This window comes from Triturus cristatus, chromosome 6 (assembly GCF_964204655.1).
Source record: "Triturus cristatus chromosome 6, aTriCri1.1, whole genome shotgun sequence".
In the NCBI taxonomy this organism is placed as follows: domain Eukaryota; kingdom Metazoa; phylum Chordata; class Amphibia; order Caudata; family Salamandridae; genus Triturus; species Triturus cristatus.
In genome coordinates this window covers 838635438-839212153 of record NC_140589.1, presented here as the reverse complement: position 1 = coordinate 839212153, position 576716 = coordinate 838635438, and positions in this window count along the sequence as shown.

Genomic DNA, 576716 nt, shown 5'->3' with positions numbered 1-576716 from the left:
AGTGGGGAGATAAAGATAGGCACGACGGGTTACAACGGGGACAAAAGTCTGCGTTACCTACCCTTCACTATCTGCAAAGGGAGAGAGAGAGAGTATTTCTACTCCTCCCCGTTTGTAGACAGCGAATATCTCAAAGAGAACAATCAATAAGCAATACTAGTATTTTTCAATCAATCAATCAATCGTTTCGCAATTTGTCGTGTTTCACGACCTTACCCGGACCGCGTGGACAGTTTCTCGTCTTCCGCCTCCAGCGCCCGATCGTCCTCTACTCTCCGTATTTGCCGCGGCACTCCTGATGGTTCCCAGTCAGGACCGTAGATCACTCGAGAGAGGTCTGCTCGGAACCAGTGAAGTTCGGATGATCGGCTGCCAGATGAGGGTCTATCGGGCAGGAGCTCTCCCGATCGTTGCAGTCGTTCACTCTGTCGTCGGGACCTCTCCCACTGGATCCACGTGTCGCTGATGGGCCCCACGCTTGGGACGCCAATTGTTAAATGGTAGCGGCAGTCGTAGTCGATAACCTTTCAAGTATTGCCCGGCGGTAATCGCCTCTTATACCATTCGATGCTAAACCAATAAAGAGGCAGGCGCCGGAGACTGGAAGGCAGGAAACAAAGTTTTATTCCGTCGGAGTGGAACACATCAGATCAGACAGCGAAGTATCGTCACGAGGTGCTCTAACTGCATCTCTGAGGCCTGGCCTCTTATACACAGGTTTATGACTTTATTGCAGGTTTATCATACATGGCACATTCTTGAGATTGTCTTGATACATGAAAGAACATCCTCGGAATCCCCACTTCGAGCTCGTTCCCACACATATCTACAGTGGAAGTCCCCACCCCACCCACAGTAGGAGATGGCTATCACACAGCTGGACATTCCGCCAATTCCCGGGGGTGTGTGCGACCGGTCGGGTCTCAGGGGGTGGGGGGCCTTGATCTACTGTAATCCCTTTGATGTGGGGTGTTTCCCTTACAGTAGGGGCAATAAACTGCATCCGCAGGGCTAGGTGATGGCCTGGGATCGGTTCGGACAATGGGGCGCAGAGGAAGGGGGTTATCAAAGAGATGCATGACCATGTATGGGATGTCGGTCAGGCGTGGGATGTGGTTCCATGGCAGGGTCGCGCAGAAGGAGAGGGTTTATGGCCCGTGTATGGCCGGCGCGCGGGGGGGATGCTTGCAGCGCCAGGGGGACGCGCTGGCGATCGGCAATGAGCAGGGAGAGACCAAAGTGCCTAAAATGGCTGCCGTGCGCTTTCCTGTGTGTCGCGCTGGGGAGAGACAAGATGGCGCAGATAATGTTCAGTTTGCAAACTAAATTTCCACATGTGGTATGCGGAACATGGTGATATCCATTGATGGAGATACTGTTTCCCCATGCACTGGTGTTAAAAACAAGTGTAGATCAAATTTACACAGGTTTTAACAATAAAATCACATGGGAGTAGAGCATAAATTGAGCCAGATCAGTTTTTAACACTAGTACCCTACAGGCCCATGATACATTTGAAACATGGTTCAATTATGCACCGCACATGGATGCAAAAAGTATTTGATATATTCTTTCCCTATATTGTGCAGCGAGCTCAATCGGATGCAAAAACACACCTGACTCTAGGTTGAAAGATAAATTGCAGCACATTTTTTTCACCCTAAAATGCCTCATAGGTCTAAGCGATCCTTTACATAATATGTCTTTGCATTGCAGAATTTATCTTATACATAACGTCAAAAGAGTTCTGTGGGATTTTGGACTGTAAAATGGGAATAGTGTAAACAATTAACTCCTCCCTCATTACAAAAGGGGTGATAAGTTTTAATATGTGCAGCAGTTTATGTTACCCCACACATTGAAAATATGGGTTCTGCGGTAAACCTGCCGAAATTTATCAAGGGAAAATGTCAGTAAATATCAGAACATGAGTATTTTTAACTCGCCAAAATCTGCATGTTATTCCCCAAAAAATGATGATAGCAGTAATTATTGCACCTGATAAAATACCTAACACCTCAGTGTTGGTTTCACAAGGATGCCATGATTATCACCGCTGATAATGGACACTTGTAATGAGTGCCATCATGTTTAACCCCTTCCCCGCTCATGACGGAGCCGTTCCGTCATGAGCCACGGTTGCCGTGTGCTCATGACGGAACGGTTCCGTCATGTCACGGCCGTTGGGGGCTGCTCCGCCTACGCGGCGCTGTTTCCCCGCCTGTGCGGGGGGACAACGCAAATGGGCGGAGTCATGACGGAACCGTTCCGTCATGAGCACAGCTCAACCGTGGCTCATGACGGAGCGGCTCCGTCATGAGCACAGCGCCACCGCGCTGCCCCCCCGCACCCCCCAGCGCTGCGGCGGAATTCCCGCCGCAGCGAAAGGGTTAACCATTGAATATACACATTTATGAAAGAAGAAACTAAAGGAATTGATGAAAAATGCAATATCTCGTTCTGCCTGTTTTCCCTGTGTTTCCAACTCAAGAAAGTACTCAAATCTTTTGCAGGTGTTAAAAATGTCCCAAGGGGCTTGGTAAAATCTGACACCCAGAGGTTGAGAATTTATCATGTGCGATGGCACTTATTTCAAGGTTTTCTCTAAAAATGGGGAATGACCACACTCTCCCTCCCAGTATGTTATCGCTGTCTTGTTCAGAAATCTCTACTAAGTGCATTTCGGTTTCTGTGCAATTAATCGAAAAGCTCAAGCTTGCATTAATATATGCCTAAATCAGTGCTTTAAATGGGCCGGTACTCACCGGTACTGAGTACCGGCACTTCTTAGATTTATCACTCGGAGTACCGGCACTTCTCTACTTCCATGGAGAGTATCAGTACTCATGAAAAGGTAGGCTCATTGCCTGTGCTGGTGAGCAGGGGTGGAACTTGTCTCTGGCAGCCAAGGAGCCGCTTCTGCAGCCCCCGATCTGAGCCCCAGCTGAGCTATTCAGCAGGGCTCATTTGAATAATGTCCGGGTGCTCACAATCACGCTGTGCTTGACAGAGCAGGGTCCGTTCAGGCCCTGTGCTGTCAATCACATTCACACTATGCACTGCATTCCTGCAAGCACAGGAATCATATCAGTGCCCTGGCAGTGGCCATCAGGCTACGGCCAGTCCGGCCCTGGTGGCAATTAAAAAAGCCATGGTAGGTGAAGAGAAAAGACGGCTTTTATCATACCTTAGTCTTTTGTGTGTCTGCTATGTTTGTGTGTATGCCTGTTTTTGTAAGAAAAAAGTGAGAGAGAGAGAGAGAGAGGATCAAGACACCCTCAGGAGGTATTTTAAAGAAAATGGGTGGCACTTTGTTTGTACATATCTGCTTGGTGACAAAGATTCATAAATAGCGTAAAAGGGAGGGTGGGTGGGTGAGTGAGTGGATGAGTAAGTGGATGGATGAGTGACCAAGGGTGGAGGTATAGATGGATGGATGGATGAATAGATGGATGGGTGAGTGAAAGCATGCATGGGTGAAAGAGGGTGGATGATTGGATAAAAAGGCGGATGATGGGTGGATAAGTGAAAGATTGGATGGATAAATGAAAGGTAGGGAGGATGGATGAAAGGGTGGATGATGGATGAGTGAAAGGAGGGATTGAGTGAAAGGGTGGATGGAATAAAGGAGTGAAAGGGTTGATGGATGAACGAAAGGATTGATGGATGAGGGAAAGGGTGGATAAAGAGATTGATGAGTGAAAGGACGAATGGACAGGTTTAGATATGAAGTGGATAGACGGAATTGTGAAAAACTGAATGATTGATGAAAGACTGAATAGATGATAGAAAGTAAAGTTTAAATGGTGGACATCAGCAGGTAAATGGTAGGATGAAAGGATGAATGGATAGATCGATGGAAGAGACAAGAGATATCTTCTGGGGAGGGTCATGATGAGTTGCTTCATTTGCTTGGTGCCATGAGAGCTTTGGTTCGACGTGGGGGTATTTTCAGTTTCTTCCTACTAGCGTGCTCAAAAATATATAGTATTGTGCCAAACAGCAATTAACAGTATGACATTAAGAAGGTGAAACTATTGCAAAAAAATGGAAATGTTAACATATTATCGCATTTCACTTTCATTTTGTGTAATGACTTAACCTGCTTTGTTTAAATAAACACATTTCTCATGTGTTTTGGTATGTGCTGCAACTAATATAGAAGTTGTTAAGTATCATCATGTCTTGCCCTTAGCCCCGCCCCTAGCCCCGCCTCCTCACTACACCTCTAGCTCCTTTTAATGAGTACCTGCACTTATTTTTTCCCATTTAAAGCACTGGCTTAAATATGTCTCACCAAAAAAGGAGTTTTCTTACATAGTTTGCCCTTGTTAAAAGCACACCCTTTGGCAGGAATCCAGAGCGCTGGAGTTTGTCTGTCTCATAACACATAATGCCCTAGCTTTATGGCATTGGCTGTAAACCAGTGGTTTGCACTGTGTTCGTTTTGTCCATATCTATTGCAAGACTGCCCAACCAAAAATGCCCCCAAATTCGCCCATCTCCATTATTTTCACCATTTACATTTTTATAGTAGATGTTCATCCTCACTGAAGAAAGCCTCAAAGCAGTTTGCAACCAATAAAATAAAGGCTTGCAAATAAACCCATTAAGGAAGGAAAGGACAATTAGCCTCAGTAAGCTTGCAGTGGCATGACCTAAATTATGCAGTCTCACAGTGCACCAGAGAGATGGAGTAAGTGGTTTTCAAACTTTCGAGGCCACACTGGCCTTTGTCCATCCAGCCACATATGGGATAAAATATCCTTGGACTGATTAAACATACACTCTCTGGGAGAACCCTATTAGGTACCATTCATTTTGTAAGGCCTGTTTTTATACTTTAAAAAGCATTCCCGGATGATTAATCCGCGCTTTTACCTGCCCAAGGCTGAGAACGACGTACAACTAACGAAGGCCCCAGGAATTCCTTTCATAGCTGAATGATCGGTTGCCAGGCACCAGCTTTCTAAAAAGAAAGGGAAAGTTCTTGAATATGTTGAATAGCAAAGCTTAAACATGCTGGGGAGAAACATATAAGGCTGTGAATGATAACAATTTATCACTTTAATCCGAGCATTATCACTAAAACACGATAAAAGAGCACACTTGGAACATTTTTATTTACTCAGTAAAAAAAGAGCCTTTAAATTTAGCAATGAACCTTACATCACCATTTGGTTTAAATTGCTGTCACTTTCAGTAGTTGATATGCCTAAGTAACTTGCATATCTGCACTTTAGAGACTGTAAAGCCAATAGGTCTTGCCTTTGCTACTGGGTGTCGACCTTTTGACATTGCCAATGTTTTTTTGTTTTTCAGCTGTGACTTCTGAACATATGGCCATCTGTGGAATACAAATGGAAAAAAAACGGACAAAGCCGAAAGTTTGGCGTCTATTAGTAAAGGTGAGACCTATTTGCTTGTTAATTTACTGTTCTAAAATGGCCATCCACATTGGATGTTAAAAACTGCAAAATGGCCGCCGGTGCATCACACCTTAGGCATACACACATGCAAGGCCACCTTGGAATGGTCAAAAATATGTTAACAATTTCAAAATGGCTTCGTGTGCGCAAGGGGTTTACAATTTATTTTATGGTAATTCACAGGTATCGAGAGTTGCGGGTCGTCAAGCAGATACGATAATCTCACGTAAACCGGCTTCATGAGCGTGACAAGGTTGGTGTTCTTTTTTGTGCTTGAACTGGGTGAAACGGGGGGTGCCAGCACAGACTCATGGTTTCTTATGGTTTTTCGTGTGGTTGTATATTTTCCCTCAGGACATTCTTTTTTTATGGATTGAAACACAACACAGGATTCCCAGTAAATTAGTGTGTTGCAACGCACGCGGCAGTTTAGAACACCGGTATTGTAATGGTGAAGGCCATCTCTCAGATTATACGTTTATTTTCACTCAAGCACTTTGGTGAAGGATTAGTCTTTATCTTTATTCTTTCTTTCTTTTTTGTTGAGAGTTTTTTCCAACAATTATAAAGCAGTGTCTCGGTCAGCAGAAATGTTTTATAGATCTGCTTTTTCCTTTAAAAAGTGCTATTTTCGCTTTTCTAATAAGAATTTGGCAATATATCTTTTACGTAAATTTTAAGATATGTTTCCCTGCAAGTTTATATTAAATAACCCAAACAATACAAACAGTATACTTAAATAAGTATACTGTTTGTATTGTTTGGGTTATTGAAAAAAGGAAATATGAATGTTCTATAAAAGTTTTTTTCTGTGATTAAAACAGATCAAATGTTCAATGTGTACTAAAAACAAATGTCTATGATTTATTGGTTCTTATTTTTATTTATTTTTATGGTGTTTTTGCATCACAAGTACTGATGGATTATGTGAATATTTATGAACAATTCTTATAATGTTAATCTAGCAACAGTACATAGGTTACAGTGCACAGAGGTCAAGTTTCTAAACTTAATGTTATTACTTTGTGTGCATGTGCCTAATTTACGAGGACAGGCAGCCATATTGCTACTTTTAATTTACTGTTTCAAGATTGTGGACAGGCATTTTAGAATGGTAATTTTTAAAAAAAGTGCATGTGCAATTTCATGAAGAAGTGTGGAGCCTGTTGGTAGCTTGAAGCAGCCAGATCGGTCGCAGAAAAAGAAGGGCAGTGCGGGAAGGGTGGCACAGAGGAGCAATAGGCAATGGAGTGTGCAGCCCTACAGCAGTGTGAAGGTGTTGGGCCCTTTCAGATTTTATTTTTTAAGTGCCCAGCTGGAAATGGGATGGAGGTCAGTCAAGCAATAGATGTGAAAGCAAAGGACCCAACAAGTGTGCAGCTGCCACTCTCTTCAACATTCAACTGAGAAAAAAATATATATATATTTTTTTTTCAATGTCCTGCTGAGTTTTTTTTTTGATTTCAAAAGAATTTTATTATTTTAAGGGAGCAAAAAAGGACATCAGATACAAACAAAAGTGATACAATTGATATTAGACAGGGATAAATATTATGATAAAATGAAATTGAATAAGAAGAGAAAAACAACATTAACAACCATTAATCTGCAGATATCATATAAAAAATTTAAGTAAAGAAGACAAAATTGATACTCTGCAGAAGTAATTATCAAAAGTATCACCATCAAATAGCAAAATAGGGATGAGAGGAAGAGAGAAAGGAAAGAAGAAAAAACGGAGAAAAATAGGAAAGAGATGAAGAAAGAGCAAGAGAGACAGGAAGGAGTGAAAGAAGAAGAGAGGATTTCCAAAGGATTCATCCGACACACAAGACAACAGTGACCAGACACCATTAACCAAACAAATCAAAAGGATATTGATCCACCAACCCCTCTGAAACCAAGTCCATATATGTATCTAAGGCTTCCCAAACACCAGCAGATATAGAGGGAGAGTGATGAGCATGATCCACTGACGTGTGGGCACTTCGTAAAAAGGAAACCCAAGCCCACCAAGTATGGTAAGAAACTGAAGAGAACGATTTCCACTCCATGAGAATTACTTTGACTGCAATAGTCAATAAAAGATCCAGCAATTGTAATTCCATGGAATCTAAAGGCAAAGGGACCTGGGCTGCCAAAGGACCTAAAAGAATTAATGGAAAAGAGAGTTGAAACTCAATGTTAAAGATAATCATGAGGTGTTTGTGAATTAAATCCCAAAAGGGTTGAAGAAGGGAACAATCAAAGAACATATGTTGAAAATCGCCTGGTAAGAGACCACAACTCCAACACAGATTGTCTTCTTTGAGATTTAACGAATACAAACGGATGGGAGTCCAGTGAAGAAGATTAATAGAGAAAAACTTAGACTGCATTAATGAGGGGGCGATTTTGTTACGAAGGGAAAGTCTACCAATATCTTGCCATGTGTCTGAAGAGATATGATCGGTAACACTCTGATCAAAATGATGTAGCCACTTTTGCTGTGCAACAGTGTGGGAAGGAAGTATAGAGGATGATAAGAATTTGTAAATCCTAGACGCTACATGGCCAGTCCTGAACCATAATTGAAAAAGTGTAATCGTCGGGGAGGAAGGATGAAGGTGCACTTTAGCAAGTGCTACCTTTATCTTAAGAAAGGTATAAAAATCTAAGTTAGATAAAGAGAATTGTTGAGCTAGGGAGGAGAAAGGGAAAGGGTCATTGTTGGAGTCATAGAGATGTTTAACAAGTGAGATACCTTTCCCAGCCCAGTAAGACATCAATTCTGAATCGATATTCATTTTGATTTTTGAATTCCGCCAGATAGACGACCATCTAGTTTTATGCAGTGGAATTGCCACTTTCTTATCAACCTTACGAACTGCAGCAATAGTGTCTAAAATAATAGACCGAGAGAATGGAATAGAAAGGGTATTTGTGGTTAAAAAAGAGGCAGTCGGCAGAGGGGAGGCCAATTCTTGTTCTATTAGCAACCACGATGGAACATGAATAGAGGGAGAAGAAAACCAGAGAGCACCCTGAGACGCCAAAAAAGCTGTTTGATATTTCCCCCAATCCGGAAGATTACAACCACCCATATCGTAAGATTTCCGTAAGAATTTATAGGCAATTCTAGCCCTTTTGTCATTCCATAAAAATTTGGAGGTAAGTAAATCAAGTTCGTGAAAGAAGGAATCAGATAGCTTAACCGGAAGCATAGAGGAAACAAAATTAATAATAGGAGTTATCATCATTTTAAGAGTCTGCAGTCGACCCCACCAGGAAATATGCTTCGGGGACCAAGTTTCTAGAAGACGTCGCACCTTAAGAATAGTTTGAGACTCATTATAAGTGGCCGTAGCATAAAGAGTAGAACAAAAATAAATTCCCAGATATTTTAAATGTTTAGATTGCCACTTAAAACCCGCCGAACCCATATGAGAAGAGAAACAGTAGGCATTTAAGGGGAACATCTCTGTCTTATCTTTGTTCAGGGTATATCCTGAAACCTTTGAGAAAAGAGATATCGTATCAGAGATAGCAGGGATGGCCAGTGCAATATCATCAGAGAAGATAAGAACATCATCAGCATAAGCAGCTGTTTTGATCTGATGAGACCCAAAAGAGAAACCCTTAATGTTTGGATGTAAGTCAATCAGTCTGAGAAGAGGATCAATGGATAACAAAAATAAAAGAGGAGACAAGGGACATCCTTGCCTAGTACCCTGGCGAAGATTAAAAAAGGACGACGTAGCTCCATTTACTCTTATGTTAGCTCTAGGACGGGAATAAAGAGACATAACCATACCGATAAAGGAGTCACCCAGATTGTGTGCACATAAAACAGCTCGTAAAAAAGGCCAAGAGACCTTATCAAAGGCCTTTTCAGCATCAAGGGCCAAGGCCGCCGCCAGAAGAGTGGATCGCTTGGCTGAACCTAGAATGTGACAAAAAGTCCGGATATTATCACGCGCAAGACGACCCTTTACAAATCCTGTTTGGGAAGGATGAACCAATTGAGGGATAAAGGATTCTAAACGTTTAGCTAAGATTTTAGCAAAAATCTTAGCTTCCATGTTAAGAAGGGAAATAGGACGAAAATTCTTAGGGTCCGAGTGATCTTTCCCTTCTTTAGGGATTACTACAATTGTAGCATCAGCAGCAGAACCAGACACAGAACCATCTTTAATAAAAGCATCAAAGACGGATTGAAGTTGCGGCACAATCACAGATAAAAAGGTTTTATAAAACAAAATAGGATATCCATCAGGACCTGGAGCTTTACCGGAGCGAGTAGCTTTAATTGCAGAAATAATTTCCTCAGAGGTAATCGGGCCATTCAAAGATTTATTATCGTCCTCCGATACAGTTTTCACAGGAACTGTTTTTAAGAACTCTTGACATTGTTCAAAAGAAGATTGATTAGAGGGGGTATATAAATTATTATAAAAATCTCGAAAGACCTCAAGAATTTTTTCAGTCTGAAATTTTTTCTTACCAAGATGGTCATTAATAGAAGAAATTTGGGAAGATTTATAAGAAGATTCCTGGAACTTTAATGTAGCTGCAAGCATCTTGCCCGCACGGTTTTTTAATAACAACTTCTTAGATTTCTGAGCCTGAAAACCTATATGAGCTCTTTTAGTGACTATAGTATTGTATGTATATTTTAAATTCTTAATAGATTGTAGGCAAGATTTGTCTTTAGATTGTCGAAAAAGAGACTCTTGATTTTTAATCTCAGCTTCTAAGTCAGTGAGTTCCTTTCTAATAGCAGCGTTCCTCCTTGACATACATTTGATGACCTGACCGCGGAAAGTGCATTTAAAAGAGTCCCAGAGAACAATAGGGGAATCGACTGAACCAACATTCTCAAGGAAAAACGTCTCAATATCATTGGAAAACTCTCGAATCTGGGAATCATCATATAAGATTTCTGTGTTTAGTCTCCAAGACCGAGATCTCGCTCTAGGGGCAAAAGACAAAAGTGTAAAAGTCACCGCTGCGTGGTCTGAGATCAAAATAGGATGGATAAGCGGAGATGAGGAAGATTGAACAAGAGAGGAATGAACCAAAAGATAATCAATACGTGAAAAGGACGAGTGTGGAAGAAAAAAAGGAGAAATCACTACCAGTGGGATTATGAAGACGCCAGACATCCTGAAGATGAATAAGAGAGCACATATTGATCATTTGTTTATGTGATTTAGGGGGACGAAAGTTAAAGGCAGAATTTCTATCCAGGATGGGATCCATTGGTAAATTAAAGTCTCCACCTACAATAAGATTACCAGAATGAGGTGTGTCATTTAGCTTTTTGGTGATTGCCTTCCAAAAAGACGGATCATCCGTGTTAGGGGCATAAATATTCATGACAAAAAGATCAACGTTACCATCAGTCAATTTAGATAATAACCACCGTCCCTCAGTATCACATTCAGAGGAAACAATAGACAAACCAGACTGTTTAGAAACCAAAGTAATTACCCCATTCCTTTTGCCATAAGCATCTGAGCAAGCAACTTCAGAAACCCATTCTTTCTTCAAAAATAGCGCCTCTCTAGCAGAGACCTTCGTCTCTTGAAAAAGGACGATATCTGAAGAAAGAGATTTACAGTAATCTAATATCTTTGACCTTTTTACTGGGTGATTTAACCCTTTTACATTAAGGGAAAGTATATTCACACCAGACATAGAACCAATAATAGGGAAAAAAGATGCACCATATATGATAGAGGATGTACAACAACCAAACAAATGCACCACCACACACTAGACAACACGAAACAAGGAGAATCCACGAAGGAAATCCACAGGGAAAAATAGCAAGAAGAAGAAAAAGAAAGAAGGAAAGTATAAAGAAGAAGAAAGAGAAGAACCAACAAGGAAGGTCTGAAAGAGACCAAATTCATACCTGGGGGAACATGGGAAGATGAGCAAGGGAACCATCACGAGGAATAAATACAATCAGCGTAAATGGCCCCAATACAGTACACAACTGATTATAATAATTTAAGAAAATAAACATCTGAAATATGAACTAGATTTAGTTATAGTATCCAAAGACAATTCATCAGGTAAGACTATAAAGGCGACATGTATATGCCAAATTGTTAATATAACATACAATGAAGCCTTATGGCAAATAAATAGAACAACAGGTACATATTTAAATATGTAAACTCTAAAGATAGACAGCTAATTGACTATCCACAAATATATAATTTGTTAAACTCATGTAATTCAAGGGGGCAAGAACATCGTAAATATATAACCATAGCAGTCAAGAACATGAGACTAAAAGTGCCATACAAATATATTAACTTAGAACTAGTAGAGAGAGGCAGTTAATAATAAAAGGAAACAAACCAATCAATGATATAGCAATAAAATAGATATAGAAATAAACTATGCATAGATTGGAATTAACACTATATATAATAATTAATAGGTATCTATGAAACAATATATGTAACCAATCCACAAAAACAATCAATGTAGCCCTATGGAAAAAATAAATAAAAGAAACAAGTAACTATTTAAATATGCAAAATCCAAAGATAGACATCTAATAGACTGTCCCCAAATATATAAACTTGTTATACTATTTAGTTTAAAGCAGTAAGAATATCGGAAATATATAACCATAGAAGTAAAACACTTGAGATTATAAAGTGCAATATAAATACAGTAAATTAGCGCAAGTAAAGGGAAGCAGGTAATAATAATAATTAAACAAACCAATCAATGATATAGCAATAAAATAAATATACAAATTAACTGTACAGAAGTTAAGAATAACTCTATATACAATAGTTCATAAATATCTATGGGCAATTTATGTAGCCAATCTAGAAAGTAATACAGATAATAAACAATTGCGTACTCAACAGAGACAAAACAATAAGAGAAAAACAACACGCGAAAAGACTAAATAAAAGTACGGCAATGGAAGTAACATTAAATGGGGTCTGGAAGGAAGAAAGAACAAAAGGAAGAACAAAAAAGAGAGATAAAATCTAGTCTCACATAAAAATGCTAAGGAAATAGAAGAGGTCATAAAGTAAGGTAAAAAAGATCCAGAGCCTGCAATGGACAAAAAGCACGTAGGGGGGGGGGAAAAGATCGATAAGCACAAACAAAACAGCGAGCAGGAAAGAGGACAACCTATAAGGAAAGATAATATTACGAAAGATTATAAAATGCAAAAAAATAGACATAACGGAGATAATATTCCACTTATACAATAAAAATAGGAAGGTAAAACAGATAAGGAAAAGGAGAAAAGAAACACAGCCCACAGCATATCTTACAAAGCCACGCACGAAAAAAACAGCAAAAGCACACCAACAAGAGTATACAATAAGACCACCACGCAGATCTAAAAAAGACAATCTTAAGAGATCTGGAAAAGAGAAAACTCAATGCAGCTGTGTGAAATCACATCAGGTGCCAAATGGACCAGGATCCCGCAAGGCTTCCATTTGAAGATCCATCTGCAGCTCCATCTGACTATCCAAAAACGAGGTCAAGTCAGCAGGTTCATCGAAAATTCTGGAGCGACCCTTAAAGGTAATGCGGAATTTTGAAGGACCAGAAAAAGAGAAGGGGATATTCATCTCAGAGAGACGCTTCCGGAGATTAAGAAATCCCTTCCTCCTTATTACCGTGTCTCTTGCAAAGTCCTGAGAAATTGATATGCGGTGACCATTCCATGAGACAACTTTAACCTTGCGCATATGAGCCAAAATTTGTTCCGTATGTTGGTGGCGCAATGGCTTAAAAATTATCGCTCTTGGCTGCGTGGCTGATTTAGAACGAAAAGTGGGAACCCGATGTGCCCGTTCCAACTCAAAGTCTCTTTGGAATGAAATTTGCAGCGTAGAAGGAACCCATTTATATAAGAAATCAATCATAGAAGGTGCATCCTTCTCAACGTCCTCTGGAAGACCAAAGATGCGCAGATTGGATCTGCGATTACGATCTTCTTGTTCAGTAAGTTCCCTCCGCAAAGCCACCATTGAACGCTCATACTGGCAAAGAGACCTAGATTGCTTTTGTATAGAATCTTCTGCACCACTAATACGTGTTTCTGTAGCTGAAACACGAAGAGACAAGGCCTTGAGATCATTCCTGATAGCTGACACCTCCACTTGCAGCAGATCTGTGTTAGTCTTGGTAGACTGCGCAATTGCATGAACATCATTAAGGCGTGTCAGAATAGTCTCAAGAGTAGAATTAGTGTCTTTTTGAGCAGCCTCGGGTGTAGGAGACACTTGTTTGGACCTCTTAAGAGAGGTTTTAGAATCCTTGGCATCTTTAGCATTCGGTGACAAACCCATATTCGCAGCCATAGAACCACAGCCGCTACGGGCGCAAAATACCTCACGTCAGAGAAATGAAGGAAAGGAAGAAGCCAGAGGAAACTAGTAAGCACAAAATGTGAAATATAAATGTGCCAAAAAAGTGGAAAGCGCACTTTCAGCAAACACTCCCAGATAGTAATAATGGTGGGTTTACATGACAGAGGAGAGAATTCCCCTCACAAAAATACCATATTCTGCAGGAATCAAAAAGATGTCGTCCGAAACTAGAAAGCCAAGAAGCAGGGTATCAAAAATCATAAAAGCGCCATATCAAGGTATTGGAGGCACTTTGAAGAGAGGTATAGTAAAATAAAATCCAAAATGCTCTCACCATAGGCAGCAGTGTGAATAAGTCAATAAAGAAATCCAATATACACTTATAAGTAATGAAAACGTCACCAGCACCTGTTTGACATCATTCCTGGCCAGTTCGCAGAAAAAACGTCGTCATGTTGTAGAAAACGAACATCTCCTTCAGTGAAAAGCAAGCATCTCCGTCCGTGAGGAAAAAACAAAATGGCGGCCGCTCGCAAAAACACCGAGCGCCACCATAAAACAGCATAAACACAGTCACCAGTAGTGACAGAGCTCTGGAAAGCCACTCAGGCAGAACACGACATCAGCAGCAGCATGAGGCCAACTTTTGGAAGGAATGGGGCACCCCAAAGTGGTGTAAAAGCCTCCGACGGCCCTCGCTCGTCACAGAGCTCAAGCGCGATCCGCCATCTCGCAGCGGCGTGCAAGCCACGCCCCCCCGAGAAAAAAAATATTTTAAAGGCAAATAATGAAGTGGAAATGAACAAGTGGTAGTCATGGGAGAGCACGGGATGGGGATGAGGAGAGAAGCAGAACAAATACTTGGTTTGTACTCTAGACGTTATGAACTCTCTGCACAAGACTCCTCCAGAGGTATGGGGTGCTATCTTGCACCGTGTGGAGTTAGCACCTTCTTAGAGGTATGGAACCACCACTGAGTATTGTATGCCCAGGGAAGTCCTCATGCTCCTGCCACATGACTCTATGCAAAGAGGCTCTCTCCTGAGGGTGTTTGGAGGACACCCGATGCCTGACACATACCTTGCTCCCAGCACTCAAGATCAGGAGTGGCACAAGAGACAGCAAGCAGATGGGAGGGCGTGAACATTGGTCTTCACTTTCTGGCACCAGGAATCTGCATGGTGGGTTGTTAGAGGGGCTTCGAACCAGTTGGAACTTGGGGTCACTGTGCACTCCCTTGGGAGGTAGGGACACACATCGCAAAAGACAAAAATTACACCTATGTGAGAAATAAACTGGCTAAGGTGGCCACACAAAAATCCACAAAGACAGAAAGAAAGCAAAGGAGAGACGTGGGGCAACCGGCACAATCCAAGGCTGCTGCAGTCATTACATTGGAAATGTCTGTGATTGTTCCCTGTGGGCTTACCAGTGAAGTATATAATTACCTTTGGATTGACTTATCTTTCAGATCAACCACTCCATGTATCCGCTACACACATATCTAAACACAGTTTTAAAGGAGCTATGAATTCCACAGGGTATCGAAACACTTATAAATCCAATTTAATAAAAATATTCAGTCATACAGTGCATTCTATTCAATTCCATATGGAAATATATTTAAAACCATACATAAAATGTTAAAAAACTTACAATGTACAAAAGAGAAAGACAACACAAAGACAATCACATTTGTCATGAAAAGGTTAATTTGTAAAAGTGCATCAAGACATCACTTTGCAGACGACAATTACTTATCAAAATGTGATTCAATATCACACAAATTTAACAACAACAAAGCATTAACGTGTTTTGGTGGGTTCACACAAATAAAACCACCTTCTTCAGGACGATAATCATATATATTCCTCTCCTTACACTCTCATAAATGCGTATATATAAACATGAATATAAAAAAAGGAAAAAATATTTATAATTCATCTTATAATACAGAAACACATTATACATATATAAAATATGTTTTTCATGCAATAATTTAAATCATGGAAGTAAGTATTTCTCTAGCCTCGAACCCATATACTTCCCTTAAGACTGGAATTCATTTAAAAGAAAAATAAATAGCACATCACTCTCTGTTCCACATTCGAAAATGTATTACCATGTATATTAATATGGTTGACACACCCACAGGGCTTCACACCATAACCCTATCAGTCATACCGATGGTATTCACTCAAATAATATACAACAATCCATTCATCTAACTATGAATGACTGACCAGTGAGGATCACTTGGTTAGAAAACCATTTATATTCGGATAAAAACCAGTAAGGGCCGAGCTCTGCACATGAACAAATAAATAAAGGGGGAGAGAGGACACAGTTATGAATCCATTATCACTGGTCCCCATAGATTGTAGTAACATTGTCTAGATTTATTATTATTAGGGGCATACCTCCTATGTGTAGTCACCCTTTCCTATCAGGTCGCTTAGACCCTTCACGTTCATGTCTGTAACTCAATTCAATTCATAAATAGGCTTGATATGCTCCTCCCCTCATCCAGATCAGCCCTACTATTATGGCAGAAAGTCCCTAAAAGAATCATTATAGTGTACAAAATTACCGATTATAAAACAAAAGTTTATTGTTATTTAACAAAATTAAAATACTGCTGACAAACGAATTAATCATTGTCGTTTGATTAAATTCTGTTGATAATTCATTATCAAAATACCTGCAGAGGACGACCTTGAATGTAGCCCGGTAAAAGGAGTTAAAAACTTCCCTCTGTTATTTCAAATGTTATGTTATGTTAGGGGCATTTGCATTGCGCACAGCTGCCCCAGCTAAGGGGCGTCCTGGCGCATAACAAGGTAAACATAGCCGCACCTAACAACAACAGAGAGAGAAAAATAGGGAGCACTAAGGGGAAAAATTAGAATAATGCGGTTTTTAAAGCTTTACGAAAGGCCAAAAGGTCGTCTATCAGGCGAATCTCCAACGGGAGAGAATTCCACAGCATTGCTGCTTTCACCCGAAAGGACCGACCTCCCATACGACTAAGCTTAAACCTCGGGACCACCACAAGTGCATGGCCCACTGATCTCAGAGAGCGAGTTGGTACATAAAAAGACAAAAGATTTTGAAGAATCCGGGGGGCTAAGCCCTTCAGGATCTTAAAGGCCAGGCATAAAACTTTAAAATTGATTCTAGTTTTCACCGGCAGCCAATGCAAGGAACGGAGAGTCCCGGAAACAGAGCAAGACCTGGGCAAGCCAACTATGGCTCTGGCTGCTGCGTTTTGGACGCGCTAGGAATTCTGAATCTGCATCCGTCCCACCGCTAAAAAATGAATAAGATAACAGTTTTAAAACCTATCATCACTAATTCTAACACATTTCTACCCACATCGGTTTCCATTAGTTATTCTTATCGTCAGGAAGTATGTGCTCGCTTATCATCGGTTATGGCTCGGTTGCTGCGTATCTGGTTGTCTGCAAGCGCTGGGACGCCCCGTTGCTGGGGTAGCCATGCGCTATATAAGCTACCATAACATAACATAACAACATAACATCAAGGAACGTCTCACGTATAATCAAGCACACAAAATGGTGGCTTAAACCATTGTAGGGGCGAGTCTCACTAATAAAGGCTTGCTTTGATTAGGAACGTCATCAGATGTAAAACGTGTTCCACGTCGTCGGTAAACCCATGTTTATGGGATTTACGAGGAGCGCCATATTTAAACGATATCAATGTCTAATGAATCGCTTTTTATTTAACGTGTCGTAAGTTAAAAATCCCTGTAATGGTATAACGGAGTATAATTAAAAAGCAACTAATGAAAAATCCGGCCAGATCTATCTAGCAATATTGCCTTATTACATAGAGAAGTACTTATCAAAGTCTCTCAATGAGAGCTAACTAAATCCGTGACGTAAAGACGTGCAAGACTTGATTTGTGTCATTCTTAAACCCATGTTTATTCATAGAGAGCTCTATGTTTAAAAAGTATCTATGTTTACTAGTACACATTATCCTGATGCTAATCAAAATCAAATTGCCCAAATGGCTATGCATTAATATTTCTATCATAAGAATATCAAAGTGTGATGTTAAACTCGCTCGTTGATTAAAAAATATTTTTATAAACAAATGTTTATCTTATTTACACTAATCAGTGTTGAAACTGCCTGTTCACGCAAATTAATTTTGCTTGCAGTGCTGTTACAACTGTAATTTGTCCTTTTTATTTCTTTTTGCCTTGCCCTTGTCATTACTGTTTGCTAATTATATGATGCCATGTGCATATTTTTCAAAGAAAACCGACTGAAAGTCTCCCCTTCTTTCTTGTAATGTTTTGCACATGCATTCCTAACTGTCTTCTTTAAATGATACCAGTTGAGAAATCGTTGCTGTTTTCATACACTTACCCTATTCTCAACGTGGTTTATGGGTTTTTGCTCCTGTTGTTTGATACAAGATTGTGAGCAGCTGCTTAGCTGCGAGAGTAGGTCACACTGTGACCCATACTTTCTGACCAATTCAATTGGCACTTTCTCTTTTAGTCATACACTTGTCTTTAAGAATGTCTAGAGAGACTCTCTCCTATTCAGAAGATTACATCCAACGCTTAATTGGTGGGCCCTCCCCCCTCCTCTCTGGGCCCTCCTCCTCCACCACCCCAGCTCCCACACCCAACTCTTCCCGCGTCCTGTTGGACAAACTTGAGAAACTAAAGAAAAAACAAATTAGAACCGAACTAAACGCCCGTATGCTAACAGAATATCTGAAATCAGGGGTCATACCTCTCGGTTTACAAATCAGAAATATTCCAGCTATCTTCACTCAAGACCCCAAATTCCGCACTGGCTTCAGTCATCTAGCGACCACCTGCTCTCGCCATTGGATGGTTTTAGGCATCGACACTGCCATTGAACACAGTCATAAAGAACTTGAGGAAATAGCGGAATTAGAAAAACTCATTCTGGCCGACACTACTTGTACAGATGCTAAAAACCTTCTTGACAAAATCAACACAACCATTTCCACTTTCAATACCTTTGAACTAAACAAAAAAAGTCATTAAAATCCAGAAGGACAACAAATTCTACAACGTTGATAACACCTATACATATCTCAGAGAGGAATTCTATAACACTCCCTACATTACACCTGGAATCCGCAACTGGGGTAGATATCGCAACAACCAGCGCGTTACCTTTTCTGATTCTTCTAATACATCTCTGGAGGACTCAGACGGAGTAGAAACTCCCAGCACTTCTAGAACTGCCCCCAGACCACAACCCCTTCTACCACAAGGTTTTTTAGGACCAAGCCGTGGATGCGGCCAAACCCAATCACGACCACGGAACAACCACCAATACCAACATCAATTCTCAGGTGAAAGACAAACCCACAACAGATACTACCAATGGGGACCCCAACAATAATTGTACCAACCAATACTACCATTTCCACCCCAATGGATCCGCTAACCATACCTATTTTCAATTTATCCAATCACACCCTCACTCACGATGAAACCCAACTACTCAGCAGAGGACTTAGCTTCATACCTACTGAACGCCCCAATTTTTTGGAGTTACAGTCCAACTTACTACTTTTCTCCCGCCACATCAGACTCAAACAGTTTTTGTCTGATAAACCATTCAACCTAACACCCTCTGTGCCCCGGTTTCATCCTCCCTCCAACTTCAATCCCCCCTCATCTTCAATGCCAGCCGAGATATTTGGTCCTACAAGAAATCACCGACCTTGGAGCCCGATTTGAATACGTCCCATACAATATACCCCTGTCAGAAAAACAAGCCCTCATCAACCTCAAAAGCAAAGTGGAACTCACTATCAAACCTGCGGACAAAGGCGGAGGCATTGTGCTGATGGATAACGATAAATATGACCTGGAAATAAAAAGACAACTAGCCAACAAGAATCACTACCAACAACTCACAAAGGATCCTCTACCTGATCTCAGACACAAAATACTGGAAACATCAGGACGAGCCAAAGCTCTTGACATCATATCCCCCAAAGAATGTAACCTTTTAAACAACCAGTTTCCACGCACACCGGTCCTTTACATACTCCCCAAAATCCACAAGGATTGTACCAACCCTCCTGGACGTCCCATCGTGTCAGGATGTGGGTCTATATTGGAACCCTTGGGCAAGTACATAGATGCCGTTATAAAAGATTTTGTTCCTGCTACGGATACCTTTTGTCAGAGATACCATGGATCTCATCCTCACCATTGAGGACAGACCCTTTGATACAAACACCGATCTCATGGCAGGGCTAGACATTGAATCTCTTTACACTAATATCCCTCACATGGAGGGTCTCCAAGTTATCAGAAATCTACTGGACACCAGACCAAGGCCTACTTTGATTCCTACTGACTTTGTCATGGACTTGCTTCATATTGCCCTGGAGGATAACTACTTCCTATATCGCGACACCTTCTATCTACAAATCAAAGGAGTCTCTATGGGAGCTTGCTTTGCTCCCAACTTTCCTATTCTATTCATCCATAACCTAGAAAAAACCCATATACTCACCAACACCAACCCATACCTTAACCACATCTCCCTTTGGCGTCGCTATATCGACGATATCCTGGTTTTCCCGAAAGGCACCACAGCAACTCTTGACCAGTTCATTGAATGGCTAAACCACTCCCAAGAACACCTCAAATTCACCTGTGAAGCTAAACCTAATGACCTCCCTTTCCTGGATGTTACTATACACGCTGAAGATGAAAGAATTGGCACCTACCTCTACCGCAAACCTACCGAACGAAATACTCTTCTCCAATACTCCAGCTACCATCCCCGTGGACTCCGGGATGGCCTCCCATATGGACAATTCTTACACATCCGAAGGAATTGTAAATGGCAGAAGGACTATTTCCGTGATTCTGACATTCTCATTAAAAAACTCACAGATAGAGGATACCCCAAACGTCTAGTGAACAGAGCCCGCAAGAGGGCTTGGTACTGCCAACGAGAACTACTCCTCACTCCACAGCCCAAAAAAACTATGACCAGAATACCTTTTGTCTCTAAATTCAGTCCCTGCAGTAATATGGTCAACAAAATCATTAAGCGCAACTGGCCAGTACTCAGACGATTGGATGACTTCGAGGAGCTTCCCCTCTTTTCCTATCAACGTGGCAAGAACCTGGCTACACATCTTGTCCAAGCCATTTCGTGGCCGACCAACATCAGAGAAAAAAATTACATTTCTGCATCCTGGGGCCTGTCCCCCACCATTGGACATTACAAATGCCAGAATTGCTCAGTCTGCAACCTAACACAAAACACGAAGGAGTTTAAAACCGGCAATAAAGCTTACATTCTCAAAAGCTTAACCAACTGCAGATCACAAAACGTCATCTATGCCATCAGATGTCCCTGCGACCTTCTATACATCGGCCAAGCCACCCAAATGATCAAAGAGAGAATCATTCAGCACAAAAGCAGAATCCATTGCAAAGTCTTGACTGCTTCTTTGGTAACCCACTACCTTGAAAAAAACCATAGCGAAACTGACATCTCCTGGCAAGTTGTAGACCAACCCTTACTGCCCATCATAGGTGGAGACATCAAAGCACTACTCAACAAAAGTGAATGTAAATGGATGACTATCTGTAAATCTGTCAACTCTGGGTTAAATTCCATTGATGAATGGAATAGCACCAAACTGCTTTAATAGTCCCTCTGTCCCTTCTGAGACCGTAATTCCCCATTTCTGTTTGATATCGCAGGTCCCCCATCATGCTATTCAGACCTGCAGTTTCACACACCTTTCGCATTTTAATGGCCCCATCTTTTACTATACATACCCGCCACTTTGAAAACTACTTATCTATTCATTGGATCCCTGTCTCATCTCCCCAGCAGCCCGTCATTTTGTGACTTATTCTGCATATATGTACTTTGGATACATATCACTGAAAAATTTCGCTCTCACACCATTTTAATTATCGGTTCACTTGCTTAAAACATTCTGCAGACACCTGCTTTCTGCTGTACCCCTTCGCATGGCCAAATTTGCATTTATGAATTCTTGATGCATGGCTTGTATGCTCCCTGGATACATATCACTGAATGTACAATACTGGTTACGCACCAATTCATGTGTTATTTCTCTTGTTATTATCGTTTTGAATATACTTGCTTTCTAATTGGAATTAATGTATTCATGTTGCACGGCTTGCATTTTTGCCGATATTCTTACGCATACCTATTGTTGCTCTCTTCCTTCTCCAATACAATTGTCATGCATTACCAATGGTTGTTCATGTCGCCAATTCTGCATTACCCTACCCCATCCTTCCCCCTTCTTTGTCCCGCCCCCGTCCCTGCCCCCGTCCCTGCCCCCTTACACGCTATCGCTGTCACTCCACCCTTTGCCCCAACCTCAGCGATTTACAATATGCTCGCGCACATGATCACATGACCATCTTCGAGTCCCTTTATTCCACTTCCTGGTTGTATCTTACCGCACACCGCACTTGACCACGGCGGATACCGGCTGATTCAGACGCCTCTCGCCACAGACTGAAGCTCTATTAACTAGGTAAGTCCACCCCTCTGTGATCTCGCCCTCCTTCCACCTCCCCCCGGGTTCCGTTGGACCCAGTTCTCATTTCCCCCATTTTTTTCCCACAGACCCTTATCCGTTTACTCAGTTTTCCCCGCCGATGTAATCCCGGACGCGGCCCCTGAGCTCGACTTATTGCTAAAATTCAGGTACTTGGCACGCGTTGGTGCTTGTCCTTCGTTCATCCTCCCTCACAATTACTCACGGCATTGCCCTTTTTACACAGATGGATTAATACCCTGTTCCTTGGATACGCCGATACAAAGCATTACACGGCCCTTCCGCCTTCCCAGGTACTCGCGATTTTTGCCGCTTACCACTCTAGCTTCCGCCTCATCTGCCTTATAGATCACCCTTTCAGTCTCTTACGCCAGGCGGTTTCTCCTTGATGCATTTCTTGCTACGCCCTAGCATGCCTTCTCACTCTACCCTTGCTGTATCCTAAGGCTAGCACAATTCTCCGCTCCTTTTCCCCAGCGCCCTACCCCGCCGTTGCTTCCCTATTCTTCCCATCCCTTACCCATCCTTTCTCCTTCTTGTACAGCACTGCCTCTATCATGTCAACCCGGTCCTGATGATGCTCCCAAGTAACTGGATCAAAACGCCGTCGATCTATCAGCGCAATTGATGGCGCGTTCTTCATGTGGTTCTCTGAATAACTGCCTATTAATGACCAGAACCTCTGATTTCACTGTAAATTTTTTCACTTCTCTTCACTTTGCGCCGTTCCTAACTGATTTCACACTGTCTCTTGCGTCGCCACACCGTTGTGTCATGAACGCACTCGAGCACCAAGTACAATTTGGGTTGTTCACGCAAATTTATTTTGCTTGCAGTGCTGTTACAACTGTAATTCGTCCTTTTTATTTCTTTTTGCCTTGCCCTTGTCATTACTGTTTGCTAAATATATGATGCCATGTGCATATTTTTCAAAGAAAACCGACTGAGAGTCTCCCCTTCTTTCTTGTAATGTTTTGCACATGCATTCCTAACTGTCTTCTTTAAATGATACCAGTTGATAAATTGTTGCTGTTTTCATACACTTACCCAATTCTCAATGTGGTTTATGGGTTTTTGCTCCTGTTGTTTGATACGAAACTGCCTAAACACATATGGTAGCTGGGGGGGATTTCTAGAATTACAACTTCACTTGTCCTAATTACTCTCACCCCACCGTATCATTGATACTGTCAGAAAAAGCATACCCTGGACTATTAAATTCATCTACTAGATTAACTTCATCCAATCTTCTCTTGAATTTAATCCCTTTTGGACAGTGTCAAATTTGGAAATATACCACTGTTCTCTGTTTTTACGTTTCAGTTCTAGGTTTCCACCTCTTTTCTTCTCTATCATTTCCTCAAGGATAAACCAACTAAAATCTGTATGTTTATGTTTTAAGCTGGCATAATGTTCAACCAATGGGGCATATTGTTTCTTCGTTTTAATAGCTGACCTATGTTCAAGAAGTCTCAACCTTAATTCTCCACTCATTTCACCCTCATAGCCCAATCCACAGGGGCACAACAACAATATACAACATTGGCACTCCTACAGTTGTTTAAGCTCTTAGCTATCATTTTCTGACCATTGAACTCAATGGTCTTACCTACTATGCAATGATCACATATAGTGCAACTCCCACATCTGTGGTTGCCATTTGCTTTCACCATTTGGAGGGTGCCTTGTTCTAAGGGTTTTGTTTCCCTATATGTATGGACTAATGTTTTTCGTAAATTGTTATTCCGTTTAAAAGCAAAAAGTGTTTTTTCCAGTTTAGTCACCTCTTGTCATTTAAAATTTTCCAATTGGAATTTACAATGTATTTTTTTTGTTACTAATATCTGAAAATTGACTAACAAATACTATTCTTTAATTCATATTTTTATTTCTCTTGCTATTGTTTATGCTATCAAACATGCTGTCCTGATTATAGAAATGCGCCCTTTTGAACGCATGTTTGATCAATTTCTTTGGGTAACCTTGATCTAAAAGCTTATCCTTAAGAATGTCAGAGTGTTTATAAAAATCAGCGAAGGAGGAACAATTCCGCCGGAGGAACTGCTCAAAAGGGATGTTATCTTTCTATGCCTTGGGGTGATAACTTGTATAATATAGGTGGGTATTTTTTATCCATAGGTTTAGTGAACAGTTCAACCTCAAGATGACTACTGGTATTTTTAATCGAAGTATCTAAATAAAATCCACCCTATTTGCTCCTCTAGTGTCCTCATCTGTCAGAATTTCTTTGATCACCTTGATTGTATCGTCCTGCGGTATACTTGTATTCAACGCTTCTATATCGAGGGTCACTAAGATCTGTGAGTTGTCATTAAATGTAGTGCCCTCGATAATAGAAATGATGTGCATCGAGTTAATATAAATTTTTTGTTTAAGAACCTGGGCTTTTAAAAAAAACTAGCTACATACTTATTCAAGGGTTCCATAAGGGACCTCAAGCAACTAACAATTGGTCTCATGGGGGGATCCATCTCCTTTTTATGAATTTTGGGTAAACCGTAAATTGCTGGTATCATAGCATTATCATTTTTCAGGAACCTAAACTCCTCCTCGCAGATCCACTTATTTATTTTCGCTTCCTCAAGTAGAGTTATTACTACAGTTTTTTATGCATCCAGTTTTTTCTTAGGCACCTTGATTTAATGATCCGTCACAGTCAATAGTGTCTGTATTTTCTTCTCGTATTCATGAGTGTCAAATGCTGCTTCTCTATGTTCCTTAGGTAAATGATTGAAATCAGGATGGGCTTCTGCAAGGGCTTTCCTTATATTCGCCTCCACTACTCTTTCAAAAGCGTCCACAGTTTTACTAACCTGATGGATAAAGGGTGGAAATGTAGACTTAGGTCTCAACCCTGTGATGTTCGTATCCCTTTATGGTCCCTTAGTTTCAAAAAATCTTTTTAACCTAATCTTTCTGAAAAAACCTTTTAGATCCTTTTATAATTCAAATTCATTTACATTGGCTAATGGGACACAACTGAGGGGCATATTATCAAGGCAGGCGATAAAATTATTGCCGCTTTAGCGGCAGAAAACTGCTGCTAAAACAGCGATAATGGGCTTGCTATTATGCTCTATGGAATTCCAATTGAAGCTCAGGTTAGATGCCCTTCACATCTAACATGGGTTTCAATTGGAATTCCATAGAGCATATTATCAAGCCCATTATCGCCGTTTTAGCGGCAGTTTTCTGCCGCTAAAGCGGTGATAATTTTATCTCCTGTCTTGATAATATGCCTCTGAATCCTTTCACTAACACTTCTCTCTCCACTTTGGTTAATTCTTTACTTGATAGGTTCACAATAGGAAACTTTTTTATCGCCAATACCTCTGATTCCTGGTTTTCAAATACTCTTTAGGTGGATTTCTCATATATTGGCCCCTGCCCTGGTTCTTTGATGGTATTGTTTATCCCAACTCTGTTCCTTTTTCTGTTGAAATTAGTCTTTATTTGTATATGGGTGAATTAGTTCTAAACTAAATGTATTAATGTCCTTTTTTAGTTTAATTATTTTCCTATTGACCATGTATTCCTTATAACCATTTAATTCCAGGTTAAGTTTGTCCAATTTTCTTCTTGCCTCCTCTAAGGCTGTACATTCCTTCAAATTACGTTCAAGCTCTTCAATTTCTTGTTTCTCTAAAACTATTGTTTCTTTTGCAGTTTCTATAATTAATAGGATCCAATCTCTACTGCATCTGTTACCTATATGGGTCCAAATTTCCCAAAACTTTTTATTTTCTACAAATAATTAGTGTTAATTCTGGACCTGCAATCCTATTGGAATGACTTCAGACTTAACATAGTCTATTAAAAATCAGCATGAAGTTCTGTTCTTTGATTGTTAATTTGTTGCCATTCTTAGTGTTTGTACTAATACTTTTATTGAATTGGTCTTCTGTGAACCCAAAAGTTTTAAAAGGGTCCATTGTATTGTAGCTCAAGTCAGTAGATTAGTTTGCTGCTAAGAAACGGACAAACGCAAAAACTCTCCAACTAAAAAGGTTGTTCAATGTAAAATCAGTACAAAGAGAAGGGCCCCACAGACCCAAAAGGACAGGGAACCAGAAGAGACTTAGCAGTCAAGTATATAATTTCCTTTGGATTCACTTATATTTCAGATCAACCACTCCATGTATCCTCTACACACATATCTAAACACAGTCTTAAAGGAGCTATGAATTCCACAGGGTATCGAAACACTTATAAATCCAATTTAATAAAAATATTCAGTTATACAGTGCATTCTATTCAATTCCATACGGAAATATATTTAAATCCATACTTAAAATGTTAAAAAACTTACAATGTACAAAGGAGAGAGACAACACAAAGCCAATCACATTTGTCATAAAAAGGTTAATTTGTGAAAGTGCATCAAGACATCACATTGCAGATGACAATTACTTATCCCAATGTGGTTCAATATCACAGAAATTGAATAATAACAAAACGTTGGCGCGTTTCGGTGGATTGACACGAATAAAACCACCTTCTTCAGGACAATAATCATATATATTCCTCTCCTTACACTCTCATAAATGCCTGTATACGAAACATGAATATAAAAAACTGTATACTACATCTTATAATACAGAAACGCATTATACATATATAAAAAAAAATCATGAAATATTTGAAATCATGTAGGTAAGTATTTCTCTATCCTCGCACCCATAGACTTCCCTTAAGACTGAAATTCATTTTTTTTAAACGCACATCACCCTCTCTTCCACATTCAAAAAGGTATCACTATGTAAATCAATATGTTTGACACACCAACAGGGCTTCACACCATAACCCTATCAGTCATACTGATGGTATTCACTCAAATAATATACAACAATCCATTCATCTAAATATGAATGACTCAACAGTGAGGATCACTTGGTTAGAAAACCGTTTATATTTGGATAAACGCCAGTAAGGGCCAAGCTCTGTACATGAACAAATTAATAAAGGGGGAGATAGTGATGTGGGACAGTGATACAAACTTCATTTAAAGGTTGATTTTGAGGCAATCTCGAGGAGTGGTGAGTTTCCACAAGCTCCCAGTGCCAGGTTAAAAGGTTCTTCCCTCATATCCACCAGAAGGGAGAGTTAAGGACTAGAGAAGGGCACCTGTTTAGGCTATTCACTGGGGCTTAACTTGTGTGAAGGTTTTGGGAGCGCGTAATTCCTTGAGTTATGGGGTGCAGGTCATGACTTATTGTTAGGCAGCAAGAGTAAAAATTAAGGGCCCTATTACGATGTCAGGCAGACTTGCGTCTTCCCGACACTGTATTGGTATGGGAACCGTCCGACCATTGGTCGGCGGTTTCACATACCTAATTACAATACAACCACATATGGTGGGGTCGCAAACTCCCGTTTCCCTATGGGAGCTCTTGCTGCGGCCGTAAACCGGCCGTAGCACAAGTTCCCATAGAGAAATGGGAGTTTGTGTGAACCCCTGCACAGTGTGGAAGGCACCTCACGGTGCCTGCTACACTGTGCAGGGATTCACATGGGGGCACCATAGGTGCCCCCTCAGCCCCAAACCGGAGGCCGCCAAAGTGGCTTTCTGACAGGCTTTCCATGTTGGAAAGCCTGGAATGGAAAGCCTGCTTAAAACCGACATTGTAATCCCTATGGCGGAAACGCCGTCCATAGGGATTATGTGCCAGTCTCCAACTGGCCGACGGGCTCAAGGAGCCCATTGGAATCCAGCTAGAATGACCGACCAGTTTCACTTTCGACCGGCTGCATATTAAAGTGGCAGTCGAAACTGAAACCGCGATGAGGCCTTCCGAGTCTCATCGTAATTGGGCCTGTAATGTCCACATTCCAGACTGGAACCCTTATTATTCATTTGTGAAAAGCTATTTCGAAACCAATAGATTCATTTTTTTTTAATGAAAGCCAAACATTTAAGCTGATTGTGATTAAATCTAATAAGTGGCAAAATGAGTGCAGCGGTCCACTAGTAGCCTTTTATATACTGGACCTGAGTACAGGTAGTACAATATACTAGGGACTTCTAAATACATTAAAAGTGCACATTAGGTGTATGCTTGTTTTACCATGTTTGGAAAAAAGAGCACAAGCATATTACCACTGTTCAGCAGGGATAAAGTGCACAGAGTCTTATGGCCAACAATAATGGGTTCAGCAAGAGAAGGCAAAAATCTGGGAGAATACCACACAAATGACGGCTATTTCCAACACTTATCATAAACTTTGTTTCTTTTTACTCCTGGTGGTGTGGTACATTCCACCCACCAGAAGTGCCTTTTTAGTGATTTGTGACCTATAAATGTTAAGCCCGTTCTTGGAGGTTGCTTTTACTGCTCTCTCTCAGATGAGGGAGAGTTCTAGGACCTGCACCTTTGGTCCTCAGTTCCTCAGCAGTCTTCCCTGCATGGAGACTCCCAAAAGCAGCACAATGTGGGCTCCAAAGGCAGACTATAGCTGTCTGGACTCCCTAGGTCCCATGGCTTCCTGCCTACTTGCACATCACCTGTTTGTCTTGTAACGACCTGGAGTACCCCTGCCAAGGACAGATCCAGCCTGGACTGGTCCACAGAATTCCATGGGAGCCCTCTTCTCCAGGATCCCCACAAAGTACACCCTGTGTTGTTCCCCAGAGGAAGTGCCACTGACCTTGATGACAAGAGTCTAACAGAGTCCAACAAAACACAAGCCCAGAGTGTCCCTTCACTCCAGATGGGATTGTCCGAGCAGAGTCCATCCTTCCTCATCTTCTGTAGTTTGATTTTCATCTCAGTTCCTCCTTCGTACAAGGGTTTGGGCATCTCCACCCAATCGAGAGTTGTACTATTGCTCCTCCATCCCTGGTAGACATTTTCTAGAGACAGCCTATTTGCTGTTCAACCTCGTCAATTGCATGATTGGATTTTTCAAAAAGGCAGAAATGAAGTCTTGGTTTGTAACAGCTCTCTCCTGGATCTTAGCCCGAACCCTACCTAAAACTGCAAACTGTTTCCTTCCCTCTAAAACTTCAAAAAGGATCCCCAGTGTAAGTAGTTGTAGAAGTGTGAGTCCCAGCCACCAGCAGTACCTTTTAAGGGATTGGTGGCCCCGAAATGTTAAGCCAGTTGTTATGGGCTGCTTTTACTGCTCGCCACTTACGAGGAAGAGCTCTCTGACCTGTCCTTCTTTTGCTCTTCAACCCTTCAACAGTCTTTTTTGGCATTGGGCCTCTCAACAGCAGCACACAGGGGGTTCTGAAGGCAGACTATAATGACAGACTTTACTCCTTAGGTCTCATGGTCTCATGTCCACTTGCAGGTCAACTGTGTGTTTTGCAGTGAACTGGATTACCCCTGAGAGGGACACCTCAAGCCTGAACTGACTAAGGATATTCCAGGGGAACCCTCTCCTACAGGGTCCCAAGAAAGCACATACTCTACTGTCCTCTAGAGATAGTGACACTAGAGTTTAGAGTTTTAGAGCTTAACAGAGTCCAACAAAGCACAGGTCCCTTCACTCCAGAAAGGGGTTTTTCCATGCAGAGTCCATCCTTCCTCATCTTCTGTAGGTATCTTAGCTTCCTGGTTCCTCCAATGTGCAAGGGTTTGGGTATCTATGCTCAATTTAGTGTTGCATATCATTCCTTCATCACTGGCGGACATTTTATAGACGCATCCTACTGGCTGGTTCACCTCCTCACGCAGCATGATCAGATTTTTCAAGATGGCTGAAATCAAGCCTTGGTTTGTAACAGCTCTCTCCTGGCTCCTAGCCCTTCCACAAGCTGCCACTTCAAACTGAGTCCTTCCTTCCAAGACTACAAAGGAGATGCTCAGTGTAGGTGATACTAGAGGTCTGCCTACATCCTTTTGTACCTATTAAATAGGCATGGCCAGGCTTGTCAGTAAGGGAATAATTATTTAGCATATACAGATTTCTCCTGCACCCTCTCTCCTTACTTGGATAAGTACACTCCCCCAAATAGATCTATTGTCTTTTGAAGAGTTTTGTCTTTTTCCTGGGCAGCAGAGTTATTTACGTTGCCCAGCAGAGGGTTTTACTGCACATTTGAAGCCTTGCAATTCAGCAATGGTGACAGGACTCAAAATACCAACTGTTAATGGCTGGCAGTACTGCATCCCTGCTCATCCAGGGGCAGTGACAGTTATAAAAGATGGTGTTAGAAATTGGGCCTCTAGTTGGCAGAGGTATGCACCCTGTCCAAGTAAGGACAACAGCCTTGTCAGGGTAAACTAGATACACACTAAAAGACAAACTGTGCTCACCCTCTGTTAGCTTGGCATAGAACACTCAGGCTTATCTAAAGAGGGATTGTGTAAACTATTTGTGCTAAACACACAGGGGTGCAGTTCCTCAGTCTCAAGGTGGGGGAAACCCCATCAGGTGGTCAAGAAAAGGTCTGGTCATGGGGAATCCACGGTGGGGGGATCCAAGTGATCAGATCAAGGTGCCTCACACACCCAGAAGGGTGTCATGCTTCATCAAGGTCGCTCCTCGCAGGACGGCACTGCAATGGCAGATGGGCCCCTCAATGGGGGCTCTTTGATGGAGATCTTTTGATCTTAAAGCTGTCTGATGAGTGTGAGTGAGGGGTTGTGGGTGGAGGGTGGTGCAGAGGGGTATTAAAAGAGTCTATGGGACCCTAAAATAGTTTGAATGGACTTGTGGTTCCCTTGACACAGTAAAAACAGGGGACCTATTGTGGTAACAAAGTACTGTAATAGCTTCAGTACATGTTGAATGAGGTCAACATGTTTCATGACTAAATGCCTGGAGGGTCAGTGGCATTTCATCAGGACCGTGTAAATACCTACCCTGCTGTGGAGTGGGGCCCAGAAAAAGAGAGAGGAACCTCCACTAAAATGGATAATAATGCACGTGTTATGGTGCAGAAGCGGGAATCCAGCCTGTAAAAAACATATGCCGAACAGCCATAAAGAGCCTTTTGCTATCACAATTGTAGTCCAATACAATAGCGGAGATGCGAAGATTCTGCAAAGGCTGCGTCTCACTGCCAACAGGTGTAGCCAGAGCCTGAGGAGAGCGCAATGTGATCAACAAGTAGGTAACAAGACATGTATAGATAGAAACGTACCATACAATATCAGGACACCTGTGCATATTTCAAACTTAAAATAGACTTTTCAACAATACCAGAGTGTGTGCAAAGATTAGTAGCAGTAATCCAGTATCACAGAAAAAGGCCCATAAGACCTTGAAAGCAACAAGGAAACTGGATGGTCCCATAAGGAAATAGAGAAAATAAATTAGAGGGGGGTGGATTTACCCACAAGTTGTGAGAGTGATGCCCCTTAGGGGAGACAGAGAACTCCGGTAAATGAAATTTTAGCCTCATGTAAGAGACAAGAGACACAAAAGAAAAAGCAAAAAACTAACATTTCAACTCGCGTTAATCTCACAGTGTATTAATCGGGACCAACCCTTCTCTGTCGACCTGCAGGTAAGGAGTGAGGGGGAGGTCTCATTTCATAAAGGGCTATGTGAGAAACAAGATCCCAGTGTGTCCAGCACCGGAATGAAGAAAATGAGTGGCAGATGCAGAGTTTTAGGATGGTCTAATAGGCCGGTAGAAGTGATTACAGGTGCGCTCTTTGAACCTTGTTATAATTGACAATGTCACAGTGTGGCCTGTCTGGGAATGTAGGAAATGTGTAAAAGCAACCAGGTTGTGAGGACGGCCGAATGGGCCAGTAAAATTGATCACAGGTGAGCTCTTTAAAACTTGTCATATTTGGTAAACAGCACAATGGCCATGTAAAAGTGGTGGCCCCGTTATGTGTATGTGAGAATCAATCTGTCTCAATGTACCTGGCTCATTCTCATGGAGAGGGTGGGTGAGCAGCGGGAGCCTGGGACTGATGCAAGTGCGCATCTGGGTTGCCTGACTCACAGATGGTGCCCCCACGTGTGCACATCATATTGGTGTGTCATATTCAGTCTTAGGAGGTATAAGTCGCATGAGACATTTCAGGTGATATATACTATTGATTTTAATTAAACATTTGCTGAGCATGGACTACATAGCAATATATAGATATATATATACCTGGTTCTACACATAATGTGCGAGTTTATGTAAAGCACCAACAATGATTTTATATTGTATATATCATTTGATCAATAGGTACTTCGTTATCCCCAATCCTGAAGAGGCCCAAAATGAAAAGTAGGTCCAAAAGCGCTGACAATTTACTTTGGAGGCATCATACAATCTCCAATAAACAAAATAATTATAACGCCACATCACCACTAGGTTCAGGGCAGGATTGCATACCAATGTGACACCATTCAATGACTACCACCCATGTGGATTGCACATTAAAGAAGGAGTGTAGGCACATTTTTATTTAAAATAGGCGGAAGAATGAAGAAATATTGCTTGTATTTTAGTTGTTATTTTTGTGTTAAAAATCATGGTGGTTGCTTTCCCTTTTTTTTTTCTTTGTTTAGTTTTAACATACACTCCAGGTATTATCTGGAAGAGTGAGGATTATTACACCATACCAAAGTAAATAAATTCTGTCCTTTAAATCATACTCACATCCCAGTGACTATAGTTTAATTATACCACAAATAACTATGAATCCCCCCACGATATACTGTGTTAATGGTTAGCTAGTTTCATGCCCTGGTATAGTGGGGGTATTCGGGCACACCCCTATATGTTGAGACATGATGCTTTCCCCTTCTTAGCAGCTGGCTGGGCCATTTTTCCTGGAAAGCCATAGACCTTGTTGTTGCACGGATCCAACCAGGTAACCCCAACATCTCTACATGACCCTTTAGCTCCAATGACTTCCAGGTAGTGTGCTCAATGTCAGTACCAAGCAAACAGTCCAAATGCATGACAGGGCGCACTGCAATTTTCAGAAGATCTAAACCCCCACCCCCACTTAAATGGAACAAGGGCCACCGGCTATTGGCCTCTGTTGTCAGCCACAACAACCTGTTGGAATGCATGGGGCATGACCTCTGGGGACCCCAGCTGATTCCTTACCATAGTCATGCTGATGCCTGTATCCCTCAGAGCCTCAACACTTTGCCCATTGATGGTGATCCTTGCCTACACCTTGTAGTATTAGAGGGCACATGGATCTTTGGAACTATTACACTGTCACCCGGGGACAGTAGGGTAGCCCCACAAAAATTCCCCCACTAACTTGGACAAAAAATCCTCCCCCAGCACTACACTCACCACCCCTGGAACCTTCCTCTAGTGGGAGGTTGTGCTTTTTTGACACTTGGGATCCCATTTCTAGTGTCCATACTCAAAGCGCTTGGGAGGTTTGGGCTGCTGACTTTTATCATTGTAGTTTTTCTTCTGGTGGCCAGATTGGGAATGAGATTCATTGCCCTGTGCGTTGTGTTGGGTGCCTTGAGAGATCTCCTTGTTTTTATCTCCCTACTCCTTCTAATGGAAACCCAGACCACCCTTTTTTGGAGTCCCCCCAGAGACATTCTTGAACACTCTGGTGCTGACTCAGTTGTCTCCTCCATGGCCAACCTGTTCTCTTCTAAAATTTGTTTCTCTCAGTCAGAGGCTGCTCTTTCTCAAGTTGGACACATTTTCTGCTCCTATTTTAACTTAGCAAACTCTAGCTTGAGCTTTAGTTCCTCGCTCCTGTCTGCCAGCTCTTCTGGGGACAGGTTCCTTGAGGAGGTTCTGCTCCCTGCTATGAGAACCACCACTGTTTCCAGGAAGTTGTTGGCCCCCTTTGCAAATAGGCCCAGATCCACAGCAAATGCCAGGATCAGTTCCTCATCCTCCTCCTCAATTTCCTGCTCCTCCTCCCCTGGGACTTCATGCCCCTGCATCACGGACCCCTGCCCAGTCACTCAAAGCCTTCTGTCGCTCCACCTTCCAGGTGAAGCCTTTCATGGATACTTGAATCCCAAGGCAAAAATCCTTAAGATGTACAAAAATGTAGGATTTTAACTTGGTCAGCTCAAAATCAATTACTGCAGGTGCTGCTTCTCCAGAGAGAGACATGGTTTAGTAAGAAATCAAACAGCCAATTAGGGTGAATTGAAAAGGATTCAAATTGGTCATAGTATAGAGTTTTAGTGAACAATCAGTAAATATATGGCATTGCACAAACACTTGTCCTATCCCACCGCTGCGACCAATGTTAGAAATTGTGGCTCTGGTTGGCAAAGGTATGCTCCCTGTCCAAGTAGGGACCAAAATCCTAGTCATGATAAGCTATACACACACTAAAACATTACCTGTATTCACCCTCTGCTAGTGTGGTACAGAGCAGTCATGCTTATCTAAAGAGGTAATGTGTAAAGGATTTGTGCAACACAAAATAAACTAACAAAATTTAAAAAAAAAACACCACAAAAGATGCTACACAAGGTTAGAAAAATAGACACTAATTTTATGAATAACACTGGACCAAAACAACATACACCCAATAAGTAAAACTGGAGTTATGAATTTTTAAAGAATAAATAAAAATAAGGGTGCTTAGATTCATAAAGCACCAATTAGGGACTTGTGGTCGCGCTTGACCGGGCAAATCCAAAAGTTCAGGCCGACTGCGATGGAACGAGGGTCGGAGACAGGGACCAGCCTTGACCCGCTGAAAATAATACCTTTGTAGGGGCCTGCATCAACTACGAGATGCAAGGAGCAGGGAGTTAATGCATCTTCATTGACCTGAGGGCTTTGTAGGCGATTCTTCATCATTGAGCCGTGCACTTGGGTACAATTTTATCATCGGGCAGCACTGAAGAATGCGATTCCTTGTCGTTGAGCCATGCACTTCCGTGAAGCTTCGTTGTTGAATAGCGCTTTGGATGATCTATGTCAAAATATCTAAACCTCAAATATTGACCTAGAGATAATTTTGAGTCCTAAATATCGATGTTAAAAATGATGTTCAGACAATATTGTGAGTACAAAATATTGACTCACCAAAATATCTAGTAAAACATATTGTTATATGGTAATATTGTCAGCAAGAATATCGTTGTCATGATTATCAAATTTAAGGTAAGTAATATTGTTTTTTTAAATATCGAAGCCATTAATATAGTTTACAAAATTACAGTTGGTTATAATTTCAGTTTTAATTATTGTTATGTATTTTAGTATATATTTTAAGATTCCAGGTTGTAGGCTTTACGACCGACATTCTTGATTTAAACTCCGACCACCTTCTTACAAAGAAGGCAGTTGGAGTTTAAACTGGCTGGTCATTCCAGCTGGCTTCTGACGGGCTCGAGGAGCTCATCGGCCAAACAGAGGCCGCTCATAATCCCTTTAGGCCGGAGTTTACGCCATCGGGATTATGATGTCGGTTTCAGACAGGCTTTTCATGTCGGGCTTTCCAATATGGAAATCTTGTCGGAGAGCAACTTAGGAGGCCCCTAGCAGGGCCCCGATCCCTCAGCAGCCTCCATTTGTGGGCCAAGGTGCCCCGCTGTAATCCCTGCACCATGGCAGTTATACACAGAAACTCCCATTTCTCAATGGGAGCTTGTGCTGCGGCTGGTTTCCGACCACAGCACAAGCTCCCATAGAAAATGGGATCTTGCGACCGCACCATGTATGTCTGTATGTTTATATCCCTGTATATAATGTAAAACTATTAATAAAAATGTTAATTTAAATTAATTTTATTATAATTTTTTTTTTTATAATTTACTAATATAATAAATATATCTATATATAAGAACATATGCAAAAAATATAAAATTCAACAAATAAACAGCAAACATTTTTAGAAATTTCCAAATTAATCATTAATAAAAAGTAAACAATAGAAAAAAATATGTTTGACTAAAAATATCTTAAAAATTCCAAAAATGTCTACATATAGCAAATATAAAAATTAAATACACAAACACATTATAATAATATATATTTAAACAATATTAGCACAATTATTGAATTCTAGGAATAATAAATGTACTTGTTGCTCTCAGGAGGGGTAAACTTTACTATTTCCACTCCAGTCTCTGCAGCAGTAGGGCAAGCGTTAGACTGCAGAGGGGTGATATTTACTATTCTCACTCCAGCATGTGCAACAGTAGAGAAAGCATTGGTACGGGAGGGGTAAAATGTACCATTCCAGTTCCAGTCTATGCATCAGTAGGGAAAGCATTGGATTTAGGAAGGGTAAAATTTACTATTCCCACTCCAGTTAGTGCAACAGTAGAGTAAGTGCTGGACTAAGGAAGGGTTAAAACTACTATTCCCACCCCAGTCTGTACAACACTAGGGCCTACTTGGGGTAACTTAGATGTAATAAAAGAGGAGTTTAAGGCTTGGCAAAGGGTTTTAAATGTCAAGTCGAAATCGCAGTAAAACTGCACACACAGGCTCGGCAGTGTCAGGCCTGAGACAGCTTTAAAGGGCTACTTGTGAGGGTGGCACAATCAGTGCTGAGGCCCACTAGTAGCATTTAATTAACAGGTCCAGGGTATATGGTATACCCTTTACAAAGTGTTGGAAAGTGGATTATTGGTAGGGGCAAATATAGGTCTGCCACTGGCAACAAGGCCACTAACACATGATAGGACTCAGCATAGGTCTTAGAAAATTATTTTTATGCTCAACCCTTGGTAACTTGGCTGCGAGCAGGCAGCCTTAACCTCAGGTATGTAAAGCATTTAAAAACACCAATTAAGTAAATATTAAGACACAATACATAATAAAAATCCAACAATCCAATGTAGGGAACCAGAGATATGAATTTTCAAAGATTTAGCATTATATAGCACTTAGAAACATATAGCACCTTATTGGGATATCTGGTCGCGATAGACCGGCTCAAAATCAAAGTTTCAAGCCGACCGTGATGGAGCCCTGAGCGGCTACCATTCGCTGTAGGACCCAGTCACAGTTTTTACCTTTGGACTTCCCTCGAAGCTCTCAGCCAGTCCGGATTCGGTGAGGGTTCGCCGAATAGCCTTGCAATGAGCTCCTGGTCAAACTTATGGAAGTCCAACCTCCGGAGCATTTCAGCGGGGAAAACCCAGGATCCAGGCCGACATGCGGTTGAAGGGAGGCGGCTTGGATTTCGCGGTTGCTCCCGGTCACCTTTTCTTCGTTCGGTCTTAGAAACTTTTACGGAGCTTTTTCTCGCGGGGTCCCTCAATGCTCTTCACCTAGCCGGATTCGGTGAGGGTTCGCCGGCCTTGGATTTTTTCTACTCCCGGTCACACTCTGGAAGTGGGACCTGCTGAGTTTTTAGCAGGACGAACCTGGATGGCTTGGCCGGCTCGTGGTTGAAGGCTGGCGGCTTGGCTGGCCAGGTTGAGTTAGTCCCTCTATGGAGCTTTTTTTCAAAGTTGCTCCAAAGTTCTCCAAACTTCTTAAACTTCTTCCTGAAGTTCCTCAAGGAGTCTCAAAGTGTCTCAAACTCACTCTAAGGGTCTGGAAGCTCCAAGATGGTCCATGAAAGTTGAGGACTTCAGTTCCCACAATCTACTTGAACAAAACTCTTACAAATCCACTGGTTTTCTCCAGGTTGAGGATCCTTGGTGGTGATGATCCAGGTGAGCTCTGTTAACCTGTAGCTTGTAGGGAGTCCACTCTTTAGTTCTTTTGCAGCAAGGTAATCCACAGTGCTGTAGTTTCAGCTGGTGCCGTCTTCAGAGGACAGGCGTTAGAACTTTGCACCCCAACTTCTCAGCATAGCAATGTCTTGCTTCTTAAGTTTCAAGCAGCAGATCTGAGAGGCTCTACCCCTCTCAGATACTTATTACCAGTTCTCTGGGTCAAGCAGGAGGCCACTGCTGACCAAGAATATGACCACATCCTGTAGAGTATGGCATTATTTTGTCCCAGAGTGCACCAAATCCTCCAAATTCATAATGGCTGATTTTCCAGCAGGGAGGTAAGAGCTGGTTATCCCCAGGGGCTCTTTGTCACCTCTTCAAGGCAGCCTGGCTAATCCACTTAACTCTGACCAATCAGGACAGACCACTGGAAGGCTGAATCTGGACTTACAAACAAGAAAGTCTTATAACTTCTTGTATTTACACTTTAGGAGAAAATCAACCATTTCATATTCTTGAGTTAAGTAATACCATTCGGGTAAGTCTTTGAATGGTACTTCTAGCCCTCTACTATCAAGAGGTATTAATTAATAACGTCCTGCTATGTTAACCTATGTGGCAGGGGATCTGCAATTGGAAAAATTACTTGGGCCATTTTTCCAGCACCAGGACTTACAAAAACATATTTTATAAGTACTTTGCTTATATCTGCAAGACCCCCACCACATGGCACAACTAGGGGAGACTTTAGGGGTTCTGAATCTGTAGAAATATTGCAGATCCCCCTCCACAGAATTTGGGCAGCACTTTATCACAATGTGGGGAGTGAGATGTAAAACTTCACTTAACCAAGGGCATATTAAACTCATTTTATAAGGGTCTACCTTATAGATACCTCTCCCCCCCACCCCCGGGACACCTAGGGGAGACCCAAGTGTGTTCCTAATATGCCAAATCATTGGAGGGTATCCATTTTTAAGTGACACAAACCCCAAAGTCAAGTTTGAGAACAATTTACTTTTTTAAAGCATTCCTGCCACCCAGGGCTATTTTTAAATCTGACCTCAGGCTTCAGCAGTGCACACATACAAGTGCAAAAGAGCTGCTGGCCTCTAAACTGCCATGCCCTATTTACACTAGGGGCTGATTGGTAGTTACAATCCCCCTGCCCTAATAGGCACTAAGGTCCTAGGAGGTAGGCCATGCCAATCACAGGGGTACCCCATACCATAGTGTATGTAGGTCTTTTCACTGTCTTCTAAATGTGTCTCTTTCAGTAGTGCACTGGCCCTGGGCCTGGTTAGGCAGAGCCCAGGGTCAGTAAGAGTCAGTTACCAACAGTACAATTCAGCTAAAAGTTGGGGGGTGCCCAGGGCACAGGGTGACTTTGCAACACAAAGTATTTACAAGTAAATTAAATATACAATTAGTGCTGCTGGAGCCGGTATCTACAGCAGGGCCCCTCAATCTAGCTTAAGTTTTACCCTGTTGGTGCAAATTGTGATTTATTGTGTATTCGTATGCTGCAAGAAATTGGTATGGTGCATTTTCAATGATGTGCTGCTACTGGGAGGTTGTTAGTGCGACGGGGGGGGGGGGTGAATTTTTTTTTTAATGGTTTCTTTCACCTGTATTGCACTTTATTTTCTCCTTGATTCATGCTGGAAAAGTCAAAGTCATGATGTTGTACGTTCATTATGCAGACATCTCTGGGTTTCAGAGCCCTGCTTTATATGGGCTATTTGCCGAATAAAATTTGTTTAAAAAAAATATATATACCATTAGTGTGTACACCAATGTTACCGCAATTAGAGCAGAACACATGCACTTTAGCACTGGTCAGCAGTGGCAAAATTCTCAGAGTCCTATGGCCAACAACAAGAATCAGCATAAAGAGGAGGTAAGCAGGACAAAAGTTTGGGGAAAGACTACCCTAAGGATGACAGGTCTAATAGATGCAAATCCTTTTCATTGAACAATTGTGCATAATTAATTGTGTGTTTGGTAATTGTAAGGACTGGTAAATGAATGTACGTTGAGGAATATAGAATAGAGATGAGAGTGAGCATAGACTCAGAAATAAAACTGGTATGGCCTTTTTTAGGTCTTGGTTAGACAACGCAAGCGCTGTCTCTTCAAGGCATATTGTTAACAATCACTGGGCTACAGCCCGCCCATAGGCTTATTATTTATTCCCTTTAACGTTGCTCTCATATCCTTTGTTCCTGTTTATCCAGAGAGGCATGCTTCATGCCTCTTCTTGTGTTTGATCCTTCCCTAATGTATGGGTCAAGTACTTGTGTCCATCCACTGCTCCCTTTTTGAAACTATTTGTTTATTTGTCTTTAAGCATGCCACATTAGTGCTCCTATTATCACTGGCTCCATCTTTTCCCACCTGCCCTCGGTTCATGTTGCTTCTCTTGAGCCCGATTGCTTCTTTCACTGTTCCACTGACCCCCTACCAGTTGCTGTGAGCTGGGGTATCAGTCTCTGACCCACCCGCCCTCCATTATGTTGCTCCTTTCTTCTCTTCACCGGAATGGCAGTAAATAGTGGATAAGACATCTCATCCTGATCTCTGTTTGCGGACTCTAACCCACCTCCCGGGGGGCATATTACCGCAAGCAGTGCATTTTTGCGCTAATGTTAGAGCATCTAACCTCTCTTAAAATGGCCTTGACATCAAGCAGCCCTTTGTGTAATTGTCTTTTTTTTATTGAAGTTGTAGGATTGTTTCTTCCAAAGCTTGATAGCAGTACCTCACTTCGAAAGGCACACAAATGTGAGCATATTTTCCTTTCTCCTCTATCTATGCAGACATACATTCCAAGGTGACCACATCAGTAATGACATGTACAATGGCCTCCTTGAATGACCTTATCCAAACTGAACTTCTGTGCACATCGCTTTGTAGTCCAAAATCAATTTGTAGTCCTAAAGAACACATTTATTAACACAAAAAGCAAGATGTTGGTACAGTCTGGTAGAATCATACTGTAGATTTAAGTCCACCGGTAATGTAAGGATTTGCTTTACTTTTTGCACGCAAAGATAAATGAATAATTTCATATCCACTCTTGACATTTGGACCACATGGCCCAGTAAATGAAGTCCGTGAAAGAGCCGTGGGGCATATTAAAATTATTGCTGCTTTAGCTGCAGAAAACTGCCGCTAAAGTGGCGATAATGGGCTTGATAATATGCCCTTGAGAATTCCAATAGAAGCCCATGTTGACACCAGAACATGGGCTTCTATGGGAATTCTCTGTGGCATATTATAAAGCCCATTATCGCCGCTTTAGCGGCAGTTTTCTGCCGCTAAAGCGGCGATAATTTTAACGCCGTTTCTTGATAATATGCCCCTGTATTCCTTTTCAGGTCTTGGTTAGACAGCGCATTTAAGTCTCGGCGTCGGATCAACATCCTGTGATTCTGGGCAAATCATCTAATCTCAAGGTGCCTACCAAAAATAAATGAGGCCTTGTGTAATGTCACTGGTGCTCAGGTAAAGCACTCCAAAACCTTTGGGTTGAGTTTGTGCTTTATAAAACTGAAAAAAAAATGATATTACACTAGGACGCATTCAGATTTAGTGCTCGGCTAGACAGCGCATGCGCTGTGTCTTTGCTCCCGTGTTGAGTACATTGTCCTGCCCCTCCTGACACAGCGAAAGCGCTATGACGTGGCTGGTTACAGAATAGCGCTTTTTTCCAGTGACTTTCAACCATACTCAACAGGAGATGTGCTGCTAGACAAAATGGCTAAGAGACATTCACATTGACAACAACAATAGCTTGGGCATTGCTGAGTTCTGTTGGCTTTGCAAACGCTTGGTATTCCCTGTTAAACTATGATCAGTTTGTTTTAGTCAGGAGCAGGGGGTTTAGAAGGCATGGAAGCATAGGGCAGAAGTACGGCTCCTCAGGCTTGCCATCCCGACTCTGGTAAAGCACACTGTGCTGGGTTGAAAGTGAAGACTGGCAGACAGCGGGGCAGTGGGAATCAGCACTATATCAGTTCAGCAGCACACGTGTGCTCTGCATTTGCCAACTAGAATCATGTCTTTGGTCTTTTTTTTATTTTTGCTAATATATTTTTACCTCAATATTTATTTGATTTAAATGCTAACCTATCCACAATCGATCTGCCACTAACTGCGCTATAAGATATTAATTGCACTTTTTAAGGATCCATTTACTTCTTATAGACAACCGTCTTCCTTATTTTAATTAACAATTTTTTTTTTTTTAATAAAAAAGAAGATAGTAACATTATAGTGGCACTGACATTACTGTAGCCTAGCAATGATTCCACCCTGCAAAACGTAACCTAGTAACTTTATATGGAACTAAACTTTAAAGGTCAGAAAGGTTGCCAGCCGGAGCTCCATTTTATAAGGTCTTGTGGTAAAGCATTTCTTTTTTGTGATGAAATTGTTTATTAGCATTTAATAAATATAAGACAATAAAAGCAATAACATACAGAAATGTGCAATATGATAACATATTGCACATTGGAAGTAATGCATAAAGTTAAATATATATGAATTCATAAGAATGAAGACTGTATCTTATTTAAATACAAGTAATACAATAATAAGATGGAAGCAGGATAAAGCATTTTTGTAACTCAGGGATACTGTCGAGAAATACCTAGTTGCAGCCTCTTGTAATGTACTCATGTAATTCATCAGTAGTGGCAGGATTGAAAAATACGTAGCGACCGTTTGGGGTGCCGCATCCCAGTGCAAATAAAGATGCTTTAATGACCAGTTATATATAATCTGAAGGGTTTCTCAGTATGCTCCTGTGAGTGGTCAATGGGAAAGAAGCAGTGTTGTAAGTTGAGAGAGAAATGTGGGGGTAGAGAAGGACACGTGCTAGAACAGCAGTGGCATTGTTCTTAATGCACACCATGCTGAGTCTGGTAAAAAAAAGATGTAAAGTGGAGACCACAGTTTGCAGGAAAGTGGGGGTTATTCTGTTAGATAGATCCGTAGCACAAGGTTGTGTGGTGCTTGTGGGCACAAATTAAACAGTGGCTGTGGCATTTTGAAGCATGGTTGAAATGTTACCTTCGATAACCTCTGCTTGCTTATATGTTTAAAATACCAAAGGCACAACATCATGGGGCAGATTTACAAGCCCCTTGCGTCATTTTTGCGACGCTGTTGTGCCACTTTTTGTGACGCAGCAGCAGTGTAAAAATGCAGCCCATTTACAACGTGACGCATCTAGGGAGATGCGTCACGTAGTAAAGCCCTGCATCACATTATACCTGCATCAGGTATAATGTATGCAGGGTGGGCGTTCCAACGCAATAAGCCTTGTAGAAGTGACGCAGTGAAATCTACAAGATTTCACTGCGTCACTTCTAGGACGCCACTGCGTCAAATTCTTTCGCCTGCTTGAAGCAGGCATAAGGAGTGATGCAGCACAATGAGGAGAGGCCTCTCCCTGCATTGCTGGAGTTGCGTCATGCTTGCGACACGACTCCAGCAATGCGTGACTTTTGCGTCAACAGATGCATCAGAATTTCTGACGCATCTGTCAATCCTTGCGCCATGGTGCGCCGTATTGTAAATACGGCCCATCCATAGTGGCGCACGGGTTTCTCAGGGTGGGGCAGGGAAAGTGACGCATCTTTACAGATGCGTCACTTTCTTGTAAATCTGCCCCCATGAATTTATAAGATACATACTTCTGTGGTTGAATAATATTCCAAAATACCTATTCATAATTTGTAGTATAGTCTTATAATTCAGCAATGATTGCACACTGCAAAACTATGCCTAGTAAAAGATTGTGGTAATGCATTCCTACTCATATAATGATGGAGTTTGGAAAGAAAAGATGGAAATTCTGATCAGTGGAAACTGGTACACAATTGATTATTTTCTTGTTAGGCTGAAGGATTGCGACAGGACTATGTCTTATGACATATTGATCTAGATTTAAAGTGATCATGTTCTTTATAAAATAAAACTGATATGGCCTTTCAATAGTTTAGATTTGCTCATGAATAATGCTAAACATGTTCCAGACAGTGGCTGAAGTGTGAAACAAGCAGCAATGGCACTACATAGCCGGAAGTCAAGGAGGCAGAGAAAGGCGGGGGAAAGTGCTTATAGAATCCTTAAGACATGTCATCCCTACCATTTAAGAAATATAGTGGTGGCTGGAAAGTGCAGACCGACAGACTGTAGAAAGCTGGGAATATGTGCTGGATCAGATAACTTAAAGTTTCTCGATACTTAAACTTACTTCTACAGTTTGTATTTGTGCTTTTAATTTTTTCCAGACTCTGAACCTATCTAAAAACAATGGGGCAGATTTACAAGAACTGACGCATCTCTGCATATTAGCAGAGATGCGTCAGTTAATTCGCGTAACTCAAAAAAAACCTTGCGCCATCATGGGTGCGTCGCATTTACAATGCGGCGCACCGTGGTGCAAGGATTGACAGATACGTGACGCACCTGTTGGCATAAAGGCAACGCATTGCTAGAGTCGTGTCACAAGCACGACGCAACTCCAGCAATGCCCAGAATGCCTATTCCTATTATGCTGCGTCACTCCATATGCCTGCTTCAAGTAGGCATAAGGTTTTAACTCAGTGGTGTCATAGAAGTGACGCAGTGAAATCTTGTCGATTTCACTGCATTACTTTTGCAAGGCTTTCTTACGTCGGAACGCCCTAGATGTGTCACGTTGTAAATGTGTCACAACATGGCGCATTGTTTACAAAACCGCTGCGTCACAAAAGTGACTAACAGTACACACAACACAACATATAACATATAACTAGGTAAAAAGATAACATTTACTCGACCGCATGAGGGTTGGCTTCCTTGTCACCATACTTTACTGCTTTATTTTCAATAAAGATTGTGTAGTGAGGATGTCCACGCAGGTAGGTTGTAATTCGGGATGTTTTATTCATGAAGATAACAGGTAGTAAAGTTCATAACATCAAGTTGCTAAGTTGTAAATCAGAGCCCCACCAGGAGCAGCCTGTCTGCTGCTCAGCCCATGACAAACTGTCACTTCACCTCTCTGAGTCCCAACATTCTGAGGCATCATCATACTCCTACATTCTAATGAGTCAGAGCACAGGCACTGGCTGAGCAAAGGTGGTGAATTACCTTACAATATAAATGCAGGAACCTACAGATTGTTTTCCCAAAAATGCAGCTCTGATTAACTTCATGCTATGGTGCTACGATAATGCAAGCTTTTGGCGCAAATACTTTTTGTGCCTGAAAGTTGAGAATCATTGGACAAGTGGCCACGCAAACGTATGGTAAGTATCCCAACCTTTGTATTTTTTGTGTTGAAGACCTGAGGTCTAGGAAGCATCCAGAGCTGGTCACACCTAAAAATGGCTGCATAAGATAGTCTTCAAACAAATTAGATTTTTAACAACCCTCACATCAAAACATCCTCCCTGCAGGTTTTTATGTTTACATATCACACTGTATTATCAGCAGCCTATTGGGGAAGGTGCTGAAATTCAGGAACCTAATTAAACTTCAAGATAGAGGAAACAAAATAAAACACTGAATTCATGAATAACCGGAATGCTTAAGGCCTCAAGGACTGAGGGGGCTGTATTGCCAATTTACTGATATTTTTTTTAGCAAATTTTGTTTTGTCTGAAAGCTTTCTTTAGCTAAGCAGTGATCGCCTAAAATGTTAAATAAACTGTATGCAAATTGAACTGGCCTTATATAGTTTTGAAATGATCAGCATGTCTAGGCATTTAAAGCAGTCAAGGGCACATCAGAGGGCAATGGAATCCTTTAATAGAGTTTCTAAAAATGTTCCATGTGAATTAACCTGTTCTTTGTGGACGTTACTTTTGCACTCTTTTTCATGTAAATGCCATTCCATAAAATGGCATTAGTAAGAAAGTGTGGCTCTCTGAAAGTGCAGTCTTGAGACTCGAAAAGCCAAGTTCAGCAGACAAAAAACAGGCACGTCTTTTTTTGTGCAGTGTTATTACAGTTGCAGCTTCTTTCTGCTGATAAAACACGCTGCTCCTTCCAGAGCAAGACACCGGGATGTCTTGACCAGCTGCTCTACAAAAAAAGACTCCTGAAGCTGCGAATTGTTATATTTTGAGAACGCGTATAGAATACAATAGCATTAGACCTTTCTATTGGCCTATCTGTCTGTGCTACGAAGATCTAAGATCTTTAATATTCTCATGTTGCCTGCAGTGTTCTTCACTGGCTCTTTTGCATTCCAGGGCTTGGCCCAGCTGAGCTGCAGACTGGTATTCTGCCTCAGACAACATTACTGTGCAGAACACTGCTTTAACCCCGTCACAATCAATTCTAATCACACTGTAGTGCAACTCAACCAACAGGCGAGGAAAAGCAGCAGAAACCTCTCGGCTAACACCTGACAGTTTCACTTATTTTATACCATGAACTAGTTACTTCCATCTTTGAAGTCTGAACTAACTAGAACAAAAAGGGCTTCTCAAATATTTGTTCATATTAAAAGTAATAGATTCATCTTTTTTCTTTAGTTTTATCAAGGGTAAAAGCATTTAAAAATGCAACTTGTTTTAGTACAACCAAGAGGACTTGACAGTAACAGAGAAAGTAAACAAAATATGACTTTAGTGCTGCAAAATATTAAACTGGAATGCTTTATTCCTCATTTTCAAATGTCTCATGCTGCTCATCCAAGCTTTAACATAGACATGTGTTGCCAACTATCCTTTAGGCAGGTACAGTGGAAAACCCAAAACATGTCTATGTTAAAGCTTGGATGAGCAGCATGAGACATTTGAAAATGAGGAATAAAGCATTCCAGTTCAACTAACCTGTCTCCACAGTGATTTCATGAGTATGAAGATATGGATTATTGGATTTTCTAAAAAATGGGAATACTATGGATTACTTTGGTTAACGTTACAATTAATGGTTTACTTATGGAGGAGAGTTTTTCTTCATTGCAGCAGTGCAGCAGGTGGTGTTTTAACTAAAGCACCTTTTTGCCTCTATCATTGATACGCTGTGGAGGGACGATCACAGCTCTGTTATGCACGCATTTATACGGCAGTCAAAGCAAAAATCAATTTACTTAATAAGGGAAGGAGTGCAATCGCGATGATTACTCTTGCTTGGCAATTTTCTTTTGTCCCAAACACGATGTGCACCCCAGAGGTTCAACGAATATTGGATAAAATGTTAGAGCTTACTGAAAGTATCACTGAGGAGACAGTTTGGCATCATAGAACCTTGAGTTGATTATTCAAAAGCGTCATGAAGTTTGGACTGTGAAACATTGCACTGGAAATGAAGCATCATTGACATTCAACAGGCTGCTTTATTTTTCACGAATTCAATTCAACACGAACTCTGTTTATTTTTAAATATATGCCATGTATTTAGTTTTGTGCTATATACATCACTGTATGTATCTTACACATTTTGGTGTTCACATCTTTTATGTTATGACGCAGTTTTGTAGTTATGTGGGTTTATGATTTTCGGTAACTGTGCTAGTGCATTATGGGAATCTTAGGCAGATGATCTTTTACACGAGCAAGGGAGTTTAAATGGGTCACATGGTTTCGAATTCATTAGGGATTGATTGGGGAAACATGTGTAAGCAGGTTTCGAATATAATCATGGTGGGAGAGAGTGAAGTTGATCCTTTTTCGAATTTGAAACAAGACAAGCATGCGTTAAACCGCCGATTATGGTTCCTTAAGGTAAATGAGCACTGTTAGTTTTTTGAGGTTGCCATGAATAACGGAGGGTTTTTGTTCATTTATTTATTATTTTTTCCTTTTGGGTTAGGGTGACACATTTTAGTGTTTGTCAGGAAAGGCGGTAAATGTGGGTTGTTAGGGAGGGTAGGACACGGGGTAAATGCTTCATCTATAATCCCTTAGAGTGTTATGTTCTGGTGCAGCCATTAAGCAGTTCTCTCTGATTTATTACAGCACCCCTGACGAAGAACTTATAATAGTTCGAAATGCATTGGGTTTTCCACTGTACCGGCTCAAAGGATAGTTGGCAACACATGTCTATGTTAAAGCTTGGATGAGCAGCATGAGACATTTGAAAATGAGGAATAAAGCATTCCAGTTCAACTAACCTGTCTCCACAGTGATTTCATGAGTATGAAGATATGGATTATTGGATTTTCTAAAAAAATGGGAATATTATGGATTACTTTGGTTAACGTTACAATTAATGGTTTACTTATGGAGGAGAGTTTTTCTTCATTGCAGCAGTACAGCAGGTGGTGTTTTAACTAAAGCACCTTTTTGCCTCTACTTTTAGAAAGTAGGCATTTTCTTGCTTTACCATGCTGTGCCTCTGCCTGCCTATGGAATCAATGTCTGGTTTAGACTGACAGCTGGGTTGTTTGTGCATTTGTTCTAGACAGACACACAAAGAGAGGTGAGGTGGCCCATAACCAGGCTGATAGGTCTTCCTGAGCTAGAGTGGTGGGAGGATCAGTTACTAACACCTGAATAGGGCTGCGGCTGGCCTCTCACAATGCTGTCTCCTACCCCCTTAGTGTGTCTGGAGTCAAGACAGAGCAAGGCAGAATCTTGTGGTAAACAAAGTCTTTCCTTTGAAATATGCCTGCTTCAAAGGCCAAAAGTGGTATAAGTATTGGTCCTGTAACCCCACATTTTTAGAACACTTCTGGATTGAGGACTCTGCCAAAAAGAAGAGCTGATGAGTTGTCAGGAGGAGTACTGCCCCTTTGCTGGGTGTTGCTTTTCTGGGTTGGCCTGCAGTTGTTGCTTCTGTATGTGGGCGAAAGAACTGGACTTTCTTAAAGTATGGTAGGAGGTCACCTGCACAAGCAATTGAGCTCCTTATCGACATGCATTATCTCGATATTGCATTAGCTGTGGCAAAGTTTATCCAGGCTGTTAAAAGGTTGTTTATGGAATAGAGAATGGAGGATTGGACTGAGTAATGAGAAATAGAGATTTTAAACTGTATAATTTTAAATGTTTTAAAATAGAATTTTAGTATTTTTGGTTCACATATGTGTTATTTGAATGTGTTCATAAATTAAGTATGGAATTGTTTTTAACAAAAGTAAGATTGATGCTAGGAAAATTATTTTGTTATAATGTAATGAGATGATGAATTTGTAATAATTTGTTAGAATTTTAAAAAATGCTGTGTTTTATCGTGTTTTATGCGGTTTAAAGACCAACGGTTTAAATAAATGTACTTTTTGATTGATTGATTAACTGGACTTTGCTTTTGAATCCTGCTTTCCCAAGGTTCTCCAAGGGCATGTGTGTGCTTGCCTATAACCCTATAGAGTACTGGACTGAAGAAAAAGTGACATGAAATGGCCTAATGCAGTGATGAGGTTGAAGAAAATAATAGCACAATAGAGATGTTACCTTCAAAAAGAAAGTTAAGTCTGCATCCAATGTTAAGTTTTCTGAAATAAAAACTGGCATATGAACCTAAGCAATTACCTTAAACCATCTGTCAAGGGACAAAAATGCTCCATGAAGCTCCGTGGAGTCATCGATCGTCACTCTCCATTCAACTGATACAGAAAGACTTCAAAATGGCCACAACGTTCAAGTCACTCAGCATGAGCTCATGCTATGATGTCCAGACACCTGTCAATGCCATCAGTAGTATGTGTGGAGCCCTCAAGCATTGATCTTGGCTGCCTGGTCTGCCTGACATAATAGTACACAAGGCTGGCAGTTGGCTCACTCTAGGAATGCACACGGATGACAGTTGGTTCACGTTCCCAATTTGACCCTGAATGACCAATGACTGCTATATTAAAAGTCCATCAGATTGGTCACACTTATCCAGTATGGTGCAGCAAATTGAGTTGAGCTGCACTAAAGTCTGGCAAATAGGATAATGCAAAGCTAGCAACTAATCACCTAAGCAGGAACAGCATCTGCCTCAACAGTGTGGGTACTCTGAAATAGACATGTGTGTTTCATGCTCATCACCAAAACTGCAAGGTTTGGACTCACACTGAAGGTAGATAGAGGAGGTTTATTTGGAACAGTGGACTGGCAGGGTGTTCAAAATAAAAATGCAATAATATAGTTTAATAAATAAAATTCAGTAATAATGTGCAAGCTTAAATTAAAAGAAAGTGTGTTTTTTCAAAGATATGTCAATGTACACAGCTGACATAGTTACACATACTAGGCCTTAAACTGTTCAAATTACACTGCTAAAAGTTTGTGCACTTAGAAATGCTAACACATTAAATTATATTTCTTAGTAAAATGAAATCATGTAGAATGAAGATATTACAAAAATGTGTAACTTTTGACCTCTGAAAAAAGATACTATTTCATAATAAGAATAAGAAATATACAAAATGATTCACATATTTCTTGTAGGAATGTTTCTATTTGAATAGAGCCTATTGTTATAATTGGTTAGGAGTTAGGGCCTAATTATGACTTTGGCAGTCCGGGGACCGCTGTGGTTGTTTGGCAGTCTGACTGCCCACTACCCTGTCGGTCCGACCGCCGAATTACAATGTGGGCTGGTGGACCACTGCAAGACCACCACCACCACCGTCAAGATCTCTGGTCCCGCAGCAGTGTGGACAGCTACAGTCAATGGTGGCGTTGCCAGCATCACCATCGCCAAGAAAAGGTTGGCGGAAAGGCAGGTAAAAGGCCACAAATAGGGCTCCAGGACAAACAAGCCAATGTTGTGCCTCCCATGCCACCCATGTCAGAGTGCGCATCAGACGATGCATGACAACAGTCCACCCTACTTGCTGTTGATGCTGCAGTGTGGCTGGTATTGACTTTAGGCTCTCTCTTAGAGCCACAGCATGCCGCCATCTTGGCTGCTCTGCCGCAACACCTCCAGCCCCATGGTAATGTTGTAACGCAGGGAAACTGTGCAACTATATATGAAGAATTAGCAAATATCTTAGACATTGACTCCTTTAACTAACTTGTTAGGCTTTGCATCCTTTGCGTGGTTTCCCCTGACTTTTTGTCTCTACCTCCTGTATTTTTGACGGTATAATGGATTTGGTTTTTGCTGGCTTAGATGCTTTGGGCACTTTTCCGCTGCTGATCAGTGTCAAAGTGCAAGTGCTCCCTGTATAAATTGCTGTTGTTGGTTATCTATGATTGGAATATTTGATTTCCTTAGAAGTCCCCAGTAAAGTGCATTGAATGTGCCAGGGCCTGTAATTCAAATGCTACTAGTGGACTTGCAGCACTGGTTGGACCACCCAAAGGAGTAGTCCTGGAAATCTATCTCAGACTTACCACTGTTGTGTCTGCACACAGTTTGACCTGGCAAGTGCACCCTCTTACCAGGCCCTAACCTTCCTTTTTCTCACATGTAAGGCACCCCTCAGGCAGGCCAAGGTACCCCCATGGATAGGCTGCAGTGTATGTGAAAGGTAGGACATGTACTGGTGTGTGTTACATGTCCTGATAGTAAAATACTGTCAATTTCATTTTTCACTACTGAAAGGCTATCTGTCCAATAGACTAACATGAGAGTTAATTTGTAACATCTTACAAGTATAACTTTCCATTGGGACCAGATAGAGAAGTGGAGTTTAGGCTCTCTGAACTCACAATTTGATAACACTTCTTTTTTAGGGAGATCGTTTTTAAATTATGTGTTTGATAATGCTACTCTCAGAAAGTAGACATTTTCTGGTTTAACCACTCTGTGTGCCTCTGCTGTTTTGTGTATTGACTGTCTGGTTTTGGAGTGACAGGGCCTGGGGATGTGCTTTAGACAGCCACAATGGGTTGAGGTGAGTCCTGCCTTTCCTGGGTGACTCATAGCATTTAGAGTGGTGGGAGGAGTTTCACTAGCACCTGAATAGACAGTGTCTCCTCTGCACAATGCTGTCTCCACTTCCTGTAGTGATGCTGCACCCAGCGGCGTCACTATAGGGGTGCAGGGGTGCGGACCGCACCGGGTGACACCCTCACATGGGGTGACACCAACAGGGCCGGTGTGATCAGAGCAACCTAACCTTTTAGGAGGAGGACGTGCCTGTGCGCAGTGCGCACTGTCTCCTCTCCTTTCTTTTATTTGCTTCCCTGTGAAATGGATCCAAAAAAGAAAATCACTTTTGCTGGAAATCAATGTCGTATTTTTCTGACATTTAATTCCAAAATGCAGCATCGGGAATAAAAGTTTAAAAATATGAAAAATAAATAACTAAATAAAGTAAGATAGAGTGTTAGCAAACTGTCCAGATTGATTTTATTCACACCGAAACACATTAGCGCCACTTTTACAGAGTTTGCCAGTGAAGCGCTATTTTTGTTGTCTTGGCTTTGTTTTCCCTGGGCTTGGAACTAGTGCACCAATCCTGGAGGTACTGCAATGTGGGGATTGAAAAACAAAATTTATACTGCTAATCTGTATCTAGGGATGTTGTCTTTTTTTACAATACTGCTTACGTTTTGTTAGGATATGAGCAATGGCCATTGAAATGGGTCCATTCAGGGCCCTGTTGTCATGTCCTTAACATTTCTGAACAGTGAGTGTAAAAGCGTTAAGGTAACCATGTTGTTCCTGCTTACATTTCACATGGTTTGCAAAATTTTGCATTCCCTATGATTGTTTGACAGGATGCTGTCACTTTTTTTTGTAGGCCACATATTGCTCTTGCCCAGTGCGTAATTTAAATTGAGCCGCATCCAGGTGTTTATAGCTGGCAACAATTGGGTTGTAGTTGAAGGCAGTCTGAGTTTTTCTCAGTGGGGCAGTACGGTGTTCAGTGGGGGAGAGGATGTGGCACTATGGCCAGAGCTGCTGAATTTGGAACTGGGGAACCAGGTTCAGCCTTAATAACCAGTCCGCCAGACCACTCTCCTGAGAGAGCACTATCTCATGCTAGACCTTAGAAGGCTTCGCAAGACATTAGAAGCCCCGGTGTCGTAGCACCAGCAGGTGGACCCTAGCATGACAAGTGTAGGTTAACCTTCAAGGCTTGTCCACCACTATTCATACTGAAGTTCACCTCCAGTCTTGCGGGCAGGCCTATGAAGCAGTACACCCTAGAACAGTGACCCTGTCACTGTGATCACAGGACCCTTGAGAAGGGCCAGCTCTAGGGCGGTGCAACTGGTGTGACCGCATCAGGGGCTCACTTTAGGTGGAGGCATCATTTTTGCAAGTATATTATGGTTTTAAAAGCACTTGCTACCTCCTTCCTGGCCTCCAGTAATTTTCGGTAACAATAAAAATGTCATGATGACTCTGGTGATTAATGTTCTTCCTAGAGAGAGATCGGAATTTTGTCTAATGGAAGATTTGACTCATGGAAAGGTAGCTCAGAGGGTTAATGTACCTGCTGCAAAGAACATGTACCATGCAGATCACAAAGTGCACATAATGTAAATAGGCCTGTAGGCTACTGCTTTTGTCAGAGAGATCCTTTTGTTACTTGCAGTTTATAAGTTAAAATCCTAACATAGAACAGTGAGCTATTAACTGTCATCTACTCCGCCGCAACACAAGTCACACTTTTTATTAACATTTGATACATTTGAGCTACAAACAATTTATCAATTTAAATGGTCAGATCATGCTGCAGATCTTGCATTATGAGGCAAATATGGCAGAGCCATTATTATTTAGAAAACATTTGCAAACTAGGATTTTTAGCCATTCATGTTTGAACTGCTGTTTTGGAAAAGGGAGAAGTGCTGATGACAGAAACTCCATGTCTCGGAGACAAATGGGATGTTTGCGCATTCTGGCCACGCCTCTGGCTCTGCCCACTGATCCAATCCTTGGGTTATTCCCACCCTCTGATTCGCCGCCCACAGTTCCCCTACTTTTTTTCCCCCACTTCGACCACTGATATATCGTGTTGCTGGATAGTGGGAACACCACACCAGTAAAAAGTACCATACCTATGATATTATAAATTCCAATAAACTGTTGACTAGCAGGTAGCCCACTGTACAACCTGATTAATGAATCATTATCACACTGTTGTTAACAGGCACATTTTGTAAATATAGGACCTACATTTACAAACGTTACTAAGGATTCTGTATGGTCCCGTTATTTGTCAACTGTGTCCACTGGCGGACTCGGGCGGAGGAGGTCCATGCGGTAAGTTGTGAGGGGGTGACACCATGAGTTACCCGCACCGGGTGACACCAACCCTGGTGACGCCACTGGCTGCACCAGAGAGGACAGCAATGGTTTGGAACGGGCTCAGAGACCCTTGCCACAAAGAGAACAAAGAGAAAATGAAGCATAAGTATTTACCTTAAACCCCAGAGAATTAGAACACTTCTGGACTCAAGAGGAACCTCTGCCACGTAGAAGAGCTGGAGAGCTGTAAGGAGGAGTACTGCCCCTTTGCTGTGTGCTTTGCAGGGTTGGCCTGCAGTTGCTGCTTCTTCCAAGGAGAAGACAAAGACTGGAACTTTGCTGTGAAACTGCTTGAAGAAGAATCTACAAGGGCCTGTGTGTGCTGGCCTCCTGTTTTGAAGTCTCAGGGACACAAAGACTTCACCTGCAACCCACCGACTAGCAACTGGACTCTATTGTGGACTGCATTCAAAACGGTACCAATTCCAGTTCCTGGGCCCTGAGAATTGTGTGTTTGGTGCTGCAAAAGCAAAAAAATAACTCTGATGCCGTCAGCGATGCCAACAGTGATGCTGTGACCTTCGCTAAGGCTGGGGACACCGCTCGTGAAGTACATGATGCACTGCCCGCCTGCACCATAGCTCCGATGCCCTTCGACGCCCTTCGACGCCCTTCGACGCCTGCAGTTATCATCCTTCCCGATGCCAGTTCTCACACCGATGCCACCAACGCCAGCATCCCATTATCACGGAGCTGATAACCGACGAGGGTGACTTCACAAACTCTTCAACTTCGCATTGCCTCACCGAAACCAATGCCTCACAGTCGATGCCACTGACTTCCCCGTCCTGGACTTGATGCATCACCTCCTCGCAGACATGACACCTCTCCTCCATGGCAACCAGGGAACCAGCATCAACCTCAGCACCAATGCCTCAGCTTCACCACACTGTGCATCGTCTATAGACTTCGCTTCCAAGGTATTGTTGTTTGGGGGTCCATGTGACTCCGTGCCCGATGCCCCGCACCTCGCAGTCAGTGCTATACTTTGAATTTATGCCTGTCACTATGTCGTAATAGCCCCTGGTGGAGCGATTTGGTTTCTACAAGTTCTATTTTTGCAATAAATGTTCTAAAGTGGTATTTTGATACATGTATAGTGGATTTTTGTCATTTTGGTCTTGTTTGATTTAGATAAAGATACTTTGTTTTTCTAAACTGATGTGGTGTCCAATTGTGGTGTTTTCACTGTGGTACTGTGTGTTTTGAGTACAAATACTTTGCACATTGCCTTTGGGATAAGCTCGCCTGCTCGTGCCAAGACACCGAGGGAGTGAGCATGGGTTATCTAAAGTGTGTAGCTCCCTTACCCTGACTAAAGGCAAGGGTCCCAACTTGAACAAGGTGCATACCACTACCAATTAGAGACCTAACATAACTAATATTTAATTTCCCGAATATTAAATTGTAAAAATGTTTATTTTTCATTAAAAGATGTTTCAACTTTACATAACTCACTTTGGTTTGAAGGATAGAATTGTACAAGTATATGTGAGAAAGCTAAGCCATAAGCGAAGATGAACCTTGTTTGATATTAATTGCAACGTATGTAGTTTACATGTTCGAGAGTGGACCTGTCTTTGCCCGTCATTGACCAGAAGAGGCCGAGCCAGGCCCTCACTCATGGATACAGCTTCCAGGACTGGCACATCAATTACTTGTGCCGATCTCCAATGAAGGTTTAAGGTAAGTCCTACCCTAAGGCATCACAATATTGCTGATTACTTTCTGGGCTCTATGTGTGCCTGTTGCCCCTAGGCTTGACTGAGGATCTGAATGGTGAGGGGTTTTGCCTTGTTTGTCATAAAAGCCAGGGACTTTCAGGCCCAATATGGGGAAGTGCAAGCTGGGGTTATTTTACTCTGCCAAAGCTAAAAATACAACACTGAATGGGTTTATTGAGAGAGCTGTGGGGGTAATTGACAAAGAAATTCAGCTATCTGAGTTGCCTCTGTCCCTTTCTGCTGATAATTTTAATTTGCCTCCACCTATCATTTCTGTTGACCCAAATATACACAATGGATGGCCTCAAGGTAGCAGGTCATATCGCATTGTTCCCAACTGTCAACTGGTTTCAGTTTGTTTATTATCCTTGATGTAAATTTTACCTCCCATGGTTTGCTCCCCTCCAGTTACGTGCAAGAAGTGCAGTAAACTATCCAAATCAACGGTTCCTATGGCAGCTTCCTCGGTTCTGCACCCTCGTGACCTTCCCTGTTCCCTAACACCTCTTCCCAGGACCCTGTCTTGGACTTAAACGCTCTTTTTCCCAGATGTCAGATCTTCTCAGCACAGTTTTAGCTTCCAGTCTTTCCTCTGTGCTTGACCACCTGTCAGCAATAGAAATGAAATTGACTGAGCTTGTGGGGTTGAGACATGGTGGTCTTGGCAGGGAGAAACCAAATTGTGTTTTGGAATTTATAGCCACTTATCTGCAAACCTCCGTGGATGTCAGCAGAGTCCTGCTGCATTCCCACCTGCATCCTCATTAACCGGTGTCCAGTGCACTATCTGAGGCACCGGCTTCTGATCACCCTTGTGTGCCACCTCTTCATCAGGCACGCTTGAGGACTCAACCTATTACACCAGTCTCAGCGAGCTCTAGGGCCCAAACCCTTGGCATTACATTTACCATCGGCTGCCTGCCAGTATGTTGTGATCATAGCTAATGTTCATAAACGTGACCAGCTGGCCACTGAGAGCACCAATCAGCAATAAATAAGGTCACTCACTGGTTTCATTTCAGGTCCAATGCAGAGCAAATTTGTTTCCATGTACTTTGTTTGCTTGCAAAGTGGCTTGGGTGGGCCCTATGGCAAAGGAGTTTGAGGGAGATTGTGTAATTGTTCATTTCGCTTACCTGCTTGTTGCAGGTGATCTCAACCGCTCTTCTAATCAAGGTTTGGTTAGGCCAAGTGAAGTGAAGGCTTTGCCCTGGGATATTTCTATAGAGACATAGGATCGAGGGTCAAACTCAGTGTATCATATTCTGTCCCCACCAATAATCCTTTTTCAGCTCTGTCGGGGATGTGCTATATTGATTGACTTAAAATTTCTATTTTATCCCCAGTTGAATGTGTCATGAAAGTAATGAACCTTTCGGGGAGCCCACAGCACCACCTGACAATCATCCAATTTTGGAAGCTATTCCTAGTCTTCACCCCAGGTCACTTTCTGATCCGTCCTATTCTGATAGCAAGGTCAAATTGTTGAGCTGGAACATTTCCAGGCTACCAGTTAAGCACCAAATGAAGAATCTGTATATGATATTGTTAATCTGCAGTCGACCTGGGCTGCCAGAGACCTTTTTCAGTAATGGTTTTACATGCTTCTCTATCCCTGCTGCACCGTCAGTGATGGGTAGAGTGAGGGCTGGGTTAGCTGTTGTTTGGTTTAAAACCACTCTCAATTGTTCTATTTTGGCCATTCCTACTACCAATAGGCTTGTTCAGGCATTCATTGTTAAGTGGACCAGTGTTCTGAGTTTTGTTTCTGTTAATTTTTACAAAGATCACTTTTCCATTAATGCCAGTCCCAATTTAGTATCTCTTTTTGGTTTCATTGTTGCAATGGAATCAAGTCCCACCTATACAGACACTGGCCTGAATATCATTTCAGCAGGAGACTCTAATGCCAAGCTTGTCACTGAGGGAGATGGATTAGCTGGCTCAGGTCCTTAGTTTTCTAACTTTCACTTATTGGCCATCTTCACTGGCTCTGGGGGTAGCAGAGGTTCGTTGTTGCTTCCTTATAAGCTCAAACACAACTTCTGCAACACATTAGAATGGGCTGCACCGGGATTTCTTACAATTCTCACTTTTGTTAGAGGGTCAGGCTTGCCTGCCATCAATCATATCTTTGCTAGCAGGAATTTGTCAGATCATATCAAGGACGGGACGGTTATGCATAGTCCTTTGAGTGGCCATAATCAACTCTCGATTACGCCAGCATGCCCGGCACCCCGTCCTCAGGTCATTGCTGTGTTAGACTCCAATAAATGAGTCACTTAGACTAGTGTGGTGGTCCATTAACCTAAACGAGGTCCATCACAGGTGTTGTCCTAATCATTGGAACCTGTTTTTGATTGTATTGCAGCGTGGATACCTTTTTTACCTTAGGTCATACTACTAGATCCAATTTTTTTAAACCTATAGCCTGCAATAAAAAAATCTGTGCAATCTTGGATCGATATGTCATGGAGGGAGGCACAGAGGTGCCTCTACAACGCTATACCGGCAACCCCCAGGGATAGGGTGGCTAGCAGAAGGTGCTACAAGCTTGCAATTACTAAGAGGAAGGCCGAATGGATGAAGAAAGCAAGATATACCCTGGTTAGCTCTTGTAGGGCAAGAGATACAGGTTTGTTTTGGAACCGATACTAATCTGGTTTGTGCAAATATTAGTGCAAATTCTTGGATTGAGTACTTTTGCCAGGTGTACCACTCAGCCAACTCTGTTAGTGGTGCACTTGACTCAAATTTTCCCATGTATCCTTTGTATTGAAAGTGTTGGATAGCGTAAAAGTAAAAATTACTATTCCCACTCCAGGGAGTGCAACAGTAGGGAAAGTGTTGGATAGCGGAGGGGAAAAAAGTTACTATTCCCAATTCAATGAGTGCAACAGTGGGGAAAGTGTTGTATAGCGGACGGGAACAAAATACTATTCCAACTCCAGAGAGTGCAACAGTAGGGAAAGTGTTGGATAGCTATGGGGTAAAAATTACTATTCCCAATCCAGTGAGTGCAACAGTAGGTAAAGTGTTGGATAGCGGAGGGGAAAAAATTATTATTCCCACTCCAATGAGTGCAACAGTGAGGAAAGTGTTGAATAGCGGACAGGAAAAAATTACTATTCCCACTCCAATTAGTGCAACAGTAGGGAAAGTGTTGGATAGCGGACGGCAAAAAAATACTATTCCCTCTCCAGAGAGTGCAACAGTAGAGAAAGTATTGGATAGCGTATAAGTAAAAATTACTATTCTCACTCCAGCAAGTGCAACAGTAGGGAAAGTGCCGGATAGTGGAGGGGAATAATTTACCATTCCCACTCTAGCAAGTGCAACAGTAGGGAAAGTGTTAAATAGCGGACAGGAAAAAATTACTATTCCCACTCCAATTAGTGCAACAGTAGGGAAAGTGTTGGATAGTGGACGGCAAAAAAATACTATTCCCTCTCCAGAGAGTGCAACAGTAGAGAAAGTATTGGATAGCTTAAAAGTAAAAATTACTATTCCTACTCCAATGAGTGCAACAGTGAGGAAAGTGTTGGATAGCGGACAGGAAAAAATTACTATTCCCACTCCAATTAGTGCAACAGTAGGGAAAGTGTTGGATAGCGGACGGCAAAAAAATACTATACCCTCTCCAGAGAGTGCAACAGTAGAGAAAGTATTGGATAGTGGAGGGGAATAATTTACTATTCCCACTCTAGCAAGTGCAACAGTAGGGAAAGTATTGGATAGCGGGGAGAATAATTTACTATTCTCACTCCATGGAGTGCAACAGTAGGGAAAGTGTTGGATAAAATTACTATTCCCACTCCAGCAAGTGCAACAGTAGGGAAAGTGTTGTATAGCAGAGGGGAATAATGTACTATTCCCACTCCAGCAAGTGCAACAGTAGAGAAAGTGTTGGATGGCGTAAAAGTAAAAATGACTATTCCCACTCCAGAGAGTGCAACAGTAGGGAAAGTGTTGGATAGTGTAGGGGTAAAAATCGCTATTCCCTCTCCAGCAAGTGTAACAGTAGAGAAAGTGCTGGTTAGTGGAGGAGAATAATTTACTATTCCCACTCCAGCAAGTGCAACAGTAGGGAAAGTGTTGGATAGCGGGGGGGGGAATAATTTGCTATTCCAACTCCAGGGAGTGCAACAGTAGGGAATGTGTTGGATAGCGGAGGGGTAAACATTACTATTCCCACTCCAACAAGTGCAACAGAAGGGAAGGTGTTGGTTAGTGGAAGAAAATAATTTATCATTCCCACTCCAGCAAGTGCAACAGTAGGGAAAGTGCTGGATAGTGGAGAGAATAATTTACTATTCCCACTCCAGAGAGTGCAACAGTGGGTAAAGTGTTGGATAGTGTAGGGGTAAAAATTACTATTCTCACTCCAGAGAGTGCAACAGTAGGGAAAGTGTTGGATAGCTTAGGGGTAAACATTACTATTCCCACTCCAGTGAGTGCAACATTAGGTAAAGTGTTGAAAAGTGGAGGGGAAAAAGTTACTATTTTCACTCCAATGAGTGCAACAGTAGGGAAAGTGTTGGATAGCGGACGGGAAAAATGTACTATTCCCACTCCAATTAGTGCAACAGTAGGGAAAATGTTGGATAGCGGACAGGAAAAAATTACTATTCCCACTCAGGAGAGTGCAACAGTAGAGAAAGTGGTGGATAGCGTAAAAGTAAAAATTACTGTTCCCACTCCAGAGAGTGCAACATTAGGGAAAGTGTTGGATAGTGCAGGGGTAAAAAATGCTATTCCCACTCCAGAGAGTGCAACATTAGGGAAAGTGTTGGATAGTGTAGTGGTAAAAATTACTATTCCCACTCCAGAGGGTGCAACAGTAGGAAAAGTGCTGGATAGCGGAGGGGTAAAAATTACTATTTCCTCTCCAGCAAGTGTAACAGTAGGGAAAGTGCTGGATAGCAGAGGGGAATAATTTACTATTCCCACTCCAGCAAGTGCAACAGTAGGGAATGTGTTGAATAGCGGAGGGGAATTATTTACTATTCAAACTCCAGGGAGTGCAACAGTAGGGAAAGTGCTGAATAGCGGAGGGGTAAAAATTACCATTCCCACTCCAGCAAGTGCAACAGTAGGGAAAGTGCTGGATAGTGGAGGCGAATCATTTACTATTCCCACTCTAGCAAGTGCAACAGTAGGGAAAGTGTTGGATAGCGGGGAGAATAATTTACTATTCTCACTCCAGGGTGTGCAACAGTAGGGAAAGTGTTGGATAAAATTACTATTCCCACTCCAGCAAGTGCAACAGTAGTGAAAGTGTTGGATAGCGGAGGGGAATAATTTACTATTCCCACTCCAGCAAGTGCAACAGTAGGGAAAGTGTTGGATAGCAGAGGGGAATAATTCACTATTCCCACTCCAGCAAATTAATTAGCATTAATTAACAAACTATTAATTAATTAAAACTAATTTACCTCACACTATATTTCCCTATAAATGACACCACCAATGTCGTGAAACATGACACAATTAATATAATTAATTAACAATTATTACTCAATTAATAACAATTAACAAGCAATTTATAAACAATTATTAATACATTAATTAACACAATTAACAATATAAAGCAACATTAAATAAATATTTTTATAAAAAATATGAAAACATTTATTAATTTTTTTTTACTTCCCACCCTACTCCCCTATCAACCCACAACCCGCTGCTAAAAAAGACAGTTAACACAATTAACAATAAATTAATACAATTTAATAATCGATTAATAACTAATTAATGATAAAATATTTACAACAATTAACATTATAACATATTAAATACATAAATATTAAGCAATAAAAAATAATTAATCAATTAATTATAATTACATTATTTCCCACCCTATTCCCCTATAAATCCACAACCTGCCCCAATAAATATAACACAATTAACATAATGAATTAATAATAATTAATAACCAATTAATTATTTATTTATTAAAAATTATTTATAAGTGCTAATAAAATGCAATTATTAATTACCTTAGTATAATCAAATTACTTCCTACCCTACTCCCTTATAAACCCACAACCCACTCCAAACAATATAACACAATTAACATAATGATCAATTAATTAATTAATACAAATTAATAACCAGTTAATAATTAATTAATTTTATAATTATTTATAAATACTATTAAATAACAATTATTAATTACCTTATTATAATTAAATTACTTCCCACCCTATTTCCCTATAAACCCACAACCGCTATGGAACTAAAACACAAAATTTAATTAACATTAAAAAAAATCACACATACATGAAAAAAAATGAAAAAATGTAATCCCATACTTTTATAATACATACTAAAATACATCACACTCATATAAAAATCGATATTATTAACAACAATATTTTTACAAACGATACTACTGACTTCGATATTTAAAAAAATTATATTTCTTACCTTACTGTCGATATTCTGGACCACGATATTCTTGCATGTCGATATTCTTGCATCACGATATTTGCAACTCGATATTATGGTAGGTCGATATTTGCAACTCGATATTCTGTCTGTGCACCTATTGACCTATCTCCCTCTTTGATTGTGGGGTCAAAGTAATTGGCAGGGAAGTTCCGACAGACTCATGTCCTGGTCTACTGAGAATTGTATTATCTGTGATGTCCTGTACAGTTTTAGAACAGGCCTGGGAACCCAAGAGCAGTGTCTCAACCTTCATCTGCTAATTAACAAATATACCCTAGTTAAAATTGGTTATGTATATCTGGCACTTATGGATCTGGAATGCGCTTTCGATAGTGTGGTCAGGTCCAAACTCTGGGAGATATTAGAATAGTTGGACTTAGACCTGGTGTCCTTTCTAAGAACTCTCCATATAGATCTGAATGCCACTGTCCGATTTTGACCAAATGGCAAATGTAGCAAGAGGTGTGGTCTGGGCCATGACATCCAGCAAGGCTGCGTTTTAGCGCCAATATTGTTTTTATTGTACATTAATGATCTGGACTCTATTTTAGTCCATAGGGAAAAGGATATGCCAGTTGTGACCGGCGGAGTATATCCATCCTCAATTTTGCAGATTTCGCTGTGCTACTGTATAGAATACCGGCCTCCAGCTTCTTTTGGATACTTTTACAAATTGTATGGATGGCCTAGGCATGGTTACAAAATAGGTCAAATCTTTTGTTATGGCAAGTGGTCCCAAATATTTGAGACTGCAAACCCTCACATTGTGGGGTGTCCCCATTACCAGAAGACACAAATGTCCTTTCTGGGGCTAGCATTTGACTCCCAGGGGTATTGGGGCCCATGTTTGAGACAAAGGAGACTTAAGTCTGCAGCTCAGTTGTCTTACTTTTTAGTTTAGTCTCCAAAATAGGTAATAAGCCTATCTCATCCATGGCTGAGATTGACAAAAGGAAATGCCTACCCGTCCCAACTTATGGCTCTGGCTTGTGGGGCCATAAGACAATAAGGTTCTTGCAGGACGAGCAAAATAGAGTTTGCAAATGTATCCTAGGCATCCTGCCAGAGTCGCTGACATACACTGTCCACGAGCAACTGGGTATATCGTACATTGGTGATGAAATCAATTTTGCGCCACTGATGTTTCTGTGTTCTATTTGGAGTAACTGTAAAGATAAGCTGAACAACATGATCATATTGAATTGCTTATAATGTGGTTGGGGCTCTTCTATCCCCTGGCTAACATACATTAAGGATATGTGCTTCAAGTTAGGCAGACCAGATGAGTTCATTTAGCCTTCTAAATTTCTATCAGGGATAAAAATTGTGTCAAATCCAGTTTTATGGACCTCAGAAAGGAGGAAAGAGAATTGTTGGAGCCTAAAAAATCAGCCAATAAGGCGTACCTGTTAGTCCAAACCTAATTAGAGCTGGAACCATATTTGGAGCTGGTGTCAAAACTTGGGATATGGTATTACTGACAAGATTTAGACTGGGTCTGATTAGGAGCAAACTCTCTTTTCCTTTCGGGCCAGTATGATCCACATTTTATTTTGGCCTGCCCCTGTCATGAGCACTCCCTGCAAACTTTGGCACATTTTGTATTTTTGTGGGTTCTATTGTTTTGTTAACGAAAGGGTTCTAATCCCCACTTCCCAAAAGAGCAACAGTTACCAGATACATTCAGTTCCTTCTATTGTTACAGACGTTTGCTTCTCTGGAAGTATGCCTAGGGGTGGTTTATTTTCTGAAGTGCACACTTCGACATAGACAAACCTTATTACTGCAGCTGTTTTTATTTTTATTGTAACTTTTATAGAGCTTTGGTCCGTCGCTGTGCCCTCTGTGAAGTGCTGCATGTAAATTTGATGATAGTCTGGTTGTTTTTCCTAATGCGAGGTATGGTTTTTAATATTTGGTTTGCGCTCTGCACATTGGCCAATGACAACACCTTGTAATTGTTGAAGCTCAATGTTCCTCTGTGTCTGTTATCTGTATTTTTATTAGTTTCTTGTTTTAACAAAAGACTTTTAAATGTTTTTATGAACATATGCTTTTATGATTTGTTTTCATGAACCAAATAAAGAGAAATTAAAATTGAAATTTATAGTTTATTGTTCTCTCAAAGATGTGTAATCCAGTTCCAGTGAGAATCTCGGCTGATGATTGGATGGAAGAAGACGAGAGAGGCAACTGTTGCAGATTTTAGTGAAGTGTGTTGTTTATATGTGAGTGTGCTCCTAGATTAGTACAGATATTCCCTGAGACCCTTTTGAGACTCTCCTCAGACGCTTCATAGACAACTTCTCTCTTTACCTCCCTTGCCAAGCCCTCACACTGACTCACATTCGCAGACACTCTTGTCTTCAGACCTTTGATTTAGCACCTTATCCATTTCCCAAGACTCTGTGCTACATTGTGCTGAGACTGTACTGAGTTTCTTGAGCTTCTCTTTGTGGGACGTTCTGCTTTGATTTTCTCATATTATTGAACTGAACTTATTGTAGCTTTATGCTTGCTATCACTCTCTCTCGATATAGAGCTCTTTACGAGTATTAACTAACTCTTTTATTTTAGAATAGGGATCTATGCTTATATTGATGCTAATAAGATTTATAACACTTATTGATGGAAAATACTACTAAATGATTTTAATGAGTAAAACCTTCAAAACTTACCTAACTCTCTTCATTGACCCATACTAATATTGATGATAAATTGGTGATATATTGATGATTTGATTTCTCTTCGCCACAACCGCCAAGGTCCACTGGTCTGACCGAGAAAGGATTAGCATGAACATACATTAAACCAAATACTTAATTTAACCTGATTCTTACTCCTGCAAAACAAATCTTTCATCCTCTTTAGCTCTGGTGTAATTGTTGCACCAGGAATTCCTTTCCACTTGACCTCAGAACTAGAACACTATTAAATTACAGCACAACATAAGCATGCACATACGTACTACACTAATAGGTTCTCTCTAGCTTCACGCATAATGCATACACCCCTACGGTTCATTTTTCCACCATTGACAGTTTTTCACATCATGACCACTGCATCTAGCCTGTCTACTGTCAACTTCATATCATAGTTTTCATCTAAACGCATAAATATCCTTGAATCACTCCTCGTGCCTCAATACTCATTGAACACAACAACTTAGCACAAACCTTCATCCATAATTGATTTCTTCTTTCCGACAAATTCAATTCAGGTTTGGTACTAACACGCCACTGCACAAACCCATTATGGGGGCTGTTCTTCCCTACTCACCCCAATTTGTTAAACCTTTTACTATCTCCTCTAGAAATCTTGCTTGCATCGTTCTGCTTTTCAGTTACTCCTTTCTCTCTAGGGAAAAGACTTACAGCCATCCCTATCTACCTTGCTATGAGGGAGTGGGTTATGACCAACTTAAAGCCCCCTGGATATTTGGAATTGGAACGTAAGGTTTTTGGACCTTTCTATGAGTCTCACTAATTGAGTCTCACTTACTTTAAGCTTCTGCTATCATGCACTTTAGTGCCAACAGCCAGTGCCCACCTTTTAAAATAAGGTCCGCTACTGCGCAGCTGGGAAAAGATGCTTGGAAGTGGTTACAAGTGAACCTGTGTGCTCGCTCATGTGCACAGATGTGCCAGATGAGTGAGTGGATACCACATAAAGAAGGATACCATGATCTTAATTGGGGTGGGTATATTATCATATTATCCTTTAGATTCTGAGCTTTTGGTCTTAGGGATTCTTTTATATATTTATGTTTGGTGCATGTAAATCAGCAGCAGAGAAATAAGCCAATTGGGACTTTGAGAATAGTACACAGGTTTGTGTTAATACTGAGAATTAACCCAAACACACCCCATTGGTATGCCTTGCATAAGCCTGAATCCAATCTGAGGCAAATTGTCCCGGAAATAAAAAGAGACCCAATTAGCTCTGAAAATTCTTGACTCTACCCAGCTCCAGCCTTATAAAATCACATTTGACATATGGCCAGTGGTATAGAAAATCTATCAGCCTTTAGAAGCTATAAAAATATTTTTGGGTCACATCTAAGCCAAAGAACAGTCTGTTAGATCCTGGTTTTGTGTGTATATCAGAATTCAAACCTCTCAATTTACTTTTCTTAAATGAAAGCCTTATTATTTTTTAGCGTTATAGCACGGAATTGACATTGGTGCTCTTGAGTGTTATTTATTGTCATAATTCATTGCTTGTCCTCACTACCAAAAAAGATTCAAGTACCCAAAGTGAGTAATCTAAATATGCATTCACAGTAAAATAGTATTATAGATTTGAGACGGCCATGTGAATTTTAGTACGAGCACAATATACTGCCCAATAACGTCTGACTGCCCCAGCACCCCAAGAAGAGGTTTTACAGATTCAGACGTTACTTGGCCTCACTTTTGAGTAGGCAGAAGGGGGGGTGGTCACTTTCCCAGCTTTCCCAAAATCCTGTGTGCTCTTTTTATGTCCATGGCATCCATAGCTGTACTAGATTCAGAATTTACCAAGAAACATATCACTTTTTGTAGACTTTCTAAAGAACTGTGGCTCTCAGTATAACCTTCTTTAATTCCTACTTGGAATGCGTCAGAGTCCATTGGCTACCTATGCAGTCTATGGTCGTGTGCTTAAATGACACAGCAAATGTCCATAATCTCAACCCAGAAATACACTGTGCAAGGGGGGAAATCAGCTCAGCCCCATATCTACAAAGACTGACCTGCTGGATGATGTCATACCCTGAAGTGGCGCTAAAACATTTATTTTATTTAATGAATTTTATATAGCGCTGGCTAGACCCGTAGGTATCAGAGCGCTTTACATTAGGTTACACAATGTTACAGAAAATGATAGCAATTACATATTACAACAAAAATAAGCAACACATTGAGAGAGGAAAGAAAGGAGAGACAAATAGAGCGGAGGGGGGGCAGGGCGAAGTGTGAAGAGGGAGGATGAGGGAAAAGACGGCAGGAGAGACGAAGGAAGTCTGCCCAAAGACTGACTGGGTAGGTGACGTCAGAGGAGGGAATCCACAGCCTGTTTTCCCTAGAGCTAAACAAAATCCACAGCCCGTCTCCCCTAGAGCTAAACAAGGTAGCTCCATCGGACATTAGTCAAATAGCTAGGTCTCAACTGACGAGGGAAAGTTCGCAGAAGAAAGTCCAGTGGATAAACAGGGTGGGAACTATGAGCAAGGACGGGTGAGGGCAAAGGTCAATAGCTGGAAAGAGGAGAAGAGTAGAGCGGTCGGGGTAGGGGGTAGGGTGAAGGGGGAGGAGGGAGATAAGCTCAGGAGAGACGCAGGAGAGTTTGCCCAAAGACCGGCTGGGTAGGTGATGCTCAAGGAGGGAATCCATAGCCCATCTCCCCTTTAGCTCACGAGGTAGCTCCACCGGGCATCAGTCAAAATGGCTAGGTCTCAGCTGTCAAGGGAAAGTAGCTATCCTGGTGGGTGAGCAGGAACAGGGACGGGTGAGGGCTGATCAAGATCAGGATGCTGACCAATGATTTTAGACCAGGAGAGATAGAGCATCGAGGAGGGTCCCACTGTGGCGGTCATCTTGAGGCAAGGGGGATGAGTCCTTGAAGTTCAAATTCATTCGGTCTCCATTATTCTACTTTGTCTCAATCTCTGTCATTAAAGTGGAAATTTGATTTCATTTGGTTGCCTCTGCCCTTCCAGGTTCGAAATCACGCTCTTCTCTCCTTTTGGATTCTTGGAGCTTCCCCACCTCTTTCTTCATAATTTCCAACCAGTCTTGGAGATCTGCCTTGTACTCCTTGTAGGCCTCAGCCAGGGGCAGCACCTCGTAGGACCGTGTGGGCAGCAGACATGCTGCAGATCAGACAGATGAGCCCCTCATCGCCATGGCAGAAGTGCCGTAGCCGCTCGTTGTGCTCCTTGCACACGCCCCGCACAACCAGGGGCTTCAGGGACAGCTCTTTCAACAGGGGCATGATGCTCTGCAGCCACCGGATTGGCCACAGGCTCCCCTCGGTGCAGGCCCTCCTGCACTCGGGGCAGAGGAGCTGGGATGCCCCGCCCCCTTCCGAGCACTGGGCTATGCAGGGCCGGCAGAAGACGTGGCTGCACTCGGTGATCACCAGATCCCTGAAGTACCCGAGACAGACGGAGCAGGTCACCTCCAACTGCAGACTCCGCACGGTCAAACATGATTATGTGTTCTTTTTAGCATACAATGTGCACCAAAATCATATCTTTTTAGTACAAATTCTTACACATACACAAATTCAGAAGGATCCCAGAAAGTGGGGGCTAGATTTACTAACATTTCACACAACACAGTGAAGCAAGACAACTTGCTGCACTGCGTTGGTTGAAACGGTACATCATAAATGTGCAACTTTTACAAAAATGTACAAAGATATGGAGCATTTCTCCTGCCTCCATGTGCTGGCGTATTCTGTGCTGCCTAGCACCAATGCAGGCACCCTTGCGTCATGCTGCAGCGGTGTCTGTATTACGGGCAGGATTGTTTTTGTGCAAGAAGGGACACTTTCCTGCACAAAAGAATTCCTTAAAGGCATTTTTCTTTTTCTATGTGTGCGCGGAATGCATAACATACATAGAAAAAAGAAATAATGAGGAGAAATTAAGATAGTTCTCCTTGTTACACCTTGGTCCGGGAGGCGTACCATTTTGACGCATTCCCACCTTTACATTCTCTTTGTAAATCTGGGGATGCGCCAAAATACATGGGTGTATTCGTGGGAACATCCTTACTCTACCTCCAAATGCCTCCCTGCTGCAAGGTAATGCACTGCAGCAAAATGTGCTTTGTAGCTTTATCTTGGATTTACTAAACCATGCAGACCCACGCAAAGTACCTTCGCATCCTTTTTGAGGAGTGAACACATATGTCTTTGGTGCACATGCATCAACATTCTGAAAAGCGTTTCCTTATTAGCGAGAAATAAAGAATCGCTAATAAGGAATGCATGAACAGATTCGGTATAATTTAGCGTTTCCTTATAAATCGCTAAAAATTACCGAAAACTCAATAGCGATTCCTTAAAATAAAGAATAGCAATTTCCGATTTCGGTATTATCTAATTCGGAATTTGCGAATTTGCAAAAAACGGGTCGCACAAGAAGCGGGCTGATGACATCACAACCAGGAAGTAATCCAGCCCATCCCTCATTCACTGCCCTGAGGAGCTCACAGGAGGAGGCAGAGCATACAAGCTGAGGCAAGAGACTTCACCCTCTGAACCCATCCACTCTACCTTCATCCAGGATGGACAAGAATGCACCTGCCACTTCAGACACGCCCAGGAAGAGGAAGAGAAAGTTCTCTGACAGGGAACTTGAGAATTTGATCGAGGGGGGTGAGCAGCAAGCATGACAAGCTGCTTGGGAAGCTGTCACTCAAGGTGCCCGAAGCTGAGAAGCGGAAGATTTGGCTTCACATCAGGAAGAGGGTGAATGCTGTCGGAGTGATGCACCGCAGCATCGACGACCTTAAGAAGAGGTGATATGACCTCAGGCAGAGGGCAAAGGAACGCATTGCCGAAAGGGTCAAGGAGGCAGCTGGCACAGGAGGGGGGCCATCCAGAGTACCTGCCAACACTGCCCTGGAGGAGCTGGTTGAGGGGACCATTGAGCCAGAGGCAGTCGTTGGAGTAACCCAGATGGACACCTCCGGTGCAGCAACCACAGAACAAGGTAAGATGCATGTCTGCGCCTATACGCTGAGTTTTGTATACCCATGCCCATCCCCCCTGGTCAATCACAGTGTGCAGTGCGAAGTGCATAACACATATGCCCTTAGATTAGTATTGCATCATGGGAGTCGTAGTCATGTTAGCCAAGTGTGCATGTATGATCACCTATGAACAATAATTGAGATCAGCAGTACAGGCAACTTCCAGACGCCAGTAGGTGCAGGCTGCATAGGACCTGGACGTGCTCAGGAACGGCATTGGTCCTACGTGTCTGGTGCTGCAGTAGTGGTTCAGGTCAGCAATTAGGCGCATTATCATGGCACGATTGAGACGGTACTTGTCATATACTTCATCCTCATTTTGGTCCAACAATGTAATGCGCACTCTGATTACCCTCTCCTGGATCCTCCTCCTGCGCTGTGCTGCTGCATTTATTCTCATCCGCCTTGCAAGCACGTAGACGACTGCCATTTTGTAAAAGGAAACGGGGTCTCCAGGCCCATTTTTAAAGGCTTTCGGATTGATTACATCTGTGGAACACTTTGTCTTTTTTTTATTTTTTTTGTGTGTCTGCAACTTTACCTCCTGGTTCTGATTCCCCTTATTCTGCTCATGCTAAATACCGATTTTGAAGCTTTTCGGTATTTGCGATTTTTGATGCATTCTTTAGCGATTCTTTAATTGCTAATCGCCAATGCCAGGCGCAATTTGGGTTTTCGGTATTACCGATTCTTTATTTTGCGGTTCTTTAATCCAAAGGGGAATATTTTAGTGATTCTTTAATTTAACAGGGTTTATTTTAGCGATTCTTTATTTTTTCACTATTGGTGTTGATGCATTGAAACTGGTTGTTTGCCACTCGCTAACGGACGATTTTAGCGATTCGGTATTTTTCCAAGGAGATTTTTGCTTGATGCATGTGCCAGTTTGTTCCCGCTTTAAGTAGGCAGAAGTTTGTGAGGCAAAATCCAAGCTGACTATATAAATAGATTGGTTATCATTTCAAAACCTATTGTTGTTTGATCTGATGCGCTCCAATATTTCCCCTTGAACACAATGCAGTATAAAGTGTTTTTTGCACAAAAGTGGACATTTTCCAACTTTCTCATACCAGTTCTTGAATATATAAGCTACCGAAGTAGAAAATATATATTTTTTAACATTAATCTTTTATTTTAGATATTTAATAATGTAATCATTTGCAAATACATTGGGCATACAAAACATGAAAATAAAGACCTTAATATAGACCTGAATAGGGTCTTAAAGAAAAAATATTTATATTCTTCTCTAAATTACCGACCAATCCTATTTATGAGAAAAAATTATGCCCAAGAAAACTGGAACTCATGTCTATACCAATGATCCGCAATGCCAAGGCTTTGGGCGTATTTATAAAGCATTTTTATACATCCAAGTATACATTAGGATCAGAAAAACAGCAAAACTAAAATCTACACCTTGATTCACAGAAATAGGATAGGTGGCTTCTTACGATGATATGGTTTGCATATTTGTTGATTAATTTTATTTGAGTAGGAAAGAGAACAAAATATGTTTTCATTCATTAAATTACATTTTCAAACATTTAGGGGCCTATTAGGATGGCGGGCAGACTTACGTCCACCCGCCACCCTAGCGGTGCTGGGACCTGACGCCAGTGGTGCGGCGGTCCCGCACCGGCAATTAGGATGCCACCCCCACGGTGGCGGTGGCATCCCGCATACATTGCATTGTGGCAGTCAGTGCTGGAAGCAGCACTCGCCACAATGCAATATATGCATGTTGAGCATTTGCATTCCAACGTGGCAGGCACCGTGCGGTGCCTGCCATGCGCTGGGTCAGGCGAGACCTAAAAACAATTATAAGCCACATGCCATTCACAACTGCAAAATCAACAGATGTACTTCCGCGTCTTATGTCAGAACTGTTCTGGGGAGATTGTAGTCCGACCAATCAACAAGCAACTGTGCAGGTGAAAAATGTGAAACATAACCCTGAACATTTGAAAATAAAATCCAATGCAAGATGAAAACACTGCAACATAAGTAATCCATATACAAACAAAACAAAAATGAGCCACATGCCGTATAATATCGCCATGTATAGAAATACAGCAGAAAGGTAATGAGTCATTCATTTCAAACAGGGGAGGCTAAAGATCGTCATCCAAGAGAAAGTCCGCAATTCGAATAGCCCATCTGATTTGAGGAAAAAGGAAGAAAAGAAATAGAAACCTGAGACAAGAAGAAACAGAAAGAAAAGCATCATACTACCCTAGCTAGTACAATGTAAAGAAAAAACATTTTACTCATAGAATGGCATGCAAAGAAGAAAAGAGCAAACAAAATTGTGAGTCTGTACAAAAAGCAGGCGAATATGTAAAACAATGTACATATCTATATCTTCGGTTCCAGTGAGTGGATTATGGTTGTTTTGAGGTCAAATAATTTGTAGAATTTTACTCTATTTTTCTTCAATTGATGTGGGATTGTTCCTGTGTTGTGCTATCACTTTATTATTGTTGGTGGGATGCATAAATTATTCACACGTTGCCTCGAAGTTAAGCCTGACTGATTTTGTGCTAGGCTACCAGAGGGTTAGGCACAGGTTGCTTTAGAGACTTTTGTGGCTCACCCTGATAAGTATTCTGGCTGTTGGTTAAGAATGGCTCACACTCCCCTCAACTAACAACCCAATTTATCACATTAGTGCTCAGTGGTGGGATTCAGTACTTGTGTTTGTGCAGTGCCATTTGGCAATTTTACCTAATACTAAAATTCCATATGAATAATTTGATACCATATTCAACCTCTTTTTAAATTCTACTTGATTGGCTATTTTGTTTTTTCCAAATCCACTCCCTATTTACCTGACTGTCTGTGCTTCTGACCATACCTGTAAGGATGGCATTTTAGGTAAGCCAGTTGGAGAGCTGCACTGCAGTTGGCTCAGAGAGTTCTGCCAGGAGAGAGGACTTCCAATGAGGAGGAGCACCAGAAAGCTAGAGATCCAAAAGGGTCCTAGGCCTATGGTGTGGGCTAACCAGTTGGTAGCTACACAGAGGGCCAAGATGACGAAGAGGCTATGGAGGGCCAAGCGGAGTACTTGGGCACTCAGAGGAAGAGGACAACTTGCCAACAGGAGTGGAACTCCCTGCCAGGGCAGGCAGCAGAGTGTCTTACCTCGGACTGTCTGCTGAAGAGTTGGTGGACAGGAAGGCTGAAAAAGAATTCAGGCTGTAGATGGCCAAACTAAAAATCGAGGTAGAAGAGAGAAAGGCTGAGGTGGAGAGAGCCTGGGCAAGGAAAAAAGCTGAAGCTGAGAGGAACTTGGCAGAAAATAAACTATTATTGGCATGAGCATGAAGGAGCTGGATATCTGGACATCAAAGCAAAACAAGATTCAGAGTCCAGCAACAATGGAGGAAGCAATACCCCAGTGTCCACTAGAGACAAGGGAGTCCACATTCCCTAGGATCTGGTGCCTAACTTTGTTGAGGGGTATGACACAGATAAATGGTTTGAGGACTGTGAGGTTGCCCTACAAATGCACAGGATCCCTGAGGAAGATCGTAGGGCCAGTCTCTGGAATCACTTTTCCAGTGAAGGGAGGAGATGCAATGTTAGCCCTACGAAAAGGGGGGAGAATAAAGTACCCATCATGAAGGACAATCTTATGAGGAATTATGGGCTTACCTTAGAGAAGTATAGCCAGATGTTTAGGGACAATCAGATGTTCCCCCAGCAGTCATTGGTGAATTTTGTAGATTGTTTTCACAAGGCACTGGATGGTTGGGTGAAGGCTAGTGACATGAGTAATTACAAGGAGCGGTACAGTTTGTTGCCAGAGAGCACATGTTCAGCAATTGTTTCCAAAACACCAACACCTAGTTGATAGTAAGCTCTCTGACACTAGGGAGCTTGCTAAAGAGGCAGACCGCTGACTTAGCACCAGGGTCCACAAGAAGCAATCGGAGGGGATTCCCACAAGAGTGGTCAGGGTCTTCCCAGAAAAAAGGGAGAGAAAACTTAAACATAAGGAATTTAATAAAGGTCCCCAAAATAGTTCCCAAGGGAATAGTAATCAGTTCCAACCTGATCAGAAAAAGAAGGGATTCTTTGATAAGCAGACAGAGAGGTCCTTCCCCGATTTACTCAGTGCTACAAGAATGGGCTCTCTAAGGGGGACTCCAAATGCCTTAAGAGGGCACAGCTCTCCACCGGTGGGCAGACATAAGGGTGGGCCTGTGTAAAGCTTGGGGAGGAGGTGGCCTTAGTTAGAAGAGGGAGAGAAAAGAGGTTACACTAGTGTCCCTCAGAGACCAGGAGTTGATGCCTAAAGCCCATATGCCTTCAAATATTTCCAAATGCAGTTAGCAGATCACCATCAATAGGCAGAGGTTGGAGGTTCTGAGAGACACTGGAGACAGTATGACTACTGTGATGTGTCACCTGGTGTTATATGAGCAGGTTATATCTAATACATTCCACCAGGTCATAGTTTCAAAAAACCATGAGAGTCACTGCCAGGTGACTCTGGTTCCCTTTGAGTTCGGGGTAGTCTCAGGTTCTCTAAAATAGCTGTGAGCCCTGCCATGCCTCTAGATTGCCTGTTAGGCAGTGACCTAGAACATACTGTCTGGTAGGAAGTGGTGCTCAGGTCACACTTGGCGATGTTAGAGTTGCGTGAGTCGGTTTGCATGACCGGACAAACCATGACTGCCCAAGAGGGGAGTTAACGAGGCTTGGAGTCTAGAGCAATGGCCCAGGCAGTTGCCAAGAAGAGGAAGGGCAAGATGCACTGGAAACTAGCACCCGAACCTCCCATGGACCAGGTTTAAGGGGTGCTTGAGGAGGCCGCCCTGGGAGACTGCCTAAGCTTGCTGGATGGCATGTTGAGAGTGGGCCCATCAGGGAGGAATTCTGCAAGGTGCAGAATGAGTGCCTAATTCTATAAGGCTTGAGGCAGCAAGCTGGTGAACACCTCTGAAGATCACCTTATGTATTGGAAGAATGACCTCCTATATAGCAAGCATAAGGCTCCCGCACCTGGCAACCCATGTGTTGGTTGTCCCCCAGTGATACAGGCCCTCCTACCGAATCTGGCTCATGATATATCCATGGCAGGACATCTGGGGCAGGTCCAGACCTTTGCCAGACTTGTCACTCACTTCTATTGGCCTCTGATGAAGATAGCCTCAGATACCTTCGCAGGTAATGTCCCACCTGCCAGGTCAGTGGGAAAGAAAGGAAAAAGCTAAAGTCTCCCCTGCCACCCTTTCCTGTCATTGGCACCCCATTTAAGAGGATGGGCATCAACATTGTTGGGCCCGTGAACCCCAAAACTGTCTTGGGCAACACGTTTATCCTAGTTTTGGTGCACCATTCCACCAAATACCCAAACCAATACCTCTGTGGTTTGTAACTGCATCTGCAGTGGCTAGGACGCTGATGGGGACTTTTACCCAAGTGGTACTCCCCAAAGAAGTGGTGTCTGACAGGGACATTGACTTTTACGTCCCTGTGCATGAAGTCCATGTGGTATGAGTGTTTGTAACCTACAAGTTCAGCACATCCTATCACCTTCAAACACGTGTGCAGGGCGTAATGTATGGGATGAATTATTGCAGTGCCTTCTCTTTGTCTACAAGGAAGTACCAGAGAAGGGAGTTGGGTTTAGCCCATTTATGCTCCACTATATTCACCCTGTTAGGGGACCTTTTAGTCTGGTGAATGAGGGGTGAGAACAAGCTCCCAAGAAGCCCCCTCATGATGTAGTTAACTACATGCGGGCTCTCTGAAACCAGATGAAGTGCTTCTGGAACAAGACTAAAGAGAATGTATTTTTATATCAGAGCCAACTGTAGTCAGCCTGGCTCAATTTCAGTGAGAAGGGAAGTTGGTAATAGAACCTGTTTGGTGTGGTTCAGGAAGAAGGGACTACTATTTTCCTTAACAAACGCCATGCTTGGCCACCATCCTTCAACAGGGATAGGAGGGTTTAGCCATGTTAGAGTTCACTAAGAATTGTGATCTGCGAGATAGCTTACAGTAAGCCAAACAGGATGTTCTGCAAAAGAGGGAGGAATTGTCCCTGGGAACTTGATGTCCATTGGCTAGCGAATGCCCAGGAGTCAACCCCATTAACTATTTCATGATTCCTACAAAAGTGGAACCTCACTCCCAGCTCCTCAGAAGACAACTAGACCTGTGGAAGATCAGAAGAGGACCAAACCTACTGTCTGTGACCTCTGCTGAGACCTGAAGGGCTGGATGCACTCCCACTTGTACCCAGGGCAAAAAAGTGGGCACCAAAGATCAGTTGGCTGATGTGGCTACAGGCACACAAAAATCTGCAGAGTGTCTTTTCTAAGAGTGACCAGTTGAACAGTGGAAAAGTGACCCTTGTCTGAACTGTGCTGTTGCCTGTGCTTGATTGGGCCCTGGTCAATAGGTACTGTCCCTGTAGTCTTGACATCCTTAGATGTGACCAAGAGGAGCTACACCAAAAAGTTAGAAAATGTTGGGACTTAGAAAAGCTTTCAATGCTTTTTATGCTGGAGGTTTCCAAACTTCAAAAAGAGACAAATTCCCCACCTAGAAACCTTGACAAAGCAAAGGCACCACAAGTATCTGACTGGCAAGAGTGCCACACCAGTTGTAAAAGTAGATTTTTCCTATTGGGAGACTTTCAAGACAAACCAATGACTTCAGAGGGACCTTGTCAAATGGGTATCCGACTTTCAGCCATCAACCTTCCCTCGCTCCATGAAAAACACTGAAGGCCTTATTTAGAATTTGGTGGATGGATTCTCTGTCAAACACGTTGCAGAAATCCAGACCGCTGTATTACAAGTACATTGTAGCGTATGACATAGTAACTGCCAAATTCTAATTTGGGTTCTAAGTCAGAAGGAGACAAACATTTTGGTGTATGTAACTTCTGCTCCATCGTGACTGGCCTGAAATCACACCTAAGTCCTAGTCAACCACAAAATGTGACTTCTGTGATTCCCTTTATTGGATTTTAATTATTTTGGAGTCATTTTTCTTATAAAGTTTGTCTTTATTTTTAGAAATAGGTTTTGGGTTTTTAATCGTGTTATTTGTTAACTTTTTAATTGCTTTGGAACTCCTAAATACGTAGCACATTTTCTTTAATTAAGCCTGTGTTTGATTTCTGCCAAATTTCCTCTTTCTTTACAGAAAGTGAGCGTGCATACCTGTGAGGGCAAGGTAACTCTAAAACAGTGGGCAGTGCAAAAAAGGGGAATTGCAACTAAGCCAGAATTTGAAAACGTTTCTAATTTTTCTTTATATTTGAGATTCAACTGAGGCATATTAGTGGGGCCTCCCTGATAGACATGAAGCTTTTTCAAAAATACATATTTAAAAAAAATTAAAGTCTGATTGAGGCTTTTAAAAAAAAAATTCTTCTCTAAGTTTCAATGACATGGCAACATACAATACATCAGTCAATAAAAGCACTGCATCAATAAAGGATGATTATGTAGGATAAAGTGCCATACAAGCAAGCACTGCAGATACTATTCTATTCCCTGCCCTGTGATCGAATGGGGTTCTCACCTTTGAAGGCTGTCGTCCATGCACACATTGAGCCACATAATTTTCATTATAACACATCCGCCCTCCATTACACCCTCGCCCACCGCCCTTAGTTCTCGATCATATACAGAAATGGCGCATTGAGATAAGTGCTCAGTAAAAGACAACGTGTTGTACCACAAAGTCAAGAAATTGCAATTAACTATGGCTAGTCAAGGAACAGAGTCCCGGAGTATGCAAGTCGATCACCCCACCCCCTCCTTCTCTATAATCCCCATGATGTCAGATTGAGATGACAGTTCTAGCAGCATGTTCATCATAGTTCCCAGGCCAACAAGGCTTCAGCAGCCTTTTCGTCTCTGAAGTCTGATTGAGGCTTGGTAGAGTTTGTGCCTGGATAAGTACCTGAACAGAGATATTTAGTCCAATCATTAGCATTTGTGGAGGGCCTCTATGTAAACAATTTTCAGAAAAGATTTCATCTAAAACACCACAAAAGAGGAAGGGCATGCCCCACACACTAGAAGGGTTACTTTGATGATCCTTTAAATTTTAGGCTTATCACACACTCGGGTATAGCTGTAATTTTTTTATTCAAATTGATACTTAATCAACTGTGCAAATGTGCTGCGCTTAAATGATTATTACCCCCAATGAAACAGATTTTTGTTCAAAAAAGTATTAAAATCGTTATGAAAAATTACCATAGCTAGTTTTAGATGTTAAAATGGTATTATATAAAGTAAATAGGGTTCTATTGTGGGCTAAGAAAAATCTTTAGGTATAGAACATGATATTCTTTGCTGATAATCTTCCTGGATTCTGATATGTGAGTTGGATTTGAAGATAAAATACCCTGTGTGCAAGAGATGATCAGGACATTTATTGGATAGAATCAAGGATATAATCTGTCTCCCATGTCATTTAATTTGTTTTTCCTAGATATGTCAAGTTTAGGTTATATTAAGAGTTTTTATCATGAAATAATTGAAAGTCAAACAGTAAATCTATTACAATATGCAGATTATACAGTTAACATGTATATAAAATAGGGCCTGATTTAGAGTTTAGAGGGAAGAAGGTACTCTTTCACAACTGTAACAGAGTACCCTGTCTGTTGAACTCAAGGTCTGCCCACCTGATTCACAGGTGAGTGGATCTTAAGTATGTCTGCAAGGGAGCCTACTCTGGCTCCGTCACTGACATATTACTCTGTTGGCCCAACTGAGTACGGGCCATAGGAGTTTTAGCCATTTGACTGACTGCACAATTTAGAGTGGGAGGTCAAATGGCCAGTTTTCATTCTCCCTCACTGCTGTGAATGCATAGAAGACAACTCAAGTGGTGTTGGGGTCATTATCTTTTGCATTTTAAAAACAAAAAGCTGAGGGCGTGGCTTGCGCGCAGCCAAGATGGCCGCAGCTTTGTGAGCTCCGGCGCGTCTCCACCTACAATGTTCGTGCCCTGAAGCTCGGGGTTCTTTCAGCCGGCTCATCTATCGGACATCAGCTCCAGAAGGCTTTGCTGATACGGCGGAAGCGTTGCGGCGCCTACGGAGTGCCTTTTCATCGTTTTTTTTTCTTCGTGCTCGTATTCTCCTCAGACGCGTCGCTTAAGATGGCGGCAGCGCGAGGAGCACGGGCGTGTTGAATTGGACTTGTTGCATTACTGCATTCCTTCTCCTGGTCATGGCGCCTTAATTTTCTCAGGTACTACCTCCAGCTGACATTATTCCTTCATTATGTGAACTGGGCTTCGTTTTAACAGTGGGTTTACCGAAGTCTAATGCCTCATTGACTGTATGTGGATAATGCTGCTCTTCTGAGGAGTTTTTCAAGTGGCCGCAGGATGAATGTTTATGCAACCTTTTTGCCTCACAACATATAGCGCGATTTTCTTCATCATTTGGCATTGGTTTCTCCTGATGTGTAATGTTCTCATTATGATGGCTTCCTCGGTTGGCGCTGTGATCCAACGGCCTTAAATGTACGTGACGCTGCTCACTGAAGAACCTGTTTAAGATCCTTTTTATGATATGTGCGTGACACGGCGAGACGGGATGACTGTTTTGTGAAGAGCCCCACATTGTGCCTGTCCGTCGGTTTGGAGTGTTATCTTTGAGGTGCTGGATCTTCTTCTTACGGATGGTCCCTGTTATTTGGTCTCGGCTTCTCTGATGCTGCTGGTGCTGATGACTTCTTAGTTCTGCTTCTATCAACAACCCACTGCTTCCCAGTGGTAACTTTTAAGCGTGTCAAACTTCAACGATATCCATTGTTGTTTTTGCGCCACACTTCTTTTTACTATTTTGGCTTCACCAGTATCGCCTGCTGTTGTCGTCTGCCTTCCCCTGTCATCATCTGCTGCAACTTTTTCCAATATGGATACTGCGCATTCAAGTAAGCCTCACGCAGGCTTCTCAGGGGGTCGTAAAGATTCGAATTCCTCGTCGGTCAAACGGTCCAAGAAAGACCCGCCTTCTCCCAATAAGTCTCCATTACCTCTTACTCTCGAAGACATCATGGAGGAGCTGTGCCTTATCCGCCCTTTTATGACAGACACTGTTGCCACTCTTCAGCGATTAGACGACAAGTGGTCTAGTCTAGACACGAGACTTTCTGATGTCGAGCAAAGGATTAGTGATGCGCAGGATGTTGTTGCACGAGTTGACACACTCACTGGGGAGATTAGCCAGCTCAAGAGAGTCACAGAAGACTAATAGGCGCAATAATCTCCGCATTTATGGTGTTCCGGAGGGTTCTGAAGGGGCGGACATGATTCATTTTTTGAAAACCCAAGTTTTTCAGATTGTTGGCCTCCCGAAATCTTCAGACTTTAATATACAACGCGCTCATCGTCTGGGGCCTCGGAACACCTCTTCTACTTCTAAACCTTGGGGAATTATCGCCTATTTCCTTCTTTACTCAGACCTCATGACGGTTCTTCAGGCTGCCAAGCAACATAAGCAGATGATCTGGTCTGGTCATAAAGTTTTTTTTGCTCAGGATGTCTCCAAGCCTACTGCTTCTCGTCGAAAGGAATTTTTGGACCTTCGACCTGCGCTGAGATCCATGAATGCACGCTATGGTTTGATACACCCCTGTTTTTTCAAGGTGACTTATAAAGATAGAACCTACAGCTTTGAAGACCCTGCAGACTTGAGGAAGTTCATCCATACTCACAAAGGAGAACTCATGGAACTGAGCAAATCCTAATTTGTATGTTTTGTTTATATTTGTGTATTGCATCTTGTTTTATTCTACTTTACAATGTATAGTCTAGTCTCTTTTGCTCATTCCTTTTTTTTTTTTTGTCCTGCAGGTCTTCCCCTCTTGATGTTGTTGTCACGGTCACCATTCATGTTGCTTTGTTGTCTACAATGTGTGTCTTATCCTGCTGCCATTCCCCTCTCCCTAGCTGGTTGGTAAGTTCCTTCATTTGTACTATTTGGTTGCCTTTTGCTATGTATTCCATTCCTTTGTCTGCTTTCTTTTTCGATTATGATAGCCTGTTTTTCCTTATTGTATTCTCCTAGCTCGGCTGTCTGGTTGTTCGTGGCCCCTCTCCCACATTAATGTTTTTGATTGGATGTTTTCTATGGCTAAAGCCCCTTGGCTTTTTGCCATCTTTTTTCTGCTACTTTTTGGGGGACTTGATTCCCTCTTATTCTCCTTTCTATTTCTTCCTCTTCCTTTCCCCTCCCTTTCCTTTTTTTTACCTTTTTTCCCTTCTTCCCTCCCTTTTTACCCCTTTTTTTTCTATTTTTCTGGCAATATGTACAATACCTTTTCTATTTTATATTCTCTTTTCTCTTTCTCCTTAATGTTTATGGTACTCTGGTGTTTTCTTTTGTTATTCTCGTTACTATTTCTGTGGTTGGCACATGTGTTGGTCTTCTCGCCTTTGTTTCTTCTGCATTATTTATTTTCTTTCAACATCTTTTATCCCATTCTCTCTCGTTTTCCATTCTATTTTAACTTCTCTACCTTCTTTTGTTTATATATCTTTTTTTTACCTTAAGAAATGAATGGTCTTCGTGTTATCTCGTGGAATGTCAAAGGTATTCGTAACCCTGTTAAAAAGCAGCGTGTTTTATCTCACTTAGCAAGACTGAAATGTCAGGTTGCGTTGTTGCAAGAGACTCATCTTAACTCACAGGATTTGTCCTCTTTGCGTAAGCAATGGGTCGGGGAGGCCTTTTGCTCTCCGGCAGATCATAACAAGAATGGTGTAATTATTCTATTTCATAAATCGTTGTCTGTTCAGTTACTGAATGAATTTCATGATAACTGTGGGAGATGGTTATTTATAGATGTTACTGTTAACAACACAAAACTTTCTTTCTGTAATGTTTATGGCCCTAATGGTGTAGACTTAAACTTTTGGAATGAATTTTCTGTGCTTCTTTCGTCTCATGCTACTGATGATTTAGTTGTTGGTGGTGACTGTAATCAACTTATGGACCCTTTTCTGGATCGCAAGTCGCTCACCAGATATGTACCTAATAAGATGCAAAGGTATTTGTTTAAGGCCATTTCATCCAGAGGTCTTATAGATTCCTGGAGACTTTCTCACCCAGACACTTTAGAATTTTCCTTTTTCTCTCCAGTACACGCATCACACTCTCGCATTGACTATATCTTTCTTACTCAGCACACCTTTCAATTCATGACTAATTCAGAGATTGGTTCCATTCTAATATCCGACCACGCCCCAGTCATAGTTGATATGGACTTTCCTTCGCCTACTCGTACCCCTAGGCGCTGGCGCTTTAACAATTCGCTCCTCCTCGATTCACAGTTTATTGAACAATTTAAGCTCTTCGCAGCAGACTTTTCACAAATAATCTTCGCTCTACCTCTCAATTTCATTTTATCTGGGACGCTTTTAAGGCTACTTCCAGAGGCTTCATTATTGATTTTGTATCTCGTTAAAAAGAAAAAAGCTCTATCTCTGTCTGCTCAAATTCTTAAACAAATCAGAGACTTGGAGCATCTTTATTTCACTACAAACTCCTCGGATGTACTTTCTTCTCTTATTAAGGCTAAAATGCAATACAACAAATACTCTTGGGATTCTGCATGTAACAACCTCCTTAATTTCCATGCCAAGATGTACGGGGGTCGTAATAAAGCTGGTAAATCTCTCGCTAATTATCTTAAAATCAAAAAACAAAAATCCAAAATAGTCACTATTGCTGATTCACATGGGAACCGTCATCACACTGATGATAAAATCCTCAAATGTTTTGTCCAATACTACTCTTCGCTTTATACTCCAGAATCCGTCCCCTCTCAGGATCAAATTGATGCTTTTTTTCAGTCTCTTTCCAAGCCCTCCGATAGTCTTCCTGATCTTTCTTCCCTTGATGTCCCCCTCTCGGAAAAAGAAGTGCTCAACGCTATTACTCTTCTCCCTACAGATAAATCACCTGGCCCTGATGGGTTTACAGTCCGTTTTTATTTGTATTTTAAGGATATCCTTTTGCCGCACCTACTTTCCTTGTTTACCCATTTTCTTGCTCAAGGAGAGTCCAAAGGTTCCTTTACTCAGGCAATGTTATGTCTAATCCCAAAAAAAGACAAGGATCCTTCCCTCTGTAAAAACTATAGGCCTATTTCTTTAATTAACACTGACTGTAAAATTTACGCTAAAATTCTTGCCTCTCGTATTAATTTAATTATTCCTAACCTTATCAATATTTATCAATCTGGCTTTGTCAAGGGCAGATCCATTACTGATAATTCGAGAACCTTCCTCAATATCATTCACCTTGCCTCAAGGATGGACTCCCCAGTCGCTGCTATTACATTAGACGCTGAAAAAGCATTTGACAGAGTATGCTGGGATTTCATGTTTGGTGCATTGAAGTGGCATGGTTTTAGCCCTACTATTATTTGTTATATTCAATTATTATACTCTGCCCCCTCTACTTCGATCTGGGTTAATGGTTCTCAGTCTCCCTATTTCTCTCTACATAGAGGCACTAGACAGGGTTGTCCTCTTTCCCCTCTTCTTTTCATTCTTGCATTAGAACCCTTTCTGGAAAAAATTCGTCGCTCACCATCATGTACTGGCTTCATATTTCAAAACATTCACATTAAGTTCACTGCTTACGCTGATGATATTTTACTTTATATTTCTAACCCATCCAAATCTTTACCTTCACTCTTTTCACATTTGCATGAATATTCCCCAGTATCTGGTCATAAACTTAATATTGAAAAGTCTGAGGTTTTACCTCTTAACAAATTTTGCCTTCGTTATATGTTTCAGGACTCCGGCTTTGAGTGGAATTCTGGCAGTATTAAATGCCTTGGTATTCTTTACACTAACAATATTAGAGATACCATTAAGCTTAATCAGAATGATATAGTTAAAAAACTTTCTTCCCTTATTGCTACTTGGTCTCCGCTTTTCTTGTCATGGTGGGGGCGGCTAGCCACTATTAAGATGATGCTTCTTCCTATTGTAAATTTTTACCTTTCTATGCTTCCTGTTTCCCTACCACTCTATTTTTTTAAAATAATAAATCGTCTTTTTACCTCATTCTTGTGGAACAACTGCAAGGCCAGGATCTCTATTTCTCGTCTTCAACAACATAAAGAATCAGGCGGAGTCAATTTTCCCAATCTCGCTCGCTTTCACTCTGCTTTTACTTTAAAACAGATCTGGCCCTTTTTATCTGACTCATCTGATCCTCCTCTGACAGCCTGGAGCTCTGTGGAACTTGCGCAGCTCTCCCCTTTTTCCTTCAATATGGCTACTCGTTTATCTCAGCCTCCGCAGCGTTTTCTTACCCCCATTTTTCGACATTCTAGAGCACTTGCTCTCTCGCTGTTTCGTTCCTCTCTTTCGCAGTCAGAGTTTCTTTCCTCGACTCCAATCTGGTATAACAAATTCTTAAAGATTAATAATAGAGCACTTTTTTGGAAGGAATGGATTGATAAAGGTATTATCACCTTTAATCATCTCCTTGTAAATAATACTTTACGAGATTACGCGGATATTCATGTTTCTTTTCATCTTTCCAACACACACTCCTCTCAGTATATCCTACTTCAAAACTCCTTCAATCGCATTCTCTCTCAAGTCATCTCTCCCCCGCCTCCTGATATAATCCCTACTCTGTCATTACCAGATTTCTCTATTCCTCTTAAGGCTGCTGCTGTTTATACATTTCTTGCCAGCCCCCTTGCTGAACGACCCAAATCCAAACCTGAACTCTCCTGGGAAAACGATCTCGGCCAAGAATTTCCCCTTCAGATTTGGAATTCTCTATGGTCTAAGATACATACTGTTTCTCGCTCTGCTAGCACCACACAGACTTTGTACTTTTTTTATAACAGACTTTTTTTCACTCCTTCAGACTTACATAATTTCAAACTTTCTGACTCTAAAAATGTTGGTCTTGCTCTCATACTAATAGTGACTTCTTTCACATGTTCTTTCATTGCCCGTTAGTTAAATCTCTCTGGTTGCATGTTTGGTTAAAATTGAATGAAATACTATCTACTGACCACTCTTTTAGATTGTTCATATTTTTTTGAGTGGCACCTCACCTATATGGAATGTCTCTTGTAATGTACGTAAATTTATAGATTTGTATATAGCAATTTCTTTGCAGATAATTACTACTAATTGGAAAGACACCTCCAAAATTTCCTACAATGCCTGGTGGAATTTACTGTGTCATCACCACAGACTTGATCGTGCCTTTGCTACCACTGTACCCCTTTTGATCAAAAAAGATTTGTTATGGTTGCCTTTAACTAATTTTCTCTCTCAAGTTACCCCTTGAATATCTTATTTTTGTACTCTCTTTTCCTTTAGTCCATATTTTAATTTTTTTATATATTTTCTCCCTTATAGAGAACTATTTCTTTGGTTTCTTACACGATTTTCTTTTTCTTTCCACTGTATTGATTATTTCTTCCCCTCCCTTCCTTTCCCTTTTCTTCCTTGCTCTTCTTTTTCCCTTCCCCTGCCCCTTAAACATGATACCTTTTAAAAAAAAAAAAAAAGCTTTTTCCCTTAGTATATTCCCTGGTCTTGTTAGGCATCTATTCAACTTTGTTAGAATTTTACTGCTTTTATCGTCCTGTTTCATTGCCTATTGATGTAATTCTGCACAGATGTTTTACTTTGTTTATTATACTCAATAAAGCTTTCTAAACTAAAAAAAACAAAAAGCTGCTTTAGGATTTTAAAAAAAAAAAAAAAAAAAACAAGTTAAAAGTTTGAAGTGCAGCCATCATGTTTGACAGAAACTTCCATGATGGTGGTTCCTCCCTATGTTAATACATATATTTGTATGGCTGGCAGACATCTCGAAGTGTGGAGGATGGGTACTCCTCCAGGGGGATGGATTATTTTCCTCCATGACCCTGACAGAGTAAAGCCCATCCTCTGCACTCTACAGCAGACCTGAGCAAAAGCAATGCATTGCCCTGAAAACCCAGGAAAAATGAATGGGTTTAATACAACGTACCAAAATGCTCATATACTTGTGTTTGGAAGGACATTTTCTACACTTTTTAAAACATTTTTTGCAAAACCTGTTCTTAGAATGCACACACTGGCAAATCCAAGGAAAATAGTTATTTCCAGTAGGTAGTAATTTGATTGCATCACACCTTAGAGTACACGAGACGAAGATCACACCACAGCTCATTTATGTGGCAGATCTGTGAGGGGCATCTCTGAGCAAACTAAATTCTCTCCTACTCCCCAAAACGTCACAATATCATCACTTGTCAAGCATACAACCAAATTTCAGACAGGGTACACATGATTGTAAGCCACATTCAACCCATGAGCCGCATATAAGACTCGTCTAGCAGCACTGGTAAAATCCTAATTTGACCATGTCTCCTTCTGCTAGCTTTCAATCTCATTCACCTGCTGCTACCAATGCTTAATCACAGATCTCTGAAGGTAGACTACCCCCTTTCCTCAAATAGAACATATTTTGATTCCAAAAATTGAAGATATGTCTGACCCATCACAGATGCATTTTGTACAAGCGAAGTTATTGAAAAATAAGTAGGTTACACTGCTGCAAACCTGCATCAAAATGAAAACCTCCAATGCACTGCAACCACTCGTCAGTGCCCATCCTTGGTGCAGCAAAGAGATGGCCAGCCCCCAATACTAGACAGTGTTCTTAAGAGCAACAATACATACTGTATTCCTCGAGGTTTCTGCCACTTTATGCACTAACTCCATTGATGACACTCTAACTTCCCACATAGGTATTATGTTCCCAAATTAGGTCTTCTTTAAATTCCTCAGAATGCAGTATATTTATGTTGAAACCTTGGTTTTAGCAATAACGTCATCCCCTTGTATGGCCAAAGTTCCACTTTCTCCCGAGAACTCTTCGGTCTCCACTTGGAAACCTGAATTCCCATATGTTGGAAATACTATAGTATATCAATATCACAATATGCAGATGACACCCACCTTTATCATGATCTTCACATCACAACATTTATTTATTCACTTTAAAGAGTGTTTTATGGGTTTACCCAATCCCATATGTCCACCACGGAAAGATGTGGTACACAACAGTTGTAATACACTAGGACAATGTTCATGGATAGTTGAAGTCCAATTAGATGGTAATTACTACACACCTCTATCCAATATTCAATACTCTGTCCAATATTCCACTATCACTGTTTCCTTTTTTAATGGGTGTAGCCTAAGGGTCTTATTTACAGATTGGATGACAGGATACTCATTCACAAATGTGGTAGATGTCCCATCCCTGTATTGGAAGTACATTGTAGCCTATGGCACTTTTAATACGGCTGACGGTATATACTCTGCATTTTGATGGAGTATCCCATCAGATAAACTCTAAGGGGCAGATTTATGTTGCACTTGCGCCACTTTTGCGCCGCCGTTGTGTCACTTTTGTGACGCAGCAGCGGCGCAAATCCTGCGCCATGGTGCGGGGCATTTACAACGTGACGCATCTGGGAGATGCGTCAAATTGTAAAGCCCTGCGCCACATGTAGGCGTTCCAGGGCAGGTGGGGGCGTTCCGGCGCAGGAACGCCTCCTAAAAGTGGCTGAGTGAAATCTACAAGATTTCACTCAGTCACTTTTAGGCCCATGCTGCGTCAAAACCCTGCGCCTGCTTGAAGCAGGCGTAAGGATTGACGCAGCATTGTACAGATAGGGCCCCCCAGAACATTGCTGGAGCTGTGTCGCGCTTGTGACGCAACTCCAGCAATGCGCCACTTTTACGGCACAGATGCGTCACGCATCTGTGCCATTTTTGCCCCATGGTGTACCGCATTATAAATGCGGCGCATCCATGGTGGCGCAGCTGTGGCGCATTATATCTGGCGCATCCCTGCTGATATGCAGGGATGAGCCAGTTATCATAAATCTGCCCCTAAATTTGGCCCCAAATGTCAGATTGAATATTTTTGTCTTAAGTGGTTTAGTTGAAATGAAGGTGATTGGGGTTTCTCAAGAGACAAGGATAAAAGCTTTTTGAGAATCCGGGTCGCTGAATGCTCAAGCATGATATAACTCAATTTTTCTGTATCCTGAAGATCTTTTACTGGGCCAAATTCAAGTTGCTGAATGTAGGAGTATGGCATTAATATTTGGGAGTGCCAGGGTTCCAAGTACAAAAACAACATTGTATAGCCCTGGAGCCATCGCCAGTGGCTCAGAATAATTCAAGTATGTCTTCGACCAGATTTTTTTTTCCACTAGGCGCCCTAGACATGGTTTCCTGCTTACTGAGCTTTAGGACTCTATCTGTACCTAACTGACAAGGCCTAAGTAGGTAGCAACTGGTCTGTGGTTGCCTTTGTTCACATCTTGAGCACAACTGGGCTAGCAGTTTGAGCAGGACTGATTCTACTGGGGCAGAACCAAGACTACATTGCATAAAGCATGATTATGTTGAGAGTTACACAGTGGGGAAGAAACGATGGCCTGAAATGTGGCACACAATGATTGCCAGAGGATGGGATTAAATCTGGCATTCCTCCCATCACTTTGTTGTTTTTGCAGTAGACACCCTAATTGCAACAGGTCGGTATGTCCAGAAATGAGTCCCTTGCTCAATGTGACACAGGACTCAAACAGTACCTCAATGATGAGGCCCTACGTACGTCGAAACTGAACTAGAATTGCTGGTGGTCCTGTTTGGAGGGAGCCTGGTCTAGTGGTTCAAGATGGACTCCTCCTATTGGAGCAGAATCAAGAGTGATTACAAAAAATTGGTCTCTGTTTTGAGTGGCAAAGTGGGCAAAATATGATGGTCTGGATTGTGGGCCCAAGTAATCCCCAGTGGCTAAGATTAATTCAACCATTCCTTCCATTATTCCATTGTCTTTTGTTGCTGCCTAAATTAGTCATTACTGCCTCATAATTCGGCCTTCCCTTGTGGCATAATTTCACTGGCCCTGAACATATTGGATCTGGGAGATTGGCACTCACCATTGAATTACACCACAGAACCTCACCTAACTAAATAAAGGTACTTTTATATTCAGAAACTATTGCTAGTGCAAGCAGCACCTTAAAGCACAAAGCAAACCAAAACTGATCACATTTCTTTTATACTTCTTTGTGTCCCCTCTCACAAAGCTGCCTGTGTGGCAACCTCATCCACAACAAATCAAGCGCCCCAATGAATTCACAAGGAAATCAACATAGAATTCATAGCAGGTACCTTTCTTTAAAAGCAACGCAGGCATTTGATAAACTGATACAAACATTTTCTCTGCTAACATAAGTAGTTTTATGTCTCTGAGGCTCTCATTAGAAGTAGCCGCTTAATTTTGATTTGGTTGAAAACAGTAGTTTCTGACCCCATGGCAATAATGGTATCCATGGGATCACCATAGATCTCTTAACTTTCAGCAGGAGATTTCGAAGGTTAAAAGCAGCTGAAATTTCTGGGTGGAAGTTTGGCCCAAAATGAGGAGTTACAGAGGATATCGAACCAATAATTACCGCCTCCCCTAATAATGCCTCATTCTTTTTGGACCCTGGGGGTCCAACTAGTAAAGGGCCATACTTTCCCCAACCTAGAGTTACCAGTACCACTTAATCGGCAACTTCAGGGATGGGGAAAATCCTGCCTCTTTACCACGCCATTAATAATGAGGGCTTAAACGTTTGTCATACATGTTAACAGGGCACATATGTAATACACCTGCATATATGCACACAATCATGATCAGTCTATATGAGGAAAAATTGTTTACTGTATAAAGTCCAAGTGCCTCATTTACGAGGTTTTTGGCTCAAGGCAGCACCGCAAGGAATCTAACTGCGTTGCCATGGGTCAAAAGAAAAGGGCAGAAATGCACCGTATCTATGGGAAAAGGCTAATTCCTGTCCTTTTCACCAGCGCTGGCACACAATGGGCTGCACTGCGCCCAAGCAGGCACCCTTGCGCCATGTTGCAAGGGTGCCTGCGTTGCATAAATTAATGTTTTGGTGCAAGAAGGGACACCTTCCTGCACATAAACAATCACAAGAGGTGTTGTCCTCTGTATGTGTGTGCTGCAAAGCACACATAGAAAAACGAGGAGAAATAAAGGTATTTCTTCTCTTTGTACCTCCCCTACGACTTCCCTGGGGAGGCGTAGGAATCTGACTCATTCACAGGTTTACGAAACCTTATAAATCTGGGAATGTGTCAGATTCCATGAGTGTTGCGTGTGGATATCCACAGCAACACCGATAGAACGCCTCTTTCACGCATAGTACTACTTGAAATGGGACCATATATTCAAATTATCGAAAAAGAAGAGGGGCCCCTTCAGAACCAAAGGAGTAGGGCACTATTCAGTGAAAAGAAAAAATCCTCTGGACAAAGCTACGTCAGTCTGTGTGCTTAACCAACTGCTGCACTTGAGACCTAACCCTTGTCACTCACTTAAACTGGAGACGATTGGACCATATATAATCAACAGGTGAATAGAAAACAATAAAATTATCAAAATACCAAAATATACAAAATTTAATTTATTCACAAAATCTCACATATAAAAACAATACAATAATTGACATTATATCTAACAATAATCACATAAACAATACATAATTACAATAGACTCACAAAAACATAAAAATACATACTAAAAGAAAGAGAGTGTAAAATAGACAAACAGAATATGTCATTAGAATTTACATATCCGTGAAATAACACTAGTTCTGGCGTTCAACTTGGTGTTTTTATAATTTTCAACTCGTTCTATCGCCTGTGTTCACGGATTATGTTGTTAAAAAGGCGTCGACGCGTTTCGGTGGGTTTAAAATATTTCCATCTTTATCTAGGTCTCAAGTGCAGCAGTTGGTTAAGCACACAGACTGATGTAGCTTTGTCCAGGGGATTTTTTCTTTTCACCATATATTCAAAGCCATGAAAAGCCACGCGGAATCGCTGTGCATGGGCTTGTAAATATGGACCAGCACACTGCGCCACTGGAGTGCAAGAAAAAGTGACACTCCGTTGACGTAAGGGGCCACGTAAATGAGGGACCGGGCCTTTGTAGAGTGCATCTGCTTTATCAGAATACATTTATGTTGAGATGCTTGCTCAATAAACTGAACACATTATTACCTCTATCATTTTCCCCACTTATTTGATGGCGTGTTAAAGACACATATTTTGAAGCTGGATGGCCCACTTAAAAGGTGCAGTACTCTTTGAGTGCTAAATCGACAGAAATGTCCTAGAAAATCCCATTTATGCAATAAACTGTACAATTTACCCAGTGATGCAGTTTGTTGCTAAGATATTTCAGGTTCCTTCTTGATGAGAATGATATCAATGTGTTACAATACGATTACTCTGGTCATTTATTCAGCAAAATGTGCCAAAATTGACAATAGTTTTAGAATGAATGCCCTTGGCTAGGCAGTCTTTCTTTTACTAGATTGCTTTTTTCTGAGAGATTAAAAAACAGGTTTGTGAGAAGTTGCAGATCTTTTTGTCGGCAAGCTTTACAAATGTCCTTCGAAAACGTAACTAGATACACAAAGATTGTGTGAAATCCTTCACTTCGGAGCAGACTTACACATGCATTAACAAGCCGTGGCAAAGCCAAAGGGTCTAGTATCGTCAAGCTGGTGTGATCGTTACATTTTTCAGTTTTATTATTGCAAACATATGCCGAAGAAATAACAAGAATACAAATTAAAGAAAACAACCGCCCGTCTAAAAGTAGGGATCGTATGCTCGCAATAAAATTTTTAAATATAAGAAAACTTATAGAACAGTAATAGAACAGTATACCTAAGCTTTCTAGGAAGGAGGTGTACTTGGGACATATATATTACATGTAAATAAGATTATTATTGGTCTAAAGAAATTATGCTATTGGCTTGGAATTACTGTAGCTTGAAGGCACAGTTAAAACACTCAAAACAAATTGGAAAAAAATAAAAACAGTGATAAAGAATGGGGAAAAAAAGCATTCGCAGGCAAAGTATTGGAACACCAGCCATGGCACTGAAATGCACTTCGTTTTAGCCCGATGTATAAATGTGATCAGGCAAAATTACATAATTTACAATGTGTGAGCCCATAGCTGGATTGGTTCCAGCACTACCCCATGCAGTTTTCAGACGAAGCAAAACGTGAATGACACTTGAACTGGCCAGCAACTGAACACGGAGCACCACAAGCACCTCTAGCCATGTATGTATTTTTAAATTATGAAATACTTTGATACTGGGAAGACTACTGATGCTGTCTCCAGACCAGACCACAGGAAACCTTCAGATCTGTTTATGCTAATCTGTATTATACATAACGTTTCTTTTCAAATGTAACTATGCAGTGGCAGCTGCCTTGGAACAGGGGTGGTGGGTAAAAAAAACAACAATAAAAAACGTACCATCGCTTTCACCACCGCGCCACCGCATGCCTCTCCTCCATCCTCTTCATGGTAGCTCCAGAAGCACCCAGCCTCCTGTGCTCTCCCAGCCAATCATGACACTGCATGAACAACGTCGTGATTGGTCTGAGCTGCCTGTTTGGCCCCTCAGGCAGTGCCTGTGAGCCTGGGCATGTTTTTCTCTGGACTGTGCAACACAGCCCCATGGAGAACATGCTAAGTGTGCATGACAGTTTGGCCGGCCCAAGAGGGCCGGCCCAACTGTCGTGCGCACTTAGAGGAGTGCAAACCACTTCTCACTCTGCTCTGGCATCACAGCCCGGCCCCGACCTAGCTCCGAGTCCCGCATAGAAAAATAAAATGATAATAATGTCCTGTTATTACCATTTTATTATTTATTTTTTTGCACTGCTGAAATAGCAGTTGGGCGACTCCCCTCTGCCTTAGCAGAGGAGCCACCACTGGAACTATGCCTTCCCAATGGGTTAGCGGCCAAAAGCTATGCACAGCATATAAGGAGATAAACCGCTGCATGTTTCCGGCACCAAATATGAGGTGAGTGTCGAACTCGTATGAATCCCACAACTCAACTGTAAGGGTTTATTTGCTTACTGCTTCCTAGGCTACCATTGTTCTGCTAATCTGACCCTTGTGTTTGACTTCTGTGTGAACTCTGGGACATTCACTCTCATTTGTTTTTGTCCAACCCTTGAGTTTTATGTTCCACCCATTCCCCAGGTATAGATTTTATTTTCTCTTGGCATTATTTCCATGGTTGCATGGCTAGAGGAGCAGCAGCAGCTCTGGACTAGAGGAGTTGCTGGCACTAATTTAGGGGCGATGATGGGCTTGATAATATGCCGCAGAGAATTCCAATAGAAGCCCATGTTGACACCAGAAGATGGGCTTCTATGGGAATTCTCAAGGGCATATTATCAAGCCCATTATCGCCGCTTTAGCGGCAGTTTTCTGCCGCTAAAGCGGCGATAATTTTAACGCCGTGTCTTGATAATATGTCCACAAGCACCTGCCCTTGATTACAGAAGGGAAAAGACCAGGCAGGAAGCAGAGCCCAAAGGGACCACATCCTACTAAGACATGTTGCAGGCACGCCCAACATCAAGCATGCCACCATTGGGCTGTCACTATGGGCTATGAGGGTACCAGATGGATGCCACTGACTTGAAGAAGGGGGAGACAGCACCCCAGCAGGGGCATGGTGAGCCAGGCTATTCTTTATCTTCTGGATGTCATTGATGTGAACGCTAATGAAGCTGCAGCCCCACCCACGGATGCTGAGCCATCCTATTCTTCACATTAGATCACTTGTTCTATTTTCTATATCACACTTTTCCCATCGACGTGGCTTCATATTACAGAAATGATCATGTCGACTTCACATGGCCTTCAATGTTGTGAGACAGAAGGTAATGTGAGAAATGAGAATAATCGGACATTTTTGAAGAACAAAAAGAGTGTAAATGACGACATTTGCGTGTTGTTCTTTCAAATTCTTTGGGCCATGTTTAATATTTTTACGCAATGCTATGCAGCAAGACTCCCTGTTGCACTGTGTGAAAGGGAGAGGACAGGAATTTGCCATATCTATCACGATATGGCGCATTCCTGCTCTCTGCCTGTGCTGGTGCACAATCTGCAGCTTAAGCCAATGCAGGCCACCCTTGCATCATGGAGCAAGAGTTCCTGTGATACAGGCATGAATATTTATGTGAAGGAAGGAACACATTAGAGGCATTTTCATCTTTATAAGTCTGTTGAACAATGCAGCACACTTTGAAAGAGGAAAAAAGGAGAAATACAGATATTTCTCCTCATTGCACCTGTTGTGGGAAGGCGTATAATTCTGAAGCCTTCCCAGGTCGACCGGTGTTGGTAAATGCGGGAATGCATCATAATTCATGGGTGGATGTGTGGGAACACCCATGCTCCACTCAAGCAATGCTCCCACCATGCAGAGTAACGCACAGCAGCAACTTTGCCCTGCCTTGTGTAACTCCAGATTTAACATGCCACGCAAGGCCATGCAAAGTGGCCCTAAGTGGCTTGCGAAATCTCACAGTAGGTTTTGCGTCGCCCTGCGTCCCATTGCAAGGTGCAAGGGCGGCACAAAATGTTAAAAAATTGGAACTTTAATTTTTAAGTGTCATAAGTGCCAAGACAATACAAATTTGGGAGACAGTGTGATGAATTTCGAAAACAATGCCTCATCACTGCAAAAACGGCTATTGGTCGATTTGGTTCATAACTTGCAGTAAGCAATGTATGAAGTCTACGTATATATGGTACTGGGCATGCAAGGGATTGTTGCATGGGACAGAATAATGTTAGTGTCAAGCAGCATCCAGAGGCAAAATCCCTTGCACCTAACAAGCATTATTGCCTATATAAACAGATGTTGGGGTCAATTTTTGAACTATTGCCGATTTTTCATAATCTGACAGCCAGTAAGCCTTGTATGAAACTGATGATTTGTGAGGGTGAGGCTCAGAACAAAAGAGAAGAGTAATAAGGTATACTGGACTTATGCAAGAAAGAATTTGTATTGGATAATTGTAATGAGAAGCGAAGTAGGACATAGTGGCCCAAATTTGGATGTTGGTTGTAAAGCCTCCAATGGCAGATCGGAGGCTGTCTGACCCACATCCTTGATTTGAATACCAAATGCCGTATTACGATTACGGTGGTCGGAATTCAAACCAGCCTGTCAATCTGGCTGGCTTCTGACAGGCTGACATCCCCTATGTAACACTCTCCCGAAGAACAAGTTTCCACAAGAGTAATGTTAAAACTGGCGGGAGATAAGGAGAGACCCCCTGTAGTCACACTTGCATCAAGGTGGGTGCTCCTCCCTTTCAGCACTTATCCGATCCACATTACTCTTGTGGAAACTCGTACTTCGGGAGAGTGTTACATCGGGGATCCCTCGGTGCGGGAACAAGTTGTCCTGGCCAACCTTATTTCAGGTAATGAGGGTTTTTAACAATTAGGATCAGAAAGGTCCTGACGAATGCCGGTGTGACCCTATATCCCGGGCACAATTACGAAGGCAGAAACATGTCAACATATTGGCAGTAAGGGGGGGTGTAGGAGTTCATTACTCTCTTCCTGTCACCACCATCCTTCACGTTTTTAATCCTGGCCTGAGGGTCCAGGAATAAACTTACACACAGAGACACCTCCAAGCTAGTTTTAATATTCACTGCACTTTAGGTGATCCCAATATATTTTGACTCATTATTTCTGTATATTTTATATGTTATGTCTTGTCCTCCCCACCCTATTGTTCCACCCCAGGCGTTGGTCTGCGCAGGGATGTACTGAAGCAGCCCTATAATGAAGCATGTCATAATTTTGTGAGTGAGGGCAGTATGTTCATACCAAGCAAGTGCCACCACAAATTTTTCACCACTCTCTACTCCTCTATGTTTGTTTGAATTTGTGGACGGGGGGCTGGAGTAGAGGGGTTAGCCTCTCAACCCTTCTCTTTGTGTAATACACCATGGGGTGACTGCCACAGTGTGCACGGTTTTCTGCAACCATCCCATTCTTCAATGGCAGCCTGTGTTGTCGGTCAGAACACAGGCTCCCATTGAAGTCAATGGGAGTCTGACCGAACGGTGTTCAGAAACATCGTAATTGGTCGGTCGGGCTACCCGAACCCAAGTCGGTCAGAAACCATTCAGACAAGGAGTCGTCGGAATGCTTTCTGATCGACATCGTAATGAGGCTCATAGTGATCAGTGGTTGCTAAAAAATTAGGTTCAACCACTGAACAATATGTGGGTGGTGTGCTAACTCTTAACTTCTACTTCTCGCTTCCTATATTCTTAAGGAACTGCATACTCTTTTTAATTGATATGTTCTAGGGGCTTGTATGTGATACCTCTAAGCGCCCCCGATCCGCTTTCTTTTTTTATATACTTATGTTATTATCCCACAGAATCACTTGCCCATATTGTGTGTTCCGTGCAAAGCTCTCCCCACAGAGAAAATTGTGTTTAAGACCGAAGTTTAATGTTTGTAATCCTCAACATCCATTCTTATAACGAGTCATTAAAAACCTGTTTAAAGGGAGAGTCCACGTAATTAACATCAAGATTTTGGAAATTTTTGATGACGGCAACAAGTACCTTGGACATCGGGGATGATAACCAATCCTCATGTATGTGGCAGTGAGGGCTAAGTTACGGTGCCACTGTTTTAAATTGAGATTTTCAGAACCGTGTGACCCCTTCCCGGCCAATTATGGGTGGACTGGGACAAATCATTTCCCATAGTTACAGGCAGAGCTGAAGCGCAAATCTTACCTTCCCATGTTTCATATTTTAATCTGCAAATCTACTTTGAATGCATTGCTCAGTTTTTAGTTTTATTGTTTAAGCATGTAGGGCCCGATTCACAGAACTAACTTAAGACAAAATCCTAAGCTTACTACCATTTTGGTATTCACAGAAGGCACTTACTCATTTTGATATTCACAGAAGGCACTTACTAATTTCGGTATTCACAGAAGTTAGGAGTCCTAACTTTAGGACTCCTAAAAGCCTTCTGTGAATACCGAAAGTCTTAAAGTTAGGATTTTTCTCAGTTTAGGAGCAGTAAAGTTAGGACTCCTAACTTTATGACTCCTAAATGCCTTCTGTGAATACTGAAAGTCTTAAAGTTAGGATTGTTCTCAGTTTAGGAGTAGTAAAGTTAGGACTCCTAACTTTAGGACTCCTAAACTGAGAAAAATCCTAACTTTAAGACTTTCGGTATTCACAGAAGTCATTTAGGAGTCCTAAAGTTAGCATTCATAACTTCTGTGAATACTGAAATGAGTAAGTGCCTTCTGTGAAAACCAAAATGAGTAAGTGCCTTCTGTGAATACCAAAATGGTAGTAAGTTTAGGATTTTGTCTTAAATTAGATCTGTGAATTGGGTCCGTGGATTCTCTGTCTATCGCTTAAGGCTTTGGAGCGACAGCTTGGGGCTCCTCCTTTTTGCTGTTTTTCCTTAACTTTTGTTGTTTTTTAATTGATTATAATCTTTTTTACATATGTGTATGCATGACAACGTTTTAACTTGATTATGGCAATGATTTTTTTTATTAATTGTGCCAAATCTAATCTCAAAATATGGGCCACAATTTGACATACCAAATTAAAATGCATGAGGTAGGCCATACATTGTGACACAAAACTACAATTAGTTACATTCACAGGCATGGTGACCTGCTGGGATCAGCAGGACGCCATGTCTATAAAAGCTTTTAGATAAAGCAATCTTTTTTAAAATGCTGCTTTGGATGCCTTTACAAATGGAAAATGGGATGAGTTTAAAAAAGAAAAAGAAGAATGAGACTTACCTTTTTTATGAGCAGGCAGTGGTCTTGTCGACCATTTCCTGCTCATAAAAAAATGTTCTTGTGAACTTTCACAAAGGGGAAGGGTTCCTTTGTGTACCTCTTCCCATTTGGAAATTCCTTGCCACCTCCTTTGAGGAGGTGGTAAAATATTAATCTTTTATGATTTATACATAGCTTAGAGTTTCGGTTTCTGGTAGGGACGCCCTTACCATGCCCCTTCCAAATACCAAATCTATATTCATTTCCAAACCCAATTAGGGATTCTGTAAGATTCGGTAACATGTTACCTAATCACTATTTAGGTTTGGTTAATAAAAAATAACATTTTGTGGTCGGAAAGCCTCTGATTTTCCAATTGAGAGCCTTACAGAGAGTAAAATGCTTTTGTACATAAGGGCCTTTGTGTTTTATTCCAAAATGACTGCTATAGCAAGAAGGATGAGGCTAGTTGCTCCACACCAACACAGGAGAAGGCAGAGACAGGAGCACATTTTCAGAGTCAAGTTGACTGTATTTCAGCAGAGGGAGGAGGAGATGTATAACAAGTATAGGCTCAGCAGCACGGTTAATTTAGATTAAAATTCTGAATTAGACCCTCTGTTGTCTATAGACACACAGAAGTGTTTCTATCTCCACACACATTCAGATACTTTGCTGCCCACCCCTTATAGCATTCGAAAGCTATCAGGGGATTGTTGCCACAGCAGGAGGGTTTTCTCAAAGTACACTTTCTTGTTTTTTTCATATTTTATGGGATGCTATGCTGTGAAACATCCATAGATGTGTTTTTTCAACTTTGCAACAAGAGTTTCAGCATGAAAAGTGATTTTCCATTCATATGGGACATTTCACAAGTGCTATAGGCTGTGTAGATGTAGATGTCTTAGTTTGCACTCTCAGTGCTATTTAATTGTTATACAGGGATAGGAAGAGACAGCACTCTTTAAACATTCAGATAGTTTGCAATGCTATATTTCTTGGCTATACTCATAACTCCTATATATTCCTGAATTGTGCACTATACACCTGACTTGCAAAAGGAAGCTTTGGGAATTAAATTTGTAATTTTCTACATTGGGTTTTATTAATCCATGTTATATAGTTGTGATTTTATTAGCATGTTTTATTTGTGTTAGGTGACAGTGCTTAGGCACTACACACGTGGATAATGATCCCATACCTCAATGCACCCACAAGAAGCCAACGCTGGTACAATATTGCATACACGGTAACAAGGACTGTTACAGAGTGGACTTTTGGGTTGCCTAAGGTGAGGTGTCACTGCCTTCAAAAGAGTGGAGGAGCACTGCAATATTCACCTCTGGTGTATGCAAGAAAGCAATAGTGTATGCTATGCCACACAGTATAGCTTGCAGGAACATAGTTCCTATGCAGTCACACCAGGACATATCTCATGGAGAGTAAGACCTCCCACCCACAAACCCATCCCAATATGCCAGGAGAGCAGAAGATGAAAGGGAAAGGCACAGCTATATAACCAACAATGTCTAAGGTACCTCTATTCAAACATACACAAGCAATGAAAAATTAAATTTTATCTGTCAAAGCCATTCTTATTTCCATGTTTTTTCCACAGGAAATGTAAATACAAAGAAGATGATTTTCTTTTTAGCAAAATATTAAAATGCTCAGAAATGTAACAACATAAATTGTTGCTTCAGATTTTAAGCCAAATTATTTAATACCTCTTCCTTTGTTGGCTGGAAGTGGGCCTTTCTTGATTACTTTGCAACATATTTACTTCTATATTGGCAGCCTGACAGCTTGTGCCTAGATCTTATGCCCTCATGCACAGACATACTACTGTGGCCAGAAGTCCCCTCACTTTCTTGTGCACAAGTAGCCGGCCACTAGTACGTGTTTGCATAGTTTACAACATTTAAAGGCAGGATGCTACCTACCCTAATCTATTTTCAACATCTTTGTTACATGTGCCATTTCTTGAGACAATGAATGGCCCAATATCTGAGTCTCCCTGTAGCTGTTACCAATGATTTCTCTATACCTTTACCGAAATGTTGTACTTTAAGCACACCGTTTTTTATTTTGTTGATGTGTCTCCTCAAAAATAGAGTAATGTAATGAGTTCATAGTTTCATTTAAATTATCCGTACCTTTAATATTAACGAACATGCCTTCATCCATGTTTCTTCCTAACATAGTAAGGGTAACCAATTTTTTTGTTTGAACGTCTAACACTGAATGCTTCATTTTAACCACTTCTGCTCTGGAAGGTTTGGTTCCTGTATCATCAGGTCTTTTTGGAGCCCATGGTCATAGTGGTAAGAATCTTTGACTCCTGTCTTTCTGGATATAAAAGTGCGTTCTACGTTGTGTAGTTGCCTGTACATTTCCAGCAGATCTATTTGGGTGTGTTCTGGTAAGCAATGTTATTTCTGGCAATTGTTGGTGTAGGTGTAATTTCCAGTGCTGAAGGTAGATCATTGTTGGTATACTCCCGATCCTCTACATTATCCACATTGTGATCATCATGTTACTCTGTAATGTTTTTTTCGATCTCTTTGTATAAATTGTAATGGATCTTGCATTAAAATGTTTTGTTCTTAGTTTGGCACACAAGAGCGGATGTAAATGTCAAAGCATGTTTAATATATGAAGCGCTAATACTTTTTCTCTCAAGAATCCTGGAACTAAAGATTAAAGTTAATTAATTTTGAAAACTGCGCATTCCTTTTTGTGCCTAAAAGCTGAGACACGTTTATTGGACTGAAAATCCCATAATGCATTTTAACACATAATAAATGCCAATGCATTGACCTGTTAAATGAGTCGAATTCGAATGGTATCAGGTTCAAAATAATTAAATGTCAGTTAAAATAATCCTATTTTAACCTTAAAAAATTGTATTGTCTAATTAAAAAAAAAAAAAAAAGCTAACCTGGATACTGCAGAGGGGTCAGTGTTTGTAAGGCCAGACATCCCCTTTGGTTTTGCTTTGTTCGCCCTACGTTGGCAGGGTATGCCCAGACGTGGGTCCCTTGCTCACTTTTCCACTGGATTCAAGCTAGCCTGGCTGATGATGGCTGATTAGCCAGAAACCGGTCCCAGGATGCTTGTTTCCGGTCCAGGGAAGACATGGCTTGGCAGTTCAGGCTGGATTGTTCCTATGAGGCACAGGGTCAGACTGATTTGCATATGGACATGTCTGAACTGGGGTGGCGGAGTGAGCTAAAGAATGATGATGGATTAAACCCAGATCAGTTGACTGGGAGCGAGTGCTTGCAATGTTCAACACTCCGTCCATCATCCCCCTTGGTTTTGCTTTGTAAGGCCAGACATAGCCTCAGTAGTCAGGGTCCTCTCAATAGCTTCACTCATTGCTGTAATTGGTGGCTGTGTAGACAGCCAACTCCAGTGCAGGCAGGTTCCTTTCTCTCCTCACTTGCCAGCTTTTTCCTTTGCGTATGAGCGAATGTCGTACGCCTTTGACGTATTCTGGCAATAATGGATGCTCTTATCCCCAGTCCATTCTGTAGACAGTTAGGGAATATTGTCCAATTGGCGAGTCATTATGTGCTACACAATTCTCCACCAGAATAAGCTAGCTCATCTTCAGAGAACTTCTTTTCTCTCTTTATGGAAGAGTCCTCCGTCTGCCCTTTCTGGCTTGTGATTTTTGCAGACAGCTGGAGCTGAAAGTCCAAACAGGTCCTTAATGCAAGTTCCTGTCATTCTGAATGGCAGTGTAACAATATAATTTCTGATTGTGATGAATCAGTGTGTGTCTTGGCACCGTTCGCAATTTTCGAACGCAAACAAAACGCTTTTAATGATTCTTTATTTTAGGGAAGCGAATCCTAAGAAATCACTATTAGGAACATGTGCACTATGGTTTAATTACTGAATTGCAAAATACTGTTTCTTAAGAATCGCAAATGATTATTCAGTAAATCATACAATAGAACATCTGGCCCATAGTCATTTCATGCTTTGAAAACTTCAAGAATAGTTAGAATATCTAACCGTAGGCTCTCTTGCAACGAAAATCCACATATAATGATGTCATCACCACAATGCTGCATGAAGGGCAACATAGAGCAGAACCCCCCCCCCCCCACCCTACACTACCCCCGGCTTCTGGAGCTCTCAAAAAAGTTGAACATAAATTGCCAATAGTGTATGGAGGTGGCTTTGCCCTCCCAAAGCACTCTATGCCTCCTGGTACTTACCTTGAAATTGCACATAAACCAAAGATCAACCTCTTCTGCTAAAAATGGATGGACACATTGAGAAAAGATGTAGCGATGGAGAAACTGAAAGATAGGAGCTTTGGTGCCACAGATTGGTCAACACTGCCAAGTTCACAATGCGGCATTATAAAACAATACATGATTTTCATTATACTCCAAAAAAAAGCATACTTGCTTGATTGATAGGCAAGACTGAGGGCCCGATTCACAAAGATAAACTTGGACCAAAAGTCTAACTTCACGACTTTTCTGTATTCACAAAGAGACTTATGAGTGGTATCTTTATGACTGCGGGGTTTCTGCACTTGGGGCAGAATCTCTGCACTTGGAATGGAATCCCTGCACAAAGGTGGAATCTCTGCACTCGGGTGGAGTAGGTGTCATTTCATGCACCTGCAGACAATTAATACAACCTGCAACCCCTGCACTACTAACCACATAAAAGCAGTACACATTTAAGGCTCTGTTTTTTCTACACCTATACTTCACCTGACTGCTCCGTGCCTTGCCTTGCTATCAGCATGCTGCATTTGAAAAGGAAGAACTACACTGAGGGGGAGACCAATATGATTGTAACATTTGCAGTGAGGAACTACAAAAAACTGCCTGGTCTACAGCCATACCACAGAAGTGCAACACAGAAGGGATGTTATATTTCATATCAGTACCCTAATATAGGTTTAGAGAACATCTTACTCTTTCCCTACATCATCTCCCCTTCATTTCATATGAACGAGCCTTATAAGGACATAACTCCAAATAAGGACAGAATGCCTTATAGGGACTGAACGCCTTATAAGGACTGACGCCTTTTAAGGACTAAACCTTTCACCTAGTTCTATGACGAGGGTGGTTCTGCCCGATCGATATTGCTAAGACGTCATCCTTAGCACATATGAATAGTTTATGATTACACTCTCCAGGCGGGCATACTTCCCCTCTCCTATCCACGCATAAAGGTTTAATCCCCAATGTCATCCTCATACTGAACAATGGGTAACGTACGCACATAGACTGTATAAATACAGCACCTCTTGCTATCAGTTGGTAGGAGGGAACCGAGACTTCAAGGTCAACACACTGACCAGAGATGCTGTGGCTCCGGAATGCCATCACTCCAGCTGACAGTGGTCTGACTATCACTGACGGGGTGTCTCACACTCTCGCTATTCAGGTATGGAGGTTCGACTAAATCCTAGCGGGATTCTTGGCTCTCAGATCTTAGATATTAGGCTCTTAGGCTTAGTAGCTCTTTCGCACCTACGCACATACTAGGTACACTCAGGTACATCTAGACAGGCATCTTAGGAGTGTGTACTTTATTTCATAAATGCATTTTATATTCATGTATGTGTTCATGACTATAGCAAAATGGTAAAACAATACTATTCCTTTTTATTCACTGTACTGCTGGTTCCATATCTCTGCTACTGTGTTACAGTTGTAGCAGCACATTTGTTTTACATGAGAAGAACAACGGTACAATAAATTCTTAGGGGTCGATTCCGATTCGGGTCGGACAGCCCTCCGAGATCTGTTCGTAGCCATACCTTGTGACCGACACGTTCCGGGAACCGGTCCGTCCGGGCGATGAAGTACGATGCGCATAACTGACACAATTCCGACCGACACATAGGCTGCGATTCCATCAGCATTTCCAGTACGAGCCGTACCACCGATCGCCGATTCAAATCGCCCGGAAGCAGTTCCCACAGCAGTGTTCGGCCGGACAAGTACGATGCGCAAATCATACGCGCCGGACGGGTCGCCACGTACAGCACGTCACGGCATCCGGGAAAGCCGCCTAACAGGTACGATTCGTGTCAGAACACAATCCACGACTACGAGACGGACCAGCTAGCAACAGGTATGAGACGGAGCAACAAGCAGCATGTACGAGACGAACACATCATGAATCCCATCGCGCAGGTCATACCAGTACTGTACATCTATGACCAGATCAGGAACAGACACGGACGGCGCAGATGGTAAGTCAGACACCCACCATACAAACAAACGACACGTACCCGCCAAATGTCATACACACCCAGAGGATCCATATCCTGTCCACTAGCAACAGGCCGGAATACGGGTTGCATGGCCATCACCACTACCAGCCCCACTCATAGGGGACTTGTTGCCTATCACTACTGCCACCCCAACTCATAGGGGACATGTTGCCTATCACTACTGCCACCCCCACTCATAGGGGGTATGTTGCCTATCACTACTGCCATCCCCACTCATAAGGGACATGTTGCCTATCACTACTGCCACCCCCACTCATAGGGGACTTGTTGCCTATCACTACTGCCACCCCCACTCATAGGGTACCTGTTGCCCATCACTACTGCCACCCCTACTCATAGGGCACCTGTTGCCTATCACTACTGCCACCCCCACTCATAGGGGACCTGTTGCCCATCACTACTGCCACCCCCACTCATAGGGTGCTGTGTGACTATCAATATCAACACCCACACCCATATGATAGGTGATGCGCCACACATCCATCATACATCAACATTAGGTATGTCAGCAAAATACATCCCCCCTAACATCATGACAAGAGTGTGTAGTCTGTGACAAATGCCCACAATAGTGAATATGACTTTGAACATACAATGTAACTCCCATCACATGTGTGACCAAAAACTGAGTGTGGCCTACACAAGTCAAGCATCACAATAGCACTGTGTCAATGTGCACTAAACCCCCCTCACTGTGTAGAACACAAGTTAAGTGTGGGGTTCCAAACTGTAGCAAATGTTGAGCATTGTGGTGATGAGGTCTAACCCCCCCCATCACTGTGTAGAACAAAAGTTAAGTGTGGGGTTCCAAACTGCAGCAAATGTTAAGCATTGTGGTAACGGGGTCCAAACCCCCATCATCACAGTGACCAAAAGGTAAGTGTCATCATGGTAAAAGCTGCAAATGCGAAACAGCATGTAAGATTCCTGGTCCCAACACATGAAACACTTTTGTGGCAAAGTAGTGGTTGTGTCCCATACCCACAGAGATGTGGTGAGGCTAACAGTGCTGTGAAAATAAAACATACTCTCGGCCATGTGCAGACAAGAACCACCCATGGGGGCTGACATTGCATACAGTGTACAATGACACAAAAGCAGAAGTGATCATCATAATGCATACACACATCTCGAAAATAGACACACAAATCAATACATCCTGTGTAGACTGTAGGTGTCAGGTCACAAACTCCCATTCCATGGCAGCAATGGGACCTAACAACCAGGATGAATGTGCAGAATGATGAGATATGACTCACAGGGACAGCAGGGAAAATCACCCAAACAACATCCCGCCGATGGTCCACAACAGCAATACCAATGCACTGGTGCAGCTGCACAAACACAAACAGGCAACCTCACACTGCACATCTGACACAACATGTGTGTGTGTGTGTCTCAGTCTCCCCAGGCAACTACACAACACATGAGAGGGACTGAACCACAATGACACAGATGTGGACACAGTGCCATACAAAAGTAACCCATTAATTGGGCACCCCTTAGTAGGCAATCAGGCATTGTGAGATGAGAGGGATCCCAACAGACACATGTGACACAAGCTGGAATGAACAGCAACTAAAACAATGATTGACAGACCCACAACAGCACTACCACCAGGGACCATACATTGGTGTGACACAAGCCTGCATGATATGTCCACTGTGATGACAAAGGTAGATGTTGTTCAAACTCTGAAACTCAGACATGTGTCCTGTGCCACAAACGTACATCACACCTACACAAACACGAATCACTCAGCATGGCCCGTCATCCAGGGACAAAAGGGAGGTAGGGGCAGAGCCATGCAAACATTCACATCTGTCCACTCTCAACACCACACACCCTGAACTGCACCAATGTGCATCAGTGAAGCCCACTTGGACATGTGGTATTGCACATGCACCCATGACAAACACAGTAATGTTGGTAGGATCTAAGGTGCACAGACTCATCACACAAGGACAGTCTACAACCCTGGTGAATGACAGACGTACTGCACAGTATGCGGTACATGGCCATGACGTCAAAGCTCCCGTAACCTTCGGAATCCCTGCCACAGTCCCAGGACAATGCAGATGCCAAGGAGAACCACAAGGCACACATGCTGACACCTGCCAACATTGCACCTCTGAACCTGACGAGTGGGAGCAGTCACACAAACATACACATGTCTCAATCATTGAAAGTTACCACCTAGGCACAACTACATGATATTTCGAACAAACAAGTGCCACATCATCACCATTCAGAACTGACAAATCCCAATGATGACACACCAATGAACAGTAGTGTGTGATGCACCCACATATCTGGTAGCCCAGGACAAAGATGTGGGAGGAACCCAGGACAACTCAGCAAGCATCACCAACAGGAACATATCAAGGGAACACAGGTTGTGTAGAAAAGGGGATGTGGACACACACATGCTCACACAACACACACCATGGGCCCAGGCAATGTCACGGAACAACACACTTACTTGAGGGAACTCAACTCCTGTGGATGCTCAGCTGTGCCAAACATAGTCCCAGCAGGTCTCAGTCATGTCAGTAGAACACTTGGTCAGTCAGCCATCAGTTACCACCCAATGAACTCTGGTAACATCAGCCTGGGTACGGGAGTGTCCCTTAAGTCATCTGCACATACTCAACACATATATCTAGCAAGTTGCAAAGAGGACACAGTTGCTCCTACACCAATGAGGCCCACACCTGCATGTCCAGTGGAAATGGACCCACAGTCAGGGAAATAGACAAATTGGACAATGGGAAACACATCATATGTGCATGGGTGCAAGCCACAGATGTGACCATGCAAAGTAAATGCTCACATCTATGTGCAAAAATTGTTAATCATGACACACCCAGTTTGCTGCAAACGATGACATGTATACCGAGAAGAATAGGATACATATCTCATGGACGACATGGAGTACATCACATCAACACCTCAGTTTTCAACATTGAAAATTCAGCATTATAACAGCAAGGTCATGGTAAACATCAACATCGTGTACAGCTAAATCAAATTCACAAGGTTAACAACAAATACTTTATTCAGCAAATTTGAAATTCAAATGCAAAGTTCATGCAAAATAAAGGCCAATGGCCAGTCCATACAGGGTGTGAGTGACAACTGTCACACGTTGCTTGCCTGCACTGCTAAGGACAGGGGACATCCACTCGGAGGGGCATACATGGGGGCAGGCCAGGCACCGCTGGGACAGGATCAAGGCTCAGCAGAAGGAGGGAGTGAAGGGGTGGTGGGTGCAGGAGAGTCACTGGCAACTGCAGTGGAGGTGTCTGACATAGTGGGTGCAGTCACAACTGTGGGGCACAAGTCAGATGGGATGGGTGCCGGCACAACTGCAGTGGGCATGTCAGATGGAGTGGACTAGGTCCCCACTGCAGTGCCCAAGTCAGACGGGGTGGTCGTGAACTCCACTGCAGTGCCTAACTCCATGGGAGCGGAATGGGGTTCAGATGAGGTCGGCAGGACAGAGGGGGGGCACGGTCCCCACACCAGTGGCACAAACAGGCTGACCGGGGGGGTGGGGGTGGAAGAGCAAGTGTTGGGGGAGGGCGTGAGCATTTTGCGGATGGTGTATCTGTGGGTGGGGGAACCTGGGGCAGGTTGTTGAGGGGGAATCTGTGGAGTGGTGGCCTGGGGAATGGAGGACGGAGACTGTGTCGTGGAGCTGCGGGCAGGGTTGGGGTCTTGCTCTTCTGTGTCCGGGGGGACTTGCGGGTGGGGGCCTCAGTCTGCCTGCACCTGGGGGAAGGTGTCCGGGTGTGAGGGGCACTCCCCTCTGTGTGTGGGGACTTCCTCTTCCCCTTGTACACTGAATCTGCTGGATCGGTGGGGAAGAGGCCGAGGTCACAGAGGAAGAGCTTCTTGGGATATGGGGTTGCAGGTGAGGAAATGGAAGGGGTCTTGGAGGGAGAGGTATCGGAGGACTGCGGAGTGGTTGTGAATGCCTGTGTATGTTTGCAAACCATCCCCTGTGAGTGTGGTATAAGTCCCCTGAGGTTGTTTGCGTGCACGTCTAGACATTGGTTTGGGTGTTTGTGTGCTGCCCGTGTCTGTGGGTTTGGGTGAATGTGCTGGTGTGTGGGTGCTTGGGACAGGTAGGGTGCTAGTAATTGTGGATGGGGCAGAGGTAGGAGGGGTGAGGGACTGTTGGAGGAGGGACACTTCTGCCGTCAGGGAGGAGGCCATGGACTGATTTGTCCTCTGTAGGGCAGACATGCCCGATGACATGCCCTCCATGAACGACACCATTTGTCTCAACAGACTGGTTTGTACATGGAGGACACTCAGCATTGATTACTGCCCTACATGGATCTGTTGAAGTAAGTCCACATACTCCACACTCAGGGCAGCAGGGGACACAGGGGCAGGGGGTGCGGTGCCTGGCACAAAGGAGACATGCTCCCGAATACGGGAGCCTCCACGGACCTCTGGGATGGGAGCCGCTGGGATGGTGGTGATGGTGGTGGTGGTGGCAGGGACAGCCTCACTAGCTGGGGTTTGGTGGCTGCTGACACCCGCCTCCATAAGGGAGTCATCCTCTGAGCTGCTGTGGTCCTCAGCTGGTGTGGATGGTGCTGAGGACTCCTCAGTGAGGCTCCACTCGCCCTCCGTGTCACTGGGTCCCTCCAACTCCCCGCTTACTATCCCAGTCTGGCTCTGCGGCTCCTCCAGGTCCATGGCCCTGTCCCCTCCTGTGGCCGTGGATGTATCTGGATAGAATTAGGAAAACCAGACTAACATCAGTCACCTGCACTGACCACACACACCACAGTGAGTACAGCACATCACAGGGCAAGCACTGGCATCATCATCTGAACACTGCTCAAAGTGCTCACACTGTTTTGAATAAGCAAATTGTCAGTCTAACCATCAACCATGGCACTCATATCCCTCCTGGACTTGCACCCGTATGTCTGTTGCATGTTGGATGCCAATACCCCAATGTGCAGACATGCACCACCTACACAGTTGTTGGACATGCAAGTGAACATGTAGAAGTTTGTCACTATACACACATCACTCTCTTGCCACTGACTCAGTACAGGTGTCAGGAAGAAGGGATGGCCAGAGTCTCATTTCACATGCTTGTGATGCATACCAGCACCACACACAATGATGTTCTCATGTCCTGATAGTCAATGTCACAATTGGGTGCACGGAGCACATTTGACCCCCTTATGCAGGATCCCTCATAGCAAGTTAAATGCCATGGCACAGGCAGGCCTGGAAAGTCAGTCATCACCGTCTCCTGTCACAGGGGCAGGGCATACAGACACCAACAGTCTGCACTGTGTCACAATTATAGGTCATTGGTAAAGCAAACTCTCCAGCTGACAAGTGCACTTGTCCATCCCCTGCAAACAACATATTCCGGACTATGATGACCCCACATCATACAAATCAGACATATGAGTGACTGCGAACACAACTCCCTGAACAGGAGCACCTCACAGTCTGCTGTGAATGAAACACAGCTGCCTGAACTTCACAGTTGCATACACTATTTTGCACTGTCAAATGATCACACACCTATATGTCACACAGGTCTTGTCTCCTATAGTCACATCACAGATGTCCTGCTGACCCTCAAACTCATGAACACCCCAGTTGTCCTGAAAAGGAAGCCACACCACAATGACACAGAGGCAGACGCCTGAGGGCACATGTCACTAAGCACAATCTGTAAGTTGATACACGGGAGTGGGAGCACAGAGTGTTTTTAAATGCCCTGGAGTAGTCATGACTGCCCAGGTCTACGTGAAACAGTGTATAGACCTGGACAGTAGGCAGGTGGCTAAGAAAGTGTGACACACTTGATATACATACTCCTGAGGCCCCAAAATTGGAGTCACCTGCTGCATGTGTATGTTTGAAATACTCCAGGCACATGTGGCGAGTCAGACCAGCAATTGGAACACATATCAAAGGCACACACAGATCACATGACAGATCTCAGGCATTGTGTAAACAATTGACCCACCCACGAAGCACACAACAGAGTCCCGGTAACAGATGCTGTCCGGAACCTTAAGCATAGCTGACTGCAGGGACACAATGCCCAAGTGAAACAAGTCACAGACTGTAGGGGCCACACCTGTGGATCATAAGAGGAGGGTGCATTACACAATTGAGGGACATGAGTCCTGGACTACAAGACCGACGTAATGTGGAAGTGTAACCAGGCCAAAAGACTGCAAATGGCATGTCAGACATAGTTCACAGATTAGGCATGGACTTACCCCCTCCTTGCTGCTGTCTGGCCTTCAGCTGCCCATCCAGGTCTGGGAAGACCACCACCAGAATCCTGAGCATGTGAGGGGTCAGGGTCCGGTGTCCGCCCCTCCTGCGAGGAGGCGACAGCTTCAGCTGGACCCTTGCGATCCTCCGGGTCCAGCCCCGAAGGTCCTGCCAGCTCTTCTGGCAGTTGCTTATCTGGCGCTTGAAGACCCCCACTGATATAACTGCCCGGGCGATGGTCAGCCAGTTCTCGTGCTTCTGGTGGGCATCAACTTGTGCGGATGACAAAGGGAAAAGGCCATTACCATACATGCCACATATTTGTGCTGCACACAGTTGGATATACATGTAGTAATCACAAAGGTAAATGAGGTACACAGGTAGTGCACCCATGGAAAAGGACAATTGCCCTGCATGTCTGACATGGTAACATTGCCTGGGAAGTTAAAGCTTGCACAAATGCACTTTTGCTGCAGAACACCTGTTCATCACATGTACCGACACACTTTGGGGGTTGAAAGTACTCAGTGAGTACGCTTGCCACTGGTGTACACACTGCTAGTACTGCAAGTCAGACAACATGCACAATCAGGAAGGCAGTGGACTGCACACTCCATACAGCTTGCAGTACTGTGGAAGGAGCCCATCCAGCAGGGCCTGGTTCTCCTCCTCTGTGAAGGCTGGGGTTCTCTCCAGAGTACGTGCCATAGCAGTAGCCAGAGGATGCGGAAACAGCACCAGTGGTAGCAGAGATGTGGTCCAGTAGCATGTAGTGCAGGCAAGTGAGCTCCCTGGGGGCCAGCCTGCCTTATATCTGTGCTGCAGAGGCAGAATCTGTGCCATGTGTCCTAAGTGATAGGTCCAACAAGGTTGCATCCTGTGAATCTGGCGAATCCATGGAATTGTACGACTCATACACGTCTTCTGCATCATTCAAAATTTCACCTTCATGACACCCTAGGAATTGCAACATTGTTGTAGGCAGCCAACTGAATTTCCAGCACACGACTCGTACAAGTTTTGAATCCGCGTCCGTGACAGTCCATAGCCAAGGAGTGCGCACGGCTCGGTCAACTAACTGTACAACGCGTAGTTTGAAAATCCACACGCACCCATCTCCATACGATTCAATGGGCTATGCGTGCGCATGGCTCGGTCCATGCCTGCACGACGCGTATGCATAAAAGTCACCTGCATCGGTTTACATTGCAGTCACTGGCCAAGGCGTGCACACGGCTCGGTCCATGCCTGCACGACGCTTATGCATAAAAGTCATCCGCGTCGGTTCACATTGCAGTCACTGGCCAAGGCGTGCGCACGGCTCGGTCCACAACTGTGTGATGCGTCTCTGTAGAAGTCACCCGCGTCGGTTCACATTGCAGTCACTGGCCAAGGCGTGCGCATGGCTCGGTTCATGCCTGCACGACGCGTATGCATAAAAGTCACCCGCGTCGGTTCATATTGCAGTCACTGGCCAAGTCGTGCACACAGCTTGGTCCACAACTGTGCGATGCGTCCCTGTAGAAGTCACCCGCGTCGGTTCACATTGCAGTCACAGGCCAAGGTGCGCGCACAGCTCAATTCATGCCTGCACGACGTGTATACATAAAAGTCACCCGTGTCGGTTCACATTGCAGTCACTGGCCAAGGCGTGCGCCCAGCTCGGTCCACAATTGGTCGATGCATCTCTGTAGAAGTCACCCGCGTCGGTTCAATTTGCAGTCACTGGCCAAGGCGTGCGCATGGCTCGGTCCATGCCTGCACGACGCGTATGCATAAAAGTCACCCACGTCAGTTCACATTGCAGTCACTGGCCATGACGTGCGCACGGCTCGGTCCACAACTGTGCGATGCGTCTCTGTAGAAGTCACCCGCAACGGTTGACATTGGTGTGACTTGTTAACGGATTCCACACACAATTACTTGCCAGGGAATCAGGTGCATACCTACCACACCACAGCATGTGCCACACTGTATCCCATGGCATGTAAGGCTGCATTACCTGTGTGTGTAGGGGGTCAACATTTGGTTTGTTGTGTGGCACTTTGGTGCAGCCACTCCCAGGCTGTGCACGGGTTCATGGGGACAGAATCCTTTGTGTGTTGTGCACATTACCACTGTGATGTGCAACTGTACAGTTATGGGCATGAGTCATTGACACAGTTGCAGGTTGGGTATGTTTATGACATTTCACAGACACCCTGAGTCCTGGGTGGGATGGTATGTACGTCACAGCGAGACCCATAGCCACAATTCTGATGTACACCCACAGTCTGTGTGCATGTTGTGTCTCAGATGTGTCTGATCCCATGTGCCCAATGGGAGACAGTCTCCACATCCATGTGGTTTGTGCATCAACATTGATGTTGTATGTGTGTCTCAGAGACGTCCATGTATGGCCTGCAGAGACAACAGGGGCCACTACCTGTGGGACTCATGGATGTTTTGTGGCGAGTGCATGATACGCCATGTCATGTCAGTGTCCATGTGGCAATACAGGGACCCTGGTTATCTGCCTGTCAAAGAGCTGTGATGCCTGGGAGACATCAGTCCTCACTTTTTACTGTGGTGTGTGTTTGGAACTGACAGCAGTACATAGGTACTGTGACACAGCCTAATGATTTGCCATTGCACTACATGGAACTTATGTAGACATGTGGACTTGAGATGTGAGATGATGGGCATGTAGGTGACATATGTGTCCATACCCAACAGCACACACCTTAGTACATTGTGTATTGTCATGATGTACCATGTGATATTTGGTTTGGTCATAGCCTCATTGGTAGATTAATCGACAATCTTCCTTTGTTCATCTCTGTATTGCAGAGCACCAGCTGTCCATAGACCGTTCTCAGACCTTGAAACCATGCTGGAACGCGACTGCATCCGACGGTACCGCTTCACCAGGCCACTGATTGAGGAGTTGGCGGTGCAGTTGGCGCCAGATCTGCTACCTGGCCGGACATACCCTACAGCACTGACCCCAGAGGTGAAGGTGATGGCAGCCCTGCACTTCTTTGCTACCGGTACCTTCCAGTACACTGTGGCTACTGCTGGTGGTATGGCGCAAACTATGTTCAGTCGTGTGCTACGCGATCTCTTGGAGGGGATGTTGCATTTCCTTGACCTGTACATCAAGTTTCCTAGCCCAGGTCAACTCACTGACATAAAGGCTGCTTTTTATACACTGAGGAGGATGCCAAACGTCATTGGATCTATTGATGGTACACATGTGGCCCTGGTACCACCACGGGCACATGAGCAGACATACCGGAACAGGAAACATTTCCACTCCATCAATGCTCTGGTGGTATGTCTAGCGGACATATGTATCACACATGTGTGAGCACGTTTCCCCGTTTCTGTGCACGATGCCTACATCATGAGGAGTAGTCGCATTGCAACGATGATGTCACAGATGCCAAACCAGCGTGCCTGGCTTGTTGGTGTGTACTGACTGTTTAACATTGAGGTGCCGATCACGATCCGGCAAAAACCGGGTACGAACCGTCGGACGGAGCATAATCTCCGTCCGATGCGTACCCGGTCGTCAATTTTTACAAACAAGGAATTACGATTCGCACGGGTACACCAGTACCGTACGAATCGTAAAAAAGCCCGACCGACCAAAAAAAACCTACCAATGCGATCCGGAAAAGCGCCGACCTGACGTCGGGACGCTCGCAGCCAGCCATTCACGACCCAGGAATCACGATTCGCACCGACGTCACCCCGCACGGTGAATATTTTGCGGCAGCCAAAAACTGCCGGGAAATCAGGACGACGCGAACAAGGACCACCAGTACGCGACGGACAGACGACGACGCGAACAAGGAGGACCAGTACGCGACAGACACACAGGACCACGCGACCAAGGAGGACCCGTACGCGACAGGACGACGCGATCAAGGAGGACCCGTACGCGACAGGACGACGCGATCAAGGAGTACCAGTACGCGACGGACAGACATGGACCCGAACCTACGAGTCATCCCTGCCCTCATAGCAGTCCACCTCCTCTACAGGTTACGACGCAGACGCCGCAGAAGGTCAGAATAACTAAGGGAGGGGGGAAAGTGGGGTGGGGTGGGGGTGGCACGACCAGGGCAGGCCACAAAACAACCACATAAGTCACACACCACACATGGCCTGGACATACCTGACTCCCATGCCCTGGTCACCACGAGGGGGTGGGGGCGTGTCCTGATAAGCCAGCGACCGCCACAACGGAAGTCCGTCACCACGCGAACCGGCAACACAACCAGACAGGTACGTCCCGTACCCACGCCTGAAGAGCGTGGGTACGAGTCGTACCACGCCCACACACACGTCACCCCAACAATGGCGGGACGGATCGTACCCACGTGGCAAAGGCCTGGGTACGGCCCGCACAAGCATCACATAGCGTGGGGACGGATATGTACGGACCCTACCCCCACTCCGTATGCATGGAGCGTACCCCCACCCCACCAGTGTAAGTACGACCCGTACCCCCACCTGCGGACTCACGGACCGTACCCCCCATGCCAACAGTGTAAGTACGACTCGAACCCTCACCCGCGTATGCAAGGAGCGTACCCCCCACCCCATCAGTGTAAGTATGACCCGTACCCCCACCCGCGTATGCATGGAGCGTACCCCCCATGCCAACAGTGTAAGTACGACTCGAACCCTCACCCGCGTATGCAAGGAGCGTACCCCCCACCCCAACAGTGTAAGTACGACCCGTACCCCCACCCGCGGACTCACGGACCGTACCCCCCATGCCAACAGTGTAAGTACGACTCGAACCCTCACCCGCGTATGCAAGGAGCGTACCCCCCACCCCAACAGTGTAAGTACGACCCGTACCCCCACCCGCGGACTCACGGACCGTACCCCCCATGCCAACAGTGTAAGTACGACTCGAACCCTCACCCGCGTATGCAAGGAGCGTACCCCCCACCCCATCAGTGTAAGTACAACCCGTACCCCCACCCGCGTATGCATGGAGCGTACCCCCATGCCAACAGTGTAAGTACGACTCGAACCCTCACCCGCGTATGCAAGGAGCGTACCCCCCACCCCAACAGTGTAAGTACGACCCGTACCCCCACCCGCGGACTCACGGACCGTACCCCCCATGCCAACAGTGTAAGTACGACTCGAACCCTCACCCGCGTATGCAAGGAGCGTACCCCCCACCCCAACAGTGTAAGTACGACCCGTACCCCCACCCGCGGACTCACGGACCGTACCCCCCATGCCAACAGTGTAAGTACGACTCGAACCCTCACCCGCGTATGCAAGGAGCGTACCCCCCACCCCAACAGTGTAAGTATGACCCGTACCCCCACCCGCGGACTCACGGACCGTACCCCCACCACACCAGTGTAACTAGACTCGTACTCTCACCTCGAATGCATGGAGCGCACCCCCACCGTGTATGTTCCAAGCGTACATATCCAGAAATAGGGGGTGTGTGTGCAGAGTCCACCCAGCAGTGCCCAGAGGCAGGAGGGGTGTGTGCCTATCACTCCCAGCAGTGCCCTGAGACAGGAGGGGTGTGTGCAGAGTCCACCCAGCAGTGCCCAGAGGCAGGAGGGGTGTGTGCCTATCACTCCCAGCAGTGCCCAGAGACAGGAGGGGTGTGTGCCTATCACTCCCAGCAGTGCCCAGAGACAGGAGGTGTGTGTGCAGAGTCCTCCCAGCAGTGCCCAGACACAGGAGGGGTGGGTGCAGAGTCCTCCCAGCAGTGCCCAGAGACAGGAGGGGTGGGTGTGGAGTCCTCCCAGCAGTGCCCAGACACAGGAGGGGTGGGTGCAGAGTCCTCCCAGCAGTGCCCAGAGACAGGAGGGGTGTGTGCCTATCACTCCCAGCAGTGCCCAGAGACAGGAGGGGTGGGTGCAGAGTCCTCCCAGCAGTGCCCAGAGACAGGAGGGGTGTGTGCCTATCACTCCCAGCAGTGCCCAGAGACAGGAGGTGTGTGTGTAGAGTCCTCCCAGCAGTGCCCAGACACAGGAGGGGTGTGTGCAGAGTCCTCCCAGCAGTGCCCAGAGACAGGAGGGGTGGGTGCAGAGTCCTCCCAGCAGTGCCCAGACACAGGAGGGGTGGGTGCAGAGTCCTCCCAGCAGTGCCCAGACACAGGAGGGGTGGGTGCAGAGTCCTCCCAGCAGTGCCCAGAGACAGGAGGGGTGTGTGCCTATCACTCCCAGCAGTGCCCAGAGACAGGAGGGGTGGGTGCAGAGTCCTCCCAGCAGTGCCCAGAGACAGGAGGGGTGTGTGCCTATCACTCCCAGCAGTGCCCAGAGACAGGAGGTGTGTGTGCAGAGTCCTCCCAGCAGTGCCCAGACACAGGAGGGGTGTGTGCAGAGTCCTCCCAGAAGTGCCCAGAGACAGGAGGGGTGTGTGCAGAGTCCTCCCAGCAGTGCCCAGAGACAGGAGGGGTGTGTGCCTATCACTCCCAGCAGTGCCCAGAGACAGGAGGTGTGTGTGCAGAGTCCACCCAGCAGTGCCCAGAGGCAGGAGGGGTGTGTGCCCATCACTCCCAGCAGTGCCCAGAAACAGGAGGGGTGTGTGCAGAGTCCACCCAGCAGTGCCCAGAGGCAGGAGGGGTGGGTGCAGAGTCCTCCCAGCAGTGCCCAGACACAGGAGGTGTGTGTGCAGAGTCCACCCAGCAGTGCCCAGAGGCAGGAGGGGTGTGTGCCTATCACTCCCAGCAGTGCCCAGAGACAGGAGGGGTGTGTGCAGAGTCCACCCAGCAGTGCCCAGAGGCAGGAGGGGTGGGTGCAGAGTCCTCCCAGCAGTGCCCAGAGACAGGAGGTGTGTGTGCAGAGTCCTCCCAGCAGTGCCCAGACACAGGAGGGGTGGGTGCAGAGTCCTCCCAGCAGTGCCCAGAGACAGGAGGGGTGGGTGTGGAGTCCTCCCAGCAGTGCCCAGACACAGGAGGGGTGGGTGCAGAGTCCTCCCAGCAGTGCCCAGAGACAGGAGGGGTGTGTGCCTATCACTCCCAGCAGTGCCCAGAGACAGGAGGGGTGGGTGCAGAGTCCTCCCAGCAGTGCCCAGAGACAGGAGGGGTGTGTGCCTATCACTCCCAGCAGTGCCCAGAGACAGGAGGTGTGTGTGTAGAGTCCTCCCAGCAGTGCCCAGACACAGGAGGGGTGTGTGCAGAGTCCTCCCAGCAGTGCCCAGAGACAGGAGGGGTGGGTGCAGAGTCCTCCCAGCAGTGCCCAGACACAGGAGGGGTGGGTGCAGAGTCCTCCCAGCAGTGCCCAGACACAGGAGGGGTGGGTGCAGAGTCCTCCCAGCAGTGCCCAGAGACAGGAGGGGTGTGTGCCTATCACTCCCAGCAGTGCCCAGAGACAGGAGGTGTGTGTGCAGAGTCCTCCCAGCAGTGCCCAGACACAGGAGGGGTGTGTGCAGAGTCCTCCCAGAAGTGCCCAGAGACAGGAGGGGTGTGTGCAGAGTCCTCCCAGCAGTGCCCAGAGACAGGAGGGGTGTGTGCCTATCACTCCCAGCAGTGCCCAGAGACAGGAGGTGGGTGTGCAGAGTCCACCCAGCAGTGCCCAGAGGCAGGAGGGGTGTGTGCCTATCACTCCCAGCAGTGCCCAGAGACAGGAGGGGTGTGTGCAGAGTCCACCCAGCAGTGCCCAGAGGCAGGAGGGGTGGGTGCAGAGTCCTCCCAGCAGTGCCCAGACACAGGAGGGGTGGGTGTGGAGTCCTCCCAGCAGTGCCCAGAGACAGGAGGAGTGTAACACATGTGTGTGAGGCCGGAATTACCCACATCCATACTGCCTACAAGGGAACATGTCCCCATGAACTCATGTCAACAGACTCCACACACAAGTACAGTGATCACCAAGGATGCCACGATTGTTGCAGGTGGAGACATGGCCCTGCATGCATGGCCAAAGTAGAAGGGCCCCGTCACACACACAGCTCATGTAGACACTGCTCTGCGCTAAACATTGGGAACACCCTGCAGGGAAGAAATCTGGGTACACAGAGGAAGGAATACACCCTGGGACAATTGCACCATGCAGTAACTGCTTACATGACCAAAGGAAGTTAGCCAACACCTTGTGATGGCACACAGATCCCAGGGTCCCCCCAATGAGCAGAACACTACTACATATCCCACACACCCAAACCCTTAAACACCACCCAAAACCATGTAGCAGCCCCACCAACACCAATACCACCATAGCAGTAGTGTGATAATGAAAACAAAATTAAGCTTTATTCAGCATGAGCACAATGTCCGTGGATCGCAGGCAGTTCAATATTCACAAAGCCCATAGGGCAGTCAATGATTCGCAGCTGGATGGGGGACACAGTGGGATGCGTGTCCCCTACCTTGCCTGCACAGTCAAATGGCATCGTCTTCCATACTGGTGAGGGCATCAGGGGGGGGGGAAGCACCAGGCACCGCAGGGACATCGGGGCAAAGGGGCGGCATTGTGGGTGCAGGGATGGAGGACTCAACCACAGGGGGTGTGTCATGGCCAAAGGCGGAGGCCAGGATGGCACTACACACCTTAGCAAGGTCCTCCAGGGACTCCCCTGCACCCGAAGGGACCTCAGGCCCCAAGGAGGGGGGGGGGTCAGAGGGATGGGTCGCAGCGCCACCGGGGGAGGGTAGAGACAGGGGGGGAGACTCAACCACCCTGACCGAGGACTTCCTTGACCGCTTGCATGGTGGTGTAACTGTGGGGCTCAGGGACAGAGCGGCCATGAAGGAGTCCTTGGGGGAGATGTGACCAGGAGAGCTGAGGGGAGGGGATTTGGAGGGAGTGGACTGGGTGGAATGCGGACTCCCACTATGGCTGCGTGTCACATGTTTGCCCCCCGACCCAGTGGGTGTGCCTACCTCACCCTGTGTGTGCGTGTCAGGAGGAGTGCGGTGGACCTTCCCTGCTGGTGTGGTGCCTGTGTCTGTTGATGTGGGTGCATGCCGACGTCTGGGTGTACGTGGGACAGGCATGGGAGTGGGAAGTGTGGATGGGGCAGGGGTAGGTGGGGGGAGGTCGCGCTGCAGGAGACCCACTGCTGCAGTCAGTGTGGAGTCTATGGACCTCAGCAAGTTGCGTTGGTCAGCCTGCGATGAATGAATGCCCTCCAAGAATGCCTCGATGTTGGTGAGGGTTTTCCCGTGGGCATGGAGGACATTAAGGATCGCAGCCTGACCAACCTGCAGTTGCCGCTGGATGTCCACAGACTCAGCATTGGCGGCAGCAGTGGAGACAGGGGCAGGGGGTGCGGTGCCTGGCCGGAAGGAGACATGCGGTGACCGGGCACGCTGGGAAGGGACACGAGCAAGTGGGAGGCGGCTGATGGGAACTGAGGGGGCGGTGCGAGGTGTTGTTCCGCTGTCAGCTGCTGGTGCAGCCACCGCCCACTCGGAGACATCCTCCTCGGACCTGTCAGCTTCGTATTCTGACGTGCCAGTCGACAGGTCCTCGGCCGCACTATCCTCCACCTCTGTCCCACTCGATGTGCCAGCCCCGATGTCACGGCTGGCACTGGTGCTCGGTCCCTCCGCCTTGCCTGTGTCCATGTCTCCCTCTGTGTCCCCCGACGATGCTGTGGGCAGGGTGGAGAGACAGAAATTAATCAGACAGCTGTACACATCAGTCACATGAGTCCAATCGACATAGGTAACACTGCATAGCCTGAAAAGGAAGATCCCTAACATCTACTAAACAAGGTACCGATGTAGGGCATGAAACACACAGTTGGTTGAGCCACCATGCCACTGAAATACCATGGAGAGCATGAGACAATAGCTAAAGACAGGAAACGGAGTCTGACATAGCACCCAGGCCCTGGGGTCAATCCAGCACCGCATCTGCACCACACAGCGTTGGCGAAAATACCGATGACCAGGGACCATATCCATGAACTTGAGACACATGCTGCATAGGTAATGCTGAAAACATGCCCAACATGACTCGGTCACTGCACCTTGCGTGTGTGTCCAGAAACATCACACACTGCCCAGACCCAGCAAGTAGAAATCAGGATTTGACACATAGGCATTGCCCGCCCCAACAAAACCCTACACGAGGCAAATTGTTGAGACACAGGTGGCACCAACATCTCATAGTCTGGGTGATAAACACAGGGGCAGGCAAAATGCAAGATTGGACGCCAAACAGCCAAGGTGCGCCTGTACAAATAATGAGGTACCAGTGCCCATCCTCAGATGAGTATAACAGGACACACAGGCACTGACAACTGTGAGTATGAAGAAGGACAATCAGGTCAGGCTGCACAGTGGACACCTGTACAAAATAGCACGTCTATATACATGGTGACAGGGGACAATGGCACAGAGCACAACCTACGCTGTAGACACTGAGAGTGTCCACGTTTACGAAATTTGAACTTGGCCTGGTCGTGTTCATCCTGCCTCTTGGCTCGGACCCTCCTCCGCAGATCGTACCACCTGTTCTGGCATTCCTGCCTGGTCCGTCTGGTGTCCGCAACAGCATTCACAGCATCGACGATGGTCTGCCACATGGCTGTTTTTGCTGCCTGGCTGGTGTTTCTGACCAATGTTCCAAAGATCTGTGGCTCGACTCTGAGGATTTGATCAACAAGAACCTCCAACTCTCGGTTACTGAACTTTGGATTCTTGGTAGTGGGCATGATGAGGGATGTGGATGGTGGGGGGGTGTGGATGGTGGGGGTGGTGTGTGGATGGTTGTGGGTGTGTGGGTGTGGTTGTGCAGGTGCGTGTGTGTGTGAATGTGATGAGGGTGTGTTTGTGAAGGTGGTTGTGTGAAGGTGTGCAAGTGTAAGGTGTAGTAAAGGTTGAGGTCTGGTGCTGTGGGTTGTCTGTGGGGTCTGGCAGCAGTGGGTCTGTTGCAAAGGCTCATGGTTTGTGTGTGTGGGCCCTTTTTATTGGTCCATTGGTGGGTGTGGCTGTGTTTGAATTGTGGGTGGGTTGGTTATAAGGAGTGGCGGTGTATTGGGCCTCTGTTTGTTTTTGGCAGTTGCAGGTCAGTGAAGGTGTTGTTTTAGTGTTTTTTGGCCATGTTTAGTGGCTTTGTGCCATTCGAATGGTGTATTGTTGTGTTGTTTTGTTTTGTCCTGGTTGTGTCCGTGCGTTTTGAGCGTGTGTACGGTGTGTACATGGGCCATTTGGTTGTACGGTGCTGTCCTTGTGTGTGGCTTGGTACGACTCGTACATGCGGTTGTGATGTTGGGGCCTGGGGTGCGTTCCGTAGTTAGGAGGTTGTGTTGGGGGTAGGACTCGAACGTACTGGGATGTACATACACGGTGGTTCGACACGTACAGGGGTGGGGGTAGGACTCGAACGTACTGGGTACACGGTGGTACGACACTTACAGGGGTGGGGGTAGGACTCGAACGTACTGGGATGTACATACACGGTGGTACGACACGTACAGGGGTGGGGGTAGGACTCGAACGTACTGGGATGTACATACACGGTGGTTCGACACGTACAGGGGTGGGGGTAGGACTCGAACGTACTGGGATGTACATACACGGTGGTTCGACACGTACAGGGGTGGGGGTAGGACTCGAACGTACTGGGTACACGGTGGTACGACACGTACAGGGGTGGGGGTAGCACTCGAACGTACTGGGGTGGGGGTACACGGTGGGACGACACGTACAGGGGTGGGGGTACGACTGGAACGTACTGGGGTGGGGGTACACGGTGGTACGACACGTACAGGGGTGGGGGTACGACTGGAACGTACTGGGGTGGGGGTACACGGTGGGACGACACGTACAGGGGTGGGGGTAGGACTCGAACTTACTGGGATGTACATACACGGTGGTTCGACACGTACAGGGGTGGGGGTAGGACTCGAACGTACTGGGTACACGGTGGTACGACACGTACAGGGGTGGGGGTAGGACTCGAACGTACTGGGGTGGGGGTACACGGGGGTAGGACACGTACAGGGGTGGGGGTAGGACTCGAACGTACTGGGGTGTACATGGACGGTGGTATGACACGTACAGGGGTGGGGGTAGGACTCGAACGTACTGGGGTGGGGGTACACGGTGGGACGACACGTACAGGGGTGGGGGTAGGACTCGAACGTACTGGGATGTACATACACGGTGGTTCGACACGTACAGGGGTGGGGGTAGGACTCGAACGTACTGGGTACACGGTGGTACGACACGTACAGGGGTGGGGGTAGGACTCGAACGTACTGGGGTGGGGGTACACAGTGGTAGGACACGTACAGGGGTGGGGGTATGACTGGAACGTACTGGGGTGGGGGTACACGGGGGTAGGACACGTACAGGGGTGGGGGTGGGACTCGAACGTACTGGGGTGTACATGGACGGTGGTATGACACGTACAGGGGTGGGGGTAGGACTCGAACGTACTGGGGTGGGGGTACACGGTGGGACGACACGTACAGGGGTGGGGGTAGGACTCGAACGTACTGGGATGTACATACACGGTGGTTCGACACGTACAGGGGTGGGGGTATTACTCGAACGTACTGGGTACACGGTGGTACGACACGTACAGGGGTTGGGGGTAGGACTCGAACGTACTGGGGTGGGGGTACACGGTGGTAGGACACGTACAGGGGTGGGGGTATGACTGGAACGTACTGGGGTGGGGGTACACGGTGGTAGGACACGTAAAGGGGTGGGGGTATGACTGGAACGTACTGGGGTGGGGGTACACGGTGGGACGACACGTACAGGGGTGGGGGTACGACTGGAACGTACTGGGGTGGGGGTACATGGGGGTAGGACATGTACAGGGGTGGGGGTACGACTGGAACGTACTGGGGTGGGGGTACACGGTGGTAGGACACGTACAGGGGTGGGGGTACGACTGGAACGTACTGGGGTGGGGGTACACGGTGGGACGACACGTACAGGGGTGGGGGTATGACTGGAACGTACTGGGGTGGGGGTACACGGGGGTAGGACACGTACAGGGGTGGGGGTACGACTGGAACGTACTGGGGTGGGGGTACACGGGGGTAGGACACGTACAGGGGTGGGGGTAGGACTCGAACGTACTGGGGTGTACATGGATGGTGGTATGACACGTACAGGGGTGGGGGTAGGACTCGAACGTACTGGGGTGGGGGTACACGGTGGTACGACACGTACAGGGGTGGGGGTACGACTGGAACGTACTGGGGTGGGGGTACACGGTGGTACGACATGTACAGGGGTGGGGGTACGACTGGAACGTACTGGGGTGTGGGTACACGGGGGTAGGACACGTACAGGGGTGAGGGTAGGACTCGAACGTACTGGGGTGTACATGGACGGTGGTATGACACGTACAGGGGTGGGGGTAGGACTCGAACATACTGGGGTGGGGGTACACGGTGGGACGACACGTACAGGGGTGGGGGTACGACTGGAACGTACTGGGGTGGGGGTACACGGTGGTACGACACGTACAGGGGTGGGGGTACGACTGGAACGTACTGGGGTGGGGGTACACGGGGGTAGGACACGTACAGGGGTGGGGGTACGACTGGAACGTACTGGGGTGTGGGTACACGGTGGTACGACACGTACAGGGGTGGGGGTAGGACTGGAACGTACTGGGGTGGGGGTACACGGGGGTAGGACACGTACAGGGGTGGGGGTAGGACTCGAACGTACTGGGTACACGGTGGTACGACATGTACAGGGGTGGGGGTAGGACTCGAACGTACTGGGGTGTACCTAGACGGGTGGGGGTGTACATACACGGGGGGTACGTGTCGGACGTACGGGGGCTGGGGGGAGTGTTGGGCGCGTATGCGGGCACATGTCTCCATGGTTGCTATAGGAGTTCGGTGCGGACGGTGTTTTTTCCATACGGTTGTGACCTCGGACGCACGGGATGGATCGTGATTCCTCGGTCGGACTTGGCTTTTCACGTTTGTACGGTAAATCGTCCGAGGACGTGTCGGACACATTTTCCGACCCGAGGACGTGTGGGGAATGGTTCCCAATGCGGTTCGTATGGACTTTTTCCCATGCGAATCGTGATTGCCAGTTCGTACGGCACTTGTACGATTCGTACGGTAAAAAGACCGGATACGAGTCGCACGGGGTAATTTTTTACCGGATCGTGATCGGCACCTGTGTGTGTTTGGCAATGTTGAATTCCACCCTCTTTCAAAACTCAGCTAATTGTTCAATTGTTTGTATGTAGGTGACTCCGGATAACCCAACATGCCGTGGTTGCTGACACCCCTCAGGAACCCTGTGACACCAGCCGAGATGCGCTACAATGATGCACATGGTCGGACCAGGAGGGTGATCGAGTGGACATTTGGTCTCCTGAAAAGCCGCTTCCGCTGCCTGGACAAGACCGGAGGGGCCCTCCCATATGACCCTGCAAAGGTGTGCAAAATTATGATTGTATGCTGCATGCACAGACCGGACCGCCGTAGGACTAAGGGAACCGTATGCGGGATTCTGTACATTGTTGCTAGCCCCTTACATCTGGCTCTTTACTTATGTGAACTTGTTTGGAACTTTGAAACTGTCGACTTCATGCGGCTTTTGACAAATATAAATTTCTATCAAGACACGTTTATATCCTCTGTTGACCAATATTTATACGCCATTGTGCCCGTGATTACTACTACATGCTCCTGAATACCGGATTCATACAACGTCCCATATTGGATTGAATTCAGGCGTCCTCAATTTGTACCCCTCTGATGTGGTTGGCAATTACCGGCTGTGCTCCCCCACAATCTTATTGTGTTACCAAGAAGCCCTGATACCTCACAGTTAATGTTGATATGCTTCTTAAAGAAACTTGTGGATTGAATCTATGACCTAATTAATGACTGTGATTTCCTGCGCCTTGGCGAAGGACTTGTTGGACCTCGGTCCTTTTCCGAAATGCGCGTCGGCGCTTAGTGTGTCAACCTACATAATTGAAGCATTTTCTTTTGTTATTTGTAATCCTGTTTGTGTTTTTCAAATGTTAATGTATTTTCGTTTGTAACCTTGAGATTTATTTGGTCTGCTTTTCCCCTTTTTCTTCATTTTTTTTATTATATATTGTTGAGTATTTTTACTGTTCAAATTTGTGCTGTGAGGAGCGAGTATATGTATAGCCTATTAGGGCTATTTGAAGCATTGGCTTACTCAGTATTTTGAGTGCCTTCAAGTATTGAGTACATTGAACATATTCGTGCAGTTTTCTATATTTTTGATATCTAATAAACTAAAAATCCAAATATTTTCTGTGGTCAAATGAGGTTTGTTTATAATCTGTTGGATAAATTACCAATGAAAAATTAATAGGGGGAGTTTTTGTTGTTGTATAATTAGTATTTCCCCTGCCTCTCTCCCCCTTGTATCTTACTTTCAGGGGCCCTCTTAAGTTTAAGGTTTGCTGCATGCTACACAACATGGCAGTGCGGAAGAAGTTGCCTCTCATCCAGGATGACGATGACCTACATCCACCACCTGTAGAGGATCCAGGCCTGGGCCATGATGCCAGTGATGATGATGATGAGTGTGACGTCCTCACACAGCTCATCAACAACTTCTTCACCTGAATGTGAGTTTACAGGGTTGTTATGTCAATGTATTGAGTTACCCTGAAATGTGTTGGTGCTGCTCTGTTGCTGTTTGAGTGTGTCTGTGTGCTACTTGACTGGATGTGTGCAGTGATGTGTCCTTTCAGGTAGTCTGTACTCCACAATAGTGTGGACATGCTAACTTGTTTCTGTGTAGGTGTCCTGTGACATGTTTTGTGCATGTGTATTGCATTTCTATCCTGTTCTACTTTGCTTTTGACTGTGTCTTATGTCTGTCCTTCCCAGGGTACTTTGCCTGTTGTTTGGTCAACTCTGACCCCCACACCCAGAATCCAATCCCAGGGTTGAAGTTGTCGATTCCCATAAAGTGATGTACCACACACCCCTGGACTTCAATTCTTCAACACTTGGTGACCGTGTGTCCATTGTCACATAGAATTACCTTGCAACTGTTGTGGAATAAACATGTTGCTGATGTGTAATGAACCTGTGCTACACTTTGTTATGTGCGTTGTCTGTCTTCCCACATCTGACTGACATTTGCTTACCTCACCTGTGGGCTTGTTAACACTGACTGTGGATAGGTGTGGTGTCTGTGCATTCCACTGTATTTGTGGTCAACACCATTGTAGGTGATGAGTTAAGTGGCCTTGGTGAATATGTGTTGTGGTGCCCTAGTGGTGTGTCTCCCTCACATGTGTTACATCACCATGACTCACATAATGGTGATCACATTGCTGTAGTAGTTAGCATGCACTGTGTTCTTTAGCAGATCAGTGTTGGAACTGGCCCTTTTTGCAGGGTTATCCCCAAACTTTTTGCTTCTTCCTCCTCTAGTTTTTCTGACCTGTGGTTGTTGGCAATAGGACTCTGGGCACTTTACCACTGCTGATCAGTGCTAAGGTGCATATGCTCCCTGTGTAAAATATCATATTGATTGGATATACCTGATTGGCATATTTGTATTGCCAGAAAGTCCCTAGTAAAGTGCACTATGTGTGCCAGGGCTGGTGATGACAGATGCTACTAGTGGGCCTGCAGCGCTGATTGCGCCACCCACAGGAGTAGCCCTAAAATGGTGTCTCAGGCCTGCCACCGCAGGCCTGCCTGCAGTCCCTGGACTGCCATGTCCTCCTGGCCAGTGTCCACACTGGCCGGGCCTAACCCTTCCCTTTTTGTGCACATCAGTCATCCCTATGGAAGGCCCAAGGTACCCTCCTGGGCAGGGTGCAGTGTATGTAAAAGGTAGAGCATGTACTAGTGCAGGTACCATGCTCTGGTAGTGAACAGCGGCCATTTTGTGTGTTCACTGCTGCAAGGTTATCTTGCTCCATAGGCTAACATGGGGGAGGCTGGTGCCAATGGCTATCAGCCTATCTTCTCATAGGAACAAGGCAAGACATGAGTGTTTGATATCCCTGAGCTCAGCATTTAATAACACATCTTTTAGGAGAGGGTGTTTTTAAATCCTGAGTTGGAGAACAGTACTTTTTAGAGAGCAGCTGTTCTCTTGTCTAACCCTTCTGTGTGCCTGGGCATGTTTGTGGATTGACTGTCTGGTTTGAGAGGGACAGGGCCTGGGGAGCCCCCAGGAGGTTGGATGAGTCAGCCCTTTGCTGAATGACTGCATTTGCAAGTAGAGTGGAGGGAGGAGATAGCACCTGGGAGTGAATAGGGCTGTGCCTGCCTGCCACAATGCTAGCTCCACCTCCTGCTGGGCTGCTGACGACTCTGCCCCTCACTCCGAAAGGAAAGAAGAAGCCAGGAAAACAAAGTGCTCCAGCAACACCCAGAACTGGATCAGACCGGGCTCAGGACCCACTTGCACAAAGACTTCAAAGACTTTTAGGGGTATAAGTAAAGGACCCCTGACAACAGAAAATCAGATTCTACAATCAAGAGGAACCTCTGCCAGAAGAAGGACCACTGAAGAACTGAAGGAAGATTGCCTTGCTGTGTGCTCCAAGGGCTGACCTGTTCTGCTGTTCAACTGAAGGAGAGAAGAAGGGCTTGCTGTGTGCTGTGCCCCTGCCTACTTGTATCTACCGAGACTTTGCTGTGTGCTGTGTCTTCGACTGAATCTCCAAGGGCCTGAGAAGAGCTGGCCTCCTGTCCTGGAACCCAGGGTTAAAAGGTTCCCAAGAAACTGAACTAAGCTATCAAGACCGTGCTGTTTCTGCCTGGAGCGTGAATTTGTCAACAGCTGCTAAGAGTCCCGATCGGTGTGCTCATCGGCACACGGTTTTTGGGAGGGTCAGAGGTCTGTGTGGCCCCCCCCCTTGAATTCTGCCTTAAATCAACACCTGGGACCTTGAGGGCGGCCTAGCCGTGGCCAGCACCCTCCCAACCCTGTTGCCGTGAAAGTTTTCCGCTGCCAGAGGGCCATACATCGTCCCGCGATCTTGCCGTACCTTGCCGGCGCTTCGGAGGCAAAGATCGAGCCCGCTGTCCTCTCATTGGTCGAGAGGATCGAGCCCCCTCGCTAATGCCGTGCTGGGATTGGCCAGCGTCATCGGAATATCCTGGGAAGCCGTCAAAAGTGGTGCCCGAGTCATCTGCGTGACCCGTCCCCGCCGAGGGAGCAGCGAGTGTGTTCAGCGCCCCCGGCCTGCGGTCCCAGAAAGAGAAGTGCCGAACTGCCTCCCCGCCGCTCGTTGGATTGTCGAGAGCGGGCGGAAGAGCGGACGGGATCGGCCGGGGCTGCTCCTGAGATTCCACCCACACTGAGGCTTCAGTGGAAAGTGCAACGGTGAGAAGAGCATAGAAAAGTACCGCTAGAGTTAGCGAAGAGCTGACTTTGGTCACACAGCCCTGCTGTGATACCCCTGTGATAGCGATTAGAGACTTGAGACTATTTTTAAGTAGAAGAACTTCCTAGTAACCTAGTGCAACCATTAAGCTCATGTGCAATCATCCTGTAAGTGATCGTCTTTCTTTCTGGCTAAACTAGATAAAGATATATTTTCATATACCTACCTGTGTGGTCTACCTTTGTGGTGTACTGGGGGGTCATTGTGGTGATTGAGTGCAAATACCTAACACATTGCCTTGGGGATAAGCCTGTCTGCTCGTGCCAAGCTACCTAGAGGGTGAGCAGGAGTTAACTACAGTGTGTCCCCCTGTGCCCTGACTAGAAGCAAGGGTCCCTATTTCGTCTCAGGTACTTACCTCTGCCAACTAGAGACCCCCAGATCTAACAATCATCATCTCCATGACACATACCAAGTTGGAATCACAATAGAGGCAAGTATAGTGTAATAGTGAGTTTATTTACAAACATGTGTGAGGATAGTGCACAGGATGGTGGTTGCTGTACATTGGGTTTGGAATCCAAAGTTCACAGATGAGTTGGAAGTGTTGGTAGCTGAAATGTCCAGAGTAAAGTCCACAGTCATCTGCTACATTAGACCATCATAAACCCTCCATGTCATGTTGGCGAGTTGGGTTATATACAACAAGGTGAACGGTTTGCACACAAAGAACATTTTCGAGAACAGGTTTTGTGTCCCTGGGGGATGTGCATGGCCATCTGCGTCTCACTTGTCCTGGTTCGGATGACCCCTCTTCTTTTTCTGGGGGGATCCTCTGGTGCAGGCGTCTGCAGTGCAGAGGACTCTTCACCAGAGTCATCCTCCCTCCATGTGGCATTAGCAGATCTAGAGTCAACAGATGTTGTGGGCACATAGGGAGTTGTGGACATGTTGGTGCTCATCTGGCGGAGGCATGTCAGTATGTCCCTATGCCCCGAAGTAAGTTCATCCCACTTGGACTCCATGCGAGCATGATGGGCAGCCTGCTCCTGTTGAATGTCCTTGAGGATCCCCACTACCTGGCCGAATCCTCCGGTGCTATCCTGGTACGCATCTATGATGCATGCCAGTTGGGGGTCATCATGCAGTCCAGACCCCTATGCAAGCCGTGACCTCTGCCTACCACCCCTCCCACCACCCCTAGCCACATGGGCAGGACCTGCGGTGGCACGCACAGGTGACCCTGGGCCCCCTTGGGTGTTGTTACTGGTGGTGTTGTCCGTAGCTTCCTGGGTGGCCTGTGTCCCTGTGCTGTCGAAATTCTGTGTCCTTGGTCTGTCCATGTTTGCGGGGGTCCTCTGTCTGTTGCCAGATATTGGAGGCGTGGGTGCAGGGGGTGCAGATGTTTGTACTGCTGGTGCTGCATGATGACTCACACCGGAGGTGCCAGGTTGTTCTTCGTCATCCAAAGAGGACTGAGAGTGATCCAAACCAGAGAGCTCAGGGTCCACCGGAGTCTGGGGAAGAGACTCCTCTTCATTTGCTGCTGTGTCCCCAGGACCACCTGTGTGTGGAAGAGACACACACAATGTAAGTTATGTTTCTACAGGCATCAATGGTTCACATACATGACATTTGCAACTGTACGTCAGGATGCGTGCCTGTACACTACATTCTCCAAAGTTGTCACAGACAGAGATTGATATTGTTGTAGCACATTGTCCAGCCAACATGAAGCATTTCAATTAACCCTGGGTGGACAACTACGCTACGCTCACATAGTTTGCGTAGTCTGTGCTACTTCACGCTACGCAAATTGCATGCAGCACAGTGCAAAAACATGTAGCGAAGCGTAGTTGGTATTTTTTGCTTGCTCGTGGTCCTCAACATCAAGTTGCGACCGCGAGCGAGCAAAATGACATCCCGGCGAGACTTTTTCCTCGTTCGCAATCAGCAACATCAAGTTGCCGATCGTGAGCGTGGAAAATAAACCTCCCGGCGAGATTCTCAACGTGGGAAGGTCAGGTTTCTCATTGCGAGTGGTCGTGTATGCTCGAGACCGCTCGCGATGAGAAACTACCATTCCGAGTTGAGAAAGCTGCCACTCAAGTAAAAATCTACTCAAACGGCAGAAAAGATGTTGTTTTCAATGATTGCACAGTGCGGACAAGCATCCGGCACTGGGCAATCATCGCGAACTACTCGAGTAGTGCTACGCGTAGCTCGTGTATTGCGAAGTGCACTTTGCGTAGCGACGCGTAGTGCCACTACGCGAACTACGCCCAGGGTTAATTTCTATGTGCATGTCGAAGTGTGTGCATGACCAGCTCATGTATAGATTTGACTGTACATGGCCATTGCTACTCAAGGGCCATCACGTGGCTCACACAGGTGTGTCATCCCTGTACACATTTGTCCTTTAACGAGGACATACGTGCAATTCCACTTAGGATATATTGCAAGATTGGGGCATGTGTGGTAGCAGTTTTTGCTAGTCCTTGTGCGTCACATTGGTGTGTTGGCACGACATGGTCACAGTCCGGTATGCCTGTGATCTCTTGGGAGAAAGTGTTCTTTTTCCTGTGTTCCTAGTTCCCATCCCATTTCATACAAGTGATGATGTCACCGTAGCTAAGGAGGCTGATGCTGAGTTTTGTACATGCAGAAGTGATTTAACTTGTCAATGTTCTCAATGGTGATATGGATTGAGCAAGTCCGCTCTATGGCTTTTGCATGCTCATGACAAAGATAGTCAGTGTTGTGTGTGTTGCGGTTTTGCTGATGTGAGTAGCATGTCTCCTCCAATGCAGTACAGATTAGACCTTGTGTCTACAGTGTCTATGACAGTGAGTGGTGTGTTGTGTGAAGGATGCATATGTTGCAGAACGATGTAGGAGTGGAATGCAGCTCACAACAGCACCTAGTGTGAATGAGACCATGCAACAGTGTCAGCTATATTGGTGTGTCCATTCCATTCACTGTCAGATGTCCCCTGTCAATGATGTATGTGTGAGTTCCCGTGTGTTTTGTGCAACGCACTATATATGGATCTCCACACTTGTCATCTGCAAGACACACCTCCACAGCCAGGCCAGGGGGCACCCCTGGACACTGCATCCCCAGACAGTGAGTTTGAACATACGGTTGCAATGGCTGTGAGTGCGAACGTGTTTGGATTGGCCAGTGCATATGTGTGATTTGCAGCCATATCATTTATCAGGCCCATGTGTCAGCCATCTTGCCCGGGCATTTACTTTGTGGGTAACTGGTACCACGTGTGCAATGTGTTTTAGAAGAGAAGGTTTGTGTATGGCCAGCATCAGTGTTATTTGTTTTTAAGTCAGGACCTCCTTCTCCCCCAGGCCAGTTATCCCATCATGAAGCGTGCCACCATTGCAGTGGGTGCAGGTTAACTTTCAGGATGTCAGTCAGTGCAGTCCTGTTGTTTGTTGGTGCCCAGTTCCCAACAGGGCCTTGTGCTCCCCACCACAGAGCCCAGTGTCAGCCATCTTGTCAGTCTATTTCCACTCCCTGTGAGGTGAGCATGGTTCAGTGTGAGCTTGCTGGGCCACGTAGGTAGGTGAGGATTGTCTGTGACTGCAACTCCCATCATGCTCTTGGTTACACCCCCTTCACAGCATGCCCATACTTCCTTCCTTTTGACTCTGCTTCCCTGTGAGGGAGTGTGACAGCAATGGCAAGATGGCTGACAGTGTAGTCCTGGTGTTTGTTTGGCTACAAGTCCAAAAAGAGCCCCTGTGCTTCACACAGCAGAACCCAGTGTGGTGTATCTTTGGGTGATATTTCAATACAGTGTGAGTCAATGCATTATCTAAGGTGAGTTGTGTGGAGTTTGTGTTGAGGGGTGTGTGTGACAAAACATGTTGGAAAGTATGGCCAGAGCTGTCAGTCCTCCTTCCCACCCGGCCAGACATCCTGAAAGCCAACTTGCACGCCCTGCAACGTAAGCACGTTTCATGGTGGGATGTCGGGCCGGGTGGGAAGGAGGACTGACAGCTCTGACCATACTTTCCAACATGTTTTGTCACACACACCCCTCAACGCAAACTCCACACAACTCACCTGGGATAATGCATTGACTCACACTGTATTGAAATATCACCCAAAGATACACCACACTGGGTTCTGCTTCTGATTTGAGCACAACGCCTACCAGGGCCTTGTGCTCCCCACAGCAGGACCCAGTGTCAGCCATCTTGTCACTTATTTTCCACTCCCTGTGATGTGAGCATGGTTCAGGGAGGTCTTGATGGGCCAATTGGGAGGGGGAGCATTATCTGTGACTACAAACCCCATCATGCTTTTGGATACACTCACTTCACCAGCATACCCACTATCCCTTCCTGTCGGTCAGCTTTACTGTGAGGTAGTGTGTTTGTGGTGGCAAAATATCTGACAGTGTTTATTTAGATTTGTGCCACTGCCTTGCTCTATTTGTTGGTAGGTTTGTACATGTCATGACACAGTTACAAGTCACTATGAGATGGCAGGTATTGTGTTTGTCTGACTAGCATACACATCTTGGGATGATTATCTATTGGTTACTGTGGCTTTGCTAACGGTGCATCGTTTCACTGTCCCCTAGACAGTGATGTGTGTGTATTGCCACACAATATTGAGTATATTGGTTGTGTACTCACCAGGCTCTGGTATGACCATGGATGCTCTCTGGTGGTAGAGTGTCCCACACCTTCTCCTCCCAGGACCTGAAGTATACTGGTTTGGCAGGAGGGCCACTACCAGCGCACTGACTCAAGGCGTGATCCTTCTCGATGAGCTTCTTGACCCTCCTGCGCACATCATACCACCTGTTCTGGATGTCATCCTTTGTGCGCAACATTGGTGCTTGTGCGTTGACCTTGTCCACAATCCTCACCCACATCATTGTTTTCTGTGACATGGGTGTCCTTTGGACAAATGTACCAAACAAATGTGGCTCTACTCTGATGATTTCATCCACCAGGACTTCTAACTCACTATCTGTGAACTTTGGATTTTTCTTTGGAGGCATGGTGATGGGTGGTGGTGGTGAGTGATGTGTGTGTGAGGGTGCAAGTGAGGGTGGGTGAGTGTCCATTTTTCTAGGTGTATGTGTGAGTGCTTTTGGAGAGGTGCTAATGGTGTGAAGGTTGTGTGATGGGTGAGTTGTAAGTGTGTCTGTGGTTGCTGTCTGATGGTGTTCTCTGCTGGCTGTTCTCTTGAATTTGCAAAGGATCATCGTAGTGATTTGTGGCCTTTGTATAGGTGGAGTTGTGGGTGTGTCTTTGTTCCAAGTTTTTTTTAAAAATATTTATTGACTTTGTCATTGCTTGTTTGGCCAAGACGGACGCTGATGTTGACTCGTTCGGGCTTCTCCGGGTCTTTCACGCTGACTTTCTTATGTGTTTCATACGCATCGGTCGCGGAGATCTCTATTGCTTCAGGTCCCTGTTTTCTGTGCTTGTCGGTCATGCGGCTTGGGCTCCGTGCAAGTCGGTCTGGTTTTACACGCATTGCATCGTACTGAGCGGGTCGGTCATCGCTGGTACGTGTCAGTCGGGTTAATTCCTGGTGCATGTCGGTCGGTGCGAATCGCGTCCCGTTTCCGGGTGAATCACTGGTTCCCTACTGCTAGGTCGTACGGCTTGTATTCCATACGTGTCGGTTGTACGTCACGGGCGTTGCATCGTACTACACGGGTCGTACAGCACCTGTACGTGTCGGTCAGACTCCGTTCACGGTCCGTGTCGGTCGGTTTGATTTCCAAACGGAATCGGAATCGACTCCTTATTGTAAACGCGCCCGACTGTTTCTTCTGTTTATCTCTCTGAGAGCAAACCAAGCAAGCACAAGTGATTGGGTGAAAAGTAGTATATTGTTTCCACGAGTCTGAGGTTATTGTGTTCTGAGGTTGCAAAAACGAATCTCTCTGATAACAGGAGATTCTAGTAGCACTGCGAGCTAGCTAATGCAAAAACAGGCTAACATATTCGGCAGGGGTGTACAGAGTCAGTCGGCCACCAGACCCACAGTTTATGTTATCAGCAAATGTGTAGGTCCTGCATGAAGGGTACTATTGCAACTACACTACAGGGAGCCCTATAGCAGCAGTTGGCAACTGCAGTCAGTGCATTGGGGGAGGATGTCCAGACCTTCACTGACTCAAAAAGAAATGTCAGGATTGGAAGAGGGGGGGGGAGGAGAAGTTCATCAGGATACAACAGCCAGAGTACTCCCTGGTAGACAAACTGGAGCCCGTCCCTGTCCCACCTCACTTGAGAAGGACATTCTCTCCATCATGCACCCTCACCTGCTGCATGGACTGCCTGTGGATGATTACCTTAATGTGTTGCCAGGTAATGTGTGATGATTTAAACAATAATTTACAATGATACATGTGTACGATACACTGTACATGTGATTATGAGAGCCACTTTAATTGTGTGCTAGTATTCATGGTGAATTAGACTCTCATGTGTCTCATTTTGTCAAGTGCACTGCACGTCCCAGAATCCTTTTTGAATTAGATGGTAACTTCCAAATCCTCACTCACATGCAGTGGCCCATCACTGCAGGGGATTTCATTTTACACTGGAATATACCACTAGAAAATGTGTCTGATTTAGTAACCATTGTTCAACCAAGTTGTACATATTTATTGTTTGTTGATATTGTCTGTTGACTTCTTGTTATTGCTGCATACAGCCAGAGTAGATTCACCCACTGGAGCAGAGGTTCCTGCACTTGCAGGGAGGCAACGTCATGAGGATATCAGCCCATACCACTAGCACAAACTGGTACTTAAATATGGCCAGAAAAGGGTCTTGTTTACTACATTGTTATAAGATAACCCATAGATATTTAACATAGAATGCATTGCTTGGCCCAAACCTGTGGACTGAACTAGGATATGTTGTCCTTTACATGTGTCAACTAGAATGTAAACTAAATACACTAATGTCATTTTAGGCCTTGTGATGTTGACCAGAACAACACAGACTACAGCGATCTCTGCTCCACATATGGGTGTGACACATGGTTAAATGGTAGAACTTGGTAGATACACTTGATAATTACTTTATAAAAGGCTCATAGTCATAAATATTGGTTGATATGTCAGCAGTATATGGTGTGTGTCTAATATCCCTGTTGTCACTTATCTCCATATGCTCAGATATGGCACCTAAGACAACAGTACTTAATAACATGTTGGCTTATGAATGGATGACTCAACATTTACATTAAATTAATACAGTATGTACCAAATTGCTTAGATTATCTCAACTAATGAGGAGTAGTCACAACTAGGTTGAAAGTCTACACCTACGAAATATATACATGTAAAATGATCCCCATCATCTTTTGTATCAAAATATTGATATGTATGGCATTTTACAGTTGCTGTCAGGGCTTCCTCAGTGATCCAAAGTACACCATCCAGGGATTTGGGATACATTCTGGCTGCAGCAGTCATATCCCCTTCCCTCCGTCCATCAAGTAGGTATGACATATAGTGTTGTAAACTATTGATTCCTAAATAACGTACAATAACTAAATGCTTGTGAAAGGATATTAGCAGATATTGCCACTTTTTTGTAGTATCTGACATTGGTGTGTGATATGTTCCCAACATAATCATTGATGTATGTATTAATTTTGCATGTTCACATTTAATTAATGCTAAACATTAATCATAGTATCACTTTCTTTTGAAGTTGCTGGATCGAGGACCACATCTTCTAGCACACACTCAAGGAGCCAGGTTCTGCAGCTGACTTCAAAGTGGTTCTCAATGCCATACATAGCTGAGGCTGGAGCTGGTGAGTTTTAATTTGCATTCTACATTTGCATTGAAAACCTCAATGCTACAGTGTGAGCTGGCCCATTTAGCTTTAGACAAACCAGGTCACATGTGGAACATCAGATCAATGCAAAGATTATTTGACCAAACCCTTGAGTTGTAGCACATGATATTCTATTGCAAATATTTTTCCTATTGCAACCACTTTCTTACAGGTGCTGAGATGAAGGAGAGGATCCGACCCTCCACCAAGCAGCTATGTCAGTGGCCAGCAATGATCAAGAAGATAAGGATGAGGATGAAGAAGATGATGAGGTACTGTTTGTGAAGGAGGACCTGTATTATCAGCAGTGCAATGTTGGCCCACTGGGCAAAACACTGTAGCCTACATCAGGTCTGGCCAGCATTGTGCCTCCCACTTTACCTCTGAGGATTGCCTTTTCCCAGCAGTCAGCCAACCAGCCCCAACACAACCATCAACTCCTCAGAGTCCTCATGCCAGGGGTAGATGTGTTTCAATCTCCTACACACTGCTCTTATGGCAGTGCAACCCAGGCCTTCTATCAAGCAACTGAGAGACCTAACACCCCTGGTGAGAAACAGGAATCCTGTGAGAGCCATTTTCCTCCCCACAGCCTCCCATGTGCCATTTCTCCCCATGCTGGTGGACCCAACAGTTGTATCAGAGGCTGTACCATGTGGAGGAGGCTGGCAGATGGTCACTGTGGCAAGTGGGGGGATGATTTATCCCTACCACAGGCTGATGTGAGGCAGGACATTCATGCCATATGGGCGACTCTGTCTGATTTTTCGGACTCACTACAGGGAATACAGCAAATCCCTCAGATGATTGTCAGACAGACCCATGTTTGGGACAGGACTGAGAAATCTTACAAAGACATGGCAATGAGGCAATATGACATCATAGCACTCTATAGAGGAGAGAGTGCAAGACACCATGCCTTGGCCATGTAGATGGTGGAGGGCATGTTGAAGCTGTTTCAAAGTCTTCCTTCACAGTCAGCACATGGATGGGACCCAACACACGTAACTAAACCACACTCCATCCAGCCACCTGTACCACAACCTGCACAGGGACCCCCCTACACACAAAAATACCATACCCCGTGGACATGCCCCCAAACAGTCATGCCCCCTCCCCAGTCACAGGCACCCTTGCCCCTGTACAGGCACCTCGCCTACATATACAGCCAGCCTCACCCTCCGTACAGGCACCCTCACCCCCCTCACAGGCACCTCTCCCACCTGTACAGTTACCTTCACCTTCGGTGCAGGCACCTGCTAGGCCTGCACAGGCACGCCCACCAGCTGAAAAGGGTTCACTGATAAAATATTGTGACCAAAATATTGATGACAACAATTTTCATAACCTATTCTTATCATGGTAAGTACAAAGATATTTTACAAAAAATATAGTTGTGCTAAATATCATTGTGTTAAATATTGTTTTTTAAATATATATAAATTATAATAATAAATGTTAAATATATGAATAGTAACATTAATTAAAAAAATAAAATAGATTTAATATATATTTTAACAAATATACCAAATAAACTTAATTAAAAAAAGGTTAAACACATATATATAATAATTCGTATATATCTTTTCATATAACTACTTAAAAACAAATATGAAACATAATTTTAATTTATATTATAATTTAAATTTTTATAACTAATAAAAAAAAAATTAAAATCAACAAACCATTCCAATTAAATAAAAAAAGTAAACAACTTAAAATTTTGTCCAAATATATTTTACACAATAAAAACATTAATTATAAGTATGATATTTTTAAATAAACAAAAACATAATTACATTAATTATACCCCCCAAAAAATATATATATAAACTTTAATAATATAATATTCCCACTACAATTTAAAAAAGAAAAACGCAAACTATTATAGTAAATATACAAAAGATGTACTACTACAACAGTAGGGAAAGTGTTGGAATGCAAAGGGGTAAAATTTACTATTCCCACTTCAGTCGCAGAAACATAAAAAAAAACTAAAGATCTTGAAAAAAATCAAATTAATTCAAAACCATAGTAAATAGAGACAAATTTAAATATGTACAAAAAAACGACAAATATATTTGATATAAAAAATAAGAACATATTACAATGTTAAATGCATATCACAAATAACTGAAAATATGAATATAAATAGAATACAAAAATAATTTTCATACAAATAAATATTTTTATTTGGAAATTATTTATTAACAAAAAAATATTGATTACATACATTTAATTTAGTTACTTCCCACCCAATAACCCCACAAAACTCACAACTTGCACCTAAAACTTAACTTTAAAAAGCAAAATATTTACACTATTAATATAAATATTCATCAAAAATGATTTATCACTAATTAAATATCAATAATGAATTAATTATAATTAATTTACTTCCCACAGTATACCCCCACAAAACACACAACAAAAAATGATTTACACAATTAACTTAGGGCCTGATTACGATGGTGATGAGACCCCACTGGCAGCCTGTCGGTAGTGGTTTCACTGCCATTGTAAGCAGGTTTTACTCTGGCCATATTACAATGGCGGGCGTTTTTTTGGCGGCCGGAAAGACCAACCGCCACTGTTCTGATGGGCTCAAGGATCCCGTCAGACTGTTAGAGGGAAATCATTTCCCTACAATGGTGGCGGTGCCTACCAGGTACCGCTGCAGGGATTATGATATACCTTTTCGCCCGCCTGTTCATGAACAGTCAGGCAGAAAGAGACTTTGGGAGCCCCCCTTCCCCCTTGTCCCTAAGCTGTGGGCACTGGGGGGCACCTATGGTGCCCCCCCTTCATATCCCTGCACCATTTGGAAGGCATCACATGGTGCCTGCCACATAGTGCAGGGATATGTCAGGTGACCCTATTTTGCATTGCGACGGGTGATGCAGCCAGCAGCACCCACCACAATGCAAAACATAGGCATTGCGACCGCCATGGTGGCAGACGCATTGTAATGCCTCTTATGGGACCGGCGTCAGCATTACGTCCGCCCGCCATCGCAATCAGCCCCTTCATAATTATCAATTAAATCATTAATCTTAATTTAAAAATGATTTTTTAATTACTTATAATTAATTTACTCACCACCACATAGCCCTACAAAACCCACAATCCACATCTACACCCTTTTAAAAAAACATTTTTTGCACAATTAAAATAATTAATTATCAATTAAACACATATTATCAATTAAATAATAAGGGCCTAATTACGACTTTCACGGTGCTGCGCCGGCTCGCCGCTGACACAGCATCGCCAAAGCCACGCAATGACCGCCTGCATTATTCATGTAAGGCGGAAAGTCTTTTGCCTTTCCTATGTCCGTGCCTGGCACCACAATGTGAACGGCAACAAAAGTTCCAGCACAGCATGGACGGTTATGTCCATTTTGTGCTGGAACTTTGGAGGAAGATAGATAGGGGGGCACATGTTGTGCCCCCCTGAATGAATCCCCATAGCGGGGGTCATGGGGACCCGATTTGTTCCTGCACCACCAACCTTTTCATGGTGGGGCTCCAGCTATGAAATGGCTGGTGGTGGAGGAACTCGTAATATGGTGAGCGGGACTGCTCCAGTCCCACTGTAACGCCCTGAACGTCTCAGGATCGTTTAACAGACACGACAATGAGGACGCAACCACTTGTGAAGGGTTAGTTCTTTTAATGAAGGCAAATAAAATACAAAGAACAAACAAAAGTTATAGTCACTGGAATCCTCCAGGCTAAGTACGTTACCAGCCCACAGCACGGATGGTCCTAACCGTCCTCTGCATATACGCCGATCCCGGCGTATGCCAACAGAGGGCAGAAATGAAATGGCCGACAATGCCAATCGGTAGGCTGTGAGGGGCACGAAGAGTGTTGGGGAGAATCGAGGAGTCAGGGAAACACCCAGCCGGGGTCTCTACCTGAAGGGAGCAGCCGCTCAACCTCTTCCTCAGACTGCACCGGGACGCGGAGTCACCTCCTGGTGATGCGTCACCGATACCCCAATCACAAGCAAGAAGACTGAACCGAGAGCAGCCGCTCGATCGATCCTGTGGACTTCCGAGTCTGTAACGCGGCAAACACCTCCTGGTGTGCGTTACAGCTGGCAGTCCCTGTGTCTCTGGTCGGGCTGGGAGTTACGACTCCAACCAGCAAAAGCGCCACTGCGCTTGGACTCAGCCGAGTCAAAAAGCGAAGCTCAATGGTTGACCGGTAGAGCTTCCGGGTCCTTCACAGGTGACGATGGGGCAAGACACGGCCCAGGGAGTAACGACTCGACCTACCTCCGTTCTTGCCTTACTGGAGCACCACTCCGGAACACTGCTCTTCACGAAGCAGGTACGTCGGTGTAAACACAATATCCGACAGCCTTGTACCTCCCGGTTCCTCCCTTTATAGGGCGTGTTTTCCTTGAGTTATGTAACAGCTCTCCTGTTTACATAAGGGCGTGTTTCCCTTGAGTTATGTAACAGCTCTCCTGTTTACATAAGGGCGTGTTTCCCTTGAGTTATGTAACAGCTCTCCTGTTTACATAAGGGCGTGTTTCCCTTGAGTTATGTAACAGCTCTCCTGTTTACATAAGGGCGTGTTTCCCTTGTATGACAGGAATTCTTGACACCCACTCAGCATTCTACATTGTGGCACAGCTCCACCAATGTCAGGGTACGGCAGTTCCCTGGTGAATCCGGTAGTTCTCCCCGCTACGACTACGGTGCCGATTACGATCCGGTAGAAAAAATCCCCGTGCGACTCGTATCCGGTCTTTTTACCGTACGAATCGTACAAGTTCCGTACGAACTGGCAATCACGATTTGCATGGTAAAAAGTCCATACGAACCGCATTTGGAATCATTCCCCACACGTCCTCAGGTCGGAAAATGTGTCCGACACGTCCTCGGACGATTTACCGTACAAACGTGAAAAGTCAAGTCCGACCGAGGAATCACGATCCCACCCGTGCGTCCGAACTCACAACCGTATGGTTAAAACACCGTCCGCACCGAACTCCCATTGCAACCATGGAGATATGAGCCCGCATACGCGCCAAACACTCCCCCCAGCACCCATACGTTCGAGTCGTACTCCCCGTTAATGTACACCCCCCCTGTATGTACACCCGTGTATGTGTCGAACCCCCACCCGTGTATGTACACCCCAGTACGTGCGAGTCGCACCCCCACCCCTGTACGTGTCATACCCCTGTGTACCTACACCCCAGTACGTTCGAGTCGTACCCCCATCCCTGTACGTGTCGTACCACCGTCTAAGTACACCCCAGTACGTACGAGTCGTACCCCCACCTCTGTACGTGTCGTACCACCGTCTAAGTACACCCCAGTACGTTCGAGTCGCACCCCCACCCCTGTACGTGTCGTACCACCGTGTACCCACACCCCAGTACGTTCGAGTCATACCCCCACCCCTGTACATGTCATACCCCCGTGTACCTACACCCCAGTACGTTCGAGTCGTACCCCCACCCCTGTACGTGTCGTACCACCGTGTACCCACACCCCAGTTCGTTCGAGTCGTACCCCCACCCCTGTACGTGTCCTACCACCGTGTACCCACACCCCAGTACATTCGAGTCGTACCCCCACCCCTGTACGTGTCGTACCACCATCTAAGTACACCCCAGTACGTTCGAGTCGTACCCCCACCCCTGTACGTGTCATACCCCCGTGTACCTACACCCCAGTACGTTCGAGTCGTACCCCCACCCCTATACGTGTCGTACCACCGTGTACCCACACCCCAGTACGTTCGAGTCGTACCCCCACCCCTGTACGTGTCGTACCACCGTGTACCCACACCCCAGTACGTTCGAGTCGTACCCCCACCCCTGTACGTGTCGTACCAACGTCTAAGTACACCCCAGTACGTTCTAGTCGTACCCCCACCCCTGTACGTGTCATACCCCCGTGTACCTACACCCCAGTACGTTCGAGTCGTACCCCCACCCCTGTACGTGTCGTACCACCGTCTAAGTACACCCCAGTACGTTCGAGTCGTACCCCCACCCCTGTACGTGTCATACCCCCGTGTACCTACACCCCAGTACGTTCGAGTCGCACCCCCACCCCTGTACGTGTCGTACCACCGTGTACCCACACCCCAGTACGTTCGAGTCGTACCCCCACCCCTGTACGTGTCATACCCCCGTGTACCTACACCCCAGTACGTTCGAGTCGTACCCCCACCCCTGTACGTGTCGTACCACCGTGTACCCGCACCCCAGTACATTCGAGTCGTACCCCCACCCCTGTACGTGTCGTACCACCGTCTAAGTACACCCCAGTACGTTCGAGTCGTACCCCCACCCCTGTACGTGTCATACCCCCGTGTACCTACACCCCAGTACGTTCGAGTCGTACCCCCACCCCTGTACGTGTCGTACCACCGTCTAAGTACACCCCAGTACGTTCGAGTCGGACCCCCACCCCTGTACATGTCATACCCCCGTGTACCTACACCCCAGTACGTTCGAGTCATACCCCCACCCCTGTACGTGTCGTACCACCGTCTAAGTACACCCCAGTACGTTCGAGTCGTACCCCCACCCCTGTACGTGTCATACCCCCGTGTACCTACACCCCAGTACGTTCGAGTCGCACCCCCACCCCTGTACGTGTCGTACCACCATGTACCCACACCCCAGTACGTTCGAGTCGTACCCCCACCCCTGTACGTGTCATACCCCCGTGTACCTACACCCCAGTACGTTCGAGTCGTACCCCCACCCCTGTACGTGTCGTACCACCGTCTAAGTACACCCCAGTACGTTCGAGTCGTACCCCCACCCCTGTACGTGTCATACCCCCGTGTACCTACACCCCAGTACGTTCGAGTCATACCCCCACCCCTGTACGTGTCGTACCACCGTGTACCCACACCCCAGTACGTTCGAGTCGTACCCCCACCCCTGTACGTGTCGTACCACCGTGTACCCACACCCCAGTACGTTCGAGTCGTACCCCCACCCCTGTACGTGTCGTACCACCGTGTACCCACACCCCAGTACGTTCGAGTCATACCCCCACCCCTGTACGTGTCGTACCACCGTCTAAGTACACCCCAGTATGTTCCAGTCGTACCCCCACCCCTGTACGTGTCATACCCCCGTGTACCTACACCCCAGTACGTTCGAGTCGTACCCCCACCCCTGTACGTGTCATACCCCCGTGTACCTACACCCCAGTACGTTCGAGTCGCACCCCCAAAACAACCTCCTAAGTACGGAGCGCACCCCAGGCCCCAACATCACAACCGCATGTACGAGTCGTACCAAGCCACACACAAGGACAGCACCGTACAACCAAATGGCCCATGTACACACCGTACACACGCTCAAAACGCACGTACACAACCAGGACAAAACAAAACAACACAAGAATACACTATACGAATGGCACAAAGCCACTAAACATGGCCAACAAACACTACAAAAACACCTTCACTGACCTGCAACTGCCAAAAACAAACAGAGGCCCAAAACACCACCACTCCTCATAACACACTCACCCAAACTTCAAACACAGCCACACCCACCAATGGACCAATAAAAAGGGCCCACACACACAAACCATGAGCCTTTGCAACAGACTCACTGCTGCCAGACACCACAGAACCATACTACAAGCTTCCCCACACCTTACACTTGCACACCTTCACACAACCACCTTCACAAACACCCCCTCATCACATTCACACACACACACCTGCACAACCACACCCACACACCCACAACCATCCACACACCCCCCCACCATCCACACCCACACCCCTCACCATGCCCACTACCAAGAATCCAAAGTTCAGTAACCGAGAGTTGGAGCTCCTTGTTGATGAAATCCTCAGAGTCGAGCCACAGCTCTTTGGAACATTGGTCAGACAGACCAGCATTGCAGCAAAAACAGCCATGTGGCAGACCATCGTCGATGCTGTGAATGCTGTTGCGGACACCAGAAGGACCAGGCAGGAATGCCAGAACAGGTGGTACGATCTGCGGAGGAGGGTCCGAGCCAAGAGGCAGGAGGAACACAACCAGGCCAACGCCACAGGAGGAGGGCCCTCCCGCAGACCCGTACACTACCAGCCCTGGGAGGAGAGGGTGATGGCCATACTGCCGGTGGAGGCAGTCGAAGGATTAGAAGGACTCCGAGACCCGGGTGAGTACACAAACAACGCACCTCACATGGGGGGAACGGCATCCACAACCAAAATCACTAACAGGCACGCAACCACCCCAAGCCATCGCATGACTCAACCACACTCCATGAGCACGCACATGCCACTGCTGCCACCATGCCCCATGCACCCAGCTGGACAATGTCAAGTCACAGGCCACAGAAGACACCAACACATGACACGGTAACCCGGATGGCGGGAGGCTGGGCCCCAAACATCACATAGTGCAACTCCGAAGCAGACAACAACGCCCTCTGCCCATATGGCCTAGGTCACAGCCAGACAAACAGTGTGTCCCAACACAGGAATGACTTGCCAGCAAATGGCGGACGCCTTGCATCAACACATGGGGGTGAAGGCACTGTTTTGCACATGACAGCAGCTAATGAACAGCCAACATTGTGAAAGAGTGGCAGCACACACCACCACAGCAGCAGCGCACAGACACACATCACACCCAATGGGTGCCTGGAGATCAGAAACAAACTCACATCAACAAGCCAAGGGCCACTCAAAGATCTGCTAACAGTGTGTGCCCAGGAAGCTGGGCTGAGGTGACAGAGGGTGACACACAGAGGGAGGGAGAGGGGGACAGAGAGGGAGGGAGACACAGGGAGACGGACAGAGGGAGGAGGCTGACACACAGATGGAGGGAGAGGGGGACACAGAGGGAGGGAGACACAGGGAGACGGACAGAGGGAGGAGGCTGACACACGGAGGGAGGGAGAGGGGGACAGAGAGGGAGCGAGACACAGGGAGAGCAAATCAGCCGTGTGGCGTGTGCGAATGTCTGCTCATCAGCAGGTAGACTGCGTGCATGTAGACAAGGGTGGCCAGTCCCAGAACCCCCCCCTCTTCCCCATGGCAAAACACAGGGCCATGTCACAACCTGTTCACGAGCACAACAACAGCTACCTGGATCATATAAGTGTGTGGATCCACTCCATGTGCACATGTACAGTGCTACACGGAAGGCGCCAATGCATGGCTCGCCACACCTGCCCACTCCACTGCTGACTGCAGTCACACTTGACGCAGCAAGTAAGACCGTGCCACACATAGTTAAAGGGGCCAAAGTGGTGCCCAAGGGACACACCCATGCACAAGTGCACTGTGAGTGGACTGCAAGACAGATCCCAATTCCAAGAGGAAGTGTCCCAACTTTGAAACTGATGAAACATGGATGTTGCATGGACCAAAATTAACATTGTCTCTCTCACACACAGGTCAACGTCGTGGTTCACCCCCCAACACTGGGGGGAAGACTCACAGGACCCGGATCTGCAGGAGCCCGATCCCACCGGCAGCGACCACTCTCACCACTCTGTGGACGACCCCGACCGACCTGGCCCCTCTGGTGTCCAACCACCTGCAGCACCTGCGTCAGGTACAACTGTGCCAACCACCACCCCCACTCCTGCCACATCCCAGGAGACACCCAGGATCCCTGCCCCAACACCACAATGCAGCCAGGCTGGCCAGGAGGGACACGGTGTCCCGGGCACCCAGGAGGAGGCAGGCGACAACGCCAATGCCACCCCTCAGGGGTCCCGGAGACCCGATGTGCCCACAAGGGCAGGCCAGGTGCAAGTGGGCAGGGGTGGTGGGAGTGGAGGACGGCGGAGGCGCGAGCCTGACCAGTTGGCTGGGGAACCGGTTTTTTCCCATGTCCGTAACATCCTGGACTCATACCGGCAGGACACCACGGGCATGGCCCAGGTTGTGTCCGTCCTCGAGGGGATCAAGGCCCAGCAGGCCCAGCAACATGCGGAGCTACATGCCTGTCTACTGCGACACCAACGTCGGATGGAGGACAGACAGGCTGAGCAAGTGACGGCGTTCCAGGGGATTCACGATACACTCCGTCGGATGGCCGACAACATGGCCGACCCTCCCTGTGCCAGAAGGCGGAGAACATCACCACCCACAGGGAGGGATCAGGAGGAGGAGGAGGAAACATCCGATGGAGCATCCCAGACGTCGTCACGGCCTGCTGCTGAGGGGCCCCGCAGGAGGCCGGATCGTCCACGGAAAGGACCGTGAGGGTCGGCGCTACATCACCATCTCCCAGGACACCTGGCCTGGCACCTGGCCCACTGGAGCAACAGCATCACAGCATCAAGCGACATTCTCTGCCACATGGCCCTGCTGGTCACTGGCTGACCAATGTTGACAAAGACTGTGGCATGGACTCTGAGGATTTCAAATGGCAAGGACACCAACTCCCCTACTGAACTTTGGATTCCAAAATCCCGGAAAGCCCCTCACTTTGTCCCCCCCCCCAATAATAAATCACACTATGAAGAGTAGATGCCTGCTGGTAGCATTATTACCTAACATGTGTCATGTAAAGTCTAAACATGCCTGAGTCATATTTTGTCTTCAACCATCCACACCCTGGGGCCTGAGTCTGGCACAGGACACATGGGTCACAGTGTATTAGGCAAGACAGACATGGAGCACAATACACAACCAGCTGAGGGGGTGGCCGAACAACCGTGCTGACAGACACATTGAGTACAGCAACAGTCATGCGCAGAGGTCAGGGATCCAGTCCAGTGTCCTGGGGGCACCCAGGTATGTGTAGACAGGTGGCAGAACCATGTCCTGCAAGCTTGAGTCTGGTGGATGCAGAGAATGGGGGCCTGGACAACGTTGGATGCATGGGGATGGCACATGTCACAATACCCACACAGTCATGGACATCATGCCCAATACACAGTCTCAGCCCACACACACAGCTTGCATCTTGCTACTCGACACATTGACACATAGCCACAATCAGGGAATACCATGCCAGACATGCTGGATGCACCGTGGCAACACACCAGCATTGACTGAGAAGAGGCACCTTGGAGGCATAGGGACACCTTTATTAGTCATGTTTTCGGGATTGCAGAGGAACTTGAAGTACACATGAACACATCATGTGGAGTAACATGTGGGTCCAACACTGGCACCCCCCTTCTGCAGCACAAATGCGTGTTCGCCATGGAACTGGCACACAAGCGTCGGCTAACAGCTAAACACCCACAGCTGCTCACGGAGAGCCTGCCATACACCATAGATCCGCTGATGTGGAAGTCCCACACCATGTCAAGCCAATGCTAACCGTATGTGTCCGAGGGCAGTGTCACACACATTGATGCCATCATTACAATCCCCTATCCCATCACTGATGACTGTCAACCAGGCAGACCATCTATTCAGGTGTACACAGCTGCATGTCATGTCCCATGGTGATGCTACATGGCTGCAGAGGAACCAAACATCGACAGGGGCAGTGTGCATACATCGTGAACAACTGCCACACCCAATACACCCCAGATGCATCCCTTACCCTATGGAGACTTCCAAACGTGTCCGTGCCTGTAACGCTGAGTCAGCCCACGATGTCATGTCCATGAGGAATAGCAGTGTCACAACAATGCAAGCAGCAGACGGCATGCGCAAGTACCTGGGGAAGAGAGACACACAAGAAGTCAGCCACAAAAAGCACAGCCACTTGCATGTGCATTTACTCGACACATGTATGGATCACAACATGCTAGGTCACAATTATGACTGGGGAAATACAACCATCACTGCCACCATCACTCCAGTGACACACCCACACACACCTCTGACTCACATGCCATACATGCAGGCGGAGACACACATCACAACACATGCCACACGGGGACCAATGCGTGCACACTCAGACACTGGTACTCACCACTAAGCAAAGAAGTCGCGTATGAGCCGAGTCCGGATGTCCTCTTGCGGCTCCACATCCTCCACATCACTAGCCCCATTGCCAAGCCCTTCGTCCTCCACGGGTGGATGGTCCTCGTCACGTTGATCCAGGATGAGTGGCACAGCTCTTTCAACTGCCATGTTGTGCAGCATGCAGCAGACCATGAAGATCTTGCAGACCTTCGCCGGGGCATATGGGAGCGCGCCGCCGGTCTTGTGGAGGCACCTGAATCGGCTCTTCAGCAGGCCAAACGTCCTCTCTATCACTTGCCTTGTCCGGCCATGGGCGGTGATGTAGCGGAGCTGGGCCGGCGTGATGGGGTTGCGGAGAGGTGTGAGCAGCCAAGGCATGTTGGGATAGCCAGCGTCCCCTACATGGGAAGCACATGGACATCGTTAGAAGTGGTGAAGCGGTTGTGCTGGTAGGCTATGCAAAATACAGGACAGACAGACTGTACCCACCAACAACACATGCCCGTTCGTTGCGCAGCTGCATCATCATTTCAGCCATCCCGCTACGCCTCATGATGTAGGCATCGTGTGCTGATCCTGGAAAACGAGCACAGACATGTGAAATCACCATGTTGGACTGACACACCACAAGGGCATTGATGGAGTGGTAGTGCTTTCGATTGCGGTACGCCACCTCCCGTGCGTGTGGTGGTACCAAAGCTACATGTGTCCCATCTATGGACCCAATGACATGGGGCATCCCTCCCAGGGCATAGAATCCACGCTTGACCGCAGTCATCTGTTCAGGGGTTGGGAACTTGATGAAGTCATCCAGGTGAATCAACATGGCCTCTAAGAAATCATGCAGCACACGGCAGAACATGCTCTGGGACATGCCACCAACATTAGCTATGGTATATTGAAAGGCACCCGTGGCAAGAAAATGTAGGGCAGCCATTACCTTCAGCTGGGGTGTCAGTGCCGTAGGATACCTGTGCTGCGGTTGCAGGTGTGGTGCCAGTCTCGCCGTCAACTCCAGAATCAACGGTTGGGTGAAGCGGTAGAGCCGGATGCTGTCATTCTCCTGCATGGCAGCCAAGTCCGGAATTGGTCGGGCAAGAGGCGGCGCTCTGCAGTAATTTGGAAGTGACAAGGAAGAGTGAGTGCACTACGACAACAAATCATGTGTACTGAGCACATGTTAATCTGTCAATACACATATGCTACATAGGGAGTCAGGTATGTGCTACATTCCCAGGACACGTATGGATGCAAGGTGACACTCCTACCAAGACCCAGCTACACACGGAGATTGAGAACCTCCCCATGCCACGCCATGGGAATAGCTGTGTCCCAGTGCAAGTGAACAGCCAGACGCAAGACAGGAGTGACATACGCCCACACATCAGCAGCAGTAGGATGCCGATTGCAGAGACTGGTAGCGGAACACTGGAGCCACAGGTCACATGACATTACACTAGGACAGCCCACACACCTTGCCATGAAGGTGCACATGTCATGACTCACCACACATTCCTTGTGAGGATGCTGACATGTCCTTGTCACGCTACTCCGTGTCCCATGCATACATGTGCACCTCACATCCGGTACCACATGTGGCATGGTGTGCGGAACAGTGTGCAATGACAATCTACACACAGACACATGTTGGTTGCTGCAACGGCTGCAGCTTTTGAGGGTGCTCCAACATCAACCTGATGGGAAGACCCCACACATACATGACATAGTCACATTGTGCACCGTGGGTAGTGACAAGTCAGGTGTGATAACCCCTGTACCGGGCATCAGGGGACACTTCCGTGTGTTGGTGTCCGTGCCATGCCAGTGACGCTCACCCCAAGTGTGCAGTACGACATGCACACATGTCAAAGGAGTCAAGGGCATGCCTGGCACACATTGCACCATCACACAGTACATCTGTACACATCTCATCATACATCTGGTGCCTTCTCGACTCAGGAGTTATGTTCCACATCACAGGCCGTCACACCTGTGCCCCACACATGTAGTAATGCACAGACGATGCCTTGATGTCAATTAATGGACAAGTATGTCCATTCATGGACAAGTATGTCCATCCATGGACAAGTATGTCCATCCATGGACAAGTATGTCCGCCCTATCCCTACCTGTGTGCCGCCTGTCACCACTGTGATGTGTGAAAACCGCTGTACTGCTGCGAAGAGGGCCTGTGTACGTTACCATATCACTATGGGAGTGCTGCCGTATGTGTACCCATCGTGATGGCGAGCGTACAGGCATGTGTACGGCCCGTACCACTATGAGTAGGCATACGCAAGAACACCCATAGTGGTACGGGCCGTACACACGCCTGTACGCTCCCTATCACTATGGGTGGCCTCGCGTATGTGTACTCGTAGTGGTACGGGCCGTACAAACGCCTGTACGCTCCCTATCACTACGTGTACGCATACGCGAGGCCACCCATAGTGATAGGGAGCGTACAGGCGTGTGTACGGGCCCGTACCACTATGGGTGTTCTTGCGTATGCGTACACGTTGTGGTACGGGCCGTACACACGCCTGTACGCTCCCTATCACTATGGGTGGCCTCGCGTATGCGTACTCGTAGTGGTACGGGCCGTACACACGCCTGTACGCTCCCTATCACTATGGGTGGCCTCGCGTATGCGTACTCGTAGTGATAGGGAGCGTACAGGCGTGTGTACGGCCCGTACCACTACGACTACGCATACGCGAGGACACCCATAGTGATAGTGAACGTAGGCACGCGTGTACGGTCCGTTGCAATGCATTTGGGGTGCCCTAGGGCCCCGGAACGCACCGTACCTGTGTGTGGAGCTCCAAATTACATAGGGGACACATGAGGGACAAGTATTGAGGCCTACATGCATGCTGGTTGTCATGGAGACCAAGTTCAAAATTTGAATGTGTTCTGGAAGGTGCACAGCAGTAGTCAGTTGGAATTCTTCTACTTTGTTGCAATGTGTTTGTGGGGCTGACATCATGCTGGAGAATGAAACCGATAGAGAACCCACAGACTGCTAGGTTTGAAGGGATTGGAGGAAACATAGGATGCAAATGTGAGTGACCAATCACTCTGTACTCCTGTGCATGAGATGGGCCAGCAAGGCAGATATAAGGCAGCCAGGTCCCATGAGGGAGCACTTGCCTGCACATCTCTGTATTCCACGACCCAGCTGCTGCTACTGATTCCCTGGAACCATGTCAAGGGCTGTGGAGAGGTCACAGCCATTCACCCTAGAGGAGAACATGGCTTTGGTGGATGTGATCCTCCCACGGTACCCCATGCTGTATGGGCGACCAGGTTATCAGGTGAGTTCAGTGTCCACTGGCACAGACTGTGTCCCTTTTTAGTGACTGTGACGTCTGCCATTGTGTCCAGGGGTGACACACATGCTTTGTACTGCAGGGGGGGTCCCAGGGGGGGGAATGCCTGATGTCTCCCAGCAGTGCCCTGAGACAGGAGGGGTGGGGGCCTATCACTCCCAGCAGTGCCCTGAGACAGGAGGGGTGGGGGCCTATCACTCCCAGCAGTGCCCTGAGACAGGAGGGGTGGGGGCCTATCACTCCCAGCAGTGCCCTGAGACAGGAGGGGTGTGTGCAGAGTCCTCCCAGCAGTGCCCTGAGGCAGGAGGGGTGGGTGCAGAGTCCTCCCAGCAGTGTCCTGAGACAGGAGGGGTGGGTGCAGAGTCCTCCCAGCAGTGCCCTGAGACAGGAGGGGTGTGTGCAGAGTCCTCCCAGCAGTGCCCTGAGACAGGAGGGGTGGGTGCAGAGTCCTCCCAGCAGTGCCCTGAGACAGGAGGGGTGGGTGCAGAGTCCTCCCAGCAGTGCCCTGAGACAGGAGGGGTGGGTGCAGAGTCCTCCCAGCAGTGCCCTGAGACAGGAGGGGTGTGTGCAGAGTCCTCCCAGCAGTGCCCTGAGACAGGAGGGGTGGGTGTGATGCACAGTGTGAGCCAGGATCATTGATTGTGTAGTTGCCCTCATTCCACCTGTGTCCTTCCAATGGCACGTACTGCTTTTGGCCTTCCCCCAGAGGATCATGTCCCTATGACAAAGGTGCAATGCGTTGGATGCATACTATGCCTTGTTGTAGACTGCAAATGTGTTCTAATCTGTGTCCCCGTGACATGTGCAAGGTGTATTGATGTAGTGTCACTTGTTCATCCTCACAGGTAGACGCCTCTGCCAAGGAGCAGATATGGCTGGACGCCGTCAGCGCCGTGAGGAGTGCGGATGGTCGGAGGCGGCACCTGTCCCAGGTGAGGAAACGCTGGCAGGATATCCGGTGCTGGACGCGGAGGATCGCACGGGTCCTGCTGGGGGACTCACCTGAGAGCCACAAGAACCGCGGGCGCCGCCGTCTCTCCCACATCCAGAAACGTGTGCTGGCGGTGGTCTTTCCTGACTTGGACAGGCGTCTACAGGACATGCAGCAGCCGGAAGGGGGTAGGTACATGTGTGTGTTTGTTGTGTTTCACCAGCATTTGTAAGTGCACTGTTCCATGGATACACTTCCAGGGTTTATGGTGTTGTGACAATCCTGTTACCCACAGTGTTGCAGGCCTCACCTGCCTCCCTTCCCAACCTTGCAATGTGTTCCCTGGTCTCTGTGTAGTCACTCCATCACAAAGTAATGTAGCCTGACACCTTCTCCAAGTGTACAATGCCTGCAGCGTCATGTGTGGGGGTGGTGTGTAAGAGGTTTAGTGACCTTGCCTGTGCCCTGTCCAGTTCCGGACTTGTGGGTTCCATGTCTGTTGGCACTAATGCTGATTTCAGACATGGGAGTTAATCTCTTGAGTGCGAGGCCTTCCAGCAGGCATGTCCCATGTGGTGGCCTGTGACATGATGTGCATGAGTGTGCGTTACGCATAGTGCAGGGATGTTAGCGTGTGTTGCAGTCATTTCCATTCAGGAGCATGGAGTTGTGTGGCCACTACTGTCCCCAGGGGCATCTTTTCCTAGGTATCATGTGTGTAATCCGAGAATGTCGACAATCTCTGTGTCTACAGCATCGCTTGTGCTCTGTGCCATTGTCCACTGGCACCATGTTTATTGACGTGAGATGTCTTACAAGTGTCCACTGTCCAGCCTGACATGATTTTCCAAGTTCATACTCATGGTGGCCATTGCCTGTGTGTCTCGTAGCAATCATCTGATGATGGCCATTTGTACATGATTCTTTGGACAGCCGCACCTTGGGTATTTTGTGTGCAATCTTGAATTATATCATCCCATGTGTATTTCACCCAGACTAAGAGATGTAAGTGCTTCCTGTGTCTTCACAGATGTGTCTCATGTAGGGGGTGGGTGGGGCGGCCATGGCCTACATGTCAAGACCTGTCATCTCCTTGCTCGGACTGGCCAGTGTGTGATGTTTGTCTGGACATACACTCAAGGTGCAGCGTGGCAGTCAGGGTGGGCATGTTCTCAGTATTACCTATGCTGCATGTGCCTCTAGTTCCTGGATTTGGTCCCTGCTCATCCCAATTTCCTGCCACGCTGTGTGGTGCAGATGCAGTGCTGTATTGTCCCCAGGGCCTTGCTCCTCAGTCAGAATGCCATGTCATCTCATTTGCTATTGTGTCATGCTCTCCATAGTTTTTCCATGCCATGGTGGGTCACACAACTGTGTCTTGCAGGCCCTACGTATGTACCTTGTTTTGTAGTTGTAACTCATCCTTTGTTTCAGGCTATGCACTGTAACCTACGTAGATTGTACTCATGTGACATATGTATACAGGTGTATGATTACTTTCTGTCTCTTCACCCTGCCCACAGCATCGTCGGGGGACACAGTGGGAGACATGGACACAGACGGCGCGGAGGGACCGAGCACCAGTGCCAGCGGTGACATCGGGGCTGGCACTTCGAGTGGGACAGAGGCGGTGGAGAGTGACCCCGGGGACCTGTCGACTGGCACAACAGACTATGAAGCGGACGGGTCCGAGGATGATCACTCCGAGTGGGCGGTGGCTGCACCACCATCTGACAGCAGCCCTACATCTGGCACCGCCCCCTCCATTGGCATCAGCCGCCTCCCACGTGCTCGTGTCCCTTCCCAACGTGCCCGGTCACCACATGTCTCCTTCCTGCCAGGCACCGCACCCCCTGCCCCTGTCTCCACTCCTGCCGCCAATGCTGAGTCTGTGGACATCCAGCGGCAGTTGCAGATTGGTCAGACTGCGATCCTTAATATCCTCCATGGCCACAGCCAGGTCCTCAACAACATGGAGGCATACTTGGAGGGCATTCATTCATCGCAGGCTGACCAACGCAACTTGCTGAGGTCCATAGACTCCACACTGACTGCAGCAGTGGGTCTCCTGCAGCGCTACGTCCCACCCCCTACCCCTGCTCCTTCCACACTTCCCACTCCCATGAATGTCCAACATACACCCAGACGTAAGCATGCAACCACCACAACAGACACAGGCACCACACCAGCAGGGAAGGTCCGCCGCACACCTCCTGACACGCACACACAGGGTGCAGTAGGCACACCCACTGGTTCGGGGGGCAAACGTGTGACACGCAGCCAGAGTGGGAGTCCGCATTCCACCCAATCCACTCCCTCCAAATCCCCTCCCCTCAGCTCTCCTGGCCACATCTCCCCCAAAGACTCCTTCATGGCCGCTCTGTCCCTGAGCCCCACAGTGCCACCACCCCGCAAGCGGTCAAGGAGGTCCCCGGTCATGGTGCTTGATTCCCCCCCCTGTCCACACCCTCCCACAGTGGCGCTGCGACCCATCCCTCTGACCCCCCCCTCCTTGGGGCCTGTGGTTCCTTCGGGTGCAGGGGAGTCCCTGGAGGACCTTGCTAAGGTGTGCAGCGAAATCCTGGCCTCCGCCTTTGGCCCTGCCCCACCCCCTGTGGTGGAGTCCTCCATCCCTGCACCCACGACACCTACCCTTCACCCTCCTGTCCCTGCGGTGCCTGTTTCTTCCCCCCCACATGATGCCCTGACCCCTGTGGAAGACGACGGATTGTGACTGTGCAGGCAAGCTAGGGGACACGCATCCCACTGTGTCCCCCATCCAGTTGGGACTCCTGGACTGCCCTATGGCCTTTGTTGAAATTGGACTCACGTCATACTAGTTTTTTTCTCATGCTGAATAAAGCTATTTATTTTTGCCCTTGGAACACTCCTGCATTGCTGGCCTTGCTGTTGGTGGGGCTGCTACATGGTTGTGGGTGTTGGTCATGTGTTGGGTGTGTGGGAAATGTAGTAGTGTGCTGCTCATAGGGGGGACCCTGGGATCTGTGTGCCATCACACCGTGTTAGCTACCTTTCTCCATTCATGTATGCAGTTGCTGCATGTTGCAATTGTCCCAAGGTGTATTCCTTCCTCTGTGTACCCTGACTTCTTCCCTGCAGGGTGTCCCCTGACTTAGGCACAGAGCTGTGTGTCCATTAGCTGGGTGTGTGACGTAGTCCTTCACCTTTGCACATGCATGCTGAGCGATGTCTCCACCTGCGTCATTCGTGGCATCCTTGGTAGTCATTGTACTTGTGTATGTGGCCTATTGACATGACTTCATGTGGACATGTTTTCTTTTCTGCGCTATGCATGCGTATACTCCCAGCCTCGAACACATGTGGTACATGTACTGCAGGGTCTTTGTGCACCTTGACTGACATTTGTGGGCATGGTATCTGTGACTACTCCACCCTTTGCGTTCCATGGGCACTGCTGGGAGTGATAGGCACCTACCCCTCCTGTCTCAGGGCACTGCTGGGAGGACTCTGCACCCACCCCTCCTGTCTCAGGGCACTGCTGGGAGGACTCTGCACCCATCCCTCCTGTCTCAGGGCACTGCTGGGAGTGATAGGCCCCCACCCCTCCTGTCTCAGGGCACTGCTGGGAGGACTCTGCACCCACCCCTCCTGTCTCAGGGCACTGCTGGGAGGACTCTGCACACACCCCTCCTGTCTCTGGGCACTGCTGGGAGTGATAGGCACACACCCCTCCTGTCTCTGGGCACTGCTGGGAGGACTCTGCACCCACCCCTCCTGTGTCTGGGCACTGCTGGGAGTGATAGGCACCCACCCCTCCTGTCTCAGGGCACTGCTGGGAGTGATAGGCACCCACCCCTCCTGTCTCAGGGCACTGCTGGGAGGACTCTGCACCCACCCCTCCTGTCTCTGGGCACTGCTGGGAGTGATAGGCACACACCCCTCCTGTCTCTGGGCACTGCTGGGAGGACTCTGCACCCACCCCTCCTGTCTCTGGGCACTGCTGGGAGTGATAGGCACACACCCCTCCTGTCTCTGGGCACTGCTGGGAGGACTCTGCACCCACCCCTCCTGTGTCTGGGCACTGCTGGGAGTGATAGGCACCCACCCCTCCTGTCTCAGGGCACTGCTGGGAGGACTCTGCACCCACCCCTCCTGTCTCTGGGCACTGCTGGGAGTGATAGGCACACACCCCTCCTGTCTCTGGGCACTGCTGGGAGGACTCTGCACCCACCCCTCCTGTCTCAGGGCACTGCTGGGAGTGATAGGCACCCACCCCTCCTGTCTCAGGGCACTGCTGGGAGGACTCTGCACCCACCCCTCCTGTCTCAGGGCACTGCTGGGAGTGATAGGCCCCCACCCCTCCTGTCTCTGGGCACTGCTGGGAGGACTCTGCACCCACCCCTCCTGTCTCAGGGCACTGCTGGGAGTGATAGGCACCCACCCCTCCTGTCTCAGGGCACTGCTGGGATGACTCTGCACCCACCCCTCCTGTCTCAGGGCACTGCTGGGAGTGATAGGCCCCCACCCCTCCTGTCTCAGGGCACTGCTGGGAGGACTCTGCACACACCCCTCCTTTGTCTGGGCACTGCTGGGAGGACTCTGCACCCACCTCTCCAATTTCACAATATGTACGCTCATGACATACACGGATGTGGGTATGCTCCATGCATTCGAGGTGGGGGTACGTGTCGTACTTACACTGTTGTGGTGGGGCTACGCTCCATGCATTCGAGGTGAGGGTACGTGTCTTACTTACACTGTTGGGGTGGGGCTACGCTCCATGCATTCGAGGTGGGGGTACGTGTCGTACTTACACTGTTGGGGTGGGGGTACGCTCCATACGTACGCGGGTGTGGGTACGGGTCGTACTTACACTGTTGGGGTGGGGGTACGCTCCATACGTACGCGGGTGTGGGTACGGGTCGTACTTACACTGTTGGGGTGGGGGTACGCTCCATACGTACGCGGGTGTGGGTACGGGTCATACTTACACTGTTGGGGTGGGGGTATGCTCCATACGTACGCGGGTGTGGGTAGGGGTCGTACAAACACTGTTGGGGTGGGGGTACGCTCCATACGTACGCGGGTGTGGGTACGGGTCGTACTTACGCTGTTGGGGTGGGGGTACGCTCCATACGTACGCGGGTGTGGGTACGTGTCGTACTTACACTGTTGGGGTGGGGGTACGCTCCATATGTACGCGGGTGTGGGTACGGGTCGTACTTACACTGTTGGGGTGGGGGTACGCTCCATACGTACGCGGGTGTGGGTACGGGTCGTACTTACACTGTTGGGGTGGGGGTACGCTCCATACGTACGCGGGTGTGGGTACGGGTCGTACTTACACTGTTGGGGTGGGGGTACGCTCCATACGTACGCAGGTGTGGGTACGGGTCGTACTTACGCTGTTGGGGTGGGGGTACGCTCCATACGTACGCGGGTGGGTACGGGTCGTACTTACACTGTTGGGGTAGGGGTACGCTCCATGCATACGGGTGGGGGTAGGGTCCGTACATTTCCGTCCCCACGCTATGTGATGCTTGTGCGGGCCATACCCAGGCCTTTGCTACGTGGGTACGAGCTGTCCCGCCATTGTTGGAGTGACGTGGGTGTGGGCGTGGTTTGACTCGTACCCACGCTCTTCAGGCGTGGGTACGGCACGTACCTGTCTGGTTGTGTTGCCTGTTCGCGTTGTGACGGACTTCCGTTGTGGCGGTCGCTGGCTTATCTGGACACGCCCCCACCCCCTCGTAGTGACCAGGGCATGGGAGTCAGGTATTTCCAGGGCATGTGTGCTGTGTGACTTTGGTGGGGGGTTTGTGGCCTGCCCTGGTCCTGCCACCCCCACCCCACCCCACATTCCCCCCTCCCTTAGTTGTTCTGACCTTCTGCGGCGTCTGCGTCGGAACCTGTAGAGGAGGTCGACTTCTATGAGGGCCGGGATGACTCGTAGGTTCGGGTCCATGTCAGTCCGTCGCGTACTGGTCCTCCTTGTTCGCGTCGTCCTGTCGCGTACTGGTCCTCCTTGTTCGCGTCGTCCTGTCTGTCCGTCGCGTACTGGTCATCCTTGTTTGCGTCGTCCTGTCGCGTACTGGTCCTCCTTGTTCGCGTCGTCCTGTCTGTTCGTCGCGTACTGGTCCTCCTTGTTCGCGTCGTCCTGTCTGTCCGTCGCGTACTGGTAGTCCTTGTTCGCGTCGTCCTGATTTCCCGGCAGTTTTTGGCAGCCGGAAAATATTCACCGTGCGGGATGACGTCGGTGCGAATCGTAATTCCTGGTTCGTGAATGGCAGGCTGCGTGCGTCCCGACGTCAGGTCGGCGCTTTCCCGGTTCGCATTTGTATGTTTATTTTGTTCGGTCGGGGTTTTTTACGATTCGTACGGAAATGGTGTTCCCGTGCGAATCGTAATTCCATGTTTGTAATTTTGTACGACCGGGTACGCGTCGGACGGAGAATATGCTCCGTCCGACGGTTCGTACCCGGTTTTTACAGGATCGTAATCGGCACCTACATGTAATCGTAATACGGCGGATTGAGCACTGCCACTGACAGTCTGCCACATTCGTAATCAGGCCCTAAATATTAATTTATTAAAAGTAATTAACTTCCCACCCTTTACTCCTATAAATCCCACAACCCAACCTAAAATTACATTTTTTTAATTAATTACACAATTAAAATAACTAATTGTAAATTAAATAATTAGTAGTATTTAACAAATAATTATTAATTAATTTAAATGAATTTACTCCTCACCCTTTACCCCTCTAAACCCCACAACCCACATCTAAAAAATTAATGATATACACAATTAACATAATTAATTATGAATTCGTTAATAATTAAAAACTGATTAATAATGAATTAAAAACAACTTAATTACCACACTTTACCCCTATAAACCCCACAACCCACACATAAAAGTTCCATACAAAAATTAATAGCACAATTAACATAATTAAATATCAATTAAATAAATCATATTAAACAAAAAATAATTATCAATGAGTTATAATTAAATTACTTCCCACCCTATAACTCTATAAACCCACTACCTGCGACAGCACTAAAATTCACTAAAAACAATGTAATTACATTTAATAATTACAAAAAATGTAACAAATATCTTAAAAAACATAAACAATAATTATGCAAAAAATGACATCATACAGAATTAAAATATATACTAAAATACATAACAATAATTAAAAAAACTCTATTTTAAACAACTATATTTTTGCAAACAATAATAATGACTTCAATATTTTAAAAATCAATATTACTTACCTTAAAATCGATATTCTTGATAGCAATATTATTGCTGATGATATTTCTATATCACAATTACATTTTTAAAAAACTTTCCATTGGATAGTAGTGCGCCAGGAGGTGCATTTGCAGAGTGGTGGAGACAGGGGGCATGGCCACACAAACCTCTCAGCAAACCCACTGTGTGGGTCTTACTGGAGGTAACAGGAGGGGTAGTTGGCCCACAAGGACCCTCAATAGCCAGGGGGAGCTCATACCCCTATTAGTAGTGCACCAGGAGGACGTCCTTTGGGGGCCAACTACCCCTCCTTTTACCTCCAGGAATTCCAACACTGCAGGATTGCTGAGAGGTTGTCAGAGGTCAAACCCCCTTTCTCCACCACTCTGCAAACGCGCCTCTTGGTGCACAACTGGTTGAGGGATGAAGTCCACTTTACTCCTGAGGGACCTTGGGGTCCAAGAAGCCCTCATGGTACCTCCTGTAAGTTCTACACAGTGAAATTCCTGAGAGCTGGTCGAAGGCAGAGCCCCCTTTCTCCACCACTCTGCAAACGTGACTACAACTTAAAAACACATAGAAATTCACTGAAACCAATGGTTAAAGGAACATTATAGTTAGGAATTAGCATTTTAAAAACTTTGGAAATTCACTGAAAAAACTGAAGTTTACAGGGATGTTATAGTTAGGCTCAGATTTCAATCGTACAAAAACAGCAAAATTCTCCAGATAACTATAAGAAACTTTATTGCATGATTTGTTAAAACCCTTGCAATGCTCGACAAAAATTAAAAGTCAATATAATATGTCAAATTGATAATTTGATCCTAATTGTTTTTTTGTTTTTTTTACAGTAAGAACCTCCCGTCATCATGACAAATGGAACTCTGTTATTAATACACTACCCGTAACTCCTATAGGTGTGTTCGGGTAGGAGACGGCAGTCCTGATAAAATAAATGTCTAGAACCAAGGTCGACTGGCCTGTATGCCTCTCCCCTTCTATTGGCATTTTTGTTGTTCACCACTGTTCGTGTTCATAGCCAATCCGCAAGTAAAGATGGTTTGAAGCTGGCTGATGCAAATAGGCTGGAGGGCTATGTATCAGGCCAAGAAGTTGGTAGACATCTCACTTCAGCTAGCTTTTTTACGAAGCGTTCCACGGACCTAACCAAGGCATAATTTAAGGTGGTGTTCTGTGGGTCGAAACAAGCCAGCACTGCTCCTATACAAGATCTTACCTTTTTCTCGATCCACCTCCTTCGTAGTAGAGCCTTTCTGTCCTCTAAGAGGTTAGGGCACAAACATAGCACGTGCATTATGTCTTCCCTATGGTGGCCACAAAGCCGGCACGTTTCCCGGGCGCAGTCTCTTCTCCATTTAGGGAGATAACAGCTCACTGGGATCGCCCCCATTCTCAGTTTTAAAAAACAGAGCTTAGTGCGTGCATTGAAGGTAAGTGTTAAGTAGTTCTGGGGTTTCAATTGTGCATAAGTGCGAAGGGTCATCCAGCCATGACTCCGTGCCGAAAGGCTGGCCCTGTCTTCTACTGAAGAGAGTAGTTTAGTGCTGAGTTTTGCTAGCCTCTTGAACTCATGTTGGCTTGCATGTAGGTTCTAGAGCTCGCTCAGGCCGAGAGTGCTAAGGCCGCAGGACAAATAGCAATGCCCCGCTGGACATCGACTTGTATTCAGCTGGACCCGTAAGTGGTGAGCCAGGCTGCCCTCCTTTGACGCACTCAACTTATAGCAGCTTACTAGAAAAGTCGCCATTCGGCCCAATGACTGTCTGAAGATGCCGAATTCAAGCCTAATTTGAGCTGGTGAAGTGCACGGAGGTAGCAAGAAAATTGTTCTGCACATTTTTGCAACTATTTTATCTAATTGGCTGCTGTCCAGCCCTTTTTGCACCTCGATCCCATAAGTTAGAGTTGGAATCACTTTTGCCTGGGCCACCTGAAGAATTGGAGCAAATGTTGGGCCATTTAATTTCCTTTGAATGAAGCTGAGTGCGAAAGACAGCGCAATACTTTTTTTTGTTTGTTTGCCCAGTTGGTTTTCACATCTGCCATTATTGTTAAAAAAGACTCCTAAGTACTTGTGGCATCCGGTTGCTTCTATTCTTTCCAGACTTAAAAACCATGCCAATTTCTTGGCCCTGATGAACGAACCACCAGGATTTTAGTTTTCTTGTTGTTGATCTGAAGACCATTTCTGTTTGAATATGTGGCGGTTGCATCCAGGAGACGTTGTAGTCCTACCTTAGTGTGGCTAAGAAGAACCAGGTCATCGGCATACAATAGGTTGGACAGATGAAGACTACCTACTTTAGGTGGGTGTGAGTTGACTGAATTGGGGGCTTCCGGGAGGTCAGACAGGAATAAATTGAAAAGTGTGGGAGCCAAAACGCACCCCTGCTTAAGGCCTTGCGTTGTTGAGATTGGTCTTGACAGTCTTGAGCCATCTCCGATCTTAATCCTGACCCATGTGTCCTCATGCAAGCACTGCAAGGCCCTAAGTAAGCTGTTTGTAATGTTCGGTAAAGAAAGCTTCTACCACAGCTTCAACCTGTTGACCTTATTGAAAGCCAATTTATAATCGATGAACCCCATATATATGGGGCTAGTGCTGGATTCAGCCTGGTCAATCAGAAAGGTGAGTGCCATAAGATTGACTATTGTGCTAGTGTTACTTGTAAATCCAGTTTGATTTGGTGGAATTATTGAACTTGCATCAGCCCATGCACGAAGAGAATTTAACAGTATGCCTGCGAAGTACTTCGCTTCGTTATCGATTAAAGCATCCAAGCGGTAGTTGCCTGGATATTTTTTATCTCCTCCTGAAAATTAGGACGAGGATCGATCCTTGCCCTGAAGCCGGAATGATTTGCTTTTCTAAGATGGTAGAATAGAGCAGAGCTTGCTGAATGGCCCAAAAAGCTGGATCCTTCTTAACCATGGCTGGTGGAATGCCCCCTGGGCCAGGGGCCCCATCTTTATGTACCTTTTCAATCTGCTTTTGAATTGTTGACACTGTATAGATGTGCCATAGAGGTAGGTTATCATCGTGCAAGGATTGAACCGCTGGAGCATTGCTGCCCTCAATGGCAGTAGACAGATTGTGATTCAGGTCATGCAGATCATTGAAATGATTATGTAAGAAAGTGTGCCACTCAGATTCCAGTATGTTAGATGAAGCAACTTTGGAGACTCTGCCCCCTAAGCTATTTATAGTGCGCCAAACCTCGCAGGATTGCTGGACTATATATCATATTGTAGTCTGGCTCAGAAGGAATTCCAATGGATCCTTCGTTGTTCCCGTTTGGCCGCCTTCAATTGACTTCGAGCCTCTCCTAGTTTGGTTATAGTGATTAGGTCCATTGGCTTCCTTTTAAGCTCCCGCTATAACCGATTCGTGCTACGTTTAGCCGACCGTATTGCAGGATCATAAAAGGTCAGCTGTTTGGGCCCGATCACTTGTGCATGCTTTATTGGTTTTGCAAACCTGGCTGACAGGCTTTCCAAGAACCTTGTCCAGTTTGTGATTGGGTCCTCTATTGGCCTGAAGGTGTTCACAATTGTTTGTTTTGCTTCTGTCATCAGGAGCTGAAGGTTGTTTGCTGAGCACTTAAGGCATTTTAAGTTGATAGTAAAGCTTTCGAAGCCTTGGGCCACTGCCTGATCATGTTGCAGCAGCCTAATGTTGAGGGGAATTTCTTGAGGACGATGATCACTGTCCAGTCTGTTGCTAAACCCAAAAGCAGAAACGTGATTCAAGAGGGGGAGGCTGACAAATGAGTAATCAATCAGAGACACGCCGGTTTTAAATAGAAATGAGAGGCCAGGCAGTTTGTCGGGATAGAAACGACCGTTAAGGGCTCTGAGGCCAAGATGTTCCAAACTGCCCTGAAGGGCTCGACCCTTTGGGTCCTCCTTGCCCCACCCAGGGTGGACCTGTGGAGGGATAACCCAATCGCCTTCCTGCGGCTTTATTACCTCATTCCTTTGAAGATCAGACATCAGCCACATGTTAAGTCTCCGGATAATATGATGTCTGCGTTAGGATACCCAGATCTCGCATTTAGCACAGTAGCTGTCACTTCATCAGATAGAAATGACCTTGAAGCTGGGTTTGGGCGAATGTAGACATTCATTAAAATTAAGGTCCTAGACTGACCATTGAAGGTTCTAATTTAAATGCCCACTGATGGGATAGCCTGGGAACTGCTTGCTAGGTCACAGGAATTGATTGCCCTGTTGGCCGATATATAAGTTACTAGGCCACCGCTGCAGCGTCCAGGGGACTTCAATTTGGTTGCCAGGAAATGATGAGTTTTGATCCCTTCTAAGTGCTGCGGTACCAGGAGCCATGACTCTTTCAATAAGATAATTTAAAAAGACCGTAGATATGTGGCCTCATCCCCCAGTTTGTTTGCTAGACAATTTATGTTCCAATAACATATCTTTGATGGGCTGCCTTCGTGATCATTGTGGCCGTTGTTTTGTCACTGTAGCAGTCTGGTTGAGTTTAGTGCGCCCGCCAACCATGACCAAGTGCCGACTTGCTCCGATCCCATGATTTGTGTGTGCTGTTTGTCACTTGCATTTTTAGTGTTGGGGGTGGGGGTTTTGCTTAAGGTGCTCCTCAAAACCGAGCAAACCGATTTTGGCCGTGCGCGTGGGCAATCCTCTGCCAGGGTGCTGTGAAGGACATACGGGTAGCCTGGTTCCTTTCCAGGGGTTATGGAGATGCCCCACAGTCTAAAGGTTTCCATGTGCTTCATAATCTTATTTGCTATCACCGCAGAGCGCCAGGTGACTTTAGTAGATTCATTTGACTGTCCCTGCCCTGGTGCAATAAACTCTATAGAGAGGATGTCCTGCGATGCAACTTCTTTCATCAGGTCTGTAGCTTATATCAGTTGCAAGATGTTCCCGCAATTTAAGATGTCAAAGCTACCTTTTGACTTATACTCTTGGTAGAGTAGAGTGTGGGTTAGAATTACTTCAACTACCTTAGTTGGCTGGTGGCCATCAGATCTGTTTGCAAATGAATAGTTCTCTAGGACACAGCTAGTATGATTCCTTTGACTAAGTTCTCTATGAGTATTTCCCCGCCCGGAGGCTGCTTCAGAAAGTCCCTCAGATGCCCCTGCCCCATGCGTACAGCATATTGGAGGATTCCCCGCAGAAGTTTTGGGGGCTGCGTCCTTCTTTGCTGTTGGGTCAGATAAGGAAACTGACCCACTGGATTCTCTTGGGCTCCTTTGGGCTGCTCCAGGATCGGTGTGCGTTCCACTAACTTGAGCGGGATTAGGTGAAATAGCGCTACCCGAGCGCTCTGTTATCCAGGTGTGCTTTTGGTCCTCTACCCGGTGCAAAGATATAGAGTGCGAGGATTGTATTTGGGTGTTATCCAGAGGTCCAAATGTACTCCTATTTTCCATAGCCATGGAATCTTCCTCGGCTGCAGCATCCATCGCCGCGGTAGGGGGTAGGGAGCCAGTCTGTTGCTTTTTGGCATCACCAGGTAGGAGAGTTAGGATCTCCGCTTCCTTTGCTGCCTCGTCTCCCCCGTTTAGGTCCTTGTGTCCAGTCGAGGCTGCTCGTGTGCGAGTGTTAAACAGTGGATAAAGGTTCGGGTCATGTGTAATGCGGCGATCTTATTACGGCCCTTCCGCTTTTTTGACTGTTTCCCCTTGCATTTGGCACCCTCTGTATCTTGGTCTAGTGGAAGTGTTGAGGTGAACCTTAAATTGTCAGCATCTGGGGGCTCTTGTTGGTTATTTCTTCCACCACATACGACCAGTGTGCCCGGGGGCATCGGTATAGCACTTGCCTCGCCCCTCCTGAGGAACTTCGATTTTCAATTGCGATCGAATCGACCCGCCATTTTGTAACCCGCCGCCATTTTGTGTTGCCATCAGTCAGGCAGCACGGCGAACGAAGTCTATTCTGCCTTTCCCGTAGCTTGGTGTCAAAATACGTCCTTGGCCTTGTTTGCGAGGCTGGTGTTTGGACTAGCCAAGTACACTAATCCGTGTTTGGCTCTCCTAATCCCTGTTCCAACTATCTGTAGGCTCACACCATTCTTTCCTGATCATATCTTATCGACTGGCCTTCACTGTCTCCTGCTAGCATTCTCTTGTGTCATGCCCGTCCTCCAATACACACAAACGTATCTCACCACCTGCAAGTCTGTTAATGAATCTGTGCGGGGGTGGGATGACAAACATAGTTGGAGGAGCGGACTCTCCGAGACATCTGATCTTTTTGTTTACGAACCTTTCTTACTGGTTCCGCTTTGTTTTCCACTTACCCTATTGGCTCTTTTCTTCTTTGCTTGGGGCGTGTGTTCTGTTAATAATCTTATATTGTATAGTATTTAATCTGATGCGCCACAGATTGAAGTGGCAGTCTCCTGAGAACCTACTCTGCGTACTTCTAGGATAACTGTACTAGCTGCAGCTAAATAAATCTAATCTTCTAACGCCGACAGAGTGTCCCGTGTCTCTGTGTAACGAAGCAGGTGAACCCAGAAGACGGAGGGCGTACCCTGCACCGCCAGGTCCAAAAGGTTCTGGTTCTTCAATTGGCGCCCTACGTGGGGCGGCTTCAGTGGTACCGGTTCTGCTCGAATGTCGTGAGGAACCTCGCAAGAAAATTCCTGAGGGTTCGCGAGCCACACTAAGCGACCCCTGTATGTCGAAAGTGGTCCGAAGGTCTTTTTCAGCACGGTTACTCCTTCCTGACGGCTACTGGCGACCGCTGCCCTGACTGCTGCCCTGCTTTGGCCCATTCCTTTGGTGATGTATGGTAAAGCGAGACGATAGACGGGCCTCTGTTGGTGGAAGAAGACGTCCTTAGTTAAGTTAAGTATTTTCGTGGGTCGCGCCCACAACTTTGGTTCTTTGTTTTGATGTCCTTAGGTATCTTAGATTTAGTTTTTGCAAAGACTAAAGCCGAGGGTAAGTGCATTTGTGCTGCGTAAACTGAGTTTACTCTCTTGAAGTTTGTGAACAGTCCAGAGACATTGTGAAATGCCTGGTCTGACTAAGTTTGGAAGAATTTGTTGCCTTGGTTGTAATAGGGATTCCCGACTTGAGGACTCTTGTCCGATTCCTTCGGTTGGAACTCCCACATTTGAGCTCTACTCAAAACATGGTATCGGCCCCATTGCCTTTAACGAGACATGTACTCGATACACGAAGAGAGATGGTGTTCTTAAATGGCCAGAAAACGGTAGTTTTGATCCCGATGTGCTAGATAATTTAGAAACAGTTTTGTTCAAAAGAAAAGCCCGGCCGGCAATGCTTGACTCTCTTCGCCTTTGGCGCAAGGAAGCCAAACAGAAAGAAATTAAACAAGCGAAACGAGATAGGAAAGCACAGGGTATGACGATTATACAGGCTGCTCAACAGTTAAAAAATTATGAAATTGACAGTGCGACTGAAATCTCAGAAAGACAACATCGTATGGCGATAGATAAATGCTATCCGGTGTTGCCTGTTTCTCCTTCCGATAATAAGAAAGATGCAGAAGAAGATCCCCTAATGTCTCATATATTGAGGTTCCCTCCGCCCTATGCGCAAAATGCTAATGTGCCTCAGCCGTTACAGCCTGCTCAAATGTTGGTAGTACCTCCTCCGGTTCCGGCTCTCCAGCATCTGCCTCCTCCAGTACTACCGCCCTTGCCGGTATTACCAGTTTCTCAGCCATCATCTCCTTTGCCTTCTGCTCCTCCTGTAATTTCTAATTCTTCTCTTGACAATTCTCCTAATATTCTGTCTCCAGTTCTGATGTCTAATTCACCAACTATGCGCAAGCGTCTCACAGATTCCGTTACTAGTATTTTATCTCCTTTCTTTGGAGCTCTTAATGCATCTCCGGCTTTTGCTCGAAGACAATCACGTAGTCAGTTTCCAGATTTCGAGGAACGAGAGAAGCTAGATTCTCTTGCACGAAGATGGATCAAGAAGGGTCCACAATATAGTGTGTCAGATATTATGCCTACCTTTTTGCAGTGGAATGCACCTACACAAAGGTATGTTTTAATATAATGTGCGATATTCTCATTAAAGAATGGGAAGATGTGAGTTTGAGTCCGATCTCACAAGATTTATTAGATGTCCAAGCTGATTTTGAAAAAGGACTTATTGTAGGTTCCAAGGTTGAGGAAGCTGTAAGAACACTCATCTCTTATAGAACCTTATTGTTCTCTCAGATTTTTCTTGACTCTGATCCGTCGGTTAAACTGACATCGAAAAATTACCCTATGAGAGAAGTTCCTCCAGTTTGGAAAGAGGAAGTTGCAGCCGCAGGTGCTAATCCAGCTATTCCAGCTCATTTCCAGCGTATGTGGGTGCATGTACCATGGAAAAGATCCGAAGTTTTGGCCCTTAAGCAGACTCTACCAGATCCTCGTAAAAACCCTGCCGGTGACTATAAAGAATTATCGCAGACAATCGATGCTTGTATTATGAATTTAGCAGATATTGATATGCTAATGGGTAATGTCGTCCCACAGACAATATGGGCTAAGATTCGTAGAGAGGATCACGCACAGGAATTGGGTGCTACCTGGGATGCTATAGCTGATACGGATAGAGACCAAGTGGGTGGCGCAAAGCCTGACGCTTTGATCTCGGAACTTCCTGGTAGAATCATTACGTTAATGAAAACCATGATGCCTGGGCCGATGCTGACAGCGGAGTGCCCCGCCTCCGGCTAGTCAGGTGTCCGAGAGTCTCCACGCTCCACCCACCCCTGTAATGGCGATCCGTGGACAGCGTTAGGGGCGTTTTTCTAGCGTCTCTCCCTTCCTTGTTTCATCGACCCAAGGCCGCTGACATCACCCCGGGGGCCTCTGGAGTGCTGCTGAAGGAACCTGGGTACGCGAGGCTGATGTAGGAGGTCCGGAGCCCAGAGCTGACGAGTCGATGAAGCAGAGGGGAAATTTTGATATTAAAATTAAATTAACGGGAGTAAGGTCGGCGTCCGAGCCAGGAGACACGAGACAGGAGCCAGGAGTCACGACCCAGGAGTTATCAGCACCGTTTCTGAGCCACATTAGCGCGGAGATTAAAACGAAAGGACTGTCTGAGTGAGTAATGACTTTTCTTTGCTAAGTGTGTTCTGGAGCGCTATCTTGAGATATCTCTGCCTGCCAGAAATATGGGCAAACCTCTCAAAAACAGTGGGGCAGCAAAAAATGACAACACAGCTCGTTTAAAAAAAATTAAAACCCGCTTAGCTCAAGTTAAGGAAGCAAAGCAAACTGCCAGTCTGTCCCAAAAGGGCGACGAGCTTAAACGTACTCCATCCCAGGACACCACTTTTGAGAGCTCTGAGGAGGAGCCCACTCCAGAGACACTGTTAAAAACAAAGGAACCTCAGGAGCTTCATAGGGTAGATGAATGTTTGCAGTCCAGTGAGCCCAGCATAGTCGCGGATCTCCCTAATGATAAAAACAGCTCTTCTAAGCAATTTCCGCTATTTTTCAAAAAAGCAACCTTGCCACCGCCAGTCTCCAACCCCAGTCTACCTAGAAAAACCATAACCAAAGGTGATTCAATGGGCTGGGGCTTGTCAACAGAACCACTAGGTATCCCACCTGCAAGGCAGGTGCTATCTTCAGAGCACCATTCAATAGCAGGGGGGGGAGACTTGGCTTCTGCTCAAGTGCAAAGAGGAGAACAAAAGCTGAATTGTGCACAAGGGGAAAAAGATCAACTAAATAAGGTCATCAACATGCATCTGGACCGCGAGACGTCGATTCTAACAGCAGTTGAAAAATCAATCGGAGGCCTACAAACAGCAATTGCTCCTCATCACGACTCTCCTGGGTTAGAGAATCCTTTCGTGGCTCCTGTCTCCGCCCTAGTATCAGCTCTGGCACCAGTCTCTGCCTCGGCGGAGACCTCATTTCCAAATACATACCCCAAAGCTACCGAGTCCACAGCTGCTCAGTCAAGTTCCATCTTAAGCCTTGAGAATTCTGAACACAGCCTGGCAAGACAACTAGACATCAAAGACCTTCTTAACCTGATTCTCGACGAAATTCGTGAAATGAAGAGGGCCCAGATAATTGAGACCGCCTCGCTACACCAACGCTTGGGGAAAATCGAAGAGGCGATGCAGGGCTTCCCCATAAGACTCCAGGAAGCAGAAGCCAGAGTCTCTCTTCTCGAGGATCAGATCACCTCGGTGTCCAAAGAGATGAAAGCAGCCACGATCAACGAGAGACGTCTTGAAAACAAACTTGAGGAGCTCGAAAACCACTCACGGAGGTCAAATTTGCGGATAGTTGGAGTTCCAGAGGGAATTGAACAGTCGCAGCCTATGCAATGGGTGGAATCTTTTATTAAATAAACCGTCCTCCCAGAATTTGAAGGGGACCTCACTATTGCAAGGGCTCACCGAGTTCCAGCACAACCTTTTCCGAACTCCCCAATTCCACGAACAATTCTGGTGAACTTTATGGACTTCCGAATAAAAGAGAGAATCTTAACAAGAGCAATTCAACAGAGGCAGTTCTCCCTAAATGCTACAACCAAGTGCCGAATCTTTTCTGATATGAGTGCCTCTGCTGCTCGTAAAAGAAAAGAATTTGTTAAGCTCTTACAACTCTTCAAAACTTATGGTGCCCAAGCCTCTATTGCACAACAGTCCAAACTAAAAGTCCTTGTCAAGGGCAAGTTCATTCTGTTCTCAGATCTGGACGAGGCCCAAGCATTACTAAAGGAAATTTCAAAGGGAGTTTAAAGCTATTTGTAAAACCCGTCATTATCCAGAATCTACAGGAAGGGTTGGGATGGGCGTGGGGATGTAGGACACTAAGGGTGTAAGGTGAAGACACCCCACGGGTTTTTCAGGGTGGGAGAAATGTGGTCAGCGGGGTCCCCAAGGATCATCCACATTGCAGGGTGGGGGGGTTTTCTTTCCTTTGGGGGGGTTGGGATACTGGGCGTTTTATATTCACTTTTTGCAAAGAGGGAAAAAACAGAGCAAGAGGTTTTTCTGAATAAGGTTACAATTAGGGTTTTTATAGCAAGACAAAGTAGCGATTTGGTCTTAATTAGACGTATAGATGGTTAGGGAGTCCAATGAATGTAAGATTCTTTCGGCCAATGTTAATGGTATATTGAATAAAAGAAAATATGGTGCCTTAATCAGATGGTTAGCTTCAATGCGACCCCAAAATTGTTTCTTCAAGAAACCCATTTAAAATCCAACTCCCCCAAACTCTTTATACCCAGAACCTTCTCGAAAGTTTTTTTTGCATCCTCAGGTTTTGCTGCAAGGGGTGTTGCAATTTATCTTTCCAATAAATTTCCCTGGGAGGTTATGGAAGTTCAAAGAGATCCGAAGGGGAGATGGATTTGGGTCGCAGTAAAGCTGTTTGGGAAGAGGCTCAATTTGGTCAACTATTATGGCCCTATAGTTGATGATGAGGGACCACTGACTCAAGTTTATAATCTACTATCTGGTGCTACGGGACAGATAATACTTGGAGGAGATTTTAATTTTATATTAGATCCAAGTAAAGACACGACAAACAAACAGAGGGGTCAATTGAAACCAAACACTAAAAAAGCTTTGGAGACTATTATTGAGAGTTTCCAATTGATTGACAGCTGGAGGGATAGGAACTCAGAGAAAGAATGTTTTACTTTCTATTCTCATCGTTTTCACACGGCATCTAGAATTGACTTTTTCCTTAGCTCCAGATCTCTTCAGATCCTTGAAACAGGCATAGGATGCAACCCCTTCTCTGACCATGCCTATATCAATCTGGGAATTAAGTTCTATGCAGCAACTAGGGAGAGACCCAGGTGGCAGCTGGATCGCCTACTTTTGCAGAATGAGGAATGGGTAAGAGGCTTTAGGATCTGGATAGGGGAATATTTCCGGATAAATGATAACACCGCTTCCCCTTTTTCTGTCTGGGGCGGATTTAAATCGACAGCCCGGGGTATGATAATTGCATATACAACCGCCCAATCTAAAGACCGAAGGAACAAGATAGCTCAATTACAGTCAGATCTTAAACGGGAATACGCCCTTCAACTACAGTCCCTTCCCAACGAGTATCTTCAAGCCAAAACAGCATTAAAAGATTTTTTTGCTATCGAAGAGGTCTGTAACTCCCAACTCTTCCAACAAAGGATCTATGAGGAGAGCCAGTTGATCGGCAGACTCCTGGCAAACTCTACAAGAAAAAAACAGGAATCAGCCTCAATAACAAAAATATTAGATCCCTCCACTGGTTTGGAAATAGTCGATAAATCTAGAATTGCCCAACTTTTTCAGGAACATTATACCCGACTTTATTCTACTGAATACAAAATACAGAACAACTCAATCGAAGAGTATTTTTCAACTCTGGCTCTCCCTCAGATATCCTCAGAACGGGCTCTCAAGTTAGAAAGCCAAGTGGAGGGAGGTGAAATTTTGGCAGCCATTAAATCAACCCCAGGATCAAAAGCTTGTGGCCAAGATGGCTTTCCGATCGAGTTCTTCAAAGTGTTTGCAGAAGAACTACTTCTTCCCTTGAAAAACTTGTTTAATTTTATAAAAGAAGGAGGCCAGATTCCGTGTGAATTCAAAGAAGCGATTATAATTTCATTTGTTAAAAAAGATAAAAACCCTGACGATATGAATTCATACCGGCCTATAAGTCTTTTAAATTCCGATTACAAACTTTTTATGAAGGTTTGGGCTGTTCGTTTATTACCAGCCGCTCAGGAGGTCATTCATAGAGATCAAACGGGTTTTATTGCGGGTAGATCGATGGCTTCCAATACCTAATTTTTAATACAAGCATTAGAGTATATCAACACAAACCAAATCCATGCAAGTATCATAATGGTTGCTGCGGAAAAGGCTTTTGACCTTGTAAATTGGAAGACTTTATTTTTTACTCTAGGTCAATTTGGGTTCCCCTCTAAGGTGGTAGGAATGCTAAACAATATCTATCAGGATGCTACAGCTAAACTCGTAATAAATGCTACCTGTGCAGGAATGATACGAATTAAGCGGGGAACCAGATAAGGCTGCCCACTTTCCCCTCTACTTTTTACTTTTTTTATAGAACCATTAGTTTCAAAAATCCGCAATAATGCTGCTATTCATCCCCCAATCCCAGATATGTCTAAACTTAAGTTGTTTTTCGATGATATTATTTTATATTTGGTCCCCAATAGGTCTAATTTTGAGGAGGTCTTGGGTGAATTCTCTCAATTTGAAAAGATAGGTGGTTATAAAATCAATGCAAATAAAACTGAAGTTCTTGCCTTGAATACGGATATTGATCCTTTCCCCGACTCTTTAAAATTACAGGCAGCTAGGACCAACCCCATAAGATATCTTGGGATCTATGTCTCCTCTCAGTTTTCCCAACTTTATGATTTAAATTATCTAAGAATGAAGAAAAAAATTACGAAATTATTGGATCAATGGTCACTTCTTCCATTATCGATAGTTGGGCGCGTATCTTTGATTAAAATGTCAATACTACCTCTTTTGATTTTTTTATTCTCCAATGTCCCTATTAAAATTAACCAGGTATTTTTTAGGGAAATAGAAACGCTTTTTAGGCAATTTATATGGGAAAAGAAAGCCCCCCGAGTTAAATTGAATATCCTTCAACTACCCGTAGATCAGGGGGGACTCGCACTCCCACATATCAAATCCTATTATGAAGCCGCCTTCCTTGACATTGTATCAAGACTGGTAGGATCCAGCTCTTGTAGAGATACTTTTTTTATTGATAAAATGCTGACAGAGATCGGTTCATCCATTCCAGTGTTTTTAAAGACTGCCAAACTTCCAAAGAAAACCCGATATAAAATTCTAAAGGACTTCCTATTCCGACTACAGGCAATTTTTAGGGACATGAATTTGACGGGCTTTCTATACCTTAAACTAAAAGAATGTGCCGGCCTCGGTCTCCAGTTACAAGCCGGCCATAATACTACATGGGAAAACTCCGGCTTAACACAATTTGAGACACTTTATAATACAGAACAGACCAATCTCTTGGCAGGAAATATTGGTTAGAGTGGGGGCTCGCCGGAAACCGGTCTATTTTGAATATCTGCGCTTAGTCTCCTGGTTGAGAAGCTACGGAGGTTTAAATGAACCCCCCAACCAGTTGTCAACTGCACTTTATGGAGCTAAACTTCGAGGGATTGGTAATTGGTATAAGCTGATCCATAAACAACTGTATCCCCCCATAATTCAGAAACATCGGGAAAAAATACTTCGGGAGACTGACTGCAGCTTATCCGAAAGGGAGTGGGAGTGGGTCAGCCACTCTGGTGGCCGTGCACTTCGCGCCGCTAACTATAAGAGGATGGCTTTTCTTTCTAGGTGGCTGGCCTACTTGACACCCTCTATTTTGAGTAAAAGGTTTCCCGATGTTGAAGACAGGTGTTTTAGATGCGCCAAACTGGGGGAAGGCGGATGGCACCATACCTTTTTTGTATGTCCCGGGCTGAGGTCTTTTTGGGAAACAATTTTTTCAGACATCAACCGTGCAATTGGGAATTCCATTCCTATTGCAGCCGAGTTTTATTCGGCAGTTGCTAGGGTGATTTACAATTGTCTAACCCAGAAATAATTTTTATCTTTATTGCTTGCGCGGTAGCTCGCTCCTTAATTTTACAAAATTGGAGATCTAATACAGCTCCCTCCCATTTGAAATGGATAAATAAAATGAAAAGGGTCAAAAAATTTGAGGAGGCTTATGCTAGGAGGGTTGGAGCTGTGAACAAATTTGAGCGAAATTGGAAGTTTTTTGAAAAATTGGAGATGACTTAAATTCATTCGCCCTTAAGAATGCACTTGCACTTTGTTTGGCAACTGTTTTATAGCATTGGAAGTGGCGAATCGCTTAAAATCAGCTTTTTTATCCCCATTACCACGAGTATCATGATGTTGAATCCTTCTTTGACTATAATCTTTTGTAGTCTGTCTTGTCTTGCACTTGCACTTTAAATGGCTCAAAGTACTGTATTTTTGCTATTTGCACTTGGTATACTGCACTTTTGTCTTGAAGCGATCTACGATTTATTAATATGCCGTCTTGTTTCGCATTTGCACTTTAAATGGCTCAAAGTACTGTATTTTTTCGCTATTTGCACTTGGTATATTGCACTTTTATCCTGAAGTGATTAACGATTATATGATCATTAGCTATCAAAATCTCTTTCCTTTTTTTTGTTTGGTTTTTTTTTTTTTTTTTTTTTGTTTTCCTTTGTTGCTACACATTAAGCATATTGTATTCCTTATTAGTGCTTTTCTTCATTGTACTTTTTTCATCTTTTTGACATATTATCTATGTAACGAACCCTAATTGTACTTTATAATGTCTTCTTTTATTTACCTCCTGCTCTGCTCAATAAAAAAAAAAAAAGAAAACCATGATGCCTGCATTGAGAGTGAATTGGGATAAGCTAGCAGCATGTAAACAAAAGAAAGAGGAAAGTGTCTCTGATTTCTTTACTCGTTTCGAGGAGACATTTATTGATCATAGTGGTCAAGACATGGCTACCGAGGGTGGACAGCGACTATTCGTGGACAAATTTGTATTCAATTTGCTTCCCGAGCTGTCACACAAATTAAAGGATTCAGAAAGTTCTTGGGCTGTTTCTTCTTCTGCCCAAATATTGGCTACTGCACAATATTACGAGAATAGAGACAAAGAAGAAAAAGAAAAGCAAGAAAAGAAAACGAAAGATTTAAAAACGAAGGTTCTTTTGCAACAAGCTTATCCGCCACGTTATGTTCAGCCTCAGACTCAACAGCCACCGCAGTTTCAAAGGTTGTATCAGAAACCTGAACCATACATTCCGCGACCTTTGTTAGGTCCTAATCAATGTGCCTATTGTAGGGAAGAAGGTCATTCTAGGAACAATTGTCCGATTTTATTGCAGCACAATGGAGCGTCATTTGCTCCACGAGGTTGTGCTGGCCTTCAGTCAGCAAAGAGAGGTAGAGGTCGAGGCATGTTGACTCAAGAACAGCGTGCCCTTCCTTCTCCTAATTCCATAAACTATTTTGATCAGCAGAATGTGAGATCCACACAATATTATAATGAGGACCATTATGTTGAAGGCGAGAACGAAAGTCTTCATACCAACTAGGACAGCCATGGACAAAGTAGAGGAGTTGTGCCAATCCCAGTAGATCAAAATGGCCCTTATGTCAACGTCACTACAATGGGTATATCAGAGCCATTCCTTCTAGATACTGGAGCAATGAGAAGTTCTATCATTCATTCTAAACTCCCTGGCGCACCTTTGTCTGGCTTAACGAATGTTTCTGTAGGATTCTCTGGCGCCCCTGTTCGCAATCCGGTTTCTTGTCCTTTGCCTATTTCAGTTGGTCCTTATGATTTGGAAGCTTCACTTTTGTTAACGAATGGTTGTGGTGAAAATCTGTTGGGTCTAGACCTATTGAAAAGAATGTATGCTACTATATATTGTTCTCCTTCAGGCGTTCAACTCACCCTAGGTCAGAAGTTGATCTCCCCAATGTATCTGTCTAAAGATCAGTTTCCTCCTGAGTTGCTTTCTCTTCCGACAGCACTTTGGGCCACGGGTCCGAACGATGTGGGTTGTCTTGAGATAAATCCTTACGTGGTTACTCTTAAGCCCAATGTTGAATTACCACGCATCCCACAATACCGAATTTCTGCAGAGGGTGAAAAAGCGCTTTTGGAAATCATTCATGACTTAATCCAGAAGGGTGTAGTCGAAGAAACGAGAGGTAACACATGCAATAGTCCTATTCTTCCTATTCTTAAACGTACTGATCCTTCTCAGCCTCCCGTGTACCGATTTGTGATTGATCTGCGAGAAGTAAACAAAATTGTGATTCCACAATTTCCTGTTGTTCCAGATATCACTGCCTTGTTGACTATGATACCTTCCACAGCGACTTGGTTTTCGGTTCTTGATCTAAAGAATGCCTTCTTTAGTATTCCAATTGCAGAAGAGAGTAGGGACATTTTTGGTTTTACTCTTGGAGGCCGAAGCTTCCGATTTAAGCGTGCACCCCAAGGGTACTGTGAAAGTCCCTCCATTTACAGCCAAGCTTTGAAATGTCATCTTGATACTTTTCATTTGCCGTCTGGTGCTGCCCTTATTCAATACATGGACGACTTGTTAGTCGCCGCCGATTTAGAAGATATTTGTAAGGATGTCACTGTAGCACTGTTGCGTCACTTGTTCAAGCTGAATCACAAGGTTTCACCTTCCAAACTACAGTATGTTTGTCAAAAGGTTACCTACTTGGGTCGTCTCCTATCAAAGGAGGGACGACAATTGACACAAGAACGAATTCAGGCGATTGTTCGAATGTCTGTGCCATCCACGCAAAGGGAAGTACGTGCTTTTCTGGGAATCACTTCTTATTGTAGACAGTGGATCCCTAATTTCTCTTTGATCGCCAAACCTCTGTTAGCACTTACTTCGAAAGATACGCCTCAGCCCCTACCTTGGACTGATGAGTGCCAAAAGAGTTTCACTGATTTACGCACTGCTCTGTGTTCTGCTTCTGTACTAGGCACCCCAGATTACACTAAGCCTTTTACGCTGTATGTCCACGAGAAAGAAGGTTGTGCATTATCAGTCTTGACACAGCAATTTGGAGATAGACAGCGGCCATGTGCTTATTTTTCGGCTACGTTAGATCCCGTAGCTAAAGCATTGCCTAGTTGTCTCAAAGCCACAGCAGCCGCAGCGATTTCAATTCGACAGTCCGCTGGGATAGTGTTAGATAACACTCTCATTGTCATGGTGCCACATGCAGTGGATACCTTACTAAACAGAACGAAGACACAGCATCTCACGAGTGCACGTTTGTCTGGTTACGAGCTGACGCTATTGGCTAGTCACGTGCATATCAAGCGATGCAATACTCTGAATCCAGCTACTTTGTTGCCCCTTCCTAATGAGTAGAGTGTTGAGGATCAGCATGATTGTCTCTTCCGTACTGAGGAAGAAACAAAAGGAAGGATTGATTTGAGAGACACACCTTTAGAGAATCCAGACGGGACTCTATGGGTAGATGGTTCTTGTTTTAAGATGCCTAATGGGGATACGGTTTCAGCCTATGCTGTAACTACCTTACATACAATTGTGGAAACTGCGGGTGTTAGAAACAACTCAGCACAAGCAGCAGAGTTGATAGCACTGACGAGAGCTTGTGTACTATCTGAAGGGAAAAGAGTGAACGTGTACACTGACAGTCAGTATGCCTTTGGTGTCGCGTTCAATTTTGGGCGTCTTTGGAAAGAGAGGGGTTACCTAACTTCACATGGCACTAAGATACAGCATGGTCAGTTAGTTACTGATCTCCTTGAGTCACTTTCTTTACCTGTCCAAATTGCGATAGTGAAGTGTAGTGCTCACAAGAGGATAACGGATGATGTTGGACGAGGAAATGCATTTGCTGATGAAACAGCAAAGAAAACAGCGAGGGATTCAACGAGTCGAATGTATATGGCAGGTCCTGCGAATTGGGTCAGAGAGAGAGGAATGTGTGAGAATACAGTGGAAAGCGTGAAAACGATTCAGAAAGAAGCTACAGAAAGAGAGCTGAGCATGTGGAAAGAAAGTACGGGAATGTTAGATGAGATGGGTTGTTGGGTTGAATTGTCCGAACATCAACGATGGTTGTTACCAGATGCTTATGTACTTCCAGTGGTTACTATGGCTCATGGTCCAGCTCACCTTAGTGCAAAAGGCATTTGTAAACTTTTAGCTCCAGTCTGGCAGAATGAGAACATCCCTAAATGTGCAGACAACGTAGTAAAGCATTGTATTGTTTGTCTGATGTATAATCCAGGAAAGGGAACCCCCACTCCAGCAGGTCACTTTGCTCCTCCGACATACCCATTTGAAGTGTTGCAAATCGATTACATTCACATGGATCGATGCAACAACCTCAAATACGTTCTGGTGGTAGTATGTGCCTTTTCGAGGTGGATAGAAGCATACCCCTTAAAAGACAACACAGCTTTATCCACAGCCAAAATCCTTCTGAAAGAGTTCTTTCCCAGATTTGGATTGCCGCGCATTGTCTGGAGTGACAATGGGAGCGAATTTATTGGCCAAGTCATGCAGAAAGTTTGTGCAGGTCTTGGAATCAAGCAAAAGTTCCATGCGGCAAATCATCCCCAATCAGCAGGTTTAGTAGAATGCTACAATGGGACCTTGAAATTGAAGTTAGCAAAAATTCAAGCAAGTACGGGACTTAATTGGCCTGATGCTTTGCCGTTAGCTTTGCTATCCACCAGAACTGCAGTACACTCTCGTCTGGGACTTAGCCCCTACTGAAGGACTGGGTTATTCTAAGACCCAGCGGTGCCAGGGAACAACACCTGAAACCTTCGTGGGTTACCTGTTCTGGCGTACAAAACACAGAGACACGGGACACTTCCAGCGACGTCAGAGATCAGAGTTTATTTACTGCAGGGATACAGAGGTCACAAGAAGTACACAACGTGTAGGTTCTCGGAGACTGCTTCGATTTGCAAAAGTGGATCGCTCCTTTTATACACGTTTTTGCCATTGCACAGTATGGCGAACAAAGGTTACAACTCAGTTCCCACAATAAACTTCAAAAGAGTCGTGTTCATGTTTCAGGGGGCCGGAACATAATTACAACAGCATTGCCGGTTCCCAACTGTAAAAACATATCTTTTCTGCAATAAAACACATTCCATCCTGACCGTAAACACATTAGGAAAAGGGACGAAAACAGATGCAAAGAAAGGACAAGGATGCACAACAGATTAGGAAAGAGTGTTGGGAGTAATAAAGGAAACTTGATAACGGGATCAAAGACCTCATGTCCAATGTATGCATGACTGAAACAATAGACCGGCACGGCAAGATGAGCCTCGAGCGGGGCCATCTGCCTTCGCCGTGTCATTTCCCTCATCGTAAAAGTCACCCTCAAAGAAACACGTGTCCCTCGTGTAAGCTTGGGAATCCCAGGGTCACGAAGCGGACAAAGTCCGTTCGCTGGCTACTTGAGGGCAAGAAACAAAATGGATGCTGTATCTAAAATGGAACCCGAGGGTTCGGATGAACAAACCCAAAAATAAGACGAACCATACGTGGTTGCATAGCGAAACTGAGTACACCCACTATACTCGTCATTTGCGGTTCGTAGACACCAAACTCATCCATATTCGTCACCACTCAAAAGTGTCGTTCCGTCCCACACGGAACCTCAGACGCTCCTTTTGCCCTCATGTAGGCAAGCACTAGTCAAGATCGGAATCTATTTCAATATTCATCAGATCGTTCAGCTGCTGCTGAAACATCATTCTATTCATCAACGTTTCCTTGGTAACAGATGGCCGTCTTATACACGTTGTAGCACAGAGGCCACATAAGGCAGGACCACACTGCACACAAAGACAACACGTGAACAGAAACGTTACAACAACCCCTACGATCATCAGAATCTTCCAACCCCAAGTTGACATCAGGCCCCAAAACCATCCTAGAAGCGTCCAATTACCTTCGTCCACGTGTATGGACTCGGAAATCTTGTGCAACTTCGAGATGGCTTGGTAGACAGTTGGAGCATTGTCAGGAATAAAAATGCAACAACTCGAATGGATAACTTTACACACACCACCTCTATCTGCAAGAACAACATCTAGAACCATATGGTTCTGCAACGTCATGAGTCTATCCGCCTGAAGTTCAGCTGTTAAATTACCAAGGGCACTTGCAGTAATATTAGCAGTCGACTCAACTATACGGGTCAACTGTCTTAGGTTCCTACTATTAACCATAGGTCCCCAAAACGGCAAGAAACCCTTAAAGAAGTCTCCTGCTTCTTGACCGGCAGTATCCTCTTTGCTAATAACGCCTCTCACAACTCTAGTTTTGTGATAGTCTGAGGCAACTGTGAAAGTCAGTGGTAAAAGATTCACAATATAACAGGTACCCGAAAAATCACGGGGTAACCATGTATATGCGCGTTCATAACATACAAAATAAGTGCCCTTAGCGGTCAGAAAAACAGGGGAAGAGAGCATCGGTAGAACATACGTGTCAGTGCAAGCACTGTTCCCAAGTTGTGCTCTCGGATTTCGACCCAAACCTTTCAAGCAGAAATTACCGAGGTGTGGTACAATCCATATTGGGGACGAGCTCTTAAGCTGTCTATCACCCACTGACGTACTATACTCAGCCTCGCTCAGATCCTTATAGGCCTGCACTTCTTCATCTGGGATAAGCGATGCATCAAAAACATCTCTATCTAAATCTGCTATCGCTATCGCCAAAGGCTTGTGATACGGCCCAGGACCAAAATTGACAGAACGTGGCTCTCGACTGGGGTAGGAATCTAGTGCACTACGGAACATAGTTTGGAATGCTCGAGCTGAGCCCTGGGAGCTATAAGGAAGGACCAAATACGGAATACCCCTATCCATGGTATGTGGCATTAACCCACACACCCAACAATTGGTAGTATTCATCACCAACTGATGCTGATGTAGAAGTTGAACGAAGGAGTTATTCATAAATTCTGCACGTCTAACCTGTTCATGTTGAGGCAAAGGATGAAAAGAATGTGGGGAAACAGTGGTGAGGGAGCTTAGTTTGGGAGAAAGAGTAGGAGGAACAGAAGGTAATAACAACGGTACTCCAAAATACACACCACCCACCAATAGCATAGATACGGTCAGAAACAGTAGGAACACCTGAAACAGAAAACATTTTGTTCGTACAACCCTCCGTAACTCTAATCTCTGCGCCGACATCCTTTCTACTTCCAACAGCTTAGAGAATGCCATCCTCTACAAACCGTCCGTGACGTACTTGACGCACTTCGTTCTGAGTAGCGATTATCAATCCCCAGGAGTTCCCAGGAATCGACAAAAGTAACCGACCTAGCGTCAGAAACCTGCTAAACAGAAAGGAGTACCCGCACGGCCCTACGGTAACCCGGATGGTAGGTTTTCCTCAAAACGTTCAGTTTTATTACAAATCTCTTAGCAGTGAAAAGCACATAAGAACTCAAAAAGAAAGGATATAATTGTTCATAATACTCATAGCATCAAAAAGCAAATATACAACTAATTTTCATTAGTCCTTGAACGAAGCAAGTATCGACTTCTTCCAGGTCGAGTTTGCTCTACAAACAATTGTTCAGCTGGCGCAACAGTGTTCGATGAAGTAAACGACGAATCAGACCTTGGGTTCTCTGCTACCGATGACTCCACATGTGGGTTTGGCAGTGACAAATCATCCCCTACAGGTTGAGCGTCACTAAACGGCACAAAGTGTAAAGGAGTCTCAGTTTCCGCTGCCGAAATCCCAGTTCTCACCCAACCGTCTGTTGGTAAGGGGATCGGTACCTTTTTCGTGTGGCTAGCGTGGACCCAGTTTTTCCGGCCCTCCAGTCGAACCGCAGTCCTCGTTGTCAACAAGACTTGAAAGGGTCCTACGAATCTTGGCTCCAAGTTACGTTACCGACCAAAATTTCGGGTAACGACCCAGTCGCCTGGCCTGAGCTGATGTCCAGGACCCTCTGTCTGCGCGGGTAGAGCTTCAAAGACCTGTTGATGGATTAACCGTAGTTTAGTGGTCAAATCATGTAGGTAATCGATTAGCATTGGATACTCAAGACTATCAAAAGCCTTAGGTCTCGGGACTCCCCAAATGTTCGCAGGGCGGCCGAACACAATCTCATATGGGCTAAGCCCTACTCGAGAGTGTACAGTCGCTCGGGTTGATAGGAGAGCCAGAGGCAAGGCATCTGGCCATGATAGACCAGTCGTAGCTTGTATCTTTGCGAGTTTGAGTTTCAGGGTACCATTGTACCCTTCAACCAAACCCGCTGCCTGAGGATGATTAGCGCTATGGAATTTTTGACGAATTCCAAGGCCCTTACACACGCTCTGCATTACACTTCCCACAAACTCGCTTCCATTATCCGACCACACGATCCGTGGCATTCCATACCGAGGAAAGTATTCCTTCAGCAGGATTTTCGCTGTGGACAGGGCAGTATTATCCTTAAGAGGATAGGCCTCAATCCATCTGGAGAACGCACAAACCACAACCAAAACATACTTCAGGTTATTGCATCTCTCCATATGGATAAAGTCCAGTTGGATAACCTCAAAGGGACAGACAGGAGGAGCAAAATGACCAGGTGGAGTGGGGGTGCCCTTGCCAGGATTGTGCATCAAACACACCATACAATTCTTAACCACTCTCTCGGCACACTTAGCAATACCCTCATTCTTCCATACAGGGGACAAGAACCTACATATTCCTTTTGCACTAATATGTGACAACCCATGAGCCATCGTCACGACAGCTAATACGTACGCATCTGGTAACATCCACCTCTGACATTCCGTCAGGTCAACCCAACATCCATGCATATCCAACTTCCCCGTACTTTCTTTCCACTTGGTCTTTTCAGCTTTAGTAGCTTCGTTCTGAATTGCTTTCACACTCTCAACAGTATTTTCACACATACCAGTCTCCGTCGGCCATCTCACTGAACTCGTAACATACATTCGAGTCGTAAAATCCTTAGCCGTTTCCTTAGCAATCTCATCCGCAAACGCATTACCGCGACCAACATCATCCGTCACTTTCCGATGTGCACTACATTTAACGATCGCCACTTGTTTAGGCAATGTAAGTGTATCCAAAAGGTCATTCACGAGCTGCCCGTGTTGGATCTTCGTACCATGCGATGTCATAAATCCTCTTTCTCTCCACAGTCTTCCAAAGTTGTGTGCAACGCCGAATGCGTACTGACTGTCGGTAAACACATTCACTCGCTTTCCTTTAGACAAAACACACGCTCTTGTCAATGCAATCAATTCTGCCGCTTGTGCTGAATTCTGATTCAATCTCGCAGTTTCCACAACCGTGCTCAACGTCACTACAGCATACGCAGTCGTCACATCGCCATTCGGCAACTTGAAGCAAGAACCATCCACATACAAAGTACCATCAGGATCTGTCAAGGGAGTGTTTTTCAGGTCCACACGACCCTTTGTTTCTTCCTCAGTTCGTAAATAACAATCATGTGGCGGTATATCATCTGATTCCATATTAATCGGCAACAATGTCGCCGGATTCAGTACATTACAACGTTTGATCTGTAAATGACTTGCCAAAAGGGTCAACTCGTACCCAGACAACCTTGCACTCGTCAGATGTTGAGTTTTTGTCCGGTTCAAGAGAGTGTCAACCGCATGCGGAACCATCACCATGAGCATATTATCCATGACAAGACCTGCGGACTGCCGAATAGACGCCGCTGCTGCCGCTGTCGCCCTCAAGCAACTTGGAAACGCTCTGGCTACCGGGTCTAAGGTCGAGGAAAAATATGCACACGGGCGCTGCTTGCCACCAAATTGTTGCGTTAAAACACTTAACGCACAACCTTCCCTCTCGTGGACGTATAGTGTGAATGGCTTGCTGTAATCAGGAGTACCTAACACAGGAGCCGAACACAACGCATCACGTAGTTCAGAAAAACTTTTCTGACATTCCTCCGTCCATGGCAAGGGAGTCGAAACATCCTTGCACGTGAGAGCTATCAATGGCTTCGCTAACAGTGAAAAATTTGGAATCCACTGTCTACAGTATGACGTGATACCTAAAAAGGCACGCACATCTCTCTGAGTCATCGGCACAGCCATTCGAGCAATTGCTGCGATTCTTTCAGGGGTCAACCTTCTTCCCGCCTTTGACAATAAGTGACCTAAGTAGGTAACTTCTTGACAACAATATTGTAGTTTAGAAGGTGACACTTTGTGGTGTAAATCACAGAGATGCTGTAACAGTGACACAGTAGCAGTCTTGCAAACTTGTTCAGTGTCTGCAGCTACCAACAGATCGTCGACGTACTGAATCAAAGCCGCACCAGTCGGCAGCACAAATGCATCCAGTTGACTCTTAAGAGCTTGGTTGTAGATCGATGGGCTCTCACAGTAGCCTTGAGGTGCACGTTTGAACCGGAAGCTGCGACCTCCTAATGAAAAGCCGAACAAATCACGACTTTCCTCAGCAATCGGAATGCTAAAGAACGCATTCTTCAGATCGATTACCGAGAACCATGATGCAGAGGCTGGAATCAGAGTCAGTAAAGCTGTAATGTTGGGTACCACAGGAAACTGCGGGACAACAATTTTATTTACTTCCCGTAAGTCAATAACTAGACGGTACACGGGAGGCTTGGAGGGATCAGTTCGCTTCAAAATAGGCAACACGGGACTATTACACACGTTACCTCGTGTCTCCTCGATAACATCCTTATCGATCAGATCATAAATGATCGCTAATAGTGCCCGTTCACCATCAAGGGAGATACGATACTGTGGTATGCGTGGTAAGCGTGCATCAACTTTCAATTGAACAACATAAGGTGGTATATCCAGCAGGCCCACATCATTGGGACCTGTCGCCCACAAAGAAGCCGGAAGAGAACTCAATTCCGGTGGGAGCTTATCGATCGATAGATACATAGGAGAAATCACCCTCTCACCCAATGTAAGCTCCACACCTGTAGGAGAGCAGTACAAAGTCGCATGTAACCTCTTCAACAAATCCAAGCCCAAAAGATTCTCACCACAACCAGTAGTCAAAATCAAAGGAGCTTCTAACTCATGAGACCCAATCGTAAGGGGCAAGGGGCTAGAAACTGGATTGCTAACGGGGGCGCCAGAGAATCAAACGGAAACATTTGTTAAGCCAGACAAAGGTGCGCCAGGGAGTTTCGAATGCATAATGGAACTTTTTGCTGCACCAGTGTCCAACAGAAAAGGCTCAACGACGCCCAATGCAGCAACTGCAACATAAGGCCCTCTCTGATCAACCGGAACTGATACTTCTCCCTTCCTTTGTCTATGGCTGTCCTAGTAGATACCATCCGTATCAACATCACGCTCGACGTAATAGTCATCCACATGATACTGTGCAGATCTACCAGACGAGAGGTCGCGTCGATCGAAACAATTCTGCGAATCTGAGGAAGTGGCAAGACGCTCGGCCTGATTCTGAGTAACTCCACGACCTCTACCACGTGAAGCTTGTTGAGGACCACTACGACCTCCTCGAGCTGACACACCATTGTTCCTATCACGGAGAACTGGACAATTAAACTTCAAATGGCCCTCCCCTCGACAATACGCACACTGATTATATCCCAACACAAAACGAGGTGCGGGAGAGTCATTTCGCGTCTGCGACCTGGAAAACTGTGATTGTGATCGATTTGGCTGTTGCGAGTCACTGAAATTTGAGCGCGGAGGATACGCCTGCTGCAATAAGACCTTAGTTTTAAGATCCTTCGTTTTCTTATCTGCACGTTCACTTTCTTCCTTTTCTCTATTTTCGTAATATTGGGCCGTAGCCAATATTTGAGCAGTGGTAGAAACAGCCCACGAACTCTCAGAATTTTTCAACTTGTTGCTAAGTTCGGGCAACAAGTTCGATACAAACTTATCAACGAACAACCGCTGACCACCCTCCGAACTCATGTCCTGACCACTATGATCAACAAATGCTTCCTCGAATCTCGTAAAGAAATCGGAGACGCTTTCATCCCTCTTTTGCTTGCACGCGGACAACTTGTCCCAATTGACGCGCATCGCTGGCATAAGCGTTTTCATAAGGGTAATTATCCTCTGGGGCAGCTCCACAATAAGCTGTTCAGGTTTAGACCCACCAACTTGCTGAGCGTCTGCCGCCGTAAGGGCAGCCCAGTCACCGCCTAACTCGGCCGCGTGATTCTCGTGACGAATTTTCACGGCTGAGGCACTACATTGCCAAACAACATGTCAATATCAGCAAGGTTCATAACAGTAGCATCCACTAATTGGGACAGCTCCTTATAATAACCTGCAGGATTTTTACGAGGATCAGGTAAAGTTTGCTTCACCTGTAAAACTTCCGATCGTTTCCAAGGGAGGTGTATCCACACTCTCTGAAAACGGCCTGGGACAGCAGGGTTAGCATTAGGATCACCTGGCATCCACACTGGAGGAACTTCCCGCATAGGATATTGACCAGGTTTCGCCATCCACACTGCGGTCTCTTCTTTAAACAATGCTCGAGGTTGCACTGTACACCGAAAGGATAACAGGCGTTCTAGAGCATCTCGAACCTTATCACCTACAATCACGCCAGTCGTGAATTGATGCTGGAGCTCAGAAACCTCAGACGGTACATTATCGACCACATCATGATCCCACTCCTCCCTCAACGATTTACACATTTCCTCAAACACGAGTCGTTGCGTGGGCGCATTAAACTGAGAAAATGTTTCAAACACTACACGCGAAGTGTATTTAACAGGATTATGAATCCATTTACGTGCCATTTTTACCAACGATTCACGTTCCCTACCATCAGGAAGCTGGCTGCGCCTCTGGGCAACATCTGAGAGAGTCGAGCCGAGTATTGGCCCAAAAAGCGGAGAATAAAGAGTAGCAACAGCAGTCAGGAGACGGCTACGAACAGAAGGAGAAGAGGAAGAAGGTGCAGGCGCAGCGACAGTAGGAGTGGAGGCAATAGAAGTAGACGTGGCACCAGGAGTAGCGGGAACTACAGGCTGAGGAGGGACTTTGAGAGGTGCAGTAGGGAGAAAAGCCGGTAAAGGAGGATGAACGATCTGCGGTACAAGAGGATTCGGGAGAGCGGGAGGAACGGCGGGCTGACCAGCAGCCGCCAAGACAGCAGGTTGAGGAAGAGGTAGAATCACAGGACCCACAGTATCGGGAGCATAGGGAGGTGGTGATTTCAACAAATAAGATAGTAGCGAATCCTCTATCACTTCTTCACCCGTCTTATCGGCATTAGACGGTAACACCGGATAACATTTATCCACCGCCATATGATGAAGTCGAGCACTAATTTCTTGCTCTTTCTCATCTTTGTCTCGCTGATACTGTTCTGCATTTCGCATCACCGTAATGACACCTTTTTTATTTTTCTTACTCTGTTTGATTTCTTTCTGCTTGGCCTCTTTCCGCCATAACCGGAAGGAATCAAACATGGCCGGCCTAGCCTTCTTTTTAAACAGTTTAGCTTCCAAATTATCTAAGACGGCAGTTTCGAAACTACCATGTTATGGCCAACTAAGAACGCCATCATTTTTAGTGTAGCGGACCCAATATTCATTATATACGATAGGACCCACGCCATGGCGACTATAGAGCTCGTAAATTGGAGTTCCAACCGGAGGTATCGGACACGAATCCTCCAGCCGGGAATCCATTCTGCAACATTTGAAAAACCCAAACAAAGTACTACGGCCAGGCATCGTGCACACTAACCGAGTATACAAACTTCAAGGGCTATCGAATTATAATGTCCTCGCACAAAAATGCAAGACCCTCGGTTTTTGGCAATTGCAATCGTCAAATAAAATCCAACAACTAAGAACCACAAATGCTATGGAACCATGCAAACAACAAAGGAACACTGGGTGCGACCCACAAATACTTAACTGAGAGAACAATGGCGTCACCAGGAAGACCCGTCTATCGTCTCGCCGTACAAAGGACTACGCCAGGCGCCAAAACAGGTCGACAGTCAGGGCATCAGTCCGTCGCAGCCGTCAGGAGGCGGGGATCTTCGCGGGAAAAGTCTTCGGGCCACTTATTTCGACAACTGGATCGATGAAGCGGGGTGCACCTTCCCTCGGAGATTTCACACGAAGTTCCTCACGATCGTCGGGCTTTGGACCGGTACCGTTGATGTCGTCTCACATTGGGCGCCAACTGAAGGACTGCGTTATTCTTAGACCCAGCGGTGCCAGGGAACAACACCTGAAACCTTCGTGGGTTACCTGTTCTGGCGTACAAAACACAGAGACACGGGACACTTCCAGCGACGTCAGAGATCAGAGTTTATTTACTGCAGGGATACAGAGGTCACAAGAAGTACACAACGTGTAGGTTCTCGGAGACTGCTTCGATTTGCAAAAGTGGATCGCTCCTTTTATACACGTTTTTGCCATTGCACAGTATGGCGAACAAAGGTTACAACTCAGTTCCCACAATAAACTTCAAAAGAGTCGTGTTCATGTTTCAGGGGGCCGGAACATAATTACAACAGCATTGCCGGTTCCCAACTGTAAAAACATATCTTTTCTGCAATAAAACACATTCCATCCTGACCGTAAACACATTAGGAAAAGGGACGAAAACAGATGCAAAGAAAGGACAAGGATGCACAACAGATTAGGAAAGAGTGTTGGGAGTAATAAAGGAAACTTGATAACGGGATCAAAGACCTTGTGTCCAATGTATGCATGACTGAAACAATAGACCGGCACGGCAAGATGAGCCTCGAGCGGGGCCATCTGCCTTCGCCGTGTCATTTCCCTCATCGTAAAAGTCACCCTCAAAGAAACACGTGTCCCTCGTGTAAGCTTGGGAATCCCAGGGTCACGAAGCGGACAAAGTCCGTTCGCTGGCTACTTGAGGGCAAGAAACAAAATGGATGCTGTATCTAAAATGGAACCCGAGGGTTCGGATGAACAAACCCAAAAATAAGACGAACCATACGTGGTTGCATAGCGAAACTGAGTACACCCACTATACTCGTCATTTGCGGTTCGTAGACACCAAACTCATCCATATTCGTCACCACTCAAAAGTGTCGTTCCGTCCCACACGGAACCTCACTACGAAGTAGTGTTTGGCCGTCTGGCCAACATATGGGGAATACCTCGTCCTAAAAAGTTCTCAGATTTGCCCTACCCAATGTTAATTGACTATTTGCATGACCTTACAACTAAATTGCATGCCCTTCATCGACAGGTTCGGAGTGCTTTGCCGGAGACTTCCACAGATCCAGGTCACTCCATCCGTCCAGGTGACTGGGTCTGCATCCGCAATTTTCAGAGGAAGAAAAATTTGGAGCCCAGATGGCGGAAGCCCCGAATGGTTCTTCTCACCACAAGGACAGCAATTAAAGTTGAAGGAAAGAAAAATTGGATTCACGGTGTGCACTGCAAGAAAGTACCTTTGCCCTTGCCTTTCGATCAGTGGGTTCGTAGAGGGATTGGTGACTGTGAAGGCGAAACAGTTCCACGATTCATGCCCTTTAGCGATGCACACTTGAATGGGACATTATCTGAGAAAGAGGACGACGACGTTTTACAGGAAGAGATTCCATTGCACCGTCGCTTGAACACGACTGAACCAAAAACATTGTTTCAAGATCAGTGTGTACCTGGGAAGGATCGCTACAATCTTAGGCCCAGACAAAAGCACACTTGAGACTTTTTTCCTTCTCCCTTGTGTAGTGTTCTGCTTAGGTTGCAGGGTCACGGTAGGAGTCTAGGTCACGACCTGAGTAGTGACAATAGGTCTGCAGGATCTTTCAGTGTCATAGGACGGTAGAGCATCGTGGTTTTAGTGATTAAGGAAGATTGCCGTGAGCATCCACTAGTAAAAATGGAAACTACACCAAGTATTGAAGAGAGAAGAAATGAAATAAAGACAGCATCTTGTAAAACAATGTACAGTCGTTACAGTATAACCCTATGTATTTTGATGTCATTATGTATTGCTCTGGCGATTATTGGTTGGGTTATTTATGTTTTGCAGCCAAGAAACACCTCCCCTTCCTCCTCTTTGCCTTCTTCTACTATCTCTCCACACCTCTTTCATACTCTTCCTTCACACGAACTTGTCAGAAGAACCGAATATTACAACAATTCTTTTGTCCAGCTATTACACCAGCATCAATTAGTGGTTAACACAACTGATTGTTGGGTATGTGGTCTTATGCCGCATACTACTGAGAAAGGAATTCCATATTTAGTTCTCCCTTTCTCCTATGAGGGTTCCGCTTGGGCATTCTTTGTTATTTTCTCTAATGCATATCAAAGTAAATTCAGATGGTCTGTCGCTTCCCAAATTAATTATCCGGATTTTAGCCATAGTTCCTTGATTAAATGTATGGTAGTTATGGCTAAAATCATGGAGAATAGCAAGATTTACATCGATGAGAGAAAAGCCTACACTAATTGGAACGTCAACCAATACATGTCGAGTCTTACTAATAAAATGGGAAAAGAGAAATCCTCACCAATCTGGACTATACCGCACCAAGGTAATTTCTGTTTAAAAATAATCGATCGTTCTTCTGACTCTGTACCAAAGAGTAACTGCTCCTATACATACATTTATTCCTCTCTGAACTTGCCTCCTCTGGTACCGTCCCAAGGCACCTATTTCATTTGTTATGATCGAGCTTATACCTGGTTGCCAACGGATTTCTCCGGTACCTGCTACATAGCTTTCCTTCTTCCTCCTACTTACACTGCTTCTGCCAATTATCACCGAACCCGTCTCAGCCGAGGAATTATTGACTCCAAAGACACCACGGGACAAGAAGGAGGAGATTTCCTTAAAGGTTTTCTTCCTTTCTGGGGTCCAATGGCCAATAGCAGAAATATAAGGCAACTGGTCCGTGTTGTGGAGACTACAATAGACATCACTGCAGGAGCCTTGAGTAATATCACGGCGGAACTACAGGCGGATCGTCTTATGACCTTACAAAATCGAGTTGCCTTAGACTTTATTCTTGCCGATCGTGGTGGAGTGTGTAAATTGATCGGGTCAAGCTGTTGTATTTTCATTCCTAATGACGCTCCGACAGTATACCAAGCTATTTCCAAGTTGCATATAATCTCCGAGTCTATTCATCAGGACGAAGGAGATTGGTCCTTAACGGAATGGTTTTGGGGACTACTGTCCAAATGGGGTTGGAAAGTATTGACATTCCTTGGAGTAATTTTGACAATCATATTTTCTTGTTGTCTCTGTATGCACTGTGGTCCCGCTATTTGTGATCTTTGTGCCACTATGTGCATTTCAAGACCCAAACCTCAAGTGACAGAAAACATAAGGATGATGTTGCAACAACAGCTTGATGATCTCATGGCTATTGATGTGGACTCAGATTAACGTGAGTCTATCTTGCCTGAGTTCTGGCAAAAGGAGGGTCTGAGGAACTTCGATTTTCAATTGCGATCGAATCGACCCGCCATTTTGTAACCCGCCGCCATTTTGTGTTGCCATCACTCAGGCAGCACGGCGAACGAAGTCTATTCTGCCTTTCCCGTAGCTTGGTGTCAAAATATGCCCTCGGCCTTGTTTGCGAGGCTGGTGTTTGGACTAGCCGAGTACACTAATCCGTGTCTGGCTCTCCTAATCCCTGTTCCAACTATCTGTAGGCTCACACCATTCTTTCCTGATCATATCATATCGACTGGCCTTCACTGTCTCCTGCTAGCATTCTCTTGTGTCATGCCCATCCTCCAATACACACAAACGTATCTCACCACCTGCAAGTCTGTTAATGAATCAGTGCGGGGGTGGGATGGCAAACATAGTTGGAGGAGCGGACTCTCCGAGACATCTGATCTTTTTGTTTACGAACCTTTCTTACTGGTTCCACTTTGTTTTCCACTTACCCTATTGGCTCTTTTCTTCTTTGCTTGGGGCGTGTGTTCTGTTAATAATCTTATATTGTATAGTATTTAATCTGATGCGCCACAGATTGAAGTGGCAGTCGCCTGAGAACCTACTCTGTGTACTTCTAGGATAACTGTACTAGCTGCAGCTAAATAAATCTAATCTTCTAACGCCGACAGAGTGTCCCGTCTCTCTGTGTAACGAAGCAGGTGAACCCAGAAGACGGAGGGCGTACCCTGCGCCGCCAGGTCCAAAAGGTTCTGGTTCTTCACTCCTTACCCCTAGGTTTCCCGCCTCTTGCACGTTGTTTGTGGGATTTGTGCCTGTGACGCCGACTCTTTTACTAGAGGTAGAAGACTTTGCAATGGTGAATTCTTTTAAATCCGCCACGAACTTCGCCATCACCTCCAGGAACGCACTTAGTTTGCCTATTATTGGTGAACAATCGCAGCCTTGGCGCGGTTGGACGGCATCCGCCTGGGCCCGTCTGATCAGAATGTTTAAGTTTGCAATTTTGTCGTTTATGTTGGCGACATACACGGAAAGTGTGTTTAGTAAGCTAATTTGTATGTCCATTTTGTTGGCTTGGTATGTCATAGCTTCAACTGCAAAATATCCAGAGCTGTGGCCCATACTGATTCTTGTTTGGATTCCTCCTCCTCCGCATTTGGGACTGGTGAGGGCGCAGGGTGGTTGGGGCCATCTTTCCCATATGATGAGAGAATGTTTTCCCAATCTTTAGATTGAATATAAGAGAGGTCTCTTGCCGGGTCGCGAGCTTTCTCATCGTAGGAAGATAGCGAGATCCATCCCTGCCCCTGCCCTTGAGGTGTACTTGGGGTGAGCTCACCTGCACCGTCCCCATCATCCCCATTTTGTGATGAGTGCGCTTTCGGTTCGTTAAGTGTTTTGACAGTAGTTTCCAAGCTTCTCTTTTTACAAGGCGTAGGATGCTTTTCTTCCTCAACCAACGCCTCTGTCTCCTTGTCCAAGCTAGGAAAACTGAGGTGAGCTTCGCCTTCTTTTTGCATTCCGTTGTCTGTAGGCTGCGAGCCGTTCTTTGTTGGTGAGGTAGTGGGAATAGATATGCAGACTGAGCTGGCTGCGAGAGTGTTCATTTCCTGTGAGGTACATATTTTGTTCCCAGTTATTTGGCGCCCTTCCACTGGCAGGGCCACTAACAGTGCCCCAACACTGTCCAGCGGGGTAATGGAATTTCCCCTGTGTATCACGTCAGGCTCTTCCCGGTTGCTTGTGGCTGTGTGATTCGCCAATTTGCCAAGCGGAGTGTTAGCATCCCCTTGCTGACGATCACAGTTGGGCACAAGGGTACGGGTAAGCCCTTGATACTCATATTGCTGGAGAAGACGGAGGAGCCTGCGTCTTTCAAAAAGGCAAATTAGATGTTATTTTTGGTTGCAGGCCTACTAACTCATGACCTGCAGAGCCTGCAAGTCTGGTTTCCAGTGTATGAGGGTGAGGAGTATTAGCTATAGAGTTTATAGATGAATTTAGTGGTGAATTTAGTGGCAGGTCGAGTAACTGTTCGATGTTTGCAGTTGATATTCTTCTTTTTCTTCAGCAGGGCCGCCAGACCCTCTGTTTCCCAGATCGCATGCTTCACTATGTTTGAAAGGATTTGTTGGGGAGCCAAGGTGCCTATTTGGACTGTATTTGGCCTGTAGGATTGACAAGCCAAAAGATGAAAGGGTGAAAGGTGCGAGTAGGTTTAAAGCGGAGGGAACAAGTTGAGAAGAGTCGAGGAGAATCAAGGAGCAGAGAGGACGAAGGAGCTGGAGGGCAGTAGGAAGAGAGCAGGGCTCACTGGTAAGCCGCAAGCCGCACCCAGCCTAGCTGTGCCGCTTCCGCAGTCTCACTGGGCATGCACTCCGCTGCTGCCCCTAACGGCGGCCGTGCTCTTTTCCTTATTCCTGCCTGCTGCTGGTTGCTACTGATTGCTAATTGCTGCTAAATGCTTCTCCCCCTTGGGTTCTCCGGGATCTGGTGTCGGTACTGACCTCGTTGCCTGGGGGATTGATAATGGGCGCGGGGCAGGGGTCCAGGTTCAAGGGGCCGTTGGTGTTACTTTGCTTGTAACTTTTCGCAAATGGTAGACTGCCTTGTGTCACGGCTTCCCAGCGACTTCTCAACGCTTCCCAGCACATATCACACCACTCACCGCTACTACCACTTTGGGGACCGCTCGCACAGTGCTTCCAGTGCCCCGCACGCTCCGTCCTGCATCACCCTTTACTCCCAGTGCTCCCGCTGCTCCGCATCTCCACCCTGCTCCCAGGCTCCGTGTCTCAACAGCTAAGCTGCACCGCACGCTCGCTTCCGTCCGCACGCTCGCTTCCGTCTCGCAAGCTCGCTTCAGGGAGGTGGAATAGATGAAACCTGGTAATGCTTTCAAGCTGATGATTAGATGCAGGGCAAAGCCCGCGACAAGAGCACGGGTTCCATTTTCAGGCAGGGGGTTGCGGTTTCATGGTTCCTGGCTCTCGGTCTCGGTCTCAGCCAGTTATAGTTAGTGAGCTAACTATAACTTGCACCCCTGCAATGCACTGCATATTGCATCACTCATGACATGGTCCGTGAAATCACTGATGACATCTCAAATGACATCACTGATGACATCATACACATAATCTCTGACGCACCCACTCACACCCCAATATAACCTTTCATACACCCACTCCAACTTCCACACTACCATTCTCAAACCCATACACATCCATACCTAACATACCCACTCAGTGATTCATAGGCCTACGCACACATTCACACCCTCACCCAAACAGCCCTATATACACCTACCCACTCACAAATACAGCCACTCATACACCGATACAGACACTCACTCACTGTCAGTCACCCATAGAGCTAATCACAGACCTACTAACTGACCCGTAGAGTCAATCACACAGCCACTTATTCATCCATAGAGTTACACACACACACTCACTTACTTATACAAATGCTAACACATACTCACTCACCTATAAAATCACTGATGCAAGCACACACTCACCTTTACAGCCACTATCACAATCACTTACTCACCCATACAATCACTCATATACTCCAACACTAACCTATACTGGTTTTCACATATGCAGTCACTCACCCATATACCACTGACACATCCACTCACTCACTGACACAGCCATACACACATTCAGTCACCCATACAGCCCCTCACACATACACTCACTAACCTATACAGCCACTGACTCACCCACTCACTCATCCAAACAGACAGTCACACACACCCTTACCCACTCACACAGACACTCAGACACCCATTCAGGTACTCAGACAACAATTCCATCGCCTACACAGCCACTCATGTACCCACTCACATACCCATACAGCCACCTAGACATCAACTGACAGACTGATACAGACATTCACACAACCAGTCACTCACCCATACATTCACGGAGACACCTAATCACTCCCATATACAGTCAGTCACGCACCCACTGAATCATCCAAACAGGCACTCATACACCCACTGCTTCACTAATACACCTTGCTATATATATTTAACACTCATAAACTTTTCAAGAGCGCTCACATTCACTAGATGCTTTCATCAGTTATGTTATCAGTGATGTCACTGACCATGCTATGAGTGATGTGATATGTGTAATCATAAGAAGTACATTTCGGGGGCTTGAGTTATAGTTAGCTCACTAATTATAACTGCAGAATTTCACTGGTTTTGTAGGAGTGAAATCTGAGACTCCCTATAGCATCCCTGTAACCTTTGTTTTTTTCTGTGAATATATATACACACATATTTATATGTATTTTTCATGAAACTTTGCACACCTATTCCTTTTTTCACATTGGTGTAGTATGCAAAGTGTTGAGAAAAAAAGGGGGTATTTGGGCACTAATGCATTTCCCATAGACTTTGTAATCATGCGTAGCTGAAAAATGTTTGGACGCATTTGAATTACATTTGGCAGGAATATTGATTATGGAGTGTAGATTATCCTTATGGGTAGTACCGATAAGTAGGATAAGTATTTTTCAATTTACAAGCTATTTTTACTTAGTGATATTTGTTGTCACGATAATTTTGTGAAGGGACTGCGGTACCTAGCGATGTAAGTCATTATGTGATTGGATAGTGATTGCCTTTATAAAAGTTAAAGGCAGCATGTTGTTTTGAAGAATACTTTCCCTCTGGTCTGGGTTAGGTTAATTATAGTGGCAATTGGTAGGAAAAAATGATATGTATATTTTCTTTTAATTTCATGGAGTGCCACAGCAGATCTAAAAAATATAATATACTACAGTGTTTTTGTTTTACTTTGTACACATTTAGGGGCCGATTCCAATCCTGGGAAAAGGCTGTACGACTCGTGGTACAGAGCGTTTTCTCCATACGACTCGTACCCGGTAAACTGTCCATACAACCTAGGAAGTACGATTCGTACAGAAAGCCTATTTCCGTACGTTTTGTACAAAAGACCGTACGGGTAAAAAAAACAACGATTCTGATCCGGAACAGCATGTACGCGACGTCCGGACGCATTCAAGCAGCGGTTTCCGGCCCAGCAAGTACGATTCGTCCTTCTGTCACACCGTACGGCTCTTTTTTTACGGGATCCAAACACAGCCGGAAAAGCAGAGTCCAACGCGAACCGCTACGCAACGGAGCCCCGGTACGCTACGTACACGCCATGAACCCCATCGTACGTGTCATCCCGGTCCTCCTAGCCTACGACCTGGTGCACCAGACCCAACGCACACGCCGCAGAAGGTGAGAACAACACCCAGGGGCCAGAGGGGGTGAGGGGCATGAAACATACCCCATACCCAAAGCAAAACCTATAATATGGAGCCCATACATCACCACCAGGGTCTGGTCACTTGGAGGGCATGGCCAGCAATCCCTGCGTACCGCAACAACGGAAGTGGATGTGTACGGTGCATTGCACACGTACCCCTAGCACCAGTAGAACAGTGATACAGACCGAACACGCGCAATGAATGCATGAGTACGGTGCGTTCCACACGTACCCCTACGGCACCAGTCGAACAGTCATACGGACCGTACACACACAATGAATGCGTGGGTACGGTGTGTTCCACACGTACCCCTACGGCACCAGTAGAACATTGATACGGACCGTACACATGCAATGAATGCGTGGGTACGGTGCGTTCCACACGTACCCCTACGGCACCAGTAGAACAGTCATACGAACCGTACACACGCAATAAATGCGTGGGTACGGTGCGTTCCACACGTACCCCTACGGCACCAGTAGAACAGTGATACGGACCGTACACACACAATGAATGTGTGGGTACGGTGCGTTCCACACGTACCCCTTCGGCACCAGTAGAACATTGATACGGACCGTACACACGCAATGAATGCGTGGGTACGGTGCGTTCCACATGTACCCCTACGGCACCAGTAGAACATTGATATGGACCGTACACACACAATGAATGCGTGGGTACTGTGCGTTTCACACGTACCCCTACGGCACCAGTACAATAGTGATACGGACCGTACACACATAATGAATGCGTGGGTACGGTACGTTCCACACGTACCCCTACGGCACCAGTAGAACATTGATACGGACCGTACACACGCAATGAATGCGTGGGTACGGTGCGTTTCACACATACCCCTACGGCACCAGTACAATAGTGATACGGACCATACACACGCAATGAATACGTGGGTACGGTGCGTTTCACACGTACACCTACAGCACCAGTACATTTAGGATACGAGGTGTACACACGCCAGGAATGTGGGCTTACGGACTGGCCCTGCATGTTACCTTCATGTTGGTGTGTGTGTAGGTCCAGGCCAGCAGAGTACTGCTCCAAGGGGGTGGTTGGGTGCAGAGGATTCCCAGCAGTGGCCACACATATAGGGGTGGGTGCAGATTAATACCAACAGTGGACAGAGACATGGGGGTGGGTGCAGAGGACTCCTAGCAGTGGACATAGACATGGGTGTGGGTGCAGATGAATACCAGCAGTGTCCAGACATATGGGGGTGGGTGCACAGGACTCCCAGCAGTGGCCTGCAATATGAGGGGTGTGTGCAGATGAATACCAGCAGTGTCCAGACATATGGGGGTGAGTGCACAGGACTCCCAGCAGTGGCCTGCAATATGAGGGGTGTGTGCAGATGAATACCAGCAGTGTCCAGACATAAGGGGGTGGGTGCACAGGACTCCCAGGAGTGGCCTGTGGCCTACAATATGAGGGGTTGGTGCAGATGAATACCAGCAGTGTCCAGACATATGGGGGTGGGTGCACAGGACTCCCAGCAGTGGCCTCACAAATAGGGGTGGGTGCAGATGAATACCAGCAGTGTCCAGACATATGGGGGTGGGTGCACAGGACTCCCAGCAGTGGCCTGCAATATGAGGGGTGTGTGCAGATGAATACCAGCAGTGTCCAGACATAAGGGGGTGGGTGCACAGGACACCCAGCAGTGGCCTGTGGCCTACAATATGAGGGGTTGGTGCAGATGAATACCAGCAGTGTCCAGACATATGGGGGTGGGTGCACAGAACTCCCAGCAGTGGCCTCACATATAGGGGTGGGTGCAGATGAATACCAGCAGTGTCCAGACATATGGGGGTGGGTGCACAGGACTCCCAGCAGTGGCCTGCAATATGAGGGGTTGGTGCAGATGAATACCAGCAGTGTCCAGACATATGGGGGTGGGTTCAGAAGACTCCCAGCAGTGGACAGAGACATGGGGGTGGGTGCAGATGAATACCAGCAGTGTCCAGACATACGGGGGTGGGTGCACAGGACTCCCAGCAGTGGCCTGCAATATGAGGGGTGTGTGCAGATGAATACACGCAGTGGCCAGACATATGGGGTTGGGTGCACAGGACTCCCAGCAGTGGCCACACATATAGGGGTGGGTGCAGATGAATACCAGCAGTGTTCAGACATATGGGGGTGGGTACACAGGACTCCCAGCAGTGGCCTGCAATATGAGGGGTGTGTGCAGATGAATACCAGCAGTGTCCAGACATATGGGGGTGTGTGCACAGGACTCCCAGCAGTGGCCTGCAATATGAGGGGTGTGTGCAGATGAATACCAGCAGTGTCCAGACATATGGGGGTGGGCGCACAGGACTCCCAGCAGTGGCCTGCAATATGAGGGGTGTGTGCAGATGAATACCAGCAGTGTCCAGACATATGGGGGTGGGTGCACAGGACTCCCAGCAGCGGCCACACATATAGGGGTGGGTGCAGATGAATACCAGCAGTGTCCAGACATATGGGGGTGGGTGCACAGGACTCCCAGCAGTGGCCTGCAATAGGAGGGGTGTGTGCAGATGAATACCAGCAGGGTCCAGACATATGGGGGTGGGTGCACAGGACTCCCAGCAGTGGCCAGCAATATGAGGGGTGTGTGCACATGAATACCAGCAGTGTCCAGACATATGGAGGTGGGTGCACAGGACTCCCAGCAGTGGCCACACATATAGGGGTGGGTGCAGATGAATACCAGCAGTGTCCAGACATATGGGGGTGGGTGCACAGGACTCCCAGCAGTGGCCTGCAATAGGAGGGGTGTGTGCAGATGAATACCAGCAGTGTCCAGACATGCGGGGGTGGGTGCACAGGACTCCCAGCAGTGGCCTGCAATATGAGGGGTGTGTGCAGATGAATACCAGCAGTGTCCAGACATGCGGGGGTGGGTGCACAGGACTCCCAGCAGTGTCCTGCAATATGAGGGGTGTGTGCAGATGAATACACGCAGTGTCCAGACATATGGGGTTGGGTGCACAGGACTCCCAGCAGTGGCCACACATATAGGGGTGGGTGCAGATGAATACCAGCAGTGTTCAGACATATGGGGTGGGTACACAGGACACCCAGCAGTGGCCTGCAATATGAGGGGTGTGTGCAGATGTGTGTCCTCGACCGGACTCAGATCCAAGTGCCAACTTATGGCGAACAAAGCAAAAACCAAAGGAAATGATGGACGGGGTGTTGAACATTGCAAGCACTCACCCCCAGTCAACTGATCTGGGTTTAATCCATCACCGTTCTTTAGCCCACTCTGCCACCCCAGTTCAGACATGGCCATATGCAAATCAGTCTGACCCTGTGCCTCATGGGAACAGTCCAGCCCGAACTGCCAAGCCATGTCTTCCCTGGACCGGAAACAAGCTTCCTAGGACCAGTTTCTGGCATTTCAGCCGTCTTCAGCCAGGCTTGCTTGAATCCAGTGGCAAAGTGAGCAAGGGACTCACGTCTAAGCATACCCTGCCAACTTATGGCGAACAAAGCAAAAACCAAAGGAAATGATGGACGGGGTGTTGAACATTGCAAGCACTCACCCCCAGTCAACTGATCTGGGTTTAATCCATCACCGTTCTTTAGCCCACTCTGCCACCCCAGTTCAGACATGGCCATATGCAAATCAGTCTGACCCTGTGCCTCATGGGAACAGTCCAGTCCGAACTGCCAAGCCATGTCTTCCCTGGACCGGAAACAAGCTTCCTAGGACCGGTTTCTGGCATTTCAGCCGTCTTCAGCCAGGCTTGCTTGAATCCAGTGGCAAAGTGAGCAAGGGACTCACGTCTGAGCATACCCTGCCAACTTATGGCGAACAAAGCAAAAACCAAAGGAAATGATGGACACTGTGTCATTCATGGCTAACTAGTGTTAGCTATAACATTGTTCTGGCTGAATTTTCAATTTGCTCTTACCTGTGAGACATAATTTGTACTTACTAATCTTATTTCATTTTTTTGTTTCAGTTCACTTTGCCATGTCATCAACTGAGGGGAGTTTCTGTGTTGTGCCATTACCAGCCATATGATGCTGTATCTGAGTACAACCTGAAAACAGAATAATCCCAGGAATGTCTGGCACAGACTTTAACCATACATATCTGTTCTGACGCCAGCTTGCTATAGTAGGAATGGAAGTTGCTACAACACCAATGGGCTTTCATCCCATCATGTGTACTTTGTTTTGCAATATGTGTACCATGATGTGCTAAAAAAGAAAGTGTGTAGGGGGTAGACAATGGTAATTTACACATTCTTATCACCTAGATAAGCAATGTGTGAAAACTTGATGTAGCTGTAGATGTGTATCCTCATTGTATGTCACAGTGCAAGTGCCACACCACTGACATATGCTTGTTACCTACCTAAAGATGTAGCACAACTTGTTGTAATGGAACCTGTTTGCACTGTCCAGTAGTACAGTCCTGTTTAAGCACTGCTGATAGTGTATGGCATTTATGGTGTTTGTGATCTGCTACCAGGTGTTCTCGAAAAATAAAATATGTGTTTTGCATTTAAATTTGCATTGTCTGATGTAGCTCCTCCTGAATTGTTGTTTTAGTTGATTGGACATGACACAATAGATTGGTGGCATAGATTGTTGAGTGGGATGTCAACTTGTGATGATTGTTCATACAGTTCACTATCTGTGAATAGGTACATGATTGTATGATACACTGAATCTGTACTATCTTGTGGTGCCACATTTGTTTGACTTTGTGGCACTTGAGTTACAATTTATATTTACTTGTTGACCTAGCTTGGTTACTCTTTCATCAAGGTGATCACATGATACACACAACAGTTTGAGATATGTTGTGTGCATCTCAAAAGCGCACAATATGAGCTGGTGTTAATGTGTAAAGTGTTTTTATTTGCCAAATATGGTGAATAGGTGATGACACACAATATGGATCAGTCATAAAATAAGAACAAAATTAGAGAAGTTGACAGTGTTGGTTGAAATCCAAAAAAGCATAGCCATAGTTATCAGAGTCCAAACAGTGTACTTCCATCTCATGTGGAACATTTGGTAGGATTGTCCGGCAAAGTGAACAGTTAGCGCACAAAGAAGGATATCAGGTACACCGTTTTTTTACTGGCTGGGGGTTGTACATTGCCATATAACCCTAAATTATCTTTCTTTGGATGACCCACCCCATGTTTGGGGGGAAGAACAACTGCAGGCTCCTGGGATACTGAGGATTCTCAACCAGACTCTGCGCCCCTCCCTGTGGCTTGCACAGTTGTTGAGGGCACAGATGGAGATGTGACACAGGGAGGGGTACTTGTATGTGAGAATGCCTTGCTGGTGGAATGAGTTTACGGATTTCCCACAGCACCCCTATGACCTTGTCAAGTCTTTGGTCTTGGGATGCCTGCAGTTGTTCATTGTTCCAGAGGTGTTCATAAACCTGGCCTATTGCTCCCTGGTATCCCTCATAGGCATCCAGTACCCGTGAGAGGTTGGCCTGGGCATCAGTGGCACCAGCTGTTTGCTGACGTGGATCCACTCGTCTCCTCCCACCACCCCTAACCCTAAGGGCTGGCACGGTTTCAGCCTGCACAGTCGAACATGATCTCCCTTCCTCATTGACTAGGTTTGGGCTTGTCAACTCCAGAGTAGACTATGTTGATGGAATGGAAGTTGCTACAACACCAATGGGCTTTCATCCCATCATGTGTACTTTGATTTGCAATATGTGTACCATGATGTGCTCAAAAAGAAAGTGTGTAGGGGGGTAGACCATGGTAATTTACACATTCTTATCACCTAGATAAGCAATGTGTGAAAACTTGATGTAGCTGTAGATGTGTATCCTCATTGTATGTCACAGTGCAAGTGCCACACCACTGACATATGCTTGTTACCTACCTAAAGATGTAGCACAACTTGTTGTAATGGAACCTGTTTGCACTGGCCAGTAGTACAGTCCTGTTTAAGCACTGCTGATAGTGTATGGCATTTATGGTGTTTGTGATCTGCTACCAGGTGTTCTCGAAAAATAAAATATGTGTTTTGCATTTAAATTTGCATTGTCTGATGTAGCTCCTCCTGAATTGTTGTTTTAGTTGATTGGACATGACAAAATAGATTGATGGCATAGATTGTTGAGTGGGATGTCAACTTGTGATGATTTGTTCATACAGTTCATACAGTTCTGTGAATAGGTACCATGGACTCAAGATTGTATGATACACTGAATCTGTATGACTATCTTGTGGTGCCACATTTGTTTGACTTTGTGGCACTTGAGTTACAATTTATATTTACTTGTTGACCTAGCTTGGTTACTCTTTCATCAAGGTGATCACATGATACAGACAACAGTTTGAGATATGTTGTGTGCATCTCAAAAGCGCACAATATGAGCTGGTATTAATGTGTAAAGTGTTTTTATTTGCCAAATATGGTGAATAGGTGATGACACACAATATGGATCAGTCATAAAATAAGAACAAAATTAGAGAAGTTGACAGTGTTGGTTGAAATCCAAAAAAGCATAGCCATAGTTATCAGAGTCCAAACAGTGTACTTCCATCTCATGTGGAACATTTGGTAGGATTGTCCAGCAAAGTGAACAGTTAGCGCACAAAGAAGGATATCAGGTACACCGTTTTTTTACTGGCTGGGGGTTGTACATTGCCATATAACCCTAAATTATCTTTCTTTGGATGACCCACCCCATGTTTGGGGGGAAGAACAACTGCAGGCTCCTGGGATACTGAGGATTCTCAACCAGACTCAGCGTCCCTCCCTGTGGCTTGCACAGATGTTGAGGGCACAGATGGAGATGTGACACAGGGAGGGGTACTTGTATGTGAGAATGCCTTGCTGGTGGAATGAGTTTACGGATTTCCCACAGCACCCCTATGACCTTGTCAAGTCTTTGGTCTTGGGATGCCTGCAGTTGTTCATTGTTCCAGAGGTGTTCATAAACCTGGCCTATTGCTCCCTGGTATCCCTCATAGGCATCCAGTACCCGTGAGAGGTTGGCCTGGGCATCAGTGGCATCAGCTGTTTGCTGACGTGGATCCACTCGTCTCCTCCCACCACCCCTACCCCCAAGGGCTGGCACGGTTTCAGCCTGCACAGTCGAACATGATCTCCCTTCCTCATTGACTAGGTATGGGCTTGTCAACTCCAGAGTAGACTATGTTGATGTTTTTGCCTATGGTTGATTGTGTATCTGTTGTGGTAGGAGTCAGCTCTGTGATTGTAACTGTGGTGGGAGATGTTTCAATGGATCCTGCTGGACATTCTGGTGCCGTCTGGCGAGCCAAACTTGATGGGCCAGGTCGCTCCTCCTCGTCCAAGGGTACAGGAGGGTCTTCTTCACCGGGGAGCTCATTCAGGGTTAGAGACTGAGGCTGGCTGGTTTCTTCACTCTGCAGGAAGGTGCTCTGAGATTCCCCTGTTGGTACAGATATGACACAGTCAACTATGTGATTATACATTGTACCTCAACTGGTACACATTCAGTAAATCCCTGGATCCTAAAACAGTTTTAGATGGAGATTTGGCCCCTATCCCTATGATGTTGGTCTTTATATTTTAAACAATGCTGATATTGTCATATTCTCAAATTTATTTGTAAAAAGTCTACTGACATTGATACTGACTGACACTCTGTAGATGACACTTGAGGATTAGTGAGCTCCACATCTAAATAATTGGCATGACATACATGCGCCTCAATTAGAAATGTTATATGTTATACCTGTGTGCTGTGCATGCTCTCTGTATCACCAGGCACATTGAAGTTACACTCTAAACCTGTGCAGTTTGTATATTTTCTATTAAATTTTAGTCATGGTGTGAGTGCTGGTCTCATTCTTTTCCATTCGAGAGACTGGGGTACATCAGCCTAAGTAGGCATACGTGTATGTACGTAGCATTGTGTAGACACAGCTCAGTTTTTTTTCTCCTTACACTTCATAGTGAGATATGAGATACATTTTTTGCATGTACATTACAGGTGACTGATTCGGTGTGCTTGTGTTAGAAGGCCTGCTGGGATTTGTGGTAATTTCTAACACTCCTTCCTCCCCCCCCCACTTGACCAATGACCTCCTGCCAGTCAGGGTGAGTGTAGTAGAAAGATGGCTGACCCAAGTGCCTGTAGTTTGGAGTAGAAGGCCTGCTGAGATTGTTGTCATTTCTAACACTCCTCCTCCCCCACTTGACCAATGACCTCCTGCCAGTCAGGGTGAGTGTAGTAGCAAGATGGCTGGCCCAGGTGCCTGTAGTTTGGAGTTGAAGGCCAGCCGGGAAGTGTAGTCAGTGCAGTGAGTACTCCTCCTACCCAGCACAGCCAGACCACCTGGGCTTATTGCTTCCTATCAGTGAGAGTGAGTGTAATAGCAAGATGGTTGACATACGTGGCTGTAGTGTGGGGTAGAAGGCCTGCTGGGATTTGGGGTCTTTTCTAACACTCTTCCATCCCCGCCACTTGACCAATGACTTCCTGCCAGTAAGGGTGAGTGTAGTAGCAAGATGGCTGACAGAGGTGGCTGTAGCTTGGAGTAGAAAGCCTGCTTTGATTTGTGGTCATTTCTAACACTCCCCCCCCCACACTTTACCAATGACTTCCTGCCAGTGAGGGTGAGTGTTGTAGCAAGATGTCTGACAGAGGTGGCTGTAGTTTGGAGTAAAAGGTCTGCTGAGATTTGGAGTCATTTGGAACACTCCTCTGCTCCCCACTGACCAATGACTTTCTGCCAGTGAGGGTGAGTGTAGTAGCAAGATGGCTGGCCCAGATGCCTGTAGTTTGGAGTAGAAGGCCTGCTGGGATGTGTGGTCAGTGCAGTGATTCCTCCTCCCACCCAGCACAGCCAGCCCACCTGGGCCTATTGCTTCCTGCCAGTGAGAATGAGTGCAGTAGCAAGATGGCTGACAAAGGTGACTGTAGTTTGGAGTAGGCCTGCTGGGATTTGGGGTAATTTCTAACACTCCTCCCTCCCCCCACTTGACCAATGACTTCTTGCCAGTGAGGGCGAGTGTAATGGCAAGCATGCTGACTAAGGTGGCTGTAGTTTGGAGTAGAAGGCCTACTGGGCAGTACTTTTTGAATTAGTCAGTGCTTACTTTAGTGTTTGAATTCTGTAGCTATATTTTTTAGAATTTGTTTAAGTTTTGGTTATGATCATTTTTTAATTCATTTTCCCTGGATGTCATAACACACTTTCCTTGATTGGTCTTACGTATAACCTTTTGCGCCAAATGGATTCACTAGGGTTTTATAGAATGACATTTCAACTAAGAATCCTGGAAAAAGAAGCACAATTCATGGCAGAATCAGAAGCTGCCAAAAATTGGACATTAGGACATGTGGTCATACCCAAAGGAAAAATAACTAATGTAAGGAAGAAAAAGATCTATCCATCTTAACAAGGAAGCCACAAAAACAAGCAATGGGGAAAACCAATAGGCCTGGCTTTCATTGCGAGTCTTGACATTAAAAGAAAGTGAAAGGGGTTAAAAAAAATATTACTTCCATATACAGTGCATACATTAGATAACGAATGTGTGTGACACCTCAGAGAACTAATGAGATGTAAAATAGACCTGCGTCTGGTGCAGTACAAGTTCTTTACAGGAGACCTAGTGATACACCTAAAAGTCAACAACATGAGGGGACGCGGCATTATTTTTCTGGGCAGAGCCAAGGCCCTCCCTAGTATTTGTTTGTACGTGGTATTTCTATAGCATAAACTGGACCAAAAGGCAACGGAGCGCTGTACAGTTTCAAAGACAATGATTAGATCAAGGAGCGATAGGAATGATGTATTTAAAGTATTGGTAACAATAGGTCTCCATAAGACCTTCACTGTCACGCTCACGCCAGACCTAAACAGGCAGTGCAGAGGGAAAAGAAGTAGAAGCATAATAAAGCAGCCTTCTAGCATACTTCTGATGAGATCAGAGCACAGGCTGAGAGAGGTCAGACAAGGAGAGGTGAGAATTAAAACTCTACTAAAAATATTCACTGTTGCACAGCACGAACTGGCTAAAAATAGTAAACTTCTGCAGCATAATTCAAAGATACTTATTAAAATATTGACACTAAAAACGTAAGCTGCCTGGGTGTAATGCCTAATTAATTCGTGTTCACTGTTCTCTTCGGCAAGCCACATCTTTCATAAAAGGCTCTTGAAGGCAAGCCAAGATACTGCAGACTAAACTGTTTTCCTTGCGCGGTGTTTACCTCTGCCTTTCAGCCCGTCCATTCCCTGAGAGGCGGCCCCCTGTCCCCGGCCTCCACGGGCCGCTGCCTCTTTCCATCACTGGCCTCGTTCCCGGCGCCCTCTCCTGCTCCGGCAGCTGATCTCTCCCACCCGGGAGCGGCGGAGCAGCTGGGGAGGTGAGCGGCCAGACACAGTCCACTGGCCTGTAATGGAACAGAGCAGCCGGCTGCAGGCCCACCGGAGACGCCAGCCTTTGACAGGTGTGTGTTTATGTGACACGAAATCTCTCCGGCACGTCAGGGGTTGACAGATCTCTACCTGTATTTCATTTCAAACCTTATAAAGTGAAATATGATTTTATATAACGCGTCGGCTCCCTTTTCCTTCCGTTTTGTGTCTGAAAATTGATTTTGAAGTCCTACCAAAGCATTGACAGATGTCTTGTTTCTCTATGATCTTTTCTTACGTTAATGAGGAGAGACGGGTGCTTGCTGCTTTCGTCCTTCAGCGCAGACCTATTCACTATCGCAAATTAAGAGGATACCCTGCGTGTTGCTAGGCCACGATGGGCTCGTTTCCCCCACGTGCACTGGTGCAGTGCTTGCAGGGGATTAACTACCATTTGCGCAGCATTTGCAGTGTCAACGGGCCCCAGGGTCCTGAGGGGCCGATTAAACCCTGATTATTGCTGTATTTTAGTACCCCAACAGCAGTGAAAGGGGTCATTTTCCTTTCTTGCACCAGGGGCCACGGTATCTTTGCTACACTACTGGTTCTAACGACTAGGAAATGCAGAACTAAAAACACCGCGGAAAATGTCTTCCTAGTGATAAACGGTATACGTCTTTTAAAACAGTAAATATATAGTTTGGTTGTATAATTTACATTTGAAAACACTGTCCGGGAAGATAGAATGAGTGATAACCAAAAGCACGAACTAATTGAATATATTATTAATTTTCAAATAATTGAATTGCTTTAAACACGAGTTCGAAATAACGACATGTATTGATTCCTGTACTGGGTATTATTAAATGGCATCCTCAGACCGAATGGTCTAAATATAGAACATAGAAGAGGAAATGCAGCTGTTCGTTGCTTTATCTTCGTTTGTGTTGATATCATCAGTTGAATGACAACACACGCAGAGGAATTTTCCATTGGCACCGATGGAAGAATTAAAGAGAAGAATGCATCAACAAGCATTAGCAAAGCCAACAGGTCTCGCTTTTGCGACTTGTTGGGTTTGCCAATCACTGGTACAGTGCAGCTTGGCTAAAGAATGAAGATAAACGTAGACTGCTGCATCATTTTTTAGGGCCAATGAAATGGGCACTTTTTTCCTAGTTCCCTATCTGAGTTAGGTCCAGTGCTTAATTTGTAAACAATTAAGTGCCAGGGCAGTTGCCGCAAGGCCTTTGCAGCCTGCACACCCCATACCCTGCCAGTGCTGCCAATGGCAGTACCAACATAACACCTAACCATCACACTCCTTCAAGTGTGACCATTCAGAAGATTTCAGGCCACACAAATCTTTAATAATGGCTGGTATTACTCATTTTCAATGTATATTGACTTAATAAACAGTTATTGTGCTCATTATCAAATTAAAAAGACAGCTCCACCATGTGGTGGGCTGTCACTAGAGCCGGTGCTGACAATTAAGTGGAGGTGCTGAGCACCGCAAATCACCTGCACAAATTAAGCACTGGTTAGATCGGTTAAAAAAAATGTCCGGGAGAGGTGTAGACCCAAGACAGGAGATACGGGTGGGGAAGCAAATTGGTGGGCGCAGGCAATGGGGAGAAGCAACATTGAGGGCATGGGCTGCGGAAGGGCACCACATAGGACTGAAACAACACGGGAGGGGCACAGAAGAACACAGGAAGACAAAATACCATGGGGGCAACGAAAGAGCCCAGAAAGGCAAAGGGGCAAGGAGACATGTGTGCGAAGTAGTTCACAGCGAGACACGAACAACATTGAGATGCAGAAAGCAACACAGGGGCGGAAACAGCACAGAAGGGGAGGAGAAGCACATGACAAGACAGAGCAACAGAGAACCACGGACAATGTCAAACAAAGAAACACACAGGGAGACAGAACAACATGGAGATGGGGGAAGCAACATGGGCAAGAGAAACAACATAGCAGGTGCAGAAAAGGACACAAAAAGTCAGAGCAACACGGAGACTTGGTGGGGTGGAGGTCAAAGAAGCACAGGGCAAGACAGATCAACACATGGATGGGGGCAGAGAAGCGCATGCAGGAGTCACCTGGAAAACCTATGCACTTTTGTTGAGTGCTTAACTAAAATAAAAAAGTAGCACCAAAAAAGTGAGCAGTATATGGACACAATAATGTGCCCATGCCCCAGGGGAGGAACAAACGCACAATGAGAAAGTAAAGCCAACAACAGCCATCAAATAAGAAGCAAGAGAATTAGAGTGTCAATGAGGCAAACCAAGGGCAAATAATGGGCGGGCTGTTAAACCCATAGTAAGCTAAAACTATGTCTTGCAATAGAGAGTGCATGCACTGTCTTCATCAAGATTTAAAAATGGGGTGCCTAGGATTTTTATCACATGCGGTTCACTCTGCATGCAATTTTTATAGCATGCATTGACACATTGAATGCAATGTACAGTGTGCATGAGTTAAACTGATTATGTGGAGTACGTAAACTCTCAATCACGAGATTTTTGGGAATCAGTGTTTATTGATGAAGATCTGGATTCAATATGCTGCACCACACTCAGGGCCAAAGCCATCAAACGGCCCAAAGAGTACAAAGAAGCAATTCAGCACTCGGCCGCTATTTTGCTACACCTCCTCAGCGATTGCACACCATATATAAATACTATTGCTGATGTAATCTGCAAATCAGCTCTGCACTAGACGTTTACTGATTAAAGGCGTTTACCCCACTGCAACAGTAGAACTGTGGCATGAGCAGAGACGTTCCCTATCTTCATTTGATAGAGAGCCACTTACCAAGAGAGAAGGAAATTTAGACACAAGATCTGCACTCCATAAAATCATTCCACTTGAGAAATGTATATCTATTTTTGTGCAGTATTATACAGCTTAAACTCGACCGAAGGGCACTAGAGCACTTTACATGAGTACCAGTGACATTACACAAGGTCAGATTCGTTTTTATTTTTAGGCTCGGGCAGTTTAAGTGATGTGCACAGGATCAAAAGATTTGTAAAGTCTCCTGAGCTCCAGAAAGTGTTATTATTGAATGTCCGAAAAGTCCAGCACAAACAGTAGTTCTTTATTTTGTGTTTTCACATGCATCCAGCAGTAATTGACAACTCTTGTAGCCAACATGTGTTTAGTCGATATGGGAAGTTCACCACCGACTTAATCATGGCAACAAACAAACAAATTGAAAGCACAAAGGAGCATATGATCTCACTTTTTCTGTGAGAATCCATCACCAAACCTCTGGTGCAAAAGTTCTTGGAGTAATCTCTTATATCAAATAATTGAAATAGAAAAAACCCAATGCCACCTCAGGCAAGAGAAAACACCCAAAAGATAAAGAAGAGGCAGCATAATACATAACCAAAAGGGCAAAATAATCACTATTGTGTGTTAGACCTGGCACCATTGGCGTGGGTTTCACCCTGTATTTTTGCCTTTTGCCTCCTGTGTTTTTGCTGTGTGTTGGACTTTGTTGCTGGTCTAGATGCTTTGGCGAAAAGATAAATAAATTATCTTCTCCCTTGAGTAATATTCTTTCTCCAACACAACCTTTATTGCTGTATTTTGTGGTCTAGTCAACGGCAATTCCAATGAAAACAATTTTTTAAGAAAAGATTTTTTTTACTATTTAATAGTGTAAGTATAAGTATATTTATTTTCTACCTCACTTCTTCTTCTCAATTTAATAGAATTTCTTTTTTAGATATATATACAAACATATACAATATTTACAATACTTACATACGACAAAACAACTTAAACATATACATATCAACAAAAGCCCTATTTTTAACCAGGATGCCTATGGGCTTATTTTGTTACAGCATTCCTATATATCAAAGATCACTCTTTTAGAGACACTTAGAGATATTGTTGTTACAACCTCCTAATTATTTAGGGTGCTCTTTCCAAATTTATTCCATGACACAAAACACAGTCAAGCGAGTGTCTTCAAAATAAATGTCGACGCGTTTCAGCCAAATAACTCTTTCGGCCTCATCAGGACTAGGGCATCAGAACGTTTAGTTTCATACAGTTCAACCTCTTGTCCAACTACAATCTTTTTGGGCAATTGGACGTCCTTTTTCTCCTTTTTTATTTTCCTATATATATCTCTTGGCGAGCTTGCAAATCACTATTAAACCGTAACGGAAGACTCGTCTCACTTTCCCGTTTTCAATATTTGGGGTGTATTTGTAATACCTTAGTGTTTCAACTCTCCAACTTATCCACGGGACACACTTGCAACTTTCCGTCTCTCTCCTTCGTATAGATCGTGGTATTTTGAAGACACTCGCTTGACTGTGTTTTGTGTCATGGAATAAATTTGGAAAGAGCACTCTAAATAATTAGGAGGTTGTAACAACAATATCTCTAAGTGTCTCTAAAAGAGTGATCTTTGATATATAGGAATGCTGTAACAAAATAAGCCCATAGGCATCCTGGTTAAAAATAGGGCTTTTGTTGATATGTATATGTTTAAGTTGTTTTGTCGTATGTAAGTATTGTAAATATTGTATATGTTTGTATATATATCTAAAAAAGAAATTCTATTAAATTGAGAAGAAGAAGTGAGGTATAAAATAAATATACTTATACTTACACTATTAAATAGTAAAACATTTTCTTTTCTTAAAACATTGTTTTCATTGGAATTGCCGTTGACTAGACCACAAAATACAGCAATAAAGGTTGTGTTGGAGAAAGAATATTACTCAAGGGAGAAGATAATTTATTTATCTTTTCGCCAAAATTTGTGCTACATTATTAGTCCCAAGGCATTGTTTCTTTCATATATTGTTTATATACCCAGATGCCGAAGGGTTATTGTTTTGGGTTCCCCCCTGTTTTTGAAGAGGTCTAGATGCTTTGGGCACTTTGCCACTGCTGTTCAGTGCCAAAGTGCAAGTGCTCCCTTTATAAATTGTTGTTATGGATTGGTAATTCCATGATTGGCATATTCGATTTACTGGTCAGACCCTAGTACAGTGCACTATGTGTGCCCAGGGCCTGTAAATCAAATGCATCTAGTGAGCTGCAGCACTGATTGTGCCACCCACATATGCAGCCTGTAAATGTAACCTCTGGCCTGCCATTGCAGAGCCTGTGTGCAGTCTGGCACTGTCATGTCGACTTGGCAAGTGCACACACTTGCCAGTCCCTATCCTTCCTTTTCCTTAAATGTTAGTCACCCCTATGGTAGGCCCAAGGTACCACTGTGGGCAGGGTGCATGGTATGTGAAAGGTAGGACATGCCCTGATGTGTGTGGGATGTCCTGAAAGTGAAATACTGCCAATTTCATTTTCCACTATTGCAAGGTTACCTGCTCCCTTAGGAAAGAACGGGGAGTTTGTTTATAACATCTTCTAAACATAACTATCATCGGGAACAAGGTAGGAAAATAAAGTTTGATATGCCTGAATGTTACAATGCATCTTTTAGTCAGGGTGATTTTTACATTCTGTGTTTGAAAATACCACTTTTAGAAAGTAGGTATTGTCTTTCTTAGCCATCCAGTATGCGTTTGCTAGGTTTGTGTATTGCATTTCTGGCTTTGGAGTGTCAGGGGCTGTGGAGGAGTGGCTCCAGAGAATCTGATGAGTCAGGGCTGGGCTGAATAGGCCTGGTCTGCATTTGGAGTGGTGGGAGGAGTATCACCTACACCTGAATAGGGCTGTGCCTGCCTTCCACAATGATGGCTCTGCCCCCTGTGGTGTGTCTGGAGCCAGGGCTCACACTGACAATGGAGGTGTTTGTTCACTTGCAAAGTGCCCAACAGAACTGGTTTTGGCTGGGTACAGAAACTCTCTGCGTTCAGATAACAAAGGAGTTTTGGGTATAAAAAGAGGGGCCCAAACCCCACACTTTTAGATCACTTCTGGGAAATTATGAGGAACCTTTGCCAAGAAAAAGAGCCGGAGAAGCTGAGGAGGAATACCGCCCCTGTGCTGTTTGCTGTCTGCTGTCTGGGGTTGGCCTGCAGTGGCTACTTGCTTCCAAGAAAAGGAGAAAGAACTTTGCTGTTTGCTGTGTCCCCTGCTTGAGGAAGATCTCCAAGGGCTTGAAATTGAGCTTGCATCCTGTTTTGAAGTCTCAGGGACACAAAGACTCCACCACCAGCTCCCCTGAACTTCCTTGCTGGGAGTTCTGACCTGCAAAGAGGTGCCTGCTGTTGTTTTGGACCTCTAGAGACTGTATTTCGCTGGGAGCTGGAAGAATCCACGCATCGTCCCGGATCGTTGCATCGCATCGAAGCGTCAAGTTTGTCGCAACATTGGGGGACGCAATAACAAACAGACGCATCACCTCCATGCAGTAAGAAACCGACGCATCACCTTCTCTCTGGTAAGGAACTGACGCATCACCTCCCCTGCGCAGCAGTAAGGACTGGCACATCACCTCCCCCGGAGCAAGGAATGGACACATCACTTTTCCTGAGTGTAAGGAACCAACGCATCACCTTCCCTGCCGCCCATTTTGTTTGCATTGTGTGAAAAGTGTCGCATCTGCAATTTGCTTTGAATGGAACTATTTCTACCATCTGAAAGTCATATTTGTATTGTGGATTTTGGTCGTTTGATCTTGTTTTAGTTTAGATAAAGATTACTTAATTTTCAAAACTGGTGTGGTGTCCATTTGTAGTGTTTTCCCTATATTACTGTACGTGTTCACAAATTCTTTACACACTGACTCTGAGATAAGCCTGTCTGCTTGTGCCAAGCTGCCAAGTGGGTGAGCAGGGGTTATTTTAGAAGTGTATCCCCCTTACCCTGACTAGAAGAAAGGGTCCCTATTTGGACAAAGGTACCTACCTCTGCCAACTAGAGCCCCCATTTCTAACATAGTCCAACCGTATAACCCTTTGGGTGGTACTTGCAACCCCCTTGGCTGCAAAACAAACACCCATTTAGGTGGAACAAATCTCCAAAACCTAAGTCCAAGGATTAAAGAGCATGTAATAAACAGGTAGAGAGAAAAGCCGAAACCATTAAGTTAAGAACACTATCCTATCTATATAATTTACACAAAATCATAACCGCGTTCCTGAATAGGTAGCTAGTATCTGCAATACCGCACATGTTACAGATTTAATCTGAAACCCAAGAAAACAATTTATTACAAATCGTCTTGTACACAAACGTATTGCTTATATCGCCCTTGGTCACAAATCTCATCTATCCAAAGTTATATAAAAGTGTGCAGAATATGTGTATATATATGAGTTGTACGAAGGAATAAGTGATCTCTGTAACAGTTAGGTAAAGACACCATAAATTCAAATTTATGTGAGAAATGTTATGCATAAAATATAGTAAAACAAGTACAAACGATTATCGGTGAAGGCATTTTCAACCAAGTTAAAGTACCATAAAACGATAGCGTTATAACTCTAAAAGTATAATATCCTCTATCTTATCATATGTACAGATAACTGAAGCGCAATTAAACAGACATGTCCCACTTACACAGTATGCTAAAAATGTTTAGTAGCAAGACAAGTTATTATGTGGCATAACTATTGGGTTGCAATTTGCTTCTCATATAGCTATAGAAACTGTTCCGTCTAGCTTATCACAGTATCGCGTAGTCCACTTGTGAGATTAGCAAAAACAAACATAGCCCACTTACACAGCGTACAAAACAAATGGCCAGAACGTTCCGAATTATTATCTGCTGTAACTATTGGATTACGATATGTTTCCCATATCGCTGTAGTAACAATTCTTTCAAGGTTTTCACCCATATGTCGTAGTCCACTTGTGTGATTAGAAAAAACAAGTACATGGGCACCCATGTATACCACTACTGAGTTACCATGCTCTAAGCTACCACGCATGTGAATAAAATTAGCTTGTATCCAAATTTATCCCAACCACTGTATATTGAACTGCTAGCTACCCCCAGTGTACTTTATCAATCCTCTAAAAAATCAAATCATGGAGCCATAATGTAATTATTACTGTATAGGTGGAGTACTCTGACAGACATGTGTGTTACTGGAGTGTACCTTAGGTGCCATCTTGAAGTGTCTATTTTTACTACTGCACTCATTAATAGCACAAACAGACGGATAACGCCTGATCCGGCTCGTCAGAAAAGCTAAGTCATCACAATCTAAGTGTGAACATGGTAGCCATTTTAAAACACCAAGATCAGCCACATATCTATACCTTGAATACATGTACATTGACCATGATTGCATTTTAGTGTAAGGAAGATTTTACAATAGAGATATCTCTCAAAGTGGATGATGTACACCCGATCCTGAGCGGCCATTTGAAGAAACCACTGGATCCATTTTACCGCTAATGTAAACAAACAACTACTCATCAACAATGAGTTGCTATAGTATAAACCTAAGTCCACAAGGAAAATTTCCTACATTATAACAAACACTTACATTGCATGCTATCCCTCTACATCAACTCCACAATTATCTCGTAGTTCTTCGTTGTAGCCTCTGGTAAATTCATTTCCAAAATTTCTTTCTCAACTTCATTATTTCTTACAATAGCTTAGTGATTTTCCTCTCTGCACTCTATTAAAATATTCATTAGATCCATAGAACTATTGGTAATCTTCTTTTCCCACCGTAACAGTGGGTCCTCATCCATATCATCATATGTGGATCCTGCTCAAGGGAAGATATTGCTTTGAAGTGGCACTGTCCCACCACTTGGACATTACAGATTTTTGGGGTTTCTCAAGCTTTAATAAACTTTATCTTAAGTCTCTCTCTTGTCTTGGGTTGCCTTGATTAACCTCGTTGTTAACATTAACACCCACACTTTAGTATTTGAAAAGCTCCTACATTGTGGAGCTGAGCACGCAGAGTGCTTGTCATCTCGACCGTAGAGGCCCAAGAGAAGGCACAACCAGCTGTGGATAACAAATGCACAATTGCATCCTGACTGCTCGGAGGGGAGCATTGAAAGACATCACCTCAGGATTTAATGGGACGCAATAGAGAGCAGGGGCCCAGAGACTGAGCAGAGTGTATTCCTAGAAATGACCGACCCTTCTCTCCGAGAGGGGCATTCTCACCACTCAAGCCCCAGCTTGAGCAATCTTTTCAGGAAAATAGCTACAAGTACTCCTGCTTCCGATCTGGTGATCACCATTTGACCAAAATAGCGCCTGGTTTAAACCACAGTCCTCATGAGGACGGGGCAGAATAAGTAAATTGATGGCATACAGGGCTGCCTCAAGCCCCAACTCACCCTGTGGTGCTGCCTCGGAGGACCCAGTGCCGGAGCTGTGAACGATTGCAGAATATTCCAGGATCTACGGTGAGTGCAACGGTGTGGCCCCAGTTTCTACAGCGGCATCGACTGACGCGTTTTCAGAGATAAATTAGGCTGATGGGCAGTGGCCCTACCTAGATGCTGATGGACCCCAGGGGGAGTGTGAACTAGTGTTCGTGCAATCTCCCTTCCCCATTCTCTAGGCTTTAGCAGGGATTGGGAGACCCCGGAGACCTCAGGGCTCCCCTTGCCTGACTTTAAAATAGTTGCCAGCATGGTCATAACCCAGAGCCCTGACCTGTAAAGTATTCTGCAGGCCATTGGTTCACCAACCCTATCTGCCTGGGGGTACTCCCTGGATTCACGATGCAGCTCCCAGCATGTTTTTGAGATTCTCAAAAAAGAAATATAATGCTGCCAACAAGACTGATTGATATGATGCTTGATTCTAAAATGGCAGCCAGGAGACCCATATGCCTACCCATCCCTCGCCTCCTTCATCACTCACTGCCTCAACTGCCCCAACACCATAAACCAACAACCCATATTGTAGGAAGGTGGATATCTGACTATGGTTACCCCCAACTTTTTGCCTAGTGTCTAGCTGGTTTTTCGACTTAGTTGGCCTGAGATCCTGCCATTCAGAGTCTCAGGCTGTCTGCTCTCTCTTTAAAATGGACTCCATGTACCCTAGGTACATACACAATTGGTAAGGATCACCTTATTGGACCCTGTACAGTGTACCCTAGGTACCCAGGGCATAGGTGTACCCTAGGCCTCCCAGGGGCTGCAGCATGTATTATGCCACCCCTGGTCTGGCCTTCCAATCAGACACAACTGGCTGATCACTCAGCTGGGGCAAGGTCGTGTAATCACCCCATGCTTAGATATAGTATACCTATATCTACCCTTATATATAGACACATGTGTACCTATCAGCCACTCCTATGGCAGGCCTTAACAATCCTGGAGGCAGAGTGCTTGGTAACATGTGAGATGGTGCTCTAGCATGAGCTGAGCCTGTCTGCAGCTTTTGGAACCATGTCCTTATAGCTGTTCTATGATATAGCCTACCATATACTCTTAAAGTGCCTTATAATCTTAAACGGTTATGGTAACTATGGTTTGGCTTTATCAAAACATGTTGTGTAAGGTGTCTAACACTTTGGAATAATACCCACATACCATTTCTGGTGATGAGGATATTATTCCTCCCTTCTAGAGGGAGAGACATGTTAAAATCCTACTTTGCTGTTCAACTCTAACCAAAGCCTCAGCATCACAAAATGGATGCTGCTGCCACAGACACGAGTCTGACCTCCTGCTGCTGGGAGTGATCCCGGCAAGGGAGGCTTGGACAATAGGTTTCCTGCTTGGGGAGGTGCTAGCACCTCCCCAGACAGACTTTAGTGTATTGGGACAGGAAGGGCTGAAAGGAATGAGACATGCCTGGGGCACACAAGGTGTCCCATGCATAGTCCAGTTCAAACCGGTGCTGGGGCACTCCAGCCCCAGTCCTGGCACGAAACTGGACAAAGGGAAGGGGGTGTAACCACCCCCCTCCCAGGTCCCACCCATAAGGCGTGACCTAGCAGGCAACCCAGCCCCCCAGATTAGTATAAGTGTGGTAGCTGGGCCCCAGGAGATTAGATTATCCTGAACCTGCAACTTGAACAGAAACTCTGGACCTTCGACATTCGACGAAAGAAGAAGACTGAAGAATCTCCCTTGTGGCCAAGGAGTGGCTACCCTGTGCAAACAGGCACCATCAAGAGACTTACCCTTTGCTTTGCTGAAGTTCTACGAGGGACCGACTGCAGAGCCCAACCAGAGCCTTGACTTCCAGACTTCTCCGACCCTGATCCACATCCACAGCCGAGCTGAGATCCGTGGAGGTGACGAGAGACGTGGGACCGGCTACCTGGGAAAAGTGGCGAGTATCTTCCAGCGCAGCTTCTGAGGTACCCTCGAAGTTGTGCACCGGGGATTGAGAAGCCCCAACCCCAAGCACCATCTGCACCGAAGATCAGCCCCCCACACTCCACGAGACCTGCGTGGGGCCCTTCTGCATTTTCCTGCTTGCCGCGTCTGTCCGGTTGCTTGCCCGTTGGCTAGCGGCCTTTGCGACGACACACCTTTAAATCTTCACTGCTGGTTTGGCTCCTCCGGACTGGCTCCCGCTCCTCTGCAAAAGAGAAGCACCCCAGACCTTCCTGGTCTGCACCAGAAGCAAGTCCTCCATTCTTCGTGGGTTCCGCTTGCCAAGGCTTGGTGAGTCCTAGTTCGACTTCGATGCCGCCGACAGCAAGAGCCTTCGCGGGACAGCTTGCCTCCTGGTCCTGGTCGTCCTCGACGTCTCCTGGTACCCGTGGCTGCTGCGACAAGCTTCACCTCTTCACCTGCAATCTTCACAACATCGCCTGGTTCCTTCCTGGTTCCACGTGGTCACTGGCTAGTGACCTTGACTCTGTCCCTTCTGCTTGCAGGTACCCTTCCTTCTTGATCCCGGCCTTGGGATCCACCGGACACTCTGCACTGACTGCCTGTCAGCAACTTTCCTTCAGGCATCCATAGAAGTCCACGACGAAACCCGACGCAAGTTCACACCTATGCACCCGCAGCCTGTGGGCTAGGTAACTTGGGTACTTCGGTGCTCACAAGGGTAGTGACTATCCTAGGGTCTAGTTTCCGAGTCTCGACTTTCTAGCTACTCCAGAAGTGTCCTAAAACTGCTTATTTCAGAACTGTACTATTTCTATCGATTATACGCATTACGCGTGAGTGTTTCCACTCTGCACCTGAATCCCGTGGGCCTCCCACTTCCTAACTGTTGGTAGTGTAGTGTAGCCCCAGCGATTCCCTAGGCCTAGGCCTGTTCTATTTCCATGACAGTGGTCCTTTTACCACTTCTTTAGTATATGGTTTGCGTGGCCCCTAGGGCCTAACTGTATTACTTACCTGTGTGACTTAATGTATGCTAGAATAAGACTGTGTTGTACTTACCTCGAATCTCATAAAGAGTGCTGAGGGTTTGACTAGAATAAATACACTTTATTTTATATATATATCTGTTGTGGTGTCCTTTCATTTGGTATTCAAGGGATTATATATGGTATCACAGCTGGCTTCACATGCCATTCAGAGTTTAGCCTAAGACTGCTCTTGTCCATGCTACCACTAGGATAGCTGGTCTATAAGGTTGACTTTACAACCAATCACCATAAGGGTTGTTTAGACTGATATAAGGTGTACACTAGAACTAGTGACATCATACATCAGGCCAACTTCTCACATTTGTGAGCAGCGGTTGGGATCTGAGCTTGCTGTTGTAATACCATTGTAAATCTTGAGATACTAAATTGAAAGATCACACAGATATTGTTTAGGTACATATAACATAGATTATAATACTTAAGTCCTACTGGACTTAGTTGTTGTAGGTTGAAGGGACTAACACACCCTGACTACAACTACTAGAGAGGTTTAGTAGATACAACTAGTGTAGGTAGGTGCACACACCACACCCTCACTAGAATCATGTCCCTGAATGGAGATCACACTGATACTCCCTCAGGAGAGGAGAATCCTAGACAGATTCCCTCTAGATATGATGCATTCACTTTCCAGGAGATTAGACAACTGTGTACCTCCAGGAGATTAAAACAGGGTTCCAACCCTACCCTTAGACAGCTAGTGGAGCTTCTGGAGGCCTATGATGCTGAAAGAGCTGCCAAGTATGGTGCCATAGCTGTAGATAAGGGCCTCCCCTCCACAGAAGAAACCCCTGACTTAACTGATACAGATGAGTTAGAAGAGGCCTCAGAGGAAGAGGGAGGTAGCAAGACCCCAGTCAGAAGACTTAGTCAGGCTAACTTAAGCTTGCATGGGAGCTTGCATGGGAGCTTCCCTTACAGGCCCCCAAGTAACCTTACAAAGAGAGATTGGAGGGGTAGATCTCCCTCAGGGGACTCTCTCCACTCCTATCACTCAAGAAGCTCCAATGCTTCATCCCACAGGGGGATGACTTCCCCCCAGAGGAGAGAGCATGAGGCCAGAATGAAGGAAGCCAAACTGAGGATTGAAAGGGAATAACTTGCCCTTGCCAAAGAGGAGCTTGCTCTAGCCAGAGAACAAATATTGTGTGGGTCAGAACCCACTGGTGGCAGCAACATTCCTAGAGATAGGGATAGGTCTTATGACCATAGAAACCTAAGCAAGATAGTCCCCCCATATCAGAATGGGGATGACATCCACAAGTGGATGACTGCTTTGGAGAGGGCCTGCAAAGTACAGCAGGTACCCCAGAGTCAGTGGGCAGCTATCGTGTGGCTCTCCTTTTCTGACAAAGGTAGAGACAAGCTCCTCACAGTTAGTGATGAGGATGCTAACAATTACAAAGTCCTGAAGAGTGCTCTGATAGATGGGTTTGGATTAACCACTGAGCAATATGGGTTGTTGTTCAGAGACACCCAGAAGACACAGACACAGGACTGGTCTGATTTTGTGGATTGTGCCACTAAGGCTTTGGAGAGTGTGTTAACTGGCAGCAAGGTGCAGGACTATACAGGATTGTACAACTTGATTATGAGGGAGCAGATCCTTAGTAATTGTCAGATCCAGCTTCTCCATCAACACCTGGTAGACTCAGATTTGACCTCTCCCCAAGAATTGGGAAAGAGGGCAGATAAATGGGTCAGGACCAGGATTAGGCCTAAAAATCAGGGTGGTGACCAAAAGAAAGATACCACCAAGCCTCAAGAGAAGGGTGGGGATAAAACAAAAGAGAAATCTTCCTCAGGGCCCCATAACTCCACACAGGGTGGTGGGTCCCAAGCTCCCTCCTCTACCACAGTTAAAAAGCCTTACTGCCATGAGTGTAAAACTCCTGGGCCTTGGAAAACTGACAGCAGTTGCCAAAAGGCTAAAAACAAAACTGTTCCTCCAATTACTCCTGTCACACCACCTATTACTGTCAGCAGTAATCCCCCAGGTGGTGGGAGTGCCCCCAAAAATTTGGTTGGGTTTTCTTGGGGAACACAGGGGGATCCTGGCTTAGCCAATTCCCCTACAGCAGCTACTCTTGTCTGTGATGGTGGCATGAGGTTTGCCAACTTCACTGCCTGTCCCAACACTTTGGGTAGGTACAGACAGGAGCCCTACATCAATGGTAGAAAAGCTGAGGCCTACAGAGACACTGGAGCTAGCATCACTATGGTGGCCCATAGGCTAGTTCCCTCTGAGCAGCTTTTGCCTGGTTTCTCATACCAGGTAACTAACATTGATGGCAAACAGAACAGTCATCCCATGGCAGAGGTATGTCTCAGCTGGGGAGGTGTCACTGGCCCTAAAAGGGTGGCAGTGTCTCCAACCTTGCCTGTGGACTGCTTACTGGGGAATGACTTAGAACTCTCAGCTTGGGCTGGAGTTGAACAAGACACCCATTCCAAAATGGTAGGCCTTTCAAAAAAGGGTAGTGGGGTTGTGCCAGCCACAACCCCTGTCCAAGTAGATTTCCTCCCTGAAAAGGTTGGAAGGGCAGTGGTAGCCACAGCCCAGGCAAAGACAGACTTCTCTGTAGAGACTGGCAGAGCTGTGACAGTCACAGCTCAAACACAAACTGAGTGCCTCCCTGAAAAGGCTGGCAGGACTGTAATGGTCTCAGTCCATACTCAGACTGACATAGGTGTAGTGAAGCCTGAAACTATGGATCACTCCACACAAACAGAGAGTAGTGGAGAGGAAGAAAAATCTCCCTCTCCCCAGACATTAGGAAAAGGTCAGCCTCCTCAGGGATCTGACCTTACCCCTTGTGAAGGAACTGCCCCAGAGGTAGCCAGGCCTGGCCTGGCAGAGCCTCTGATGTCAGTGGCCCCTTCCAAGGTGGGACCCAGTCTGGTGCAGGTAGCCTGCCTCTCTCTACCCTGCCTCAGTCAGCCCAGGGCTGCAGAGGTCAGAGAGGCCAGTGGACCCCAAGAGGGCCCCTGTCCACAAGAACCCCCCCATCAAAAGAATGAGGATTGCCTGGCTAGTAGCCCTAGCCAGGTGATGGTTAAAAACATTCCTGAGGGATCTCCTTTACAGTTAGTTAGGGACCTCCCACTGAGGGATTCTGTTGGGCACAGACAAACCTGGGACCTTAGGGCCCCAAACATGACCTGTCCCTCCAGTAAGCCCACACAAGGGACCCAGCCTCCAGCTTTAGGTAGCCAGAGGCTGACCCTGAGAGCACAGTGCAACTCAGTTAAAGAAAGACAGGCATCCATGGTGGAGGATGATTGGAGGAAGCTGAGGTCTCACTTTGAGGACACTCACTTCAGTACTCCATCTCAACACCAGCCTTTTACTTTGCAAAGACACACCAAAGGTAGAGATTCCCTATGGTGGAGACCCTATGATACCTTTAGGGTGAAGGATTGCTTAGTGGACCATGAGACAGGGGGTAACCATGCCAGTGCTGGTTCTTCCTTATATGGCCACTTAGGCAATAGAGGCTTACCTTGTCAAGGACAGCCTTATCTCCTTTCGTTTGGGGGGGGGGGGGGGGGGGTTGTGTAGGAAGGTGGATATCTGACTATGGTTACCCCCAACTTTTTGCCTAGTGTCTAGCTGGTTTTTCGACTTAGTTGGCCTGAGATCCTGCCATTCAGGGTCTCAGGCTGTCTGCTCTCTCTTTAAAATGGACTCCATGTACCCTAGGTACATACACAATTGATAAGGATCACCTTATTGGACCCTGTACAGTGTACCCTAGGTACCCAGGGCATAGGTGTACCCTAGGCCTCCCAGGGGCTGCAGCATGTGTTATGCCACCCCTGGTCTGGCCTTCCAATCAGACACAACTGGCTGATCACTCAGCTGGGGCAAGGTCGTGTAATCACCCCTTGCTTAGATATAGTATACCTATATCTACCCTTATATATAGACACATGTGTACCTATCAGCCACTCCTATGGCAGACCTTAACAATCCTGGAGGCAGAGTGCTTGGTAACATGTGAGATGGTGCTCTAGCATGAGCTGAGCCTGTCTGCAGCTTTTGGAACCATGTCCTTATACCTGTTCTATGATATAGCCTACCATATACTCTTAAAGTGCCTTATAATCTTAAACGGTTATGGTAAATATGGTTTGGCTTTATCAAAACATGTCGTGTAAGGTGTCTAACACTTTGGAATAATACCCCCATACCATTTCTGGTGATGAGGATATTATTCCTCCCTTCTAGAGAGAGAGACATGTTAAAATCCTACTTTGCTGTATAACTCTAACCAAAGCCTCAGCATCACAAAATGGATGCTGCTGCCACAGACACGAGTCTGACCTCCTGCTGCTGGGAGTGATCCCGGCAAGGGAGGCTTGGACAATAGGTTTCCTGCTTGGGGAGGTGCTAGCACCTCCCCAGACAGACTTTAGTGTATTGGGGCAGGGAGGGCTGAAAGGAATGAGACATGCCTGGGGCACACAAGGTGTCCCATGCATAGTCCAGTTCAAACCGGTGCTGGGGCACTCCAGTCCCAGTCCTGGCGCGAAACTGGACAAAGGGAAGGGGGTGTAACCACCCCCCTCCCAGGTCCCACCCATAAGGCGTGACCTAGCAGGCAACCCAGCCCCCCAGATTAGTATAAGTGTGGTAGCTGGGCCCCAGGAGATTAGATTATCCTGAAGCTGCAACTTGAACAGAAACTCTGGACCTTCGACATTCGACGAAAGAAGAAGACTGAAGAATCTCCCTTGTGGCCAAGGAGTGGCTACCCTGTGCAAACAGGCACCATCAAGAGACTTACCCTTTGCTGAAGTTCTACGAGGGACCGACTGCAGAGCCCGACCAGAGCCTTGACTTCCAGACTTCTCCGACCCTGATCCACATCCACAGCCGAGCTGAGATCCGTGGAGGCGACGAGAGACGTGGGACCGGCTACCTGGGAAAAGTGGCGAGTATCTTCCAGCGCAGCTTCTGAGGTACCCTCGAAGTTGTGCACCAGGGATTGAGAAGCCCCAACCCCAAGCACCATCTGCACCGAAGATCAGCCCCCCACACTCCACGAGTCCTGACAGGGCCCTTCTGCATTTTCCTGCTTGCCGCGTCTGTCCGGTTGCTTGCCCGTTGGCTAGCGGCCTTTGTGATGACACACCTTTAAATCTTCACTGCTGGTTTGGCTCCTCCAGACTGGCTCCCGCTCCACTTAAAAGAGAAGCACCCCAGACCTTCCTGGTCTGCACCAGAAGCAAGTCCTCCATTCTTCGTGGGTTCCGCTTGCCAAGGCTTGGTGAGTCCTAGTTCGACTTCGACGCCGCCGACAGCAAGAGCCTTCGTGGGACAGCTCGCCTCCTGGTCCTGGTCATCCTCGACGTCTCCTGGTACCTGTGGCTGCTGCGACAAGCTTCACCTCTTCACCTGCAATCTTCACGACATCGCCTGGTTCCTTCCTGGTTCCACGTGGTCACTGGCTAGTGACCTTGACTGTCCCTTCTGCTTGCAGGTACCCTTCCTTCTTGATCCCGGCCTTGGGATCCACCGGACACTCTGCACTGACTGCCTGTCAGCAACTTTCCTTCAGGCATCCATAGAAGTCCACGACGAAACCCGACGCAAGTTCACACCTATGCACCCGCAGCCTGTGGGCTAGGTAACTTGGGTACTTCGGTGCTCACAAGGGTAGTGACTATCCTAGGGTCTAGTTTCCGAGTCTCGACTTTCTAGCTACTCCAGAAGTGTCCTAAAACTGCTTATTTCAGAACTGTACTATTTCTATCGATTATACGCATTACGCGTGAGTGTTTCCACTCTGCACCTGAATCCCGTGGGCCTCCCACTTCCTAACTGTTGGTAGTGTAGTGTAGCCCCAGCGATTCCCTAGGCCTCGGCCTATTCTATTTCCGTGACAGTGGTCCTTATACCACTTCTTTAGTATATGGTTTGCGTGGCCCCTATGGCCTAACTGTATTACTTACCTGTGTGACTTAATGTATGCTTGAATAAGACTGTGTTGTACTTACCTCGAATCTCATAAAGAGTGCTGAGGGTTTGACTAGAATAAATACACTTTATTTTATATATATATCTGTTGTGGTGTCCTTTCATTTGGTATTCAAGGGATTTTATATGGTATCACAGCTGGCTTCACATGCCATTCAGAGTTTAGCCTAAGACTGCTCTTGTCCATGCTACCACTAGGATAGCTGGTCTATAAGGTTGACTTTACAACCAATCACCATAAGGGTTGTTTGGACTGATATAAGGTGTACACTAGAACTAGTGACATCATACATCAGGCCAACTTCTCACACACATGTCCCACAACCATAACTGACAAACATAACTGGCCTCTGCTCAACAAACTCCTTTCCTTGTTCTCACGCCTCTCTTGTAAAATCAACATCCTCTCATTGGCTCTATTCCATAGAAACATCTCTCTAGCTTCTCGTTGCTGCTCCCTCCATCACCCCCACCATCCCTCCACCCCATACCAGCCAACACACCAAAAGACAGCCATCTACCCAGACCCAAATGATACAATCTTCCCATAACAACTCAGACCCAGCCGATCTCCTGGAAAGTTATGCAGCTTCAAATTCCCCTCCACCATCCTCTATTCCCACTGTGGGCTGCACTATTCCCATCATTATCTCAGACCACAGTAAAACTCACACACCATCCCGGTGCATCATCATCCCCTCATGACTTGATACAAATCCCAACCTCCCTCACTGAACAGCCAAGTCAAAGAGTCAACAGCTTCTCCCCAAACTGCATGCTACACTATTGTCAGTCTGCAGTCAAACATTGTCTAGAGATATCGGCCTAGATCCTGGCCCATAATCTTGATATCCTGATCCTCACAGAAGTATCACTCAATGACTCATCTAACCACGCTGTAGACCTACTTCCTCCCAATTACTCCATTTTACAACAAGACCGGGAAAATGGACAAGACAGAGGTCTTGCTCTCATTCACAGATAGTCACTGAGATCCAGGATCCTCCAAACAACTCAGTTTCAGTCTTTTGAATGCATGTTGTTAGACCTGGTACCATTGGCATGAGTCTCCCTTCCATTTTTTCTGATTGCCTCCAATGTTTTTGATATGTTTTGCTGGTTTAGATGCTTTGGGCACTGTGTCACTGCTATTCAATGCCACAGTGCAAGTGCTCCCTATGTTAAATTGATGTATTGATTAGTGACTCCATGATTGGGTTATTTGATTTAATTGTCAGACCCTAGTACAGTGCACCATGTGTGCCCAGGGCTTGTAAATCAAATGATGCTGGTGGGCTTGCAGCACTGGTTGTGCCACCCCCAGAAGCAGCTTGTAAAGTGTGTCTCAGGTCTGCCATTGCCGAGCTTGTGTGCAGTCTCTGGCTGCCATGTCAATTTCGCAAGTGCACCCACTTGCCAGTCCCTAAACCTTCCCTTATCTTCCTATCAGACACCCCTTAAGTAGGCCCAAGGGCAGAGTGCATTATAAGTATAAGGCAGGCAGGGCTGGACTGGGAACCAAAACCGGCCCTGGCAAAGTGCTCGGCCGGCGCCCCCCTGCCCCCACCCCCCCGGCTTGGGGGTGCCTCCGAGCTCTTTGCCAGGGCCGGTTTTCGGCCGATTTTGTTACAGGGCCGATTTTGCAGCTATGCTGCAAAAACGGCCCTGTAACAAAAACGGCCCCCAGGGGCCCAAAACCGGCCCTCACCCGTGCGGCGCACCGGGGGATTGCCCGGTGCCCGCTACGGCCAGTCCGGCCCTGAAGGTAGGACATGCCCTGGTGTGTGTGGCATGTCCTAATAGTTAATTACAGCCATTTTCGTTTTTCACTATTGCAAGGTTACCTGTTCCCCATAAGCCAGAATGGGCAGTTTGATTATAACATCCTATAATCCTAACTGACCCAGAGAACATGGTAGAAATTCGAGTTTAGTATGCCTGAACTCAGAATGATAAAATACATCTTTTAGTGAAGTTGGTTTTAACAGTCTGTGTTTAAAAATACCACTTTTAGAAAGTAGGTATCTTCTTGCCTAACTGTCCAAGCCTGCCTCTGCTAGGTTGTGTATTGTGTGTCTGGAGTTTGAGTGACAGGGGCTGGGGGATTCCAGGAGACAGGGTGAGCCAGCACATGGCTGAATAGAGAGATCTGCATGTAGATGGGTGAGAGGAGCTACACCTGGGACCTGAAAAGGGCTGTGCCTTCCCTCCACAATGCTGGCTCCACCTCCTGTGGTGCGTCTGATGTGCCTGGCCTGCACTGTGAAAGGAAAGAAGGAGTCTTGTCAACAAAGTACTCCAGGACTGACGAGAACCGGTTTGGACTAGACAAAGGCCTCACTGCCTTCAGAGAACAAAGGGAAAAAGAGTATAAAAGAGGGGACCCAGACCCCAGAACTTTAGATCACTTCTGGAACAACAAGACGACCCTCTGCCAAGGAGAAGAACCAAACAAATCTGAAGGAGTTGTACTGCCCCCCTGCAAGTGTACTGTGTTGCTGGGTTGGCCTACAGTGGTGTCTTCAGTGCCAAGGAGAGGAGAAGGAACTTTCAAAGGACTTTCATCATCTTGCAAAATATTATTGCAAGGGCTTGAACATGTGCTTGCCTCCTGCTGAAGTCTCAGGGACAAAGGACTTCACCACCAGCTCCCCTCTGAAGTTCCTTGCTGGGAATTCTGTCTGTAGAAGCCTGCGTGTCGCTGGGAGCTGGAAGCGTGACTCAACGAGAAGAAGCGTATCGCGGTCGCAGCTGTTGCCGTCACATCGCCGGAGAAGCCTGTCACTGCTGCAAAAGGTCGCCGCCGCATCACCAGAGAAGCGTATCTTCATCAAAGCTGTTACCGGACGCATCATCAGAGAAGCGAGACGCTGCCGCAGAGGTCGCCGTCGCATCACCGGAGAAGCATGTCGCAGGGCCTGTCGTGGCTCCCAAGTTGCAGAGTCACCGCACGGCCCCCGGGCTTGCACGCATCGTCTACACATCATCGCATCCAGGGCACCATCGTATTGCATCGCACCGGATTGTAGCATCGCATCGAGGCGCCATCTTGCCGCATCGCAACCGGGCCGCAGTACGAGAATCTACGCATCACCTCCTCTCCTGTAAGGATCAAGACACATCCCCTACTCTGTGCAAGCATTGAGGCGCGACGCATCCTCTCCCCCAAAGCAAGGAACCAACGCATTTCCAAAGCTATGAGCCTTTTGTTTATTTTGCGTTACGCATCCAGATACTTTTGTGAGAACTTTGTCGCATTTACCATCAACTTGAACTAAGTTACTTCCACCATCTTTAAGTCAATTTTGAGTACAGTATTGTGGATTGTTGTCGTTTGTGGTCTTGTGTTAAGTCTATATAAAGAATACTTATTTTTATAAAACCTGTGTGGAGTCCATCTGTAGTGTTTTCACAGTATTACTGTATGTGTTCACAAATGCTTAACACACTGCCTCTGAGATAAGCCTGTCTGCTTGTGCCAAGCTACCAAGGGGGTGAGCAGGGGTTATCCAGTAGTGTAATCCCCTTTCCCTGACTTAGAAGCAAGGGTCTATATTTGGTTAAAGGTACCTACCTCTGCCAACTAGAGACCCCCAGTTCTAACTTTGGTGGTCAGCAGTGAGGATTTGGACCTGCATTTGTGACTCATATGCAGTAATTGGTGTACACTACTAGTGAGTGCAGACCAAACGCAACCACATACTTTTTTGATAGAAGTTTTTTCCCTGGACTGTTATTCAGTGAGAACTGCCAATTCTTACTGCAATGAGTAGACCAGCATCTGTTGCATCTATGGATCTAGAATTTGAGGAAGAGAGGTTGGAAACCTTCACTTTGAAACAGCTCAATCATCTCTGCAAGAAATTGAAAGTTGCTACACCAGGCACTTCCAAAAAGGATGACTACAAAAAATACGCTGAGGGCCTGGGTAGAAGCAAGAAATGCCCCTGAGTTGGTGGTAGAGCCAGCTGGGGATGCAGATGGGCAACTGGATAGGTCAGAGTTTCCAGCCAGGTGAGGGGTACCGTACCCACCTGGCAGAAGCATCTCTTCCAAAGACCTGTCCCCTAGAGAGTTGGAAGACAGGGAGAGAAATAGGGCACACAAGCTGGAAATGGCTAAGCTTACTTAAGATGGAGGGTCAGAGGGAAATAGAAAATAACAAGTTGTCCTTGGAGAGAGAGAGAATGAGAATGGAGCATGAGAGGATGTTGAGGGAGTTAGATATCAAGGCAAAGGGCTTAGAGATTGCTCCCTCTGGTGGCAGCGCACAATCTGTGCCTTCAGAAAGCAGAGTGTATATTCCCAAGGATGTCATCAAAGATTTCCACAAGCATGAGGGTATTGGGCAGTGGTTTGCAGCCTATGAAATAGCAATGTTGGCCCACTGGGTCCCTGAGAAGGATTAAGGAGCTGGGTTTGGGGCTGCTTTGTGAGTGAGGGGAGAGATACTTTGTTGGACCTGCCCAGTGAGAATAGGATGTCTTATGCCCACATGAAAGAAGCCCTGATGACAAGGTATGGTTTGACCCCAGAACTCTATAGGCAGAGGTTCAGGAGTTGCAAGACGCTGGAGGGAACCACTTGGGTGGAATATGTGTCTTTCTGTTGCAGAGCTATGGATGGTTGGATGAAGGGTAGCAAAGTGGATACTTTTGAAGCGGTCTATGATTTGTTTGTTTGTGAGCACTTGTCTGCTAATTGTTTTCCAGAGCTACGCCAGCACCTTATTGATAGCAAGTTAACTGACCCTAGGAAGCTTGCTGAGGAGGCAGACTGCTGGGTCAGTACCAGGGTTCACAAGGGTCATGTGGGAGATTCCGCCAAAGGTGGGCAGGGTCCCCAGCAGAAGAGTGGGGGGACAAGGGTAAACAGAGGGAGTTCCAGAAAGGGCCCCAAAGTAATTCCCAAGGGAACCAAGGGAAAGGTTCCCAGCCTCCCCCTGAGAAGAAGCAAGAGGCCCGACAGGTAAACCAGTTCAGAGGGGCCCCTACAGTGGGCCACCGTTGGTATGATCCACAGTGTCCCATGGAGGACTCCAAAGCACCACCACGTGCACCACCCCGTCAGATGGCGAGTGTAGCCCTGGGAGGGGAGGAGATGGGTGCCCAAGGTGGGTGGGGTCCCGCAGAAATGTCCCTCGTCTCATTAGGAGACTTTGAGATGGTCCCTAAGACTCAGCTGCCTGATAACACAAAAATATACAGTGACCATCAATGGCCATAGTGTGGAGGCTATTAGAGTCACCAGAGCCAGTGTGACAGCTGTCAGGTGTCACTTGATGTCTGAAGAGCAGGTGGTCCCAATGCATTCCCAGTTGTTGCCGCTGACAACACAGAGAACCACTGCAAGGTGGCTCAGGTTCCCTTTGAGTGGGGGGTCTCTGGAACCCTTCAAGCAGCTGTGAGGCCAGCCATGCCTGTGGATTGTCTGTTGGGCAATGATTTGGAAAGCTCACCTTGGGCTAAGGTGGAGAAGAAGGCTCATTTGGAGATGTTGGGTCTGCCTGAGTAGGCGTGTGTAACCACTCGGTCTATCTATGGCAGCCAGTAAGGGTGTTGAAGAGGTCCTGGAGCCTGAAAGTATGGCCCAGGGACCTGCCTTAAAGAGAAGAGGTAGGGGGTGTGGGAAACCAGCCGCCATTGTTCCCATGGTCCAGGAGGAGGCAGACCTTGAGGGGGATGCCCTGGAACCTACAGGGGAGCAAGTTGCTGAACTGTGGGACCTGCCTGAGCTGACCCATTGGCAGCAAGAAGGAGGACCCTCCAGGGAGGAATGTTGTACAGAACAGAGGAAGTGCCCTTCTCTTGAGGGTTTGCGGCGACAGGCCACTTACCAGGCAGCAGGTGATCAGTCTGGATCACATTGGATCTACTGGGAGAACGACCTCCTGTATAGCGAGCCTAAGGTTGCTGAGCCTGGGTCAGCCCGTGTGCTGGTGGTACCCCAGCGCTTCAGAGCCTTCCTACTGGGCTTGGCTCATGATGTACCTTTAGCTGGACATCTGGGGCAGGAAAAGACCTTTGAAAGGCTTGTCACCCACTTTTATTGGCCCCAGATGCGGACGACTTCAGATGCTCATTGTAGGACATGTCAAACTTGCCAGGCAAGTGGGAAAAGTAGGAGGAAGCAAAGGGCCCCTATCCATCCTTTCCCTGTAGTCAGTACCCCCTTTAAACGGGTGGGCATTGACATTGTGGGGCCACTGGACCCCAAGACAGCCATGGGCAACAGGTTTATCCTGGTCTTAGTGGACCATGCTACCTGGTACCCGGAAGCCATCCCACTCAGGACAGTGACAGCTCCCGTGGTGGGACGTGCACTGATGGGGATTTTCTACCTTGTGGGGTTTCCCAGTGAGGGGGTGTCTGACCGAGGACAACTTTCATTTCCAATTATATGAAGTCCCTGTGGCAGGAGTGTGGTGTGACCTATAAGTTCACCACTCCTTACCATCCCCAAGGTAATGGACTGGTTGAGAGTTTCAACCGGACCCTCAAAGTCATGATTATGGGTCTTGAGGAACCAATGAGGCGTAAGTGGGACGTCCTCTTGCCATGCCTGCTTTTTGCTTACCGTGAGGTGCCACAGAAGTCCCTAGAGTTCAGCCCCTTTGAACTGCTGTATGGACACCCGGTAAGAGGACCTTTGAGTCTGGTCAAGGAAGGCTGGGAGCAATCTCCCAAGAAACCTCCCCAGAATGTATACAGTTACATGCTGGCCTTCAGGAACCAGACTCGGCGATTCAGACAGCTCGCTCAGGCGAATCTGGAAGCCAGCCAGGAGGAAATGAAGCGGTGGTACGATCAGAATGCCACTCTGATTGAGCTTCAACCTGGACAAAAAGTTTGGGTCATGGCCCCTGTAGAGCCTTTTGCGCTCCAGGACAGGTGGACCAGACCATTTGAGGTGGTGGAGCGCAAAAGTAATGTCCCCTACCTGGTGAACTTGCGGTCTCCAAGGAACCCTTTGCGGGTTCTGCATGTTAACCGCCTGAAGCCCCACTTAGAAAGGTCTGAAGTGGGCATGCTCCTAGCGACAGATTATAGAATGGAGGAGGAGACCAAGCCTCTTCCTGACCTCCTGTCTGCACCAGAGCAAGATGGGTCAGTGGATGGTGTCAGCCACTCTGCCACACTGACTCCTGATCAGCAGCAAGATTGTCGCCAACTGTTGGGGCAATTCTCTGATTTGTTTTCCCTGGTTGCTGGTGTCACTGAGTGGTGCGTCCATGATGTGGACACTGGGGACAGTCCTCCTGTGAAGCACAAGGCTTAGAGAGTGACTGACAAGGTCAGAGCTAACATCAAAGCGGAAGCCTCCAAGATGTTTGCCTTAGGGGTGATTGAGTCCTCTAACAGTCCTTGGGACAGCCCAGTGGTCTTGGTCCCAAAGGCTGCCGCGCCTGGTGCCACACCCGAACTCTGGTTCTGTGTGGACTACCGAGGACTCAATTCAGTCACCAGGACTGACGCGCACCCCATTCCCAGACCTGATGAGCTCATTGGTCGGTTAGGGGCTGCACGGTACCTCAGCATATTTGATTTGACGTCTGGGTACCAGCAGATCGCCTTAACTGATGGGGCCAAAGAGAGTTCAGCATTCTCCACAGCAGATGACCACTACCAGGGTTATGCCCTTTGGGATGAAGAATGCCCTTGCCACCTTTCAGAGGTTGGTCAACCAGGTGTTGGCTGGACTGGAGGATTTTGCAGTGTTCAGCGCCAGTTGGGAAGAACATCTGTACCACCTCTGGGAAGTGTTGATGGCACTGTGAAAGGCAGGCCTCACGATCAAGGCATGTAAGTGCCAGATCGGGCAGGGTTCCGTGGTGTACTTGGGACACCAGTTAGGGAGTGGCCAGGTGGTGCCCCTGCAACCCAAGATTGATACCATCCTGGCATGGAAACCCCCAAAGACTCAGACACAGGTGAGAGCCTTTTTAGGACTCACGGGGTTCTACAGGACGTTTGTCAAGGAGTATGGCAACATTGTTGCACCCTTGACTGAGCTGACTTCCAGGAAGCAGACCAAGAAAGTGAACTGGACTGACACCTGTCAGAAGGCTTTTGACGCCCTGAAGACTGCCATGTGCACAGCATCCGTGCTTTAGGCGCCCAACTTCTCAAAGGAATTCATTGTTCAAACAGATGCTTCAGAGCATGGTGTGGGGGCTGTTCTATCACAGATTAATGAGGAGGGCCTCGACCAGCCTGTAGCCTTCATCAGTAGGAGGTTACTTCCACGGGAACAGAGGTGGAGTGTAATTGAGCGTGAGGCATTTGCTGTGGTCTGGGCACTGAAGAAGTTGAGACCATACCTGTTTGGGACTCACTTCCGGGTTCAGACAGACCACAGGCCCCTCAGATGGTTAATGCAGATGAGGGGTGAGAACCCAAAGATGTTGAGGTGGTCCATTTCCCTACAGGGGATGGACTTTACGGTGGATCACCTCCCTGGTACAGAACATGCCAATGCTGATGGTCTGTCCAGATTTTTCCACCTTAGTGATGAGAACTCCCAAGGGGAAGGGTAGTTCTCCCCACTTTTCAGCTGGAGGGGACACGTGTTAGACCTGGTACCATTGGTGTGAGTCTCCCTTCCATTTTTTCTGATTGCCTCCTCTGTTTTTGATATGTTTTGTTGGTTTAGATGCTTTGGGCACTGTGCCACTGCTATTCAGTGCCACAGTGCAAGTGCTCCCTATGTTAAATTGATGTATTGATTAGTGACTCTATGATTTGGTTATTTGATTTACTTGTCAGACCCTAGTACAGTGCACCATGTGTGCCCAGGGCTTGTAAATCAAATGCTGCTGGTGGGCTTGCAGCACTGGTTGTGCCACCCACAGAAGCAGCTTGTAAAGTGTGTCTCAGGCCTGCCATTGCCGAGCTTGTGTGCAGTCTCTGACTGCCATGTAGACTTGGCAAGTGCACTCACTTGCCAGTCCCTAAACCTTCCCTTATCTTCCTATCAGACACCCCTAAGGTAGGCCCAAGGGCAGGGTGCATTGTAAGTATAAGGTAGGACATGCCCTGGTGTGTGTGGCATGTCCTAATAGTGAATTACAGCCATTTTCGTTTTTCACTATTGCAAGGCTATCTGTTTCCCATAGGCCAGAATGGGCAGTTTGATTATAACATCCTATAATCCTAACAGACCCAGGGAACATGGTAGAAATTCGAGTTTAGTATGCCTGAACTCAGAATGATAAAATACATCTTTTAGTGAAGTTCGTGTTAACATCCTGTTTTTGAAAATACCACTTTTAGAAAGTAGGTATTTTCTTACCTAACTGTCCAAGCCTGCCTCTGCTAGGTTGTGTATTGTGTGTCTGGACTTTGAGTGACAGGCGCTGGGGGATTCCAGGAAACAGGGTGAGTCAGCATAGGGCTGAATAAAGAGATCTGCATGTAGATGGGTGGGAGGAGCTGCACCTGGGACCTGAAAAGGGCTATGCCTTCCCTCCACAATGCTGCCTCCACCTCCTGTGGTGCATCTGATGTCCCTGGCCTGAACTATGAAAGGAAAGAAGGAGTCTTTTCAACAAAGTGCTCCAGGACTGACCAGAACTGGTTTGGACTAGGCAAAGGTATCTCTGCCTTCAGAGAACAAAGGGAAAATGAGTATAAAAGAGGGGACCCAGACCCCAGAACTTTATATCACTTCTGGAACAACAAGACGACCCTCTGCCAAGGAGAAGAACCAAAGGAAGCTGTAGGAGTTGTACTGCCCCCCTGCCAGTGTGCTGTGTCACTGTGTTGGCCTACAGTGGTGTCTTCAGTGCCAAGGAGAGAAGAAGAAACTTTCAAAGGACTTTCATCATCTTGCAGAATATTACTCCAAGGGCTTGAACTTGTGCTTGCCTCCTGCTGAAGTCTCATGGACAAAAGACTTCACCACCAGCTCCCCTCTGAACTTCCTTGCTGGGAATTCTGTCTGCAGAAGCCTGCGTGTCGCTGGGAGCTGGTAGTGCGACTCAATGAGAAGAAGCGTGTCACAGTTGCAGCTATTGCCGTCGCATCGCCGGAGAAGCGTGTTGCCGCCGCAAAAGGTCACCGCCGCATCACCAGAGAAGCGTGTCTTTGTCAAAGCTGTTACCCAACGCATCAGGGGAGAAGCGTGACGCCTCCACAGAGGTTTCCGTTGCATCACCGGAGAAGCATGTTGCAGGGCCTGTCGCGGCTCCCAAGTTACAGAGTCGCCGCACGGCCGACGGGTGTGCATGCATCGTCGACACATCGTCGCATCAAGGGCTCCATCGTATCGAATCGCACCGGATTGTCGCATCGCATCGAGGCACCATCTCGCCGCATAGCAACCGGGCCGCAGTACGATAATCTACGCATCACCTCCTCTCCGGTAAGGATCAAGACGCATCCCCTACTCTGTGCAAGCATTGAGGTGCGACGCACCCTCTCGCCCGAAGCAAAGAACCGACGCATCTCTAACGCTATGAGCCTTTTGTTTATTTTGCGTTACGTATCCAGGTACTTTTGTGAGAACTTTGTCGCATTTACCATCAACTTGAACTAGGTTACTTCTATCATCTTTAAGTCAATTTTGAGTACAGTATTGTGGATTTTTGTCGTTTGTGGCCTTGTGTTAAGTCTATATAAAGAATACTTATTTTTATAAAACATGTGTGGAGTCCATCTGTAGTGTTTTCACTGTATTACTGTATGTGTTCACAAATGCTTAACACACTGCCTCTGAGATAAGCCTGTCTGCTCGTGCCAAGCTACCAAGGGGGTGAGCAGGGGTTATCCAGTAGTGTAATCCCCTTTCCCTCGCTTAGAAGCAAGGGTCCCTATTTGGTCAAAGGTACCTACCTCTGCCAACTAGAGACCCCCAGTTCTAACACATGTGAATAGAAATGCCCACAGCAACTACCGCTATCATCAGACTGAATGTGATTTACCATCCACCGGGTCAAAACAGCACCTTCATCCAGAAATGCATGGATCTCTTCACCTCTCAACTTATCAGCTCAGAAAACATGTTCTTCCTTGGAGACTTCAACATCCACTGGTAAAAAGAGGGTAACAGTTCTGTGGACACTTTTGCCTGATTTCTCAAAGACAATGATCTCCAACAACACTGCCATAAACCCATACACCACAAAAGGACCAGTTTGGACCTCATAATCTACAAATCCCCCAATATACAGCCATGCAACCCCATTCCAGTTGGCTTGTCTGACCACATGCAGATCCCATTCTCTCTCTCCGGTTCTTATACCAAAATGTCCAGCCAACTCTAGAAAGAGAAAATATTGTTCGGGGACAGATCCAACCTTGTCACAGAAGCCATGGCTAGCATGCCCCTTCTGACTCTAATTTCGATTACACCCCACCTTGATATTAATGAGGCCACTGATAAATACAACTCCTGCATGGAATCCTTTATCCACCGCCAAGCATATTAGGAGTTTCCTCACCACCGCACTTTTCATGGTAGTGTAACAGCCATAAAAAGTGTGGCGGTGAGGAAACAAAGGGGGGCCTACAGGGCTCCCTAATGCCTCTGGATCATGAGGTGTATGCTGGGAGTCGCATGTGTTGCCCCCCTGTGTGCATGCACCCCCGTTCTGCAGTGTATAGACTTGACAGTCCATGCCCTGCAGCAGCTGCCTTTGATGCTCCCATTGTGATGCCCGCCAGAGTAAAAATAAGTCGCACTCTGGCGGGCGGTTGTTTATGGTTTTAGCAGACTCGGGGCGGCAGAGGGGTGGTCCCACTCCGAGGCTGTCAAAGTCATAATAGGGCCCTAGGTCATCACAATCTAAGTGTAAATGTGGCAGCCATTTTAAAACAAGATCAGTCACATATCTATACCTTGAATATTTTTGGCATTGCCCATGATTCCATTTGCGTGTAAGCCCGAGTCCACAGTAGAGATAACCCTCAAGCCGGACATTGTAGGCCCGATCTTGTGAGGCTATTTTGACCAAACCACTGGCTCCGTTTAACCACTAAAGTAAACAAACAACTACTCATGATCAGTGAGTTTCTATAGTATAAACCGAAGTCCACAATGAAAATGTCCTACATTATAACAAACACTTACATTACATGTTATCCATCTATATCCAATCCACTATCATCTCATAGTTCTTCTTTGTGGCCTCTGGTAAATTTGATTCAAAATTCTTTCTCAACCTCATTCATTACTTCTAATAGCTTATTAACTTTCCTCTCTACATTCACTATCAAAATATCAATTAGATGCATAGAACTATTGAAAGCTCCTTTTCCCATGGTAACAGTAGGTCCACATCCAGGTCATAATATGTAGTGAAGATCTGGGAACAAGGACCCTTTGATATTTTGTTCAAGTGAAGATATTGCTTTAAAGTGGCACTGTTCCACCACTTGGATATCTCAGATTTTTCTGAATTCCTCAAGCCTTATAAACTTAATCTTAAGTCCCTCTCTTGTCTTGGGGTGTCCTTGATTAACCACTTTGTTAACAGTAACACCTACACTTAAGATTTTGATAAGATCCTCAGTGATCTTGTCACGATCTTGAATAGAGCTCATCCTCTCTTCGTAGCTATTCGGTGAAGGGACACGATATGTTGCAAGACCTAATTAAATATAACAGACAATGAACAGGGCGGCAAGGTTGCATTGTTGCGCAAATTCATGTGTACCTAGTTTCATAAAGAAACACACATATTAAAGGTACTCCAAGAGGATGAAATGCACACCTTCCACTCCAAAAGAGAAACAAATGCTTCAAACAGTAATTTGTAAAGTCTCCTATGATCCAAAAAGTCCAGCATAAACAGTTCTTTTCTCCGTGTTTTCACATGTATCCAGCAGTTATTGACAACTCTGGTAGTCAACACTTGTTTTGTTTATATGGTAATTCCACCATCGACTTCATCAGAGCTACAAAGAAACAAATTGAAAGCACCCATGAACAAATGATCTCACTATTTCTGTGAGAATCCATCACCACACCTCTGGTGTAAATGTCTTGAGTAAACCCTTATATCAAATGATTGAAATAGACAAAATCCAATGGTACCTCAGGCAAGAGAACACACCCCAATGATAGTAGAAATTCATAAGTTGCATTATTGATAACCAAAAGGGTGAAATAATCTTCATAGTCCAACCGTATAACCCTTTGCGTGGTAACTGCAATCCCATGGCTGCAAAAACAAACACCCTTGTAAGTAGAACGAATCTCCAAAACCTAAGTCCAAAGATTAAAGGGGCATATTAACAAGCCAGGCGATAAAATTATCGCCGCGTTAGCGGCAAAAAACTGCCGCTAAAACGGCGATAAAGGGCTTGATAATATGCTCTATGGAATTCCAATTGAGGCCCATGTTAGATGCCCTTCACATCTAACATGGGTTTCAATTGGAATTCCATAGATCATATTATCAAGCCCTTTATCGCCGTTTTAGCGGCAGTTTTCTGCCGCTAACGCGGCGATAATTTTATCGCCTGGCTTGTTAATATGCCCCAAAGAGGGTGTTATAAGAAGGTAGAGCAAAAATCCGAAACCATTAAGTCTATATTGCTTACCCAAAATCATAACTGTGTTTCTACATAGGCAGCTTATGTTACAGACCTACTATCTCGAAGAAACACGTGTTGGCTAAAAGAGTTGTCAATAACTGCTGGAACCATGTGAAGACAAAATAATCAACTCCTGTTTATGCTGGACGTTTTGGACATTAAATAATTTCACTTTTTAGACGTCAGGAAACTTTACAAATTGCTGTTGGAATCATTTGTTTACCTTTTTAAGTGGGCGGAAGGTGGCCATTTCCTCTCCTTGGAGCATCTTTAATACGTGGGTTTCCTCACAAATTAGGAACACATACATTTTCGCAACCCTACGGCCTTGTCACCCTGTTCACAGGATCAAGAGATGTTAATCCAATGCTGGGATTTGAACTTGCCTCCCCAGCTCCAAAGTCAGCAGCTCTGACCATAACATCTCATGTTTTGGTACCACACACTGCTCCCCACCATCCTCATCTCCTCTGTGTGCTTCTTCCCACCCTGTTCCTTGTTTTAAATGCTCCTGAGCCAGTTTTAGCACCAACTTGGCCCAATGGCATTGGATTGCTTTACATGACCACAAGTTAAATTACACAAGGTCGCATTCCTTTAATAAGCAAGGGGAGATTAATTGATGTACCCAGGACCACAGGATGTAGAGTCGAAGCCGGAACTGGAATCTGGTTCCCCACTTTCAAAGTCAGCAGCTCTGGCACTAACACCACACCCTTAATGTTAAAACTTTAAATGCAAGTTTTCCCAAAAGAAATATGCTTTCTTGTTTCGTAATGAGTATCGTGGTTACTTACTACTGAATATATTGAAGAAGTTCATTAAGAGCTCTTTTACTTGAAATATACCATATCGCACAGATTGGAAGTTTTATAGCGGGACATCATGCACAACAGCCTCTGCCTTACACTTGCTTGTTGGATGAAAAGCAGACATCTTCTTGCAGGAGACTGGTTGCCCAGTGTGTAAACTTCGATTACCCTTTCTCGTTGAGTTGTTTTTTTTTTAAGAACAAACTTTATTGGTATTTTCTTTGTCCACATGATAACCACAGACAATGATGTATGAGTATATAGTAGGAAATAGTATTGACAATCATGAGTCATATCATGCAGTTTATCCGAAAAGGAAGGACTACAAAAAAGGAAACGAAACAAAACTATACATAACAAAAAAAGGCTGCATTACAGAACACAGGAATATTGTCCTTATTGAAGGACTCCAACAGCAATTTTGCTGATCTAGTCACCTCTGACATTGAGTAGCAGTATGTAAACACCTGTTTTAACTGTGGGGCAGAACCACTAACTCTGGGGATGTAGGCGGTGATGGCGGTGTCAAAACAATTCCTCTAAAATCCGCCCACCACTGCCATATGCATGTTTGTTTGTGGGGGCAGCCGCAAGCTTTGAAGACCTGCTCCTCCAACCCCATGCAAAAATCCGATCCACGCTTTCATACTACCAGTGAGAGTGGGGAATGTGCCTTCCATAATCGAGCTATAGTCGAGCCAAGAAACAGTCAATGGCGTTTATATCTGTTGCCCCCAATGTCTTCTGCAATGTGTAGTAACGCTAAACGTGGTGTGCTTGGTATAACCCACCCCACTACCTCAGTCAGACATCTATTCACACCTTTCCAAAACCTGTTTAAGACCAGGCATGACCATACTTTAGGAATAAAAGTGGCCTCTTCCGCTCCTCAGCGAAGACACTCTGGGGAGACAAGACCTGCCTTGTGGAGTCGTGATCGGGTGAAGTATATTCTGTGTAAGTACTTCAGCTGTATAAGTCGCAGTCGCGAGGAGACAGCAGCCCCATGGGGGACACCAGAGCCTCCCTCCAATCATCATTGTCTAGAGGACCCAGATCCGTTTGGGATTCCAATGTTGACGCACTATGAGTGACTAATGTTTGATATATTTCGGATATTTTGTGGTCAATCAGGTCGCCTATAAGGAGCTTCCCTTCCAGTGGGTTAAATTCAGGGAGGGCGGAAAGCTGCTTGAGGTGGGGAGTAAATGCGTGGCGGAATCGAAGATATTTGTAGAACTGGGAGTGTGAGATGTAGTATTCTTTTTGAAGGTCTGAGAAGGATTTAAATGTTAGACCCTGGAGGACATCGGACAGTGTAGAAACACTGATTCGATCCCAACCCTGGAACTCTTGTAACAGTTGCATCTGAGGAAGGAGACAATTGCACCATAACAGGGCTGCACCTGTTAGGCGATTCAGCCAGCCTATACGGTGTAGAGACTGGGGAAATACCACCAGTCATTAAGCACCTGTAAGTGAGAAGCAGCGTAATATTACTGAATGTCGGTGGTCGCAATGCCCCTGCAGTAAGTAGAAAGAACACATGTACAGATCGCTATTCTAATCGCACCTCCGCCCTAGAGAAACTCATTAAGCATGGTGTTCAGCTGCCTGAACCAGAGCTGTGGCATGGTGTAGGGTTCGTTGTGTAATTAATAAAGAAGGTGAGAAAGGGAGATCATTTTAAAAATGGCCAAGTGGCCATACAGGCATAAAGGTAAACCCGCCCAGGACTTGAGTTCCCTTTTGACCCTGACACAGACTGTGTCAATGTTACGTGCTCTGGATATCTTGTCTGTCGGTTATGAAGACTCCAAGTTTTTTATGCCCTCCCAGGTCTGGGTAAGATCTGAGTCCCATGTGTAATTAGACGTGGACCAGCGCAAAGGCCATAGTGTAGATTTATTAATATTCATATAAAGCCCTGAAGTTTCACCCAAAATTTGCATGATCTTTAAAATGTGAGGACCCGATCTCCGAGGGTCAGACAGGAAGAAGAGAACATCATCCGTGTAAAGTGCAATTCTAACGGAAACCTCTGCCGACCACTCGAAGCCTCTGATCAGGGCATCAATGTGAACTCACACCGCCAGTGGCTTGATGGCTAAAACAAACAATAGTAGAGACAGTGGGCAACCTTGTTGAGTACCCCGAGTAATGGGAAACAGGGAGGATACCCTGCCGGATATATGTACGGTGGCGGTTAGTCCATTATATAGCATGCGAATATATGACAGAAATTTGGGGCCGAAATTAAGATGCTTCAGTAGAATAAAAAGATACGTCCAGCAGACTGAGTCAAAACACGGTCGATGTCGGCCAGCAGGAGAGCCTCAGGGCGATCAAGAAAAAGCTTCCTCCGGGATGTCGAAAAAGATAGTGCGAGAGTTGAAGACCACCCTTAGGCGGGCCGGGTGTATCAGCATGTATTGAATTTTGCAATGAATAAATGACGTTGTTGTTGGACCATTTTAGTACAGTCCCAAAGATCATGATTCGATGGGAGTCATATGTAAGATCGGCCTTAAGCCGTGCTTGCTGTAGAATCACATCACGATCATGAAAATTATCGTTGAGGGGTTTACCACTATTGTCTGCCAGCCATTTTATGGAGGCGCATGGGATTTGTCACCCTTTATTATTTATCTCCAAGATAATACAACTACACTAATTAGTCTTAAATAGTAAAAATGCTCTGTCATTGCTTATTAATATTGATACATGTCAAACGTCATGTTAAAAGTAGCACAGCCTACACATGATGTTGCCGCTCTGAAGTCAATGCTTGTCCTTGTAGCTCAAATGTGGCATCTTCTGTGCAATAAACACCTTTAACTTACACTTCCGAAGTGAAAGGCATTGCTAAAGTTTTGTCTGGAACTTTTACCACCAGATACTGATCCTAGATAGTCCAACTGGGCATATTTTGTGTACTAATATTATTCTTAGATGGGTACCTTAGGTTTGCAGTACATAGTAGTGGAGCAGTACATGTGGGTTCAGAAGAATGATATGAGATTGTTTGCATAACCACTGGCATGCTGGAGACAGGAACAGAAGAGGGAGTAGTGTCAGGCAGGAAATAGGCAGTGTGATATGTCAGGGGGTAGCACATTTTCAGAAAAGTGTATTACACTGGTGATACTTGTGGTTTATTACTCTTCTGCACTGACATAATGAGATCCTTTTTTTCCACTGAGACTGTCTTAAGCATATTTTATCTCCTGAATCAACTTGTTAGCTCTTTTAAAATTTTCTCTCTTAACTTTTTATCTTTTTAATTAGCAATTCCAAATCAAACAAATGTTATTATTTCTTATAAGAAGGAGTTTGCATGAATAATTGTTCTTTAATTGGTTCCTGCCGATAGGGCATGGCACCTCTTCACTGGCCTATACTTTGGATCGCCTTCCATTCGAGGTGTATGTTGCAGCACCGTGCGTCTTAAGTAATTACTGTATACCGTTTTAATATGAGGCCCTTTTATAGGAAGTATGACGCAGAAATAATATTGTTATGGAAGGAAGAACCTGTATGTCCCTTGTAATATGTGTTGTATGTACTGCTTACTCTCATATTTTTATCTGTATTTTAGCTGGTGTTTCTTTTATATCTTTATGACACGAGTTGTTGAAATAAAGCTTATACTACTACAAAATGAGTCTGACAGGAACATGTCTCTGGTCACTAACAAAAAGTACGCAGTTACCGGAACCTCATGAAACATCCTGCTTTTGTGTCTTTAACGCCTGACATTTACCTCAACTATCGGAATAAACAAGCCCATGGTTCTAAGATTTGTGCACGAGCCAACAGAGTGTTAACCACGCAAACCTGTTTTATAATGTAGGGAACTGAAACCGATTAAAATATACTCGATGGTGGTGGTGAAAAAAAGGGTTATAACGTGGCCAGCGCAGGCCACGTCATAGCGCTTATTTTAGGTTTATTGTGGGGTGGGAAGTAACATGGGAGGGTGAGGGGGTGGGCAACATGTACAATGGAGGGTAGGCGGGAGAGGAAGGGAGTAAGCACTCACAATGGAGGACGGGCGGGAGGTGGGGTGTGGGCAAGCAACAACACAGACAAGGGAAAGAGCAAGGGTGGGAGGTTGAAAGCAACAGACATTGGAGGGTAGTTGTATCACGCCAGCCGCGGCTTATACAGGTAAGAGCGGTGGGGCTGTGGGACCAGTGGGGGTGGTATTTCAACAAACGATAATGAGGGAAAATTAAATACATAATTAATTTTCCCTTGTTGTCGTCAGTTGAAATCTCCCCACCTGGCCCCACCATCCCACCGCTCTTACCTGCACCAGTCTGGGCGGGATAATGCAACAACACAGCGAAGAAGGGAGGCGAATTCACAAGGGAGGTGCACTCTGGTAAAGTGCTTAAAAAACAAATAAAAAAGTAGTGTCTAAAAAAATGAGTAGTGAAAGGACACAGCTAATGCAGCGGTGCTCCAGGGGAGAGACAAATACAGAAAGAGGAAGGAAGTCTACGGCACCTGACCAGTAAAAAGCAACCAAATCAGAGTGACTATCTAGCCAACCAACGGTGAGTAATATGTAGGTTTTAAGATTTTAGTGATAATAGCATAAAAAAACTAAAAGTTCCAACTGTGGATATCTGGTTGTGCTGGCCCAGGACAAAGCAGATGGTGATCGGTCCAGCTACAAATACCCAGTTAGGCGCACTGAACAAAGTACCTTAAATCCTGCTTTGCAGAGCATTGTGAAGTTCTGCACTGAGGATGTGTCATGCAGATGAGGCGATGTGTCGGTTCTGAGGTGATGTGGGGCCACGACGTGAGGTCTTGCATTTGCATCTAGGATCCCGTTGATGAGGGCTTACAATGTAACGCCAGCTTTGAGGATGCATTGCACAGTCAATTCAATGTGCCGGTTCCAAGGAGCTGTGATACTGCGGTGTGGAATCCTGTGTCGTTGCTGAGACTGACATTGAGGAGAAATGCAAGAGCATGAGTTTTGATAAGCTGCGCATGGGCTGCAGAGCCGATGCAGCTGCTGGGTCAAAACAGAGTCCTTTGTGTCAGAAGAATCCTTGCAGTACAGGCAGTGCGTCAGTTCTGAAGGAAATTCATCCAACAGCAAAGGTGATGTGCTGGTCCTGCATGAGATATGCCGCACTGCTGAGGAGTTGCGTCAGTTCTGCTAAATCTATGGATGGGCTGGCAGAGTGTTCCATCTTTGCCCATCTTTCCACTTGTGTCCACCTTTCCACATTTTTAACCTCTTGGGGTCTACCAATTACTACAGACTCCACACCAATTCACCCTCACCTTGATAGCGGCAATTTATACACCTGCTACATTAATGAAGTCCTTGGGCATGTTCTGCAAAAACTATGAAAAAGCCCCACAAAAGCACAAAACTATGCCATCCACCTCACATCTGACCAAAGAGATCAGAACATCTCACCTGCTCTGATATCACTCCACTAGATGCTGGCTAAACAGTGGATTTAATTCAAAACCCTATGCCTACATATATGCTCTATGTGCCCATCTAAACAGAATCCCCAATACCACTCAATAAGTAGCCCAATGCTAGACTCCCAAAGTAGCCTCTCATTAATTCAAGCAAGATTCAAAGAGTTAAAAGGAAGAGTTCAGCACTCAAAATGCTCAGTCTTTATCATTACCTCTTCAGATTAAAGCGTACATTGGAAAATACTGTAAACACTAAATAACTAAGGGAAAACAGAAGCATGGAGAACGGCAGTAAAAAATGTTTGCCCAAGAAAGTTTTGAATACAACAAAAAATGTATTACACTATGCAAACATGTGCTTTGGAAACATGATGAAGTGAAATAAAAAATGTAAAAAATTCAACAACTCCTCTTACATATGATACAACAACTGAGTTTACATTGGATCTGTGGGCTCCCGGGACCTAGGGAACCGATATGACTGTGGCACACCCACATATTGAGTGAATCAGAGACACTGTTAAACTCAAAGCTATGAAGCAATGCGTTCCAAGGGCCAAGAGTCAAAACAGCATTTCAAAAACATACAGTCAGTAAGGAAGGACTGACTTACAAAGCGAATTCAATATCAGAAATGTGTGAAATCCATGGAGGTTTATTACAAAATTCAAAAGGCATAATACAAGGAATAATAAAATGCAAATGCCGCATCAGAATGTACAGAGGGCCTGATTACAAGGTTAGCGGCTGGGATACTCCATCACAAATGTGACAGATAGCCTGTCCGCTGAATTACAAGTTCCATAGGATATAATGGATTTGTAGTACGGCAGACAGGATATCAGTCACATTTTTGATGGACTATCAGATCCACCATACTCGTAATCAGGCTTTAATTCTCAAGTGTGCAGCAAGATCAATAAGAAATCAGGCAGCTTCCTTAGTAGAGCACAAGATTCATGACTTAACCCAAAATCAAGGAGTTTATATACAGTTTTTTACATATGAAAGTAAAGAAATTGCAAAGTCAGCATGGGATAATCATTGCACCAAAAAATCTTGCACTATAAAATGTCACATAGCACTATCACCTAAGCACTAGCTCACTACATGAATATTGATTCACCCCTTCGGACCTATTGTCATACGGAGATGCTAGAATAAAGTAGTAACATAAACAACAGAAACCTTTGTTAACCCCTTCCCCGCTCATGACGGAACCACTCCGTCATGAGCCACGGTTGCGCTGTGCTCATGACGGAGTGGTTCCGTCATGCTGCGGCCGTTGGCGGCCGCTCCGCCCACGCGGCGCTAATTCCCCGCCTGTGCGTGCGATTAGCGCAGTGGGCGGAGACGTGACGGAACCACTCCGTCATGAGCACAGCTCAACCGTGACTCGTGACGGAGTGGTTCCGTCACGAGCACAGCAGACCCGCAACTGCCCCCAAACCCCCCCAGCGCCGCGGCGGAATTCCTGCCGCGGCGAAGGGGTTAATGAATGCAGTACAGTGTGCAAGTAAAAGGCTTTCAACTATCTCACAATTGGTCTTCCTTCAGCGAGCCCTTCAAGAACAGTATCATACAGAAATAAAAAAAACACATCATGCTGCATGTGCTCACAGAGAGAAATATAAACACAGAATGAACAAAATGATAAGGCATCCATTTTAAGCAAATTAGCGCTGAGCCTAACTGAGATCTAGTTATCATAAGCCAGAGAAAACACACTTCTACCCATCAAAGCAAATTTGTTTCAATTACAGTAGCTTTATGTCAGTATAGACATGTAAATCAAGAGATATTATAGCACATTGTTTAGTAAATTCACAAAAGAGAAAACAGATCTAGCAGTGATGTATTGCTAACGAGAAAAACATTGCATAATGGACTTACTGGGATGCACAGTCACTGCAATCTTTCAGTGGCTTGTGCTGTATAAAATATGGACACAACAGCACAAATGGTTAGGCCTGAAAGAACAGAGTCATTGAGAGAAAAATGTATTTTAAGTACACTGCACTGCCAAGTCAACAAGCACACCACACTCAAATTAATGTCTTCGTAGCCATAAGCTCTAATGTTTATTCAGTGGTTAATTTAGTTTTGTGAAGCACTGCATATTTTCATTTAGAACTTTAGAGCACTGGATGGTCCAGTAAAAATTACAAACATAAATTTATTGATTGTTAGAATGTATCTAAATGTGAACTGAGACCGCTACGAGGTATGTATCATTCACTATCCTAGCATTACCAGCTCCCTGGGTGATACACAATTAAATATAAATAGGCAAAGGTTCAAAGCCTCATGAGCTTCAGTCTGGAAATTAACCAATAGAGACTGTAACTTAATAATCAAAGGCCCTGATTACGATGTTGAGTGGGCTCACGTCTGCCCGACACCGTTGCGGATTGGGAACCGACCGACCTCAGATCGGCGGTTTTGACCGCATCATCCATTTTCCTAGGGGCGCTTAAGCAGCAGGCGGAAAACACCTGCAGCATAAGCTTCCATAGGAAAATGGATGTTTCCAAACATCCCTGCACCCTGTGGCAGGCACCTCATGGTGCCTATTGTACGGGGTAGGCATGTTGAGGGGGGGACCATGGGTGCCCCACAGGCCCAAATGCGGAGTCCACAAAGCAACGGGAGCCCTTCTTGGGTGCCCTCAATGTTGCTTTACGACAGCCTTTACATGTCGGAAAGCCTGACACACAATGGCTGTTGAAAACAGCCATCATAATCTTGGCGGCGGAAATGCCATCCTTAAGGGATTATGGTGAGTTTCCGAGCGAGCGACGGGCTCCTTGAACCTGTCGGAAAGCATTGGTCGGTCCCTCCGACTGCTGCCTCCAACCGCACGCATCAAAATGCGTCAGTCGGACCGCAGCAGGAGATGGCAGTCGGAACGAGACCGACCCCTATCGTAATTAGGCCCAAAGTAACTACACAAAAATGGGTAACTGGGCGGTTTTAGAGAAACTTTGCACTGGAACAAAAACTAAAATCAAGGATACCACATTCACACTTTTTTTGCTGCTTGTGTAATAAGAAACAGAGCAAACAATACTTTCACCAGTGCAAACATAATATAAACTGATTTCACATTTTGTCTGCTGAGTTTAGATGGTATAAGGTCTAGAAAATAGATATTTTCTTCTTTTTAAATTAAACAATGGTTTAGTGCAAGCTCGGTTTTCTAATGGATTTTAAAAAATAAATAGTGAAAATCCAATTAATTATACATTTTTCTTTCTTAATATATCCAAGATACACATGCACTGATTTACCAAAAAAGTAATCTGTTATATATGTTTAGCACAACATCAAAAATTAATTTTCATATTTTTGAATTGTGAGTCATTATTTCAGCAACACTGTTTAGAAGTGTTTTTGTCTGTTCGATCTTACACAGTAAAACAGATCACAATGGTTTGCCCTAACTATTTTATTAAACTATTGCAAATGTATTGTAATACACCCCCATGTATATGCATTATTCATTGTATATGTGTATGCATTAACGCATACACAAATAAGCACAGACAGCATACATGGAGCATTTAAGGTAGATTAAAACCCTGATATGTGTTGCTTAATATATACTATATTTTATTAGAATAATGTATTTATTTTGTATGACTGTGCTTTTTTTCATTTGTGTATGTATATTTATATATATCAATATCAACAAAAGGAAAAGTGAAGGGAGGATTTTTGCGAATCGCTATTTGAGAATCGTAAAATGCTATGTATGTAGGATTTGCAATACATTTTGCGAATCCTACATATTCCTTAATTGCGAATCTCATATTGCGATTCGCAATTAAGGAATACCTACCCATTCATTCCTATGGGCCTAGAGGCCCATAGGAATGAATGGGAAGACATTCTCAATTTGTGATTAGCAATTAGAGAGTCGCAAATTGAGAATGCAATTTCAAGGGTGCAAGGGTGTCAAAAGGACACCCTGTTGCACCCCTGAAATAAGCATGGGTGCACATGTGGTGCACATACATGCCCTAAGGGCATGTATGTGCTTCACATTGCAATTTGAAAAATGTAAAAAAAGAACAGTTTTCAAAGAAATCGCAAATTACCACCAACTTGAAGTTGGTGGAAATTTGCGATTCCTTAAGGGCAAATTGCACTTTTTTGGTGCTTCTTACATTGCATTTAAGGAATCATAAATTTGCGATTCCTTAAATGCAATCGCAAAATAAGGAATCGCAAATTTTGCGATTCCTTATTTTGCACGAAGATTTGCTTCATACATACCACTAAGCTAAATTGCGATCGCAAACGCTGAAATTCTGCGAATTTCGGCATTTGCAATCGAAATTTGGCTTGATACATATGGCCCATAATCCCCAATTCTACAATATAATAAAATACAGCAAAAATCCTTGGGTCTAAATTGTCTACACACAGAATAACAAACACAAAAACAAGAAGGTACTGACAAACTTACAACAGACCTTACTAAGGGAAGAATCCCTCAGGACGAAATCCCTCACCCACCTAAGGTGGCATGCTTCATCATTTGGGATTCACCTCCCAGAGGAAGACCTAGTTCCTCTGGGGGCTACGACCCCTCTCTCTGAGAGAGAGGAGCACAGGGATGTTTTGATTCCTACTCTGACTGGATTAGTAAATCCACCAAATGAGAAAAGTAGTGTGGGTGAGGGTGCAGCGCAAAAGAATAGAATGAGTGAAGTGATACTAAAACTAGCTAGGGAGAACTAAATGAATATAGCCCCCAGAGGAACTAGGTCTTCCTCTGGGAGGAGAATCCCAAATGATGAAGCATGCCACCTTAGGTGGGTGAGGGATTTCGTCCTGAAGGGATTCTTCCCTTAGTAAGGTCTGTTGTAAGTTTGTCAGTACCTTCTTGTTTTTGTGTTTGTCATTCTGTGTGCAGACAATTTAGACCCAAAGATTTTTGCTGTATTTATTATTTATATATATCCACAAAAGTTCGAAATCCATAACTGAGAAGCAGCACTCATAGATTCTTGAAATTCAGGTCATTTTATTTTCCACGTAGCAGCAAGTACAGGTTAATGCATTTCAGCTAAAGCCTCTTTTACAACCGTGCTTGCTGCACGTCATGTGAAGTCTTTAAGTAGGTAATCCTATTAAGGTGAACAAAAAAATGTCCACAAGCGTAGCAGGTTTAATTACACAAATTCTATAGGATAATGTTACAATAATTATATGATGTCATCAGTGATGTCATCAATAATGTAATTTGAGATAGTGTCAGTGATGTCATCAATGGGGTTATTTAACATGTCATGAGTCATGTAATATGTGAGGTCATAAGCAGTGCATGGTGGGGGCACAAATTATGGTCAGCTCAGTGAACTATAATTGGTGAATTTCAGAGTTTTTAAACATTTGATTTTGTGTTATTTCAACACCTAACTATACCTTCATTTTAGCATTTGCTAAAATCTTGTTCCCATACCTAATTATCACATCACGTTAACCATTTTAAGTGAATATATATATTGACAGATATAGGTATATAAGGTATTTTAATGAAGAAACATTGTAATATTTTTTTCATTGCCAGGTATATCAGTTGAAAATTATTCTACAGTTAATTATAGCAGTGACCTTTTTAATGTGTTATTATAGTAGTGTCTTATTGTCTTCATCCTTTCATCACCTTTGATGGTAGATTTAAAAATGTTGCTACCTCTGTAAGACAAAATGGCCTCCTGGTCTTATTCTAAAAGTATTACCAGGTATTATCAGATGCTGCAGGGCAAATATTGATAGGAGATTACCAAGTGGATGTAAATATATAGCAATATAGATGGGTAACAGAGTTTAATGTGGATCTTTTCCACTGTGTCACCGAATAGACAAAACATTATTCTGTTTTTACCCTTCTATAATTTTATGTTATTGTATGACCCTCTCAGCTCACCTGCATTGAACTGCTAATCAGGGACCGACGTGTAAAGAGAAGCCATAAATAACATTGCCTCTCTTTTTTGCCCCAATGTAAAAAAAGTAAGTTGTATCATGTTCACAACCCCAAGAACTCTCTGTGAACCTTCGTCCCTTTTGAAGCTGTGCCCACTGCTCTCTGGTGCCGCACTGACATTCTCTCCCAGAGCCCTGTCAGGGAAGCCTGAAATGAATTTATAATGTAGCAACATTGGAAAACAAGTTTTGTTTCCTACTGTTGCTACATCATAGCAGTTAATAGCAAGATTTAGAATCTGGTGTGACCCTAGTGGCTCTCTTGAGAGTTGTACATAACACCCTACAGAACAACCTTTCTTCCATCCAAGAGTCTATGCAGAAAAGCTAAATCCCAAAAGATTGGAGTTTTACGTTTGCTTTATGAATTATGCATATTTTTCCAATTAACAGTTGCATTGTGAGAGAGAGCTAAGTTACAAATTAGAACTAATAAATGGCAGTGAACCGTAAGGATACACTTGTGATATTCTGGCACATGGCAACTGCTCCTACTCATCACAACCTACATATTCACCAGAGTAGATGTCATTAAATAAAGAATGGTGACCTCCAAAATATGAATTAGTGTTTTGTAATCACTTCAATACAATATTACATTCAATGAAGAGAACAAGAGGGAGATTAGTAACGTAAGAAGTGGGAAGAAGGGCTAGCATCGCAGGACCATAGACCCTCAATCTTTTAATCCTCAGTTCATTTTTGGAATGTTCAGTATGCATCACTTGGCAACTTGGAATGTTTTTTCTCCTAAAGAATAAACATTTCAAGATAGATGCCTATGCCTGCACATGCATGCACATGTGTGTTGACATGCCGGCAGCCTTTTGGCATGTTTTTATTTACTCATCTGTCAGAAATTAGGTTATTGGTTCGCTGGGCTGTGCACCCTGATCAAGCATCCAGTACAAGACTGCCACATGATGTATGGTCTTGACTGTCCACTAAATTCTAGATACCATCGTGGTTAAGCTGTGGCCGAATCCTGACGAAGGCTATCCACAGTGCTGAAACGCGCGTAGAATACAACAACCGGCAATTGAATTTGTGCCACATTGTTTTTCCCTAAACACATATGAGAAAAATTAATTAATAATTGTATCTTATAAGAAGCTCTGTATCAATGTATTACAGCTGTTACTTTTGTGACAATGTTTTTAATTGAGCCATTTTGTGGTTTGGTGTGCATGATGATATGATTGAGATAGTATGAATGGGCGAAGTTACTGTATTAAATATTACTAATAAAAACATATTTAGTATTTTTGTATAAAAAACAGTATTTGAATTGTTCTTTCTTTTTCTTCTCTTTTGTTTCAATTACTATTCATGTATGGTAATGATTTATTGTTGCCTTAAGTATACACATTAAGATAATTCAACATAAACATAACTTGCTCCTTTTCCCAGGGCACCACAACATTGTGGCCATCATAATATATGAGTGCTGGAGATGTAGAGGCTGAGGTAAGTTAGATACAGTAGGTTAGGTGTGATAGTTATAGTAGCTAGGTATGGTAGGTTAAGTATAGTAACCTAGTAGGTTAGGTAGGGTAAGATATGTATGGTAGATTAAGTATGGTAGATTGGGAATTATAGGTCAGTATGCTGAGCATGGCAGGCTAAGTTAGGTATGGTATAGTACATTGGTATGATAGGGTAGGTAGGTAGACATAGTAGGTTAAGTATGGTACATTAAACAGTTAGTTATAGGAGGTTATGTGTGGTAGAAAAGCATGGTAGGTAGGCATGGTAAATAAATAGGTGTGACAGATATGTACATATGTTAGCTATACATAATAGGTTAGATATGGTATGTTAGGTTTCGTAGGTAGAGTAGGCCGCATATCAGATAGGTATGGTAGGTGGATATATTAGGTTAAGTATGATAGGTATGGAAAACGAGGTACTATTTTTGTCCGAAATGGAAAAGTTTGCACTAGTAAAGAATTTTTTTAGACTTCTTCTTTTCAAATCATAGCATTCTTAAGAAGAAGACCAAAAACATACTGTTATTATTACAGTAGACATTTTTCTTGTAGATGTGCGGTACTATATTTTGTTTAACAAAATGTTAATGCTTGTTGCTGACAATTGAAAGTATGACATTTAAAAATACAGTGATGTGGAAGAAGACAAGTAGAAAATTGCACGTATGTGCTCCCTCTTTGTAATAGGAACAAAGGGCCCCTTTGCTGAACAGACAGGATTAGGCGAACTAAGCTATACCCATGAGGACAAGTATTATGAAAAGGAGTCAAAATATGAATTTTGAATTGTTAAAGGCAAACTTAAAAGGCATACACAGCAACATTTTGCAAGGTAGATATTTTTAACAAGGAACCAGTCTTTTCATTGCTACTTTAAGAAAGTTTATGTGCACACAAGTCATGATTTTGTGAACATAGATATAACAACTTGTTATCTTGACACAAAAGTTGATTAGTAAAATGCACTGCATCTTTATGAGGTGCTAAGACATCGAAACAGCAGTCATTTCCTAAACATAAAAGCCAACAATTAAAGTGCTGCTGTATCAGCAAAGTACACACATCAAAGAACAAACACTTGCCCTGAATTGCAAGCAACGTCATGATGTATCAGCGAATTAACAAAAGAACTACTAAATACACCATCACAAAAACCTAATGGAAACCGAAACACAATTTAAACAATATAGGCATTCACAAAATGTTGTAGTCTTGACAGAGAACACATTCAAACAATGTAAACTATGAAAGAGACATGGAAGCCAGTGACTGAAAGGGACTGATGGATAACACATTTACTCTCTATACTTCCTCTTATTGCACTTTTTGTACAACTGGAGACAAAGTCGTCTGGACAGCAACATTTGTCAGTACCCAGGCATAAAAAAAGGGAATAACTAATGTGGCATGCAATTCCCAAAATGTTTTGCTGTATTTGGTCATGGGACTTTTAATCTTCCACAGTTGTAACCCCTACAGCCGTTTGTGGATTTTTGTGTTTTCTTGACTCATTTTTAGGGTGCTATTATTATTATTATTTTTTATATTCTGTGGATACATTATAACGGATTGAAAAATATTTTTAAAGAAAGGTCTATATTTGATTTGCATCAAGTACATAGCTATTCTACCATTTAGCATCCTATTACTGTTCAAACAGCAAACTCCCTGAGGAACACATTATAGAAGTTAGCAAGGTACATTACATAAAATTAGTGTTTTTTTGTTATTTCTATGTACAAACATGCAAGGCAAGAGACAGGGAGAGAAAGTGAGAGGAGGCAAAAGATGGGGTTATTTTTAAATTTGACAGAGACTACTTTGGCAGCATTCTAGAGCTAAACTATCTTGCAATGAAAAAGTTAAACACTCATCAGCCCACTTCACAGTCACTGGCTGTTGTGTCATTCACAAATCAATCAACCCACATTATGTAGTCATTGACTATTTGCTGCTAGCATTCGTGTCATATGGATTTTTACATGGCGCTAATTAGCATACACTTACAGGCATTTCTGTGGTGCAGCAGTGAGATGAGTCCAAATCAGTAGAGGTACACTCTTTGAAGAAGATACTGGAACATGCCGGCATTGCAGTGACCCTCTTAGGTAGTCTAGGTCTAAATAAAGGCCTTCTTTACCCTACGTCACCTTCTGTGGAATTGTTCACTACCAAGAGCTTCCTGCCCTGTACTCACATCAAGAGTGTGCCACTTTAGGCAGTCACTGCCTCAGAAACACTGCAATTGTGCCTCCAGACCTCATCCACTAGCCTCACAGAGAGCTACCTGTATGTGCAGTTCATAGGCATGGCTTGTCCTCTCCACTTCAACCCATCTTTCTCGACTTCTCCAGTGCCATTCACCTTCCAGCTTGTTCCACGCGTAAAACTCAAGCTGGTCCAAGTCAGGTTTCATTAGGGCATAATCGGGGGGAGCTCCACCTGTGAAAGAAGCAAAAGTAGTTGACAGAGATACCGCATCCTGAGACAATGAAAAATCTGTTCAGTGTCAGGATGCAGGTCAGACTGTTGATGCTAGACACATCCCAACAGGAGTGGTCCTGCACAGAGAATCCAAATTATTATGCCATGATAATTGTACTACATATAATTTGCATAGAGTAGCAAAAGAAACACTAAGCAATAACCAGCTCTAGGGATCCTCCAAAGATTTTGTAAGTAGCAGTATGGAAGTTAGCAGATCAGACTGAAGCCAGCGTTAAGTAAATGTCCTCATTTTTTATTAATACTACATGCTTTTGTAATAAAGGTAGTTTCATTACATTAGTAAACATGTGATCAAGACTTGATAAGCACACTATGTTATGGTGGTTTTCTCTATTGTAAATGTGAAATAAAAGTTATCAGTTTATACATAAATTTGCACATAAAAATTTAATGATGTATCATTCTTTCAAAGGCAATTTTTAGATGGCATGGATGGGGAAAAACAGGAATTAGCTTGATAATTAATTGGGAAAAAGCAGAAGAATACATAAAAATAAAATAATATGTTCCTTGTTGAGGGGATAGCTAATTTAAATTGCTGAATAAGCAAATACATAAGAACATTTTGTGAAGTTGAATTACTCCTGGACATGTATACCCTCACAGTACTCCGAGGTTTCATTGTGAATTTCCTAAAAGTCAGAAATCTTCTCCAAACCTGGGAGTAGACCTGTTGCAGTAAAAACTTGAATTTCTATTACAGTTTGTCTGTGTGAATGTGCCCTGTATTTTGGAAAACTTTGAGATTATAATGAAATTTACCTATAACAAGTCAATAAACAACAAGCAGATATGCAGAGGTCATTAAATGAGCATGCCTTATGGGCAGACTGAGTAATAATTATGCCCAATACTCAATTATTTTATACTGGGGAAAATGATAACTGTGTAAACCATATTGGGTTAATAAACTTCTCCAGGTCAATTTTCCCAGTCCTACTCTGTTGAAAGTTTTTGAACACATACAAAAATTCCGCGTTATTCGATGAAAAAAACAAAGGTTACAGAGAAGTTATAGTTTGGAAATGGAATTACATTTTTTTTGGTAAATTCACCCAAAAGACTAAAGGTTACAGAGACATTGTAGTTAGGCTGACATTTCATTCGTACAAAACCGGAGAAATTCAGCCATTATAGTTAGTGAGCTAAATATACCCGCACCCCCAAAATGCACTGCTTATGACCTCACATAGTACATCACCCATGACATGGTCAGAGACATCACTGATGACAGTGAAATGTCAGCGTCACTATAATGTCTCTTTAACCTTTGGTTTTCCCAGTGAATGACTAAGGTTTTTTTATTCCATTTCCTAACTATAACATCCGTGTAACCTTTGTTTTTTTAGTGAACTTCTAAGGTTTTTAAAATTCTAATTCCTAACTATAATGTCCCTTTAACCTTTGTTTTTTGCAGTGAATTTCTAGGTTTTATAAAATAGTACTCGCGTTTGCAGAGTGATGGAGAAATGGGCTGGGGCCTCTGACTAGCTTTCAGGAATCCCACTGTCTAGGACTTACAGGAGGTACTAGGAAGGCTTCTTGGCTCCTAATGTCCCCCTCCTGCTACCTTCAGTAAGTCCCACACAGAGGGAATTCTGAGAAGTTTTCGGTGACCAAGCCCGCTTTCTCCACCACTCTGCAAACGCGCCTCCTGGCACACTACTATTTGGGAGATGAAGTCCCCTTGACTCTTGAGGGTCCGTGGGGGCCAACTACCCATTCCTCTTTCCTCCAATTAGTCCCACACAGCTGGATTGCTGAGAGGTCTTTGGTGGCCATGCCCCCTTTCTCTGCCACTCTGCAAACACCTACTGGAACACTACTGGTTGGGGATGAAGTCCACTTTACTCCTGAGGGTCCTTGGGGGGCCAACTACCCCTCCTGTTACCTGCAGTAAGCCGGGGCAGCTGGTTTGCTAAGTGGTTGTGGTGGCCATGCCCCCTTTCTCCATCACTCTGCAAATGCAGTGCTTATGATGACCTCACAGTTTACATCACTCATGACATGGTCATTGACACCACTCATGACATCACAAATGACAGCACTGATAATATCACTGATGACATCATCAAGTGACTGTTAGTGTCTGTCAGTGGGTGTTTCAGAGTAAAAGTGGGTGTGTCAATGTCTAAGCGGGTGCATAAATGGGTGCATTATTTTCTGAGTGGGTCTTGGACTGGCTACATCAGTAACTCAGTGAATCTGAGAAAGGAAGCATCAGTGTCTGTGTGGATCTCTGAGTGGGTAAATCAGGATGTGAGTGGATTTGTCAGTGGGTGAGTGGATTGATGAGTGAGCGTGTCAGTGTGTGTGGGTTAGTGAGTGAACATTCCAGTGTCTAAGTAGGTCTGTAAGTGGGTGAATCAGTGTCTGAAAGTGGATACATCACTGTCTGATCAGATCTGATCAGATCTGTAGGTTGGTGCATTAGTGTCCCATTGGCTCTGTCAGTGGGTACATAAGTCTATGAATTAGTCTGTGAGTACATGTGTGACTGTGTAAGTGTACGAGTCAATGCATTATTGAGTAAATTAATATTTGAATATTTTGTATTCATTTTTTATTATTAATGGGGCAAAGGGACCACAACACCCCTTCTTTGGGTCAATATTGGTCCCGGGGACCCCATCCCCAGGGCCTACCCTTTCATTTTATTTTAAAACATCACAGAGGGGCTGTGCAGCCCTCCTTTCTGGGCTGATTTTCACCCCTGGGATCTCATTCCCCGGGGCGTCACCAAAATCCTGGGTGCCCAGTTCCAACCCAGGGCACCCAGTCATTTTAGTAGGGGACCGCAGAGGAGCCTGAAGGAGCCGGCATTGCTTTTGGACATAGGGAGCTGCTAACATGCAGCTCCCTCTGTCCGAAAGCAATTCTGCTATGCTTCTTGAAAGCGAGAACATGTTTTATGCTCTTGCTTGCACAAAGAGGAGCAGTGTTTATGGAGCACTATAGCAAACTTTATTGTCCCAGGGTTGGGCACCTCGGGACATTGCTGTAGTCGGCCCTTGGGGGTGGCGGTCGCCAAGGTCATGTAGGGCTCCTGGAGGGGGGCCACGTGGCCCTCCTCCCGTCTTCAAATTTGGCCCAAGGAGTTGGGGATCCCTGGGGCTGGGGGTCTGCAACAGACGCCCTTAATTATTTTATTTGTGCCGCTGGGAGGTGGCGGTCCCCGGGCATGAGGAGAGGCTTTTGGGACTCTCCAGTTTTTTTTTTAGATAGAGTATGTGCCTTTGAGAGGTGGCACTCCCCAGGGCAGTGAGGGAGGCCCTAGGGCCTGCCCCCCATTACTTAAAAAAATAAACGGCGTGCCCCGGGGGAGGTGGTGGAACCTGGAGCAGCAGAGGGGGGCACAGGAGCCCCCGCTTTATTATTAAATATTAAATCTAGCCCCAGAGAGGTGATGGTCCCTGGGGCTGCAGGGGACTCATGCGGGCCCCCCTTATTACTATTTAAATTTGCACCCGGGACCTGTCCCACCCCAGGCCTAGATTAAATGAAGTGCTTCCGGTTATTGTGGGTTTTTGGCGGGAGTCACGGATGCAGCATGACTCCCACTGAATTGTTTATTTTTAAAATGCTTTTTTGGCCATGGGACCCCCCCAAGAGTCCTAGGGGGTCAGGGTGTTTCTAACCTGTCCCCATTTCTTTTCTTTACCTTTTTTCTTGTGACTCGGTTCAACCGAATCACAAGATGGCTGCCAACATTTCCTGGCTGGAAATGTTGGCAGCCAATCAGACCGCAAGCACAAAATCAGGAGGGGTTGCAAATCCACCAAAGCTTTAGTTGTATATCTGAAAAATCTTTACATTTCTCAGCAGCGACTGAATGGATTTACACCTTTTAACAGAAAGAGTGTTTTATGGGAAAAGAGCTAATTTTCTGCCAAATTTGGTGTAATTCTGTTAAGCAATTCGGGCTGTATTCGAGTCTAAAGTTTCCTATGGAAATTAACATGGAGGAAAAGCATATTGGGACCCCCCCCTTTTTTTCAACCCCCACTTGACGGATCACCCTGAAAAAGCAGTAGCTGAAGTGAGCGTCAAAACTAGTTTTGAAAATTTCACGAAGATTCTTCAAATGATGCCAAAGTTATTGGCAAATCAACAAATGTTCTTCATATGGAAACTACATCCTAACTGTAACTACCTACTGGTGACCGCCAGTAGGTAATATATAATGTTAGGTGATAGGGCAGTATAATTCTAAAATAGTGAATGTATTTGTAAAATGTTAGCATGTTTCAAAAATATGAGACCAAATTGTATTGAAATATTTTGCTAGAGTACCCAATTATAAACATAAGTCTCTGCACTGTTGGGAATACTGCTCTCTATTCTCAGAAACACACACATATGTTGATGCTATTGAACTCTGACACAGGACAGACTCTTCCACGCTGTTAGAGAGCAGGACCTATCTCTCTTTTAAGTTTAATACGTTTATTGAATTAAGAGCAAAATATACAGAAGAACTAGCATGCTGTTCCATAAGAACAGATTTCTTGAACAAAGATAGCGAGTGAAGGCATACAATAATCATTGAATATTAGGCATACAAAATGTATGAACAATAATGGAAAGACAGTTAAATGAAAAAACATAAATAAATGATGGTAAAGAGAGAGAAAAAATTGTTAAAGAGAAAGAAGAAAGAAAGAGCATCTAATGATAAAATCTTCATAGAACAACATTTGCAACATTACAGTAATTAAGTAATTCATGAACAAACAAAATAGAAGAAATATATAATAAAAATACAAAAGTTCAAAATTAAGAACTATTTCATAGATGTCAAAGTAACATTTATAATTGCCACCGTAGTCAAATATCTAATAAGTGGTGACCACAAGGTATCTTGTTTAACAGATAAATGATACAAATGCAAATTATACTTATCTAGTCTATGATTATGGCAGACTGAGTCTCACCACTGTTGACTGGTAATATTATCAGTGGATTTCCAGTTAGAAGTAATCAGCAGTAAACCAATTGCTACTAGGAGATCCACTAATTTGTCTAGCATTTCATTATGAGACCATAGATAATACAAGCTACCAAGGAATAGAATATTTAATGATGAAGGTGTAGAGATGCCAGTAATAGATCCAATTGTAGCCCACATCTGAATCCAAACATAAGACATTGTTGGGCAGAGAAAGAACATATGAATATAGGAACCAGAGTGGATATTGCAATGTCAGCAAGAATCTTGTATTAGGAGTTTAAGTTTAAAAAGGCATGCTGAAGTGTAAATAGTCTATTATAAAAAATATAGAGTTTGCGTATGGCTGGCCGGACAGGTTGTAGAACTAATCTTTGCCCAGAGTTTATCCCATAAGGAAAGAGGCCAATTGCAATGTAATTTCGATTCCCATAGAAGCTCCTGTTTTGTTTTCGATCTATCATTAGTGGGCATTCTAAGTGTTTTGTATATTAGTGCCGCTCTAGAGTGAGTAGTAATGGATATTGGAATGATCTGCGGATCAGCACCATGACAAAGAGGAGTAGTGAAAGACGTAAGTGCTGCTTGAAGAGTATTTTAATATTCTGTATACTGCTTAAGTCACTAGAAGGAAGAGTATAGGAAGAAGAAAGTGAGTCAAAGGTAATATTTAAATGGTTATGTAATAATTGAGAAATAGTAAAAAGGACCCTGATCTAGCCAAGTTTTCCACATCAGAGACTTTCCATTCTTTTTAAGCAATTTATTCTACCAGATGGAGCTTTGAAGAAATTGCTCAAACAAGGACATGTTGGAAACAAACTATGAGCTACGTAAACAACAAAAGTGAGTTACAACTGACAGTAACCAGAATTCGGAAGGATGAGATATGAAAAGGGTATGTTTGTGGGAAAAAGGAGATAACATGACCCACTCCAATTGAACACACAATTTAGAATTGGAGTTGTTGGAATCCGAGAAGCAACCCTGTATTAGCTAATCCCAAAAGCTTTGTGGTAAAGAAATAAATCAGGTAAATGTACCCCCCCATGAAGTCTTAGAAAGTTTTAAACTAGCTAAAGAAACACAACCCCTTTTCCCATTCCAAAGGAAAAAAGATATTCATTTGTCCATAGTAACAATATATTTTCTTGGAATCTTTATAGGTAACATTATGAGAAAAAAGTTTTTAATTGGAAGTAACATCAGCTTGATATGTCTAGATGACCCTACCAGAAGAGAAAATACAGTGGTCATCCCTGGTTAAGGCTGCCCATCCTGAAAACTAGAACATCCATAGTAAGGATGTGGACTTAGGGATAGAGCAGTCACCCTTGAAGCTGGGAAATTGGGTTTGAGTCTCAGCAGGGAGCTCAACATCCTGTGATTCTGGGCCAAATACTTAGAGCCTTAGTACGACTTTGGCGCAGCGGCGACAGCGCAATGCTACATCTGTTGTACCAAAGCTGTGCAAGGACCGCCAAATGTATTATGAGTTGAATATGTATAACTCGTAATACGGCGGGCGGTCCTTTGCTATACCCATGGTGGTGCCTGGAAAACAGGCACCGCAATGGATACAGTACAAAAGTTCCAGCATGGCATGGACATGGACATCCATGCTGTGCTGGAACTTTGTGGGGGTACAGACAGGAGGGGACATGTTGTGCCCCCCTGAATGTATCCCAATGGCGGGGGGGTCTATGGGGGCTCTGTAGGGCCCCCGTTGCTCCTGCACCACCATCCTTTTCATGGAACATGGAATATGCTGAGCTGGACTGTGCCAGTCCCCGCTCAGCATATTGTGTTGTGCCACTCTTGCAGCACCGCCAGGGAATTACTGTTTCCTGGTGCAGCAGACGGTCCACCACTGCAACAACTTTAGAAGTCGTAATACAGCGCATGGTGGACTGCCACTGCTGCAACACCGCCAGACTCGTAATTTGACCCTTAATCTCTCCATGCCCAACAAAAATTAATGTGTTGTTCTGTAACGCAACTGGTGCTCATGTATGAGCGCCTTCGGGTCAAGTTCGTGCTATATAAAACTCAGTGAAAAAAAAGTCTCAAAGTGTCTCTGAGATTGTTGCTAAATCAAATCCCCGAACTCTTAATCTTGGTAGGGTTACAAGATAAACCTGCCTCAATAAAGGGAGTTATGTACATAATTTATTCAAGGGCAAAACATCCGACTTTTCAATAGTAAGTTTATATCCTGACACTTCCAAGTATAATTGTAATTCCTCAAAATAAAATTGGAAGGGATGTATCAGGATGTGAAGCATAAAGAAGAATGTTGTCAGCACATGCAGTAAATTTAACACGTGCTTGCTTAATTTGAAAACTTTAGAGATTTTCAGAACTTTTTTATTGATACAAAAAGGGCTCAAATGCTAGAATGAATAACTGGAGATGGGGGCATCCTTGCCTCGTACCTCTAGTAAGAGGGACGTAAAGGTACTAGATTCCATTAACCACAACCATTGAATGAGGTGATAAATAAAGGAAAGATATTAATGGCACAAATTGAGGACCAAACCAGTGCAAAAGTAAGCCATTCATAAGAAACCTCCAATTGATCCTATGAAAAACCTTTTCCACATTAAGAGTTATCTTAGCAAGAGAATGATTATATTTATGAGCTTTACTAAAAAAGTCTAAGAAGATGCAGGAGTAATCTACTATATTCCAGTTTTTTATGGAACTAGATTGTTCCTATCAATTAACTCTTGGATTTAGTCTATTAATGTAAGGGCTAATGCCTTAGCAAAGATTTTGGAGTCAGCATTTATTAGTGAAATGGGAAGATAGTTTTTACAAAGGGTTAAATCCTGATCTTTTTTCAAAATAAGACAAATCAGGGTTTGAGTAAAGGAGCCTGAGGAGTTATTCATGGAGAGAACATGATAAATTCATTTAAATAACTTCTGGAATAATGATTTTGAAAAATGAAGCTGTCAGCACCTAGACACTTGACCTCTGCAAATAATTCTTCAAATTTTAGTGGGTGCTCAAGGGGAGAAGTATCCGTAATTATGGGATTTCTGAGTTTAAGTGTCATGACCCTCTCCTGCTCCCTCTCTGTTGCAATACCCTCTTGCATCCTTTGTTTAGTGGTCTAGCGCACAGGGCTCATGTTGCTTTACCCGTAAGGTGCCCTATGCATACCATGATATCACAATTGATGTTTCCCCAACACCCTCATGACTGATGCTACCCCTTCATCGCTCATAACTGATGTCGCTCCTGCACCCACATGACTGATGCTCCCCCAGTATCCCTCATAACTAATGCTCCCCCAACATCCCCTAAGACCTACGTTTCCCCATCAACCCTCATGACTGATGATCCCCCAGCATCCCTCATGTCTAGTGTTCCCCCAGTAAGTTCATGACTAATGCTTTGTCAACAACCATAATTTCCATTAAGCTTGAACCCCTTCAAGTGTTCCCCACGTCCCATGAACCAATGGATTAACTGCTTTTCCTGTTCGTAGGGTCTTGGTGATGTTTTCCATTAAATCCCTGTAAGCTTTGCCAGAATCCCATGAGCCAAGGTTAAGCCTTGCTCTCACTGTTGCTGGGACATTGGTGTTGTTTTCCATAATGTACGTTTGAGTGAAAGCAATACATTAATTTCCTGGTATTTGGTTCCGATCAACAAGTTGCACCTGCCAATTCTCTAAGGCCAAAGAGAGTGTACTAACATGTTTTCCTCAAGGTTCTAGCACCTCCAAGACGGCCATGTGCCCCATGTGCTGTCCCATGTGCTGAAATTGATCTAGCTACATCCATTAAGCATTCGAGAGGGTATAAAAACCACACCCAAACCCAAATCATGGCTTAGCCTCGCTCGCTGCACAACAAACTTCACCCTTACCACTCATCCGAAGAATCCTGTCGGAACCAAGAAGCACTCCAGTCTTGTTAAAGTCCATCCAAACTGATGATTCCCGTAGCACCCACTCCCCCGACGTCTTCCTCCTCTCTCCTTCTTGCACAGTTACTCTGGACCCCCGCATCTCCCTGAGTCAAGGTTTCAAGACCTTCTTCAAACTTCAGACAGGTTTAAGAATTAGGCTTAGTACTTGATATCTGGTTCTGTCTGTGAATTGCTCCAGGGCTTCTTGTGTGTTTCTATTCCAGACTCTCCCTACAACCTTTATTCTAGAACTGTCACCCCTCCAGGATTAAAGGGGCCGATTCACAGAACTAATCTGAGATAAAATCCTAAATGTTCTACTTTTGGTATTCACAGAAGGCATTTAGTAGTAGTAAAGTTAGGACTCCTAACTTTACTACTACTAAACTGGGATAAAGTCCTAAACTTACTACTTTTGGAATTCACAGAAGGCATTTAGTAGTAGTAAAGTTAGGACTCCTCAAGAGTCTGTCAGAACCACTTGAGAACTTCAGAATCTGGTGGCTATCTTGTACAGTATCTGAACAGTGCCACCTCCCCCTGGAGCAGGACTTATTTCAACCAAGGAATAATTCCATCACAGGACTCTTAATAAGACTTGCCATATGTAAATAAACTATGCAGCAGCTGCCACGTTAATATTTATTGTTTCTTTTTTAATTGATTCTGTCTTTATCCCTGTATTGGTCACTTTGAATGCAGGTACCAGGACTCCCTATTATTTAAAAATATATTTATTAGAATTAAACTTCATGTATAAGATAGAATGATGTAGAATGATTCAGAAAAGGCAAAAAGAACAGAGAAAAATATGAATTGGACTATATGGTGTCATTAAGTAAAAATCACACAAAAAAAGAAACAATAAAGGATACAAGGAAAAATAGTTTTGGCTAAAATCTAGAGACCATGGATGACATTTTTTTTTAAATGAGGGTGCAAAGGAAAAAGTGTTCCATGTTTTTTATGGACAGCTTTTGTGGAATTAACCCTTAAGAACTTAAAAGACAAGCATTCACAAAAATATTAAAAAAAATTAACAGTGAAGCTGGTAAGCTTTGCCCTTCCCTGCAAGGGGAATTGAGTTTCCTGATTCGGATTCCCACAAGGGGAGGGAAGTTTTGGCTTCTGTGGCACTACAGTCAGATGTTTCACTAAGTAATGTCAAGACATCCGAAATTTTTTACTATTGACTGGGGTCACTTACTTGCTGCTGCTCAGGGAGGCGTTTAATCTATCACAGAAGTTGTTTCAAAATTCCTGCTCTGTATTTGCACATTAGTGACTATCCCTCTGGCAGAAGACCTTCTTAGGCTGGAACCCCAGTTAGCAAGAACATATTTTTTACACTGCTGTTGATTGCCTACCGTATATTTCTCATGACATGGTTTATTGGGAGAGTATATTCTGCTATAATGCACATGTAGCATCAATCATTCAATCAGGAAGTTCTTCTAAAGCACAACTTGTCAGCCCAGGGGTCTCCAGGCGCTGGGGATCTAGTGCTTTTGGTCGAAGAGCCAGGTCCTGAGTCTCCTCCTGAAGTCCAGAAGGGACACGCAGGTGTGCAGGTGGAGGGGGAGGTTGTTCCAGGATTTGGCTATGTATGAGAAGTAACAACCTCCACAGTGGCTCCTACAGATGCTGGAGGTTTTGGCCAGGGTGAGAAAGGCGGTGCAGAGTCCTCTGGTGGGCTGGTGGAATGTCAGGTGGTGGTTGAGGTATGTTGGTCTGATGTTGTGGAGGGCTTGTGGATATGGGTGAGGAGCTTGAAGCGGCATCTTTTGTGTATAGGGCGCCAGTGGAGGCATCTGAGGTGGGGTGAGATGCTGGTTTTTCTGGGGAAGTTGAGGATGAGCCACGCTGCGAAGTTCTGGATGGTCTGCAGGTGGTTGAGTAGTTGATTGTTGATGCCGGGGTAAAGTGCATTGCAGTAATCGAAGCCGCTGGTGATGAGGGCCTGGGTCACTGTTTTCCTGGTGTGAGTAGAGACCCAGTGGAAGATATTGCAGAGCATGTGGAGGGTGTGGAAGCATGAAGCTGAGACTGCGTTGACTTGCTTCTTTATAGTTAGCTGATGATCGAGAATTATTCTGAGGGTTTATGCATGGTTCGAGGGTGTGGGTGCTGAGCTGAGGGCTGAATACCACCAAGAATCGTTCCATGGGGGAGGGCTATGTCCAAAATTTAGAAACTCTGTCTTGTCTGATTTGAGTTTCAGGAAGTTGCCCAAATCCAGTCTGTGATGACGGACATGGTGTTCTGGAAGTTGGTCCTGGCGGTGTCATTGTTGTTTGTGAGGGAGAGGATGAGCTGAGTGTCGTTGGCATAGGGGATGATGTTCAGTCCATGAGTGTGGGAGATGTTGGCGTATGGTGTTATGTAAGCATTGATTAGAGTGGGGATGAGGGAGGAGCTCTGTGGAACCCCACAGATGATGTTCTTGAGGTCTGAGGAGAAGGGAGGAAGGTGGATTCTCTGGGTTTTTGTCGGAGAGGAAGGAGGCGATTCAGTTGAGAGCATTGTGTTGGATGCCTAGGTGGCGAAGTCTGGTGATGAGGGTGTGATGGGAGACAGTGTTGAATGCAGCTGAGAGGATGAGGAGGATAAGGGCCGTTGTCTCCCCTTGGTTGAGGAGGCATCTGAGGCAATCAGTGGCTGCTATCAGGGCGGTCTCAGTGCTGTGGTTGGTCCAGAATCCTGACTGGGAGGCATCAAGAAGGTTGTTGTGCTTGAGGTATTCGGTGAGCTGGAGGTTGATGGCTATCTCCAGGACTTTGGCTGGGGAGGGTAAAAGAGAGATGAGTCAGTAGTTCTTGAGTTTGCTGGGGTTGAGGGAGGGCTTTTTCAGAAGGGGCTTGACTTCTGTGTGTTTCCCGGCTGCAGGGACTGTGGCTGTCGTAATGGAGGTGTTGAAGGCTTCGGTGGTGTGTGTGCTGATTTCTTCTCTCCCCAGGTTGTAGATGTGATGCGGGAAGGGGTCCTTGGGTGAGCCAGAGTGGATAGACATCATGATGGTGGAGGTGTCCTTGGTAGAGAGCTGATTCAAGTTGGAGAGCTGGGGGGGCATCTGTAGTGTCGGTGAAGGCATGGAGATAGTTGAAGTTGGTAGGCTGGAGAGCGAAGTTACTGTAGATGTCCAAGATCTTCTGGTGGAAGAAGTGAGCTCCAGAGTGCCTGGGAGGGATGGATGGCGTTTGCAGTGGCTGAAGGGCATGCAAACTCTCTGACAATGGAGAAGAGCTCTATGGTGTGGTTGGAGCCAGCTTCGATGAGGTTGGTAAGAATGGTCTTCTAGGCTTCTTTCAGTTGATTGTGGTAGTTGCTGATGGCTGATCTGAACGTGTTGTAGTCTGTGGGTTCCTGCTGGATCTCCAGTGTTCTGCAGAGGAGATTGAGGTTCTGGAGTTCGGAGGTGAACCAGCTGGCTCTTTTGGTGAGTCTGTCTTCGTGGGAGTTTTTCAGGCGGGAGATGGTCTCTGCCAAAGATTCACTTTGAAAGGTTTTGGCCTTTGAGTTTGATGTTGACAGCGGGGGCAGGCAAGATAGCTTTGAGAGTGGAGATTTAGATGTGTTCTGTGATTCCAATCCATTTCCGGCAGGGTTGGGAGGTGGGGTTTGTTCGGGGGCGTGCGGTGCCGTTGAGGGTGAAGTGAACGCTGCTGTGGTCGGTCCAGGTCATTTCAATGGTGTGGGAGAATTTGACTCTGTTGCTGGAGAAGATCAAGTCCAGGATCTGTCTGGCGGTGTGCATGGGGGCAGAGACCAGCTGAGAGAGTCTGAGGTTTTCCAGGAGTGTGGCAGAGTTGGTGTATTTAGGGTCCTCTAGATGGAAGTCAAAGGCCAAAGGTGCTATGAAGTCGGCGATAGTCTTGCAGAAGCTAGGACGGGGGCCCGAGGGTCTTTAGGTGTGGGTCCCTCTGAAGGTGATCCTTGCATCTGTTTTGATGTGGAAATTGTGATGCACCATGATCGGCATGGTGTCGTTCTTCGTTGCGGAACATTGAAGTGTGTCCTTGTGAATGATGGTGATGCCTCCTCCGCCTGTTAGCAGCATCTGTTATTAAAAGTGTGCAAAGTTGCAAGGCACCCATCTTACAACTTCTCACAAGGTTCCTCAGGGCCAGCTTTTGTGTTGGCAACACCCAGTATGATAGTCTTTATTGGCACCCCCTCAATGACCTCCTTTTCCATGAATTTCTTCACTACCACTCTCCAATGATGCCCCTCATTTTTCCATAGCCTCTCTCTAACATTTTATTTCTTTTATAGCTCTAATGATTCCAACAAAGGGTGTCCTCTTTTTTAGCTTTCTAATTCACTAATGGGGGCAATATTTATTTTGGCACCCTGATCTATTTTCTGTCCCAGTCCAACCCTCTAAGGCAATGAGGGCTACAAGGTGTAGGACTCACACATCTTCCATACTGGTAGGCATTGTATGTTAAGAGTGCTTAGCCTGGAGAAACACAAACTCAGGATTTAAGAGATTGGAGCACTCTACACTAATAAGCATTTATTACTACTCAAAAGAACCCTTTGCAGCAACTGTACAATAACAAAATATTGAGAAAAAACAATAAAGTTCTAAACATAGGCCTTATAGTTTGCATGCAACTCCTTGATGGTGGATCATAAGTCACTGTGCTATATATTGGAAGGATTGTAGTTTATGAACTGCAAGTAATAAAAGGACCTCTGTGACAAGAAATCTACAAAACAAACAGCTCTGCATGTTACATGTTGTATTTGCAGCAGGCACATTATCCCTCTGTTCTACTTTATGATGAAAAAACTGTGACTAGATAAAACACATTAATTACCAGATTTATCTCGACATTAACATTATTCCTGGATATCATCTGGGCACACAATGATTTCTGCAGCAGGTGCCTTTAGCCCTGTCATACATGTTAGAATGTGCACCCTATCCCCAACTTGGCAGGTTTTTGTTAGTGGCAGGGTGCTCAGGTTAGGTTTTTGCACTGTTCCTTCAACCGCAGTCAGGCTCAAAGCACCAATCTCTACTTGCTGGCTCACCAAGAAGCTGCTAGAATGTGAATTTACCTTGAAAAAGTAAAAGACAAGAAGTGTTTGTCAGAACAGGAACAGTTGGTTTAATTAAACACAACAGCCGGGAGAGCAAGCAACAGAGTTGGGGTCTGAAGACTGTCTTAAACCACATTTGTTTCAGTTGTCATTTTATACATTACACGAAGCGTCATAAAGTAACTTTACACTCATTTGGAGACAAAAATCTGGACCTTGTCACAGGGCCATAAATCTGGTCCTTTGATAAGAAGCACAGGTGGGTCTCAACTTTGTATGGACACAATGTGGGGCCAGTGGATACGTTTTCAGATGTCCGGCATAGGAAGCACGTGATCACTGTGTGTAGTGTGCATGCTGTGTTCTGATTGGCTGAGTGTTCCTAACTTAGGGGCTCATTAGGATGGCAGGCGGAGGCACAACTGTGGTGCTGGCGGTGGCGAAAAATGACCTTTTCCATATTACAATGGGCAAACATAGACCATTTTCCGTCCGCCGCGGAGCGACGTTAACCACCAGATATTTGTGACCACCACCGCAGCGGAGGGAGCCAATAGAGACCCAACGCCATGCGGAATGACATCCCATCTGCCGTACAAATCACGATGCCCCAAACAGCCCATCACACCGCAGCGGAGAAACCACCCACCCTGAGACGGCGGAAGCACGACAGCGGAGCGCAAAACCAGACTCCGGGTCCCCTCCACCCGATCCGAACCGCAATGGATCCATCTCTTCAAGCCCTTCCAGTTCTGTACCTCATCCACTACCAGCAAATATTGGACCGTCTCAGACAACGCCACAGGTATGCAATCACAACTCTGCACACAACCACAACACACAACTCCTGGGCTGATATACGGTTCCTGTCCACATCAGACACTCTGGTGGGGACAGGAACATAACACCCAGTCTACCCACACATGTCCTACCTGTCAGAAAATCACCCCTCCACATCTGGGTCACACATCAACCGTGAAATCACTGTAATATCCCGGTCACATCAGCGCAGCGGTGAAGACGCAGGAACACCTGCAAACAATGTAGTAGGCAGGACCGGCGCCAGGCATGGGCAGTCCACAAAGATTCACAGGGCTCCACCTCCACCCTGCACACACTATGCTTGCCACACCCATTTGGGAACATGCTGTGTGCTCCTCCTGTGCCCCCCCTGCACAATTCATCTGCCAGGTGTACCCAGACCCTGCACCTCACACACCAAAGGACAACGGAACCTGTTTTGGAAGGTGGGTGTGAACAGGAACACCCTGCACAGAAGCTATGGGGCTGGGTAACCCTCCTCCACACACCTACCTTCCACTCATGTGAAGCAAACTGAGTATAATCACAAAATGAAGACTTACACTACACATGAACTTCCAATGAACTCTTCACACTGCCTGTCAAGTCACCCACAGACACCCCACACTGAAACTCTGCCACATACTCATACCATAGGTCAGCAGCAAAGGAGCATAATGAATGGGCCAGGCAAAAGTGAAGTGAACAGTGCTGGAAAACCAAGGAGCAAGCCACATAGCATTTGTACATCACATGCAAGAGAAGGAACATATCACACCACCCTTAGGCCATCAAATCAGACATGGGTTGCACAGTGAGTGAAATTAAACCAAAGTGACCTCTGTGCAACAACTCAGGGAGACAGCAAGGCAAGCCATGCATAGGCAGAGGGATGATAGGAAGTGTCTGAAGTCAAACAGTGACCAGCCACACATCTGTGTCAACTTACTTGACAAGTTTGTGTCATCAGCACAACACACATGGCTCAATGTCACACTGCCTGACTGTCAAACACAAGTAGGACCTTCACACATACCCCTCCTCCACCCACCTCACACCTGCAACACTCAAAACCAGTGTTAAACACACAGAATGGTGCAAATGATGTCCTGTGAGTTCAATGACAACCAATCACACTCCCTGGGTTGCATCCACAAACATGACACTCACACTCAAGGATGCCTGAACCAATGCTGACACAAAAACAATAGCCAAACACAAAGCTCACAAACAACATACACAGACGTCCAATAAGCCCACATATGGCCAGCCAAACAGTGGAAAGGCAATGGGACCCCAGACAGAACAGGAGTACACAACAAAGCCACTCAGGGCCAATGCACAGACACCATACCCCAAAACTAACAAGAATTGCAAAATCAAAAATCAATCATGAACACAAACTGGGATCAATGGGACAATCATCTAACACAGACAGAGACACCACACCACCCATCAAGTCAACATGGTGTCATAGTGTACCACAAGCAAGGCACGTGCACCATCCTGAAAGTGACAGGTCAACAATAGGAGGACAAGCCACCAATGTGCACTCAAAACAAGATCAGGCACACAAATCCACCTTGCTGCATGTGATGGACACACAAGTAATGCACACTACGCATGCAACACACATCAGAATGTATCACACAATGTCATGCAAATAGTACATCACACACCCATAGCATCTGTCAGTAGAAAGAGCCAACACAGGCAAAACACTGCATACTTCCACAACAAAAACACAACAGATGCACATACCAATCCACCACATTGCAAATTCAGCTGGACATCAGGGGGATGCACACCAGGCAAGTGCAAGACAACATATACTAACAACACTGCATGCACACCAAGCAGTGTGTGCACACCAACCAAATAAATCAGTAGCACACACATCTGAGTGCCACACCATGCACTCCCACAACAGAAATCATCACAGCACACAGATAACATCACACTTAGGAAGGGTAGCAGTACCTCAGCAAACACACATACAGCTTGCCCATCACCCAGAGATGCACAACTCAGGGACACCCAGGTGCAAACACCATGACCAGAGGACTGTGCTGCACAAACATTTGCACTGCCCATGAGCAACCATGACTGCAAACCAGTGCAAGAAAATAACACATAACTAATTGGGAAACTGTCCTGAGTGTCACATTGGTCCTGTGCACTGATCAGCACCACAAAGCATAGTGTAACAAATGAAGTGGTGGAGAGGCTCACACACTGGCAAGCCAAGGGATGGGAGACATGAGATTGAAGTGGTGTGTACGGCAGTAGTAGACAGGTGAGGAGTGTACTGTTCACACACACATAGAAGAGTCACTCACAATGGGTAGGCATAAGAAGCACAGATAGGGGATGGTATGACTCCACATCCCACATGCCATACTGGAGCCAAAATGGGTCAAGTGACAGCAATGCAGGAGAAAACTCACAAATAATGTCAGTGTGGCAGAGCAGGTCTGCACAGTGAGCACAAACTGTAACCAGATACATGGCTGATCAACAAAACACAACACAGACTTGGCTGTCACACACTGCATACTCACAACTGGTAGCAACAACAAGTAGGTGTCCCCCAGGATTGCACGGACACACCAACACACTGCACAGTGGTCAGCCTACAACTCCTACATGTGCCCACAATCAGAAGCACATGGCAGACAATTGAAACAAACAGGCACTCATTTACTGAATCATACATGTGTGCAGTTGGCATTGCAAGTGCACACACACACAACACTACTGACAAAGTCAGCCACTTCACACTTCATGACCACTCAAGTGCACACATACAAATGTACCCATGTGACTAGGAAGACAGGCCATCACAAGATGACCACACATCAACACTGCTGTTCACATATCTAGAAAGATCACACAGATATGATGGACCCTAGCCTGCCCGCAAGTAATTCTGTGGATAGAATTCACCTCTGTTCTGGTATTACATCCTAACATGACGTGTACAATTTAGCAAACCTGACCATAGAATGATTCGGATAACAGTTGATCATCACAAACAACCATCATTGCACCCTCAAGCCTCAGAGTCAAGAAGAACTAAAGTGCCTGTCACCTCTGGCAAACTCTGAGAAATTAAAACAAGTAATTTGCAATATTAAAGTGGCATACAGAGCATGTATCACATGAAACCATACCCATACATAAGACTTTTTATTTAGCAAGGACATTGACAAAGCAGACAACAGGAGTAACTGTCTTTATTATATAATACACAGACCTCAAAAGTAGACAAGATTAAAGCCAGTGGCCAGTCCATAGTTCAAAGGAGGTACATGTGTGCATGCAAACCTGCACAGTGAATGGGTATCCAAAGTTAAAAACAGCAAGGACAGTGGCCAGTCCATAGTGAAAAGGAGGGACATGTGTGCATGAGAACCTGCACAGGGAATGGGCATCCAAAGTTATAAACAGCAAGGCCAGCGGCCAGTCCATAGTGCAAAGGAGGGACAAGTGTGCATGAGAACCTGCACAGGGAATGGGCATCCAATGTTACAAACCGTAAGGCCAGTGGCCAGTCCATAGTTCAAAGGAGGGACATGTGTGCATGAGAACCTGCACAGGAAATGGGCATCCAAAGTTACAAACAGCAAGGCCAGCGGCCAGTCCATAGTGCAAAGGAGGGACATGTGTGCATGAGAATCTGCACAGGGAATGGGTGACTCCGTACACTGCCATGGTCAGCAACACAGCTAGGGGGATAACACAGCTCTGCAGTCCACACTCCTGAGGCGGAAGCCGGGAGAGGTTCGAATTTGCTCGTTTTTAAAAAACTGAAAATTATCACTTTGTTTATGTGTGCTAGCTTTTAAAAGCACCTTGTTGACTTCTCTGCCACTCACCAGCACTAGCAGCAGATCCTAATGCTGCCGGCTGGTCGAGCATTGAAACATTTCCTCGGACGCTCCCAGCGCGAGGACTTAGGCCACGCCCCTTTTAGGACACGCCCCCCGCGTCAACTACAAAGCGCTGAAAACAAGCGCCTGACAGGCCAGCAGTCCACACTCCTGAGGCGGAAGCCGGGAGAGGTTCGAATTTGCTCGTTTTTAAAAAACTGAAAATTATCACTTTGTTTATGTGTGCTAGCTTTTAAAAGCACCTTGTTGACTTCTCTGCCACTCACCAGCACTAGCAGCAGATCCTAACGCTGCCGGCTGGTCGAGCATTGAAACATTTCCTCGGACGCTCCCAGCGCGAGGACTTAGGCCACGCCCCTTTTAGGACACGCCCCCCGCGTCAACTACAAAGCGCTGAAAACAAGCGCCTGACAGGCCAGCAGTCCACACTCCTGAGGCGGAAGCCGGGAGAGGTTCGAATTTGCTCGTTTTTAAAAAACTGAAAATTATCACTTTGTTTATGTGTGCTAGCTTTTAAAAGCACCTTGTTGACTTCTCTGCCACTCACCAGCACTAGCAGCAGATCCTAACGCTGCCGGCTGGTCGAGCATTGAAACATTTCCTCGGACGCTCCCAGCGCGAGGACTTAGGCCACGCCCCTTTTAGGACACGCCCCCCGCGTCAACTACAAAGCGCTGAAAACAAGCGCCTGACAGGTCAGCAGTCCACACTCCTGAGGCGGAAGCCGGGAGAGGTTCGAATTTGCTCGTTTTTAAAAAACTGAAAATTATCACTTTGTTTATGTGTGCTAGCTTTTAAAAACACCTTGTTGACTTCTCTGCCACTCACCAGCACTAGCAGCAGATCCTAACGCTGCCGGCTGGTCGAGCATTGAAACATTTCCTCGGACGCTCCCAGCGCGAGGACTTAGGCCACGCCCCTTTTAGGACACGCCCCCCGCGTCAACTACAAAGCGCTGAAAACAAGCGCCTGACAGGCCAGCAGTCCACACTCCTGAGGCGGAAGCCGGGAGAGGTTCGAATTTGCTCGTTTTTAAAAAACTGAAAATTATCACTTTGTTTATGTGTGCTAGCTTTTAAAAGCACCTTGTTGACTTCTCTGCCACTCACCAGCACTAGCAGCAGATCCTAACGCTGCCGGCTGGTCGAGCATTGAAACATTTCCTCGGACGCTCCCAGCGCGAGGACTTAGGCCACGCCCCTTTTAGGACACGCCCCCAGACCTCCCCCTTGGCAATTACCTACATAATGTGCCTTGGACGGAAGCGCAGCGGACGAGCGCAGCGGGAGCGCCGTTTGCGCGCCGAAGGCGCGCCTAAGGCAAGCCCGTCTGCGCCCGTCCGCGACCGGCCTGCGACCAGCGCCAGCCATGCTGCCCGCGCCCACAAACAAAGGATAGTCTGGTCCAGTGAGGAGCTCCGGGCTCTGAATGCTGCTACTATCTGTCAGACGCCTGAACTTAATCTGGCGACTCAGGCTCTCCCTCCCCATTGCCCACGCTGCCATATGTCTTTAGGCACAGTCTCCTCTCTAACAACCTCACTTCCCAAAAAAGCTTGCAAACCTTCTCGTAACACCCCTTCCATCCAACTTAGAATCGGATTACTTAACTGCAGATCTCTTCCCAAGCATGCTAATGACCTATGCTTGCTCATAACGGACTCACATTGGGACGCTCTATGCCTCACAGAGACATGGCTCAATGAAGACAACATGGCATCCATTTCGTTAGCAATCCCGCCAGGCTTTAAAATGAGCTTCTCCAATAGAAAGGAGGGCCGAAGAGGAGGTGGAGTGGCTTTCATTTACAACGAGAATTACACTCTGTTGTCCTCCACTCCTACCACACTCCCAAGCATTGAGGGGCTACGCTTTTGCCTCCAAATTACCCCCCAACTATCTCTTACAGGCCTAGTTATTTATAGACCCCCTGACTGTCCGACATCAGCCCTGTGTGAGCTTACGGACTTTATAATCCTAAACTCTCTAGACCACTCTTACTTTTTCATAGCCGGCGATTTCAATCTCCACGCCGACATTCCTGACTGTCCACAGGCTTCCCATCTTATCTCTACCCTGCAATCGGCCAATCTGACTCAAGCTATTACAGGCACCACGCATCGGGCAGGGCATATGCTCGATCTTTTCTTTTCCAACATACCAAACACAACAGCCTCCTCTCCGCTACCGCTGCTCTGGACGGACCACTACCTAACTACCATGACCATCTCAATCCCCACCCAATCTCAGAGCACTGGAAAGCGATCCTATGTGCGGAGAAAATGGGACAATCTAACAGCGGACAAATTATGCCCAGCACTTCGCGCGACCCCCATACCCCTTACCTCAGATGCTAATTCCGATGCGGCTTCTCTGAACTTGTGGATAAGCAAAGCAGTGGATTCTATAGCGCCGGCCAGTATTGCCACATCACGAAGAGAATCTCCCTCTGCACCGTGGTTCACCCCTGAACTCAAGGCCGAAAAAAGTAAATGTAAAAGACTGGAACGCCTTTGGCGAGATAACTACTGCGACGCTGCCAAATCTAGCTATAAAAAAGCCCTTCATGCTCTACATTTATCTATTAAAAAAGCCAAGAAAAACTTCTTTGAGGCCTCCATCCTACAGGCGGAACAATCAAGCAAAGAAGTATTCAAGATTGTTCAATCCTTTTTCAAGCCCAGAGCTATCGAGACGGATATCATCCCTTCAGTAAATCTCTGCGAATCCATTTCAGACTTCTTTGATACCAAAATTTTAAAAGTCTATGACACTTTTACGGACCCTGAGCCGACATTAATGGATGAGCTAAGAGTCTCTGAGTGCCTTATTACCCCTTTAAATCAATTTCAGCCTATTACCCTCTCTGAAGCAGTAAAAGAATTACAAAAATGTAAATCGGGAGGCCCGGACGTTCCCTGCCCACCTAAACTGTGGAAACTAATGTCGGAAGCAATTGCAGTTCCCCTCCTACACATATGGAACACGTCCATTGCTACGGGCACGTTTCCGGACTGTTGGAAACAGGCCACACTTCTCCCGCTGAAAAAAAAACCCCAAGGCGCACCGGATGATCTGAACAATCTCCAACCCATCTCTCTCCTTGCAGCCCCCGGCAAAATGATTGAAAAAATAATCCAGCGGCAGCTTAACAAATTTATTGAAGACAGCGGCGCCCTACATGAAACTCAGTCGGGCTTTAGGGCCGGCTTCAGCACCGAGACGGCCCTCATTGAGGTTGCCGAGTCTATCAGGTGGTCCTTAGATTCAGGGGCATCAGCTATGCTGGTGCTCCTGGATCTATCAGCTGCTTTTGATACTGTAGATCACAGCAGATTGCTGACCCGACTTAAGGACATAGGTATTGGAGACAAAGCTCTCAATTGGCTACTCTCCTACCTCACTAATCGCTCCCAGAAAGTGGCCTTGGGCCCCTTCTCTTCTGGACCAAAAAATCTCTGGTGTGGCGTCCCACAAGGGTCGGCACTCAGCCCCCTGCTGTTTAATGTATACTTGGCCCCACTCTTCACCTTGATTGCCAAATGGGGGGTCAAGGCAATATCCTACGCGGACGACACGCAATTAGTCTTCCCATACACAGACACGTCCGAGGCAGCATTTAGCAAAATCAGGGGCTGTCTGCAAGACGTGGCCAAGTGGATGAACACAAACAAACTTAAAATGAACGCGAGCAAAACGGAGGTGCTATTCTTTGGTAACCCCAAACATCCCCCTCCGGATCTGTGGTGGCCAACGGAAATGGGCCCTGCCCCATCTCCCAGCCCCCATGCAAAAAATCTAGGAGTAAAATGGGATGAGAAGTTGTCTTTCTTGCCGCATATACAACAGCTCACCACGGGCTGCCTGCATAAACTCAAAAATTTGCGGAAATTTCTGCCTTTGCTACCACTCGAGTGCCGGAAAATGGTTGTTCACGCAACAATCACCTCTCGACTCGATTACTCTAATGGCCTCTATCTTGGTCTACCTAAATATGCGGTGCAACGCTTACAAATCGTGCAGAATGCGGCTGCGAGATTAATAAAACGGGTCCCTTTTAGGCAGCATATCTCTCCGCATCTGCACGAGCTGCACTGGCTACCAGTGGCAAGCAGAATTAAGTTCAAAGTGCTAACCCTGGCTTTCAGAGCGCTAAAAGGCACATGTCCAAATTATCTGAAACTCCGACTTCCTCGCTACCACCAAAAACGTGAGCTACGCTCAAACTCCCTACTCAAGCTAACTGTACCGCACATAAGGAAAGCGAGACTTGGAGGCAGATCCTTCTCGGCCGGCACGGCGAAACTTTGGAATACCCTGCCTCCTGCCATCCAATCCGCTCCGTCAGAAGCAAGTTTTAGGAAACTCCTAAAAACCTGGCTTTTTACGCAATAATCCTGCCCCCCTTCCTGACTACTTACTCTTGTTGTGGGACTCGCTAGCGCCGGGACACCTCCCCAGAGGTAGCTGTTCGCGCTCAATAAATTTCTGTATTATTATTATTATTATTATTAAAGGGCAGTACAGGCACCGCTGTGGGAGGGATAGGTTTGGGAGGGGGACTTTGCCTCAGACTTGGATGTCAGTCGAACTGGGAGGTGGCTGTTTGTCAGGCCCAGTTGGAGGACTGGACCTGGGAGAGGGAGGACCAGCTGAGGTAGAGGCATCAGTGGCTTTGGGAGCAGGAGGGCTGCTTGGACCGGGTGGTGTGGTGGCAAGTGGAGGCATAGACATGCTGCAGTGAGACACAGTGTGTGAGGGTGAATGTGGAGGGCTGCCTCTCCACTTCTTGGGGATTCGATAGCCCAGAACCGTCTTGGTAGGAGTGGGAAGTGGGGCAGGCACAACAGGCGCACTCTCCACCAAAGGTGCATCAGGTGCAGGTGGTGGCCCTACCTCTGGGGATCTGCTGGATCTGGCAGTACACTAGGCCTGGCCAAAGGGACTGGAGCTGGACTCTGAGCCTGTGACAGCTGAATGGCTGCCGTCACTTTGGAGGACAAAGACTGGACAGTTCTGTGTAGCCCACCCACGTCAGAATGAATGTCCTCCATGAAGGCAACTACCTGTGCCAACTTCTTGTCATGGTCTTGGAAGGCATTCAGGAGAGTTGTCTGACCCGCACACAGCTGGCGCAAAAGGTCCACAGCCTCAACACTGAGGGCAGCAGGGGAGACAGGGGCAGGGGCAGCGGTGCCTGGGGGAAGGACACTCTTCCCTTCTTACTGTTGCGGGCACATGCAGCACTAGTGGAAGTAGCTGGGTGGATGGGCACTAGACGATGTGTGGTGGAAGAGGAGGCAGATTTCCCACTCCCTGTGCCCGCCAACATCGAGGAGTCACCGCTGGCATCAGATGACGTTGAGGTTGGTGTTTCTGGGTGTGATTCTTCAAGGGCACTCCTGTCCCCCTCCGAGGCGCTGGTCACATCAGTGTCAGTGAGATCATGTGTAGCAGTCTTGCAAGATGCCTCACCACTGGTGTCCGTCCCCTGTCCTTCTGTGCCCTCGGTAGATGCAGCAAAAGACACAGGCGTAGGTACAGTTTAGTGCCATACTCACAAACATCATATGCAAACAAAGCACAAAACAAGATGATGATACCCCCATGTTGCACACCACCCTGTGCAGTCTGCATGTGCAACCTTAATGCAAAAATCAAAAGATACATGGTAACATGCATACTTGGCATTAATGACCCACGTGATGTTCACACAGCCAAATACCTTCCCCGTGCCTCCATATAACCTAACATAAAGATTCCTGTAAGCATACCTACATGCCTGTAGGTGACACAGATGGACATCTCAACATGTTGCTACAGTCACATATGGAGTCACTTTAGGAGGACAACACAGATACAGACTCCAAAATGTCCTTTTGCAATGGCCATAATCTCCTGCTATCCACCATGTTGTGCTTTAAAGCACAACTGCAGTTGCACAGTGGTGTCAATTGTGTAGTTCAGACAATTTCGAGGTCAGACACTGCACACATCGACGACAGCACACTAATGCAGCAGATGCCATAAGGCCACATCTCAGCATGTAATGTCAAGGGCCATTACATTAAACACATGAGAAAGTACATGTAGAAAAAATGCACGACAGCTGCACTCAACACAGAGGCCACTTACAAGCCATTGCATCACACTAGAAACATCACAGAGCTCCGCACTGGCTCATGGTTGGGATACATGCAGTCACTCACACCCAAAGTCACCCTTCGCTGAATACTCACCCCCAACTTTCTGCTGATGGGCCCTCAAACGTCCATCCAGCTCTGGCTGTGTCACTGCCAAGATGCGGGCCATTAGTGGTGTCATGCTCCTGCGCACCAACCTGCCAGTCCGAGGGAGCAGCCCCAGCATCATCTCTGCCACGTTTTTGCTCAGCCGGCAGATATCATCCCACCTCTTGTGACAGTGTGTGTGCTGTCAGTTGGAGACGCCCAGAGCCCGCACCTTGCGTGCAATGGCCCTCGATAAGGTCTTACGCTGGTGGACTTTAAGCTGCAGGCATGGGAGACAAGAGGAGAAAATATCAGTAACACTGGGTTACATCCCACTGTTTCTCAGTACAGGAGCATGCATCACTTTAGCACAGCTATTCAGATATGTTCAGCAGAGGCCATACAGCATGATACGTAGTACATTAGCATAAGACAATCGTACCTAAATGCATGCAGGTGTGAGGATGGACACAGTACCTGGCCATCTCATGCACATGCAGAATGCCAGCACAGAAAGCAATGTGAAGAAGGCCCTCATCTGCAATGCAGTTTGTGAGTGAGCAAGACACATTACATTGGAAATGATGTTTTGGGGGAGACTTACTGGGTCCAACAATGCACACCCCTCAATGTCCTTGGCCTGTGAATGGCTCACTGTGTCATGGAGGTCACATTTAGGGACATGATCTTACATTCCCACACCCTTCTCACGAGGTCTATATTGTGCAATCCACAGGCCTAAGATAGCTCATTGAGGAATAGGGTGGCAGACAACACATGTCTCACTCTGTCCATTCAGTGATGGGTCCCTGTCAAATTAGGCAGTAACGGTGCAGGCCAGGGGGGCTCACACTGATGTTAAACGTGGGCCATCAGAACAGTCACATTAATGTACAAAATGAGAGAGCAAACAGTGCCTACAAATGCGAGTCAGTACACATAAAGAAAAGAATGGAAGGGGTATGTTCCTGAAGTACAACAATCTGCTGTGTCATATGGGAATTTCCACCAAGAGTGTCACCCTTAGTCATTTCACCCTTGTGCATACTGCTCACACATCCATAGTGGCAATACAAAGTCAAACATACTTCCATCAGTACCCTCTGGACAAAAAGTCTATGTAATGTCACAAATGAGCATGAGAAATCCTCATGGACTCAAACCTCCATTAGCACTGGCAATGTATGTTCTGACTTCCACTTTCCAAACTAGCAGTGTCACTGTATGGCTGCAAAAACACTGCATGTCCCTCCCATCCTGAAATGCAGCACGGGAAATGTGTAAAATAGGCAAGAAACCCCATTTTCCTGAAGTCAGCATGCTAGGCAGTGTTTCACACAAACCCACAATCTCAGGCACATACTGCAGCAGATCAACTTCATGTGGGCACTCCCTGTACTCCCCTACATTCACTCTGAAACACTTACCATGGCATCAGGAGCACCATATAGCCTCCCATACTGTGTGAGCACCTCGTCCACCAGGACCTCCTGCTCCTCTGTGGTGAAGGGACGGGCCGTGATGTTCTCAGTCCTTGCCATCATTGGGTCCAGGAGACAGGAACAGCAGCAGTTGGTGGTGAAGATTGTCAGTCAACAGTGTCTGGAAGCAGTGGAAATGTGTGGCTCTCTCCCACACATATATAGTCCCCTGGGGTAGTTTCAGTGGTACTAAGCTGCTGCAATTGGTGTTCCATGACAGCTTTTTTCAAATGCGACCAATGACCGGCCCCGCGGTAGGGGAGCACGCCTACCGCGATTTTCAAAAGTGCATTTGTCTACCGCGATTGCGGTTCCCATTGGCTACATGGGCATGGGCATTGGCGGTGACACGCCGCAGGGGCCAGGTGATCGCTACCGCGATCGTGCATATTTCAATTGCATCCAATGACCGGCCCCGCGGTAGCGGAGCACACCTACCGCGATTTTCAAAAGTGCATTTGTCTACCGCGATTGCGGTTCCCATTAGCTGCAAGGGCATGGTCATTGGTGGTGACACACCGCAGGGGCCAGGCGGCCGCTACCGCAATTTGGCAGCCTGAAATTTGGTGCCTATGGCCATGATTGTGGTGGCAGAGCATGCCAACCGCCATTTTGCAATGTGTATATCACTACGGTGATTGCGGTTCCCATTGGTTGAGTGGGCATGGGCATTGGTGGTGACACTTCACGGGGCCCAGGCGGTCGCTACCGCGATTTGGCAGCATGAAATTGATGCCTATGGCCGTGATTGTGGTGGTGGAGCACGCCAACCACCATTTTGCAATGTGTATATCACTACCGTGATTGCGGTTCCCATTGGTTGAATGGGCATGGGCATTGGGGGTGACACACCACGGTGCCCAAGCGGTCGCTACCACGATTTTGCAGCATGAAATTGGTGCCTATGGCAGTGATTGTGGTGGCGGAGCACGCCAACCACCATTTTGCAATGTGTATATCACTACCGCGATTGCAGTTCCCATTGGTTGAATGGGCATGGGCATTAGCGGTGACACACCGCAGGGCCCAGGCGGTCGCCACCATGATTTGGCAGCATGAAATTGGTGCCTATGGCCATGATTGTGGTGTCGGAGCACGCTTACGGCACCTATGGACACATCATGCAGTAGCAATGGCAATGGCCAGTTCTCAACATTGAACAGTGGACACTTCCTATGAATCATGCCACTAGATATTTCAAAAAAATGCTATTGTTACATTTGACTCACTGATGACTACACATGCCATGTCAGTGCACAGGATTACATGCATTGGCATGTACTCCCTCACATGTCACTTATGATATTGTTGTGCATGTACACAGATCTGTGATGTGATAGACACTCCAATATGTACACATGTCAATGTGTGATATGGCTAAGCAACACACAGTGATGAAGGTCTGACTACATAATGTGCCTATTTCACTGTGTACATTGCTTTCCTCATGTACATACTTGATCTTTATGCACAGACTGTGCTCATTGTGTTATTAATGTGTGCCCTGTTCGACTTACGCAAGAAGATATGGCAGGTACAGCAGGTTCGTAGAAGCCAGCAGTGTTGCTTTTTCACACATGTGCTGTATCAACTACTCTCAGGGCTGGTTAACCAAGATGTTGAAATGTACCTTTGGCATTCACATAGTCTGAATCTGTTTTGGGGGTACTCACTGTGTGAATACTGGACAAGTGTACGACTAGTTTAGCTCAAGGTGTCCCAACATGTACGTTGTGCTGTAAGCTTAAGTTTGATGCCAGTCATTGTTGGCGCTGTGTCAGTCAAAACGTAAGATGTTGGACACATCTCATAGGGGAATTGAATTGACATTTGTCCCCTTTCATCTCACCTAGGAGGCGACCAAATGTGCATTGTCCATTCACATTGCTTGCGGACATGGAGGATGAGGACATCATACGTAAATTCTGTTTGGATCGACCTAACCTTCAAGCCCTATGTGGTCAATTGGAGCCACATCTGAGGCCTCGCAGGACCTATCCGACTGGTTTGACACTAACGTGTAAGGTGATGGCGGCCCTGCATTTCTTTGCGTAACTGGTTCATTCCAGTACACGGTTTCCAGCGCAGGTGGGATGTCTCAACCAATGTTCCGCATGGTGCTACGTGATGTCCTGTCCGCTATGATGCCCTACAAGGACAGCTACATCCATTTTCCCAGGAGACATGAATTGGCAGCTGTGAAGGGTGATTTTTATGACCTTGCCCACATCCCTAATGTTGTTGGTGCCATTTACTGCACACATGTTGGCCTGGTTCCACCACAGGCACGTGAGCACATTTGCAGGAACAGGAAGCATTTACATTCCATTAATGTGCAAGTGGTATGCTAAGCTGATATGATAATCTCCCATGTATGTGCCAAAAATCCTGGATCAGCCCATGACTCCTACATCCTGCGTAACAGCATCGTACCACAGCTGATGGCAAATCTGCATCCAGAGCGTGCGTGGACTGTGGGTGAGTACGCAGAGTCAAGTAGCGTGCTATACGTGTGACATGCTGTCCTCTGCCACAGTTATTTTACAAAATTGTTCTGTGTATCTTACACCTAGGTGACCTTGCATATCCCAATCGACCTTGGTTGCTGAGCCCACTGAGGAATCCCAGGACCTCGGGTGAAGTTCGCTACAATGATGCCCATGGGAGGACCCGTCATATGGTGGAGCGTATTTTTGGTCTACTTAAGTCACGATTTCGCTGCCTGGACAAGACTGGAGGTGACTGATGTACTCTCCCCAAAAGATGTGTCAGATCGTAGTTGCATGCTGCATGCTCCACAACCTGTCCTTGCGCAAAGAGATCTCCCTGGTCCTGGAAGATGATGAGCAGCCAATTCCCCCGACTGCAAACCCACACATGTCCAGTGACGAGGATAGTGGAGAGGAGGAATGTGTCGACCTGCGTCAACAGCTCATCAACCACTGCTTCCCTTGAAGGTCAGTAAAAACGTACAACGGTGCCATTGTCTGCTGATTTTGTTGGTGGTGAAAAGGCCTAGGGGAGCTTTGTGACTGCTGCCTGTTGTTGGCTGTGTGCTGGGTGCTAATGTTTCTGGGACAGGGTAGTTATGCACAGCTACATGATGTCTATTTCGATATTGTTGCCCTTTGTAATGTCTGCAGATTTGAGTACCTTGATAACAAGTGCTGTGTAATGGCTGTGATGCCATCACCTGACAAGTGAATGTTGTTCTCTTGTGTTTTCAAAGGTCCCTTCAGCCTCTCAATGCCTCAAAACAATCAGTGCTCCTGGCACATTGTAATCAGAGTCAACATTGTACATCCTGTGATAAACAGGGAGCTGACACGAAAACATGGTTGTTTAAAGAGTGTTTATTTACAATAGGTATATGTGACAGGGAAGTGAATAATTACAAAAAGGTGAAAAGGGAATCAATGAGTTGTCAGTGATGGTAGATGAGACAACAGAGTAGTCACCACATTCATGTGGTGACACAGTCCAACAGACGCCTGCCATCAACATGGCAGTGTGAGTAAGGACAGTCAACAAAGTCAATGGCAAGGTGAAGAGAGGTGCCATCATGGCTGGCTCTTTGACTGGCATTTAGCTGGTGCTTTGCCAAGCGATCCTCCATTGGTTTTCCTTGGACGGCCCCTTGAGCATTTGGCAGGGGGGCTTCTGCTGTGGGCTCAGAGGTGTCTGAGGACTCACCCCTCACTGTGGCCGCAGCGGAGGTGGTGGGACTGTAATCATGCGGGCCACTGGAGGGAGGTTGAGCTGTTCTTCGGGCCGCAGGCTTGTCTCTCAAGACACCCACAAGCCGGCCCAAGAGGTCCACGATTTGGCCCGTACATGTGTCTATGAACCTCAGCAGCAGGCGGAGCTCACTTGATTCTTCCAGAGCCTGGCCTGTGTGTCCCTGGGCATGTTCATATGCCCCAAGGACTCTAGGGATGTTGGCCAGGGCTTCAGTGCCAGTGTCCGGTTGATTTTTCACCCAGTTGCCCTCCCGCCTGCCCTGCTGTCCTGGACCTGTGGCGTCACCACTCGACGCACCTGCGTACTCTCCATGCCCTCCTCAGATTGTGGGGTGGTGTGGGCATCCTCTGAGGCAGGGACAGTGTGGCAGGCAGCACTGGTGGTGGTGGTGGTGGTGGAGGCCGCACAGGTCGTTACAGCAGGGGTCAGCACAGTTGTTGTTGCTGAGGTGGTTGCGGTGGGGACAGTGGGGTCCTGGGACCTGGTGCACCCTGGCAGGCCTGATGGGCAGGCTTTTGGGTCCGTATCCAAGGAATCTAGGGAGTCTGCATCAGAGAATCCATGTTCCAGGGGGGGAGACTGGCTCTGCCGGTTGGTGTTGTCATCTGCAGCAGTCAGTTCTTGGTCACCTGTGGAACAGAGGAGAAATGGTCCTTGGAGTGCACCCCACAAGCTTGGTGTTAGATGTTTGGATGTTGCATGTTATACACCACACAGTTTACATTGACATCACTTTGTATGGCTGCACGGTACTGAGCATCATGACATGATGTGGAGGTACATACATTACTTGTCCATGGTGTGGCATGTCAATAGATACCATGCGCTACGTACAGATTGTGTTATTACAAGGACATGTCGTCATCTAACGACTAGCAGCACAATAACTTTATGTGAAGCATCTTTGTTGTTTACTCTACATGGAAGACATTACATCTGAGCATGAACTAGCCATTGTAATCTCATGCATACCTTTGTCAAATCATGTGCTTTGCTTTCTTTTTACTACTGACCATGCTTCTTTTTGTTTTCATATGGGCCTTGATGCTCTGCCCCCATGGCACTTACAGATAGCATTCAGTGCTGTGCATGATTGTGCCCTGAATTTCTTAAACATGTGATTTGGTGAGTCACACTTTGGTTTCTGTGACAGTTACATACGCTTAGCTGTCTTCACACTGGAAGTAGCTATTGGATCTATGACAAGTTTGGTGGGATGTGAGGGCTGGCGTGGTCATATGGCTCTATGCTTTTTGAGAGAAATGGTGGGGTGTATGCACTGTCTAGTTACCTGTTCTATGGAACATTTGGGGGGGAATTTCTGACACATCTTTCTGGATATGTGGTGGAGTGCTGCATCTTGCTCAGCTTTGGGACAAGGGTGCCTGGTGGGAGTTGTAGTGCTGGCTTCCTAACCACAAACCCCCCTCCCTGTTAAGATGGTTCCCTCGCTGTGAAGTTGAGCAGATGGAGGGAATAGGTTACACATGGCTCTTGGGTGGGGGGAGTATTCCATCCTGCTCAGGGGTGAGACAAGAGAGCATAAGATGGCTACCTATCTGTGAGTTTGAAGGGAGCAATGCAATGTCTGCCATATGCCTCTGGCTGGGGGGGAATGCTCCATCCTGCTCAGCTTTGGGACAAGGGTGCCAGGTAGGAGTTGTAGTGCAGGCTTTCCAAACACAACCACCCCCTCCCTGTTAAGATGGCTACCTACCTGTTAGGTGAACGTGGGCAATGCAATGGCTGACACATGGTTGTGGGCGTGGAGGGCGCTCCATTCTGCTCAGGGGTGGGACAAGAGAGCATAAGATGGTTACATACCTGTAAGTTTGGAGGGAGCAATGCAATGGCTGCCACATGCTTATGGGTGGGGTGGAGTGCTCCATCTTGCTGAGCTGTGGGACAAGGTTGGCTGGTGGGAGTTAGGGTGCTGGCTTCCTACCCACAAACCTCCCTCCCTGTTAAGATGGTTCCCTCCCTGAGAAGTTGAGCAGAGGGAGGAAATAGGTTACACATGGCTTTTCGGTGGGGGGAGTGTTCCATCCTGCTCAGGGGTGAGACAAGAGAGCATAAGATGGCTACCTATCTGTGAGTTTGAAGGGAGCAATGCTATGGCTGCCACGTGGTTGTGGGTGGGGGAGTGTTCCATCCTGTACAGCTGTGGGACAAGGGGGCCTGGTGGGAGTTGAAATGCTGGCCTCCCACCCACAAACCCCCCTCCCTGTTAAGATGGCTACCTACCTGTAAGTTTGAAGAGAGCAATGCAATGCCTGCCACATGGTTCTGGGTGGGGGGAGTGCTCTATCCTGCTGAGCTGTGGGACAAGGGGGCCTGGTGGGAGTTGTAGTGCTGGCTTCCCACCCACAAACACCACCCCTCCCTGTTAAGATGGCTACCTACCTGTAAGTTTGGTTGGTGAAATACAATGGCTGCCACATGCTTCTGGGTGGGACGTGTGCTCCCTCTTTCTGAGTTGTCGGGGCAAGGGGGCCTAGTGGGAGTTTTAGTGCTGGATTCCTAACCACAAACCCCCCTCGCTGTGAAGATGGCTACCTACCTGTAGGTTTGGTTGCTGACATACAATGGCTGCCACATGCTTCTGAGTGGGCTGGAGTGCTCCATCTTGCTGAGCTGTGGGACAAGGGGGCCTGGTGGGAGTTGTAGTGCTGGCTGCCTGTACACATACCCCCATGCTAATGTTGGTAGATACATTTGGGGTGAATCAGAGGGAGTGAATGTTGGATCTGTGAGACATGTGTTGGGTAGAGTGTGGTGCACATGAATGGAACTGGCCTAGGAGTTGTAGCTTTGTAGTTGTGCAAGACAGTACATAGCAGTGTGATGGCAGACATCTGTTTGTACTTACCAGCCTACACTCCCCCATGTATTCCTGTGAGACTCTCTGGATGCAGTATGGCAAGCACCTTCTCCTCCCATGCAGTGAATGTTTTTGGTGGAATGGAAGGGCCACCGCCAGTCATCTGAGCCAGCTTGAGATTCTTTTTGTTCCTCTCTTTCACCTTGCTCTTGAGGTCATGCCACCGCTTCACAACCGACATTCCACCGGCTCCCCCATTCATCACTGTTTGCGATCGCGGTGGTCAGAAACAGCGTATCATTCCGCTGTCACCACAATGGTACCCTAATTGGACATGTGGTCAATCTGTTGGCCGTGATGCGGTTTTGGGCTTTTCCGCCGTGAATCTGCCTGCTGCAGACAGATTTTCACCTGCTGCGCCCGCTACCAGCGGTCTTTTGTGGCATCGCTCCGCCGCGGTCGGTTTTTTCTGGCGGTTGATCCTAATCTGCCCACCGGTTTTGCTGCGGTACATGCGGACTGTTCATTTCCGCTATGGCGGTCGGAATGGTTTTCTGACTGCCATCCTAATAAAGATAATAGTGTAGCATCTGGCTTTATGGTGTTTAAGAAATGCGCACCCCTCCGGCCAAGCATGGTTTATTGGGGCCAATCTCCTAAGACCAATGTGGTGTTGCTTCCTATCTGCAAAATCATTCTGGGTTTTCCTGCTTGCGCATTTGCCTAAGGGTTTGTGTCACCCCACCTGTGATCTGGGAATCAGTTGCTTCAGGCCTAGGTCCCAGGGCCTGCCTGACCACATACTTCTGACACAGGATTGAGGGAGAGGTCATATCTGGTGAATTCAAAAACGGTGATGCAAGTTCATTATTAGACGTACATATATCATGACGTGCATTGATAGCGTATTTTCCAATATTAACAGAGCAAATGGGGGTTACAAAACAGATTTCTGTTTCGTTCTTTGAAGAAAAGTGACGATAACTGGAAAATGTGCCTTTAATGTCAAGTATCATACTCTCTAATATAAATTCACTTTTTCATTAATATATTTCTGTACATTTATTTTCAAATAATGGATTTTTGCCTGAAGGTGGAACATTAAGCTAATCATTTACATGTTGATATCTCAGAAAGGCATACTAAGCCCACCATTTTTGGGGGTCCTACTACTGAACTGGGTAACTATGACTGTTTTAGTTAAAGGGACACATTGACTATTATTTCACAAACATGGCACAGCGAGAGAACTTGCTGCGCTGCGTTGTGTGAAAAGGAGAGGGGCAGATATCATCCATATTTGCAAAAATATGGAGCATTTCTGCTCTCTCCTGACGCTGGCGCACTTTGTGCTCCCTAGCAGCAATGCAGACATTCTTGCACCATAGTGTAAGGGTGCTTCCGCTATTGGCAGGATTGTTTTTGAGCAAGAAGGGATACCTTCCTGCACAAAACAATCCTTACAGACATATTCTTGTTTCTATGTGTGCTGCAGAATGCCGGGCACGTGGAAAGCAGAATTAACATGGAGAAATACAGATTTTTCGCCTCGTTACGCCTCTCTCGGGTATGTGCATCAATTTGGTGCACACCCAGCGTTCAAAGTCATTGTAAATCTGGGTTACTGTCAAAATAGATGGGTGGATGCATGGGAATGCCAATGCTCCACCCATGTAACACCTTCCCGATGCACAGTAACTCAAGGCAGCGCTGTGTGCTGCGTTGTGTTATTTGAATTTACTAAACCACGCAAAGCGGCTTTGCGTGGTTTAGTAAATGCCAAAACTCATTTTGCGTTGAGGCTGCCCCTGAAAAGTGACACAACCCCAACGCAAAATCATAGTTAATCTGGGCCAAAGTTCTTAGAAGTCCGCAGGTCTATTAGAAAGCACTATATAAAACTAGTCTTACTGTTATATAGCGATATATTTGATTCTGATTGCGCGCACTGACCTTACGCAATAACATAACATTCCTGTCATATGTCTAGTTTCTAAATAATATGTGAAGCAATACACGAATACATAAAGTAAGGTACAACCTCAACAAAAAAGCTTGCATTTTATCATTGCCGATTTATGGCAGAGTTGTGTGATGTTACTAATGTTTATAGGCTGCAAATTATTACTGTTGATTGACAGCATATTTGATATTATTATTGCTGAACTTACTTGACATTTCTTTTCAAGTTCACATTTTCTCAGTCAACACCAGGTACCAACATTATTCGAGTTCTTGCACAAATGTAATTTTCTTTTGTTGTTCTGCTTTTTTTTTTTTTTTTTGCAGAACTTAGCAGCGTGAGGCTACTTTCTGATGGGAACAGCAGCGGGCTTTGCAACGTTTTGGCAGTGAACCGAGATGTTGACACGGTGGGAGGCACTTTGCCTACCGCCTGTAAAGTTATTGCAGTGGTGCGACAGACAAATCATGTGTTTCTGGCGTAATGACTGGTTACCGCACCTCTCTGTTTTCGTAGGAAAGCCTGTCAAGGTTTTTTCATCACTGCATGCACCTGTTCAATGTCCAAAATACATTGTTCTGCATATTCACAGCTTGCACCCGTCGGCTCTAATGATACCCTTGCCAGTGCAGAGTGGGAGGCTTTACCTGTGATTGCTCTGTAGTTATCATCTGATGAGGGTGTTGTGTTTACGGATGTTTCAGTAAGTGCAGCAGCGTTTGTGTGGTGTCGGGTGCAGATGTCTCCAAGCTCAACGTGGCAAGGGCCGCTTCACCGCCTTCTGTTTGCGTGAAGATATATATGTACCTTGTGTGATCTACTCAAAATGTGAATGTCCTGTGTAAAGCCCGGAAAGGCAAAGGTGGTCGCATCTGTGCACCAGGGCCATCTGTTGCTTGTAACAATGTCAAAGGAGGTGGGAAGATGGTTCTAATACAAGTGAAACTCCTTTGTTAGTGTAGGTAAACTGTGCATAGGGTGACCAGATCTTGAGAACCAAAACCCGGGACGTTTTGCAAATTATAGAAGGACTACAATTTTACATCAACGCAATGGCGCATAATGGCAGCTCTCATCAACATAGTACCACAGAAGAGGCACTAGGAAAATAAACAAAATGTAATTTCTACAACCAGCATCATACTTGTTAATTAAATTACTTGCTTACTTATAACAGCTTTTAACTAGCATAGCTTTAGAACACCCAAAAAAGTGCGTCTTACTGTTTTCAGTCGACCTTTTCTAAAAACCGGGATATGAGCCAAAATTGCCGAAATCTGCCAGAACAGCTGGTGAAAACCTGGGACTGTCCGGGCAAATCCGGGATGCATGGTCACCTTAATCTGTGAATATAACCAGTTTCGCAAGCTAGTTCTGGCTCCACACTGACCAGTAACATGAACATTGCTTTGTGAGATGACCCTGGGAACAGCATCAGGGTACACTATGTTCGAAAAAGGGTGCTTCTGATTCCCTTGGTAGTGCCATCTTCTGCCACCTTTCCCCCAGTTCCCGGCTGCTTTTAAGGAGCACTGGGCTCCTCAGCTGATCTTGAGAACACATTGAAGCTTTGCAAAGTGGTCTTGTGTAGAACAGGGTTAATGGGAATGATGCCCACTTGTGACTGCAGAACTCCCAACCACAGGGCCGGTCACTCGTTCTTGGTATGGAGTGGTCAAGAGTGACCTGGTGCTCATACTACACCCAGGGGAGAGGGTGAACTAGAGCTCTGGTGCAGCTCCACTTCTATGGAAGAAGAGATTCAGGGGCAGTTTACTATTATTTTGCGCTGGTTTTGCATCACCAACACAAAATGATTGTTTGGAATTTACTTTCTAGTGAAAAATGGGCTTTGTGGTGAAAGGTTGCATGAAAGTAATGCAAAACTGTGCTTTGCACTGCTTTCATTACTTTGCATTGAGGGTACATGGCGCCAAAGTACATGGACGTTCGTGTGTAACCATCCACTATTTTTAATGCAAAACAATGCCAACTATCCATAGTAGGCAGGATTTTGCCTCACAAAATAATGCCTCTTTGAGGCAGGCGTAAAATGAAGTCATGTTTTTATTTCTCCAATCTTTTCCAACTTTACTTGTGTGCTTCACTATATAGCACACATCCAAAGTACGAAAAGTTTTGAAGTTTTTGTAGGCATAATATTACGTACTGGAAGTATACACTTCCAGTACAAAGCCTAAGCTATTCATGATGCAGATACCTTTGCACTATTTGCAAAAGTGTGTGTGTGGCGCTAGGTAGCCTGATTGTGTGCCAACGCTAGGGAGAGAGCAGGACAGTGCTATATCATAGTAGAAATGGCAGTGTAATTCTCTCACCTCTCATGCAGCGCAGCGTTGCACAGTAATTTTGGTTGCTGCATTGAGCTGCATGACAACTTTGTAAATATGTACAGGTGTCCCTACAGGGCAGCATGTTGGCCAAATAAGGCATTTACTTCTGCCCTGTTCTGGGAAAGACCAAAAGCTAAAATAAACCTCAATTCAAAGGACATGGAAGTGGGGAAGGGAACCCTGTCCTGATTTGTTCACAATTTCAGATACCAACTTGACATCAGTAAAATACTCCAGAGAAGTTCACACATTGTATGGGTTCTCCCTGAGGATAGTTCCATTAACATTGGCCAAGGAATTCTGCTGGTACTGATAGCAGCCCCCCCCTCCCCAGAATGGATGTAGGATAGAACAATGCATACCATTACCAAGCATGTTTTTACAACGCATGTAATAATCACGCATATCCCTAGAAGTACATATAAGTATCTTTACTATGCATACCATTACCATGCATACCAATACAGTGCACATCGTTACAACACACATAAGAAAACCCATGAAAGTCAGCCTTTATTTTATCAGGAAATAATAAAAATATATCTAAATATATAACACTCAAGTGAATTAAACGGTACCCAAGAGAACGTTTCCCGATTACATATATTCTTTAAAAAAATGAGAACCAGAATCGCAGTAATGCAAAACCAACTAATGCATGGCATTTATTACAATTCTGGTGCCTTTCCTCTATTTTCACTCTATGTGTGCCATCAGTCAAATCAAAACAAAAAGGAATGAAAAGAACTATATATTTACACAGAACACAGTAAATGTTCATTCAGTCAGATTCTGATCCCTGTTAAAAAATACATTCAAAAACATATTTTCTTTCAAATTATGGAACACCTTAAAAAAATATATAAATACAGCCGACCACCATTTTGTTCTCAGTGGTACACTCTGACTTCGCTGGTGACCACACGCTACTGTAATAGGAGTCAACTGCCAGCTCGCTGTTGAAAGAGTGCCACCTATCTTCTCAAGTAAGTAAAATTGTTACCATAAGCATATTTGGTAAAATCATAAATCATCCCAACACATTTATGTAATATTTTCTTCCTTAAAAATTTGCAAATCATTTTCAGAATAGCTAGAGGCCCATAAAATATAAAATTAACCTACAGCCGACCCACCAAAAAGTGAAAGGTAAAAACATTTTGTTCCCTAGAAGTTATTTTAAGTAAATTTACATTGTTTTTACTCCACCGGGTGAAGACCTCAGGGAAGTGGCTGCACAGTAGTGGGGGATCATAATTACTTTTATAGCTCTGCTGAGGGCTGCCCTCAGGGATGGTGCTTGAAAGTGCTGTGGGGACAAATTTACTATTACTGCTCCGCTGGGGGCTGACCTCAGTGAAGGTGCAAGACAGTGGTGGGGGTTCAAATTTACTATTAATACTTCTCTGGGTTCTAACCACAGGGAAGGTGCTGGACAGTGGTGGGGTTACATTTTACTATTACTACTCTGCCGAGAGCTGACCTCTGGGTTGTTGAACAGCGCTGGGGGGGATTTACTATTACTACTCTGTGGGAGGCTGACCTCAGGGAAGGTGCTGGACAGTAGTTGGTTCTGTAATGCAAGACATTTTTGGTAAAACATACTGATATCATTGTTTCTTTTACAGACTTTGCAATTTCTCCAAATTCAGGGAAGTTAGTTATTCAAGACATCTGAACTCCAAACCATTTGCTCCTGCACTTGTTGAAAAGAGAAAGATCTTTAAAGTTATTTTTTCCCTATAATTCCATTTTACAAACAAAGCTAATAAACAGTGGCTGGGGTCAATATTACTATTCCTACTCCGCGGGGTGCTTGCCTCAGGGCAGGTGCTGGACAGTGGCTGGAGTTGAAATTACTATTCCTACTCCACCGGGTGTTTGCCTCAGTGAAGATGCTGGATAGTGGCTGGGGAACGTATTACTATTCCAACTCCATCGAGTGCTTGCCTCAAGGAAGATGCTGGATAGTGGCAGGGGGCAAAATTACTATTCCTACTCCACCGGGTGCTTGCCCCAGGGAAGGTGATAGAGGGTGGGGTCAAAATTACTATTCCTACTCTACCGGGTGCTTGCCTCTTTGAAGGTGCTAGACAGTGGCTGGGTTCAAAATTGGGATTTTCTTAGCCTTGGTGTCAGAAAGGCTAGATTTTATTAAAGACACAAAGGTGAGTCTTTTCTTGCTTTATTTAAACAGCAGCCAATCGAGAAATAAATTTCCCAGAAAAACAAACATTAGAAATTACTAAATTACATCACAATAAACACAGCCAAGAGGAGGTTGAGTAACCCAATGACTTGACTTAGAGCAACAAATCCTATTTTCTTGTAGAACGTTAATCAAGAGGTGTTGAAAAAATCCAAAGAACTTAATAAAAGGTAATCAACAAGATCTCAAGTCTGCGAAGCAATCTGAATAGAAGTGAGGGGCTCTAAAGCACTAAAGGAACCCAGGTAGAAAGAGCAATGGTGATTGTATGTATCCTGAATTTGAGAAATTAGTTCAGTTGGATCAGGAGGAAGAAACATTAGAGGAAAGTGCTGGTACTGCAGAAAATGATACCAGGAAGGGCTAGTGAAACATTGGTGGAATAATACCTCAGTGTCTTTATAAAATATAGCTTTTCTGACATGGCTAGGAAAATCTTAATTTTATTTCAAGACAAGAGGCTCATATTATGCACATTCAAAGCATTGCAATAACAGAATTAGAAACATATTAAATTGGTTTACAATAACAAGTTCTAAAGGGATTTACATTGGCCATCTGCAGATTTGAGAATGTTATGTAAACTGACACCAACCCAGAAAGTCAGAAAAGCAATGCCTCCTGTGGCTGAATGGGCACCAAAAGAATCAATGTTAATGCCAGATAAGGACATGATCTATTTGACCCAACAGGCTAAGGTTGGAGAGGAAACAGGATGATGTTTTTGTTTTTAGCAAATGAGCAATTGATTGGATTGGAAACACCAAGGAGCTGAAGACAGACTGAGGGGAAGAGTTGTGTAATGATAAAAAAAATACCCTCACTGAAACTGGAGACTTTTCCTGTGAGGGATGAACTGGAAACATAAGCTAAACATCTTGAAGGTCTAGTCTAACCAACCAATCGTTTTGAAGCAGAATATCCTTGAGATGGAGAATACTCTCCATTTTGAAATGATAATATATCACATAATTGTTGAAATTCTTGAAGTTTAAAGCAAGATGACATTTCTTGATCTTTTTCTGAACCAAATAAATGGTGCTGAGGCCCACAGGGGATTGAAATGGATTGGTTCTATAACTTGTTTTGAAAAAGAGATTGAATCTCGTTTTGGATGAGATTTGATCCTGATAAAAAAGCAAAGGATGAAGAAGTTGAAAATTAAATGGAGGTTGGTAAAGCTCGATGAGATACCCTTGAGCTGACTGGATTACCCAAGGATCTGTGGTGAGAGAAAACCTTGCATTTAGAAACAGAGCCAATCTGCTTTGATGGAAGGAAGAAGAACTGAAAACTTTTATCCAAGTATAGATCTTCTTTGCTTCTATATCCCCTGTATCGGTAACCTCTAGAGCAATGGGGATAGAATAGAGGCTTGTATTTGGAACAGACCTCAACTTGAGTTTGCTGATTGAAGGAGCATCTGTTAAGGTACTGACCCTACTGGAACAGTGGGTGGCAAAGCGAATCCTACCTTTGCCGGCCTTAAAGAAAACCTGTGGGGACAAACTCTTTTTCAGGGAAAGCTGAGCTTTGTCTATGTTAGTGAAAGTAGACACACATTCCCTAACTCTTTGATGAAAGAGTCTCCTAACAATAATGCCTTAGCCAAGGGACCTTATTATTTTGAAGCAGGAGAGCCAAGTTAAGGGTCAATTTTTAGCAACAAGCTCTTTCTTCTCTCCTGAGAAATGCGAGCATTTGCATTGTCCAAAATTCAAACAGCTCCTTGGGCGCAATTGAAAATAGTCTCCAGATCTATCAGAGTGCTGTCCATTTTGGCCTCAACTGCCAAATCAACAGTTCTGCTGAGAGGACCCACCAAATCCAGCAACCTGTCCCGACAGTTGGACAAGGCCCTGCCCACTTCTTCCTTGGTGTCTTTCCCAAATTTAGTGAAGAGCATAAGCATAATAGGGTCAATGGCAGGGGTAGAGGTGATGTTATTGGGTAGGGAAGGATGGAGACACTCAGATTTAAATTAGTTCCAAATGATCTTGTTTAGAACGTGATCTGCTGGGAGCCATTCTGTAGAATTGGGATGGCAAATGAAAGAGAGATTAAACATAGGTTCCCCAAGGTGATCCACTAATTTCTGAGACACTGGGTGAAAAACACCATCATCATGAGGAGAAACTTTTGTTTTTCTCTGGAGTCCCATAATAATTAAGATCCGCAGATCTGTCCAAATTATCTGTGTCATGCAACACACCATCATCATTATCATCAGTGTCTCTTAAATGGGATATGTGTATAGGAGAAGAAGGGGAGGGCCCCAATATAGAAACCTTTCAGTGAGAGGACCAATTTTTATTGAAGCACCTTTAGAGGTCCCAGAAAAGATCGCTGCACATTTCCTGCCCTTGGCAGAAGGGCCCTCATTGGAGGAAGAAAGAATATTCGAAATAGACGTTACTACATTTTTTGAGACGTCCAGCACAGAGACTGAGGCAGCCTTCTGGACAGAATCCTTGATAAAGGACTTTAAATTATCTTTAAACAGTTGATTATCTTCCTTCTCAGACATAATGAATACTAGTAATAATTCTGAAAAAACTAAATAGATTTTCTCAAACTAAAACAAATGCTTTAAATCTAAAATATTCAGAAAAAATGGTAAGGACCGGGTTATAAATCCCTGAACAATTAGAGAAAGCACCTTTAAGGGGCAGTGGTTAAGAAAAATAAGGGAGTGGAACTATGAAGGGATATTCCCCAGGCAAACTGAAGCAAGGGACAGAGACAAGCCAAGCTACACCACAGGGCGGGTGCACACTGGTGAGAGGCTATGAATCAGAAGATAGACTCAAACTGGAGTTGCTGAGAAAGTAGCTGTGGATCTACATAGAGCACAAAGACACAGACCACCAAGCAGCGTCTGTGTAGAGCATCTCGTATCAGCAGACTGACAACCGTTATGAAGACACAAGCGCTGCATAAACGCAACTGAGCACATGATACTAAATTCGCAAAAAGAGAAACGAAATAATTTTAAAATGGCATCAGTAAAAACAATAAAGTCAGTAGCTGCCATAAAAACAATGAATAGTGCCACAAAAGAAAAACTGAAAAGTACTTATCTTTACTGCGAGCAACAAGAAAAGTAGATTTGTTGCTCTCAGTCAAGGTAGTTATGTGGTTACTCGACGTACTATTGGCTGTGTTTATTGTGATGTAATTCAGTAGTTTCTAATGTTTGTTTTTCTGGGAAATGTAGCTGTTGATTGGCTGCTGTTTAAATAAAGCAAGAAAAGATTGCATATTACGAGCTTCCAATCTTGTAATAAAATTACTATTCCTACTCCACCGGGTGCTTGCCTTAGGGAAGTTGCTGGACAGTGGTTGGTAATGAAATGGAATACATTCACAGTAAAACATACTAACATTCTACTTTACTTTATAAACCTTGCAATTTCCCCATTGCAGAGGAAGTTTAAAAACATCTTAAAGACTGAAATCAATCAGCACCAGCACTTGTTGAAAAGTGGAAGACTTTGAGAGGTAAAAGGTTCTTTAAACATTATTTTAAAATCAAAACAACCAATATCTTTCTCCGACAAACCCTAAAAGAATGAAAAGATCAATCAGTTCTTAAAGAAGTATGCAAAATAAATAAAAACAACTTTCACCATAAATGAGATCTATGAAAATAGCAATGCCATGACCTTTTTTCCTTTACCAGTTACAGTGCTACAGATAAAACTGCACTTTAGTGCAAAATAATTCTGATTCTTCCTTTTTTTTAACTTCTCATTACAGACCAAATATGAGAACTCCTAAAAGGAGTAATCCATCACAAGAAAAACCTTCAAAGAAATTTCCTTCACTACATCAGCTACACCTATCAGAGTAATACACCAACTGAGCTAAATGTTGACCAAACAAAAGTTCTCTAAATTAACAATTGTTCTTTTTTTCACAGGCTTTAACCACAACACAATTTTCTCAAACAGAATACAGCCATAGAATTAGAAGCATGGGTTTCAGAAAATCATTAGGCAGTCAAGCAATAATGCCATCACACATTTCTTTGCAGGTTGTAAATGAAACAAACATTTAGAGGCCATTAGGATGGCGTGCGGACTTTAGTCCGCCCGCCACCCTAGCGGTGACCGGCCACCAGTGGTGCGGCGGTCCCACATCTGCAATTAGGATGCCACCGTGGCAGTGGCATCCTCCATTCCCAGCATTGTGGCGGGCGGTGCTCACGGCACCACCCGCCACAATGCTGGGAATGCACTGTGTGCATTGTCATGCACAAGGTGACAGGCACCGCGAGGTGCCTGCCACCATGTCCATGACAATGGGACCCCAAAGCCAAAACTGCCTGCCTTTCCATGGCGGAGTCTCCGCCATGGAAAGGCAATTCCCCGCCATCATCCTAATATGGAGGGCGGTGCCTGCAAGGCACCGCCACCATATTCCTGGGCTTTTCCACCCGGTAGGCAACCGGACGGATTGCCTACCGGCGGAAAACCGGCGGACGGTCTTCCTGTCCGCCGGGGTCCCCCCTGCCATCGTAATGTGGTGGGGGAAAAGTCAAACGGGCGGAGGAGTTTAGTGGGCAGATCGCCACCGCAATATGGGTGGTGGCGATCCACCCGCTATTGTAATGACCCCCATAGTACCACACATTCACACAAATGTCTATTTTCCCCTGTTTCTAAGGTTATATAGTATGGCATCAAGAAAACAGGCCAGTTATTTACAATCCAGTAGAGGAAATGGACTCCTTATGTGAATAGGACACGTTACAACGCAAACTTTTACAACACATGAAATTACAACACAGTTTTTACATTGCAACATCTATTACAACGCATGATTTTACAACGCATGTTATCACAACGCATTTTTAGAAACTACACTTACAAAGCATTCCATCACAATGCATACCATTACAACGCATAATACTTTTAGGGCAACAGTGTAAGTGTTGGATAGTGTAGGGGTAAAAATTACTATTCCCACTCCAGTGAGTGCAACAGTAGGGTAAGTGTTGGATAATGTAGGGGTACAAATTACTATTCCCACTCCAGTGAGTGCAACAGTAGGGTAAGTGTTGGATAGTGTAGGGGTAAAAATTACTATTTCCCATTACTTACCTTATAATGCGTTGTAGTAGTATGCGTTGTAATGGCATGCGTTGTAGTGACATGTGTTGTAATGGCTGCGTTGTAATGGCATGCGATGTAAAGAATGTTGCATTGTAATGACTGCATTGTAAAGGTAGTGCCTTATAATGACTGCGTTGTAATGGTTGTTTCCCCCTTATGTACACTGGCTACCTTCATTTTAAGGAGAGATTAACTGAGCCCAGGAGTCATTGGAGGTGTGTGCAGTATTTTTCATCCCATTGCACAGTCAGAGTGGTTATTCTTGGTGACATCGTTGAAAGGACCACAGAGTATAACCAGTCTGCCTCTGCAATGGAGATTGAAGTTAGGTAAAACATCCAACAATTAAAAATACTTGTGTTCACCTCCAATGAACCCTGTGGCTCAGTCTTAAGGGAGGAATCCCAAAGTATCCATATACATGTTGCAAGTTGTATGCCCACTATTCCTAACCTCAGTAGAATTATACAGAGACAAAAACAGATAAGTAACCTGCAACGTGTAACTCCCCAAACCTGCTCTGATATTAACATTCCACCTGAGCTAACTGTATCCTTCACTAATGAAGCTTTCCTTTTACACGACAACAAAAACCCTCTGAAAAGAATTCTAATCTTTAGCAAAACCCACAACCTTGTAACACTAGAGAATAGAGATATTTAGATGATGGATGGCACCTTTAAGTCAACACTACATCCATTCACTCAAATATATAATATACACGCCAACATCAATAATACCACAGTTCCTTTAGTTTACAGTTTACTGCCTGATAAGCAAACCTCAGCCTACACTCAATTATTGACAGTGATAAAATCTAAAACAAGGAATAAAAGTCTTAGAAAATTGATTATTGATTTTGAGTTACCCATGATTAACACCGTTACTAAATTATATCTCAATATCCAAATTCAAGGATGTCTTTTTGGCAAAAAATCCCCAAAACATACTTAGTTGAAGATTACATATAAGATAGTAAACAACAGTTTGAGTTAAAGAAAGTTTCTGCCTTATGCATCGTACCTCCTGACAGTGTGGATAAATTCTACACTTCAGTTATAGAATCAGAGTTTTTTTCCCAAAACGAGGCCAAATTGGCACCATTGCTTTGTTATTTCAAGGACACATGGATTGGCCATTTAAGCAGGTCGGCTCACAGGAGGAAGCCAAGGTTCCCTACTGACTGGTGGAACTATTACACAAACTGCTTAGAGGGAGGTGCGAAGACTAACAATGCCATTGAGGGATGGCACAACTCGGTCAACAAATCTATTGGTATACCTCGCCCTAATTTCTATCATTTTTTGGAAATTTTGAAGATGGAGCAAAGAGTCCAAGAAATGAGAATAGCACAATCATTGACAGGCAGTCTAAACCCATGGGTTTGTAAAAAAAGACTAAAGAGATGCCCGAGTGAATATTTTGCCAAATTCAACACTTTTAATTGATAGTGGCTGCTGACTACCTGGACAATCTCTCACGCATACTACATTTCTAAAACTTACTAACTCCTACTCTAACTTACTTGCTTGTTTCGACTACTTTTTTATCAATTAGATTGGCATTTTTAAATTATTTCTGAAATTAAAGGAATATTGGGATTGCTACTTGATGATGTCTTCTTTCTACAACTCCTGGTGATTTTGCAACTGCAGCAGTCACCAGGAGTTTTTTTAATTCTGGTAATCCAAGCTGTGCATCACATTTTCCTTCAAAGTGATAAACGCCCATTGAAAAAAAGCACAGATTGGCAAAGACACCATTTTTAAATGCCTATGCTATTTGAAAAAATACAAATGCCAAGAAACAAATCTTGAAAAGCTTGTTTGTTTGTCAAAAAATGCAACAAAAAATTGTTTTGCGACATCCTCATTCCACAGATATATATAACCATCCAAGTCCTTGTTGTTGTTCTTCCAAAAATTTACCAATCTAATAATCCTGCAGGAAAGGTATGCTGCTTTTTATTAAAAAAAGAAATTAATACAAAGAAAAATGTAAAAACCAGCCAACTTTTCCAAATTTTTCAACTAACTGCATCCGATTGTGGGAATCCATTTTCTTCTTGTACCTATGTGGTATGTGTTCTGTCAATATTCCAAACATCATCTAAGAAAACTGAAGGAAAATAAATACTGCGTTTATTTCAAATTGGTTTAAAAAAGTACTACACTTTTATTGAAATTACTTTTTTAAACGGAGTTGGAAAAAAACCGCAATCATCCTGATGCTGGCCTACAACTGCTTCCTGCATAGGAATGAAAATGGGGTTGAACTTTCCCCATTCACTTAAATTGGGAACAACAGTAATAAATGTTTTTTTAAATGTAATTTTTGTAAAATATGTAACTTATTTTTAAAAAATACTTCATAATATTCATTATTTTTTGTATTTTTATGAGAATTTTTTTAATTATTTACTATGTTTTTAAATTAAAATAAATTCCGTGGAGTCTTTATATTGTTAATAAAAGTTTATTATTAAATTGTATTAATGTGGCAGTGGTGGTTGTTTGACACATTCGTTTTTTATTTTCTGTTTTAATTTTAAGGGGGGCCTTATGCTACTAACATATAAATATTTAACATGTTTTCCAATTTTTACAACAAAAGAATTTTCATTCATATTAATACCTGAGTATGAATACACTTCACCACCTAATACATCTATATCCCTCACATCCCATTCCTAAACATAGGTGTTACGCCCTTAGACATATTTTATATTTTTTTAGATTACAGCAAATATATTAAAAACAGCGTATAAATTAATACTCAGGTATTAAAATCAATAACTGAGTATTAATGCACTTCCCACCTAATACCCCTATATTACTCACATCCCGTGGCTAAAGGTGGTGTTACACCCTGAGACATATTTTTTATTATAAATTACAATAGTTATATTAAAAATAGCATATATATTAATACTCAGGCATTAAAAAATAATGTCTGAGTATTTATACACTTTGCCACCCAAAACCTCTATTTCCCTCACATCCCATGCCTAAAGGTGGGTGTTACACCCTTAAACATAGCGTATAAATGAATGTTCAGGTATTAAAATGAATACCTGAGAACTAATACGCTTCCCCTCTAAGTCTCCCTATATCCCTCATAACCTGAGCCCCCTTTTGGTTTTATTTAAAGGTACATTGATAAAAAGAATGTTATAAATTAATACTCAGGTATTTAAGTGATACCTGAGTATTAATACCCTTCCCCACCCAATACCCCCAAATCCTTGACATCCTGTGCCTAACAGGGTGTTACACCCTTAGATATATTTTTTTAAAATTTGAGATTAAAACAAATATATTTAAAATTACTTTTATATTAATACACAGGCTTTAAAATAAAACCTAAGTATTAATACCCCTATGTCCCTCATGTCCATTTGTGATACACCCTCATATTAATGTTTCAACTAATTATACAATTATTTTACATTTTAAAGAATAAAATAATAATTACATATTTAAGCTCTTAAATGAATATAAGTCAAATACCATAAGCATAGATGTAAACTTATACTTACCCACAAATGCATTGTAAAAGCATGCGTGGTAATGCCTTTTCCGTAGTAATGGCATGCGTGGTAATGGCATGCATGGTAAAGGTAGCTGCATTGTAACAAATCAGTTGTAAAGGCATTTCGTTGGTATTCCTGCGGTGTAATGGTTGTTTCTCTCCAGAATGAGACATCCCTCTGGGGCTCAAGCATAGTTTAAGATTTTTAGAAGAGAGATCTAGGTTCCCGCTCTGCTCCTTTATGGTTTGGTGGCCAACTCATGCTGTTAGGAACCATCCTGATTTCTGTCAGTAAACAGCTCCTGTCAGCTGACTTGCTCAGCATGTGCTTCTCCACATGCTTCAATATGAATCTAGACTGAATCAGGCTGCTAAAGATTCAGAGCCTGTATGACTTTCAAATTTCGTAAAATACAAAGAAAGGGGCCCCTCAGAGCAAAGGGACAGGGCACCGAGTAAGACTTAAATGTCAAAAATACATTCTTATTGGATTGACTATAAAATTATCTTTCCTTTGCACCAGGACTGTCCACTCTTGCAAGGGTACACATTACCCCAGAGAATAGCAGTTCAATTTAATGTGAGCATTTCTTAAATGGTTGCTACATTTTGACAGACTTGCTGAATTCTGTCCTTCCTCCCAAGATAGCTATCACTGGTCTCCTCACACTGTCCTGTGGTTACCAACCTATCGAAGTCACCACCCCTAGCACCTTAACCGCACGGGCTTCCATCTCTCTAAGCATTATAGGATATAGGATTACAAAGCATGGCATCAGAATGGACCCGCCACCTCAACCACCGTCTGCACTTCCACCAGCCAACCGCAACATATGATCTGCCTCGCTGTTAATTGCACACATTCCACGCATTCGCAGAAGCAGGGCAGGAGGTCACTCTTACACCTATCTAGCAGCAAAGACCTTGAACGCACTCTCCCAGGACATCAGAACAGCCATCACGCTCACAATATTCCACAAGAAACTGAAGACCTGGCTCTTCGACTGATGCTCCGAACCTTCCACACCTACTTTTAATTTATATTTGTAAAGCGCGAATATATCACCCTTAAGGGTTTCAAGGCACTGGGGGCAGTCCAGGAGATGATGGGAGCTATTGCCCAGAGTCACATGATGCTGAGCTGAGCTGCCGCCAGGGAGTGAACAGTGAGCCTCGCGCTCCGGAGTCAGCAGCTCTGGCTGTTGTGTCACACCTCTCTCTCCGTACTCAGTGCCTAAAGACCCTCATGAGTGATTAGTTTGAGCTCAACAACTCCATTTACATTACATTGTGATTCAGGTTGCTGCATTAATACCACCAACTACTGTTTCAACTCTGCATCTGGAAGATCTGACATTTTTCCGGCCCACAGGTGCTACAGTCTTGCTACAATTTATTTCAGCCTCCTAAGACTGCATTTTTTCTCTAAGAGCCCAAGCATATATGCCAACAACATAACCATTTTTCGAGTGCACTTTCTATAGTGTTGTAGTGGATGATGCCAATGCAACACAGCATTTTTGTGAGAAGCTGGCCTGGTACATGATGTCCACTAATTGAAGTGGGCACCTTGCACTAGTCCAGAAAACCCTTATGGTGATTTAAGAATTTAAGAAGTCTCAGACAACCTTAGAAAGCTATTTAAGTGTCAGGTGTGGAGAGAGCCTTCAGGCCTAGTCTTGAAGGAGTGTAAAGCAGCTTGTTTTACCAGAATTCAATCTTATAGTATAGATCAAATGAAAAGGGAAGCACACAGTAGTTATAAAAAATATGTATTTATTATATCAAACTTTCTAGTATGTTACAGTATCTCTCACATAGAGATAGACACAAAGCACACAATACTTAATCAAAGAAATTACAGTAAATAGCACTAATACAAAGCGGGCCCCAGGGGGGACCAAACCATATTCTAAGAAAGTGGTATAAGAACCACGACTTGAGTCAGGACAATGTTGAGAAGACGTAGAATTGCTGGGACTCCAAGGAACCACCCAAGGTGAGTAGACAGGGACCCCACGGAGTGCGTGTGTAGTGTGTGAACACAGCCGCGTTGTCCGTACAAATCTATGTGCAAGTAGCAGTTGGATTTTTAAAGATTAGGTACCCTTCCCAGTGGACCTTGAAGAAATCCTGTGGAAGACAGAAGGTTGGAGAGCCACCCCACCTGTGGATGCCACAGTACCCAAGTTACCTATCCCAGGGGAGCAGGGTGCATAGGTGTGAAGTGGCATCGGAAACCGCCGTCGAACCCATTGGAGGACTTCGGGGAAGTGCCGCTGCTGAAAGAGGAGAAAGTGTCAGTGGGAATCCAAACGTGGATTCTTTAAGAAGAGTACCTGAAATCAGAGGGGACAGAGTCTGTGTCACTTGGGAGTGACAAGGGGCTCGGTAGATGAATGCAATGTCGGGTGCTTCAGGATAGTTGACTGTGATCTTGAATCTGCAGCTGCGTGGACCAGGCGAGGCTAAGGATGACCAGGAGCCGGATACGAGCTGTACCATGAAGGATGTCGAGTGATGAGGGGTTGGTGTCTGGCGGGAGAACCAACAAGCCTGGGCAAAGGCAACTCATGCAGGAGGTCAAGAAAGTGTACGGTTCAGACCAGCAAGGTCCAGGAGACTCACCACAAGCAGGGAAGTCAGAGCAGGCCTGAGCACTCAGGGGAGCACAAGGAAAACAAAGATGCCCCTCAATTGGACACACGGGTCAGAGGCTCAGGGGTCGCGAGAGAACCACATGCAGCTTTACAAAACAACAGGCCATGGAGCACACGGTGTGACATGTTTGAAGATGTTTGCAGGAGAAGTTGCTAGAGGTTGGAGCTACCTGGAGCCCAATGCACTTGCTGCAGAATTGCCAACAAGCATTTGCTCTTGCAAAAGTACGCGATGTACAGGGGTTCCGGTATTGCAGCCCCCATTAGGGATTCTGGCCTCAAACTAAGTGAGAAGACAGCTCAGGCCTCAAGGGATGTAGAAACCCACTTCCTGTCTTGTTGAACCCGTCAGAGTCCATAGGTGCTCTCTCTCAAAGGGAACCCCCACCTCTGGAAGTGGTATCAGGTGGGCCTTTGTGGTGCCTCTAAACGGGAAGCCTGGCAGTTTGCATGCAGCTCTTTGATGCTAGCTATTAGCTCACTGTTGTATATCGGGCATTTTGTACCTTATGAACTGCTAGTAACAAAAGGATCACTGATAAAAGCAGCAATCCACTGAGCTTTCCACATAAACACAAATCTAGGTTCTGCACGGTTCACATTGTACTCTAAAGCAGGCACAATAACCCTCTGTGCTGCTCTATGATGAGTCAAAACTAACCAGACAAAACACAGATCTCTACAGCAAGTACATTAATCACCAGAGTTATCTTGACGATATTAGCCCCTGAAAAAAACTGGGCACACAAAGTGGTAAAATCTCTGCAGTTTTGCCTTTTACCCCATAAGATATGTTAAAATGCACCGTTTGGCCCTTGGTGCAGCATCACTTGTTGCACTGCCCTAAATCCAGCTGTGACGTCAACAATGCCTACAATGCCACTTGATTTTACTGCTGTTGTGCCCATGGGCAGCCCAGGTAATGCATTCACCAATGCCACTTGATTTTAACGCAGTCGGGCATATGCACAGCCCTGATAATATACCTCAACAATGCCTACAGGACCACTTGATTTTAGGGAAATGTGGCCCACACATAGTCCTGCTAATGCACTGCAACAGTGCCTACACTAACACCTGATTTTATAAAGCCCCATCAAGCCACTTAAGTACCACTTAAAGTATCCTCTGGTATTAGGGTACGTAGGCTCACACAGCTATGCAATTGCACTTAAAACACTGTTTGAAGAACTGGGGACACACAACACTAAAATGCTCAACTTTTCTGACATGCAGTACTCATGCAACGATCTCTTGTTTTCTAGAACTGGGATACATATATAGTTGTACTAATTCACCTCAACTTGGATCACGGGTTTATTGCATTTTAATATATCAGCCTCAGAGAGTGCAAGGATAAGATTATAGATTATAGATTGTGAGCTGAGAATACCCTCCACTTTTCCCTTTGTATACCCTTATCCCTTCTATCTGCACATTTTCCCTCTACCTCTGCCCTCAGCACTTATCTTTTCTACCTGCTCTGTAGGTAGGGTGACCAGAATTTTAGAGCCAAAAATAAATAGAAGAAGGACTACAATTTTACTTCAAGCCAGGAGACAGAATGACAGCGCTCTTCAGCAGAGAGTTACAGATTAGGCAGTTAGAACATACATAAAAAGCAATTTTTAAAACCCAGGAGCATGCCGGATAATTAAATTGCTTTCTTGAAATAACTGATAACTTTCCCTGCTTTGTAAAACATTAAAAAGCACCTCCTGCCGTCTTCAGTCGGCCCTCTCTAAAAACCGGGACAGAAGCTACACTCCCTGAAATCTGCCAGGACAGCTGGTGAAAAACGGGGACCGTCCGGGCAAATCCGGGACAGCTGGTGAAAAACCGGGACTGTCCGGGCAAGGGGTAGGGTCACCCTATCTGTAGGCTGCTTAAGAAAATTTAAAGCCTGCCTCTGTTATACTACCATCCCAGCACGAATGGTGTAGGCTGCATTGTTGCGAGCTCCTGGACCAGGCCTAGCAGAACCTTTTATTTATTCTTTGATATTTGGCCCAGCTAGATATCGCAAACTCCTGGGGGCTCCACTGAGGTGGCCGTTAATATAGAGTGAAACTTGGAATGTCTGGTGGTGCAGAAACTGCAGTTTGAAGAGTGGCTTCAACCACCTTAAATTGAAAATGGTGGACACAACCAGCCCTGGAGCCTGGAAGCCGACGCAGAAATGAGCTAATGCTGAAATCAGGGAGGAGGTTGGAGGAACCCATTGTGGGATGTGCTGACATTGGTGGGGGTGGTTTTCCCAAATGAACAGCGGTGGGGAGTGGAGCTGTAAAACGGCAGGAGAGAACTGGCTCCAGAGTACGTCTGGGTCTTCACCGGATTGGTGTACAACACCCGATTCGACAAATTACCAGATCTCGACCAGGAACAAGAGCACTCCTCGGAGAAGATGATGGAGCGCCAAAACATGGGGATGGGATATATTGATCGGCTGAGCTCAAGTTGTTTAACGTCAATCAATCAAGAGCCATATTATCAAGAACAGGTAATAGCATTATCGCCGCTTTTGCGGCAGGAAACTGCTGCTAAAGCGGCGATAAGGGTCTTGGTAATATGCCCTAGAGAATTCCAATAGAAGCAAAGGTTCTGGTGTCAAGGAAATCAAACCTGAGCTTCTATTTGAATTGTCTAGGGCATTTTATCAAGCCCTTTATCACCTCTTTAGCGGCAGTTTCCTGCCGCTAAAGCGGCGATAATGTTACGCCAGTTCTTGATAATATGTCCCCTAATTCTTTATTCGTTCTCATAAAAAACAGATCAAAAGAGATACATCATGTAAAAAAACAGTCCATAAATAGTAAAAGAAGGGATAATCTATCCATGATTAAAAACACAATCACAATTACAAAAAAACTGCTAGCACCATCAGTGAATAAAGCAATAAAAAACAGCATCTTTAAAACATCATTGACTGTCACAATTGGAGTGCACGTTTTAGAAAGGAGCCTTCTGCATTACATGTAACATGGCCATCTAATTGGTGTAAAAAAATAAATGCCACTCTACACTTACTGAAATCATATGTTCGAAGCACAGGTAATTAAAAACGTTTGGTGAGAGGAAGGTAAAACTTGCAAAAAAGACTACAGAAGGGTCTGGGTGGATAACTCATCACACAGTCACATACATATATCAGAGGGAGCAAACTGGCCTTGAGGGAAACACAGGAGCCACCTAGTAGGAGTCACCTAATAGAATCTAATAGATCCTAGCTTGAATCGGGACGGCAACATCCATCCCCATGTACCAGAGACCAGATTCAAGTAAGGAGCCACCTCCTGAGTGGTTTGTAAAAGGCTGTAATCTCTAACGGTGGGTTTCATTACTTTCATGCTCTCGGTCTGAGCCCCTCCATGAGATACAAAGCAATCCCTGACACATCCTTTATCCTTTTTGGAAATACCTGCTGGCATGTCATATAAGGGGGAACAGCCTAGGGCAGAAGTTGTCTCCCTGGTGTATTAAACCAGGGAACTTTAGTCCCATGCGAACAGGAGAGACAATCTAAAATAATTGCGCAATTTAGTCCTCATTCAAACAGATAGAACACCAAAGCAACAATGGAGCAATGTTCAATCAGATCTTCCACAAATTCCAAACCTAGTCCCTGATGGGTTGCAAAGTGCAAAATAGACAGATGGACTCCCAACACATGACTGCACGCTCTGTTTTCCTCAATTTGTAAACTTCCCACATCTTTATAGCCCCATACCCCTGATCCATAAGTTAAAATAGGAAGGCACTTTCTCCTGTAAAACTCTAGAATAGGGGCTATGTTTTTTTTCCTACTGAGGCAGCTAGAGAGAAAATAGAGCAAACCACATGCAAAAAACAATTTTTCCTATTTCCTAGATCATCAAACATCAACCTAACGTACGGGAACGGGAAACAACCTTTACAACGCAGTCATTACATCGCACTACCTTTACAACGCAGTCATTACAACGCAACATCCTTTACATCGCATGCCATTACAACGCAGCCATTACATTGCATGTCACTACAACGCATGTCACTACAACACATGCCATTACAACGCAATATAATGTAAGTAATAGGGAATAGTAATTTTTACCCCTCCTCTATCCAACACTTACCCTACTGGTGTACTCACTGGAGCACTGGAGTGGGAATAGTTATTTTTACCCCTACACTATACAACACTTACCCTACTGTTGCACTCAATGGAGTGGGAATAGTCATTTTTACCCCTACTCTATCCAACACTTACCCTACAGTTGCCCTAAAAGTAATATGCATTGTAATGGTATGCGTTGTAATGGTATGCATTGTAATGGAGTGCGCTGTAAGTGCAGTTTCTAAAAGTGCATTGTGATGGCATGCAATATAAAATCATGTGTTGTAATGGATGTTGCGATGTAAAATCTGTGTTGTAAAGGCATGCGTTGTATCATCATACATCCACGTGAACTGACTCATTTTCTCTATTGACCTTCCCCCAATACATGCATAACGTGTTTTGGTATTTTATGGTTCACACACCATGGTGAAAGTTTTTGAGAAATAGATTTTTCATAAACGCAACAAAAGTGGAGACTAATAACTAAGCTGTTGGATGTCCTAGCAAGTAACACAGCATCATCTGCATATGGAAGTGCTGTTATAGGTTTTTGTTGAGAAGTGGAACATCAGCCTCCACATTCACCAGTTCAACTTCTAGGTTGTTTATGTACAATAAGTATAGAATTTGTGCCAGCACACATCCGTGGCGCACTCCCCAATTAACTAAAAAGGGGGATTAACACTCTCCTCTGTCCACATACCCCACCGATGCAGAAAAGTCCCAATGAAGATGTCTTAAAAAGGCCACCAAGTCCTCCTCGAAACCCAAGTAGATTAAATTATCCCATAACTTGGATCTGTTTACACAGTCAAAGGCACTTGTTAGATCCATAAATGGCAACTGAAGAGAGCTGCTCTTGACAAACCGGTATTAAGGCACAAGAAGGTGAAGATTTAAACACTGTTCTATAGTGCCAAAGCCTTTTCTAAAACCGTACTGGACTGATGAGAGAATATTCTTCTCCGTGGTGCAAAGGAGCAAATGGTCCAGTATGATTCTCCAGGTTATTTTGGTGACTTGGTAAAGAAGTGAGTGTGCGCGATAACACTTACATTTCCCTTTTTAAAAATTGGCATGATTATAGATTGTTGCCAGGAGGAAGGAACACTAACTTTGCAGGCTACATTTATAACATTAGTAAGCAAGGGGGACCAAAACCCTGGGTTTTCCTTAAATATGTTCTTAGGAGCCTTTTTTGACGGGATGTTAAAGAAGGCCTCATGATACCTCCTCGGCAAAAAGAATTAAATATTCAAGGGCAGAGGACAATCAGCCATTCCTTCATCTCATTTTGAAACATTATACGATAAATTCCACTAAAATGATCTATCCAGCCTTCAAGAGCAAAGATGGTGTTCATTTTGTCAGGAGGTACACCTGGGATAAGACCAACAACCAATGTCTTACAAAAAGCCTGGGGGTCTTTAGTCTGACAAGCAGGTACCAAGGTTTCCCACTTCTCATCCTTCAGGTCCACCTTTCTCTTCTTTAGGGCCAAGATATAATCTTTCCTACATGCACCAATTGCTTCTTGATCCCTAGGAAATTGCTTTAGTTCCCTTTGTTTACTAGTATTTGCAATTCTGTATGCCTTATCAAACCATGACTTATCGAGTCTCATTTTTTCCTATGGGCCTAGTAAGCATGTCTTTTATACAAGAGGTTACTGCTAGAAAGCAACTCAATATTACAATGGGTCCAAGTTCCTCCGATGAACGAAAATTAGCCAAGCCCTCACACCCATCATTAATTTGACACATTATTGTCTTCATATTTGCAGAATGGCAAACAAGTCTATGCCCTGCATTTCTCACAGCTATTACCTGCACGCCCCTACTATTACTCCTCAGACCTTTTACAGAGACTTTTATGGACAAAACTAGCGGGTTGTGATCGCTCTATATAATGGGAAGAACGTTCCCTTCCAGGGCAGAAGGGCGCATACTCCATGAGACAAAGACATAATCAATTACTGAGCCTCCCTCATTCCCATATATGTTGGGATGGTAGATGTCACCAAATTGATAACAACACTCTCTGGGTCATGAGTTGCCAAATAGGTATAAAGCAGTCACCCCCAAAAATCTATCTCGTCATCCCAATTATATTCAGATAGTGATGGGGCAAAGGTTGATGCTGACAAAATGAGCATAGTATCAATATTCTGTACAAACGTCTGAAGTTATATGAAGTATAGTGGGTGGGAATTCACCTGTTTTGGCCCTTATGGATTAACTTGGGTAAGTGATACTAAAGTCTAGTCATCAGAACCTCACTAAGTATTTTATTATCTAGGTTTAGCACTGACAGATGATGCAGAGCTACAAGTCTTCCTCGGCTTAGGAAGGGGCGCCGGCTTGGCCTCAATGTATGAGGCTGGGAGCTCACCCTTTTCCATAGCCTCTGCGTAAACTCTATCTATATCTGTTTTTTTTACCTTCTGTCCAAGTCTTTTATAGCCCTCTAACTTGATCTCGGTGATCAGGCTGTTCATTTTCTTACCTTCCACCAGGTCTTACCTGTGTTCTATCCAAAAAGGCTTCCACCTCGTACAGCACTGCCCCATCTGTTTGGGCATAAACATCTCAATAATATTATAATATTCCAACAAAAATGTCATTAATCAAGGTCTCTGTGTGCACCACTTGACCACTAGGGTACGCTATTTGTGTGATTGGGGGCCCACTACTTTCAGACCGAACCAACCAAGCCAGCTATTTCCCAGGCCTACCCTCTCCCTCCATCACGCTTTTGATACATTCTATGTAAGTATAGCTGCTCAACTTCTCAATGACCTTGGAGTATTTCTCCTTACTTTCAGCTAATTTGGTCCTAGAAGAAGTATTCTTGGACACCTCTCTCTCTAGCTCATGAATTGTTTAATTTAAAATGAGCAATTCTGTAGCTAATGCTTTCCTTATTCCAGTCATCATTCCACTACAATGTCCCCGCACCACCACGTTAGGCGCTTCCCATTCCACAATGGCACTAGTCTTGATTATTAAGGAATTACTCTGTGATTGCTTCTTTTATCAAAGCTTTAAATGCAGCATCAGTCAAGACAAAGGCTGCAACCTCCAGGAGGGTATTGGTTGTGGGGGACTCTCCAGCCGCTGACACACTAAGAGATGGTTGTGAGCAGGCTAAAGCGGTCGACCTCGCTCAACAACCTGTGATGATGGGCGAATCACTTAATCTCCCGAGCCTAACAAAAATGAATTTGTCCATCTGTAATGCAACGGATGCTCATGTAAAGAGCTCTGATGCCTTTGGGTCAAGTTTGCGCTATATAAAACTATAAAAAAGGCAAGGTTCTCTCCAAAATACTCCTGGTGCAGCATATATTGACATACATTTCCAGAGCATGATATTGTATCGAAACTCAAATGTACGTCATCAAGACTAGAGTAGAAGGATTAGTCCTTTTTGTATCTGTTCTGCAACCTCCGAATGTCAACTATTCACAGTTCATTATACAGCTACTAAAGTTCTTGGTCACTTTCATAGACTGGGCACCACCTACTGGTGGTGTACTGAAACAATTGAAATCCCCACCGATGAGCAAGGGGACATCAGGCAACTCACTCAATAATGAGGACAGCAAGTTGAGGAACAGAACCTCTTCTTTATTAGGCGCATAGACACTGCCCAGGATTACTTTCTGTCCATCTCCTCTGCCTGCCACCAATACATATCTCCCTTCCTAGTACACCTGGGTATGCATTACAGTGAGGGGCATTCCCACCCTAATCCAAATGAGGGCCCTTCAAGCAAATAAGGAGTGCCACATCACATATATTTCTCCACTCCATTTTCGCTCCAACCTAGTGGCCTTAGATTTAGGAAGGTGAGTCCCCTGGATTAGTGCAATGTACACCCTTGCCTCTTCAGATACAAACTGACCTGATATATTTTAGCTGCCAAACCCAACCTTCTCACATTCATATAATTCGAAAAAACCTATTCCTCAGTGTTGTCAAAGTGTGTTAAAACTTAAGGCCTACTGGGGGCAAGAGCCCTGCTCTTTGTAAATGTGACACTTTGAAATGGGAGAAATGTAAAATGAAAAGTTAGCTTAATCATGAAGCTAATTTCATTTTCATCTTTTCTCCCTTTTAAAAGCATTCAGAAACATCATTTTGTTCTCAGGCTCCAATATCAAGTTGACAAGGACTCTTATATAAGAGTTAAATATGTTAGTGTTTCAGTTCTTTATCACTTTGCCCCATCCTGGGTCATAAATCTGACTCGAGCACTGCTCATTATCAGGCCCTTTTATCTGCAGGTTGATGGTAATAATGTAGAATAAACAGAGACTTCACTTAAGTTTAAAAAGAAAACGTGGCCCTGTGCTTACTTATAAATTAACTCAAGGCTGCAAGCTACTCTGAAGGTGTCTACGAGCTACTGGTAGATCATGACCGACCCATAGGAGACACCTCATCTCGAGGCTGTTAGAGCTATAATGAGGATAAGGTCTGGTTGGATAAATTTGGTTAGAGTACTGTAATCAAGTGGCCTGGGTATAAACTGAGCGTTGGTGTTTAACATCAGTGCAGAATTTTCCATTGCATTCAACAGAGCTGTCTTTTTCCTCTTCCTTTTTGCTGTTGTTATTGAACTTTTGGCAGCATCAGCTCAAAAGGCGGGGAATCTATGGGCATTCCATTGTGGGCCAGAGTCCACACCATATTTCAATGTGCTTTATATCTGTAATGGGGTTTTGGGTTTGGTACCAAATTTGTGTCTTTTAAGGGACTTTGTAGGAGTCTCTGGGTTTAAGTCGAATATCTTCATATCTTCTGTGTTCCCAGATAGGCTATGTGGGAAAGCGCCTGACTTAGAAGGCATCTGAATGTAATGGGCCCATCACACTTTAAAATATTCGGGTGTGAACATATACTATCATTAAAGTAGACCTAAGAGACTGGTTCAGTTTATTATTAGTTTATTAGTTAATAAAAACCATAAACATGCACAATCACAATTCAAGCAATCATAAAATCATACTTTCATCTACAACTAAAAACAATAGTAAAAGGGCATTGTGCGAGCGGTTGGGAACATGTGACATGCTAGGAGCACAGGCATCACATACAAAAATGCCTTGTGGAAATGATTTGGGGCATGAAACATACATGGGTATGTACACACACCCTATTACCCACCCAGGCTTTCTATAAAGTGTAAACGTGCCAAACTACATTATGTGAGCAACAAAGAGCAAACTGTGCACAGCAGAATCATAAACAATAATAATTTCCCAATTACCTGAATGTGGGGTACTTGGTTGTCAAACCCTGCCAGAGTGACAAGAGGCTGAAAAAGAAGAGAAATATCTTATACAATCAAACAAGGGACGAAAAACAGAAGCTACCATGTATCAGTAAAGCATTGTAGCATGCTTAATAATACTTTATTGAAACTGACGGAAGCTAGACAGCCAAAAATACACGATAGGGAACAGTATTTATTGTACCCTTTGCCGCCCGCCCATTTGACTAATTCACAACAACACTGGGATAGTGGGTAAATAATTCTCTCTTTTGCCCCCTAACAGCCCAGAGTATAATAGGGAGCTTCTAATGCCCTCATCTAAGCCATAGAGAATATCACTATTTACAGTGCGCTTGTTTGATTATTAAAAATTATTAAAAATTGCTAGAAACTGCAACAGTTGAATGTTCAGCCAACCTGCAGGTACTTACTCCCAAGGGCAAAAATTCTTTATGCAACAGGCCCCTGTACTAATAAATTAGGGCATTAATAAAGTATGTGAATTAACCTTTAATTTGTCTGGTGGCACAGGTGGCATAATATATCCATCAATTGTCCCTTCATCTGGCACTTAGGTGTAAAGTCTAAAGTTGCAAAGAGACCAAATCACATTTTAGTAAGTTCCCTCTTGAGGTCAATGAAAATGCTGCCGCAAAATAGTGTTGTTTCTTGCTGATATCATAAAGGTTTCTCACCAGCCACACCTGTAATTGTTTTGCCAGTGTCGTTTTATCTGTAATTGTTTTGCCAGTTTTATTTTATCCTCCAGGCAGCTTTTCTGCTGGATGTATTTATTCAGAATCTTCTTGAAGTTATATTCTCTCATATTCAGTTGCCATAAATCTGAAAGACCAATATTCTCTATGCTATTCTGTAGATACTTGAAAAAATGACTTTTCCCCCTTTGTAGATTAATTTCCACCCAAGCAAGAAGTGCTAATGAATCTTCAGGGGCACTCCTTAATCGATGACAGCATCTAACAGAAGCTCCTTGTATGGCTAGAGATTGTTTTACCAGAGAAAATTCAAGTCTTACCTAGGCAGGGGAGGCAGACTTCGGCAGCTGAAACACCAGTTTGAACGTTAGTAATATGAGCCTCTCCAAGATATCGGCATCTTCACCCAGCATTATCTCGCCTCCTTAGTACATGGTGGGAATCAGTTTTGATTTTATCACTGTAATCAGTGCCTTTAGATTATGCTCCCACAGGCTCTTCCTTGAATTAGAGAAAGCAAAATCTAGTGATCTTTTTTTCGCTATTATGGCCTTTTTTGTGCAGCGAAGAAGTCCTCAAGTCCAATTTAAACCATAAATTTGCTGCTTCGTTGATAGTGGATCCATTGAGGTACCATTTCAATTGTTTGGAGACATGGCGATTTAAAGGAATTACTTTGGTCTTTTAAGAATTAATTTCCAGTTGATTGTTGGCCTAGTACTCAGCAAGCCTGTTAATCAATCTTTTGTAGGCCTACTCGGGTGTTGCTTAACAGAGGCTGTTACACAACTGTTGGCCATCAAGACTAGGTACATGCGAAGCCACTTCAGCAAGGAATGGCAGAAGATCCGAAATAAACAAGTTGAACAGAAGTGGTGCTAATGCACATCCCTGCTTCGATCCTAGGGAAGTGCTGACTTCTCCGGACAGGCAACGCCCGTCTCCCTCCTTGATCCTCACCCACGTTTTTTGTATATAGCAACCGAATTGCCCTCAAAAGCTTTGGCTGAATTCCACAACATTGTAACTTTTCCCAGACCTAAAAGGCTGCAATCTAGGAATGTTGAAAACTTAATTGTGTAACTTGTTTATAGGATAAATATATACCTATAACTGAGATCAATCTTATCTTTTAGATTCCAAAAGGTTATACACCATGCAATAGTCATATGTATAAGGATCTCTATTTACATTAATTTCAAAACAGTTATACAATCAGAATACAGAGAAATGAAAAAATGGACAAAAGGTGTGTGAGGAACAAAATTCATTTATATCAGTGAATGGTGATAAGGGTACATAAAAATGAGACAGTTGTATATCAAAGGGGAGACATGATTATACATCCAGTTATTACTCCACTATACAGTATATCAAACACTTTTTCAAAGATATATAACCATTTATCTAGAAAGAAGTGTGACAGTCGACGTTTCGGTCTTCATACGTGAGTTTGTGAGACCATCTTCAGGACAAGAAGTTTAAAAGTTGACCCCTATAAGTTAAAAAGTATATAATGAATATAAAGACTATACAAAACACACACCTAGGCCAGAAAAATAACAATTTGAGTAATCGACGTCTAAAGAAAAATCAATTATGACATTTCACAAATGTTGTATCAGTCAATTAAACATCCAGTGATTGTAAGACATACTACAATGATGAAACACTTTAGTCAAAGTAGAATGATCAATTATGTTAAGGCTCCATCTTACTAAATTATACTGCACTTTAACCATGATCGTTTAAACCATAAATTCATGTCGTTTCATTTCATAAACAGAAAGAGCTAAATATTCATTCTGTATCTTCACTAATAGTGGCATGTTCAGATAACATATTATAAGGAGAAAATTTGATTCGTCCTTTCCTTAAAACTAAATAAATTTTGGGTTGTTTATAATTGCCTGCGGCCATGTTTGAATCGAATCGCGACAAAGTTTTGTAATAAGGAGGAAATCAATCATAATTACACTTAAAACGGTGAAATTATTCACGTTGTAATGTGAAACGCTGTTATTAAATCACCGTAATACTCAATAACGGTCCAATATGTATTTTAACCAAGAGAAACATCTTTCAACTAATGCACGTAATCGAAGTAATTTTACCTCGTAATGTTTGATTTGATTATGAAATTCGCGGATATCTTCCTTTCTTTGTATCGAGATTTAAATTATAACCTCTCGGTGGGCGCTATATAAAGAAAGATCATATCGTAAATCTTCAATACTTTGGAGCAACTTAACGTGTATCTTAGCCCAAAATAATTAAAAGTGTATCAAAGTACCTTTTAGATTTGAGGATATTTGAAAAGCAAAATTGTCAAAGTTTTAGCGGTACTGTGTGGTTTCACCGGCAGAGAACGGCATTCGTGTATTTAAAAACTGCAAGAGGGAAATGACAGCGTTTAGTCTGTTGTTGTTACAGTTGTTAATAACCGCATACAAAGTAAGTGAAAGAGATATCTACCAACCTAGTAGTGGTCTTACTGTTGGTTCAGATACAATCACGCCGAATGTGAATGGCGCTGTATTCGCTTGCTGCGTGAATCGAGCACTGGGAATTGTTGCCACAATTGGGGGGCGTTTTACTTAAATCCCACGGAAATTACTGTAAAGGAAAAATGGGTAGTTTTAAGTTAAATTGTACTACCTTGGGGGCATTGATGGCAGAAGCCAAACGAAAAAATATCAACTAACCTGGCGTGAGCACAGCAGTCATCTCAATTGAATCGCGGCATGTAGCATAGGATTTGCCGAGATCGGTTGGTCTTAAATATACGTGTTGCAGCGGTATAGAGATAGGACTTGAAATTAGGTCACATGGTATGTAGGTAACGAAAACGTGTCGGCCATGTTGGAATGGGGTAAAAGCATCATGCTATTCAGATTTTAAAGTAAATCGGCAGCAACGCTCGAATGTAGTATATCTGTCAAATTCTTTTAATGTATCGATGATATACTAATTATATTCTGTTTTCACCTATTCGATCCCTGTAATCGAAGTATATGGGATAAAATATTTGGATAAAGGTCAATTCTGTTGTATGTGTCCTAGACTTATTTGTGTCACGAAGTAGGCTCTCCAATAATATACCTACAGTTAAACCTACGTGACAATGGGCTGAAATTAGGACAATCAATGTATGTACAAGACGAAGTTGATTCATCACATGGTGGCATGGATTGTATATATATATAGACACATATTGTGTTCTCTATGTCACATCTTTATGACTACTGCGTCATCAGAAGTTGAAATTAAGATATTCATTATATGTACAAGACGGAGTTGGTTCGTCATATGGTGGCAAGGGATTGTATATATATAGATACATATTAGGTTCTACCTTTATGATTACTACGCCATCAATACAGTCAAAAATTGGATATTATACATTTTTGTTACATGGTAATTGAAAATATTTAAATTACATATATTCAAAGACTGTTACAATCAGAATATCCTTATTATCATCAGTTATACTTAGGTTAGCGGCTATAAAATTAGCAGTTTAATACACATAGATATAGATCACATCATCGTATAAACCTGTGTAGTATTAGAAAAGTAGCTCACAGGTGGTTTGATCAAGTATGCAACAACCATTATACATAGGACCAGAGCTATTTATGGATTATACGTTATAGATCAGTATCTATTACAGATTAAAGATTACATATCGCTAGATTATAGCTGAAGTCTAGAGACAAACTAAAGTGTGCCATTCAGATGTTGAATTGAGACCACGGTTGATCAAATCTGTCATGCAGATCAATCTACCTTCCTTAATGGTCAAGAGTCGGTCTACATTACTTTGTCTCTTTGAGGGTTTGATCACATCTAGTACCCACCATTTCATATCTTTATCTGAATGACCCTGTCTCTGATAATGCTCCACAAGTGGTGCATTTTCTGTGTGGCATCTTATCCGAGATTGATGTTGTAGGATCCTTTTCTTGATTGGTTGAACTGTTTTGCCAATATAATGTAATTTACAGGGACATTGTATACAATAAATTACATTACAGGTATTACAATTGGAGAATGATTTAAGGGTAAGAGTAATACCGTTGATGGTACATTTTTTGATTGTTTGCGAGGTGTTACATGCTAAGCACATATTGCATTTAAAATGTCCGACAATGGGGACCAGCTGTCTCATTTTGTCTACTGTGTTGTTAGGACGTTCTTCATATGCTCTAACCAATCGATCTCTAAGGTTAGTTCCCCTTTTGAAAGAAAATAGGGGTTTTGACTGGAATTCAGGGAGATTTTTTAATAAATTCCAGTGTCGACTAACAATCTTTTTTATAGCATTAGCATGAGTTCCGAAAGTCGAGACACATACCAGATGTGGTTGTTGTGGCCGATCTTTCACAGTCAACAACGTTTCTCTGTTGTTATACCATGCACGTTTCATGGATTTTTTTAAAAAGTTTGGAGGGGTACCCCCTAGCTTTTAATTTTTCTTTAAGTTTTTTAGCTTCAATGAAGTAGTCATTTTTGAAGGTACAGTTTCTGCGTAAACGCAAGAACTGCCCAAAGGGGAGGCCATCTTTAAGGGCTTGAGGATGGTGACTTTGATATTCAAGCAAGGTATTTCTGGACGTTGGTTTTGTAAACAAGGTGGTATATAGATGGTTAGAAGTATCATTTTTGATAGTTATATCCAGAAAGTTAATCTCCGCATTGTTAAATTCCATGGTGAATTTCAGGTGTGTATTTCTATTATTAAGCCAAACATGGAAGGTGTTGAGTTCTTCCTTTGTGCCATGCCAAACTAAGAAGACATCATCTATATAGCGAAGCCACTTCCTGATGTTAGAGAAAAATGGATTCGTTATATTGAATATAAATTCGTTTTCAAATACAGAGACATAGATATTCGCGATGTCTGGGGCGTAAACAGCTCCCATCGCTACTCCTTTTCGTTGTTGATAAAAAGTATTTTGAAAAAGGAAAAAATTCTCACATAGAGAGATACGAACACATTCAATAATGAATTCTGTAGGCACTTGATGTGGTCTAGCTCTAGTGTCTAGAAGATTGCATAGAATCTGTAAAACTTCCTCTTGCGGGATATTCGTATAGAGGCTCTCTATGTCCATAGTGACCAGATATTCATTCAGGGGATCAAATTCAAAGTTTTCGACTATATTAATCACGGCCCAGTCATTACTAACGGTAAATTCCTTCTTGACAAGGTACAGCAAACAATCAAAGAATTCGAGGAATTCAACGCTCATAAAAAAACTGAGAAATTACAAAACGATATCAAAAGATACAATAAAGAAAAAACGTATCCATACTTACAGAAGGATTTTTATAATCCTCAAAATTCTACCCAAATACCAAAGAAGAGAATTACCTTCTCTGATACTAATTCAGATACTGGTAGCGATCAATCTATAGACACAACCTATCGCCAATACGATCAACAACCCTCTACCTCCAGGCAGAATTTTTTAGGGCAGGATCGCCGAGGGACAGGTCCCCCTCGGAGACAACGGGGTTCCAAACGAGGATGGTACCGCAACCAATATACACCAGGGTTCCGTCAGACACGCAACCAGTATTACGAATGGTAGCACCGGACCAAACAATACCAATTTTCAACCTATCGGCTCATACCCTATCTGAACAAGAAATTGCGGTTCTCTCTTCAGGGTTGAGCTTTGTGCCTACCTACAAGAATGACTTATTCAACACCAAATTAGAAATCTATAAATTCTTCCGCACTGTGAGATTAAAAAACTTTTTCACAGGAAAGGAAAATTGTTGTAGCAACGATGTTACAGGCCTAAAAAACAAATCAACATTTTACCCTAGTAACTTTATGGTAAAAAAGGAAATACTAACATTTGAGAATGCAATTCTTATTGAGATTGATAATCTCTTCAAACAGAAGATACAATATAAATCCAATTTCTCCAAAGAAAAACAAGTTGCACTGCAGAATCTCCAATCACTCCCTAATGTCCTGATAAAACCTGCGGACAAGGGCGGTGGAATAGTCCTTTGGGATAAGGACAAATATACTGAAGAGGCTCTTAAACAATTATCCAACCCTATACACTACAAGAAACTTGCAACTAATCCCACAAACAGACTTTCTACAGAAATATCAAAACTTAGCAAGTTAGGTTTTGATGGTGGTTGGCTCTCAGAGAAAGAATCTGCCTTCCTCGTAAATAAAACACCGACTGTCCCTGCTATATACTTGCTCCCAAAGGTGCACAAAGACCCTCTAAATCCACCTGGTCGCCCGATAGTTTCGGGTTGCAATTCCATCTTGAAGCCATTGGCCCAATATGCAGATTTCTTTATTAGACCATTTGCGGTTAACCATCCTGCATACATCCGGGACACTATGGCCGTGATTAATATAGTCGAAAACTTTGAATTTGATCCCCTGAATGAATATCTGGTCACTATGGACATAGAGAGCCTCTATACGAATATCCCGCAAGAGGAAGTTTTACAGATTCTATGCAATCTTCTAGACACTAGAGCTAGACCACATCAAGTGCCTACAGAATTCATTATTGAATGTGTTCGTATCTCTCTATGTGAGAATTTTTTCCTTTTTCAAAATACTTTTTATCAACAACGAAAAGGAGTAGCGATGGGAGCTGTTTACGCCCCAGACATCGCGAATATCTATGTCTCTGTATTTGAAAACGAATTTATATTCAATATAACGAATCCATTTTTCTCTAACATCAGGAAGTGGCTTCGCTATATAGATGATGTCTTCTTAGTTTGGCATGGCACAAAGGAAGAACTCAACACCTTCCATGTTTGGCTTAATAATAGAAATACACACCTGAAATTCACCATGGAATTTAACAATGCGGAGATTAACTTTCTGGATATAACTATCAAAAATGATACTTCTAACCATCTATATACCACCTTGTTTACAAAACCAACGTCCAGAAATACCTTGCTTGAATATCAAAGTCACCATCCTCAAGCCCTTAAAGATGGCCTCCCCTTTGGGCAGTTCTTGCGTTTACGCAGAAACTGTACCTTCAAAAATGACTACTTCATTGAAGCTAAAAAACTTAAAGAAAAATTAAAAGCTAGGGGGTACCCCTCCAAACTTTTAAAAAAATCCATGAAACGTGCATGGTATAACAACAGAGAAACGTTGTTGACTGTGAAAGATCGGCCACAACAACCACATCTGGTATGTGTCTCGACTTTCGGAACTCATGCTAATGCTATAAAAAAGATTGTTAGTCGACACTGGAATTTATTAAAAAATCTCCCTGAATTCCAGTCAAAACCCCTATTTTCTTTCAAAAGGGGAACTAACCTTAGAGATCGATTGGTTAGAACATATGAAGAACGTCCTAACAACACAGTAGACAACATGAGACAGCTGGTCCCCATTGTCGGACATTTTAAATGCAATATGTGCTTAGCATGTAACACCTCGCAAACAATCAAAAAATGTACCATCAACGGTATTACTCTTACCCTTAAATCATTCTCCAATTGTAATACCTGTAATGTAATTTATTGTATACAATGTCCCTGTAAATTACATTATATTGGCAAAACAGTTCAACCAATCAAGAAAAGGATCCTACAACATCAATCTCGGATAAGATGCCACACAGAAAATGCACCACTTGTGGAGCATTATCAGAGACAGGGTCATTCAGATAAAGATATGAAATGGTGGGTACTAGATGTGATCAAACCCTCAAAGAGACAAAGTAATGTAGACCGACTCTTGACCATTAAGGAAGGTAGATTGATCTGCATGACAGATTTGATCAACCGTGGTCTCAATTCAACATCTGAATGGCACACTTTAGTTTGTCTCTAGACTTCAGCTATAATCTAGCGATATGTAATCTTTAATCTGTAATAGATACTGATCTATAACGTATAATCCATAAATAGCTCTGGTCCTATGTATAATGGTTGTTGCATACTTGATCAAACCACCTGTGAGCTACTTTTCTAATACTACACAGGTTTATACGATGATGTGATCTATATCTATGTGTATTAAACTGCTAATTTTATAGCCGCTAACCTAAGTATAACTGATGATAATAAGGATATTCTGATTGTAACAGTCTTTGAATATATGTAATTTAAATATTTGCAATTACCATGTAACAAAAATGTATAATATCCAATTTTTGACTGTATTGATGGCGTAGTAATCATAAAGGTAGAACCTAATATGTATCTATATATATACAATCCCTTGCCACCATATGACGAACCAACTCCGTCTTGTACATATAATGAATATCTTAATTTCAACTTCTGATGACGGAGTAGTCATAAAGATGTGACATAGAGAACACAATATGTGTCTATATATATATACAATCCATGCCACCATGTGATGAATCAACTTCGTCTTGTACATACATTGATTGTCCTAATTTCAGCCCATTGTCACGTAGGTTTAACTGTAGGTATATTATTGGAGAGCCTACTTCGTGACACAAATAAGTCTAGGACACATACAACAGAATTGACCTTTATCCAAATATTTTATCCCATATACTTCGATTACAGGGATCGAATAGGTGAAAACAGAATATAATTAGTATATCATCGATACATTAAAAGAATTTGACAGATATACTACATTCGAGCGTTGCTGCCGATTTACTTTAAAATCTGAATAGCATGATGCTTTTACCCCATTCCAACATGGCCGACACGTTTTCGTTACCTACATACCATGTGACCTAATTTCAAGTCCTATCTCTATACCGCTGCAACACGTATATTTAAGACCAACCGATCTCGGCAAATCCTATGCTACATGCCGCGATTCAATTGAGATGACTGCTGTGCTCACGCCAGGTTAGTTGATATTTTTTCGTTTGGCTTCTGCCATCAATGCCCCCAAGGTAGTACAATTTAACTTAAAACTACCCATTTTTCCTTTACAGTAATTTCCGTGGGATTTAAGTAAAACGCCCCCCAATTGTGGCAACAATTCCCAGTGCTCGATTCACGCAGCAAGCGAATACAGCGCCATTCACATTCGGCGTGATTGTATCTGAACCAACAGTAAGACCACTACTAGGTTGGTAGATATCTCTTTCACTTACTTTGTATGCGGTTATTAACAACTGTAACAACAACAGACTAAACGCTGTCATTTCCCTCTTGCAGTTTTTAAATACACGAATGCCGTTCTCTGCCGGTGAAACCACACAGTACCGCTAAAACTTTGACAATTTTGCTTTTCAAATATCCTCAAATCTAAAAGGTACTTTGATACACTTTTAATTATTTTGGGCTAAGATACACGTTAAGTTGCTCCAAAGTATTGAAGATTTACGATATGATCTTTCTTTATATAGCGCCCACCGAGAGGTTATAATTTAAATCTCGATACAAAGAAAGGAAGATATCCGCGAATTTCATAATCAAATCAAACATTACGAGGTAAAATTACTTCGATTACGTGCATTAGTTGAAAGATGTTTCTCTTGGTTAAAATACATATTGGACCGTTATTGAGTATTACGGTGATTTAATAACAGCGTTTCACGTTACAACGTGAATAATTTCACCGTTTTAAGTGTAATTATGATTGATTTCCTCCTTATTACAAAACTTTGTCGCGATTCGATTCAAACATGGCCGCAGGCAATTATAAACAACCCAAAATTTATTTAGTTTTAAGGAAAGGACGAATCAAATTTTCTCCTTATAATATGTTATCTGAACATGCCACTATTAGTGAAGATACAGAATGAATATTTAGCTCTTTCTGTTTATGAAATGAAACGACATGAATTTATGGTTTAAACGATCATGGTTAAAGTGCAGTATAATTTAGTAAGATGGAGCCTTAACATAATTGATCATTCTACTTTGACTAAAGTGTTTCATCATTGTAGTATGTCTTACAATCACTGGATGTTTAATTGACTGATACAACATTTGTGAAATGTCATAATTGATTTTTCTTTAGACGTCGATTACTCAAATTGTTATTTTTCTGGCCTAGGTGTGTGTTTTGTATAGTCTTTATATTCATTATATACTTTTTCACTTATAGGGGTCAACTTTTAAACTTCTTGTCCTGAAGATGGTCTCACAAACTCACGTATGAAGACCGAAACGTCGACTGTCACACTTCTTTCTAGATAAATGGTTATATATCTTTGAAAAAGTGTTTGATATACTGTATAGTGGAGTAATAACTGGATGTATAATCATGTCTCCCCTTTGATATACAACTGTCTCATTTTTATGTACCCTTATCACCATTCACTGATATAAATGAATTTTGTTCCTCACACACCTTTTGTCCATTTTTTCATTTCTCTGTATTCTGATTGTATAACTGTTTTGAAATTAATGTAAATAGAGATCCTTATACATATGACTATTGCATGGTGTATAACCTTTTGGAATCTAAAAGATAAGATTGATCTCAGTTATAGGTATATATTTATCCTATAAACAAGTTACACAATTAAGTTTTCAACAAACCCCTTGAAGGCACTTCCTACCTATACATATTATCTGCCCAAGCCCTCAAGGGTATATTGGGTTATCCACTACACAGATTGTGTTTAAGCGCAGACAATTGTCTGTTGTGGATCACTTTTAAGTGGTTTTTTATTATTTTTTTGATTGTCTCTAAAAACAATAACGTAGATGTCTGAAGCAGAGACATTATCCTATACTGATGAATATATACTGAAAATCGCTGGTGGCCCCTCACTGCTGGGCAATAAAGGCCTTACTGCCTCTTTTCCTTATGAGTCTGATCTTAATCAACTCGAGCGTCTCAAAAAGAAACTAGTACGAACAGAACTCCACGCTAAGTTTCTGACGGATTGTTTGAATGCGAATATCATTCCAACGGGTCTTCAGATCCGTAATGTTCCAATAATTTTTACTGACGACGAGGAATTTAAAACAGGGTTTAGCTTCTCCGCCAACAAATGCTCCCGCACTTGGATGGTTTTAAGTATAGAAACCGCCATTAGACAATTGAAGATCTTAGCTAAGGAAATTGAAACCCTAGAAAAAAAGATACTAGGTGACCCAGTCATTACTAACGGTAAATTCCTTCTTGACAAGGTACAGCAAACAATCAAAGAATTCGAGGAATTCAACGCTCATAAAAAAACTGAGAAATTACAAAACGATATCAAAAGATACAATAAAGAAAAAACGTATCCATACTTACAGAAGGATTTTTATAATCCTCAAAATTCTACCCAAATACCAAAGAAGAGAATTACCTTCTCTGATACTAATTCAGATACTGGTAGCGATCAATCTATAGACACAACCTATCGCCAATACGATCAACAACCCTCTACCTCCAGGCAGAATTTTTTAGGGCAGGATCGCCGAGGGACAGGTCCCCCTCGGAGACAACGGGGTTCCAAACGAGGATGGTACCGCAACCAATATACACCAGGGTTCCGTCAGACACGCAACCAGTATTACGAATGGTAGCACCGGACCAAACAATACCAATTTTCAACCTATCGGCTCATACCCTATCTGAACAAGAAATTGCGGTTCTCTCTTCAGGGTTGAGCTTTGTGCCTACCTACAAGAATGACTTATTCAACACCAAATTAGAAATCTATAAATTCTTCCGCACTGTGAGATTAAAAAACTTTTTCACAGGAAAGGAAAATTGTTGTAGCAACGATGTTACAGGCCTAAAAAACAAATCAACATTTTACCCTAGTAACTTTATGGTAAAAAAGGAAATACTAACATTTGAGAATGCAATTCTTATTGAGATTGATAATCTCTTCAAACAGAAGATACAATATAAATCCAATTTCTCCAAAGAAAAACAAGTTGCACTGCAGAATCTCCAATCACTCCCTAATGTCCTGATAAAACCTGCGGACAAGGGCGGTGGAATAGTCCTTTGGGATAAGGACAAATATACTGAAGAGGCTCTTAAACAATTATCCAACCCTATACACTACAAGAAACTTGCAACTAATCCCACAAACAGACTTTCTACAGAAATATCAAAACTTAGCAAGTTAGGTTTTGATGGTGGTTGGCTCTCAGAGAAAGAATCTGCCTTCCTCGTAAATAAAACACCGACTGTCCCTGCTATATACTTGCTCCCAAAGGTGCACAAAGACCCTCTAAATCCACCTGGTCGCCCGATAGTTTCGGGTTGCAATTCCATCTTGAAGCCATTGGCCCAATATGCAGATTTCTTTATTAGACCATTTGCGGTTAACCATCCTGCATACATCCGGGACACTATGGCCGTGATTAATATAGTCGAAAACTTTGAATTTGATCCCCTGAATGAATATCTGGTCACTATGGACATAGAGAGCCTCTATACGAATATCCCGCAAGAGGAAGTTTTACAGATTCTATGCAATCTTCTAGACACTAGAGCTAGACCACATCAAGTGCCTACAGAATTCATTATTGAATGTGTTCGTATCTCTCTATGTGAGAATTTTTTCCTTTTTCAAAATACTTTTTATCAACAACGAAAAGGAGTAGCGATGGGAGCTGTTTACGCCCCAGACATCGCGAATATCTATGTCTCTGTATTTGAAAACGAATTTATATTCAATATAACGAATCCATTTTTCTCTAACATCAGGAAGTGGCTTCGCTATATAGATGATGTCTTCTTAGTTTGGCATGGCACAAAGGAAGAACTCAACACCTTCCATGTTTGGCTTAATAATAGAAATACACACCTGAAATTCACCATGGAATTTAACAATGCGGAGATTAACTTTCTGGATATAACTATCAAAAATGATACTTCTAACCATCTATATACCACCTTGTTTACAAAACCAACGTCCAGAAATACCTTGCTTGAATATCAAAGTCACCATCCTCAAGCCCTTAAAGATGGCCTCCCCTTTGGGCAGTTCTTGCGTTTACGCAGAAACTGTACCTTCAAAAATGACTACTTCATTGAAGCTAAAAAACTTAAAGAAAAATTAAAAGCTAGGTGGTACCCCTCCAAACTTTTAAAAAAATCCATGAAACGTGCATGGTATAACAACAGAGAAACGTTGTTGACTGTGAAAGATCGGCCACAACAACCACATCTGGTATGTGTCTCGACTTTCGGAACTCATGCTAATGCTATAAAAAAGATTGTTAGTCGACACTGGAATTTATTAAAAAATCTCCCTGAATTCCAGTCAAAACCCCTATTTTCTTTCAAAAGGGGAACTAACCTTAGAGATCGATTGGTTAGAGCATATGAAGAACGTCCTAACAACACAGTAGACAACATGAGACAGCTGGTCCCCATTGTCGGACATTTTAAATGCAATATGTGCTTAGCATGTAACACCTCGCAAACAATCAAAAAATGTACCATCAACGGTATTACTCTTACCCTTAAATCATTCTCCAATTGTAATACCTGTAATGTAATTTATTGTATACAATGTCCCTGTAAATTACATTATATTGGCAAAACAGTTCAACCAATCAAGAAAAGGATCCTACAACATCAATCTCGGATAAGATGCCACACAGAAAATGCACCACTTGTGGAGCATTATCAGAGACAGGGTCATTCAGATAAAGATATGAAATGGTGGGTACTAGATGTGATCAAACCCTCAAAGAGACAAAGTAATGTAGACCGACTCTTGACCATTAAGGAAGGTAGATTGATCTGCATGACAGATTTGATCAACCGTGGTCTCAATTCAACATCTGAATGGCACACTTTAGTTTGTCTCTAGACTTCAGCTATAATCTAGCGATATGTAATCTTTAATCTGTAATAGATACTGATCTATAACGTATAATCCATAAATAGCTCTGGTCCTATGTATAATGGTTGTTGCATACTTGATCAAACCACCTGTGAGCTACTTTTCTAATACTACACAGGTTTATACGATGATGTGATCTATATCTATGTGTATTAAACTGCTAATTTTGTAGCCGCTAACCTAAGTATAACTGATGATAATAAGGATATTCTGATTGTAACAGTCTTTGAATATATGTAATTTAAATATTTGCAATTACCATGTAACAAAAATGTATAATATCCAATTTTTGACTGTATTGATGGCGTAGTAATCATAAAGGTAGAACCTAATATGTATCTATATATATACAATCCCTTGCCACCATATGACGAACCAACTCCGTCTTGTACATATAATGAATATCTTAATTTCAACTTCTGATGACGCAGTAGTCATAAAGATGTGACATAGAGAACACAATATGTGTCTATATATATATACAATCCATGCCACCATGTGATGAATCAACTTCGTCTTGTACATACATTGATTGTCCTAATTTCAGCCCATTGTCACGTAGGTTTAACTGTAGGTATATTATTGGAGAGCCTACTTCGTGACACAAATAAGTCTAGGACACATACAACAGAATTGACCTTTATCCAAATATTTTATCCCATATACTTCGATTACAGGGATCGAATAGGTGAAAACAGAATATAATTAGTATATCATCGATACATTAAAAGAATTTGACAGATATACTACATTCGAGCGTTGCTGCCGATTTACTTTAAAATCTGAATAGCATGATGCTTTTACCCCATTCCAACATGGCCGACACGTTTTCGTTACCTACATACCATGTGACCTAATTTCAAGTCCTATCTCTATACCGCTGCAACACGTATATTTAAGACCAACCGATCTCGGCAAATCCTATGCTACATGCCGCGATTCAATTGAGATGACTGCTGTGCTCACGCCAGGTTAGTTGATATTTTTTCGTTTGGCTTCTGCCATCAATGCCCCCAAGGTAGTACAATTTAACTTAAAACTACCCATTTTTCCTTTACAGTAATTTCCGTGGGATCTAAGTAAAACGCCCCCCAATTGTGGAAACAATTCCCAGTGCTCGATTCACGCAGCAAGCGAATACAGCGCCATTCACATTCGGCGTGATTGTATCTGAACCAACAGTAAGACCACTACTAGGTTGGTAGATATCTCTTTCACTTACTTTGTATGCGGTTATTAACAACTGTAACAACAACAGACTAAACGCTGTCATTTCCCTCTTGCAGTTTTTAAATACACGAATGCCGTTCTCTGCCGGTGAAACCACACAGTACCGCTAAAACTTTGACAATTTTGCTTTTCAAATATCCTCAAATCTAAAAGGTACTTTGATACACTTTTAATTATTTTGGGCTAAGATACACGTTAAGTTGCTCCAAAGTATTGAAGATTTACGATATGATCTTTCTTTATATAGCGCCCACCGAGAGGTTATAATTTAAATCTCGATACAAAGAAAGGAAGATATCCGCGAATTTCATAATCAAATCAAACATTACGAGGTAAAATTACTTCGATTACGTGCATTAGTTGAAAGATGTTTCTCTTGGTTAAAATACATATTGGACCGTTATTGAGTATTACGGTGATTTAATAACAGCGTTTCACATTACAACGTGAATAATTTCACCGTTTTAAGTGTAATTATGATTGATTTCCTCCTTATTACAAAACTTTGTCGCGATTCGATTCAAACATGGCCGCAGGCAATTATAAACAACCCAAAATTTATTTAGTTTTAAGGAAAGGACGAATCAAATTTTCTCCTTATAATATGTTATCTGAACATGCCACTATTAGTGAAGATACAGAATGAATATTTAGCTCTTTCTGTTTATGAAATGAAACAACATGAATTTATGGTTTAAACGATCATGGTTAAAGTGCAGTATAATTTAGTAAGATGGAGCCTTAACATAATTGATCATTCTACTTTGACTAAAGTGTTTCATCATTGTAGTATGTCTTACAATCACTGGATGTTTAATTGACTGATACAACATTTGTGAAATGTCATAATTGATTTTTCTTTAGACGTCGATTACTCAAATTGTTATTTTTCTGGCCTAGGTGTGTGTTTTGTATAGTCTTTATATTCATTATATACTTTTTAACTTATAGGGGTCAACTTTTAAACTTCTTGTCCTGAAGATGGTCTCACAAACTCACGTATGAAGACCGAAACGTCGACTGTCACACTTCTTTCTAGATAAATGGTTATATATCTTTGAAAAAGTGTTTGATATACTGTATAGTGGAGTAATAACTGGATGTATAATCATGTCTCCCCTTTGATATACAACTGTCTCATTTTTATGTACCCTTATCACCATTCACTGATATAAATGAATTTTGTTCCTCACACACCTTTTGTCCATTTTTTCATTTCTCTGTATTCTGATTGTATAACTGTTTTGAAATTAATGTAAATAGAGATCCTTATACATATGACTATTGCATGGTGTATAACCTTTTGGAATCTAAAAGATAAGATTGATCTCAGTTATAGGTATATATTTATCCTATAAACAAGTTACACAATTAAGTTTTCAACAAACCCCTTGAAGGCACTTCCTACCTATACATATTATCTGCCCAAGCCCTCAAGGGTATATTGGGTTATCCACTACACAGATTGCAATCTAGGAATGGCAATAAGGGGATTGTGGGGGTCTGTAGCATTTTGGAGATTCCTCCGTCTACCCAATATGGCTGGGATAACCCTCACCAAAATGGTAATGCTACCTAGATTATTGTACTTTATATTGAATCTTCCAGTCTGGGTAGCAGCTAAGTGGTTTAGACTGTCGGATACACTTATTAGAGAACTGGGTGGGATGGGAGGGCGTCGCCTTAGAAACACTTAAGAGCCCAATCACGGGGGAGGCCTCAATGTTCTGGATTACGAGCTGTACTGACGGGCAGCACAATTACAATGGATTGCAAAATGGTTAGTTGGGGAATGAATTGAGGAGCTGAGGCTGATGGGGAAGGAACCAAATCAAGGAGCCTTGATAGCACTTCCAATACTAAAGAGTATTTGTGCCCAGGCCCTAAATTATCACTATTATTAGCACTGAGGTGCTGGAAAAGAATGATTGCGCAGACCATTAAACGGCTCCTACAAATATAGCAGGACTGTGTTTTAAACCAGCACAAACTTCATAGTATAGAGACATAGGGCCTGATTTAGATCTCGGCGGAGGGGTTACTCTGTCACAACGGTGACTGATATCCCGTCCACTGAAATATAAATCCCATTATATCCTATAGAATTTTTTTTTCGGCGGACGCGAAATCCGTTGCCATTGTGACGGAGTAAACCATCCGCCGAAATCTAAACCTGGCCCTAAGTCCACATATACCATCAGTGAGTGTTGATGGGTTTCAGCTAGCCCACAGTCCCACATCTAACCCCTAAACCAAAAAGGGCAACAGATGCTTTTGACAACCTCAATTAGAATGGTAAACAGGATGAACAATTTAACCATGTTAATTTTTACTAATGTTTGTCTACTCATTCCTGTCTGCATTTAATACTTTACTAAATAGAGCATTGCAAGGGTACCATCTGCCAGACCAGTTGGGATATCCTAACCCCCATACCTTGGTCTTAGATGTCAGGAAGCAGGTCGCAGTGCACAGGTTATTTTCCTTAGCAGGATGGAGGTCGGTGTACAAATATAGCACATACACGCGATAGAAGATAAAGTGTGGCAAAGGGCACCATGAGAAAGAGATGTCAACTTAAGGAGTTAAATCTAGAATGGAGATTGCATGTAAGCCATGCTACACCATCCCCTTGGTCATGAAGGAGACTTATTCACTGAAATCTAGCCAATCTAAAACCATCTAAAAAGCATAAAATTATATAATGTAAAACTTTAATATACATAAGCACACGAAAAACCATTATAATTGTCAATTAAATACTACAATTCACGTAAAAATCTTATTAAAACAAATTTAAAAACAAAAAGCTGAATTAAAAAAGTGTCTTATGAAGCCTCCATACTACAGGACAGTAACCCTGAAAGGTTCACCATATCCCAAAAGTTATTTGGGTTCTGGAAGGAACCAGCTTCCACAGATGACAGATCCACTTTAGTGGTGAGAGCAAGTTCCAAAGAATCAACTTCACCAGTACCAGCCCCATCAACTATAGCTGAGGGCGGAGGTGCCAGAACTGTAGCCTCAGATGTGGATCCTGGAGTGGAAGCATCTATCCAATCTGGTGCAGGCACCTCATAATAAGCATTTTGCAGCAATGGTAGTAACATAGGACAGCACTGAAGATGCAGCCTCATCGGATACACAAGCAAATCCATGCCCATAGTTTGCGCTGAATGCGTAGCAAGGCATATGACTCAAAACCCTGCCTGCTCGCAACACTCTCGACAATCATGACAGAGTGACTCGTCCTGCAAGCTGGAGATCTACCACAACCTTGGGCAGCCTGCCAGCACTTCAAAATTCACCTACAGTCTCCTTTGAAGTAGAGGAGCCACTCCCTTGCAGTCCTCAGGCACTGACAAGCAGAGACCAGGCCACCACCTTGCAGCTCACCGGCTCGACAAACACTTCAGATGATAATGAAGAGGTACATGTGTTCTGGAGGGTCATATCTGTCTCCCCACCGAGTGTGAAGACACCAGGATCCACCTTAGCCGTGCAGCACCAGTCCCCCGGGTATCAAGCACCCTGTACCCAACAACGACTGAAACTCCAGACTGGGTTCTTAGGGCACCACGACCAAGCAGGTTTGAGGGACATCAGCATCACTGAGACTCACTTTGTGAGTGGTCCAGCTGTTCTGATGTTGCCCCTGCCAGATGTTTGTACCTAACCGCGAGGATTAACTTTGCACACCCATCCCAACCGACCTAACCACTTTGCACCTGAGTCGCCTGGCCTTGGTACTGAAGAAGTGGGTGTGCCCCCTTGCTCCTAGACACATTGCAACTCCATACCCTGTACGGGAGCTCTCGGACTTGTCCCCAAGTCTCCCTGTGCAGGCTGTTTCCAGGTGGCCCCCGTCTCTGAAGTGCACAGCTACCCACCTCACCAGGACCCTGCTCCTCGATAAATTCGGGCAGTTCCCACAAGCTGCTGGTAGTACTTTGGGCTTTGGCCCTCTACTCTCTGAAACCCAGAAGGTGAACCGCTGAAATCAACTGTACTTTCCACTATGCATGCATGACTTTTCCTTCAATAGGATTGCATTGTGCATAAAGGCGCACAAGTTGGAAACGTTTCTCTTACGTGTAAAAAGGTGATGACGAAAACATTACTTACGCTTGAACAAAGTCCTATTTAAAAAGAAGTGTTATTTTTCTAATTTTGTCTCGGATTTATTCTTTGAGTGTATGTCTCATTTATCTATGAGTGCCACACATGCTTAGCACCCCCCTCTGATGAGCCTGCCCACCTACACTACAACAACAAAAAGAGCGTTAGCATTCCCTACTTTAGCCTCTGTAAGGCAATTGGGGATCTACTGGACTCTACACAGTGTACTTCATTTTAGTGCACTCTATAGAGAGCCAGCTTCCTACAGCACGGACCCCAACAAAAAATGTCAGCAGCAGTATGGGGCCCAAAATAATTGAACTCACCCATGTACATTACACCCTTAGTGGTAGTTGAGTTCATACTTCCTATTTGAGAGCCCCGATTTGAGCACTTAAAGAGCGCTACTTAACTCACTGCTACTCATTGAAAAGAAGTAAAGCTTAATGCAGATCATTTTGAGTGACCGGCTTTGTATATTTTTGATTTGCTATGCTCTTTTTATTTCATATTGCTAATGCATAAAATATGAACCTCAATCCCACTGCAGAATCCTATCAGTTATTAGGTAACCTTCTTCAAGTTTATACACAGGTGCAATGTGTGTTTGAAAACTTTTATTTTTTCAAACTCTTTTTATTGAGGTATTTTAGTGATACAATTTGACCACAGGATAATGACAACATAGCATGCGGTTCGGAGTTAGCAGGAGGCATCATAGACATATTTGTTAAAGGTAAGTCCACAGTGGAGCTCAGATCAGATTCGAGGTGGGGTCAGAGTCACATGTGGGTCATGGCTGGGATAGGCAGAGTGCAAGCTAACTATACGGTCTCAACTGAGTGTTGGGAGGCGTATGATGTACCATTGTGTCGTTAGTGATTCAGGGTAGCTCTGTAACAGTTAACATAGCGGGCATCATGTAGCGTAACACCGCAAGACTCATGCGGTCGTAGCGTTAGGGGTAAAATTGTGGTGGTTGGGAGGGCATCCACGGACGTGACATAGTAGGGGTAGTGGCTCTCGATATGCTGAGGAGAGGGGCAGAAATAGGGGCCATGCAAAGGGGAGTCAATGGGAGGGTTTTTCTCAGCGCGTGTGAGGGGCCACAGATGCAGGAGATGTTTTAGTAGTGGGGGGTTTAATTTTAACGCCGTTTCTTGATAATATGCCCCCAAGTTCGCACTGTGGGGTGGATTTACAAGAAATGAGACAACGCTGCTTTCTTTGCATCAGCGATGTGCCAGCGATGCAAACAACTTGAGCTTCGGAATCACAGAGTCCACTACCATGGATGCATCGTATTTAGGACACGGTGCACAATAGCATAAGGATCTGTGTGCGTAAAAACAAATTCTATGGGGCAGATTTATGTTTCCTGGCGCATCCCTGCAAATCAGCAAGGATGCGCCAGGAATGATGCGTCACGCAAGTTTACCCTTGCGCCACACATGATGCGCCGCATTTACAATGTGGCGCATCATGGCGCAGGAATAAACAGATGCGTGACGCATCCGATGGCGTAAGGTTGGCGCAGTGCTTCAGTTGCGTCGCAAGCGCGACGCAACTCCAGCACTGTTCCAACCTACCCTATCCCTGACATGGTGCGTCAAGCCTTACGCCTGCTTCAAGCAGGCGCAGGGTTTTGGCGCATCAGCGTTGGGAAAGTGACTCAGTCAAATCTTATAGATTTGACTGAGTCACTTTTCAGGGGCGTTCCTGCAATGGAACCCCTCCCCCCCCTCTGTCGGCACGCCCACGTGAAACCTGACGCAGGTTTTACGTGGCGCAGGGCTTTACATCGTGACGCATCTCCATAGATGCGTCACGATGTAAATATGGCGCAACGTGGCGCAGGGTTTACACCGCCGCTGCGTCACAAAAGTGACGCAGCCGCGGCGTAAAAGTGGCGCATCTCCAATATAGATCTGCCCCTATATCTGTGTGCCTCATGTCGTAAGGAAATCTGATGCTTCTGCTGGAAAAGTAATGCAGGGGTGGCTTATGGGTTTTAAAGTGACGCAAATCGGCCCTACTTCACTTTTGTGGGCAGATTGCATAAAAAAAGTACAAAAACTGATGCTTCGGGGAAACACAATGGCACACTTTAGAAAAGGCAGCGACGGAGCAGAGAGCAGGCAGCAGAAGCAAAGACAACAACCCCAGCACCGTCCAGGATGTCCAGGCAGACTCCCAGGGGAAGAGGGAGTGCAATGTCAGAGAGGAGGAGAATGACTTCTTGATCACGGAGGTGACACAGCACCAACATTAGCTCCAAGTTGCCACCAGAGAGGAAAGAGGCCATTTGGCAGTCGTTCATGGAGCAAGCGAAGAGGACTGTCACCGACTGTAAGAAGCGCTTGCAAGATTATAAGTACTGGAAGAAGGAGAAACTGGCCAATAACCTGAAGGCAGCAGCACAGATCAGAGTAGGGAGCCCAGTGCCCCAGGAGGAGCTAGATGCCAGGGAGGAGCCGGTGGCAGCTATCATTCCAGACAAGTTGGTGGCTAGTGTACCAGGATACAACAGTGCAGCACATGAGGAACAACCACAGCCACAGCCACAGGGTGAATATTAATAAGGGACAATGTAGGCAAAAAGGTCATGTTGTGCAGTGCACCCAGCTATGTCCTAGCGCTCCACTGTGCTGTGTGCAGTGCAAAGGGCAGGAAGCTGGACCATGTTCCATTAAAAGACCCAGAAAAGTCACTCACATTACCCAGTTATATGTTGCACAGCTCTAGTCAGCTCTGTCATGTTTTTCCATTCCATGTGTGAAGTGCAGCACCAGCCCGGTCCACCTTTGTATAGTGGCAAGTCTAATTGATTGCACAAATGAGTGGCTCACATACTGCAATTTGACACAGGTAGGCGCTGCATGTCAATTTGCCTCTCTGCCCTGTGTCAAAAGAAAAGGGCAGGAATCTGCTCTATCTATGAGATACTGTGCATTGTGGTCCTTTTACACTGTGCTAGCACACAAATGTCTGCCTTGCACCAACGCAGACACCCTTTCACCATGGTGAAAGGGTGGCTGTCTTGAAATCAGGTTGTATTTGTGGAGGAAGGGGCACCCAATATCATAACAAGCATTTGCAATGCAATAGGGCTCGCAATTACACGAGTTTGAGCTATTAGCATTGTAAATGATAATGCCTTATATTTTTGTTCTGGTTTTTAAAACATAAATAAAAGGCTTTGTCATTTGCAATGCCAATAGCTTAAACTCGCGTAAATGCGAGACCTATTGCATTGCAAATGCTTGGTTCTATTTACATGGACCCATCTGTAACCCTGTTTATAATGACAAAGTGAAATTACAAGTCCCAAAATACAAAGTGTTGCTGACCTAAATTCCAGGAAAGGAGCATTGTGTCGAAGTGACATGCAGTAGTCTGCTAACCCTGTTTTTCATGGGGGAGAAAAACTACAAGTCCCAGAATGCTAAGTGGTGTTTGTTGAGAAGTTCGGACTACATGAAAATGCCACACGGGACATCATTGCCCCTCGTGGCAGTTCTGCATATAATGCACTCTATCGATAGACATAACTCAGGGTGAAGGGCCTGTTGCGTCGGAATGGTTATTGGTCTGTGGGGAGCGGGGAGCTGGGGTGGCCTCAGCACTCACCCAGCTTGTTAACTGCCTCTCACACTGGCGGCAGAGCCTTCCCCGATCCGCTGGCTCATTACAGTGATATTCATACAAATCTTTAATTGTTTAGTTTAAGAATTGTGTTTTGACTGCAAGGGGATTTTGGCTGGAGCTCAAGAAGTGATAATGATATTTTGCTGCCAAAACCGTCTGCTTGGCTCTCGGTATGTTAATGTGCACTTTCCGGAAGCGCCAATTAACTGCCTCAGCACTCGCGCCGGAGCACGAGACACACAGAGGTTTTGTCTTTTTGTGAAAGGGAAAAAAAGGAAAAATAATGAAACAGTTGGAGGAGTCAATAGAGCTTACTGTTTAACCCCTTCACAGCGCAGTCGGTCAGAGCACCGCAAGAAGCAACAAGCGGCACTGAAAGCGATCGCGAAAGCGATCGCTATTTTTTAAAAAAAACACGCCCGCTAGTGCTGCGCACGCCACAGCGAGCCATATGTTTTCAATTATCGCGCCTGTGTCTGGGCACAATAATTAAACCCACATGGGCTTTGGTGCGTGTAACAGACACCGATAGGCCATGGGCGGGCAATGCGCCCGCCTTTGGCCTATTGCGTGCTCTGTTAAAAAAAAACATGCACTCAAAGCCCAATAGCGGAACCCAAAAGGAAAAGCACACGCACGAGCGTGTGCGATTCCAGGGTCCGTTTTCAAACCCCGGAAAAAAGGGCTCTCGCCTGCACGAGCAGTTCTGCGCTCTGCAACGCAGGGCGCGAGCCCTAAAAACAACAGTTACCCTATCCTTGGGGAGGCATAGGCTTTTGATGCCTTCCCAGGTGAATATATCCGCGTAAATCTGGAAATGCATCATAGCCCATGTGCGTCGCATGAGAAAACCAACTGCAATGCCTATGGTAGACCCCCCTGATGCAGAATAGGGCAATGCAGTGATTTGTGCGGTCTTTCCTTACTCCATATCTATGAAGCCATGAAAAGCCACGCACAGTGGCTTTGTGTGGCATCGTAGATATGAGTCTGCACTGTGCGCTACCGGTGCGTCACAAAATGTGATGCACGAGTGGCGCAATGGGCTTGTAAATAAGCCCCTTAAACCATACACAACCTGATGAGGACAATGCAGCCCACCTTGCATCATGAAGTCACTGTGTGTTACTTGGACACATGCACACAAATCTGCACTGTAAAACAAACAAATATCATGGGCTTGTCAGAGGCGAGTCAGGTGTGGGGTATGTCAAGTATCAACACATAGGAACATGCCAAGAGGCACGTGTACATGCAGGGTAAGACCACAGAGGTGTCAGTTGCCATGGTAGGGGCCAGCAGAACTCACGCCATGTGCTAAATGTGACTGGATCTTGGTTAATACAAGTGATTCACACCAGAGGACCATGTGTGTTAGAACCAAAGATAATGTGCGACCCTGGTGGGGCTCTGGTTGTAGTGCATTATAAGTGCTGGCAGAGTAGCTTCAACTGGCACTGTGCCTAAATGAGGAGACATTGCACAGCAATTAGGTTAGAATGGATATCTGTTTGGCAAGGTAGCCTAACTACTACACATGCACTACTGTGTCTGACAGTGTCACACTTGTATTGCAGCTGGGAAGGGATGACGGAGAAGAACCCATTGTGGTCCAACATCCTACATGTGATGTGGTCCTGGCTGAAGATGCAGCATGTGCCAGGGGGGATTCTGAAGGGAAATGGTCTCTCCATGCTACATATGTCTCAGTGGGAGGATGTGAAATAGGGATCTGCCAATGGACATGAAAATCTACTCTGCTACCACAAAGAGCAGGAGTCAGCAATGTTTGGAGACTGAGGTGGATGTGCCCAGTTATATTGCAAACCTGGGTAGACTCGTCACCAATTCCAGCAGTATTACCATGTGGGGTACTGGTTGACCCAGAACCTCAATAACATCCAGACATGTCAGTCCATTGGATATGGTCACACATATTGATGGTGTTGTAGGCACGCAAGAGTCGATGTATGATCTGGGTTACATCACTGTGAGGCATTACGTTTAGTCAATGGCACAAAATGAGAAGTGGCAGAGGAGGGAGGAGGCATGTACATGTACAAGTGAGCAGGCTTGAGTCAATGGATGTGTTATACTATGCAGATACCCAACTCTGACAATTGTCAACTGTTGTTAGTGTCAGTGCTAGCAACCTACCTAGAGTGACAGGGCCCATACCCTCAGATTTGGGACACAGTGCCCACTGTTCACAAAGATGAAGCCAAATGTGTACCCAATCAAATCAAATTAGTAGTTACAAATAGGAAATACACTGTAAGTACACGCTATCACACATTCCTGCAGTATAGCAAGGCGGTGGGTGTGTAGAGTTGTGCAGGATCTGTGTTACAAAATCAAGTGTTGGCCACATGAATGCACAATGTGCATGCAAGATAGCACAACAAGGCACAGTGCCATAGTGTATAGTTTGAAAGCCACGAGGCAGAACCATAACTAATTCATGACCAGGCCAAAATCACCTGCAGAAGAGAAGTGGCCTGAACACTGGCCACAGGGAATGCAGCCACCCTAAGGATTAGGTGGAACGTGACCAGTACTGGTGTCAATGTGCCAAAGCATATTAGGCAAAGGCAACATGAAAAAGACTGCAAATCACCTTGGCAGATGTAGACCTGACCCCTTCCTATACATCTAGGAATGGTAGGCCAAGTGACCTGTGTAATTGTGTTGCAATATGCGTCATGAGACAAAAAGTCAGCCTTGTCACGCAGTGTTTGTATGAACTATTCAGAGATGCTGCCATCTGAAAGGCAACTAGAGTGCAACTTGAGCTCTATGCTTCCATGTAACAAGCATCCAACGCATCAATGTTGTGTAGAAAGTCAAATATTAGCAAGTCAGATTGTCATTCAGAGCACTCATGTAAATAACTTACATACAACACCATCAACATTTCTCTATATCATTGCAGAGGATGTACCTACACCTAATGACCAGCTTCCTGTCCTGGATGACGATCTGGATGAGGATGACATCCTGCCAAACCTTGACCATAAGACCTTCCATGAAATCTATGACTCCTTTGGAACACCATCTCCGGTTGCGGGATAGGCCAACAGTGTTGCGGGGTCTGCAGAGGGTTCAACCAACAATCACCACCTGCTAGTCTATCCCCAGGCCTGGACTCTGAGGAACCCCCAGTTAAATACCAACGTTGTGCGGTAGGAGTCCTGCCGAAGATGGAAGATGTGGTGCATGTGGGGATGGAGACCATGGCGGGCACCCTAGAGGCAGTTCGCAGGTGTGTCAGTCCCAATAGGCAACACCTTGGTTGCTATAACAGGCACCTACCCTTCGCTCTGCAGATTTGAATAGTCCCTGACTGACTTCCCTGGTGTCGTGAGGCAGAGTCATGAACATCTGCCCTGCAATGTGGCACCAGAGAGGTTGCCAACAAGCTGGGGGCCATCCGCAAAACATCCTTGAGTCCATGGAGCGGAAACAGGACACATACATCGAAACTATGGGTGCCTACCATTGTGATGTTACTGCTGTGCTGGCAAATCAGCAGGCCCTTATCAGGGCATTGCTGGCTTACTTGTTGGCACAGAGAAATGCTGCCGTCGACAGGGGATCCACATCTTCAGGCCCTGATGTGTGTGTGCCTCCGTTGCCTCTGGCACCTACAATACCCTCCTCACAGGAAGCACTACACACATCAGAGGAGGACGATGTGGACTTCAGCTCTTTCCAATGTAAATCTGCCTGGTATTATTTCTCTGTGACAAATTGCCAGTTTCTCCTTTGCCCTGTGCTGATGACCATGCCAGTGTACGTCCCAACTGGTACTACCCTCAATTTGCTGTCCCACCTGTTGATCTCATATATTTGTGGACTGTCAATGTAGCCTTTCTTTCTTATTGTCAATTTGATTGCCCTTTTCCTCACTGAAACACTAATTTCCTCAACATATCCCATTCAGTGTATCCCCCATGGACTCTGTCTGAACATCCAATGGCTCAAAATAACTTTTGGGGTTATTGCTGTAAGAACTGGGCCTGTGATCCTACTAATTTTTGCACATGTACATAAATGCACTTAGTTCATCTTGTGTGTTGTATCTCTGCTGGCATCTGGACTCAGTAGAACATGGTGCATTTTGTGAGCCAAAGACTCCAACTACTCCGCAAAGGAGCATGTGTGCAAGGAGCCATGTACAAAGCTACACCGGCCGAGGGAACTAACTATTTTGGTGAATCCTATGTGTATGTTGACTAACAAGTAGTTACTCAAGGTCAAAAGCATGAAGTGCAACAAGTATCATCCAATCAATGTAAAGGGTGAATGAAGGCACAGCACTGGTGGTGAGCACATCCATGGATACTAGTCTACAAACAAAACTGCTGTCACAAGAAGTGTATTCAAGGGGAATTGTGTAAGTGGCAGCCATCAGTGTGTGTGGCAATACCTCCAGGAATTCTCACAATTGTTAGACATTATCATCCATACAGCACATGTGGCATTACTCACATACACATTGCAACCGTGTGGGAAGCCCTGTTTCAACTTAGCTGTCCATTCACAGCATGAGTGACACATTTTACAATAATGTGTGAGGATATCTTAAGTGAATCCACTGCAAACTTGACTTGACCATTTCCATCGGTGTTCCACCTAGTAACACATGTAAACAAACATTGCATGGAAACCCCACTGCATGTGCCTAACACCATCTAACAATACATGTCACTCCTGCACAGTTAATCACAAAGCGTTTGTAAAAGTATAAAACATTCTATATTTGTATCTAAATCTGACATATGAATCCTAAACCTACCTACATTAAATTATACTACCCATACTAACTACTGTAAAATTAACCTAACCTATCTAACCTACATTACCTCATGTATTAACATCCTTAAATACCTAGCCTTAGCTTACTCTATTCTACACATATACCACAATAGACATGTAAAACATCAACCCTCCAACCCCCCTTAAAACACATTTGTACACGATAGCTACAAGAACTACTCCTTTACAAAAACTAAGTATAGATTAAAATCTAACCAAAAATATATATTTTTTATAATGTTTGGAAAATATTGGTATTTTTTGTCATTTTCATTATATATATATATATATATATATATATATATATATATATATTCACTGAAAAAAACATAGGTTTCAGGCACGTTATAGTTAGGAATTGGCATTTAAAAAACTTTAGAAATTCACTGAAAAAACCATAGGTTTCAGGGGCGTTATATTTAGCTGGACTTTTCACTCGTACAAAACCATTGAAATTCCCCTGTTATAGTTAGTTCAGCTAACTATAACTCGCGCGCCCGCAATGCACTGCTGATGACGTCACATATTACATCACTCATGACATGGTCATTGAAATCACTCATGACATCTCAAATGACATCACTGATGACATCACTGATGACATCATCCAGTGAATGTGTGTTTTTCTGAAAATTACATATGTTTTATATATGTATATCTCAAGGTTGATGGAAGAATAAATGGGTATATAAGTGTCTAAATGGATGATTTGTTTTTGAAAAATTGATTGTATAACTGACTGATTAAGTGTATCTTAGTGAATACATGGCTTAGTGAATAATGTTTAAATATGTAAATATCTGTATCAGTCTCTCACTTTGTGTATAAGTGGCTGCATGGGTTGGTGAGTAGCTACATGAGTGTCTATATAGGTTATTAGTTGGTTTTTTGAGTATCAGTATGAGTGTCTGAGTGTCTGTATGGTTCGGTGGGGGGTATTACATAGTGCATAGGTGCATGAATGAGTGACTCACTGTTTGTATGTGTTGAAGACAGCATGTGTGCAGGACTGTATGGGTGGATGAGTGTGTGCATGGGTGTGTTAGTGAGTGAATGACTGTCTCAATAGTGTCTTTATGAGTAACTACATATGTTTTAAACTAGTATATGTGACTATTGGTGTACATAAGTGAGTATATGTGAGTGAGAGATTGAAAGAGTTCCTAAATGAATAAGTATGTGATTGTTTAAAAGACTAAGTATGTGTAAGTGTATGTAGAAGTAAGTGTGGTGGTGTGTGTATAACTGTATATGCAAGTAAATGGATGTTTGATTTTTTATTAGCATGAGTGACTATGTGTGTGAGTAACTCTATGGATGAGTGGTGTTGTGTAACAGGATGTATAGGTGTATGAGTACATATGATGAGTGAGTACATGTATGAGTAACTGTATAGAACTGTTGGTGAATGAGTGGATGTGTATGTGGATCTTAGAATTACTGAATAGGTTGTTGTAACTGGTATTGGTATGTCCATTGTTTTGAAAATTTTAGTTTCTATTTTTGAATGTGTGTATCAAAGGTTATATTAGGGGGAGAAGAGGTCTGCCGCTCTATCACAAGGATGATGTCATCAGTGATGTCATTTGAGATGTCATCAGTGATGTCATGAGTGATGTCACTGACCATGTCATGAGTGATGTAATATGTGATGTCATCAGCAGTGCATTGCGGGCGTGTGAGTTATAGTTAGCTGAACTAACTATAACGGGGGAATTTCAATGGTTTTGTACGAGTGAAAAGTCCAGCTAACTATAACGCCCCTGAAACCTATGGTTTTTTCAGTGAATTTCTAAAGTTTTTAAAATGCTAATTCCTAACTATAACGTGCCTGAAACCTATGGTTTTTTCTGTGAATTTCAAAGGTTTTTTAAATGCTAATTTCTAACTATGCCTACAGAGATAGGACATGTGAAGAAAGAAGAAAAAACGCACAGAAAGAAAAAAAAGAAATGCAGAAAGAAGCAACAGAAGTCCTCAAAGACGAAGAAAAGAGCAGGAAGAAGGATAACGTGCAGAAAGAACAAACAGAAGAGCAGAAAGAAGCCTTGTTGCAAAATCATCCTGTACCCTCAGCTTTTTCTAGACGGATACTGGTGGTAACTGAGTCTGACTAACCAGTCCTAGAGCCAGTGCTATGTTAAAAGACACTCAGAATACAGTGAAAACACCTACATACACTAGGGAACACTATGCGTTGGGGTCCCCCTGTGATTAGCATGACCTCCTCTGTAAGCCCCTAGTATATAATAGGGCAGAGGATTAAAACTACCTCTTATACCGTGCCACAGGGCGTTTGCACACGTCACCTCAGGCCCCGTCCCCTCCATTCCCCACTGTGTAAACACGCCCTGTGGCCGTTTTAAGTTGGGAGATTAAGTCCCCTTGAATCCTGAGAGTCCCTAGGGTCCAACTAGACCACTAGGTACCTCCAGTAAGAGCCACAGAGCTGCGTTGCAGAGAGATGTAAAAAGGGGCATGGCCTAGACCACCTCTCTGCAACGCAGCGCAGTGGCGCTTACTGGAAGCACCTGGTGAGCTAGTTGGCCCCCAGGGTCCCTCAGGATTGAAGGGGAATTATTTCCCCAACTTAAAACACGCCACAGGGCTTGTTTGCACACGTTAACTCAGGCCCCGTCTTCTCCATTCCCCACTGTATAAACACGCCCTGTGGCCGTTTTAAGTTGGGAGATTAAGTCCCCTTGAATCCTGAGGGTCCCTAGGGTCCAACTAGACCACTAGGTACTTCCAGTAAGCGCCACAGAGCTGCGTTGCAGAGAGATGTAAAAAGGGGCATGGCCTCAGAACACCTGTCTGCAACGCAGCTCCCTGGCGCATACTGGAGATACCTGTTGGTCTATTTGGCCCTCAGGGACCCTCAGTATTGAAGGGTAATTAATTCCCAAACTTACAACTGGCCAGGGGGCACGTTTGCAGAGTGCTGCAAGGAGGGGGCGTGGCCTCCGGCGCGATGCCGGTCTTTTATTTATTTTATTTTTTTAAGAAGGAGGGCTGTGTGGCCCCCCTTCTTTTTCTAATTTATTGGCCCTGGGGACCCCATCCCCCAGGGCCTGCACCCTAATTTGTTTTGTTGAAAAAATAAATGTGGCCCTCCCAAGGCCATAATCGGCCCCGGGGACCCCAACCCCCGAGTCATGGCCTTTTTAAAAAAAAAAATCTTTAGGAGGGGGGCTGCGAGGTCACTTATGGCCCCTATTATTATTTAAAAAAAATATATATTTATAGAAACACCTAGGACATGCTGGACAAACCGTTTGTACCTATCAACATGACGATTTGCGTGATATTCATTAAAAGGAGACTATGCATACAATGAATCCACGTGGAATGTATTTACACCGCTAGTGAAGCTCTGATGTGTCTGACGCCCTACCGTGCCTGATCCCGGCGCCCCCACTGGTGGGTACTCTCCAAGTAGACACCCTTGTCGTTTATTTATACAAACATGGGCAGCTATTGACGGTCACATTTAATACACACGCACACCAAGCCATTCAAAGGGGATTCGACAAAAATTCGACCAAACTATGCAAGAAACCCCCCTCACTGTTAATAAAACACACATCCACTGCCGGATGTGTAATACTTTTTATTTTACTCTCTGGAAAGGAGACAAACCTCACTTGAGAGTCACAGCGTGCTTCTGGCTGAGCCCAATGCTGTGTTACACCCACAAGTGCCCGCCGAGTGCCACACACCTCTGTGTTGTATTCCACCAGCTAGTGCGTATGCCACTCTCTAGCCCATATGCACTGTAACACCACCCATGAATATGTCATGCCACACTTGCCTTCGCACGGGTTACATTGCCCCATCTAACGTGCCTTCTTCGATGCCTATGTTATAACGCACAGCGATATGCCATACATATTACAATCTGGGATCCATATCTTTGTCACAGTGCATATGCAACGTTACACTCCCCAGCACATATTTTATATAACAACTTTAGAGACTAGTTAGGTTACACAACACTGCCCTGTGCATATTACACTCCAAGGCGCATATCGCATAGCAAGCGCTAGTGCCTGTGCTATCTCGCGCTCTCCAATGAATCTGTCATTGCGCACAATGTATTGCATATTATATTTCACGCCCCGGTTCATCTTATATCACACTTTTTGGTGCATAGTTTATACCATATACTATATGTAGTTTTCATTTTCAATCGTGCTCTCAGGACTATGTTCTATATAACACTGCGTCCACCTACCCTTTTCACGGGCATTACATTTTGCGATGGGGTGGAGGGTCACGGGGTGTTTCTGCCAAGTGAGCCCGGAGTCACAGTCACAAACGTCCTCTTCTTCTTGAATAAAAGTGAGATTATGCTGCATACTTATTCATATTTTAAGTAGTTCACACAGACACACATTTTAAAAACAATAAAGTTCCTAATACCCACCTTCTCTGAACAGGTAGCTTGCTGCCCCATCCACCTCCTCCCTATCCTCTGTTGTCTGAATCCATGAACTAGCCTCCTCCCTCCTGCCATGCATGGTCTGATGTGCTGCCACTGCCCTCCATTTAGCATGATGTACAAGTCCACTCCTCCTGCCCTCCATTGCCCAATTCTATGGCCCATCATTGACCTCCTGCTAAGCCTCTGTGTTTAGCTTGCTGCCCCTATTCTCCTTCTGCCTGCCCTCCGATGTCTTTGTGCATGCCCCTTCTCCATCCTTTTTGCCCACCATGTTCCATGGACCTGCCACTCCTATCTACTCTGAGTGTTCTGTTGAGCTGCCACTCCCCTCCCACCTGCCTAGCATTGTCAGATGACTGTAACCTGTCCCTTCCACCTCCACCCTGCCTGTCCACATGCCATGTCCCTATCCCCTTCCTCCTGTCCTCCATGATCCATTTTACTGCCACACCCTTCTGCCCTCCCTGGTCTGTTGTGCTACAACTGCTCCTCCTGCCTGCCCGCGCGGTCTGTTGTGAGGCCCCTTCCCCTGAACTCTCTTGTCTGTGCCCAGGACCCTCCTTCTTGCCCATCATAGCCATTGTGCTGCCACTAAACCTCTTACTTGCCATGCATGGTCTTCTGTGCTTCCCCTGACCCCCTCCCACCTTCCCTCCATGATCTGTGTGTATGCCATCATAGTCTCACTGTTGCTCTCCATGGTGTGTCTTGTTTCTAGTGCCCATCCTGCCTGACCTCCATGGCCATCTTGCTGCTCCTGCCCTGCCCCCTTGCCCCCAGCCCTCTGTTTCCATGTGCAGACCCCTATTCCCTCCCTCCTGGCTTGTCTGTTCCATTGTAATGCCCCTGATCCGTCCCTCCTGCCCTTTATGGTCTGTTATGCTGCAGCTTTCTCTCCTGTCTGTCCATTATGGTCAGCTAGCTACCATTGCCTCTTTCCCCTCTGTTCTCTGTTGTCCATGTGCATGGTCCTGTCCCCTCCCTATTGCTTTCTATGGATTGTTGTGCTGCACTCCCGTCCCGCACGCCCTGTGTGGTGTATTGTGCTGCTGCAAACCCTGATGCCTGCCCTGTAGGGTCAGTTTGGTGCACCTCTCCATGTCCCTCCTGTCCTCTGTTATCCGAGTCCATGTCTCTACCCCAATTCCTCCTGCCTACCATGATCCAATGTACCATACTTGCAAACATTTTGAACTTGGTAAGAGGGAGATTTTGAAAAAAAAACTGGGGTATTGATTTCCCCTTTGAGTTACATTGAAAAAGAGGAGATTTTAGACAGGAGACAGATCAAATAAAGCCCATTTGAGCTTAAAAACATTGGACGTTTCCTGGCTGAAACGGGTCTGTTGGCATGTATGGTTGTACTACCACTGCCTCTTCCTTCTCCCCACAATGGTCTATTATATTGCCACAGCCTCTCTTGCCATTCCTGTATTGTTGATTTGCTGCCCCTGCCCCCCTTTCCACTGCCCTCCATAGTCTGTTGTGCTTCCACTGCCCTTCCTGCCTGCCCAGTGTGGTCAAATTGTTGCCACTGCACTCTCCTACCTGCCTTCAATTTTCAGAGTCCGTTCCCCTGGCCTCTGCCTCTGAACAGTATCCCAATGAACAACTAGATTGCTAACATTCTATATTTATTACAAAAGTGTGGAACGCCTGACGTCATCTTGATGTAATCAAAATTGTAATACCTAGAGCATTTCCTTTAGAAATTACATATATGAGAGGGTCTTATTTGCCTCAAAATTATGGTTAGTGCTCTAAAAAACTAAAATGAGGACATATTTTCTGAGTTTTCAAATAGCGACAAAGAACTTTTAAATTATTTGTAATCTTTATTGATTTTTTATCCAGTTGACCACTTGATTAAATGGAGCACGTAGGGGAGAGGATTTGGTGTTACTTCCAGAGCTGCAGACTTTGCAACTGGGGAACCAGGTTGGAGTTTCTGCTTCAGCTCAACATTCTGTGATTCTGGTCAAATCACTTAATCTCCCCATGTCTACAGCCAAAATGAATTTGATCTTGTGTGATGTAACCAATGCTCATGTAAAGCACTCCAATACCTGACAAGTCTGCACTATATAAAACTGGAAATACACAATAAATAAGAGTTTTGCACACTTCTGTCATTGGGCTACATGTGGGCTACATCTGGGTGATATTTGTGCTGCATTTGGGCTCTTTTGTCTCTGGTGGCCATCTTGGGAGATTTATTTGTTATGAAGTTTCCTAATTTCCTCATTTACTGCAGTCTCCTCAGTAGGAAATGCTTTCAGTTTTTTACTTTGATTCCATCAAGAAGGTATTCAGATATGTCACACAGTTGCCATTAATTCTGAATGTTAGCACTCTAGTTGCTCATTAGATCACTGTAGTAAAGCTACTGCTCACCATGGAAGTCTGCTGCTGGTATTAAAAGTGCATGTTTCAGTCTGCATATCAGAATTTTTTAATTAAATAGAAGAGGATTTGAGAAGTCACTCAAAATGTGCCCTAATTTTTCTTTATTCAGCACTAATCATAATTCCTATGGCAAAATGAACCCCCTCATTGTGTTCCTTTTTAAATTAAATGTTTTAAGCTTATTTCCAATCAAGATGGCTTCAGGTGTGCCATACTTTTGTCATAAGTAAGACAGTAAGCGCTCTAGTTGTTCTTAAGAACACTCTGGTACATTCTGTCATTGGGCTATACTTGGGCTACATCTGGGTGATATTTGGGCTACATTTGGGCTCTTTTGTCTCTGGTGGCCATCTTGGGAGATTTATTTGTTATGAAGTTTCCTAATTTCCTCATTTACTGCAGTCTCCTCAGTAGGAAATACTTTCAGTTTTTTACTTTGCTTCCATCAAGAAGGCATTCAGATGTGTCACACATTTGCCATAAATTCTGAATGTTAGCACTCTAGTTGCTCATTAGATCACTGTAGTAAAGCTACTGCTCACCAGAGAAGTCTGCTGCTGGTATTCAAAGTGCATTTTTCAGTCTGCATGTCAGAATTTTTTTATGAAATAGAATAGGATTTGAGAAGTCACTCAAAATGTGCCCTAATTTTTCTTTCTGCAGCACTAATCATAATTTCTATGGCAAAATGAACCCCCTCATTTTGTTCCTTTGTAAATTAAATGTTTTAAGTGTTACCACTTTATTCCAATCAAGATGGCTTCAGGTGTGCCATACTTTTGTCATAGGTAAGACTGTTAGCGCTTTAGTTGTTCGTTAGAACACTGTTATGTTATGTTATGTTATCCAGAGTTTTGTTAAGCGCTCAGCTACTCAGACAGAGTGTCCCGGCGCTGACAGACCCTAGACCACAAAGCTTCAACAGAGTGGAGGATTTACATGCCGAAAAGCCGAGTTTTGAGCTTCTTTCTAAAGGTCGTCAAGTTATCACACTTTCTTAACGCCAAAGGGAGGGCATTCCAGGCGAGAGGCGCTAGGTATTTAAAGGAACGCCCTCCGATCCGGGCACGCCTAGTTGCTGGGACCACAGTGAGGGACAATGACTCAGAGCGCAAGGATCTGGTGGGTCGATAGAAACTGATCCTCTTTCTCATATAGAGAGGGCCAGTGCCATGAAGCATTTTAAATGTCATGGTAAGTGCCTTGAATTCAATACGCTTCTTATTGGGGAGCCAGTGCATGGATTGCAGTAGTCCCGTGGCATGCGAGCGATGGCTAAGGCCGAAAATAGCTCGCGCGGCCGAATTCTGCACGACTTGTAAGCGCGAGAGAAGGCACTTAGGGAGACCCAGGTACAGGACATTGGCGTAGTCCAGCCTGGAGCCTATCAAGGCCTGCACCGTGATCTTCCTGTGAGCGATGGACAGAACAGGAAGAAATTTTCTTAGCTTTTTTAAAATGCCGAAGCATTGGCCAACTAGGCTCTGGATCTGCGGTTTCAAGGTGAGACAATTGTCCAACTTAACGCCGAGATTTTTGGCCACCAAGGCCACATCCGCAGGGGGAAACATGTCAGCAGGCCACCAAGACCTCCAACACGGATCAGGAGGGCAGCCAAAAGAAAGACCCTCCGATTTGTCAGAGTTACATTTTAGCTGATTGCAATGGAACCATGTAAAGACCGCAGCCAGGCAGCTCTTAATACGGTCTCCATTGAAATCCATATTTTTGCTGCACGTGAAAAGAAGCTGAGTGTCATCGGCGTAAGAGACAATCTGGGCTCCAAAAGACTCGACCAGTGCCGCCAGAGGGGACATATAAATATTAAAAAGGATCGGACTTAGTATAGATCCTTGAGGAACTCCTACTTTTAAAGGCGGCACTGTCGCCGAGTGCGGAGGTGCCCAGACTGTCTGTTGGCGGTTGGTCAGAAAAGACTTAAACCATTTAAACACCGTACCTCCAACCCCGATCTCCCCGAGACGGGTCAAAAGGCGGTCATGAGGAACGGTGTCAAACGCCGCCGAGAGATCGAGTGACACCAACAGTGCTTTTCCCCCAGAGTCCTGAACTTCCTTGATGGCCTCCACCACCTCTAACACTCTGGGACATTCTGTCATTGGGCTATACTTGGGCTACATCTGAGTGATATTTGGGCTACATTTGGGTTATTTTGTCTCTGGTGGCCATTTTGGGAGACTTATTTGTTATGAAGTTTCCTAATTTCCTCATTTACTACAGTCTCTTCAGTAGGAAATACTTTCATTTTTTTACTTTGATTCCATCAAGAAGGCATTCAGATGTGTCACACATTTTCCATAAATTCAGAATGTTAGCACTCTATTTGCTTATTAGATCACTGTAGTAAAGCTACTGCTCACCAGGGAAGTTTGCTGCTGGTATTGAAAGTGCATGTTTCAGTCTGCATGTCAGAATTTTTTAATGAAAATGAAGAGGATTTGAGAAGTCACTCAAAATGTGCCCTAATTTTTCTTTCAGCAGCACTAATCATAATTTCTATGGCAAAATGAACCCCCTCCTTTTGTTCCTTTTTAAATTAAATGCTTTAAGAGTTACCGCTTTATTCCAATCAAGATGGCTTCAGGTGTGCAATACGTTTGTCATAAGTAGGACTGTTAGCGCTCTAGTTGTTCTTTAGAACACTCTGGGACGCTGCAGTAGAACACAAAGGAATCAACTGACAGTCTCTGCCCTTGTTGGATGTACATGTACATGTTTTACTGAGAATGTCAGACTTCATTCTCACATGACTGAGAAAGATAATGTGAATTTACAGAAAATATGCTCTCAGTTTAGCTTATAGATCACCTTCCAAACCTCTGTGGGAAAAGCATGAGAAAATAGTTTTCTCTCAAACATGATTCATGATATCACAGCAGAAGGCTTTTTCACATGGTAAAATCACCTTAGAACCACCACAATTTCTAAAATGAGTATGGTACCATCAACAAATGATTTATAATGTAACTCCAGTCTTAAAACCTTCTATTAACTGCAATGCTTTTTAATGAGGTGCTATCATGTATATTGGTCCCAAGATGGCTGCCAACACTTCTTGGATGAAGTACTGACAGCCAATGAGATCTCACGATGAGATGTGTGGTTAGGCTCCGCCCAGATATATCTATCTTTTTAACTCTAATTTTCTCAGGGACTACTGAACAAATTTACACCATTTAAGCAAAAGGCACGAGCCTGAACTGAGGACCACCTCTTTGCCAAATTTGGTGTAATTCCGTTCAGCAGTTCGGGCTGTAGTTGCATCAACAGGTCCTATGAGAAAATGCATGGGGAAAATGCGTTTTGGGACCCCCTTTTTTCTCGGCCCCCGCTTGACGAAGCACCGTGAAATTTCCAGGATAGGAGCAGACCGGAGCTGGCCAAAAGTTTGGAAGATTTCGCGAAGATTCGTAAATTGGCGCCAACGTTATTCCAAATGGAATGTTGCGGATTTCCTATGGAAAATAGGTCCTAACTATAACTACCTACTGGCGACTTCCAGTAGGTAATATATATATATATTTTACCTACTGGCGGTCGCCAGTAGGTAGTTATAGTTAGGACCTAGTTACCATAGGAAAATGGCAACATTCTATTCCCAATAACTTTGGGGCCGATTGACGAATCTTCGCGAAATTTTCAAAACTAATTCTTTCTTGAGATCAGCTCCTATGTTGAAAGTTTGGGGGTGATTTATGAAGGGGGGGGCGAGAAAAAAGGGGGTCCCAAAACGTGTTTTTTCAATGTTAATTTCCATAGGAAATTTTAGACAAGTCTACAGGTCGAACGGGTGAACGGAATTAGCCCAAATTTGGCAGGGAGAAGGGTCTTGGTCTAGAAAGCATGCTTTTGTTTATTTGGTGTAAATCCATTCAGTAGTTTTTGAGAAATATTGAAATTTACAGATATCGATATTTGGGAATTCTGCCATCTAATTGGCTGAGGTGTTACGAGCACGAGCTTGTTGCTGATTGGCTGCGAGCGGTGCAAGCAGTTGCAACTAGGAAGTGTTGGCTGCCATTTTGTGATTCCGTTGAAGCGAGTAAGGTGAAAAAAGGGGGAAAAAGGGAAGGGGTTGAAGTGGGAAATAGGAGGGTAGGAGCACTGTAACCTCTGTGGGTTGTTTAGGGTGTGCTATAGAGGGGGTGTGAAGCGAAGTATTTACCCATACCGGTGTGTAAGTGGTTGACTACGGAAATTAAGTGAGGTATTTGGTAGAGTCTGATGCGGGTAAGGTGAGCTGGTGCGGGACTTGGGGATTAAAGCGTGAGCCCAAATTGTGTGTCTTATGCTGTGAAGTCATGTGCCATGGCCGCTGCACTACAGTTGTGGAAGTAGTGTCCGGATGTGTTTATAACTACTAGGACGAACTACTGACCCGTACTGGTATGAAAGTCCTGGGGTACGGAATATATGTGAGGTATTGTCTAGAGTCTCATGTTGCTAAGCTGAGCTGCTGCCGGAGTCGGGGATTAAAGCGTGAGCCCAAACTGTGTGTCATATGCTGTGAAGTCATGTGCTCTGGCCGCTGTGCCACATCTGTGCAAGTAGTGTCAGCATGTAGTTATAGGTACTTGGATGAACTTTCGTTTAGAACATTGTAGCTTGTGTATGGTGCTTAGGTGTTGTTGTATAGGGAGTGCGAAGGTAAATCAATATGGTATTTGTAGAGAGCAAACTACTCACCCCTATGGGTGAGTAGAGCTGGGGATGAAAGCGAGAGGTCTGTGCTGCAAAGTGAGATGGTCTGGCTGCTACGCCACAGCTGTGTGGAGAAAACATTTTGGCGAGGGTGCGGGAGTTGGCATTATATGGCCCTAAAATAGGGGGCCTAAGTTGTAAGTTATAGGGTGGCTCTAAAAAGAGCCCTTGTGTTCATTAGTTGGAGCTACATATAAGTGCCGATGCACAGCTTCCAGTTATTCAGGAGAACTCGGTTTCCCTGATCTGTGAAGTGTACTCCATCACTTCTGTATATATCCGCCATATCAAAACGTATATTGTTGTTGTATATGGACCCCATTTTGTGGTCTCTGAGGTATGCAGAGACAGCTTTGTTTACTTTTTTCCGAGATTTTTCAATCTGAGGACAAAATTGTTTGGACCATTTCCACTTCTGTCTTTGGCTTATATTGGAATATACAAAGACAGTTTGAGGCAAAAGTAACATCAATTGTCCAAAGGTGTCCTTCATAAGCATTTCCAAATCTACCCCAGTCAATGTGCCTAGGTCGTTTCCACCACAGTGCACAATCATGAGGTCAGGGTGTTGGAGATGCAAACAGGTTTTATCCAAAGGCAACAATTGATGCCACTTCAATCCTCTCTGTCCAAACCATTTAATGTCCACATTTTGTAAACCTAGGTCTAAGTCAATATGTCTCTGTTCTGCATACCTCTTGCACCAGAAAACATAGCTATGTCCTACGATCCACATCAGCATTTTGAAGGTATGGCTGGAAGGTATGGAAAGATGTCTGTAGCTCATGCAGTTCCTTCGTAGAATATGAGATACGTTTAAAGATGGGGAATAAGTTTCTTTTCACATACAAAACGGAACCTGATTGGGAGATGAAAAGCATTGTTTTTTAAAAGTAGGGTGCACATTCGTTTTGTGGAAAAGTATGTTTGTCATTGGTTAAGAAAAAGCAGTTTGCATGTACATATTATTGTACATATTATAGGATAAAATTTGCTCAACTCAACCACACCTGCTACTTGCATTTGGAAGGCACTGTTCGAACTTCAAACAATCGTGAACTAGTTATATGGAAAAGTAGAAAGACAGTAATAGAGAGAATTTTTGAAAGCTAAAAGAATCAAGGAACTATTGTAATTTGTTCTTGATTACCTACTGGCGGTCGCCAGTAGGTAGTTATCACTGTTAACGGTCTGAAAGTGCGGTGTTGCTCAGAGTGGCATGGTGGTGATATGATATGGTGCTACACTCAGGAATGAAACCGAGAGTCTAAACCGTGAGGTCATTGCTGTAAAGTGATGTGGTCTAGTGTTTGTAGCATACGTGTGCAAGTAGTGTTAGTAGGCGTTTATACCATACAGGGAGCGGGAAGCGAACTACTGACCGCTACTGTGTGTTGAGAGTATACCGGAAGCGGGAAGCGAAGTAGTTACGCCTACCGGTGTGAAGACTTGGGGATGAAACCGAGCTGATTGCTGTAAAGTGATGGGCTCTGGGAGGTGTAGGATACTAGCCGCTGCAGTATAAGTGTGTAAGTAGTGTTAATATGCATTTATAGTATATAGGGAGTGGGAAGCGAACTACTCATCCCTACTGGTGTGAAGACTCGGGGATTAAACCGTGAGCCTAAATTGTGAGCTCATTGCTGTGAAGTGATGTGCTCCGGGCGCTGTAGCATACTTGTGGAAGAAGTGTTAGTTTACACAATATAGGGAGTGGGAAGCGAAAGTCTTACCCCTACCGGTGTCAAGACTCGTGGATGAAACTATGAGCTCATTGCTGTAAAGTCATGTGCTCTGTGTAGTATTCCATTGTAAGTCATAGTAGAATGTTAGTCTGTAATTCCACTAGAATCTAAGGGGCATATTATCAAGGAACGGCGTTAAAATTATGCCCGCTTTAGCGACAGGAAACTGGTGATAGTGGGCTTGATAATATGCCGTAGAGAATTCCAATAGAAGCCCATGTTAACACGAGAACATGGGTTTCTATTGGAATTCTCTAAGGCATATTAGGAAGCCCATTATCGCCATTTTAGCGGCAGTTTCCTGCCGCTAAAACGGTGATAATTTTAACGCCGTTCCTTGATAATATGGCCCTCAGTATGTAATGTTAGAATGTAGGGATGTCATGAGGGGAACCTAGCGGACTTTGTACACGGTGCTGGATTAGACGGTTGCTTTGCTGTCTGCTCCTGTTGGTGGTTGTTTCAGGTGTCTTGTATTCTTGTAATAAATCTAATTATTGGATTCACTGCTGTCTGCCTCTTCACTTCACTTCAGTGGGAGAAGGCAAAAAGAAGGCACCACTCAGCAATATTTCAAAATTGCTTGCGTTGTGCTGAACACCCGTTTTGTTTGTGTAGCTGTTTCTACTCATGCCAGGGTTGTCGGCACATTGAACTGTCATCCGACTTCAGGTACGATTTATATTTTTAGATTTTGTGCTACCTCTGCTTCTTCACTATATTCTGGTCACTGTCCTACACGTGTGTAAGTAGTGTTAGTATGCGTTTATACTAACAAATGCATCATGGTAGTAGGGAGGGCGACCTCTCAGGCGCAGCTCATACAATGTCCCGGGGTGTGCATTCGCTGGACATTTGTGTTTGCTATTAGAGGGTGGTGCATGGCTTCCACCCTGTGATAGCAAATACTTGTTCGACTACTTGAAGCGAGAGGAGGAAAACCTCGTATCGCTGTAATAGAGGGGATGCGGATGGTAAAAATGGAGAGAAAAGAACAAAACAAAAAAGCGGGGTCTCACCCGTTCTTTTAAATGAGGCCCCTGGTGGGTGGGTAATGTTCCGTGGCCAATCCCATTATTATATTGCGGGGTCTCTGTAGGACTGGGGATCTTAATGTCACATGTAAATTAGGCGAGGAAGGGCACAGAGATGTTTTGCAGCCTAGGGGAGCGCCACCTTCCCGGGTATTGTTTACTAATTGTTCGTGGGTTCGAGGCCAACTGAAGTCCATGTCATGAATGATGTAATATGTGACATCATCGGCAGTGGATTGCGGGCACGTGAGTTATAGTTAGCAGAACTAACTATAACAGAGGAATTTCAATGGTTTTGTACGAGTGAAATGTCCAGCTAACTATAACAGCCCTGAAACCTATGGTTTTTTCAGTGAATTTCTAAGGTTTTATTAAATGCTAATTCCTAACTATAACTTGCCTGAAACCTATGGTGTTTTCAGTGAATGTCAATGGTTTTTTAAATGCTAATTTGCAACTATAACGTGCCTGAAACCTAAGTTTTTTTCAGTTAATTTCTAAGGACTTTTAAATGCTAGTTTCTAACTATGCCTACAGAGGTAGGACATGTGAAGAGAGAGGAAAAAACACACAGAAAGAAGAATAAGAAATGCAGAAAGAAGCAACAGAACTACACAAAGACGAAGAAAAGGGCAGGAAGAAGGAAGACATGCAGAAAGAACAAACAGAGGAGCCGAAAGAGACCTTGTTGCAAAATCAGCCAGTACCCTCAACTTTTTCAGATGGGTACTGGTGGTAAGGGACTCTGACTAACCAGTCCTAGAGCCAGTGCTATGCTGAAAGACACTTGGAATACAGTTAAAACACCTATATACACTAGGGAACACTATGCGTTGGGGTACTGACTGAATGATTAGAGAACTGCAAGGTGAGGGCCTGGGTGAATTTATAAGTGGTTGGGTTTTGGCACAGTGAATGGAGTAGTACATGGTGCTGAATGGGCCACTAGAGGAGTGCACGGGGAGTGACAGGGAGTTTGCTGGAGTGTATGTATACTGACTAGGGAATTAAAGGTGTGAAAGACAAGTGTGTAGGTGGTTAAAGGACTGCATGCATAGTATATAGGCGTTTGAAGCAGTCCATGTGCTAAGGCCTGGCTCAGTGCATGAGTACTTGGGTACTGAAAGAATGGATAGAGTACTGCAAGGAGAGTGCCTGGGTGAATTTATAAGTGGATGGGTTTTGGCACAGTGAACGGATTAGTACATGGTGCTGAATGGATCAGTAGAGGAGTACAAGGGGAGTGACAGGGTGTTTCCTGGAAGTGTATGGATACTGACTTGGGTACTGACTGAATGATTAGAGTACTGCAAGGAGAGTGCCTGGGTGAATTTATAAGTGCTTGAGTTTTGGCGCAGTGAATGGATTAGTACATGATGCTGAATAGGTCAAAACATGGAGAACATGGCGGCCGCAGGCTAGGCGGTGCGCACGTCTGTGTCCGCGCCCCCACTCTTACCACACCTCTCTTTCGTGTTGTTAGGTCGGAGGTTTCAACAAGCTTGATTGCAGGCCCCTCCATGATCCCAGGATACCGGACCATCTCCCCGCGCACTCTGTTATCTGCACCAGCACCAGCACGCCATCAATGTGTCCCGGTACGGGTTTGCAGCCCCTCCAGCCCCTCCATCCCGCTTCACTGCCTCGCTGGTTACGTGCAGCCGTGGAGCTGAGGCGCGGCCGCAGTGCGGCGGCTCGCGGCCTCTTCTGGGTAACCAGCGGCGGGGGCAGAACAAGCACCATAGCCGGTCAGTGCCCAGCGTTCCGTAGCTCATTTTTTCACTCTGCGGAGAGGACGGTGTCGTCGGAGGACGTAGGCGCTGCAACGGAGGCGAAGGTGGTAGTTGATAAAAACTGTTTGGTGGAAGGTGTAAGTAGGGCGAGTGATAAAGTCAAAGGAAAGGTGAGTGTTCCCCCGACACCTGGTAAGCTTCAAGTAAAGAAACAAGTGACTAAGAAGGCAGCAAATGGCAAAGTGAAGGGAAAGGGTTCCAGAGGCTCAAGTATCCAACAAAGTTTGGGGGGGCTCTCCGGGCAAGAACAACGTCATAACCTTGTGGCTGATGTAGACTTTGTGGAAGAGGCGGGTAAGCATAGTCTTAGCCGAAGGCAAGAGTTCAGGAACGCGGAGGCAGTCCCAGGTTCAAATTCGTGTCGAACATCCCAGAGAAGGGGGCCATTGAGAGGTGCAAAAAAGGACTATACTGTAGGTCGCATTACCCCCTCACTGCGTTCTTTCTTCAATGTGCTGCCTCAGGTATTAGATATACACCCTCTTGTTTCCTCCACCCCTTCTCTTTCCCAAGCCATCACTATGGCCGAATCTATCCCAGCCTCTTCATTTTCACCGGCACAGGCACAGGCACCGGCCCCAACGTTCTTCCCTGTGGAGGCGGCCAATACAGAGGGACAGCATATGCACGGTGAGGTCCTCGACGCTTCCCCCCCAGAGCAGGTGACATAATGAGACCAGGAGTTGCTATATCGGGGGTCGCAAATTCCGCGGTTCCCAGTTCTCCCTTACCTTCCACTCAGAGTCAGACCGCAGCGGTGGGGGTGGTGAACGGGGGGAACCGTCATTAGAAGATATCCTCACTTCTATGAGAGAAGAGATTAGGAGCGGGTTTCAGATCTCCAATGGAAATCAGAATGAGATCAGGGCTGCTTGCGAAATATTGGAGAGGAAAGTTGACGGACTTTATGCAAGAACGGAATCTCTAGAGGGCTCGGTGGGGGATCTTAAAACCACCTTGGAGTCAGCAGAGGCAAAGATTCAAGATCTTCATAAGGAAGGGGACGCTCTACGGGAAAGGGTTGAATCACTGGAAAATTACTCCCGCCGTAACAATCTTCGCCTCCTTAAGGTTCCGGAGGGTAAAGAAGGGAGTGACCTAAAATCCTTTGTGGTCTCCTTGTAAAAAGACTCTCTAAAACTAGATGAGACACCTGAGGCTCTGCTGAAAGATATCCAGCGGATACATAGAGACCCTTTTCGGCTAAACCCCGGCAGAACCAAACCTAGGAAGATCTTGATTAACTTTAATACATATACCTTGAAAGAAACGATCTTAAATTTGGCTCTCAAAGTCAAATCATTACAGGGCCCAGATTTTTCCTATGAAGTTCGGTCCGATCTTTCCAAATCTACGTTGGAGAGACAGTGGGAACTTGGCCAAAGGATGGACAAATTCAGATCATTGGGCGCAACGGTGCAAATGAGGTTCCCCGCGTTTCTGCGGATCATGTACAATAACAAAATGTATAATATTAGATCACCAGTAGACGCAGATCAATTACTGGACTCTATTAAGGCTTCTGTTGGTGGACCTTAGCAGGTTGCTGCAATATTCGGTGTAAGACAGGGTCAGCTTTTTTTTTTTTTTTTTTTTAGTTGTATCTTAGATTCTGGAACATCCATCTATTTCCTACACAGGGCCCTAGCGTAAAGATTACAAAAAAAAAGGGATGCTCAAAGAGAGAGTATCAGTAATTAAGGTATAAAATTTGGGGTCACCTTATAAAAAAAAAAAAAACTCAAAAGAGAAAAAAAAAAAAATTGGGGGGAGGTGGTGGTCGTTTAAGCATAGTTGGGTGAAAAGGGAGGGAAAAGTCAATAAAGAAACGATGGGATAAGGAGAATAGAAAATACATTTAGATTAGAAGGGAGAAACGATGGGAGAAAGAGGGAAAAGAGGAAAAAAAGGGGGAAAACACGAACACAATCTATTTATACTATATGCAGGAGACAAAAAAAAAAAGAATACAAAGAAAAAAACACACACCTAATGTACATTACAGTAAAGCTAAAAGTTATAAGCGAAGTGTAGCCTTCTCATTTTTCCCATCATTCGATTTTTTATTCTTCGTTAATCCTCATTTCTCCGACAAGCAGTCTTAGTATCGTCGGGTGTGTAAGGGGGGGGAGGACGGACAGACGACGTTAAACTGGCCATACAGCTAGCCAGTCTAAGCTGGGAGGGGTTCTCTAGTGGAGGGGGTAGAGGGATGGGGGCACTGGGTGTAACGGGGAAAGGGGAAAAAAACAAAAATTATCGTCAAAAGCCAACCTTCTTTGGCTGCTTTTTTTGGGCAGGTAAGGGGGAGGTGTCACTACCTTACTTTCAGATCATCTTGTCTTCTGAGGCAGTGATTTGTGTTGTAGGTTTGGCCAGCGGGTTCCGGGGCTTACAGGGGGCGAGAGGCTTGATATGAGTTCCTTGCATTACTTATCCTGGAATGTTAATGGCCTGCGCGGTAAGGCTAGAAGAGATCGTATCTTACAATATCTAAGGGACTCTCCCGCACAGGTCATTGCCTTACAGGAGACACATCTTCTCAAAACAGAGATCACGGATATATTAAAAAATCAGAAATGGATTGATAATTTTGCTGTTACCGATCAATCGGCAAGTATAAGAGGGATCGTCTTTATTTTTAAAAAGAATGTCAATGTTAAAATATTAGAGCATAAGGAAGACCAGAGTGGGAGATGGCTTATGTTAAGAGCCTCATTAGGTGAGAGTACATACTCTTTGGGCGCCTACTATGGCCCAAACCAAGATGATCCCTCGTATTTAGACCTTATTCGGAATCATTTGTTAAATGTCAACGACCCTATTATCTGGTGTGGAGATTTTAACGTCGTGCTGAACCCAAAACTCGATAAGTCCCCAAATTCGAGGGCCAGCGTGGCCTCTAAATCTCGGCAAATGTTATTATCAATAATGGCACAACTGGGTCTAGCCGACATATGGAGGGAGAGGGCGGGCAATAAATTGGGAGTCTCATTTCGGAATCTTAAATACAAGCACAGATCAAGAATCGACTATGCTTTGTTTAGTTACTGCCTTAAAGACTCATTAACGGAGATATCATATCTCCCCTCTCACCTCTCTGATCATTCCGCAATTAGTTTTATTTTGAATGCTGGCCAGCAGGCAGGACACGTGTCTTGGTCATTCGACCGGTCCATCCTTCAAGATGAGGAGGAAATTAGTTTTCTTATAGCCGAAACTAAGTTTTTTTTGGAAGTAAATCTAGATTCCACCTCAATTCCCACTGTTTGGGATGCTCTGAAGGCATTTTGGAGAGGAAATATTACCTGTAGAGCCTCCTGGAGAAGGAAGTTATATAGGGAAAAGATTATAAACATAGAAGTCGAAATGAAATCTATTGAACAACAACTTAGTACCTCTATAGGCTCAATTAGACAGCAAGAAAAATTAGTTCACTTAAAAACACAATTGGAGTCTATTTTACAAGAAAGGGTTGATAGTAGATGGGAGGCAAGTAAGAATTCCCATTTTGAGTTCGGGGAAGCAGCTGGGAGGATGCTAGCGTGAAAAATAAAAGCAGATCAAACAAAAAAATACATTAGAGAGATAAAGCTGGAAGGCGAACAATCCTCTCGATCTGCAAGCTCTGATATTGGGAGAGCCTTTCAGGAATTTTTTCAGGCCATTTACAAAGAGGATATCACTGACGATCTTTTTGCAAGAAATTCTTGGTTAGATAAAATATCCCTGCCAAGCCTCACTCAGATCCAAAGCAGCTATATGGATTCGGAAATAATAGAAGCAGAGGTCAGAGAAGTTATTGGGCAACTTAAGCAAGGGAAGGCAGCTGGTACAGATGGCTTACCAGCAGAATTATATCGTGCCTTGAGCGAAGCTATAATACCAACGCTGACGTTTTTTTTTAATAGTATTCTGTAAAAAGGGGATAACCCTCCTAAATCATTGAGTGATGCCATCATAGTTCTGATACTTAAACCTGGGAAAGACCCGACCGAATGCGGATCATACCGCCCGATATCACTTCTTAATAACGACTATAACATTTTTGCGGCTATTATGTCAGCCAGGTTGGGGAAGGTCATAGCCTCAATAATAAATCAAGATCAAAAAGGTTTCATAAAAGGCAGTCAGTTGGCTGACCTTACGCATGATTTAGTCGGGGCCATTGATATTGCCTATAGCCTCTCTCTGCCGTTAGCTACTTTCACGTTAGACGCAACTAAGGCCTTTGACAGGGTGAGTTGGCCTTATTTGGCTGCGGTACTGAAAATTTTTTATTTCGGTGATAATTTTTGTCAAGTGATCTCTCTTTTGTATAAGGCTCCACCTGCTAGACTCTTAGTAAACAATACCTTGTCAGAACCTGTAAATATTACAAGGGGGACAAGACAGGGCTGCCCCCTTTCTCCCCTTCTTTTTAATTTGTATATTGAGCCTTTTGCTCAAGTCCTACGGGAGGAAGTAAATATCCCCTCCTTTAAATACGAGGGGTGGGAAAGGAGGGTAGCTCTGTACGCGGATGACATCCTTATTTTTACAGTTGACCCGGTCTTAGCATTTCCAACCATAATTAAGCGTGCAGAAGAATTCGGACGGATCTCCGGATACGAGATTGATGCAAGCAAAACCGAAATAATGGTGTGGAATATAAACAATACTCACCTTAAGGTGACGCCCTCAATGAGGTATCTCGGTATCCACATCACTCAAGATGTGGGGAACATAGCGCAAACCAACTTGGATCGGGTCTTTAAAGACTGCCAAAAAAAATTAAAAGCGTGGTCCTATCTCCCACTATCTATACTGGGTAGAACTAATTTAGTTAAAATGGCAATCCTTCCTAAGTTTACCTTCATATGTAATACTATTCCCCTTGCTTTTGATCCTAAACAAATAGACAAATTTCAGCGGGAAATTAATTCTTTTATTTGGAAGTATAAATCCACCAGATTGGCGTGGAAAAAATTACGAAGGAGGAGGGAAAAGGGTGGGTTGGCATTACCCGATTTGCAGTACTATGCTTGGGCTTTCCAATTATCTTACTCTAGAATGCTTCTGAAAGCCCCATCTAACTCCTCGATAGGTTTAATGTTTAGAGCCATGTTGGTTGGGGCGGAACTACTCTCTCAGGGATTTATGTTTAAGTTTGGAGACCAAAAGATTTTTAAGAAGGTTAAATTAAAGTCTCTTCAAGCTATGGCCAGAATCTGGGCCCAGATTAAAAAGAAAATAGGGCTGTCTTATTTTTCAAATTATGCTCCGGTGTGGGACTCCACGGGTACACCAATGTGTTTGAGGGATGGGTTGGCATCCCCCTTGAAACAAGCTGGAATCGTAAGGTGGGGAGAGCTGTTGGTAAACGACGCATTGCTGACATGGGATGAACTACGCGACAAGGTCGGCCCTGGGCTATCAAGATTTAAATATATGCAGCTCGATAGTTGGGCCCGGGCTCTAGCTAGGAAAGCTGTCCCGCTGGGTAAATTTAGTAATTTGGAACAACAGCTTGTCGTAAGGCAGGCGGGCGGCAAAGAGGTGGCTATTTGGTATTGGAGTATTTTGGAGGAGGTGGATGGAGATTTTAGCCTCCCTGACCAACTATGGGCAGAGGAGATGGGGCGACAGTGTGAGCAAATATGGCTTACTTCATTTACTATTTTACATAGATTAGTTAAACCCGCTTGGCTAAGGCGCAACCATCTTTTCACCGTTCACCGTGCATACCTCTCTCCCTTACGACTATCAAAATTTCAGCCAGGAAAGAGATGTAACACATGCAACCTCCTCGGTGCTTCAGATACACACATGTTTAAGGATTGCCCTTCTATCTGTATTTTCTGGGAGAAAATAAAGGACACGTTGGAGTCTATACTTAATTGCACCGTGCCCATTACCTTGTCACTGGTAATTTTTGGCAGTGACGACGATATACTGGGCCAGGCAAGATCTTTTCTTTTTTACGCCTCAGCTCCATCATATGGCGATTGGTTGACATCCCTATACAATACATCCAAGCTGGACCTGGCTAGACGTGTTAACAAAAAAAAATTGGCTTTCTGGGACCTTTTGTTAAACTGGAAATAGGAACGCCAGTGTTTTTTTTTTTTTTTTTCCCCGGGTCCTATGATTATGCCTATGTTACTCTTTGGATCTTGAACGCTGGTCTCACTGTTCAATGATTCGCCCCTTCAGGCTGAAAAGATTCTTCGATGGAGTAATCAAGCTAACTAGCTTCCCTCATCATGGATTTATCTTCCGCCATTTGGTGAATTGTGTCCTAGAGGAGCGCACGGGGAGTGACAGGGTGTTTGCTGGAAGTGTATGGATACTGACTGCGGAATTGAAGATGGGAAAGACAAGTGTGTAGGTGGTTAGAGGACTGCATGCATAGTGGATAGGCGTTTGAAGCAGTCCATGTGCTAAGACCTGGCTCACTGCATGAGTACTTGGGTACTGACTGAGTGATTAGAGTACTGCAAGGAGAGTGCCTGTGTGAATTCATAAGTGTTTGGTTTTTGGCGCACTGAATGGATTAGTACATGGTGCTCAATGGGTCACTGGAAGAGTGCAAGGGGAGTGACAGGGTGTTTGCTGGAGTGTATGGATACTGACTGGGGAATTGAAGGTGTGAAAGACAAGTGTGTAGGTGGTTAGAGGACTGCATGCATAGTCGATAGGCGTTTGAAGCAGTCCATGTGCTAAGGCATGCCTCAGTACATGAGTACTTGGGTACTGACTGAATGATTAGAGTACTGCAAGGAGAGTACCTGGATGAATTTATAAGTGTTTGGGTTTTCGCGCAGTGAATGGATTAGTACATGGCACTGAATGGGTCACTAGAGGAGTGCAAGGGGAGTGACAGTTGTTTGCTGGAGTGTATGGTTACTGACTAGGGAATTGAAGGTGTGAAACACAAAGGTGTAGGTGGTTAGAGGACTGCATGCATAGTGGATAGGGGTTTGAAGAAGTCCATGTGCTAAGGCCTGGCTTGCTGCATGATTACTTGGGTACTGACTGAATGATTGGAGTATTGCAAGGAGAGTGCCTGGGTGAATTTATAAGTGTTTGGGTTTTGGCGCAATGAATGCATTAGTACATGGTGCTGAATGGGTCACTGGAGGAGTGCAAGGGGAGTGACAGGATGTTTGCTGGTGTGTTGAATACTGACTGGGGAATTGAAGGTGTGAAAGACACGTGTGTAGGTGGTTAGATGAGTGCATGCATAGTGGATAGGGGTTTGAAGCAGTCCATGTGCTAAGGCCTGGGTCACTGGATGAGTACTTGGGTACTGACTGAATGATTAGAGTACTGCAAGGAAAGTGCCTGGGTGAATTTATGAGTGGTTGGGTTTTGGCGCAGTGAATGGATTAGTACATGGTGCTAAATGGGTCACTACAGGAGTGCAAGGGGAGGGACAGGGTGTTTGTTGGAAGTGAATGGAAACTGACTGGAGAATTGAAGGTGTGAAAGTCAGGTGTGTAGGTGGTTAGAGGACTACATGCATAGTGGAGAGGCGTTTGAAGCAGTCCATGTACGAAGGCCTGGCTCACTGCATGAGTACTTGGGTACTGATTGAATGATTAGAGTACTGCAAGGAGAGTGCCTGTGTGAATTTATAAGTGTTTGGTTTTTGGCGCAGTGAATGGATTAGTACATGGTGCTGAATGGGTCACTGGAAGAGTGCAAGGGGAGTAACAGTGTGTTTGCTGGATTGTATGGATACTGACTGGGGAATTGAAGGTGTGAAAGACAAGTACGTAGGTGGTTAGAGGGCTGCATGCATAGTGGATAGGCGTTTGAAGCAGTCCATGTGTTAAGGCATGGCTCAGTGCATGAGTACTTGGGCACTAACTGAATGATTAGTACTGCACGGAGAGCACCTGGGTGAATTTATAAGTGTTTGGGTTTTGGCACAGTGAATGGATTAGTACATGGCACTGAATGGGTCACTAGAGGAGTGAAAGGAGAGTGACAGGTGTTTGCTGGAGTGTATGGCTACTGACTAGGGAATTGAAGGTGTGAAGCACAAGTGTATAGGTGGTTAAAGGACTGCATGCATAGTGGATAGGGGTTTGAAGAAGTCCATGAGCTAAGGCCTGGCTTGCTGCATGATTACTTGGGTACTGACTGAATGATTAGAGTACTGCAAGGAGAGTGCCTGTGTGAATTTATAAGTGTTTGGTTTTTGTCGCAGTGAATGGATTAGTACATGGTGCTGAATGGGTCACTGGAAGAGTGCAAGGGGAGTGACAGGGTGTTTGCTGGAGTGTATGGATACTGACTGGGGAATTGAAGGTGTGAAAGACAAGTGTGTAGGTGGTTAGAGGGCTGCATGCATAGTGGATAGGCGTTTGAAGCAGTCCATGTGTTAAAGCATGGCTCAGTGGATGAGTACTTGGGCACTGACTGAATGATTAGTACTGCACGGAGAGCACCTGGGTGAATTTATAAGTGTTTGGGTTTTGGCACAGTGAATGGATTAGTACATGGCACTGAATGGGTCACTAGAGGAGTGCAAGGAGAGTGACAGGTGTTTGCTGGAGTGTATGGCTACTGACTAGGGAATTGAAGGTGTGAAGCACAAGTGTGTAGGTGGTTAAAGGACTGCATGCATAGTGGATAGGGGTTTGAAGAAGTCCATGAGCTAAGGCCTGGCTTGCTGCATGATTACTTGGGTACTGACTGAATGATTAGAGTACTACAAGGAGAGTGCCTGGGTGAATTTATAAGTGGTTGGGTTTTGGCACAGTAAATGGATTAGTACATGGTGCTGAATGGGTCACTGGAGGAGTGCAAGGGTAGTGACAGGATGTTTGCTGGTGCGTATGAATACTGACTGGGGATTTGAAGGTGTGAAAGACAAGTGTGTACGTGGTTTGAGGACTGCATGCATAGTGGATAGAGGTTTGAAGCAGTCCATGTGCTAAGTCCTGGGTCACTGGATGAGTACTTGGGTACTGACTGAATGATTAGAGTACTGCAAGGAAAGTGCCTGGGTGAATTTATAAGTGGTTGGGTTTTGGTGCAGTGAATGGATTAGTACATGGTGCTGAATGGGTCACTACAGGAGTGCAAGGGGAGTTTCAGGGTGTTTGCTGGAAGTATATGGATACTGACTGTAGAAATGAAGGTGTGAAATACAAGTGTGTAGGTGGTTAGAAGACTGTATGCATAGTGGATAGGGGGTTGAAGCAGTCCATGTACTAAGGCCTGGCTCAGTGCATGAGTACTTGGGCACTGACTGAATGATTAGTACTGCACGGAGAGCAACTGGGTGAATTTATAAGTGTTTGGGTTTTGGCACAGTGAATGGATTAGTACATGGCACTGAATGGGTCACAAGAGGAGTGCAAGGAGAGTGACAGGTGTTTGCTGGAGTGTATGGCTACTGACTAGGGAATTGAAGGTGTGAAGCACAAGTGTATAGGTGGTTAAAGGACTGCATGCATAGTGGATAGGGGTTTGAAGAAGTCCATGAGCTAAGGCCTGGCTTGCTGCATGATTACTTGGGTACTGACTGAATGATTAGAGTACTGCAAGGAGAGTGCCTGTGTGAATTTATAAGTGTTTGGTTTTTGTCGCAGTGAATGGATTAGTACATGGTGCTGAATGGGTCACTGGAAGAGTGCAAGGGGAGTGACAGGGTGTTTGCTGGAGTGTATGGATACTGACTGGGGAATTGAAGGTGTGAAAGACAAGTGCGTAGGTGGTTAGAGGGCTGCATGCATAGTGGATAGGCGTTTGAAGCAGTCCATGTGTTAAAGCATGGCTCAGTGCATGAGTACTTGGGCACTGACTGAATGATTAGTACTGCACGGAGAGCACCTGGGTGAATTTATGAGTGTTTGGGTTTTGGCACAGTGAATGGATTAGTACATGGCACTGAATGGGTCACTAGAGGAGTGCAAGGAGAGTGACAGGTGTTTGCTGGAGTGTATGGCTACTGACTAGGGAATTGAAGGTGTGAAGCACAAGTGTGTAGGTGGTTAAAGGACTGCATGCATAGTGGATAGGGGTTTGAAGAAGTCCATGAGCTAAGGCCTGGCTTGCTGCATGATTACTTGGGTACTGACTGAATGATTAGAGTACTACAAGGAGAGTGCCTGGGTGAATTTATAAGTGGTTGGGTTTTGGCACAGTAAATGGATTAGTACATGGTGCTGAATGGGTCACTGGAGGAGTGCAAGGGTAGTGACAGGATGTTTTCTGGTGTGTATGAATACTGACAGGGGAATTGAAGGTGTGAAAGACAAGTGTGTAGGTGGTTTGAGGACTGCATGCATAGTGGATAGGGGTTTGAAGCAGTCCATGTGCTAAGTCCTGGGTCACTGGATGAGTACTTGGGTACTGACTGAATGATTAGAGTACTGCAAGGAAAGTGCCTGGGTGAATTTATAAGTGGTTGGGTTTTGGTGCAGTGAATGGATTAGTACATGGTGCTGAATGGGTCACTACAGGAGTGCAAGGGGAGTTTCAGGGTGTTTGCTGGAAGTATATGGATACTGACTGTAGAAATGAAGGTGAGAAATACAAGTGTGTAGGTGGTTAGAAGACTGTATGCATAGTGGATAGGGGGTTGAAGCAGTCCATGTACTAAGGCCTGGCTCACTGCATGAATACTTGGTCTACTGACTGAATGATTAGAGTACTGCAAGGAGAGTGCTTGGGTGAATTTATAAGTGTTATGGTTTTGGCGCAGTGAATGGATTAGTACATGATGCTGAATGGGTCACTAGAGGAGTACAAGGGGAGTGACAGGGTGTGTGATGGAAGTCTATTAATACTGACTGGGGAATTGAAGGTGTGAAAGACAAGTGTGTAGGTGGTTAGAGGACTGTATGCATAGTGGATAGGCGTTTGAAGCAGTCTATGTGCTAAGGCATGGCTCAGTGCATGAGTACTTGGGTACTGACTGAATGATTAGAGTACTGCAAGGAGAGTGCCTGGGTGAATTTATAAGTGTTTGGGTTTTGACACAGTGAATGGATTAGTACATGGTGCTGAATGGGTCACTAGAGGAGTGCAAGGGGAGTGACAGGGTGTTTGCTGGAGTGTATGTATACTGACTAGGGAATTGATGGTGTGAAAGACAAGTGTGTAGGTGGTTAGAGGACTGCATGCATAGTGGATAGGCGTTTGAAGCAGTACATGTGCTAAGGCCCGGCTCACTACATGAGTACTTGGGTACTGACTGAATGATTAGAGTACTGAAAGGAGAGTGCCTGGGTGAATTTATAAGTGTTTGGGTTTTGGCGCAGTGAATGGATTAGTACATGGTGCTGAATAGGTCACTAGAGGAGTGCAAGGGGACTGACAGGTTGTTTTCTGGAAGTGTATGGATACTGACTGGGGAATTGAAGATGTGAAAGACAAGTGTGTAGGTGGTTACAGGACTGCATGCATAGAAGATAGGCGTTTGAAGCAGTCCATGTGCTAAGGCCTGGCTCAGTGCATGAGTACTTGGGTACTGACTGAATGATTAGAGTACTGCAAGGAGAGTGCCTGGGTAAAATTATAAGTGTATGGTTTTTGGCGCAGTGAATGGATTACTACATGGTGCTGAATGGGTCACTAGAGGAGTGCAAGGGGAGTGACAGGGTGTTTGCTGGAAGTGTATGGATACTGACTGGGGAATTAAAGGTGTGAAAGACAAGTGTATAGGTGGTTAGAGGACTGCATGCATAGTGGATAGGGGTTTGAAGCAGTCCATGTGCTAAGCCCTGGCTCCGTGCATGAGTACTTGGGTACTGACTGAATGATTAGAGTACTGCGAGGAGAGTGCCTGGGTGAATTTATGAGTGGTTGGGTTTTGGCGCAGTGAATGGATTAGTACATGGTGCTGGATGGTTCACTAGAGGAGTGCAAGGGGAGTGACAGGTTGTTTTCTGGAAGTGTATGGATACTGACTGGGGAATTGAAGGTGTGAAAGACAAGTGTGTAGGTGCTTGGGTGAATTTATAAGTATTTGGGTTTTGGCGCAGTGAATGGATTAGTACATGATGCTGAATGGGTCACTAGAGGAGTACAAGGGGAGTGACAGGGTGTGTGATGGAAGTGTATGAATACTGACTGGGCAATTGAAGGTGTGAAAGACAAGTGTGTAGGTGGTTAGAGGAATGTATGCATAGTGGATAGGCGTTTGAAGCAGTCTATGTGCTAAGGCATGGCTCAGTGCATGAATACTTGGGTACTGACTGAATGATTAGAGTACTGCAAGGAGAGTGCCTGGGTGAATTTATAAGTTTTTGGGTTTTGACACAGTGAATGGATTAGTACATGGTACTGAATGGGTCACTAGAGGAGTGCAAGGGGAGTGACAGGTTGTTTGTTGGAGTGTATGTATACTGACTGGGGAATTGAAGGTGTGAAATTTAAGTGTGTAGGTGGTTAGAGGACTGCATGCATAGTGGAAAGGGGTTTGAAGCAGTCCATGTGCTAAGGCCTGGCTCACTGCATGAGTACTTGGGTACTGACTGAATGATTAGAGTACTGCAAGGAGAGTGCCTGGGTGAATTTATAAGTGTATGGTTTTTGGCGCAGTGAATGGATTAGTACATGGTGCTGAATGGGTCACTGGAGGAATGCAAGGGGAGTGACACAGTGTTTGCTGGAGTGTATGTATACTGACTGGGGAATTGAAGGTGTGAAAGATAAATGTGTAGGTGTTTAGAGGACTGCATGCATAGTGGAAAGGGGTTTGAAACAGTCCATGTGCTAAGGCCTGGGTCACTGCATGAGTACTTGGTTACTGACTGAATGATTAGAGTACTGCAAGGAGAGTGCCTGGGTGAATTTATGAGTGGTTGGGTTTTGGCGCAGTGAATGTGAGGAAATATGAATTTTGTGATCAGTTATGTCCCCTATCGTAGACCCCAACGGCTCCATGTGCATGCTATACGTACATGTATGTTCCCTCCAGTTCCAGTTTTGAAGACGCAAATATATGTGCGTCCACCGTCAACATGTCCTCTTTCAGATCCGCCATGAATGGGTCAGATATTCCATTCCTAAGTATGAAAGGCCACCGACTTTATGTGGTTCACTTTCCACATTTTACAGATTCAGGCGAGTAGGCCCTGAATTCTGTCATCAAGCCTTTTCCTGTCTTCTGCCTCTGAAAGCTCCAGTCTGAGCCTGCATCTGTATCCATGAACTTTGTCCTACTCCCTGCGCGGCTAACGGTGCCTGATCCAGCATATTGCCTGCCAAAAAATGTATTTCACCTTCAAGATTATCTACTCCGCTCCTCATCCGATGCATTCCTGTCTAGTAGTTTAGGTAAACATTCCTCCAGCTACCGTGCAAAGGGCCAGGCCTCGCTGTCCACATGCAAGTAATTCATAGCCCTGTTACCATGGAAGATTCCTGTCCCCTCGCATCTCATGTAGACACTTAGACGCTTGTACACGCACTAACAGTCAGTATAGAATAGATTCTATCCTAGAGACCTTTCCTTTTGGATAACACAGTTCTTTAAACATAGGATATTAGATATGATTTGGGATTAGGTTGACATGACCCCCAGACTTCTGTCTCCACATGTAGAGCTAAATGTCAAGTCCCCTTCACCCTCTAGTTGCACGTCAATCACACGTCATGCGGCTGCGCGCGCATCTCTGCCAAATATTTCTGCTGACATCGCAGGATTCTTTTATGGATCCACCCACTTGTGACATCATGTATAATGACGTTTATTAAATTACACCCATATATCCGCCTTTATTAGTTACGTATGCACAGTTTATCTGTATTATCAGCTGTTACGCCTCTTGCATCTGTTTCACTGTAATGCATTTTCCTATAAAACCGATTATCTGTCAATAATGTATGCCCTTCCTTCCTGAACTTTCGTGGTGATGGAATAGAAGCCTACAATTCGAATTGTATTCCTTTGTATAGGAATAAAGCCTTTTAAAACCTCTAATACCACGGATTCTGCCTCTTATATTTACTGAGTTATTCTTACTAGACTTTACCGCATAAAAAATAGTACCGGTAATGAAATATTTACCACATAAATTGGTGCCCGAATAGGGACACTTTCTCATCTCACGCGCCGGAGGTGCGTTGCAGGCCCGGTCTCCTGCCAGAGCTGAACGGACAAAAACGCGTACCTGCAGGATTTCCTGTCTCTCCCTCCGGCCAAGCGGGGGCGACTGAGGCTGCGATCAACACCCAGACGAGGCGGTGAGAAGTGCGAAGTATCCCGACCAGAGCCTAGCTGAGAGAGCAAGATCCGAGGTATACAGAGGCCCACCAGTTTCCGAAGTTCCGAGTCCAGTCGAGTCGAGTCCAGTCCGGTCCAGTTTCAGTTCCGTTCCGAGGCCTTCCGTTCCGAGCTACCCGGTGAGTACCATTACCGGGGAGGCATTTAACGTGCACATAGTCTGTGCCGGTCAAGACGGGTTGGGTACACAAATCCGGTCTGCACTGTTTCAGCAGTATATCTGTACTGTTTAGCAGTATATATAGTATGTCTTGCATATAAATAAGTATTATCTAGTGTCAGTATTATGTCAGTAACTAGTTTTCTATTAGTTATCATAGTTCGTTAAAAATGTTAAGTGTTAAATGTTTTAATACGTTCTATATATTGTGGTGTGAATGACTGTTCATTATTGTGTTCCTTGCATAAAGTGTGTTCTAGTAATAAGGTCTAAAAATACCGCTCTTTTCGAAACTAAGACAGATCAAAACTAGAAAAGGGGTACTCGAAGAAGCTGTTCCCATCCCACCTAGGGACACTCCCGGGTATTTTATGTATCATAAGCATGGTCTAGATGCCGTATTATTTCTTGATTTATGGGTGGACTACACCAAGGATTTGCCAGAAAATCAGAGATGGCCCGCAGCAGGGACCTGGGATGCAGATTGCATCATGAGAGTAGAAGAAGAATTATGGAAAAAGAAAGCCAGACAGTCACAGAAAGATGCCATTGAATTATGGCGTAAAGAATCATACAGACGTACAGAAAAAGCGCTCAGACAGGAAGAGAAAGGTAGAGAGAATTCAAATAAAACCCGAGAAAATCTATTAATTGAGGAAGGTACCCGAGTAAAATCAGAACAAGTAGATAGACAAAGAAACACTCTTATGAATGGTATGTATCCTCTTCTGGCCGAAGGGTTACCTAAGGCTACCCCGGAAATACCAAAAGACTTAACTCCTCCATTACTCCCGATAAAAGCACATCCCAAAACACATCCCAAAACAGCAAAGGACGTTTTCCTTTCCTCCTATTTAGATGACGTAGCTCCCGAGTATGCTAATGCCATGCCACCCACACCGCTTGCCGATGGTGTTCAACACCAGGAGCATCCGTCTGTATCCCCACAACTACAAACTCCTACACAAGTTCCCACAGGTCCGTCCGTTTCTACAGTTTTTCCCGCATCTACAATCTCTATCCTACGTCCAACGAATCCTTTCGTGCCTAGCGCCTCAGATGGTGCTGCAGGAGGTACGACAGACATGTTTGCCACCCCGCCGCGAAACAAACAGACCCTTAGAGATTTAGCACTCCAACGTACACCCCAATTAGCGACATCCGACATGTTTAAAGAACAGCTTGTGGATTGTAGATACGACCCAGTACCAGGTAGACAGGACAAATTGCTCATATCATCACTACGTATACGACGAGCTACATTATATTTAATGACGATACCAGGAATGGTTGAACACCTAGACAATATATATCGCTTTGTCCAAACAGGGCGAGGTTCAGAAAGTATTAACGAAGCTATGGAATACCAGAAAGTGGATGTACAAAGACAACTACTACGTTTTTTCATAAATTGTGTAATTAGGAATCAAGACAGGCCCGGGGCAGATCATGATACCATGCAAAAACTTGTCAAATGGGGTCAGAACATATCAGAAGAGAAACATAATAGACAGGCGTGTATAATCGCCATGTGTCGAAAGATCCGCAAGGAAGTAGAACGAATACATAAAGAAAGACGAGAAACAGACAGAGTAGAATCAGAAGAGGAGGAGGAGCAAGACTCAGAACAATTGGAGACGATAGCTTATGTAGGTAGAGGAAGACCCCATAATAATACCAGAGGCTTTAATGACCCGATACGTCCAATACGTCCAGAATATAATAGACATTTTCCAAATCCTATGTTAAATACAAGATCCCCTGAACACCTATTCCAAGCCGCTGATAAATTACTCCGAGATCGAAGGGGGTACCATATGCTCGATTCCATGGACGAACAAGAATTAGCCAGGTCCGCAGTACAATGGGCTGATAGTCCCAGCGAATACAATGATGATGTACTTGCACACACATTTCTGAATCTTGACCCCTACGAACAGCGTTTAGCTAGTATATACATGATTCAACACCTCCTTATATTATATAAAAGCCAACACTCTGATCCAGGACCCTTACCTGACATATTGACAGAACTACTAACGAATATATGGAGAGGGTCAGGTACTGATTTGATTAAAGAAATTCTAGAATTTCGAAACCAATATTTAACTTTCGTATGCCCAGAACACGTTCCAATTCCCATCATGGGAAGAAAAATGTATCACATAGATAGACAGAACCCGTTACGCGAAGTGCACCCAATCAGAGGTGACGGTAATAACTTTACGCGCGTGTTTGTGTACACGCCTATAACTAAACTGGAATTATTAGAAATGAAGAAAGTAGTACCCAGCCATGACAAGGATCCAGCAGGTTTCCACCGTGAAATAAAAGACATGTTACTCATGGGAGAGTATACCTACCCCGACATTATGAAAATATTAAAAGTCCTATTACCCGCCGGTGTTTATGAGAAACTCAAAGAAAAGGAATGGGAGGTGGGAGACCAAAAGATAGATTGGACAGCATTAGAAAACGAAGAAAGGGCCCGAGCTGCAGGAGCAGGACTTGGGGAAAAGACTACAGCACTAGCAGGACTACTAGTGCAGGTACTGCCACGTTTATTAACTACGAAAAAGGAAGACTGGGGTGCAATATCAGCCTGTAAACAAAAGCCAGATGAAGACACTAGTGATTTCTATTCCCGATTTGAAAAATGTTTTGGTATAAATAGTGGCATAAAAGCCAGTAGTGAGTCATACCCACATCTGTTTGTGACAAAATTAGTTGAAAATTCTCTGCTACAAGTCAAGAATAGAGTATTGAAATTCGAAAGTACCTGGCAAGGTAATACCCCATCACAGATGTTACAGATGTTACAATATCACCACAATAGAATTAGAGAAGAACAAGAACACGAACAAAGACGTATGAAAGATACAAAAATGAAAATGCTTGTTGCTCAGTCAGTCCCAGCTGATGGTCATCAAAAGGGTGATTCCGCAGGTCCTACGAAAGGGACATGCAACTATTGTAAACAACCAGGTCATTATATACACGATTGTCCAGTCCTGAAACATAATATTGCTACAGGTAGAACCCAGGAGAGACCACGTCCACCTAGACAGGATCAGAATCAACAACAAATCCCTCAGCATGCACAACCTAGGTTAGCTCCGCAACAACTAGCTCCGCAACAGGGAGCTCCACCACAGACCGTAGCATCGCCACAAGCGCAGCCTATTGCTGCAACACAAGCAACAACACAACAGATGTATCAGTACGCACAAGCAGATTATCCCGATTATCAGCGATATACATGAAATAGCCTAGAGAGGGAAGTTGGCTTACCCCTTATTGAGGTTCCTGTAGACCAAGAGGGACCTTATGTACATAGTGAACTATTAGGGGAAGACAGAAAGTTTTTACTTGATACAGGGGCCAGCAGAACGGCTATACGACGCAGTGAAGTTCCAGGGGCACCCCTCTCAGGCTCACAGAATATTTCCCTTGGATTCTCAGGAAAACCCATAATTAATGACGTAACACAACCTTTTCCACTTACGATCGGTCCATTGACACGTACTACAGATTTATTGCTTACTAAATCATGTCCAGAAAACTTGTTAGGTATAAAAACATTGAAAGCTCTAGGAGCTATAATATGTTGTTCTCCGGAAGGAGTACGACTATTTTTACGTGACTTCAAAGGTCACTACGTGTCCAGAGACATGGATCACCGACTGCAGAATTTACCTACACATTTATGGGCACAAGGCCCCACTGATGTTGGTTGCATGAATATTACACCATATCGTGTCACACTAAAAACAGGAGTAGTACTACCACGAATGCGACAATACAAGTTACCACCCGATGCTGTTGTGGCTTTGCTGCAAATCATTGACGAGCTCATTGCACAAGGAGTGGTTGTCGAAACCGACTCCAATGTATGTAATTCCCCGATAATTCCGATTCTTAAAAGAACAGATCCAAAAGCACCACCAGTATATCGATTAGTTATTGATCTGCGCGAATTAAATAAATGTATTGTACCACAATACCCTGTGGTCCCAGATATCTCTTCATTATTAACCGCTATTGACTCAGAAGCAACGTTCTTCACTGTAATTGATCTCAAGAATGCTTTCTTTAGCGTCCCAATAGATCCGGAAAGTCAATATCTGTTCGGATTCAGTTTAAATGGACGAAGTTTTAAATTCACACGCGCACCTCAAGGATTTACAGAAAGCCCCAGCATCTATAGCCAAGCACTGAAACGAGAACTTGACAGTATCCACATGCCAGTTAACACTGCCTTGCTTCAATATGTCGATGATCTGCTGATCACCGCCCGAAGCGAACCTGAATGTGAAAAAGCGTCACTGACGGTTTTAAAATTTTTGGCTGACAAGGGACACAAGGTGTCCCCTTCTAAGCTGCAATTCTGTGTCCAGCGAGTTGTTTACCTTGGGCACTCGCTGTCCAAGGAGGGAAGGCAGCTTACACCCGACCGCATCCAGTTAATCGCTAACATGCCACCACCCAAGACACAAAAGGAGGTGCGGGCTTTTATAGGCCTCACTTCATACTGTAGGCAGTGGATCCCTCAATATGCATTTCTAGCAAAACCACTCATCCAGTTAACAACACAGGAGGCAGCCACATCGACTGTCCTCCCTTGGACTCAAGAACATACACACGCCTTTGAAAGCTTAAAGAAAGCTTTATGCCAAGCACCTGTTTTAGCAACACCATGTTACAGTAAACAGTTTACACTCTTTGTTACAGAACGCGAAGGTACTGCCTTGTCAGTACTCACTCAGGAACAAGCAGGATCACACAAACCATGTGCTTATTTCTCTAGTACATTAGATCCAGTAGCTCAGGCTCTTCCTGCGTGCCTGAAATCGGTGGCAGCAACAGCTTTAGCAATCAGACAAAGCGATGCCATAGTGTTAGGACACCAACTGACAGTACAAGTACCACACGCAGTAGAGGTTCTCTTGAACCGCACACAAACACAACACTTGACTATAGCGAGACTTACCGGTTACGAATTGACATTATTTCAGCCACACATAGAAATCAGACGTTGTAATACGTTAAATCCTGCCACACTGTTACCAGTGGGCGGAACAGATCCATTGGCACATGTTTGTGTCGAAGTCATTACTATCACGACGAAACCTAGACAAGACTTGACAGATATCCCTTTGTCAGATCCAGACTTAACATTGTATGTAGATGGGTCATGTATGAGAACAAGTACAGGAGAGTTAGTGGCCGTTTACGCAGTCACAACAGACACTGAAGTCATTGAAACAAATTGTATTAACACTTTGTCAGCTCAAGCAGCAGAGCTCATCGCTCTGACACAAGCCTGTATTCAAGCCACAAATAAGTAAGTCAACATATACACAGATTCACGTTATGCATTCGGAGTCGTCCATGACTTCGGCGTACTGTGGCGAGAGAGAGGTTATTTAACTTCTCACGGTGCCCACATCCAACACGGACCCCTCATTCAAGCCCTATTGGACGCGATTCATCTACCCACTGCAATATCGATTATGAAATGCAAAGCCCATACAAAAGTTACCGATATCATTTCTCAGGGTAATGACCTAGCTGACAGAACAGCTAAACAGACTGCTCAGAATCAGACTCACACAACTGACATGACAAAGACAATAGTTCAGACACTAACACATTGCATGACAGTTAAGGATCCCGCCCTTGATGTAATTGACATACAGACACATGCTACACCAGAAGAAATAAAGAAATGGACTGAATTAGGAGGGATCCAAACGGATCAAGGATGGATGACGAAGGAAAAATCTATATGGTTTCTTCCCGACTCTATGGTTCAAGTCATCATTAACACAATACATAGTCCAGCGCACCTAGGAGAAAAAGCTATGCTAGACAGCATTCAACACATTTGGTTCAACAAACACTTGCGAGCAGCAGCTAAACAAAAAGTTCGTACCTGTATGATATGTTGTCAGTTTAATCCAGGTAAAAGCATCCCCGTAGAGCAGGGTGGATTTCAACCTCCCGATCATGCTTTTGAAGTCCTCCAGATGGATTATATCCAGATGGAACGATGTCGAGGATTCAAATATGTTCTCGTAGTTGTCTGTGCTCTTTCCCGTTGGACAGAAGCCTACCCGGTTTCAGATTACACTGCCCCGACTACTGCCAAACAGTTAGTTCGAGAATTCTTCCCACGGTACGGTTTACCACGTGTTGTCTACTCAGATAACGGCCAGCCGTTCTCATCCGAACTAATGAAACACGTTTCCCTTTTGTTAGGCTACCAATGGAAATTCCACTGTGTCCGACATCCCGAGGCAGCAGGTCTCGTGGAACGCCATAATCAAACTCTGAAAATTAGATTGTCCAAAATATGTAGGGAAAAAGGTGTCGATTGGATAGTAGCCTTACCAGTTGCGCTCTTTTACATGAGAATGGTAGCACATTCTCGAACAGGGCTATCCCCGTACGAGGTGATCTTCGGTAGACCACCAAATATGTGGGGGACGCCTATACCTCGCAAAATCACTGATGTTGACTGTAATATGCTGACAGATTACCTGGCTTCCTTGATGTCTGCACTACAATCTTGTCGTTCACAGGTAGCCGCAGCTTTTCCCGATAATACTGAGGGGAAGCCCCATGACGTGGTTCCTGGTGACCTGGTTCTGGTCCGGAATTTCGACCGGAAGACCCAACTGGAGCCTAGGTGGAAGTCACCGAAGCTAGTTCTACTAACTACAAGGACAGCCGTGAAGATCGAGGGACGCAAAGGGTGGTTGCACTCGAGTCATATCAAGAAATTTTATGGACTACCATCCAGTGTGAATACTCAACCTTGTATTCCCTCACAGACAGACTCAAAGCTCCCCTTGGTTGAGCAGTCAAAACCAGAACTTTACAAACTAAAATTGAGGTTTAGCAAGTCAGACAATTTGATTGTTTAAGTCCTCTCCAAGGTGAATCGGTTGAATTTGTCTCTGACATGTATCCTCTAGACCGGAATAGAGAAAGAAATCAGCAGATGCAGCTTAAAAAGCATGCGTATTGTAAATCACTTCGTAGTCACTGCACAGTAACACTATTAATTTTGTTTTTTCTAAGTCTTCTGATCATCGTTTTCAGCATACTATTGCACATGTATTACCCTATTCTTAAGCGTGCTTACAATGTAACTGCAGAACATTCTTTTAGCGAATTACCTCCGCATGAGTTGTCCTATAGATTTGCGCTGCGCAACAACACATTCATTAGTATGTTACATCATTCCCATCAGACCAGCAATGCCACAAATTGTTGGATATGTGGTCGACTCCCTCCCTATCAGAACTATAAGGGAGTTTTGCCCCTCTTTCCCTATCCGTTCACACACAATGGCTCCTGTGGAGCATGGTTTAGTTTGATTAATTCCCTAGATTCAAATTCCGCAGTTTACCAAGACACCTGGGTATGGGGAAACCTGAACCTAGTTTTGCTTAAAGTCTGCTACCCTAACAAGGAGGGACTTCCCAAAAGAACAGGAACTGATTTAGAAAATGAAGTATATGGATTAGGTAATTTTACACTTAACCTCATGATCCTGAACGTTGAATCTGAAGCTACACCAATCTTGCCCGCCATGTCAGTATTCCCAGTAAAAGGGGAATTATGTGTAAGAAAGAATGGTTCCATACACATGGGCCATAGTAAATGCACCACTGTAATAAAATTCAGTGATCAAGGCAAATCTACATTTAGAGCTTCCCATCATTCCTACTTCATATGCGGCCAGACCGCATATATATGTCTACCTTTAGATTGGGATGGTACTTGTTACATAGCATTCCTTCTACCACCTGTTTTCCTAGCTCCTCCTGATTATCACAGAAATACCCATTTAGTACACAATAGACAACAGAGAGATCTCCCAATTGTCGATTACACTGAAACAGCATGGGAAAAATACACAGATTTCAATAAAGGGTTCTTTCCCTATATAGGTACAGTCACTAATAGTAAGCTGATACGTAGATTAACCATAACCCTTGAAGCAGTAGTGAACGAAACTATTTCCGCCTTAGGCAATTTAACAGAAGAGCAGTCTGCTATGCGGATTGTTGTGCTTCAAAATCGTCTTGTCCTTGACGTCATCCTGGCCGATAGGGGCGGAGCTTGTAGGGTCATCGGATCAAGTTGCTGCATTTTCATACCAGAAAATTCGCCGTCAGTATATAAAGCCATAACCCGCCTTCATAAGATTATAAGCCAGATACACCAGAGTCCAGGCACCTGGACTTGGTCCGGTTGGTTCTGGGGCGTGTTGTCAGCCTGGGGATGGAGAATCCTATCCTTCCTAGGTATTGGCTTTCTCATACTATTCAGTTGCTGCTTATGTCTACAATGTGGGCCAGCGATTTGTGGTCTGTGTGCCACATCGTGTATCCCACATCCAAGTTTTCGTTCAAGATCCCGGAAGAAGAAAGAAGAACAAATGATGCTATATGAACAGATCGATGGATTGATGAAGATCGATATCTCCTGAGGGTCCGTAGGGGACAAGGAGGGAATGAGGAAATATGAATTTTGTGATCAGTTATGTCCCCTATCGTAGACCCCAACGGCTCCATGTGCATGCTATACGTACATGTATGTTCCCTCCAGTTCCAGTTTTGAAGACGCAAATATATGTGCGTCCACCGTCAACATGTCCTCTTTCAGATCCGCCATGAATGGGTCAGATATTCCATTCCTAAGTATGAAAGGCCACCGACTTTATGTGGTTCACTTTCCACATTTTACAGATTCAGGCGAGTAGGCCCTGAATTCTGTCATCAAGCCTTTTCCTGTCTTCTGCCTCTGAAAGCTCCAGTCTGAGCCTGCATCTGTATCCATGAACTTTGTCCTACTCCCTGCGCGGCTAACGGTGCCTGATTCAGCATATTGCCTGCCAAAAACTGTATTTCACCTTCAAGATTATCCACTCCGCTCCTCATCCGATGCATTCCTGTCTAGTAGTTTAGGTAAACATTCCTCCAGCTACCGTGCAAAGGGCCAGGCCTCGCTGTCCACATGCAAGTAATTCATAGCCCTGTTACCATGGAAGATTCCTGCCCCCTCGCATCTCATGTAGACACTTAGACGCTTGTACACGCACTAACAGTCAGTATAGAATAGATTCTATCCTAGAGACCTTTCCTTTTGGATAACACAGTTCTTTAAACATAGGATATTAGATATGATTTGGGATTAGGTTGACATGACCCCCAGACTTCTGTCTCCACATGTAGAGCTAAATGTCAAGTCCCCTTCACCCTCTAGTTGCACGTCAATCACACGTCATGCGGCTGCGCGCGCATCTCTACCAAATATTTCTGCTGACATCGCAGGATTCTTTTATGGATCCACCCACTTGTGACATCATGTATAATGACGTTTATTAAATTACACCCATATATCCGCCTTTATTAGTTACGTATGCACAGTTTATCTGTATTATCAGCTGTTACGCCTCTTGCATCTGTTTCACTGTAATGCATTTTCCTATAAAACCGATTATCTGTCAATAATGTATGCCCTTCCTTCCTGAACTTTCGTGGTGATGGAATAGAAGCCTACAATTCGAATTGTATTCCTTTGTATAGGAATAAAGCCTTTTAAAACCTCTAATACCACGGATTCTGCCTCTTATATTTACTGAGTTATTCTTACTAGACTTTACCGCATAAAAAATAGTACCGGTAATGAAATATTTACCACAAATGGATTAGTACATGGTGCTGAATGGGTCACTGGAGGAGTGCAAGGGGAATGGCAGGGTGTTAGCTGGAAGTATATGGATACTGACTGGAGAATTGAAGGTGTGAAAGACAAGTGTGTAGGTGTTTAGAGGACTGTATGCGTAGTGGACAGGGGTTTGCAGCAGTGTATGTGTTAAATTCTGGGTCACTGCATGAGTCCTTGGGTACTGACTGAATGATTAGAGTACTGCAAGGAGAGTACCTAGGTGAATTTATAAGTGTTTGGATTTTGGTGCAGTTTTTACAATTTTTTCAGATGGGTACTGGTGGTAACTGACTCTGACTAACCAGTCCTAGAGCCAGTGCTATGCTAAAAGACACTTAGAATACAGTTAAAACACCTACATACACTAGGGAACACTATGCGTCGGGGTACCTCTGTGATTAGAATGACCTCCTCTGTAAGCCCCTAGTACATAAAAGGGCAGGGGGATTAAAACTGCCTCTTAAAACACACCACAGGGCACGTTTGCACACTGGTGAAGGGGGGGCTGAGCTGACGTGTGCCCGGGCCACTAATAGCCCCGGGGGCCCTATCGCACGAGGCTGGCCCTCTCCGTTGGGGACCATGGAGGGGGTCCCCAATCCCCTCATGGTCCCGCCGGCTCCCCGCGTCCTGCGGGAGCCGGCATTACTTTTCCCCATGGGGAGCTGCTAAGATGCAGCTCCCCGTGAGGAAAAGCAATCATCTTTGGTATTTGGAAGAGAGAGCAGGTTTCCTGCTCTCTCTTCCAAATACCAAAGCAGTTTGCTATGGCAGGGCGGGAGCTGCGAGGCTCCCGCCCTGCCATACTAAACTACAGTGTCCCGGGGGGGCACCCCGGGACACTGCAGGAGCCGGCCCTGGGGGGTGGCGGTCCCCAGGGCCATCAAGGGCTCCAGGAGGGGAACCGCGTGGCCCCCCTCCCAAGATTTTCATAACGGACCCCCAAATTACAAAAACGTAGTGCCACGGGGTTGGCGGACCCCGGGGCTTGGGGGGGGGCCTTGAGTCCCCACCCATCTTTTTTGAAGCCCCAGGGGGTGGCGGTCCCCGGGGTCCCTCTGGGCCCCCCATTACAATAATATATTACCCCTGGGACTTGGCCTTCCGGGGGCTAATTAGAAACAAATCCAGTGAAAACACCTACATATACTAAGGAACACTATGCGTTGGGGTCCCCCTGTGATTAGCATGACCTCCTCTGTAAGCCCCTAGTATATAATAGGGCAGGGGATTAAAACTACCTCTTAAAACGCGCCACAGGGCGTGTTTGCACACGTTAACTCAGGCCCCGTCCCCTCCCTTCCCCACTGTGTAAACACACCCTATGGCCGTTTTTAGTTGGGAGATTAAGTCCCCTTGAATCCTGAGGGTCCCTAGGGTCGAACTAGACCACTAGGTTCCGCCAGTAAGCACCACAGAGCTGCGTTGCAGAGAGATGTAAAAAGGGGAACGGCCTAGACCACCTCTCTGCAACGCAGCGCAGTGGCGCTTACTGGAAGCACCTGGTGGGCTAGTTGGCCCCCAGGGTCCCTCAGGATTGCAGGGGAATTATTTCCCCAACTTAAAACGTGCCACAGGGCGTGTTTGCACACGTTAACTCAGGCCCATCCCCTCCCTTCACCACTGTGTAAACACGCCCTGTGGCCGTTTTTAGTTGTGAGATTAAGTTCATTTGAATCCTGAGGGTCCCTAGGGTCCAACTAGCCCACTAGGTACCTCCAGTAAGCGCCACAGAGCTGCGCTGCAGAGAGGTATAAAAAGTGGCACGGCCTGGACCACCTCTCTGCAACGCAGCTCAGTGGCGCTTACTGGAAGCACCTGGTGGGCTAGTTGGCCCCCAGGGTCCCTCAGGATTAAAAGGGAATTATTTCCCCAACTTAAAACGCGCCACAGGGTGTGTTTGCACACGTCACCTCAGGCCCCGTCCCCTCCCTTCACCACTGTGTAAACGCGCCCTGTGGCCATTCTAAGTTGAGAGATTAAGTCCCCTTGAACCCTAAGGGTCCCTAGGGTCAAACTAGTGCACTAGGTACCTCCAGTAAGCGCCACAGAGCTGTCGTCCTCAGAACACCTGTCTGCAACGCAGCTCCCTGGCGCATACTAGAGATACCTGTTGGGCTAGTTGGCCCTCAGGGACCCTCAGTATTGAAGGGGAATTAATTCCCCAACTTACAACTGGCCAGGGGGCGTGTTTGCAGAGTGCTACAAGGAGGGGGCGTGGCCTCCGGCGCGATGCTGGTCTTTTATTTATTTTATTTTTTTAAGAAGGACGGCTGTGTGGCCCCCCTTCTTTTCTAATTTATTGGCCCTGGGGACCCCATCACCCAGGGCCTGCACCCTAATTTTTTTTGTTGAAAAAAATTAATTTGGAAGGGGGCCGCGTCGCCCCCCTCCCAAGGCCTTAATCGACCCCGGGGACCCCAACCCCCGGGTCATGGCCTTTTTTTTTTTTTATTCTTTAGGAGGGGGGCAGCGTTGCCACCCTCCTCAGGCCACTTATGGCCCCGGGGACCCCATCCTCCGGGGCCGGCTTTGTTTTTTATTATTTTTTTTAAAAATGGGGCATATTTACAATAACTGGCGCATCCCTGCATATCAGCAGGGATGGGCCAGTTATTGTGCGCCACAGCTCCGCCACCATGGATGCGCCACATTTACAATGCGGCGCTCCATGGGGCAAAAACGACACAGATGCGTGACGCATCTGTGCCGTAAAAGTGGCGCATTGCTGGAGGTGCGTCGCAAGCGCAACGCAGCTCCAGCAATCCTCTGGGGGGCCCTATCTTGTTAATGCTACGTCAATCCTTACGCCTGCTTCAGGCAGGCGCAGGGTTTTGACGCAGCATGGGTCTAAAAGTGACCGAGTGAAATCAAGTAGATTTCACTCAGCCACTTTTAGGAGGCGTTCCTGCGCCGGAACGCCCCCCCCTGCGCAGGAACGCCTACATTGGGCGCAGGGCTTTACAATGTGACGCATCTCCCAGATGCGTCACGTTGTAAGTACCCCGCACCATGCCGCAGGATTCACGCCGCCGCTGCGTCACAAAAGTGATGCAACGGCGGCGTAAATGAGGCGCAAGGGGCTTGTAAATCTGCCCCTATATATTTATAGAAACACCTAGGACATGCTGGACAAACCGTATGTACCTAACAACGATGACGATTTGTTTGATATTCATTAAAAGGCGACTATGCATACAATGAATCCCCGTGGAATGTATTTACACCACTAGTGAAGCTCTGACGTGTCTGACGCCCTACCGTGCCTAATCCTGGCGCCCGCGCCGGTGGGTACTCTCCAAGTAGACACCCTTGTTGTTTATTTATACAAACATGGGTAGCTATTGACGGGCACATTTAATACACACGCACACCAAGCCATTCAAAGGGGATTCGACAAAAATTCGACCAAACTATGCAAGAAACCCCCCTCATGGTTAATAAAACACACATCCACTGCCGAATGTGTAATACTTTTTATTTTACTCTCTGGAAAGGAGACGAACCTCACTTGAGAGTCACAGCGTGCTCCTGGCTGAGCCCAATGCTGTGTTACACCCACCAGTGCCCGCCGAGGGCCTCACACCTCTGTGTTGTATTCCACCAGCTAGTGCGTATGCTATGACACTCTCTAGCCCATGTGCACTGTAACACCACCCCGTGAATATGTCATGCCCCACTTGCCTTCGCATGGGTTATATTGCCCCATCTAACGTGGCTTCCTCGATGCCTATGTTATAACGCACAGCGCTATGCCATTCATATTACAATGTGGGATCCATATCTTTGTCACAGTGCATATGCAACGTTACACTCCCCAGCACATATTTTATATTACAACTTTAGAGACTAGTTAGGTTACACAACACTGACCTGTGCATATTACACTCCAAGGTGCATATCGCACAGCAAGCGCTAGTGCCTGTGCTATCTCGCGCTCTCCAATGAATCTGTCATTGCTCACAATGTATTGCATATTATATTTCACGCCCCAGTTCATCTTATATCACACTTTTTGGTGCATATTTTATACCATATACTATATCAAGTTTTCATTTTCAATCGTGCTCTCAGGACTATGTTCTATATAACACTGTGTCCACCTACCCTTTTCACGGGCATTACATTTTGCGATGGGTGTGGAGGGTCAGGGGGTATTTCTGCCAAGTGAGCCCGGAGTCACAGTCACAAACGTCCTCTTCTTCCTGAATAAAAGTGCGATTATGCTGCATACTTGTTCGTATTTTAAGTAGTTCGCACAGACACACATTTTAAAAACAATAAAGTTCCTAATACCCAACTTCTCTGAACAGTTAGCTTGCTGCCCCATCCACCTCCTCCCTATCCTCTGTTGTCTGAATCCATGGACTAGCCTCCTCCCTCCTGCCATGCATGGTCTGATGTGCTGCCCTCCATTTAGCATGATGTACCAGTCCACTCCTCCTGCCCTCCATTGCCCAATTCTATGGCCCATCATTGACCTCCTGCTTAGCCTCTGTGCTTAGCTTGCTGCCCCTATTCTCCTTCCCCCTGCCCTCCGATGTCTTTGTGCATGCCCCTGCTCCATCCTTTTTGCCCACCATGTTCCATGGACCTGCCACTCCTATCTACTCTGAGTGTTCTGTTGAGCTGCCACTCCCCTCCCACCTGCCTTAGAATTGTCAGATGACTGTAACCTGTCCCTGCCACCTCCACCCTGCCTGTCCACATGCCATGCCCCTATCCCCTTCCTCCTGTCCTCCATGGTCCATTTTACTGCCACACCCTTTTGCCCTCCCTGGTCTGTTGTGCTGCAACTGCTCCTCCTGCCTGCCCCATGCGGTCTGTTGTGAGACCCCTTCCCCTGAACTCTCTTGTCTGTGCCCAGGTCCTGACCCTCCCTTCTATCCTCCATGGTCCTTTGTGCATGCTCCTGCACCCTCCTTCATGCCCATCATAGCCATTGTGCTGCCACTAACCCTCCCGCTTGCCATGCATGGTCTTATGTGCTGCCATGGCCCCTCCCACCTTCCCTGTGTGGTGAGCTAGCTGCACCTGACCCCCTCCCACCTTCCCTCCATGATCTGTGTGTATGCCATCATAGTCTCACTGTTGCTCTCCATGGTGTGTCTTGTTTCTAGTGCCCATCCTGCCTGACCTCCATGGTCATCTTGCTGCTCCTGCCCTGCCCCCTTGCCCCCAGCCCTCTGTTTCCATGTGCAGACCCCTATTCTCTCCCTCCTGGCTTGTCTGTTCCATTGTAATGCCCCTGATCCGTCCCTCCTGCCCTTTATGGTCTGTTATGCTGCAGCTTTCTCTCCTGTCTGTCCATTATGGTCAGCTAGCTGCCATTGCCTCTTTCCCCTCTGTTCTCTGTTGTCAATGTGCATGGTCCTGTCCCCTCCCTATTGCTTTCTATGGATTGTTGTGCTGCACTCCCGTCCCGCATGCCCTGTGTGGTGTATTGTGCTGCTTCAAACCCTGATGCCTGCCCTGTGGGGTCAGTTTGGTGCACCTCTCTATGTCCCTCCTGTCCTCTGTTATCCGAGTCCATGTCCCTACCCCAATTCCTCCTGCCTACCATGATCCAATGTACCATACTTGCGAACATTTTGAACTTGGTAAGATGGAGATTTTGAAAAAAAACTGGGGAATTGATTTTCCCCTTTGAGTTACATTGAAAAAGAGGAGATTGTAGACAGGAGACAGATCAAATAAAGCCCATTTGAGCTTAAAAACATTGGACGTTTCCTGGCTGAAACGGGTCTGCTGGCATGTATGGTTGTACTACCACTGCCTCTTCCTTCTGCCCACAATGGTCTATTATATTGCCACAGCCTCTCTTGCCAGTCCTGTATTGTTGGTTTGTTGCCCCTGCCCCCCTTTCCACTGCCCTCCATAGTCTGTTGTGCTGCCACTGCCCTTCCTGCCTGCCCAGTGTGGTCAAATTGTTGCCTCTGCACTCACTTAGGGGAGAGGATGTGGTGTTACTTCCAGGGCTGCAGAATTTGCAACTGGGTAACCAGGTTGGAGTTTCTGCTTCAGCTCAACATTCTGTGATTCTGGTCAAATCACTTAATCTCCCCATGTCTACAACCAAAATAAATTTGATCTTGTGTGATGTAACCAATGCTCATGCAAAGCACTCCAATACCTGACAGGTCTGCACGATATAAAACTGCAAATACACAAAAAATAAGTGTTTTGCACACTTCTGTCATTGGACTACATGTGGGCTACATCTGGGCGATATTTGTGCTGCCTTTGTGCTCTTTTGTCTCTGGTGGCCATCGTGGGAGATTTATTTGTTATGAAGTGCATGTTTCAGTCTGCATGTCAGATTTTTTTTATGAAATAGAAGAGGATTTGAGAAGTCAAAATGTGCCCTAATTTTTCTTTCTGCAGCACTAATCACACTTTCTATGGCAAAATGAACCCCCTCATTTTGTTCCTTTGCAAATTAAATGTTTCAAGTGTTACCGCTTTATTCCAATCAAGATGGCTTCAGGTGTGCCACAATTTTGTCATAAGTAAGACTGTGAGCGCTCTGGTTGTTTGTTAGAACACTCTGGGACACTCTGTCATTGGGCTATATTTGGGCTACATCTGGGTGATATTTGTGCTACATTTGGGCTCTTTTGTCTCTGGTGGCCATTTTGTGAGACTTATTTGTTATGAAGTTTCCTAATTTCCTCATTTACTACAGTCTCCTCAGTAGGAAATACTTTCAGTTTTTTACTTTGATTCCATCAAGAAGGCATTCAGATGTGTCACACATTTGCCATAAATTCAGAATGTTAGCACTCTAGTTGCTCATTAGATCACTGTAGTAAAGCTACTGCGCACCAGGGAAGTCTGCTGCTGGTATTGAAAATGCATGATTCAGTCTGCATGTCAGAATTTTTTAATGAAATAGAATAGGATTTGAGAAGTCACTCAAAATGTGCCCTAATCTTTCTTTCTGCAGCACTAATCATACTTTCTATGGCAAAATGAACCCCCTCATTTGTTGCTTTTTAAATTAAATGTTTTAAGAGTTACCACTTTATTCCAATCAAGATGGCTTCAGGTGTGCAATACGTTTGTCATAAGCAGGACTGTTAGCGCTCTAGTTGTTCTTTAGAACACTCTGGGAAGCTGCAGTAGAACACAAAGGAATCAACTGACAGTCTCTGCCCTTGTTGGATGTACATGTTTTACTGAGAATGTCAGACTCCATTCTTACATGACTGAGAAAGATAAATTAACAGAAAATATGCTCTCAGTTTATCTTATAGATCACCTTCCAAACCTCTGTGGGAAAAGCATGAGAAAATAGTTTTCTCTCAAACATGGTTCATGATATCACAGCAGAAGGCTTTTTCACATGGTAAAATCACCTTAGAACACACCACAATTCCTAAAATGAGTATGGTACCATCAACAAATGATTTATAATGTAACTAAAGTCTTAAAACCTTCTATTAACTACAATGCTTTTTAATGAGGTGCTATCATGTAAATTGGTCCCAAGATGGCTGCCAACACTTCTTGGATGAAGTACTGACAGCCAATCAGATCTCACGATGAGATGTGTGGTTAGGCTCCGCCCAGATATATCTATCTTTTAACAATAATTTTCTCAGGAACTTCTGAACGGATTTACACCATTTAAGCAAAAGGCACGAGTCTGAGCTGAGGACTACGTCTTTGCCAAATTTGGTGTAAGTCTGTTCAGCAGTTTGAGCTGTAGCTCCGTCAACAGGTCCTAGGGGAAAATGCATGGGGAAAACGTGTTTTGGGACCCCCTTTTTTTCGGCCCCCACTTGACGAAACACCGTGAAATTTTCAGGATAGGAGCGGACTAGAGCTGGCCAAAAGTTTTGAAAATTTCGTGAAGATTCGTCAATCGGCGCCAACATTATTCCAAATAGAATGTTGCGGATTTCCTATGGAAAATAGGTCCTAACTATAACTACCTACTGGCGACTGCCAATAGGTAAATATATATATATATATATATATTCTGCTCCAAGGTGTCCACCTGTAAGTAGCACTCGACCAGCAGCTTGATTTATGTGTAGGTAGGGACGGGGATCCGCTCGCAGGAGCCGCTCCGTAGTGGATTTGCCTGACGCGTTTCGAAGCTCCATATGCTTCTCTTCAGAGGCTTTAACGGAAACGGTGTGCACAACCGCTAACCCACTTCGCCATTTAACATATGACACACCCACCAATGGGAGGCTCAAATGAGACTGTGCATTATGGGAAGTGTAGTGCGGAAAGCACATAATCAAGTCCTATATGGACCCTGCAAGTGGGCCCGTCCTTGATCCTATGTACGGCTGCTGTTCCACTTTCGTGGCCCCCAAGACTTCCGGGGTGGTGCATACTCCGCGGCTGGACGGCCGCGTGTTATATTCTGCTCCAAGGTGTCCACCTGTAAGTAGCACTCGACCAGCAGCTTGATTTATGTGTAGGTAGGGACGGGGATCCGCTCGCAGGAGCCGCTCCGTAGTGGATTTGCCTGACGCGTTTCGAAGCTCCATATGCTTCTCTTCAGAGGCTTTAACGGAAACGGTGTGCACAACCGCTAACCCACTTCGCCATTTAACATATGACACACCCACCAATGGGAGGCTCAAATGAGACTGTGCATTATGGGAAGTGTAGTGCGGAAAGCACATAATCAAGTCCTATATGGACCCTGCAAGTGGGCCCGTCCTTGATCCTATGTACGGCTGCTGTTCCACTTTCGTGGCCCCCAAGACTTCCGGGGTGGTGCATACTCCGCGGCTGGACGGCCGCGTGTTATATTCTGCTCCAAGGTGTCCACCTGTAAGTAGCACTCGACCAGCAGCTTGATTTATGTGTAGGTAGGGACGGGGATCCGCTCGCAGGAGCCGCTCCGTAGTGGATTTGCCTGACGCGTTTCGAAGCTCCATATGCTTCTCTTCAGAGGCTTTAACGGAAACGGTGTGCACAACCGCTAACCCACTTCGCCATTTAACATATGACACACCCACCAATGGGAGGCTCAAATGAGACTGTGCATTATGGGAAGTGTAGTGCGGAAAGCACATAATCAAGTCCTATATGGACCCTGCAAGTGGGCCCGTCCTTGATCCTATGTACGGCTGCTGTTCCACTTTCGTGGCCCCCAAGACTTCCGGGGTGGTGCATACTCCGCGGCTGGACGGCCGCGTGTTATATTCTGCTCCAAGGTGTCCACCTGTAAGTAGCACTCGACCAGCAGCTTGATTTATGTGTAGGTAGGGACGAGTGCTACTTGCAGGTGGACACCTTGGAGCAGAATATATATATATATATATATATATATATATATATATATATATATATATATATATATATAGATATATAGATATATATATATATGAGGCCCGAAATGCGTCGTGCATGGGTTGTGATCTGCAATAAAACATCTTACCTGAAGTCCAGTGGGGTCCGAGTTTCCTTCTACGCCGCCGTTGAGTGGAAGTAGCAGGAATTTGAACTTTCCGATATATATATATATATATATATATATATATATATATATATATATATATTATCTACTGGCTATCGGCAGTAGATGGTTATAGTTAGGACCTTTTTTCCATAGGAAATCCGCAACATTTTACTCCCAATAAGTCTGGCGCCGGTTGACGAATCTTTGCGAAATTTTCCAAACTTTTGGCCAGCTCTGCTCCGCTTCTACCCTGAAATTTTCGTGGTGATTTGTCAAGCGGAGGCCGAGAAAAAAGGGGGGTCCCAAAACGCGTTTTCCCTATGCAATTTTCCATAGGATCTGTTGTCGCAGCTACAGCCCGAACCGCTGAACGGAATTACACCAAATTTGGCAAAGAGGTAGTCCTCAGTTCAGACTCGTGCCTTTTGCATAAATGGTGTGAATCTGTTCAGTAGTTCCTTAGAAAATTAGAGTTAAAAGTACATATATATCTATGGCCGGGGAGGATCCGCGCACCCTATTCGCACCGTAAGCGCACCCTCCCCGAACCAAGCGCGCACCCTCCCAATCGCGTGCTGAATGCTAATTGGCTGTCGAGTGCCTGTCTACATTCGAAACCAGGAACTGTTGGCGGCCATTTTCTGCCTTGGTAGAAGCAAGGCTGAAGAAGCATAGGGAATAAGTGTGTAAAACATATAAAGGGGGCAGAGTGGAAATACTATGACCCTCTAGAGGTGCTTAGGAGGTCCCAGAAGGACACTGGGGCCGCCTTTTTTAAAAAAAACTGCAAAATGCGCACAGGGTGCTCGCATCCTATCGCGTTTGGTGCACGGATCCTCTCGCGTTGGTTGTGCGGATCCAAAAACATGGAACAAAAATATATTAAATAAAGTTTTGAACATATAGTTACAAAAATATTTTGAAAAATATAAAAAAATATGTTTGAAAAACCCATTAAATTCAAATAATATTTTTTAATTTTTAAAATAATTAATTGAAAAAATAAGTTTAAAAAATGGTGATAAAAAAGTATTTAAAAAAACCCATAATTGATGAAATTGACACACTGAATTTGAAAAATATAGAAATCCAATCAAAATCATTGAACATGATATCTTTAGAGATAAGTTATAGATAGGAATTAGCATTTAAAAAACCTTTGAAATTCACTTTAAAAAACCATAGGTTTCATGCACGTTATAGTTAGGAATTGGCATTTAAAAAACCTTTGAAATTCACTGAAAAAAACAAAGGTTTCAGGGGCGTTATAGTTAGGAATTGGCATTTAAAAAACCTTAGAAATTCACTGGAAAAACCATAGGTTGCAGGGGCGTTATAGTTAGCTGGACATTTCCCTCGTACAAAACCCTAGAAATTCCCCTGTTATAGTTAGTTCAGCTAACTATAACTCGCGCCCCCGCAATGCACTGCTGATGACGTCACATATTACATCACTCATGACATGGTCAGTGACATCACTGATCACATCACTGATGACATCTCAAATGACATCACTGATGACATCACTGATGATATCATCCATGTGATAAATTAGTGCATCTTCTCACACCCTAATATAACCTTTGATACACCGACTCAAAATTTCAGACGGCCATTTTGAAAACCATAGATACTCCAATACCAATAACTACATACCCACTCATTAACTCTTAGGTCTACATACACCTTCACTCACTCACCTGTACAGTCACTCATACTTACAGTCACTCCGTACAAGACTATCATATGCATTTATACACCTATATAGACACTCACACACTGCCAATCATCCATTGAGGTACTGACACACCTAGTCAGTCGTGCAAATAATTACACACAGTCCAATTGCAACATGGTGCAAGGGTGTCTGTGTTGTTGGCAGGATTATTTTTGTGCAAGAATGGGCTTCTTCCTGCACAAAACAATCATGAGAGGCCTTTTCCTTGTTTCATGAATGCTGTAGAATGCAGCACACATGGAAAGAGATACAAAAAAACAAGGAGAAATGTAAACATTTCTTCTTTTTTGCCTGCTGTACAAAGGCATAAGGTTTTGGCAATACCCAAGTTTACGGGATATTGTAAATCTGGGGCAGTGTCAAAGTCCATGGGTATTGCTTGGGAACACCCACAGCAACACCCATGAAACGCTTCTTTGACGCAGAGTAAGACAAAGCAGCGACTTGCACTGCTTTGCCTTATTCTATATTTACAAGGCCATGAAAAGCCATGGAGGATAGCTTTACGTGGCCTTGCAGATACGGCTAAGCCCTGTGGCCACCTGAACGTCAAAAAAGTTTCGTTCCTGCACTGCACAGGGCTTGTAAATAAACCCCCAAGTACAAGAACCATCGTAACACGGTGAAAGGGGGCCTGTCTTTGATGGCTTTGTGAACCAAATAAATGGACAGGACACACTCAGCAGGCAAACTATATAGCTGAAACTTTCTCAAACCAATATGTGTCCTTTGCTATGCTACACACATCAGACAGCAGCCATTCATGTTCCTCGGCGCCACTTTGCTCATTACATGTCACTACTGCTCAGTGAATGAGCATAGTACATTATGGCCCTCTACAGGTGCACTGTGGATTATTACACATCAACAATTTTGCTTGCATGTAAAATTGTTTGTTGGGCAAATCTTAACCTCTCCAACATGGGGAATTATGACATGTGAGTGTGCTACCCTGCAACATACATGGAGGGTGGACCACCCAGTCTGAACTCAGTAATGGCCTGCAGGACAGGTGACAACCAGAGCTTAATATGAGCCGGTGCTTTCCGGTGCTGAGCACCGGCACTTAATTGGTTTCCGGTGCTCAGCACCGGCACCTAATTGTCAACACCACACTTAGGGTAGTCTGCCACATGGTGGCGCTGCTCATTTAATTTAGAGATGAACAGTTGTTTAGGAAAACAATATGCATTAACAAATTGCTAATACTTGCCTCTCCAGCAATTCCTTTAACTTTGGGGACCTGGAATAATCTGAACTGTCGCATTTACATGCGATAGAGATGGTTAGTAGTTGTTTTGCAGCAATGACAAGGGCGATGGGTGGTGCAAGTTGCAGTGGCCTCCTGGACAGGGCCCTGGCACTTGATATTTTACAAATTAAGCACTGGTGACAACTATCCATGCACATTACCGGATGGGTCCCCAAGCACCATTGGAATTCCGCTGCACGGCCTGGTCAGTTTGGGCTACTGCTAGAACACTGTGAACAACGCTCTGTCACATGTTTGAGACCAAACCTATTTGGCTGGCTTATTAAGACCAAAACATATCTGTAACTCGAGTCAAGACTTCAATGACCGTTATCTGTAAAGTGGACACAGTTACCAACTCTTGGTATGTCTGTACTTACTGACAGGCCCAACAACCTACATGCCAGATGATCTATCAGAGCCTGCACCCGGCTGATGACATCCGCTCACCTGTGCTTCTGTTGAAGGTTGGTGTGGTCCACCCCGAAAACACGGTCAAGATGGAACTTCACTTTGAACCAATGCTGCTTATGGTCACGGGTAGTGTACCCCTGTATGATCCTACCACATGAGGCTAACATGTTTGGCAGGTAGTGTTCTATGAGCCACAGGAGGCGCCCAAACCCATCCTCCAATAGGTTACGGGATCTGACCCTGCCTGACATGTTTCTCAACAAAATGAGCAGCCTAAACACTAGACTCTCTAACACTAAAAGTACCCCCACCCCTACAAATATGAACCCCTATTAGGACAAACACCCAACAATAAACTACCAAAACAATACAAAATACAATCATAGGGCAATAATGAGACTTTGGGGACACACAAGGACAACACAGAAACCAACAAGACCAAGATACAGCTCCAAAATCACAAGCCACCAAATAACAGCTCCAGCACTCAGCAAAGACAGACTGTAAGGGAAAGTGAACGTAACTTCACACTTCCTGGTTTTCAGCATGAATTTGAATTTTTGAATTTTAAAATATTTATACAGCGCACGTACACCCAAAGGTTTCATGGCGCTACAGTAGGCAGAGTCTCTGAGGTCATGGAGCGGGGAGAGAAAAAGAGGAGAATTTATGAGGGGAATGCTTTGGAAAAAAGAAAGGTTTTTAAGGCCTTTCGAAAGGGCTGGTATTGATTGGAAGTTCTGAGTTGCATCGGAAGGGAGTTCCAGAACACGGGGGCGAGGGTGGAGAATTTAGACCCTCCCCATTTCTTACGACGGAAGCGAGGAACTGTGAGTAGGTGGTGAGAAGAGGAGCGAAGTTCCCTGGGGGGGACATAAGGTATGATCTCCGAGGAAATAAAAGCAGGGGACCTGCCTAGCTGGGCCTGAAAGGCGAGACAGCCCACCTTAAAAAGAGAGCGTTCGCGCACAGGGAGCCAGTGCAGGGATTTTAAAAGGGGAGTGGCGTGATGGGATTTCGTCAGGTTGTATACCAAGCGGGCCGCTTGGTTTTGGACCAGCTGGAGACGACGTACGCTATAGGCTGGCATGCCATGGTAAAGAGCGTTGGCATAATCCAAGCGGGAGATGACCATGGCCAGTACAATAAGTTTCAGGGCTGTGAAGGAGAAGAAGCGGGAGACTTTACGGATAGTGCGGAGGGATAGAAAAGAGGAGGAAACCACCGAGCTCACCTGGGAGTGCATAGTGAGTTGATCATTGATTTTTATGCCCAGGGTTTTGACGGAGGAGGTAGGGGGTGGGGGAGGACCAAGTAAGGAGGGCCTGAAGAGGGGGGACCAGGGACTGGAGCAACCACCTGTCAGAACAAGCTCTGTCATTCTGGATTTAGTTTCAGGTGGTTGTGATTCATCCAGTCCCGGATGAAAAGCATGGTGGATTGGAATTTGGATTTGGAGTCAGGGGAGTGAGACAGAGAAAAAATGAGCTGGAGGTCATCCGCATAATTGTATACGGAGACCTCCATCTGTTGAAGAGCAAAGATGAGGGGGGCTATATACAAATTAAACAGTAGGGGGGAAAGGGAGGAGCCCTGGGGGACCCCGCACACTACCTTCCGTGGTTCAGCCCAGAAGTCCCCCAGGCGAACTGCCTGGGTGCGTCCACTTAGAAAGGAGGACAGCCAGACCAAGGCGGTGCCTCCGATCCCCGCCGCTCCGACACGGGAGAGTAAGATGGAGTGATCTACCGTGTCGAATGCGGCCGAGAGATCGAGTAGCACCAGGGCCTGGGGGATGCCAGTGTCCATTCCCTCTCTAAGGTTGTCCAGTACAGAAAGCACGACCGACTCGGTGGAGTGAGCCGGTCGAAAGCCGGCCTGACGGGGCGCCAGGATTCGGTTTGCTTCCACGTAGGAAGATAGTGCTTTGGTGACATGCCGCTCCAGGACTTTCCCTAGGAAGGGGAGGAGGGAGATGGGGCGGTAGTTAGCAGGGACGGAAAGATCTGATCCAGGTTTTTTTAGAATGGGCAGGATTATGGCAGATTTGAGAGCGGGGGTGACCACGCCTTGGGCCAAGGAACTGTTAAGAAAGGTGATGGGGGGTAGCGGACAGTTGGTGAAGACATGAGCAAGAATATGAGCAGGACAAGGGTCGTGAGGGGAGCCAGATTTGACCAGAGGGAGGAGGGAAAGGAAAGAATCTTCTGTTAAAGGAGGGAATGAGTGAAGGCGGGCGTCTATCGGGGGACAAGGAGGGACTCGGAAAGAGGGGGAAGGGGGAGGAATATTGGCCCTGATTGTCGCAATTTTGTCCAAAAAGTAGGAGTTCAGGATATCACAAAGAGGTTGAGAGGGGGAGGGTGTAAGGGTGGTTCGATCAGAGTATGCGAGTTTCTTAATGATGGCAAAAATTTCTCTGGATTTGTTCTCCGCAACTAGGATTTTGGAGGAGAAGTACTCTTTTTTGGTGGACAGTATGGATTTCTTATATTGCTGCAAAAGGGAAGTGTAGTGTGATTTAAGCTGAGGGCAGTACTGTCTTCTCCATGCTCGTTCTGCGTGGCGGACCGCTAGTTTTTGTGCCTTCAGATCGTTATTGAACCACAGGTTGGAATCATTTGTCCGTTTGGAGGAAATGCGCCTCAGGGGAGCGATGGAATCGCAGGCTAAGAGTAGCCACGAGTTGATGGAATTAGCTTGATCCGCTGAGGGCAGGCCGGACAGATCGGGGCAGGAGGAGGAGAGAGAGGAGGCTAAGGCAGCCAGGTCTACCCGCCCCCAGGAACGGGCCCAGATGTTTTTGGGGTGCGAGGACTTGATAGGCGGTCCGAGTTGAGAGGAGAAAGAGATCAATGAGTGATCAGACCAGGGGCAGGGAGAGATGGACAGAGAAGAAATAGGGCAGTTCAGAGACCAGATTTGGTCGAGCGTGTGTCCATGAATATGGGTCGGGGTATTGATATGCGAGATGAAATTAAGAGAGCGTAAGGTTTCAGAAAATTCCTGGGAAGTGGAGCATTCAGCTGGGTCGGAAGGCCAGAAATTAAAATCACCCAGGAGCAGGACGGATGAATTGTTTACAGCTAGGGAGGCCACCAGTTCTTGAAATCCGTCCAAGAAGGTAGGCGACGGTTGAGGAGGGCGGTACATAAGAAGGCAGGTGAGGGGAGTATGGTAACAAAGAGAGCGAGCGACTAAGAAGTCGGCCGTGCCTATCGAGGGAAAACTGATAGGTTGGAATGGTAGATCCTTTCTGGCGATCAGGGCAACACCCCCTCCGGATTTACCCATTGGGCGGTCAGCCCGGAGGGCATAGTAGGTGGCTGGAAGGGAGGCAAGGAGATTAGGGAGGGAGCTGTCGCGGAACCAGGTCTCCGTAAGGAATAGGAGGTCTGGTTTATGGATATCAAGCAAAACTGACAGTTCGTGGCAATGCTTAACCGCGGACCGCGTGTTGAGGTAGAATATGGTAAGTGGGACCTGACTGGGGCCGGCTGGGGGATTAGGACGGGGAGGAGAGGGCAGGGGGGGAGGGAGGGGCGGAGTGAGAGGGGCGATCGGAGTTGCTGCGGCTGTGATGCCCAGATTCTTGATATGGATGGTCAGGGAGGCTTCGATGGGCCTGCTGGCTTGAAGAGCGAGTAGCTGTGCCGATGGATATTGTAATGGGCCGGGCAGGAGAAAGGGCCTAGGCCCTAGGCGCGTTTGGTCGCGGACGGGCGCAGGCGGGCTTGCCTTAAGCGCGCCTTCAGCGCGCAATCGGCGCGCCCGCTGCGCTCGTCCGCTGCGCGTCCGGTAATGGCACATGATTTATGGGAGTTGAGGGAAGGGGAACATGGGTGTGGCCTCCGAGAGGGGGCGTGGCCTCGGCGCTCGCCAAAGTGGCGTGAAGTATTGTCCAAAGGTCGGTGACCTCCCGCCGCAGCGATGAATCGGCTGCGCGGGGAACCGGAAATGAGCAGGTAAAGTAGGTTTTATTAAAGCAAGTACACGAGTAAAATACACACAATTCTCTCTATTAATCAGGGTAAAATTGCTAAAGGTCTGCTCCCGGCTTCCGCCTCAGGAGGACTCGCAAGACTGGGCAGGACGCTCGTGAACAGCGTCTATTTAAATGCGCTGAAAGTGGGCGTGGCCTCCGAGAGGGGGCGTGGCCTCGGCGCTCGCCAAAGTGGCGTGAAGTATTGTCCAAAGGTCGGTGACCTCCCGCCGCAGCGATGAATCGGCTGCGCGGGGAACCGGAAATGAGCAGGTAAAGTAGGTTTTATTAAAGCAAGTACACGAGTAAAATACACACAATTCTCTCTATTAATCAGGGTAACATTGCTAAAAGTCTGCTCCCGGCTTCCGCCTCAGGAGGACTCGCAAGACTGGGCAGGACGCTCGTAAACAGCGTCTATTTAAATGCGCTGAAAGTGGGCGTGGCCTCCGAGAGGGGGCGTGGCCTCGGCGCTCGCCAAAGTGGCGTGGAGTATTGTCCAAGGGTCGGTGACCTCCCGCCGCAGCGATGAATCGGCTGCGCGGGGAACCGGAAATGAGCAGGTAAAGTAGGTTTTATTAAAGCAAGTACACGAGTAAAATACACACAATTCTCTCTATTAATCAGGGTAAAATTGCTAAAGGTCTGCTCCCGGCTTCCGCCTCAGGAGGACTCGCAAGCATGGCAGAACCATTGCATCATTTCCTGGTTGGATGCGTCAGGTTTTCACAAGATGCGTTGTATTTCTGATGCATCATGGTAGAAGTCACCCATCCCTGATTTACGCCCCATGCATGTTAATGCACAATTCTACATTTTTGACGCATTGGCATGGATGCAGGTCTTCCAGATGACGCGACAGATGCAATCTGTCACGCATTAGGCCAATGCGTCAGTTTAAATTGAGCTTTGGCCCAAATGTGTGTTTTACAGTGTAGTGTATTGTGCAATGCATGTTACACAATTTGGCTGTGAATAGTTGAGTTGACATGCTTTATGGATTGAAATGTGTTACATGTGCATGTTGACAATGCACATATGTGTTACTTTTTGCATTATGGGGCTTATTACGCATAGGGTGCACTTCCTTTGTTTGCAAAATGGCACACCTTACAAGAGGTGCGCCGTGAGTAAAATGAGTAAGTGCACCATATCACAAAAATTGCACTTCCCCCTGGACTGCCGCAATCTTGCAGTGCCCTGGGGGCAGTGTATCCAAGTGTAAAAAGGTGCGGCTTTTGGAAATCTGCATCATGTTGCACAATGCAGGGGGTAACTTGTCTGTAAATTCATGGGACATTTCAGATCCCCTTGCAGGTAAGAGCAGTGAGTGGCTACAGCCACCTGCAAGGGGTTGTCTATGTGGGGTCATAGGACCCCCTTTACTCCTTCAGAAGGCTACCATCAGCGGGCGCACTGTCAGTGTGCCTTCTGAAATCTTCTGTGCCTCTGGGCCCATGTCTTTCATACGGCATAGACGCAGAGCAAAGGGATCTCTTCATTTGCATGGGGTCACACCCCCCTGCATGAGAGGGAACACCCTCTGCTGATTGCAGCACACATAGCGAGAAGAAATGACAAGCTCACCAACAGATTTCTCTCTTTCTCTCTTTGTTACGCCATCATCCTTGATGCGTGGAGAAATCACACAGTCACTGGGGTACATACCTTGGAAAACCTGGGATTGCATGAAATCCGTGGGTGAATGCATGGGAACACCCATGTTCCCCCCATGGAACGGCTACCAGGATGAAAGATGCAGATTGCCCCTTGCCTGGCTTTTAAGGTCTCTACTGGCATTTTGTGTCATGGATGTGCTGCAAGAGTGATACAAACATGACACGAAATGGTATGAAATATGACCATGAGTGTTCTGGATTGGTCAACATATTGCTCATATACAAGTGTCCTGCCCCACAGCTGAGTCTTTTTTTCAAAGTTGGGGGTGCAGGAATCTCTCCCATGCTGCAATGCAAAGCCACCATGCATGCCTTGGTGTGACCGCATGATTATTGAGTAAAGCAAGGCAGCGTAAAGCACTGTGTTGCTATACTCTGCATCAAGGAGATTTCGCATGTGCCTTGCAGTGAGTTTTCACATGCAACATCCAGTTTGACACAGAGCCATGTTATCTGGTTCACAAAAACCATTTGCTGTCCAAAATACCTTACACATTCCCAGTAGAGGCATGACAAGAAGGTACTTTTAGAAATCACCTTGGCTTTTCCATTTCCATGTGTCCTACTTTCTGACATTGAAAAAGAACTCCATGGATGACTTATGTGCAGGAAGGTGCAGAGAAAAATATAATGTAACTTGGTGTCAAATTGCGTGAAAGTATAAACTTTTTCTACGGCCCCAGTTTAACATCCATAAGTTTACAGGAGTCATCCTGAATATCCGCGTTTTGCCTGGCAAAACCCCACGCAAGGCCCCTGCAGCACACCCATGACAATAACCCAAGGCTTTATATTGTTGTGCCTTCATTTACTCCTTAGCTATGAGGCCAGAATGAGCCACACAGGGTGGCGTAGAATGACCAAATATCGTGTCCTGAAGGTAGGAGACGTCCCCCTGCGCACAGCTCAAAGCCCCTGGGAACAGGGGTTAGTGAGGGTTCAACACTCAGTGTTCATAAGTTTAGAAAGAATGAGATACAGCAAACTTTGGTTGGATGTTTCAGTCGATATTTAGTGAATCATATCAGTGAATAATCCTCCATTTGAATCCAAATGTTAATCATTACAGAGATTGGCCCAATGCATTTCGGTCCCGAACGGACCTTCGTCAGGGGACGTATCTATAAAGTATGATAAAACGCAAGAGTCAGGAAGTCAACTGACGAGAATATAGCTGTCATTACATTAATAAGTTGACGGTGATGAGGTGTTCAAATGTGTGGCTTAATAGTATTATTCAAACAATAGGTAACGACCCCACCCCTGTGGGGTGTATCCCCGGGCACTGGACTGGAGTAACTAATTTTTTCGTGGTTGTCAATGAATAATTTACTCAATTATGCAGTTGAAAGTTTTTTAATTTTTCACTTGATTTTTCATTAATCCGTTGGAAAACTTCATTTCCCAAAATGCAACATGTTACTTTCACAAAGTTGTCTCAATCAGTGTTCCAATGCATTTCGGCAAACTGCCTTCATCAGGGAACATCTAAAACAAAAAATTTAAACTGTCTGTAGTGATACCAGATAAATATATACAATACACAATACTAGTCACATACATTGTAACAAATGTTAGACAGATGGCGTGTAAATGTATCAAGCGTGGTTTTAGACTCGAGAGAAAGGCTGTAAGGGGACCGTGTAGGTGAACCTCATGCCGGATGGCGGTTTGATCACTTAGAAAAAATGTGTGGGGGTTATAACTGAAATCACTATATGGAAGTGACTAAATAAATATAATACGGGCGTTGAAAAGTAAAATAAGCAAGCTGGAGGGAACTGCGGAGGTTAATATCAAGATCTTACCGGAGCTGAGACCGTCGGTTAACTCAGGTGCCTTCCATGAGTGTGCTGCTAGTGCGTGACTCGCTGTGTGGTGTGGTATTTAAACGTAATACTAAAAGTGAAAAGCGGACTGCTGAATGGTACGTGTGGAAAGAAAAAAGTTCCTAAAAGAAAATTAAATTAAACTCACAGGGCGTGCTATTTGTGTGGTATGTAATAACAAACGTTTATCGACAGTCTGTATTGTGGATGTAGTTAATCAGTTCTGAAACATTGTCAATCAATAAGAGAACAGCAGCCTTCCGATATGGTACCCAAGGCTAATATCGCAGTCAGTATGGTCTGTTTGGGTTGAATATTTATAAATAACAAGAAAATTCGACCCTGTCATTCATTCCATGCGGCTGTAGAGAGTTCAAATTATAAATCCAATGATTTTCTCTTTGCAGTAATGCTGTACGGTTATCAATTCCTTCTCGTTTTTGCACTACTTCTAGAATGCAAGCTTTTAACTGGCTGTTGTGATGTTGAGCTTCAATAAAGTGATGAGCTACCATTGATTTAGTTTGTTTGGTTCTTATGTTGCTTTTGTGTTCGTTCAATCGGACTTTTAGTTTGCGTTCTGTTTGTCCGACATAGACTTTTCCGCATGGGCATTTTAACATGTAGATGATATTTGAAGTATCACATGTAGCTGTCACCTGTAGTTTGATTTTATGTCCTTTCATGGGGTGCATGATGTACGTCCCCTTCATGATGTTGTGACAGTTGCTGCAATTTAAACATGGTATCGTGCCTTTGTAGGTAGCTTGTTGAGATTTTGTGGGTGAGTATTTAATGTGCTCTCCGAGGTTTTTGCCTCGTGTGTAAGCAAATATCGGTTCATGGATGAAGGTGTTTTTGAAATCCTGCTCTAGTTGTAACACTGGCCAGTGTTTTTTAACAGCCTTTTTCAAATGTTGACTCATGGTAGAGAATTTGCTGACGCATGTAATTGTTTCAGCAGTGGTTTTGGGTCTTGTCAAAAGTAGTTGTTGTCTTGAAAAGTTGCTAACACGTTCTTTAGCTTCTGTTAGTATATGTTCTGGGTATCCTCTCTGTCTAAATCGCTGTAACATGTCTTCTTGTTGTTTGGAGGATTCAGCACAGTCTGAGACAATCCTTTTTACCCTCATTAATTGAGAATACGGTAGATGTTGTTTGAGTGGTTGGGGATGGAAGCTGTCATATGTTAAGGTGTTGTTTCTGTCTGAAGATTTTCTATATAGGTTGGTTTCAAACCCTCTCATGGTTTTAGTTACTTTTACATCCAGGAAGTTGATCGTATGTTCACTGATCTCGTGGGTAAATTGGATCCTGTCATCAATAAGGTTAAGAAGTTTGATTTGATCTTCGAGTTCTTCATGGGTTCCTTTCCATAATAGGAAGATGTCATCAATGAATCTTAGGTACAACGGTGTCTGGTTCTTCCAGGGTTGAGTATTTAGGATGTATTCTTCTTCAAAGGAGTTCATAAAGATATTGGCATACGCGGGCGCAGCACAGTTGCCCATCGAAGTGCCTGTCTTTTGTAAATACCATGTGTCTTGCCACTGGAAGTAGGAGTGTAGAAGAGTGAAATCTAGGAGTTCCATCAAGAAGATTTTCATGCCTTCGTCATAATCTGTATTTAAAAGGGCCTTTTCGACTGCTTCAATCCCTGCTTGATGTGGGATCGATGTGTATAGAGATTTAACATCAATTGTACACATTAATATGGTTTCTTCTTCTGTGATGTTTGTGAGATTGAGTTTATTGAGAAAATCTGTAGTGTCTTTAAGGAAAGATGTCATTTTAAAAACACATGGTTGAAGGTAAGTGTCCAAAAATTTACCAACGGGTTCATGTATACTCCCACGTGTCGAAACTATAGGGCGACAAGGTGGGTGGATGGGGTCTTTGTGTATTTTTGGTACCATGTAGAACTTAGGGCTCCTGGGTTGTGGTTGCATGAGGTACTTCTTTACTTTTTCGTTGATGATGCCCCCATCAAAGGCTCTCTGAATGATGTGTGTGAGGATTAGTTTGAACTCCTCAGTGGGATTTGAAGTCAGTTCCATGTAGGTGTTCTCATCTTTTAGATGAGTTTCAACTTGTTCTTGATAGTAGGTGGTGTTTAGGATTACAAGGGCTCCCCCTTTGTCGGCCTTTTGGCAGATGATCTTGGAATTATTGGATATAGATCTTAGGGTAGCAAACTCTTTGGTGTTTAAGTTACGACGTCGCGGTCTTTTTTGAAAGTTGATTTTGGCTAGGTCTTGTTTAACCAATTGTTCAAATAAGTCGATGGTTTTGTGACTAATGGGGGCTACATATGTGCTGGTAGCTCTCAGTCCTTTTAGTGGATCTTCAATCTCTGTGATTGGTGTGACAATGATGTTTTCAAAAAAATGCCGTAGGCGTATCTTTCTCATAAGCTTGTAGAGACTGATATGCGATTCTAGAAGGTTAGATTGTGTGGTTGGCACGAACGAAGTTCCCTTTTGCAATGTTTTAAGTTCAAATTCGTTGAAGTGGTGATCCGATATGTTGATCACCAAACTTTCTATTGGGTGCCTTTCTTGTGTTTGTCTCTTTTGGCTGCTGTGACATTCCTCGTTTGTGGTGTTTCTTTCCCTTTTGTTTTGTCCTTTTCTTTTTGCCCGCCTGGGTCGTCCTGTTCTTCGCGGCCTGCGTCTAAAAAAGGCGTTTCTTGTGAGGTTGAAGCTGATGTCTCTGGTGTGATTGAGGATGTCTGATGTAATCTTGTCGTGGTTTCGTTCTCAGAAGATGAGGTATCGGTTTGAGGAGTGTATGGGCGGTTTTGTCGTCTTCTGGCATAGATGTCAGCCCACGTGTAGACTTCCCCCATTTTATAGTCCACCGTATCTCTACGGTATTTGCGGATTTTTCTTTCATTGACCTCTTGTGTATGTTTGGCAAGCTGGTTATTGATGTCATCCAGTACTTTCGTGAGTTCTTCAGTGGTCATGGTTTTCTCTAGCTCACTTTTTATTGTTGAAATTTCCTGGTTTAATTCTTCCAATATATTTGACAATTCCTCGATGATGAGGAGGATTAAATCCAAGGAACACTTGTTTAGAATGGCATACCACCTTTCTGTGAATTTCTGTGCGTTCTTGCATAATGAGGGTTTTAGGGATATTCTCAGGCCTCTAGGAATTCTTTGTGCTTTGTGATACCGTATCATCGTGCTGGCATGTAGTCGTTGATTGATAACTTTTCTGGATAGGTAGAGTAGTTGCTTGATGTTCTGTTCTTTACTGCGTCTAGTGGTGTGTATGGCGGTTTCCTCTTGTATCAATGCGTAAATTCTGGAAATTTCTTCATTGGCGAAAGCAAAGGTTTCCGCCCTCGATTCCGTGAGGTTTGTTATCTCATCATATGACATGGTTTTAACTTGCGTGCTACAATTGTGGAGCAGGAAAATTAGACGAAACTAGTTGTGGTCAATTGTGCACTGCTGAGGTTAAAAGAATTTTCAAAAGTCTGTGCCGTGCTCCAGGGTATCACTCCCTGCCGGAGAGTGTATGGAAATCAAACAATAGGTAACGACCCCACCCCTGTGGGGTGTATCCCCGGGCACTGGACTGGAGTAACACATTTTTTCGTGGTTGTCAATGAATAATTTACTCAATTATGCAGTTGAAAGTTTTTTAATTTTTCACTTGATTTTTCATTAATCCGTTGGAAAACTTCATTTCCCAAAATGCAACATGTTACTTTCACAAAGTTGTCTCAATCAGTGTTCCAATGCATTTCGGCAAACTGCCTTCATCAGGGAACATCTAAAACAAAAAATTTAAACTGTCTATAGTGATACCAGATAAATATATACAATACACAATACTAGTCACATACATTGTAACAAATGTTAGACAAATGGCGTGTAAATGTATCAAGCGTGGTTTTAGACTCGAGAGAAAGGCTGTAAGGGGACCGTGTAGGTGAACCTCGTGCCGGATGGCGGTTTGATCACTTAGAAAAAATGTGTGGGGGTTATAACTGAAATCACTATATGGAAGTGACTAAATAAATATAATACAGGCGTTGAAAAGTAAAATAAGCAAGCTGGAGGGAACTGCGGAGGTTAATATCAAGATCTTACCGGAGCTGAGACCGTCGGTTAACTCAGGTGCCTTCCATGAGTGTGCTGCTAGTGCGTGACTCGCTGTGTGGTGTGGTATTTAAACGTAATTGACGTGCTACTAAAAGTGAAAAGCGGACTGCTGAAGTGTACGTGTGGAAAGAAAAAAGTTCCTAAAAGAAAATTAAATTAAACTCACAGGGCGTGCTATTTGTGTGGTATGTAATTACAAACGTTTATCGACAGTCTGTATTGTGGATGTAGTTAATCAGTTCTGAAACATTGTCAATCAATAAGAGAACAGCAGCCTTCCGATATGGTACCCAAGGCTAATATCGCAGTCAGTATGGTCTGTTTGGGTTGAATATTTATAAATAACAAGAAAATTCGACCCTGTCATTCATTCCATGCGGCTGTAGAGAGTTCAAATTATAAATCCAATGATTTTCTCTTTGCACTAATGCTGTACGGTTATCAATTCCATCTCGTTTTTGCACTACTTCTAGAATGCAAGCTTTTAACTGGCTGTTGTGATGTTGAGCTTCAATAAAGTGATGAGCTACCATTGATTTAGTTTGTTTGGTTCTTATGTTGCTTTTGTGTTCGTTCAATCGGACTTTTAGTTTGCGTTCTGTTTGTCCGACATAGACTTTTCCGCATGGGCATTTTAACATGTAGATGATATTTGAAGTATCACATGTAGCTGTCACCTGTAGTTTGATTTTATGTCCTTTCATGGGGTGCATGATGTACGTCCCCTTCATGATGTTGTGACAGTTGCTGCAATTTAAACATGGTATCGTGCCTTTGTAGGTAGCTTGTTGAGATTTTGTGGGTGAGTATTTAATGAGCTCTCCGAGGTTTTTGCCTCGTGTGTAAGCAAATATCGGTTCATAGATGAAGGTGTTTTTGAAATCCTGCTCTAGTTGTAACACTGGCCAGTGTTTTTTAACAGCCTTTTTCAAATGTTGACTCATGGTAGAGAATTTGCTGACGCATGTAATTGTTTCAGCAGTGGTTTTGGGTCTTGTCAAAAGTAGTTGTTGTCTTGAAAAGTTGCTAACACGTTCTTTAGCTTCTGTTAGTATATGTTCTGGGTATCCTCTCTGTCTAAATCGCTGTAACATGTCTTCTTGTTGTTTGGAGGATTCAGCACAGTCTGAGACAATCCTTTTTACCCTCATTAATTGAGAATACGGTAGATGTTGTTTGAGTGGTTGGGGATGGAAGCTGTCATATGTTAAATACGTTTAAATACCACACCACACAGCGAGTCACGCACTAGCAGCACACTCATGGAAGGCACCTGAGTTAACCGACGGTCTCAGCTCCGGTAAGATCTTGATATTAACCTCCGCAGTTCCCTCCAGCTTGCTTATTTTACTTTTCAACGCCCGTATTATATTTATTTAGTCACTTCCATATAGTGATTTCAGTTATAACCCCCACACATTTTTTCTAAGTGATCAAACCGCCATCCGGCACGAGGTTCACCTACACGGTCCCCTTACAGCCTTTCTCTCGAGTCTAAAACCACGCTTGATACATTTACACGCCATTTGTCTAACATTTGTTACAATGTATGTGACTAGTATTGTGTATTGTATATATTTATCTGGTATCACTACAGACAGTTTAAATTTTTTGTTTTAGATGTTCCCTGATGAAGGCAGTTTGCCGAAATGCATTGGAACACTGATTGAGACAACTTTGTGAAAGTAACATGTTGCATTTTGGGAAATGAAGTTTTCCAACGGATTAATGAAAAATCAAGTGAAAAATTAAAAAACTTTCAACTGCATAATTGAGTAAATTATTCATTGACAACCACGAAAAAATTTGTTACTCCAGTCCAGTGCCCGGGGATACACCCCACAGGGGTGGGGTCGTTACCTATTGTTTGATTTCCATACACTCTCCGGCAGGGAGTGATACCCTGGAGCACGGCACAGACTTTTGAAAATTCTTTTAACCTCAGCAGTGCACAATTGACCACAACTAGTTTCGATTAATAGTATTAATCAAACATGCACGGTGAGAAATAACAAAGCGTCTGTGGGTCAAAACTGTGAGGTCCGGTTAGTCCGTAGATATAACGGTGTGAAAAACTAAACCGAATGTAACGACGTGATCGGGGGAAATCATAAGTCGTAATGGGTGAAGGAGTGACTCTATGGAATGTAATCGTGACCATGAGTTTGTTAATGGTGGTCGGTACAAACAAGATTCTAAACAAAAAGAAAAAGAAAAAATCGTGTGCAAATGGGCTGTGCCGGTTCGAGTGTACTAGATGAAAGCTGTGGTGCTCGAGCACAAAATATACCAGTGCGCTGCTGCGTTAAGAATAACGTGGTTTAGAAATAAAATATAACGGCTGAAATAAGGAGGTGAAGAAAAACTTACGAAACGCGGTGCGCTTCCATGGTGCTCCGGCTATCTCGTGGTTAACATTAACGCGAGCGCAGAAACGCGCTTCCGAGGTGATTTTAGTAACGTGCCAAATAAATAAAGAAAGAGGACTACTCTAGACGGATAGGTGCGGGCGCCATATTGAGATGACGGAAATAACAGAGAAGAGTAACAACAACAGTGTGCTTGAGGTGATGATAAATGTAGTTGAATAAAAACGATGAGAGAGAAATAAATGTAGAACAGTGAAGAGAGATGAAAAAGGATGGGTAGATGAGTAAACAATGAAAATGGGATGAAAACAGTTAAGACTGGAATAACAGGGTCTAAAACAATGGAATAACATAAGAAGCTGAGGTGAAGAGATCACAGGTAACACAAGAATTCCATGCGGTCATTGAGTCCATTCGGTTTCATTGAGTTCAACAGTTTGATCCAATGATTTTCCCTGCGGAAAAGCAGATTGTGGATGTCTCTTCCTTCTTTGGGTTCCACAGTTTCAAGTACCATGAATTTAAGTTGACTGATGTTGTGATGAAATTCAGTAAAGTGTGCGGCTATGGTGGATTTTGTGTTGTTGGTACGGATGTTGCTCTTATGTTCTAGAATCCTAGTCTTCACTTTTCTTTCAGTTTTGCCAACATACACAAATCCACAAGGACATTTGAGAAGGTAGATAACGTTCATGGTGTTGCATGTAGCATTAACTTTAAGGTTGATTTTGTGACCCTTCATAGGATGGTTGATGAAGGGACCGGTAATCACGTTGTTGCAGTTGCTACAATTGTAGCAGGGTCTGGTTCCTTTGTATGTCGTAGATGAGGATATGTCGATGAGTAGAGTGAGGATTTCTTTGAGATTTTTACCTCTTCTGAATGCAAAAATGGGTTTGTCTTTGAATAGCCCTCTAAAATCCGGTTCTATGGTCAGTATTGGCCAATGCTTTAGAATTAATCTTTTGTAATGATTACTCATGGTAGAAAATTTTGATACCACAACTGCTCGTTGGCTGGTGGGTTTGACCGATTTGGTTAAGAGTTGATTTCTGGAGATTGTGGAACAACGTTGTGTGGCTTGTGTTAAAACTTGTTGTGGATATCCTCTTTGGGAAAACTTGTTGAGCATCTTTTCCATTTCTTGGGTGCAAGTGTCGGGCTGTGAGACAATCCGTTTTACACGTAGTAGTTGTGAATATGGTAGGTGGTTTTTGAGTGCTGATTGATGAAAGCTGTTGAAGTGTAACAGGTTGTTACGGTCAGTTTTTTTGCGGTGTATAGTAGTTTCTAGCTTGTTGTGAATACGACTGATTTTAACGTCGAGAAATGTGGCAGAATACTCTTGCATTTCGAAGGTGAATTGAATTCTTTCGTTGATGGTGTTCAAGGTGTTGAGTGCTGACATGAGTTCAGAATGTGCTCCTTTCCAAATAAAAAAGATATCGTCAATGTATCTGAGAAAAATGATGACATGATTTTGCCATGTGTTGTTATTCAGTATATTTTCAGTTTCAAATTTTTCCATGAAGATATTGGCATATGCCGGTGCGGCACAATTGCCCATCGATGTACCAGTGAGCTGTAAATACCATTGGTCTTGCAATTTGAAGTAGCTATGATAAAGGGTGTAGTATAGTAGTTCTAAAAGAAACAATTGTAGTTGAGGATCCAAGTTTGAATGTACAAGCGTGTGTTCGATGGCGGAGATGCCTACATCGTGTGGAATGGAAGTGTACAGAGATGTCACATCGACAGTGCATAGCCAGTATTCGTTGTTGTCATCCAAGGTGATGGTATTAATTTTGTTGATGAAGTCTGTGGTGTCTCTGACATAGCTACTCATGTTTAATACAAAAGGTTGTAGGTATCTATCCAACAGTTTTCCGATGGGTTCGTGTAAACTACCTCTGGTGGAAACGATAGGTCGAAAAGGAGGTTTTTCGATGTTCTTATGTATCTTTGGTAGCATGTATAAGGAAGGTGACCGGGGATGGCTTTTCAACAAAAATTTGTATGCCTTCTCTGGAATCACGCCATCATTGAGAGCTTTCAGTAGAATTTCTTGGAGAATAGATGTGAATTGTTCTATGGGGTTGTGAGTTAACTTCATGTATGTGTCGGTGTCAGATACGTGATTTAGTACTTGTTGTGTATAGAACTCCGTATCCATGATAACTAGTGCTCCTCCCTTGTCGGCGTTCTGACATGTTATATTGGGGTTGTTGGCTAGTTTTAGGAGGATGTTGTACTCTTTGACCGAAAGGTTTCGATGTTTAGATTTCTTAGTGAAAGGTTACGATTGTAAGTCCTTTTTCACCAATGTCTCAAAGGTGTCCAAGCTTTTGTGGCTAACGGGAGCCATGTAGGTACTGGGTGATTTGAGACCTTTTAAGAAATCACTTTTCTGAGGTTCATCAATTTGAGTAACATTTTCAAAGAAATTTTGAAGTCGTAGGTTGCGCATCAGTTTGAAAAAACTGATTTCCAATTCCAAGGTGTTGGTATGGCAGGTGGGTACAAAGGATGTACCTTTTTGTAGGGTTTTAAGTTCCATGGAGTTCAATGAGTAAGAGGAAATGTTGATAACCAGGTTGTTGTCATCTAGGGTCTCCTGCCCCCTCTCTGACGTTTGCTGGTAACCGGAATGTTGTGCGCTTATCCATATCTTGCTCTCATTGGCGTAGAATGACCTCATGGCTATAGTTGTGAGGCTTGTGACTCCAGAGGTCCAAGAGTAGTGGTACACCAGCAGAACCTGCCTATGGTACCTAGGTCCAAATTTGTATACATTGCTATCCTAGGATGTCTTGTGGATGCATTATCCACTCAGGGAGTGACATACACTAGCTGTTTCAGCCAGTCTACAATGTATGTGGCATGCAGAAGACAGATTAACTGTCTACATTTGCAATGGATGTGTCTAGGCATATATGATACATGTTGATATGTGCATACCAACAGTTACCATAAAGTTATTACCAAAAACCACCATATCATGTTGTGGTACACAAACATCTGATGTATGGGCTTGGGTCTGGAAGGATATGTGTGGCACATGCACAGTGCCAATATTTTGGTGATCACAAGGCCAGTTTAGCCAAACTAAGTCTTATTTATTCCAAGGAGGGATATGTTTGCTATTGACATGCATCACAGTATGCTTCTATATTGAGGATGTGGGCATGCATTCACATATTTATTGACACAATCTGGCACTATGACTTGGAATGCATCAGTGCATGGTACCTTGGCTGGGTTCACCTTGCATTTAGTCATTGCATGTGGGCAAATGTTTCATAATCTGACTCTTTGTGTTGTGTTTTTACAAGCACACAAAAATGTACTTGAAGGAGTGAACACATTGTTTGCATCTGAGTGCAACACACCAACATGGTAGGATACATCCCTGCTTGTTTCAGTTGCATCTTTGCCTAGTAGGTCAAGTGTGGCAGAATTGGTACTAGGTAGCCACTCTTGCACTGGCACAGTAGTGTATTTTGCATTTATATGTGGAATGTGAGATGTCAAAATTGGTTTGCTATGCGCCTGCAGACATTGATGTAGCATTTGTACGCTGTAGGCATTGGACTGTGCTCCTATGCACATACTATGTGGCTCAGTTCACAGTCATCAGACTAAGAGTTAACTCTACTATCCTCTACAAGTATGAGGCTGTACATATGAGTAGCTGTACGATCTGTCACTTGCATTTCTCCACTTTGTGTTTCCCTCTCCTCCAGGTGGGTCCGTTGGCCGGCAGCACTTCAGGGGTAGGCCAGTGAACATTGTTAGGCCATCCTTTACTAGAAGAGAGGCCTGAATCCTCAGACAGGGGCACCAATTGACAGTTTATTCTGGTCCTGACGAAGTGCTGCCCGATTCTTGGGCTGTTGTGGCAGGAAACATGTTGACCACATTTCACTAGTATGCTATCCTGGTACTTGAAGACCACATGATAGCACCACTGTTTTTAATTAGTCCTGGTACCCTTCTCCTATAAAGGTTTGTCTTGAGGATACCAGAGCCTATGTTAGTCACCACTCACGCGTCTCACTTGACACACTATCACCTTGACCCCACACTTGCACTCATCTAGGCGGCATCTTCAGATCACAAGATCTCCGACAAAGAGCCCCCAGGCCCATCAGGCATTGCAGCACCGGCCTGACGAGGAGCGCCCAATGATGAAGCATGACACCCTCACAGGTGTATGAGGGCACTAAGGTCTGACCTTCAGGTATTCCTGCGACAGTACTAACAGCCCCATGGTTCAACCTTTAGTGACCACTTGGCATAGGAGGAACTACCCCGACCTTGATAATTATTGAGCTGTCTCTTGGGAGGAGCTAGGGTGTTGGACCCCATTAAAATATTTTGCTCTTCCTTCCCCCCCTTGTGATTTAGAGATAGCGGTACGAGACACACACACAGCCATTGCAGACTATTTACTGGGTCACACCATTTTGATAGTGGTTTGATTTCTGACGGTTATTACTCTGCAACAGATCACATTCTCATAACCTGTGCCAAACTGCAATCTTTGTTTGGTGTCTGTCTTCCCAAGGGACCTGCATTTGGCACAGGTTGTTGCATGCACAAATGTTTAGATTTACAAGATGTTGTCCAGCGCTGCGCTGTTTGTTGCCCATTGCTATGTACATTTGCTGTGTATCAATTACCAGCATGTTTGATATGAGTGTTTTGATGTTTACAGTAACTATGAAGTAAGATTGCTTGCAAAATGGTAGTGTTCATAAAAAAGCATTTTTTTACACCTTTTGCATGTAGTCAATATATTTTTGATCTCTTGATGTGTCTCATGCATCAGCAAAAAAAGTCTGCACAATTTGGAATCACCGCCGTGTTCCAGTAAGTGAGGGTGCATTTTGGTGTTTTGTGTCATCTTTCCAATCATCATTTTCCAGACCTGCATGGTCCTCATTTTCCTTGCCTCATGGGAAATTGGTCCTGACACATATATTGTGCAGAATGCAGCACACTAGTATGATTTTACATACCATAGGGGGAGAGTGCAACAATCTCCCCCTGGACATGTCGAGACATCGAAAGCGTGACTGCAAGACTCCAAAAATCCACTCCACTATGGACCGGGTTTTGCTAAGTGCTTGGTTGTACCTCTGTTGGCCATTCATCTGGAGATGTGCATGTGGGACCATGACCCATGACTGCATACCATATCCTTGGTTAGCTGAAAAGACTGAAGGGGAGCAATCAGTCAATGTTCATGATGGTTGATGTGGCCACATTTATGTACATTCTGTTATGTGCCCTGAATTACTCATATACTTTGCAAACAGTATTGGACGTGTCCTGGCATTGTTTGGCACACACGCACTCTCATTTTTGGTATGACTGACACTTTACTACACAAACAAGAACACTCTCCTGTGTAATATGCTTGCCATGTCTATTACTTGGGCTTACCAGTGCCTTTCCTAGTATGGATAGTCAGTTAGCCATTAAGGAGACACTTCTCTCACACTCCTCTATTATGTTTGTTTGCGACTACTATTGGCATTTCTGAAGTAATACATGATGGGCCTCATTTATGAGAAGTGACGCATCGCTGCGTGAAAGCAGCGATGCGTCACTTCTCAGTGCGCCCTCCTTGCGACATGATGGATGCGTCATATTTACAGTATAACGCGTCATGTCACAAGGAGCTACAGATACGTCAGGATTTCTGATGTATTTGTAGGCGCAAAAGTGACGCATTGCTGGAGTGTGTCACACAAGTGACGCAACTCCAGCAATGTGTCCTTTCACATGGGGCAAGCCCCATGAGAAAGGGCCTGCGTAAGTCTTATGCCTGCTGTGAGGCAGGCGTAAGATATTGACGCATTTGCACCCAAGAAGTGGCGCAGTGAAATCTTGTAGATTTCACTGCGTCACTTCTACGATGCTTATTTACGTGGGAACGCCCCCCCTGCATACATTATACCTGACGCAGGTATATTGTAGCGCAGGGGTTTACAAAGTGACGCATCTACCTAGATGCGTCACTTTGTAAATATGGTGCAACAAGGTCCAATTTTTACGCCGCTGGTGCGTCACAAAAAGTGACACACCGGCGGCGCAAAAGTGACGCAAGGGCTCATAAATGAGCCCCGATGACTTTACCAAATGTAGGCAGGGCACATGATGTTGCCTGATTCATTCACACATATTTAGATGTGACAGTAGTAGTCACTGTTGTTCATTGACTACTGCCAAGGAGAGATTAGTGAGTGCATGTGATTGGGGGACATGATATTCTACACATGGCAGTGCACTATGTCCACTATGTTGACAGTACACAAGGGAGAGATATGTGGGAGTCTTGAACTATACAGTGCAACTGGTAAGCTCTCAGAACTGCACTGCCTCACTGATTGAGGACAGTGTCAGACATATTTTCAACATGATTCAGTGTCCTGGTTTTGAAGCCTGCACTGGCAGACAATGAGCAGCTTTGCAACAAGACAGGCACATTGTATGTATGGTGGATACGTGGCTGCGTGACCTGAGAGCTGTACATCATGCATGAGGGTCTACCTTGCTGCACAGTCAGAACCCTTGGAGGACTGATAGAGTAGGTTTGTGTGGCACACAATGGAGTACACATTGTATGGCAGGTGTATATACGATGACAATTGTACATTTCCATGGTACACATGACCTGATGAGGACCAAATGTTTGAAACATTTTTCATTTTCACAGGCATTGGATATATGACATGCCTCATAACCATGAGAGTTACCTGTGGACACAAAGACAACAGAAAAGGAAGCCCTTCCTTCAAAATAGTAGTGTGACCCAGCATTTTATATAGTGTTGCATTGCTCAGGATCTCCCCACCATTTAGAAACACACACAAGGCCTCATTTACAGATTGTGCCCACAGGCCAGCACAGGGAGTCACCTAGTTGTAGTGCCCTGCATCAAAATAAAAGGGCAGGAATGTTTAATATTAATGACATACAGCGCATTGGTGTTACTTCTGCATGCACAAGATCACAGATTATTTACTTATGCCGACACATGCACCCTTGCACCATGATGCAGGTGTTTCTCTGTTGTGGGCTCAATTGTTTCATGCAGTAAGGGACACCTTCCTGGACAAAAACAAAAAAACTGAGCTTTATTCCCTCTTTGTATGTGTGCTACAGAATGCATAAGGAGTAAGCAATGAGGATAAATGAAATGATTTCAACTTGTTAGATATACCCTGGGGAGGCACACATTTTGACACATTTCCAGTTTCCCAGGTCCCTCGGATTCTGGGAACGTGTCAAAACACTTGGTGTTGCATGGGGAAACTCACCATAAAATCCATGGAACACATCCTATATGTAGAGTAAGGCAAAACAGCACCTTGCACTGCCTTACCTTAGTCCATATCTATTGAGAAAATGCAAGGACACTCAGGGTGACTATGTGTTGCCACATAGATATGATTGAGAGAACTTCTCCACCAGAGTATCATGTAAATTAATGCTCCAGCAGCACAAGCCTCTTGTATATGAGGCCCACCGAGGATTAACATGTCTTAACATGTGTGACTTTGAGGATTGATTTGCTCATTCGCCATGAAGTAGGGTGCAAGTATGAGGCACACACCTGCTATGTAGGCACCGATTTATTCGCCCAACACAAATATGGCTATTTTATCCTACATAATTTACAGTCATGAGGTCAGTCATGTGTTTGAGATGTACATACCAACCAGTAGGCCATTTCCATATGTCCCATTATGGATGCACTCGTTTATGATGAAATATCTGAAGATGTATGCATCATGAGCGCATCCATAATACTTTGCCAGCACATTGATAAACATCCCCAGATGATCTAGTATTCCCTGCAATTTGATGGAATATGTGTGTTTCCTATTGCAGTACAAGTGGGATGTAGCCGCAGGAGGCATAAGTTGCACATGTGTGCACTCCATTCCCCCAACACATGTGGGGATCGAGCAATGGCATAGAAGCCTTGCTTGTTTTCTTGTTGCTTCTGCCGTGTGTTGGGGAACATGAGGTACTGATGTGTGAGGTTTATGATGGCATCCAGCACAGAGGGTAGGAATGCCAAAAAAGATGGCTGGGATACTCCTGCCAATCTGGCTGTGGTGGGTTGGAATGATCTAGATGCCAGCATGTGTAGTACTGTCATCAGCTTGGCCTGCTGAGGGATATTGGCGCACCTCGGGATGTTGTCTGCAGTCTTGGTGCAATCTGGTGCAGGAGCAAGACATTGGACTCTCGACTGAGCCTGTAATGGGTGATGACTTCCTCCTCCCTGAGGTCAATAAGGGCAATCCTCTACCGGTACGTTTGCTCCCTTCTCCTACACTGCCTCAGTGGTGATGGTGGAGGTGGTGGTGGTGGTGGGGGTCATTGTCTTCAGGCTCCGAGCTGCAATATGAGTAGCTTCATGACAGAGCTGAACTTGCCAAAGTGCTCTGGGTATGTTCTGCTTATATACCAATGCCGAGACATAATTCGTTTGCTTGGTTTACGGATGCACAGGGATTTAACTGCATTTTTGACTCTGCGCGTCATTTGCCAATGATGCGCCACTTTCCCAAAAACCTGTAAATATGGATGCATCAGTTCTGCGTTGGATCTTCCGGGGGATCACCTACCTTGCATATGAATAACATAACCTGACAGAGCCAGTTGTGGCACAGTGAACAAACCACGCAGGACAGAGAACAGTGACGTACTTGGGCTTAATGTGTTACTTTGTAAATATGGAGCAGGGAGTGCTCCCCCTCTGCTTTCAAAAAGAGTGACACAGCAGCGGCGCAAGTGCCTTGTAAATATGCCCCTGTATGTTTTGGTTACCCTCTTGTAAACCCCTAAGGCTGTCGCCTCCCACGTGTTAAAGTGTGTGAATTGGTTGACTGATGTCAGGGTGTCATAGGCTGCCTGCCAATAGGTGGCGAGGGTGGGACACTCCCAGAGCATATGTCTGAGGCCTGCAGTATCGGAGTGGCATCTGGGGCATGTGAGATTAGCAGTGGGGAACATGCACTTAAGTTTTGTCGGGGAAATTTGACAGATTCAAGCAAAAACAAATTACATGATTTTCTCACATCCCTAAGTCTCCTGTTCGTGAGTCATTAAACTTTTGTGTTAAGATGGATCTCAGGAGCCAGCAAAGAGTGGGGTCAGTTATATTATGGCCCTTCGTTCTTGAGATGGGCTTCTGTGATTCCACCCAATTGGTCAATCCCCAAAGATGTTTGTGTCAGATGTCAATTAATAGTGGACATATTTTTAATTGTGAAAACTCGCAATTAATATCCCTTGGATTTTTTCTACCTATAGTAGAAAATGAACGAGAAAAGAGACTGGAATTCTCATGCTGAAAAGTTCCAAATAAGGTCATACAAACATTTATGGAAGGGTGTGAAAACAACACCGCATCATACTTGAATAAATCAGTGAATATCAAATTTAAGGTGGGAGCCTGAACCCGGAGGATTGTAAAGGTGTGTAAACACATCCTAAGTAAGCCTGCGCCTACAACTGCAAACACGTCAGAAGCATACTTACAGGTTTTGCTTTAGGGCAGTGCAAACAGTGTAGCTACATCTGGAGCTGAGCTGGAGGAGTGGGGGTGGTGGGGGGGGGGGGGGGGGTCGCTGTGTTTAGAAATAACTCTGGGTCCAAAAGCACTTGTATAGTTCCCTGTGTATCCAGTGGTTTTTACGCAACAATAAAAATGTCACGATAACTCTGGTGATTAACATTCCTGCAGGAGAGAGAGAGGAGTTTTGTCGAGTGGCACATTTAACTCATCATAAAGTAGCACTATGTCTATTACATAGGACGTGTACACTGTAGCTTCACAGAAATGTATATTATGTGTACAGCGCTTCAAATGTTACAATCCTAACATACCACAGTAACCTATGAACTGTCATCAAAAAGGTGCTACATGGTATAGGTTTGAACGTTATCTTTTTCTCCAGTTTTCCTCTGTCCTACTGTTGCTAAAAAGGATTCGGTTGGGTATAAATGCATTCTGATTAGTAAAGCCAACTCCAACCACAGTGATACATTTAAAATCCTGACTTTGTGCTTCTCTAGTGGGTGACACATGATCCCTACACCTTGTGATCCTACATTTCTTATGTAACATTTCCTGTAGACTGATTTGCACATGTATGATTCATTTTCTTTATAATGTGTGTGTGATGTAAAGTGCTCTGATATACTACATTGATATGAGTAGAGCTATAACACAAATACAATGTATGTGAGAGAGCAGCTGTGGAAAATGAGGGGTATTGTTGGAGGGGATCAGGTGGGAACCTGTGGAGCAGGAATTCTGTTGGGGGCGATCCAAAAAAGATTATTGCAGTGGGCACATCAACACAAAGCCAGCCCTGCATACTTACCACCACATCCATTCAAGATTGGGTGGTGCAAATGGTGTTACAATATGTCGTCAAGTGCTAGTCCAGCACATTGGACAACCTGAAAAAAAGTGGTTTGATGGAGCATATAAATACCTTAATGGTTTTCTGTGGATTCAATATTCTTCAAAAAGAAAAGAGCTTTTGTGCTGGAGGCAATGCTCCAAATATCCATGAAAATAAAGAAATGAAAAAAGTGGAATGAGGACTCCAGAAAATACGAGATACTAACAGAGCACAAATTACGGCTGGTCCTGGTTTTTCAGGGAAAACCTGGTAGTATATTGTTTTCTTTTTCAAAATTACCGGAGAAAGATAGTTTTTATGGTGAGGTATATACTTCACTTCTTATACTTGGCAAGATTGAAAAGAAGAAAAGTAGTGATAAGTTATCCCTGTGCTTGCAGTATGCTCATATGAGAATGCTTTGCAGGTTTCTATAAAACAATTTTAGAAGATAGTATGGAGTCATAATTAAACTAAAGCGATCACCGTCACTCCTGAGTGTATACTAACAGGTTCACTAACAGTAATTTATTAATTTGTGTTTTGTCTCTCCTCTGTGACTCGCTCTAGTTGTACTATCTCACTGGCAGCTTCACTGGTTGCTAAACAATGCATTCAGAAATTGACATCTGTCACTCGAGGATGGCGTCATACAGTTCATTCATTTGATGCTCAACAGCCCGTGCTTAATTTGAGCCGGTTGTCAACACCGGCACTTATGACCGTCTGCCACATGGTGGTGCTCTCTATTTAATTTAGAGATGAGGATATCAACAGTTGTTTATTCATTCAATATACAATTGAAATTACTAATACTTGCCGCCCAAGCCATTGTTATAGCTTTGGGGGCCTGAAATAGTCTGAATTGTCACTTCTGTATGTGTGTGATGGTTAGTAATTGAGTTTGTGGTGTCATTGTTAGCACTGGCAGAGGTAATAGGTGGCACAAGTTGCTGTGGCCTCCTGACTAGGGCGCTGGCACTTATTTTTATACAAATTAAGCACTGTCAGAAGCGGTTCTGCTACTGGCCTTTTGCTCTTGGGTGACTCCATGCAGTGCACCTACAGGCTGCTTATCACTGCTTCCAAAAATTGACCTCTTGTTTCTCCTGGGTAACTCCATACAGTACTTTTAGTAGTTGTTTAACATGACTTCCTGCGATTGGTGGTTAGTTGCTCCTGGGTGACTCCATTTGGTCTTTTACTGGCTGCTTTTCAGTGTCTTCCAGAGCAAGGGTTGGGGGGTATTTCTGATTTAGGTGATTCAGTGTATCATATTCATACTTTGAATATTGTATTCTGTTTTCTTATTAGTGCTTGTAGAGTCAAACTACAGCTCCTCCATATAGCATTCACCTGATCTTCAGAACACATTAAGACTATTATCTCAGGAAAAAAGTAAGTAAGTCTTGAAATGTTGCCTAATCACCGTTTTTCAGAGGTGTTGTTTAGATGGAATCTTTGGGGGGGGGGGAGTATTAATGTTATTTTCGAGCTGATCATAAAGGTGATTAAGTAATGATCGGTCCAAGTTAGAGAGACTGGAGGGTCAACCTGGACCACACAATTATTGTTAAAAATGAGTTCTAATTGTTACCAGTGGAATGATTGGGTTATGAAGTTTTAATCCAGTGACATCAGTGGTGGTTCCTCCGCAAAGGCGGAGGAGCGTCGCCCCACTGCTCTGCAGTAGTAAAAGAAAGGAACAAATAAAATGATAATAACGTAATGTTGATATCATTTTAATTTGTCTTCCTGCTGTGGCAGCTTTGCATGAGGGGGCGAGGCGGGGCTGTGCTGTACGTCAGGGGAGGAGTTGTTGAAACCCTCCTAAGTGAGCAATGACTGTTTGGCCAGCCATCTCGGACAGTCATGCGCAAGTTTGTGAGTTGTTTATTAAGTCCTGGAGCTTTCTCTGGTGGAGTGTTTTTTGCATGTCTGCCATGGAACAATTCATCAATGTGGTCTGAACAGTGAGATGCCAATAAGCATCCAGGCTGCTAAAACTACAGGCTCAACTGGGAAAAGGGACAGATCTGGTGTCAGGCACCTGTTTAAAGCAGGCTTTGCAAACCCCTAATTTTGAATCCAGAAATAATAGTATATTCCAGGGGCATCTTTCCCTTACCATTGATTCTGGTGAAAAATGGTATGGGGTCCTGGCGTCTGCCCATTGTCAGGGCACGGACAGAGACAGATGGGCTTGCCTTTGGCACTTAGCAATTGTGACAAGATAAAAAGAAAATGTAAAGGCCTATTTATTGCTCATTCATGTTCCAAAACCCAGCGTGGGTATTTTGGGAGTACTGCACCAATGCCAGCACCCATGCTTCCAGCAGTTATAGCAGGTGTAGAGTCATAGCTCTTAACATAATGGCCTCCACTATGCTGGACTGAGCTTAGGAAAGGAAAGAGCCTGACCAACCCACCCAGCACTGAGAAAACATTAAACAACGAGCCCCCAATGAGATAAGTCCACCTTGCCACCATTTTGGAAGGTTAGCACTCTAGTGACCCATTGGTCTGGGCTATTTCCGTGGCATGCCAGAGCAGATGCCAGAAAGTATCAGTGCTCCTCGAGTTGCATGTCAGTTCCCTGAACTATTTAAAAAAGTGATAATCTGCTGCTTTTTTAGGTCTCGCCTGACCCAGCGCATGTGCTGGTCTGGCGAGACTTATTGAGAGGGCTCCAAAAAGTGCTACCAGGCCAGCCTAGAGCTACAGTGCATGTGCGCGGGCGCGCGCGCCGCGCTTTACCGCGATTACTTTCACTTTCGCTGCCCAACGGCCGCTTTGCATAGCCAATAGGTCTCGCTTTTGGGACCTTATAAGTATTTAGTTATGCAACTGTTGCATAGCTAAACACTTATAAGGTCCCAAAGGCGAGACCTATTGGCTATGCCAACGCTTGTTACTGTTGGGGCTTGTGTTGGCGAGAGTGGAGGTTTTGACCTTACTTTGTGCTGCACACAGTTTCCTGCCTTCTGGTCAGTCGGAGAGGCTCTGTTTGAGTGGAGAAGGAAAGATAAACTGAAGCAAAATCCATCCACTTCCTGCCACTATTTTGGAGGGTCCATTCGGGCTGGACTGTTTCCATTGGGCACAGGGTCAAGAATGATTTTCATATGGCTGGGTTCAAACTGGAATGGCATGGTGAGCAAAACAACGATAGATTTAGGCCCAGATCTCTGTACTGGGGTGAATGTATGACATTGTTCTGCACTCTGTCCATCAATTGTTGTTTTTGCATTTGTCACCCGAGTGGGGCGGGTATGCCCAGATGTGGGTCCCGTGCACTCCATGCCACTGGAGTCAAGCTATCCTGGCTTATGAGGGGTGAAACCCCGAAACCGGTCCTAGGATGCTTGTTTCCAGTCCAGGAAGGACCTGGCCTGGCAGTTCGGGCTGGACTGTTCCCATTGGGCACTGGGTCAAGACTGATTTGCATACGGCTGGGTTCAAACTGGAATGGCATGATGAGCAAAAAAGCAATGGATTTAGGCCCAGATCTCTGTACTGGGGTGAATGTATGGCATTGTTCTGCATTCCGGCCAATCTATTGTTGTTTTTGCATTTGTCTTCTCAAACGTTACTGACATAATAGTCACAAGTATAGAACTAGATCAATGGAGTATTGGATCAGATTGCTCATTGTAGAAGATGGGCCTTTTCATAAAAAGCAGCCTTCTGCTGAGTGGTTTAATGAAAATTTACTAGCTTTAAAAAAAAAGTGTAAACAGCTATAGCGCCTTTGGAGCAGAGTATTACCTGCTCATAAAAGAGACTATAAGACCAAAAACAATTAATCATGGTGGCATCAATAAGGCTTGTTATGAATTTTCACAAACAAAATCCAACAGGTCCAAAATTCCTCCTGTGAGCTATTTATGGTGGTGAAGTCTATCTTTTCAAAAAACAAGACTTCCTACACTATACTCTTTAAATTGAGGGCAGTATGTCCATATAGTAAAGTAATACCCACAGTCAACGGTGTATAAAACTATATTATTTCATTTATTAATTCATTTTTTCATTTTTTATCATTTTTTTCAACTACCTCAGAAAACATATACATAAACATTTTTCATACTGTGTTCTAATACATATAATACACTTCACATCAAACTATTGAAGCACAAATTATGGTTAATTGTACAACCATGACATAAATTAGAAAACATATATACCACATATATAACATACAGTTAAAGACAATAAACCTGAAGCTCAAGAAAACAACAATATATTGACAATTAAAATCATAGGTTGTAGAGTTTGAACATGGGACCAGCGCCTTCTTATCACTAAATGCAGTCTCAGCTTCAACCATTCCAACTGAGAAATGCTGCAACATTTTGGTACATTTCTCCTTGGAAAAGGTAGCCAATATTTATGACTCCTTTCCCATTGAAGCCAGAAATGCTCTCTGTTTGAATGTCAGATTCGACTGGTCAGAGGACCGCATTAGGCTGCTTAGTCTCAGACGCATTGAAGTGGTTGAGCTAAACTTTATATGAGTCAGTAAAGTCAGGCTCCCCTTGAGATCCAGCTTCCCCTTTAATTTTGGAATGAGGCTTGGAGGTGATCTACCCCATCTTAGGTGAACTAATCAACAGCTCCTTAGATCTGGGCCAGGTACCTGGGAGATGGAAGCATGCGGTTGCGATTCCGCTACTTAAAAATTCTTTGCTGGACCCCACCAAGCCGGCAAATTATCATCCAGTCTCGCTTCTCCCACTACGTTTCCAAAATTTCAGAGAAAACCATTAATAACAGCTTTCAGCTTTCATGGAAAGCCATGACCTGCTACATAAAACCCAATCTAGGCTCCGTCCTTCATATAGTTCTGAGTCTGCTCTACTGCTTGTGACAGAGCCAGTGTGCCAAATTTTGGACGTTGTTGAATCTGCAGCACTGCTGATGTTGGATCTCAGAGCCGCATTCAATACTGTGTGCCTTAACATCTTGTTAGAGAGCCTCTGGGAATGTGGGGTAGGACTTAGAGTTCTACGATGGGTTGCTTCTTTTCTGCAAGGGTGCACCTTTCAGGAGGCACAGAAGCCCCGTCAGTCAAGGGTGCTCCCGATGAAGCAAGGAGTACCACAGAACTCCTCTTTGATCCCAACCTTGTGCAACGCTTATGTGTGACCATTGACAGAAGTAATTGAGAGCATGGGTTCTCTATAATGTCATTTGCTGATGACACACAGCTCATTCTCATGCTGTTAAAAAATACTATTCAGATGGCCGCTTTCTTAAGGCTCTACCTTGCTGAAGTGGCTCAAATTGCCTTTAACTTAATATGGGAAAAACTGAGGTTTTGATCTTAGATAACCAGGTGAACATCTGGTTCAATGGCTTGTTGTCCCAAGGAGCTAGGTCCGGTTCCAGAAGCCAAACCAAAAGTCAAGAATCTCAGTATTTGGGTGGACAACAAATTATCTTTTGACAACCAAATCCCGGTAGTGGCAGGAAAATGTTTCGGACTTCTGAAAATGCTGAGAAAAATGTTGTGCTCCTTGCCTGCCGGATTCAGGAAGACAGTAATTCAGGCGATCTACGGGGCGTATTATCAAGACAAGCGATTAAATTATCGCCGCTGTAGCGGCAGAAAACTGCCGCTAATACAGCGATAATGGGCTTGATAATATGCTCTATGGAATTCCAATTGAAGCCCATGTTAGATATCCTTCACATCTAACATGGGCTTCAATTGGAATTCCATAGAGCATATTATCAAGCCCATTATCGCCGTTTTAGCGGCAGTTTTCTGCCGCTAAAGCGGCGATAATTTTATCGCCTGGCTTGATAATATGCCCCATAGTGTCAAAGCTAGATTACTGTAATGTTTTATATCTTACAGTGACACAGGGCAGATTCAATAGACTGCAAAGAGTGCAGAATGCGCAGCCTGGCGTAATGTGAATGTGCCTAAACATGCACCCATGGATGCCACATTCAGGCAGCTTCATTGGCTCCTGGTGAGACAAAGAGCGCTTTTAAAGCCTTGTGTTTCTATTATAAAGCTATGAATAACAAAGAGCAACGCTACATGCAACCGTTTGTTGGACCTTGCCTATACCCCCGAGGAACCTCAGATCAGCGAAGGAGATGCTGGCTATAGTTCCCAGATTAAGGAAAGTACGCATGGGCGGGAAGTCGTTTGGCTACTTTGCACCTAAATTGTGGAATGCTTTGCCCTTAGCAGTTCGACTGGCCCAGTAAGAAGAAATGTTTAGTTAAAAAACTGGAAACCTGTTTTTTTAGAGCAGGCTGTAGGGGAATTTGAGAACTGCAGGTAGGCGGATGGACACCGGTACCGGGTGCTGGGACTCCTCTTATGCGGTAGCCATGCGCTGTAGAAAGTACATTATTATCTGTAGAATTTACATTATTATTGTTATTATGAAAAAAAAGACGTCGCAGTTAAAAGATTATAAACTCATTAATTAGCAAGTTTCAGAAGGTAAAAAGAAGGGCCAGATCATTAAAAGTGCCATGTGCAGTAGTGCAAATTGCTAAAAAAAAAAAGTGACCTAGAGAGTAGATTTCGTGCCAAAGATTCATTTATGTCTATTTTCGGTCGACTTTGGCATATTTTTCCATCGTTTTTGTTTCTCCTTATTATAAATCAAAGTTAATGCACGACATGTGTTGGGTGTTAGAAAAAGGGCTCTGGGTTGCTCTGTTTACTTTCTGCTGCGAACGATTCGTAATTTGCACAGTGCTCACTAAATCTTTAGCCAGGTGTCTTGGGTGGCACTTCCCTGCTGACTCCATGACGTAGCCGCTGACACGGATACCCAGCAGCCCCGTGCCAGGAGTCCAGGGTATCGCATGCCTCTTTTAACTGCTGACAGCCGGAATAGGCGCAGCTATTTAAAACACAGTCTGGCGCTACCTTAATGACAATGTAGAGGTCATTAACGTGTGAAATATATCCTCCCATAAATTTGCTTTTGGACTTGATGCTGGAAAGGTATAACTTATGGGGTGATCAGTTGTCGCATGGTAACAGCCACCCGATTGGTCAGTGGTGTTTACAGTGCTTCAGTACGTGTTATACGTGCTGCGTCACTAACCGAGATGAGAGAGATAGGGTGTCAGGGCACTTCCTGGATGCAACAGCTTGTCATGTAAGTGTTATCGCTGTCATGTTGTTTAGCTGTGCAGAAGTATCTCGATGCACCCGCCCACTCACTGCACTAACTCCTATCATTATCATACACCAATGTCGTACGTGTTTACTGGTTGAAAACCCATAATTATATGAAAACAGCAGCCACTGTTTTATCGTGTTTGCTCGAAATTCTGACAGGTGTGCTGTCACGTGTCCAGAAACTGCAAAGTCGCACTACTTTGAATCCATAGTAGTTTACAAAATCTGAACTTGTGAAAGCATCTGTATTTCAGTGGCTTTGACCTCGCTGAAGGGTGTATTAGGAAGATTACTGAAACCTAATTTGCTAAAAGTACTGTCAATATAAAACGCCTCACGTCTGTGTTTGCAGATTAAGAACCCTTAGTCAAGTTTTTACGACTAATAATTAAACAAAAGTGTACATTAAAAAGGATGGGCCTAAAATGAAAACACATTTTAAAACAAATTTCAGAAACCTATACAACCACTTGCTATGTTATAGGATGCAGTATTTCTGATGCACCACGTGTCCCTAAGGTAGTTTCAGAATTCACCAAGGTTTGTTTGTTTGATACAGGTCCATGGATTTGTCGCACGTATTTTCAGAAAAGAGGAAACATGAAAGATCAGAGAGAAAAAGAGGTAAAGTTCACAAAGCCCAGTCAAAGACATTTAGTAGACAATAACAGTGATGATTAATGTAGTAGATAGAATGCTGTGATCATTAGCTACTTCAAGAAGTGATACCTCATACAAGTCCGGCCAAAATGGGATTAACCGGGACAGCGAAATTGGTAATAGCTGTGGCGGCGGGAGGTCGTCGCGGTGTGATGGCAGGAGTCGTGAGGAAGACTGAGGGGAGCAGGGAGTTGATGGGTTGCTAACAATCATGCTGAGATAAATTGCGGGCTGATTACAAAGGCCTTAAGGGCTGGTTACAAAGTCCTTAATGGGACCTGATTGAGACCAAGTGGGATGGACAGCTGCTTTTTGCATGACATTAAGTCAGACAGCTCTGCTATTCCCCTCGGATACTGGGCCACGGGCAGGGGCGGCTCTTCCATTAGGGCAGAGGAGTGGCGCCCCACTGCGTTCTCTCAGAACGAGAAGCAGAAACATAAAATGGTAAAACTACCATTTTATATTTCTGCTTCTTGCACTGCGAGAAAGCAGAAGTGTTTAGGTGCGGGCCGGCAGGTGGGCGGGACTGCTTTACGAGCAGGGCTGGGCAAGGGAGGAGTGGTGTGCACACTCCTGAGTGAGCATGACTGGTTTGGTCGGGGCCGCCCAAACCAGTCATGCGCACTCTGCCCTTCTCCATGCAGGCTGCAATGCAGCCTACATGGAGAAAATGGACTCCCCATAGGCACCTAGCTGGGCAGCGTAACCCACCAATCACAATGCTGCAATTGCAGAATTGTGATTGGCTTAGGGGAGGGGAGGGGAGGGAGGCTGCTTGCTTCCTGTTCCTGCCGGAGGAGGCAGGAGTGCAGGAGCCGAGAAAAGGCAGGACCCGGCCGGCGGACAGGTATGTTTTTTAAATGTATTACCCACCCTCCCCATGCGCCCCCCAGCTCCCCCACCCGCGACTAATGCCGGCCGCGACTGGCCACGGGCCTGGGCCCAGGTCACCCTTGCCCTGACCACATGTAAATGTGGAAAACAAGTTTGTGCTTCGTGCAGTAAAAGACTAAGTCCAGGGTGGGACTAACATAGGTGTAGGCATATAATTATCTGGTGAAACGTGAGTTGAGCTAAATTATGTGTAATTTGCAAAAACATCCCTGTGTATTATGCAAAGAATTTCAAAACGGTATTTGGTTTGTATGGGAAAATGACTAAGATTTATCATACTTTCACGTCACGTAGCAAGACACCTTGCTGTGCTGCTTGAAAGAGAGATGGCAGGAATGCGCCATATGTAACTTTATATGGCACATTCCTGTTGTCTCCTTGTGCTGACACACAGTGGCATATGTACAAGGAGTTAACTCCGCTGTGGTGTACATTTTTTATGTAACAGCTGCTTTTTTGTATCGTTGTATTTACAAGTTGCCGCTAACCGCAGTTAGCAGCAGTTTTCCGGCTCATGAATAAGCCCTCCTGTCTTTTTCCCTTATGTTGGTGCATAATGGCTGTCATGTGCTAATGCAGGCACCCTTGCACCATGGTGCAAGGGTGACTGTGTTGCGGAATTGAATGATGTTGTGGCTCCATCCCTTCTTGAGACGTCTGCAGGTGGGGCTGGACAAGTGGAGGGCAGGAGTGAACCAGTTGGCCTTCTATAAGTGTTTTTGCCTTGTCAATGGTTGAGGGGTGCCAGGGTGTCGGCACAGTTGGAGATCCATCAATGGATGTTGTGCGCTGTGATGTTGGAGACTGTAAGCCTCGGCGGAGTGGCCGTACGGAGGGAGTCGACAGGAAGTTCTTCGGTTGCCTTGATCCAGCTGCCATGGGAGGGGCAATGATGGCGATGGTGTACGGTGAAGACGTGATTTAAACAATGATTGTTAGACCTGGCATCATTGGCATGGGTCTCCCTTACATTTTTTGATGGTCTAGTTGCTTTGGGCACTTTGCCACTGCTATTCAGTGCGAAAGTGCAAGTGCTCCCTATTGTAAATTGTTGTAATGGATCAGTGACTCCATGATTGGCTTATTTGATTTACTTGTCAGACCCTAGTACAGTGCACCATGTGTGCCCAGGGCCTGTAAACCAAATGCTGCTGGTGGGCTTGCAGCACTGGTTGTGCCACCCACAGAAGCAGCCTGTAAAGTGTGGCTCAGGCCGGCCATTGCAGAGCCTGTGAGCAGTCTGGGACTGCATTGTCGACTTGGCAAGTGCACACACTTGCCAGTCCCTAAACCTTCCCTTTTCTACATGTTAGTCACCCCTAAGGTAGGCCCAAGGTACTCCTGTGGGCAGGGTGCATTGCATGTGAAAGGTAGGATATGCCCTGATGTGTGTGGCATGTCCTGATAGTGAATTACAGCCAATTTCGTTATTCACTATTGCAAGGCTACCTATTCCCATAATCCAGAATGGGCAGTTTGATTATAACATCTTATAATCCTAACTGACCCAGGGAACAAGATAAAAAAAAACAAGTTTAGTATGCCTGAACTCAGAATGTTAAAATACATATTTTAGTGCGGGTGATTTTTACATTCTGTGTTTGAAAATACCACTTTTAGAAAGTAGGTATTTTCATGCCTAACCAGCCAGTATGCCTCTGCTAGGTTTGTTTATTAGATGTCTGGTTTGTGAGTGACAGGGGGCTGGAGAGGGCTTTGGCTCCAGCAGTCTGATGAGTCAGGGCTGGGCTGAATAGGACCTGGGTTGAATAGAGAGTAGGGGGAGGAGATTTCCTTTCACTTGCCTGAGCCTACATTGAATAGAGAGTAGGGGGAGGAGATTTCTTTTCAGCTACCTGGGCCAGGTCTGCTTTCAACAATGCTGTCTCCACCTCCTGCCAGGAAGCTGCACCAGGGAGGACAGAACTGCTTTTGACCAGGTACAGACACTCTCTGCCTTCAGAGAACAAATAATTTAGTAGTATAAATATTGGGGCCCAGACCCCAGAACTTTAGATCACTTCTGGGAATCAAGACAAACCTTTGCCAAGGAGAGCAACCAAGAAAGCTGAAGGAGGAGACTGCCCCTGTGCTCTTCGCTGTTTGGGGTTAGCCTACAGTGGTTACTTATTGCCAAGAAAAGGAGGAGAGGAACTGTGTGTGCACTATATCATCTTCAGGAAGATCTCCAAGGGCTTGAAGCTGAGTTTGCCTCCTGTTCTGAAGTCTCAGGGTCACAAAGACTTCACCACCAGCTCCCCTGAATTTCCTTGCTGGGAATTCTACCTGCAGAGAGGTGCCTGCTGCTGCTTTTAGGACCTCTAGAGACTGCGTGTCGCTGGGAGCTGGAAGTGCGACGCAACGAGGAAGAATTGTGTCCCCGCCGTAGCTGTTGCCGTCGCTTCATCGAAGAAGCATGCTGCCACCACAGCCGTTTGCCGATGCATCGCCGAAGAAGCATGTCGCATTGCCGGAGAAGCAAGTCGCCGCCACAGAGGTTGCCATCGCATCACCGGAAAAGCGTGTCACAGGGCCTGTCGCAACTCCAGAGTCCACAGTGTTTGCCGCACGGCCGTCGGGTGTGCACGCATCGCATCCAAGTTGTTGCATTGCATCAAAGATGCCATTTTGTTGCATCGCATCGAGGTGCCATCTTGTCGCATCGTAACCGGAACGCAGTAAGAAACCGATGCATCACCTCCTCTCCGGTAAGGAACCAACACATCACCTCCCCTGTGCTGCAGTGAGGAACCGACGCATCACCTCCCCCGAAGCAAGGAATCAATGCAGCACCTTCCCTGCAACCATTTTGTTTATATTGCGTTATGCATCTAAGGTACCTTGAGAGTAAAGTGTCACATTTACCATCTACATTGAACTAAGCTATTTCTACCATTTTAAAGTCATATTCTTGATATTGTATTGTGGATTTTTGTCGTTTGGTCTTGTGTTATGTCTAGTAAAGATTACTTATTTTTCTAAACTGGTGTGGGGTCCATTTGTAGTATTTTCACTGTATTACTGTATGTGTTCACAAATGCTTTACACACTGCCTCTGAGGTAAGCCTGTCTGCTCATCCAAGCTACCAAAGGGGTGAGCAAGGGTTATTTTAGGATTGTATCCCCCTTTCGCTGACTAGAAACAAGGGTCCCTATTTGGACAAAGGTGCAAGCCATTGCCAACTAGAGACCCCCATTTCTAACAATGATGTTCGGTACAGAGAAGTCCTGCGGTGTGGCTGTAGTTGAAGTTCCTGTTGGTGGAGAAGATGGGCTTGAGCGTGTGTCTGGCTATGTGTGTTGGTGCGGTGACTAGCTGTTGAGACTGATGTTGGCAAGGTACCCCAGGAGAGAGGGGGTGTTATGGTCACTGGGGTTGTCCAGGTGGGCCTTGAGGTCTCCAAGTAGGATGTAGTCAGTGGATGGGAGAGCTTGGAGTGTGATGAGGTCTACAGTAGCATTGTTGTATGGGGGTTTGTGGTCCGGGGGTGCCTGTAAATGAGGGTGCCGCAGAGGGTGGTGTTGGGGTTGGTCCGGATCTGGAATTAGAGGTGTTCCATGGTCACCATCGGGTCATTAGAGTGCGTGGTCAGTCGGAGTGTGCTTTTTCAGACAATGGCAATGCCTCCTCCTGACCGCTCGGGGTGGTCCGTGCCGGTGAATTTGTAGCTGTCTTGGATGGTGATGGTGATGGTGATGTCCGGTCCGCAGCAGAGGTTGGTCGTGATTTCCGTGAAAAAGGCGATGTCTGAAGAGGTGGCGTTGAGGAGGTCCCAGATTTATGTTGCGTGTTTGTGGAGGGACCACACGTTGATGCAGTTGAACCGGTCGGCTGTGCTGTTGGTTGGCTGGGCGGCAGGAGGCGCTGGTGTGCTGATGTGGCTGAAGGAGCGTTTGCAGTTTCTACAGGTGCAGGGTGCAAGAGAATTCTACAGTGTTGCTAGATGGCAGGCGGTGTGCCATCCAGGGTTGATGGCGAGGAGTGTGCTGAATTCATAGCGGTGAAGTGTCCAAGAGGGAGAGTCCTTGCTGGGCGAGGTCCAGGGGTGGACGGACGCAGACAGGCTTACCTGTGGCACACCAGTGGTACACCCGCTGCGCAAGGCCGCAGAGTGGCTGCCATTATGTAGTGCTGCGGGGGGACTGGACAGCTGGGAGGTGGGAAGCGTGGGAAAGGACACTGCAGGGGGCGGGGATACTGGGGGAGCGGGGGTTGTAAATATATATGTAAAAAATTGTTACCTTGAGGCCAGGTTCTGGGTCATCTGTGCTCCTGCTCTCCTGAGTCTGCTTCCAGGAACAGGAAGCAGTCAGCCAGGCTCCCTCCCCTAAACCAATCACAATTCTGCAATGCAGCATTGTGATTGTTCTTGAGCACCGTGCTAAGGCATTCAGCCAGGGGCCGGAGGGGTGTGTATGTTCTTCATGCAGGCTTTAATGCAGCCTTCGTTGCGAACAGGGTTGTGCGCATGACTGCTTTTGGCGGCCTGAGAGGGCCGACCAAACAGTCATTGCACCCTTGAGTGGGCATACCACTCCACCCGGGCCCTGCTCCGTAGGTAGAGCAGCCCCACCCACCCTCCTGCCCACAAAAGAAACATAGCATGAGTACATTAGAAATGTATCATCATGTTATGTTTCCTCTTCTTGCACTGCTTGAAAGCAGTGGAGTGACACTCTTCCGCCATAGCGGATGAGCTGCCACTCGGGGTGCATCATCCATAGGTGCTAGGCCTGGGCCCGACTCGACCCCGGGGCCTCCTCCGCTACACGTACCACCTTCTCCTCACCTGGACAATGACACTGTGGTGCAATCTGCTGCAATCTCTCCAAATCTGTGACTCAGCCAGCAGGAGCCTCAGCAAGCCAGGATTTCGGAAGCCTGGGTACAGCAGTCACCACTGCACAGAGGAGATTTCCAATGGTGGGCCGCATGCGCTGGCTGGATGCTGTGGAGGGTGAGGCCCCTGAGCTGCACCGAACTTGTGTGGTGGGAGCAATGCAACTTTACACCTAAGGGGGCCCTGTTGCATCAACTGCATCGGGAGGTTCCCCAACTGACTTAGTGGTGACTGCTGTACCCAGCCATGTGAAATCCTGCCTCTATGAGGCTCCTGCTGGCTGAGTCACAGAATTGAAGAGAGTGCAGCACTGTGGTGCCTTGAAAAATCTGGGGCAATGTATTTTTTAATTGCTGAAAACATGGCCATTATAGTAAAGTCACTATTATCGCTTTCCCTTTCCTCTGGATTTTTGATGTTGGTATGAAAATAGCTCAGAGAGTTAAATATCAGCGTTATAAGCAACGCTGATAGACAGGTCAGGTGTTCAAATCCTTGTAAGGCTTACTCATCTTTTCATCCTTTGGAGTTCGGAGAACTAGGTACCAATACAATGGAAAACAAATCACTCTATAACACATTTTAGCAAGTAGTCATTAAAGTTCTCTGGTGTTCCTTCAGGATATTTATTTGTAAAACACATTTACAATATCTTGATTGATCTAATAAGAATAAAACATCTCAATAGTCTGTTTAAAAATACACGGGTGCAATGTTGAGAAGTGCAGAAAATGTCAAATAGGTAAAAGAAACCATAATGCACATGTTCACTTGCGATGAAATGAGAAAGTTCAATACATTATTTATGTGGTCTTTGACATTCACTTATTCCTTTGATCACTGTACCATGAACAAAAGCCCTGAGATTTTCATAACTGGACTAAATGAGCCTCTGTAGTGTATTCGCTTTAAGAGAAAGATGAAAAAATATGTTGAAAAGTCCTCTTAAAACTCAAAATGAAAACATGTAATATAGACAGAATAAATAAACAAAACTCTTATCTAACACCTGGAATTAATTGAAACATTTGATTAACATCAGCACTGTAAAAATTGGAGTATTACCTAAAGTACTTAAAGGGGTGAGAACCCACCTCAAATAATTATCACAATCAATGTCAGGGTGAACCACAAAAGCCACAAATAAACCTGTTCTTAGCCCTCTGGTAGCTGGCACAAAGCAGTCAGGCTTAACTTAGAGGAAATGCGTAAAGTATTTATGCAGTACTCAAAGAATACAAATCCAATGAGAAGAACCAGTGAGATGAATTGCAAGGTTTAAATTAAAATAGCACCACAAAACACAAAGGGCCAACCACGTTTATCTGGTTGTTCTAGACCAGGTCAAAGTCAAAAGTTAAGGCCTCCTCTAATTGAGCACAGGCTGGATGCAGGGACTTAGGGGCATATCAGCACGGGCCGGCGATAATTATCGTTCAGCGCTCTTAGCATGAGGATAATTATCGCCGGCCAACTTTTAATTTTATCGCGGAGATAGCGTGCTATTAGCAACGCTTATCTCCAAAGCAATAAAATTCAGTGCGCAAGCTGCCAAATGTGCGATTATCGCTGGAAATCCAGTGATAATCACACAACTTTTGGTGATAGCTTGCTGATAGGGCCTCACATACTTAGCCATGATATCCACCTTCCATAGGATATCATGGCTAAGTCAGTTTCAAAGCAGGCGTAAGGAAAGTAGCAATAACAGAGGTTATCGTTACTTTTCTTGTCGCTATGCTGCTTTGTGTGAGGCTTGATAATAGGAAAAATGTCGTTTAGCGACATTTCTCCCGTTATCCTGGGGAGGAATGCCCAATTTGCATCTCATTAGAGATGCAAAGATGGGCGTTAAGGGAAATGGCGATAAGGCAAGGTTTCACACGATAGCGTGACCTTGCTGATAAGGGGATGAAACTATCGCCGCTTTTCGTCCAAAAACGGACACAAAAGCGGCGATAATTTTTTATCGCCTGCTTACTGCTATGCCCCCAAGTTTGTCCCAGTGGAAACTTTACCTTCTCAGGTTTATGGTGAAAAAATGGTTGTCAAATAGTTGTGGACGGGGAAAGAAGCAAGTTGGATCTGAAGTAGGGCTCAATGACAGCAGGTTGCTGAACAGCGAGGTCTCGGTGCAGTCATCGACAAAGGCGGGAAAGCTCAGAGCAAGCATGCCCATGAAGGCCTCGACCCTGATGGATTGCTGCTCACTGTTGGTCCTGATGAATCCCTCTACATTTGGTCTCTGAAACTTTTCTGAAAGTTAGATCTACTTCAGCAGGGGAAACAAGCAAACTGAGGCTGACCGGCAATTTAACATTAACGGCTGCAGCTTCGATGGTAGTTCCTGTCTCCGATAGTTCCGCAGACAGAATGTTGGCAAAAACATTCTAAGTCCCAGACCTTGAAGTTTGGGGACATGAGGAGAACACTCTAACACAAGCCAAGGTTCCAAGACATGGCGGGGCACCACTTGGAGATTAGGGCCCACTCCAGCAGATACTAGCAGCATGGTCCAGGGCAGGTCCAGTTGGTACTGGTTAGCTGGGCTGTTGGAAAGAAAGGCCTCTGAAATCTAGCTTGTTGTACCCATGTAGCTCTAATAGGAGGCCATCCAACTGAACCTTGGAGTCACTTCAGATTTTTCACAGGTCCTGGAGTGTTTTTAGGAGGGTACTGTGGGTCTCCCACTTATGCCCAGTGCCATCCTGTAAGTTGGGGGAACTCATGGTCACTCCGAAATCAATGGGGTATAAGTTCTCAGGGGTCACCCTACACACTTTTGGAGCACTTTCCATGTGTTTTACAGTAAGCTGTCCCACAGTATCACTCTTTCCCTAAAATCCAACATGGCAGGACCTTTCTGCCCCTGTGCAGAGCTCCCTGTGCAGACCCAGAGGTGTGGCAATGATAATGGGCAAATCCTCCCCTTTGGTCATTCACAACCAGTCCTCAGGACAGCTCCTCTCCCACTGCAGGGGAAGGCCTGCAGTTATGGTTTACAGTGCTACCTTAGTGCATGGCACCATTAGTACTACAACCCACAAGTAGCATTTAATGTACAGTCCTTAGGTATATGTAATACCATATACTAGGGACCTATAACACATTAAATGTACCAATTAGGAATATGTCATTTGTACACAGTTTAAATGGCACTGGCACTTTCCCCTGGCTAGCAGGGGTAAAGTGCACAGAGTACTAGAGCAAAATAAAAGGTTCATCGACAGAAGGCAAACATCTGGAGTCACACTGTAGAAATTGCATATTTCCAACAAGTGTGGACATGAAAATCTTCAAAAAGGTTTGTGTATGCATTCATACTCCGACTAAGAGGGTTTCTATTTTTCCAACACTGACTCCCTTCCATCTAATTGAAGGAAAAGAAACTGCTTCTTAACATATACAAAAGGGGGTTTCACACCTTGTAGCAAGTACTTATGCTCCTTACCCCAACATGGTTGATAGCCCTTACCAGTTGTGCTTTTTCTGTGATTTATGAAGCTTTGAACATTCCTATCTCGCTATCAGTGATTCTATGCCTTGTAACACTTTTTAGCTTTCACTTCAATGGCGCCTACTAGTGGCACTTTGAGGCACATCTGTTTTGGGGTTGTATTCTTACAAGGACATCTGCCGTCACAGAAGATGCAGGTACGCAAGGTAGGGCGGTAGAGCGGGGCGGATGTTGACAAACGACAAAATAGTTTTTTAAATGTATTTATTTAATTTTACCTATTCCGTCGTCTGTCGACTTTCCCCCCTCTCTACTCCTGCCAGCCCCACCCCACCACGCTAACCTGCAGCATCCGCCGTCGGACATTTGGCTTGTCTTCAAAGGAAACCCCACAAAATTGTTTTCATGTGGAGGGAGAAAACGTTCCCTATTTTTAGCAAAAGGTACAAAAAATACTTCTAGCCAGTAGAAACCCCCCCACCCCCCCAAATAGTAAATCGCTTCACCACTGCAGAAGCTGCACTGGAGCTTTTCCCACGGGAGAGAAGCATGCGTGCCCCCGTCCTCGTGGCTGCAGAAATAAACCCAAAATGGTCCCCTATTCCTACATCCCTACTCCACGAGTCTTTCCCTAGTCAAACTCTAATTCTGAAACAATGATGGAAACGCCCATTCATCTGTTGGGTAAATTCTCGCCCTTGCCAATTGATGGTAAATGTTGGCCACTTGAGGGCTCTTAACTGCAAGCACTAGCACAGTCCCAAATGTCACCACCAAAGCTCTCTGCTGCACCACCTCTACTTGACTTGCAACACATGGTTTAGTGAATGACTGCCAAATCAGATCATATAAAAAGCACTTTTGGGAAGAGCGTTAGGTAAACTTTAGGGTCATCACAGACAAAACAGTTGTCGTGGGAGGAGGACGATATTGAGCTATTTAATGCACTTTCCCCACAGTAAATATTATTAATACGATTTATAGAGCGCACGGCTACCCCAAATAGGAGTGTCCCGGCGCTAGAGGCAGCTGAGTTGCAACCAACGGGACTAAGGACCTAAAAAAGCCATGTTTTCAAAGTTTTTCTAAAACTGGATTCAGTGTTTACCTTCCGCAGGGGATCTGGAAGGGTGTTCCACAGTGATGCTGCACCCACTGTGAAAGTACTCCCTCCCAAACGGGCCCTCACAAAGCGAGGGGCCTGCAGCAGAGTCTGAGAATTAGATCGTAGCACCCGATTTTGTTTATATATGCTCAATCTTTGCTTAAGGTAGTTAGGACAGTTTCCTTTTAAGGCCCGATACGCCAGAATCATGGCCTTAAATTGGATTCGCTTCTCCACCTTCAACCAATGGAGCTTCTGTAAATACGGAGAGACATGATGTTTGAAAGGTATTCGTAGCACCAGTCTCGCAGCCGCATTCTGAATCATTTGGAGACGTCCTATGGCATATTTGGGGAGGCCAAGATATAGACTATTGGCATAGTCTAACCTGGACGTGACTGTAGCATGTACTATAGATTCCGGCAATCCTCCGGTAAAAAAATGGAGGATTCTCCGTAGATTTTCAATATGCTAAAACAGCCAGAAGAGACCTGCTTAATATGAGCAGAGAAGGAGAGATTTGCCTCCCATTTCACACCCAAATTCCTGGCGCATGAACCCGGTATTGGTGGTGACCCCATCTCTGATGGCCACCACAGTACTGGATCTGGAGCTGAGCCTCTGCCGAAAAACAAAACTTTGTTTTTTTCGGCATTGAGCTTTAATTTATTAGCATTCATCCAGCGTGCTATATCTTGTATTCAGCCCTTGAAGTTCTTAAAAGTGTCTGCCGACCGCTCCTTAAGTGGAAAAACCAGCTGGGTGTCATCAGCGTAAGAAATCGCCTTGACACCCTAATTGGCGATAAGAGTAAAGAGCGGAGCTAGGTAGACATTAAACAACAGGGGGCTTAGGGCTGAGCCCTGAGGGACGCCACTTTTAATTTGCTTAGGTCTGGAATAGGCCTGGGCGAAGCACTACGCTACGCTCGCGTAGTTTGCGAAGTTCGCGCTACTTCGCACTACGCGAACTGCACGTAGCACAGTGCGAACACGCGTAGCGTAGTGTTGCGTAGTGCTGCGGTCATTTTTTGCTTGCTCGCGGTCCTCAACGTCAAGTTGGCGACCGCGAGCAAGCAAAATGACATCCTGGCGAGACTTTTTCCTTGTTCGCGATCGCGAGCATGGAAAATAAACCTCCCGGCGAGATTCACAACGCGAGAAGGTCAGGTTTCTCATTGCGAGGGGTCGCGTATGCTCGCGACCGCTCGCGATGAGAAACTACCAGTTCGCGTTGAGAAAGCTGCAGCTCGAGGAAAAATCTACTCGAGCAGCAGAAAACTACAGCTCGCACTGTGCAAGATGCCATTTTCAATGATTGCACAGTGCCGGTTGCTTGTCCGCACTGTGCAATCATTGAAAACAACATCTTGCACAGTGCGAACATGTTACTTCGCAGTTCGCGAAGTGCTACGCGTAGCTCGCGTAGTGCGAACTTCACTTTGCGTAGCTTCGCGAAGTGCTACTTCGCGAACTACGCCCACCCTTAGTCTGGAAGCATGAGATTGTAGAGCCACTTTCTGGGAGCGCCCACTAAGATAAGATTGTACCCAAGCTAGCACCATCCCTCCAAGACCCGCATCTTGTAATCTCTGGACCAAGATGACATGGTCTACGGTATCAAAGGCCACGGATAGGTCCAGGAGCACCAGCAATGCCGATGCTCCTGAATCCAATGACCATTTTACCGACTCTCAAGAAGAGCGGTCTCAGTACTGAAACCTGCTCGAAAGCCAGATTGAGTGTCATGTAGAGCCCGATTCCGCTCTAAGAAAGAGGTCAGTTGGCGTTGAACCATTTTCTCCAACATCTTACCCGGGGCAGGGAGCAGGGAAATGGGCCTCAGATTACTAAGGTCGCCTGCGTCACCATTCACTTTCTTCCTCAAAGGGAGGAGAGTTGCATGTTTCCAGGAGTCGGGAAAGATGCCTGTCTCTAAAGAGGTATTCCAAATATGGCGCAGGCCCTCGGTCAGCGATGGAGCTAACATTTTCCAAAACTTTGGAGGGCAGAGATCATCTGGTGTGCCAGACCTGCATTTCAGAGTTTCCGCTAACGCCTCCTGGTACGTAATCTGGGTAAAATTTAAGAGTATTGTTAAATAACAATTGTAGTGTGAAAGGAGAACCACATTTAGGTATTTACTGCCTTTATCACAAGTGCCTCTGGTGCAAAAACACTAAAGATACAAGGAACTGGAGCTAAATACCTAGAAATGAGCTTTCTAATCAGTGTAGTGATGATTAATCACCAGCCCAAACGAAGAAAAAGTGCAGTCATGTGGTTGTGCTCTCTATCGCAGGTGTACAAGTGACCAACCAAAACAGTCCTGGCTGGCACACTCCGTCCAACATTACAGGGAAATACATAATAGGGTCCACAGATGCAGAGAAAAGTAAGCAACCAGACTCAAGAGGAACAGAGAGCCACAGAGAAATGTAGGGAGAATTACGAGGGAGTATAAGGGACATGTGGAAAGAAACAAACACGAAGAAAGGAGGGGAGGAGAAGAACAAAATAGTGGAGATGCAAGAAAGCTGGTAAAAAAAGACACAACACAAAGGCAAGAAGAAGAGCACACAGCAGGTAGGAAAAGTAATACAAACTGAAAGACAGAGACAGATAACGTGATAATGCAGAGGGAAAGAAGGAGCAATGCTGGAGAATATAAGAGGCGTAGAAGGAGCCTCCATCCGTACAGGACGACCCCTTAAGGCAGCCCTCATCGCTCCAGCGTGACCACTATCATCTCATGCATATGACAAGTCATATTTTATGCTGCTGACTCCATATGTGAACAGCACCTATTTCTGAAGCTATCTCGCATGCTTATTTGTTGTTTTTCACTTCTCAACATGCTGCTACGGATTTTAGGTGCAGAACACTTACATGGTGATAATTGCTCAACTATTTCTGTCGCTATTGTAATTAGCACTTAAAGGGAAGTCTGTCCGGGCCAAAACAATGTAAAGAATGGTATTGTGCTAGCTCTTTCTTTACCAATTTCTAATCTTTTCAAATATATTACTCAACAGTATGTCTGAAACAAAGTTTCAGGGTTCTGTTCAGCACCTCTAGCCTGTCCTGTGGGGCTCCTGCTGGCTGTCAGTAAACATGCATTACGTTACAAATTGTCTGCATAGCCGACCGGATAAATTCACCATCGTGCAAGGGTGCCTGCGTTACAGGCAGGATTCTTTTTGAGCAGGAAGGGACACCTTCCTGCACAAAAAATAATAGTCTGAGGCGCTTTTTCCTCTTTATATATGTGCTACAAAATGCAGCACACGTAGAAAGAGGAAACAAAAAGGAGAAATAAAGATATTCGTCCTCTTTACTCCTCTCCTGAGAAGGCGTAGCATTAAGACAAATTCCCAAGTCTATCAATATTGGTAAATCTGGGAATACTTCAAAATCTATAGGTGGATGCATGGGAACACCCACGCTCCACCCATCGAATGCCTCCCTGGGGCAGCGTAAAGCAAGGCAACGACTTGTACTGCCTTGACTTACTCCAGAGTTACCAAACCACGCAAGGCAACATAAGGTGGGCTTGCTTGTCTTAGTAAATCTCATTATAGGTTTTGTGTCGCCCTGCACCCCCTTGTATGGTGCAAGGGTGATGCAACACCCTTGATAAATATGCCCCATAGTAAATAGGATCTCAGAATTTGCACTAGAGAGACACACGGCTCAGAAGACCAGAATTCTAGAAACAATAAATTAGCAGACACAGCTTCACTGTGGAATCTTTACTGCCCATACCAAGAGCTGAGATGAACCTGGATCAGTTCCTGAAGAACCATAAAACGTACTTCTTTTCCCATACCTATGCAAACTTCTGTCCAAGGACTACCAGGCAACTTCGAGACTTGCCACCTTGCTCTTGTATCCATTTGCTGAATCCCCTTTCTTCCATTATCCCTACTGATTCCATTCCTCTTGTTCCCTAACTTTTCCCCTTCCTCTCCTGCTCTATTTGGATGCTAGCTTGAAAGCATTGCTTACTAGGCATGTGCAGTATCCTTAACAATATTTGCATGGGAAATCAGTACCCAATGAGGCATGGCAATGTGGTGTGCTCTTAAGCAGTTTACTCTTGGAGCATGTAATCTAGCAAGTCTAGCATGATCAAATTACTACCGCCCAAGAACAGTTTTGTAGGATTGAATACATTGAGAATTCTGTCTCCTTTGAAAGTTGATGTAGAGCAGATCTGATCAGATGAGTAGATGAAGCTAAAGAGTGCCGCCATTATATGTGTGATCAGAGACCAGCTGGTAATAGCAGAAATTTTTAAAATTATTTGGAAGGATGTAAATGAAGACAAAGGGTTGCTCAAAAGTGTGGTTGAAGATAATGTCAAGTTTGTAAATTTTACAGTGTTCTGAAAAAGAGTGCAAGGTATGAAAGTAAGTTAACAGAGATCAGAGGAGAGTCGTTTATTACCCATGTCTACATTAGGATCTGGTACTGGTTTCACATTATGTAAGACTGGAATAGTTTTATGACATTATATTGAGGTCAGCTATATCAACCTACAGTATCATCGCACCCACTCTATCGCCTACCTCTATATCTTCAATGTAAGCACATAATTACTATTCTTATCTCCACATCTCCTTACATAGGTTTACCTTGTGATGTAGTGGTTAGATCGATGCCATGAATAGAAAATCTTTGTCATGCTGTTTAATGCACGTGATATAGTTATGTAGTGGTGGTACACTTAATACCTGGAACCATCTCTTTCTTATCATTGGTCACTAATGAAAAGCTCTCTGGCAATTACCCCTCAAAGTCCCACGCTAGCAGATTTTAAATCTTCTTCCTCCCTGCAGAGGCATGCCGTGGCACTTGTCATTTGATATCAGTCCATCAGTTCGATCAGTTAGTTATTCCATTTCCTCATTGACTCATGGGTCCTTCTAAACAGATGTGCCTGGTAGCGGTAAATCATTTCTTCCACCAGAGGTGAGATAACAACACCAAAGTAAGCAGCAGAGCCTACCATCCTGCTATCTTGTAGTTCTTGTGTTATTTTGATCATTTTACTAATATTAAGTAAATATCCAGAGACCTCCCTGAAACACAAGAGGGTTCTATTTCTATATTACTGATTGACTTTTCTGGTTTAGTTTTACATATAGCAATGTTACCTATGTAAGCAACACTTTTTCTTGCCTGCCCATTCATTACCATAGGTGGTATGCAATTCTTCCCTTCTAAGGGGCCCATTACGATGTTGTTTGGAAAGGCTCCAAATAGGATTCGGTATTGCAGAATCAGATTCGGAACCCTTGTTTCCAAACTAATCGTACACAATTCCCAACGGCCGATTACGATACCCGGAAACCATTCGGGCATTCCAAATCAGGTCCGAAAGGCATTCGGACAGCCGGAGTAATTCGGAGCAGAATCGTACAGTTCCATGGACATGGTTTCCAAGCTAGCGATTATGATGACCGATTCAGACAGCCGTTCCGATTCAATCTGTCCGACACAAAACGGCTGCCAAAATCTGTCTTTTGGGGCCCGTTGCCGGCCCCTCTTCTCCGGGAGGCATCCAATTGTGGCCTGTGGGGGGACCCCCTTCCCACCCATGCACAATGTGGCAGGCACCCCTGGCAGGCACCATGGGGTGCCTGCCACAGGGTAAAAGGTTTTCCCCATCCACCCCTTTTTACAATGGGAGCCTGTGTTCTCATTTGGAACACAGCGTCCCATTGAAGTCAATGCAAGTCTGACCGAACGATGTTGGGAAGCATCGAAATCAGTCGTTCGGACTTGCAGTACCCAATTTGTTCGTAAACTATTCCAAGACGAGTTCATTCGGAACAGTTTCCGAACAACATCGTAATTGGCCCCTAAGTGCAACAAAAAGATCGCAAGATATAGGGCAAAAAGCAGAGGTGGCAAAAGGGGAACCTTGGGTGATATGAGACCTAAACGGGCTATGTGTGTGGTGGAATCCTGGTATAAGGCACACCCAGCTCCTGCAACTTGGGAATCTGAATTCTTCATAAAGTGCCAGAAAAAGGGCCAGGAGACCCTGTCCAGGACTTATTCCATGACTAAAAGGATCATTCCTGTCTGGAAATATTTGTTTGCCAATATATCAAAAAGTGTTATGGTACTATATATACATGCACAATTGTATTCCTTCCTATAACTCTTGTTGCCTTGCTTTGGCACATTTATTCCAGACCTACTGGCTTTGACAATGCTGGTTTCAACATCCCTCGAGGTATGTTTGTGCACTCCAAGGAATGTACTTGTTCTGCTCCCCTTCTACTACATAATGACATTTTAAGCAGCTGCACCATGATTTTTGCCTAAATCAGACCGAGATGGGACATAAATATAAGTGCCAAGTGATTTTTATGGAATACAGACATTATATCAAGTCATACGTCTCATCTATTTCTTTTTTGATATTTAAAGTTTCATTTTGCAGGTCTTGTTGTTTTTCAGTTTGCTCTTGAGATCTGTGTTACATCAACTGCTGGCCTGCTGTGATCCCTTATTCTGCCTTATGTGATTTATTTATTCTGGGCCTCTTGTAACTCTTTATAGGAGAAAGCTGGCCTCGCCTGCTGCCTGATATTGCCTCATGGTACCTTTCTTCGACCAGAGTCTTCAGGGTAGGGAATGCAGTCAAATTTGTCCCTGTGATTATCACTGACCAACAAGGGGCCAGGATCATGACTGAACAGCTGAATATATTGTTTCTGACCTTAGATCCTTCTTATCTTGTTTCCTTTATAAAGCTCACAGCTACCTGCAGCTCCACTCCTACTGTGTCACTTCAGGTTTCTTGTTGCTCCAAAATGTTGTGGTCTTCTGGTCACTGTAGACTTCCATTTGTTATGGTTAGCTTTCAATTATTTTACCGCTTTGCTGATAACGCATGCTTCTGGATTGCAAAGGACCTGTTGGGGGCTTAACAAGAGTTTACAAGGGCTTACAGCCTGCAGATGGCTCACTATTGGTTGGCTTTATTGTCACTCTCATTTGTTTCCTTCTTTATCAATAACTTTCCTTGTGCCAGCTTGTCCATCTTGTGTTTGTTTCTCCCCTGCAGTAGAGAAAGCGTCTTTACCATTTTTCTGATTGGCTTTCTTTTGCTGTGTTATCTGTTGGCTGTAGGCTGTGTTAAGTGCTGGCTGTATTAGTGTGTCCTGAGACTTTATGATTCAAGATGTATGATTTATGAACTTGAAAATGTGTAGTATTTTGTAAGAATGTATTTCTTGGAAATAAAGAATATCACTTTGTTGGAAACGGGTAGCGTGGTGCAGAGCGGGTGGGCCAAACTCTGGAGGAAATGTGCAAAGCATTCACGCAGTACACACAGGCGACACACAAGGCACACTACAAAAAGAGACACTACACCATTTTAGGTAAAAATAACCTTTGTATTGTCAGAACACAGTATATTGGGTAATCTCTACACTGCGCCAACTGGCGCTCGGTTAAAATTTACAGGGGGGAATTATATACAGGGCAGGGCCAATCGGGCCCCTGCCGGAATCATTGCGACATGGAAGACAATAAAAATAAGTCCATCAGCCTTAAACCTGCAAGAAAATCATCATGGCATAACATTAAGCAATAGTCCGGAACACCTGTAATAAAAAACATCATGGCATTCCCCTATGCATCACCAATATGAGTGACCCCTGAGCCTGAGGCAGAAATTAAGGTAGGCAGTTCATTTACACATCAAAACCTGGCATCTCAACCTAGCGCTGCCCATAGCAAATCAATAACGCTTCACATAGAGCCTTTTAACATAGCGCTGTACATAGCAAGGCAATGGCGCTTTAAAACATGACATATGAACATAGCGCTGCACATAGCAATTCAATGGCGCTTGGAACCAGGACTTATGAACATAGCGCTGCACATAGCAATTCAATAGCGCCCAGAACATGGCCTATAAACATAGCGCTCCACATATGGCAATACACTGAAGCCTGAAACATGGCACTTCCTGACCCTGCTTAACAGGGTAATTCTCTGAAGCGCTAAACAGCCTATAACCCTGGAGCGCTACACGTAGGAATTCAATAGCGCTTTAAAGCATGGTATCTAAGCGAAGCGCTGCCTAGAGCAATTCACCAGCGCTTTAGACATTGCAGGCCATTGAAGCATTCCACGTGGCATTCGATCAAAGCCTTGCTGCAGTTAGACAAGGCTAATCCGTCCCTGTAACCGGAGCAGATGTAGCGGACTCCATTATGCCCCAAAATGCCCGGCTTCTTATGTCACCGTCAAGCCCTTCACAGGGCGAACGTGGAGGGGACCAGGGGCCGAGTCATTCTCCCTTCGGTGCAGCAACCCGCCCCGGCGGCGTTGCTGTATAGCCCCCTGGGCCCTGTGGCCCTGTCTGTGGGGGGAGCCTTCGCTCCAGAAAGGGGCTCCCAAACAATGAGGCCGACTCGTTGCAGCTGCCCGCTGTCAAGTGGGGCAGCTGGGAAACACCCACGCCGTTCCGGACACTCCCGGGGTCTCTGGGGGAAGGCCCCACGGGGGCGAGCACCGACACTGTGCCCCGCTACCCCCCCTCTCCTTCCTAAACGGGCCCCCACTCACCGGGGATCTCGCGGGTGTCCTCCGCCTCTTCCGGCCTCCTCTCGACGTCGCACTTCACCCGGGTCCCTCCCCTGGGGTCTGGGACTTTGTCATGGAGCTGGCGGGGGTCTCGCTGCACTCGAGGCTCTCCTCCGCCTCCGGAGGGCCCCCACCACGGAGCGAAGTCTCCGTTGACGTCAGCCAGCACGGGGTAGGCTCCCGCCTGGCTCCTCGTCCTTCGCCCGGGCTGCTTCCTGGTTTCTTGCCGGTCGGCAACCAATCCGTGCGCGGCTGTGGCAGGGGCACGGCCGATGACGCGGCTGGGGGCTCATGTTGCTGGGCAATGCCTCCCAGCGTTCTTCAGGCCCGTGCGTTCTTGATTTCAGCCGCGCCAGCCCTGTCCTCACTCAGGGGGCCGCGGCGGTGATTCCGGCAGCGACAAAGTGCGGGGTGGGCACCCGCTAGTTACAGGAGCATACCAAACGCCGCCATTACGCGGGGTGGGCTCCCGCTGGCGTTAGAAAGCATGAAAAGTGCCACCATAACACGGGGTGGGCACCCGTGATAAAAATAGGCACACTCGCGGCAATAATGCGGGGTGGGCTCCCGCTTTGACTAAGGCAGTTCTCCCAGCCTCCCAGCGCTACGGGGGCCGTGGATATAGCGCTTCCCAGGCGCTAGGTAGCAGGCAGCTGGGATTCCCACACTCACCAGCAGGGCACAGTCAATTAGAAAGGTAGCGCTCACCAGCTATCGCGCTCTCCTTCCACGGGCAGCTTGAATATAGCGCTCTCTCCCTGCAGGCGGCTTGTAAATAGCGCTCTCTCTCTGCAGGGACTGCAGTCCGGGTCCCAAGAGGCACTTTCTGGTTCCTGCCCCTTGGTTGAGGGTTTCTTGAGGGGGGGAGTTGTGTTGGTGGCTGAAGGCGGACTAATTAGTCTCTGCCTGTCGTCCCTGGGTTCTCCTCTCGCCGAGCCAGATCAGTGGGTTAGTTCAGGATCCCTCACTCACTTAAAAGGCAGCACCTAAGCCCTGTCACTTTCAGAGGCATAGGTCCCTGACTAAACCCTACTGCCTAAAACTCCTGCGTAGGCTTCTCCAGGTCTGCGTTGCCCCAACTCTAGCTTTCCCTCGCCCTAGGGGCAGTAGAGGGGGGGTAGGTAGGCTCAGGGCCCAGCACACAGGCCCATGTGGCGGTAACCCCTGACAGCAGGTCCCCTCTCTCTCAGGTCCACCCTCTGACTGAGCACATGGCAGCCCAGCTCCGCCCTTTATACGCCCCTCACCCCACCTTCCAGACAGTGCCAGAAGCTTCTAGAAGCGTCTGGGGAGACTGGCTCTATCTGGCCTAGGGGGAGGGGTAGAGCACCCTGGGTGCCAGGCTTCCCTCCAAAAGCTGGGGTTGCTGGGAAATAACAACTAGACTGGTAACCCAGCTCAGTCAAACGGCGCAACCACACAGCTTTGGCATCCATTTTAAAAATTACATGTTTAAAATGGGGAAACTCAGTCTGTGTACTTTATCGCACAGCATTCAATCTTCGCATTTACACATCATGCGATTTCCAAGAAAAGCGAAAAATTTAGGGAAAAAAAGGGCCAAGTCCAACACAACCCCCTTCCAGCCAAAAGCCAGGGTAGACCGATCAATGCCTTGATGGGCTCCCTGCTTAGGGCGAGAAAAGGTGGACGCAGGCCTGCAACTGCAGGAGCACCCGCAGGTTCTCCTCCACTCTGGAACCCGAGGGTTCCCTCTTTCAAACCTTCCTCGACCGCCTAAGCCACCACCCGGGGGTTCCCTAGCTGGTTGTGGCCAGGACTGGCCCCTGGGCCATCCAGATGTCTCTGGCCCTTGCGGTCTCACAGAGTGGGGGGCAGTAACCCCAGGCCCGTAGTACCCGTTGACCACTCTCCACCTCCTCCTTGCAGTTCCAAACTGCCACTGTTCCTCCCACCTGGGGTCCGCACCCTCAGGCTGACCAGCCATCAGGGGCGAGGCTCTCCTCCCCCTACCTCTCCTTCTGGGGTTCCTCACCCTCCCAAGCGAGGCACCCTCAGACCACCACTCTCTCCCCAGTCCAGGACCTTGACCCTGCAACTGGTTCCCCAACCTAGGGTCTAAACCCTTAGGCTGCACCGGTGCCAGGGGCGAGTCCTCCCTCCCCCTGCACCCCCTCCCAGAGTTCCGCACCCTCCCAACGGGAGTAGTACCCCTGGAAGACAATTCTGGGGGGACACTGCTAACAGATGCCCCACCCGCCAGGTCAGGCAGTACCCATCCCTGGCCTCCCAACCCAGGATCTAAGCCCTGTGGCTGAGCCGGTGCCCGAGGCAAGACCTTCCTCCCTCTGCACCCCCTTCCAGAGTTCCGCACCCTCCCACCTGGAAAAGTACCCCTGGAAGTAAATTCCGGGGGGACACTGTTAACAGATGCCCCACCCGCCAGGTCAGGCAACCCCTGAACCTGGCATCCCAGCCCAGGATCTAAACCCTGCAACTGGGCCAACCCCAGAACCTCAGGAGCTCTGATTACAGATGCCCTGGGTCCTCCTGACACTAGGGGCTCCCCCTCACCGGGCGGCACATCAGGACAGCCTAGGCTCCCAACCTGGGGCTCCCTTACGGAACCCTCCAGGCCCTGAGACTGCGGTTGGGGTACCTCGAGACACCTCCCCGTCTCACTCCTTCCAATGGATAGGACGTGAGGCCCTACAACCTCTTCCCCGGGACCTAGCTGGGCTATTCGCCACCTCTCCCACCTCGCTGGGTTGAAATATCCCTGCACCACCCCCTTCAGGGTCACTCCCCAATGCCCCGTCAGACACCCTGGCACTCACCCAGAGGTCTGCCTCCCGTGCAAGCTCCCTGGGGTGGGAGAACCCACACTGTCCTAGGTGGTGACGCAACCTGGGGGAACAATTCCTGAGCATGTGCTCCCGGATGACTACCTGGCACAGCCCTTCCCACTCATTCACTGCACTCCTCACCACCCAATCCTCCAATGCAGTCCCACACACCTCCGCAAACTCCCCCCAGGACTGGTGGGACAGTTTTCCCCTGCCCCTGAACTCTAACCTGTCCCCCTCTTCCTGGGAATCAGGCACCATCTCCTGGGCTCTGGGAGTGGGACACCCTACATTGGATCCACTCTCGCTGCCACCACTGGATCCCACCCTCACTGGTGAATCCAGACAACAAAAACCACTCTCAGGGGACAACCTACCCTCCCGAGCTGGTCTCTCCCTGGCAAAGGCCCTCTCTGCCTCCGCCATCCTTTCCCGCGCTAGGACCTTCTCCGTCTTTAGCCTCCTCTCCTCCACACTCAGCCATGCTAGCTCCACCTTGAGCCTTTCCAGCGCCAGCTGATGCTCCCTTTCTTCCCTCCTATCTACCCACTCTTCTGGGAACAGGGAAAGGGACGGGGCAGTGCGCCCGGGACTGGACCCAGCGCGGGACTCCCTAACTCTGGTGTCCTCCCTCGCTACTGGCATTTCCCCCGGTCATCTTCCTCCTCCTCGTCAGTGTCACCCCACTCCTGGGTTATGGACTGGGCCCCCTCAATCTCGGAGTCCTCCCTACACTGGAGGTCCTCCTCCGGGTCTCCACTAAATCCACCCTTTAAATATGGGGAGGGGTAATCTGACAGGTCCCCACCAATCTCTAAGGGTTCCCCCCTCTTGAGGGCCCCGTAGAGAAATAGCTTCCTGCGTGTGTTGCCTACTGGGGGTATCCCTCTCTCCCTGCAGAAATACATCACTTCCTGCTCCGTGTACTCCATAAGGCAAACCTCCTCGTAGGTCAACCCCATCCTGGCAAGGTACACCCGGGACACACCACCCACAGTGCAACAGGGGAACACAATTTAAAAACACACTTCTAGGAGGAAAGCACAATCAAGACAAAAACAATAATTCCCCAAAACCTGAGATTACATTACACGCTCAGTTTGCAGTGCAACCCGTTGTCGCTGCGGTACTGCGCAAACACAAGTCCTATCCCACCGCTGAACACCAATGTTGGAAACGGGTAGCGTGGTGCAGAGTGGGTGGGCCAAACTCTGGAGGAAATGTGCAAAGCATTCACGCAGTACACACAGGCGACACACAAGGCACACTACAAAAAGAGACACTACACCATTTTAGGTAAAAATAACCTTTGTATTGTCAGAACACAGTATATTGGGTAATCTCTACACTGCGCCAACTGGCGCTCGGTTAAAATTTACAGGGGGGAATTATATACAGGGCAGGGCCAATCGGGCCCCTGCCGGAATCATTGCGACATGGAAGACAATAAAAATAAGTCCATCAGCCTCAGACCTGCAAGAAAATCATCATGGCATAACATTAAGCAATAGTCCGGAACACCTGTAATAAAAAACATCATGGCATTCCCCTATGCATCACCAATATGAGTGACCCCTGAGCCTGAGGCAGAAATTAAGGTAGGCAGTTCATTGACACATCAAAACCTGGCATCTCAACCTAGCGCTGCCCATAGCAAATCAATAACGCTTCACATAGAGCCTTTTAACATAGCGCTGTACATAGCAAGGCAATGGCGCTTTAAAACATGACATATGAACATAGCGCTGCACATAGCAATTCAATGGCGCTTGGAACCAGGACTTATGAACATAGCGCTGCACATAGCAATTCAATAGCGCCCAGAACATGGTCTATAAACATAGCGCTCCACATATGGCAATACACTGAAGCCTGAAACATGGCACTTCCTGACCCTGTTAAACAGGGTAATTCTCTGAAGCGCTAAACAGCCTATAACCCTGGAGCGCTACACGTAGGAATTCAATAGCGCTTTAAAGCATGGTATCTAAGCGAAGCGCTGCCTAGAGCAATTCACTAGCGCTTTAGACATTGCAGGCCATTGAAGCATTCCACGTGGCATTCGATCAAAGCCTTGCTGCAGTTAGACAAGGGTAATCCGTCCCTCTAACCGGAGCAGATGTAGCGGACTCCTTTATGCCCCAAAATGCCCGGCTTCTTATGCCACCATCAAGCCCTTCACAGGGCGAACGTGGAGGGGACCAGGGGCCGAGTCATTCTCCCTTCGGTGCAGCAACCCGCCACGGCGGCGTTGCTGTATAGCCCCCTGGGCCCTGTGGCCCTGTCTGTGGGGGGGAGCCTTCGCTCCAGAAAGGGGCTCCCAAACAATGAGGCCGGCTCGTTGCAGCTGCCCGCTGTCAAGTGGGGCAGCTGGGAAACACCCACGCTGTTCCGGACACTCCTGGGGTCTCTGGGGGAAGGCCCCACGGGGGCGAGCACCGACACTGTGCCCCGCTACCCCCCCTCTCCTTCCTCAACGGGCCCCCACTCACTGGGGATCTCGCGGGTGTCCTCCGCCTCTTCCGGCCTCCTCTCGACGTCGCACTTCACCCGGGTCCCTCCCCTGGGGCCTGGGACTTCGTCATGGAGCTGGCGGGGGTCTCACTGCACTCGGGGCTCTCCTCCGCCTCCGGAGGGCCTCCACCACGGAGCGAAGTCTCCGTCGACGTCGGCCAGCGTGGGGTAGGCTCCCGCCTGGCTCCTCGTCCTTCGCCCGGGCTGCTTCCTGGTTTCTTGCCGGCCGGCAACCAATCCGTGCGCAGCTGTCACGTGGGGCACGGCCGATGACGCGGCTGGGGGCTCCTGTTGCCGGGAAATGCCTCCCAGCGTTCTTCAGGCCCGCGCGGCCTTGATTCCAGCCGCGCCAGCCCTGTCCTCACTCAGGGGGCCGCGGCGGTGATTCCGGCAGCGACAAAGTGCGGGGTGGGCACCCGCTAGTTACAGGAGCATACCAAATGCCGCCATTACGCGGGGTGGGCTCCCGCTGGCGTTAGAAAGCATGAAAAGTGCCGCCATAACACGGGGTGGGCACCCGTGATAAAAATAGGCACACCTGCGGCAATAATGCGGGGTGGGCTCCCGCTTTGACTAAGGCAGTTCTCCCAGCCTTCCAGCGCTATGGGGGCCGTGGATATAGCGCTTCCCAGGCGCTAGGTAGCAGGCAGCTGGGATTCCCACACTCAACAGCAGGGCACAGTCAATTAGAAAGGTAGCGCTCACCAGCTATCGCGCTCTCCTTCCATGGGCAGCTTGAATATAGCGCTCTCTCCCTGCAGGCGGCTTGTAAATAGTGCTCTCTCTCTGCAGGGACTGCAGTCCGGGTCCCACGAGGCGCTTTCTGGTTCCTGCCCCTTGGTTCAGGGTTTCTTGTGGGGGGGAGTTGTGTTGGTGGCTAAAGGCGGACTAATCAGTCTCTGCCTGTCGTCCCTGGGTTCTCCTCTCGCTGGGCCAGATCAGTGGGTTAGTTCAGGATCCCTCACTCACTTAAAAGGCAGCACCTAAGCCCTGTCACTTTCAGAAGCATAGGTCCCTGACTAAACCCTACCGCCTAAAACTCCTGCATAGGCTTCTCCTGGTCTGCGTTGCCCCAACTATAGCTTTCCCTCGCCCTAGGGACAGTAGAGGGGGGTAGGTAGGCTCAGGGCCCAGCACACAGGCCCATGTGGCGGTAACCCCTGACAGCAGGTCCCCTCTCTCTCAGGTCCACCCTCTGACTGAGCACAGCACATGGCAGCCCAGCTCCGCCCTTTATACGCCCCTCACCCCACCTTCCAGACAGTGCCAGAAGCTTCTAGAAGCGTCTGGGGAGACTGGCTCTATCTGGCCTAGGGGGAGGGGTAGAGCACCCTGGGTGCCAGGCTTCCCTCCAAAAGCTGGGGTTGCTGGGAAATAACAACTAGACTGGTAACCTAGCTCAGTCAAACAGTGCAGCCACACAGCTTTGGCATCCATTTTAAAAATTACATGTTTAAAATGGGGAAACTCAGTCTGCGTACTTTATCGCACAGCATTCAATCTTCGCATTTACACATCATGCGATTTCCCAGAAAAGCGAAAAATTTAGGGAAAAAGAAGGCCAAGTCCAACACACTTGATTTGACTGGCTTCTCTCCTTCCACTGTTCATAAGGGAGACACTTATTTATTTTTGCTAAAGCACTCCATGAGAGTGATTTTGTTTTCCAGCTCTCTCCCTTGTGTGCTTCTCTCCACTACCTAGGTTGCTAAATACCCACCTTCCCCCGCACTCCATGTTGCTGTCTTCTTTGTGCTTCAAGCTCTCTCTTGTGTGCTTCTCCACCTCGCCAAACTCCCTACCTCTCCTGCGCTCCATGTTGCTCTCTCACTTGTATGCTATTTCTTGTCCCCAGTGTTGTCCCCAGTGTTGTTCTCTCTCGTGTGCGGCATTTCCCCTCCTCCCACCCACTCCCAATGGCTCCCTTTAGCCACTCCTCCATTGCACTTCATGGTCACCCTGTTATTTTTACTTTTTTGTGGAGGAGAGGAAATCTAACAGAAAATTGATGCCTGCCCCTTCACATTATTAATATCTGATGTGTATAAAAGGGGTGTCAGTGTTAAAAGTACAAATCAATTGCAATAAAAACAAGTTTTAGATGGACACATAAGATGCCAAAAAATGTTGAAGTCCCTTCAGGTTCTAGAAACATTGTAATTGCATTTAACAAGTCTGTGAGAGAGCTGGGACACTATTATTCGTCGACCAGAAAAAAACGATCCATATTATAAATTGACTAAACATAACATAAAAACAGGTATGTGCGTAAAATACCAGTCGGTTATCAAAAAGCCTTCGAAGTGCTAGCATCATAAATGCTGAAGATACCAGATAATTTTCAAGACCCTGCAGGTACTAGCAGCATTGTAATTGCATTTAACAAGTCTGTGAAAAAGCTGACACATTGTTATTAGTCGTCGACCAGAGAAAACTAACCATAATGTAAATTGTCTAAATATGATATAAAAACAGGTTATAAATATGTGCATAAAATACCCGTCAGTTGTCGAAAAAAACATATTAAAAATAGCACTTTGGTGCTACTTTTTCATTTTTCTCTTTTTCTGGCCTTTACATCTTGGATAAGTATATTTTAAAAAATGGCACCACTCACGAATAATGATGCCTACAAAAGGATGTGGATGTGGAAACGTCCTCACACTTTTCTTTGCCATTTTTTGGGACCTTTCTGAACAGGGTCAAATGCTTCTAGAACAAAAAGGAAAGCAGCCAGGGAATTCAAAGCTGCACCGCCTGATGTAGTCACAACAAACGATTAGAGAAAAGAGAAAATGTGCTGCCCACCTCAATGGTCAGCTGCCTGTTGACCATACATTGGACAATAAGTATACAAAAGATTTTCGAGAGGCAACAAAGATATTTCATATAGCATTGAATGTGTTGTATATGAAACATCTGTGTTGCCTCTCAAAAATCTTTTGTATGATTTTTGCAAATGCTTTACAACATCACCAAAAAGCATTGGCAAAGCCAAATGGTCCCAAAGGCGGAAGCTATTGGCCCTGCCTGTGCTTTTTGCATGGCTATTGCTATTTCCTTTACAGTCTGTCACTAACTTCGATCACTTTTCAAAGATCCCCTTTCTGTTCTTGCCGGTTCTGATCCCATTACAACTCTAGCCCAGTTAAGTCCATTCCACTCCATGTCCTCCAAGGTTTGCTCATGATCTGGATTTTGCACACATGCTATGGTAAGAATTATTCTCATTCCTGGATGGGTTCATGTTAGGTTTATATCCTGTGGTACCAGCCTCGCAGGTTAATTGTCGCTCGTACAAGTACCTGCCCTGTGCCAATAATGAACTATTTTGAGATCTCACATGGTGCCAGCTTTGCAGTTAAGGAGCTTAAGTGTGCTTTTAAGTATTTTTTATGAGCCCTGTTCCTCCAGATACATTCTGTACTATCTAATTTTGTTTTTCCATGTCGTACAGTACTACTCTCTGATTCCATTTCCTGGTGTTTCGCGAACTTGTTTTTCTCCATGCAGCAGACCTTAGAAACAATGTTTCATTGTTTTATTCATACCGTTTTCTTCACTCCTTTATTTGAACGTTCTCTGTAGTACTATCCAGTTTTGTCAGTTGCCATGTGATTATCCTGCACGATCGCAGCATATTTTTTTCTCCTATTTTCTCTGGTTCCAAGTCTTTTTATTTTTATGGATTTGCATAATATTGCTGTGTAATATACATATTACTCATTGTCATTGGAACAATTTATTTCATCTTCGGGTGTTGTCATCAGCTTCTGTTTTCCTTGATTGTCTCATATTTCGCTTTCAAGGAATAGAGAAAGCCTTCGAGCCTATGATATCTTTTCCTCGTTTCTTCGTCGTTTTTCTTTAGGTCTGTGATCCTATCAACTGCAGTTTTCTTCTTAGTTGCCATGCCGCATAATTCAGTCCCAAATACATACTAATAAGTGCCTCCACCCTCCCTTTTAACCCAGGCGATGTGCAACTTTAGCTTTCTGAGGGAGAGGTAATTGGCCTGTGCCTCTCAGCCATTGCTTGTTGGAAGTGCCCTTCATAACATATAGTAGCCCTCATTAAAGCCTTTGTGAGTTGTGTCTGTCTGTCATGATATGTGGAGTTTTTCGTTTACCATTTCAGTAGTGCAGAACTTGTGGGATTATGCATGGGGAGTGTGCTTAATATTTATTTCATGCCCATTTCAAGACAGAAACACCCCAGTCTGCTGCCCCTGGAAGTTAATGCCACAGTCTTCAGGAGATGGCTGAGACACCACACAGAAGGGTCGCTCTGGCAGACCACAGTATGCTTGTGTCATGGTTACAGAGTAAGATCATACTGATGAATTAAATATGCTCAGTTAATGTATGGCCTAAAGCAGTTGTAGCTACACCTCTGGAGCTGCACCTGTGGTAAACACGCTAATGCCCTTATTTCAGCAGTAAGCCTGTACAAACCTAGCAATGCCCATCAGCAGCATGAATGTACCAGCCTGTGCCACCAATATGACATTCACTGCATAATGGTGGAAAACAATGAAAATGCACCCTGTCTCAGCTGAGGCCAGCGAACAGGGAGCAATGCACCTTGTCCAGACTCTGCCAAATTACCCTACAATGATCATTTAGTAGCCCTATCTGCAGTCCCCCTCAAGAATGGTGGTGGCACTGATGCCCCCGTGCTTACAGTAGCTCCAGCGAATGGAGGCGTTGACGAGGCTCCCACCGGAAACACATTTCTGACCTCTGTGCCCACACTTGATGCTCACACAAATTCGCACCCTGCCCATGTGGCTTCTTTTCTGTCACAAACAGTGACTTCAACAGAGCAGGGAGGTGGAGTGCATGGGTCAGAAGAACCCCTGCTGCCCCATAATCTAAAGAATCCTTTCATGCTACCACTTGGGCTTTTAATATATGTTTATTGAATGAACCCCCTGGCTAACTCACATTACACTTTTGAAAATTTGGGGAGTCGATCATTAGTGGCAACTGGTACAACAGCATATCCACCATTGACCTTTTATCTAGTGTTGTCAAACTGTAATGAAGTAAATGTTCCAGATGCAGGGATGAGTAAATGGTTTTAATGGGCTGGGGGAACTTTATTTTGTTATGTGTGTGAGAAACATACTGGCAGTGCACAAAATCCTCAGAGATTTACAACAGGCGGAGAGAATACTTCAGTGCTTTCTTACATCTCTAGTTTCCCTTTTATAGCACGTTTGTCCAACGTGCTTCACAAAGCAATTAACATCACTGAAAGGATGCAATATAGAGTTGGCCATGATGGGAAACGAATCTGTGATTACACTCACTCACTTACTCATTCACCACTTCATCTATCTTTCATTCATCCTTTCACAACACCCAAGCACCCATGCACTCACCTCTCCATTCGTTTAGTTATTTGTCACTTACTCATTCATCAATCTATTCATTCACCCATCTATCCAAGCACTCACTCATCATTCCATGCATTCACTCATCATTCCATGCATTCACTCATCGAATCACTAGGTAAATAAAGGGGTCATGTAGACGCTAGTAGTCTGCACTCCTTTCTGCCAGGGCAGTGGAGGGATGTACTCAGTCACCCTGGCAGATGTATAGTCAAGGGTGTAGCTTGGTCAGTATGATGGGGGGGGGGGCTGAGTTTTAGACTTTACAACAATCAGGCTGGCACATAATGTTAAAATACATTATACAACAAGCAGGGTGCATGAAAGGAGCCTAAGGGGCAGTGGAATGGTAGAGGGACGCGATTGGTAGAAGTATTAAGTGAGAGGAAACACAATATTTTGTAAAATCACCAGCAATTTTGAGGATTTTCAAAATGGAGAGGAAGAGAGCGTGTGTGTGTTTTTGTTTGTGTGCATGTACAAATTCCTGGTGAAATCCAACAGGCACCACCATACTGAAAGCACCTGTACCCAACTATTTATCAGAAATAAAAGTGTATTAGGGGAGTGTAACACCCCGAATAACCCCCTTGAATCTACTCCCCTGCGCATAGTCCACCATGTTCAGAGATCTCCTCCTGCGTGGAGGAGATCTCCAGGCACCTTAAGTTTGCAGAGCGGTTGCCATGTATAATGCAGCCACTCATCAAGGTTTTTGGCTTTAGGAAAACAAACTTCCAAAGAGAGAATTTGTTTTTGCACAATATAAAAAGTTAATGGCCCAGACAACCTTGGAGTTTTTTCTCAGCCTGTGGGGAAGGTTACTTATTTTCTCTTCCAGACCACCAGCCTTTTCCTTTTAGTTCTGAAGACAAACAGAACATCAGAACATGAGTCAGTCTCACTCCACACACAGTAGGTAGACCATCAGTTTGGTGATTGGGGTACTCTGTCATATATGCGAAAATCCTTCTTTTCACAACCAAGTAAACCTTGGTCTGCCAGTCTCACTATAGCCAATGATCTTCTGCAATTAGCGACAGAGAATTGGGATCCCAATATAATCAACTACGCTACAATTAAAACAACAATAAAAAGGCAACTACGCTTACGCTCTCACAGTGTGGATATGAAATCCTTGGCAGCCAGAGACTTTCATGAAACCCTATGTCTCCCTCACATTTTGCTCACTCATAAGCCCCACCTTATGCAGTCTGTGGGGAGACAAGCATTACATCGGATTTTAGCAGTAAGACTACATCCTCTCCCCTTAAAAGAACTATATCCATCCTGGAAAGCACGGCTTTGCATTGTAGAGTGTCATCTTTGCAGCTATAAAAAAGAGTGCCTGGCACGCATCTTACTATGTTGTCCAGCCTTGGATCAAGTCCGCAGGATTTACCTCAGACCTATTTGTTTTCAACTGGGCACCCAGACAGCAAAGTAGGCCGTTTGACAGCTCTATACTTTGGACATTGTTAAGAACATGGCTAACTTTGGCAAATTTGTACACCATACTCACACACTTTTGAGGGACAAGTCTCCACAGGGAGAGTGTGTCGAACAGCCCGGGTGCTCAGCAACATCAGGGTCTCCTTCCCTGAGGTCTGTCCACCACTGAACAGTTGATCCATCATGGGGTCCTTCGAGATTTAATCCTGTCCTGATGCTCCCTTTTTAAAAACATTATGACTACGCCGCCTGTGTACACATCACTTTAACGGTCTGGTTTCAAATATTATGAGTTTCTCTTTTTAAAATATCTGATTTTAACATGACTTGCACCTTTCTTTTGCAACAAGTTTTAATGTTGTATACTGTAATGGTTTTAAGTAACCACACAAATGAATTCATTCTTTCGTTCTATCTACAATTTACAGGAAAAAGAACTTCTAGCACCATATTTAACTATTTGGAAGTCAAGGAAAGTTAACAGAGTTATCCTTTTTTAAAGTTTCAAGCTTGAACAACCTACAGACATAAATAGCTGCTTCCTAATATGCTGAGGAGGATACATCTTTTTCACCAGACGTTTCTGTATAGAGGTGAAAGAGGATCCTTGGAACCACACGCGAGGAAACTGCTCAGGAGACCCATTTAAAAGGTATCTGACCTAAAACATTGATGTCGCCATGTTATACAGTTCCTACAAATATAGCAGGGCTGTGTATTAGACCAACACGACCTTCACAATGTAGGGAATCAGTCCACATATGCAATAAGTAAGTGTTGGTGTGTCCGGGCAAGTTCACAGCACTTCATACAACCCCTAAACAAACCATGGTAGCAGATGTTAGTAGCAACCTCGAACAGTCTGACTTACTGTGTTCTTCATGTGAGGAAGTTGCTCAGTTCTTTGGTGTCTGCATGCTTGCATTCCTCAGGGAATGTTACAGACTCAATTGAGGGGTTGATGATGTGAGTGGGGAATTTGCTGATCACAGGTCTTCCTAGGTTGTAAATGTGATGTGGACATTGGTCTACAGGGGCCACAGAGTAGACGGTTTTCTTGATAGACATGGTCTCTTTCTCTGTGAGTGTTCTCTAGTTGGTGAGGTGTCCCATTCAGTGATTGAAGTGCTGCTTCCTGATGATATCCTCAGGGTTCAGTTGTTTTTCAAAGTTATTACAGATTTTTTCAATTTTGCTGTTGAAATAGTTTGATAGGTTGTTGCAGTGTTCCTGGGAAGGGGTGATGGAGTTGGCTGAAGTTTCTGAGTTGGTGAATTCCTTAATAATGGCAAAAATCTCTTTGCCATTATTCGAGCAGCCCTCAAATCTATTTGTAAGACCTTGTAGGTTGTGCTGGCGTCGTGGTTGGCTCTCCATTTCCTTTCCAGTTGTTTGCAATATCTTTTGGAGTCCCAGAGTTCTTCCCTGTACCAGGAGGCCTATTTGTTGGATTTGCAGTGTTTGTGGGTACCAGTGCATCAGTACAGTTGATATCCACTTATTGAAGTTGGTGATGCCCTTGGCTATGTTTTTGGTGGTTTTGGGTTGGTTAGTTTTGAGTGTGCTGTGCAGGTCAGTTTCAGTTATTCTGTTCCATTTCCATCTGGGTTGGCTGGTTTTGATGGGAGTTTTGGCTTGCAGTGTGGAGATATCATGTGAGTGGAAATGTGGAGTGGTAGCTGATGCTGTTGCCGGGTGCGAAGATTGCATCTAACGTCTGTTCTGCATTGTGTGTGGGGTCCATGATGAGCTGGGAAAGTCCTTTGTTGTTCAGACCCTCGAGGAGGTTGGTGGAACAGTGGTCAGAGGGGTCTTCCAGATGGAAGTTGAAATTGCAGAGAAGTATGAAGTCCTTGGAAATGATGGTTAGAGGGTGTTGAAGTCTGAGATGAAGTTGCTAAAGTTTCCTCATAGACCGAGTAGTCAGTAAGCCAGGCTGTCTTTCAGGGTGCGGCTGGTGTTTGCTTGTAGGTTGAAATACATGTGTTCCAAGAAAGGGGTGTCCGGGTCTGTGGTAGTTGTATATTTGAGGGTGTATTTGTAAATGATGGCGAGTCCTCCACGGTTTTGTGGTGTACAATTTTGTATCCTGCTGGTTCGCCACAGCGATGTCCAGAGATGAGGTGGGGATCATCCAGGTTTCTGTTAGCAAGAGGAGGCCTAGTGTGCTCTTGCTGAGGAGGTCCCAAATTTCGATGGTGTGTTTTTGAGGGAGCAGGTGTTGAGGGGCATGCATGTGAGAGTTCCCTGAAGGTAAGGCATGCACTTTGTGGAGGTGAGGTTTTGAAAGGGTGACATGGGAGTCGGAGTATGGGGAGTATGTGTTGGCGAGTTGCTGCAGGTACTGGGACAGTGTGAGCACGAGAAAGGTCCTAACATGCTGTGGTGGGCAGTACAGCAGCAGTAGGTGGACGTGTGACTCCTGGTTGAGTGAGTGGAGGGACGCTGCAGAGTAGCACAGGTAGGTGATCTGCCAGGGGTTGTGGTGCTGGCATGGTGCAGGTGCAAATGGCCTTGCCTCTTGTGCACCTTAGATGCACCAGTGACATGGTCGTGCAGCGGCTGCCATTAAGTAGGTCCTGGGAGGGGGAGAAGTGCTGAGGGTGGTGAGTGGGCAATGGAAAGGCAATGGAAAGGCTGGAAGAAGCTGTAGGAATAAGCAGAAGACACAGGAGAGCAGGTAAGGAGTGGAGATAGCCTGGAGGAGAAATTGGAGGGGATATGGGCTGTTGGAGAAAGATGAACATTTTACAAAATAAAGAATAAAGGAACCGAAGGAAGACAGATGTATGAGAATAAAGAGGCACAAAATCAAGAGAGAAGAGTGAGAAAACAAGGCACAACAGAAATGGAAGAGAGTAAGAAAAGAGGCACAACTGCAATGACAAAGTGAGAAATAGAAGCACACAAGTAATGGAAAAGAGTGAGAGCAAGAGGCACAAAAGTATGAGAAAAAGAGTGAAGAAAGGCATAAAAGGTGTGAGAAAGAAAAAGGCACAGAGGTGTGGGAAAGAGCAGGCAGAGAAGTGCCACAGGGTGCAAGAGTGAGGCACAGAGAGCAAGAGAGCATGCAAGAGAGGCAGGAGGAGAGTGAGGAGAGAGGTGGCAGCGGGGAATGCGAGGAGGGAACTTAAAGCACAGGGCTGGGTCCAAAAGGGCCTTAGACTAGCCAGTGGCCACACCCAGGTAAGTGTGGTGGGGAGCTGGGGCCTAGGCACCATGCTCAATTGGGTGACGCAGCAGCCACCATTAAGTAGTTTGTTGGAAGGGGTGTTGCTCAGGTGGACAGTGGGCAGTGCTGTGGACAGGTGGGAAGAAGATGAGGAAGAAGCAGAAGACACAGGAGAGCAGGTAATGAGCAAGATGTGTGGAGCATGAAGGTAATGCATCAGGTTTCAATCCTTAGGATTCGTAGCAATGCACCCGAAGAGGCATTGTCGTCAAGCAACCCAAGATGTAGGTGGTATTGTTGTCAAGCAGTGCAGCTGGTGATGCGAGATCCTCAAAGCAAACGTTATGTCAGCGCCGAAGGAGATGTGTCGGTTCTAACCAGCGCAACAACATTGATGCATGAATTTTGCAGAACACCCACTTCCAAGGGCCCAGGACTTGGCAGTGCAGGACTCACAGTTGGCAGAGTCCAGAGGCTGTAGCAGGGTTGTTGGGAGTCTTTGATGTCCCTGAGACTTCAGAACAGGAGGCAAGCAAGAAAGCCTTTGGAGTCACATTGGTTTGGACTTTAGAGATGCAAGTCCAGCCCTTCTAACTTTCAGGCAAGGAGGGTAGCAGGACAGGCACAGCAAAGCAGGAGTCCAGCAAAGTCCAGCAGAGTCTAGCAGAGTGACTGTCCTTTCAGCAGCACAGCAGTCATTCTTCCTGGCAGCATATCCTCTGGTTCAGAAGTGTATTAAAGTGGCGGTGTCTGAGGTCCAATATTTCTACCCAGTTGTGCCTTTGAAGTGAGGGAGACTTCAAAGAGAGGCCTTTGAAGTGCACAACGTCCCTGTCCTTTCTGCCCTGGCTCCAGACTCTCTACAGGGGATATACAGCTGTTTGAGTGGGGACAGGCACAGTCCATTTAGGTGTGAGTGTCAGCTTCTCCCACCCATTCCGTCTGTGATGACCGATCAGGATATTGATGGCCCACCAGTCACACCTAAGCTCCCTTTGTATGTAGCTGTCTAGAGGGAATGTTTAATGCCCAGCTGTTACCCACCCCAGATGTGTATTAGGAGAAAGGCAGCAGGCACAGAATGGTTAAAGTAAGAAAATGTTAACCACGAAAAGCTGCTCCTAAAGTAGTGACCACTGTGAGGTTTGGGTTATATTGTGAGTGGAGACATCTCACCAAATGTAATGGACTGGTCTCACACACCACCTGGTGTCATGCTTCATCATTGACCGGTTCTCGCACTCTAAAACCTTGGTTTGATAGAGGGCGGGCATACACCTGAGGCAGGTTTGACAACAGGGGTTTCCCCTCCCCTCCTCCCATGGGGCAAGTAGCTTTGTTACTTAGGGCTTGAATTTAGAAGCCATCTAATTGTGGAGAGTGACACTGATCACGCCCACACAGTGGTATTCTCTTGCCACCAGTTGGTAAGAACGGAGCCCCCTCTATATATTTAGGTCCTGATGAATGCCCTGGACCCACCTCGGCAAACACGGCAGAAACATGTCGGCCTCTCACATAATGGTTAGGGGACATTAACTTCCCCACATACTGTCTTCTGATTTTAATATCATATAGTTACCTTCCACATTAAAAAACACAACTACGATAACTATAATGATTTTTAACCACACTCACTTGTTTACGGGCCCCCACTTAGTTTAGAAGTGCATCCCTGTCGTCGGGTGTATGCCCACCCTCAATCAAACTTAGGTTTTAGAGGGCGAGGACTGGTCAATGATGAAGCATGACACCAGGTGGTGTGTGAGACCAGTCCGTTACATTTTGAGAGATGTCTCCACTCACAATATAACCCAAACCTCACAATGGTCACTACTTTAGGAGCAGCTTTTCGTGGTTACCATTTATTGTTGGAGGCTGCTAGCTCCTAGAACCCCGCGCCTCTTGTTCCCTTCTCCACACATTGTGGAGATCATGTGTTCTTTAAAGTAAGAAAATGCCAACTTTTTAAAAGTGACAGTTTCAGACTTGCAACTTGAAATCCATCTTTGCCATAAGTTTAGATTTCAAATTGTGAGTCCAGGGACACCAAACTTGAAATGTTATTTTTTCCCAATTGAAAATTATACTTATAAAATGTAATAAGTTAATCCCAATGTTAACCTATAGGAGAGATAGGCCTTCCAGTAGTGTAAAACGAATGTAAGAGTTTTTTTAATACCAGGATATGTAAAACTTAAAAGTACTTGTCCTACTTTTTAAATATACTGCACCCTGCCCTTGTGGCTGTCCAGGGCCTACCCTAGGGGAGACTTATATGTACTAAAAGGGAAAGGTTGGGGGTTAATTTGCCAGGTTGACATGGCAGTTTTGCACACATAGGCCCTGCATTTGCAGGCCTGCGTAATGTTTAAAGGGCTACTGAAGTGGGTGACACAATCAGTGCTGCAAGCCCACTAGTAGCATCAAATTTACAGGCCCTGGGCACACGTAGTGCACTTTACTAGGGACTTATAAGTAAATTAAATATGCCAATTGTGGATAAGCCAATATTCCTATGTTTTAACTACAGAGCACATGCACTTTAGCACTGGTTAGCAGTTGTAAAGTGCCCAGATTCCTAAAACCAACAAAAATGAATTCAGCAAAAAAGTGAGGAGGAAGGCAAATGGTTTAGGGGTGTCCCTGCAGAATTGACCAGGTCCAACAACAACACAATGCACATTGCATGATACCAATTTGAAGATGCTACATCCATGGTTTTATAGTCTGCTAAATGCATGATGCACATGCCAGAATCAAATACATTCATGTGATGTTGTTAGCTTTGGTGGCAGATGGTGTCTTTATGCCGTTTTCTAGTGCCTTGTTTTTATACGGACATGTAGTAGTAGTAGTAGTAGATAAGACTTATAAAGCGCACTGTGACCACAAACGGTATCCTGGTGCTAGTTATTACCATTATGTAGGAAAATCAACTGTTGAAGATCTGAAGCTAAAACTGGCTATTAATGAGGAAAGAGGCAGGTTTTCAACGATCTTCTGAATTTTAACAGGTCAGAGTGAGATTTTAATGGAGCTGGTAGTTTAGTCCATATCTGAGCTGCTTTCGTGGTAAAAGAACGTCCTCTTTGTCGGACTTTTTTGAATCTGAGTTCTTTGACATAATAGCATGTGACCGATCAGCGGTGTCTGTCGGGAATGTATTTTATTAGTTTGGCTCGTAAGGGTTTTGGTCTTTTGCTGTGTAGTGCCTTATGCACAATACATAGAGATTTGAATATAATCCTCTGTTTAAAAGGCAGCCAGTGGAGGTCTTTCAGAGCATTTGTGGCAGAAGAGTGTTGAGGTCTTTTTAGTCTTAGCTTTGCTGTAATTATCTGGATGCGTTCCACTTTCTTTACTAGATAGCTAGGAGCTCCTAATTAAAGGGCATTGCAGTGGTCCAGCTTGCTTAATATTACACCTCTAGAGATCAGTGATCTGGCTGGGAAGTCAAGCAGAAGGTATAGCTTCCTAAGGGCCCGGATCAGTGTGAAGCAAGTCCCTTTAAGTCTGTTTACTTGTTTTTCCATAGAAAGACCTTCATCTATAATAACACCTAGATTTCGTACCAGAGCTGAGGTGCCTAACGAAGTGTCCATGGGTAGTGGATAGAGATACCAGAATTTTATTAGACGGGCAACAAACGAGCTCCGTTTTGCTTTCATTCATCTTATGTAAATTTGCATTCATCTAGTCAAAAATGTCTAGGATACATGCCTGAAAGTTGCATTGAGTGTCAACCGTATCTTTGTTTAATGACAAAATCAGCTGGGTTTCGTCTGCATAGTTAATCAACTTCATCTTGTGGGACTTAATCAGAGAAATAAGGGGTTTAATATAGATATTGAATAAAAAAGGGCTGGGGAAGAGCCCTGGGGAACGCCATTTGATGACATTCTAAATTTGGATAGAAAAGGGGGAAGAGATACCGCCTGACAGCGACCGAACAGATAGGATTTTATCCAGTTCAACATCAGCCCCCCAACACCCACTTACATGAGCCTGGACAGAAGAGTGTGGTGGTTCACTGTGTTTAACACGACTGACAAATCTAGGATGACCAGTACCACAGATTGTCCGTTGTCTGTTATCCTCCGTATTTCATCAGTACCGCATATCAGAGCAGTCTCAGTTCCATGACCAGGACGAAAACCAAATTGCTCTTCCTCTAGCCATGCATGGTCCTCTAAGTATTGCGACAATATTGTACTTACATAACGCTTTAAATTTTTTTATTGGAAATGGAATAAGGGAGATAGGTCTGAAATTAGCTGGATCTGGTGGGTCAGACAGAGCTTTTTTCAGTAATTTCCAACAGTCAAGCAGAATCTTGTTTTAAGGGAATGGTTACAAAGTTGTAGGAGAGGGCCTGCCAGTTCATTTTCCCATTTTAGCCATTGCTTTGATGGGAAGGGATCCAGGGTAGACCCTAATTTCATGGACCTGTAAAAAGTTTTAAAAGCCTCGACAGAGATAGGGTCTAACCTAGTCAATGCCGTGGAAGTAAGATCTGAAAGGTGAGGCGAGCCAAGTTGAGCGGGACTATTAGTGTATTGAGTAGATCGATTTAATGCAGTAGGTTTATCAATTGCGTCTAAAATAGTTTTGATCTTGTTTTCAAAGTGTTTCAACAAATCCTCACATAATTTCCGCGAAGGTATAATTTCTTGCGTAAAACGGGATGGATTTGTGGAATCCTTGAGTATTTCACTTCTTTTTTTGCTTTATTAGGGGCTGCAATTATCAGCTTGCAGTAGTAGTTTTCGCTTTTCTTAACTTATTTTTCATAATCGTTTAATACAGCTTTTTTTTTTTTTTTTTTTTTTGTCCTCATCTCACCTATAAACTGTTTGCAGGGCATAACTGGTCGATTTAATGATGGGGCGCCCTCCGACCACCTGCACTTGTTTAGGTTATCCAACCAATCCCCTTATATCGTCCGGGATTTAGGTGTTAATCATAGGACCATGGTTTTTATCGACCCTTAACATCGGCAACAGGGGATCAGCAGAGTCTCAATTCCTGACCCATACGTATAAAGGGTGCCCACAATGTAGGGGGGCCAGAGCTGGTGCTCAAAGATTCTAATCGGGCCATAGCAAGTGCGGATTTTAACCAGTCCACGATTTTCGGAGGGAGGGGGTCCTTCCATCTTAGACAGATCTCCCTTCGGGCCAACAAAATCAGACATAGTAACAGCCCTCTATCGGATTGAGCCATACTGGCAGTGGACACCTGATCATTAGCAAAGAAAATCAGAGAGCCGTTCAACAAAATGTCAGTTCCAAAGGACATACCTAGATATCTGCACACCCCTTCCCAGTATGATCCTAATTTGGGACAATCAAAAAAGATATGTATGTCATTGGCTTTAGGGAGCAAGCACCTGGGACACCTTGGTTCAGGGTTGGGGGCGAATTTCGAGATCTTCTCCGGAGTATAGTAGATTCGGTTGGTGACAAAAAAATGATTTTTCTTCAGACTAGCTGATTTGGTGTATTTATAAAGCAGGGTCACGGAGGGTTCCAAGAGGTTCCCGATATCGGCTTCAAATGGAGAATTGTTCCAAGCTGACACCTGTTGGGGGATACCGACATCATCCGCGTTGATCAGTAGCCTATACCATATGGAGATCTCCTTTTTCCGATGCTGAATGTTTTTTAATGCAGCTTCAACCTCTCCATTCCCCCTTAAATTCTCCTTTTCTGTTTCAAACCAGGATTTTAGTTGGATAAACTTAAATCTTGAAAACCCCATACCAATTCTTGCTTTCAATACCTCCCAAGGATGAATGCCATTTTCATCCCCCAACTCAGACCAGATCTCAACCCCAGCTCTTTTAATTGGAAGGGCCAAACTATCCTGGAGGCAAGGGGGGGTCCCCGGGGAGTCCCAAATCGGTGCCTGATCGGAGTAGTAGCCTATCCCACATCTAGAGCGAATGAAATACCAGACCTCCAAAGCATTTTTGATCACCTTCAGCCTTACTCGTTTAAAAAATTTTGGTGAACCGAACTTGTAGAGAAACCCAACTCTATTACCACAGCATTCTGAGTTAACCAACTCTCCCAACAGCCTTCCCCAAGAACATGCAGTCGGTTCTACTAGGAGCATCCTAATGGCCTTAAACTGAAAGGCGACCAGATAGCACTGTATATCTGGGAGAGCCAATCCCCCTTTGGCTAGGCGACGTCTTAGTTTTTTCCAGGAGAGCCTAACCCCTTTCTCACCCCAGATAAAGCTCCCGATTTTACTTTGCGCCTTCGAGATAAAGTGTTTAGGAAAACCTAGAGGTATTGCATTAAACAGGTAGGTTAATTTCGGGAGGATTGTCATTTTGACTAGATTCACCTTCCCAAAGATGGTCAAAGGGAGGTTCCTCCACCTTGCAAATAACTGATCAATTTCCCTTATTGTTTTTTCTATATTGATAGATGGGATTTTTTCAAGATCTTTTACGATGACAATACCAAGATATTTAAATTTTTTGCTGGAGGCCCCACTCCACTGATCTATGTTCCAGCACATTACCTCCGTCTTTGCGGAGTTAGCTAAATATCCGGAGATTGCCCCGAACTCTTCCAGTAGAGCCCCAACCTTTGGCAGTAATATCTCGGGGTTATCTGTGTAGATAATTATATCGTCCGCATATAATGCGATTTTAGAACGATATTGCTGAGTCTTGAACGGGGTTATAGTCTCATCTAATCTTATAGCCTGAGCGAGAGGTTCAATGTAAAGATCGAACAATAAAGGGGAGATAGGACAGCCCTGCCTAGTCCCTCTTTGAATGTTAAAACTAGGGGTAAGTTCGCCGTTGATGAGAATTCTAGCTGAGGCATCTTGGTAGCACCTTTTCAGAGTATGTATAAAAATTGGACCAAATCCCATCTCCTCCAGCACCTCCCAAAGATAGGCCCAACATACCCTGTCGAAGGCCTTGGCGGCATCTAACGCGACCACCGCCAAGGGTTCGAGTCTAGAGATCGCCAGATCAATGTTCCCAATAAGTAGCTGGGTTTGTTCCTGAATGTGTCTCCCAGTAATGAACCCTTTCTGATCTGCATTGACCAATCCCGGGGCTAATTTTCCCAATCTCCCTGCCAAAATGCCCATGAAGATTTTATAATCTGCATTTAGCAGGGAGATTGGGCGATAAGAATCCGCTCTAGCTGGATCCTTCCCTGGCTTAAGGATCAGAACAATGATAGCCTCCCTCCATGAATTAGGGACAAGGCCTGTTGGGCTGTAAATTGAATGGAACAAGGAACCCAGAACCGGAATGACTTCCTCGAAGAGGGATTTATACACTTCATTTGGGAGGGCATCAATACCGGAGGCTTTACCATTTTTGGAGATCTTTATTTGGGTTCTTATTTCCTGCAACGTGATTGGGGAATCAAGGAGGTCTTTATTAGCCTGTGTTAGCGTGGGGAGGGATTTTGAGCTTAGCCACCCGCGGATTTGTTGTTTGGAGGGGGATAAATTCTCCCCATAAAGATCTGCAAATAGAGAAAGTATGGTGTTTTGGATGTCACCGGCATCTGTGGATCTATCCCCTCGGTTGTTTATCACCAGCTCGGCTATATCATTCTTCGAGCGTTCGGATCTCGCTTTCCACGCCAAAAGAGCCCCAGCCCTCTCTCCATACTCATAGTTCTCCATTTTACTCCTTTCCCATTGCTTCTTACACCTCTCTTCTAAAATACCCCTGTATCTTTGTCTTGCTTGTTCAAGTTCAAGAATTATCTGCGACACCCCTTGTCTGTCTGAGGATTTTAATAGCCTCAAATGCTCGACTTCTAGCAGTCTGATCTTTTCTTCGCCCGCCTTTAACGCACTCCCTTCAGAGCGATTTTTGAAACTTATAAGATTATGAAATCGACCTCTCAGTGTAGCCTTAAAGGCGTCCCATACTACCTCGATGGCTGCTGAACCTATATTGGTGTCAAAGAATTCCAGAGAGGACGTCTAAACTGAAATTAGCTGTAAGCGACGGGGGAACTTCCTCCCCCGTGACCCCGTTCTCTCAATGCAAACAAAGGGGGGCTAAGCAATCCACTAAGCGGCCCACCGGGTCTCCAACTGACTCCCCAGCGCTTAAGGCCCCTCAACAGGATGTAACCCTCTCCAATAGGTTCAACGTTTTGGGACTACAGGATGAGGAAGAGCTCGCACCGTTTAAAGATCCCCCCGGAAATTCCTTAATAAAAGCGCCCCCTCGGTGTCTCATAGCGGGAAACTCGGAAGCAGCAGAGGGCTCCGAAGTGCGATCTTTGTCGGATATATTAATCACCATGAAGAAGGAGATGCTTAGTGGATTTAAGGTCTCAGAACTAAACCAAGCAGAGCTCGCGGGGAGGTTCTCTGTTTCCGAAGCCAATCAGGCGGCGATCAAGGCTTCCTGTGAAGCTCTGGCCCAGAGGCTCGACGAGGTGGTTGCAAGGACGGACCTTCTCGAAGCAGAAATACCTGGCATTAAAGAAAACATAAGTGAGGCCGCAAAGGAAGTAGGGAAGTTAGCCTTACAACAAAAGGTTCTGAAAGACGACATCGAAAGGTTGGAAAATCACTCAAGGAAGAATAACCTAAGGCTCCTTAATATTCCCGAGAACTTGGAAGGTTCAGACTTAAAGGGGTTTGTCATCTCAATCTTAAAGGGGACTGTTCTGAAAGATCAGTCTGACATTGATTTGATGTCAGAAATCCAAAGAATTCACCGGGACCCCTACAGGAAAAATCCGAAAAGACTGAAACCCCGGAAGATTCTGGTCAACTTCCTCTCATACTCAGTAAAAGATCTAGTTTTATCACTTGGTCTCAAGGAGGGTTCCTTAACTTTTTCCCCCAATGGTTCGGATTCATTTACCTTTCAAATAAGGTCTGACATTTCTCACATAACGGCTACAAGGCAGTGGGAAATGGGCAGTAGAATGGAGGAATTGAGGTCTCTGGGTGTTAAGGTACAATTAAAATTTCCGGCTCAGTTGCGCACCATGCATAACAATCAGATGCATCTATTCCACACAGTCGAAGAAGTAGACCACTTCATGGTTGGATTAAGGGGGGCAGAGCAGGCAAAATGAGATTTTTCATCTAAACAAGCGAGGGCCTCTCCACAGGATAGTATATCCTTTGTAACACCCTCTTTTTCTTATCCTGCCTCCAATCTTTTTCTCCAGTACATTATTTTTTCTTTTTCTTTCTTAAACCCGAGGTGAGCGTGACCCAATGGGTTCACCCATCTTTAAGGGAGGGTTCCTCAAGGGATTAGGGGCATGCACGGGATTGTGGGAGGGGTGGGATCCAGGGGGAGGGGGGCACTATGGGTGGGTAAGGAATAAAAATAAAAATAAAAATAATAAAAACAAAATAACCTCATCTTACTTTTGGGAATCAACTTTCAGTATGACTCAATGCGGGAGGCGATGAATATGGATGGCAAATGTAACTATTGATCAGGCCGGTTTTGGTCTTCTTTCCTGGAATGTAAATGGGCTACGATGTATCAGGAGGCAAAGGCTGATTATGAAATACCTGGAGCTTTCAGAAGCTCGGGTTTGCCTCCTACAGGAGACCCACCTAACCACAGGGGAGTCGAATAAACTATTTTCAGGGGCACCCTGGATAAAAACCTTTGGCGTCTCGAATCAATGTATGAATAGTCGTGGGGTGGCCGTCCTAGTTAAACGGGGACTAACCTGCTCAGTTAAATCCATCCAGAAGGATCAATCAGGGAGATGGGTGATAGTGGAGTTGGACTTTCGGGGGACTGTTTTGACGTGCGCCTCATTCTATGGGCCGAATATTGATGACCCTTCTTATATTGTCAAGCTACAATCTAAGCTTATGCTGGTGGCTCCCCCAATAATTGTTGGAGGTGATTTTAATGCCCTATTAGATCCTATTCTGGACCGGTCGAATCAGGTGCGTTCCATCCCAACCCCCCTTGTCAGACGGGCAATGAAGAATCTGATCCATGATCTCGGCTTGGTCGATGTGTGGAGGGTCACGAAAGGTGACAGGGCTGGATATACCTTCTACAGCAAGAGATTTCATCATTCCTCTAGGATCGACTATTTATTAGCCAGCAAGTCTCTATTTGGAAAGGATTCTGATGTATCTATCCTTCCTAGCCACCTTTCGGACCATTCCCCCGTTTTCTGTTCCATCAAAAAATTACTAATAAAATCTCAATCAAGATGGACTCTCAGCAGGAGGAGGTTAGATGACTCAGACCTGATTCAGGCTATAAATACAGCTTTTAAATAACTCTTATCTTCCTTAAGATAATGGGGCCTCCATTTCCCCTCCAATTGTCTACACTTTAGTTTGGCTTCTTTTAGAGTAAGATCGTACCACGGGGCTGACGCTTTCTTTTGGGGTTTTGAGGTAGTCAGGGGTATAATTTCATCTAAATTTTTTAAGATTTCTCTTCCAAACTGTTGATAATTCACTTCTACAGGGTCTACAGGAGAGAAGTGTGCTTTGTTTAAAAAGGGTTTGGACTTAATATTTGAGAGTTTGTCCCATGCTCTGCTTTCTACTGAGAGTGTGACTGTCTTTTCAAGGGAACCGTTCTTAACCACATGCAGGTAAAAGATGAGCAGTGAGTGATCGGTACAGTATAGAGGGGTAGTTTCCCCAACAGAAATTAGACCATCTGGGGAAAAAATGAGGTCAAGAGTGTGGCCAGCTATATGTGTAGGGCCATGGACCTGTTGTTGAAGCCGGTACTTAATAGCTCCTTATAAGCCGTGGATAGGCCTCCTTCTGCCCAAAAGTTAAGGTCTCCCAGCAGAAAAAGAATCGTGTGCATAAGCCTCATGTTGGTAACGATGTCTATGAGAGATGAAAGAGAGGAGCTTGCGGTAGTAGGTGGCCTATAACAGAGAATTCCAGTAGCCATATTTTCCTTATGACCCTTTAGGTGGAATCCTAATAATTCTATCCCATCTGCTTCATCTAAATGAAAGGTAGTGAAGTCCCAAATATCTTTGTGGAGAATGCTTATCCCCCCTTCTTCCCAACTTGGGGCTTATGGAACCCTTTGAAACCATACGGACATGCCCTTTCAAGATCAAACCAAAGTGAAACAACCAAATGATGATTGTCACTGCGCACAATGCTAGGGGTAACAAAGACCCATTGACAAATAATCTCCTTCTCAAAAAAAGGTAATCAAACACAACGTTCAGGTACACACGAACATATATTAATACATATATGCGATAAGTGAATACAAGTATATCAGTACATAGACAGAGTATAACACCTATGTGGTGTCTTCAAACTGTTACAATCGTTTCAAAGCGAGATACATTACAGTGCTTTTAATTCATTGCATGAGAACAAAAGAGTGAGCCCAATGCATTTCGGGACTGTTGAGTCCCTTCGTCAGGGGCAATCTACAACACAAAAACACAATGAAGCACAATATTACTTGAAGTGAACATACATAATATTCAATGAGAAACATTACATTAACATGGTAAAACAGTGAGCCACCCCCTGTGGATATGTGAGCAGCGTACATCTATTGGTATTAATATGTCAATAAATAAATAGATGCCGTCACCAAAAGGTAGAAGAACATTGTGGTTGAAGCAGTGAGGGAATTATGGGGAAACTAATGATCAAGGGGTAGATGGAAAACAGTACGAAAAAATCTGGGTAAAAAGAGAAACGTGACTGGTAAAAACTAACCTCATGCGTGGTATAGCAAAGGAACCTCAAGATCAAAGACACTGTACTCTGTAGTGCATGTTTCAGTAGTGAAGAATACGTCAAACGCCCCTGTGTCAAGCAGTAAATTAATTTCTTCTATGGGTTTTGGGAGGGATCTAGCATTCAACAGACCGCATACTGACTAAGGGTGGGCGTCAAATTCCATTCCGCTGGCGGAATTGCGATATTTTGACATTTTCGCGTTCCGCGGAGAGCGCGAAAATGGTAAAACTTCCGCTATTTTCCGCATTGCAAAGATTTTTTTCATGTTCGCGCTTTGAAAATGCGTTCTTGCGCGCGCGTTCGCCTTACCGGGATCCCTGCATTCGCCGACGAGTTTTCCAATCCGTTCGCGTGCTCCACGAGATAGTGATAGCCGGTCGCACTGTCCCGGGAGAGTTTGCGATCGCGATCACGTCATTCTCCTCGCCATCAGACACAGCGAGAGTCTGCGATCGCGAACATGTCATTTTCCACCGCGAGAGAGCGATAGGTCGCAAATACGTCAATCTCCACGAGACAAAGGGCATGAGATCGCGAACACGTCATTTTGGATGCGCCATCGACATCCGGTGGAAGTGTGGTGAAGGTCGCGATCGCGAACACGCCAAATTTTCGATTTGGAGAAGAATAATAACTCTAGCTGCATAAAACCTTCTCTAAATGATGATTTGGATGGAAAAAACTCCTCTGATTGACATTTGGCTTTCCTTTTTTGTGCAAGGAGCCCTTTTAAAAAAAAAAACTTTTGGGTTGGAGAGGGAGGAAGTGCCACAGAGTCTCCAACTTCCTGTTCCTGTCCATCAGGCTCCTCCTAGTGCTTTGTCCATATCCTGTTCATTCTGCCTTTGGATTTCAGCTGGAAGGATCACTCTTTGTGTCTGCTGCATCATTATCATTGGATTTGAGGACTTTTGAATTTGATATTTTACAAGTAAGTTGGTGTTGTGTCTGTTTGCTAGGGGCATTGCAGTTGCTGCAACTACAATTTTGGTACTTATCATTCTTTTTTTAATATTGTTGGGGGTAGCCTGTAGGCCAAGAGCTAGTCATGGGTGGGTGCATGATGAAGCAACTGTTCCTTTGGTGTGTTCTGTTGAATTTAAACATCATTTAGGGCATGCATGGCACTGGATTGAGATGGAAAATGTGTTTTTTGGGGGGGTATTTCTGTTTTTGGGTGTGTGTTAAAGAAATGCCTTTGTTGTGTGTGCCTAGGGTGTTGGTGTGCACCCTGCAGACCTTGTTTTGCCCTGTGGAGTTTCGTTTTTGCATTTTATTGCATTAAAAAGGCACAGCAGTGTGGTTTAGCATGCATCTTTTGCCTGGCTTCTTTATAGGCCTTTTGGCAGTTCATTGATTCCCAGGCCTCCAGCTTGTTGCTTGTGATTTGTGAGTGTCCATGTGGCTGTGGGCCTTTTCTGGTGGGAGTTATTAGTGTGCTTCTTTTGCCATATATAGGCCTGCATGGTATTCCTTTGTGGACCTAGGCTTCTTGTTGTGGGCCTGGCCATGAGGCTGGCGGCCATTTTGAAGGCAGGCTGTGTGTTTTTTGTAACAGGCCTGCATTGTCTGTCTTCTGTTTCTTGTAGTTGGGTGGGCCTGGCCATGTGGCTGGTGGCCATTTTGAAGCCTAGGCCTGCAAGCTTGTGTGGCCTTGTCTGCCCACGGACCTGCCTTCATCCAGTAGGCTCAGAGCAGGTAGCCACAAGTGCATTAAACAAGTGTTTATCTGTGTGTTCTTTTGAACTTAAACATCATTTAGGGCATGGATGGCATTGAATTGAGTTGGAAAATTTGTTTTTTGGCGGGTATTTCGGTTTTTGGGTGTGTGTTAAAGAAATGCCTTTGTTGTGTGTGCCTAGGGTGTTGGTGTGCACCCTGCAGACCTTGCTTTGCCCTATGGATTTTCGTTTTTGCATTTTATTGACTTAAAAAGGCACAGCAGTGTGGTTTAGCATGCATCTTTTGCCTGGCTTCTTTATAGGCCTTTTGGCAGTTCATTGTTTCCCAGGCCTCCAGCTTGTTGCTTGTGATTTGCGAGTGTCCATGTGGCTATGGGTCTTTTCTGGTGGGAGTTATTGGTGTGCGGCTTTTGCAATATATAGGCCTGCATGGTATTCCTTTGTGGCCTAGGCTTCTTGTTGTGGGCCTGGCCATGAGGCTGGCGGCCATTTTGAAGGCAGGCAGTGTGTTTTTTGCAACAGGCCTGCATTGTCTGTCTTCTGTTTCTTGTAGTTGGGTGGACTTGGCCATGTGGCTGGTGGCCATTTTGAAGCCTAGGCCTGCAAGCTTGTGTGGTCTTGTCTGCCCACGGGCCTGCCTTCAACCAGTAGGCTTAGAGCAGGTAGCCACAAGTGCATTAAACAAGTGTTTATCTGTGTGTTCTGTTGAATTTAAACATCATTTAGGGCATGGATGGCATTGGATTGAGTTGGAAAATGTGTTTTTTGGGGGGTATTTCGGTTTTTGGGGGTGTGTTAAAGAAATGCCTTTGTTGTGTGTGCCTGGTGTGTTGGTGTACACCCTGCAGACCTTGTTTTGCCCTGTGGAGTTTCGTTTTTGCATTTTATTGCATTAAAAAGGCACAGCAGTGTGGTTTAGCATGCATCTTTTGCCAGGCTTCTTTTATAGGCCTTTTAGCATTTTATTGTTTCCCAGGCCTCCTACTTGTTGCTTGTGAGTGTCCATGTGGCTCGTGGCCTTTCCTGGTGGGAGTTAATATGGGCCTGCATGGTTTTCCTATTGGCTTACTGCTTCCATCCATCCCCTTTGCCAGCAGCAGCTCCCTTCCATTACATTTGTATTTTTGTGGTTGTTCTTATTCTTTCCTATCCTTCCTGAGAGTGTAGTGTGTGTATACTGTACACAGTAAGTAGTATACCATAGCCCTTGTTGCCAAAGTCTCACAAATGTCTACACTATAGCTTCTATTTTTTTGTTTGTACTAGTAGTAATTGAACCACAACAACAAATGCAACATTTCACTGATGTTCTTCTCCTGACTTATTTGCTTTTAGGTGCACAAAAAGACAGAGGAGGAGATAACTATCAACATCATCCGTTGTACTGCCAGACAGAAGTCCTGCTGCGCACCACATCACGTCCAACTGTGACCACAGACATCTCTGCAACTTGTGCACCTGCGTCCTGTCTGACCTCTGAAGAAAATTGGCCCAAAAAAGGTACCAGGTCCTCCAGTACCAAGAAAGTTGCCGGTGAGAAGAAAGAACAGAAAAAGCAAGAGGCACTAACCACGACTGGTGTGCCGGCAAATTTGTTTTTTAGGACCAAAAAACACACGCCTGCAGCATCGTTGTCTGGCGAGAACCAAGCTGAGAGCAGAACATCCGCACCAGCGGGCCAACCCCACCAGCCTAGTCCCAAGCCCAAGAGTGTCGCAGAGGTCGCCAGTCTACTAACGAGCAGCGATGTTGAAATGTCAGTATCGCAAAGTAGTACACAATCAACGCATGCGGAAACTCAGCAGATAAGTCTGCAGCAGCAGGCGCAGCCGCAAGAACAGCAGCAGCAGGCGCAGCCACAAGAACAGCAGCAGCAGGCGCAGCCGCAAGAACAGCAGCAGCCGCAAGAACAGCCGCAAGAACAGCCAGAACAACAGCCCACAATAGTAGTTGTTCCTCCTGAAGTAGGGGCATTTCAGGAAATCGAGCTTCCTACAGACAAAGAGGGGCAAGCCACTGTTTCAGAAGATCCATTGTCTTCCAGACCCCCAGCAAGGAAAAGGAGGGTTATTCCATCATCTTCTTCTTCAAGCCTCGCTTCTGATTATGTTGATGCCACTTGGAAGCCACCAGCTCAGTCTGAGAGTGATGCACGCCACAAGACAAGGCTAGTGAAAAGGAAGATTCCAGAAAGCCTTAGAGTTATGGAGGTAGATGTACAAGAGGGTGGTGATGATGATGACGAGCCAATCATCACGGACATCACTCCCGGCCCAAAGGATATGGAGACTAACATTATTACCCTATCCAAAATGGCTGCAAGGGATGTAGCACGGATACCAGCAACACAGGTAACACCACCACGACCTCCAGCTTCCATATTTTCATTTGCAAAGCAAAGGCAGGGACCTACATCCAGCTCAACCACCACCTCAGTAGGTAGTGGTAGAAGTCGCAGTGTAGCTGCTCAGAGTCACATTCCAAGCACACCCTCCAGTTCATCTGGTATTGAAAGTGGCACATCCAGCAGCACCAGAAAGTTCTCCTCCCCAGTTTGGGACTTCTTTTCGGTTAGCAGTAAGGAGGAGAACATTGCTATATGCTCAATTTGTCGACATGCTGTTAGGCAGGGTAAGCTTGGTACAAACTATGGTACCGGAGGCCAAACAAGTCATCTCAAAATACACCCCACTATCGTGTGGGAGGCTCACCTACTTCGCTTAGGACAAAGTAAATCTCAACCCATTGTTTTTGGGCATGAAGAATCAGGGAACGATATTATCACGGTGGAAGGTGAAAAAGAGGGAGACATTTCTAGCCCTGCCCCCAGTAGTGTAGTAGTACCGCCCACATCCTCCTCGGCAACATCTCAGTGGCACCACAGTAAGAGTCTCAGTCAGGCTGGGACACCAAGGCGGCCAAGTAGTACTGCAATGATTATGAAACAAAGTGCGTCGTTGAGCCTAACTGGGTTAAAGAAAACTGCACCACCAAGGAAAATAATCCAGACTACCATTGACAGCATGCTTAGGTTGGAGGGGCAGTACCAACGCAACCACCCAACTACACGGTTGTACAATGCGAAGCTGGCTAAAATGTTAGCGCTGGACCTTCTCCCTTTTTCATTTGTGGAAGGGGTGGGTTTCCTTGAATTTGTGTCAACCATCTGCCCTAAATGAAAGGTTCCCAGCTGGTCCTATTTCGCAAGAGTTGCTGTTCCAGCACTACATCATGATGTGCTGGAATTGGTTGGACAAGCTTTGCAGCAGAGTGCTGTTCACAATATCCACCTAACAACAGACATGTGGACCAGTTGCCAAGCCACTGATTACATGTGCATCACTGCACACTGGGTCTCATTTGTGGGGGTTAGAGATAAGCTATCTGAAGGTGCTGTTGATACAGCTGAGATTTTTAAAGCTACTCGGAAACATGCAACTGTATCCATGTTCGCCATGGAGAAATCTCATACTGCTGTAAACATATTGGAAGAGTTTCACAGCAAGGTTTTAGAATGGCTGTGCCCAAGAGGGCTTAAGATTGGTTTTGTTTCCACAGATAATGGCAGTAATGTACTTAAGGCCATGGAGCTTGGTTCCTATTTCAGGGTTCCGTGTTTGGCGCACTGTATTAACATTATTGTTCAAGACTTTCTGAAAAAAGAAGCCATAGTCAGCAACTTATTGACCATCTGCAGAAGAATATGCACTCATTTCAGCCATTCTTTTAAAGCTCGGAAGCAGCTGAGGATCATTCAACGTGACTATAGAATGCTAGTCAAAGCACTCGTCCAGGAGGTGGCAACACGTTGGAACTCAACGTATTACATGCTTGGCCGTCTGTTTGAGCAGTACAGGCCAATCAGTAAATATGTCATGCGAAGAGGGGATGCTACTGTGAAAGGCATGAGCCTTCAGATGGACCAATGGTGCCTAGTTAAATGCCTGACTGAGATGCTTCTTCCTTTCGAGGTCTTCACACATGAAGTCAGCAAGGAGGACTGTACTATGGGCCAAGCTATCCCATTGTTGCAAATGCTAGAGCATCAGCTGAAGGAGGTGTCTGAAGCATACAGAGATGTAGAGAAAAAAAGAAGCATATGAGTTGGTGGCGAGCTTAGCCCGTCGCTTAGCTGACAATACAAAGGTGAGAAATAAGATTTTGTCACAAAAACATTACATTTGTGCCACAATTCTGGATCCACTGACAAAATGGGCACTGAAGACATTAATTCCTTTTTCATAAATGTATGTTGCCCGGTACAAAACTTGGATAGCTGAGTCAGCGAGTAAGTTGGAAAATGAACGGCTGCTAATTAAAAGCCCACTAGATAAACCCACAACAAGTACTGCAGCAGGGCATCCGGTGTCAAGTTCAACTTCGGAGCCTGAGGGCAGTGCGTTTGGCTCAGAACACTCACCAACACTATCTACAACAGCAAGAACTGGATCTTCAGGCCCAGTAAAATCGTTACAGGATTGGTATTTACAGCAAGGCATTGGTAAGTCCAGTGCTGATGCAACAAGAAAAGAGCCCGAAAAAAGTTTTGCACCCCTGAACATTGAGCGGATGGTCCAGGCCTATCTGGATGACCCAACAGAGGTGTACATTGATCAAAACCCATTGAGGTATTGGTATGGGAAAAGGGCCCAATGGCCAGTGCTCAGCAGGCTGACGATAAAGTATCTGGCTTGCCCTGTCGCAAGTGTCTCTTCTGAACGTGTTTCCAGTGCTGCTGGTTCCATTGTAACAGTGAGAAGGACCAATCTCTCACCCAAAAACGTGGAGAGATTAACAATGATCAAAATGAATCAGTACTTTATACCACCGAATTACACAATACATGAATCAAGGGAGGAAGATGAGGACAGCGGCTCAGGTGACAGAACTGGTGTGTTAGATGATGATTACCTACTTCTGGTTGAGCCCCCAGAGTTTGAGGACGAGCTACACTTCCCTGACAATTAGGCTTGCACTTCCAGTTCTTACTGTCTTCCTCCCTTATTTTCTTTTATTGGTTTATCTGTCTTTCTGGTTAGAAACTTTGAATCACAACAAATCCATCACCACCGACTTCTAATTGTTTTATTGCCATATACAAGTTTCGGCTGGCTGCATATCACAGTACACTCCTCAAAATCCTGCTCCTCCATCCTCCTGAATCTCCCTAAATCCATTGCCCTAAAGAAGTCAGATGATGATTGGATGATGCAAAATAGAAGAAAAAAGAAAAAATATTTCCAAGTCCCTCCAAAATAAGTGGAACATGATTGATGATGACTACTATAGCTATCCTCCTTTGTGATCCGTGAGAAACTGCCCATTAACTGAAGATGAGAAGGAACAGGTACTGAATAATGCCATGCATTGGACGCTGACTGAGTGATTTTGTTGTTGTTTGTTGTGCATGAAGTTACTTGATTGTGTACTTTATGTAATAATCTACACACTAAAAGTAACTCAAGTCCCTTTTCCCTTCTTGTATTTTTAATAACAAATTTGTACTTCTACTGCAGGCCGATACATTGCATTTTGAATATAGGAAGGGGACTCAATCAGTACACCCAGACTGAGTTGAACAACACCATCATGATGACCACAGTGACATAGTTTCTTCACAATATCAACAAGGAGGAGGGACTAGGAGCCATTGAAAAAGGTCCTGAACCATAGCTCCTAAAAGTTACACATTTATCCAATGGATGGTTACAGTTCCTATAATATAAGAGAGAAGTGACAGCCTGCAGGTAAGCTGTGGATAGAAGGGAATGTCTCCGGAAGTAGGGTGAGTGTGCAGTGTGAGGAGAGAGTACTCCTGGTGATATTCCTGTGTGCCCTCACACACCCTCGCGGATGTATAGCATCATCATTGGGCACGGTTGCTCCTCGTGGGGGTGGCGCTGCAGTCCCTCACGGGCCCTTGGTTAGGGGCTCTCTGATAAGGAGAGAATATCCAAAGAGAATTGTAAAACAGGCACGCAAAAGGGCAAGAAATAATCACAGAGGGGCTCTACTTGAAATCAAAGAAAAAAGCTCCACAGACATATTAACATGTGTAACATCCTTCACCCCCAACTCGAACAAAGTCCAAAGGATAATAAAGAAGAATTGGAAGATCCTAGAGATGGGGGATTTCCAACCAGGACCAAAACCTCTCTTCGCCTTTAAGAGAACACAAAACCTGAGGGACATTTTAGTGCACACACGTCCAAAGAACATCACAAAAACGCAACCAACATTATGGAACCTTCCTCCGGTTACGGGGCATTACCCATGCGGGTCCTGCACAGCATGCCCACTGACAAGCAGTACTAAGGAACTTGACTTAGGGTTATCTAGCCCATGGAAACAGTTACGCCACACCAACTGCAACACAAAAAATTGTGTGTACATGATCACCTGCCCCTGCGGTTCTCGATACATTGGGATGACCACAAGAACAATCAAAACACGAATTGGGGAACACAAAAGTACAATCCGGTGCAAGCGCACAGCAACAAGACTACAAAGCCATTTCTTGGAAATGAATCACTCCCCCGACAGCTTACGATGGACCATAATTGAATCCAATCCACATTGGTCACCATCCACACTGTTCAGACAAGAACAACGTTGGGTGTTCAAACTGCAAAGCAATAAAAGGGGACTCAATGAAGATATTCCCTGGATTGAACTTTCCAGATAATTACACACCAGGAGGTCGCTTGATAGTAGTTTCCCCTATCATGAACATAAGTGACATCCACTGCTCACACCTCCACATATGTGTCAGAGATACCAGTCACCAACTATATGCCCAATCCCGTATCAACATCTTACAATCTATTAGAGGAAGGTCAAGGTTGCTAAGTATCCCTAATTATACTTACTATGAATCCCTTACAACCTACGCACTATCTCCTAGATGGACTACCTCACTGTGATTCCTGCTTGTGTCATGTTAATCATATGTACCCAATACCACCGTCCCAACCCTTGGGTAGGTGACATCGTCACCGCTCCGTCTATTCTGTTTTTTAATAATGCTCCGATTAGACGGCAAGTTTTCTTGATCCGGTCGCGTTCTCCATGAGATGTTGTATTGTTTTTAGCCATTTGCGCTGTCTCGCGACAGTTCGCGCCCGCAGTGACGTCATGCGTCGCGCGATCACGTCTTTCGTCTCGCGATCATGCACCGCGAGAACAACTCAAAACAAGATGGCCGCGCCCGCAAGCAACCACATGGGTAAGTTGGCAACCCGCAACCATGCAGAAAATCTTGCGAACATGCCGGAAAAAAACTTCCGCATCTTCGCAATATTTCCGCTTGTTTGCGATAATTTTAAACATTTTCGCGATAATTTGCGAAAGTTAATTTCGCAAATTCCGCCCACCCCTAGTGCTTTGTCCAACTCTTTCAAAAAATGTACGCTAAATGGAGGATGTGCAAAGGGTGCTGTCACCATGGGCCTGCTCTGTCCTGTTGGTGTTGTAGGTTAATGCTGGAAACAGACTAGAGTAGAGATGATGCATCCATGCCGCCTCGGAAAGTGTTCTTGTTGCACTACACCATTAACTTGTCCATTTTTTTCAACTTGGTTTCAATCTCAATATCTCCTTTGTTTTTGCATCTACAATTACAGGCCAGGCCTTACCCTGTGCTATACTTGGGAAAATAATGCACACTTACCTTACCAATGAATCTACATCTGCCAGGCAGGCAGGGGCGTCACCCAAGATTGATGGACGGAGCATCCATGGAAGGGAGGACCAAGAGGAATGCCGAGATTCAACTCACCATTTGACCAGGATAACACAGTAACAGTATCAACTTTCTACATCTTTTAAATAATTCGATTCATTTTTTTGTCTACAATCATTACAACAGTGTGTTCTTGTTGTTATTACTATTATTATCATTATGTTTGCTCTCTGTCTATAATTCATCCCTACAGATATTTTAAAATTTTCTTTGCTGTCTGTAAAAGTAAGCCCGGTAACACTGAACACAAACTGTATGTAATCCGGGTCTCTCCTTATCATCAATCATCATGCATGAATTTCCTTTTTCTCCCTTAACATATTGATATGGATATGGTAGTCTACAAAGATTCTGTCATTTGATGTTTGTCCAAGCGTACTGTTTTTCTTTCTCAAACCTTTCCCCAAAACCCCCTTCTCAACCATTCAACAAACCCTAACCCTCTTCCCCCGGGCTGTGTGACTTATTGAGGTATGACTGCATTAAATGTAAACCAATAATTTTTATCACACGCTTGCTGGGGCGGATATGGCAAAAGCAACAGTACTTCAATTTCAAGGCAGGGCGGGTATCTTCTTCTGCTTGCCCACCCATGAACAGTATATTTGTGAGGTAATTTTTTTGCCAAAGGAACCGGCTAATACATCAGCATTAATTCCCGGCATTGATTGGATTTATGGATTTCATTTGTTGTCATCCTCCTACACAGCACTAACAGTTACGCTTGTGTCCAGTGTACTGTAGGCCTAGTCAAGTGACTCGACACATCTAGAGTTTATAACTCTGTGTACTACTAGGCTATCCCCACCACTATTATGTTTTGTTGTATTTGGGCATAATATTGTTTGCTAGTAAGTTCTGTACTGTACTTCATTCTACTACTCCTCGAAGAGTCTCTCTCAGGCGACTGACTGTCTCATTTTCTTTTTTTGCAAATGCTGCTGCCAGTGTCTACTACTACTACTACCACCACCACAACCATGGCATGTTAGGAAAGAAAACCATCATCACCATGCAGCCATCGCTGTGCCTAAGTTAAACATCAAGCAAAGATAAGAGAAGTTTGGGGGAGGCATAATTAATAATGGACATGTTTTCATTAATTCAATTTCACACACCCCTTTGAGTCCAGTTGCAGAGTGTCTAGAGTAGAAGAGACTGACAGTACTAGTAGGACAAGTCACTCAGTGAGGGGTGCCGCATCTATCTGTTTCTGTCTTACAAAGTCATCCAATTATTAAAATCAAACACTGGCTGTGGGCGGCCCCGCACCAGCAAGGAAAGAAGGATACAGTGTGATGTAAAACAGTAACCCCACCCAGAAAACATTAACAACATCGTATGTAAACTCAAGTAGAAATATATTATTTAATACCCTAACAAAAATAAACTATGTAAAAAAAATCCCACACCTGACCCACCCCTCTCCCTAACCCCAACCAATGTCCGTAAAGAAAATGTCCAATTGTCCAAAAGAGAAAACCCAATGCCCGATTCCCACCCACCCAAAGAATAATTTAAAAAGGGGCAATAATAACAGGGTCTAAGTTCGGCAGTCTTTTTTTCAGGAGGACACGAACTTGCTCCTCCAGGCGGGCAACACAGCGCTTCAATGCGCAGCAGTTGCATCCACAGGGGGGGCAGCACTGATAGAGGAGCGGGGGCGGGCGGCTGCCAGATGGTGGCACCGTACCACTGAAGGGCGGTGGCTGGGGCCTGGGGCATTGGAGGAGGCTGCAGCTGCTGCCGCCTCCTCCTCTTCCAGGACCACCAGCCGACGATATTTGGTCTGTATGGCCTCCAGTTTCCGGCGCCGGGCCTTGGCTGCCAACTCCTTCCAGTCAGGTTTCCACTTGGAAGGAGTAGCTATATATGAAGAAGAAAAAATAAGGCTATTGTAAAATATACTCTTAGCAAAGCAGTAAGACAAATATTTCTACACATAGTGTCACGGTAGCACTAGCAAGCACATAACATTTGTGGTATATACTATCTATCCTCCCACTTTCTTGGACTTTAACATTTGTGGGAGTTTCAGACATTCAACCAACCATGCATCTGATTCCTATCAGCCACCAGTATGCATGCTGCATGCATCCCACAAATCCTTCTCTGCCAGTCATAAATCTTAAATCTCGCCCGTCCTTCTTCCTTCCACTCTTCTTTCCCTTTTCGTTCAACCCATCCATCAAGGTCATCTGATCTGACTTTTAGTCTTCTCAATAAAACTTTCACAGCTGAGTTGAAATCATCAGATAGAAGAAGCCATTGGGTACTCAACACTCCTGCCACTAATGCTTTTACTAATGCTAAGTAAAGGGTGTCTTCAACCATTCACAACAACTTCTTACTTAGTAAGTCAACTGTACAGTATTATACAGTACACCCTTGCTGTGAGTGTAATGTCAATAAGTAAGGATTAGGAATCTAACTTACCACGGCCTGCTACTGCTGCTGGCTCACCCCCTGCAGCTCCTCCTGCAACTGCCGCCTCCTCATCTCCTCCGTCAGCAGCCGTGTCGCCTTCGCCGCTGGCCCCGGCACTGGTGGTTGGTAGTGCGCCTTGAAAAAACATTACACATTTTTTAGGTGTCATATCCACCTCCCCCTATTTTTCACTAGCAAGATTGAAAAATGAGTTAATAGTAATACATACATCATACAACATATATCAGTAGTACAAATCAGGTAGTAGTAGAGTAGACACTAGTAGTTATATGGTCCCTAGGGTCATTCTAGTCTTTGCTTAGTTAGCCGGAGCCATGCTACCATTTTACCTTTGTGTCTTTTATTTTAGCACACGTGTCGTTACCTCGCAGCTTGTTGTATAAAAAGTGACGCCTTTGAGCCCACATTAGCTCATACTGCTACTGTCTAAACGCTGCGTACAAGGTCAATCAAAACAAGCGACTTTGTTATGGAGTTCTGGTGTGAGTCCATATTGCTTATCCAATATGCTACACTTTTTGCCACGACTGAGAAATGCTTGCAATATACTAACGCGCACCATTTTTCTCCTAACAGACGGAAGATTCCCTTGTACGAACCAGAGCTTTGCAGAGCTTATGATGTAACCAGTACTAGCTTCTTCAAAGGTAAGGGGTCCACAGAATTCGCTCAGAGATCTTCATTTATCATTTTATATAAACTATATTTCTATTCCTACAAAGGGGATCGTGGTGCTTCCACCACTGTTCACTTATTATTAATCATGATTTCGCTTTTTTTTTTCTTCGTTCTATGGACTTGTAGTTGTTGTAAGTGTAACTAAGTGCAACAATGTTTATAGTTTTAATCTTATGCATTTTGCTGTTGGTGCTGCATTATAGAACAACGTACAGAGCTTGTCAGTTGCAAATCAAATTTTTGAACTTACATAGACTTGGTTGGATTTGGTGTGGATGGACTTACACGAGTGAGCAAGCGAAAGGAAGGGTGTGCAATCTGTGCAAGTGCATTGCTTCCACGACTTAGAGGTCGGGAGTGTTATGTTCTGGGTTGCCTACTCATTGGGTATCTTGGGGGGGGGGTTCGGAGAGCTAATAGTAATAAAACACCTGGTTGGGCATTTTGTTAGTGGTAATTGTCGAAAAACATTAAGATTAATAAAGCCTCAAAGATTAAGAAGAATAGAAGGAGTACAAGAGGACAACCCAAAGGACTGGACTCATCAATGGCTAGAGCTACTGGTGAATCTGAGTTTTATTTAAAATCTTTTAAATAAAGAGTGGCCAACTGGGCATGCTTAGCTACAGACAGACTAATAGTAGTAGTGCAGAGAGTCATAGCAGAGGCAGTTAGAGGCAGGGATAACAAGAATCTAGCAACAGATAGTCTAGATCGAAGGGTAATTGTTGGTAAAAATAGCATTAGGAAACGGAAACAATAGTTCGGGAAAAAAAATATGGTGCAGTAAAAGTTAGTGAATAAGAATTAATATTAAAAACAGGAAGACTTACTGGGGCCAGCAGAAGAGCCCTCGTTCTGGTCCTCCTGTCCGACTGGAGCTGCTCCCTCCGACTCTGCCCCCGTCTTCTTGCCCCTGAGTGCTGATCATGAAAGATATAAGAAAGAAAGAGACAAACATTGATGATTGGTGTGAAACAAATAAAATATTTTTATAAGACTGTCAAAATAACATTTGTGTAAACAACAATTGCAATAAAATTGACCTATCTAATCTGTTCGACAAGTAGTATCTGGGGATTCGCGGACCGACTAGCTATCATTTATCTACACTAATCCAGTGTTCCATTCTGATTCCAGAATACTAACTAAGCCTAAGTAGTACGTACCACCTGACTGAGCCCACATATTCCAGGCGTGCCAATTGTACATTAAGTAAGCATTTCCACTTCTTTTAGTCCTCAAAAATGCATAAATGGAGGACATATGCCTGTATTTTTGCATACACAAAATTGTTGGTTGGTTGATGCAGATGTTCTGCTAGTGCTAAGCCTATTAGCACTCACTGAACAAACTACAAAAGGTTCTACTAAGGACTGGGGTAAGCACTAGCAGCACTCAGCAGCACGTGACGTAATAGAGGGGGCGTCGCAGACCACTAAAAAATTCAAACTTATAATAAGTAACTAAACCTAAGTATCAATCCGCCCCTATCTCTTAGTGACAGGACAAAGGAAGGACTAGAGTCACTCTAGCATTACCTAACTTAAGTTTTCTAAAATAAACTCTTACATAATCACGCAAAAAAAGCGCAAACGCAAAGTTGCAAATAATAAGATTAGTAGCGCAAGGCACCTGTATCATAACAATCACAGAAGACTTTTAAACGTAAATTACCAGTAATGTATGTAAGCAGCAGCCTTCTAGCTGGTCGGAAAAAAAAATATTTGCAATATATAACACTGGGCAGGAGAACAGACACAAAGTAATAAATAGCTACTCACCAGGACCTCCACTCCTAGCAGGTCCAGCAGGTCCTGCTCCCGGTCCAGGATATCGGACCACTGGTGTGTCAGCTGGTTCTGGCTGCGCCGGACACCTGAGCAGCGAAACACTGCCCGGCACACCTTTCCCCACCGCTGCCGACGCTCCCAGAGCCCGTACCCAGGCCTGCCGCCTGCTGCCAGGGTTCAAGGGAGGTGGCGCTGCACAAAAAAAACCAGTGCAGCCAACTCCACCTGCCCAAATAAGGCCCGTGCCTGCACCCCTTGTGGGCGCCGCCTTCCGCAAGGAAGGCGGTCACGGCTCAGGCTGCGATGCCCCCTGTGGCCCTTTGCCATGGTTCAGGGGTAGGCGGGGGGCGGAAAAGAAAAGGTAAAAATTAAAAAAGTAAGTAAAAGAAATTAAAAAAGCAGATAATAGAAAAAGAGTGAAAAAGTAGTTAAAAAACACTCAAAAAGTAGACAAAAACAAAAAATATAGTCAGGAAAATAGAGAGAGATAATAAATAAAAAAGATTTTAAAAAAGTTTTCAGAAACAAAGGATTGAAAAGATAGAGGGAGGATTGAAAAGCAGGCCCCAGAACCATAGCATAGAGTGAAAAACAAGATGGCCGCGCCCATTGCGACCGCATGGGCAAGTTCGTGAGATATTTTTCCCCCGAGCACACAAAAAGCGTCGCAAACACACAATATGCGTTCCCGAACAGGGAATACCTATCGCAAACAAGCGCGAGCATGCATTGCGTGACCCGGAACAAGAAATAGCATCGCGAGCTGGCGGGACAAGTGAAAACAAGATGGCTGCGCCCATTAGCGACCGCATGGGCAAGTTGGCGACACATTTCCAACGCAATCACGCAAAAAACATCGCAAACGAGCGGGACAAAAACTTCTGCGTCTTCGCGATATTTCCGCGTGTTCGCGATAATTTTTAGTATTTTCGCGAAGATTTGCGTTACGCGATTACGCAATTTCCGCCCACCCTTATACTGACCTGTCCTTCGGTGATGTCTTAACTGCACTCAGTGAAGGACACCACCAGCACAAAAGCCACAGGTAATCTAGTTCTTTTTGGGTAGAAACTGTAGACCGAGTGATTTTGATTTGTGTCTTCTGTCTTCTCTGATTGATAGCATGCAGCACCAATACAAGCCTTTACATATTTCACTTGAACAATGTTTTGGGGGGTGTTTTATGATATCTGGGTCATCTGTTGATCTTTCAAGGCAGAGGAAAGCAATGTACAATTCTCCATGAAGTGCATTCTCTGCGGAGTGTTGTGCCTCTTCCTCTCCTTCCATATCGCTGCACTGTGCTGAGGTACAGGGTTCAGCATACCTGCATCTTGAGTGCAGGGTGCAGCGTACCTACACAACATTGTTGTTGCTGCACTCAGACAACCACTTCCCTCAGTCAGGTGCAGCCAGATGTTTTTTGTCCATGCACAGGGCATACAGGACTAGAAGTCTGCAGTTGACATATAACCAAGTCTGAAATGTAAACATATACATGCCTGGTGCTATTATATACTATACTGCATTTTACAGAAACAAAATACTTAAAAAATAATAACAATATCAATCATTCACTGCTCCAAGGTTGCTGAAAATGTCTAGAGATAAGCAGGTGGCTAAGTCTTGATACACTCAAGTACATGTTACTTCCTCCTGATGTGGAGGCTCAATTGAGGTTGGCATGACTTTAGAATATCTTAAAGATGCACAATTAATGATGGATGTGGATTCAACACAATTCTTCTCTGTACATTATGAAATTCTGTTTGTAGACCTTACTTAGAATGCACCTACTCCATTACCTGCATGATACCTGATATCAGATGTGATCTTCATACTATATACAGGTAGCTTATAGACTGTGTTATAAATAACCGTTTTTTGTGATTTACGTGCTGTTAGTCTTCCTATTGCCCACAGGTCCAATTCCAATACTTAAGACTTGGATTTTCAAAGCTGTGAAGATCAGAATGTCAACCCTCATAGATCCCATACTTACATCCTCTTCACACTACACTGCATTGTCAATAATGGTTTCTCAGAAGACCTGTTTACTTCTGCTTATGATGTGCATGTACAAATTACATGCCAGGCAAATTTCTCCAGTTGAACCCTTTTGTCTTTTGCCACTTCCTAATTCCAGTGTTTTTGTCTGGGGTCTTGATACCACAAGTGTCACCAGGGAACCCCTTCACCACGATGACTTGATATGATGGCCAATGGGCCTTTACACCATTACATCCAAGGACAGATTTTTAATATAATTACATATTAATTATTGTCACACTGTCCTTTTATACATTTAATGCTTCTTGTATGTTTGTACCTTAGGTACTTGGGTTGCCTTTGAAGGATTAAAGTATGGCATTGTTCAGTAAGACTGACCGCAGTGAATCAGCCTTGCCCAGTAAAGCACCATGTAAAGGATGGTTCTGTGGATTATACAGTAGGGACTAACAGGAAGACTGGCCTGGGAGAATGGCTGATGAAGAATAACCTGCTATGGGGATTTCTCTATCCCATGAGGGTCTGTCTTGTAAGATCTCACTATTCAGTTGGCCTTGATGGACTGCTTGTCCATATGGTGGATTACCCTATCAAATTGATTAAAGTGCAGGTAGACAAATTAACAGGAGTTGGGATTGTACTGACAGTACTTATGTCAAGTAGAAATGAGTAGGCTACTAGCCGTGACTATATTTTCATTTAGACTTAGACTCAAGAGCATGTATGAAGTGAAACTGGACGACTGATGTATGAGGTTGAAGTTTTCCATGCTCCAAGTATCCAAAGTCAGCTTCTCTTACTTGCTGGTTTTAGTCAGTCCAAAAGAATGTTGCTTGATTTAGGAAAGGGCAATTACATATAAGCCTATGAAAATCAATGGGCATTTTGGTTCCTCTCTTACAGCATGGCAGCAGTAACAATTCTGATAGATCTTCATCCAGCAGAACAGATACTTATAGAGTGAGTTACAATCCCACTACTATTCAGAGGAGCAGAGAAGCAGATGCTGACTTGTGAGAATTCCCAGTTTTTATTTTTTTGGTGTTGGACCTTCACTGTGAGTGAGACATTCTAAAGGAGTCTCTTCCACTATAAACTTTGTTAAAAAATAAATAGAGACGTAACGTCCTATTTTACCTTTTGACGTAGGGTCCATTGCTGTTCATCTGGGATAAGAGGCTCTGTGCAGGTTATGCATGGGCCACACGTGTGCGCACATTTGTGCAGGCTGAGTGAGGAAGACTGTTGATGGCATTTGACACAGATAGCACTTTGGTAAATAAGACCCAGAATGAATTGGTTAAGACCTGCTAAGGCATTATAATTCAATCGAAGACCCAAAAAAGAATGTCCCCTTCCATTTAACTGAAGTGGAAAATCTGTCGTAATTTTACTGTTTGTACATGTTGGATAAATTATGCCTACATCATAACTTTGACTGGTATAAGTAAGGAGACTAATTGATGTTGCCATCTTCCCCAACCACTGGGTCATAAACACATATCCACTGTTAGTTTTACTCTACATGAGTTTATTTATGCATTAGTAAAACTGGCCCTATTTCCCTGAGCCAGCCTTTATGGAATTCATGCATTGAGCTACATTACATGGCCAAATCAATTAGTCTGCTGACCTTCTGGCAGTTCAAAGCTGCCCCTGAGCAATAGACCAAATCAGAGAGATTGACCTTCTCCTAGTAGAGGAACAGGTCTGGGGTGGAATATCCATAAAGTAGCTACCTCTATCTCCTTGACAAGTATGGTGCATGATGCTCTCACTGGGGACAAGGGAAAAGTGGGCAGACCTTTGGCTCCGATCACGAGAGGTGGGTCTCATTTAAGATTGGAGGCAAGAAAGCAAACCTGGGTAGGTAGAGCTTGGTTCATAGAGAGGGATGTAATCCACTGTCGTCCTCTAAGTGATCGTGATACTTTTCAGCATTGTTTGGAGGAGTGTTGGCCAGCCAAAGGACTCCTCCGTGGAACTTTTTAGGGATCGAGGCGTGATGTGGCATTACTGGATTCAGTAGGGACTCACACCCTTAGAACTGTCCTCTTGTACACTCCTGTACAGAGCAAAACACCTAAGAAGAAGAGCAAAAGAAGAATGCTGGACCTACACAGTGGAGGACCCCCTGTCTGGAGAGGAAGGGCTCTAGACTTACACTTCTTGGACTTTTGTTGGACCCTGCCTCCAGAGATTATAGAACTAGCTCCCTGCATCCTCTCAGGAACAGTATATGATGGACTTATTGTGGACTGGCTACCATAGGCTTCTGTATATATAGGCACCCTGCAAGTGGTGGAAGGCCTAAGTGCTTTGGAGGTAAAGAAGAGAGAGTTGTTTGCCATGTGGACTGTGGATACTGATGTCAAAATACCTTATTCTAGGCAACTAATGAAGGCTGGGCAGGAGGGCAAGTTTAATCTCTTACACCCCACTTGTGCTAAGAAGGAGAAAGTAAAAGACACACACTTGATGGACGAAATGCAGAACAAATCAAACAATTCACCCCAGTCAAGAGATCTGGGTTAAATCCATCATTCTTTTGCTCACCATGCCACCCCAGTTTAGACCTGGCCATATGCAAATCAGTCTAGACCCTGTGCCTCAAGGGAACAGTCCAGCCCGAACTGCCAAGCCAGGTCCTCCCTTGCCTGGAAATAAGCATCCCAGGACCAGTTTCGGGGTTTCACCCCTTTTCAGCCAGGATAGCTTGATTCTAGTGAGCCCAGGACCCACGTCTGGGCATACCTGGTGCACTTAGGGCAAGAAAGCAAAAGACACACAATTGATGGACGGAATGCAGAACAAATCAAACAATTCACCCCAGTCAAGAGATCTGGGTTAAATCCATCATTCTTTTGCTCACCATGCCACCCCAGTTTAGACCTGGCCAATTGTTGTTTTTGCAAGAAGGAGAAAGTAGCAGCGCCAAAGGACCTGTGAAGGAATAAACAAGTGATTCACATTTAAATTTGAGAACCAGGAAGACCATCCTCATCACTGAAGCATGCCATCAAATGCACAGAGCAAAAGTCAGAATCAGCATTGACTCATTGCGGTCACAGACATCCTAATCTGAAGTAGCCACTTCAGTAAGTTCCTCAAGGCTTTGTGGGGTTGCGGGCCAAGAAAATCCCAAATACGAAAAGCGGTTATTGAGATATCCTTGTGGAAACCAATGACCTGGTCCACTCCTCAGAGCATGAACGCACACTCCAGATGCTAGTGTAGAGCTTCCCCTACAATGTGTGGTAGCCCAGATACTCATTCCCTCAAATGTCAGCCCCAGGGCAATCCCCAAGCATTCTGATGTGGCAAGTGTCTCAATGTGTCTCAGTACTGCAGGTGCGCACCAGCACGTTTTCTACCCTCTCTGTGATGTGTCCAACTGATAGGGGTACTAGCAAAGAGTTGCTGGCAGCTGCTAAAACAAGTGTAAAATAAAAACAAAACAAATGGTAGAATGTTCAAGGTACATGGCAGCATGATCAAAAGAAATGAAAGAGGTTATATGACAATTGCCCCACAAGCCCCTTCTTGTAGCTTGAACGATAGAAGTTACATTTTGCTCTATCTTCTGTGGGCTTTACAGCACATGACTTGTTCCAAGCAAACATGCAAGGGATAAAGGTGACGTCTTTGAAGTAATGTTTTATGGCACTTTGACTCTGCTAAAACAACAGCTCAGGTTTGAAGACGAAGGTCACTTCTCATCATTCTGTGACTATGGAAAAGTAAATGTCATTTATCCTGGCTACCTACTCTCACAAATGCAATCTGGATGGAAAGTGAGTACTGAAGAAGACCACAATCCTCTAAGATAGGCTATGGCAGCAGATGAAAACAGATCTGTGGAGGGCAAAAAAAGTGGCAATGATCTAAAGAATGCCACTCCAAGGGGTGTGGTATGGTATCTGCCTTGCAGCACAGATTCTAGCAGATGTTTGCCATGGGAATCATCAGTAATCCTTGTTACCGCTTGTGTGCGTTGTATGTCATAATATTGTTTACAGGCATATCAACAGACATACTTTTTGTGTACTACATATTGTTTACAATTTTTTTTTCCAATTCACTTTAAATGCTCAGTTAATAGCTCCAATGGGGTGGTATTTCTGTAATCTTTATTTAGGACCCAATATTTATTTAGGCTGATGGTATGACAAAGAAATTCTCTTAACCAACTGTTATGTAATGTAGTGTTCTCTCTGCAGAAATATTTTCAGTACATTAGCAGTTGGTCAGACAATTACACAAATACTTATTATGGAGTTAAAGCCATTACATTTTCATACAAAAACATCAAAGGAAATAAAAGAATCTTAAAAATACATTACAGTATAAAAAAGTAAACATAATGCCCAATCCTTTTCCATTCCATTCCATGGGGCCTGCCCCTTTTTTTAAAAAAAAAAAAAAGGGAGGAGGGCTGATTTCGGCCCCAGGGACCCTAACCCCAGGGCCTGCCCCTTTCATTTCCTTTTTTTTTTTTTTTAAGGGAGGGGGTCCATTTTGGCTCCAGAGACCTCATTCCCTAGGTCCTGGCCTCTCTACTGGGTGGCCTGGTCCCACCCAGGGCACCCAGTCCTTTTTGTTGGGGACCACGGGGGGGGCCTAAAGGCCCCGTGGTCCTTGCTGACTCCCTGCATCCTGCGGGGGCCGGCATTGCTTTTGTACAGAGGTAGGTGCTAACATGCAGCTCCCTCTGTCAGAAAGCAAGTCTGCAGGACTGCAGACATGCGGCCCCCTGCTTTCCTAATACATAAAGCCCCAGGGAAGTGGCGGTCCCCAGAAATGGGGAGGTCCAAGAGCACCCCCCTATTTATAAAAACCTAAGCGCCGGGGGTAGTGGTAGTCCCCGGGGCAGCAGGGGAGGCCATAGGGGCCTCCCCCAAATTCATTGTGAAAAAGCCACAAGAAGGTTGTGGTCTCCGGCACATAATGAGCCCCAGAAGGGCAGCCGTTGTGCCCCCTCCATTATTAAAACAATGCCCCTGGAACCTTGCCCACCCGGGACCCAATAATGAAGGAAGCACAGGTTTTTGGTTTACATTTTCAGTCGGATCCCGCCAAAATGTTTAAAAAAAAATGTTTTTGTGACTCTGGGGGATTCCAGTAAGACATAAGGGGGTCAGAGTGTTTCTACTCTGCCCCCTTTTAATTTTTGTGAACATTTTTGTGGGACTAGTTCCAAGATGGCTGCCAACACTTCCTGGTTGAAGTGTTGGCACACGCTCTTCCCTGTGGTGAGGTATAACGGCAGCTGGGAGAATTGCACTCGGATGGAAAGAGGGCAGAGTTAGCACCTGCTGACTCAGATGAAGAAAGACTCAGAGCAATTGACAAACTACAGCAGAGAACACAAGACTGTAGGGCAGAGAGGGACTGGAGAGGAAACAGTGAGAGGCAAATGTTGGAGTTTATGCAGGAAAACTTTGACGCCCAGAAAAACAATGAGGCTCCACAATTGTATCTGACAAAACAAGTAACTACTGAGGCACTGGGAGTCCTGGGGCACGGAAGACCAGTAATGCGCCCATAGTGGTCAGGGGCCCCAAAATCACGTTGTTTAAAAAATGTTTTATTTATTGGCATTTTAAAAACAATAACAGTTACAACTCGTCAGAGAAGCAGTACAGTTACACTTGTATTGCTCAAATAGTTGGTGGTTACTGATACATAGAGTGTGCTCATAATATATCCTAATGTACAAAGGTGTGACATAGGGATGGGACACTTAATATCAATAGGGAATGGATCACTTGACCTGAGTAACCAGGGTTTCCAATGTGTTAATTAAAAACCCTCATTCACGTATGTAGGTCAAAGGTGGTATATCTTGGTTCTCCGCCAAGTTAAAAATGTGACTGCATCATCATAGGGATTCTTTTTCATATGCTTACCTCTGTCCGGAGAGAAACCACTGGTTGTTGCAGTAGTGATCAAAGAGAAGTGAGTTCCAAGTGCTCTAGTGAAATGTGCTCGCTCTTCTTACGGCACCCTGGATGTGAGGAGCTTCGATTTTCGATCACGATCGAATCGACCCGCCATTTTGTGACCCGCCGCCATTTTGTGTTGCCATCACTCAGGCAGCACGGCGAACAAAGTCTATTCTGCTTTTTCTGTAGCCTGGTGTCAAAATACGTCCTCGGCCTTTATTTGCGAAGCTGGTGTTAGAACTAGCCGAGTACACTAATCCCTGTCTGGCTTTCCTAATCCCTGTTTCAACTATCTGTTGGCTCACACTATTCTTTCCTGATCATATCTTATCGACTGGCCTTCACTGTCTCCTGCTAGCATTCTCTTGTGTCACGACTGTCCTCCAATACACACAAACGTATCTCACCACCTACAAGTTAGTTATAATCTGTTAATGAATTAGTTTGAGGGTGGGGTGACAAACACAGTTGGAGGAGAGGTCTCTTCGAGTCATCTGATATTTCTGTTTTTGAACCTTTCTTATTGGTTCCGCTTTGTTTTTCAACTTTCCCTATTGGCTCTTTTCTTATATGCTTTGGGAGTGTATCTCGTTAATAATTATGTATTGTATAGTATTTAATCTGATCCGCCACAGAGTGAAGTGGCAGTCTCCTGAGAACCTACTTTGTGTACTTCTAGGATAACTGTACTAGCTGCAGCTAAATAAATCCAATCTTCTAACGCCAACAGAGTGTTCCGTGTCTCTGTGTAGCGAAGCAGGTGAACTCCGGAGACAGAGGGCGTACCCTGCGCTGCCAGGTCCAAAAGGTTCTGGTTCTTCAATTGGCGCCCAACGCGGGGCAGCTTCAGTGGTACCGGTTCTGCTCGAAGGTCATGAGGAACCCCGCAAGAAAATTCCGGAGGGTTCGCGAGCCACACTAAGCGACCCCTGTATGTCGAAAGTGGTCCGAAGGTCTTTTGCAGCGCGGTTCTCCTTCCTGACGGCTACTGACGACCGCTGCCCTGACTGCCGCCCTGCTTTGGCCCATTCCTTTGATGATGTATGGTAAGGCGAGACGATAGACGGGCCTCTGTTGGTGGAAGAAGACGTCCTTAGTTAAGTATTTTCGTGAGTCGCGCCCACAATTTGGTTCTTTGTTTGATGTCCTTAGGTTTCTTATATTTAGCGTTTGCAAAGGCTAAAGCCGAGGGTAAGTGCATTTGTGCTGCGTAAACTGAGTTTTACTCCCTTGAAGTTTGTGAACAGTCCGGAGACATCTCGAGATGCCTGGTCTGACTAAGTTTGGAAGAATTTGTTGTCTTGGTTGTAATAGGGATTCCCGACTTGAGGACTCTTGTCCGATTCCTTCGGTTGGAACTCCCACATATGAGCTCTATTCGAAACATGGTATCGGCCCCATTGCCTTTAACGAGACATGGACTCGATACACGAAGAAAGATGGTGTTCTTAAATGGCCAGAAAACGGTAGTTTTGACCCTGATGTGTTAGACAATTTGGAAGCAGTTTTGTTCAAAAGAAAAGCCCGGCCGGCAATGTTTGACTCTTTCCGCCTTTGGCGTAAGGAAGCCAAACAGAAAGAAATTAAACAAGCAAAACGAGATAGGAAAGCACAGGGTATGACAATTATACAGGCTGCCCAACAGTTCAAAAATGATGAAATTGACAATGCGACTGAAATTTCAGAAAGACAACATCGTATGGCGATAGATAAATGCTATCCGATGGTGCCTGTTTCTCCTTCTGATAATAAGAAAGATATAGAAGAGGATCCCCTAATGTCTCATTTATTAAGGTTGCCTCCACCCTATGCGCAAAATGCCAATGTACCTCAGCCGTTACAGCCTGCTCAGCTGCTAGTGGTACCTCCGCCGGTTCCGGCTCTCCAGCATTTGCCTCCTCCAGTATTACCGCCCTTGCCAGTTTTACCATTAGTCTCAACTTCTTTGCCTTCATCTCCTGATCTTAGCTCTCCTTTGCCTTCTGCTCCTCCTGCAATTTCCAGTTCTTCTCCTGTCAGTTCTCCTAATACTCTGTCTCCAGTTCTAATGTCTAATTCACCGTCTGTGCGTAAGCGTCTCACAGATTCCGTCACTAGTATTCTATCTCCTTTCTTTGGAGCTTTTAATGTGTCTCCGGCTTTTGCTCGAAGACAATCTCGTAGTCAGTTCCCAGATTTTGAGGAACAAGAGAAGCTAGATTCTCTTGCATGAAGATGGATCAAGAAGGGTCCACAATATAATATGCTTGATATTATGCCTACCTTCTTGCAATGGAATGCGCCTACGCAGAGATATGTTTTTAATGTAATGTGCGGCATTCTCATTAAAGAATGGGAAGATGTGAGTTTGAGTCCGATCTCACAAGATCTGTTAAATGTTCAGGATGATTTTGAAAAAGGACTTATTGTAGGTTCCAAAGTTGAGGAAGCTGTAAGGATACTTATCTCTTATAGATCCTTATTGTTTTCTCAGATTTTTCTTGATTCCGATCCGTCGGTTAAACTGACATTGAAAAATTACCCTATGAGAGAGGTTCCTCCAGTTTGGAAGGAGGCAGTTGCGGCTGTAGGCGCTAATGCAGCTATTCCTGCTAATTTTCAACGTATATGGGTACATGTCCCTTGGAAGAGGTCTGAAGTTTTGGCTCTTAAACAGACTCTACCAGATCCTCGTAAGAACCCTGCAGGTTATTACAAAGAATTATCACAGACAATCGATGCTTGAATTATGAATTTAGCAGATATTGATATGCTGATGGGTAATGTAGTCCCACAGACAATATGGGCTAAGATTCGTAGAGAGGACCACGCACAAGAACTAGGTGCTACTTGGGATGTTATAGCTAATACAGATAGAGACCAAGTGGGTGGCGCAAAGCCTGACGCTTTGATCTCAGAACTTCTTGGTAGAATCATCACGTTAATGAAACTATGATGCCTGCACTGAGAGTTAATTGGGATAAGCTAGCAGCATGCAAACAAAAGAAAGATGAAAGTGTCTCTGACTTCTTTACTCGTTTTGAGGAGACATTTATCGACCACAGTGGTCAGGACATGGCTACCGAGGGTGGACAGCGATTATTCATGGACAAATTTGTATTCAATTTGCTTCCTGAGCTGTCACACAAATTAAAAGATTCAGAAAGTTCTTGGGCTGTTTCTTCTTCTGCCCAGATATTGGCTACTGCACAATATTATGAGAATAGGGATAAAGAAGAAAAAGAAAAGCAAGAGAAAAAGACGAAAGATTTAAAAACGAAGGTTCTCTTGCAGCAAGCCTATCCGCCACATTATGTTCAGCCTCAGATTCAGCAGCCACTGCAGTTTCAGAGGTTGTATCAAAAACCTGACCCATACATTCCGCGACCTTTGTTAGGTCCTAATCAATGTGCCTATTGTAGAGAGGAAGGTCATTTTAAGAGTAGTTGTCCGGTTTTATTGCAGCGCAATGGAGCGTTATCTGCTCCACAAGGTCGTGCTGGCCTCCAGTCAGCAAACAGAGGTAGAGGTCGAGGTGTGTTAACTCAAGAACAACGTGCCCTTCCTCCTCCCAATTCCATGAACTACTTTGACCAGCAAAATGTGAGATCTACACAGTATTACAATGAAGACCATTATGTTGAAGGCGAGAATGAGGGTCTTCATGCCAACTAGGATAGCCATGGACAACGTAGGGGAGTTGTGCCATTCCCAGTAGATCAAAATGGTCCTTATGTTAACGTCACTACAATGGGTGTATCAGAGCCATTTCTTCTAGATACTGGAGCAATGAGAAGTTCTATCATTCATTCTAAACTCCCTGGGGCACCTTTGTCTGGCTTAACAAATGTTTCTGTAGGATTCTCTGGCGCCCCTGTTCGCAATCCGGTTTCTTGCCCTTTGCCTATTTCAGTTGGTCCTTATAATTTGGAAGCTCCACTTCTGTTGACGAATGGTTGCGGTGAGAATCTGTTGGGTCTAGACCTATTGAAAAGAATGCATGCTACAATATATTGTTCTCCTTCTGGTGTACATCTCACACTAGGTCAGAAGTTGATCTCCCCAATGTATTTGTCCAAAGATCAGTTTCCTCGTGAGTTGCTTTCTCTTCCAACAGCGCTTTGGGCCACGGGTCCGAACGATGTGGGTTGTCTTGAGATTCCGCCTTATGTTGTCACTCTCAAGACCAATGTTGAATTACCGCGCATCCCACAGTATAGAATTTCTGCTGAAGGTGAGAAAGCGCTTTTGGAAATCATTCATGACTTAATTCGGAAGGATGTGGTTGAAGAAACAAGAGGTAACACATGCAATAGTCCTATTCTTCCTGTTCTTAAACGTACTGATCCTTCTCAGCCTCCTGTGTACCGTTTTGTTATTGATCTGCGAGAAGTGAACAAAATCGTGATTCCACAATTTCCTGTTGTTCCAGATATCACTGCTTTGTTGACAATGATACCTTCCACAGCGACTTGGTTTTCTGTTATCGATCTAAAGAATGCTTTCTTCAGTATTCCCATTGCAGAAAAGAGTAGGGACATTTTTGGTTTCTCTCTTGGAGGCCGAAGCTTCCGATTTAAGCGCGCGCCCCAAGACTATTGTGAAAGTCCCTCCATTTACAGCCAAGCTTTAAAATGTCACCTTGATACTTTTTACTTGCCGATTGGTGCTGCTCTTATTCAATACATGGACGACTTGTTAGTCGCCGCTGATACAAAAGATATCTGCAAAGATGTCACTATTGCACTGTTACGCCACTTGTTTAAACTGAATCACAAGGTTTCACCTTCCAAACTACAATATGTTCGTCAAGAGATTACCTACTTGGGTCATCTCCTATCAAAGGAGGGACGACGATTGACACCAGAACGAATTCAGGCGATTGCACGAATGTCTGTACCATCCACACCAAGGGAAGTACGTGCCTTTCTGGGTATTACTTCCTATTGTAGACAGTGGATCCCTAACTTCTCTTTGATCGCCAAACCTATGTTGGCACTCACTTTAAAAGATACGCCTCAGCCCCTTCCGTGAAATGATGATTGCCGAAAGAGTTTCACTGATTTACGCACTGCTCTCTGTTCTGCTCCTGTACTAGGTACCCCAGATTACACTAAGCCTTTTACGCTGTATGTTCACGAGAGAGAAGGTTGTGCATTGTCAGTCTTGACACAGCAATTTGGAGACAGACAGCGGCCATGTGCCTATTTTTCAGCTACATTAGTTCCCGTAGCTAAAGCATTGCCCAGTTGTCTCAAAGCAACAGCAGCAGCAGCAATTTCTATCCGACAGTCTGCTGGAATGGTGTTGGATAACACTCTCATTGTCATGGTGCCACATGCAGTGGATACTTTGCTAAACAGAAAAAAAACACAGCATCTTATGAGTGCACGTTTAACTGGTTACGAGCTGACGCTTTTGGCTAGTCACGTACATCAAACGATGTAATACCCTGAATCCAGCTACTTTGTTTCCCCTTCCAAATGAGGAGAGTGTTGAGGATCAGCATGATTGTTTCTTCCGTACTGAGGAAGAGACAAAAGGAAGAATTGACCTGAGAGACACACCGCTAGAGAATCCGGATGGGATTCTATGGGTAGATGGTTCTTGCTTCAAAATGACTAATGGAGATACAGTTTCAGCCTATGCTGTAACTACCTTACATACGATTGTGGAAACTGCACGCATTAGACACAATTCAGCGCAAGCAGCGGAGTTGATAGAACTGACGAGAGCTTGTGTATTATCGAAAGGGAAAAGAGTGAACGTGTACACTGACAGCCAATATGCTTTTGGTGTAGCGTTCAGTTTTGGGCATCTCTGGAAGGAAAGGGGATTTCTAACTTCACATGGCACCAAAATACAGCATGGTCAGTTGGTCACTGATCTCCTTGAGTCACTTGCTTTACCCATCCATATAGCGATAGTGAAGTGTAGTGCACACAAGAAGATTACGGATGATGTTGGACGAGGAAATGCATTTGCTGATGAAATAGCAAAGAAAACAGCGAGAGATTCAACAAGTCGAATGTATGTGGCAGGTCCTGCGAATTGGGTCAGAGAGAGAGGAATGTGTGAAAATACAGTGGAAAGCGTAAAAGCGATTCAGAAAGAGGCTTCAGAAAGAGAGTTGAGCAAGTGGAGAGAAAGTACGGGAATGTTAGATGAGATGGGTTGTTGGGTAGAATTATCCGAACATCAACGTTGGTTGTTACCAGATGCTTATGTACTCCCAGTGGTTACTATGGCTCATGGTCCAGCTCACTAAGTGCAAAAGGCATTTGTAAACTTTTGGCTCCAGTGTGGCAAAATGAAAATATCCCAAAATGTGCAGACAATGTAGTGAAGCACTGTATTGTTTGTCTAATGTACAATCCGGGAAAGGGAACCCCAACTCCAGCAGGTCACTTTGCTCCTCCGACATACCCATTTGAAGTGTTGCAAATCGATTACATTCATATGGATCGATGCAACAACCTCAAATATGTTCTGGTGGTAGTATGTGCCTTTTCGAGGTGGATAGAAGCATACCCTTTGAAAGACAATACAGCTTTATCTACAGCTAAAATCCTACTAAAAGAGTTCTTCCCCAGGTTTGGTTTGCCGCGCATTGTCTGGAGTGACAATGGGAGCGAATTTGTTGGCCAAGTCATGCAGAAAGTCTGTGCAGGTCTTGGAATCAAGCAAAAGTTCCACGCGGCAAATCATCCACAATCAGCGGGTTTAGTAGAGTGCTACAATGGAACTTTGAAGTTGAAATTAGCAAAGGTTCAAGCAAGTACGGGACTTAATTGGCCTGATGCTTTGCCATTAGCTCTGCTATCCACCAGAACTGCAGTACACTCTCGTTTGGGACTTAGCCCTTACGAAGTGGTATTTGGCCGTCCGGCCAACGTATAGGGAATACCTCGCCCTAAGAAATTCTCAGATTTGCCCTATCCAATGTTGATTGACTATCTGCATGACCTTACAACTAAATTCCGTGTTCTTCATCAACAGGTTCAGAGTGCTCTGCCGGAGGCCTCCACAGACCCAGGTCATTCCATCCGACCAGGTGACTGGGTCTGTGTGAAGAATTTTCAAAAGTCTAATAATCTGCAGCCCAGGTGGCGGGAGCCTCGAGTGGTGTTACTGACCACAAGAACAGCCGTCAAGGTTGAAGGAAAGAAAAATTGGATTCACGGTGTGCATTGCAAGAAAGTGCCTTTGCCTTTGCCTTTTGATCAGTGGGTTCGTAGAGGGGTTGGTGACTGTGAAGGCGAAACAGTTCCACGACTTGTACCCTTTAGCGATGCACACCTGAATGGGACATTGTCTGAGAAAGAGGACGACGACATTTTACAAGAAGCAATTCCATCGCATCGTCGCTTGGATACGACTGAACCAAGAACATTGTTTCAAAATTAGAGTGTTCCGGGGAAGGAACACTATAATCTCAGGCCCAGACAAAAGAACATTTGAGACTTTCTTCTCCCTTGTGTAGTGTTCTGTTTCGGTTGCAGGGTCACGGTAGGAGTCTAGGTCACGACCTGAGTAGTGACAATAGGTCTGCAGGATTTTCAATGTCATTGGACGGTAGAGCATCGTGACTTCAGTGATTGAGGAAGATTGCCGTGAGCATCCACTAGTAAAGATGGAAACTACACTAAATAATAAAGAAAGAAAAGATGGAGTGAAGAAAGCACCCTGTAAAATAATGTACAGTCGTTTTTGTATAACTTTATGTGTTTTTATATAATTGTGTATTGCTTTGGCGATTATTGGTTGGATAATTTATGCTTGCAGCTAAGAAATACCTCCCCTTCTTCCTCTTTGCCTTCTTCTACTATCTCTCCACACCTCTTTCATACTCTTCCTTCACATGAACTTGTCAGAAGAACCGAGTATTACAACAATTCCTTTATCCAACTATTACACCAGCATCAATTAGTGGTTAACACAACTGATTGTTGGGTATGTGATCTTATGCCACATACCACCGAGAAAGGAATGCCATATCTAGTTCTTCCTTTTTCTTATGAGGGTTCTGCTTGGGCATTCTTCGTCATTTTCTCCAATGCTTATCAAAGCAAATTCAGACGGTCTGTTACTTCACAAATTAATTATCTGGATTTTAGTCATAGTTCCTTGATTAAGGGTATGGTAGTTATGGCTAAAATCATGGAGAACAGCAAAATTTCCATCGACGAAAGGAAAGCATACACCAATTGGAACGTCACCCAATACATGTCGAGTCTTAATAGTAAAGTGGGAAAAGGAAAGTCCTCGCCAATCTGGACTATACCGCATCAAGGTAACTTTTGTTTAAAGATAAACGATCGCTCTCCTGACACTGCACAAAAGAGTAACTGCTCCAACACGTACATTTATTCCTCTCAAAACTCGCCTCCTCTAGTGCCGTCTCAAGGCACCTATTTCATTTGCTATGATAGAGCTTATACTTGGTTACCAATGGGTTTCTATGGTACTTGCTATATAGACTTTCTCCTTCCTCCTACTTACACTGCTTCTGCCAATTACCACCGAACCCGTTTCGGCAGAGGAATTATTGATTCAAAGGACACAGCGGGACAAGAAGGGGGAGATTTCCTTAAAGGTTTTCTTCCCTTCTAGGGTCCAATGGCTAACAGCAGAAATTTAAGGCAACTGGTCCGTGTCGTAGAGACTACAATAGACATCACTGTAGGAGCCTTAAGCAATATCACGGCAGAACTACAGGCGGATCGTCTTATGACCTTGCAAAATCGAGTTGCCTTGGACTTTATTCTTGCCGATCGTGGTGGAGTATGTAAATTGATCGGGTCAAGCTGCTGTATTTTCATTCCTAATGACGCTCCGACAGTATACCAAGCTATCTCCAAGTTGCACATAATCTCCGAGTCTATTCATCAGGACGAAGGAGATTGGTCTTTAACGGAATGGTTTTGGGGACTACTGTCCAAATGGGGTTGGAAAGCATTGACATTCCTTGGAATAATCTTGACCATTGTATTTTCTTGCTGCCTTTGTATGCACTGTGGTCCCGCTATCTGTGATCTTTGTGCTACTATGTGCATCCCAAAACCCAAGCCACAAGTAACGGAAAACATAAGAATGATGTTACAGCAACAGCTCGATGATCTCATGGCTATTGACGTGGACTCAGATTAACATGAGTCTATCTTGCCTGAGTTCTGGCAAAAGGAGGGTCTGAGGAACTTCGATTTTCGATCACGATCGAATCGACCCGCCATTTTGTGACCCGCCGCCATTTTGTGTTGCCATCACTCAGGCAGCACGGCGAACAAAGTCTATTCTGCTTTTTCTGTAGCCTGGTGTCAAAATACGTCCTCGGCCTTTATTTGCGAAGCTGGTGTTAGAACTAGCCGAGTACGCTAATCCCTGTCTGGCTTTCCTAATCCCTGTTTCAACTATCTGTTGGCTCACACTATTCTTTCCTGATCATATCTTATCAACTGGCCTTCACTGTCTCCTGCTAGCATTCTCTTGTGTCACGACTGTCCTCCAATACACACAAACGTATCTCACCACCTACAAGTTAGTTATAATCTGTTAATGAATTAGTTTGAGGGTGGGGTGACAAACACAGTTGGAGGAGAGGTCTCTTCGAGTCATCTGATATTTCTGTTTTCGAACCTTTCTTATTGGTTCCGCTTTGTTTTTCAACTTTCCCTATTGGCTCTTTTCTTATATGCTTTGGGAGTGTATCTCGTTAATAATTATGTATTGTATAGTATTTAATCTTATGCGCCACAGAGTGAAGTGGCAGTCTCCTGAGAACCTACTTTGTGTACTTCTAGGATAACTGTACTAGCTGCAGCTAAATAAATCCAATCTTCTAACGCCGACAGAGTGTCCCGTGTCTCTGTGTAGCGAAGCAGGTGAACTCCGGAGACAGAGGGCGTACCCTGCGCCGCCAGGTCCAAAAGGTTCTGGTTCTTCAGATGATCCAGGGTGCCGCAGGAAGACCGAGCACAAGTCGCTGCCGAAGACGCAAGCAGGTCAAATGTGCCTGCCGGTACCCTGTTGAAGCCCGTTACTACGGTCTTGAAGGTACTACATGACCTTCTTCATAAAAATGGAACTGTAAATTGTTCACTTAGCTTGCTGTGAAAACATACACAGCCACAATTACTTTTTCTGAGGTCCTGAAGAAAACCCCCACCGACCCGCCTGGGCGTTTGCAAAGGGCTGAAACATGTCGACCTTTTTTGGACACCTATAGTGCGTTAGACTGATAATCCGTCTTTTCACGCACCACACTGTTTTTATTCATCTCGATTCCGAACTTATTAAAAATACTGTCTAGGACACATAAGATTTTTTGAACCATCCACTTTTTAATCCACTTCACTAGAGCACTTGGAACTCACTTCTCTTTGATCACTACTGCAATAACCAGTGGTTTCCCTCCGGACGGAGGTAAGCATATGAAAAAGAAGCCCTATGATGATGCTGTCAAGCTGAATGGATCGCAGCCCCTTCCCTCTCCCTCCACTTGATTAAGTGTAGGGGTGGGACAGGCAGGACCCAGCTTATACAGTTAGTCAATCCAAATCAATACGGGGTGAGGGGACACCAGATCAGCCATCGTACTATTTATAGTCTATACACAGAGAGTTTGTAGACCACAGTGTAAGCATATACAGTCAAACACTAAACCTCCAGTCTCTTATTACGTGTACGCGGCTGCTACTTGCTCAAGAGCCTCATCTCTTAAATGTTGTAATGAGCGAGCCCAGTCAAGAAACGTGGCCCAGATATCCTTCGGTCTGGACGCTGATGGCATCATTTCCCAGAAGGTCGACAGCTGAGTATGACTAAATGCAACATCTTGTACCCAGGTTGCCACCGTGGGGGCCCTCTTGTTCCCCCAGGACATGGCTACCCTGCGTTTAGCCAACAACAAAATCAATGCATGTAGCTTACGCATAGCTGCCTCGGTATCTTTCACGTAACCCAGTATACTGATAAGTGGTTCAGGCTCAGGAGAGGTGCCTATTATGTTGTGTATTTTACTGAAAATGTCTGACCAGAAGGTCGCCAACAGTGGGCAGCTCCATGCCATGTGTATGAAGGTAGCTGGTGTGTGGCCACAGCACCACATCTGTCATCTCCCCTAAGGCTCATGCAATATAACTGAACTGGGGTTCTGTAAAACTGGTCAATGTATCTAAAATGGATCAATTGCAACTTATAATTGGGGACAGCAGAGTGAGACGATTGCAGCAGAATGCCCACTGATCCTCCGTGATCTGAGTTGTTCCAGCTCTGTAGAGATTTCGGCCTTATCAGGGGTGCAGTGTTTTGCATGTTGTTGTAAAGATGGCTTATGAGCCTGCGAGAGGAAGGAGTCTGAAGAATATTTTCAAGTGCCATCAGCGTGGGTGGGGGCGCCGAGAAAGTAGTGTGTATTTGCCTGCAAGTCGCCTGAAGTTTGTAGTATAAAAATATTTCAGAGAATTTCCCGGCCCCTCCCTCCGGTGTCGTCGGCGGGGATCTAAAGACCTTCTCTGGATATAGATCCGCAAAGGCATGAAGCCCTAAAGACTTGGCTGCCAGCCGACTTGCTCCCTCATTCATTGTAGGAATCATGGGGTTGTGCGCTAGGGGAACAGAAGGAGTAAATAGTATTTGCATCTGGGCTCTGTTGCGCAGTCGGTTCCCCGCCGAGCGCATGGTCTCGACCGTGTCGATCTCGTAGCGCTGTCTCTTATATGGTTGGTAAAGTGCTACCTGAAGTGGGACTGGAGCCGCAACGTCCAGTTCAACCGCCGTGTGCGCTTGGAACGGAGTGGGGTGCACCCAGTGGTGTAAGAATTGGGCCTGTGCGCAGTAAGCGTAGAGTGGTATGTCTGGGGCACCCATCCCACCCTGTGTTAACAGCAGTGTCAGAAGCTCCCATGACATCCTGAAGAACCAGAACCTTTTGGGTCCGGCGGCGCAGGGTACGCCTTAATCTCCTGGGTTCTCCTGCTTCAGCTAACAGAGACACGGGGACACTCTGTCGGCGTAAAAGATCAGATTTTATTAGCTGCAGCTAGTACAGTTGTCCTAGAAGTACACACGGTATGTTCTCAGGAGACTGCCACTTCACTCCGTGGCGCACAACCTTATATAGTATATATGTGAAATATACATTAACCAAAGACACACCTAAAACATATAAAAAGAGCCAGTGAGAAAGGTTGGAAAACAGAACAGAATCAATAGGAAAGGTTTGAAAATAAAGTATCAAGTAACTCGAAGAAGCCTCTCCTCCAACTGTGTTTGTCACCCCTCCCCACGAACTAATTCATTAACAGGTTTGTGACCGACTCGCAGGTGGCGAGATACGTGTATGTGTTTTGGAGGACAGTTGTGAAACGAGAGAATACTAGCAGAGGACAGCGAAGGCCAGACGATAAGATAAAATCAGAGAGAATAGTGTGAACCAACAGATAGTTGAGACAGGGATTAGGAAAACCAGACGGAGATTAGTGTACTGGCCAGTCCTAACACCAGCTTTGTAAATAGAGGCAGAAGACTTATTTTAACACGAAGCTGCAGAAAAAGCAGAAAAGACTGTGTTCGACGTGCTGCCTGAGTGAGGGCAACACAAAATGGCGGCGGAGCACTAAATGGCGGGTCGATTCGATCACGATCGAAAATCGAATTTCCTCAATCCGCGCTTGCTTCCCCGCCCATACCAAGGACATTAGTTGAGTGCGGATTGTTTTAAAAAACGCCTGAGTGATGGGAACCGGGATGTTTACAAATAAGTACAAACATTTGGGTAAAACCACCATCCTGGCTATAGCAATACTTCCCACCAAGGAGAGTGGCAGCTTAGCCCAGGCATTAACTTTCTCTTCCAGCCACGCAACAGCCCACCCAAGTTCATGTTTCAAATTTCTTGTTCGTCCCTACTTAGCCAAATCCCCAAATATTTCACTGGGCCAGCTGCCCAGTTAAGAGGGTACACAACGGGGAATGGGGCTGTACTGTCTGTGAGCAGGAAAAGTTTAGACTTGGCCCAATTTATATATACGCCAGACAGCCCCACGAATTTGATAAATTCCCTGAGAATAGGAGCAGTGGTGCAGGGTTCGAAATATAAAGGCTAATGTCGTCCGCATGAAGCGATACTAGCAGACCTCTCGTGCTAAAGCCCAGTACTTTGGCTGCATGATGCTGTCTCAACCTGGCCGCCAATGGCTCCATCCCAATAGCGAACAGGAGCGGGGAGAGAGGGCAGCCCTGCCGAGTGACCTGGGTGATGGGGAAGGGTTGTGATATAATACCATTCATGCGGATTCTAGCATACTGCTCCGTGTAAAGCAGACGTATAAGGCCTATGTATAATGGACTAAACCCATTCTCTCTAGTATTGCAAATAAATACGCCCACTTTAGCATGTCAAACGCTTTTGTGGCGTCAAGTAGTACAGCGACTGCTTGGTATTGAGGGTGCAGGTAGTGGAGCACCGTGAAAAAGGTGCAGCGGTTGTGGCATGTAGATCTTCCTGGGATGAAACGTGACTGGTCCTGTTGGGCTATCAGAGGGAGTAAAGGCTGAAGTCTGCCTGCAATCAGTTTAGCATCTACATTAATTAATGAGAGAGCCTGTAGGAGTCTACTTCGTTGTTGCTCTTCCCTGGTTTAAGTAACGTTATAATCATGGCTTCACACATGGATGGCGGTAGAATACCTGAAGTCTGAGCCTCTTCATAAACTTCTCACGAATGTGAGGCCAGTTCAGACGCATTCGCTTTGTAGAATGCCGTGGTTAGCCCATCAGGGCCCGGGGCCTTGTCTAACGGTAGGCTATGTATTGTCTGGTCTATGTCTTCGACTGTAAACGGCACATCTAAATATTCCCTATGTAGCCTCCTCAACCACAGAAGCTCCAGGGATTCCAAAAATGACTGACGTTCTTCAGGTACTGCACTATGTGTGGCCTTATAAAGCTTAGCATAGAATTATTTAAAACGTTCTACGATATTCTGTGGGCCTCTGATCAGGGTGTTGTCCTCTCCCAAAACCTCACGTATGTGGCGGTGCAGGGCTTTCTGAGCAAGTTTGCAAGTGTTCTGACCGGCCTATCCCCCTCTCCATATTGTCTAGCTTGTGCATGTTTGCCCATGAACTTCACCTCCCTCTGTGCTTCCTCTTCAAATTCTGTGATTGCCTCTTTTATTGAAGCTAGGATTGTCACTTCATTTGTGGTGAAATACTGAGATTCTAGGTCCCTAATACGTGTCCCCAGGGAGGAGAGAGTACCCCTTATAGCCTCAGGGCCCCACCTTGACGTGCTATACATTTCCCTCGTATGACCACCTTGAAGGCCTCCCACAGGGAAGCCTGAGTCGTAACTGAGCCGGCGTTAAGAAAAATGTATTCCTCAATCTCACTGCAGATTTCTTCCTTTCAAGGCCTCGTCCAGCAAGGCACCATGAGGAAGCCTCCAACTAATCATTCTATGGGGTGTATTGGGTGCTAGCAAGCTTTTTAAACATGGTGCATGGTCTGATAGTGTTCTGGGGAGATGATCAACTTCCAGTGCCCACATTTCTATGTCACGTGATATTACCCAAAAATCTAATCTCGACCAGGCGCTGTGGTGTTCAGATATACAGATGCCCTCCACCATTTTTGGGTTGCGCCTACGCCAAATGACAGATAGATTGCTGTCTGAGATGATAGCATTTAGAGTGGTGCTGGAATTGGGATGAAGTGTGCGGGATACCCCCTTCCTGTCAGTTGCATCATTTAACACTGTATTAAAGTCTCCTCCCCATATTATGGTGTCACATCCCATAGTTTGGATCTTTGCCCACATCGTCTGAAAGAACTCTGGGCTGTCCGTATTCGGCCCATATATTGCAGCAGGAGTTATCGCCACACCAGCCAGTACCCCCAGCAAAATCGCGTAGCGGCCATCTGGATCTATGTGAGATTCCGATATCTTTCAATCTAAACCCTGTTGTAAGAGGATCGCCATCCCCGCGCATAATTAGAATAGATGGAAGAGTAAACGTGCCCCCAGCGTCATTGTTGCAGCCTAGTTGAAGGAGTGCTATTTAAGTATGTTTCCTGTAAAAACTATACATCTGTGTGATGTCTCAGTAGGTAGGCATGAACCAGTCTGCTTTTTCTGTGGTCGTTTAGACCGCGAATGTTCCAGGTTAAGAAATTGAAGGACATCATATTGGTCTAGTTGGCAAACAGACGAACGCCAGATGATGGATACCTGGAGTGTTCCCCCCCTTAATCGCCCCAATTCTTAATTGCTTTAGTCACTGCTCTAGCGCTATGTAGGCCCCACATGTGAATCTCTTGCGCATCGTGAGCATACATATCTTGTACGCGGTTCTTCTTTGCTGTCTTGACCGAAACTACCACGTTACCCTCCTCCGCCCTCCCCTACCCACACCAGCCCCCCAAACAGGTTGTGTACAATTACCCACCCTAACTAACAAGTTAAACATTTGCTTCTGCAATAGAAACAAAGCGTGATTGGAAGATCTCCCTGGGGGGCGTGGGGTCCCCGGCATTCTACCCCGCCCAAAGACCGGGTGGCCGGGACTTTTTTGAGAGAGCCATTAGTTTAGGTTTACCAGTGTCAGAAGTGGTCTGCAAACCAGACAGAGGAGTGCCTGCATTACTTTTTCATCCGAGACACCCGCAAATCCACTGCGCCCCAAATTTGCAAGAGTGACAATGGGCGCGGTAGAGGTATGAACAACTGGTCGCCAATGCGACTGGGAGTCAATCATTGTTGCTTAACCCAGCTTCCGAGTTGGGTCCAGACGTAGATTTCCTGCTGCCCTTCTTCCCTCCTACATGTTTGGCAAACTTCAGGGCAGATTTTGCATCTGTGAAGTAGTGCACCATACCATCACAAGTTACCTTCAATTTAGCCGGGTAAAGTAGGGCGTATGGGATCTTTGCCTAGAGGAGAATACGTTTTGCTAGTAGAACTTCTCTGCGGGCGGCCTGCACCGCCGGTGTGAAGTCAGGATAGAACGGAATGTTGTTTCCTTTGTAATTTATATTTCCCTGCTCCCTGGCCAGCCTCAGAATGGCGTCTCGGTCTTGATAGTTCAGTATCCAAGCAAGAATAGGTCTAGGCATGGCTCCGACTGGGGGCCTAGGACCCAGTGCACGGTGGGCCCTCTCGACGTCGAAGACCGTGGATAGACCAGGGTTAAATATCTCCCGTAATAGCTCGTCAACATAAGTTTCCATCTTGTAGATGGCGGTTGTCTCAGGGATCCCCATAATTCGTAGGTTGTTATGGTGAGACTTGGCCTCCAAATCATCATTCTTTGCCCTGATGAGAGTGAGCACCTAGTCCATTTGCAGCAGCTGCTCTTTTGTATCAACCTGAAACTCATGTTGGTCAGTGCTACGATTTTCTAACTGGTCCAGATGAGCCTCGTGCACACCCACCTGCTTTTTTACTTGATCCAGTTGCGAAGTGAGGACATCTAGTTTTGTGTCTATGGTTTTCAGGCTTGAGCACATTTCCAACAACAGTGATCTGAGGTCCTCACCTTGATCGCCTGATTGTTCACTTGGTGGCCTGTCAGAATTCCCTTCTGATTCTGAGTCCATCAGCCTGTTTTGCCTTTTGTTCTCAAAAATTAATTTGGGTTGCTTCATGTCATGCTTTCCCATAATTGTATGTAGGATAGCAGGGGATCCTGCAAATGGAAACTTCAGCAGCAGTTGGTGCGCGCTAAATAATCCCACAGTGCTATTTGCAGTGTTTGGAGGCAGAACCCAGCATGTCTCAGGCACTCCTCATGCCGCACACCAGCAGGTCAGTGGTGTCTTCATACGCCCCATGCCGCCGCCACATCCAGGAGTCACTGCCACCAGAGAGCAGTACACTGTGCTTGTAGTAAATTACTGCTGTATTTGGCAGCCAAGTGGTAAGGTGCTCTCTATACGTGGAAATACCACATCCTCACTGCTGCGTGGTGTGTGCGGCGATGAAGCACGAGTGTAGTCACAGGCAGTATAGGCCAAGTGTGGCAGTTCTAATTCCCCAGGTATTAGCCTCTGAATGCCGCAAGCTCTGGCGAGGCACTCACACCCCAGCAAGACGAAGGCATGCGTCCTACACCCTCCTTATCTGCTAAAGGGTGGCTGAGCTCACAGGGCGGCCCAGAAAGCAGAACAAAGTCCGAACCTCAGTCAAGCAGGCGGGCCCGGCAGACAGTGGATCGCCAACAGATCCCAATCACCAGCGCTCTTGTCACACGTGGACCGACGCACCCACCAACAGCCCAGATCGCGACACACTCGAAGTTGAGGCCCCACACGAGCACACACAGGTCCACTCCTCGCCTTCCGTTATTCTGTGTCCACCGGGGCGGGCCAGTGGTGAAGTACAGTATTCCCAGCTTCCAAGCAGCCACTGTGCGTCCGCTCGGCTGGCTCCGCTTGCTCCTGGGTGCGGTGTGCACGCCCAATGTCGTCTTCAGTGGGGTCTCATGCAGAGAGGATCCTCACTCAAGATGGCGGCCAGGCACCGGCCTGGACCCTGGACTCAGCCGGCAGAGTGAAAGGCGGCAATTCGGCAGCCCCTTGGAGTCCCCAGCCCTCAATTGCTTGCTCGAGCCGCGGGCATTGGAATACTGTAGCGGCGACTCCGCTCGACCCTGGGAGGCAGCGCCCATCCTCTTGGCCTCCGGGGAGCAGGGCCTATATTGTGGCAAGTCGGCCGATCGCCGCCGGCCTTCCCCTCGATTTTGGCTGGTTGTGGAGGCAAGAAGCGGCTCATTCACCGCACCTCACCGCAGGTAATGCTCTGGTGCAGTTTGTAGGGGATGATGGCTCTCCTGTGCCGTGGATATTTTAAGGATTATAGCCGGGCCGGCAGAGCGCACTCAGCAAGCGGCCATCTTGCAGCGCTGTTAGACCAAGCCCCCCAAAATCACATCATTAGTTGCTAATGCTAGTTCAGTATTACAAGGTGGGAGAGACACATCTAAAGACACATCTAACGTACCCCCAAAAAATACCTCCGGGTAATATCCCTTTAAGGATAAATAGCCACTTACTGGGCTCTGCCAAGAGCAAAGGATTGCTCGCAGTGGAGGGGGATCCCTAGAGTCAATACATATAAATAAAGTGCAGTAGGTGAGTATAAAAGCTCATAGCCCTTCAGGAATACATGGACAATCAGTGAAGAAAAGCAAGGGAGACACGAGTAAGAGGCCAACACCCTCATTATATTCACATTGCACATACTATCAAGGTTAACCACCTCATGGTTGAGATGCTATCCAGAGAGCCGAAGCAAAGCCTACCGGATTATGCAGAACTATCAAGAGAGTGGTGTTCACACTTACATTTGTAGCCCCAGAGCATCCAGTTGCAGAAACATCTAGCAAAGTGTGAGGATCCATCCTCCTGAGATAATCACACAGTAAACGTAATAATAATTCATGAAATACAGTTTCATCAAGAGCACTACCACCATTACAAAGGGTATTTGGATTAAACTCAGATGCCTTATAATCATTTCACCTCATGGAAATATCTATGGTGTAATTTCAATTACTATTTCCATGTAAGGTTATATTCCCCAATCAAAAAAAAACATTGGCAGTCAGGATTTTTAAGGGGACGAACAAAGGGACCAATATTTACACAATTCTCATTAACTCAACATTACTTTTATATTTGCTTGCTTGTGAAGGCATTTCCCAGATCATTAAAACTTCAATCTAATGTCTAACAGTTTTAACAATTACCAACCTATAGGCTTGTTTGTAACGAGTCCTTTCTGACTTAGTCATGAAAACCTTTCCATTCACTGAGTTCTCCTGTTTTGTCCATGGTCTTAACAGCGAGTCTTTTTATTATATTAGATCTTCTTTAAATGCCAGTGGGGAATGTGCGAATTTGTCTTGAATACTTGAAGGCACCAATCAAGAAATCACTTTTTCAAGCAAGGTTTTTAGAGAGAACAGTGCCTGTAAATGTCCAACTGCAATTAACTTAGCTGAAACTTTCCATCTTATCTTTGGGTAACTATTAGACCAAAGAAGAGATCCAGTTGTTCAAAATGTAAATTAATACTGGACATTAAAGAGAAGGACTCTTACATCAAGGGATGATCAAGCAAACATTATTGCAAGTCAACTATGAATAGAGGTAGAAGTGCATTAAGATTACGTTGAACAATGTTTCTCTTTGGGCAGTGCTAGTTGGTGGCAGAGTATGACATTGTTAGCATTGATAAGATGTCTTTGGCGATGGTGTATCCCTTTGAGGAAGACTGAATGAAACTTGAAAATCACTAGTTCACGCTCCAAACTATGTTGGGTCAGCTTTACATCCTTCTGCAGTTAATAAAATAAATATTAATATTAATAACTGATATAAGATAGAGATATTCTGCTTGTGGGTGGTGGGGTATGTCCTGGGGAGTGAGTGATGGGGGCAAGAATCCTGCAGCTCTTATCATTTCCTGATTTATTTTTCATTCAGGGACTTGTAATCCCAAATTCATAGTAGAACAATCTATAGTGCCAAAATGTAAGGAATAAACCAGGAGTAGATCAGCCTCACACACCTGATGTGAAACAACAGTTGTCCGCATTAGTGGTATGAAAGACAGAGAAGAGACAAGGTTTCTGCAAGATTTCTGCATTTCACATGACGTCAGAGCTTTCCAAGAAGATCTTGCCATTTATGGTTTTACATGGAAGAACCTCCTAATTGCAGGCACATAATACAGATATACTGATGTACAAAGGATAAGTATACATTACATTGATGCCAACATAGCCAATTGTTCTGACTTTAATGATGTAGTACATGCAAACAGCATTTGTTCATGCCTGCATGTGTATGTGTTAGCACATTAAAACCAGGCCTACTGGCTTTGCTGGTGGTTATAGGAATATTTACTGTGGAAATGGTGTTAGTAATGGTGTTGGTAATAATGGTAGTCTATGTGGTAATGTAGGTGATAATAACTGTGGTAGTGGCAAGTACTAATGGTAGTGGTAATGGTGGCAATGGTAGCATTGGAAAGGATGATGGTAAGTATAATAGTGATGATGGTAAATGATGACATCAATGGTGATAAGAGTGCTGGTGGTTGTGGTAATGGTGGTGATAATGGTGCAGTTAATGTCATAGTAGTGATGGTGATGATAGTAAAGGTGGTAGTAATAGTGATGATGGTAGTGGTAATGGCCCCACCACCATGATGGTAATGGAGGTGGTACCAATAGTATTAGTGATGGTGATAGTAATGGTGGTGGTAATGGTGGTGCTAGTTATGGTAGTAGTGATAGCGCAGGGGATAGGATGTGGCCTAACAGCTAGAGCGGTCGACCTCGGAGCTGGGAAACTGGGTTCGAGTTGCGGCATACGCAATCAACATTTTGTGATTCTGGGCAATTCATTTATTCTCCCCGTGCCTAACAAAAATGAATGTGTCTGTTTGTAACGCACCTGATGCTCATGTAAGGAGCTCTGATAGCTTCGGGTTGAGTTTGCGCTATATAAAGCTCCAAAAATAAATAAATAAAATAAATAATGATAGTGGTGGTAATGGTGGGCGCCGTAATGGTGGGGGTTGTAATGGTTGTCTGTGACAATCTCTAGTAATTTAAAAATAATTAAATGCTACCTTCACGAAGGAGTGAAGAGGGAGCTGTAGCACTGCCAGATTCCCAATGCCAGGAAAAGCTGTAGATTGGAGCGATAAGACAAAGTGGAACATCAAGGGGAGGAATACCACTTACTCCTTCTTCCAGGGAGAACCTCTGGTCTATTCTGAAGCGGCTAGCAGTGAAGAGATGGCTGGGAGAGAGCAGAAGGAGGCACAATGGAGAAGAGTTTGGAGAGATGCCATTCCTCTTCTGGAAATTGAAGCGGCGAGGTGACAGATATCATGGGAAAGGAAAGTGTATGGCAAAGAGTGTAAATTTGGGAGGAGAGTTGGGGACAGTGGTGTTTTCTGAGGAGGACACCTGACCCTAATGCTGCTGTTTCAAGTCTTATGACTGGGGTAAGGTGTCATAATCTGGGGATATTGTAATATGATGACCTTTTAAAGGTCAGGCTTTCACTTGAGTGCCAAAAAACACTTTTGAAACAGCACCGGCAAAGCGACTAGGCCCAGCAATGGCTGCCACACTTTTAGCTTTGTGACTACTAGTTTTTTCATAGTTTTTGTAAAACCTTATTGCTAAGGCACCTGCCCGGCCCTCATAAATATAAAAAAGAATGTTGGCTAAAAGCACTAATATGATTATATGACGTTACAATGCAAACAATTACAACGCATGCTTTTACAACACGGTTTTTACATCGGAATTACCATTAAATCACATGATTTTAAAACGCATGCCATTACAACGTATTTTTAGAAACTACCATTACAGCACATTCCATTACAATGCATACCATTACAACACATACCATTACAATGCATAATACTTTTAGGGCAACAGTAGGGTAGGTGTTGGATAGTGTAGGGGTAAAATGTACTATTCCCACTCTAGTAAGTACAACAGTAGGGAAAGTGTTGGATAGTGTAGGGGGAAAAAAATAATATACCCATCTACCCCAAAACCTATACACACCCTAAAACAAAAAAATCTCCATTACTTACCTTATAATGCGTTGTAATGGCATGCGTTGTAATGGTATGCATTGTAATGGCATGCATTGTAATGGCATGTGTTGTAATGGCATGCGATGTAAAGGCAGTAGCATTGTAACAGTTGTGTTGTAATAGCAGTGCGATGTAATGACTGTGTTGTAATGGATGTTTCCTCAATAATATATTTTTTTTGTCAAACAGCGTGTATTGCCACAGTAGTCCCTGGCACTGACCAGACATTCTTTGTGTACAGATGTGCTCCTTCGAAATAGCAAAATGCCTGATGCTGCAATCCTCACCAGCCCTTCCGTACTTGAATCTTCTACCTCACTCAAGGCAGGAAGTGGCACTGTGGCAGGCTGTTGCTCTTCAGCCTTTGTTTGTCTTGTTAGTTAAGGCAGATACCACTGCATTCACACAAGGCTGGATCTTTTCTTGCACTTTTTTAATGACAGGGTGGTGCAGCCCTAAAACCTACCTGAAAAGACTATCACGATGGCTCCCTTCACAGTATAGTGCAGTGTAGCTGTTGGCTAGTATCACTTTACAATGGCACTGGCCATGTTTGGTTGGTACAAATAAATGGGAACATTTATCAAATGCTCAACTCATGTTGATGATAGTATATTTGTGTTACAAGATGCCACTTGTCTTGATTATGTGATAACAAGCTGCATCCTTTGCAAAGTTAATTTTAACATTACAGAATGTGTCACAGGAAGTTTGAACAGGTAAGAGCATTACTATCTGCAGCAGGAAAGGAAATACAAATAGACAGGGCAGATGAGGAGAGGGGAAATCTTGATGGAAACTGGAGAAAACAACAAACAACTCAAAAGCATTTTATGGTAAAATGTATTGTTGCTATACTATGAACAAGCTTCTTTTATATTGCCTAGCCACTTACTGTTCATCTTGCAAATAATCAGTGCTGCTAACATTGAGATACATTAACACATACTCCAATGGGGTGGCCATATAATGCGACTGATTGATTGCATCTAGTTATATGGAGTAAGTAAGAAACTCAGTTACTGGTTGAGGAAGGTGAATTCCTACTCAAGCAGTAACCACAATCCTTGTCACTGTGAGGCACAAGCAAACCCCAAATGATTCCGTGTTCCCCCTCTGGTAGCTTGGCACAGAGCAGTCTGGCTCAACTCAGAGGTGATGTGTAAAGTATTTATGCACCACCTCAAACAGTAATAATGTGAAAACACAACACAAGAAAATTCCCACACCAATTTAGAGTAAATCATAATAACTAAAAGAACAAGACCAAAACGACAAACATTTAATCAGTAAAACCAGAGATATGCAAGTATAAAGATTTCAGTAAATATAGCATCAAAAAGCACAAAGTGCCAACTGTGGATATTCTGTCGTACCAGACCACGACAGAGTCACAAGTTCATGCCGACCACAATGAGGTAAAAGCCTACTACAGGGACCCAGTTAGACCCACTGAACAAGAGTAAAGCGTGTTGTGGAACGCTGCAAGGTCCTGCATCGAGAATGCGTTGGTTCTGAGGAGCTGCAAGGCAGCGATGCAAGGTCATGCGTCATCTTGGAGAATCCCATCAATTAGGGTTTGCAGTATAAAGTTTGCATCAAGGATGCAGCTCGCACTTGAGGCAAAGTATCGGTTCCCAAGAGCTGCGATGATGTGATGCAAATATTCGAGTCGTCACCAAGGCTGCCGTTGATGAGAGATTTGCGATGCGAGGGCCTGCATCAGTGGATCTTCACATAGCTGCAGTTCCGAAGCAGGTTGCAAAATCGATGCAGAGTCCTTGTGCTGAAAGAACCCTCACAGCAGAAGCAATGCATCAGTTCTGCTCAGGCTTGCGCCGCACAGCAGAGGAGATGTGTTGGTTCTGCTGGATCCACAGATGGGGTAGCAGAGCACCTTCAAGTCTGTGGGTCCAGGACAGGGGCGGCACGACTTGGCAGCATAGGACTCACAGATGACAGAGTCAGGGTGCTTGTTGGACCCTTTTGTCCCTGAGGCTCTAGTCAGAAGGCCAGTTGACTAGCCCTTGGAATCACTCTGGGGTCCTGGGTCCAACAGATGCAGGTTCACTCCTTCTAACCCAGGCAAGAGAGCAGCAGGCAGCAAATTAGCACAGTAGGTCTACAGTCCTTTAGAGCAGCAGTCCAGCAGAGTAGCAGTCCTTTCAGCAGCACAGCAGTCCTTCTTCCTGGCACAGTATTTACATGTCCAGAAAAGTACTGAAGAGCTGGTGTCTGGGGTCCAATTTGTAAACCTGGGCCTTTCTTTGAAGTGGAGAAGCTTCTGGTGGTTTCCCTTTGAAGTCCACTGGCTAGAAACTAACTACAGGCATTATGCAGCCCTTTATATGGAGTCAGAACACAGCCTATTCAAGTGTTAGTAGAGCTGTGCCCAGATCCACCCTCTCATCCTGCCAGTGATGGCTCATCCAGGCACACCTACGTTCTCTATTGTGTAACTATCAACTACACCCAGTAATGTGACCCAGAGACAGCTTACGGGCACTAAATGGCTAAGGCAGGAAAATGCCAACTTTCTTAGAGCAAGTAGAGGGGCTTGTAGTGTTTGATTCGTTTCACTTTCACAGTAACAAGTGCATTTACGAGGGGGGTCAATGAGGGACTGTTGTGGGTAAATTTGGGAACAGTACAGGGTGAAATCATGTTTTACTGATATTCTGCGTACCTCATTTTCAAATCGATGTTTATGTGGTTCTTTTTGATCTATTACAGCAACCCCTGACGAAGAATTAGTATAATTCGAAATGCATTGGGTTTTTAACGTGATGGCCAGAGGAATAGTTGATAGCACGTGCCCTTGAAAAAAGCCTGGATTGGCATTATAGGGTATTTGAAAATGCAAAATAAAGTTCTGAGGCCCAACACAGCTGTCTCTGGAGTGATCTTATATATATTGAAGATTTGGATTACCTGTTTCCAGTAAAATTGTTTGATAAACTTCGGATTACTTTGGTGTACTTTGATGAATATGGTATACTTCGCCATTGGTAGCTCGTAGCTAATTGCTTTTTTGCACATTTAGCACGCTGTTTTAAAAATGTATTTTAAAACTATTTTGTACTGTGAATTGTATACTGTGTCACTGTTGGAACCACACACTGCCTTTCTCTCCTGAGGCGGAAAGCCGGGAGATCTCTTGCTGCATTCTCTCTTTCTCTGTTGTGGGGGACTCGGTTCTTACCTTTGGGGCAGTGGAGTAGTCTGCTGCTGCTCTTGGGGTCACGCCGCTCTTCCCCTGCCATCCTCCTGCTGTGCTCTCCGGGCCACCCTCTCACTGCCGATTCGAGCAGCGGGACAGACGCACTGGTACGGCGGCCATCTTTGGTGAGGCAGGCTTGCTAGTCGGCGGACTAGGCTTGCTGCCTCACGGGCGGGAAGTATAAAGTAAGCTTCCTCGCTGGGCTCAGATCAGACCTTCTCCATTGAGACTCCCGGGGCGGCTGCGTATCGGAGTGAGCTTCTCTTTGGTAGCTCGTAGCTAATTGCTTTTTTGCACATTTAGCGCGCTGTTTTAAAAATGTATTTTAAAACTATTTTGTACTGTGTATTGTATACTGTGTCACTGCTGGAACCACACACTGCCTTTCTCTCCTGAGGTGGAAAGCCGGGAGATCTCTTGCTGCATTCTCTCTTTCTCTGTTGTGGGGGACTCGGTTCTTACCTTTGGGGCAGTGGAGTAGTCTGCTGCTGCTCTTGGGGTCACGGCGCTCTTCCCCTGCCTTCCTCCTGCTGTGCTCTCCGGGCGACCCTCTCACTGCCGATTCGAGCAGCGGGACAGACGCACTGGTACGGCGGCCATCTTTGGTGAGGCAGGCTTGCTAGTCGGCGGACTAGGCTTGCTGCCTCACGGGCGGGAAGTATAAAGTAAGCTTCCTCGCTGGGCTCAGATCAGACCTTCGCCATTGAGACTCCCGGGGCGGCTGCGTATCGGAGTGAGCTTCTCTTTGGTAGCTCTTAGCTAATTGCTTTTTTGCACATTTAGCGCGCTGTTTTAAAAATGTATTTTAAAACTATTTTGTACTGTGTATTGTATACTGTGTCACTGCTGGAACCACACACTGCCTTTCTCTCCTGAGGTGGAAAGCCGGGAGATCTCTTGCTGCATTCTCTCTTTCTCTGTTGTGGGGGACTCGGTTCTTACCTTTGGGGCAGTGGAGTAGTCTGCTGCTGCTCTTGGGGTCACGCCGCTCTTCCCCTGCCTTCCTCCTGCTGTGCTCTCCGGGTGACCCTCTCACTGCTGATTCGAGCAGCGGGACAGACGCACTGGTACGGTGGCCATCTTTGGTGAGGCAGGCTTGCTAGTCGGCGGACTAGGCTTGCTGCCTCACGGGCGGGAAGTATAAAGTAAGACGGGGATGGCTCCGCGCAGCGGATGCGTACAGCGGATGCGCCATTCCCGCGCCAAAGGAGCGCCTGAGGAAAGCCCGTCTGCGCCCGTCAGCGTCCCGGATGCGGACGGATGCAGATGGGTTGGGGACCCAGAAAGACTTTGCCACGGGGGAATCAAAGAGTACACCGCCCTACAGCTACTAGCTTTAAGACCGCGTAGTAATAGTGGCTGCAGTGTCCATGACCTCTCCGTTCGGGGTAATTATCCTTGCATTGGTTGTGGGTGGTCATTGAAGGGTGGGTGGACGGAGACAGACTTCGCAAAGCCTAGCCAACATGTAATCGCAACAACGGTGTGGAGCTCAGCTGAACGTTTTTTCAGCTGCGCCCTTCTGAACACTCGGTCTGCGAGCAAACATGCTCAGGATCTTTTTAACTTTCTCTCTGATTTTAAGCCCGCCTGCCTTTTCCTCACGGAAACGTGGCTTGGCGAAGCATCAGGCCCAGATGTAGTAAATGCCCTGCCCTCTAATTACTTTATACTAAGGAAAGACCGGAGCAAAGGCAAAGGAGGGGGAGTGGCACTGGTGATTGACCGACGCTTTGAGTGTTCTATCATACCCACTGATGACATTCGTGGGGTTGAAGCATTGGGTTTTTGTCTAACACTTTCACCCGCTCAATCTTGCACGGGTTTGTTGGTTTACAGACCCCCAGGCCCTGTTGGATAATTTAACGAGGAGTTGGACGCAGTGATCTCGGTTATGAGCGTTCAATTTAAGCATTTCATTCTTCTGGGCGATTTTAACGTTCAATTTGATAATGCAGATGCTGCAGATACTATCAACATTTTAGATATTACCACTCCTCTGGGCCTATCACCCTACGTAGTGTCGCCCACTCACAACAAGGGGCATACATTGGATCAGATTTTCTCCACCTCCTCTGTTACAGTTGCGCCCCCCCTTCCTGTGTTATGGTCCGACCACCTTCTGGTGACTTTTAATATCCAGTCTAAAATGATTGTGACTAGTAGAGGTGACAGGTGTCAACCCCGGATGTCGCGTCCTTTCCATTGAGTAACACCGGAAATGATCGATCAGTATCGGCTAACCCACCCCTGCTCTCTTACGGGTGATTTAGAATTGGACCTTGCCCGTTTTCAAGCATGGCTTGTGCAGTGTTTGGAGAATTTGGCCCCGCCTAGGCGGTCTTATAAGAAATCCTCGCGAGCGTCTGCCACATGGTTCACGCATGTGCTTAATTCCAGCAGAAGGCTTTGTAAGAAAGCCGAAAGAGCATGGCGAGCAAACTACCTGGGGAGGGAGGCCTATAGGTGTTGCACCAAGGCCTATCATAAGGAAATTTATCTGGCCAAAAAAAGCCTACTTTGCTCAAAGGATTGAGGAGGCCGCCAACACCAGCAAAGAAATCTTCGCTATTGTGAAAGAATTCACATCACCAGCTGCCATCACTCCTAAGTGCTCTTTTTCGGAACCTTGGGTTCTGCAATTAGCCAGTTTTTTTGCCAATAAAATCAAGAGCATTCAGGCAACTTTTCTATCTTTTGCGCTGGGGGGAGTGCCCTGTCCTGAAACCCAGTCCGTTGTGTCTGACCCAGGAATGCCCAGTTTGATGAGTTTTCCACCTATTGAGCCTCAAATCTCACTGGAACTTCTCTCTAAAATGAGATCCGGCTCTCCACTGGAGCCCTGTCCCGCGAAGTTTCTAGATAAAGTGGCTCATGCTATTAACCCTATGGTTAACCCAATTTTAAACTGCTCACTGGAAACAGGGATAGTGCCGCCTGCCTGGAAACAGGCGATGGTCATTCCTCTTCTGAAGAAGCCTTCCCTGGACCATGCCATTCATGCTAATTACCGACCTATCTCTTTGCTCCCTGCCCTGGCTAAAGTGGCAGAAAAGCACGTTCAGTCCGTCCTCTCACATTTTTTTGAGTCCCATGGTGTTTTGCACGATACCCAATCTGGCTTCCGTGCGAATATGAGCACAGAGACGGCTCTGCTGGAGGTGGTTGAGGCCATTAAGGAAGTTCAGGACTCCGGGGGGAAGGCACTGCTGGTGCTGATTGATCTCTCGGCGGCGTTTGACACCGTTCCTCACGATCGCCTATTGGCGCATCTTGCGGAGATTGGCGTTGGAGGAACGGTGTTCAAATGGTTCAAGTCCTTTCTGACCAACCGCCAACAGACAGTCTGGGCTCCTCCGTACTCCGCGGCAGTGCCGCCTCTGGAAGTGGGAGTTCCTCAAGGGTCAATATTAAGCCTGACTCTCTTTAATATCTATATGTCCCCTTTGGCGGCGCTGGTTGAGTCTTTGGTGCCCAGATTGTCTCATAGGCTGATGACACCCAGCTTCTTTTCACATGTGGAAAAGATATGGACTTCAACGGAGATCGCATTAAAAGCTGTCTGGGTGCGGTTTTTACCTGGTTCCAATGCAATCAGCTTAAATGCAACTCGGATAAATCCGAGGTTCTTTTCTTCGGTTGTCCTCCGGATCCCTGTTGGATGTCCTGGTGGCCGGCGGATATGTTTCCCCCTTCCGACGTGGCCTCGGTGGCCAAAAATCTCGGTGTTAAGATGGACAACTGTCTTACTTTTAAACCACAGATTATGAGCCTAGTTGGTCAATGCTTTGGGATTCTAAAAATGCTAAGAAAATTTCTTCCTTTCCTTTCCATCGCCCATAGGAAAATTATGGTGCAGGCCATGATAGGATCTAGGCTGGACTATGCCAATGTCCTTTATCTGGGTCTTCCGAAGCTCCTTCTCTCACGCCTGCAGGTTGTGCAGAACACGGCCGCTCGGGCAATCTTTGGCATCGGCCACTGCTCCCACGCTACGGGACTGCTGCAGTCTCTTCACTGGCTGCCTATTCAGAGGCGCATTGAATTCAAGGCGCTAACTATGGCATTTAAGACCCTTTATGGCACTGGTCCCCTCTATTTGAGGAAGAGGATCGGTTTTCATCTGCCGGCCAGAGCCTTGCGTTCTGCGTCACTGTCTCTCACCACGGTCCCGGCAATTAGGCGTGCCCGGATCGGAGGGCGGTCTTTTAAATATCTTGCGCCCCGGGCCTGGAATGCCCTCCCACTGTCCTTAAGAAAGAGTGAGAGCTTGATGGCCTTCAGAAAGAAGCTCAAAACATAGCTGTTTGGCCAATAAGTTTTCTCTCCCCTGCTGGAGCTCTACGGTTATGGGTCTGACAGCACCGGGACACTCTGCTTGAGTAGCTGAGCGCTTAACAAAACCCCAGATAACATAACATAACATAACATACTTCAGAGGAGAGTGTTTCCTCATTTCCGCAGTGCAGCAGCTAGGTGCGCAAGTGTCGCACCTTTAGTCATTGCTTAACTTTCTTAGACTGGCATTTCAAAAATTGGAATTTAAAATTTGACTTCAACAGAGGATTTTTCATTGCAAAACCAAAGACACCAAACATGTACTGGTTACCTGCTCCCATTTAGGATTTAGCACTTATTGGATGTAATAAGGTAACTCCAATCCTATTCTCTATGAGAGACAGGTCTTGCAGCAGTGAAAAACTAATTTGATAGTTTTTTATTACCAGAACATGTAAAACTTAAAAGTACATGTTCTGTTTTTTAAATGAACTGCACCCTGCCCTCTGGGCTATTCAGGGTCTACCCTTTGGGTAATTTATATTTGTCAAAAAAGGTTTGGGTCTGGCAAAATGTTTATTTTGCAAGGTTGAAATGGCACTTTAAAACTACACACACAGGCTACAATCGCAGACCTGAGACATGTTTAAAATGATACTTATGTGGGTGGCACAATCAGTGCTCCAGGGTCACTAGAAGCATTACATTGACAGGTCCCAGGCACAGGTAGTGCCACTATACTAGGGACTTACGAGTTAATTAAATATGCCAATAGGATATAAGCCCGTTCTACCATGTTTTAAGGAGAGGGCACAAGCACGTTAACACTGGTCAGCAGTAGCAACGTGCACAGAATTTTAAAGCCAGCAAAAACAAAGTCTACAAATCAGGAGTGTTGAAGGCAAAAAGTTAGGGGGAAAACCACACTAAAGGTTACAGGTCTAACCGAGTCTGGTATTGACTAACAGAGGAATAGTTTGGGCCTATGTTTGGTAACCCTTCGTCAAAATCCTCCTGTGATTCCTGTATGCTAAACAAATCTACACGCTGGTACATAAGCCTCCCTCAAATTATATCAAAGTGGGTCCAAGTTTGCTTCTTGACAATTCCAGTGGAGAGTGTAGGCACTGTCTTGGAGTAATTGACTGCAATCATAACTACAGGTCGACTTGGTTCTGCTGCCTAAGGGTTCTAATTGTAAACCCAGTGCTGCAATAAGTGGTAAGAGATTTTGCTCTTTTGAGTTTTTAAGCAGAGAATGGCCTTAAGGTCGGCGTTCAAACTGTCAAGTTGCAATAACCGCGCACACAGGGTCCAATGGAAGTGATTCCACTTTCTGTCTCCCTCCATCCTCAGTGGTCATATACAGGGAAATATGAAGGCTGGTAGAATGATAGTGTTAGAAATTGGGTTTCTGTTTGGCAAAGGTTTACGCCCTGTCCAAGTAGAAGCAACAATCCCAGTTAGGGTAAGCTAGATACACACTAAAAAATAACCTGTGCTCACCCTTTGGTAACTTGGCAAAGAGCAGTCAGGCTTATATAAAGAGTTTATGTGCAAAGTATTGGTGCAGCACACAGACACACAGCAGCACAATGAATAAACCACAAAAGGACTCCACACAGATTTAGGAAAATAGGTTATTATATTCTGAACAAAACGACTAAAGTGACAAAAATCCAAATCATAGAAGTTGAGATATTACATTTTAAAAGAATAAAGGCAGTGAAAGTGCTTAGAAGCAAGTGGCACTATAAGGTTACTTTAGGTCAAGCTGGACAGGGGCAAAGTCAAAGTTCGTGCTGACCTTCCGGCACACAGTGATCATCGGACACCGCTTCCACCAGTGACCTGAGGCTTACCCCAATCACCCCGACCCTTGGACCACCGCTGCATTGTCAGTATCCCCCAATTGCGGTTTCGGATTCCGAACACCCGTCCTTCGCAATCTCGCGTCCCCCCACATCCTCCTATCCATGACCCTACCATCCAAGGTTTTCGAGCCCTGGTCCATTCCGGCTTTCTCACAGGCCCTCGCTCACCGGGCCCATTCTCAGTTAAATTACAGGCAATTGTTTAACAGGCACTTTAATTGTTAGTCCTGATGATGATCCGATATCCTTCAGATAAGGATCGAAACGCCGTCAACACAGATGTCAAACTTACACACAGTATTCCCTGTATATAATCTTGTGTGAAGGTGACCTTTTTAATACCAGTTGTTTCGCCATTTATGTATTTACTGACTGAAACAACCGCAAACTGCCTGAGCCTTTTTTTACTTTATTTGTTTGTTTGATATGTAGGTCTTCAGATACAGGCTTGTATCCCACTGTTATTTGACTTGCATTCTGTGCTTCATTGTTTAACTATCGTATATATTAAAAAGGGCCTCTATCCGGCTGGATATTGGCATTAATATGGCACCGACTGAGGCTATATTCATTGGTTACTTATTACTCTCCTCTCCAGGGACCAGTGTCTCTTATAACAGACCTTGTTGAATTCAGCTGTCTACAACGTGAACAAAGTACCTTTCCTGGTTGCAAGCAATTAGATGGTTAGATCTTCACAGTGAAGATGGTGTGTCAAAGGCGTCGAGTGATGCACAGGATTCTGCCATGCAGCCAAGAGAATGCATTGATTTCACCTACCTGCAGTGGTGGTGGTACGCTGTCTGATGCGTTGATCTCTGAAGGCAAAGCGTTGGCTTTGATGGGATGAGCCGATTTCACGCCCTCAACCGGCTCGATGCGCCAATTCTGTAACACACAGACAGGAGATGCTTCAAAATCTGTGTTGCAAATGTCTGGGCCGCTACCATTGAGCAATGCCCAAAAGTAGGGGTACAGACTTTGATTTTTCCCTGGGTCTAAAGCAACATGAAGCAAGCCAACAAGCCCTTAGGGATAACTTGGAAGAAGGCAGAGTCCAGCTCACATAAGCAGAGTGAGAGACCAGCAGGAAGCAGGACAACAAACAGAAAAGCAGGCCTTCCAGATCAGCAGTCCCCCTGAGTCCGTCAAGCAACAAAGCATTTCTTCTGGCAGAGCTTCAGTTACCAGTGCAATAGTGTCTGAATTTAGTGGGTGAGATACCTAGTACTTGTACCCAACAGTGCCTTTGATGTGGGGGGTGACTTCAAAGCAGCTCTTACTGGTTCCCCTTTCAACCCAGTCCTTTCTGCCAGGCTATCTATGGGGGGTAAATCAGCCCTTTGTGTGGGGACATGGTACTACCTATTCAAGCGAAGTGTTAGACCCCTTCCATCTTGCCCAGGCAAGGCCATCAGAATGCAGATTATCTAGATGTATACTCATACACGCCTATCTTTCCTGTGTTGTGGATGTCTAGAGGGAATGCACAAAGTGTAGCTGTCACCCACCCCAGCCGTGTATTGGAGACAGCCTGTCAGGCATACAGAGCAGTGAGTGCTGAGAAATGTCCACTTTCAAAAAGTGGCCTTTCTAAAATAATTCAAATTCACCAGTAGGTAGGATTTATCAATACCATTCCAAACATAAGAAACATCAAAAAACTACTCCTTTATGATCAGGAATTGCAGCTTGATAGTGTAGTAGGGAATTCCCACTGCTAACCTATTAGACGAGTAGGCCTCACAGTAGTGAAAACTGTAATAGGCTGTTTCTCACTACCAGGACATGCAAAACATACAAGTACATGTCCTAGCTTTTACTTACAGAGCACCTTTATATTAGGGCCTTCTAGGGCCTACCTTAGGGGTGACATATGTAGTAAAAGGGGAGTTTAATGCTTGGCAAGAAGTTTTAATTGCCAACTCGAAGTGGCAGTAAGTTGCACACACAGGCACTGGAGTGGCAGTCCTGGGACACGATTGAAGCACATGCACTTCACTACTGATTAGCAGTGGTAAAGTGCTCAGAGTCCTAAGGCCAACAAAAAGATTCAGCAAAACGTGGAGGCAAAATGGTATAAGAGAAATTAACTCCAGCACTTGGCAGATGAATAGTGTCTGCCAAAATGTGGTGAAACTCTGCAATACAACAAATATCTTGAGTATCTTGACATTTAGAGAACTAAGCCTAACTGCAATTGTGAATGGTTATAGCTCAGCACTGTCTTTGTGTAACCTGCTCCTTGTAATTCAATATAGGATAGCTAAAAACCTGAAAACTAAACATAAAAAAAGAGTTACTTCCAATAAAACTATGTATAGTAGTTCAGGTTTTGACACTACACACTTTATGGTGGAAGATGAATTATAATTTCAAAATGACTTTTGTAGAACTGCAAAAAAAAATACTATTAATATTCTTTTCTTCCCTAATCTTGGCAATTGTATAATCATACTGAAACCCTAATACTCTATATACAACACTCGTTAATGAATATACAGTAATCCACTTCAATAGGCCTTCATGTTTGTTCATAGGGTACTGGTAGAACATAATCCCAACCTAATAGTTTAAACAATTTTTAAGAGTATGGTTCAAAGTTATTTTTTTTCAGCAATATCACTATGGCATACTTCTCTGTAATCCAATTTCCATTCAAAATACTGTGAGAAGCAACAGTCTCTGCATGGAAATTTGGAATCCTGTAGCAAGCTTCTGGCTGCAGCAATTATGTAGCAAGATTGCCCAGCAAAAGACACCATGAATCATTATGAGAACTATACCTGATAATCCAAGTTGGCTACTGTTTCTCAGAGATAAGCAAGAGTTCATACCTTGCTTTGGATATTTGGTCATTGCCAGCAAGCTGCCATGGGATTTCCTATAGAATTTGCCATGCAAAAAGAAGAAGTTGTTATCAAGACAAAACTTAATCATGTCTTATAACATTTATGTATGCAAAAGGAATGACAAGGATCTCGCTCTAAGGAAATAACGAGCTCATGATATTGCAATAACACATGGGTCGTGATTCACTTTTGTGTAAGTTTATCATTGTTTGCTATTCACAAAGGTATTTTACTAGTAGTATCTTTATGTATGTGGAGTCTACGCGCAAAAAAAGATAGGATGGTCCTAAGAAGAACCACCAATGTAGAAGGGGAGACCTTGGGGATAAAGAGGAAACACATGAAAAACTCCAGGTCATCAATATACCCTAACTCCTACTCAAGAGAAGATCTTGAATTAAGGATAGAGTTTGTGCCCCACATCCGGTCCTGATTTTGTCAATCTGCTAATAGCATCTTACAAATTTACAAAGAAGTTGAAATTACAAAAATACTATGCAGTGAAGACCCAGACTTCACAATGTCTTGAGCCAGCATTTAAGAGAAAGTCACCATTTATCATTGGAGAGAGACCAGAACTAATAACATTAGATGAATTACTTAGAGAGAACGAAGAAGTAGCTTCATCTACAATTGATAGTAGTGAAGGAGAAATTGACCATCTGAAAGATTGGGATTCTCTAATGACTCTTGCATTGACACTGGCTTGAAACAGTAGGTTTTGTCCCTAATTACCCAATCAGAATATGGCTTATGTCTTTTATGAATTGGTTGTTTATGACATCAACAATTTGAGTAGGAGATCAAAACATCATTACAAGGGCAATTTGTCATGTAACAAATGGTCGGAGTTGAATGAACTTAGGAATAACAAATCTATTTTTATTAAGCCCTCTGACCAGGGCAGTAATATCATTATTATGAACAAAGACAAATATGTTATGGAAGTATTCGGACAATCGAATGAGAGAGACCACTATGACAGCCTGCCAACCAATTCCACTGTTGAATATCAAAGAGAATATAATGGAATGTTAAAAAAGTGGTGTGACTCTGGGCTTCTGAAACATGAAGAATATATGTACCTTGAAGTAAACCATCCGCACAGACCCATTATCTATTTTCTACCTAAGTTCCAAAAGGACAGAAAGAATCCCACTGGTAGACCAATTGTTAGTACAATCGGGTCCTTATTGGAGAATACCTCAAGGTACCTCATTCTCTTTTTACGCATGTATGTTACAAATCTGCCATCCTATATAAAGGATACTAATGGATTTCTCTGCAAGATCAACAATATTTCATGAAAGCCAACATATATTATGGTTACAATGGATGTGACATCTCACAACACTTTCATAAAACATGAACATGGGATGAATGCATGTGCATACTTATTAAGAACCAGTTCCATTCATTTTCTTCAGCATACCCAACTGATGATGACCATGCCTTGTTATTGCCTCACCCATTATGTATTCCTTTTTTACACCAACATATTTTGGCAGAAGCAATGGCCTGCTATGAGTACATCCTTTGTCTCAATGAATACTAATTTAATTATGGGATAGCGGGAAAAAGATTGCATGGTCAGATGAACACACTACTGCTATGGAAAAATATCGTACGATGGGTGCGTTTCATTGATGACTTATTCATCATTTGGGATGAAGATGAATCTTCCTTGACGGAATATATTGTTAACTTGAATGCTCATGAATTGAACAGTTAATTGACAACCACTTGCAGTTGAACTAGGATAGAATTCTTCAGGTTATAAATGATCAATTAAATTTCACCATCTATTGCAAAGAAACTACTTGCAACTCTATACTACATGGCAATAGTGGGCATACCAAAGCACAGAAATGGAGCATCTCCTACAGTCAACTATTGAGAGCCCATAGAACCTGCTCCGTTAAAGAGGCATTTGAAAGAGAAGCAGTTATGATGATTAGAAGCTTGAAAAGAGGTTATCCTAAAAAAACTCCTCTATGAAGCACATCAATGCATAGGCACACAGAAGAGAAAGTAATTACTATGCAGAATGGAGTAGAGACAATTTCAGGATCTACACATAATAGGAGATGCATGATATAATGAACAAGAGATTAGAATTTTTTATGGAATACAACTCTGAACATCTGAATATAAGGTCTATCATAGAACGAAATTGCCATATTCTCTAGCATGATGAGCATTAAAAGGGCAAATTAAGTCAACATCCACATACCACAAAGCAAGAGCACTAGGCAATGAACTTACCTATAGTATGTATCTCCCGGAGGAGAAAAAGGGATGGCTTACATATAGCAACAATGGATTTTGGAAATGTAGAAAATGTAAAGCCAGCCTATTTGGAGTCAACCAAAAAGAGTATGAAACCTTTGAGAAAAGAACTGAAATAATAACTGAAAGAATTACATGCAACACTGAGTATGTGGTTTATGTTCTCGGGTGTGGCTATTGGCTATTGGTTGAATTATGTTGGCAGAACTATCAATAAAGTGAAAACTCACATTCAACAGCACTTAAGGGCTATGGAAAACTGTGATGGAAACTACCCAATAGCAAAATATTTTTGGAAGGTGCATGGTGGGATTCAGCGAGTCTCAGATATAATGGAATAAAACATGTTGTAATGCACCAACGCAGTGATGATCGAGAACCTGAATTACAGAAATGTGAATCCAAAATGATCATTGCATTGGTTACAGAGAGACCTTAGGGTCCCAATTTAGACGATGACTCACAAGTGCATATTGCATCTTGAGACTATTGAATGCTTTGATATGAATTGTGTCAGGAGTACAGTGGAGTCTGCAGCCACATTTAGAAACTTGTGAAACATCTTCACAACCATTATATGCTGGTGAGCCTATTGTGAGATGCCCATTATGTTGCTATATAGAGTATCAGAGAGATATATAGCAATTGCAAGGAAATGCCATTGTTGTTTAAATATGCCTGGAATTGCGCTGAGATATGAATTATTGTTTAATTATTTATAGATAATAATCTGCTAACCTTTGGTAAAATAAGTTTGCACTTTACTGCACTACAACACTTTTCTGAAGCAATTGTAGTAATAATTTGCACATTAATATGTAATAAGGAGGTGGTCTGTTTTTGCACTTTATCACACAGTGCCACTTTATAGCCTGAAGAATAATTCGCAAATTTGAACGTAATGTAATGTAATGTAATGTAAAAAGAATTTCTAGAGCGCAGCTAACACCAGACGGTTTCTTGGCGCTGGGGACAAAGAGAAAGAAAACAAAACAGTCCAGGGGGCTAAGGAGATACTAGTTGTAAGCTATACAGAACAAATGAGTTTTCAAGAGAGACCTGAAATGGATTAAAGGGGAAGCCCGTCTCAGACTTAATGGAAGGGCGTTCCAGAAGGAGGGGGCAAGGAATGATAACCTTAGTCCTCCATGTTTTTTACGTTTGAAAGTGGGGATTTGAAGTAGAGCCAGGTAAGAAGAACGAAGGTTACGGGAAGGGACATATGGGTGCAGAAGTGAAGAAATAAACAAGGGTCCTGTACCAACAAGGGACTTAAAAATAATACAGCCCAGTTTAAATTTGCACCGCTCAGTGATAGGGAGCCAGTGGAGAGATTTCAGAAGAGGGCGTACATGCTGATTTTTGGGTTGGTGGTAAATAAGCCGTGCTGCCTGGTTCTGGACCAGTTGGAGCCTCTTTAGTTGGTATACAGGTAGACCAACATAGAGAGAGTTGGCGTAATCCAACCTGGAGATAACAAGTGCCAGCAGAACCAGGGTAAGGGCCTCGGTGGTCAGGAAGCGGGCAATCTTACTGATTTTTCTCAGTTGAAAGAAGCTAGAGGACACCACCGCACTGATCTGTGATTTCATTGAGAGATCATCGCGGATGATAATCCCGAGGGTCTTCACTGAGCTGACGGGGTTAGGGGGGGTGCCCAGCCTGGAGGGCCAAAAGGTGGAATTCCAAGGGTTAGCTATACCCCCGACAAGCAGAAGTTCAGTCTTGTCGGGGTTGAGCCTCAAATGGTTCACCCCCATCCAGTCGCTGATGTGACAAAGAGTGGATTGAAAGTTATCGATGGACTGGGTCGTGGAGTTGATGTTAAAAACCAGCTGGATGTCATCTGCGTAATTAAACGCGGTGACGCCACTGCCTTGTAGCGAGCGGATAAGGGGGGTGAGATATAAATTAAAAAGGAGAGGGGATAAGGAAGATCCCTGCGGAACGCCACAGGTTAGCTTAACCTCATCTGCAGAAAACTGAGAGAGCCGGACCGCCTGATGGCGATTGCTCAGAAAGGAGCGGATCCAGGCCAACGCAGGACCCCGGATGCTCGCCTCCCCAACACGGCCGACCAGAATATCATGGTCGACCGTGTCGAAGGCGGCCGATAAATCCAGGAGCACTCGGACCTGACTGATGTTAGAGTCCGCCCCTCTCCGTAGTTCCTCCATCACTGAGAGTATGACAGATTCTGTGGAATGGTTGGGTCTAAATCCAGCCTGTTGGTGGTCGAGGAACTGAGAGTCCTCGATGAAAGTGCTCAAAATGTTGGTCACATGGGCCTCAATGACTTTGCTAAGATAAGGGAGAAGGGAGATGGGTCGAAAGTTGCTCATAATTGTGGGGTCTGCCGTAGGTTTTTTAAGGATAGGCGTGACCTCAGCTCGTTTGAATGATCCGGGAACAGTGCCAGAGGAAAGAGAATTATTCAGCAGTGCCAGAGGAGGAGAGGGGCAAGTTGTAAAAGCCTCACGGAGGACTGAGGGGGGGCAGCAGTCAGTAGGGGATCCTGACGCGACCTTCTTAAGAAGGGCTGAGAATTCTATCTCAGAGATTAGAGGGATCTGTGTCAGCTGCCTGGGATTGAGAAAAGGCAAAGAGGGCTCAAGGCCATGATGGTAGGAAAAGGCTGAAGATAGAATACTGTTCTTAATGTTAGCTATCTTTTCAACAAAAAAGAGATTTCAAGAGTCACAGAGTGCCTGGGATGGAAGGGGTTTAGGGGTGATCCTGTCTGGGTTTGACAGCTCCTCGACAATAGAGAAGATGTCCTTGGTTTTAGTGGCGGGGCTGGCAATCTTATTTGAGAAATACATAGATTTAGTTCGCAAGACTGCTAATTTATAGTCTTTGAGCAGAGTGGCAAAATGTAGTTTCTTGTCAAGGGCGTAGCCTCGTCGCCACTGGCGCTCAGCCTGCCTAAGGCCCAACTTCAAGGCTTTGAGATTGTCCGTAAACCATTTTTGGGCGTCGTGAGGGCGTCTAAGTTTTAGTTGTCTATGAGGGGCCACGATGTCGCTAGCTGACTCCAACCATTGTGTAAGGGCGGAGGCTTGGGTGTCAATGGATCCCGAACTGGAGGGGGTAGAGGTTTTAAGTAAGGTGGCGAGATCGTTAAGATTAGCCCTGTTCCAGTTTCGAGCCAAGAGGTTTCCTTCCTTGGGTCTACTGGGACTAGGGATAACTGTGATAGAGAAGGAGATTATAAAATGATCTGACCAAAGACAGGGGAAAATAAGGGGGGTAGAGATGTCCAGGTTGGATGTCCAGACCTGATCCAAAATATGGCCCTTGACGTGAGTGGCTGTTTGTATGTGTGAGGTACAATTCAAGCTGGACAGGAGCTCAGTAAATGATATAGAGCAAGTGTTCTCCTTAGCATGAGAGGGCCAGTAGTTAAAATTGCCCAGGACCAAAATTCTGGAATTATTAATGATGAGTTGGGATAACATATCGCCGAACAACAGAGGGAAATTCTGCATGGGTTGAGGGGGGCGGTAGACTAACACACAGATAAGTGGGGTGGTAGAGGATTCCAGTCTAGCCGTAAGGAATTCCACTGAGGGGATACCGATTAAGGTCAGAGCAGAGAACCGAATGGGCTTTTTAATGATTGCTGCTACCCCACCTCCCGGCCTTCCAGAGGCTCTGTTTACATGGAGGATGTAGTAACCAGCAGGGATTGCAGCGAGTAAATCAGGAGCAGAGTCATCATTCAACCAAGTCTCTGTGAGCAGGAGTATATCTGGTTGCTCAGAGTCTAACAACGCAAACATTTCCAGCTGATGCTTTACCAGTGATCGAGTGTTAAGGTAGATCACAGTCAGATGATTGGGTGGAGTCTGATTATTAGATAGGGGGCAAGTGTTAGGAGTGTTAGGGGAAGAAGTTGAGGGTGAACCTGTTATCTCGGGAAAAATGTCTCTGGTGCAAAGAAATCCCAGTGACTCAAAGTTTGATAGGGTAAGAGGAGGGGGGGCCCTATATGAATGAAGTCGAACCAAGTCGCTGGAGGAGTATTTCCTCAGACCAGCAGGGGGACGTGCCCCGTGCCCCGACCGGCCATGGACGGGCACAGACGGGCTTCCCTTAGGCGCGCCTTCGGCGCGCAGACGGCGCGCCCGCTGCGCTCGTCCGCTGCACGTCCGGCCGAGGCACATCCTTTATGGTGATGGGGGGGTGTGGCCTCGCAGAGGTGGGCGTGGCCTCGCTTCAGGCTATGGCGGCGAAGGCAAGGCGACAGCGTTGATCAGCTGTGCGGTGGAATCTAGGGCGAGTATTCCAAAAAAGAGAGAATGCCCAAGGGAGATATAGCGGTAAGTGGTGCCACAAAGTAAAAGTCAATAACAGTTTTAAAAGCGCTAAACTATCTCCCGGCTTCCGCCTCAGGAGCAATTTGTTTCTGTCTCAATGTGCCTGGGGGAGAAAACGCGCGCCTAAAATGCTTTCCGGAGGGGGCGTGGCCTCGCAGTGGTGGGCGTGGCCTCGCTTCAGGCTATGGCGGCGAAAGACAAGGCGACAGCGTTGATCAGCTGTGCGGTGGAATCTAGGGCGAGTATTCCAAAAAAGAGAGAATGCCCAAGGGAGATATAGCGGTAAGTGGTGCTACAAAGTAAAAGTCAATAACAGTTTTAAAAGCGCTAAACTATCTCCCGGCTTCCGCCTCAGGAGCAATTTGTTTCTGTCTCAATGTACATTGACATCTTTGATGTTTTGCACTTTAGCATACAACACTTTAGATGTAAGGATCATAAAGGTCACAAAAGAGCAATTGTGCGGCCTAATAAGGAACAATGAGAGCAGGAAACAGATAGGAAATGATATATAAGTTGTTAGGGGCCATATGTAGATAAATTATATTTACCGATTCATAAATACCGAATTTTACCGATTCGGTATTTATGAATCGGTAAATAGTATGTAGGTAAACAATCGTAATTATTACCGATTCGGTAAATATCGGTATTTATGAATAGGTATTTACCGAATCGGTAATAATGCATCACTTCCCATTCATTCCTATGGGCCTGGAGGCCCATAGGAATGAATGGGAAGCCATTTACTAATACCGATTCGGTAAATACCGAATCGGTAATAGGAGAAGCATAATCATGGGTGGCAGGGTGTCACATTGACACCCTGTTGCACCCCTGATTCGTGCATGTGTGCACATGGCACACATACATGCCCTAAGGGCATGTATGTCTACCACATGGCACTTTTAAAGCAGCCAAATTTAGCTTTTTGAAAGGTATTCGTTATTTAACATCAACCTGTAGTTGGTGTTAAATACCGAATCCTTACTACTGAAATTCACTCACTTGAGTGCTCCCTACATATGATTTAAGGATTCGGTAATTTACCGAATCTGTATTTTACCGATCCCTTACCGATTCGGTAAATTACCGAATCCTTAAATCATGCCTCCTACATCTCAAATGCCTAAATACCGGTTGGTAACGGGATATAAGTTGTTAGGGGCCATATGTAGATAAATTATATTTACCGATTCATAAATACCGAATTTTACCGATTCGGTATTTATGAATCGGTAAATAGTATGTAGGTAAACAATCGTAATTATTACCGATTCGGTAAATATCGGTATTTATGAATAGGTATTTACCGAATCGGTAATAATGCATCACTTCCCATTCATTCCTATGGGCCTGGAGGCCCATAGGAATGAATGGGAAGCCATTTACTATTACCGATTCGGTAAATACCGAATCGGTAATAGGAGAAGCATAATCATGGGTGGCAGGGTGTCACATTGACACCCTGTTGCACCCCTGATTCGTGCATGTGTGCACATGTGGCACACATACATGCCCTAAGGGCATGTATGTCTACCACATGGCACTTTTAAAGCAGCCAAATTTAGCTTTTTGAAAGGTATTCGTTATTTAACATCAACCTGTAGTTGGTGTTAAATACCGAATCCTTACTACTGAAATTCACTCACTTGAGTGCTCCCTACATATGATTTAAGGATTCGGTAATTTACCGAATCTGTATTTTACCGATTCAGTATTTTACCGATCCCTTACCGATTCGGTAAATTACCGAATCCTTAAATCATGCCTCCTACATCTCAAATGCCTAAATACCGGTTGGTAACGGGATATTTACCGAATTTTGGCGGTTACCGACCGGTATTTAGCTACCTACATGAGGCCTTTGATATATTATGTACTGGTACGGTGTCAAGCACAAGAACATGGCATGGCATGTGTCATGGTATGATCAAAATAATTTTGGGAAATATGACGTCGCAATTTGTAAACAGTCCAAATTGATACTGTATCTTATTGCACTTAGACATTTTATTTTTGAATGTATATATGTGAATCTACACATAGGAAAAACCCTTTTTGGAAAATGTTTCTTGTTAATGAATAGGTGCGCATTAGGAAAAAGAAGTACAGATAAAGAAAAGAGTAGGCGCCATTTTGCATATTTTACTTGGCATTACAGTGAGTATGAGAGACCATTAAGTAGAAGGGTATGAGGGGCGTCAGGGCAGACAGAAAGTGACAAACATATCCATAGATTACGGCTCTAGTGGTAAATTTAGAGTGACTTGTAATGGAAGAAGGACTATATAAAGTAAGATGTAATGTGCCGAAATGTATTGCCTTCCCATGATGGTGTTTATGTACAATAAAGGAAAATAATCCTATCCTGTATGGTGCTTCAATTAGTAATGGATGATGTGGTGTGGCATCAGGTGCAGCAGTATCATACAAGGGCATACGAGGACCTTGGAGAAACTGTGCTATATATATATTTATTACCGACTGGCGGTCACCAGCTGGTATTTATAGTTAGGACCTAGTTTCCATAGGAAAAGCGTTTTTTGATTTGACAATAACTTTAGCGCCATTTGATGAATCTTCACGAAATTTTCAAAACTAATAGCCTGCTCAGGTCAGCTACTGTCTTGAAAGTTTCGGGGTGATTTGTCAAGCGGGGGCGAAAAGTACAGAGTCACAAGAATAAAGGTTAAAAAAAATAAAAGGGGGCAGGGTAGAAACCCCCTGACCTCTAGCTCTGCTCAGGCGGTCCCACAGAGACCCCCAGGGCCCAAAAAAGCATTTTTGTAAAAATTATTACAGTGGGATTCGTGAATCTGCCAAAAAAACGAAGCAAGGTCTCCTGTGGCCCCCACACTTAATATAAATAATTGAAGCCCCAGGTGGGCCAGGTCCCGGGGGCAATATGCCAAATATATGCAGGGCCCACATGACCCCCCACAGCCCCGGGGACTGCCACCTCCCTGGGGCTTTTAATAAAATGCGTGGGGGGATTCTGCCCCCCATGCTTCCCCGGGGACCACCACCTCCCTGGGGCTTCAATTATTTATATTAAGTCTGAGGGGTTCCTGCCCCCCACACTGCCCCGGGGACCACCACCTTTACAGGGCACACTCTTTTTAAACTCAGGTGTCTGTTGCAGACCCCCAGCCCCGGGGACCACCACTTCCCGGGGCTTTAAATAAGTAGGGAGAGGGGCCACATGGCCCCCCTCCAGGAGCCCAAGATGGCCCAGGGGACTGCAACCCCCGAGGGCCAGCTCCAGCAATGTCCCAGGGTGCCCACCCCAGGGACGTTGCAAACACTGCTTACCTTCATGGAAGAGGGAACAGGAAATCTGCTCTCGCTTCCAGGAAGCAAAGCAGAATTGCTTTTGGACAAGTGGAGCTGCATGTCAGCAGCTCTCCTTATCCAAAAGCAATGCCAGTTCCTGCAGGAGATGGGGAGCCGGTTGGGACTGCGGGGGCATCCGCGCTCCCCAACATGAGGCCAGACACCAAATAGAAAATAGGCAATGCCCCGGGGTTAGGGTCCCCGGGGCCAATAGGGCTGCAGGAGGGGGGCTGCGAGGTCCCCCTTCTGAAAAATAATTTTTTTAAATAAAAAAAAGATGTGGCCAAGCCCCAGGCGATGGGGTCTCCAGGGCCAAAATCAGCCTCGGGAGGGGGGCCCCCTTCTCATTTTTTTTTTTTATTCAAATGTCGCAGGCCCTTGGGGTGGGGTACCCAGGGCCCACAAAATATTGAGAGAGGGGGGCCACACAGCCCCCCTTATAACAAGAAAAAAACAGCATTTTGCCAGAGTCCCCACCCCCTACCTGCACCACTCTGCAAACGCACCTCCTGGCATGTTCTTGGTTGAGGGAGTAAGTCCCCTTGAATGCTAAGGGTTGTTATGGGCCAACGAGCCCACTAGGTACCTCCAGTAAGCCCCACACAGCTGGATTGCTGAGAGTGGTCCGAGGCCGTGCACCTTTTTACAACACCCTCAAACGCGCCTCTTGGCACATTGCTGGTGGGGGAGGAGGTCCTCTAGTGTCCTGAGGACCTCAGGACCAAAGTGGGCTTCATTACCTGAGCAGCAGTGCGCCAGGAGGCGCTTTTGCAGAGTGGTGTAAAAAGAGGGCATGGCCCCTTTTTCTGAGACGTTACTGCCTCATGCATACTTCTATTATGGCGGCCCGTGCTCTTCCAATTATTCATTTTGGAACATTCTTTATTATTTATTCTTTATTATTTATGTGCTGTCAAAAAGAGCTGCATACATGCTAGGCTGCTTGGTCTTACATTTTTTTTTTCTCTCAAGTCAGCTCGTCTACTGAGGAAAACAAAACTAGCGGGCGTCATTTTAGATTGAACAATCAATGACTGGTCTTCATATGCTTCCACATTTTGAGTCTATTAACTCAATGCACTCTGCAAACAGGAAAGTTTTCTCGATTACTGTGTGAAATACTTTTTCTCTGCTATTGGAAAGCTCTGTAGCTTCCTAGCACACGAAAACTGCACAGCTCCAGTGTGACTTCACTTATCAGCACTATCCTATACATTTGATTATCACCTTTCTTTCCTACTGTCTCACATGGGAAGATTAAAAAAGGCAGGTCCCCCTGCTTCATGTTCCACACAAACCTTTATAAAAAATTCCAGGATTTTCACAGAATTTTCTAAAATGGAAGACTGTCTTTGTCTAAGGGACCTACACCGTCAAATCCTATCCCTCTAGCAGCAGGGAAAATTACCACAAAACGTTTGAAAAAGGATCCACCCTCTCCATCAAAATTTTCTTCCCCTGTCTCATTAGATTTGCTGTTGGAGGAGATACGCACCCTTCGACCTTTTAAGAAGGAAACAATTACAGATAGAGGATAGGTTCACTGCAGTTGAACGAAATGTATCTTTTCTTGGGCTCACAGACACTAAAGTCAATGCACTTGAATCACAAGTCTCCTCACTTCAAAGACAGGTTGAAGACCTTGAAAACCAAAATAGAAGGAACAACTTACGCATTTATGGCCTACCAGAAGGAACAGAATGTCAGATCCTCTCCTTTTCTTCAGATCATTTCTTCCTAAGTTACTACATCTACCGGAGGATACTGTGCTTAATACCCAGCGTGCTTACAGGTTAGGCTATCAACTGTCTGGCATATCAAATTCATGAAGACCAAGAGAAGTCATACTGTATTTCCTCGATTACACAGACTTATTAAAGGTTCTTGCAGCTGTCAAGTTAATCCAACGTGTCTTATGGTCTGGCACAACCCTATGCTTTTCACAAGACTATGCCAAAGCCACAGCCAATAGACGTAAGGAGTTCCTCAACATGAGACCTGATCTATGTTCTTTAGGGGCCCGTTACAGAATTTTTTATCCTTGTATCTTTAAGATCACCCATAAGAATAAAACTTATGATCCAGTCAAGCTGCAGAGCTTCATAAACTCCTGTAAAGCAGAATCCATGGACTTCTCAGGAGCCTCAACATCTCAAACCACTTAGTGGCAAAAAAATTCAGGACAATTTCCTTTTCTCTCTGTGTTATTATACTGACATTTTACTCCATAATTGATCTGTTTCAATGTTGTGTTACGATGCATTTCAGCATGTCACTGCATTGCTTATTTATGACAATTTTCTTCATTTTTCCATTTTCACAGGTTTGTTGATGTTTGTAACCCCGCTGTTGTTTCACCACGATTGGTGCGGTCCTCCTTCGCCCTCTGTTTCATTGAATTTGGCTGTGCCATCTGTTCCATGTGGTTTCACCCCCCCCATTCCTGTTTGGTATTTTTAAATATGTCTTCTCGTCTGTATTTCTACATCTTTTTCCCTCTTGTCTTTTTTCCCTTTATCTTTTTTGCACTTTTCTCTCATTTTCTTATTCAATTTCTTATTTTTTCATCTAGTCAATCTTTTACTTATGCAATCAGATCTATTTTTCTTTCTTTTCTTGTATTATCTGGGTAATTCTTCAGATAGTTGGATTGTTCTCTGGTATGTCTTTTGTTGCTTAATGGTCTGTCTAGATTGGTGTCTTTAATTTCTTTTTGTATCATCTCATGTCTTTGAAATTTATTTAATGGAACGTCAGAGTTTTGAATTCACCTATAAAAAGGCAAAGTGTTTTGACACACTTGGCTAAATTAGAAGCTTATGTAGCATGTATACAAGAATCTCACCTAACGGCAGAGGAGTTTTCAAAATCAAAGAAAGAATGGGTAGGGGAGGTTTTTTCTCACCAGGAGATGGGAAACGAAACTGGGTTTTGACTCTTTGTCGTAAATCACTTTTTGTTAAACTACTTTCTCAGTGTTCTTATAATGATGGACGTTGGTTATGCACCAAATTGTTGATTGGAAATTCTCTGGTTTCTTTACTTAATATATATGCCCCCACCACTGGAGATTCCTCTTTTTGGACCTCCTTAGCTCAACAAATTACACATTGTATTGATGATAACTTTATTTTGGCAGGTGATTGTAATCAAGTAATTGATCCCTTCATAGACCACAATTCAATGGTCTCTTTTGTCCCACACAAGACCCATAAACTTTTTTTGCTCAAACCATAAAAAAATACAAACTTATTGATGCTTGAAGACTCTGCATTCCTACCACAAGAGGATACACTTATTATTCTCCAGCTCATCAAACCCAATAATAAATCGATTACTTCTTTATTTCCCATAATATATCCCAATCCTTAACAGCTGTAGATATTGGCTCTATTCTAATATCCAATCATGCTCCTATCTCCATTCAGCTTGATATTTTAGAAAAACCTAACACTCCTAGAAGATGGCTCATCATTTACCTCCTCTTTTGTTTCCTTTTTTAATGAATATTTTTTAATCAATCAAGCTGATACCTGCCTTTTTCTGTTATATGGGACGCTTTCAAAGCAACAGCTGGAGATTGTATTATTGGTTATGTCTCCAAAAAGCGCAAAATTGACTGTGAACTAACTAAAAACCTCCTTAACAAGATAAAGAAATTGGAGCATTCCTATTACTCTTCTAAATCAAAAGACTGTTTATCTGCACTTATAAATGCTAAGTTACAATTTAACAAGGAATCGACAGACAATGCCTCAGTATATTTATTAAAGTCTAGTGCAAAATTGTATGGTGGCCAAAACAAAGCGGGGAAAATATTAGAAAATTACCTGAAAGTGAAACATAACAAACTTAACTTAGAATTTATTATAGATGAGCATCTAACATTGACATTTAAAGACACAGAAATTTTAAATGGATTTCTCCTTTTTTATAAGTCACTTTACACATCAGAGAATCTTCCTTCGGAGCATCATATTTCTCATTTATTTTTGTTATCCAGCAATCCTCGGATATCCGGCCAGATCTTATTCTCTTGGAATCCAATCTATCACAAAAGGAACTCCTTACTGCCTTACAAACTCTTAAAAAAGATAAAGCTCCAGGTCCAGACAGTTTTACCATCAAGTTTTTTTTACACTTCAAATAGTTGCTGCTCCCCAAACTACATAACCTCTTAGAGTCTTTTTTACCTTCAGGCGGTTCCTCTGGCTCTTTCTCCAAAGCCATAATTTAGCTTATTACCAAGGAAGGCAAGGACTTAAGATACTGCAAAAATTACTGACCGATTTCATTAGTCAATATTGATAATAACATTTTTTCAAAGGCCTGCGCCATACGTCTGGAATCCCACTTACCCAAATTATTAGGGATGGAACAATCCAGATGTGTTAAGGACAGTCTTATTACAGCTAATACCCGTTTGTTTTTCGACATTCTGTCTAGATCCTCTCACTTATCTCAACCCCTGGCAGAAAAATCGTTCGATAAAGTTGAATGGCCCAACCTTTTTCATACTCTTAAATGGTTTGGTTCTGGCCCCAGATCAATCCTTTACTCAAATCCATGAGCAGCAGTATTTGCGAATGGCAACAGATCTTCATATTTTGATCTAGGTAGAGGTGTTCGCCAGAGCTGCCCTCTATCCCCTTTTCCCTTCAATCTAGCCCTTGAACCTTTTTTTATCTAGAATCCGTCTAAACCAAGATAGACATGGATTTGACTTGAAGAACACCCAAATTAAATTGGCAGCATATGCAGACAACATATTGTTATTTATCTCACACCCCCAATCCTCTATCCCCGCTTTTTAAAAATAAGTTGAATCCTTTGCCTCTGTTTCTGGATACAAATTGAACAAGGACAAATGTGAGATATTACCTTTAACTAAATATATTTTTTAAGATGATTTTGTTACTTCAAATTTCACATGGAGTTCTGATCACATCAAATACTTAGGTCTACATTTCACTCCGTCCATTTCTGATACACTTTCTCTTTGTATGAGTAAATGTATACAAAGAATCTCCACGCTGACTGCTAAATGGCACCCTTTATATTTATCTTGGTGGGGCCATTTAGACAAAATAAAGATGATGATTACCCCTATAATCCTTTATACAATCACCAACATGCCAGTACCCATCTCATTAAAAAAATGTAAGATGATAAATTCTGTGCTTTCCTCATTTTTATGGAATAACAAGAAACCACGCATGTCATTATCGAAACTAATACGCCCAATATGCCCAATTTCCCTGCATACCGAAAGTCTTTTTAACATCGTCATTCCTCAAAATGGCTTTCTGAGTCCTTTGCGGATTGTCCTTTATGTGTATATATATGTCAGAGCCTTCCAGAAAAAGTATATATCCCCACAATGGTGGAACATACACACTAGTTGTTAAAATACCCCTCACACACCAAAAGGGCCCTTGGTGTCATGCTTCATCATAGGGGTCTTCCCGCCCGTCTACGGGACGGGGCGTGCTACGACCTACATTTGCGTGGGAGCACTGTTGTTGTAAGACAACTATGTGTTGTGTAGGGGTGTGAGAGGAAGGGTCAGGGGTGAATGGAAAAAGTGAGATAAAAAATACCTGGCTCGTTGGTTTAGAAAATGTTAATATACCTTTGAGCTGGTATTGAAATGAAATGAAATGAAATGAAATGTAGACTTATAAAGCGTGAATTGCTGCCCTGAGGCGTCCAAGCGCTACCTGGAGAGTGTAGTCAGTTGTCAGAGGCGGTCAGCTGGGGGTTAGTTATGGACATTAAAAAGAAAGGTCTTTAATTGCTTACGAAAAGAGAGCAGATTAGGGTTAGACCTGAGTTGAAGGGGGAGGAGGTTCCACGATTTGGCGGCATTATAGGAGAACATCCTGCCACCAGCTCTCGCTCTCCTGATTCTGGGAACTGTAGCCAAAAAGGCCTGGCCGGAGCGAAGGTGTTTCCTGGGGTGGTACTGTGTGACTAATTCACGGCTAACTGCCGGGCCTTTATGCCAGAAGGCTTGATGGGATATGCACATTGCCTTAAAGGCAATTCTTTGCCGAACCGGAAGCCAGTGCAGGCTACTCAGCCCAGGTTTGGCTGACAGTCTCAGTGGCAGCTGGAGCAATGTGCGAGCAGCGCAGTTTTGAACAATCTGCAGCTTGCGCAGTGTGTAGTCGGGGGCACCGAGATACAAGGCGTTGTTGAGGGGAACAGCCATTACAACGCGGTTATTACCACGCTGTGCAGTTACATCGCATGCGTTACAACGCATGCGATGTTACAACGCTATGCCATTAGAACGCAAGTCTGTACATCGACTTGCGCTAGATGGCGTGCTAACAATACAAATAGTGTAGTTTACTATCCCAACACCTTCCCTACTGTTAAGTGGACTGGAGTTAGAATAGTAAATTACACTTTTTTAATGTCAGCACGCCATCGCCATCGCCAAGTCGATGTAAAGACTTGCGTTCTAATGGCATAGCGTTGTAACATCGCATGCGTTGTAACGCATGCGATGTAACTGCACGTGTGGTAAAAACCCGCGTTGTAATATCATACATCCGTTGTTGAAGTCCAGACGAGACTGGATCAGGCCTTGGACAGCAACTTGCCTGGCCTCCATAGGTAGAAGTGGGAGCACTTTTTTCAGCATCCTGAGGAGGCCAAAACAAGTTGCAGAAAGCCTGATAGCCTGGGTGTCAAAGGTTAAGGCTTTATCCAGCCATACCCCCAAGCTTTTTATGCTGTCCTTGGGTACAGGAGGGGAGCCTAGGCATGGAGGCCAGAGGGAGTCAAAATACGTTGGAACAGCGGGGCCCATGAGCATCAGCTCAGTTTTATCCCCATTAAGCTTAAGGGAAGATCTCGTCATCCAGCTTTTTACTTCCTCCAAACATTTCCTTAGTCCCATTTGTGCAGATTGGCCATCCTCCTGTGCCAGGAATACCACTAGCTGGGTGTCGTCCGGATATGAAATGATCTTAATGCCAAACGGACGAACAACCTCAGCCAGTGGTCTCATATAGATGTTAAATAACGCAGGGCTTAAAGAAGAGCCCTGCGGAACCCCACAGCTCAGGGGTTTGCTAGAGGAGACTGTATTTCCCTCAAAGATCTGAAAGGACCTATTGCTCAGAAAGGATTTGAGCCAGAGTATTGCCCTGCCTGAGATTCCAACCTCAGAAAGGCGACACAACAGCACGTCGTGACTAACCGTATCGAATGCTGCGCTCAAATCGAGGAGGACCACTGCCACTGAACCCCCTCGATCCAAGATCCTTCTGGTTTCCTCAGTGACAGCTAATAAGGCAGTCTCCGTCCCATGTCTAGGTCGGAAGCCCTTTTGGGTGGCATCCAGCAGCTGGTTATTCTCCAGAAAGTCCATCAGGTATGTATTGATGTGCTTCTCTAGAATTTTACTCACCCAGGGAAGCAGGGAGATGGGGCGGTAGTTGCTAAAGTCGCCAGGGTCAAGGTTCGGTTTCTTCAGCAATGCACGCACCATAGCCTGCTTCCAGGGGAGTGGAACTATGCCGGAGGTAATAGAGGCATTTAGGAGATTCCTGATAGTGGGGAGAACAACCTGAATTACCGAGATCATTGCCTCTGGTGGGGCTGGATCACATGGTGACCCTGATTTTACTTGGCGAGCTAGAGATTCCAGGGAGTCCTGATCTAACAAGGGAAAGTGTTCCAAGGTTGCCGTGGGTTGAGGGGGAGCCTCCACCGGACTTGGCCATGTATGAGCCGCGGGGTTAAAATCCATGGCAGGAAATGAGGAGTACATTTGGAGGACTTTTTGGTGGAAAAATTCTGCCAGGTCGTTACAGTGAGCTAACGTTTTACATGGATGCGTAGGGGGTGGTGGAGGTTTTGTGAGGCTCTTTACTATCTGAAAGATTTCTTTAGGTTTAGATTTTGCCCGCATGATTTGTGTAGAGAAATAGGTTGCTTGGGCAGTTTTTACCTCATCTTTGTAGGCTCTAATCGCCTCTCTATATTGGATTTTATCGTCCAAGGAGAAATCCAGATGCCACCATCTTTCTAGTTTCCTGCAGTGCCGTTTTTTCTCCCTGAGTTTCTTAGAAAACCATGGGGCAGTTTTTTGTGAACGCTTCGTAATGATTTTGCGGAAGGGGAGTGTAGCCTCCAGAGAATTCGAGATCCACTCTTCATAGTCCTGATTAGCTGCGCAGGGATCCACGTTAGGGGGGGGACAGGATGTGATAAGGCTGTTGGACCAAGACTCCACTGGGAGTCTAGCCCAGTTTCTAGCGTTCTTTACAATGGGGGTTAGATGAGGTGGTTTGCGAATAGACCATGTGAGGGGGACAAGTGACTGGTCCGTCCACGGAAGACAGATAGGTTGGCCAGTCTTGAGCTCGATACAATTGCTGAACACTAGGTCCAAAAGATGGCCCTTGATGTGGGTGGCTGAGTCGACCAGCTGCTCCAATTGTAAGGCCACTAAATCGTTTGCCAGCTCAATGGCGGTATGGTCATAGGCGACATCAAAATGGAGATTAAGATCGCCTAGCAGTGTATAGTTGGAAGAAGATGTGACCGACTCAGCCAGGGTCGAAGGGAGGATCTTGTGAAACTGCTTTGGGGGGCCCGGTGGTCGGTATATAAGGGTGCCTGAGAAACAGTTATTGGGGGAGAATTCAATGCTGAATGCGAGGCTTTCGCAGTCAGGGATTGATTCAGAGGTACAACGACAAAGAAACTGTTCTTTATATATTATTGCCAGGCCACCTCCTCTCCCAACAGCCCGGTCCTTCCGCGTAATTTGGAAGCCTGGGGGCAAGGCTGCTACAATATCTGGATCAGATTCTGGCTTCAGCCAGGTTTCTGTTAAGAAAACTACATCTGGCCTACGCTCCTCCAACATGAGAGCCATTTCCGTCCTGTGTTTGGGTAGGGACCTGCAATTTAAAAGTAGCATAATGTAGTCCTGTTTATTATCGTGTTGCTGCTGGGTAGTATTCAGCTTATGTTTACACGAAGGGCAGACCGCAGGCAAATCCAGCGCTTGGAATGAATGCAGACAGTCTTTTTCCCCAGTAGTCCTCATACTAAGTAGGGACTCAAAGCTGTAATACCTTATCTGTCGAGGAGACGAAACAGGGGTTGTGGCCTCCGATCCCGAACGGTCGCGGACGGGCGCAGATGGGCTTGCCTTTAGCGCGCCTTCGGCACGCTGGCGGCGCGCCCGCTGCGCTCGCCCACTGCGCGCTCGCGCTGGCATCCGTTTTTATGTAGTCTCACACGACAGAGAACCAGTAAATAACACAAATAACTTTACTAGATGCTAAACGTGGGAAAATCAACAAATGTCTTAATACTGCCCTCACACACTTGATAGTGTCATGCTTCATCATTGGGCCGCATCATACATCCAGGTGCAGACCAACACCTTGGATCGAGCGCAATTTTTTAAGAGGATGAAGAGTAGTGGTGAGGGTAGAATATAATAAAGAAAGACAAAACGAAACACAAAAGTGTAACTCAAATCAAAAAGGAAAACAAATCTTCTCCTGGGAGAAGGGACCAAGAGAGGTGCAGATATAGATGTAAAACTGTCTCGAGGTTAACCCACAAATTTTATTATTGTCAACCTCTGGTAGGATTAAAACCAACGGTATGGGGTATTCAGGGCAGGTAACGGCCCTTCAATCCCCACTGCAAAAACCAACATGTTTCTGCCAGCTTTGTATGCGCCCAATCGGGTCACTCTGGCATTCATCAGGGTGTTGGTCCCTATTTGCTGGTCTGTACCCCTAATCGGGTATTATTCTTTACCTTTTTACTTTGTAAATTAGGGTGTTGCCCCAACGTCACTCTGTCTGGAGATTTTCAAGAGGATACACAATTCTACAACAAGAAAAAACAAAAAAGAGGGAAAACACATCGTGATCTCCAGACTCACAGTTTTTCTCATTAGCCTTAACTCTTATTGAATTTTCCATGCGTCTATTTAAGTGATTAATATCCTTCATTGCAGCCTATTCATTCAACAAAACCCTCAAACCCGTGCAAGCGGACATCACCCCACAAGTGAACCCTTCAACCAGTGGCGTAAGTGCGAAAAAATTCTTAATCAAGGACCTGCAAGTGTACTCACAGTGCATATACGTTTAAGACAAAGATTTGCCCAACCATTGGTCTCTCTAGAGCCCCAGAGAGTAGAAATCAAACTCTCCTCACAAATCTATGGTTCAACTGTGCCAATCTTTTTACAAATTCATTGGACTTACAAGAGTCTACGAGTTTTATTCTGAACCCGGGACTGCGGGGGAAGGTGCTCTTGTCGTCACACTCTGGATGTTTTTGCACCATCGGGTAAGAGGAGAGCAAGGTAGACAAAAGACGGGATAGCAGCATCAGTGCAGCCATACTGTCGCAAAAATTCTCCCAGTCGTCTGTCATCACCTCGCACTAATGCGCCTTTATTTAACTACAAATATCGTAAAGCAAACTTCACCCCACTGATATCGTCTGCTCCTCTTAAAAGAACACAGCTCAGAGTACCCACGATAGTAACGCTAGGGAAAAGGTAAGAACAATGGAGCCTCCAAAATATTTTTACCGCCACACCTAACAATAGGTACTCACTACTCCAAAGAGACACTGTCTCCGATCTCCCCTCGTACGTCCTCCGACGATACGGGTCTTTCTGGTGTAGCCTCTATATAAGGAGCCAGCATGCGCGAGAAACCACATTGCTGTCAGCCTCGCTCGCATCCTTCCCAGACTGCTCTCTGTTCCATAGTCATAGAAACAGGCCCTAGCTGTGACCTGTGTATGCGGGGCAGCTAGCATGGCGGCCATTACTAAGTTCGCCTGCATATACGAACAAAACCTCAATTGGTTGAAAAAGAGGTTTGATTGTGCTCAAGCTCATATGTTTAATCAACAGAGAGATAAATAATATGCGCAAGACAGATTATCTTGCACGCTTCATGTATCAGAGGGTTTTTACAGAGTCAACTCCCTCTAGCGTATCCCACAGAACTTAAAACCCATCTTGATATGTCGAGTATCTGTCTCTCTCAACTTCATTGTTTCATGATTCCATATAATTGGAACCAGGGGATCCCATCATTTAATCCATTCGTATTGCTTTTCAGTCTTTCCACTCATCTCTGTTCTCTCAATAAGAGGAAGCTCGAGATATCGCTCATATTCGGTGGAATAAATGGTTTATCCAATACTAACCACCTAAGATCTTTCTCATTGTGTTTATACTCAAGAAAGTGAGCAGTGAGTTTTGTATTGGTCTTGCCGCAGCGTATAGTGCTCATATGCTCCAAAATGCGAGTTTTTACTTTCCGGGTTGTCATGCCCACATATAGCATCTCACAGGGGCATTTCAGTAAATAGATCACATTTTCTGTGTTACATATGGAGTGTTGTCTCAATTCCCAGGGACTATTTAAACCAATGTCAATGCTTTTTCCATTGATTGAGGCAGGGCAAGCTCTACAATAGCCACATGAATAATGACCTACCACTGGTGGTAAAAATTGGTGGTGGTTTCGCAAATTATCAACATCCCTCTGTGGCCTAGGACGCGTATTCACGATCATGTCCTTGATACTCGCACTCTTCTTAAAAGAAAACAAGGGGACAGGTTGGTTCAATCCATTCAAATTCAAAATTTGCCATTTCTTCTGTATGATTTTCTTTCGATGGTTAGATGTTGTGTTATATGTAGTCACACATATACTCCTTTCCATTGTCTCTTTTATATTGGTTTCCAATAGGACATCCCTGTTACAGTTCCTAGCTCTTTTTTGAGCTTTCTTGATTACAACCTCAGGGTAATCTCTATTTCTGAGTTTTACACTGAGATTCTCTGCTTCCTTTTTATAATCCGCCACATGGGAGCAGTTTCTACGAAGACGCAGAAACTGCCCGTAGGGTAGATTTTCCCTCAGAGACCGAGGGTGGAAGCTAAGAAACGATAATAGATTGTTTCTATCCATTTCTTTATGGAAAACACTGCTGGTCAAAGTCCATCCCTCTGCTTTGATATTCAAATCGAGAAAAGGAAGAGTATCATCCGTAATCGTTCCGGTAAAAAAGAGAAACGGATTCCTTTGGTTGAGCCAGGTGAGAAAAGTTTCAGCCGAAACTCTATTTCCCCTCCAAATGATAAGGACATCATCTATATATCTATGCCACTCCCTTATATGGTTCAGAAAGGGATTGGTAGATGGAAAAATTATTTCTTCCTCAAACTTAGAGACGTAGAGGCAAGCCAGACTGGGGGCACAAGAACTCCCCATGGATGTACCATGGGTTTGTAAATAAAATTGATCTCCGAATTTAAAAAAGTTCTTTGTGAGTGCCAATTCCAAGAGGCAAAGTATGAATGCCCTTGGCGTCTGGAACTCCCAATCTTCTGCAAAAAGAATGTTTTCAATCATCCTCAGGGTCTCTCGTTGGGGAATGTTTGTATATAGAGATTCTATGTCCAACCCAATTAGAAGATCTCTGTCTCTATCGAATTCCAAATTCTTAATGAGATTTAGTACCTCCCGGGTATCCTTCAAATATGCAGGCATCTTTTGTACAATTGGACGTAAATAGAAATCGCAAAATTTTGATAGAGGTTCCAAGATTGAATTCACACCAGAAACGATAGGACGCCCCGGTGGAGGTCGTACAGGTTTATGCACCTTAGGTAAGGTATAGAAATAAGGTACAGTAGGATACTGATTACACAGAAATAGTGCCTCCTTTTGACTAATCCAATCATTAGCCAGTGCTTCCTCTATAAGCGAGGAGATTTGAATCCTTAGCTCTTCTGTTGGATCCCTATCTAAGATTGTATAATTCCTTCTGTCATTCAGCAGAAGCAGACATTGGGCATTGTAAGTGTCTAGATCTTGGATCACTATTGCACCACCCTTATCAGCGGGTTTTATAACCACTGACCCATCGTCCCTTAGTTCATTCAGGGCCTTGTTCTCCAACGAGGATAAATTAAAAAAGGGTTTATTGGCTCTTGTTGTAGTTAAGAGGTCTACCTCTCTTAAAACTGCCTGTTCAAAAACTCCCACTTCTGGAGGTAACTGATTGAGGGTAGGAACAAATGTAGACTTATTCCTAAATCCTGTGTCGTCCTCCTGTTCAATATCATCCTTTCCTTCAAAAAATATTCGTAGACGTATGCTACGAAAAAAACCGGCTAGTTCACACTTGAGTTTAAACTTGTCGGGTTGATTGGTAGGGACAAATCCTAGACCTCTTGATAGCACCCCCTCTCTTGTATAGGTGTCAAAATCTCGTTGCTTAAATTCATAACTAGACTTGGTCCCTGCTGGTACTCGGTTCCCCTTCTCGGGCCATGCTGCGAGTTATCCTCTGGTTCATGTCTTCCCATTGTACTCTCTGTGCTCTCTGTGGTTTCTGTCTCCCCCTGCCTCTACCCCTGCCTCTCTCTAAGAAAGGCGGATATTCTTTAGGGAAGAATTGGGGTGGGCCCATCGGAGGGTAAAAGGGAGGCCAACCAAATCCCATCTGTGGTCCTTGTTGGTAGGGTCGCATATATCCCCTCGACCAGCCCCTACCCCTGTATCTGGGTCTATAGTCACTATCGCTGCTCTCACTTCCTGAGCTGGAGTTGTCTAAATTCTGACGAGTTGGATTCTTCTGTGTGTTTGCATTTTCTTAATTTTTCACATACTCATCATTTATATATGGATAGACTTTCTCCCTAGAGAATTTCTTCAGATCTTTTTGTAGTTTTTGTACCTTAGAATTGACCAAGTAGTCTTTATACTCGTTCACTACCTTGTTCGTCTCTTCCAATTTCTTTTTAAACACTGAGATTTGGATTTGTGTTCTCAAATTATCCTCACTTGTTTGGATTTGGATCAAAAGCTCATCAGAGATTTTTTTGGCTGTATCTATAATAAGGATAAGCCAATCTCTGGAGCATCTCCAAGCAATCAACGACCAATTTCTTCTGAACGTAACATCTTCCAAGAAGATTAAAGGTTCGTTGACTACTAGGAGGCCCCCAGGTGCTGAATTGGCTCTCAAATACTCAGTGAGTATTGCTCCATGTAAGATGGTCTTAACCTGTGTCCTTTTTAACTCTGTCAGTGAATCTCAACCCTCCACCTGTGTGAGTGCCTGTGTAAGTGTGGTGTCCCCCAACAGGGAAGGGCATTGTAAAATTCTGGCTGCGGCCTCATCTCCATAGGAGAGGCCTTGTTCCTCCATTTTAAGATTCTAATAGAACCTTATTGGGGATTTTTAGATACAGGTAATTCCTGTTCACGTCTCTACGCCTCAGCGGCCGTGCTACACTGGATATCACAAAATTGAAGAGACAAGGGATTAAACTCTCTCTGACTCCCTTACCGATATTTAGTCTCACACGACAGAGAAACAGTAAATAACACAAATAACTTTACTAGACGCTAAACGTGGGAAAATCAACAAATGTCTTAATACTGCCCTCACACACTTGATAGTGTCATGCTTCATCATTGGGCCGCATCATACATCCCGGTGCAGACCAACACCTTGGATGGAGCGCAATTTTTTAAGAGGATGAAGAGTAGTGGTGAGGGTAGAGTATAATAAAGAAAGACAAAACGAAACACAAAAGTGTAACTCAAATCAAAAAGGAAAACAAATCTTCTCCTGGGAGAAGGGACCAAGAGAGGTGCAGATATAGATGTAAAACTGTCTCGAGGTTAACCCACAAATGTTATTATTGTCAACCTCTGGCAGGATTAAAACCAACGGTATGGGGTATTCAGGGAAGGTAACGACCCTTCAATCCCCACTGCAAAAACCAACATGTTTCTGCCAGCTTTTTATGTGCCCAATCGGGTCACTCTGGCATTCATCAGGGTGTTGGTCCCTATTTGCTGGTCTGTACCCCTGATCGGGTATTCTTTACCTTTTTACTTTGTAAATTAGGGTGTTGCCCCAACGTCACTCTGTCTGGAGATTTCCAAGAGGATACACAATTCTACAACAAGAAAAAACAAAAAAGAGGAAAAACACATCGTGATCTCCAGACTCATAGTTTTTCTCATTAGCCTTAACTCTTATTGAATTTCCCATGCGTCTATTTAAGTGATTAATATCCTTCATTGCAGCCTATTCATTCAACAAAACCCTCAAACCCGTGCAAGCGGACATCGCCCCACACGTGAACCCTTCAACCAGTGCCGTAAGTGCGAAAAAATTCTTAATCAAGGACCTGCAAGTGTACTCACAGTACATATACGTTTAAGACAAAGATTTGCCCAACCATTGGTCTCTCTAGAGCCCCAGAGAGTAGAAATCAAACTCTCCTCGCAAATCTATGGTTCAACTGTTCCAATCTTATTACAAATTAATTGTACTTACAAGAGTCTACGAGTTTTATTCTGAACCCGGGACTGCGGGGGAAGGTGCTCTTGTTGTCACACTCTGGATGTTTTTGCACCATCGGGTAAGAGGAGAGCAAGGTAGACAAAAGACGGGATAGTAGCATCAGTGCAGCCATACTGTCGCAAAAATTCTCCCAGTCGTCTGGCTCCTTTTATAGAGGCTACACCAGAAAGACCCGTATCGTCGGAGGACGTACGAGGGGAGATCGGAGACAGTGTCTCTTTGGAGTAGTGAGTACCTATTGTTGGGTGTGGCGGTAAAAATATTTTGGAGGCTCCATTGTTCTTACCTTTTCCCTAGCGTTACTATCGTGGGTACTCTGAGCTGTGTTCTTTTAAGAGGAGCAGACGATATCAGTGGGGTGAAGTTTGCTTTACGATATTTGTAGTTAAATAAAGGTGCATTAGTGCGAGGTGATGACAGTATGGCTGCACTGATGCTGCTATCCCGTCTTTTGTCTACCTTGCTCTCCTCTTACCCGATGGTGCAAAAAACATCCAGAGTGTGACGACAAGAGCACCTTCCCCCGCAGTCCCGGGTTCAGAATAAAACTCGTAGACTCTTGTAAGTCCAAAGAATACCCGATTAGGGGTACAGACCAGCAAATAGGGACCAACACCCTGATGAATGCCAGAGTGACCCGATTGGGCGCATAAAAAGCTGGCAGAAACATGTTGGTTTTTGCAGTGGGGATTGAAGGGTTATTACCTTCCCTGAATACCCCATACCGTTGGTTTTAATCCTGCCAGAGGTTGACAATAATAAAATTTGTGGGTTAACCTCGAGACAGTTTTACATCTATATCTGCACCTCTCTTGGTCCCTTCTCCCAGGAGAAGATTTGTTTTCCTTTTTGATTTGAGTTACACTTTTGTGTTTCGTTTTGTCTTTCTTTATTATACTCTACCCTCACCACTACTCTTCATCCTCTTAAAAAATTGCGCTCCATCCAAGGTGTTGGTCTGCACCTGGATGTATGATGCGGCCCAATGATGAAGCATGACACTATCAAGTGTGTGAGGGCAGTATTAAGACATTTGTTGATTTTCCCACGTTTAGCGTCTAGTAAAGTTATTTGTGTTATTTACTGTTTCTCTGTCGTGTGAGACTAAATATCGGTAAGGGAGTCAGAGAAAGTTTAATCCCTTGTCTCTTCAATTTTGTGATATCCGTTTTTATGTCCCCGAGCTTACAGCAACTAGAGCGCTGTCCACGACCCCCACCCAAGATGTCTGCCAACCACAGTCTGCCAATGTCCTCCTACACCCGCGGAGCCGATCGGGGAGGTTATACTTAGCGGGGCAGTGCACCCAGGAGTCATAGCCTATAAGGCACTCCCACCACCCGTTCAAAAGGCTCATGACGCTTTTTTCCTTGCAAACTTCAAGTATATTGACTACTAAGACCTATTGAGGCATTGTATATTTTCAGGAAGACATTTCTCCTGCTAAATAACATTTTTTCTTTCACATTAAGTTTATCACGACATAGACACGCCACTGTGAGTATAGGAAGGGATCCTTAAGGTCCTGAAGAAGAAGCCTGGGGAGCTTCGAAACATGTTGGCAGACATAGGAGGCACTGTTCATTGAGGCATACACACCTCCTCCCCCCACCTTTTATTAATACCAGCTCAAAGGTATATTAAAATGTTCTAAACCAACGAGCCAGGTATTTTTTATCTCACTTTTTCCATTCACCCCTGACCCTTCCTCTCACACCCCTACACAACACATAGTTGTCTTACAACAACAGTGCTCCCACGCAAACGTAGGTCGTAGCACGCCCCGTCCCGTAGAGGGGCGGGAAGACCCCTATGATGAAGCATGACACCAAGGGCCCTTTTGGTGTGTGAGGGGTGTTTTAACAACTAGTGTGTATGTTCCACCATTGTGGGGATATATACTTTTTCTGGGAGGCTCTGACATATATATACACCTGTGGGTGGATAACTGTGTTTATTGATTAAAGCTCGGGAGGATGTATCCACCCCCACTACTCATGTTGAGTGGTACCTCTCTACTCATTTTGTTCCTTTTTGGATTGTCCTCTATGGCCTGCACTTGAACGTTTCTTGCTCTCTCCCTTCCCATTTCAAGAATATGTATCCTTCTCTCGCAAGCCACAATGCCTACCTACTCCTATACTTAAATACACTTGCAAAATTTTGGAACCTAATTCACCCCCAATTCCTACAGATTTAGACTCTTTTTTCAAATCCACAATATGGCATAATAAGTTGTTATTGATACGCGTAGGCCTTTGTATTGGAGATGCTGGAGACAGAAAGGCCTAATTTGGGTTTATTAATTGTTTGCACAAGATGAAATTTTGTCTTTCTCACAGGTTAGTAGACTCTTTGACTTACCCTCGTCCTTTCAATCCAAGTACAACCTTTTGAAACAAGCCCTTCAAACTGCATATACTCAGTTCATGTCTCCTAACGCCTCCACTTCCTCCCCAGTTAATAAGTTACATACTTTGCTCCGTACCAATCCTAAAGCTTCTGTTATCTATAATTATTTACATACTTCATGGACTGTAAGAGAAAAAACAAAAGTGGAACTTTCCTGGGAAAAAGATTTAGAGGTTGGTCGATGACCCTATGGAATAAAATTTGGACTATAATCAGAAAGTCCTCCAGGGCAGCAAACACCACGCAGACTCTCTTCTTCATATACAATAGACTTCTGCTATGTCCGGTTACTTTAAACAAGGCACACTATTACACCTGATACTTGTTGGACATGTTCATCCCCACTTGCAGACATAAGACACTTACTTTTTACATGTTCGCTGGTCATAACTTTTGGAAGAATGTATGGTCTCAAATTAACTTAATCTTTGGTTCCAGGTTCCCTTTTTCTAATACTCATGTGTTTATGGGATGTTTATCCCCTATCTGGACTAATTGTAACTCCAACACAGCAGTTGCCTTTCAACAAATAACCCAAAAATTGGAAAGACTTTACCAAAATTATCTTATCAAGCATGGTGGTATGCCGTTTGCCCTAATCATAGATTAGATACAACCCTTGTATACCCCACTCACATGGCTACAAAACGCTTACATTTATGGCTACCTATCACAGTGTTTATTGATACTAGTGCTAAATATTTCTTTTCCCTAAACCCTATCCAACAAAATGTTTTTCAACCTCCATGACTTTCCCCATGTTATTGACTTACTAATTTGATCATTTCAAACTTTTCTTGTATTTTTTGTATGAACTGCAATTTTCCTTTGTATACACCAACTTAATTTAAATACCCATTTCACTCTTTCCTTTAAGCTATGTTATCTGACTTTTATATCCAGCTATGTTGTTCCTAAGTTCTATTTTGTTTTATGTGATTATCTACTGCCTTATTGTATTATGTATTGCCACTTTATATTCCTTTAATAAACTTACTTTTGAACTGAAATAAAATGTATGGTACTGTGACGGGCAAATGAATTCTGTGGTCTATAAAAGTATAAGTCAATCGGAAAAGTGAGCATCTCTTCGTTATTCTCTCCCATTGATACAGCAGATTTAATGAAGATACCTGAAAGTTTCACCAGAAAATCCCCTCGCCGCATCCAAAACGTGAGAGCCCCTAGAAGTGACTTAGTTCAGAGTGAACATCACATAATGTACACATATGCGGTTAGACTATAGTGTTGCTCATGGATATAAGGAGTACTTTGACCACCTATATAATGTGCATCACACACCGAACTGTCTGCTTGCATTAATGTGAGCAGTGCTTAAATCTTTCACTTTTATTTTTAGAAGCTTTACTTTAAATAATGTGACCCAACAGAGTAACACGATCTAATGTATTAAATTAAAAACACAATTGTTAAACAATTAGCCATCTTGAATTTAAAACGGTTATCGTAACTGGGAATGTCCTGAATTCCATCATTTAAATGATAATTGTTTGGATGGTCTGACACATGATGCTTTAGCTTTTAGGGCCACACTGGACCTCTCACCCGGCTTTTCCTACGAATTTGCTGGCTTGCCCTTCCCTGATGTTTTTACCAAAGAGAACAGGAGGTAGAGGCATCCGGAGCTGTATCTATGATCTGCAATGAAATGTGGATGCATAAGGTTACAAAAGTGCTTCCATTTTGGAATGGGATGTACTGCTATCAGAACCACGGGTGGTGGGTGCCCAGCAACATGATGCTATGTCCTGAGCCCCTTTACTTATGTCCCAATCACTCCCACACATGGTACTCTGTAACATGTCTTCCTTTCTTTAGTCCCTGCACAACTTCATTTAACCCTGCCCCTCATGCCGTCCATCCCATTGCCCGCTTGTGTGCTCCTCCATCACCTGTTGCCCTCTCCCCTATCTATGCTCCTTGCCATGACACCCACACCATGCCCCTGCATGTGTGTGTGAATTTAGTAAGAGTATGACATATTTTTTGGCAGGGAAACCCTTTGCCGCAATATATCCAAATTTCTCCTTTGAAGGTTTAATCGTACTCCATTAGTCATTTTTTAAAAATTAAATATTTGTTTTAATGTGTTTTCTTTTGTCATTTTATTTTGGTTCATACATTCTAATTATTTACCGATTGTGGTAAATTTGAGTGTTCAGATTAGTAGTGTTTTATTTTAAAATAAATAAATAAATTATTGTTTTATTACAAATGTTTAGATTAATTTGTTTTGAATGTCTTTAGAAATAAAATGTTTGAAATTGATGAAAAATGTGTATATTTTTTAGAGCTGTATATTTAAGGGGTTTTTTTCCATATGGGTTTTGAGGTTTATTGGATGGGATGGTAGGTAATGATTTTTTTAGAAGGTGTTGTTAAAGGTAAAAAGAACATCACTTGTTCCCTGGACTCTTCCTCTATCAAAGTACCAGTAAAAATCTCGAAAAATGATATTCGTTTAAGAATGGAATGGAGGCAAACCCCTGGGAAACTGATTTTGTATATATCGTGAGAAAGAAGTCGCAAAGTACCATTTCATTCCATTATTTATAGTCAACGGCTTACACGGAAATGAGGTATGAAATGTTTGGATTTAGAATTGGTGTTAATCCCTTGAATTCTCAGGCTGAGATGGCCAAGCATTAAAAGAAAGAGGGGTATTTTCTCAAAGACTTATCTCCGGGTTAGCTACACTTTATCACAGCCAAAGTGGTGATAAATTCATCACACCATTCACAAGCTGGTGCTAACAGCTTATATCACCAATTTTCATGTGATAGTACCCGCAAAATACAACGCCACGGATGACACCGGCAACTATCGCTAATGAGATACAGAGTATGCGTTCCCGTGCAAAAAGCCGCAACAACACTAAATGTGGGCGTAGTGCTCCTCTCCGCCCACGGAGTGTAAGTAGTGCTGCCTGCTTTGCGGTTCACGAAGTAGGCGTAGCAGGCAGCGCTACGCACACGCCACGGCAGAGCAGAGCTGCCCACCACCCGCCTCCCGCCTGCCCTCATTTTAAAATAATTTAAAGTATTTTAAAGTAAGTAAAATGCCTTACCTGCGGTGCGGCGTCCCGGGGCTCCCTCTTCCTGGTTCATGGCAACCTCTTCTCACAAATGCGCATGCACGGACACCCGCGCATGCACATTTCTCGTGAGAAGAAGTTGCCGTGAACGAGGAAGAGGGAGCCCCGGGACGCCGCACCGCAGGTAAGGCATTTTAAAATGAGGGCGGGCTGGAGGTGGGCGGCGCGTAGTGGGGCTATGCAGAGCGCGCAAATGTGCGTAGATTTGGCCACACTACGCGATGCTCCACGTAGCCCCACTATGCCCACTACGCCCAGGGTTAAACAACACCACTTCGCAACATTCTCAACGACCAGCCAGATCTGCGATAAGGTCCCAAAACATGAGATAAGGCACGTTAGCAGTAGGAATTTAACACCTTCTCCTACCTGGTGTTAAGTCGGACGACAACCTGCACCATGAAAGGGAGCCCAGCACACAGCCACTCCTGAAGAACAACAGATGCCATGGAGCCACTGATCAGGCTGCTCGGACACCCAAGAGGGCCACATCACCCTCCGCCACCACCCCCAGGAACCCCCGCCCCGTCTCCCTGGGGCCTACCCTGGGCCTCCCCCCAGACGAAGATAGTTCACATCCACTTTACAAATTCCTGAATCAAACAATTCACCTGAAGCCGCACAAGAACAACAATTAACATTCATGTGTGGACAGACAAAGGTAAATCATTCATTCACCTTTGAATTTTCCAAAAAGAATGATTCATTCAAATGTAACTCAATACTACTATTGGGAATAATCATGGCGGGTCTCCCATGGACATTCTGTAAGTCACACCCTGCAAGACAAAATTCAAGATAAGAAGGTGTGTCATGCGCTCATCAAAGGACAGAGAGAGAGAGAAAGAGAGAGAGAAAGAGATAGAAAGGGGGGAGAGGGAGAAGGAGAGAGAGAGAAACAGAGGAAGAGAGAGACAGTGAAAGGAAGAGAGAGAGAGAGAGAAAGTGAGAGAAACATCTCTGGGCCCTGTGCGTGGTTCATTTCTGGGCTGGACAGGAAACCAACTGATGCGTGTGTCTCTGTTGCAGTGTCGGCGCCACACGGACCTCAACCGACAATGTCGCCCTTTTGCATGCACACGGAGGGCGGCCCCGTAGGAAGGGATTGTACAAGGAGCGCCAGGCCGCTCGGGGTCTTGGCTGATACATGCCAACTGTTGTGTGTGTATTGCTCTTGGTGCACCATAAGCCTAAGGCCGAGCCTCATTTGCAAAGCGAAAGCCACTTCACATTTCAAGAATGCAAGCAGTAGCCAGACTGACATTGTGGATGGAAGCTCCTTTGTCCCAATACTGAAGTCGGAAGGACATCTGCACCTACAACCTTGGCAGTGCATGTGGCGGGCACCCCCTGAAAGATGCACCATAGCAGATGACGACTCCCACACTCCACACAGCGCTAAAAAAAGAACAAGGTATCCACACCCCACACACAGAAGACTTTGCCCGAGATAGTCCTGCATGAAATGCCCATGACACTTAAGTACAGCAAAGCCCATACGTCCAAACTTTGCACACCCATATGACTCATTGCTCCGAGCTGTGGCATATCATCCACACAACAGCCGCAGGTCAGAAGAGTGCCGGTTCATCGAGACCCAACAATGAAATGGCAGGACATCCCGGGCACATGCCCAACCCGTGTCACGTGGAGCTGTACTGTGACAGACTGCTGCATCTGTTGGGGGCACTGCAATTGGCTGTGCTGCGGATAAATTACCGTTTGAGCTTCCAACTTGCGTACGTCATCCGCGTCCAGCCCTGGTTCCACTGTCGATCATGCATATTCGAGTGGCCCATGGATGTCTGCCTATCCAACACAACGGTAGCTGAACTGGATTATGACATGTGTGAGCGCCCCCTGTTGGCCCATGACCAGGAGTGTAACCGGGATACCTGTTCATGGGATGCCTTGATATTTGGCGTATGTGCTGGCAGTTGGGCATGGGAGATTGCACAATTCCTCGTGTGCAGTGACCATATCAAGGCGCTCCCCTATTGGGCTGTGTTGCGGATTGGTGAAACTGCGTTGACCGAGCTGATCTGTCCGGACCAGCTAATAGATTGGCTAGCCCTCTTGTTCGTTGCAGTCGACAACGATGTACTCCTGGAACTGATTGCCTATGTAGCTGCGCTCGCTCTCATGGACGAGTAACTACGTTCCTGCAGCCACAACTGATTGTGACCCATAGAACAGGTCCTAACACCCTTTTGCATCTTGGAGAATTGGTCACATATCCCACCATTACAGTGGACATGGCTGCATTCGCCTGGACTCAGAATGCATGTGCGAGCAACACTGCAGGTTGACACACACCTGTGCAAGGTGAGTGGACCGCGGCACATGGCACCCTGCTGGAGGGATTGTACACACATGGCAATGTAGTTCTACATGTGACCCTTTTGGACTCTGTCACCTGCTCACTGTCAGCAGAGCAGACAGTCCGCGCAGTCCGGTGGTAAAGGACTATGCAGATCCCATGGGCTGTGAGTGGTGTCCCCTGACACAGTGCATTGAGCGTACGCCAAACATCACATGACTCGTCCAGCAAGGCAAGGTGGGCTGAGACCGTTGCTATCCATGATGATTTTTGTCCATGTGTGCATCCCCGTGTATATGTTGCATTGGTTTGCATATTGTCGCCCTTGTCTTGCCCCTACTGACATGCACATGCTAATAAAGTGTACGCAACTTCACTAGTGTTCAACTGTGATGAGTGTTGATTAGAATGCCCAATTGTGTGCCTCAATGAGCATTGTCCGTACACAGGGAGGGACTGACGGACGCATTTCACTTAGGGGTGAGTCCCCATTGGCAGCTCCACCTCTCTGAGCCAGACATTGTGGTTGGGAAAGTTGCTGGTAGACCAGTGAGCTTACGCGTCTTCAGCAATGTGAGTATGCTATCCAACTTCTTGCCATGTAGATCAATGTTATCCATCAAAACAGGCTGTGTCCACACAGTTGAGTGTGTATAGATATGCGAAGAGATGTACTGTTGTCACATGTGATGGGGGACACTACTTTGGTCCTGCTACCGACTTTGACATTTCCACACACAGGCATATTTTATACATGGACGTGGGGCTACGTTGGGGGGTTGCGAGATTGTTGTTGATGAGCAATGAGGCCACAACTAGTACACACCTTCACAGACATATGATTGGCCATGTGTGTCATGGTCAAACATGAGCATTGATGTAATTTCCCAGGGTGGACCTTTTTGTGCAATCGATGTCCCTACATTCATCCATGCTTTTATTCTTGACTGAACATAAACATGACACATCTGTGTGATTTGGAATGTTTTATTCACATTCTGTGGAGTGACGGAGCTGGAGCAGTATATGGCCATGCACACCCCGCATTACATGGTTGCACAGTGGAGTGCCAACCAGAGTGCTTTGGGGAATGACAAGTTAGTTGGAAGAGGAAGAGTCCAATCTGTATCCTGATTGCTGTGTCATTGGTAACCAGTGCAGATATGGCAATCCATGTTGTGGTCCAGGTGAATGTCGCAGAGTGTTTGGGGGGACAGTAGAAGATGTTCCAGGGCATGATGCAGAGGGCTGAACCAAGCAGAAACAGGCCATATGGCGGGGAAGAATGCTACAACCTCCTTTTTAACACAGAGTCATTACCATCCACATCTTCGTCCTCTCATATGTTTTCTGTGTCAGGTGTTCCAAGTGTGTGTGGTGGTGTTATGGCTGCGTCACTGTGTGCCACTGGCACATCAGGGGGCAGAGGTGGTATAGCAGCCTCACTGGGTGATACTGGCACATCAGGGGGCAGAGGTGGTATGGCTGCCTCACTGTGTGCCACTGACACATCAGTGGGCGGAGATGTGTGTGTCGAAGTTCCTGCAGCAGTCATCTGGGACAGGCTCTGTGGCATCAATGCCATGATGAGGATCTACAGGGCATGGAATATCCCAGATACATCTCACTGGTATTCTGCCGTGGCAGCCGTCCTTCCAGCCTGTATCAACTCCATGTTCTCCATTGTCCTCCACAGCTGTGCCAACTCTGTGCTGTCATCTCTGGGGCCTGTCTGACTAGACAGTTCTTGTATTCGAGTAATGGCTCCAGCGACGTCAGCCAAGGATTGTTGTAGAGCATGCCACAGACTGTGGGTGTCCGTAATGGACTGTAAGTGGTCCCTGATGGGACTTAGACACCCACGTATGGCATCCAGTTTGGCTGCCATGATTTCGAACCCCAGACACACATGTTCAGCCAGTTCCTTCTGCCAGTCTAACACACGGCGTTGGAACATCATGTGTTCTTCGGTGAGGTGCTGGGTGCCAGCCGTGGTGGTGGGTGCTTCCTGCTGTGTGGTCTGTGCAGGGGGTGGGGTCACCTCGATGCAGCTGGGCTGCAATGCTCCTGGGGGTGGGGTGCGGAGGCTGTCCATGGGCCGTTGGAGGGTGTCTGAGCAAATGTCCAGGGTGTCCTCTTCATCACCACTGAAGAGATGTCTTGTCTGCTCTGCAGGAGGTGTTGATTGTCCCTCTGCAATGTTAAGGGGAGATGCAGGTTAACAGTGTGCCCCATGTATGTTGACGCATTGTAGATGTTTACATACAGACTGCATGACAATGTACATTGTGACTGTTTTGCAGGAGATGGCTATTTGATGGGAGACAGTGGACATTTGGACTACATGACGGATGTGAGGTTGTACTCGTACATTTTCATCTCACAGTGTCCTGCTATGCCAGATGTGATTGGCCAGTTTCTACGCACATGCGGCAGCAGTTGTGCTATGTGTGTGTGCTGCATTGTGGGAGAGTCGCACCTGCAGCTCTAATTTAGAGGCCCCTTAACCCTTTGTGGAGGTGTGCCTTTGACTTGTGTGCTTTTACGGTGCGGAGATGTTGGCGACTTGGGTCATTTGTGCTCTTGGATGGTTTTTGTACTTGTGTACATTGTTTGTCTGCAGTTTTGTTGTTAACGTCAGGGGTTGCATGTGCACATGGATGTGTCAGAGTGTGACCTGCTCATTGGAGGGTGTGATCCACACTGGGCCACCTCATTGTTGTGGCGTGCACCATGTCATGTATTTTGACTGCAGCCATGCTATTGGTCTTGCAGTGTCACTTGCATTGTCAGTGTGGCTCACAAAGCCGCTGCTTAGCTGGATTCAGCACATGTGCATGGGTAGGTTGTGTGATTGGTGATAGGGAGGGGGCCTACTTGGTGTTTCTATGGGTGCTGCAGTGTGCCAAGGGTATCAGGGCCATGTTCCACACTCATTGTTGGTGTGCTACACATGATTGTGCATGTTTGCCATAGTGCCCATCTACCCCAGTCCCCCCAGTCCCTGGTCATTACTCACCCTGTTACTGTTGGGTCAGGCAATTTCGAGCTGTGTCTAGCCCCCCAACTCCTTGCACCATCTCCACACTGATGACTGTGGCCACCATTTCCCCCAGATCATCCAGGTCCTCCTGTGGCACAGGACTCCCATCTCCAGTCGCCGTTGCTGCCTTCCTGTTGGCAGTGACTTTCTGCTTGGTTTGGCTTTTCACATCATGCCAGCGCCTCTTAACTTCCTCCATTGACCTCTTCGACACTCCGACTGCATTCACTTTGTTCACGATGGACTGCCATATTTCCGTTTGTGTTGCCAATGACACGTATGCAGTGACGAACAGTTGTTGGTAGTGTCCTATCACCTTCGTAACGATGATCCTGTTTTCCTGCGGACTGAACCGCGTCTTCCTCTTCCTCTTCTCCTTGGCCTTCCCCAAGCCTGGGGTTCCTTGCTGGTCGTCTGTGGGGCTTTGTGGGGTTCGCGTTGTCCTCTGCACTCAGTCCGGGTGCATCCATGGTGCTAGGCAGTTTATTTTCTTTTACCTTTTTTTTTGTTCCTCTTTTATAGTGCATTTTCATGCATGACACGTTTGAATTGCAGGCCTGTCGCTGGTTATCGCTGATTTTTGTAACGCGATTGGCCGCATCGCAACTTTTTTGGTGTTCCTGTTTTGGTTTTTTTTTGGCGTCACGTTCGTTTTAACGTGGTCATTTGGCGTGTTATCATGTGCTTATCGCATGGTGCCGCAGGGTTGAGAATACTACGTTAACACAGCGTTATTTTCCCGCGATAGACTGCGATGTGCAAAGTTGCGTTAAGCAAATTTTGTGATAGTTATCACTCGTTCTTGAGAATATCCCCCAATATGTGTGGTGGAGATTTTTAAAACTCATTTTAAGGAAATATGGAATGTTGAATAGGTTGGAAGCTCTGCAATGTTTATCTCATTGTAATTTTTAGATGTGCAAAAGGTTGATTTTGATTGCAAAATAAGAGAAAAGCTTAAGTTTAAAATGTTATAGTCTTTTATTGTCTTAAATCTTGAAACGTACGTTGTTTTCATGTATGTTTTACAGAACACAGTTTATATAAAGGTTGTTTCTAAACTGAACTAATTTGAGGGGGCGAGGCTCAAATTTTGTTATGGTATTTTATGTTTAGAGGGTTAAAAATAGGGTATATTTTTGGGGGGTCATATTTTTTAGAGTAGAGCTTCACTTGTAAATTATTTAATACATTTTTTTAAAGTATACTTAAATGATTTAAATAGAAACATTGTTATTTAATGTTTTTAATAATGATAATTTCTAAATGTTGGTGTTCATGTATTTTGGGCTGTTTATAATATTCTTTTATATTAATGTTATAGTTTAGGTCATTGCAGGGGGCTTAACTGACTAGTGCATCAATGTTCTTTATATTGAAATATTTTAAAGATTATTTTTTAAAATATTGTCTTTTTAAGTATAATTCAATTGCAAACATGAGGTGAATGTATTTGTAGTGTTCACATTTTAATAATAATGTAACATTCCACTCTTGGAGGCAGATTGCATAGTTGAGAGAATTTGTTAATTTTGGTATCCATTATACAGTTTTGATATGAGAACATAATTCCATGGCAACCATGAATGCTTGTTAGGTCTTTCGTTTTATCAATTTGAGAAAATGCATATATTAACAGAAAGCAGTGTAGGGGAAAAAATAAAATGATAATTTTTCAGAATTGTCCTATTTTAATTTTATTTGATTGAATTATGTTGATCGTGGGGAGATCGAAAATGTAACAAATTATAAGTGATATGACATTAATTATGGATAGTACATTATTAGTCATAATTTAGAAGTAAAGCATTAATATAGGCTTTTTTTCCTGACAAAAAAAATCTGGATTTTTCTGTACACTTGAACATAAGAAATTTTACTATTTTTCTCTTTTCAAAGGAATATTATGAGCATTCCCTTATGCATAAATAATCAAGCTGTGTAAGTTGAGTACTTGATCCATCGTGTACCATTAATCCATTCCAGAGACCATGAACTGCCATTTGATCAATATACTGTTCCAGCATGGATCAGGTGAAATGGAGACAATGTTACTTACTCTCTACATTCAAGCCTGTGAGTGTGTCAGAAAAATGTATATTTTTTTACATTTACTCAGTTGTTCAGTGAGTGGTCAGACACTTTCAAGGATCAGAGTTCCCCCCATCACTATTTATTTAGGATACAAAATAGATGTTGTTTTTGCTTTGTACTGTTTTTAGCTGGGTTCATCGTATAGGAATCCCCATTCATAAAAATACGCATTCTTGAAAATGGAATTGTCGCAGTTGCTGTGCCTGAGAAAGAATGAGGGCTGAGACTCAAAAGAGTGCAGAGGTTTGAGAGGGTGGCTACGGAATGTTTAAGGTAGATTTTGTGCTAAGAAGACATGTGGATGTTTGATGGAAACAGAGATGGCCTCAGTGAGACAAATACTCTTTAGTTTAAGATGAAAGTAGGGAGAGTTAAAAGGAAAATAGCAGAAAAATAGCACAAGAGGTTGGAGGAGTTCTGGGTGTGGCTACATGAAGCAGAAAGGGAATTACAAGCAGATAATACACATGAGGGCAAGCCAAAGCTTGCATGCAATCGTCAAGAAACTGTGATATCAAACATTATTTTTCAGAAAACAGATCTGTGGTATGGATCAGATCAAAGGTTCAGATCAGGGTCAGGAAGAAAGTCAGACTTACTTATTGGAATCTTACTAGTAACACACACGAGCTGATTAACTATGCCAACGAGCTCAAAGCCTTACCTGGTAAAATCGTAAACAGACCAAGAACAAGCTTGCATTATATTAAATGACCAATCATTGTTCATGTTGCATGTGATTACTGCTTGCTAACTTTGTGATACATGAAGGCACACTCTGAATGTGTTGGCTGTGTCTAGTCATATATAGGCTGATATTGTATATATAATAAAGAGATTTGACTATGAAAGGAGGATTTCGGGCTCAAGCTGAAATCCCCACGGCTCTTCTGGGATGGGTATACACTAAATCAACTACATGCTGGTGCTACTGTCTCCTGAAAATTATTTGAAGTAATTGTAATTGAATTTATAAAGCGCTTACTACCCCTGACGAGGCATTGAAGTACTATTCTGCAAGTAGCACGCTGCTCTGAAACCCTAATGATTTGTGGTGGATTAGTATAGGGAAATATAAGCAGTCAAGAAAGGATCTTAGGGGGATCATAGTAATAGAATGAGGTGTAAGTTTTCTCCTTGACAATCTCTTCGGTGTATTTCATGGTACTATGTTGTTACTTTGCAGGTAATTATAGGATATTGTTGGGATACATTGAGGTATGTTTAGGGTAATGAGTGCCATATTGTAGGTCTGTTTTTTCTCAATGTGTATATTTCAGCTGCTGAAAGCAACTGGAATCTGTATGAAACTTGTGAATTAACGCGGAAATGGCAATTTCCATATTACTCCCCAAAAACATGCAATTGCCATTATTTCCCCACCTTTTGGGTTATCAGGACCCCCAATCATGGTAATTCTGAGGTGGGAAAAAAATTGTGTTTTAACAGGCCACTCATAAGGAGGACTACATGGTGGCGTGGTTGCATTCAAGTCCTCTTAATCCCTGATTCAACCAAATTCACACAATTTAAAAATTCTATTTTTATTCTGATACATTTTCTGTTGTATTACCACCTGGTAATGAAGGCGGGGGTGTGGACTGGAGTGGGTGTAACTTGATTAGTGTATATTACACTGAGTAAAGCAGCTTCAATGAGATAACAAAAATTGAAAAATTAGATATTCCAAGCACATTTAACAAGGTCTTTTCACAATGTGAGAAAAGTGTGGTAGATGACTAAGGGAACTATAAGCGCAGCCCTGATAATTTTATGATAGCCATATGATTGTAAGTGCACCAAGTACACTTATGGGGTGCCAAGGAAGAGGGATAACCCCTTACCCAAAGAGTCACCAATCGTGAACACAACAGTGCTCCTTGTCACAACTGTATAAAGATGCTTGCAGAGCGCACTTAATTATTTTTTATTATTAGTCAAACCAAATTATATAGATCCATCAAAAACGCCCATTAAATGGTCAGCAGAAAAAGAGTGTTAGCCAGTAAAGTATAAAAGTAGCAATATTCCCAAGGTCAAACAGGTCATCTTTTTACCACTGGCATCAAAATGGCAGCTACTACAATTTCCATGTGTGAGCACTTATAGGAAATTGTCGAGGGGATACTGCTGCCTTGAGACTGTCCTGGCTGACACTCTTTCTATGCTGACCTTTTAATGGATTGCACCACTTAGTGAGTGCGACGTTTATTGGCTAAGAGACAGTACTACGCATCATATACATTTGTTATGGCCCTGAGGGAGTCGTAGAGTGCATTGTCCCGTTAAACAAAACACGTGTTAGCAAAAGGAACACAAACACATCCTATGAAAAGATGTTGGACTTTGCCTTGAATGAATGTGCAACAGTGGACGCTTTCGATGGAAACTATACGCTCTGCTTCAACTGCTAATTTGAAATAAGTGACTTAAGGTGCAGAGGAAACGAAAAATGTTATATTTCAAAACGTAATGAATGGTTGATCTTTGCTGCCAGTATTTAAATCCAAATCACAATTGAATTCACTTTATAATAATAGATTGGCCTGATGATGCCAGGGGTGCCATAAATTCATACACACGTTCACAGATAGGTAATATTTTACATCAGCGTTTCATTTAAATCCAAATTGAATCTCCTAGGAAAGCAATTGTAGCCAATTGAGATAATCCCCGACTCGCTAGCCTGAGTCCTGTTATCAGCTTCAAATTGATTCCTAGAATCGCACTTTATTTTAGAAGTTAAATACATGTGATTTAGCCCTGACGTCATGCCCTCTCTTAAGCCAGTAAGAAAGAGCATTATATGCTAAGGGTCTTACTGTTCACTTTCCCAACAAATCTGATAACAGCAAGCTACAAATGGCAACGGATTTATTAAATAAATCAGGATAGCTTGCCCCTCCAGAACAATTTGTCTCACAGCAGGAGTTTTTGCTTTATAATGTGTTATAAGAAAGACATATGTGGATCATTCTGACTTTCTATATCTTTGACCATTGTATATGTTGCTTCATGTTATGGATGCCATGTAACCTGCGCCAAATGTATGAATATTTCGACCATAACTTCAGCTAAGTTTAATGCAAACAGCACTACCCGCAACTATTTTTTTATTGCTTTATTAATTAAAATGATTACAATATGCATAGTTAAAAAATATTAAAACCAATATGGATAAGTCGCAGTCCTGTTCAGAACATAAACTGCTGTACCGCACAGGGCCGACTTTAGGGCAGTGCGACTGGTGCGGCTGCACAGGGTGCAGACCTAGGGAGGGGGACGCTGACCTAAGGGGGGGCTGCTGTGTTTAGTAATAACTTGTGATTTAAAAACACCTGAGGCAGAGTTCCCTGTGCTCTAATTTTCAGGCAGCATTACAAATGTCAAGATGACTCGTGATTAATGTTCCTGCTAGAGAGAGAGAGATCAGAGCTTTGTCTAGTGGCCGTTTTCACTTTCCATAAAATAGCGTAGAGGGTTAATACGCATGCTGCAAAGAACTCGTACCATGCAGATCACGGATCTGTACTTTATATGGATAGCTGAGTGGATTATTGTTTTTGCCATACATTTCCTTTTGTCCCCACACTTCATAAGATACTACCCTAATATAGAACAGTGACTGATATGAACTGTAATCAAGGAGCTGTATGCAAACTGCATAATATAGGTTAGGACGTTATGTTTTTTCCCCCAGTCTTTCATTATCTATTCCTAATGTTGCTAAAAGGGGTTTGTTTATGATGACAGCATGTTTGGTTTTGCCTGATGGGCGAATACTTGTGTGGCTGGATGCGTGTTCCACTGGACCTTTTGTTCGCATGGGTGATGGAGCACGAAGGCCACCATGCGAAGATCTTTATTTTCCAGCATGTCAGGTGACTTAAAGGCATCATTAGAAGAATCTTGTGATGATGATCTGACTACAGGTTCAATTTCCTAGTAGGGCGCTGGAGAGATCGTTTTGCCTACTGAAATCACCTGTGAGCACTCTTGGGCTTTTTTGTGTCAATGGTCTTTCAGTGAGGGTGATGCCAGGCATCGTGGGTAAAAATATCTCGCGATCTTAGAACTCTGGGTAGTGGTGGTAACATGGGTGTCACTGGTGACCCCTGATGGAGTACTGGGAAGGATGCCTTGCCTACTAAGCTCGCCTGTGATGGTCTTTGGGTTTGGACATTGCAAGTTCTTGTGAGATGGGCATTAGATTGCCAGGTGGAGCTTTCGGCTGCTTGGCCACCTTGATGTGGCCATCCAAAGGCAGGACCTTTGCATATAGTGGAGGACTTAAATTTGGTTCCTGCTGTGTGGGAGAGGTCTTCTTCTCGATTGGTTGGCTGTCTTGTCCAGAATCTTGCGAGTTGTCATTGCACTTCGTAGGTGCGGCCTGCACTTTTTTCTTGCTTTTCGGAGTCACTTGCGGTTTTTCTTTAAGAAGGATCTTCATGGGCCAGTTTGAAAAGAGTCTGACTCCTGCATTTTTGGGGGGCTGACTGTGAGCTAGGGTACCATGGCACTTATTGTGTTATGTTCCTTTTGATGGTACTTGGGTGTGATCTGGATCTTGATCTTCAACGTCGCCTTCCTTTGGCTTGTGTTCTTTAGAAAGGATTGTCAGTGAGCCCATAAGTGAACAGTTTTCTTGGTTTTACTCGTTGCGCTCCTCTGAATTATATTCTTTAAGAGGGGGTTTTGGCCAGCCTGTGTATGAGTGCGCGAGTTGTTCAGATACCCCCATGCAGATGACAGATTCCTGGGGATTTTGCGCTGGGGGATGGGTTTTAAGTCTTTCACTTCGTCCAATAATTTTTATAGAATTTTAGGGACAGTTGAAAGTAGATCCAGTGTAGTCGCACATTGACAAGAATGGTAAGTTATGGCTGGATCTTGTTGAACTCTTGATCATGTCATTCAACACCAGTAACTTACTGTCAATGCCCTGGACATAAACTGCAAGGGCGTTTAGAAGGTCCACTTGTATTTCCAGTTTGTCTGCGTGCAATGTTAATGCTGATGATGTTAAGCAAAGAGGACCAATTGGTTTTGGATAGCGGAAAATTTACCGTATCTGAGGTGGCCTTCTCCATCGTGACCTATGGCATATGAGATATGTTGACTTGTGGCTCCTTGGGTCATATTCGCATTGAAGGCGAGTTAAGGATTCTTTTTCTTGCTCCCTCATTGGTGAATCCGCTGCTTAGACTGGTTGGTGTTGGTGCGCCTGGGGTCCCCAGTGACAATTTAATGAGTGAGAGCAAAATGTTCTAATAATGCTGTAGTCCTGAAGTGCGGGATGTGCTCTGCTGATCTCTGGGTCGTTCATTAGACTGATCAAATGGGCATAAGAGCATCTCCCTCCACACTGAGGAATCTTTGGGATCCTCGTCACACAGAGCATGATTTATACTGTTGTGAGCTGGGCTTATTGAGTTCATCCAAGCATGCTGCTGTGGCCCTTTCTGTTGGCAAAGGGCCCCACTGTCCCATCATTGGACCCCATATGCGGGGCACTTGCAAATACTCCTAGGAAACTTTGATGGTTTGATGCCAGCTCTATGGCTTGTACCTGGGCCAGTACCACAAGCTGGGTCTTTAGGTTTATACTGCTCGTTGGCTTTGTTGCAGGTTTGGTGAGACTCATGGTATGCTGTGCAGTATCTTTTTCATCCCCCTTGTTGCACCCTATCTCAAATGCTTAGGCCTGCAGAGAAGTCAGCCCGACAATTGCCTTGGAAGTGTGGCTGGTGGCGGTTGTCCAAGGATTAGGTGGTAATGGGGACTGGTTGGGCTTGCTACATCTGGTTTTGTGCCGTCCCCAGTCCATGAAATAACGTGGGAGTTGAGGGCTCATGTAGGTTTGCCTGGTGGATCCATTGTTGAATGTAACAGGGTTATTGTTTCTGAAGGGAATTTTAGAAAGCCTGTTATCTTTGATTTTTTGGGCCTGTGGAGCTAGTGCAAGTTTTTAAACTGGCATTACACCCCGAGGATTTTCATTGACCTCCTAATGGATGGCGTAGGTGATGTGGAGGGATAAGCAAGGCAGAGCAGAGTTGGAAGATGCGTTGAAAGCTGAGGGCTAGAGAGCTGGAAGGCTGGTGGTCAAAAGACTACTGGTGGACTGATGATGTAAGTCTGGTGGTTGGGGGTGTGGGGGAATGTCTCAGGAAGGTTAAAGCCACACCCTGGTCTAGCCGGGCCACTTCCAGACCTAGTTCCAGCTCTACCCTTGACTACAGATGCTAATACCATGCCACACCTGATGTCCTACTGGAGTGTGCTGCCTAGTAGCCCACTGCTTGCCCCCACCACCAAGCCCTGGGCTGGATGCCACAGGCCCTCCTCCTGTGCCCAGAGATCTCTGCAACCACTGTTCTCCCACCTTCTGCACCACCAGTGTTCCACTTACCACACTCACTCGTGATATCTGAAGATTGAAGTCCAAATATGTCCAAGTTTGCTGGCCTTGCGGGCTAACAGGGAAGGCTGCCGCTGGGTCAGTGGTGGTGGTGGTAGTGGTTGTAGTTAAGCTGATGATTTGGCCAGGGGTGTCAGCTTTTAGACAGGCGGGGCCCTGCTGGTCCGTTGTGTCTTTGCGCAGGGGGATTTGCGGGTGTGGGGCTGTGGGCATTGAGAATAATCCAAACAGGGTGCTTTACCATAAACTGCTCTCTGCACCCCAGGCCTCTGCTCACCACTTATAAGTTTGTCGGTCATGTAGCATGCTGTCCTATTGCATGCATTCTGCAGCACACTTGGAAAGAGGAAAACCCCTCTCAGGTTTGTTTTTGTGCAGCAAGGTGCCCCTTCCTGCACAAAAACCATCCAGCTCATGTTGGCGCTAGGCAGCAATTTGTGTGCCAACATAGGGGGAAATTTCATAAATAAGGTGCATTCCTGCCCTCACACATTGGCGTAGGGCAGCGCTGCAAGAAGACTTGCGGCGCTGCCCTACGCCAGTGCCTCATAAATGAGGC